The 483,688-nt window shown below is 40.0% G+C and overlaps 17 protein-coding genes, 2 long non-coding RNA genes and 1 pseudogene across 48 annotated transcripts; 12 read left to right on the top strand and 8 right to left on the bottom strand.

The window, feature by feature from the left end:
* Positions 1-98,195: 98,195 nt before the first annotated feature.
* Positions 98,196-174,979, bottom strand: LOC148059123 (ski oncogene-like). The gene is made up of 7 exons (XM_087780733.1): positions 173,708-174,979; positions 110,081-110,176; positions 107,681-107,796; positions 107,109-107,395; positions 106,193-106,524; positions 104,227-104,457; positions 98,196-100,520 (listed from the first exon to the last, which is right to left on the bottom strand). Exons 1-7 carry the CDS (start codon positions 174,614-174,616, stop codon positions 100,170-100,172), a joined length of 2,322 nt encoding a protein of 773 aa, XP_087636859.1. The 5' UTR covers positions 174,617-174,979; the 3' UTR covers positions 98,196-100,169.
* A 4,542-nt stretch (positions 174,980-179,521) lies between these two features.
* LOC148059122 (uncharacterized) lies at positions 179,522-180,968 on the top strand (annotated as a pseudogene). Its single transcript, XR_015709391.1, has 3 exons — positions 179,522-179,686; positions 179,953-180,542; positions 180,649-180,968. The product of XR_015709391.1 is annotated as an uncharacterized LOC148059122 (transcript).
* Positions 180,969-181,306: 338 nt separating this feature from the next.
* On the bottom strand, positions 181,307-240,479 carry LOC148059121 (protein kinase C zeta type-like). The gene is made up of 15 exons (XM_087781463.1): positions 240,360-240,479; positions 235,290-235,375; positions 230,596-230,727; positions 229,591-229,681; positions 227,532-227,587; positions 227,278-227,472; positions 225,100-225,197; positions 224,135-224,221; positions 220,930-221,065; positions 220,773-220,860; positions 220,584-220,703; positions 211,703-211,782; positions 209,022-209,111; positions 200,356-200,471; positions 181,307-184,751 (listed from the first exon to the last, which is right to left on the bottom strand). The coding sequence occupies exons 1-15, from the start codon at positions 240,394-240,396 to the stop codon at positions 184,664-184,666; spliced, it is 1,500 nt and encodes a 499-aa protein (XP_087637589.1). The 5' UTR covers positions 240,397-240,479; the 3' UTR covers positions 181,307-184,663.
* A 16,763-nt stretch (positions 240,480-257,242) lies between these two features.
* On the bottom strand, positions 257,243-265,595 carry LOC148059120 (protein kinase C zeta type-like). The gene is made up of 5 exons (XM_087781482.1): positions 265,438-265,595; positions 263,474-263,595; positions 259,206-259,295; positions 258,638-258,688; positions 257,243-257,382 (listed from the first exon to the last, which is right to left on the bottom strand). The coding sequence occupies exons 1-5, from the start codon at positions 265,500-265,502 to the stop codon at positions 257,243-257,245; spliced, it is 468 nt and encodes a 155-aa protein (XP_087637608.1). The 5' UTR covers positions 265,503-265,595.
* A 2,883-nt stretch (positions 265,596-268,478) lies between these two features.
* Positions 268,479-274,803, top strand: LOC148059119 (solute carrier family 46 member 2-like). 2 transcript variants are annotated; one of them, XM_087781985.1, is made up of 6 exons: positions 268,486-269,072; positions 271,496-271,687; positions 271,755-271,926; positions 272,938-273,021; positions 273,097-273,253; positions 273,800-274,803. In XM_087781985.1, the coding sequence occupies exons 1-6, from the start codon at positions 268,539-268,541 to the stop codon at positions 273,921-273,923; spliced, it is 1,263 nt and encodes a 420-aa protein (XP_087638111.1). In that variant the 5' UTR covers positions 268,486-268,538; the 3' UTR covers positions 273,924-274,803. The 2 variants fall into 2 exon arrangements, with proteins under 2 accessions (XP_087638112.1, XP_087638111.1); XM_087781986.1 differs by having other exon boundaries at positions 268,479-269,072; positions 271,496-271,926.
* Positions 274,804-274,897: 94 nt separating this feature from the next.
* LOC148059118 (deoxyribonuclease gamma-like) lies at positions 274,898-279,186 on the top strand. Its single transcript, XM_087781987.1, has 9 exons — positions 274,898-274,952; positions 275,767-275,958; positions 276,097-276,185; positions 276,245-276,331; positions 276,902-277,014; positions 278,051-278,163; positions 278,265-278,422; positions 278,482-278,578; positions 278,643-279,186. Exons 2-9 carry the CDS (start codon positions 275,791-275,793, stop codon positions 278,745-278,747), a joined length of 930 nt encoding a protein of 309 aa, XP_087638113.1. The 5' UTR covers positions 274,898-274,952; positions 275,767-275,790; the 3' UTR covers positions 278,748-279,186.
* A 482-nt stretch (positions 279,187-279,668) lies between these two features.
* LOC148059117 (tumor necrosis factor receptor superfamily member 14-like) lies at positions 279,669-281,687 on the top strand. The gene is made up of 8 exons (XM_087781481.1): positions 279,669-279,751; positions 280,265-280,367; positions 280,591-280,716; positions 280,793-280,942; positions 281,014-281,101; positions 281,170-281,318; positions 281,391-281,419; positions 281,511-281,687. Exons 1-8 carry the CDS (start codon positions 279,719-279,721, stop codon positions 281,685-281,687), a joined length of 855 nt encoding a protein of 284 aa, XP_087637607.1. The 5' UTR covers positions 279,669-279,718.
* A 5,338-nt stretch (positions 281,688-287,025) lies between these two features.
* Positions 287,026-290,168, top strand: LOC148059116 (tumor necrosis factor receptor superfamily member 14-like). The gene is made up of 11 exons (XM_087782288.1): positions 287,026-287,081; positions 287,183-287,218; positions 287,491-287,593; positions 287,951-288,053; positions 288,277-288,402; positions 288,479-288,622; positions 288,694-288,781; positions 288,850-288,998; positions 289,071-289,099; positions 289,212-289,378; positions 289,449-290,168. Exons 3-11 carry the CDS (start codon positions 287,558-287,560, stop codon positions 289,597-289,599), a joined length of 993 nt encoding a protein of 330 aa, XP_087638414.1. The 5' UTR covers positions 287,026-287,081; positions 287,183-287,218; positions 287,491-287,557; the 3' UTR covers positions 289,600-290,168.
* A 362-nt stretch (positions 290,169-290,530) lies between these two features.
* LOC148059115 (uncharacterized) lies at positions 290,531-298,814 on the top strand. Of its 4 annotated transcripts, XM_087782284.1 has the most exons (12): positions 290,531-290,641; positions 293,469-293,571; positions 293,929-294,031; positions 294,255-294,380; positions 294,457-294,759; positions 294,887-294,976; positions 295,049-295,077; positions 295,169-295,566; positions 295,634-297,122; positions 297,872-297,954; positions 298,467-298,569; positions 298,793-298,814. In XM_087782284.1, exons 2-9 carry the CDS (start codon positions 293,536-293,538, stop codon positions 295,782-295,784), a joined length of 1,236 nt encoding a protein of 411 aa, XP_087638410.1. In that variant the 5' UTR covers positions 290,531-290,641; positions 293,469-293,535; the 3' UTR covers positions 295,785-297,122; positions 297,872-297,954; positions 298,467-298,569; positions 298,793-298,814. The 4 variants fall into 4 exon arrangements, with proteins under 4 accessions (XP_087638410.1, XP_087638412.1, XP_087638409.1 ...); XM_087782286.1 differs by lacking the exon at positions 298,793-298,814 and having other exon boundaries at positions 294,457-294,600; positions 294,672-294,759; positions 294,828-294,976; positions 297,872-298,469; XM_087782285.1 differs by lacking the exon at positions 298,793-298,814 and adding an exon at positions 291,457-291,601 and having other exon boundaries at positions 290,626-290,641; positions 297,872-298,469.
* Positions 298,815-312,613: 13,799 nt separating this feature from the next.
* Positions 312,614-324,497, top strand: LOC148059114 (tripartite motif-containing protein 16-like). 13 transcript variants are annotated; one of them, XM_087782280.1, is made up of 11 exons: positions 312,614-312,729; positions 313,037-313,122; positions 314,226-314,328; positions 314,552-314,677; positions 314,754-314,903; positions 314,975-315,062; positions 315,131-315,459; positions 315,546-315,622; positions 315,706-315,734; positions 315,987-319,384; positions 319,912-324,494. In XM_087782280.1, exon 11 carries the CDS (start codon positions 322,761-322,763, stop codon positions 323,886-323,888), a length of 1,128 nt encoding a protein of 375 aa, XP_087638406.1. In that variant the 5' UTR covers positions 312,614-312,729; positions 313,037-313,122; positions 314,226-314,328; positions 314,552-314,677; positions 314,754-314,903; positions 314,975-315,062; positions 315,131-315,459; positions 315,546-315,622; positions 315,706-315,734; positions 315,987-319,384; positions 319,912-322,760; the 3' UTR covers positions 323,889-324,494. The 13 variants fall into 13 exon arrangements, 12 of the variants coding, with proteins under 12 accessions (XP_087638406.1, XP_087638405.1, XP_087638404.1 ...); XM_087782279.1 differs by having other exon boundaries at positions 315,706-319,384; XM_087782278.1 differs by having other exon boundaries at positions 315,131-315,622.
* A 6,777-nt stretch (positions 324,498-331,274) lies between these two features.
* On the bottom strand, positions 331,275-332,486 carry LOC148059112 (uncharacterized). The gene is made up of 3 exons (XR_015709459.1): positions 332,375-332,486; positions 331,458-331,612; positions 331,275-331,397 (listed from the first exon to the last, which is right to left on the bottom strand). It is a non-coding gene; the product is annotated as an uncharacterized LOC148059112 (long non-coding RNA).
* On the top strand, positions 331,334-331,794 carry LOC148059113 (uncharacterized). The gene is made up of 2 exons (XR_015709461.1): positions 331,334-331,459; positions 331,541-331,794. It is a non-coding gene; the product is annotated as an uncharacterized LOC148059113 (long non-coding RNA).
* Positions 332,487-334,203: 1,717 nt separating the features above from the next.
* On the bottom strand, positions 334,204-339,765 carry cd40 (CD40 molecule, TNF receptor superfamily member 5). 5 transcript variants are annotated; one of them, XM_087782203.1, is made up of 9 exons: positions 339,246-339,760; positions 338,337-338,421; positions 338,129-338,251; positions 337,926-338,066; positions 336,192-336,282; positions 335,587-335,648; positions 335,060-335,128; positions 334,907-334,938; positions 334,204-334,837 (listed from the first exon to the last, which is right to left on the bottom strand). In XM_087782203.1, the coding sequence occupies exons 1-9, from the start codon at positions 339,285-339,287 to the stop codon at positions 334,658-334,660; spliced, it is 825 nt and encodes a 274-aa protein (XP_087638329.1). In that variant the 5' UTR covers positions 339,288-339,760; the 3' UTR covers positions 334,204-334,657. The 5 variants fall into 5 exon arrangements, with proteins under 5 accessions (XP_087638329.1, XP_087638330.1, XP_087638327.1 ...); XM_087782204.1 differs by having other exon boundaries at positions 335,060-335,119; XM_087782201.1 differs by having other exon boundaries at positions 334,204-334,938; positions 336,192-336,279; positions 339,246-339,765.
* Positions 339,766-340,374: 609 nt separating this feature from the next.
* LOC148059110 (uncharacterized) lies at positions 340,375-375,877 on the top strand. The gene is made up of 17 exons (XM_087781510.1): positions 340,375-340,568; positions 341,813-341,941; positions 342,763-342,837; positions 344,697-344,870; positions 344,934-345,091; positions 345,197-345,376; positions 345,445-345,991; positions 346,790-346,952; positions 353,982-354,093; positions 356,143-356,233; positions 359,958-360,044; positions 363,199-363,351; positions 367,671-367,797; positions 367,878-367,910; positions 370,827-370,924; positions 371,012-371,095; positions 375,193-375,877. The coding sequence occupies exons 1-17, from the start codon at positions 340,503-340,505 to the stop codon at positions 375,292-375,294; spliced, it is 2,379 nt and encodes a 792-aa protein (XP_087637636.1). The 5' UTR covers positions 340,375-340,502; the 3' UTR covers positions 375,295-375,877.
* A 3,755-nt stretch (positions 375,878-379,632) lies between these two features.
* cbln4 (cerebellin 4 precursor) lies at positions 379,633-382,488 on the top strand. Its single transcript, XM_087781260.1, has 3 exons — positions 379,633-379,914; positions 381,908-382,024; positions 382,089-382,488. Exons 1-3 carry the CDS (start codon positions 379,657-379,659, stop codon positions 382,284-382,286), a joined length of 573 nt encoding a protein of 190 aa, XP_087637386.1. The 5' UTR covers positions 379,633-379,656; the 3' UTR covers positions 382,287-382,488.
* Positions 382,489-399,870: 17,382 nt separating this feature from the next.
* Positions 399,871-400,974, bottom strand: LOC148059108 (uncharacterized). The gene has a single exon (XM_087782175.1). The coding sequence runs from the start codon at positions 400,871-400,873 to the stop codon at positions 399,884-399,886; it is 990 nt and encodes a 329-aa protein (XP_087638301.1). The 5' UTR covers positions 400,874-400,974; the 3' UTR covers positions 399,871-399,883.
* A 14,167-nt stretch (positions 400,975-415,141) lies between these two features.
* On the bottom strand, positions 415,142-424,609 carry LOC148059107 (putative N-acetyltransferase camello). The gene is made up of 2 exons (XM_087781480.1): positions 424,588-424,609; positions 415,142-415,902 (listed from the first exon to the last, which is right to left on the bottom strand). The coding sequence occupies exons 1-2, from the start codon at positions 424,607-424,609 to the stop codon at positions 415,142-415,144; spliced, it is 783 nt and encodes a 260-aa protein (XP_087637606.1).
* Positions 424,610-427,859: 3,250 nt separating this feature from the next.
* Positions 427,860-435,395, bottom strand: pfdn4 (prefoldin subunit 4). Of its 2 annotated transcripts, none has more exons than XM_087782504.1 (4): positions 435,375-435,395; positions 430,876-430,983; positions 429,056-429,199; positions 427,860-428,157 (listed from the first exon to the last, which is right to left on the bottom strand). In XM_087782504.1, exons 1-4 carry the CDS (start codon positions 435,378-435,380, stop codon positions 428,020-428,022), a joined length of 396 nt encoding a protein of 131 aa, XP_087638630.1. In that variant the 5' UTR covers positions 435,381-435,395; the 3' UTR covers positions 427,860-428,019. The 2 variants fall into 2 exon arrangements, with proteins under 2 accessions (XP_087638630.1, XP_087638628.1); XM_087782502.1 differs by lacking the exon at positions 435,375-435,395 and adding an exon at positions 432,405-432,503.
* Positions 434,184-450,341, top strand: bcas1 (brain enriched myelin associated protein 1). Of its 6 annotated transcripts, none has more exons than XM_087782497.1 (14): positions 434,184-434,317; positions 434,388-434,447; positions 434,959-435,007; positions 435,993-436,150; positions 443,936-443,995; positions 444,688-444,723; positions 445,836-446,024; positions 446,116-446,142; positions 446,204-446,227; positions 446,314-446,382; positions 447,209-447,247; positions 447,493-447,615; positions 447,671-447,886; positions 448,758-450,341. In XM_087782497.1, exons 2-14 carry the CDS (start codon positions 434,409-434,411, stop codon positions 448,836-448,838), a joined length of 1,110 nt encoding a protein of 369 aa, XP_087638623.1. In that variant the 5' UTR covers positions 434,184-434,317; positions 434,388-434,408; the 3' UTR covers positions 448,839-450,341. The 6 variants fall into 6 exon arrangements, with proteins under 6 accessions (XP_087638623.1, XP_087638624.1, XP_087638625.1 ...); XM_087782496.1 differs by having other exon boundaries at positions 434,185-434,317; positions 447,490-447,615; XM_087782498.1 differs by lacking the exon at positions 444,688-444,723 and having other exon boundaries at positions 447,490-447,615.
* A 7,646-nt stretch (positions 450,342-457,987) lies between these two features.
* On the top strand, positions 457,988-464,975 carry znf217 (zinc finger protein 217). Of its 3 annotated transcripts, none has more exons than XM_087782056.1 (5): positions 457,988-458,119; positions 461,495-462,771; positions 462,969-463,070; positions 463,136-464,326; positions 464,389-464,975. In XM_087782056.1, the coding sequence occupies exons 2-5, from the start codon at positions 461,532-461,534 to the stop codon at positions 464,493-464,495; spliced, it is 2,640 nt and encodes an 879-aa protein (XP_087638182.1). In that variant the 5' UTR covers positions 457,988-458,119; positions 461,495-461,531; the 3' UTR covers positions 464,496-464,975. The 3 variants fall into 3 exon arrangements, with proteins under 3 accessions (XP_087638182.1, XP_087638183.1, XP_087638181.1); XM_087782057.1 differs by having other exon boundaries at positions 458,115-458,163; XM_087782055.1 differs by lacking the exon at positions 457,988-458,119 and adding an exon at positions 458,170-458,319.
* Positions 464,976-483,688: the final 18,713 nt, after the last annotated feature.

Here is a 483,688-nt window from a genome sequence, read left to right as displayed (position 1 = left end):
TTCTCGTCTCTTCTCTCCTCTTTCTTCTCGTCTCTTCCCTTCCCTCCTCTCCTCTCCTCTCCTCCTTCCCTTCTCCTTTCTTTCTTCTCTTCCTTCTCGTCTCTTCCCTTTCCTTCTCTTCTCTCCTCTCTTTTCTTCCTTCTCTTCTCTTCTCTCCTCTTTCTTCTCGTCTCTTCTTTCCTCTTTCTTCTCGTCTCTCCCCTTCCCTTCTCTTCTCTCCTCTTTCTTTTCTTCCTTCTCTTCCTTCCCTTCTCGTCTCGTTTCTCTTCTCGTTTCTTTCTTCTCTTCCCTTCCCTTCTCGTCTCTTCTCTCCTTTCTTCTCTTCCTTCTCGTCTCTTCTCTTCCCTTCTCGTCTCGTCTCTTCCCTTCCCTTCTCTCCTTTCTTTTCTTCCTCCTCTCCTCTCCTCCTTCCCTTCTCCTTTCTTTCTTCTCTCCTCCTCTCTCTTCCTTCCCTTCTCCTTTCTTTTTCTCTTCCTTCTCGTCCCTTCCCTTCCCTTCTCTTCTCTTCTCTTTCTTTTATTCCTTCTCTTCCTTCCCTTCTCGTCTCGTTTCTCTTCTCGTTTCTTTCTTCTCTTCCGTCTTGTCTCTTCTCTTCCCTTCCCTTCTCGTCTCTTCTCTCCTCTTTCTTCTCTTCCTTCTCGTCTCTTCTCTTCCCTTCTCTTCTCATCTCTTTTTTCTCTTCCTTCTCGTCTCTTCCCTTCTCTTCTCTTTTCTTCCTTCTCTTCTCTTCTCTCTCTTCTCTCTCTTCTCTTCCTTCTAAAGACGAATATGATCTTCTATTAAATCCAACTTTATTTTTATGGCATTTTTCATCTAATATTTAAAAACAAATAAACGTATAAATATGAAAAGCAAGTGTGTAGAAGTGGAGTGACTTTATGGAACACATAAATAAAGTACAAATATAAACAAATATTTCTAAATAATGTTTAAAAAATATATTTCTAAATAAGTATATAGACGAAGAAGTATCTAGAGTATATATTTATATTGCAATTTAATGAGTATCATAATAATAATCATAATTCGAATGTAGTATGCGTTTGTATTTCTGATGTATTTATATGAATATCTTCTTAGTATACACATGTATATTATAGTATATGATGTTAAAGTGCGTAATATAAATAATTCAAGGCCCAATTGACGTCATGTATTGCTGTGAGAACTTGTATATCATTTAGTTTTAATCATTTAGTCATTTGCTTCAAGAAAAATGAAAAAGGGGTAGAAATATTTTTCAAACTATGGTGTTTGTTTCATTTTATTTCTTATTTCTTCATCTTGTATGTAAAATAATATCATATTTTATAAATTTAATGAAAATAAAATAAATTGGACGAGCCCCAGTCCAGAAAAAACGGGGATAATAGTAAAACTTTCAAATCTTAAAATGAAATAATCAAATTGATAACCGATTATTGTATATAGAAAAGTATAGAATTAAGTTTTGAATCTAAAATGTTGTACCTGAATAAGATACTAATTTTCATTTTGTGTATAAAAAAACTTCTTTCTTAGGGTATTTTTTTTATATTCCTGTGGTGAAGAAAATAGTATCAAGTATCGTTTTTTAGGTTGAAAATTCTAGTATCTAATCCCACATATATGAGTAATTTAGAGCTTAAAAACCTCCACACTGTATCCACCAGGAAGTCACTTCCACAGATACACGATGGTAGGAGGCAGATGAGACGATGACGGAGCTCTAGTTTGTTCTCATCAACGGTTCGATCCTCCGAGATCATCCTCATCATCGTCTCCCTCGAACCCCTGCAGTGGTTGGAGACCCTGGAGAAGTTCCCGGCGTCTCCCGGCCGCGGCCTACATTCCTCGGCAGCGGCGCTCGTGGCCGCCCCGGGCCTGTCGATGCGATCAGAATTAGAATTTCTAATGGATGTGTCACGACTTTGAACCGCCGGCTTAAAGAGCTTTGAGTCTGGCGCTCCCTTGGAACTGGCAGGTGAAGTCTCCATTGATCCCTTTGAGCGTGTTTGACTTTGACACCGGCGTATAACCCGCAACCCCCTCGCTCGCTCCTGACGTCAGCCCTCGCTTCACTCTCCTCCACGCCATCGCTCTTCCTTCTGGCTCCCGTCACTCACGGAGAGAAGAAGAACTGATATAACGCCCCGAAGAGGTTTGAAAAAACCTGCTCTTATTCGGACCCGTGAACCCATTGTTGCTCCTGGAACAATCTGGTGCTGATTGGACGCCAAAAACAGTGAACTCCCATGATGCATTTCTAAAAAAAATCCTGTATTTAGTGATGTCGGATTGGTCTCTTTAATACTGAATTACTATGTCTATGTTGCTATGTTTAAAGTGAGCCACAACTGTGATTGGTTGGCTGGGCGGCAAAGCAGTGTTGGAGCAATGTTGAGTTTGCAATTTAAATTAACTAAACACTCTATTTTTTAGTAATGGCAAGTTGATTTAATACTGGGTTTATTTATCTTTGTTGCTATTTTAAAAGTGAGCTCCAGCGTGGATTGGTTGGCTGGGCGGCAAAGCATTATGGACGCAATATCGAGTTAGCAAGTTCAAATGCGTCGTCACAGCTCCGGGGACAGCTAACGCCACATGCTAGCACGCCACACTTCAGTTTTCAGCACCGGGTACAGGCCCAGAAAAGACATTTCCTGACGTCGTCTGAGATCCATATGATCTATTTATCGACGTGGTTGCTGCTCAAAAGGTTTTGGCGGATTGGTCTCTTTAATACTGTATTTCTATGTCTATGTTGCTACGTCTAAAGTGAGCCACAACTGTGATGGGTTGACTGGGCGGCAAAGCAGTGTTAGAACAATGTTGAGTTTGCAAGTTCAAATAACTAAACACTCCTTTATTTAGTGACTGCTGAGTGGTTGATTTAATACTGTATTTATATATCTTTGTTGCTATTTTTAAAAGTGAGCTACAGCGTGGATTGGTTGGCTGGGCGGCAAAGCATTATGGACGCAATGTCGAGTTAGCAAGTTCAATTAACTAAACACTCCTTTATTTAGTGACTGCTGAGTGGTTGATTTGATACTGTATTTATATATCTTTGTTGCTATTTTAAAAGTGAGCTACAGCGTGGATTGGTTGGCTGGGCGGCAAAGCATTATGGATGCAATGTCGAGTTAGCAAGTTAAATTAACTACACTCTATTTAGTGACTGCTGAGTGGTTGATTTAATACTGTATTTATATATCTTTGTTGCTATTTTTAAAAGTGAGCTACAGCGTGGATTGGTTGGCTGGGCGGCAAAGCATTATGGACGCAATGTCGAGTTAGCAAGTTAAATTAACTAAACACTCCTTTATTTAGTGACTGCTGAGTGGTTGATTTAATACTGTATTTATATATCTTTGTTGCTATTTTTAAAAGTGAGCTACAGCGTGGATTGGTTGGCTGGGCGGCAAAGCATTATGGACGCAATGTCGAGTTAGCAAGTTCAATTAACTAAACACTCCTTTATTTAGTGACTGCTGAGTGGTTGATTTAATACTGTATTTATATATCTGTGTTGCTATATTAAAAGTGAGCTACATCATGGATTGGTTGGCTGGGCGGCAAAGCAGTGTTGGAGAAATGTTGAGTTTGCAAGTTCAAATGCGTCGTCACAGCTACAGACACCGCTAACGCCGCATGCTAGCACTCTACACTTTTCAGCACCGGGTACAGGCCCATGTTTTACTGCACGTCATCAACCGCTGGGGTCTTCTACTCCGAAAGGACTCGTTGTATAAACAAGGTGGGTGTGATTACAGCTGACTGGAGAAGGGGGGGAAGCCATTAAAAAGGACTTCGCTCTCGTAACCTCTCTTGCCGAGATTTTAGCCGGGGGAGAACTTAATAAAGTAATAACATCGTCATGATGAGGCCGTTTTTCGAGCTTCACAAACTATGTGTCCGATTTAAAATAGAAATACACAATGAGGACTCAACTACACAACATTTTTTAAAACATTCTAACAAAGACCTTTGTGACTTTCAAATCTTTTTCAGAAGTTTGGAAAGTTTTCTCCCATATCGATCCAGAATTTGTCACGATATTTGGTCGCAGATATTCAGTTGCTTTTGTACTTTTTACTCGAACGATCCGTGATCTGTGTACTCGCAGTATTTCTTGTTGCATAAGTTTGTTGCATCAGTTGCTCGGATTGTGTTTTGATCGAGTTGTCGTGCTTTAAAAGTTGTGTACTTTCTTTTCTTGGCGCGAGTCATTTACGAGGCGACACTCTTATTTTTTTCGTGTCGTGTTTGGACCATGAAAGTCTTGTGGGTCCTGCAGCTGCTCTGGTCCGACACATCTGTAGACGTGCGGCGTGTTCCTGCGCCAGTGGACTCGGCCGAGATGGAATGGTAATAAGTGGGGTTTGGGTGGAGGGGGAGCTGTTTGCAGTTGGTGCCCCTGGTGAATGGATGTGACAGCGAGAGGGGATCCTGCTGACACCAGAGGCACCCCTGGCTTTGACCCTGACACCCCCCCACCTCCGCCGCCGCCTCCCTTGTTATTGATGTCTGCAGATGTGCTCACCAGCATGATAATGGCCTCAGCCGGAGGAAGCCTCCAGCAGTCTATAAATCACACGGGGGACACGGGAGCGTCCCGAGCTTTTCCCCCCCCCTTCGCCGCGCTTCGCACTTCCAAGAGTTGGCGCCTGCGTCTTCACACTCTTTGAGCGCGAGCGAGCTGCATTATTGATGCGTCTCGTGGGAAGGCAGGCGAGCGGTGAACAGTGGCGGCGGCAGGAGGGAGGGGAGCCGCCATCGGGGAGGATGGGGTTTGGCATCCGTACGAGACGCTGACAGGTGAGGCCTCCGGAGGGCGCCTCTGTGAAGAACTCCTGACATGACACCTGCCCCGGTGCCGCCGGGAGGTCCGACGTCCGCATGATTCTTGTATCCGTTATGACGAAGAAGGGAACAAAACCACACGCTTTCTTCACGTCTTGACCTTGTCGACGTGTGACCTGGTCCACTTTTTCATTTGTCCTTTAAGTTGAAACTTGTATTTTCAATGATAAATTCACTACATTATAGTAGTTGTAGCTTATGTTAGTAATTCCATGTGATGATAACACTTGTTAAATCCTCAATTCTTTTTTTTTATAATTTTAAAGCCACACTTAGTCATATTTTCAAGTTTCTTTTGTTGTTTTTCGTTGATATTATCTGTTATTATTAGTATAATTTTGAATAGTCATTTAAGCGGTGATCTTCACTACGTAACTTTGTCCACCCCGAAAGTCGGTAAGTGACGGTATTTTCCGATATAATAAAGTACAAAAAGACACATTTTTGAAAACACCATGAAGATTAAACGAGAAACTAACACAACATGATACATGTGTCGATATTCAACAGCACTCTATTGAAAGTTCTTCCATGGTTTAAATTTCATTAGTTATTTTTATTAACAAATAACATGCAAATATTTACTGCAATTTTTCCTTTTTATGCTGCAATTAAACTCCCGGCCACTGGATGGCGGCAAACACTACATCCCCCGCAGCTAAACAAATAGAAAAATCCCATTAGATCACATTATCCTTGCATGACTGAGGACGAGAGGATACAGTCGACTCCAGCAGCTTTTATAGCTGATGTTTGGACATATTTTGGTTTGAAAACGAATGAAAGCAGTTACGACTTTGTCAAGAGTCATGTGGTCTGAAAATTCTGCAACACCAGAGTCAAGTACTGGACAATACTACACATATATACTTGTTCCTACTGTATCATAATATATCGTAATGTATCGTACTGTTGCCTGTTAAATTGAACCTCAGAACAGGTCTCGCACTACAATTCCCAGAATTCATCAGCATCAACAAAATGGCTGCCCGTCAGTCGCTGATTGGAAGCTCCTGCGAAGGCTGCAGCCGTTCGGAGAAGAAGATCTTCAGAGAAAAGACGGACCAAGGTCACTCGGATTCACTCGAAGACGCCAGCGGTCGGTGAAGTATTTTGATCATTCTTTTGCTTTCACTCTGTTTAGAAGTTATGGGACGATAAAGTTTTAACACAAATCAACACTGTATTGACACTGTGTCGATACTGTGTCACTGAATACTGACACCTGCTGGACACTAGAGATCCCTACAGGCAACCTAGTTGACCGGTGTAGGTACAATTTCGGTCCCCCCTACAATATCGGTCCCCCCACTTCCTACGTGATGACGTCACACGCGTCATATGCGAACGTCTCTTTAAAATATTTTTTATGGGTTAAAATAACGTCAACAGAACGTTTACATGATACTTTTTACCACACATGAAACATTTATATTGACAAAAAGACGATCTTCGTCAACATAATCACTTTCCGTTCTTTCATTTCCTGGTCTGACGACACACGTGACTTTGAGACCAACGGAAGGGTCCGCGCTACATGTAACGAAGCCGCTGATTGGCTGAAGCTGTTTTACTAATAATAAAGCACAACTGTACAATGAAATAAAAATCATTAGAGTTCCGAAATAATTCGCTTTTCAAAAAAAGAAAAGTTAGAATATTCCCCTTTCAATAACTTGTCTGTAGTTCGGATCATAAACACCTCAGTAATTATTTAGGTTTCGATTTTTTTTAAATCAATTAAATCAATTATTAAATGTACATATGCCCACTTTATTCATTTTGTTTAATTGTCATATTTGTATAATGTATGCACTACAAAAAAAATCGTGTTTTTTTAACACTACTGGCAAAAAAACCTTTTCTAATTTTCACACTATTGAGATTTGTTCTCTTCATAATACTGTTGGAATAGAATATATATATATATATATATATATATATATATATATATAATATAATAAACCTCCTATATTGCTTTTTGTTCTCAATTGTAAACGGGCTTGTAGAACAATGAAACATGTTTAGGCTGATTATTCCAGTTGCATAATACGTACAATTCTACAGTTAAGTCTGTTTATTTACACTGCAACACAAACAAATGACAGAAACAATGATAAAATGACAACATTTAATAATTACGGCCTTTCAGTATATTCATGAGCATGTGGCTCCAGGTCACAACACTCAACACTAATAAACTGTCTGAACACCAATGGTTCATAAAACGATCAAAACACGACACTTCCGTCGCTCCAACACAAAGAGTGTGTAACGGGTCGTTTATTCGCCTCTTCAAGTCAAAGAAAATACAAGCTTTCAATTCAATTCAATTTTATTTAAAGTGTCTTATCATTACAACATTATCTCAAGACACTATACAGTTGAAATAAGACTACAGTTGATTAAGGAAAAATAGATCCAGCAATTCAACAAAGAGCAAGAAACAAAACACTGTACAGTGAGCTGTGCAGTGAGCAATGGTGAGGAAAAACTTCCTTTTAGAAGCAGAAACCTCGAGCGGAACCAGACTCATTGTTGACGGCCTGCCGCTTTGACCGGCTGGGAGGAAGGATGGGGGGGTAGACAGATGGATAAGGAGAGGAGTGAGGGAGGATATAGTGAGAGAAAAAAGAGGACAGTGTAGGAGAGTCCATGGAGGTGCTGATCTATTTTTCCTTAATTAACTATAGTCTTACTTCAACTGTGAAGTGTCTTGAGATAATGTTGTAATGATAAGTCACTTTAAATAAAATTGAATTGAATTGAAAGCTTGTATTTTCTTTGACTATATATATATATATATATATATATATATATATTATATTCCAACAGTATTATGAAGAGAACAAATCTCAATAGTGTGAAAATTAGAAAATGTTTTTTTGCCAGTAGTGTTAAAAAAACACGATTTTGATAACGATAAAGTGGGCATATGTACATTTAATAATTGATTTAATTGATTTAAAAAAAATCGAAACCTAAATAATTACTGAGGTGTTTATGATCCGAACTACAGACAAGTTATTGAAAGGGGAATATTCTAACTTTTCTTTTTTTGAAAAGCGAATTATTTCGGAACTCTAATGATTTTTATTTCATTGTACAGTTGTGCTTTATTATTAGTAAAACAGCTTCAGCCAATCAGCGGCTTCGTCACATGTAGCGCGGACCCTTCCGTTGGTGTCAAAGTCACGTGTGTCGTCAGACCAGGAAATGAAAGAACGGAAAGTGATTATGTTGACGAAGATCGTCCTTTGTCAATATAAATGTTTCATCAACTGACACTGATTTTATGCCCTAGTATGTACAAGTTATTTTATTTTATATTGTATTTCACATCTTCATTGAAATTTAAAATATCAAAGATGTTTTATATCATCAAAAGAATGTAATGTATCATATTGTGATCATGAAGGTGAAGGTTTTCTGAAAGACGATTTATCCAGACATTAAGATTTTTTCTCTATTTTTTAATATAATTTCTCCTGCTAGTCGAGAACAAACGTGGACGCCTCAGCATCGAGGAGGTGGAATGATTTAAATAAGAAAATTCTGTCAAAGAAATTCGACATTTAACCCGCGCGAAAACAATACACAACATGAATAGAAAACTAAGATTCACTTTAAAAAAGAATTTGAATTCAAACGGATCAAGTGGAAAGAGGACGAGACGACGAAGAAAATCTATGGGTCCAAACCCACGTCTGTTGGGAGGTCGAATGTTTCGCGATCCTAGTGCCGCAGAAACCTTCTCAAAACCTTCCAGAGAGTCTGTTAGGAGTGCATACCTCTGCCAAGGCGCTCATTTCACAACATTACGATCAACAAAAGTCCATGAAAAATCAAGAATTGTGGCGTGACTGCTAAGTTTGGAATCTCTTAAAGTTAATTCAAACGAGATAATCGATACGTCAGTTAGGAAACCGTAGTCGTCCGACACTCGTTTCCTGTCAGATGCCATCAAAAAATTCCGCGCCACGGTCACTTGACAGCCACGGACGGGCGACGCCATCAACCTGCGTAGCGCCGCGATGAAACATGACACGACGTGTCACGGCCCACTTTGTAAGGTGGGGTGACTGGCGTGCATGCTAATGACTTCCTGCCGGGCGTATGCATGAGCTGGGACCTGAGCAGCTGCACCGGCGCGTCTCAATACCCACATCTGATGTTGTATGCTAATCCCGCTCAACCCCGAGGTGGAAGCGCCGGCGCGAGGGAGTCGTGAAGATCCCACTTCCCACTTTGACCTGGTACACAGCTCTCACTGAGGACTTGTTTGTGTGCCGGAATCAAAAAACCCCACAGCTGCTGCAGACAAGCACTTTTATTCCCCCCCCCCCCCCCTACACTCCCTCTGAAAGTGAATAGTTCTGATTAGACATTGAAATCTGCTTGTATGAGAACAGGTGCGGCGGCAAAATGGAGGAGGGAGGTGTTGGAGGTCGTCCAGGACTCCATTTTGTTGCGGAAGACAGAGGAAGACGAGACGGTTGGGGGAAGGATCCTGCTATATTCTTGAGGAACTGTACTGGTGGACTTCCTGTGACGGCCAGAAACAGGAAGTTGAGTTTTCCAAAGGCACCTTACGGTTAGAATTAAAGTGAAAATTCTAACTTTTCTACTCGCACTCATGTCGACTAAAGGGTTGAGGTTGAGGGTAATTTGTTCCTTTTTTTTAGAGTTATAGCCAAAAATGTTTGTTCATTTTAATGTAGCGACTGGAGCTCATTAGTCTTCAATTCAGTTCAATTTTATTCAAAGTGTCTTATCATAACAACGTTATCTCAAGACACTTTACAGTTGAAGTAAGACTACAGTTGATTAAGGAAAAGCAGATCCAAGCGATTCAACAAAGAGCAAGAAGCGAAACACTGTACAGTGAGCTATGGCGAGGAAAAACTTCCTTTTAGAAGGCAGAAACCTTGAGCAGAACCAGACTCATTGTGGACGGCCTCCTGCTTTGACCGGCTGGGAGGAAGGATGGGGGGGTAGACAGATGGATAAGGAGAAGAGTGAGGGAGGATATAGTGAGAAAAAAAAAGACGAGAGTCCATGGAGGTGCTGGAGAGAACTCGGGATCTGATGACGTGGTGAAGATCCTGGATCAGCGGCAGCTCTGGAGGTGGAGCCCTGGGGCTCCGGGAAAGAAATAAAAAGGTGTGGGTTTAAAGTCTTCGTCTTCAACTTCGTCCTAAAAGACACTTGCGAACAAAATCCAAATACCTCCATACTGCTCGTCTGCAACGTCCAGCTTAAGGATAAGGATATTGTTCCGGAAGAACTTAAACAAGTCTATATTTTAAGCTTGTTTGTCTATTTTAAGCTTGTTTGTCTATATTTTAAGCTTGTTTGTCTATATTTTAAGCTTGTTAAAGGCTAACGTGCTAGACAAACGGAAAGTACGCCAGGAAAAATATATCGTGAGGGCTTACAGTCTACTGTCCACAGGAAGTGCTCACCATATTTACCTTTCTTTCTGTTTGTGTATTTAACTGATGTTTAAACTTCTGCTAAAAACACGCTTACAATATAGACTTCAAGTTTGAAGAATGGATTACTCTGAAAATAGTCTTAACCCTTGACATGAGGGTGAGAAGAAAATCCTCTTTTTAAGGGGTCAGATAAAATTCCTTGGCAGACCAGGTTTGGCCGCCTAATTTTTGGCACTTTTACCACTCGGATCCGTTAGCTTATCCAGTAGCCGTCTCCAGTGTTATGCTTAGACTTTCTTCATACCTTCTTCTTCTTGCTTGAAGGGAACCAGGGTGAGGCGGTCTGTGGTGTCACTGCGATCCGATTGGCCGAGAGGAACTTGAATCGTCCAAAAGAGACCAAGACCATTTCAGGTGAGTCATGACCTTGTGCCCTACCGTAAGCCCCAATACAGATCCGACCCGTATTTCGGCTAGCCCCGGATGCGGCTGTCCAAGGGACAAATTGCGTCAGAAGTAGGATGGTAAAGCCAATAAAAACCCTCCAGGAATAACATGTAGGACACGATAAGTCTGACTGAGGGGGCAAGGAAGTGACTGGACCTATGGGTGTCTCCCATGATCTGCTCAAGAGAGTTCTTAATCCTCCTCAAACATCTTTTCTTTTGTTGCGTGTTTCCACATCCTCCGGCCTCAACATGCATGCAGACGCCGACCGGCTCTGACGTTGATTCCAGACCTGCTAAGATTACCTGCCTTCAGTGTGATGATCACAGACTTAAACCAGCTGGTAACGGACGCATCATCCCACACATGAGCGCGAGAACAAATGTGTCAGAGAAGTTTGGTCGTTGTCCAGCTCCTACGCTCCAATCACGGGGAATAAAAAAAAAAAGAAAAGAGGCAGGAGACAATGTCCACGTACAAACCTGCTCCACATGCCAGATCGTCTGTCTCTGCTGGAGGAGCATGAATGCTTCGCCGCTGACTAAATTTAATCCTGGTGTCGGCGGCAATCTGTTCCGAGCCCGTCGCTTCAAACAGGATGTACTCGGAGGGAAATCAGACTGCTTTTGTCCCACTTGTCACGGTGGGATAAGCACCCTATTTAAAACACAAATGAGCCATATTTTAATTTGGAGGATGGAAGGCGCTACTTGTTGTATGTGATTTTAAAATGGCTTAAAACAGTTTGGAGTGAACTCGTGACCTTTTCAGGAAGTTCTCACTGCGTTTGTGTGGGCATTCCGGTTTCCGAAAAGAGTACATTAACAGCCCACAAATGGCCTCGGGGGCAGACTTTAGAAGACGAACGCGAGACCAGCCGGAGACGCGACGATGCGTCTCTCGCCTCCATGTTGTCGAGCGCTCCATCACCGCGCTACCCACTATCTCCACTCGCACTCTCCCACTGCCGTGAGTGGCTTTCTCGTCACCATCCGGGCTTTGAAGACGAGAGCCTTTGAAAGCCGCCCGAGAACCAAGAATTCGTCCAAACCCTCCCCCCCCCACACACACACACACACACACTTCCATCCGCCACCGCCAACACATTAGCATCGGCTAAATTGGGATGAATGGCGGAGGATGGATCATTGCTCCTGAAGCGTGAGTGGGAGTCTGGAAGATGATCAGACGGTGCGGCGCTCGAGGGGGGGCAGGGGAGCTGGCACCCCCAGCTACCTGGACGCTAAGTGGAAGATAACGGGGCATATGGTTGGTTAACCCTTTAGACACAGACGGTGACACACTACCAGGAGCTCCGTTCGATTTGACATGTCGGCAGCCAGATTGTTCCGGACGTAAAACTGGACGAGGATTCCAATTTCGTTTGAATATTGAATTTAAGTGTGTGGTGCAGCTGTGAAAACATCTTAAACATGTATTCAATGCCCTCATTACCCTTAAAAGTACGCAGTCAGGACTAAGAACATATTTGTTTCATTGAAGCGGTGAATAGTGTCTTGAAAATGGAAGTGTCTCCAGCCAATGACCGCATGTGTTTATGTTTACAGGATAAAAAGAATGGCTCTCGTTGGATCAATTTCTTCTCATCTGGATTCAAAAGGTACCTCAGCCATGATGGAAACGAGTGCAACCGCCTTCTCCGACCCACTGCCATGAATTAGTTTGGTGACCATGTCGGACATTCAGGATGTCATGGCTGCTCAAAAGGCATTGATGCGAAAATGTGACACCATCACAAACCCTGCAACCTTTCTTACTTTTGTTTGAATTGTCACAGGAACTCAGCGAGTCCCCCTTTTCACCGATGACACGTTAATGTCATAGACGAGTCCGTCACATTGTAGTCGGGGTTTGGGCGGTGATCTGATGTGCCGTGGAAAAAGCTGGTACGTATGGTAGCGTAGCATCGAAAATTTGAAGCCTGTGGTGACGTGTGACAGGGAAAAGAAAGGGAGCGAATACTGATCCCTGTGGGACACCAGTGCGAGGAGGTGGAGCTGTTTATGAGTTTAATGCGTTGTGAGTTTGTGAGGGTCCGATTCAATCTGCGTTCTCAGACCCCTTTTTGTATTACTTAGCCAATTAGCATTTTACTACCAGTCAGTCACCTGTTTGCCTTCCTCTCCGCCTGGTTCGCCACTTCCTACAATTACTACACAGGGTATCAGAGACTGTTTAATATTTCATGCCGGGGGTCTATTAAAGTCACGGGGGGGCTCCCTCCGAGTCTCTCCAGCATTCTTAGTTCAAACAGACTCAGCCGCCTGCTGTTGGGAATGTTAATGAACATTGCGGCGGCGATGGGCGTGTTGCTCCGCTGTCTTCCTTCATCATTATTAGCAGAGACGCTCTAAATATTTCATAATCTTAGCAACTCTTAAAGTGGCAAATCGCATTAGCCGTCTGCGGGAAACCAGCGGGGCCCGCTCGTCGAAAGAAGGTGAACAAGACAAATCGGAATATTTCAAACAAGCCCCTCATTAGCGGCGCACCGACGAGAACCCACACAAATATTGTTCGCACATATCGTTAACACACGCCAGGCGAGGAGGGAAGAAGGTCATTAATATTCTCAACAGCTGGAGGTTTAACCTTTTTTGAAGTCGCTGAAGGAAACGGGGGATGAGCCTCTAGTGTCTTCTAATGGACCTCTATTTGGTGAGACAAGTGGAGGCTAATAAGGGAGGCCGGTTTTTGAATAGATTTCCCCCCCTTGTCATTATTGCCCGACTTTTTTCTTCTTGGATGGGATGGAAGTAACCTTTGAAACTGTTTCCATTGAAGGTATTTTTGCAGGTCTATGGATAATTTAAGTAAACGTGTGCCATTGGACTTTGTATATGAATTTTTAACACTGAATTTTTTATTGTCAAAATCGAATTTAGCATTTAAAAAATCCATTAAATTCCCAGCACTTTTAGTTTATTAATCCCTCTGAAGATATCCTTCGGGAGATTGGGTTTCCAGTACACTGCATTGTTTAATTAAAAACAAGAACAAAGTGCAAGGGATGACAGAGCAAATATAAAGAACATTGATCAAAGGAAATGACACACAAAGAATGAAAATAATTTCAGTGTACGGAATATAGTGGGAAATTGATCCGAAAGAAAACTGGCAGCCAGTGAAGAGATTTAAGGATCGGAGAAATGTGAGTTCTTCTACTAGAGCGGCTCAGAATTCTGGCTGCAGAGTTCTGTATCAACTAAACTAACTTAGTGTTAACATACAAGCAACCATTACTTCGCAACATCACACAAAGGTCACAGGAAGAAGCACGTATGGAAGTAGATCAATTCCATCAGAATATTGAATAGTTCTATACAACATTTTATTATTTTGAAATGTATATTTTGTATTGTATATTAATTCCAATAATTGAAAAAATACATTGTGTATATTCACTTTTTATTTTATTCGTAGCATTTTAAATTCAATATAAAAATGTTGGCACCGGACAAAACGAAAAGTCGCTACTGAATCGTACTTTCAGAAAAAAAAAGATTTTTGATGCTGTAAAAATTCAGTGTCGGAAAAATTCTATTCAAAGTCTGATGGAACGCGTTTACTTTTATAATGGATTTTTCTCAAAAACTTTACTGAGTCATTCTACTTGATAAAGTATCAAGGTCGTGTTTTCTGTCCGCACGTATCCAACCGCGTTTCCTTGGAGATAACTGGTCGTCATTTCCTGTCGATGTCCTGAGACGGTTTCGTTCGGGCCGGACGACGAGTACAGTAGATCGTACGTAGACTTGGGTCTTTATATGGCCACAAGGAAACGAAAATCGCAAAGAAGCTTTCAGATGAAATCGTGAACAAGCCATGACTCATATTGATGACATATATTGGTCAATAGAAAAAGAAACACTTGTTCAGCCCCTCGTCTATGACGTCCCCGCAGGTCCTCTTGAAGTCGTCGGTGTCTTCTGAAGGGCCGGCGAGGGCATCGGGCTGGAGGTCTATATCAAGTGAAAAAAACCCACTGAAGGGTGATTCAACCGAGAAGCTAAGCAACGACCAGAAGACAGCCAGTCGATGAAATTGCCTCAAATTGACTATAAGTGCTGCGCCGCGGTTTGATCGATGATGTTTTCTGCTCCGCACGGTCGCGGAGACTGTGTAACATGAAAGGAAATAGTCGTCAGGTTGTGTCTTCCGATTTATTCATGAATGCAGGACACGGGTTTCTCAGCTCGACGTGTTTGAAGAGGGAATGGCAGTTACTTTTTGACAATGTGTTGTTTTTCGATACTGTATGCAAACATTATTGATTTGATGGTGCATATAGATGTATGTATGTGGGGTGTCAACGTTTACACATTTTCTATACGTCTAATCGTAGCTTCTAACCGTTGTGTAACCGCTTGCAAGACTAGACCAGAGGCTTCCATTAAAAAAAAAAAGAATCCTAAGCCCATTATATTCAATCCCTTCCAGTAGTAATCAGAAAGACCCACTTCCAAAAAAGGTGCTAAACAGTACATGTATTTTTGGGACTATACTGCAAACTTAAAATCCTTTTAATTTTTTTTTTAAACAAAATGATATTTTGCCTTTTAAATTAATTCTGGTTTTACTTGCCGACCTTGAACCGATTCTATTCGCCAAGCTGCGCTCGAAAATCCCAAAACTGCGATTCCATCAATTCTTGTGATTTAGGTTTTGCACATTTCCCAACCGTGATTGAATTGTCACAATCATGAGGGGAAAAAAAATGAAATTATCTGCGTCACGATTTCATCTCGGATCACGAAGACGAAACCGTTAGCGTCTCCTTACGAGCTTCTTGCTCTGCTTCGTGTAACGATTATTTTACCATCGTTCACTTCATGCAGCCGCGTTACATGCGAGTCCATATCCAAGGCGTTGCACATGTATGTGTGTGTGTGTGTGCGCTCGAGTCCCAGCGGAGTTCGGCTTCATCAACTCTGGTTCTGGTAGCAAAGGGCATCATCATTAGATTAGTCTCTGATCACTCTCCCTAAGTAATTACCCGCCTGCCCCGGCTCCTGCTGCATGCAAACTTAATTGATTTAATGGCGTGTGTGTTTTCTCGTCTGTCTCTCTGCGCCGCTGCTGCCTCGTGAGTCCATTTCCTCAAATCATTTCAGTTTCTGACGGGGAGGTGGGGTCGCGGGTTTTGACGGAAACTTCGTCGATCCCCATGGCAACCGGCGAGTCCATTTGCATGTCTTGCTTTCCGATCGCCCCCCGAATTATGACGGACGACAAAACATCCGAAAAATAATGGAGTAGAGTGCCGTTTAGTGCCTGTTTTTATCTACCGTAGCCATGAATCTCAATGGTTGTCTTTCTACTTTTTCCTGTCTGTATTTCTGATGGACCCAAACACCTTCACCTGTTTTTACCGCCTCTCTCTTATTGTCTGCTTCCACTGTATTTTATCCCTCGGTGTCAAACCTCATCACCGTCAATCTAAACCACTATATCATCCGCAAACATCATAATGAATTGCCTTCCTGACATTTATGCCTTCCATTATCTCAGCAGGATGAGTTGCTCCTTCAGGATCATATGGCTCACTGGTTTAGCAGGTTGCAGGTTCCTATCCCAGTTATGGCTTCACAGTTAGAAACGGCATCGAATATTTTGAGCAAAAGTCTCTGGCTGGTTATTTTTAGTTGGTTATTGAGATGATTGTTTACATTCTCTTGGTTAAAGTACGCCCTCTTATTACCTTATTGGCCTCACCTGTATATGGAGCGGAGACTATAAAGGTCCTGTTCTCCGCTATTTGGTATGTTATTCCATTGACTCATAAAGTCCAGTAAATTAGTTATTGTTTTCGTTATTCTGTTCGCTATACAGTTATTTAGGTTGGTTTGGTTCAACTTTGAGACTTGTATATTGTGTTATTATTGTGTTTATTTCATGTGGTTCTTTTGTTTAGGTTTAGCACTTTGTTTTAGTTTTTGGGAGTAGCGATAATGTCTTCAACTGAAGTAGTGTTTATAATTGTCATTTCTACTAATACTAAGTACTAGTACTAATGTGTTTTTCGTTTCCCTTTATTTCTGTTATTACTAACTGTTTTGTTGATTTCAATTATGATTATTTAAGGTAAGGTAGAAGTAGAAAGACGACCATTGAGATTCATGGCTACGGTAGATAAAAACAGGCACTAAACGGCACTCTACTCCATTATTTTTCGGATGTTTTGTCGTCCGTCATAATTCGGGGGGCGATCGGAAAGCAAGACATGCAAATGGATTCGCCGGTTGCCATGGGGATCGACGAAGTTTCCATCAAAACCCGCGACCCCACCTCCCCGTCAGAAACTGAACATTTATGGACTACGTCAGTTGTAAGGCATTTGCTGGAGGTTTCTACGCGCAGGGTCGTGGGTTTATAACTTTAGGTGCAAGGCCTAAAGTGGCGTTGTTGGGTACTGATTAACACCAGCCCACCGTTACTCCCCGGGCTAGTGTTTAGAATCGGTTAAATATGCATGAGTTTCAGTCCCACTCTTAGACAAAGAAGGGAGGTAAACCAAAACAATAATGTGTCACCATGAGTTTGAATCCCACTCATCCAAAAAGATCTGTTTTCATGGGTTCGAGTCTCACCAAAAGGGGTGTAAACAATGAAGTTTTTGCATGGGTTCGAACCCAACACATCCACAAAAAGGGAACGTAAGCATAAACAATTATGCGCTTTCATGAGTTTGAATCCCAAAAAGGCAGAATACAGGTTCAGGTATGTAAGCTTGAATAAATGTTTTTTGATAATTAAACCAAATCATTTCTTCTCCAACCAAACCGTCTTCCAAGATAAATACTCTAGATCAAAAGAGGGTTAATGGGTGCGTCTGATCCAGATGGTATATTGATTTAACCCGTGTGAAGGTGGGAGCATCGGCAGCAGATTCAGGGCTAAGTGGCATCAGCAGCCATGAATATCGTAAGTCTCCAGGCTAATGTTCAACCTTATTGCTGCTTAATGAACCATACGAGACAATCCGTACCATTTGCCCACCTCTCTGCATCACAAGCAGCCACCCAGGCAAACGAAACCCCGCGAAAAGGTTAGAGTGCTTCTCGGAAAACTGCGCTCCCCTGCTGAGAACTGATGTATTTGTTCATCAGCGAAAAACAAAGCATGCATGTCAAGTATTTTCTTTTTGTCTTAACGAGGCCACACTTCAATTAGCGGCGCTGGCGAGGCAGGTCCGGGCAGCGCCTGATGCGAACACGCCACGATAATTGGTCGTCGACGCACCGGGGACGTCGGCTGCCGGGGGAGCAGAGAAAGGTTGAGACGCACCGAGGGCGGCGACATTAACCTCCACGTCAATCCTTTTATGTCTAAGGACAAAATCTGTGCCGACAGGCAGCACTTCATTTGGGAATTAATGGCCCGTGTGATTTTCTTCCACTTAAGACACTTCCAGACGCTGTAGTTCTTCCACCTGACAAGCTCCTGTGTCCCAGTGGTTAAGACTGCTTTGTGCACTTCTTTAGGTTCCTGGTTCGATTCCCAACCTTACCTTGATGACAGATTGACTTTAGATTTAAAGAATATTAACTCATCTCTAGACCAATTGTCAAGAGATGAGTCCAGCTCAGTCTGATAATTTTGTGTCATCAGAAAGGTCTTCGTAAGGTAATTCTTTAGAGAATTTAAATCAGAGTGAAGATCAAATATTTGTTGTGAAGGTGATGTAGTGCAGTGGTCGGAATCTCTGCATAGACATCCAAAGGTCTTGGGTTCGAGACCAGGCTCTCGCCTACGTTTTGAACGAGAGCGAGGGTCAAATAGAACGAAACGAAAACATTTAGAGCAAAGGTGACATGGCGCGGTGGTTTGACTCTCCGCTTCGACATCCAGAGGTCTTGGGTTCACATCCCACCTGTTACTTCTGGTCTTGAGATTTTGACCAGGTTTTCAAGGTCAAATAGAAGAAAACGAAAAGATTTGCTGTGAAGGTGATCTGGCGAAGTGGTGAGATGAACAACCCTTAAGTGCGCGTAATGCTTCAGTTCTCGCCCTTCGCCGGGGACCCGGATCGAATCACACCGGGGGCGCGAGCCAGGGGGGAGGGTCTCTGTCCTCCCCCCGGAATTTCCAGAGACTGAACCAGGGGGTTATGCCGGCGGCCTGAAAAGTCGCCCCTCCTTTTACTTTACGCGTTGATGGTGAATATAAATAACAAGTCACTAGCATTAATAACTTTATCTTGACAGCTGCCCTCAAACTGCATTAATGAGAACAAAAACCAAGTAACTTTGCTAAGTGATTGAAAAACAATGTATGGAAGTATTATTTCCATTCATTGTCTTTTACTAACTTTAAATAAATTATTACTTTACTTACTAATGTGAATGATGTAACTTAATTTATAAATGTTGTCCTGTCATCAGTATTCTTTTGTAATACTAAGAGATGCATTTAATTATGTTTCTCTATTATTTTGTGAATTCTATGTTTGAATATAATTAATTATGTTAAAATGTAATTAAACTTGAATAAATTAAAAACTAAATGAATCATGTGATTTGCCTATGTTTAATAGGTAATTGTCTGTTAATTTGAATATACTGTTTATCTTTCAACAAATGTATTTGTATTGTAACGAAAATATTATATATTTGCAGTCTTGAATGTGTTATCATTTTATGTTTATCAAAGTTACTTCAAACATAGAATCACAAACCATCTCGTTAATTAAGTCTATTGATTAATGTAAGTTACTAAAAGGATAATGAAAATAATCAAATACTTGTTGTTAATGCAACTGTATTGTTATTTATACTCACCATTAACGACTTTTTATATAGAAAGAAACATAATTAAATGCATCTCTTAGTATTACAAAAGAATACTGATGACAGAACAACATTTATAAAATAATTGCAATTAAGTTAATTTATTCCCATTAGTAAGTAAAACACAAATGGAAATACTATTATTAAAAGAAGGAAGTATTATTTCCATTCATGGTTTTTCAATTACTATATTACTTATCAAAGTTATAACTTAGAGTCTATAATGTTGCTTACTTAATGTACGTTACTAAAAGGATAAATATTATTTGGAAATAATCAAATAGTTGTTGTTACTAAACACATAGATAAAGTTATTAATGCTAGTGACTTGTTATTTATATTCACCATCAACGCGTAAAGTAAAAGGAGGGGCGACTTTTCAGGCCGCCGGCATAACCCCCTGGTTCAGTCTCTGGAAATTCCGGGGGGAGGACAGAGACCCTCCCCCCTGGCTCGCGCCCCCGGTGTGATTCGATCCGGGTCCCCGGCGAAGGGCGAGAACTGAAGCATTACGCGCACTTAAGGGTTGTTCATCTCACCACTACGCCAGATCACCTTCACAGCAAATCTTTTCGTTTTCTTCTATTTGACCTTGAAAACCTGGTCAAAATCTCAAGACCAAAGTAACAGGTGGGATGTGAACCCAAGACCCCTGGATGTCGAAGCGGAGAGTCAAACCACTGGACCAGATCACCTTTACGCTTAATGTTTTCGTTTTGTTTTATTTGCCCTTCACTCTCGGGCAAAAATCTCAAGACCAAAGTAACAGGTGGGATGTGAACCCAAGACCTCTGGATATACATCCAGAGAGTCCGACCACTACACCGGATCATCTTCATACCAATCGTTTCATATGACTTTCACTGTTGGTCAAAATCTCAAGACTGAAGCAAGAGCCGGGTCTCGAACCCAAGACCTCTGGATGTCCATGCAGAGAGTCCGACCACTGCAATAGATCTCCTTCATGCTAAACATTTTCGTTAGGATTTATTTGACCCACACACTGATTTAAAATCACTCCAGAATAAAGACAGAGCATTAGTTGTCGCCCACTGAGCCGACACTTTTAACCCCAACATATATGTGGGTGACATGAAGCAGAGACAAGTGCTATTGGATTGTAAAAAGCTATTTTCTAATTATTTAGTCTCCAATTCTGGGCCAATCAATTTCTTCAGCACGCGCCGCCTCCCAGCGAGACGATGAGCCGCTGTGTAATGGCGTATAATCAGGGTTAATATTCTGCAATTTGGGCTCCGAACGGCTCTCTTCATTAGAGCCGTTACAAAACTCTCGGCGGCTCTATAATGCGTGATTATCTGTGACTCGGCGGCACCATGTCACGAACCTCACCTGCGCTTCTGACGACGCATGCTGGGAGCTGCACTTTCCCCTCAGACTGTTGACTGTCTTTGGCCGAGACAGAATGCATCCCATAATTAACACGCGGCAAACAAAAGAGCGGCTTCTGGAAATATCACAACCCAGTAATCTACAGTTGAACAACAACCTCTGTGAGGACACGACTGGTCATGGAATATGGGTGAAAAATGGAAAAACAAAAAAATATTTGGTCTATTAAGATCCAACTGTGGCAGTAAAACATAGATTAGCTTAAGCTTGTTTAAAAAAAAAAACTCATTGAATGTTAAAAACTGGAAATATTACCAAATATTGATGCTCTACATTATAGGGGCCACATTAAACTTTTTTTTATTGTATATATTTTTTCTTGTTGTACACATTTCATTGAAAAGTAAACCCATAAACATATACTTAACCGTTAAAAATATAATATTTTACAAAAGACTAGGTTAGGGTACAATAGGCTAGGATTCGATTAAGGATCATTTCACCCTTAAGCTACAACTTCTTTTTGGGTTGCTTGAGTTCCGTCTCAATTTTCTCTTTAAGCTCAGGCTCATTACACATCAAGAGAGACTTGATCTTAAAACCTTCTCGGCCTCGCGCCTCATAAACAAGGACAACACGGAGACATCAATTGTTCCATTAGACGGAGAGGAAAGTGCAACAGGGATAATCAAGGCGTCAAGAATAGCAGAAATGATTGGAGTGACGCGGGAAGCCTCGCCGCAGTCCGTCTGCACAGATCCCTGGTAAACACTGTTTCGTCTTCTCGCCTCGGTGCGTTTCAAATGCTCAAAAAAAACTTTATTTTAAGGTAAGGTAAAACTTTATTGATCCCTCAGGAGGATTTTTGCCTTTTTGGAAAAAAATCTGTTTAAAAAATAAGAATTTTAACAGTAAAAATAAAATGTATACAACATTTGGGGGGGATACCACTAACACATTTGTTTTCGAGCATCTGGATCACTTTGACCCGGAGATAACACAAGGGTTAAAATTAAATGTTTACCACATTAAATAATATTCGTAAACACAAGTGGAAATGTTTCAGACATTGGTTTTATAATTGTATTATTCAACTAGTTCAACTGTTTTTTTTTATACTTTAAAACACTATTTAATCAAAAAATATCAACAGTTTAATATTAAGGGTTTGAATTACAATGTATACAATATTAGATCATAAATGACAAAAAAAAAAAGTCTAAACACAACAAAGTTATTTGTTATAGGTTCTTAAAAGAAAGAAAATATATTAATTTCATGTTCATTACTACTTAAACTCGAGACACTACTTTATTGGTTCTAGGAATAACTTTCTTTTCCTAACCGTTCATCTCATCTTAGAATAAAATCACCAAACTTTCTTCAACAGGAAGTAACAGATCTGATTGTGATACATGTTTTCAACGTCACCATTATTGGAAGTCTCTGTAGAATTGTTAATATCAATGATCTAATATTTAACCCTGGCTTCTTTACAGGTCGTGGACTAGATCAGGGGTCACCGTGTGAACTGAAGGGTTAGGGTCGGTTAGCCACGCTTGAAATACAACTGTAAACATATTAAAAATAGCAATAATCACAAGTGAAAACACCCTCCTTCGGTGAACCCCTGCACTAGGTACCCCGGATATTGCCGTGAGGTACACAAATAAGAACTCCACGCCGGCATCTATGTCTTACGTGAAGGCTTTCTCCCTTGGGGGGTCCGACGCCCCCATGATTAATTCATGTCCAGACGCATCATTTATTAAAGCACACACACAAATTGTTGAATCTTTAAGAAGACCTGAAAGACGAGCCCTTTTCATCGATACGTCTAGCTCCTGTACACGTCCACCCTGGGAGGAATTCGCCCCCCAATTAGCCAGCTGCATCATGGAATTACAGGGGTGTGTGTGGTAGGGTTTGGGGGGGGTCGGTCTCTGGCAGCGTCGCTCCTGCATTATTCCGTTCAAACAGAGCAGCTGCACAACTTTACATCAGGATAATTACAGGTCTGCGCTTGTTATTATCGCCGTCGCTTCTCCAGCCATCACCCAACTTGTTGCCCGCCGGCGTCGCGCCACCGTTGGGGCGACGGAGAATGGAGACGCCAGGTGTGTTCGGCACTGAGGAAGAAGGATGACATCATTTAAAAAAAGTCCAACCAGGAGCCGCTTGTGACACAAGTTAATTAGACATGTCGGGCCCTTTCAGTCGGGACCACCTTCTTCAACCGGGCGAGGTCCAGAGCTCGACCCGGTATAATGGGAGCATGCGGGCGTTTTGGCTCCGGTGTCAATCAACGCGTTAACTTACTTCTTTTGTCGCACGCTTTATTCAGTGGGGCCGTCATCCTCCAGCATAGAAAGGTTTCCCCCCAAATTAATTGGATCAATGATTAACAGGGAGGCATGGCACCCCGCTGAGCGGAGACAACGGCGGCGAGAAAGGTTCAGCGCCGGTGTCGGTTGGAAATTGACACTTGAATTAGATAATGAAGAATGGAGGGCAGGGACAAAAGACGGGGCTGGTCGGTGTGAGGTCTCGCAGGACTGTACCTCGCGGAGGCCCTTTTTTTTGATTGACTCGTGCGTTGCTAAGAGGTTGAATCGCGATATTCTTTGCTCCCCAGAGAGCGCCGGACGCTCTCTCTGCACGACTGTCCGCTCGGAACCACAAAAGTGCAAGTGACGGGATCTGTCGTCGCTCATTTTTTGGCGGGTTTCAGGGTGTAATTGGTGCAATTTTAGCACTTTTAAACCATTTGTTTTAGCACATGAGACACTTTTTGCATCATGTAATACAGAGCAATTAACTTAAAGTGAAGTCATACTGTCATTTTTGCTGGAACACATTTTGGTAAAATTCTCTCCTACTGTCTTTTGTTTTTAACGCTTTAGAACAATAAAAGAGAAAAACGCACATAAAGAACTTATTACTAGTGATGAAGCTTCATGAAACAGTGTCATTATTTTCAGAGTCCACTAGATGGCGCCCCCTACTGACCTCTGAACAACATGACACTGTTTCATGAAGCTCCATCAGACCATCACTAGTTTTTTTCCCTTGAAAATCGCAGAATAAATGTTTTGTGTTTGTTGGTTTTTGCTCTAATCTTAAACAGATCAAAACATATTTATTTACAAGTACAAACATATTGGTTATTTATTTTAAGTAAAAAAAAACAGTGTAAAAAGTGTGTTGTTTTCTTTACCTCCATCGTCATATCCATCCTCTAATGTAAGTCTTGCTCAAAGTGTTGAAAACAAACATAACTAAATTTAATAGCATTAAAAAAAAAAAAACTAACATTTTATGGGACATGGTGACAAGGTGTATCACGATACGTATCACAATAAGTATATACTTGTAGTATCTGCATATAATATTTATTTTTAAGCTTTAGTGAAAGTAAGACGCATTATAATGTAAAGTATATCAAGCTTATCTTTAAGTACTTATATTACAACATTACTTGATCGTAACGCCTCCTAAACACAGACCAGCTACATACGAGTCAAGAGATACGGGCATCACAGTATAAAAAGTTGAAAAAATCTATCGTATATACATTTCAAAAAGTCATTTCCCATCTAATAAATCCACGATAATATTTTGTTTCTTTTAGATAATGAATGTATCTTTACCAACCTGTAAAATAAGTTTAAAATCTTCTCATTTTACGAATGTTATTTGATTGTTTATGTTCATTATCTTCATATGATACAAAGTATTCTTGTAAAAAGGTTCAAGTGTTGACAAAAGTACATTTTTGTGCATACCACACCACAGCAGGTGACTATGTTCTTCACTGAGGGATCAATAAAGTTTTACCTTACCTTACCTTACCTTACTTGAAAAGGATACAAGCTCCTTTATTACATTCTCTTACTTGTGCGTGGCGACATGTCCGCCTCCTCGAGCCGCTTTGCAAGACTTGTGTTCTGGTGAAACTCTTGTAGCAGCTCTGGTAGGTTCAGGATGGAGACATAAAAGCAGGAGAACGTGTCAGAGGTCAGAGAAACAACAGCAAGAAAACATGCACTGAATCAAGAAACCTTCCCTCTCACATCATCATCTCCTCCCTCCAGTACCTCGGGATGCCTCGCCTGTGATGTCATGTGAAAGCGTTTTGTTGAACGTGCGAGCATACGTGTTCGAGGAAGAAAACATATGGATGGGATTTAAGTCCTCGAGAGCTCCGGCGAAGAAGTGGAGTCCTTGTGGAAAAGCTGGCGAGGAACGCGTGAGGGTCCTTCAGCCGTCGCCGTGACCCTCAGACTATACTTGAGATGAAGGACGTGTAAGTGCAAACACCGGCGAGGAACACATAAATGCTGGCAGACGAGAGCCAAACACTTACACACTTGGACCTGAATAGGATGTCACACTGGGACGGATTAACAAGGAGCTTCTGTAGCTGTTCAAGTAAAAAAAGGGCAAAGTTTCACCTGCTATTATGACCTTTCTAGCGGTTTTACTTCATAAATGATGATTTTCACCTTCTTTGATTATATCTCATGTCAGCAAGAGGGTATTAGCAAAATGGATTTGCGATATATTGCAATTATTTTTCCACAAAACTGTATAAATATTAGATTTTTCTATTCACATTAACACACAAATTTTAGGATTTCTCATTTCTGTGCTGCAATTAAACCTCCGGCAGATAGATGGCAGCAGTCACTACGTCCTCTGCAGCTAAACAACCAAACAAATAGAACAGCAATGACTGAGGACGAGAGGATACAGTCAACTTCGTCAAGAGTCATGTGGTCTGTAAATACTACAACACCAGAGTCAAGTACTGGACAATACTACACATATATCCTTGTTACCACAGTATCACGATATATCGAATCTGGCGATATGACCCGATATTCTTGCCAATGTACCACTGTCTACCTAACCTGGCCACAACATTTTTTTGTAATACTAGACATTTTAGTACCGTCAAGGTTGCTTTGCATACACTTAGATTAATCACTGTATAAAAAAAGTCTTTGTCTTTCACGTCAAATTCACTCACTCATTCACTCAAAAAATAAGAAAGTATAATGTATTCAGTAAAAACTAGTTAATTGTAGAAAGAAAAGAAAATCCATTTGATGTATTCATTTTTACGTATATTTTTTTGAATCTCAAATTAAATTAATTAATAAAAAACAATGATGAGGTGCAGGTTTATAGGGTTAGAACCAAATAATTAATGACTATAGGTTAATCTGCGTTCATGAGATCACTTTGATTGCACTAATTGATCTATTGACTATTATGACCATCTGAGTATTTTCAGTGGATTTTCTAATCGTTCAGTAGTGATTGTACTGGAAAGCAGATGAGAAGACCTCTTCTTTGAGATGGTGTGGCGGTGTTTTGGGGGGTTTTCTGGATAAGATCCACCTTTACTGGGTCATAGTGATTTGAACATGTGCACGTCAAATTCTGTCATCGCAAAAAAAGACGGATACTGGAAAGTTTAGGTCATTTAAAGCTCGATGTAGCTTCATGCCACATCGGTAGATCCTGAAAGAAAACCATTCACTTTCTTCTAGATCGATCTGAATTGAAGAGCCAATAAAGGTTTTACCCTAAAGGACCGCTTCTTCTTCTACGTCTCTGAAAGCTTGATCCCTCTGCTTCCAGGTTCCGACCCGAACCCTGTAACGTCTGTGGCTTCTCACCTCTTTGACAGTCGCTCCTCGACCCTTCCGCTCCCAAAGATCGGGGTCGAGTCATCGCGCCGTTCTACCTCTTTTTTCTCCTGGCAGTCGCTGAAGCTAACCTCCCGAGCGCCTCCGGGCCCACCGGTGAAAGAGAACCCGTGAAGAAGAGAAGAGAACTCCTCCTCGGCCCTCCAGGGGTTTGCTCAGATGGAGAGGCCATCTCGTCTTCTTGTGTATTCAGTGAAAAGAGCAAGGCCAGTGGGGGGTTGACTGTATCTCTTGGGCCTCCTCTTCTATAAAACCCTAGTCTTTCAAACACCCTCGCTCCGTGGCTTTCATGAGCGCTGGAATGCTGCTGCAGGAACTCCAGGTGGCTGACGGGGGGCGCTCCTAATACTGCCTCGCTCTTTCTTTTATTTGCCTTGTACTCCGACTCCCATTATGTCGCCCGAGTCTCAACCGAGACAGCGGGTCCGAGGGGTATAACTCCTCGAAAAAGCCACCCGGGTGTGGCGTTTCTTTCGTGCCTCGAAAGCCTCGTCGCTTGAATACGTTGAAAAGAGTATGCTGGTTCAAATCCTCTTTGCCCGTCATGTGCTGCCGTTTGAAAGGCCCGTCAGTGGTGCCGTGGCTTCTTTTTAAAACCGAAGCTTTGAGGCGGCGATAAACAAGGCTGCATGAAAAAAAAAGAAGAAGAAGCTCGACATGGGTGGGAGTCTTGGATAAGATTATGGGAGAAGTAAAATAATGGCATCAGACAGCCTTGTGACAAGAAACCCACTTATGTGACAAGCGCATAAAACCCTTCAGACGCTATTTTAAACAGTATTTGGCTAAACTGTCGACTTCCGTCCCTTCTATGGATTTTCTTCCTCGGCAAAAGTAGGTCACCCCGGTTTTGATAACCCACACAAGTCATTGTGAGATTGAAGCATTGTTTGATTTTCGCTCATCAAAGGGAAATGTCGTCTGCCCCCCACATCGCATAAAGGTATTATCATTCCTACAAAGTACGTCAACTCGACAATAAAACCGTTATCTAACTTGTGCGATTGCGTCTCCATTAGGGGTGTTAGAAAAAAACGTTTAAAATAAAAGAATGTGATTTTTAACATCCAAATATTCACGCCCATTTGCCAATTTTTTGTTTTACGATTCAACTTCCGGCTGCAATATGTCCTCAACAGCTAAAGGAACAATGAAATCCTGGTGACGACTGAGGACGAGAGGATACAGTGACTCCAGCAGCTTTTAAAAGCTGATCTTTGGACATATTTGTTTACAAAACAAATGAAAGCAGTTATGACTTCATCAAGAATCATGTGGTCTGTAAATTCTGCAACACCAGAGTCAAGTACTTGGAAAATACTATGAATATATTCTTGTTACTACAGTATCACTATATAAGGTATCACCAGATTCTTACCAATACATATATGGAAAGTCGTCACTTTTAAAGGTTTTTAAAACTAAATCAAAATGTTAAGCAATATTTATATACCAGAGTCTAGTAGGTCTTGACAATACCACAAATATATCCTTGTTACTACAGTATCCATATATATCGCAATATATCGTTGTCCCTGTATCGTGATACATATCGTATCGTCAGATTCCTGCCAACACACACCCCTAGTTCAATGGAAGGTTACAGGATATTTTAGGTTATGTCTCCAGATGGGGTTTAAATTTCCATTTACTATGTCGGTATATTGGGTTGTGCGTCTAAAAAGGTTTTCACACGTGAGAAAGTTTTGAGATAAGACGTCGTCTCTGTGACGTGTCCACATAAAATACAAAATAAACTAGATTTTTATCCGATCAACTATATTTCCCTGCAAAACATTAACGTCGGCGTTTCATCACAAATCTCCATCTCTTCTGGGGAAATATCCAGGTCTGGTCTTCTTGCTTTACTCTTCAGTATACGTCTATGCCTGAGGTGTACTTTGATTGGCAGCCGAGGTCTAGAGGGCAAACACTTTGGTGTGGATTTGGGTAGAACCAACTTCCCTTCAAATTTCTTTCTCACCCTGAGGACAGTATGCTCTGAACACTAACTATTCCAGATTTATCTGGACTCAAAGCTACTGAACTCATTTCACAAAACCTTGTCCAGTCCTTAATAACTTTCTGGATTCATCTGAACCTGCTGTTTGAGCAGCTCCAGTCCAGAACCAAAAGACAAACAGAGATTGTATTCGGTCCAAGAGTCCTGTAGCACATTAGCATGATGGTTTTGATGTCAGTGCTTCGGGGAATACACTCTTACATGGACAATATTAATGTAAAGAATATGGGGTTTGGAAAAACAGAGCTCGCCTCACGGTCAGACTGCCCCCTCTGGGGCTGACGGATGATGAAACAGCAGGAAAACCAACAGAGGGAAAACCAAAACAAACAAATGACATTCAAACAACACATGCTGAAGTAGACCCTTGTGAACATGTTGTGCGGTTATTACGAGATCTTCCACTCTAGTCCCAGTTCTACTGCAATGTTTGTATCTTCTACGAAACTTTTTACTTTGCATTTTTTACTCTTGTAATCTCAAAATAACTGCAGCTAGAACCACCATTAGCTTATTAGCATAGAATATTTTTCACTTCACATGAGGAAAATAGACTTTATTTTTAAGGATGTTAAGGTTAAGCATAACAATTATTTACCTACAATAAAAGAGATCAAATTGTGTGGGAATAAGTAATTGAAAAAACATTGTATTATACATTAAAAACAAATTCTTAATAAACATTTTAGATTTTTTTATTCTATGTGGGACATTTCAGACATAAAAATGTGTAAATTCTTTAAAGCAAAAAGGCTTAAAAGTGTTTTTCACACACATTTTTGACAGAACAAATGCTCATAAAATGTAGTGTAACAGGGAATGTTGGTGGAAAAACTTTTAAAGAGTCTTGAAGGAAGAAGAATATTTGGATAGGAACGATCGAGTGTCATCTGCAAAGAAGTGAACATGGACTATGGAAGGGAAGGTGTTTCGCAAAGAAATGAATCATAAATGTGTCGGTGTTGTAGTTACTCATGTTCCAAACGCAAACTTTTACATCCAATACTATTGAAATAAAGAATAACAAGGGGTTAAAGTGTGTATAATGGCTACACATGTATAGATTTCAAAGAACTATCACTGGTCATCATTACGTTTACCCACCACTGAATCTAATGAGCTGTGCACCAAAATAGAAAAGGTAGAAATCAGGGGGAAAGCATGTCGTCTTCTTGCCGTAAATTATGTGAAAACATTTCCAGATTGCGCTATAAGGCCCGTGGAAGTGATACCGCATATGTAAAGAAAGTGATATTGCACAGGCGAGCCAGGGCAGGTGTGCACGGTATACCCAGGAAGTGGGGCTTAAATTCGGGGAAACAGCCTGCCATGGATATCCTTGACACCGAAAAGCTGGTGGACATATCAAGCCAGGACGTACGTATTCACACAGTCGCGCACGCACCTGCCACTGTAACCCAACACCCTCCTGACGGAGTCAGACTGCAGACGACGTGAGCTCACGGCAAACAGCTGAGGGAGGTTGTGTCTGTGCATGAGTGTGTTAATACATATGTCTGAGTGGCTGTAATGCCACGGGAGGAATTCTCAAGCTGCCAGCTGCGGGCCCTTCTCTGTTTGTCATTCTATACCGCTAGGGATTTGTCATGCATGGAGCAGATGACAGGTTTTTCTTAAAGGTTTCGCCCTCTAATGGTTTGACTCTCAGTCTGTCCTTTTTTTCCTGCATGGAAAACCTTGTTCATTAAAGCATCTCAGAGCCTCTTGGTACGACTTCAGGAGTCACTACAGATGAAATGTATCTTCAGAGAAGGACAAGAGTGGTTTGAACAGACTCTTGTGCTGGTAACCCACAAGGTTTAAGTAAAAACTTCCTTATTTAATGAAAAAAAAAAGATAATAAAAAGGCACAAACATAATTTGCTTACCAAATCGGGTCAATCGAATCAGGAGAACAAAAGGAAGGCGACAAGACAGAAGCACAAAGGTATCAGGGCTTCACAATAAAAGCAAGGAGTGAGATTCCAGGGTACATAAATGAAAAGATATGAAATGATATATGAATCAATATAGTAAAAGTTCACCCAAAACTCAAGCATTTCTACTCACCCTCTTGTCGACAAAGGGTTGGGATTTTTTGCGTTTTCATCCGTGTGTTATAGACAAAATGTTTGTCCATTTTAATGTAGCGACTCTTGCTAACTTGTCTTCGTCTTAATCTTCATCAAAAAAGACACTTAATACTTCCATACTGCTTGTCTGTAACGTCCATCTTGTATCGAAGCTTCAACATGAGAAATTGTTCACAAAAAAAACTTCAATAAGTCTGTTTTTAGCGGAAGCTAAACACATTGCAAGTGTCAAGATTTACACTGACTGCCTAGTAGCTTCCACCAAAAAAGTTTAAAATATAGATTTGTTTAATGGACAAATTTAATCATGTTAAAGCTTCAATACAAGATGGAGGTTACAGACGAGCAGTACGGAGGTATTTGGATGTTTTAAAGTGTCTTTTTCAACGAAGTTAGCAGCAGTCGCTACGTTAGCATGGACATACATTTTTATTCATAATTCTTGAAAAGAAAACCCTGAAAATAATCTAAAAACTGAGTTGACGAGATGGGCGAGAAGAAAATGAGTTAGAATTTTGGGTGAACTATCAATTTAAGATAGACCCTCTAGGAGTCATCATAAAAAAAGTAAATTTATGAAGTCAGTCATAAGAAGTCAAAAACATCATATTTAAAGTTTAAACAAAACGTAAGAGCTTCTTTCTTTACTATACATTCATTGACACAAAGAGACAGAAATCCACTTCACCACATTTAATTAGAGACGAAGGTCATTAGTTCTCTGGAATCGACAATCACTGAAACGTTTCATAAAGAAGTCTGAGGCCTCACTCAAAAAGATGTCTTCGCTGGATGTGAAAAATCCCCAAAACTCACTTCACCACCACTCGACTCCTGCCACGGTCGAGGTACTTCACGACACATTCACCAGAAACACATCATCTCAATGCAAATGGGAGGCTGAATGGGGAGTCGAACCCAAAGGTTAGCGTCACTCTCGCCCCGGGGCTCCTCCCACGTCAACGCCGCGATCCAGATGTTTGCGTCGCCTCTTCCGTTTGTTTTTCTCCGGCACAAAAGACACTGGCATCGTCATCTCGGCTTCATCTGTTCGGCCGTGCCAAGAGAGAGGTTGTGAACCGAGAGGGTGGCACATATGGACTCGCAGCTGCGAGGGAGGGTCGGCAACACCCTCTTCCACGTCTCGGTTTTGTCTACCCGTCAAGCCCACCATGCCTCCCTCTTAGAAGGGATTGACTCCTTAAGCACGTGGAGACGACAACTTAAATACATCTTAACTAACCAAACACATGAGTATTTCTCATACGAAAGACTAACGTTTCATTTGACTGTCAATTGAACGGGATATTTGATTAGAACGGCTCCAGTGCGAGAGAACATTCAAATGGAACAAGAGGGAGAACATTTTCTGCTACACCACTGTGACCTCATTAGCTTCCTGTTATCAGAGTCGGTAGCTTAACGCCACCTCCTGATCCATCATCATCCACTCCGCAGCGCCGAGGCTATTAGCAACCGCTAATGAAAGTCTATATAACCCAAGAGAAGTGAAGAAGTCTGTTCAAGAAATTGATTTAAGCATTTTGCTTAGAAAGATTAAGGCTAAAATAATAAATTGGATTCATCTCCAGGTTTACTCAGAGGTCACACGGACAGCAGGGTCAAGTTTGGTTTCCTTTAAACTAGTAATGTTGCCGTACATGATGCAAAAACAAATCTATGTACAGTATATAAAATAATCAGGGAAACTTGTAGACCATGAGGTGTATTGGCGATAATCTGGGGATATGTATACGATACAGGGTCAACGATACAATATATTTCAACACTGTAGTAACAACTATATACTTGTAGTATTGTCGAGTACTTGACTCTGGTGTTGCAGTATTTACAGACCACATGACTCTTGACAAAGTCGTAACTGCTTTCATTTGTTTTGAAACCAAAATATGTCCAAACATCAGCTTTAAAAGCGACTGGAGTCGACTGTATCCTCTCGTCCTCAGTCATCATCGAAAACTCACACAATTGAGTTGTTCCTTTTGCGGTGAAGGACGCAATGACTGCTTCCATCTAGCAGCTTGAAGTTCAATTGCAACACAAAAATTAACAAACTGTATTATGACTGTTGTAAAAAAAATAAGATAGTTTACAGCTAAAGTGGACAAATTTAACAGACTAAAAAATTAAATAAAAATTGATACAGTGTGGTTGAATACCGATACAGTATCAAGAAAAAGAAAATTACAACATCGCAGTATTTTTTCCAACACTACTATAGATTACTGACCTCTCAGTGAAGAAAACCCACAAAGAAATTAAAATGCATCCAATTTCGAGAACATTTAAATGATGTGTACGTAAGTAATATTTCAATTTTTTTTAATTTCCTAGTTTAGCTCCTTTTGGAACCATCTAAAGTTACCCTCTTTTCAGAGTTTTTATTTTGGTTTTATCCGGTATTTAAGATAGTTCTATTATATATAATCAACATCAACACAATTTACAAGATAGAGAAACGACAATTCACTACACAACTACACAAAGTCCAATCATACAAATACTCAAAGAAAACCAAAGAGTCCAATACCTCTCAAAAGTCTAAAACTTCCCCCCAAAAAAGTGTCAATCGAACCAGTGGAAAAAAAAAGGGTAGAACAAAAAACCTGGATATTAGAAAAAAGAAAAGGACAAAACTCGGCAACAAGAACAAGAAAAAACACTACAAACCAGCATAAGAAATCCTCTGATCCGACCCGCAGGTCTGGACTCCGAGGTCCAGGTCCAGCAGTGAAATTAAAAAAAAGGAGGAAACAGGAAAATCACCACAAAACCAAAATAAAAGCAGAACATAACAGGGAACCTCACGTCTCCAAGAAACTGCAAATCATCCACAGTAGTAAATAGTAGTTAGTAGAATATGTTAGGGCTGCAATGCATCATGGGACTGAATCGGTAAGTATAATAACTGATCTGGATACACTTCATTTCTAATATTATAAATATAAATATAACAAGAGCAACATTTCTTCAACAGAGTCTTTATGAGGAAGACAATGATGATGAAGAGTCTGAAAAGATGGAAGATAAATGGATCCGAGCCGGACTCAGAACCACAGGACCAGTTGCTCACCAGCGTGAGACTTCCTCTCGTCTGATGCAACAGTCTCGGTATGAGGAGCAAAGCGATCCTTCAGCCCAGGAGTTATGATCAGAGCTAATTCGTGAAGAATGGGTTCAGGGGGACTTTAAGAGTGGATTTTTCAAAAGCCAGAGATTTCTTTTTAGTTTTTTTTTATTTGGTCTCCGTAGCAACGGCACGTTCGCTGATAACAAACTCTGCAACCTGTCCAGGTCTGCAATGATCTGTTAAATTCATGTTTGGTGACTCGGATCTCCAGGGAGACTGTCTGATAAAGTCATTATGGCAAGAGTTCCGTGAGTCAGTGGCTTTTACTCTCACTGCTGCGCCTCACTTTCCACAGGGCAGGATCCTGTCGCCCGTAATCTGGTTGCATCGAATAAAACAGGTTTTTGAGGTGATTTTGAACGATAAGGTCTCGGTCAGATGGTCACTCCCTTCACATCCCATAGTTCAGTTGAAGCTAAAAGCACATCAGCGCCATCAGAATATGGAAAGGTTGATTTTAAATGACAAATGTTCGTACTTTTACACAATCATTTTGTTCATTGATTGAATTCAACAATTTATTTTTAAAAGGTTAAACATGTTTCCATTTTTTTTATTAAATTGAATATTCTTTTTTAATGATTAAACATTAAAATGCTTTTTATACTCTTTTTCCAATTATTCACGAATACATTTTCTAAATTCAATGAATAATTTAATTCATAGCCTTTTAAATAAAACATAAAATGATTGTACAATAGTCCTATAATTCCAAATATATATATATATATATATATACACAAACCAATCCGGCCGTTAATTTAACACATTTTTGAATTAATTAAAAACAATAATTAAATGTTTTAATTTCAATATTTGTTAACACAACGTTTGATATTCTAGTTTCAACAATGGAATTTTTTTTTTTTTTTTTTAGAAATTTCATTTAAATTCTGTATAAAAATTTTAGTAAAAAATAGACATTTTATATTGAATTTAAAAGGCTATGACTTCAAAAATAATGAATTTTGAAAACGTATTTTATTTAATAAATGGAATTAAAAATATCAAACTTAATCTGCTTTGAAAATATTTGTATTATTCAATTATAAAAAATAAATTAAACAAATAAATATACACATAAAATATACGTATTCGAAAAAAAAAAACATTTCAATAAAAAAAGGTTCAACTTCTGAAATGTTAAATTAAAACATTGAATATTCTGACTTCAGTAAATGTCGTAGATCTGGACGCAGGTGCAGGTGAATCTGGTCTGTGTTTGGATGATTCTCCTGCACAAGTGTGTAAATATAGTAACAATTAACTAAAATATAAGGTCCTGTCAGCACGAAAGATTGGGAACCAACCTCGAAAACCTCAGATTCTTGGTCACAATAACATGTTTTTAACATAAATCCAACGACAAACGCGTTCATGGTTGGACTCGTTAACCTTCCCTGCGATGCCAAGGTCTAAAAATGTGGATCAGCAGGCGTCTGTGCTCGTGGCTCATGTGTGAATCAGCCAGACGAGTCTGGCGTGTCTGTTGCTTCTGTGCGTCACGCCACAGTCTGTCATCCGGCAGTCTGGGTCTCCATTCTGCTGCTCGCGAGGAAGGTGATGATGATGATGGTGATGATGATGATGGGACCATTAGGGTGTGACTCACACTCCAGCAGGGCTCACCAGTTTGTCGATGAGACTTACAAATTAAGATTTAAGACCTTTTTTAAAGACTGGATTTGATGAAACCACTGGCAAATAATTCATTAAATAAATGTCTGAATGCATTTCTGTTTACTGTATATCAAGCACAACCCGTTCTGAAAGAGTTTTTTCCAGAACTACTCCACAATACTTGTGAATATGTGAGAAGTTTTACTGACAGACAGCAGTATTGACACGTTGCTGCCATGTTCACAGAAGGTCCATCGATGACGGCGACCCCGCAGACACAAATGAAAATCATGTCCTATCGATTAAGAATCAACCCCTTAACTGTCGAGGAATCGCTTATCAATGATTCCTCGCTCGGTCCATGTCAATAATTCACCGGCTGAAGTTGCTCGTCCCCGCCACCAGGGTGCACATGGTGCACTTTGTGTGTCTTGCTGTTGGTTCTAACGGGTTTGATTGTGTCCACAACTTGTACATAATAGATGAAAGCATTGGTTTCAGGATAAAAAGATGGCTAACTATTATCCAGAGAAGATGGAAAGTGAAAGGAGTTCGATGGGAATGTTTGATGAAGGATTTACTCGTACTTCCCGTTTAAGACAGTTTGGTGAATATAGTAAAATATTTTGTCCTGACTTGTGATGCAGTTACACAGCCCTGGATTAAAGGATGACCAGATACTGCCATGGATGGATGATAAAGGGATGAAAGTTAAGTGGCCAAAAAATATACTTATCGTTTTTTTAAATAATAAATATTTAATATACTTTACTAACGTTCATTTAAATTCTACAATCGTCAGCTGCTGGAGTCCACTGTATCCTCTCGTCCTCAGTCAGCACCGGTATCTCGCTGGTTTTTCATTTCATGGTTCATTTAGCTACTGCTGCCATCTAGCGGCCGGATGTTAAATTGCAACACAAAATATTTAATAGGCTGTGAATTTAACATGCTTATGCATGTTAATTGTAAATTAAAACCATAAACCTTTAAACTGTAAAAAAAAAAAAAAACTATGGTAAAAATCTAATTTGAAATTCAACATGTGTGCTGTCGAATATCGAAAATATATTTTTTAAATGTTGCGATATATCGCCGTCCAGATATTCTTTTCATTCCCATTTATGCAATCTAGTATTCAATTCAATTCAATTTTATTTAAAGTTATTCATCTACAAGGTTACCATCTTAGAAAGTCTTAAGGATCAAAGTTTAACAAGACACTAAAATTCCCATTTTCTACCAAGTTGAAATGTTTAATTAAACTTATTCAAACCTCTTTTCTGTCGCATTATACAAGTTGGCAAGTAAAAAGAAAGTTAGGTCGGATATACACAAAAACAGAAGTGGATGGATAGACGGATTAAATAGGATAAAAGTAAGAATCACACATTCAAAAAATGGAAGGCAGGATGGATGGATGGAAGGAGAGATAAACAGAAGGATGGGCGAAATTCTCCCTTATTATTAGTTATTAATCAGAGAAGTTTTTACAATAAATTAGAGCTTTGTAGCTTTTTAAGAAAGTCAGAAAGAAGTTGCTCAAATGTTTTCAGTCTTCTTTTTTCTCTTAAACTTTTAAGTCGAGGCAAAAATGAAGTTAAATTACAAGGCCTTTGCATTTTTTTTTAATTTTAAACGTATTTCACGGTTTATCTATCTTTAAATAAAGATCCCTGTGCATCTCTGGGAACGCTTCCATCTGCAGCATCTTTTTAAAGTTTCCTGATTAAAACATTAAACATTTGCTAGGAAACGCAAACTTTAAAATCCTTCAGTACATTTTTTATCTATTTATACCCGTTTGTCGCATTCAAAGGGGAGCGAAAAGAAAACATGGTCTGAAAAAACAGATGGAAAAAGCATGTGGATGGATGGAGCGATAGAATGTAGGAGGATCGAAGGGAGGTAAACAGAAGGAGGAACCGTTGATAGATGGAGACACTAAGACAGGAGGGACATGTGGAAAAAAGTTGGACAAACAGAAGGTTCTTAAAGAAAAGTGGAGGGACATGAAGATGGATAGACGTGCATAGCGGCCGTTGAAGAAGCAGGAAGGACTCGTGCACGGATGGCTGGACGGAGAGAAAGACGGCGAGGAGGACGTGTGGATGGAACTGAAGATGAACAGTCCAGCAGATGGAAGAGGGTGTTGCTGCTCCACCACCACCAGGCTGGAGGGGCGATCCATCAGTGCCAGCTCACACCCCCCCATCATTCTTCTTGCCCTCACACAGTCTTGGCAGAGTTGCCCCTCTGCCCGCTGTGCCGGGTCCCGCCGTGCACACTTGATGAGGCGGCGCTGCCATAGTGAGGGTGTCGAGGAACGAGCGGAAAAACAGAAAACCCCCGACGATTTATCACTTTCATTTGCATAATGGGATTAATAGGACCTCTGTGTGGATTCAGAGTCGAGGAGGGGGTTACGAGGGGGGGGGGGGTCTCGATCAAAGCCGGGGGGGGGGAGAGAATACACCTGCTTGACTGGCCAGCGAGACGGGAGTGATCGTCGCCTCGCTAACATGCCACGGCGATGAAAGGAGGCCCTCCACGGCTGCGAGGGTCATTGTCGCCGCCTCCTTTAGACCGGCGGCGCTGTGACATTGGGACTAAATTGAACATCTCATTTATTTACTGTGCGTGGATGGATGTCTCACGAGAGGCCTCACACGGAGCGTCAACAAGGAGGACATTAACGTACACCACACTCCACTGTCACCACACCAGAGACGGAGAAAACATTCCTTTTCGAACTAGTTCCACTGTCAAATAACAAATTAAAAATATGGCTAAAAATGTTGATCGGTTTGAAACCTTTAAAAGTGACAACTTTCCATATGTATACTGTAGTACCAAGCATACATGTGTAGTATTGTCGAGTACTTGACTCTGGTGTTGTAGTATTTACAGACCACATGACTCTTGATGAAGTCGTAACTGCTTTCAATCGTTTTCAAACCAAAATATGTCCAAACGTCAGCTTTAAAAGCTGCTGGAGTCGACTGTATCCTCTCATCCTCAGTCTTTACTGTTGTAATTATTTTTTTGTTCCTTTAGCTGCCGAGGCCGTAGTGACTGCTGCCATCTTTCTGCCGGAGGTTTAATTGCAAGACAGAAACAAACGAAAAATGTTAATATTAGTGTGTAATAATAAATCGAAAATCCAATATTGATACAGTATCTGTGGAAAAATAATTGCGATATATCACGTGTCCATATTTTTCTAATACCCCCCGCTGGCTTGTGATATAATCAAAGAAAGTTAAACTGTTATAAAATTCTAGAAATGTTCTTTAGAAAGAAGAGAAAAGTTCATAATAGCAGGTGAAACTTTGCCCTTTTTACTTGAAACAGCTACAGAAGCTTCTCCTAAATCAGTTTCACAGTGCGAGTCACTGTATCCTCTCGTCCTCAGTCAAGTCAGCAAGGAGGACATAATGAATGCTATAGAATGAATCTAGCGGCTGGATGTTAAATTGCAACACAAAAATGTTGTGAATATTAGCAGGTTAATTGTAAATAAAAACCATAAACCTTTAAACTGTAAAATAACTACGGTAAAACATATAATTTAAAAGACAACATGTGGGCCGTCTAATATCGAAAACGTTTTTTTTTTTTTAAATGTCTAGATATTCTTTTTACCCCTATTTATCCAATCTTCATCTACCAGGTTACCGTTAAGTCTTGAAGATGTAAACCTCTCATTTACAAGAATATTCTGGCAATAAAATCACCAACATTTGTTGAGATTCAAATCTAGAAAATATATAATTCCGTTATATTGCTTATAGAATACAGATGAAATATACAATGTATTGACGAATAAACTGAACATTCCACAGAGTACAATCTGGCAAGAAATATAACCTGAATTTAACCCCGAGTGCATGGAAAGTACCAGGCCACGATGTCAGTGTGAAGTGAGAATTAAAAGTGTGAAATGCTGACGAGTGAAAGAACAGGAACCATCAGTGCTGGAAGAAGGAACCGAACACGCCGTTCTTCAACCGCAGAACTGGTCTGATGACGGTCCATGTCTGGGTCAAAGGTTCACGTCCACGAAGCGTCCTCGCCCAAGCTCGACTGTATAAGAAATGTCCGTTTCTGTGTTTCTGTCGTCAGTTGGTAGGCTGTATCTGAGAGTTCCTCAGGTAACAGTCACTGAATTCTGTGCCTTAATCTCCTTCTGTTGTTAGAATAAAGTTCTTTTAACGGTTTGCCTTTTGGTTTTCTGAGGTCCAATCAACGAACGCGTGGGAGACACAGTGGGAAACTGTACTTCCAATATGCTGAAATACAGAGGGATCAAAATGCATCACCTAATTGGCAGAGGAAGTTAAAAATATTTTCTATATCCACAAAATGGCGCAACTACGGGTACTTCTGCTAGTACTTTAGCTTTTTTCCTTTGATCCATCTTCTTTATATTTGCACTTTGTCATCCCTTGCACTTTGTGCTTTTTATTTTCACTTGTTTTTTTTATAAAACTATCATCTGCTGTGAACTGGAAACCCAATTTGCTGAAGGAGATCTCCAGAGGGATTAATAAAGTCGATCTAGTAGGTTATAGTAGCAACATTATAAATGATGTATATACAATTATTAAAACAAGAACCTTGTTCCCAATATTTATATTTGCACAAGTTGTCTGTTGAACTACATGTACAAAGCTTTTCTCGATCGTAGCCACTAGTACAGGTTTGCAAAATCACAAAAATAAAGGGAGTAGCTCCTTATTTGGGAGGTTTTTCAAACCCGGCCCAGGAAAAAACGAGAATACTGCTCATTTACTGCTGGTTCGTGATCAGATTAATGCTTAGAAAATGAGAAAGTTTAACATCCTGATTTGACTACCTCCGACTGTCACACACACCCACGGAGTAGCATGCAAGGAGCTCATCACCATGATCAAAAAGTACACTTAAGAGGGATCAATTGAAACCAGATTGGTCCGACAAGAGTCCTCATGCGTCCACCCCTGCTGACCGGGATTGTTTGGTGGATGTTTTGGGATGTTGTCGAGGACCAGCTTAGCGACGCTAAATCAATAACACCGGTGCGTCTGACTCACCGAACACTGGGAATATTGTTCGGCGCACCTGAAATTGTTTGTTTTCCCTCCGCGAGGCAAAGCGGCTCACGCTTGGAGTGCACTGCGAAAACAATTGTGTGTGTTTACGAAGCCTCGTCTGTCCTGGTGGTCCCGGAGGCTAGCGCCAGATCTCCGAGCGAGGAGAGGAAACGCTAAGTCCCATGGATCCCGCTAATGTCCCCCAAGCCTCGTCCAAGACTCCAGGTTTGCTGGAGTCGTAATTTAATTAGCCACCACATGAACGGGCTGCGATCATTACATTAGAGCCGTGCCCACCGAAAGAGACCCGCGGGGGGGCCGCTGCAGATCCAGCAAGGGACCATCCTTTCATGCATTCTTCTCTGAATCCCAAGATCCCTCCTGAGCAGGTGAAGGCTGTGCAGATGCTCCTCAGTCTGCAGGAGAATCAGCCTTTAATTACCATGCAATCTGTCTGCGTCTCCCCCAGTTTCTCCCCCCTCGCCTCCCCCTCGCCTTCCACTGTTGCACTGCACTGCGGTTGTGGCGCTCGCCTCCAGGCTGGTGATTGCGGCGCGCTGGTCCTCCGAGACTCTTCCCTTGTTATTATCCTTAAACAAGCAATTACGGCCGAGTCCCTGAGTGGAGCAAAATAGAGAGGGCACACCCACCCCAGAAAAAAAAACAAAAAAAACTTGCTCGGGACACTCAGACAAAATTTAGTCGGCCTCTGGATTTGTGTCACTCCTGCCCACAGACGTGGTGAAGTGCAGCTTGGGATAAAAGAGTCGTAAAAAGCAGGGGGGGAATGAATTTATATTGTGAAAGCGACCGTCATGAGGTACGTTTGCCTTGTGGCTCGACTACACTGTTTTTTTTTTTTGCACCAAAAAAGAAAAAACTAAAGAATCCCGATGACCTGATGTGACTCCTTCCTTTCCCCCAACTCTGGGTCCCTTGGAAAGGCGTAACAGATTCCACTTAATAACCCATCAATCCAAAAACATGAAGCAAAAAGTGTCTACTGTGTGTAAGACCAACAAAAAACGCCATCATAACACCTGCCGTGATACCATCTGGTGGACAAGGTCGTTACTACACATATAAAATCTTATAACCATGCGTGGTTCGTTCTGGAACTGTTTACCATCTAGTGGTGGATTTTGTTACTACACAAAATCGCAACAATGCCTGGTTCGTTCAAAAACGGATCACTATCTAGTGGACAAGATCGTTACTACACATATAAAACCTTATAACAGTGCTTGGTTGGTTCTGGAACTCTTTACTGTCTAGTGGTGGATTTTGTTACTACACATAATCGCAACAATGCCTGGTTTGTTCAAAAACGATCACCATCTAGTGGACAAGAGCGTTACTACACATATAAAATCTCGACAATGCCAGTTTCGTTCTGGAACTGTTTACCAAGTAGTGGACGCAGTAGTTACTACACATAATATCTGGAATTTCTGGTTCGTTCTAGATCTGTTCACCATCTAGTGGACGATTTTGTTACTACACATAATATCTTATCACAATGCCTGGTTTCTTCTAGAAGGTTTTAACAACCAAGTCGACCGAGTTCACGCTAGATCTGTTCACCATCTAGTGGACGATTTTGTTACTGCAGGTATAAAATCTCAACAATGCATGGTTCGTTCTAGATCTGTTTACCATCTAGTGGACGATTTTGTTACTGCACTTATAAAATCTCAACAATGCCTGGTTCGTTCTAGAACTGATCACCATCTGGTGGACGAAGTAGTTACTGCAAATAAAATCTCATCACAATGCCTGGTTTCTTCTAGAAGGTTTTAACAACCAAGACGACCAAGTTTAGTATAATTCGTTGGAAACAAGTTAGAAGTCTTGTATTGATTATTTTTGCTGTTCTTTTTTAAAAAAAGGGAACATTTTCTAGTAACATTTTACAAAAGTATGTCTTGCAGTTTCATGTTCTACCTCATTAGGTCGTGGGCCTTGATCTGAGGCTCCTTGTTAAACTAATAACACGGCAGAAGACAAAACTGGTTCTCCAAATTTACTGGACGGTTAATAAAAAGTGAAACGCCACATTGAATTGAGAACATCCTACATGTAACCGAGCCATTCATCGTAAAGTTGCACCTCTTATAGAAGATTCAATGTTTTTAAACCGGAATGGATTCAGAGAGAAGTCAGGAAAGCAAACTCCACACGGAGAACTGGAACCTGACGCTGCAAGTACACTCGACTGTTTTGTTTGTTTTCATAAATTTCCAAGAACAAATGACAGAAAAATGGAGGGTGAAATTCTCGCTCGAGCCGAGCTGCGGTCTGGCGAACATCATCGCCATTTCCACCATATTCCCCCCTCTCCAGTTACATCACAGGCATTACCTCAGTGTAGAACAGAGCCACGTCCAAACACTCAGTGCCGTTGCCATAACAATGTTCCGCTGGCTCTCCGCTCGGCCCAGTTTTTCCAGCACTGAGGAAGTCCATGACTGCTCTCACCTCGCCACCCAACCCTTCCCTCCCTCCTCAGCCATGACGACTATTTCTCGAGGAAAAGCGGAGGAAGAATTCTCGACCAGATGTGGAGAATTAGGCGACGATTCTTAAAAGAACAATGGAATTTGGATTGAGCTGCTTTGCTATTGTTAGCTCCTTTAAAATTAAACAACAGGAACACATACTAGCCTGGACTGAAGCTAAACAAGACCTGCTTAAATATAGGCCCCTAGATCATGTCTTAGTCGGGGTGGGGGGTCCCTTCGTGTCTTTTCAAACCTGTAAAGATATATTTGTAACAGAAAAACAAGCCGATAGTGAAATTAGACCAAAACTAAACTGTAAATATGCGTTAAAGATGGGGCTGGGTGTGTTTAAAAGGTTGACAAGACTATTAACTTCTTCACTTTATACCAGTTGCTCAAAGCTACTTTTTTCGATACCACTACCATGAGATCAACTAACAAAAACGACATTACACATAGTTACACAAGTTTAACGTTTCCGCTTCGGTATAATTTCTATTCCAAGCTGTTCTCTTGACAAATTATTTCCAGGGCAAAAAAAAAATAATCACCAATAGTCATTGCCTTTTAATTTTTAGTTTCCCCTCAGAAAAGTCAACATACTTTCAAGTTTTGATCACGCATGTGTACCAAAAGACGGACCATATTTCGATACTTGATACCATGCCACACAAGAACCAAAAGTCAGATACCCATCCCTACTTTAATGCCGTCAAATTCCCTTTTTTTGGGCTGGGTGTGTACCTGACTTCCGGTCTTTACCGCCAGCCTCTAGTGGACACTTTATGAAATGTGGATTTTTGCACTACATGGGCTTCAATTGTTGGACCCAGATGTTATCCATTGGCTAGGAACGTAAAGTCCTTTACTTTAACCACTATAGCTTTACATGCTGTATTGAGTGACGCTACAAGCTTAGACTTACTTTCTAACGTATCAAGTACACTTTAAACTTATGTTACAACAACAATCTGTATTCCTTTCAGCTCCCTCTCAGTGAACTCAGCTGCATACAGAGAGCAGACATTAGCATTATTGTAGAAGCTCTATTATTCTACTTTCACAAACCACTTTAATTAGTTTATTTACCAACAACCATTCAGGAGTGACCTTAGGAATCATGGGAAATGAAGTGAAAACATTGTATAATCCTAATTTTTCCTAGTAGTAAAAGCACTTCTCAGCCAGTTAAGTCTAATGTTGAAAATGTGAAATGGAAATTACAACATTAAGTTCGGATGATTCACATGACGGGAAAATATCTCTACATATCATCTGAGACTAATGATTCAAGGTCAGAGGTCAAATTTGTTTTTTTTGAAAAGGTCAACTATCGACCAAGACTTGCTAGCGAGGTCAGGGTTAAACATGCAGCAACACATCCAGTCAACAAGACTCAAATTGGGGGTTTCTAATTATAGCCTGGAGGGGGAGATTATTTTTTTTCTTCTCCTTCTTTCTGCTTGTCGTCAGCTTTTTTGTGCAGCGGCTGCAGCGGTGGGAGGAAGAGTCTTCCTCTCCACATCCGGCCCATCCTCTTCCTCGGCATGCAAACCATTTGCATCTGGACCTTTCAACCCTGTACTGCCGGAGTTCTGCCTCCGTGTTCCGTCGGAATCCGTGTAAGAAAAACGAGCGAGAGGAAGTGGATGTTATCGTCGCCAATAGAGGCGACACAAGTGGTCTCTAACGGGATAATGTTGAAAACTGATGGAAGATCTTCCCAAAGTGTGACTGGTTGTGTAGACCTGTGGCGTCACCAGTGTGATGTACACCATGATCACATAAATATGCAAAGTAAACATGCATATTTCCCAGCGAGCGCCTGTTGCCCCGGGCGGTGGCGATGTTAGTATTGGGTAATTACATTTAACCAGCCCCCCCGCCCACCCACTCCCCTACTGGGCTGACCCCCGTAACCCTTTCTTATTGATAGCCCTTGACTGAGACACCCCGAGTTGTTCGCCTGAGGGCTGAGATCATATGGTCTGGCCTCCATCAAAACGTGAAATATCATCATGCAAATGCTGGGATGTTCACCTGAAAGAGACCATTCATTCGGTACTTGTGGCGACCGTCTTCCTACCGCACACTCATAACACAAGCATACACCCCCCCCCCCCCATCTTTTATTCATTATTATAATTATACATTCGTATCCATCTCTAGCCAGCTTCCATCCCAACATGTGGTTCTCGGTGCCGACTGGATGCGTCGCTGGACCTTGGGTTTGGCCATTTTTTTCTACACGATGATATGTACTTCGACTTATTGCATCAATTGTACGCTCGTAGAATACTATAGAGAAGTACTTAAACACACACGCGGAACCAAACGCACAATAAGACACTTGTTTACAGATTAACACACAAACATAAACACTTATTCCAACAAAAATACATGCAAACCAGCAACAAAACCGAATAAAAAAAATACAGTTTAAACGCTTAAAGGGCTGGATTCAATCCCAGTTTCTTAGGGTGAGAGGCAGGGGACACCCTGGACAGGACGCCAGTCTGTCGCAGGGCACCCAAAGACACACAACCATTGACACGCACACTCATACCTACGGACAATTTCCCCAAGTTCCCAGTCAACCTCTGTATTTTTTGGCCCGTGGGAGGAAACCGGAGTAAACCCACAAACTCCATGGGAAGTGAACCTGCAACACGAACCACTGCGCCACCAAAAGAAAAACTCACTATAACACACAACTCTTAACATGCACACTTAATAGTGCATGTTGCCAAATACATGTGTGTAAATCACGTCCTGGTCCCTCGACCTTGAGTAGACGACAGAAACAAACTCAATGGCAACAATGTACTTCAAACGATTGCATTACATGTACAAGGCCAGAATACAAATACTTAAGCATGCGTACCCAAATACACAATAAGACACACACGTGTTCACATCCCCAAGTATAGACATGAACACATCACATTTATACATGAAACCTACTCACACTCCCACTAATAGCACACACTTAAAAACACATAAAATACAGAGAAAACATACTAAAAACACACAACTACACTAAACCAAGCGATAAACAATAATACTTAATATGAAACAAGATAGTAGCTATAAATTTCAGTCGAAACAAAAACACACTTGGGCGAGTAAAACGAACCTAAAGGCCGCCAGGTGTGTGATTCTAAATCACTAAATATCAGATTCTCTGAAGGATCCTGCGGCTGGGAAGTCAGTGGGTTTTGATGGTCTCAGGGTCTCACCATGAAGGAGTCCTGGTGGGTGAAGACCCCCTGATCCAGAGGAACCCATCCACGCACCGTGTTTCCTGTGTGAATAGGAACCCACATCCAGTCCCAGTCCTGCACCAGATCCCTTTACTCTCCCAGACTCGCATCCTAAAAGCTGAACTAAACCCCGCATATCCTGCTCCGTCAGGCCTGCACTCGACTCCCTCCGACTCGCCTCTTTTCCCCCCAGGCCCCTAATTGCCCTTCTGCCTTTTTTCTCACACTGTGAGAAGTTTGACAATGTACATAAACGAAATTCCAGAATAGCAGCGGGATATGGAAAAAAAAAAAGAAAAAAAAGCACATGTGGAAGCACTTTTGTCGTTTCTCCGGATCGGACCGGGAATCTGCACTTCTGCAGATTTGTTCCGAGGACGGGAGCGAGATGCTTTCTTGGAGCGCTCGCTCGTGTTCCACCAATAAAACACCTTTGACGTGTTTTGCTGGAGTAACGTCGTCCAGCCGTGCTGTCAAACACTTCTCTTGTCATGGACAAGTTGGCACTGCTGAACTTCTGAGAGAGTTCATCCGCCTCAATGTTAGCAGGAAGTACCATGTGTTCAGGTGACGGTAATAACAGAACATAAATACAAGCTCAGAATACTATACTATAATTTATGTACTTATTTCATTTTGTTAATAACATTATTGAAATTTGGTGGGAAAAAAAAGTATTCAAAAAAATAAAAATATAGGTTAAGCTCTGGTTCAAGAACATTTTCATCAATGGATAATCAATTCAAAAGAACTAGTTTCGCAGTCGTAGAGTAGTACTATGGTGACTTGCGGGGTATTAATACAGTGATTTGCAGATAAATATACACAGACTGACCTAGTTGTACTATGGTGGCTCGTGGACAACAAGCCAGAGAAGTAATAAAGTTACTCGAAGAGTAATCTATGGTGAATCGGGGAGTAGTGCTATGGTGTCTAGCGGAGAAGTACTATGACAACGACTGCACCGTAGTATTATGGCGTCTAGTGGAGTAGTACTACGCCGACTAGCGGAGTAGTACTTTGGTGTCTAGTGGAGAAGTACTATGACTACACCGTAGTTTTATGGCTTCTAGTGGAGTAGTACTACGCCGACTAGCGGAGTAGTACTTTGGTGTCTAGTGGAGTAGTACTACACCGACTTGCGGAGTAGTACTATGGTGTCTAGCTCAGTAGTACTATAGTGTCTAGCAGAGTAGTACTACGGAGACTCGTGGAGCAGTAATACGACAACAGTGTAGCAGTACTACGACTGCACTGTAGTACTATGATGTCTAGTGGAGTAGTACTATAGTGTCTAGCGCAGAAGTACTACGCTGACTCTCAGAGTAGTACTTTGGCGTCTAGCGGAGTAGTACTACGCCAACTCCAGAGTAGTATTATGGTGTCCAGCGGCGTAGTACTATGCAGACTTGTGGAGTAGTACTATAGTGTATAGCGAAGAAGGACTAGGCCGACTCCAGAGTAGTACTTTGGCGTCTAGTGGAGTAGTACTACGCCAACTCCAGAGTAGTATTATGGTGTACAGCGGCGTAGTACTATGCAGACTTGTGGAGTAGTACTATAGTGTATAGCGAAGAAGGACTAGGCCGACTCCAGAGTAGTACTTTGGCGTCTAGTGGAGTAGTACTACGCTGACTCACAGAGTAGAACTATGTTGTCTAGTGGAGTAGTACTATATTGTCTAGAAGAGTTGTACTACGGTGACTCATGGAGTAGTACTAGGAGTAGTACAAGGTACCATCTTATTGCAGAGAAACCAGTCCAGGGCTCCTGCATACAGAAGGTTTTGGTCGGATGTAAGTAAGTAAGTAAGTAATATTTATTTATATAGCGCTTTTCGAGACCAGGGTCACAAAGCGCTTAGACAATCAAAACAATACTCAAAAAAGTACATACTTTAAAGATCAAGATAATACTGAGAACAACACAGGAGTCGAGAAATTCAAGGAAAAGCCTGAACAAATGGAAACGTCTTAAGATGTTTCTTAAAGGAGTCAGTAGATCCATCAAGCGCAAAGAGAGAGGAAGATACATGTACATGTATTTTTCTTACACTTTTATGCCTGTCGTGTAAATAATAACATCTTGTGAGGCATCATGAACATACTTCTTGTTTAAGGTAAACATGATCAGAAGATGTGTCGCCTGTGAGGAGCAGCACTTTCTTCAACGGGTAAATAAAAATGTATTGATGGGTTTTGCCAACACGGAATATAAAAAACAGTATTTCTTCCATTTAACGTCGTTGAAAATCATGTCACAGACTCTTTAATACCTAATAATAATCCAGTTTCACAGACGCCGTTTGTAAACATTAAACAACAGATCACTTTTAAGACTCTTGAAGCATCTTCTGGATGTAATAAACGATGCGGAATGTTTGCTTGTAGCAAACACATTCAGTTCAAAAGCGTGACATCGTTCCAACATTGCTGAAGAGCAAGTCAAAGCTGAGGGAACAGAAGCCATCAAGGCAGAATAATGGGCGCGTGTGTGGGCCCAACATTGGCAGCTTCATATCGCCGTTAAACCCACCAACCAATGATTAATCCCCTTTTAAAAATAGATGCACCAGTGCGACACATTCAACGAGGATTTAGGAGGCGGTTATTTCTATTTAGCCGATTACCGTCTGACACACTTCTGGATAAAACAACAACAGAATGTGTCCACGATTTACTTCCTTTTTTTTTTTTTTTCTCCACGTGTTGTTTTGCTTCTTCTACAATCTCAGGCAGATCTTCGACTTGATAAAAACCCCCCGCGAGTGTCAGTCTGAAAATTGCTCCGACTTCCTTTTCGGAATTTTTCCGTCTCTGCCTTTAAGGAGTTTTTCGCCGCAGTTCAAAGGGGTCGAGTGATGAATACACTCGCAGAGACTCTGACACTTTGAGAGTGAGAGCGGCCGACCGAGGCCCTCGGGCGCATTCCGGCCCATCCATCGCTTCAACTCCTCACCTGTGAACTTGGGAGTCGCACAAAAAACGGGTAGAGCGACAATCTGCCGGCGTCTGCCGCGTGCAAGTGCTCACATGCGTGTTTTTTTTTTTTCTTCCTCGACTCTGTCATCGCCCGTGATGAAGGGTGTGTAGCGCACGGTAGCGGGTGATGTGGCCCCCGGGGGCCTTTTGAACCCGCCGCCGAACACAAACAGGAAAAGACGCTCCATTCACGCTTAAAAACCCAGAGAGGCCTAGAGTTAAACTAGGGTTCGGGCCCATTGTTTGCGTCACCGAAATGACTGGAGATACCACCATCGGTACCACACGGGGGCAAAAACCCCCTTAATCCCTTCAGCGAGACTCCACCGAGGGAATCGTCACGAAGCTCTTCTTTTCTTTTTTTCTTTTTTTTTTAACTCTGGAAAAGAACAAATGAGTCACAGATTCAAATCCAACACAGGTCGTGCTCCTCCGGCTGAATCACACATCGGTACGACTGGAGCTGAACAAGCAAGTGCTTCAACCCGTTGGTTTTCCAGGAGCTTGAGTGCTAGTCTGAGGTAAAGACGAAAAAAAAAAAAAAATCATACTTGAGGACTTTGTGGTATCATCCATTTCCAGGAAAGCATCTTTGAAATTAGACCGTTTCTATTTCAGGCAGCACTTCCCAAACACAACTGCGGGCGCACTGTAATTTCACGTGTATTATTAGTTCCCCTTTATTTTTTTCTCTCTCGTCTGATTTTGACAAACAAAAATCGTGGAGAAAGAATTCATGTCGAGAGAAATATATTCCCGTGTTATGACGTTGAAAAAAATGTAGACACGGAGCTCCAGAAATCACAGTGTTTGCTCTGGACTTTTAACCTGTGGGTGTGAGAAACCACCGGTCGTAGCCGCAGGTGACATACAGGTGTCGCCAGAGGCTCCGTGAGGTTCATCAGGGTTTCAGCTACATCTATAAAGGTCCCTTGAGTCAGTCTCTTATGGGGGCTACAGGGGTCCTACAGAGATCCTCCATGAACTTCTCTTATTATTAGTGCAATAGGTTTGTTTACTTTATCCGATCCCAAGGAATGATGGGTACGTCTTCTAGAAGAGGGGTCACCAACCTTAATGTAACTGAAGGCTATCCAAGGATACAGTGTGACCCTAAAGGGCTACCATCAGCTTTTTACACACGATTGAAAATACTTATATAACAACATTAACAATAAATGCACTTATACACAAACGATATTTACTTTGATTATTTAATAAACACAAGTATTGTTTTAACAGAAACATAAGTATTTAAAGTAAACCTTTGTAATAACGTACTCCAAAGCTAAAAGTGCAATGAAATACGGTTAAAATCCTGGCGATGACTGAGGACAAGAGGATGCAGTGACTCCAGCAGAGATTGCAGCTGTCGTTATGTTCACTGGAATTAAGTCCTGCAAGATCTCAGGCCGTGACTGAGGATATATTTTGGTGATGACTGAGGACAAGAGGATGCAATTGACTCCAGCTGCTTTTAAAGCTGATGTTTCGACATAGGTTGGTGATGACTGAGGACAAGAGGATGCAGTCAACTCCAGCTGATTTTAAAGCTGAGGTTTCGACATAGGTTGGTGATGACTGAGGACAAGAGGATGCAGTCGACTCCAGCTGCTTTTAAAGCTGATGTTTCGACATAGGTTGGTGATGACTGAGGACGAGAGGATACAGTCGACTCAAGCAGCTTTTAAAGCTGATGTTTTTGACCCATTTTGGTTTCAAAACGAATGAAAGCAGTTACGACTTCGTCAAGAGTCATGTGGTCTGTAGATTAAAGTGTAAAGCAAGTCAATATTTTTCATAGGGAACAAGGGCTTCCGCCAGGTCGCTGACCCCTGTTCTAGTATTTAACCAAACCAGGCCTGAAGCCTCAGGAAAAAACATTTCTCTCGTTTTACCGATTATCGCCATAGAAACCGTGACATAAAACCTACATACAGTTGCTGCTCTATTTGTCGCCTATGTTTTTTTACTGTGAAAACCCCCAAATCATATTTAATCCATCTAGCGATTGGTCAGAGGTCAGTTTGTGGGTCAATGTGACCCAATGCCTCCAAATCCAAATGTGTTTGTGGTATCCCTTGTGTCGTCTCTAGGTCAAGGTGAACGACCTCCCTGGCTTCTATAAATACATATGCAGTGGTGGAGGTCGTTCACCTTGACCCAGAGACAACACGAGGGATACCACAAACACATTTGTTATCAGGCCTTCGGGTCACCTTGACCCAGAGACAACACACGGGTTAAATTAAGAGTCAATCTTGATCACACAAGCTGACAAGATCTTTTAGCACTGCTGGTCACGGCCCGAACAATTGATATATTTACCAAACTGTCTTTAACAGGGAATATCAAATTCCCATAAAATTCCTACCTTTCAACTCCAGTTTTACTGTTTTTAGCATCAGTTGTTTAATTGTTTTCATCCAGAACTTAGCTTAGCTCAATCACTCTGGCTTCAAACTGGCTTCCAGTTTCTTTCAGGATCAACTTTAAAATTCTGGTTCTTACTTTCAGATCTATTCATGGTCAGACCTTCCATCAGTGATCTGATCCAGACTTACACCCCAGCTCGGGCTCTGAGGTCTGTGGATCAGAATCTACTGATGGTTCCTGAACACGCTTCAGGACCAGAGGAGAGAAATCTTTTCAGGCTGTTGCTCCTAAACTTTGGAACGATCTTCTCTCTCTTTGCGCTTGATGGATCTACTGACTCCTTTAAGAAACATCTTAAGACGTTTCTATTTGTTCAGGCTTTTCCTTGAATTTCTCGAACTCCTGTGTTGTTCTCAGTATTATCTTGATCTTTAAAGTATGTACTTTTTTGAGTATTGTTTTGATTGTTTAAGCGCTTTGTGACCCTGGTCTCGAAAAGCGCTATATAAATAAATATTACTTACTCACATCTTTAAAGGTCAACAACATGAACGTGAATCTGCTTTGACCTTGAGAGACCGATAGATCAATGCTTCATGTCTAGTCATGAGCTCTTTCCTTCACTCGTGAAAAGGACCCAAAGATACTCTGAGAAACTCTGCTCCCAGCTAACCCGGGCCCAGTGCATAGACATGTCCCCATACGTTGTCATCCAAGACGTCCTCAGACGGCGCCGCCTCAATGGTGGGCGTGTCCCCTGCATTCAAGCCTCAAAGTATTCCTTCCACCTGCCAAGCTTGTGTCAGTAAACCGATCCTCCGCTCTCCCACTAAAACGGGAGGGAAAAAAAAAAAGATCATTGCGTATTTAAATTACCACCTACACGCCGCAGACACTGGAGCCTTAAATGACGACAATTATACGGCGCAGACGGCGAAGCTTTGAGCCCGACCTTCGCCTCCTTTTGCGCGCCGCCGACATGCGGGGCGTGCGTCTGGTCGTGGACAAGCAAGGGGTTAAAGCTGGCAGCGGCTGATATGTTCGCAGCAGGAAGGCTGTGGTCGGGTCTGGGCCGGCCTCCAAACAGATGTTGGTTTGTTTCAGGGCTGTGGTTAAATAGTTGGACGGCGTTCCAGCTCACAGGGAGAGAGGAGGGATTAGATGCGAGCGGTGCAGCTGCACAGACAAGAGAGCACCAGAAGGAGCCAGTGATGAAGAAAATGCTCGGTGAGCTGTGTGACCTCTAATGCTCAGTTACACTGATTCAAACCAAAGGGAGAGAATGTCAAGCATGAACACCGCTTGATTTTCGTTGTTAATCTTTCTGTGAAGACGCTCGGAACTGACAGTGACCGTGTCGGGAATTCGACCTGTGTCGAACAAGGACTAACAACAGTGTCGTTTATATTGTTTTCAAAAAGCTTAACGCATTTTTTAAACGCACACTAGGACACACAAAGTATAGGGTGTTGGTCATGGGTCGAATCTGATTGACAGGTGTGGCATTTCTTTTTGAAAATCCAAACACTGTCAACAATGTGTTTTTGACAATCACTCTCCAAACATATTTAAGTTACATGTATTTCAAGAATATATAAATATGCCGTTAAAACTCAAACTACCCTTTCCATACTAAAATGAACCAGGTTTTATTTAATATTATATTTAAACTAACATTAATTTAAAAGCTGTGAGTTGTTTAGATACAATACACTAAAAAATATCTAACAGTCAATCAACATTGAATCGGGTGTTTTTATTAACTATAAAAGGGAAAAGACAAAAGAAATACAAACGTAGTTTTCAACTTATTACAATGGATCTGAAAAGACAAACAAGGAAACTAGAATGAATCTTTTAAACCCTGATCTATTCAAAATGTGTTCATTAATTATTTTGTGTAGCAAATAATATGTAAATATTAGCTTGCGAGGCAGAAATGAGCAGCCTTGTGGTCTTCCCTCTCACATTGCCTATCCGGGAACTCACGTTAAAAAAAAGTTAACCAACAATGGTCAACTAGCATTCTACAGAATCTCTTTGGACCACCATAATTAACTGTTATATAAAATGAACATATGAAGGTCAATGGAAGGTTCCTGACATGCTCAGCATCTGGCCCTCATTGTGTCCGAGGGGACAATGTAACCTTGTACAAATGTAGGTCATGATGCCTGGCGTGGTGGATGTGAACTACATATACACATGTGGTTGATAACCTATCGAGTAAAAGCACTATAAAGGTCACGTTGCTTTAGCCCGTTTTAAGAGTCGCGTCAGACGCCTTGAGATTGATAACACCTGGCATCTCTACCTGCCTCTGACTGGGGGGGGGCGACAGGAACGAGAGTCAGCCTCTGCCCAAACCGAGACATGTGTCCGATTGTTTGATTTGGGTGGTTTCTAAACAACCAAGTGTAAAGTACTTTCCTTTCCCCCCGTCATGACATTTAGGAGATGCCAGATGTCTGCGCCGCTGTTGGCAGACATGGCGGCGATGATGTGAGGTGGCGGGTGATAAAGTGGGGCGATTGAAAAACGATTGTCAACGTGAATGTGTTTAGAGGGAAGGAGTGATGGGAGGTTTGGGGCGGGGGTTCCCCTGATTCCAGCTGTGCTGTCTGGCATACACCTGGTCCCGCTGTCTAAACAAGTTGTGTTGTTGTGCACGGCTGCCAAAAAATATGGGTGTTACACATGCACGTTAAGTGCATTTGGAACACACCGGCGTGATAAAAAGCAACTTTCCAGGCAATGGTTTTACACAATTAAAGACAATAAAGGACATTTTGGATCGGTCAGGAAATGGAGCTGATGCTTCTGGTGCCTCTTGTTCCTCTCACCAGGTCCACAGGCTTTTACCAATTTGCTATTCATGGTGTCACGCACCACCCTTACAGATGGATCACTATTTCTTATCAGACATGAGTCGTTTTTGTTGCTTACGTCCCAAATAAAATAGCTGTACATTAAACGGAGGCTTCGTCCATCACCATCTGGTACTCTCCTGCAACTAGCTAGTGACTTCCCAATCTCTATATGATATTTGAGCATAAAAACCGACTCAAAATGATCTGAATAATTCAAGGATACATTTGTAGAAACATCAACCAGATCAGTTTAAATCGTACCGGAGCTTTGTGCAGCCCAGACAAAGGTTTCTATGTGAATTACTGCAGATAAAGGAAGCAAAGAAACAAATACTATATGATAGAACAAAGTGTATGTCTAACGTGGAGAAGGTTTTCCAGTATCAAATCCCTTATCTTTCCCGGCGCCGTGTGCATTCTACAAGTACCGACTTGACTGCTTCACCTCGAGACTCTCAAACACAGAAGTCGTCCTCGCTCTATTGTTGCGGCGTCGATGGTTTTTATGCTCTCTGAATTGTAGCTTGGCCCCTTTTTCCTTTAAAACATCTCTCCTTGGAGAAGCGAGACCTTGACTTAAAAATAAAAAGTACAGAATCTTTTTTCAAATCAATCTTCCATTCCTTAGCAACACACGGACGTGCTCGGAGTCGAGAGAAGCTTACGACGTCACGTCAGTCTGAGCCGGCAACAGCTTATCACGTTGAATTTATTCTTTGGCAAACGCGACTTCACGGGGCTGAATGTGTCACGAGAAAACCCACAATTACTCTATTTATTGCTATATATTGTGTTACATTATATTTTATGAAGTCTGTAGTAAACATTTCTTAAATCCAAAGCAGCCTCTAAAATATATATCGCATGGAGAATGTCCTTCTGGGAATTCTGCAGTATCAAGCTACAGTAATGTCAATCACACAAGGGGCCACAAATGAAAACACATTTAAAGTGTTGAGCTGAAAAGAAGTTTATATTTGGCCTGTAGAGTCTGTTGTCTCCACGGTGAATATTCAATACTTCATCCTAATATATGTCGTGAGCCATAGAGACTTGAGTTATTTTTAACCATAAATCACAATTAAACTTGATTCTCGAGGCTCTTTAAACTATATATTGGGGTAGTTTAATATACGTTTTAAAGTTAAATAAGGTACGACTTTGTGTATTTCACTTTTTTTGCAAGTACAAGATAGAAAACTAATCGAGTACAGTTCTGGTAAAACTTGCAAGAATCTGGCCATATGATATACATCACCATACCAGGGCAACAATACAATATATTGTGATACTGTAGTAACAAGTATACATGTGTAGTATTTTCCAGTACTTGACCCTGGTGTTGTAGTATTTAAAGACCACATGACTCTTGACGAAGTCGTAACTGCTTTCACTTGTTTTGCAACCAAAATATGTCCAAACGTCAGCTTTAAAAGCTGCTGCTGCCGACTGTATCCTCTCGTCCTCAGTCATCAGCGGGATTTTACCGTATTACGTTGTACTTATAGCTGCGGAGGACGTAATGACGGAGGTTTAACTGCAACACAAGAATGAACAAAGGCTGAAATTAAGAAATAAAAAAAAAGAAAGAAATACAAGTATCGCGATAGATCGTTTTATAGTATTTTTTTTCGAACTCTCGAACTAATGCTTTCCGACTCAATGTCACCAGCACCTACATAAGCTACTAAAAATGGTATTCCCCAAACGAAAAGACCATGAGAGCACGAGTGTAGCGTTCCAGATGATGCAGGTGAGAATCCCGACTCGCCTCCTCGTGTTACATGACATATACAGTCAGTCATTGTCTGAGACTGTAGTCTTAGGAAATGGCTATAGCATATTACACAATGGAACCCAAAACCAGGTGCATTGTAAGACAGCTCCAGTGAACTGTGAGTGACTCATAACATAAAAAGATTATGGCCCGAGGTGTTTGACAAAGACAAGGCAACATGAGAGTTCATGCTGTTGTTCTCACTCCCTCCACGGTCAATGAAAGGTCAGGCGACAACGGTGAGAGTAGAGTATTGTCAACATGCTACGCCTTCACTCGCTAAGCTATGTCTTTTATAAGGGGTAAAGTTTATAGTACTGCACCACCTGGTATACACACATTTACGACAAACCTTTTTTTTAAAGCCATAAGAGTTTTACAACATATTTACATTCTTGTATAGCAAAGTGATAATTACTGTCGAGGCGAGACCACAGATGGATTTACAGGTAGTTTTGTTGCCTCTTTTTTCTACCGAGCCATGCTGACACAAAATAAATCTGCATTATTTATCTTTAGATGGTTAAAAAACGGTCTGAAACATTGAAAAACATTGTAGTAAAAAAGGCCAAGCCACAGGGATTAAAAATGGAGATCGAAAAAGAGACTTCTGGTTCACCATTCTGCGGGGAAATGTTGACTTTAGAGTTCAAATGATATGATGTAGAAGCGCTTTTCAGCCGCAGCGTCCAAGAATTGCAACGGCGACCGCCGATGTCGAGAACATCTGAGGAGATGCGTCCCTCAAACAGGCGAGACCGTTAGCTGTGATTAATGTGTGTTTGGAAAAACAATTGTTGGATTTCTTGTGAAGTTTTTTGCTACCGTTTGACAACCATTTCAAAATCGATTTTAATCCTGATCCAGGTATTGAAACCACACGGTCCCAGAGAAGGATGTTTGACGGATAATCCCTCAACCATTTAAAAAATCTTTATCGAGAGCGCTCAAACATTTCATTGAATCGTCAAGATTCTATTAAAACGGCCAATTTGGAGCGTCCAAGACCAAGGCTTGAACTAATAAAAGCAATGATTGATTCAAATCAAACGTGCAACCATTAGTCCAGTACCAGTGACAAACTAAATGTGGTATTCTAGATATCGAAAGTTAAACTCTCTTTACCCACAGTGTCTAATAAGTGATGCAAGTAGTAAGTAAGTAAGTAAGGGTTATTTGTAAAAGCGGGTTTCTAGACCAGGGTCACAAAGCGCTTGAACAATCAAAAGCAATACACCTGAATTAAACCTCCCAGTACAACTCGCTGAAACACTAAATGGATCGTCTTAGAAAACACTTTCATTGTCACTAGTACAGGGACCGTCACAAACGACTTTCTCCGGGACCGTGTAGTTTCAATTACCATGTAAATGTACTGGAAAAATACCAACGTCTAAATCAAATAATGTCCTTTTTTAAAATGTAAGTAAGTAAGTAATTTTTATTTATCTAGCGCTTTTCCAGACCAGGGTCACAAAACACTTAAACAATCAAAACAATATTCAATAAAATATATACTTTGAAGATCAAGATAAAACTGATAACACAACAGGAGTTCCAGAAAATCAAGGAAAAGCCTGAACAAATAAAAATGGAAGATCATTCCAAAGCTTAGGAGCAACAGCCTGGATGGATTTCTCTCCTCTGGTCCTGAACCGTGTTTAGGAACCATCAGTAGATTCTGATCCACAGACCTCAGAGCCCGAGCTGGGGTGTAAGGCTGGATCAGATCACTGATGTAAGGAGGAGTCTGACCATGAATGAATAAATGTCCACTAAAGAGTTCCAATGACAGTCTTGATTTATGAATTAGCCTGAATGTTACTAATGTACTTGGACAGCCATGACCATGAGAAATCAAACCAGGAACTTGAACAATATAAAATATGAGAATGAGACTAGAATTTTGTATTATTAAAAAAAAAAGAGTTTTTCTACAAGAAATAATAATGGGGTTATTATTTTCTACACTGCTTACTTATGTCTTTTTTATTACTCCAATATTATTTTCAGCTATATGGCTGCGTTCTCTCAATGTTTAATAATAATAATTTTCCTTCTGAAAGTCAGACTGAAGTATTATCACTCTTTAATCTTGCAACATCACCAGATTTCAATTTGAATGATCTGAATACAATTGTTTCAAACACGACAGGTGCATCCTTTCTACCAACCATTCTCTTCCGTTGCTTCATGCGACGTCTAACACGAGCCCTGATTAAACCCAGTGAATATTCATCGAGTAGAAAGAATTCTCACGTCTAATTTTGTCAAATTGAGTTTCTGTGGAGGAGGGTTTCTCTTTTTTTTTTGAGAAGGATCCATCAAAGTGTAGACCTCTCGTCTTCCAAGATCCCGCTTCTCGTCAGGGGCCCCGGAGTGAGCTAACGCTGCTAGCGCTAATTAAGCCCCGCGCAGACAGCGGCGGCTCCGGCGGCGTCAGAGGGCCCGGGATGAAAGCCTCATGAATGAATCACAATAACGTGACAACACTGATAATTACCTCCACGGGCGGAGAGATAAAAGGTGTGGTTTAGGAAAGAGATATCGGGAGCTTTGCACAGCGGAGGAATACCCGAGCGAGGCGTCGGTTTTGAAAGAACGCTTTGGTGCGGCAACACATCGGCGTTCGCACTCGCAACCCCGAGGTCAAATGACTGCATTCCAATGAGACGGTAGCCGTGTTTACATGCACCGCTCTTATCCCGGAGTAAACGCCTGACCTGAATGAAAAATGATTCATGAATAGTATGATCTGATCCACAGGGTTGGATACCACTGATCCTCCATAAGGTGGATGTTCATGTAAAATAAGACCCCCTCTTCCCTGTCTAGTGGGATTTCGTGTCTCTCCATCGTCAACTGGTGTCTTTACTGTGATATAACTCGGGTCCAAATCCACTATTAGGACTGTGTTAATAAACTAATCTCACGATAAGATTCAATACGATATATCTTGAATTGAATTTTTTTTCGTTAAGACTATAGGAGACTCTAAATGAATGGACATCTTGAGATTATTCCAATATATTCTGTTTAAATTCTTAGAACTGAAAGCCAAAAATACGTCAGAACATCAGCTTTAAGAGCAGCTGGAGTCGACTGTATCCTCTCGTCCTCAGTCATTGCATGGATTTCATCACCGTCCCAAAGTTTACACCAAAACGAACGCTGTGATTATAAGCATGTGAATAGTAAGTAAAGAAATCCGATTATTGAATTTACACACACTCAATTTAAAACAACAAAAAAAATCTATTCGATAAATAGAGAAATACGAGTTGAAAGCAAGAAATAATAATTTCAAAAAATCGATATAGCATGGTTTGAATATAATATATATCGTTGAGTCTGTTTTTTTTCTCAGACCAGTATCGACTATGGTCGTCTATAAACAGAAAATTATATCCGGGGATCAATCCAAACACAATCAAAGCCTCTATACCAACCATCATTGCCAGCTGGTCATCGGGTCGGATCTAAATTACGTTTACAATATTATAAAATCAACACACGCTCTCCACCTTGAGCTTCAACACGGCTATCAGTGTGTCTCACACCCTCCCATTAAACTCATCACCTTAGCCTAGTTAATGATATGCTTGTCATACATCTTTGGAAAGTTCTTATTTTCCATGTTTTCATAAACCGTCTGAATCTTATTTTTAGATGCACTAAAAGGCAGGAAGTATCGAATTAAGAAATCTGGCTTAAGCTTGACGGATGCATGAAGGCGACACTGACACATGAATCTGGTCTGAGTTCAGGTGGTTCTTTCGGGCCCCGGTTTCAGGGGATGTTTGAATGATTTTATTTTTATAAACATCTGCTACTTTATCACCCAGTGAGGTCTGATTTCCATCTAGTCGATCCTTGAACTCTGTATCCTCATCATACCCCCTCGACCTGGACCCCAAAACAGAGGGTCTTCGCGTCACCTGGCCTCAGAAATCTGTTCTCGTCCAGACTTCCCAGAGACAAAGTCCGCCTGTGTGTCGTCTACAAATGAGGAGTGTAAAAGTCCACACCTGGAGAGGCTAATTGGAGCCAGACCCGCCGTCTCTCCAAACATAAACAGGGAAGTTCGAGTTACACAGATGTGCGACTGTACCAGGAACTGCTGGATGGTTTCACGTTGAGCTGGACTCAAGTGATGGATGTAATTTTACTTGAAGGTTTTCCTAATTACTGCCTGTTGGAGATGATTCATCCTCCTCCGGTTTAAGTATTGTTTTCCTTCTGCACAAATGTTTCCCATCCAGCATATCAAAGCCGACGCTGAGGAACGAGTCAAATGGTCTTAGTTCCCTCTTGACCTCATGACACCCAATTGAAATGACATGAAACAGAAACTGAGTTTCAGATACTTTATACCTCCGTGTGCGAAATTCATTACTTTCAAACTGTAAAAAAAAAAAAGGGAAACGTTAGGGATACAGTTTCGATGATTCCCTGAACAAATCAAACACGAATCACATTTTATGGAGTTGGATTTGTTTCTTTATTAATTCAATCAACAAAATAAGAATTTCCAACTGTTTTCTTTGACTTAAGTTGCCTTTTTGTAAAAGGAACACATGGGTAGGAATAAAAAAGTAACTTTTTTTTGGATTGAATAGTAAAAAAAACAAATATACCTCCATAACAATTCGGCTTGTTCGATGGTACAGTTAATTTCAAATGTATTTAACCTATTTCAATTGGCAATTTGACCAAAACTCCATTGAAAACTGCAGATTTAAGATGTATTCCAATGTTCTAGTACTTTCAAAAGGTCTTCCACATTGATAAGGTTAAATGGCACATGTTTTCCTGAACTTCAAAGCACCATAAAGACACATAAAGTGGGAAATATATTGGGTGACTGCAAACATTCCAATTGTCTGGTCTTGGTTAAAAATCTTTCACAAGAGTTAAACAGCTTTTCTATACTGCTTGGATTCAAAACCAGAACTTCACATCACTGCCCGAGAGCAGGGTAGAAACAGCAGGGAGATAAAAGTAGGCTTTTTTGTTCGTAATTCTAGCCTTTTGTCTACTATATATCATTACAGCAGGCTGTCTGTAGTTATTTGTGTCCTGTGGTTGGATGCTCCGGCACAGAGGGAGCTCATTTGGCTGGGAGGGGTATCAGTCACAAAAGTGAGCTGCATTTTCCCATCTGGAGGTCTCTGGCTGTAGGTTTGGCTGCAGGCGGAACACGGTTTAGTTCCCACCGCTGTAAAGATGGCCCTTGGACTGAAAAATGTAAATCTATGACCTACAAAAGTACAGCCGTTGCATGCTGGGTGTCGTCATGTGGCAAGTGGGTGGAACGTTTATTAGACATACTTAGTGTCGCTGTTTGAGACTCTGTTAGTCTCTCAGCTAAATTGATGTAATCCTGAGAGGGACTTCAAATACATATAGTTGGTTTCAGGGAGTTTCTAATTAGCAGATATCTTAAGAATGTGGTGTAAAACTCGACTGGAATGTCCACATAAACCAACAGCAGCTCTGCACTCGACCACAATAGTTCAAGTTAAATCCCAAAACTCACGATTAAATCTCCTTGAGAAGCTCATTTTTTGAAGATAAAATTAAATGCATTGATTCGGAATCACAGGTGCTGGACGTCGCCATCGTACCCCACTAACCTACGGCCCCTTTCCACAATCCCTACTCTACTGGACCCGACTTGCGTTGCGTTTAAACTAGTATGTACGACGAAAAAGATTCGATTTTTGTACCTCCTCAGCTGTGGTTCCACTCCCTCTCACCATGTTCCCTCCTGTGGTGCCATAATGATCGCAGGGTTTACATAACAAAAAGAGGGTCCACATGAGTTTCCAGCCAATCGGCTCTTGCCTGGGCACTCTAGGTAGAACAGCAAAATGCTGGGACTTCTAGTGTTAAAAGGTCAGAGAATGACATCACTAAAGAGTGTGGAGTGCAACTCCGATCTCAAGAACTAAACCACCTTTTGAAAGAAAAAAAAACACAGGGTTTCACAGGGTGTGGTTGATCCTCGCATTTTTGGCTTGTTCGATTGTAAAGTGATTTGTAAACGTATTTTCGAGCGTCAGCCAAACTGCGGATCAAAAAATGATCTAGTACCTTCAAAATGTGCACCACATAGATTCCTAAATAAAGTTGATTGAATTCGATACGTCACGATTGACATTATTGTCAGCGAAAAGTTTCCAAAAATAGAAAAAGGAATTTGATGGCAAGCGAGGGTCTTCTGAGCTTTCTAGAATTCAACGACGACATTGCAATCAGACTCATGTTTCCTCCTCAAGGAAGGAACTGCTCAGTACAACTTTTGCTCGGCCAGCGCAACTATTTTTTCTTGGCCCCCCGTTTTGTGCGATGGGGTTCGACACGGCTGATCGAGAGCGTGTTAAGTAGTTTGACAGCAAAGAACCACGTCATGGTGCAAAGTTCGTTACGACGCGCTGATGTCACTTTAATGAACAGATCTAAAATGTCAGCGCGTTCACTGCTCAGTGTGACCAGAGAACCAGCTTCACATAAGGAAGTTAGGACTTAAAGTATCTGAGAGAACGGAGATGCTTGGACCAGAAAGTCCTCAAGGTTGCGTTTCTGAGCTTTTATGCCAACAGTCGGACAAAAATCAATGAGTGAATTCCTTCACGACGACTTCGTGACAACACCCTGTGCAAGTGTTCCTTGACAGGAGGTATTTCGTTGGAACTCTTGCCAACGTGCACTTCAGCGAAACCCGACTCAACTCATTCAGAAAAGTTTTTTAATTAAAAACAGGGGCGTCTTGTTCAATTCATTTGCCCAACGTCGGGATTTAACATCAGAACTAGATATTTTGGACGAGATAATCTTGATAACCTTACAAATTAGCAGGACAGCTATAAGATCAATAAATGTGTTGATTTAAGTGTCTCTTAAATATATCTTGGACTCTATTGTATCATCAGTGTCTGTTTATACAAAACTATTTATATATTTACATTAGAAAAGGATCTTAAGCCCCGCCCACTGAAAAACAAATAATTTCACAGGTGCTTAATAAATATGAATCACACCGACCCGTAGAGGGTTGTCACTGCGCATCATCAATCCCGGAAGTTTTATGGAAGTAGATCAGTGCAAGCGAATATTTAATGGTAGAATTTTACATATTTTTGAAATCATTGATTTTTTTTCAAATTATTTTTTGAACAATAGAATGCAATTATTTGAATAAAGAAAGATTGAATTAGTTTTCATTGAATAGTTGAATTAAAACAATACAATATTTTCGAAATTAATCTACTTTCATTTTTATACATTGATATCTATATATACTGTATCTATATATCTATATATATATAGATATATATATATATATCTATATATATATATTCTAATTTCAATAACTCGAAAATTAATTTTCTAGATTCAATATTTTTTAATTCATAGCCTTTTAAATTCAATTTTTTAAAAATGTGTATGAGTACAGAGATACTTGATCGTACTTATTTGACTTATTTTATTATTAAAAAAATCATTCATTTAAAAAAAAAAATTCAATTATTCAAAAGCAAAAAAACAACCCAAATTCAATTATTGAATAAAAATTAATTCAACCTTTTAATATACAAATGATTGAATTCAATTATTCAAAAAACATTCAACATTACATTTGAAATTAAACATTTCAATATCCTGATGGCACTTCCATTAAGTCTCCACCTCCCGGGGACTCGTTGTATAAACAAAGCGGGCGTGATTACAGGTGGCTGGAGGAGGAGTGAACCCCATTATTATGTGAAAATGAACTCCACTCTCGTAACCTCTCGTTCGCCCAGATTTAAGACGGGGGAGACCTTTATACAAGTTCAAAACATGGTCATGATGAGGGACTTCATCTTTGAGAGAACATCTTTGCGAGTCAGGAGAGTTGGGTTTCTACACTAGTTAATATCAACATTCCCGAGCACAACATCTGCCTTCGCTCCACGAGCCCAGGTCAGAAGCTCGTCCTCCGAGACCAGCTAACTCCTGCCCGGGCGACAGATTTGTAGTCGGCAGAACCTCTGACATCATCTTGAAGGAGGAAAGAGAGAAAGCACTCCCGGTGCTGCCGGACGTGACGAGGTTAATGAGACACGGAAGCCGAGCACATGTTCCGTACCTTCCCCGTCCACCGGGGACCCGATCAAGCCGTTGCCTCAGAGTTCAATTAATGACCCCCCAGGACCGGTGAAATCCTGGGCGATGCAACAGCCAGAACAAAAGTGCCTGAAAGTAAGTCAGCAAGCGGAGGTGTTGTCGTGCCCGTCGTCCGGTTGGGGACGACATTGATGACAGGAGGTGTCGGGCGAAACTGTCATAACATGCCCCCCCCCCCCTCACCCCCGGCCCCCCGTCACTTAACAGTCAAGACGGCGAGAAGGTGGTGATTCTGGATCAGATTCAGGAGGACGAAAGAGGAGAGAGGTAGCTGTGAAGTGCTCCCCGAGGAAATGATTATCCTCACTCTACATGATGGGACTGCGGGGGGAGGGATGGTCGCTGGGCGTGAAGCGAGGGATGGAGGTCGGGCGAAGAACAGCAGGCTAATTAATTACATATAGGCTGGTGGGAATATTCAGCGTGAACGTCTTCTGGTTCCACGGGAGGCGACATACTTCACGAGGGGTTCCAGGCAGGACGTAAAACACACACCCCAAGAACAGATGCAATTAATAGTTTATGTTTATTTACTGCAGAGGTTTTTGGTAGAGTTTGGTTGGTTTTTTCGTCAAGAAGGCAATGGATTTAAATGGGATTTTGGTTAGAAATTGTCCATTAATATTCTGCAGTTTCATCTGGTTTTGTTTAGCGTCTTGTTTGGTTGATTCGACTGCAAGTATAGAGACATCAGAATATTGAACATTTTAAAGGTTGTAAGTTTCATTTGTTTAAGAATTAAATTGAATCATTTACATAAGTTGAATTGATCTGAATAAAAGCTGCTGGAGTAGAGTGTATCCTCTCATCCCCATGTCAAGTGTAAATTGTAACAAAAGAAGGAAGATGTCGTAAAATATGTGCATGTTGTATGAAGATAAAAAAATAAAAATAGAATACAGTTCATCTTCAAACATACAGTATGTTGGAAAAACATGTTTTATTTATTTTTATTGAATAGTTGAATTTGTTTTTGCCTTTCAATTAAATATTAAATGATTTTTATTAATGTTTTACAGAAAGTATGATCAAGTAGCTCGGTACTGTTTTGGTTTTGTCTGCTGGCACATTTTTATATTGAATTTAAAAGGCTACGAATCTAAGAATATTAAATATAGAAAGAAAAACCCAACATTTTTGGAGTTGGAATATTAAACTATGTGGGAAAAAAATGTGATTCATTTTGAAACCATGTCATTTTGTTTATACAATTATTCAATAAAAACAATTTCAATATTTGAATTATTGAATACGATTTATTTAAAAAAATAATCATTTAAAAAACAGGTCAAATTCAACCATTCGTTCTGATCATGTGGTTCGAGTCTCATTGCTTCTCTTTCACGAGGGTCGTGTCGATCAACACTCACAAACATCCAGGGAGTCGAGTGCAAGTCCGGGGTCACGGCAGGGTCGACTACAGACACCTCATTTTCAAAAGTGCAGGGATAATAATATGTTTGGCAAAATCTCCATAGTGACCAAAAAAAACAACCAAACTTGCTCCAAATGTGTGCGTCTTGGGAGCGAACAGACTTCACTTGCTCAACAATGGCAAGACGATATCGAGGACCCCAGCAGAGATGCTGCGACCATTGTAGTTTTCTTCTTCATTGTTTGCTGAACCACATCAGCTTGCCTCATCTTTCCTTCGTCTAATAAAAGTAATGTTGACCAGATTTGTCGTGAATCTGCGAGTACACACACACAGTTGTGTAATTGCTCTTGTGGTTGTTAAAAACAGCTCAGTGTTCTTTCAGTGCGGAACAATGTTTGGCGTTAGCCAAGCCTAGGAAGTGGCAAAAGTCAAATAAACCACTGTATATTAGGAGTAATACATATCACCATGTATTGTGATACTGTAGTTACAAGTATATATTTGTAGTATTGTTGAGTAATTGACTGGTGTTGAATTTACAGTCCAAATGACTCTTGACAAAGTCCTAACTGATTTAATTTGATTTGAAACCACAACATCTGCTGCTGGAGTCGACTGTATCCTCTCGTCCTCAGCATGGCCACGATCACGCCGTATTTTATTTCTTCCTATAGCTGCGGAGGCCGGAATGACTGCTGCCACCTAGCGGTAGGTTTAATTGCAACAAATACACGAACAAACGTGCATATTTGAATGTAAACAAAATGGAAAAATAAAAATAATAAACTATATTTTTTGAAACTCGCTTCAAACCACTAAAGGACTATAGTGAAAAATATCTGAATAAAAACTTCTGGAGTCGAGTGTATCCTCTCGTCCCCCTGTCATTGCTGGATTTTCACGTTTTGTTTTCAAGTTTCAATCGTAACAAAAACAGGAAGATGTCCCAAATATTTGCAAAAAAAAAATAGAATACGTTTCATCTACACACATACCTGTACAGTGTCTTGAAAAAAACTATACTGCAGTATTTCGCCACATCTATATTTTTTAACACCTCTACTGTATAGTCCAGTCATAAACAAATTATATTAAAAAGAAAATGTGTGAAGTGCCAATCGAGGTTTAAGGCTCAGGTTATTGAAATAAATACTTTAAATCGAACCTATAGAATTGTAATTATACATTATGTGAAAACAAAAGTCACTAGTTGTTAATGGCAGAGAAGGAACTTGAAGGTCCAGCAACATCTCAACCCGATACTGCCCGGGAAGTCTAATCTTGGACGGAACAACGATGTAAAACACAAGTGCCTGGGTGTTGGCTGTTGAACAGCGACCAACTGTGTTATTCTGTTCTGCCCAGAAGGCAGCTGTTCACCGCGAGCGCAGTGGTTTCAGACAAAAGTGTTTGCCAAATAATCGCACGCAAGTTCACCTCAGGGGTACGGAAAAATTAGAACAGATTATTAAAGTTTGTGGAGCTTGATTCAGATGCACGTGGAACGGGGATCCTGAAGGGGTTTCATGGAACGACTGGAGGAACAGCTTATTCCTGGGGAGTCGAGTGGAGCGACTTCAAAGGGGTTTGGAAATATAAAGACAATGAAGCAAATCTAAATGAATACATCTAATGTTTGTTTTTTTCTTTTAGCACTTCACAGCAGGTCCGACTATCCTCCACATGTCCTCATTCATCCATAAAACTAACATTCTACGTCAATAACCAACTCTTTTTAAAACAACCCATTTTTTTATTATCAGTAGTTGTTGACGGCTTATAAAATCAGGCCTTTAACACGTAAAGATGCATCTTTTATTTCTCGATCTTTGAAAGGTCAACGTATGTGTTCATTTAAGTGTCTCTTCAAAAGATCTTGGATCTTTATTGTACTCAACACTTTCTTTTTAATTGAAATATGTATGTGCCTGAGCCCTGCCCAATCTCCTTTCCCATAACCACGCCCGCTCATTCCTTATTGGTCAAACATGTAGGTTTGTCACCGCGCCTCATCAATCCCGGAAGTCACCACCTCCACATGACTCGTTGTATAAACAAAGCAGGGTGTGATTACAGCTGGCTGGAGGAGGTCTGAAGTCATTATTACGACTCTCGTAACCTCTCGTTCGCCCAGATTTCAGACAGGGGGAGAACTTTGTAAAGTGATAACGTCAGAACTTGATGACGGACGGACTGCATCTTGGAGAGGAAGACTTCAACATTTGAAACATGCGAGAGAATTGGAGGTTAACATAATGGAGCACAGACATGGCAAGCAACCCCTGAATCGTAACTGTGTTGAGCTTGTATTCGTCGCTCAACTTGACTGCAAATCTTTAAGGCAGCATCGGAAACAATGCGACTAAGGGTGCAGGAAGTATCACCACAATTATAAAGGAAATGCATGTGTGAAATAACTTTCCAAAGGTGGCATCTTCAGCGTTTATAAATATTGGCCCCAAGCCTCAAGAAGTCACGATACCAGTGACTGAAAACTGCAGACATATGTGGACGCAAAAATGTAGCGTGTGCACATATGACCGACCATGTCTTTGCATGTTCTAAGCATTAGGAAAGCAACTAAAAAAAACTGATGGTACACCATTCTAGTCGCGCCAATGGGACGAGAATACCCCCCAAAAAAAGCTGCACCTGCGGTGGTGCCAGTCTTTCACGATGGAGGACTGACCAACTCAGATTTATTCAATCGTTTTAAAGAACAAACGATTATCGTAACGCCTCCCAGAAGAAATCAAACCGTAAGATCCTCCATAGTAAAGTCTTTCCGCAACAGAATTCCCCTATTTTCACAGTTCTGTAATTGAACCACAAGTCCGATCATTTTCGAAAGGTGTTTTTTTTGTCGGATTCGGGTGGTGATTCACCCTCGGAGGCGAATAATTTAGATGTCAGGGGAAGAAAGAGTGCACTTCCTGCTTGTAGCAAGGGGCTTTCAGGAAGGATGTTGTTACTTAATTGTATAGAATTATGTATGAAGGAAGCTTTTGTGGGTTCCTCCAACGTGTCAGAAGATGTGGGAGCAGCGAAAAAAAGATATCTCAGAGAGCCAATTCTTGTTAAATTCCTCCATGGATGAGTCACTTAACACAGGCAGGCTAATTCCTACTACAGCGCTGGAGTCCAGTTCTTGTTTTCTATATTCTTTGGAGCCCGCCCGCCCGTAGGCGCTTGTTTATGTGCGTGTTTATCAAGCAGCAGTTAACATGTCTGGAAGGTCCACGCAAGCATCAAAACCCTGTCGCTGTGACGCCACGGCTTCCTCGGTTGTTGTTTGCTCAGCACTCAACCGACAAAAGGGAACCTCCTCCGCGGCTCTCGACGAGGCCGCCTGCCGTGACGCCTCACAGCGAGCGGCATTGAACCTCGGCGCGAACAATTATAGACCGTCTGAAGCTTGACGTGCATCTACACTGTAATTTGATGTTGGCCTCAGCAAGCCTTGTCTAGTAAATACAATATTGTGGAAAACATCTAGGGCCTTGTAAACAAAAAAAAATTGATTTAAAGTGAAATTACATTAAAATGAACATACATTTTTGCCTATAATAAGCAACAGATTACTCTGAAAATAATCCCAACCCTTATGAGGGCGAGTAGGAAATGAGTGAAATTTGAATTTTGGGTGAACTGTCACCTTAAACTTAAATGTCGCCTCTCTTCGTAGAACTTCCGATCGCTCGTAGATGTGCTCAAACTGAACTATGTCATGATGCAACGTAAACATCCGATTGAAACGGTTACTCGGATGAACGTGTGAACCGTGATGTTTTAATTATAGAAAACAATCAGTAGAGAAAGACGATATAAACTGTGACACATGGGCATAATCTTCTCTTTTTCTTAACAAAAGCCTCACGGTCAACATTGCGAACAAAGTTACAGGACTTTACTAAAGTTTTATGTTATTGTTAAAGTTTTTGTAATACAATGAAATAGAATATGCTACGCTTTCGGACTTAGTGTTTGTTTTGTTTTTTGCACAAAAAAAACACACCATTTACGGTCAATCCTGGTTCTACAAATATGGGTAACCTCTCGACGAAACCCATAGCGACAGCCTGTAGAGGGCAGAGCATGCATGAAGTGGGAAAAAAAAAACGTCATTATTCAAAAGTAGGTTGTGATCTGAATTAACAGATAGATCGCTGATGGAACGGTTTATTTAGCTTTTGATCATCAGAAAAGTTGATCTGTAGATCTTAAGTGTTTGTAGATTTAATAGTTGTAACGCTTAAATTGTTGGTGTGGTGTTGGTGTTAGATATACACAACTACACATATCACAATATCAAGGGAATTGTTAACCTTTTAGATAAAACAGGAAGTGTGGAGCACAAACCAACTTGTAACGGTAAACAGTGAGGCCTCATATCAAGGGCGATGCTTTTTCATTTCTACTTGATCTCTCCGACTCAGATTTCTAGCGCAGAAGTTCTTTGATATCCAAAAAAGAGGATGTTCTCAGCAGAGTCCTTTAATGATAAGCCAAGTCGGGCTGACCCTGAGAGTCACCGACGTGAGAGACCAGCAGATGAGGCTCATTTTCACGCCCGCCTCGACAAAAAAGGAAGGGCTCTCCTTTTGTCTTTTTAATCTCAGAGACTTAGCTTCAGGAAGACGGTGAATTGGGACTCGTTATGCAACATCCTACTGTCTCCTCTTCACCTGCCTCAGCGTGACGTCCGTTGTTCAAAACTGGTGTGACCACATTGTGTGTTGCAATAACAAGCTTCCCGCGTGTGCAACAGACCAAATCAGGATTTTACATGCATTTAACTATACATTCTTTGGACCAAAACCATAAGATTTAAATATTAAATACCTACATTGTACACATGATGATCTAGTTGTTTAACATTAGGGACTTCCCTGGGTCTCCCACGGTTCCCTAGAGACATAGATACTTTTCCTTTGGGTCACTTCCAAGGCAGATTGACTGGTTAAATACAGACCCATTACTCCGTTTGCTACCTCAACCACCTTTTTACCTGGTTTTCCATAATGTTCTGGAAACTCTTCTCTGTATAACTGTGGTGTCGAGAGAATCAAATGACTTCCACTCCAGCAGTATCTTCAAGAGCGTTCTGCAACATCTCCCACAATCCCGCCGTCTGTTTTGTACGGGACAGGTGTTTTTGTGGAGATAAGATAAAGATGAGGTTTCGCGAGATAGACTCGGTGAACGGAGGACAAAATAGGATTTTTAAGGATCTACTCTGCGATCTTCACGCAAAGTACGAGCTTGGACGATTGGTTCAGATGATACCCGACTCCAATCGAAAGGTGTGGGCTTCTGACTCGTGGAGACCCTAAATCCTGGACTTTGGTTTCATCCAAAACAGCTAAATGAACACATAAAAAAAAAAATCGTTGCTATCATCAAATTAACACGGATCAGCCATTGCACTACTTCTACTGGCAGAAAAAACTGGCCAAAAAAAAGGTCTTTCCGTAAAGGAAGGGAACAAGACGGCGTCAAGGTCATGTGGACTAAATTGAGAGCGCCATTTATCAGCCGCTCCTCCCTCCCAGACTCACCCGTGAAGGGAATATCCCAGCATTATTTACACTTCTTTTGCCAGGTTCAAAGCTAGGCTAGGCCCTGAAGCCCTTTTCTAAGCGGCAGCTCAACTGCTGGAGTGCGGTGTTTGTTTGCGATAGCTCGCCCTCCAGCTCGGTTCAGCTTCGACGTCTGGATGTTGGTCTCGGCAAACATGCCTCGGTGACTACGGGCTATCCAGGAGGTGAAAGTGGCACAAGGATTAGTAGCGTTGTAATCCTGTTTTGGCTCACTTTGTCTTGCAGTATATGCTTGAATTCTTAGTGGGGAATTATTTGCCATATTGGCATTTCTTTGACCACAACGATGGTACATTAGAATTCCACGGTATCACTCGATATATCAAGAGGGTTGTCTCCAAGGCGCTGCTAAATGCGTAAACCATAAGCCACTAGAATAGAAGAAAAATTCAACGTTCGTACCGCACAGAAGCAATGACTTAAAAGTGTTTACCAAGGCGTACAATCTTTACACCAGATCAAATGTTTGTTTACATTTTTATAGCGTCAAGACTTGCCCCGCGGGGGTTTTCGTAACAGACGGGCTCCTGTTTGTGCTTGACCCACAATTCACTGGGACAGGGCCTGGAGACGTTTGATAGTCCTGCCAAGGAGTGGTGGAAAAGGCTAAAGGCAAGAGGAAGATAATACGCGCCCACGCACTCGAACGGTTCTGACCCATTTATATCACAATCTGTCCATATTTGATCATCTATTCCATAATCGCACTGCAAACGTTGCAACAACATTACACTCGGAGGAAGACGTGATATTATTGCAATGCTAATAATTTTCCACTGATGCTGATTTGTGTATGATATCAAGTTTGATATACGGCATGATGTTAAGAGTCCACTAGAGGGCTCCCTGGAGCAGAGAGGATAGGAAACAGATAAAGCTTCAAAGTGTCTTAACATCTAACATCTAAATAGGAAATCCGTCTCACGTCTATATCGAGAGCAATATTCATTTGGAACCAACCAGATTTGAGTCACAAACTGTTTCTCAATACTCAAGCAACTCAATGTTCAGTAACAGCTCAGCAGAAAACACAAATAATAGTCTTCTTTCATTTAAATGTTAGATTAAGTCAATGTAAGAAAAATTATTTGAAGAAAAAAAACAGCCATTATACATAGTTTACTTTTACAAAAATCATCACTAATTACATACAACTGCCTTCTGAAGAGAACATTCAGATCGCGACAAGGAAGCTTCATAATAAGTTTCCTTGATATTTGTGAAATACCAGTGTTACTGATATTTCTCTATGTGAAGTTTTTTGAAAGCCCTAAGTTTTATGTTTTACTTGGTTTATTAGAGTGGAAACCATTTAAGTAATGGTGTTTTCTCATTTCCTTATGAAATTCCTACGTCCTTGAATGCATCATTGGTCTTTGACAAATTTGCGTGTCAAAAGTTAAGGCGTGTTTCTTCCAGTCATATATATAAATTGTGTGTGTGTGTGTTTTTATTTATGACTTGATTTATACATATAAATGTAACGTATGGTCTAAATGTAGCGACTAATGTTGATTTATGGCAGTGTGTGAATCCAAGAAAGTTGAGATTAATGTTGTTTTACGAATTAATTAGACTCAAAGATTAAATAAGGTTTAACAGTTTAGTCATAGTAGAACTATAAACTCATATATGCAGATGTGTGTTGAAAACCATAAACATGTAATTCAATAATACAGTTTTCATTCATTCAGTTTTATTATAAAGAAAAATGGAAAATATAAATTTCCCTGACATTTTGGTCGCCAACAAGGCCGTTAAGAGTGGGTCGGCTTCATCTTAAGTTACCTTCTTAGAGAAAGATCTTCTTGAGCTTATCTCACATCATTACAAGCGCTCTAAGAACATCGCAGCACTTAAGAGCTTCTTATAGAAACTTGGAAACGAGGCAAATGTCATGAGCAATTTTTCAGAGCCATTTTAGTCAGCAGTTTTTTTTTGGATTACTCAGTCATTCAATCTAGTCCCTTAAAGGCCAAAAACACATCACTATGAAAACTAAACGACTGTAAATGCAGGATTTGGACTGACATTTGCACAGCAAGAGTCTGGTGACACCACCAAAGCGATAAGCAGACTTCCACACACTTGTAGGTCATTGAAAAGCACAGTGGAAGCTGCAGATAGAGGCTGTTTGTTGACGTGCACACCAGTCCAGAGTACAAACCAAAGGAAGCTTTGAAGAAAAACTCTCCCCTGTGATCCAGCCAGCTGCATATCGCCGAATCAAAAACACTCACACACACCATCTCCCTTGTTTCCGTCCCTCAGTGTGCCCGTCTGCCTGCCCGTCCCTGTTTACATCCTCTTATCTGGTTCTGCAGCAAAGGCCTTCCTCTCGTCCTCTCTTATCTCGACCAATCTGTCTCGAGTGTATGTTCGCTGCATGGATGTATCAGCGAGAGCACAAAATCCAGAACGAGAAGAAGAAAAAAAACACCTCAAGCTTGCATCTGTTTACGGAGTCTCCAGGGAAACAGTCAGAGGTCAGTGTTTATGAGCGGAAATCAGTCACAGTTCGGCAGATGAGCTGCAGATACTTCATGTCTGTCGAGGGTTCGGCGCCGTCAGACGCTTGTTTTTCGATTTCTGGTGTTGAAAAACACAGTGTGAGGCAAATCTAGCTAAAAAAAAAGTCAAGCATTTTGTACCATTTCCATAAAGTCAAAATGGTAGTAGCCCAAAAAGCTAATGCACAAACTTATGCTCATATCTAGCATGATCTAGCATAGCTGTACCCAACACCTGATATAACATTAGCATGTGACTCTTGACTAAAAATAAGTAAAACACAAACTCTAGAAATAAAACTTCCTCATTACATGTAAATAATACTGAAGCACAAACTCACACATTGGCACAAAGTCTCTAAAAGCAAGGAGACACTCGCATAAAGAACGCCATCAACATACACTCGAATATACTGTACATGGATGAAAATACACCAACATCTTGTTGTCCAGAGCTCTTGTCGATTCAGCGTTAGGTTTCTTTTTAATGCACTTAATTGAAGTACTTTTGCAGGTTATGCATTTAAATTTCTTCTTCTGTAATAGTTTTATAAATATTTATATGTTTTACAAAATACCATGTTATATCTATCTTCTAGTCAAACAAATGCAGGGAGTACATTCTTAAGAATAAACTCTCGGTTATAAATTATAAAAGTATATAAATACTGTCGAAACAAAAAAGAAAGACATTGGAGGTAACCTATATTTCAATGGCCTTGTCCCAAATCGCACACTTATTCGAGTGCACTGGTTTATTGTACACATCAAGATTGGCCAGTGCACAAATTTGTACAGGGTAGTACTGTCTTAAATCAAACACTGCCGCTACACACTTGACTCGACAGCTTCTTCTTCTACTACTTTTTAACACTGATCGCAACGAGAAGCTGGAACACTATCACCGACACTTGACAGCATTTTTCACCGATTCGAAACAAGTTATTACGTTTGGTTTCATTGTGTTACTATTGTTGTCGTGTTGTGGTAAAATTAGTGTTTTCTCGAGACATTTACGCCGGTATCTGCTACGATGATGCGTCGTCAGTGACGCAGCTTCTGGTTCGCGTCATCTACGTCACCAAGATGGTCGTTGATGGTGGAAAGTGTCCATCGATCAACACAATTTTCTGGCAATTTGAGCGCTCATTTCACACTACATTTTGCTAATTGGGACGCACCTGTGCACTCAAAGTGTAAGTGCAGAAGTGCGCAATTTGGGAGACAACTAACGTTTCGTTTTTCCTCAAAATAATCACTCTCATTATGGGTCGTACAAAAATATATAAATAATACCTAAACACAATACAGGATTTGAAAATAACCACATAAAAAAGACAACGCCGATGCTGGGGCTCCGTAGTCCAAGGGTTTGTATTCAACAACGGAAAGAAAAATACTGTCCTGCGGAGATCAACCGGAAGATGTTGAGTTTCTGATCAATTTTGGAGAAGTTTGAACTTGTTTTCTATACCGATCGTTGAAACTGTAAAACCTTATGGTGAAAACAACAACAACTGAGCTGCAGTCAAGTGAACATCAAAGCCAGTCATGTATATGTTTTTCTGCCTCACAGCTGTGTAAAGTCAACTACAGTCGCACAAAAGGCTGACGTGTCTAAATATAAACACACAAACAAAAAGGTACTCCATGTATACTCTCGCTCACCGTTTTCTTACAACAACAGGATTCCAGCCATGACTTGACCGTGAACAATCTACAAGCCGATTCCAGACGCGAGAGACGGTTTCTAAAAATACTCGATGGGAGGATGTTGTGCGTTGGTCTGCTAGTGGGGAAGAGATGAATGCACATTGTGTTACTCAGCGAGGGTACAACACAAGCATCATTTTCTGAATGATTTGAAATCAAAACAGCTTTTGTTGGTCCAATCATTTCTAGATCAATGACATCTTGACAAACTTTTATGAATATGAATTCTACTTTTTGCAAATAGACCCCCAGGGTATGATGATAATGACCATCTGGATCCATGACACTTGAAGAATCCATGAATGTTGAGCCACCTGTATTACCATTGAGCCTACTGCTATCAATGTATTCCATTATTTCAAATGCTAAATACCCATTGGAATGATGAATAAAATATTTTAAAAAAGGGAAAAAGTATTTGTAAAAAACAATGTGAAAGTTTGCCTTTGTTTTTTTGCATCATCACAAGTATTGAAACTCAAAAAGGTAGATATTAAAATGTTCTATGCGGATAGGATTATTATTAAGTGTCAATAACTTATTTTTTGCATTACCTCAAACTTGTCATTATAGTTTCTTTTTACATGACCGTTTTCTAACTATAAATGTTTATCGTGTGGTTCCGTTAATTACTACATCTTGGACCAGGTACATTATACTTTAAAATATTTAAAATTTCAGGCTCAATTTTCATGTCATTGTGGTATCAATAATGAAGTATCCGATACTTAAAATATTTCCCCGTGTATCGGTATCGAATTGAAAATTGAAGAATAACATCGCAACATTTCTTTGGCATTCTAGGAACAGCTTTTCAGAAGTACTTCCTCTCGATTTTTTTACTTTATTACAAGTTTCGACCGCAGACGATGCTTCCCTCTAGAAGACTGAAAAAACGGTTACTTTCTTGCAGGTTTTTCTATTAAATATTTCCTTCTTATGTCAAGTTTAACCCACCGGATTTAGGCATACGAGTAGTTTAAAAAAAGTCTTTATGCCCAAACTTCACAGAATTGTATTGAGTTCTGTTTAGAAATTCTAGAGTTCTTGTCTGTGTAGCATTTTAGTCACTTAGCTTCTGCCACAAATGAGCTTAAAATATAGACTTTTATAAAAAAAAATGAAAAAAAAATGCTGTAATTCCTATTGTCAAGGTGTCTTACCAGGAGGGACATTACAGACGAGCAGTATCGAGGAGTTTGAATGTTTTTAAATGCGTCTTTTTTGACGAAAATGACAACAACTGAGCTCCAGTCACTACATTAGCATGAACATACAATTTTGCCTTTTAACTCTAAAAAGGAATGGATTATTCTGAAGAGATCTGATGAGATCTGAGAGCGAGTCAAAAATGTGAGTCAACTATCCCTTTAATTGTGGGAATCTAGGTCACAACTCGTCAGTAACTTCGTTTGAAAAAAAAGTGAACTTAACAAGTTGGTCTACGACTAGTAGAGTCTCAGGATGACAGGTTCAGCAGGATGTCTGCGGGCGGGCTCATGATATAGTGAGCGGTCCAATCACCCGTCAAGATGCCTGACTCCCATGACCTCCCCTTCCTCCATCCATCTCTGCCTCATTTCACTCTTTACTGCTCCGATGACCTTTTTTCTTTTTTACAGGGAAGTCTCTCCTGGTCCTGGTGGAAGCTGCTCAGCTGCTCACTTAGCAACTCTCTCTCTCTCTCTCCCTCATGATGATGAGGGCTTCTATAAAGAAAGCAATCCCATCTCCATGCAGACTAAGAGCAGCCTCCTCCGAGACGGAGGATGAAGGAAGCCCCGATAAATCAGCATCGCTGAGATATTTGTGGCCAACTTGGGGGATGATTTATGCCAACTGGCTATTGGAGAGCATCAGTCACTGAAGGCTGGGAGCGAGGTTTTCGGGGGGCGGGGACGGGGGGGGGGAAGGGTCATCGCTTACAGTCTGATCTTGTCATAAAGATAGAAAGATGGGAAGAGCGGGGGAAATGTAAAATAACTAATCAGTGATCCCACAACAGGGGCTGAGGGAAGATGGATGGAGCGAGGGCGGCGGGAGAGCAAAAAAAAAAAGAAAAAAAAAAAAGGCGGGCCCAGGTTATTACACACGGGCGTAAATTAACGCCAGCTGTCATATATAGATAACCCCGGCGACAGCCTCGTCATCCGGCTGCCAGCGCCGGCACATCTTCAAGGATGTCGCTTCGGTAAATCCACAGATACGGCGACGTCACGCAGGACCACTTTACAGATACGCAGGAGGGGGGGGGAAAGAAGTTGATGGTTCTGGAACACCGAGGGGAAATATGTCGCTGTGAACAAACCGAAGGGGGGGGGATTTCGCCGAGATTTGATTCTCTTTACCGTCCAAGAGGTCAGAGCGAGACAATCTGTGTAAAACTGACCGTCTCGTACCAGAGACCCTGAGACAAGGCCGAGGATTTTACAGGCTCGCGTTTTATTCTCAGGACCTGCAGTAGATCAATCGAATATAAGGGTGGACGTCCAGGGAATTCATGGAGGAGCTTCTTTAATATCAAAAAGTTAATCATCAACATTCATATCTTGCATCTGTCGATACGACACATATCACGATACAGTCGCAAAGATTAGCTATATTGTCCGATCACCCGACCCTGATCCAAATTCAAAGACCACATGACTGTTTACTGCTTTCATGCGTTCTACAACCAAGATATGTCCAAACATCAGCTTACAAAGCTGCTCGGGTGGACTGTATCCTCTAGTCCTCAGTCACCGCAGGGATCTAGCAGAATTAAAATGTTCGTTTAACTGCGGAAGACGTAATGACTGCAGCTATCTGAGTTTAATTGCAACAAAAAAAATAATCAAACTTCATGAATATTTGCATGTTGATTGTAAATTCAAGCCAAGAATAACTGAACATTCTGGAAAAACAAGATTATACAGTGCTATTGAATATTGACACAGTATCGTGGAAAGAAATGTTGCCATATCAACACAACACCCCTACAGGCCAGTCACAGATCGACTATAGCAAAATACAATAAGACATAATAGAACGAAATAAACATGTTTATGACTCACACTTTAGGAATTATAGGAACTAAACCTCACTTGAAATTTTATAAACTGTGTACTATACTGTACAGGGCTGTATATGTGAGGTTTGATCCTTTTGGTTACTGCGATCTGGTAGTGCTGATATGGATACCCTCACGTTAATACCGGTTCCTGAACAGTATTAAATGCGTATCTGTGTTCCACGAGACTGGCATCCTGTCCAGGGTGTCCCCAACCTCTCGTTCGATGAAATAGGGATAAGCTCCAGCCGCCCCCCCCCCTATCGTGAGGGATTTAACGGCACAAAAAATGAATGAAATTCCAACAAAAGGAACGTGACACACCCAGTACAAATCTTTATTTTCATTTTTTAAGCAATGGTTTCATTTCCAATCCAAGCGGTTTCAAGTACGAAAGAATAGTTGCTAGAAAGTGACAAATAATTCTGATGTTGTCCCTTGTCTTCAGGAAAAATCCACCAATTAACAAATTTTGATGACACGTGGGTATAAAAACTAATCGAAAGAGGAAGCATGTTGCGATTACAAGGAACTACCCAAGCATTTTGGTTGGTGTTGAAGTCCAATACTCAGCCCTACATTCTGGTTTGTCCACTTAGATCATCTAAATAACATGACTTAAGTCACTAGACCTTATGAAGGTGGAACAGAGGCGACCTCACGTGTGATGGATGAACGGGGGGTGATGGTAAATCTAACCCCAAAAAACTCATGCTTTTCAAAAAAAAAAAAGAACATGCAAGTCCTTCAACTCAAGTATGCACTGAAAATACTTTGGCCCAGTTTTTTTGGAAGTGGGTCTGCCCATGTCCTCCAGCGTTGAGTCTCCTTCAGCGCTTCTAGCAGACAAGAGTCCTGCATTAATCATGTGAAGTCTGAGGGTCCGCCCCCCTGCTAGTGGTCACTGAACACACGCTAGCTGCAGGAGAGTTTTCTAAGCGCACTCCCTGATTCTAGAGCGTACATTCTAGGAAATAAAAATCTGTTGAACGTCTCCATGTACGTGGGCGAGTGAACGTTTGATGGTCGAGTGTCGTCACCCAGAGATGCAGTCGGTAGGAAGGAGCTTAGGTCCACCTCTTTTTTAGTAGCGGTCAACTTAACAGGCCGCACTCCAGGCCTCTCACTGTATCGTTGCCAAATAGTGATACTGTACTACACCGCCTACACACACACACACACACACAGCTGCACAAACAAGACCGTACAGCTCTGCAAATTAATTACTGCTCGTGTGACGGTTGTGGAGCGAGAGCCGCCGATTTGCCGGATCCGTGCGTTATTCATTGTGATGGACAATTGTGTCTTTTAACTTCCATTTTCTACTCACCCTCATGTCAGCTAATATTTGGGATCGACTGGAGCTCAGTTTTCTTCGTCCAAAAAGACAATTCAAAACATCCGAAATACCACCATAGCTGCTCGTCTGTAACGTCCCTCTTGTATTGAAGCCTTGACATGATAAATTCTTCCAATAAACGGTTAAAAAAGTCTGTATTTACAAGGTTGTTTGTAGCAGAAGCTAAAAGGCTAACATATAGATCAGGGGTAGGGAACCTGGTCCAGAAAGAGCCGCAGTGGGTGCAGGTTTTTGTTCCAACCGATCAAGCATGTACAGTTTAACCAATGAGGTTTCAGTTGAACAAGCAACACCAGACTGACAATCAACTGATTACACTCCTAAGACACCTGATTGGATAAAATGTGTCCTCTTGAATGGTTGGAACGAAAACCTGCACCCACTGCGGCTCTTTCTGGACCAGGTTCCCTATCCCTGATATAGATAGACAGATAACACTCTCTAGCTGGTTTTTCAGGATTGCATTCGTTTTAAGAATCTTCCAATCCCTATATTGATAACTAGCATGGATCGGTAACGCAGAACAAACGTCCTCATAATGTCCAGTACTGGACCTTGTGAAGTGGTATCGGACTATCCCTGGTTTATAGCTCTTCAAGACATTTATACAGTTTCATTTGTTGTGAAAAAAAGCATTCATCGATTATTGAATCCAATAATCTTGATTGGAATTAAACACCACCATGAGGTTGTTCATGTTATCACGGGTCCTCACGGTCAAAACCCGGATAAAAAAAGGCTTCTCCGACAGTCAAACGTCGGGTTCAGAAGGAGCTATGTGGGACTTCTCTTTAGTTAGAGATAGACTCGTCGGTTTTAGAAAGATTTGGGGCCGGATGTGAAGTAACCATCATGAGAACCGGACCTCGAGCGAACACGCATCGGGATCCAACAGACAACCCTCCCCGGTTACAGTTCAACCTCTTTTACCTTCAGGAAATAGAATCATGGAATTGTTCAACCACCACCACACATCCAAGTGATTCTCTGTGACCTCTGGCCCCGGATGAGTCATGTGGTGGATGCATGCTGCACGGCTGAGGGGGGATCGTTGGTAAAGGTGGTAAGAGCGAGTGGGAGTGAAGCGCATAAGTTATCCTGCAGGAAAATGAGCAGGAACTGTAGGTGTTTCACTGATGGATTTGTAACTGATTTAGGGAACAGTACGTCATGTTTCTCACGGGACAAAAAGAACAAAAAGAGGATAAAAGGGAGAGGAGTCTAAAGTATGTAGGGCTGACGATTGATAGAGATCGCTTCAAACTAAAAGCACTGACAGTTCAGCTTTTGTAATCCTCACTACGAGCCGTTTTGTTACTAAAAAAAACAAAACAAAAACAGAATTAAGTTCCAATGAAAAGGTACAGTGAACACAACAAGTGACAAATCAATCTGATGTTCACTGCATTTGTCAGTTTTCTCTTCCGAAAAATTCACACATAATCAAGTTTTGATAACGCACAAGTACCAAAACTTGGCACCGATAGACAAAGCATGTTTCATTACTCTGTCCTACCAAAGTATTTTTGATGGTGCAGCAAAGGAACCCAAGTCGATACCCAGCCCCAAGTCTATCACATATAAGGTAAGCCTTGGTGTTGCACAAGGTTCTGTTCCGGGCCCTATCATATTCACAATTTGTATGCTGGCACTAGGCAATGTAAGTAAGTAAATTATATTTATAGAGCGCTTTTCCAGACCAGGGTCACAAAACATTAAACAATCAAAACAATACCCGATAAAATATATACTTAAAAGGTCAAGATAACACGGAGAACAACACAGGAGTCTCAGAAAATCAGGGAAAAGTCGGCACGAATTAAAATGTTTGGAGAGGTTTCTTGAAAGAGTCAGTCCAGAAAGGTCTCCATAAATGTTCACTTCTATGCCGACGACACCCAACTGTCTAGTCATGAATGGAGCCAGATGGAAATGTTTCAGGCTAACCTGGATAACCCAGAGCTTTCTTTAACTGAAGGACACAACAGAAGGCCGACCACATAGTTTGGTTCGGCTCTAGGTTACTGCCGTTCCAAAAACATCACAACTAGAATGAAAACTAAGAGAAAAGAGGTTAAGTGGCGCTGACTAGCATTTTGTGTACCTTGAGTAAAATGACAGTCGCTCGCAACTATGCGAGGGTCAATCGAGCATCGTTTACTATCACTTTCATCTATTACTTTCATCTCAAAATACATCTTCGTAAACAAGCTTAAGATATTGACACAACATCAGTGACTTGAGAGAACCTTAAGCCTTCTCCCATGACTCCCATGATCCCCTCCCAGAATATTTCTGATTCTGACGCGTCATATCAGCATTAAAAGCGGATTGTATCCTCTCATCCTAAGCTCAGCCATTGCCGAGTATTCACGTTCCTTTAACTTTGGAGGACGTAAAACAGCTGCCATCTAGAGGCCAGAAGTTTAATCGCAACACAAATATGAGCAGAGCAATTTCAGGTTTATTGTAAATTAAAATATTATATACAATTAACTAAAATATAAACAATAGAAGAACCATGGAAAAATGAAATATGATTTGAAAGAAAAAATATTTTGCACATAATATTTAAATATATCCTGTAATGTAGGATAATATATAACTGGAAATACATTTTTTCACAAGGTACTGCAACACACAAACTGGGCAACAGATCAGAACAGCAAGCGACTACATAAAGCAGGAAGTGATTAAAAGAAGGCAGACGACAGGATGTCAAGTCTTTTGTGTACTTGTTTTTGGGCACAACAGCAACGTATCGGTGATGATTGCAGCTGCCAGAGACTCATTGATTTCTCCTCCACAGGCCCACGGGCTGCTGCTGGTTCCCGTCCTTCAAACGCTCGCTGGTGTTCCAGGCCCGGCTCTCCAGCCCAGAGCGCTGCTGCTGTCACACCCAGTGCTCAGGGACCATCTGACGAATCCTGCCGTCGCTTTAATTATGCAGCCTTTCACTCACTCTTTTTTTCCCCACTCAGTGTCTCTTTGTGTGTCCATAGTTTACAGCCCAAGGACCACACTGGAGACGAGAGCCGCCAAGGTAACAGAGCGACTTTTCACTCCATTTGTTTTAAACATAGATAGAACGTTGGAGACGGTTTTTGACTCAACAGTGTCTAATTAGTTTCGAGGTCAGTAAAACAGACTATCAAAGCAGAAACGGAGAATGTATATAGGGTTCCTTACACGCTTTCAGACCAAAGACACTGAAAATGGACCGAAAAGATAAGCAAGTAATGGTTATTTCTAAAGCGCCTTTCTAGGGGATTTGGAAGGTTGACTTTTCATCGCTTTAATTATTTTTTACTTTTTTTATGTTTTCATTTTGCCCGTTTCATATACATTTCTTCATAACAAATGTGGCGTCTAATACATTAACAAGACGCTACGCTAAAATAAACAATTAACAGTCAATTTAAAAAGTATTTATACTGAATTAGAGCTACATTTTAATAGAAAAACATTGGAAAAAGTACTTTAAAATAATTATTGGAAATTACCAAATATATTAATAATACTAAATAATATGTATATTCAAAATGTGTAACAAATTGAGGTTTGTTTGGCGATATCTACGACTATATTTCAATATATATCGCGGTACTGTAGAGACAAGGATATTTTATTAGTATTTTCCTAGTACTTGACTTTGGAGCAACAGAATATATAGACCTCTTGACATATTTTTGGTTTTAAAAACAAATAAAAGTAGTTACGACTTCCTCAACACTACATCGACTGTATCCTCTCATCCTCAGTCATCTCGTGATTTCCTTGTTCCCTTAAATGCAGAGGACGTAATGGCTGCTGCCATCTAGTGGCCAGAAGTTTAATTGCGACAACAAAAATGAACAAATGTTTGCATTTTTAATTGTAAACTAATAATGGATTTAATACAAACATTACTGAAATAGAAACCATTAGAGGATAATGATTAAAAATATGATTTGAAAGACGATTACATAATATATTGGAATAAGGCCCTAATAATAAATGGGGTCCGGCTCAAAACAGTCTGATTGCCGTTTAAATGTGAAGTCAACGCTTTAGAGGAACCACATGAATCGCTCGCCTGTGAAAAGTGAGCGGGTTAAGAAAGTTGTTGGGATCAGGAGGTTAAACATCCGAACCGGCTGCTCTGGAAACATAATTGAGTTGGTCCGCCCACCAGCGAGACCATCTCGCCTGCATCCGTGACACCGGCGTTTACCTGGCAGGACTTTTCAACCTCCGGAGTCAACGGCTGCAGCTTTTCTTTATCCAGCAGATATATTTAACGAATCTTGCCAATTCTAAAGCTGCGGGACATTTCTGATGATTTTGGTGTGTGTGATTCCACCTGGCACGACCGAACAAGCGCCCGTCAGAAGCCGTGTTTGCGAGCGTTTGCATGTGCGTGTGAGTGGGCAGCGGCCACGGAGGACGAGTGGATGTTGGCAGCGCTCCAGGTGGATGGAGGCTGAGTGGGGGCCTCTGCTCGCTGAAATATTGATCGTGGAGCCTGAAGCACCTGCAGGGTGCAGCCGAGTTTGGACAATATATGCAGATCGCTGTGCAAAAAAAAAAAAAAAAGAAGAAGTTCCAGCCTCTTCATCCGCTCGCTGGTGGAGTCTCGGCTTCAGTGGCACTTTGAGAGCTCCTGCTTCATGGAGCTTCCACTTCATCATCAGTCGTTTACTCCGACACCAGCATGGTTTAAACTGTTCTTGGACAACAGATTTTTAATTTATTGATCATAGCGAGAATTCTGACCCGCTCAAGTAGGAGAACTCACATTTCTCCGATCCTTAAAACTCTTCACTGGCTTCCAGTTTCTTTCAGGATCAACTTTAAAATTCTGGTTCTTACTTTCAGATCCATTCATGGTCAGGCTCCTCCTTACATCACTGATCTGATCCAGACTTACATCCCAGCTCGGTCTCTGAGGTCTGTGGATCAGAATCTACTGATGGTTCCTCGCACACGGCTCAGGACCAGAGGAGAGAAATCTTTTCAGGCTGTTGCTCCTAAGCTTTGGAACAATCTTCCTCTCTCTTTGCTCTTGATGGATCTACTGACTCATTTAAGAAACATCTTAAGACGTTTCTATTTGTTCAGGCTTTTCCTTGAATTTCTCGAACTCCTGTGTTGTTCTCGGTGTTGTCTTGATCTTTGAAGTATGTACTGTTTTGAGTATTGTTTTGATTGTTAAAGCGCTTTGTGACCCTGGTCTCGAAAAGCGCTATATAAATAAATATTACTTACTTACTTATAGTTTATTAATTAACTTTTCTATTCTTCCTTTATTCACATTTTTTTTTCTTCAAATATTGTCCATTTTTAATGATTCCAAATTTGAATTAATGTAAAACCAAGTTTTAACATTTAAATGAAGCTTCGAATACAATATAATATAAATATAATGTAAACGACAGTCTTGAATCCTCCCTTATATATTAGTGGTAAAAATTAATAATTTTATTATTATTATTTATTGTGATATTTTTTTATTATCACTGGACTATTAGCGGTGTGTAAAGATCTTGCGATATGATGCGTATAACAATACAGGGGCCACTATATGATGTACTGTAGTAACAAGTATATATGTGTAGTATTGTCCAGTACTTGACTCTAGTGTTGCAGAATTTACAGACCGCATGACTCTTGACGAAGTCGTAACTGCTCATTAGTTTTGAAACCAAAAGTCAAAACATCAGCTTTAAAAGCCGTCTGTATCCTCTCGTCCTCAGTCATCACCGAGATTTTACCGTATTTTTATACTTTTAGCTGCGGGGGACGTAATGACTGCTGCCATCTAGCGGCCAGAAGTAATTTTTTTTTAGAATACCTCTCAAATAAGAATGAAGCACTTTAAAAATATATATAATTTAATGTCCTGGGCCAGAGAAAAAGGATACGACATAACAATCATTTTTTGCAGGACATCTTTTAGAAAAACTAATTATTCCAAATAAGAGAGTAAACGACAGATTTAAGAGTATATTAATATAATTTATTAGTTCAAATTACTTCAATATCAAACTTGCAATAATCAAATAATACCAAATTGTCATGGATTCAATAGGCAATTTACTCAACGATGATTGACAGATGTCACAAGCAGATGTCACCCAAAAATAAATTAAATTTGAAAATTTGGAAGTAAAATAATCAATAAATAATACCGAAGATTTTAATTAAAATTAGATCCGGTTTAAGAAGGAAGCCTAGCATTTCACAACTGATGTATCTAATTCCTCTTTTTAAATCGGCTTCATAGAAATATGATCTAATTTTCAGATCATTTGTTAAGATTCTTCATGAAACATGTCGTTTATTTGGAATTTATTGAAGCAATTGTGAAGGTTTAGGATGAAATCTAGATGAGGAAAGTGTCAAGAAACAGATTTCTTTCAAATTGAGTATTAATTGAGTTAATTGAGTATTTTAAGGGGTAGTTTTATGAGAAAGTCAAGTTATTCGAGTCATTCTATTAACAAACATCTTAAATTATTTTCCTGGTTGTTATCTGACAGTAAACCCGTCCATGTGGACGCACCTCGACTCCACATCCCTCAGACGGAGACGATACCAAGTGATCCGAACCTAAAGCTCCTGTGACCGTCTGCGGAGTGAAGCCAAGCTCAGGAGTTCTTCCACGGATTTCTTTGGTTAAATCCAGGATCCTTTGATTCATTTTTAAAGAGGCCTCGGCAGCTCCAGCAGCTCTTCTTCTGTGTGTTTTGTGTTGCCCTCCTCCTCCTCCTCTTCTTCCTCCTCCTCCTCCAACTCTTCTTCTCTCCTCCGCTCCTTGAAGTCTCTCCATCCTCTTCCTCCGCTGCCCCGGCTCGCGAGCAGACGCTCAAGCCAAGGATCCCCAACACTAGGCATCAAAAACCGTCGTCGTTCCATCTTGTCTTCGCTGCTCCGTCCCACAGGAGTCGTGGCGAAGGATTGGCAGCGCTCACTTCCATCTTCTCCTCTTCAATCCCTCCATCATCAACCCGAGACGATGAGGAGGTTGTCCTACTTCCTCACTCCCCCCTTCTTCTTCTTCTTCTTCTTCCGCCAACCCTTCCACGCCGTCAGCGGCGCGTGTAAACAAACGCACACATCCGAGGTACATTATAGAACGTGTACGCTCACATGCTGGTAGCCTGCTGTGCGGCGCGCTAACTAACGGGCTCATCGCGCCACAGCTCAGCCTCATTAGAGCCGACGTCTCAGCAGCTTCTTGTCGGCCGACAGCCTCCGTGTTTCCATGCGTCGAGCCGTTTCTTTTAGACGATAACTTCAGAGTTTCTTATTTTATCTGAAACCTCCCTGTTCTTTTCATCAACACTTGACATTAGGGGTGTGTATTGGCAAAAACATGGCCTTACGATAAGCATCACGATACAGGGTCAACGATACAATATAATCTGATAGTAGTAACAAGTATATATGTTTAGTATTGTCGAGTACTTGACTCTGGTGTTGTAGTATTTACAGACCACATGACTCTTGATGAAGTCGTAACTGATTTCATTTGTTTTGAAAACAAAATATGTCTTAACATCAGCTTTTAAAAGCTGCTGGAGTCGACTGTATCCTCTCGTCCTCAGTTATCTCTTGGATCTTAGAGGGTTTGTTGAAAGAGTCTGCTGTATCCTCTCGTCCTCAGTCATGGATGGATTTCACTTTTCTTTAGCATATTAGACGTAATGACTGCTGCAATGTAGTCGACGGAAGTTTTATTGCGATACAAAAATGCTGTAATTTAGTAGCTGTGAGTATTCGTATGTTGATTGTAAATGAAAAATACATTTTATATTAAGTTTATTGAAATATTAAAACAGAAAAAAACTGATTAGAATTACTTTGAAATCAATACAGTGCTGTTGAATAATATAACACGGTATCATGAATTTGAAAAAAATTGCCTATTTAAGTATATAATGTTTTTATTACAAAGTCGAAAAAATAGGATATACTGTAGTAACAAGAATATATATTTGTAGTATTTACAGACCACATGACTCTTGATGAAGTCGTAACTGCTTTCATTTGTTTTGAAAACAAAATATGTCTTAACATCAGCTTTTAAAAGCTGCTGGAGTCGACTGTATCCTCTCGTCCTCAGTTATCTCTTGGATCTTAGAGGGTTTGTTGAAAGAGTCTGCTGTATCCTCTCGTCCTCAGTCATGGATGGATTTCACTTTTCTTTAGCATATTAGACGTAATGACTGCTGCAATGTAGTCGACGGAAGTTTTATTGCGATACAAAAATGCTGTAATTTAGTAGCTGTGAGTATTCGTATGTTGATTGTAAATGAAAAATACATTTTATATTAAGTTTATTGAAATATTAAAACAGAAAAAAACTGATTAGAATTACTTTGAAATCAATACAGTGCTGTTGAATAATATAACACGGTATCATGAATTTGAAAAAAATTGCCTATTTAAGTATATAATGTTTTTATTACAAAGTCGAAAAAATAGGATATACTGTAGTAACAAGAATATATATTTGTAGTATTGTCGAGTACTTGACTCTGGTGTTGTAGTATTTACAGACCACATGACTCTTGATGAAGTCGTAACTGCTTTCATTTGTTTTCAAACCAAAATATGTCCAAACATCAGCTTTTAAATGCTGCTGGAGTCACTGTATCCTCTCGTCCTCAGTCATTTCTATGGATTTCACTGTTCTTCAGCAGATTAGACGTAGTGGACAGAAGTTTAATTGTGATACAAAAATGCTGTAATTTAGTAGCTGGGAATATTGGGATGTTGATTGTAAATGAAAAATATATTTTATATGAACTTTATTGAAATATTAACCCAGAAAAACTGATTAGAATGACATGTTTTAAATCAATACAGTGCTGTTGAATAATACAACACGTGATCGTTATTTTGCCATGTTCAAGTGTATACTGTTTTTCTAACATATTGGAAACGATATGATATACTGCAGTAACGAAGATATATTTGTAGTATTGTCGAGTACTTGACTCTGGTGTTGTAGTATTTACAGACCACATGACTCTTGACGAAGTCGTAACTGCTTTCATTAGTTTTCAAACCAAAATATGTCCAAACATCAGCTTTAAAAAGCTGCTGGAGACGACTGTATCCTCTCGTCCTCAGTTGTTACTTGGATCTTAGCTGCGGAAGTTGTAATGACTGCTAAAATCTATTGTCCGGAGGTTGAATTGTAACAAAAATAAATTCATGATACAGAGACAACAGTACAATATATTGTAATACTGTAGTAACAAGAATATATTTGTAGTATTGTTGAGTACTTGACTCTGGTGTTGTAGTATTTACAGACCACATGACTCTTGACAAAGTCGTAACTGCTTTCATTTGTTTTCAAACCAAAATATGTAAAAGCTGCTGGAGTCGACTGTATCCTCTCATCCTCAGTCATCTCTATGGATTTCACTGTTCTTTAGCAGATTACACGTAATGACCGCTGACATCTAGTGGACAGAGGTTTAATTGCAATACAAAAATGCTATAGTTTAGTCGCTGGGAATATTCGCATGTTGATTGTTAGAGAAAAATCTATTTTATATGAACTTTATTGAAATATTAATCTAGAAAAAACTGATTAGAATTACTTATATTTGAAATAAATACAGTGATGTTGAATAATAGAATAAGTGATCGTTATTTTGCCATGTTCAAGTGTATACAGTTTTTCTAACATATTGGAAACGATATGATATACTGCAGAGATATATGTGTAGTATTGTCGAGTACTGGACTCTGGTGTTGCAGAATTTACAGACCACATGTAGTCGACTGTATCCTCTCGTCCTCAGTCAGTTCCCCGATCTTTCGGGGTTTTATTGTTCATGTAGCTGCGGAGGACGTAATGACTGCTGCCATCTAGTGGCCAGAAATAGAACATTTTAAAGAAACCCTCAAATATGAATGAGACACTTAAAATAATATAAAAATATATAATTCAATGTAACATGGCCAGAGAAAAAGGCCCCGACGTAACAAGACAAGATCATTTTTTTCAGGATAATCTTTGGGAAAACTATTCCTTCTATATCGTAACAAGACTAACACGGTTTTAAGAGACCATTCATATTATTTACTGAATATATTACATTATAAATAAATATTAAATTAATTTTATACCCTTGTTTTTTTCTGCCAATATCCCAGTTTAATACAATTAAATAGAGAAAGAGTAAAGGACGAGTTCTGTAGTTTGAAACTATGACACAAGTGACGTTACAGTTAGAGTTAAAGGTTAAACCATTAAAAGTTTTCTGAAAATAGAAAAACAACAAGAGAGAAAAACCATTCAAAATTCTATTAAGAAAATAAATGGAAAAACTACGAAACAATGTCATTTTCTAAACATAAATTCGAAGAACCACAAAATTTCTTTGAAATAAATGCTAAAAAACTTCCTTTGACACAATAGAGTTTTTGCACAGGTTTGTTTACTACGTAACTCCACCATTTCTGAGGATATTTACCAACAAAAAAAACAACATTTTCATGAGACAAAAGTTCCAAAAATGATGCTACAACAAGACAAACTCATTTAAAAACGCTACTTTCATCCATATATTAAAGTCAAACCGAGTTTTCAACTGTATATTCGTTATCAAGAAGTGTTGGATATAAAAACACAGATCATCCCTCCTCCTCATCATTATTATTATTCTTCCTCCTCGTGTCAGACCCGCCGAGAGCTTAATCCGGCCCGACTGGGAAAACCTTATTTGGCGCGAGGAGGTGACACCCGGCGGGGAGAAGCGCTGACAGTTGACGTGACGCGAGGATCTGCTGGATCGACAGGCCGAAGACGCTGATCATTTTTGTCAAGCCGAGACGGTAAAACGCCACGGCGACCCATAAATATTGAACCTGCCTAGAGGCCGATGACCTGCCTGGGCCAAATGTGGGCTTTCTGGCAAGTGTGTGTGTGAGTGTGTGTGTGTGAGGGAGTCCATTAGGCTGCAGGGAAGTGAGCATGCAGATAGAAGGGCAAAGTTCAGGCCTTCAGTTTTCCTAGAGCTGCTTTCCCAGAGGAATCACACACACATGGAGTCGAACACGTCGTTCACACTGGCTTCAAGTACAAGTTCAAATGAGCGGCAGAAGAATTCTTGACCGTATAGAACTTCAGATGACGTCAATGCACAGTCCAAGCTTCTTTTTTTTTTTCTCCCTTTATGAATTCTGAGTAGATTTTTCAGAAGAAAGTTTTTGCCATATTTCACTGCGAGCATCTCTGCTGGATCCTTTCACCGCAGAATCCATCGCTGTGAGCGTCGATCACACATTCTGGTAGTTTTTGTTGCGTTAGTTTCCTTTTAAAAACACTTTTATATCGTGGTGTCGCTTTTTAACTCTCAACTGGATTCATCAATTTTATTTTATGCGTCAAACGAAACGTATCTTGTTTTTATATAATGTGTTACTATTGTGTAGTTTTTAATACCATGCCATTTTAAATGACTTATTTTTGTTTTTATGTAAAGCACCTTGTAGAAGAAGTACCGTTTCCTTTTATTCTCATCTTTTATCCTTGCACTTTGTTCTTTTTAGCACTTTGTTCTTGTTTTTATGAAACTATCCATCAATCATCCATCTTTTAATTCTGATAAAGCTTTGGGTTTTGATAAAATGCAACCATTACATGCTTTACTTTTACTTTTATCTCCTGAACTAAAGAAGCATCAACTGAAATCAAACTCACCTCAACTTGTTCCGTGTTCGTCTCCTCGCGATATTTCTGTCCCTGTGGAACCAAAATATCAACATTTTTATTCAGGAATTTAAACTAGAAGTCATTTTTTTTGTTTTTCTAACAAGCAAAGTTAGTTTCATGTTTGATGCATTGTTTGTTTTTTTAACAGGTCAGAAGTTCAGCTTTAGAATCAACAAAAGTATAAAAACCTTGTGACACAGAATGAGCACAAAAAAATTGAATTTTGTACGTTGGTGATCTCGGAATTTTTATACAAAGGATCAGTAAATATGTGTGTGTAGAAAACACGGTTGCTTATGTAAATTTTGAACACAAATATTTGGAATACAAGTGTCCGATACATTTCTAATAGAATAAAAATGTTCTTAACTTCCTAACTATCATATTGCAGTACACAGATTACTTTTACTTAATTTACTTAAAATATTCTATACTTCTCCATTTTGTTCAAAAGCTAAATGAATTTGGGAGTTTTTGTTACTTTTGTTTTTAACTCAAGTAAAAATTAAACGTATTTCTTCCACCTCTGTGGTCATAAAGAGAGTTTTACATCGAATGTTGTGGAGTTCTTATCTTAAATAAGTGTTCTCTCGTCATTTAAAAATGCTTTCAATTCATTATTTGTGTTTGTTTCCTACCTGCTCGCGTCATCTTCCTCCTCCTGCAGCTCTGATGAATCCTCACAGCTCACAATCCTGAATACAAGAGATAAAACAGTGAGATTCAGTGAACGTCAGTCAAAATGAACTACTTGACTCTGTAAAATATAAAGTTAAACTTTAGAAAATGCACATGAATCACAAATTAATCTCAATAAAGTATAAAAGGATCATTTTCTTACTTCTTAGACTTAATAACTGACAATATGAAGCAACGGAAACTTGATTAAACTAGAAATTAAACAAAAAATGTGCAGACTTTCATGAAGACTCTAGTATAATTAACCTACATTTACATTATCTATACAATAATATGAAATTCGTTGACATATACACAGTCAAACAACAGTTGCAATCATAAAAAAAACATGTTACATCTTTAATTCTCCCAAAATTAACATTACTTTTAAATATTTTGTAAAACATTCATCTGTTTTTGAGTTATTTTAACAACAACTGTTACATAATCTGCCTAAATAGGGGCGAATATGTTTTCTTTAAAATCGGTTTATTTATCATACTTTTATTTATTTTTAATATATCATAAAATAATTAAATTCTAATCAATACTAAAAACATTACCTTCATCATACTGATCAATATTAGCAGTAAATTTAGCTTAAAAACAACCTTTGAAAATACATGTTAACGTTTGCGAGACAAAAGCATGAATTTAGAGAAAGCAAGTTATATAAATAAATATGTAGTTTTAAACTAACTTGTTAAATTTACCAAATGATCACCTACAAATCGATTCTATGATGTAGCCATTAGCACAATAATGATGCTTATGCCACATGTCACTGGAAGATTTGTCGCACAAAACACAGTTGCAAGCTTTGTGTAACATGGAAAAATCTCTTAGTTTGAGATAAAGATCTGAACTGAAACCAAAGATCTTCGATAAAAATGAACAATCGACTCACAAATGGAAGGAAGTGTCGACACATGACAAGACGTCTGAGAGACAAAGATGGCGGCTTGATTACGAACACCTGCTGCAATCCAGGAACACACAAACAAGGCAAACACACACACACACACACACACACACACAACAGGAAACCAGTCGCCAAAATAAAACAGGAAGAGGATGAAACTAATACAACAAACACAACCAAACTAACACAATTAACGACGGAACGTTTACACTTTAACAAGATAAATTAGTTCATTTTGAAGTAATGAATTTACACTAAAATTAAAAGTACTTCAGGTTTATCATAATATTATTAACTAGTGATATATTGAAGTGAAAAATATTTATATACTGTAGTAGCTATTGTACCCGGCATTGTCGGGGTATATTTACAAGATACAAAACTGTGAAAAATGTTTGGAAAATTAACATTTAAAAAGGCCATTTATACGGAAGCTGCTATGGGCTAAAATAAAGCTAAAAAAAACGAATTTTGAAAGGCTTTAATTTTCTTAAAATTAGAGCAGAACAGAATTCTATTTAAGTTTAAAACTCGTCTTGGACTGAGACGGACAACATAAGCCACACAGGTTTCATGTGTTTTTTGACCTTTGCACCTAAGGTCAAAGGGCAGTTCATGGCGGCCATTTTGAGCCCAACAAATCTCCGTAGGACTCATGTAACACCTGTAAGAAAACCAAGCTGCCTCACGTTCCTTTTATAGATAAAGATATATAAACCTTTGAATCAACGATAATGTTAAATAAACTGAACTATTAACTACAAGTTTAGTTTGTTCTTTCAATGTAGCCATTAGCTCAATGACTCAGCTTTCGCTAACGGCTGTCCAGGAACCGTATTGTACGTTTATGAACGTTGAGAAACGCATTACTGGACAAAACTTACACACTTAGAGCAACAACAACAAAAAATACACAACTGGACTAAAGTATTCCAGACGAGATGTTGTCGTCGTCGTCATGCCAACGAATCCGAGCGGATCTCGCGGCAAAAACAGAAAAAAACGTGACCAAAAACAGAAGCATGAATGAAATTATTAATATCTCTCTTCTCCGTCTGATCCTTGTTTTTCCACAGGATCGAGCCGGGGCGACACATGATTGACGCCTTCAAACGCCCGTCAAACATGGCGGCTCGGATCCCGAAAGTTCCTTCTTCCAGAAGAGACTTCTTCCTGAAACGCGGTCGGATGAATTAAACATGACGCCGTAATTGACTGTACATTAAAACGCAGCGGGCGCCGCCGAGGACGCGCTCAGACTCCGGAGACTAATGAGCTTAACTGCGGGACGTTCTTCTTCGCGCCACCGCCGTAATTGGGTCAGTCAATAGCCCGGGCGCCGCCGTCTGATAGGCCGAGGGGGAGCCGACCCGGGATCGGACCACGATGGCGGCCAAAACCAGACAGAAGGATGAGCGAAGGCTGTCTTTCCAGGGTGTCCCCTGGCCCCTCGTACCCCAAGTGGATAGACTTTTTTTGAATCTTTTTAGGGGGGAAAAGAAAGCGTCTCTCTTTCTCCGCGGGTTCAATTCCTGGGAAGATCAAATGTGCCGCGAGCGAAGCAATCACTGTCACTCCCCAAAAAAATCACCGAGTGTGTGTTGAAATATGTTGTGGAAAGTTTCCCCCGGGGAGCGAGTGAGGGAATTCTGTCCTTTAATCTTTGTGTTTCGGTTAGTGTGTGTGTGTGTGTGTGTGTGTGTACAGTAATGAATGTTTACTGAACCTGCTGTCAGGCTGAGTGGGCGGGATCTTGGGGCCGTGTACATTCTTGTCGGAGGCGAGAGCTTCCACGTCTTTCTTTCTTTCTTTCTTCTGGTTTTCTCGCTAATTAAGGAGTTTCTCTTCTTCTGAATATTATCCGTTCTTTCAACCGTCGTCGTCTTCTTCTTCTGAATATTATCCGTTCTTTCAACCGTCGTCGTCTTCTTCTTCTTCACGGCTTCGTTGTTTCAACAGTTTATCGCTGTTGTACTTACACAACGTGATTCCTGTTATTTTGCACTCGATGATGGAGAGACAGAAGGATTGAGAGACAGGGAGAAAGGACGAGAGGTGGACGCATTGAAAGATGAATGGATGGACGGAGAGACCGATAAATGGAAGGATTTATGGACGAACAGACAGACAAAAGGATGGACATATAAACAGATTGACAGAGGGACAGTCAGACAGACAGACGGACGAATGGACAGCTAGATGGATAGAACGACAGATGGACGGACATATAGACAGATTGATAGATAATTAGATGGACAGAGAGACAGATAAATGGAAGGACAGATGGACGAATGGACACAGAGAAGGATAGATGGACAGATGGATGCACATATATACAGACAGATTGATGGATGGATGGATGGACGGGCAGACAGACGAAAGAATGGACATATGAACAGATTGACAGAGGGAGGGTCAGACAGACATGTACACAATTTGAAAGACAGACGGACGAATGGACAGCTAGATGGATAGACAGACAGATGGACGGACATATAGACAGATTGATACATAAATAGATGGACAGAGAGACCGATAAATGGAAGGACAGATGGACGAATGGACACAGAGAAGGATAGACGGACAGATGGATGCACATATATACAGACAGATTGATGGATGGATGGATGGACGGGCAGAAAAACAGACAGTTAGACAGATAGCTAGACAGACAGATTGATAAATGGAAGGACAGATGGACGAACAGACAGACGAAAGGATGGACATATGAACAGATTGACAGAGGGAGGGTCAGACAGACAGGTACACAATTTGAAAGACAGACGGACGAATGGACAGCTAGATGGATAGACAGACAGATGGACGGACATATAGACGTATTGATGGATAAATAGATGGACAGAGAGACAGATAAATGGAAGGTTTTATGGACGAACAGACAGAGGAAAGGACAGACAGGTTTCACAATTTGAAAGACAGACGGACGAATGGACAGCTAGATTGATAGACAGACAGATGGACGGACATATAGACAGATTGATAGATAAATAGATGGACAGAGAGACAGATAAATGGTAGGACAGATGGACGAATGGACACAGAGTAGGATAGACGGACAGATGGATGCACATATATACAGACAGATTGATGGATGGATGGATGGACGGGCAGAAAAACAGACAGTTAGAAAGATAGCTAGACAGACAGATTGATAAATGGAAGGACAGATGGACGAACAGACAGACGAAAGGATGGACATATGAACAGATTGACAGAGGGACAGTCAGACAGACAGGTTTCACAATTTGAAAGACAGACGGACGAATGGACAGCTAGATGGATAGACAGACAGATGGACGGACATATAGACGTATTGATAGATAAATAGATGGACAGAGAGACAGATAAATGGAAGGACATATGGACGAACAGACAGAGGAAAGGATGGACATATAAACAGATTGACAGAGGGACAGTCAGACAGACAGGTTTCACAATTTGAAAGACAGACGGACGAATGGACAGCTAGATGGATAGACAGACAGATGGACGGACATATAGACGTATTGATAGATAAATAGATGGACAGAGAGACAGTTTAATGGTAGGACATGTGGACGAAAAGACAGATGGATGAATGGACGCAGAGAAGGATGGACGGACAGATGGATGGACATATATACAGACACATTGATGGATGGATGGATGGGCAGAAAGACACACAGTTAGACAGATAGATAGATGGACAGATTGTTACATGGAAGGACAGATGGACAGACAGACAGACGGATATACAGACGGATAGAGGGACGGGCAGACGGACACATTGAAAGAATGACGGACAGATGGATGGATGGATAGTTTGACATATGGATGGACGGTCAGAAAGATATAGAAACAGATAGAAGGACGGGCAAAGAGACATATTGAAAAAATGATGGACAGATGGACAGACGGATGTACAGACAGATTTAATCTCCCAAAGGAATTTTCACAATGGATCAATAAAGTTACATCTCATCCAGTATAAGGACCAGAGACTGATTGATTGACAGATGGATGGACTGATGGACAGACAGGAAGTAGAGTCTGACTTTCATATAGTTTTTATTCTTTCAGGCGCGTTTTATCTTAGTTTTAACTTACCTTAAACTCTTTATAAATCACCGACATGAGTAAGTATAGTTTGATTTTGCGCATATTTGAGTGCAAAACGAAGTAATAAAATCAAGCTACATATGCTAATAAAAAAACATTAATTATATTTCATATAATTTTTTATAAAATAGTAAATCTCACGTAAAATCACTAAAATATTAATTTAAATCGTTTTAAGGGGCAATAAATACTCACAAAAAGTATTAAAATTAGTCATAAATAATAGTAATACATACAAAATAAAATACTTTTTCCCCACTTATGTAAGTAAATAATCTATATTTATAAAGAGCTTTTCTAGACCAGGGTTACAAAAACAATCAAAACAATAACTCAATAAAATATATACTTTAAAAGTTAAAGATACCACAGAGAAAAACACAGGAAAAGCCTGAACAAATAAAAATGTCTTTTAAAGTTGATCCTGAAAGAAACTGGCAGCCAGTGAAGAGTTTTAAGGATCGGAGAAATGTAAGTTCTTCTACTAGAGCAGCTCAGAATTCTCGCTGCAGAGTTTTGTATCAACTGCAGGCGAGACATATCCTTCTTGTTTTTTTAATGTCGCTATAGAGAAACCATTCGGCTGCTGTCGTGGCGGAAAAAAAAAAGGAAGAAGAAAAGCAACTCGATCAATCTGGACAAACAACTTTAATTCTGGTAATGCATCTATACACTGTACATTCAGTCACTGTTGTATATAAGCATAGCTATTTTCAAACATAATCTCATATAGTCCTTTACTTTACAATAATGTCCGTGTGCGGGGGGGAGGGGGGGGGGCGACAGGAGGGGGGGGGGGTCGACGAAGGCGTGATGGATGAGGGAGACACGGGGGGGGTCGGGGGTCGATGAAGAAGCCGAGCTTGTTGTCTTGCTGTTTATGTTGCGTTAATAAAGGAGAAAGCTTACGTTAACCTCTTACATAAAAATAGACTGTAAAGTTTATATGTATTAGCAGCAGCACAGGGCTAGATGGAGACACGGGGACGACAATCCGAGCAGTCTGTTAAAAATATATATGAACCGGTGAAAAAGTAATTCAATAAAAAGACTCTACAGTAAAAAATAAAATATGGATTAACATGGACGTGGGGAATATTCTCTGACACGCTGCAGTTAAAACACAACATTTTTTTTGTTTTTTAAAAAGGAAGGGGGAAAAAAAAAAGAAAAGAAATCTCTATTGTAAGAAAAAACCTTTTTTGAAAAAGGAAAACACCATGTACATGTATTATACAACTGTGTAAATGAAAAACATATGTACAAATTCAACTCGTCACACTGGCAAAGTATTGATCTACTCGTCTCTGGACTCTTATTGCTGCGTCTCAAAAAAGTTTTTAGAAAAACAAGACTTTTTGTTAAAATCTCTTCTTTTTTTTCACCTTTAAGAGTGAGAAAAAAAAAACAACAAAAGTGTACCAAATTTTTTTTTCTGGTCAAAGATTTTTCAGCATTAAGAAAACGGGCGTCGAACGTAATGCCCCGTCGCGCGAGCGCACAACTTTATTTACAAAGTAACAATTCACAAAAAAAGTGGCTCTTCATATTTATAAAAAAAATGAACATGCATATCGTCGATTTGAATTGATTTTTTCTTTTTTTTTTCTTTTTTAAAAAGCACTCATTCAGACAAAAAAAAAAAAAAAGTGTCTCACATTTGTTCAATTGGTTTGTAAACTGAGTGCTTTAAGGAACGCTGAGCTTCAGCTCCTCTGGAAACCTTCGCCCACCGCAGGCACTTGAGGTTGTCCAGCATTAATTACTCCTTTCTTTTTTTTTTTCTTTCAATATTTTGTTGCATTAAAGAAGTTTTTTTTAAAACATTTGTCGTTATAAGAAGCGTAATATTGCAATAAAAACATGTACAGTATCAATGCCCCCATAGCTGACTATATGAACGGCATTATTTCTTTTAAATTCTCATGCATGAAGAAAATATGAGTTTTTTTTCTATTAAAAAGTGAACATAACAGACGAGCGATAAAATATCTCCACCATTAAAAACATCCAAAAAAAAAAAAAGAGGAAGAAACACCTACATTCTGATTGCATTGTACCCACAGAGCGACGGCCGCCAGACGTGATTTGTGCGAGTCTCCCGACGCCTCTCCAGCTGATCATGTGACATTTCCGTATATTACAAAAAACAGGAAAAAAAAAGAAAGAAGGTGTGGCTGGAGTAACAGACGGAGGTGCGCTTCGCTCCCCCCCCCCCCCTACACCTTTTAATATCGTTCTCTCGCCGGGGTGGGTGGGTGAGCGAGAGAGAGGGGGGGGTACAACAGTAATTTGTTCGGACAAAAGTGCGATTCATTATCGTAAAATTAAAAAAAAAAAGAAACATATATTCATATTTACAATCCTTAATTTAATGTGAGGTGCGTCATACAGCTGACCGATCGTAGGTGAGTCCAAAAAAAAACCGCCTTGATATGAGTGTGTCGTGACAAGAGAGCAGGGATTTCACAAAGAAAAGAAAAAGAAGTGCTCACTTTTTTAAAAAAAAGAAGAAAAAGTGTCCTTAGAAAAGTTCGCATCAACCACCGAGGGGGGACGAGGGGCCGCACCATTTTTGTTCATTCGTGGTCACTCAGGAGTCCAGTAGCTTATGATGTCTCCTCGGGAACAGGGATTGTCAAAGAGCGGGCGACCAGCGAGGCGGGCGAGCTCTGATTGGAGGACGAGCCCGGGTGGACGGCGTGGTGGTGGTGGTGGTGGTGGTACTGGTGCTGCAGGAGGGACGGCGGGGGGGCGGTTCCGTTGGGCCGGCTCTTCGTCGGCGTCTCCTTCGTCTCCGCCTCCTCCTCGCCGCCGCCGGGTTTGGGCCAGAGCTGCACCTGCAGCTCCTTCACCACCCTCTCCAGGTGCTCCCGCGCCTCCCGCTCGTGCAGCAGGTCGGCCCGGAGCTGCTCGCGGTCGGCCTCGGCGTGCTGCAGCTTCATCTGGAGGTCCTCGATCTGGGGGGACGGGACGGGAAAAAATGTTGAGGACGAGGATTCATCATGTTAATCACAAGGTTTTCATTTGATTAAATTTGGATTATTTTAATCATGAAACGACTCAAACTGTGGAAAATTCATGAACTTCTTTTATTTGATTAGTCGTGAAAAATACGATTTTTTGGGGGTAAATTTGAAAGACAACTTGGTTCCTTGTAAAACCTATAAAAAAAAGATAAGTAATCACACGGATCATGTAGAACTTACAATTTTATAAAGTCATTACAAGGTCATTTATTGCCCTTCAAAAATAATTGAGTGAATAAAACACTTTTACATCAGATTAAAAAGTCATATAAAAGTTATAAGGATTTCTTTTTGTTACCAGTTTTTTACTTTTAAATTTGTACTTTTATTTTAAAAGGTACAGTTGATATAGAGCATTTTTTAAGAATTTCGGGAACTTGTCAGAATGGAACATTTAATTTGAACAATTTTATAAATATAGATGTTTGCTGGACATGCTGCTTTTGTTTTGTTATTTTTTATGATTTTTTCTCACTCCTTTTATTTAATTTATTCCGTAGTTTTGTTCTTTTGTCCTTGTTTTTGTGTGTTTTAAACATTATTTAATTAATGATCAACTAATGTAAAATAAATAAAGATATGATCTTTTAATATACTGTTTAAATATTTCTCAAAGTAGCCCCAACTTATAGTTATTAAACATGACGTTAGGCTGTAAAAACCAGACAAAATCATTTTTCCAAAAGCAGCTCCGGAGCTCCAGGCGGCTCTGAAAGAATCCAGGAAAAAAAAAAAGCGTACAAAGCAGATTTAGGAGAAAGAGCCTCATTCACAAACCCATTCTAAATTTGGGAAGTGTGCAGCAACACTGCAAGCCTGTGCGTTAATGAGCTCTGGCGTCCCAGCTGGAGAGACAAAACTCCCCCATGTTTTGTCTAATCTTTCTTTCCCATGATGCCCCAGGAAAGCAGGGTCGCTTCCTGTTTTCTAGGGAAGGGGAGGGACCGTCTACGCTCCATTTATTTTCGACGGAGGAGCAGGAAGTGCTGCTTCTGTTCAGACCAACGGCTGGTTTGCGACGTTTGAGTGACGCGGGTTGAGATCCCAGTAAGATCCCAGAGAGGATCAGGATCCATCCAGTCACAGGAAGTACTTTTATTTTAGAGTTAAACGATCGTCAAACACTAACAACATATTATATTTTGACCCTTTTTTTCTCTTTCTTCTTTAAGGGCTTTTCTTTTTGGAATGAAACAAATTCTAATAAAGTAATTATTCAATTATCACAAGAATTATTAACTTATTTTATGAATCAGTGAGTAAATGATGGGGATACGTGCAGGGATACAGGGGCAACGACACAATAAGTATCACGATACAGGGGCAACATTACGATACCCATCACGATACAGGGGCAAAGATATGATGCGTATCACGATACAGGGACAACGTTAAGATACATATGACGATACAAGGACAACGTTACTATATGTATCACGATACAGGGACAACGTTAAGATACGTATGACGATACAAGGGCAACATTACGATACCCATCACGATAAAGGGGCAACGATACGCTATGTATCACGACACAGCGGTAATGATACGATATGTATCACAATACAGGGACAACGATACGATACGTATCACGACACAGCGGTAACGATAGGTATCACAATACAGGGACATTGATATGATACGCATCACGATACAGGGGTAACGATACATATCATAATACAGGGACAATGATATGATACGTATCACGATACAGGGGTAACGATACGTATCACAATACAGGGACATTGATATGATACGTATCACGATACAGGGGTAACGATACGTATCACAATGCAGGGACATTGATTGATATGATACGTATCACGATACAGGGGTAACGATACATATCACAATACAGGGACATTGATATATGTATCATGAAACAGGGACATTTATATGATACGTATCACGATACAGGGGTAATGATACGCATCACAATACAGGTGTAATGATACGATACGTATCGCGATTCAGGGACATTGATATGATACGTATCGCGATTCAGGGACATTGATATGATACGTATCACGATACAGGGACAACGATACGATACGTATCACAATACAGGGACATTGATATGATACGTATCACGATACAGGGGTAACGATAGGATACGTATCATGATACAGGGACTACGATATGATACGTATCACGATACAGGGGTAACGATACGATACGTATCACAATACAGGGACATTGATATGATACGTATCACGATACAGGGGTAACGATACGATATGTATCACAATACAGGGACATTGATATGATACGTATCACGATACAGGGGTAACGATACGTATCACAATGCAGGGACATTGATTGATATGATACGTATCACGATACAGGGGTAACGATACATATCACAATACAGGGACATTGATATATGTATCATGAAACAGGGACATTTATATGATACGTATCACGATACAGGGGTAATGATACGCATCACAATACAGGTGTAATGATACGATACGTATCGCGATTCAGGGACATTGATATGATACGTATCGCGATTCAGGGACATTGATATGATACGTATCACGATACAGGGACAACGATACGATACGTATCACAATACAGGGACATTGATATGATACGTATCACGATACAGGGGTAACGATAGGATACGTATCATGATACAGGGACTACGATATGATACGTATCACGATACAGGGGTAACGATACGATACGTATCACAATACAGGGACATTGATATGATACGTATCACGATACAGGGGTAACGATACGATACGTATCACAATACAGGGACATTGATATGATACGTATCACGATACAGGGGTAACGATACGTATCACAATGCAGGGACATTGATTGATATGATACGTATCACGATACAGGGGTAACGATACATATCACAATACAGGGACATTGATATATGTATCATGAAACAGGGACATTTATATGATACGTATCACGATACAGGGGTAATGATACGCATCACAATACAGGTGTAATGATACGATACGTATCGCGATTCAGGGACATTGATATGATACGTATCGCGATTCAGGGACATTGATATGATACGTATCACGATACAGGGACAACGATACGATACGTATCACAATACAGGGACATTGATATGATACGTATCACGATACAGGGGTAACGATAGGATACGTATCATGATACAGGGACTACGATATGATACGTATCACGATACAGGGGTAACGATACGATACGTATCACAATACAGGGACATTGATATGATACGTATCACGATACAGGGGTAACGATACGATACGTATCACAATACAGGGACATTGATATGATACGTATCACGATACAGGGGTAACGATACGATACGTATCACAATACAGGGACATTGATATGATACGTATCACAATACAGGGACATTGATATGATACGTATCACGATACAGGGGTAATGATAGGATACGTATCACAATACAGGGACTACGATATGATACGTATCACGATACAGGGACATTGATATGATACGTATCACGATACAGGGACAACGATACGATACGTATCACAATACAGGGACATTGATATGATACGTATCACGATACAGGGGTAACGATATGATATATTGCACTACCGTCGAAACAAGGATATATTGAGTTCCTCTAGAAGTCAAGTGTGATACTGACCAGTGCCGAGTACTTGGCGCGCAGGCGTCCGGCCTCGCAGCCCTTGTCGCAGACCCTCAGCTGCCGCGCCTGCTCCAGCTCCCTCTTCAGGCGGACGCGCGACTCGTTGGCTTCCTTCATCTTCTTCTCGCTCTCGGCTCGCAGGCGCTCGATTTCCTTCCTCAGGTTGCGCTTGGCCTCGGTGGCCTCCCGCAGCTTCTCCTTTTTGGCGACCCGCAAGAACTCCAGCTCCTGAAAGCAGAAGGTTCCGCGTTTAACAGGTTCTGTCCGAGGTCAGGGTTTACGGTCCGTACGCCGCGAAGGTTCGGTTTCCTTCCTCGCTAATGCGAGGTTTCCTCGTGGGAATCCACGCGGTTTCACACAAACACGTCCGTCGTCAAACTTTGTACTTAAAGTCGACTTTACATAAAAGCCGACTCCTCACCGGCGTGGCCGCCGTCCAATCAGACACGACGCTCACACCGGCGCCACGGTTTTACACACACACACACACACACACACAACCCCGCACACACACACAAAAGACGCTCTTTCCTCTGCATGTTCTTGTTCCCGGTCCAAGGCCAAAAATAAAAATTGGAAGTCTGGCCTCCGCAGAAACATCCTCTCTCTATTGTTATCACTCGCCAACTCAGGCAAACACTGGAGTTTGGACGTGAGGCTGAAGTCTCCACAGATTTGCAACATAAAGGCGGCATCAGACCTCGACACACACTGTTGTGTAACAGGGTCTGAGAGTTTGATGCCTTTAAAGTATCGTTTCATGATGTCTTCCTTGAAGATTCAAGATGATTCGAAATATCTAAACCTCAAAAATTAAAAGAGATACTGTATTTTTTTTTCGATTATAAGGTGCCATTCGTTTAAAATACTACGGAGCACTACTGGAGTAATACCACTAATCCTAGCAGAGAAATACTACGGAGCCTAGCAAGTTATACTAGGAAGACTCTAGGAGTAATACTAGGGAACCTACTGGAGTACTTCTATGGAGCATAGAGGAGTTATACTACAGAGCCTGGCCAGTGGTACTAGGGAGCCAAGCGGAGTAATACTACAGAGTCTTGTGGGGTAATACTAGGGAGCCCAGCTGAGTAATACTAGGGAGTCTTCTGGAGTAATACTACAGAGCCTAGTAGAGTAATACTACAGTGCCTGGCAAGTAATACTACAGAGCCTAGCAGAGTAATACTACAGTACCTGGCAAGTAATACTAGGGAGCCCAGCAGAGTAATACTAGGGAGTCTTCTGGAGTAATACTACAGAGCCTAGCAGAGTAATACTACAGTACCTGGCAAGTAATACTAGGGAGCCCAGCAGAGTAATACTAGGGAGTCTTCTGGAGTAATACTACAGAGCCTAGCAGAGTAATACTACAGTACCTGGCAAGTAATACTAGGGAGCCCAGCAGAGTAATACTAGGGAGTCTTGTGGAGTAATACTATGGAGCCTAGCAGAGTAATACTACAGAGCCTGGCAAGTAATACTAGGGAGCCCAGCAGAGTAATACTAGGGAGTCTTGTGGAGTAATACTATGGAGCCTAGCAGAGTAATACTACAGAGCCTGGCAAGTAATACTAGGGAGCCTAGCGGAGCAATACTACAGAGCCTTGTGGAGTAATACTACAGAGCCTAGCAGAGTAATACTACAGAGCCTTGTGGGGTAATACTAGGGAGCCTAGCAGAGTAATACTAGGGAGTCTTGTGGAGTAATACTACAGAGCTTAGCTGAGTAATATTACAGAGCCTGGAAAGTAATACTATGGAGCCTAGCGGAGTAATACTACGGAGCATAGAGGAGTATAACTTCAATCAATTTGAGTCGGCGAGTAGAATCAACATCAATACAAAACACCTGATTATAAACACTGCTGATGTATTTAGGACATTATGTAATATCTGTAATAATACAGTAATACTAAGAGGATTCATGGACCCAGAGGTGTTCTGGAAGTATGTTCTCTACCTGCTGAAGGCTGCGTTTGGCCTGCAGGGCCGACCCCAGCTTCTCCTCCTGCTTCACCCTCATCTTCACGATCTCGTGCAGGAACTTCTCCTTGGACTCTTTGGAGTCCAGTCCGCCGTCCAGCGCCAGCCTCAGACTCTCCAGCTCGGACTCCAGACCCTGCTCCGGGTTGGTGTTGGAGGGCGGAGGCGCCGGCGCCGCCGGGACGCCGGGCGCCTCCGCCGTCGTGACGGTGCAGTTGGGTCCCTGGGCGCCAGGGGAGCTCAGGTCCTTCGCCGAGCTGCTGGACGAGGTGAAGGACGGCGAGGAGAGCGAGGACACCGACGAAGTCACTGCAGGAGGGAAATAAAATATTATTTCAAACAGGATTTATATTGAAGTTTATCCATATTATTAAATGTTTGTATACAAATGTATTTGATTTACGCATCTTAGATATTATTTAGTAATTAAATTAAATGTTTCTTTATTGAAAGGTTTAATTCGTTTTAATTTTAACAATTTAATACAATATTTTTTAATCTTAAAGATTAATTTTTTAATTTAATTTAAAATTTTAAATGAATTAATTGAGATTTAGACATTCTTATTCAAATAATTAAAAAACGAATTGTTTATTATTTATTTTTATTTTTTTTTTAATTCATAGCCTTTGAATTCCAAAATGGTGGCACTACTTTACCATCGTTTCTATATTGAATTTAAAAAGCTAAAAATAAAAAAATATATATATTTAGAAAACATTTTTAATAATTAGAACAAGAAAAAAAAATATTTAAAAAGATATTATAATTTTTAAATTCAATAATAAAAAAAACAACAACTTATTGAGTTGCATTAATTAAAAAACAATCATTTAAAGTGTAAATTCAATATCTTCTGGCACTGATTGACGTCCAATCCATCAACTCCTTACACTCGTCTCTGCTCTCCACCTCGATCTCCACCTCCGAATCCTTATCCTCCTGCGCCGGCGCTTGTTTGCCGGCCGAGGAGGACGAGGACGACGACTTGGGGCCCTCGGGGGCCCCGGGCGGCGCCAGCTCCTCGGCGGCCCTCCTCTTCCTCGGCTTGCTGCTCGCGCTCTCCGGCTCGCCGGGGACGGAGGGCTCGCCGGGGGGCCCCGGCGCCTTGGTGAGCGGGAGCGGCGTGAGGGCCACGTTGGGGGCCACGGCGTTCTCCAGGCTCTTGTAGTTGTAGAAGCTGCGAAAAAAGGACAGTAAGTCAGGGACATTTTTTTGCTCTTGATTTCGATGGAAGAGGAATGGAAAGAGAAGCGCTGGCAGCTTCTTCCCTCCCACTGCAGCGGAAACTTGGCCGTGATATTGGCAGCGCGAGGACAAGTGGGTGCTGGCGGTACGAGTGCGTGAATAATGGGAGCGTGGGAGGCTGCGGTACAGTCAGACGTGACCCCTGCGGCTCCGGCCCACCCAGACGTGTGAAAGAGCGCCGCGGGGAAAGACGAAAAAGCGGTCGACCGAAGCTCACCTGTCTCTCAGCAGCGCCAGCGGGTGATTGGACGGCTCCTTGTCGCCGGCGGCGACCTGAGGGGACCAGGGTCTGAAGGCCGAGGCCCTCTGTCGAGGCTGGATGCAGTTGAGACCCTGGGAGACAGAAATAAAAAAAATGATGGTGCCAGTCAGTAACGGGGGAGACGATTCGAAGTGGGGGTCAGAGTTCAGCAGCGAGGCGCCGTCGACTTTAATTCGCACGCTTTTGTAATGAGCCGATCCGTCTCTGAAGTCACCGACCTACGACCTTCGAGGGACCCCGGCGAGCGACAGCTTTAATCAGTCGCCGCTCAACAGGCGGATAATGACGGACTTTGGGGCCTCGAGGGTCCTTGAGGGTCCTTGAGGGTCCTTGAGGGTCCTTGAGCGAAAGCATTTATTCTTACGCTCTTGGAATTTCTACTTGTTAAAAAAAATTAAATTACTTTTCCATCGGTTTTTCTTGTATATATATATATATATATTATATATTTAGATTGAATGTTGAGAATCGTTTTCAATGATTGCTCACTAATATATTTCAAGGATCTATTGTAATATCATGTTCAGCTAGTTTTCTTTTACTTCCTACTGAGCCATTAAAGACGAATAAGAAAATGAAAAACCTCTAAAGATATTTATAGCCGCTTGGGATTCTTTTTAAATTTCAGCAGTTTTTAAAATATTATTATTATTATTATTACCATTTTTAAGTATTTTTTAACTTTTCAAGATCTTTTTGAAACTTCTCCAGATCTTTGTTGAAGTTATTTATTTTCTTTTTACTATTTTTTTTAAACTTCTTGAGATTTTTTTCATCCTTCCAGTTTTTTTTTGTACTATTTTCTGAGATTTCTTTTTAACTTCTCCAGATTTTTTATTTTCTTCTAAAGATCTTTTTAAACTTCTTAAAATGTTTTTTTTTAACTACTTGAGCTCTTTTTCATTCCTCCATTTTTTTTAATTTGACTATTTTCAGATTTGTTTTAACTTCTCAAGACCTTTTTAACCTTCTTGAGATTTTTATAAACTTATTGAGATGTTTTTTTTTATACTTTTTGAGATGTTTTCTATTTTTTTTTACTATTTTCAAATCTTTTTAAAAACTTCTTGAGATATTTTTAATCTCTCCATTTTTTTTGTTTAAAAAAAAACCCCCAAAAAAACATTTTTTGATATTTCATAACTTCTCGATATCTTTTTAAACTTCTTGGGATGTTTTTAATTTCTCCCGTTTTTTTTCTTTTACTATTTTCAAATCTTTTTTAACTTCACAAGATCTTTGTTAATTTTTCAAGTTATTTAATTTCTTCTTACTATTTTTTAAACTTCTTGAGATTTTTTTCATCCTTCCAGTTTTTTTTTGTACTATTTTCTGAGATTTTTTTTTAACTTCTCCAGATTTTTTATTTTCTTCTAAAGATCTTTTTAAACTTCTTAAAATGTTTTTTTTTTAACTACTTGAGCTCTTTTTCATTCCTTCATTTTTTTTAATTTTACTATTTTCAGATTTGTTTTAACTTCTCAAGACCTTTTTAACCTTCTTGAGATTTTTATAAACTTATTGAGATGTTTTTTTTACTTTTTGAGATGTTTTCTAATTTTTTTTACTATTTTCTAATCTTTTTTTAACTTCTTGTGATTTTTTTAAAAAACTTCTTGAGATATTTTTAATCGCTCCATTTTTTTTGTTTAAAAAAACCCCCCCAAAAAACATTTTTTGATATTTCATAACTTCTCGATATCTTTTTAAACTTCTTGGGATGTTTTTAATTTCTCCCGTTTTTTTTTCTTTTACTATTTTCATATCTTTTTTAACTTCACAAGATTTTTTTTAAGGCGATTTTCAGATCTTTATTCACTTCTTCAGATTTTTTTAATTACTTCTCAAGATCTTTTTAAACTTCCTAAGTCGTTTTTTTTTTACTTCTTGAGTCGTTTTTTAACTCATTTCGCTTTTTTAAAAACTATTTTGGGATCTTCTTCCGAACTCAAGGATGAAGCTTCATGATAAGATCCTTATCTCTCTGATAAGATCCTTATCTCTCTGATAAGAACCATCACTGTGAGTCTCAGTGACTCGTCTTCCAGCCTCGGTGTGAAGATAAATGTGCGAGGCGTCTGGAGGTGTCAGTAACTGGACCTGCTTCAGAACCGTTCTGCTGGATCCTGACCTCTGCGGGGTCATCCATCACGGGGTTCCGTTACACCTCCGACTTCCATCCCGCCCAGGGAATCATTGCGCTTCTCAGTTACCCATCCATATGATAGCCGCCCCCCCCGCCTCGCCCTCGGCCCCCCGATCTAAATTTAAGCCCCGGCATCATCTGAAACAAGTGGGCTCTGATATCTCGGAGTCTCCGGCGGCTCTGCCCGAGGCGCCCTCGGCAACACTCACCTTATTGGCCGAGGACAGCGACTGCAGCCAGTCGTGGGGCTTCTCCTCCTGGAGGTCTTCGTGCTTCGGCTTCTTGACGGGAGGAGGGTCCGGCGCCTGGAACACAAGAATTTAGATTTAGTCCAAAAACTTAAGGTTTACGGCAGATTTCGCCGAGTTCATGATAAAAACAAAACAAAACAACCCATTGAGAATATGATGTGACTTAACAAAGTCATGTGACACGAGCTCCTTGGCAGATGTATTTGTTGTCTCGGCGCTAAACGTGTCATTTTTTTGGTCAATTCTTCAAGAAACATATCAAGAATTTTTAGAATTTGACTAGAAAAATGGAAAGTATTTCTTCTTCAATATTGATTTAAAATAAAAAAGAATAAAAAGGTTGCATATATATATATATATAATAAAAATATATATTATTTAGTGGAATAAAAAAATATATAATGCTTTAACTATCAAACAGGTGACTGAATATTAAAAAAAAACACAAACATTTGAATACAACACATGTGAAATAAGCTCCTTGGCAGAGGTATGTGTCGCCTCAGTGCTTTTCTTGTTAAATGTTGTGTTTATCGTGCAAGTATCGACCTTTTTAAACTTTGCTCCCTGAAAATTGTCTTAAATAATACATTTTAAAAGGATTAAAAAAAAAAGTTAATTTCTGAAAAAAAATCTTGTTTAGTGAAAAAAAGGAACTAAATTTTGAATAAATATGTAAAATATTCATGAATATATACAACATATCATGTGACATTAACTCCTTGGCAGAGGTATGTGTCGCCTCAGTGCTTATCTACTCTGTGACATAATGGTCACCGGGTCGATAAAGAGCAAAACTGAGGAATGAATAGAAAGACGATGACACAAAATACACAATATATCAAGTGAAATAAGCCCCTTGGCAGAGGTATGTGTCGTCTCTGTGCTTATCCGACTTGTTGTATCACAATCTTGACGAGTGAATAGAAAAACTATGACACAAAATACACCATCATTTAGGTGAAATAAGCCCCTTGGCAGAGGTATGTGTCGTCTCTGTGCTTATCCGACTTTTTGTATCACAATCTTGACGAGTGAATAGAAAAACTATGACACAAAATACACAATATATATGGCAAAATAAGCCCCTTGGCAGAGGTATGTGTCCTCTCAGTGCTTATCTACTCTGTGATATGTTTTCTCGGTTGATGAAGAGCAAAATTGAGGAATTAATATAAAAAGTATGACACAAAATACACAATATGTAAAGTAAAATAAGCTCCTTGGCAGAGGTATGTGTCGCCTCAGTGCTTATCTACTCTGTGATATAATGGTCACCGGGTCGACGAAGAGCAAAACTGGCGTTGAAGCTTCCACCGAGTCGGCAGAATCTCCGAGAAGAGTCACATGACCTTTAGTTTTCAAATGAAAAAATCGTTTCAGGCGACCGCGGTGAACAGAGGACAGCTGTCAGTTCGCTCGTCTCGCCGTGTCCTCGGAGAGCGGCTCGACTTACACGCAAACACGCACACGCGTGTCCCTGACACACTGGCACCGTGGCCCAGTGGTGGAAGCAGCGTTTCCCCCAAATCATCTCAAGGAGTCCCGTCGCAATCGGGCGTAAAAAAAAAGGACGTCTGCCGGCGACATCCCCCGCCGTGATGTCACGGCCACCGCCGGCGCCGCCGGTGACGCCGAGGACAGAGAAACGAAACAAACCCTTGCTTGTCTTGTTTGTGTGTGACGGACAAACACACGTGCACGCTCGCACACGCTCGCACACGCCGCCCCGGTCACCTCCTGCCTCCTCCCTTGGCAGCCTTTGAGCAAACACAGGCTGCTAGGTTTGTGCGGCTGCTGAACCGTGGGTGTGTGTAGGTGAGTTCAGCTGTGTTGTTCGGGCCATCGAGTTCCAAAGCGCATTTATCTGATGCACAGAACCGGCTTCCAGCACAACAAACTTCAGTCATTCAAGACGAAGCGAGATGTTTAAACGTGTATTGTTATTGTGTCGATAGTTGATGAAGTAGTCGAAGAAAATGTTTCTATTTTGACACAAAATTGCGTTTTGTGTTAAACTGTTCAATCGTTTTAGTCGGTGGTTCTTTGTCGCTATCCTGTAACCATGGCGACCAATGGGCAAAGTGGGGTCACATGCATCCCTTTCACTGCACTTATGTGGCCCTCAGGAGGTCAAAGATCATGCAGAACCTAACTATTTTATTTCTTATCATTGCGTTTATTCAAAAGTAGTTTCTTAATATGACCTTTGTTCGTCGTTTTTGCCTTTTACTTTCAGTATTTATTGCCCCTTAAGAAGATTTAAGTGGATATAAAAAACTATTTTGGAAAAAAAACAACAGATTAAATAAAATAAATACATTAAATACAATTTTTTGATTTTAGTTTATACTTTTAGTTTATCTAGACGGCCCCTAAAAACAGGCAATTCGTAAAAATGTGGCCCCTGATAAATAGAATTTCAAACCACTGCCGCCAGCATCGGCACCATCTGATCGAGGGCTGCCCAGTAAAAAATATATATATATACATTTTTTCTATTGATCACTACTGTGTAAAAGGTGTATTCTTATGAGAAAAAACACAGATTTTCTCTGGAAAAACATAGGCCTGTCACTCTTGACACGTCAAGATGCAAGTTTACTACAAAAATTATAGAAAAAATGACTCTCTTGCTGCAAAATAAACAGTTTTTGTCGGTGATTATATTTATTTTTACTGTTTTTATTCAGTCTGACCTTAAAATACTATTCGGGTAAAAAAAACAAAACATGATCTCGTTGGCGACACAAAGTCAAAAACGCAGGACAGACACACTGGATAAAAAAAAAAAAAGCTGGGCCGCAAAGTCAAAAAATGAGAAACAGATTAGTGGAGACGTGTCTGCAGTTGGCAGCGACGAGGAGACCGTGTCCTACATATCCAGCCAGTAAAGCCGGGGCTGTAGGTCTGTGCCTGCAGAGAGAGGCCCAGAGACGGCTGATCTCCCTCACACACACACTCACACACACACTCGCACACACACACACTCGGCTGCCCTGTGGGCGAAGTCGCTCTGCCACGTGCCCGCCCTCGTCTCGTGGATTACTGGCTGCCAGGGGTGCAGCGCTTACATCCGGCTCTCGGGACGGTGGAGAGTGTCCGGGGAGGTCGGGGGGGCCAAGAGCCGGAGTGGGACGGACGAGCTGGATCGGCTTTTTTAAGAGACATGTACTCACTGAAAAAAAATGTCCAAAGTGGAACGAACGTACATAAGAGCCATCGACACACACGGTGTTAAAAAAAAAAAAAACTCTAGGAAAATGTTATGTAATCAACTTCTAAAGTTAGTTGAGTCGAGTTGTTAACCAGTAATGTTGCTTGTACTGTAAGTGTTGTACGATACGCATCATCGATACTGTAGTAACAAGTATATATTTGTACTATTGTTGAGTACTTGACACTGGTGTTGCAGAATTTACAGACCACATGACTCTTGACTAACTACTACTACTTTCATTTGTTTTTAAAACCAAAATATGTACAAACGTCAGCTTTAAAAGCTGCTGGAGTCACTGTATCCTCTCGTCCTTAGTCATTGCTTGGATCTTAGAGGGTTTGTTGAAAGAGTCTGCTGTATCCTCTTGTCCTCAGTTATCGCTGGGATCTTAAGAGGGTTTTGTTGAAAGAGTCTGCTGTATCCTCTTGTCCTCAGTTATCGCTGGGATCTTAAGAGGGTTTGTTGAAAGAGTCTACTGTATCCTCTTGTCCTCAGTTATCGCTGGGATCTTAGAGGGTTTGTTGAAAGAGTCTACTGTATCCTCTTGTCCTCAGTTATCGCAGGGATCTTAAGAGGGTTTGTTGAAAGAGTCTGCTGTATCCTCTTGTCCTCAGTTATCGCTGGGATCTTAGAGGGTTTGTTGAAAGAGTCTACTGTATCCTCTTGTCCTCAGTTATCGCAGGGATCTTAAGAGGGTTTGTTGAAAGAGTCTGCTGTATCCTCTTGTCCTCAGTTATCGCAGGGATCTTAAGAGGGTTTGTTGAAAGAGTCTACTGTATCCTCTTGTCCTCAGTTATCGCTGGGATCTTAGAGGGTTTGTTGAAAGAGTCTACTGTATCCTCTTGTCCTCAGTTATCGCTGGGATCTTAAGAGGGTTTGTTGAAAGAGTCTACTGTATCCTCTTGTCCTCAGTTATCGCTGGGATCTTAGAGGGTTTGTTGAAAGAGTCTACTGTATCCTCTTGTCCTCAGTTATCGCTGGGATCTTAAGAGGGTTTGTTGAAAGAGTCTACTGTATCCTCTTGTCCTCAGTTATCGCTGGGATCTTAAGAGGGTTTGTTGAAAGAGTCTACTGTATCCTCTTGTCCTCAGTTATCGCTGGGATCTTAGAAGGTTTGTTGAAAGAGTCTACTGTATCCTCTTGTCCTCAGTTATCGCTGGGATCTTAGAGGGTTTGTTGAAAGAGTCTACTGTATCCTCTTGTCCTCAGTTATCGCAGGGATCTTAGAGGGTTTGTTGAAAGAGTCTGCTGTATCCTCTTGTCCTCAGTTATCGCTTGGATCTTAGAGGGTTTGTTGAAAGAGTCTGCTGTATCCTCTTGTCCTCAGTTATCGCTGGGATCTTAGAGGGTTTGTTGAAAGAGTCTACTGTATCCTCTTGTCGTCAGTTATCGCAGGGATCTTAGAGGGTTTGTTGAAAGAGTCTGCTGTATCCTCTTGTCCTCAGTTATCGCTGGGATCTTAGAGGGTTTGTTGAAAGAGTCTACTGTATCCTCTTGTCCTCAGTTATCGCAGGGATCTTAGAGGGTTTGTTGAAAGAGTCTACTGTATCCTCTTGTCCTCAGTTATCGCTGGGATCTTAAGAGGGTTTGTTGAAAGAGTCTACTGTATCCTCTTGTCCTCAGTTATCGCTGCGATCTTAAGAGGGTTTGTTGAAAGAGTCTACTGTATCCTCTTGTCCTCAGTTATCGCTGGGATCTTAGAGGGTTTGTTGAAAGAGTCTACTGTATCCTCTTGTCCTCAGTTATCGCTGGGATCTTAAGAGGGTTTGTTGAAAGAGTTTACTGTATCCTCTTGTCCTCAGTTATCGCTGGGATCTTAGAGGGTTTGTTGAAAGAGTCTACTGTATCCTCTTGTCCTCAGTTATCGTTGGGATATTAGAGGGTTTGTTGAAAGAGTCTACTGTATCCTCTTGTCCTCAGTTATTGCTGGGATCTTAAGAGGGTTTGTTGAAAGAGTCTACTGTATCCTCTTGTCCTCAGTTATCGCTGGGATCTTAGAGGGTTTGTTGAAAGAGTCTACTGTATCCTCTTGTCCTCAGTTATCGCTGGGATCTTAGAGGGTTTGTTGAAAGAGTCTACTGTATCCTCTTGTCCTCAGTTATCGCTGGGATCTTAAGAGGGTTTGTTGAAAGAGTCTACAGTATCCTCTTGTCCTCAGTTATCGCTGGGATCTTAAGAGGGTTTGTTGAAAGAGTCTACTGTATCCTCTTGTCCTCAGTTATCGCTGGGATCTTAAGAGGGTTTGTTGAAAGAGTCTACTGTATCCTCTTGTCCTCAGTTATCGCAGGGATCTTAGAGGGTTTGTTGAAAGAGTCTGCTGTATCCTCTTGTCCTCAGTTATCGCTGGGATCTTAAGAGGGTTTGTTGAAAGAGTCTGCTGTATCCTCTTGTCCTCAGTTATCGCAGGGATCTTAGAGGGTTTGTTGAAAGAGTCTGCTGTATCCTCTTGTCCTCAGTTATCGCTGGGATCTTAAGAGGGTTTGTTGAAAGAGTCTACTGTATCCTCTTGTCCTCAGTTATCGCAGGGATCTTAGAGGGTTTGTTGAAAGAGTCTGCTGTATCCTCTTGTCCTCAGTTATCGCTGGGATCTTAAGAGGGTTTGTTGAAAGAGTCTACTGTATCCTCTTGTGCTCAGTTATCGCTGGGATCTTAAGAGGGTTTGTTGAAAGAGTCTACTGTATCCTCTTGTCCTCAGTCAGGACCTGGATCCCAATGGATATAATTTTTCATTTAACTAGGAAGTAATGACTGTTGCCAGGAAGTTTAAAAAATAACAAATGCCATAAATATTTGTTAACTGTTAATTAAATGTTATTTATTATTGTTGTTTTTAACTTTATTGAAATCTAAACCATGAAAGAATTAATAAACATAAGCCTTAAAAGCTGCTGGGGTCGGAAGTATCCTCTCGTCCTCAGTCATTGTCCTGATCTTGGGGGATTTCATTGATCCTTACGCTGCGGAGGATGAAATGACTGCTGCCATCTAGTGGGCGGAGGTTTAATTGCAACAATGAAAATGTACAAACGCAATAAATATTTGCATGTAAATAAATAAATACAGTATATCTAAAAGATGAACTGTATCATTAAAAAAATAATATAATAAAAATAAGACCGAAAATAAATAGATACAAATGTTAATAAAGTACTGTTGAATACAGTATTGTGGAAATAAATATGAGTAATAAGTTTGAACTCTGGCCGTTTGTACTTCTTTTAAAAGTTTCAATACTTTTCGGGGCGTGTGCGTCACAAACACATGGTCTTCCTTTTGATCTAGGCGTGGAGAAGAACCGGGCTTCGGTTCTGACTTTGGACCCTGGATATTGGTCCAGTTGACCGGACGTTAAAAAAAAAAGAAAAGAAAAAGCTGACAAATTCTAATCTGATGGACACATGATCCCGACCCAAGGCCGGAGTCGTTTACTGGAAAACAACTATGATAAGTGTGACAGATTCAGAGCCGCTGCAGTGACAGTGTGTGTGTGTCTGTGTGTGTGTGTGTAGGTGTGTGTGTGTGTGTGCACTTTGTCTCTCCATATTATGTGGTACAGATTACACAGCATAGACAGGATGTCACACTTGTGAGATAAGGCTTTTAGATTAGCAGAGTGTGTTAGACGTGCCCAGACTGTGCGGCAACACCTCGTTGTGTGTCGCTCGCACCTCGCCGTGTCGCACACAACACGGCGTCCTGCTTTCTGAGAAGACTCGAAATAAAAAAAACTAAAAATTAAAAAAAAACTGCCAGACTCCATCGGGTTACTGCTCTCCTCGCTCACTTCCTGTCTGGAACCTCCTCGGATATCAAACAACCTTGTCAGAGCGCTGAGTGGAGGGCTTGGCCGAGATACCACTCAGGGGCCCCCCACGCATGAGAGCACGTGTGTGTGTGTGTGTGTGTGTGTGTGTGTGTGTGTGAGGGACAGGATGGGTGGAGTGACAACAGTCCACTCTAAGAGCAGTTGCACAACACTTCCTCCCTGGTGCTTGACACACTGAGCCGTGTTGACTCACTCACTTTGTTTTGCATTTCGAATCGCTAGATCCCACCGGGTGCCCCCGAGGAGCTGGGACTCTAATGTTAACAAAAAAAAAAAAAAATCTTGTGATAACTTTTTTGATACTAGTAGTTGAATTTTCCCTTTCAAAATAAAAGCGTTGGATAGGGGGCGCCAGAGTGACACGTGACCTGGGATAACCTCGCCATCTCATAACTTGACCATGAGACGAGGGTTCGGAGACGCCCGCGAGGAGAAAAGAAAGAAAAAATTCCGAGATGACAACCTTCTGAAGACTTGATCTCAGAGATTAGAAGCTGAAAATGAGGAAGTTCTTGTTTCTGCCTCCACACACACACACACACACACACACGCACACACACACACACACACACACACACACACACACCAAACAAATCCAGGGGCTTCTGTTGTGACAGACAGTCTCTGGTGAGATTAGGGAGACTCTCTCTCTCTCTCCTTCTCTCTATCTTTTTCTCTCTCTCTCCATCCAATCTGTCGGACTCATCTGCAGCCTCCTCCTCCTCCTCCTCCTCCTCCTCCTCTTCCTCCTCCTCTGTTTTTTGACTTGTCTGTCTGAGAGCGTTTCCTGTGTCGTAGATCACAGGACGTCCTCTGAGACCAGATGCAGCCCAAAATAAAATACTTGTGTTTCACTAAGACGCCTTTTTTTTGTGACACACACTGAAGATCCTCTTTTTTTATATTAGAATCTATTGAAACTAGTGTAATTGCAAAAGAAAACTACAAATTAAATGATTAAAGAACATATTTTTATTTAATCAGGAAGTTGAAAATTACTTCTTATTATCAAAATATAACCAAAATAAATAAATGAAAATGTCTATTTGAATTGTATTATTTGGATAATAGTGAATAAACATTTAACTGTCAAGAAATAAGAGATAAGTCAAATAAATACAAGATATAATGGAAAGAAAATGAGACGTTAATTAAAATGATGATTTTAACATAAATATTTATGCTAAAGTGTTAATGCTAAAGAAAACAATGTATTCAATTATTTAAAAACGTTTTTATTTAATCAGGAAGTTGAAACGAACTACTTCCTTTTAGATATTTCCAAAATATAACCTAATAATACAAATTGTAGTATTCTGAATTTTACTATTTCTCAAATAGAGAAAATTTAATAATCTAATAATATTCATATAATCAGAGGATATTACGAGAAGAAAATTTGAGATTAAAATTGAAATTGATAGCGTTTTTTTGTGCCACATGTTTGTTACTTACTCTGTATTTGAATCCATTGAAAACTTATGTTATTTCCAAAGAAAACTATGACTTTAAAATGATTTAAAAACGTTTTTATTTAATCAGGTTAAAAATAATTCCTCTAAATAATTAATTTATCCAAACAATAATCTAATAACTAAATATAATATATTGTCAAGTCATATGAAGCATGTTTTTTATGAGAATAAAAGGTAATAATTCAACTTAAATATTATTTTAGTCACGTGAAGAGGCCAGTTTTTCCTGTAGCGTGGCTTCGGTTCGACGCCTGCAGGGGCCAGACAGAAGCGCTCCAAAGGCCACCCTGTGGCCCCCGGGCTGTGTATCGCTCTGAACCTTCCTGCCTGTGACGGTGTGTAAACCGTTGACCTCACACACACACACACACACACACACACACACTCATACAGGACTAGACAAAGATGAAAGAGGCCAACAACCTGTTTTCTTTAGTCTCTCTCTTGGCTCCGCGGAGGGGAAACTCAACCGCACCCTGACTTTGACCTCACCCTGGCCTCCCTCGTGCTCAGGGGCCCACGGCGAGGGCACAGGGAGGGGCCCCTCGGCCGGAGATAAAGGGCCCCGAGCTTTGCTTACCTCCGACACATAAGCTGAGAAACAAACAGGTGTGGACAAACATGATGGCGAGACTGTTGCGCCGGAGGTGAGACGCCGGCTGTCACCTTGAGTGACGGACACTTGTTTTGCTCGACTCGCCAACATGTGAGCTCTTGGAATTTTTTTTCTTCACACGTTGACGCCGTCGGTGACTCAAAAATATGGACGAAAAGTCAAATATGAAGTAACTATTTAGGGAAGAAGTCATAATGACTTTGTGGAAGTGTTGACATGCAGAGCAGACACAAGTAAAAGTCACTTATTGTGTAACATTGTATTAAAAAATACACTTAAATATCGCAATATTATTTATTAATTTATCAATATTCAACAAAACTGTATAGATAAATATATATATATATACGTATATTTGTAAAATATTATTTTGTCTTTCAAATGACATGTTATCATATTTATTTTATGCTTATATTTCAATTAAGTGTGTATCAAATAGAATCATTCCATTTATTATTTTTCACATATTTACAATTAACATTACCGACATTTGTTCATTTTTGTGTCGCACTAAACCACCGGCGGCAGCAGTCATCGCATCCTCCGCAGCTAAAGGAACAATGAAATCCCGGCGATGACTGAGGACGAGAGGATACAGTCGACTCCAGCAGCTTTTAAAAGCTGATGTTTATTAATTATTTATTTTTTCAATAAAGTTTGTGTAAAAAATTATAATAATACATACAACGTTTAATTTACAACTGACAAATATTTTATTTACGCCTTTTTTGTGTTGCATTTAAACTTCCTGGCCGCAGTCATTACTTCAGTAGTATTACAGTAATACTCTTTCAACATATTTTGGTTTCAAAACAAACGAAAGCAGTTACGACTTCGTCATGTGGTCTGTAAACAGAGTCAAGTACTGGACAATACTACACATATATCCTTGTTACTACAGTATCACGATGTATTGTATCGTTGTCCGTGTATCGTGATACGTATCGTGTCGGCAGATTCTCGCCAACACACGCCACCGTTGGTAAGTCGACACTCGTCTCACAGGAAAATAGGAACATCAAGTCATCCTCCGTCTACAGTACAACTCCTTTGTTTTTCGGGGGTTAGACGCTAATTTTTGGCAACCGGCTCGTGCCCACATCGTCTCCCAGACCGAGGAGTTGCTCGGAACAATGAGCCTCTTGTGCCGCTCGAAGTAAACACTCGAAACGTTGTCGAGAAGCGACTGCAGTCGGAGAAGATGTCACTGGTTATTAAATATTCACTCGGATACGCTTCGAGCACTTCTGTCGCACCTTCCGGGACCATAGCAAAGGACCGCTGCTCCGAACCGAGGTGGCCTCTCTCCCCACAGAACCCCATTATTCAACCCTACCAGGGAACCATCTCCAACATTCCGTCCGACTTCAAAAATCGACAAAAAAAAACAAACAGAAAAAAAACAAAAGAACACTTTGTTTCGGCGGCTGTCGCCAAAAACAACTTGTATTCACGGAGTGATGAACGAACTGTTCTTGCGCTTCGCTCGCCTTTTTCGACCCTCTCGCAACATTCATGCGTTCGACATTCCTGCCGGACTTTTTTTTTCTTCTTCTTCGCCCGAGCCCGGTCTGCTGTGTGTCGGGGCTCTTCTGGGAAGAGTCCGTCGGGACAGTTGACCAAACAGAAAGAGAAACCAGAGCCGCCGGTGAAAGGTTAAAACGCTTATTACTCCTGATGAAACGCAAACATGACCTTTGGAGTAATGTGGTCTTCAATTATCACGCGTCTTTGGACGCATGCACTCATATACGGTTCCTCGTTTTTTTTTTTGAAGGCTTCGAGATCCAAAACACAAGCGTCAGCGACAGATCTGGAATAAAGTTTGATCAAATCCAATTCTTAGTTGGTTTTGTAACCAAAATAATTAGAAGTATTCATTGATTTTCTACCGCTTTATCCCTTATGGGGGTCACGGAGGGACTGGAGCCTATCCCAGTATCATAGGGCGAGAGGCATGGGACACCCTGGACAGTTCTAAGTTGGTTTTGTAACCAAAATAATTAGAAGTATTCATTGATTTTCTACTGCTTTATCCCTTATGGGGGTCACGGAGGGACTGGAGCGTATCCCAGTATCATAGGGCGAGAGGCATGGGACACCCTGGACAGTTCTTAGTTGGTTTTGTAAGCAAAGTAATTAGAAGTATTCATTGATTTTCTACCGCTTTATCCCTTATGGGGGTCACGGAGGGACTGGAGCCTATCCCAGTATCATAGGGCGAGAGGCATGGGACACCCTGGACAGGACGCCAGTCGGTCGCTGGACACACAAAGACACACAACCCTTCACACACACACTCCTACCTACGGACAATTTTCCCAAGTTCTCAATCAACCTCTGTATGTTTTTTGGACTGAGGGAGGAAACCGGAGTGCCCGGAGTAAATCCACGAAATCACAGAAAGGTCACAAGTTGGCTCAACCTGGAAGCGAACCAATTAGCGAATTATTAGAAGTATAAATAAGTTATTTTACAATATAAAATCAGACAAAAGGTTTGTTAGCCCTGTAATTCCATCTGGATCCCAGAAGATTTTGAAGGAATTGCCATTGTATGGTCTATAATTGTAGCTCCGTTGAGGAGCTAACAAAAAAAAACAACTAAATTGAACCCAAAAATAACTATTGTCATTGTTTATTCAACGTTTTGCTAAATAAGATCATGTAAAAACAGCTCCTTGGGGGAGGTATGCACCGCCTCTGTTTATTCAGCTTTTTTCTCTTTAAATCTAAAACAATATTAAGACAAATACTCCCCTCGCAAATAACTAAAATGCTCCCAAAAGTCCCAAAAAAAAGGAAAGAAAGCAGGTCAGGTCCCGGCCTTCTCGGCACACAGGAAAGGGAAAAGAAAGACCTGGAAGGAAGTGGAGTTAAAGAACCTCAGAAGGTAAAGTTTTCCCCCCCCGACGACATGTTTTCTCTTCGCCGCGGAACCATCGAATATGTCTCCCCGACATGGAGACTGACTAATGAGGGCAGGCGACGACGGCGAAGAGAGAGACAGAGAGAGCGAGGACTCGTAAAAAGCCTCGCCGAAGCAACAAAGATTGAAGGGAAGAAAAAAAAAAGATGGCCGTGCCAAATTTGCTTTGGCAGCCGCCTCCGTGGGAATGGTGAGTGACCAGCTCCGTATGAGGACACGGGACACGCCCACCAGCGTGAAGATTACAGGGGGGTGTAAGTAAATACAGCTGGAGGCTTCCTTCTCTCCAGGACCATGAAATATACATTTGTGGAGGTATTTTTTATTTTTTTTTCTCCCATGTGGAGCCAGAAATCACACGTGATCCGTGTACTAAAATATTCTCTTTATACAAGGGACGGTTGGCATTGATGTGCTAATGGCTACGTACAATATAATCGTCATCCTGCAACAAAAAACTTCCATTTTTACTTAATAGCTTCAAAGCTACCTTTGTTATGCTAGCTAGCGGCCATCTTTGTATGAGATTAAAATATTTATAGATTTAAATTATTTTCATTTCATAGCATCACGCTAGGCTAAATGCTACGTCTGAATAATTTCCTTTTTTCCAATTTAGTTTTGGCAATTTTGATTTGACGCACAAATGAAGGATTCATCGACAAAGTTCAAGTGGAAATGTTGTTTTTTATCAGTAAAGCAAAGCGGGGAAATCGCCCTCGCCGCTATGGTCTGAGACTGGGAATGTTTTTTTGTTTTTTTTTTTGTTGCGAGGCATCTAAAAGCAGGATAATTGAATTGGACCCATTATGTAGTCAGAGTCGCTGCTGGTGGACTAATGGATGCTGGCATTGATCTGGGCGTGGGAGCGGCGCAGACTTGGCGGCTGCTGTCGAGGCCGATACCCGAACTCCCGGGTTACGATTTCGGCGTTTGTATTAATCTTTACTTGCACTGTGACACAACATACATTCGAGGGCAAAACACTTCCGAGTAAGGAGGGGAAAAAAATGGTACTTTACTGTGTTTATCTTTTACATCAGGCTTTTCCTTGAATTTCTCGAACTCCTGTTGTGTTCTCAGTATTATCTTGATCTTTAAAGTATGTACTTTTTTGAGTATTGTTTTGATTGTTTAAGCGCTTTGTGACCCTGGTCTCGAAAAGCGCTATATAAATAAATATTACTTACTTACTTACTTACATAAACTGTGTTTATCTTTTACATTGAGAATGTATTCTTTAAAATGAAAATGTGCAACTTTTTTAAATTTGAAATGAATTCATATGGTTTGAAGAAGTACGTAGCATAAGCTAAAAGTACTTTTTAAGTAAATTAAATGTATTTCTAGGACACAAATTCATACTGATCTATCTATTTACACATTCGTTTTTGTAGCTAATAAATCGGTGCAGCCACAAGATTAAACACCAGAGATCCATGTGTGAATTAAAGGAGTGTGTGTGTGTGTGTGTGTGTGTGTGTGTGTGTGTGTGTGTGTGTGTGTGTGTGTGTGTGTGTGTGTGTGTGTGTGTGTGTGTGTGTGTGTGTGTGTGTGTGTGTGTGTGTGTGTGTGTGTGTGTGTGTGTGTGTGTGTGGAGGTATGCAGGGCGAGAGGACACATCTCTGCCCGGTGTGTAACATGCCCTGGAGGTGGAGGTTGCCGGGGAAGGGGTTAAGTCGCACGGCTGAGCAAGTGCATAAATAGCACCCGGAGGGGGTGAGCGGAGGGGCACGATGGTGGCTATAAACAAACACACACAACACACAAGAGCGCACACCCTCGGACACATGGGCGACATCGACGCGAGTCATGAAGGAAACCGTTATTTCGATTGATAAACAAGCGACACGGAAGTGACTCGGGGCGTCAAAAAAGACACACTTCCTGCGTGAGGATTAATCTGATGGGATTAAGGGTCCGGGGGGGGGGATTGATGTTGCAACATCACTGGCGTGGACTGGAGTGTGTGCCCCCCCGTAGAGTCTGGCCAAGGGTCCCCCCAGTTTTAATGACGTCGTTCGGAGCTAAGAGAGCATCGAGTGTCGGCGGCGGCGGCACTTCGCCCGAAATCCCGCCGTCAAAGAGGTAGAACGAGGGTGTGGGGTGGTGGGGGGGGGATTTAAGCTGGGGCAGGGGCTCGTCGTCAAATCCCCTCTCATCTTACAGGCATCATTACGCCGGCTAAAGCTCATCCCCGGAGCACTCTACGAGCAGGGACCGGGACACGCCGCCAATTACGGTCTTAACCTCTGCCACGACCTTTGAGTCTGTGTCAGCGAAGGCTGGCGAGGATGAGCGGCTTCACCTGCGGCGCCGCAAGGCTCGCGTTCGGATTGTGTTGCGCTTCCGAATTTAAGAAACAATATCGTCGGAGAGTCGAGGTCATAAGGGGTAGAAAAATGAACCCTTAACAGCTGTATTTTCCTGAAGTTATCATGTCTTTTGAAGGTTCTTATAGTTCCCGCGATTGTGCATTAGATGGAATCAATGCTAGCTTTATTAAGCTAACGCTATTTGGATTTCACAACAAGTGAACACTTTGTTTTCCACATTTTTAATACACTTTTAAGTTAATATATTGCTACATTTAAACATCTTTTGCCTAAGAATCAGTGCCAGAAATCACTTACTTCTATTCATTTTAAAACTATGTCCACCTTAACCACCTAAGCAATCCTTATCCTGGGAATTCACATTAGGAAATAAATGTCTAAGATAATATTAGCATTTTAGCATATAGCGAACTGTCCATCTTGTACCACGTGCGACACTATGAGAGAAAAAAAAAATGTTTTTCTCGTTCCGTCTTCCTTTTGCATCATTTTTGTTTTTGTGTTTGGAAGTTTCCATGGTGATCAAAGGACATTTGGAATCATAAAAGTTGAAGTAATTTAATCGTTCGCGGGTCACAAGATCGTAGCAGAGGAGATGAGAACATTTTTTTCACGGGCTCCACAACTCGATGAAGGTCACTTGTTACGAATCCTATTCTGAGGGCAGCGCGGTGGTTTCTCCAACGCTCGTTTCTAACCTGCTCTGTTAAGAAAAAAGTAAACGGCTCTTTCGGGACAGCTAGCTATAGCATGACGATGATCCTTTGAAGCAGAAGAGATGATCATAAAAGGAGAGCAAAGGGACAAGGATTCTTGCAGAATCCCTCAAAAGCCGCTCGTTCACAGCGGCAGTGATGTGAGTCAGCGAAGCTAAATGAGTGGCGGAGAAGAAGTTCGCCCAGCAGGCAGGTGAAGGTGAAACGGCGCTTGATGGGATAATGGAAGGTGTGAGACGCAGACTGGAGCAGAGCTCCCTCGAGGTGGTGGTGGGGGGGTTTGTAAGCGGAGCAGGTCACCGGCGAATAAATATCCTGGAGGACCGTCCAACGAACGCTTCCGCTTATAGATAATAGAGCGAGGCGGGAAATGCATGAGGAGAGAGATGTGCGGCAGGAAGGCAGTTCCTCTCTCCAGCTTTGATTATGAAACTCTGAGTTGAAAACCCTTCGTACGAGATGGTGTCGCCGCCCGGTCTGACATTTCAAACTGGCGTGGCTCCTCAGAGGTGGAAGCTAACGAGAGCGTTCAAACGCCATCCGAGAGCGGAGGCTCGGCGCTCGCGGCGCCGTCACGCCGGTCGCCTCGAGTGCTTCGGCGCTCGAGACGCACGATTATTATTTAAGTTCTGAGACTTGTCGCTTCGTTACTTAGGAGCAGACGCTTCAAGTCGTAAAATGGCAGCTTAAAAAAAAGTAGTTAATACTTAGTTAATACTTGGGTGACTTAGGTCAGTCTGTCAAACTGAGCCTGAGAAACCTGGGTGTTGTATTTGAAAAATACATGTCTCTTGTTCAACACTGACCAGAAACTGTCTCTGAAAATCTCTAAACTGGAGCTTATAATCCATGCATTTGTGTCTTCTCGTCTGGACTATTGTAACAGTTTATTTTGGTGTCTAAAGAAGAAGGAGCTTTCTGACCGGCTCTAGTAGAAGAACTCACATTTCCCCCTGATCCTTAAAACTCTTCACTGGCTGCCAGTTTCATTTAGGATCAACTTTTAAGTTCTGGTTCTTACTTTCAGAGCTATTCATGGTCAGACCTTCCATCAGTGATCTGATCCAGACTTACACCCCAGCTCGTACTTACTTACTTAACAAATAAATAACATTGAGCTAAATATGCTCAAGTTATTAGCATTTGTTACGTAACATTTATTTCATTTTTAATGATAAGAAACCACTTTTAAAGGGCAATAAACACTCACAAAGGCGGAGGAAAAAGTCCTAAAATAAAAACCGTACACATATTTAGAGAATAATGAATAAATAAATTAAAAAATGTGTCAAGTTTCCACATGACCTTTAACCTCACGAGGGCCACGTAAATGAAGTCATAGGCCCAGATGGTGCTTTGATGCTGAATTATTGCAGATATTGAAACAGTCATTAATGGAAAAAGGGACCAAAACAGAGCACGTTTTCGACGAGTCTGAATCAATGTAGTTCATAATGTTGCTCTGACCTAAGAGACAGTCAGTCCAGTGTATATATATATATATATATATATATATATCTCTGCAGTACACGAAGCTAGACGAGCGTCTCTTCACATCAGACGAGGGTTGACAGGCCGGCAGTCGAGACAGTGACTCTGACGTGACCGATAAAAAATATATATATATATAATAAACACAAGCAGGGACATCATGATTAGCCGCGTCCCTCCATTGGACGGACGGCGCTCCACGATCGAGTCCTCGCGGAAGTGGACTCGGTACTTTGACGGCGGGCACTACATGTGTCACTTGGACTCGGGGTCCCGATGCGCACGTCTGCGGGCTTGTGTACGTCTTGCCGGCTGACTGCTGTCTTGTTAGCGAGCGCTCCGGTGACGGGGAATGTTTCCCGACAGCTCGGCGCTAATGATGCTCTGCATGCCCTCCGGCCAGTTTTATTTCCTTCACGTCCATCTATTTAACCGGCAACTTGTGGAGGAACTGTCAAGGCTCGGAGAAAAACTCTCCCACCAACCTTTTTTTTTTTTCTGAGTCGACTTCTTACTGTAATGGTACTATTTAAGACGATAATAAAGAGAAAATGAAGTGAAGTTGAAAACTTCCGCCTCCAAAAATACTATAAAAAGTACATTTCAATACGACTGAACTATAGAGAATATAGATATCTGAGAATGAAATACAAATAATTAGCTATAAGACACAAATAATTCAAAATAATTGTAAAAAATGTGGCATTTATGTGTTAAACTTAAGTCAAGTTTAATTATTAATTTAATTCCATTTTTTCTTCCTACATTAAGGACATTTAGGACGTCACAGTAGTTTCCAAAAATAATGATTAACCATATAAACATATTATATTAAGAGAAAAAAAACGTTAATTAAAATAACAATAATATAATACAAGAATAAACAACAAATCAATACATAATCATATCAATTAAATTAAATTATAATAAATAAAAAACGTACTTAATTACTTTAATAAATAATGGAAAAACAAGTTATTTAGGATAAAACATAAATATAAAACAATTAGAAAATGGTGGAAATATCAGCTTATTCTTTAAAAATAAAAAGTCCTGAACAAAGTACATTGAAGAGTTGAACGAGACAGCGATGGACATCTAGTGATGGAGGGAATGATTGAAAAGCCTCCAGGAAGGCGCAGAGCCAGTCAGACTTAGTGGACACAGGGAACCAATCAATGAGCACTCCAGGTTCCCCGGGGCCCGGCGGAGAGTCGGGCAAGGTTATTGTAAATCAATGGGCTCCAATTCATTTCCATTGATAGCATCAGAATAATGACACGGAATAATAAAATGGTAATGAGGGTGTTTAACTGCCGGCGACACCGGGTCGTCTGAGAATCCAGAAACACTTGCTCGGCGTAACAACGTGTGTGTCTTGTGCGTGTACGTTTGTTGTCGCCGCTCGTGTGTGTGTGTGTGTGTGTGTGTGACGGCGACTCACGTGCAGCGCCGCAACTTTATTTAATCCCAGAGATGTGCAATCAGACGTCAGCGGCAGATGGTCGAGTGAGCAGATTAAAATCTCAGCGGATAACCCGGCATCAACCCAAACACACACTTTTAAAGTGTGTCAGTGTAAGCGAGACAATGACTCGACTCTTTATTCCGCTGTTGTGAACAACCACCTTTTATTTTGACCCTGGAGTCGTTTTTTTTAAACTAAATTACTGCCGTAAAGACTAGCTAACTAGCTAAACTAGCAAGAATACACCATTTTTTCCCATTTATATTTTATGGCACATTTTATAAATAGCCTTCGTAAATGTAAAAAAGAGCAAATAAATCAGATGTAGCTTACGATCAAGGCTCAGACTGCGACTTAAAGAAACAGGGTCTTTGTTATAGCCACAAGAGGATATGATACGCCAATCAGGACAGGAATAAATCTGTATTTTTTATAGTGTATTTAACTTCAATTTGAAAAAGTATAAGCAGCTCAGTATGAAAGTTACATTTTAATTTATTTCTTCATAATTCAACTAATAAAAATCGTATTAAAATCGTATCGAAAATATCTTTCCATGGTTTCTTTTATTATGTACGGCCACCACAAAAAAAATCCCCATGTTGACAATTATAATGAATCATGGATCAAACATTCAAATCAATTGGTTATTTCTTAGTATTTCCTTTCATTTTTAGTTACAACGAATCGGCAGTTAAAAAGGAACCGATGACGTAGAAACGTCTCAAATAGAAATATTTGACCCAATTCCGCGATCACATGGGCGTCTGCTTTTTTTTGTTCTTATAAAGACGGTTACGTTGTAAAAAAAAAAGCCCAAAAAGGAAACTAAAGACGTTGATCTTGTGATGCTAATAAGGCGGATGACTGGTGGTTTGAAAAAAAAAGCAGAAGCGCCAAGACGGTATGAAGAAGCGCCACAGGCAGGAGTTGTGTAAGAGGAAAAAAGGGCCCGGTTCGGTCGGATTCATCCAAAGGGCACCGTGGCAGGGTGAAGTTGAGGCCACGTTGTTGTTGGAGGGGACAGCGGTGTCTGTTGCAGGAGTTCAGCGAGAGGTGAGCGAGCAGACCCGGGCCGTAAACAAGTCTGAAGTTTATAGCCACTATTTGGTCGTGTTGTTCCGCCGGAGATACCACTTTGACGGCCGGGGAGGGGCCGAGCGAGGACACCGTAAAAAACAAAGGGATGGTTTGGGGGGGGGGAAAGAAAACATGTGGATGACCGGGAGGCCAACTGGACAGTAAAACCCGGGGTCATCCAGGGAGCAGCTCCTGGTCCTCGGAGCGCCCGGTCACCGGCGGTCAACACCAGAGAGCGAGGACGAGTGAGGACGTGCTGCAGAATTAATTTTGTGGCGAAACAAATGTAACTGAGACGTTCTTAAGACGATAAAAATGTATTTTGTTCTTGACAAATCATGAAGTCGTTTTGTGTGTCAAGACAACTAGACTCGAATGTTTGCGCGATATTAAATTGAATTATCGGGGGATTTATTAACAACAAGGAACAGATGATTCGATTTGGAGAGTGTGTTCCAGATAACCATCTGGCTCCAGGAACATTTTGAAGATTTGCCACCGTCTTACATTCATGCCATGCATGACGTTCCATTGCTACCGCTAATAGTTCAAATGAAATGGATCAAATTATTGAAATTAAATCAAAAAAGTGTCCAGGCCCGGGGGCCACATGCGGCCCTTCGACTGTCAGAATAGAACTGACCTGTTTTTAATAGAGAAAGAATTATTATATTTTTGATTCATCCGTTTACCAACTTATTCAACACTTTGTGTTAAAAAAAATGTGTTTGTGGTATCCCTTGTGATGCCTCTATGTCAAGGTGAACGACCTCCTTGGCTTCAAGACGTAAGCTTTGACCCAGAGGCAACACAGAGGATACCACAAACACATTTGTTTTCAGGCCACCTTGACCCGGAGATAAGACAATTTTTTACGAAAAGGTTTATACATTTATTGGCATAATTTGGTGTTTTTAACACATATTTTGACCCCCATTTTTGGCTCGATGGCCCCTGACTACTCACACAGTATGTAATTTGGCCCCTCAGCGCTTCACCAGCTCATCAAAATTGAATATTTGTCTGACAAAAAAAAAAAGATCTGATGTAAATTGAGAAACATGAATATTTAGACTGAGGTCAGAGTTGTTGCCGTCTGTCTAAATGTAGCCAAAACAGTATCGACCGCATTATTTGTGTTGCAGACAAACAAGTTTTTTGGGTTTTGTTTTTTTTCGAGATCGCCATGAGAACGGATGGCGAATCCCAAAACGGACGCGAGCGAGGTCGCCACCCACGAGGCGTGGTCTGATGAGCCGCGTCTTCACACGCCATATTCTCTTGGAAAAATAAAAAATATATCAAGAGGTCAACGTTCGGCTGGAGGGAAGCGGCGCCCGTCGCCATGGCAACAGGTTTTTTTTTTTTTTTGTAGGCAACTGAACTGTTAAAGTCAAAGCAGACCTTGGTGTTCGCGCTCTCCCATGAGCCCCCCCTAGACACCCCCCACCCTACACTCCTCACTTCCCAAAAAAACACGGGATCAGCGTGGCCTGCCAGAAAACAAGCTTCAGATGCTGGTGCTTTTTTTTTTCCTTGGTCAAAGTGACATCTGTTTGCTCATGGATTTGGCTCCGTGGTGGGACTGCGAGAGCGTGGGCTCTCAGCACACACACACACACACACACACACACACACATGGAAGGAACCAAAAGTGGCTCGTCTTGTTTGCAGACAGGCAATGATAGCCCAATAAAATAAAAAAATAAATAAAAAAAAGTGTCAGTGTGTGCCACTGAACTAACAAACTGGATGAGCCAAAACACTCACAATAAGTGTGTATCTTGGCAGAGCGAGAGTGTGCTTTTTTTTTTTTTCTATAAAGAAAAAAGTTCCGTAACAGCAGGTGAGCCACATTCCTCGAAAGAAGGCGGCGGAAAGATGGACCGATACTGCAACACATATGAGGGCCGAGTGTTTTCGATGCAGCTGCGCGAACCCTTCGGTGAAAGGGGATGATTTAGACTAAACAATCTCGCACACCTGCAGACGCACACACACACACACACGTGCGCTCATCAAGGGAATGGCGGCGGCTACGGGGTGCACTCACATCTGACCTTTCGCTCACTTTCAATCTGTTAAATAAAATGCTCCTCATCCATCGCCGGGCTCTGACACATCTCATCTCTCTCTGTTCGCCGGGCGATCAATCAGGGACGTCCGGCGCGAACGCTAATGCACTTTCTTTTAAACGAGCGTTAGCACGACAAGCTAGCGCGGACGGGGACGAGATAAAGTTGCACCAGATATAAATCCCCTTAACTTTGAAAATAAAGCTTAAAATGACTCCCTACTTTTTTCCAACGGTTAGTAAAATCACCCCAAAAACAACTGGCCCCTTGCATTAATGCAGGGCTGTCAAACTCCATCACGCTAAGAGGCCATTTTTACTGTTATTGATATATTTTCTGGCATCTTTATAGGTCAAAATCGCAACATACTATAAAATAATCTATTTAGATGTTGCTATTATTTATTTATATCAATATAGTTATCAAATAAAAAGGGCCGACGATTTCTTCTACAATAACTCAAGCGTCTTTTAAACTAAAATAGAGCCGTTTTTTTTTATTTTATGATGGCGTCTTCAAAGGGTTCTTCTCGCAAAACACGGAAAGTGAAACAGCGTTGTGACATTTCAGACGCTGTTGTGTCTTCGCTTGGTGTGATTCCATACTCCAAACATTCTTGCCCCCCCCCCTCCTCCACCCTTCTTCTCTATCCTAGCACATGTCTTTAAAAAAAAAAAAAAAATAGATTCCTTGTACGACTCAGCGTCTGGCAGGGTTGCTGTTTTTCACCATAGAAACCGACATAACACAGCCCAGCCTGAGCAAACAGAGACCAAATAAAATCCATCATTCAGCCCGGGTGTGCGAAAAACGTCTTGCAAAACCCCCCCCTCCTCGCTTTTCCTTCTGCTTGTATCAAGGGGTCGCTGACGTCATCCTCAAGGTTTCAGGAGTTTCAAAGTGATACAGCCCGAGGAGACTATTTGGAGTCATCTTATCACAGCTGCCGCGGATTTTTGTTGTTTACGTCCGCGAGAGAGAGATGTTGGAATACAGGTCGGCTGTCCGACACGATTCCAAAAAAAAAAAAACGCCGACCTCGGCAACCCGTCTCTAATGATGTAACCCACTAAAATATTGAATGTTTTTTTTTTCTTCTCAAAAGTTATGTAACTCCCTCAGCTCTCTCCCCCCCCCCTAGAAAAAAAAAGCTGGGCTCGTCCGCCAGATGGAGAGAATGACGAACCCTTTAGATGTTTCCAGGGCCAGAGACTTCCAAATCGTTTCCTCAGATTTAAAAAAAAAGTATCAGCGGGAAACGGTTAGAAAACAAAACGGGCAAAGACTAAAGTGTACCCCCCTAACTCTAATGGTGGCAAGGGTCAGAAATGGGACCCCCTATGGTAGATACGTCATGGTTGAGAGGGGGAACGCTTGAGTGAAGCGCAGGTGTGTACTTGTGGAATGTGGCTACACAGTTGACAGCCAAACCGACACTAGTCGTTTTTTTTTCCCACACAGAACAGGATCAGGTTGGGACATGTGTCCCGTCACGCACGGCTTTGTACGTTGGAAGTACAATGTTGTGGAAAACAGTACCCCACCCCACCCCCCCCCCACCACCACCACAACCACCATTCCCCTCGACAGTATAAACAGACGTCAGTGTGGACGAGGAGGAAAACGCTATCGTTTAACCGCACCGATCCTCGGGGAAAACGTCCGAGACGAGGGGATGGCGATGGGAAAAGTGTACGTGACATGCGGACGAGAGGCAGCCAAACACACTGTGGCAAGAAGACGTCATAGACTCTATCGCTTGTCTCTGGACTCCGTCAGTTGTCGTGTCCCTTTTTTCTTTTTTATCTCCCAGCACCCATAGCTTCAGGGTTTTTTTTCCCTCTTTGTTCCGTTAGCTCCGCACACACATTATTTAAGGCTCCTCGTGTACGTTTAGATTAAAATAGACCGGGCCGGGGAAGAACTGCTCGCCGCCGTTTTTTCCATTCCTCCTCATTCCCTCGGTTACATAATTGCATTAAGTCAACTATGTGACACTCCAGCAGCGCCGCCTTAGCCCACCATCACGCTCTGTTATGTCTGAGGAGGAGAGATTCCCAGACAGACTTATCACACGAGCGTGTTTGGCTACCTCGGGATGGAACGTTTGGTTTCACTTCTGGGGTAAATAAATAAAAATAAAAAAAAGAGAAAATTCCCTCCCAATCGAGGTTTGCGATTCGCACACCGTAAGCAAGGAATACACGTTAAATATGATGCTGAAGGTGCTTCACGCCTGCTTACCGGTCTCACCAAGTCAAATGCATGATAACCTGGGAACTCGACGGTAAGTAAGTAAGTAAAGCAAGTTATTTATATTTATAGAGCGCTTTTCCAGACCAGGGTCACAAAGCGCTTAAACAATCAAAACATTATTCAATAAAGTATATACTTTAAAGGTCAAGATAATACTGAGACAAACACAGGAGTTCCAGAAAATGAAGGAAAAGCCTGAACAAATAAAAATGTCTTAAGATGTTTCTTGAAGGAGTCAGTAGATCATCAAATACAGAGATGGTTCCAAAGCTTAGGAGCAACAGTCTGGAAGGATTTCTCTCCTCTGGTCCTGAACCGTGTGCGAGGAACCATAAGTAGATTCTGATCCACAGACCTCAGAGCCCGAGCTGGGGTGTAAGTCTGGATCAGATCAGTGATGTAAGGAGGAGCCTGACCATGAATAGATCTGAAAGTAAGAACCAGAATTTTAAAGTTGATCCTGAAAGAAACTGGAAGCCAGTGAAGAGTTTTAAGGATCGGGGGAAATGTGAGTTCTTCTACTAGAGCGGCTCAGAATTCTCGCTGCAGAGTTTTGTATCAACTGCAGGCGAGATCACTTCTTAGAAAGAAAGACCGGTCAAAAGAAACAAGGTGAAACAAAGAGGGAACGTCTCCAGTCGGATCAAGAGAACTCCACCCATGATCTTGGAAATCAAAGCGGAACCATCTGTATTTCCTGCTCAACAAGAAGACTCCAGGAGTCTGAACTGCACTTTTTTTCCACCGACTCAACTTCCATGAGGTTTCACACTTTTCCTCTTTCCACTATCTTTAACAACTTGTTGTATCTACTCGCTGAACGAGTGCAGGAGAATGTGGGAAAGACTACCGTGTGCGGGGACATGGTTGTAAAAATAGGAAGCGGTCATTTCCGGGCACTTCCCTTTTCCTATTATTTTGTCTGGTGTGCACAGAGGGAGATTGTAGTTGTGAAGCAAGTCAGAAGAAAACAGAAGGGGGAGGCAAAAGAAAAAAAAGGGGGGGAGGAGGAGGTAGAAGAAAAATAAAAAATGCATCAAGAGCTGAGCAGGCAGGAAGCTGCCTCTGGGCTTAAGTGCAGGGAAATTAACATCAAACTGTCTTTAGCTCCAACGCTTGCCGTAAACAAGGGCCCAGCCTCTCCCCAGCGTCTCTGCAGCCGATGAAAAATACATCGGGAGGCGAGGGGAAGCTCGCACACCGCCGCCCGAAAAGTGAAGCGACGTACACTGGTTTGAACTTCACAGGGAATACGTTAATACCGGGGCCAAAGTTTACCGGCGCGGAAGACGCGACGAGGGAGCTAAGTGTCGGAGACGACTTCACGGAGATGTTGCTAATTAGAAGGTGCTAATGGCCCAGGACTAATGCGCCCACTTAAGTCAATTAGGGGGAGTACGACGCTCATCGCTCAAGTGAGGCTTCGTGCTTTTTACTCGTCAGGGTTTTTATGGTCGCCCCCGACGCCGCGGCAATCGCTCTTCCCTGAATCGCAACCGTAAAGGTGTCTGGGGAGAGCGGACAGGTCCTGGATATCAGTTAAGCTAGCTCTATCTCGCCGCCGCGGACATGTAAAAGGAAATAAATCTGTGTGTGTGTGTGTGAGGCTAAGTCCTCAACGTGATCTGTCCAAATCCCTTTGAGGCAATGGGTGGGGGTTAAGTAGCCAGGAGAACCTTGGCAGGTCTGGAGTCGGCGGTGACGCAGGTCACTTTCTTTTCACTTGGATTCTAGGGGGGGGGGGAACAGGACCATGTTTAAGGGGTGGTGGGGGGGCAATCAAACAGCGTCTTGAGGGTCTTCTGGCGAGAGCCAGGGCCAACACACGCAGAAGCCAGGAGAGGCCGATAGCAGGGGGTTGGCTGGGGGGGGCAGCGTTAGGCAGCTGTTAGCATTTTAGAAAAGATTAGCACCAGGTTCAACTGTAAACAATGAGCTCATTCTCTCTGATGGAGCCCAGCACACTGCACATCTGTTTTGGAACAGGCTGTTTTATTCAAGGCCCACACTGAGGTAATCCACACCCGCTTGTAAAAAAAAAAAATGAAACTGGGAAAAGCACGGAAGAGTGACCGAGATCACATCCAAAAACTACGAGGCATAGTGTCGCTCGGTTGTCAATAGTATCCCCCGACCGGGATCTTTTTGGTAACAATTTCTAGTTTGTGCAGAGTAATCAGGACCTGGCAGGGAAGGCACGCTCCGATGCCACTGTTGACAACTTCTGTCAACACTGTGTTTTGGTGTTTAAATTGTGTTGTACAGTCGGGACCAATAACCGCTTTCGCTCCGGGCGGTTTTCGGAGTAGTAGAGAATATTTTCGTTTATAAATCCCAGCCAAGAAGTTTTTTTTGCACAAATGGTAACACATGATATGAACGGGGTCGGACTCACATGGACGTACGGGTTCCATATTCCAGTGGATTCCCATGTTTTGACAGACGAGGATAGTCACGGTGAGGTAGATGTTTACCTCCAAACTTGAACTTAAAAACTAGGGGTGTTCCAATTCTTCATCTAGATCGGACTCTCACTACATCCGAGCTCGGAAACTTAATATAACGTTTTGTTAGTCGCACCGTAAAGGAGGCCAGCGTCGACTATGGGACTCGAACACGATGACAAAAGCCTGCCGAGAGAGAGGGAGGAGGTGTGTGAGACTGGGAGACGACACACCATCCAGCGCTCGTCTATATAGGTCAGGCTTCTGTCTCCTATATAGTGATGCCGCAGCCAGCGCAGCTGCACAGACTCCTGGACATCTTCCGACCGTCACGAAAAAAAAAAAAGCTCAGCTGCCGAGGAATTTGAGGAGTCGCGAAGCGGACACGTTTTTCGAGGACTGATCCAAATGGAGATTAAAGGGAGATCAACGTGACTCGTGTGATGACGACGCGGTGAATAAAAAAAAACAAAAAGCAAAATCAAGATAAGCAGCAGTTGCTCTGGACCCACTTTACTATAGCCGTTGATCGTTAAACCCGGTCGGCCGAACGAGCGACTCCAGTCCACTCCCGGAACAAATTCCTCGCGAGACAGACCCAGTTCCTGTCTGCCAACTCCAGTCACGAGGACTTTCCTTGACTCCATTAATTTTTTTTTTCCCGGCGACCGACGTCAAGCTAACAAGCACAAACGGTCACATGACACATCCACTTCCAAAGCGCTCGCATCTACGAGGCGGAGAATTCCTCCGGGCCACGCTAAAGTGGATCTGTCAGGGTGATTAAGGTGTTAATATGGAGGCGCTGAGCAGCATTAGCGAAACATGACATTCAAAACGTTCCTCCGACGTCATATAATGGTGGCGTCTCTCGAAAAAACAGGGGGGTTGGGGGGGGGGGATGTGCTACGAGCTAATGAGCCGCGGGGCGTCTGTACGGAAAGCATTGTTTTGGAATTCCCCCGGATCTTTTCGGATCCGTCACCTTCATCGCCACGTGATCGAACCCGCGGCTAATAATAGCCTTGAACCGGTCAAGAGAAGACACCCGTGCTTTGAGTTTGCGGCGTGGCGCTAATGGAGCTGGTGTGTGCACGAGAGGAAGGAAGACGCCGCCGAGGATGGAGGGATGCTGTGGGCAGCAGGGGGAGGGACGGCAGGGGTTGGGAACAGCGGCAGTCTGGGCTTCCAGCCTCCTGGCTAGACTGTGAACAAAGTTATAATTGAGCTTCTGACCAGCGACTCCAGCAGAATCTCTTCATCCCTCGAAGAAAAGAAGTATAGAAGGCTAGTTTTAAATGAGATCAAAACATTGTTTTTATTAAGATTTAACAGATGCTAGAATATCCTTATAAAAGAAAGCATGTCGGTGATCAGAATGACTATCTTGGATGATTCTGTTGTTTAGTTTATTGAAGTTTCTCAGACAATAACTATATTTAAATGTATTTTTGATGTGATAAATATATTTATTTGAAAAGAAATATATATATAAATTATGTTTAATACAAATTTCTGCCAATTTCCTTCTTTAGTCCTTTCTTAATATGTCTTAAAAAACCAAAATAAAAGGTTTTTGAGGAATATTTCAGATTTTATGATAGTGGTAATATGTTTTTTTTTTCCTATTTCTAACTTTTCTTAAGAAAACACTTTTATTGCAACCGTGAACCATTTCACCTGAACGCCATTGTACTATTCGTGGTTCATTTTTTCAGTAAATAAAACGTATTAAACGTAATAAATACATATGTTTGGTTGTAACCGTTTTTTAAACTTTGATTTAAATGTTTTTTTTTTGCATTCTTGGATGCAGATATTGGCCCAGATGGTCAACATTCATTAAAAGAAGCTTCAGATTTTTTCCCTACACCCTCCTTCAGCTGTCAAAGAATCTCCGAATCCAGCAGCTCCATAGTGTCGAACCGTAACATCCCGCCGACGTATGAACGCCACGATAAAAGATAGACATGTGGAGAAGGAGGAGGGAGACAGTTGGCCTCCTGCCATGCCCTCTCCCTGCGACCTTCCTCGTAAATAGCTCATATGACTCCCCCCACCACGCACCTCCTCCTCCTCCTCCCACACCCCCTCCTCTTGTTCCGTTCGGGAGGAAGATGGAGATGAATTTATGCGCCCCGGCATGCTCTTGGTGATTCTCTGTGATAATATCCGCGTCGGGGGCGTCGCTCTGCTGCGGGATTTACAAGCGACTGATTCTCACATGATAAAGAAGTAAAAACAAAGTCGTAAAAAAAATAATAATTCTGTCTTGTGTTTACACGAGGAAATTCATGTATTCATGTTTTAATAATGGGCTCAATGGGACTGTCGAAGGGCCACATGTGGCCCCCGGATGTAACCCCCTGTGATAAACAGCATCAGCTGGGATCTAATCAGTCACCATTTAAAATGAAGAGACAACAAAGGCCAGTCGGCTAATGCATGCAGAGCTAGCATAGCGCATGTGACAGCCTGCTACTTAGAGACTAATGGTAGAAAGACTTAATGCTTAAATCCTATTGTAGCATCTCTAGATATGCTTCATTAGCTGGGTTAATGGAAAATGTACCCCAAATTATAGCCGTTATAATTTCATGAGATACTTCTTATACCATTTATTCTGGTCATGTGACCACCAGGTATGTCACACATTGTTGCGAAAAATGGTGTTTCAATATCGAAACACCTCAAAGGAATCTTCATCTATCACGAACCAGACCTTCCACCGTGACATTGAAAGCTCGGGTTAAACGGCTCCGGGGTCACGAGACAAGGGGATCACCCAGACCTCATTTGGTCGTTAATCAGGGTCGCAATTAAGAGTCGCATTGGATCGGATTTACCCAACGTTCCCAGTTGGATCTCAGCCGAGAGAACATCCCATTTCCAACGCAACGATCACATTAACCGACGACGTTGTAGTCCATGCGTGTCGGACTCAATAACGGTATCATTTGCAGGCCCGATGCAGGGGGGTTTTAATTAACCCGTCTGGAACAGGAAGTAAGACGTTTCCGTGGTTAGTTTCAAAAGTTGCGTCTCCGCGACTCTTCCTCTTAACACAAAAAGGAAACCCCAGCGAAGCGACGCATGGTTTCATCTCATTCTTAATCTGGAATTTTCCAGAACAATTCTTGATGGTTTAGAATTTCTGGTTGAACAGCCTCGTCAAAGATTTCGGGCCCTTCAGACAAATACAACACAAGCTTACTTCTCTCATTCCATCATCGTGGAACCGTTTAATTTCTTACATTGTATTTATGTCTTATTTCTAAAAATGTCAAGAATTGTTCTGGAAAATTCCAGATTAAGAATGAGATGAAACCATGTGTCGCTTCGCTGGGGTTTCCTTTTTGTGTTATGAGTAAGAGATAGAAACTGCAAAAATAAATCAAATTGAGTTTGTGTTTCACTCATTTTCCCTAGTTTACAGGCCTATTTTTGTCACTTTGGACTGACATTTAACATCACAACGAGCAGCTGATCTACATCATATCTTCCACCACTGGTCATAATATTCAGGCTGTTATGCAAATCGAACATAGGGAGATGGAAATCACGACCGTGGCAGTGTGAGTCAGTGTCAAAGCTGCTCACTTTCCTTCCCTCAGCGGGCACAGTCGTCGCCGGCTCGGGCAGATGGCATGTGGATCATGAAAGGGCAGCTCCCACCAATCCTCAACCACCGGGGCTGGCAGCGCCCACCTGGCTGCCACCTGCTCCCTCTCGTTTGTTTGACCCTCGCACCAGACACACATTGTGCGCCCCGAAAAAAAAAACAGTCGACGTCTCCTTCTCTTAAAGAATCCATCTGCTTCCTTCACCTCTGTGAATAAACTTTAGTTCCCTGCAGTCCAACTTCAAGAAGCGTATGGCTCGATGAACCCCTAACAGATGTGTCTAGACGAGGCTCGGTGGTCGAAAGCAAAAAAAAAGAGTTGACGTGTTAGATGTGACCCACGAGGGATTTAAAGACACAAAGATGCGCAATAAGTTAGTAAGTCCTTAAATTGCATCAAAAAGTAGATTACTCTCTGTATATTAGGGGTGTGTATTGGCAAATATCTGGTACAATACATATCACGATACAGTGGCACACGATATATAGTAATACTGTAGTAACAAGTATATATGTGTAGTATTGTCGAGTACTTGACTCTGGTGTTGCAGAATTTAAAGACCACATGACTCTTGACAAAGTCGTAACTGCTTTCATTTGTTTTCAAACCAAAAATATGTCCAAACACCAGACTTAAAAGCCGTCTGTATCCTCTCATCCTCAGTCATCACCAGGATTTTACCGTATTTTGTTGTACTTTTAGCTGCGGAGGACGACCACATGACTCTTGACAAAGTCGTAACTGCTTTCATTTGTTTTCAAACCAAAAATACGTCCAAACATCAGCTTTTAAAAGCTGCTGGAGTCGAATGCATCCTCTCGTCCTCAGTCATCACAGGATTAAATTTTCCCTTTAGCTGGGAAGGACGTAATGACAAACTTTTTTTTTCTAGCAAAACTAAATTGTTAACTTCAGAAAATGAAGGCAGTTAAAGGAAGAGAAACCACAAAGATGCTAATATTAGCATCCAAGAATAAAAAAGAGTGATGCCAATTTGGACTTCCTGTTAAAGGGCAGGTCATTCACATGTTTCTCTAGCATTCCATAGGCAAACTGGGGCTGCAGCTAAGGGTCCACTGGGGGGGGCCACCACCTAAAGCACCCACTCGAACATCCAAGCGAACACGGCACAGAGAAGCTTTGGAGCCCGAACCCCAGTCACTGTCTTCTCAAAAAAGTAGAGCTTCATCTGAATACGCCGCCCCTCCTCGCACACTCTCGAGGAGAGCACTCCGGCGGAGGAGGGTCAGGACGGTGTGAAATACATTCTGCCACTTTCAAGCGAGGAAACGGCAGCGTGGCATTGCTGCCGGAGCGGACCCGAACAGCGCCGAGGACTTTGATGTTTAATTTAGAGAGAGGGGAGGGTGGTGCTGGTGAGTTGTGCTGAAAATTCCACTGTTCCCCCATCAAAGGCTCCGGGATTTCTTCCCCTTTTCATTTATTCACCAGCGGTGATGAGCGACGGAGGGGGTGGAGGTGGAGGTTTTTTTTTTTTTCGTCAAGGATGTTCCGGTGAAGGCTTCGATCACATCTGGCCAGTGGCGGCGCTTTCACCTCTCCGTTGGTCGCCTCCTCTCTTTTCCCCTCCTCTGCTCTGCGAGGCCTTCCTACTTTCCGCCGGCTGAGTGAGCCAGAAGGAGGAAGCAATTAAAAATTAATGGAAGCTGAGTGATAGAGAAACCTGCAAGGGTGTGCCGCCCACCACACACACACACACACACACACACACACACACGCGACTCTCTTCTTTCGTTCGAGTGACTTTGTCGTCTGTGGCCGTTTTCATCAGCGGCTACTTTTACATTGCTCTCTAGATTATCACTGATGGACCACAAAGCTCTTAAACTCCCTTTCTCCTTGACAAGGTCCTCGTCGGGAAGTGTTCCCGAAGCACTGCAGCTTCTTTTTTTTTTTTTTTAATATCCTTTTTGAAGTATTAAACCCAATCTACCCTCACGTTCAACTCGTGAGCGGGAGAGGAAGTAGAGTAAAGTAAAAAACCAATGGATAATTGATAAGATTTCCGAACCAGGTCAAGATCTATTCACTCGTATGGCCTCTGTCCGCTGCGACCGAAACGTTTTGGCTTTGTTAAAAAGACTCGCTGGAAAACCAAAGGTTTATAAAAAAGACAGTATATAGTTCAAGTCACTGAAATAAATCAACGTTTTTTCTCCTTGGAAAAAGGTTTGCAACGTCTATTTTCTAGCTGCTAATAACACACACTGCATGATGGGTAATCAAATGGACTTTTCAAAGCCACGACCGTGTGGAGAAACACAACAGGGACACATGTGGTGTAAAACAAAAGCACATTTTTTCCATCAAAGGCAAATCAGAGAAAAAAAACAACAGAAAACGGTATCGTAAGCTAAGGAGGTTATTAGCCTGATTAGCCATGACGTTTGCTTCCTCATGAGCAGCTGTGAGTTACGTCACCACTCGGCGCTTCAATTAAAACAAAAGAAAATGTTCGTGATCACTTCAACGGAGCATTTAAAAGTTTCGTTATCCACAGAGATCCTGGTGATAGTAACGCCATCCTTCATTTCCACAGCTCAGAACGTTCATTCAGATGAGTTCCGGGTCTGGAACCGGCCACTGGGCTCCTGCTTTGTTGAGATAAGACGCTCACAGCTGACGAGCTTGTCAATAGTGTCAACGGGACTCGCGGGCCTGACCTTTCAACCTCCTTGGCCCCCGGAGGCCGGGGCTCATTTGCATTTTGAAGAGGTGGTCGGAGGCGCGCCGCTCGCAGATGACCAAGCCTGACCCTTGACCTCCCGTGGCTCTCCTTCCCCCCCCCTCGAGGTCTTCCTTTCCATCTCGCAGATGCAGAAGGAGAAGGGCTCCCCGGAGACGGAGCGCCCGGGCTTTTGTGTCCGGGTGTGAGGGCGCCTCGGAAGACTTTGGAGTTCACACGGTGAACTTGGGAGTCTGGAGGAGTGACCTCGACGCTCGTAACGAACCGGCAGGATACGGTTCTGTGAGCTCGTGTTCCGAAGGCTGAGCGGCGAGGACGGCATTTCCCTGGCTACGAGTCCTCTTCCCACGTTAGCCACATTAGCATTTGATCGCTGCTAGCATTGTAGATATATTTGTGCATAACAGGGCTACTTTGGAAGTATCGCGATCAAGCCAGGAAGCTTATGATCTCCACTATAAACCCTTAGTTCGTAGTAACCGACGAAGTACTACTGACAAAACGTAGAACTGCGCCAAGAGAAACCATCTCCAAAAATCATCCACTAAAATAATTCGTTTTCAGAAAGAGCGAAAATAAAGAGATTATGACGATTTATCTGTTAAATAGACATGCAGATTCATTGATGAGTTCACTGAGAGGGAGTGAGACAAACATCAACATGGGAGTAAGAGGGCTACAATGTTGTTGTTTTTTTTTTTAACAAGTTTAAGCGAGAATATCACCCCGAACCATACGCCACAAATTAAAGTTCAGGAAGAGTATAAAGTCCTACCACACAAGCTAAAAAACACCTGGACATATGACTTGCAAAACTGATCTTTAAAAGTCCAGAAGTGTAACATGAAAAATTGTCAGTTATCTATTTTGCAATTTCACACGAAAAGGTAAAACCTAAAGTAAAATGCAACTAAATAAAAAACGTGAACTCCTGCAGCGTCTTGTGTTAGTGAAGAAACGAAAGTTGATGATCCAACAGTAAAAAAAAACAGTATCGGTTTCCAAGAATCTTTGCGGCGCTGAAGATGAAAAACAGACTATTATGGCGGGCTGTAGTAAATGTGACACATGACAGCAGCGCCGTGTCTCTGCACAACCTGAACTGAAAGTTTTGGCGGCGGTTAAACAACAAAAAAAAAAAAAAGTGGGGTGTAGGGTTGCAGGTCTGGCTGTGTGTGCGCCGCGGCGGAGATAGCAGAAGTATGCGGTTACACCCTCCTCCATCTTAGCGAGGTAAACCCTGCTGGTCTGAGGGGTTTCACTACCGCACCCTTCCTCTCCGCCCGCGGCTCCTCCCTCCCCATAACTGCCAGACGAAAATCTCAGTTTACAATGTTTGAACGCCCGTTCAACGCGTCCGAGGCAAACAACCGCCGCCGCCGCCTGCACGTGTAACGTGAGCAGACGGCGGCGACGGCGGATACGTTTTTTTTACTGCAGCTCCTGTGTAAACGCCGCGCCCGGTGAAAGACGGCAGTGTTTCTGGAGGGCGTGCGTGGTGAAAATGGAGCGTCGTTGCGACATGTAGCGGGTTGTTGAGACCGCAACTGTGGACGAGCGATGATTGGGGGGGACGGGGGGGGACATGAAGGACAAAATATAGACACTCACCTACAACCGGGATGGAGGGATGGCGGCGGCGGCAGGACATGGAAGGAGAGAAAAATGAAAAGTTAGAAATTGAAAGTCTTTGAGGTCACAAGGAGCTTACGTTAGTTCGAGGGGGAAATATATATAAAGAATATTTTCATGTTATTCTGTTTCTGAATGTCTCCAGTATTCATAGATAACAGCGTTCAAAAAGCAACCCCTCAGGGCTTTCCTTCCCTCCTTGACTCTCTGGACTCTGGTCCGACCCAAACCTGCTGACACAGCCAGAGGCCTGCGAAAGGGAGAGCGAGAAGGAGAGCGAGAGAGAGAGAGAGAGACGGCAGCTTCTCTTTTTCGTGGCGACTTCTAATAAGGAAAGACGGAGTGAAAGTTCAGCAAATGTGTTTGTTTTTCACGCCCAGTTTGGCTAATTGGCCTCTGCCCGCGGCCCTTGCGTTCGCAGGCGAGATCGGATCACAATACTGGCTCCTGATACTGGCTCCTGAAACACTCTCTGATTCCTTCACAGATGATCAAGACCTGATAAAAGTATAACTTTATAAAGGGCACATTTGCTAGCTTAGCTTTTGTTTTATCCAAACCGGACTTGAAAAAAAGGTGAGGTGCGGGGGCCACATGAGACCCTTTTGACTGTATTTCTGTGGCCTTGATGAGGTCAAAGGACATCTAATCATGCAGTAACTAACCATCTTAACATGTGTTACTTATCACCAGTTTAACTTGAAATACTACTTATAGGGACTTTTGTTTCAGTATTTATTGAACTCCTGTGTTCTCAGTATTATCTTGACCTTAAAAGTATATATTTTATTGAGTATTGTTTTGATTGTTTAAGCGCTTTGTGACCCTGGTCTGGAAAAGCGCTATATAAATACAAATTACTTACTTATTTATTTTTTGCACTTTTTATTTTATTTAAAAGATTGAATTAAATATGTCCGTTACTGTTATATATATTTTTTTCTTCATCTTTTTCTGAACGGCCCCTCACAACAGTCAATGTATTAAATGTGGCCCCTAAGGAAATTGTATTTAATATGTGGTATTCACTTGCTGTCGTCAGGTTGTTTTTTGAAAACATGAGACTTCTTCTTCCACTTTAACTTATTTTTCTTCTACTTCTACTTCTTCTTCTTCTTCTTCTTTACAAAGCTCAGCTCATGGTCCCTCAGTGTTAAATATAAAGAGACAAGAGCTAAATAAAAGGGGGGGGGGGTGATATTTTGAGACGGCTAAATCCCCACTCTATAGGTTTCACTTTCAAATGTTGATTAATCACTTAAGAAGATTGCAACCCCCGCCCCCCCCCCCGTCCTCCGTCCTCCTCCATCCAAACCCCCCGCCCTCCCTCCCACTGATACGGTAACAGGATTGGTCTGGCTAATATCTCTCGGCTTAGCATATATCGGGGGCCCCGGCTGAGAAGCGGCACGTTTTCATGTGAAAAGACGGATGAATGGCAAAGACAAAAGGCAGATGATAGATCTTGACTTTCTCCCTCCTCATGTGTGTGTGGGTTTCCTTCCCGCCCCGGCTATCCCCGCCAGCCCAGCGGGGGGTCCCCCCACTTTCCCCCTGCAACTTAAGGAATTAGCTGTAATTGGGACAAAAACACTGTTCTCGCTGCGCCCCCCCTTCCCCTCGGCTGGGGCCCTCCTCCGCAGGAATCTTATCAAACTCTGGTCAGCGCTCCGGTCACTTCTGAACGGGCGGAATCGTTGTTGTGTTTGGGATTAACAGTACATGGCAGACACTATCTGCGCCCCCCCCGCCCCCTGACCCCGAGGGTCCGACGGCCGGCTACCCCGTACCCGTCCCCGGGGCGTGGCGGAGAACGCCTTGAGAACGCTCACATGTTTCCTTTCTCACTCGCTTATCTGACCACGCACGTGAAAACGGTTTGGCGTCCGATGAAAATGGTGGGACGGGGGGGGGAGGCTTCTGACCCGACACAACACGGCTACCCGCCCAGTGCTGGATATGGAACGAGCGCGTGATGTCGTCGGAGCTAAGACGATTTGGGAAGTGACACTGAGTGAGGTGGATCTAACGGGCGACAACAACAAGTGTGCGATTAACCTGAATTGGGTCATCAGTTAATGGCCCATTACGTCGAGTCATTCGCTTTTTTTTTTTTCGTGAGACAGATGTTGTTGATAAACAGGAAGTCACTCTTTCGCCATCTTTTTTTCCCCCCAAGTCTCGACTAGTTCTGGTCTCTAAACTTCGGAGAGTTAAGTAAGTAAGTAAGTCATTTATATTTATAGAGTGCTTTTCCAGACCAGGGTCACAAAGCGCTTAAACAATCAAAACAATATTCAATAAAGTATATACTTTAAAGGTCAAGATAGAACTGAGAACAACACAGGCATGAGGCGACCATGTTTGTTTAGCATTAGCATGTGAAGGCAATTCACAAATGTTGGAAAAACCCACTTAAAAGGTAGAGTTTCCATATTGGAACTTAAACTTTATGAATCTAAAACTCAACGTGGACATATTTGCTTTAAATCGACTTTAAATGTTCTTCCATTATAATGGAACGACAAATTTCCAAACCCAAGAAATTCACTTAACTCGAGAACCAACTACCTTGAGGGAGCACCAACCCTAAGAACCACCCTTTCTGGTCCACAAACGTCATCTTTTTTTCGACGATGCCAGCGTTGAACTTCTGACCCGAAACCCTTCCAGGACGCAAGATAAAGCCCACCAACAGAAGCCCTCTCTCCCACCTGAGCTCCACGGAGCCCCCATTTAACAGTCCCTCAAAGCCGGGATTACTAGCTTGACTTTACAGCTGCCAGATGGCAGGAGAAGGTCCCTGGCTGCTAGTGAACCGGGCCCACCACTCCTATAAACCTCTGACCAGTTGACCCCCCTCGGGCCGGATTAACCTGGGTTTGAGGTGGAGTCAAGCTCGTCGTCAGCGGAGAGAGTTCCTTCTACATTAGGTGTCTTCCTGGCCGGGGCTCAGGTGTCACCGAGCTGACCCTTCCTGACCCCACTAAGGAATGGCCGAAAACCACCTCTTGAGTGACTTTACGGTCTATACCAGAGTCCAAGTGAGTGTGGGGGGGTTGGGGGGGGTGGCTGTGGTCCGGGAGGTGACGGCTCTCAACACTATCTCGAGAAGCAATCAAGGGAGCGACACTTACGCCGCGGATCCTTCGCCAAATGTGCTTTAATGACCTCGAGTCGACGCTCGCGTGATGCCTTCACGAGCACAGGAGGGTCAGGCAGGGGTCAGGGGCGGGAGCCTTTCTTTTTCAAAGTGTTTTGGCTACAACGCAAGACAAAATAAGAGAGCGAGAGCGTGGAGGAGCAGAAGTGTTATTGGCGGAGAGGATCGTGTCGACCCATAACATCTCGACCGCTTTAAAGACAAACACGAGCGAAAAACTCAGTGAAGTATCATCGTGTTGTCGTGATGAAACATCAACGTTCATTCTCTCATTCAAAGGGATTTTTTTCCACGTCATCTTTGACAGGCAGAGAAGGAACGTTTGAGGATCAAAGCCGGACATAATCTTTAAAAACGATTACCAGACGCATGTATTCAACGCACACTTTAGAATCCGCAGACAAAACAAACACCGGCGGGGAATGGAATCAGGAAGTACAGTTTTACAGCGGCTGAGTTAGAAGTGTCAATAAAACCAGCAAATACTGGAAGCTGGAGCGAACTTTCTGTCACAAAGTGTTTTTTTTTTTTATTTGTCCCTCCTGTTCTCGCAATTTCCCTCCTTTTTCCTCTCACATCTGGAAGGCAGGATTGGTTTTCCTGCCATTCCACACACACACACACACACTGGCGCTGACGTCATGCAGCCAGGCCCGGCTTGATGGGAAGCATATGAGCGGCAGAAAGGAACGCTGAAGAAAGAGAGGCTTGTCACCAGAAACACACATGAAAGATGGTGAAGTCGTCTACTTTCCTGGAATTTCTTCTCTTTTTTTTCTTCCCCCCTCTCTCTCTCTCTCGTGTTCTGCTCGTTCGCTTGACCACATAAGTCACTTTTCTGACTGGCTGAGTTTTATTTGAAGATCTTCAGGTGCTCGTCGGTTTAGGCGGCGTAACAACCCGTTGGAGAGGATTTGTTGGCTCGGCAGATTTTTTTTTTTCTTCTTCTTCTTTCCCTCCTCCCTCTTTCACAACTGCACTGGGGCTGCTGAAGTCCTTGGCTCTAGCAGGACGATGTAATGCCGGCCTAAGCCAAAGCTGCACCCACATCTGGGCCAAAATAAACCTCCCGCGCCTCTCCCTGCGCTCCGGCTCTGCTCCGATTGGGATGAAGCCATCACAAGTATGATTCTCTGAAATCCAAATCCAGGGGAAGGTATGCCTGTGGACCCGCGCAGAGGGGGTCAGAATATATTCTGTCGACGGTCAGAACTCATCGCGAGCGTTTCATGTCCAAAGAATCTCTTGAAAAAACACACCGAGCAGCAGAGTTTAAAAGGAAATAAAGATATGTTCAATACGGGTAAATATAGGCTTCGAAAGCACCGTGACGGCGAATAACACCGCCAAGGAGCTAGAATACAAAACAGTAAAACAACTTCCAAGATTCAAAAATCATGTTGGTTCACAGCCTAAAGGGGCGACATAGCTCAGATGATAGAGTGGTTGCCTGCAGTCCAAAAGGTTGCAGGTTCAATCCCAGCTCCAGACAAGCTTGTGTCGTTGTGTCCCTGAGCAAGACACTTCACCCTGATTGCTCCTGATGGTGAACTTGGCGCAAGTGTGCATGCCTACTCCCATCAGTATGTGTGAATGGTTGAATTTCCCCTCGCGGGACTAATAAGGGATTCTAAAAAAAAAAAAAAAAAAAAAAAATGCAGTTCCAGGTCTTGTAACATTGTGTCTTAACCACCAGACCACAGTGTAACCAGCTCAGTTCATTTTCATTGTTTTCGAAATAATGATGATTTTGTTTCACTTTATGGTGAAGTGCATGAAAAACTTTTTAAAAAAAACGTGCGTTTTTTAACCAAAATGCAACTACAGACCACCACCAAAGTGGACTACCCTCCTAACTTAACTTTTCAAAACAAACCGTGACCACAAAATGGCGGCAGAGGTTTTTTTTTAAAAAAAAAAGGTGAGATTAGAATCATTTGACACGCACATGCCCACCTTTTTCTCATTAACCCAGAATAAACAAGTAAACAACAGCCGCGGCTAACGCACAATAGTGTGAACAAAATAACCCCAAACCAGAATCCGATTAAGGCGGGCGAGCGCGGCGAGGTGGGGCTGGAAATGATTTGTGTGGACTTTGCAGTTGGTATATAAGCCCTTTCGTGCTGAGGGGCGATTACCTAGTTTGCAGCGCTGGTAATCTCAAAAGCAGCTTGGGTCGAGTTTTTAAAGACGCAGCAGCGGTGGCAGTCTGTCCTCTCGCCTCCCAGACCGGCACGGGCCCGCCATCGCCAAAAACAACCCGCGGCGTTTGATCTTGATATAAAACCCGGGGGTTTTTTTTTTGTGTTGATTCGCGTGAAAGGAGGCGGAGCTTCGGGATAAAAACGAGAACTTGTCGAGTTTATTTTTAGACGGTCGAAAGAAAAAAGGTGTCGAACCGTGACGTTTGTTCTTTCCCCTGATCAATCACTCAAGTGACATTCCAAATTTAATACCTTCAACTGGAATTAAGATCAAATGATATCAACTTGTCACGTTCAACATTCATTCAACTGTAAGCGTTTACTAACATTAATCTAAGTCACACTTTCAAAGCACTTTTTTTTTTCAGAATTTCACTTCGATCAGATGAATTAATTATGAAAACATGAATAAATTACGAATAAAATTAGATTTTTCAATAAACCGCATAGCATCACGGCCCTAAAGTTAAACCTGGTCAAAAATCGGAGCGACTCCCGTCCAAGAATCCTCATGATCGACAGACTTCCCTGGAGCGCAGGGAGTCGAACTCACTTCCTTCCGAACTTAGCGAGCGAAAAAAAAACGACCACATTCTGCTGAGTCATCTGTACACACACACCGATACAACAGGTGTCATCATTCGCTGCTGCGCCTATGTGGAACTGAAAGTGGCGATTATACTGAACCACGAAAGTAAACCGGAGAGCTCGACATAGTCATCAGAAAAGGGTCGTCCATTTTTTGGAAATATATCAGAAAACGTGAAATCAAAGGGCCAAACTGAAGTGAGCTTTGTTGCGCTGACTAGCATGGAAATAGGTTTCTTTACCAAAGCCTTCCCATGAGATACAGAAATTTGCCTCCGAGAGTAAATGTATTTCCCGTCGACTACAATGACTTTAATCTACATGCGTGCGGTATAAGGTCCGCCGTGCGTCCTTGAGATGGAAGACTTCGTACCCAAACACAGCAGGACAACGGCACATATGCGGTAAATACCTTAATAACCCGAGCATAAGAGCCAGCAGACAATGGCCCGGCTCACAACCACCTCTTTTGTGTCCGGGGCCGAAGAATGGAAGGGAAAAGGAGAGAAAGGGGGGATTAAGGAGAGCAATAGAAGCAGAGGCCCACATCTGGGTAATTGAGAATGACAGGCGTCGGATCATCCTCGCACAACAACAGGACCTCGGCGGCGGCGGCGGTGGTGGTGGTGTCAGAAAAAACCTGGACTTCTTCCTTTCATACGTCATTTTGTGGAGGATTTTAAATAAGTCATCTGGACTCGGTTTGGGGGGCGGGGGGGTTCTTCTTGGAACGCCTGATCTGAACCGAGTCCTCCAGCTCTGAAGAGTCCTCTCTTCATGTTTCCGAGTTAAAAACCCATCAGTCAAGTTTTTAAAAAAACGTCGTCGCTGTGAATCGTGATGTGTATGAATGCGGTCCTTCCACCTGCCCAGTGAAACCATTATGCTGGGCCAAGTATTGGTGCTGGCGTACGTCCAACCGGGTAATTGCACGTAGAACTCATTCTTTAGTTTGTTCTGCGACTCGTTCGTGATCAAACGCCGTCTATCTGAATCTCAGTTTTCTGGTCGACGACGGCGGCGGCTTTTTTCCCCAAAGAGTGTGTCGATGTGCCGGCGTTTGGCGGTGACTCACAGTGTAGTGCGGGCGAAAAAAAAAAAAAAAAATGAAGAGAGGGAGCGAGGGATGGATGGGAAAGAGAGAAAGAGAACAGAGAGACGCTCTGGTCAGGCACGCGATGCTTGGCTGGAATCAGGTCAGGCCCACATGAGGCCTCCCTCGCACACACTCTAAAAAGGCTACATAAAGCGGCGGAGAGAGAGCACTTGTGCGGGCTCCGAGCATCACATGTTCCCGTACAGAACCCGCAAAAAGGATCGTCTCTGTCCTTGTTGGGGGGCTTTTTTTGGGGGGGGTTCACAGCACAAGTAGGGGAGACCGACCCCCTATGGATTTGGATGGAATTCCCCGGTTTGGGTTAGAATTTAGAAGGGTTTTGTCAATGAAAACCACTTTTAAAACCCTGTATTTTCGTCTGACCCTTTTGCACAGTGGAGTCTTTTCTCTGCGCACTCCTCTGGGGGGGAGGGCGTTAAAGAGTGTCCAGCTCCGTCTTCGCCGAGAGGTGACAAAATGTGACACTCTCGCTAAAAGTAGATGACACCGCGCTCTTACGTCCAAAAGGCCCATATAGAAAAAAGACGGTAACACACAGCTTGAAAGTGGATCCTCGGTCCCGGCACCTCCGGCATCCTCCGCGATCCCACCTCTTGACCCCTTTCGCCGGCTAATTGCCGACCCCCGGCGACCGCGGGTCCTCTGACAAGAATGTGTGGTGTACGCCGCTAACCTGACCGCCTTAATGAAACCCACGCCGCCCCCCCCCCCCCCCCCCCCCACCTCCCCCTGTCTCATTCTCTGACAGTTGACCCCTCGGCCGGCGTCTCGACTTACCGGGAACAAGAGCCGCCGGCTGGCGGGGCGGACGGGTAACCGGAGAGCCGGCTGCGGCTCGGAACCAGACCAGTCAACGCGACACTATCGCCGCTGTTATCGGTCGTAGTAACACTAACTGTGTTTGCTGCGAAAAAGGTGAGAAGCTCATTTGCTATTCGGGCGCTCGGAACCCGCTGACCTGTGTTTAAGAAACCGACAACCTCGACTCGGTTTCTCAGCCTTTATGCGGCGACTTTTTAACACCAGTGTCTTAGGTTTACCTTCACCTTAAGGGTTTTAAAGAACAGGAAACATCGGATTTTTTTAACGTTTGCTGACCATGGCAAAAACCTGATCATACAACGCTAGCAATAGGTGGATCTTGAAGTAGTGGCCAAACAATTGGATCCCGAATCCCGTCTGCTACTGGTTAAATTGTCGTCTTATTTTAAAAGACTCTCAGTCCAACTTTCCAGACTGATAAGTCCAACTGACTGATCGCAGGCGTCCGTTTCTCTCCGTGAAACAACAGCGTTTATCTTTTCCAGAGTGTGTTCTCGCCCTCGGCGGACACACGTCGCCAAGTTGGGGTTTTTTTTTGGAATACAGTTGACTCAAGTGGCGTCGGTTTGGGAGAGGAGGTTTTATTTACTATTCATGGAGGCTTTCACGTGTGTCCTGGGATCGCACGTCTTCGCGTCTTGGCAGTCGTGCCTCGACAGTAGGGGGCGTGACGGTTTAGAACTGGATTTTCCAACTCAACCACATGGGTTTAACTCTGAACAGACATGATGACTCAATCTGATATGTTGACTTGTAACTATTTACAACCACAACCCTTTACTTCTATATGTTTACAAGTCGGTTATTGAGTCAAAAAGCAGGTGTTTTTAGCTGCTGTGGTAGGACCTCAAACAATTCTTGAACTGAAACCTGAAACTGAAAAGAGGCTACAACTCACTCCCTCTCATTGAACCAGACGCCGACCTGTGAAACACATGATTAAAATATCTCTTTTCTACTGCGTTTTGTGGTTTACTGCGTCTATTAGTGTTGCATCATGGGAGGAGCATTCGTGCACGCCATCAAATAAAAATGTATGAAGATAATAAGCTCAATAAAAATGAGGAAGATTTGCACAAAAAGACAAATTATTAGCACTAAAGACTAGAAAATAAAGTGAACTGACAACTGAAAAATATATTTTTTGTAAGTAAAATAGAAAAAAAATTCACGAAAAAGCTGACAATAATTTGCACGAAAAAAGGGAAAATAATTTGGAAAAGAACTACCACAAAAAAACTGCCACATAATCTTCACTCCACCGATTGTTGAGGAGTAAATGTAGCACGACTTCTGACTAATGCGCAGGTGAATCTGCTCTATGTTTGGAAGTTACAGTCATTTCGTAATGACACAGAGGATCCAACATGCGAGAAGTTCTGCCCGAGAAAAAAAGTTGTCCAAAAAAAAACCACTAAAACCTTCGAATATTCATAGAAAAAAAATTGCGCCCGACCCCGACGACCTTCCCAGATGCTTCTCTTCGCAAGTGAAGCGTGAAGTGGTGTTAGCGTTAGCAGGCGGCGGCGGCGGCGGCGGCTAACACCCGGCCCTCGCCATCCCACCAGCCAGGAAGCAGTCTTGCCTATTACGACTGCATTTGCTTAGCAACCACATTACAGCTCCAATCACAGCACAAGCATTTGGGATAATGTAGGGCCAGAGTGCTTTGCAGTGTGGAGGCGGTGCATTAGAAACACACACACACAGGCGTGCACGCACACACACACTCGTCTGCTGCCTCCTTCACTTAATGCTGCAGCTCTCTCCAAGCATGAAAGGAGAAGTTTTTTTTTTTTTTCTTTTCCACACAAGCTTCTCCTTAATGCTCCTGCCTCGCCCGAGCCTCTGTCTGGCACCTTGAAACACACACTAAAGTAAATCCATTATCGCTTCCCACCACCTCGCCCTCCTCGCCACCACCAGGGTGTCTGACCGTCTGCAGGCCCCGGCGACCGAAATAGAAGCGGCGTCTGCGCCGCAACATATTTGCACGAGGCGCTGTTTTGATAGAAGGCTGCAGTTCAGTGAACTTCGGGACGAGCCGAATTAACTCCTCAATGGGACTTTAGACAACACGCCCTTCCTCGCGGCTCGCCGGCAAACAATGAGCTCGGCCCACGCGGCCAGCGTCTGGCAGCCCTGTCAACAGGTGTGGCTCCGCTAACCTGGATTGATAAAGACGTCTTAATGGAGAGTCAGCTCAGGGGAAGGCTGTCCTACTTTTACTCTCCGGCGTTGACATTTTTACACGTTCACGCCGCTATTTCCGTTCCCATGATTATATGTGCGGTCGTCAAGAACCGGAGATAAACAAAGCATTTATAAACATAAACATTTAATGATATAATTACTTTCATGTATTTATTCAAGGGTTTCTATTGAGTTAAGACTCCCATGATGCCTTTCTACACACTGCCCTTTTTAGCTGACGGATGATTGGTCGCTAGTTTTTAAAAATGTTACGTCGATGGCTTCGTCAAAATTTGGCCGACGGCTGTAATGGGTTGGCTGGGCGGCAAAGCGTTACGGGAGCTGTTTTAACTACTATGTTACTACTTGCAAGTTCAAATATATGCTAATTAAAAAAAAATCTAAAAAAACTAGAGAAAAATTAAATAACGTAAACGAAAAACCAACAATAAGCGTTACGGGAGCTGTTTTAACTACTATGTTACTACTTGCAACTTCAAATATATGCTAATTTAAAAAGAAACTAAATTAAACGAGAGAAAAATTAAATAACGTACACGAAAAACCAACAATAAGCGTTACAGGAGCTGTTTTAACTACTATGTTACGACTTGCAACTTCAAATATATGCTAATTTAAAAATAAACTAAAAAAACTAGAGAAAATTAAATAACGTAAACGAAAAACCAACAATAAGCGTTACAGGAGCTGTTTTAACTACTATGTTACTACTTGCAAGTTCAAATTTATGCTAATTTAAAAATAAACTAAAAAAACTAGAGAAAAATTAAATAACGTAAACGAAAAACCAACAATAAGCGTTACAGGAGCTGTTTTAACTACTATGTTACTACTTGCAACTTCAAATATATGCTAATTAAAAAAAATCTAAATTAAACTAGTGAAAAATTTAATACAGTAAACGTAAAACCAACAATAAACGACGGACCATTTATGTTCACCTACACTTTTGATTATAGATTGATACATTTTTAGGGGGAGATCGTTTTGAATACAAATGTTTTTTCTTTAAAGCAAAAATACTTGTAAGTTGGTTTAACATATTACATACATTATATTCATAATAAACTACATAAAAGATATATTTATTGTATTTAATCTTTCACCTTTCATTTAAAAATAACAGTTTTCAGTCATTATTGGGACAGTACACACAAAGCAAAACACGGACAAACGAGCGGTTGTAAATCAAGCGCACACGTCCGACCAAAGAACAGGACGACTTCATTTACGAGCGTCAGAAGTGCCGACAGTCACCGGCTTGTGTTTTCTCTCCAAACAGAGACGGTGTTTGCCAGAGTCTCCACTGTACGCTCTGTTTGCACTTGACTTAATGTCGTCTGAAACATAAAGGCGGCTTTTAAAGTATCGCTTTCAATTACCAGGAACAATATCGGGTGTTGTGCATTTGTAGCTTTTTTAAAAAAAAAAAAAAGATCTTTTAACCATTAGCTTTGTTTAAATATGATACTTTATATCGTTTTAAAATTAAAAGAATGAACGTGTTAGATGCTAACTCTCTTGGGGGATTTTCCAACATGAGAAAAATGTCAATTTTCTCTATAAAAATGACAAAAACGTTTCGATTTTTGACATTAAAATGCCATTCTTGATGCTTTAATTAAAAGTTTAAGTCCGTTTTTGAGTACTTGAACGCCACTCGGAACCATCTGGACCCGGATTTAAAGAGTCGACAACTCTTGGACCGGAGATCCATCCAGGCTCGGGTCCTGGTTTTGTTTGGACTATATCTGTGTTGGTTCAGAGCAACAAAGAGTCTCTCTTGGTGGAGACCGGGACCCACTGGGAGACGGACATTTTGGTGAGTGACGGCCACTGGGAAAACCGAAAGCGGATGTTTTTTTCCGATCGTCGCAACCTCGGCGGTGAAGTTCTATGTGCCGTGTTTACATCGACCCGGGCTCTGAGGCAACAGGTCCAGCGGGGGGGGGGGGGGGGAAACAAAAGCAGCTTCGAATAATGAAGTCATTCAGGGAAAAGGTGGTCGCGTCCAGAAGTGACCGCAGTGTTTCGGGGGTCCGGCGACGGGTCCGCGGGTTTGTTTATGGTCGACGCACCATCATCGGCTGAGCTGAAGAGGAAGTCACAGGAACAGCCGGTGGAATATATTTGACACCGGGCGGCGGGTTCACAGCGCTTCTGGACTCGCCCGCACCGACCGTCACCCCACTCTGGTCATGTGACAAGAACAAGGGGAGGGGGCTTCCAGTGAAACAAACTCTGGTATCAGCAACCTCTTTAACCCCCGCTGATGAACCGGAGTCCAGTTGAGAACGTTTACACAAAGACGGAGCCTCACGGGCTTTTCATGGAGCCATGGATGATTGACATGTGTCCTCAAAATGACCAAATCTGAGCACATAGAGGAAAAGAGACCATCGAGTTCAACTGTAGCGTTTGCTAGGCACACTAAAAAGGTTTTGCTAAATAAAAATAAAAAGAAATTATTAAAAAAAGAGGAAATTATCGTATACGTTAAATGTTATTTAAAGAAGAAAAAGCTTATTTTTAAGTGTAAATATGATTATAAAACTCTACTTAGTGGGCAAGAACTTTCACTCGCAGTACAAAAACAAAGATATATATTTGAAATTAACTACTTAAAACCTTTAAAGGAGTATTTAACTTTTTAAACCAGCCTTCAAGCAAAAATAAAGGAACAAAAAAGTATAGAATCAAGTAATAAGTCAAGTTAAACATGTTATCTTATTGTATTGTATATAAATTAATATGTAATAAAAGGACATTTTCTTCTTTAAATATGTTTTTCTTCTTCACTTTATTTCACAAGAAATACAGAAAAAAAAAAGTGCAGGACAAAAGTCCAAAAACACCTATAGTCATATTTATATAATGTTTATATTTAATAAACACAAAGTGACAATGTTTGTTTTCTTCATCATCTTTGACCCCTTGAGGTGAAAAAAAAAAACCCCCGTCGGTGCCGTCAGTGGGTTTGACGAAAACCCTACGATGCGAATTTCCGAAATGAAAATTGAAGGAACCGAAACTAACGAATAATTCTTGGGAACTTTGACGCCGTCAGCTCAAGAGACGGGTTCAGTATGGCTTCTGTCAGAAGGGAGAACGGATGAAGACATGAGCCGCCGGTGATTAGGTGGCAGTGAGGTCATCGCTTCACTTCGGCTTCCATGTAAACCGGCGATCTATCACTTCATTACAGACATGGGCAGTCGACGGGAAACAAAGTGGAGGGATGGAGGGATGGAGGGATGGAGAGGAGGGGGGGTTGATGTATCAAGTGGACTCCCTCATAAATGTGTCCATCAATCCTGTGGACGGATGGAAGGAATGCGGCGACACGCGAAAGTAACAAGACGCCAACAGTGGCGCCATCTTTAATTCTGATTACGTCTCCTGAGGGGCCACATGACGTACGGTGACCCCGAGTAAGAGCCATGTAAATGGACGTCAATTCGATTCGACGATAAGAGAAAAAAACTATAAATTATCATTATAACTATTGATGGAAATATATGCATTATATTTTGAACATAATTGTAAGTAAGTAAGTCATTTGTATTTGTATAGCGCTTTTTCAGACCAGGGTCACAAAGCGCTTAAACAATCAAAACAATATTCAATAAAGTATATACTTTAAAGATCAAGATAAAACACAACAGGAGTTCTAGAAAATCAAAGAAAACCCTGAACAAATAAAAAACGTTTCTTTGTACTTAAATATACGTTTTTTTTAACAATATACAAAGCAAATAAAGGAATTTACTTCAAAAACACTTTATTTTGAAGGACAAGAATTGCTCATAAAATGGGGGAAAAGGAGGATAAAGAAATAAAGTCATTAAATTGAAGTTATATTAGGAGATTTAAAACAAGTTCAGAATCAGAACCAGAAACGTTTCATTGCCAGCGCTATGAACGCAACACAGGAATTTGTGGTGGTGGCATTTTAAGGCGATAAAAATGAAAAAACAAACCAAAAAATAACGTAATAATCAAAATAAAATATGATGCATTACAATGAATTAATTATTAATAATTATTATTAATAAAAATGACATAAAATACACTTTATTTAATTCATCAATAGGCATGAACATGACCCGTTTAAATACCGTCATAACGTGTCACAGGGTCAACACGTCCCACCAGGATAGGTTTGTTCCTTCAGTACGATGCCGGCTCCAGATCACGACCACTGATGCGGTCTGAGCCGCGACTCGGCGTTAAAGTGCTTAAACACGTTTGATTGACCCGAGACTGACGGCTCTTCATTAGATCATTACAGGGGCATCTTCTTCACTTAAAGGCTTTTAAAATAGACTCGGGTCCGACGGGTTCGTGTACACACACAACCAGGTGTGTGTGTGTGTAGTCTCAGATGTGTGTGTGTGTGGGACACTGAGATGTATCGATTGCTGCAGGAAGTGGATTCTGATGTTTCACGGCGCTTCCTGAGCCGGAGTGGCTTTACAACTGACATTGAGTGAGAGCCAGGATTTGGCAGGATGGATGGAGAGGGAGGTAGGTAGTGGCGGGTCGGTCGGTCGGTGGGGGGGGTGGATGCCAGTAGGCGCTTCAGGAAAAACATGAAAAAGGTCAAGCGAGATAGAGAGGGAAGACAGGAAGACGGAGCAGCCGGAGCTCCGTCCTTAGGACCAGACTAAACACTGCCTCCCGTCTCGAGGCTTCCTCTCGGAGCGAAACATCAAAAAACCCAGGCTCTGCCGAGAGTCTGGTACCGTCCTCTGCCAGAATCTGAGCTCACAGCACAGACTCCCACCTCCACCTGTCTGTGTGTGTGTGTGTGTGTGTGTGTGTGTGTGTGTGTGTGTGTGTGTGTGTGTGTGTGTGTGTGTGTGACCTACTTTCCTGCTTCGCTCGCTTCATAAACCTAGAGTAATCCGGGCGTGAACGAACGTTTTAAAGTCAATTCCGACGCAGAATTTGACCAAACCGGACTCAACTATCGGGTCAAGGGGCTTCTAAGTACAGTAACGTCGGAATAGTCCTAAAAATAAGGAAGTCAGGCAAAAAAAAAAAGAGCTTTCCATTGATGCTGCTGCGACGATGAGTTCACTGAGAGGGAGTGAGACGAAAAGACAGTGCCGTTGGAAAGTGTTTTTTGGGTTAAAAGGTAATGTGTCCTATAATAGTTACAGTTAACAGTTAATAACACATATCTGACGCATATATCTGTAAAAAAAAGAAAAAATTTAACTCATAGATAGTATATATTTTAAAGATAATTCCATGCAAATAATTTCAATTAAAATGAACGTATCGCTATCTTTTGTTAAATTTAATTGCATATTAAATAAAAACGTATTCATGACAAAGCAGAAATTTAGTCGTGACGTTAAATCCAAGGCAACTGCGGCACCAGCTATGAATTCACACACACACACACACACACACACACACACACACACACACACACACAGATGTGCAAACACACACACACACACACACACACGTCTGTCTGGCTTAATCCTCTGCAGAACAGTGCAGACAAGAGAGGGAGGTGAGGAAGGAGTGTGTGTGAGGAAAAGGGGGGGTGGTCTCGAAATGGTGCGGCAGGGTTCAGATGCTGCTTTGACCTTTCGGTGTGTGTGTGTGTGTGCGCGCGCCCGTGAGAAGATAATTAAACACGGCAGACAGATGAGCTCAGCTAGAAGGCTAGAGGTCACATGGGATAACTCCGCCGGCCTGACAGGCGAACGTGTGCAGAAGACGGCGGTGGGCTTTACATAAACAGATGTCCTACTTTCTCGGGGACGTCTTTGAGGGACGGACGGGATCGGCGTTTCCTCCTCGACTGCAATTAAGTTAATGACACGTCTTCGCCGGAAGAGAGAACTTGTTTGTGTGGCTGCACGTGCACACGGTCGAAGTGTGCGCCGGCGAGAAGTTGTGTCTGGGCCACCGAGTGACGCTTCCTTAAACCCGAGTAGATGGGCAAGCGTGCCAGGAGGAGGGATCTCCTTTCAGCATATTGTTTTATTTAGCATCTGCATGGCTGCTTCATTTCCCAGAGTGCAGCTGGGACGCATTAATTCAGTGGATGGGTGACTTTTGAGAGGAGGCATGGCTGGAGGATGGAAGTTAAATACCATGTTGCAGCGTTTCAATCCCGGGGACGTAACCCGAGCCCGGGCTGAACACAGCGAACCTCTTAGATTCTTAGATAACACGCGTCGATTCCACATAAACCTCATTTAACAAGACCCGGAACTAAGCTCACAACATGGCAGGTTAAGAACAAGGCGTTCAAATCAAATGCGATAAACGAGGATAACTCCATAGTTTCCAGCGACAACACGATCTTACGAAGTACTTAAGAGTTAGTTCAGTCCTTATGAAAGATACCTTTTGAACGCTAGTCCCACTAGTGCAACCTTTTTTTTTTGGACCAGTAAAGGCACCGCCTGCAACGTACAATTTTGACCATAACGCTGAGTCAGCAAGTACACCGTGCTGGTTTCTCTACAACAAGCTAGGGAGTTTTGTGGCACTCGTTTACCCTGCTTACTCTTTTACTTAACCATAATAGTATCTTAAAATGTCAGGAGTCACATACTAAATTTCTTCTATTATAATCTCTTACTCGGTAAGAGCCCGGTATCAAATGCCTCGTGGACTGGTACCGGTTCCAGGACCACTGCCATGGTGGACACATTTAAAAAAAATCTGTACTACGATTGAAATACTGGATACGTGTGCCTGGGTAACTTTCTGTATCTTTTCCGAGAGTTAATCAACTGCCTTTATCAGATTTTCTAATAAGTAAGTAAGTAAGTAAGTAATATTTATTTATATAGCGCTTTTCGAGACCAGGGTCACAAAGCGCTTTAACAATCAAAACAATACTCAAAACAGTACATACTTCAAAGATCAAGATAATACTGAGAACAACACAGGAGTTCGAGAAATTCAAGGAAAAGCCTGAACAAATAGAAACGTCTTAAGATGTTTCTTAAAGGAGTCAGTAGATCCATCAAGCGCAAAGAGAGAGAAGATCGTTCCAAAGCTTAGGAGCAACAGCCTGAAAAGATTTCTCTCCTCTGGTCCTGAGTCGTGTGCGAGGAACCATAAGTAGATTCTGATCCACAGACCTCAGAGACCGAGCTGGGGTGTAAGGCTGGATCAGATCAGTGATGTAAGGACATGTAATAACATTCCAGTCAGTCGGCAACTCCTTTCAGTAAAGTTAAATGATCCTTATTCTTCTTCTAAAGAAAAAGGGAGAACCTTATTTAAACCCTTAAGTCCCTGAGGCGTCTCTGAAACCGTCACTAAGGTGTGACTCCAATAACAACAAGCTGTCTGAGAATTTTTTTTTTTTTTTTTACATACCTAGAGATCCTCCAAGCAAAGTCGGCTGCTCTCTGCTCATCGTTTGATCCCCGGCGTGACTTGGAAGACGTGTGAAGTGGACACTTCCACCGGACCCCGTAGGTGCCTCCTGGATTTCATGGTGAGGTAAGCGCCGCCAGATCCTGAACCTGAAGTCGTCCCACCAAAGCTAACGCCACATAGGATGAAGCAACTTTAACGGAGGTTTTACACCGGACGCTTCAAACTTTCCCCAACTCTTTGTGGAGCCATTTTATTTTTCAATTTCGGCAATCCTTCCTCGCCATTAAGTCGACTCACGTATTTGAACAGTCAGCACGGGGCCGGCAATATCCCGTCTCCAAAACCCCCTCTCTTCCTACAATTTATTCCTTTCATTCATGAGCTGGCGAACCCTACCCGACTTGACCCCGGTGAGTTCCCCGGGTTACTGTTGCTCCAGAAAGTAAGGGGAGACGCCGTTAAAATTCTATCATTCTCCCGAGGTAACCCCCCGGGCCCTGGAGGTCCACGGCGAATATCTTGAAGAGCCGAATACAGAAGCCAACGTTCAGATTAGGGGGTCGACCCATTATTAGTATAGTGGATGTGGAAACTTCTGAGATAAAACTAGCGTCTAGGATCTGTCGTTTTTTTAATGGTACGGTCAGTCAAAGTGGGTCAAGATCCCGGACATAAACCTGAGTCACCGCAGACCAATTAGCAGTAAAAGTTTGCGAGACAATCTCAGTCTGGAAGGAGGAGAAAAATCACAGAAAAAGGCAAAAGTGCAAAGCCGGCAGAATTGAGGTATTCACTGCCGGAGCGGGGGGGGGGAAGTGGGTTTCTTCTCTTCTGTTTTCTTTGGAGGAAAAAAAAGTCTTTAATTCTTCAAACGCCAGAGCTCTCGCGAGGCGGAGGCGGGATTGTGAAACCGAGTGCATCTGAAGGCAAGGGGAAAAAGTGCTGACACTTGTTTTGAAAGTCAAAGGGAAAAGCAGGCGAAACCCCGCGGAGCCTTTATAGCCGCGTCACACAAAGACGGCGCAGATGGACTCGAGAGCGCACTGTACACATGTGGCACTTTCTTTTTTTTTAGACGAAAAGTGGGGGGAACAGGCTGTCAAGAGGGTGTTTGCCGACAACTCTATGAACACAGCGGGGAAGAGGCTTCTCCAAATATTCCGACAAATAAGACGTTTGACGGAGGGAGGGGGGGGGGTTGTTTGTTGAACGCCCGGCGTGGTGTCGTCTCTGTAAACAAGAGCGGAGTCGGCGTCTTTATTTGAGGCATCAAAACATTTGAGGACCGGGGAAGTTGAAAGTGGGTGATACTAGATGCATGAACGTACCACTGGAACGTTTAACTGCAGGGGTGGACGGTTCAGTTTCATTCTGCTGCAGAGGAGGGGGAGGGTGGACGTAAACAAACAGAAGGAACTGACAATAGTCCTTCTCTGAATAGAGTCGTTTCATTATTATTTAATTTTATAACTTGGATTTTAAGTCATATTCAATTAAAGGGTGGTTGATATACGTCCATAAATGTGAGAAAATAAACTATGAATGCAAAAGAATGTTACAAATTTGGGGGAAATATATACAAGTAAATACAAAATTTTCACTTTAAGCTTTAGATAATCGTTTTAAAAAAAGATCAACAATGTACAGTATAAAAAACATATACATTAATACTCCTGAGGGATCAATAAAGTTCTACCTACCTACCTACCTACATTTTCTATTAAATAAAACACCAGAAAAATAAAGATAGATGGATAAACTTAATACAAAAACCCAGTAATATTGGAAAACAAATAAAAAATGTTAAATTCACAGTTTAAAACTGACCAAATGAGGGTCGGATAGACAAAGACAAAGGGCCACAGTTTAGCCCGGCATAACGTCAAGATTCCAGAAAGGGTCACGTGACATTAAACATCCATAACTCCGTCGAAAATCAAGGAATTTCTAGATCGTACGACTTGCTGAGTCTTTTTTCCAACGACAGGTTATTCAGTGGAAGAGAAAAGATGAGCAAACAAGAGGGGCCGGCGGGGGATGGGATGGGGGGGGGGGGGTCGACCAGGAATACTGGTCCATGACTCAGGCGCTTTTTTGGGGAGCGCTCGTAGCCAAAAGAGGGGGGGAAGCAGTGGTTTGTGTGAGGAGGGGTTGGAGGTCGGGGTCACCCCCTCTATCAGACTCGCAGCTGATGCCGCCGCACAAAGGAGGTCGAGAACTGCTATCGGGTCGGACAGAGACCGTCCAGCTCAGATCCGAACCATCAGAACAATAAGAGGCAGAACTCCTAACCCCCCACCCCCCGAAAAAAAAAACACAAGCAAGCTTGACCCCTCCCACACTCTCCATTGAAGAGTCAATGCACAGAAGAAAGACAACAATGGAGGTTTCCCTCACGGACATGAGCCAACATACACAACAATACTCCGATGAAGGTCCGGTACCAAGACCTGCTACTGATACTGGGCGGTTCAGAATCTGGGTCACCCTTCAGAGACCGCTGCCAGTTCTGAAGACATTATTTAAGAAGCGTACAACATCCAGAAAGTGTTATTTAAAACATCCGTTTAATATATTTTGGACGATTTACACAACTTCAAATTTCAAGTTAGCCTAGAATGGTTGAAGCTAATGTTGTTGGCGACCAGCTAAGCTAGCAAAGATAGCATTTAGCTTTTTTAACTAAAATGTTATCAGTATTATGTGTAACGATAAGATTCTGACCCACAACCCAATCCAAAAAATGGAGAAAATTAAAAAAAAAAAATCTTATACATTTGTTTGGGAAGTTGTCTACTTAAGACCTTGGCTCCAATAAGTTATATATGGTAATAGTCAGAAGATGCAAGTCATACGGACAGTATATAAAACTGTATATGATTTTTATATGGATTTTTTTAAATGATCATTTGTTTTTTAAACATTTGTTTTTAAAAAAAATAGTTTTAATCAATTTCTGTGGAGAAAGTTTGATTAAAAAAAATGACCCGAATTGTAGATCCAAGAATGCATTGCAACAATAGTTGCAACGAACGCAAACGTAGATATTACCCAGAAGCCTCTGGGAAACGCATCCATTGGATCAGCGAGACATCGAACGAACGAGGGGGGGGGAGAAATAGACTAGCGTTTCCCGGTAGACGACACCTTCTCGCCGTCCAATCGCCCGCCAGAGATTTTGCAAAGCCTTGGCAGGAAGCCTCGGAGGAATCGTGCCATCCAATCAGAGAGCAGATTATCGCTGCTTATTATTAACTTGGAAGAACGAAAAAAGGGACGTCGGGCACCCCGACATGTTAGGGTCAACATCAATGTTTTTTTTTGTGGTATGGTGGTGGTGCTGGTGGGGGGGTGGTAGAGGAGGACCCTATACCTGCCTGTGTCGGGGGGGTTGTGGGGGGACGGCTTCACCGTGGGAGACAGGCAGATGGGGATGGAAATGAGTAGGCTGTGAGCTCATGCTAATCTCTTCCTGCAGCTGATCCACACACACACACACAACACACACACCATGAGTAACTCTGAATCAAGCAGATGCCTTCACTGCACCGAGGACCCTGGTTTGGGTCACGTGTGCAGTTTTGTAATCCCCCCCCCCCCCGAAAATAAAATCTTTCTATGAAACCGGAGCAGTTCCTGGTTCACCTTTAATCAAGTAAACACTCATTACATCACACAGCAGGGTGTGCGTGTGTGTGTGTGTGTGTGTGTGAGGGGGGGGGGTCAGACAGCCATCTGCCCAGCGGGAGTCAGCCAGCATCACGCAATGGGTGATGTTTGGCCGGATGGAGGGGTGAGGCGGAGAGAGAGAGAGGGGGGTGTAGGTTCTTGCGGTCACTCCAGATGCAGATAGGTAAAGGGGGGGGGGTGAGGGTTGAGAGGTCGACTCGGACATTGACCCCAAACAATTGCTATTCGGGGCTGACTAAGCAAGTGGTCGCCCCCCCCCTCCCCCGACTTCACCCCTGAACCCCAGATGACATAACGTCTATCCCTCTTTTTTTTTAACCCACGATCTCATTCAGAAAGACTCGATCACTTCCCGACAGAATGACCCATTTCCGTGAGCTATTCAAGATCACGCTACATGCTAATCTTAGCTCAGCTCTAATGTTTTTTTGCTATAGGTTTGCTTTATCGCAGACCGGCCTCGCCGACGGCAAATAAAAGACGTCTCTCTCTCTCTTTGTCGCCGGAAACGACAACGACAAAAAAGGTATATATTTGTGAAGGAAACGTTGAGGGATTTGTTGGCGAGGTTAGCCGTGTTTACGTTTCTGGTATCACTTTTTAAATGTATTCACGTCTTCTTGTCTTAAAAATGGTTAAATAATGAAAGAAAGAATATTCTACAAGTTCGTTTTTTAATGTATTTTTCCAAGTCATTGATGCTTGTTTTGAATACTTTACTTTTGAGCTCAGTTTGCATCTTTGTTGCTTCATTTCTTCTCTATTTTCTCTTTATTTCTTGCGATATTTTACTATTTTCCACCTTTATTTACTTTTTTACTCTTTCTTTAATCACTGCATAACGTTTTCTCCTCAATAAACCACAATAAATGATTGTGTTCTCCAGTTTATGTAACCCTTTTTTGGTCTTTTTTATATAAAATTGTGTATATAACTCGTCAATTTCCTCATCCCTTTACTTATTTCATATGCAGTAATTCCCAGAATCCTTTGTGTCGCCATCATTTTAAACATTTGTGTCATTTTCACCCCAATCCTGTGCACTATTTACCAAAATAAAAACATGTTTTCTCCTCCGTAGACGATCGTAACTAATAAAAATTAAGTCAAAATCTCGGTTTAAAAACTTGCTGAAGTTCTGCATCGGAATGTTTAAGATAACCCCGGATATGGAGGCAGCATGTGTGGATGTTGAACTCCGGAGTGAGGGTGAGCCACCTTTCCATCTCTCATGCAGATCGCCGAGAAACGAAGAATCTCGAAAGTCAGACCGCCGAGGTTCACATGTCGGGGCGCCGGTTATGGGGGGGGGATGCATATTCAACACGCCGCCGGTTGGCGGCGGTTGGCGGCGCCGCGAGGCAGGTTAGAGGAGGTGAGAGGTTGGAGGACACGGTGCAGGCTGGATCCGCTGAAGCGGTGGTTTCTGGCGTGTGTGCGGATGAATATTTCAAAAGATCTCATTAAATAAACACGCCCGGACCTCGAAAAACGCCCACGAAACATCAATGTTGAATGCGCACAAAATGGACGACGGCGTCGTCCGACCAGGCCACGCGTCCACAGCGGTCACCCGGAGTCACGCGACGACCTGACGAAAAGGTGACCGAGTTCTTCCTTCCGTGCCGCCGCCACAATAATCCCGATGAGACACGCTTAAGGTCCTGCTTAGACTTAAGAATAGCCTCGGTGAGCTGAGTGCGCTAGTTAGTTTCACGCTATATCAAAGGGCTATGAATATTCGGACGAGGATTTTCACCTTGTGGGCGGAACCACTTTATTTCTCGCTCGTGTCGCCTTCGGAGCTTTCGCATGCATCGCTTTTTTTTTTTTTATAGCTCGCACGCATCGCCACCGGCCGCTCTCGTTCCTTTTTTCTGTCTCTTTCCGTCCGGAAAAAGGAGGGCAGGAGAGGAGAACTTTGAGCCGAGTCATCATCTGGAAATAGAGTCACCTGAAGAGAGGAGGTCAGCCGACTGAAACCATCCAAACCAAGACTGCCAGACGTCTCACACACTTTATTCTAACATGTATATCCTTTTCATATTTAATAGCGTAGATTTTGGTTAGAGGTTGTTTGGCTACAACTACATTTGCACAAGATTCTATTCTGTATCTCGCCTTATCCGACATTGATATGCGTGTTTTCTCTCTCTTTAAAGTATATATCTATCCATCTATATCCACCTAATCCTCACATTTTGTTTATCTTATTGCATCCAAAATTGCCAAAAAAAACTTCTTCTTTTGTTTAAAATATATACATTTATTTTCCTCATATATAAGAGAGTCAATCAATCAAAATCACAAGGAGGCGTGAAGTATTTGAGGAAAAATAAAATGTAATAACAGGGTTATTATTGAAACGAAAAGACAAATCTTACTCTTCATTTAATTTCTCTATAGGTTATAAATATATATGCCAAATTAAATAATGTAAAAAATGCGATAAAATGTAAAAATGAAGCAATAAAAAACCTTATTTTATGAAATAAATTAGCGCTGAATCAATTGAATATTGCAATAGATGTAAAGCTTTTTTAGATAATAAATAATAATAATAATAATAATTCAAATCTGAATAAGGTTATCGTACAATATTAAATATCAAAGTATTTGTTGTAATTAATTTAGGAAAAACAATGGTCGAAAGGAAAACATGTAAAATAAATAAATAGAATAATAATAAAAATCATCAGAAATCATTACAACAGTTTAAAGTAACCCAAAATGTCAATTATATTATTTTTATTATAAGTTTCATTACCTATAAGACCCTGGATTACTATCATCTTTCTTTCCCTAATGATTTTTTCAGGACAAGAGGAGCGAGACAACGTATCAAGTAAACCACATGTTGTCTGCTCATGAGCTGATAAGGCAATAATCTGATCACAAGCGGCCGTTTTAAGTACAGGATCACCCGAGGCGCAGTGAAATCCGATCATTAGGATCCCACTTGAGCCGCGTATGGTCACATCCAGCGTGAAATCTGGAATGTAGTCGAGGTCCAGGAGGCGTTTGTCTGTTTGCCGGTCACAAGGGCCACGGAACCACCTCAAACCAAAAGAAGTTATTTCCTCCCAATCTTTGGGAGATGTGCGTGAAATCTGCAGAACCGGACGTCATCGTCTACGACAACATCTTGAGCGCCACCGTGTTCTTGCAGGAGATGTTTTTTCGTTATGTGCACAATCGAGCAGAAAGTGGGAAAATCCCCTTTTGTTCACAAGCTTAGAAACAAACAGCCGCCAGCGAGGAGACGTACAGTATGAAAGAATCACTGCACTTAATTCATTCGCTGCTACTCCAGAGGTTCTTCTCAGACAACACAACAACTCTCCCGTCTAACCTAACCATTCCTCCCTGCTGTGACAGACGCTTCCACTTTAAAAGAAAAAGAAAAAAAAGTCAAAGTTGGAGTAAAGAGCCTGAGAGAAAACTGTTTTCAGAAGATAAATGTTTTTTTTCTGTGGCTGGTTCCCCGCAGAGGGAGGAGAATTTGAGAGTCAGCAGCAAGAAAATTGAGAATAATTATACTTAAAGTGTTTCTTTTTAAACCCATTAACTAACAAACGTTTTTTTTTTAATTGACTTCCATTCTCAAGCACAACTGTACGTTGATAATTCCATTTATTTTACCGCTGTGTGGAGCTATTGTCGCGGTAACATGCGTGATGCATCACATGATGATGTGACGTCACGTGTGCTTTTTTTTTCCCGGTGTCAAATGAGTCGAGATGCCCGAGAAGAAAGAATCCTTTCATCCGGGGCCGGTCCTCGTAAAAAAAAAAATTATGAAACCGTGAGGAGTTCTGTTTGGTGTCTGCAGGGTTCGATTAAGTGCATAAAAAGGGGTGGGAACGGCAGCGTCAACACACACTTATTTATACCAATTAACTTCACAGGAGAAATCGGCATGAATCAACATGAGGCCTGGGAGTGACTTTCATCGTCATGTGGCCCCCGGGTAGCTGGGACGCCCGCAGACTACACAACAGCTCTCCCGTCCAACCTGCTTCTCTTAGTAGTAGAAGAAGATGTTGAGTCATTTCTCGGTAAGTTTGTAGTAGCAGTGCACTGGGCAAGTTAGTGCACCGTCTTAAAGTGTACTGTAAAGCAGTGCACTTGGAGAAGTGCACAATAGAGGACACGGCATTGGATTCTACCAACTGAAAAAGTAATACTTGCGATAAAAGTCACAGAGAAGAGTGAAAAAGAGTTTTTCAAGCAATTACACATCGTATGTGGCTCGGAAAAGACGTGAATTTCGTATAAATGGGGAAGAAAATGAAGTAAAAAGTTATAAAAGTTGCATCGAAACCAGCTCATCTCAAACCCAACTTGGATACTCACAAGAAAAATGGTCCAAAATGTGTCAAAATACGCATGAAAGTCATGTCCTTGTTTGAGGTATGCAAAGTACTTGAATAATACAACGAAAAGGAATTTCCCCAGGGTATCAATAAAGTTCTATTTAATCTCGTGGGAGAATCGGAACTAATGTCAACAGATATATGGTGAATAATTGTAATACAAACCTTCAAATATGATAGGAAAATTGTACTTAATGGTTTGAATGAGAGAATTCTTTCGTATCAACAAAAAGTGTGAAAAGTTGAGACAAATATTGACTCCACTGATAATTTATCTACTTTAGTCAAATGACCCTTTATCCGAGTGATTATATCAAGGCGAGATAGGAAGTGACGCACACTCGACAAACCATCTGACTGAGATTTAGGACTTTTTGGTTCTCGGTGCTAGCTAGCGGGCGCGGTGAGGGCGGTCATCCGGGGCGACTACTCCCGAGAATTGACGTGGTCAATCCACGCAAAAAAGACCCTCGGACCAGTATAATCCGTGTGGAATCTGTCGAAAACATTCACACCCGCGCACGGGAATAATCTCCGCAGCAGACTTTTGGAGAAAAAAAAAACGGGCGACAGTTTGCCAAAACGGCCATTAAAAAAAAAAAAAGAGAGAACGGAACGATTCCCTCAGCAGCCATTGAGCCTCACAGCGACCAGCTGTTGTGCTGTCTACCGCGTGGACATGGCTGGCTGTCAGCAGGCCCGAGCCAACGCCGCGCTCTGCATACGAAACAGGACATGGGCCTATATCCCCTCGGGGAGTTCACTTCCTCTGCGCCCCCACCGACACCGCAAACCCCTCCTTCCTCCCAAACAAGCGGCCCCTTCAGCTGGAGGCCAGATATCCTGAGGAGAGGAGGAGGGCGGTGGGGCGGCGAAGGCAGTGGAAGTAGAAGGGGAAATTTCAGCTTGTGGAAAGAGGATGGAATGGCAGGAAAATAACTGGGTGCAAAAGTAGGGCAAAGTTTTCACAAGTCCTCTTAAGTTTGTTGATCACAGACAGCTGCAGAGAAGTGGATCTTTATTACGTCTGTCTCTGCAGTCGGATGTTCTGCTGCACACAAGAGTGCTTTTCATACGGGTCGAGTAAAACGTCTGGCCTGCTTTTTCTCCCCCCCCCACCACCACCCCACACCCACACCACCGTCTCTGGAATGTTGCCTAATTTAAGTCTCGGCGGATTGGCGAAACAAACCAAAACTAACTTCTTAAAAAAGACGCATAAAGAGGCTACTATCTCCTGACACTGATGTGCCGTTGTGAGCCGCGAGCTTGTGATCTTGAACGTGAGGTTTTCACTCCGAGAGGGGGCGTGGGGGGTGTATTATCGAATCAGCGGCTTCGGTTCTCGGGAGCGAGTCAAAGCCAATGACGCTTTGTGATGACTGAGGACGAGAGGATACAGTGGACTCCAGCTCCAGTTGTGACATGTTTTGGTGCCAAAACAAAACAACTTCGACAGTCATGTGGTTTATAGTTTCGCAAAAGTACTCGACAATACTACAATTACATCCTTGTTCCCGTAGTATCACATTGTATTGTATTGGGATGCGTATCGCCAGATTCTTGCCCATTCATACCTCTGGTCGAAAACTAGGTTTCTTTCAATACATGTCAATATTATCTTCTTATAAGATCCTAAAAGTAGCAAATGTATCTGGAAACTTTCAAAAAAGTTTTTTTACAACTTTATGTGCCTTAAGGAGAAAAAAAAAGCAAGAGCGTCTCTCGTGTCCCGAGGTGGAGTCGGTTTGTTTTTTCGTAGCTCGACACGCTTTATCCCTGATATTCAAGAGTCTCAACTTCAGGGAAATAATTAGAAAAATTATGCTGTATCAGCAGCTTTTTTTTTTCTTCTCCTTATCCAAACATCCTGACGCTGAAAGCCATCGATTCCAGTTGCCAGTTCCAGGGCAACTGGAATCTAATTCAATTTAAACTTTACCGGCAGACGTCCAATAACACAAAACCCCACAGATCTTTGTCAAGGCTGTTAACGGAAGAAAGTCTAGAAGGAGGGAAGTGGAGCAATATCACTTCCTGTGTCTGTCTGCATGCTAGACTCCAGCTACAGCCTCATTAATATTAGCAGAGACGCCTGGTTCTTCTGCTGACGGCGCACGCTCGCTAACATGTGCTGCAAACCTAGAAGCTGGTCAAAGAAGTGCTGACAAAAAAAAAGGAAGTTCACTTGCCATTAGTTTAGCAAGATTCCTCAACTCCTACCCAGCAAGCCCCCCCCCCCCCCCCCCCCTCATTAGAATTTCTTGAAGTACTTGAAGTCGAATTAAAAAAGCGAGGCACAAAAGCTTAAATGAGCCTTGGGCATAACACTCGGGTGCCCTGCCGGCGCTTATAAAAATGGAAGAGGGCCCCCAAACAAGCGAAGGGGTTCTTGAGGTGTGCCCACTTTAAATCAAAGTGTGTGCCAAGAGTGGGTATTCACTATGCATGGCAGGGCTCTGGCACTCTCCGGGACTTCAAGGGGTTCTCCCAGAGTCCCTCTTTTCTAAGGCGGGGAAGGGAGGACGCTGGAAAAAACACTTTTTTCAGCCGGAGCCCCATCAACAACTCCGCTCTTGTGTCCATCAAATTAGGAGGAAAAAGTAGGTAACAGGGGGGATATGTGTGTGTGTGTGTGGAGGTGGGTGGTTGGCCCCGGAGTAGGTAGATGTTTGGGGGGGAGGGTGGACCTGATGTTTGCTGAATGCTCCCCTTTGTTGGGATCATATTATGTTTCCACCACAATACTTCTAAACCCTGCTTCATCAACTCCATTCATGTGTAACAGTTCATGCAAATGGAAGCACTAGCCATTTTTCCAAGGGGGCGGCGATGAGTGGGGGGTGTCCGTTGGGGGGCGGGGGGGTGGGATACTTTTATCCCACCCAAACTTCTCTGTTTTAACCTGAAATTATCAACCAGATTAGCAAGAAGATACGACAAAAGGTCGTTCTTGCGAACCCCCCCATTTAGGGAATGTGTCGATTTCCCAGTTCCATAAAAAGGCTACGACAATTCAAACAAGTGATGAGTTAAAAAAGTAAAGTAGATTTAAAACCGTCGCTAAAAAGGAGTTGAAGACGTCAGATAAATCCCTCGATAAATAAACCCACGATCGTGTCCCGGATTGTGGCCCATTTGTCGGCGAATGAGACCAGTATTTACAGTACAGGCCAATAAAAGCGAGTCTCTGTCGGTGTTTGCCGGGCAAATAATGGCTTTACTGCCCGACACGAGTGTTTTACGGTCCAGACTCATTAGTAACAATATGGTAACGATGGACAAATACACTGACAGGGTCCATCAAGCCGGGGCCAGATCCTGCAACGACCTGTTAAGATAAACCAAAACTCCTGATCATTGAAGCCTTGAAAAAAAAAAAAAAGAGGTTTCGGATTCTAGTACACGGGGGGGGGGGGTCACACTCAATGCACTGTGGGGCCCCCAGCCAAACATGTTATGGTCTAATGGAGACCACAAGACGGCGTCAAATTAAATCCAATATATATTTAAGGTCAATATAAGCAATTACGACACCAAAATCAGAAAGAAAAACCATTGTGGATATGGAAAAATATTAGAATATCTGCACATATGTGACTCATTGAATGGAATGAGTGACATTTCTACTATATCTTTTTTTTAAATAAATCCAGGACAAGCCATTATATCCCCATAACAAACAAAGTACACTCCATTTTGCACACAATACCTTCATTTTTTGAATCGCTCCTGTCATTAAATGTTCTCAATTTGAAACTATAATTAAAAAAAACACAGAATTTTGACGATTTTTAAAGAGATACAGTGTATAACTAGCCATTATGGACTAGCTTAGCTAGCAGGTTAAGCGTGCAGTTTGGGAAAATGCGCTTCCCTTAAAGAAACAGGGTCTTTGTAATACCGGCAACATTGTCGGAATTATGTGAAAGATGATGTATATGTTTATGTTTGGATTGTAACATTTATAAATGTATATTTTTCAAAATCTTTGCTAATTTGATTTTGTACTTTTTGGATACAATGTATCTTCCATGTTTTTGTTAGAAATGACCCAAAAAAAGTGTAGATTAACAAGAAGAATGACGTTAAAAGTTGTTGACTTTTCAACAAAAGTATTGCGTGATGGACTCCACACGGTCCGGCGACTCACCCTGGACGACGCTTTCCTCTTGTACTTGTTGGCAAAGTCGAATTTCTCCTTCATCTCGTCCAGCATCTGCTCCAGGCGACTCTTCTCCTCCTTGCCCGTGTAATCCTGGGCCAGGAGGACGTACGCCCTCCAGTTGGCGGAGTCGAAGCCCCAGTGGCAAGTCCGGTTCTCCTGCGACTTGTGACTGTGCGCCACGAACTTGTGCGTGGGGTACATGAGTCTGCAGTCCATGCACTGGATGCAGGCTGCGCCCGGGCTGGTGTAGTACTCCGGCACCAGCAGCCCCTTGCACTTGCCGAAGCACTCGTGGTAGACTCGGAAGCTCCGCTCGGTGGTCTCCAGCTCCAGCGCGGCGCCGCCGCCGCTCAGGTCCTTCTGGCACCGCGGCGGGTACTCGCCGCCGAAGATGAGCGCGTTGCAGAGCCGCTCCGCGTCCGTCTTGGTGATGAGGCCGCAGGAGGGCGCCGAGAAGGGCAGCACCCCCATGACTTTGAGGATCTCCAGCTGGCCCGCCGTGCACCGGGAGCAGTAGACGTGCATGTCGTCGCACACCGAGTTGATCTGCTGCAGCGAGAAGCCGCGCAGCACCGTGTTGAGGATCTGGGGCAGGCACAGGCGCTTCTCGCCGCCGACCACGAAGCACGAGATGATCTCGCTCTCCAGCACCGTCTCGCAGCGCTCCGAGGTGCGGTCGGAGGGCGTGAAGAGGGGGCCCCCGGCCAGCACCGGGGGCGGCAGGTGCACCGGCTCCGGCTCCTTGCCCTCCTTCTTGAAGAGGAGCTCGTGCTGCCACCGGGCCGAGAACGCCGCCGGGCCCCCCAGCGAGCTCATGGAGCTGAGGTGAAACTGCTTGAGGGTCTGCTGCAGTCCCGGGTGAGGCTGGAAGCTCTGGCGGCTCACCGTCTCCATGTCTCCGCGACTACTTCAGAAGTCCCCGCGACGCAGCGATAAATCCAACAGTCGAGGGGAAGACGCTTCATTCAAACATCCACTTCTGAGAAGTCTCTGCTCGGGGGGACTCTTCCTCCTCTTCTTCTTCCTTTTCTCTCTCACTTCGCGGCGGCCGGACAGTCTCTCCCAGTCGCGTCCATGTCCGAATAGAAGGCAGGGAAAAAAAAAAGAAAATCGCTCCAAAACTCCGCGAAAAAAGTGTGGATTCCAACAAAGGTAGGAGGAAAAGAAAGACAAACAAAAAAGATTGTGTTTGTCAATCGCTCGATATAGAAAAAATCCTTATTAGCGCTGCCGAGGTCCAGTGCGTCTCCCCCGCAGTTCAATCTGACTGTATGGAGATGAGAAGTCTGCGAGGCAGCCTCCCCCTCTCTCTCTCTCTCTCTCTCTCTCTCTCCCTCTCTCTCTCTCTATCCCTCCCTCTATCTCTCTCTCTCCGCCCCCTCCCTCCGTGTTGTCTGGCTCAGTCATTGAATCCGGGCCAGGAATGTGAGTGACTCTACAGGCAGGCTGGGCTCTTCCACCCCCCCCTCAGAAGAAGACTGGTGGTGCGTTCACGGTCCGCTAAACCCGCTGTCGAATGTATGAATATTATTTTGTCAATGGGAGTGCCATCAACCTTAACGTATTTCATGTATTATAATAATGAGCATTACAGTAATAAACCATGCAAGTTTCCGTGTAATAGTGAAAATAAAGCTACAATTTTTAGTCATTTTTTAAATAAGTGGAGCTTTTGAATACGTCTGAAAAGTCACAAATAGAATTAAAAACACGTTTTAATTTGTTTTATACTATTTTATACTTCTTTTTTTTACTATAATATACGGTTTAAAAATAATAAAAGATGACTTCATATGATTATAATTAATAACCTATACGGTAACATTGACACGTTCTCGCTGATACAAAGACACTGTTTGTTTTTTACGAACTAAATTACATCACAAACAGACCAACATATATTTGACTTTCGCGTGTAAATTCCGGTGCATTAGTTACAAATGTACATCAAAATCTGATTAAGAGAATAATCCGATTATTTAAATGATATAATTGTAATGTTTAATATTTTACTAAAGACAAAAAACGATGGATGTTTTTTTTCTAAATAGAAGTCCGGTGACTAAAGGTCATGTGCTCCGGCCAAGTTCAACAGACAGCCCCGAGTCAAGTTAAGTGCTCCTGTGGCGGCCCCTAGCGGGCCCTGCCGCAACTGCAGCGTAAAAAACAGACTCGTCATCAATTATGTTCATGAGACGAATTTTGAAAAACAGAATTATTTTTGAGGTTAAACTGTCATAACTTGCCTTTTTTTTTTTAGAAGAAGATGTGGATCTTGTCCACGAGTCACAGGAAGTACAGGGAAGAACATCCAGGAAGTGAAGTTTCTGAATAATCCAGTCACATGACTCTGTTGTACGATACAATCCGTAGAAAATTGCATCACAGAGGAGAGTTTGTTCAACGATGAAACTAATCGTAAATAGAAATGGTTTTACCGAGAACGTGGACCATTTCCACACTTTGATTACATAAACTATGATATGTAATAAGATCACAAAAAAGATGTCAAGGGTAGAAAGAAATGTGAGATATTGCGATAACAAAATGAATGATTACTTCTTTTTTTTAAATAAATTAAATTGAATAATTTGTATTTCGAAAGGTTAAATGATTTTTAGCTATTTTAATTGAATTAGAACATTTTAATATAATTTAGAATACATTAAAAAAATTAAACATAGAGTTTGATATTCTATTCCCATTTAATATGAAATAAAATGTTCTTAAATTTAAACTTGCAGCCTTTTAAATTCAATATAAGGTGTAAGTATAAGAGATCGACCATTTCATTGCTTTTGAAAATGTTTGTCTATTATAGTTGAATTACTAATAAATATTTTAATCAAAATACTCAAAGCGTTTTGTTCATTTCTGTGTTATGATTAAACTTCTAGCCGCTAGATGGCAGCGATCATTACGTACTCTGGAGCCGAAATCCTCCGAGATCCCGGCGATGACTGAGAACGAGAGGATACAGTCGACTCCGGCAGCTTGTTAAGTCGATGTTTGTAAATATTGTGGTTTATAAAATGCCTGAAAAACTACTATAAAACAAATTAAATAAAATATAAAACTTTGAAAATATTCAAATGTTATTGTTTAATCATTTAAAGAAAAAAATCATCCTTCAAATATAAAAAAAAAGATTGGATTCCAATAATAAAAATGTTAATCCGGTGCTTAAAATAGGTTTGAAATGTTAAATTCAACCATTCAATATCCTGATGGCTAATATATACTTTCATACAGTGAGATAAACTCACACTTTAGAATGAGAAACAGAGTCAACAATGTAATGTATTTGCTGCAAGATCTCAAGACTAAAACATCCGAATAATCGGGTGTAGACATAACGACGTTAGTCTGGACTGTAGTTCTGCTGACGCCGCACATCTCCGTCTGCGCCGCAGAAGCGAGTGGCGGCGGCGGATGGAAGTGAAGTCTTTGTGATGAGATTCCTCCAGGCGTCCTTGGATATCAAGGCCAGAGCTGCTAGACAGCCGAGGGAGTTCGACGAGCCTCTCTTTCAATGATTCATGTTGTTAGCATGCATGGCTTCAGCCTTCAGCGTCTCCTCCTCCGTCATCTTCTGCTCCCGTTCTGCTACTTTTGTGTCGCGCGAGCTTGTCGGCGATGTTGTCGTAACGTCACCTCAGCTGACCTTCGGCGCCGCGAGCGGAGAAGTGAATTGAAAAATGGAACGTCGTTTCCGGGAGTGAGGCGTGGAATCGACGGGCATGTTGGACTTGCCGCCTCTCTGGAGAGAGTCACGTCCTACTTCTGATGCTTCTTCTCTGACCACCACCATCGTCGTCTCCAGGGGTCGCATTAGCTGGGTCTCCATGAACCAATCATGGAGATGGACGCTTTAAAAATGGTTCCTTATCATCTAATGTGGATGGAGCTTTGATGCAAAAACAAAAAAGGGACCGTGTTTGCCTCAGGGTGAGCTGGTCATGTGACTCTGTATTTGCAAATATATTTCAAGACCAATCAGGGATATGTTGACGTGGGTTAATTCCACGATGACAAGATATTCCGTGAGCACCACAAATACGATGTGAAAAGAAAAAAAATACAAATGAAAAGGTAGTTTTATGAGCTCTAATAAATAGCAATAGAAATTTAAAATGTAAAATAAATGGGATTATTTTTAAATTCATTGATTATGTCACATTATACATTGTTTTTCAAAAAATGAATTCATTATCAGATACGACAGAACCTCAAGTCTTCAACTAAACTAGCTATAGTATCTGGAATATGGTAGAAAATATTACAAATATTTAACACGTTAAAAGAATTTAGACGTTTCCACGTATAGACTTTCCTGGTGATGTCAGAATAAATTTAAGAATATTAAAAAACAAATATTTCTGATACTCTTAGTGACCCAACATGCTTATTTAGACAATTTATCCAAACTTAAAATGTTTTTTCATAAATAAATATTATTTACTTAATATTTAAAGTACTTTTTAGAGTGGTTTGTTCGACACATGCATATTAAATTATGCTACTTTTGTTTAATGAGATCAATAAAACAAAAGGACATTTTAAAGATTTTCATTTGTGTTTTGTACGAAGTGAAATGAGCCTCTTGGCAGAGGTATGTGCTGCCTCAGTGTTTTTTCTAGATACACGTATAGCTCCTAAACTGACGTTAATGTTCTCAGATGCTTTTCCCTCCTGAACTCCAACGACGCCGCTACATCACTTTAATGCCCCGGCACCGTCGCCATGGCGACCTGATCACAAAAACACAAGGGCCCAATATGACATAACGATTCTTTCCAGGCGCCGACTCGCTCTTTTCCCAGAGTAGCACTGTGTACCGCAGCGCTCTGGCACTGCGCTCCGGTGTTGTGTGTTCTCGCTCTCTGCGGCTGGAGGAGGTAGCTCAGATTAATGTCAGTAATTCAACTACGATCCATCTGGATTATCTATCTTGGGACGTCGGTTTTCCTTCGAAAAAATGCGTGTCCTTTCAAAGGCTTTCCAATAATACTGTTTTCCATATTTTGCGAGGAACATCCCCCCCTTCTATCCACGACTTCTTTTTTTTTTTTTGTTCCCCCCTTGTCTATTTCCATTGCATAATTGTAGCCACTCTCCTTTGGTCCTTGTCTTCCGGCCAAAAAGCTTAGAGGGCTCAGAAAGTCCCACCATCATTATGACCTCAACTTTCCACTTTCTGTGTGTCCTCGCGGAGGAAGACGCTTCTGCTGGTCCAAGTCGAGAGTCCTCTGTGATGTCACCTGTGAGTGGACCCACAGAGCCAGGACCGAGTGTCGTTTAATAACCTGTTTTTTTAAAGATAATGTAACATCGCGGGTGCGTCTTTTTGTGTTTGTTTTAAATGTTATTTTGATTATAAATAATCGGAAATAACATGAACTCAAGGGTGAAACAACAGGTTATTTTGTTGAAAAATTATTAAAGTATGGAAAAAACATCGTCTGATTGTAATTGATTATAATAAAAATAAATAAACATAAATCCATTGATTGATTAAAATAAATAAAAAAATAAACATAAATCCATCTACAACTCAAATTAAATTCGACTTCGTATTTTTTTAATTATTTAAGTTAAATGTACATAAAGACGTCAACAAAAACAAAAAATTCCAACAAATAATTATATCATCGTCTGGTTAATAATATGACAAATAAAGATATAATAAAACGGGAAAAGAAAAACAAAACAAATAAACCACGTGACTTCGCGCACCTTCGACCGCTGCTCTGATTGGACCGAAGAAGCGGGTGACGTCATCTAGCAGGAAGTACGAACATTCGTGGCGGGCTTGTTTCCTCGTCCATGTCGAGAAGTCTCGATGGCTGACAACGAACCCAAATCGAAGCTGAAGAGGAAAAAACTCTCCGTGGAGGAAGACTCGCCGAAGACACCGTTCAACTCGGCACCGAGAAAACATCATGTGGCGGCGAAGACCCGCGGGTGCGTGTCTGTCTGTCACCCGCTTGATAAGATGATCTCGCGAGATCTGGCGAGAACGTTGATGTAGGGATCGATATAGCGAATATATTTAATTTTTTATTTTACTTTTATCATGTTGATGATGTTGTATCACTTCTACTGTAACATATACATAAAGTAATTGAATTAAAATGCTATAATTAAATGTTGCCTTGTAAAATGAAAGTGGATACAAAAAAACAAACCATTTATTATGTATTTAAAGGTGAATGATGGTTTTCTTTCAGGCAGTCCTGGTGGAGCAGTCCAGACCTTCCCGCCACGGAACGACTGTGGGCGTCAACACTGGAGTGTTTCGGGCTTCTTCCCGAAGAAGGGAAAGACTGGACGACAGTTCCCGAGTTCCCACCTCCACTTCCGGTGGCGAAGGCGAGTCATGTCTTTCCCTTTTTTTTTTCACTTAAAAAAAAAAACGATCAATCGTATGATCATCACTGCAGACGTCGACAAGAGGATCCGATGAAGAGAACTGGTGCGACATCACCGGAGAGGTGCCGCCGCTGCCACCCATGCCCCGCCACGACAATCGAGGCTGGTCCTCGGATGAGCCGTCGACCAGGACCGACCTGGAGCTCAAAGCATCCTCGGAAGACACAGAGCAGCAGAAAAGACTAGAGCCGGAATCAAGACTAGAGCCGGAATCAAGACTAGAGCCGGAAACAAGACTGGAGCAGCAGAAGAAGGAAGAGGAGGAAGAACTTCAGCTCCAAAGTATGGAGGTGGAAGTTCCTCAGCAGCAAGACGTTGCAGAAGAGAAGAAGAAAGTCGGTGAAGAACTACCGAGCTGCCCCATGTGTCTGCTGGTGTTTCCTCTCGGGTAAGTTATAATATTCACATCATTAAAACGCCTTAAACTTGAATTGGAACAACAAAAAATGTCAATAAATGACCTTAAATGTCCTAACGTGATTGTGTGTCCGTAGGTTCACACGACTGGACCGCGACGGACACTTGGCTCAGTGTCTGTCAGAGATGAATGTGGACATGAACTGGTGAAGCACAAGACGGTCGACACACATACATGTTTATCATCATCATCATGAGATAAAAGAAGATGAAGTTGATGCTGGTTCTCCTCCTGAGTGATCGTGGATGTATCTGGGATACAACTTGCCTCTGACACACAGGTTTTTCTCACCTTTTTGTTACTTATAAAATGGTTTGTAGCTCCTACTTTGCCCCGTGAATCAACCTTGTATCTACACAGTGTTTTAAAATAAAGACAAATATTTAATTTAAAGAATTCTTAAGAGTTTTCCCTGTTTTTTTTCTATTCATTTGATCTTGAGTTTACAAAAAAGAGAAACTATTGTGCTGCTCAAAGACTGACTTAAATGTTTAACATCTCATTGTTGTGAACTTAACACAAAAAATAATATAAATATCCATGATTTAACATTAATTTAGTATTTCTGAGTAGTTGAAAATATTTTATTTTACAGAATTCTATACAATAATATTCTCTTTATAGTGTTTTGTCTTCACAAATATCAGAAAAAAATCATGAATTTCTACTTTTATACATTAAAAAAATATAGTTTTGTACGCTGTTAAATTAAAGACAAAACAAAGGCGAGCATAGACGGAAAACCAGTATCATTTTTAATAATTACACATATTTACAAAGACGTCGGTGAAGCAAACAAAAGAAAGAAAGAAAGAAAAAAAAGAGGAAAAAACGAAGCACATCCAACCAGAAGTGTCAAGTTCATTGGTTTTTTTTCGAGTGTGTGAGTCACCGGTGACGTGTCGGTGACTCACCGTCGTCTGTTGGTCCAGCACAGGGGGAACCAGTCGGCGTCTGCATCAAGAGACGGAGGAGGAAGTTTTCCTCTGATGGGATTCTGTTATCTCCCCCCTTGTCTTTATCTCCCGCCCCGCGGCTCACTGACAACCTCTGACTCGGGATCGGCTAATTAATCCTCTTACGCTTGTTATCAAGTGATCGTGGGTCAGATTTTCTGTGGCAAATCAAGAGCGTTTCCTGGTGAGAAGAGATTAGTCTCCGTCGCTGATTGATTCTCGGGGTTGAGGACGTGCTTTTCAAAACCTATCTTCGAGGTCTGGACTCCTTGAACCCACGGATAAAAGACGTGGAGAACTTTAGTCTGGCTGACTTTCACACTGGAGACCTGGGCCTGGGCAGGGTGGGCGCTCGTGACGCGTTCAGGGACCTTACATTCTTTAAGTCTTTTAACCAAATCTAATTTGATAAAAATGAACGCGATGTTAATTTAAGTTCGTGGGGTCGTGAAGGAAAACTTGAGGGGAAGAAACCTGAGTGAATGAGAACAATGGTGAGAGAGTCGAGGATGGGGAAAATAGCATAGTCGTTGTGGTTATAGCGCAAGATGCTACGCAGGTTTAAACACAGAAGCAGATACATTAATTTCACCAAAAAATGTGTTTTTCATAGGATGTCCAAGCTACAAAAAATCTACTTACTGCTGACCCCTAGAGGACAGGTATTGTTCTACACTGTAGCACTTATCACAGGACCATTAAAATAGCTCTACTTCTGAGTTTAAGCTTCATTTTGTGAACCTCAACATGTATTTACCACTTTAAAACTATTTTTTATAAGAAAAACTATTTAATTTACCTAAAAAATATAATTTAACACAACTATTTAATTGTATTGACTTTAAAATCACTTTCAAATGCTTTTATAATGAGTTAATTCTGTGTTTGTAAACTGTGAACGAGCAGATTTGGTGTTAAAATGGTTGTGAAGGTCAGTGGCCGAGACGGTACAAGAACATCCTCACCCTCTCACCGGCGGTCTCTGTGGTCCGGGCTCTGAAGTCTGGACATGTGAAGTCAGCCAGAGTGCAGCGAGGTGAGTCAACTCGGAACCGGAGGAGGAGACGAGATGTCTTCAGGGGGAGGGGGGGGGGGGCGCTCGCAGATGGTGTCGGCTGGTGTGGAAGAACTTGAGCTCGGCCAGCGAGCCCCGGACGAAGAGTCGCTCCACGAGAAGAAGAGCTGAAGGAAGGGTCTTCAGTGAGAGGGTCCTGTTCACAATCTTGTGTTGCACCGAACATGTAGTTTTCTCGACTCGCCATCACATTTTTAGTGGTTATTACCTCTGCCAAGGGGGTTTGTGTAGAATCGTTCCACTGAAAAACACATCTCAGAGTACTAAGAAAGTCCCAGAATGCATTGGACCATCCGTCCCTGGACTTTAAAGCCAAGTTTACACCAGATCCACCTACTTTGCAGTCGCCATGTTTTTGCCGTTATTATTGTTTGCATCTTTGATTGTGGTTGATGTTGAATTACGGCTCCAAAAATGCTTCAACAAATATAAATATTAAAGTTTTTGTTGCTCTAACATTGTGATGGTTGTGCTATTGTGCTACGTATTTACCTGCTACGTCGCTAGCTAGTTGCTCTGCATTTGTGGCTCACTTTCTTTGCGAAAGGTCTTCAATAATTGCAGACGTGTTATGGTTCCGGTGACGTTACGCTTCAGCAATTCTGTCAAATTTGGAAAAGTTGTGTCTGATCGTAATTTAAGTAAGTAAGTAAGTCATTTTTATTTGTATAGCGCTTTTCCAGACCAGGGTCACAAAGCGCTTAAACAATCAAAACAATATTCAATAAAGTATATACTTTAAAGGTCAAGATAAAACTGATAACACAACAGGAGTTCCAGAAAATCAAGGAAAAGCCTGAACAAATAGAAACGTCTTAAGATGTTTCTTAAAGGAGTCAGTAGATCCATCAAGAGCAAAGATAGAGGAAGATCGTTCCAAAGCTTTGAAAGAATTCATGGAACCTATCATGTCTTTTCTTTCTTACTTTTCTCTGAATTCATGTGAAATGTGATTGTGTTGAGATTTTTAGTAGTTTACTTTTATTTTGAAAGGTTACCAGATGTTGAACTGGAGAAACATTTTTTTAAAAAAATCAGAAAAAAGTCAATATATATCAAGAAAAAGGTGATTAATTTGGGTTGTTTTGTCTTTTTAAACGTATATTGTTCTATTTTTCCTTTCGATTGCATTTAAAAACACAAATTCCTAAAGAGACTAAAATAACCATGTATTATTGTAGCCAATTAAACTTTTTTTTTTCCTAATTCTGCTCTTATTTTTCACTCTCATCCCACACGATCCATTGTAAACCTGCCTCATCGATGAGTTGACGAATGCATGGCAGCAGGATCCGGCGTAAACTCGAGCTAAGATCAACTAGTGTTGGTGAAGCTACTCCCTCGTCCCGACACACACTTGTACATTCACCACAAACATCTGCGATCTCGTGGAGGACTCGGAGCGGAAGCTTCGTCGCTAAGTCTCGTGAAGGTGCAGCGGGAGTCCAGACGGTGATTCATCATAATCGTTGAGGCACTTCTTTTAAAAGCATGACTCTCGCTGTCGACATCCGTCCGTGACACATCGACGTGGTTCCTCCGTAGAAAAAGGCAGCGTCAAAACTCTGGGTTCAAACCTAACATTACGTTACATAATAATAACTTATTTATGTCCTTTTCGTTTGTACATTCCCTCCCCTTCCGGTTTTAAAAAATAGGACGATAAAACTAAAAAAAAAGAAAAAAGTGCACGATAAATTTCAAGTTCTTGGTCGTATCGATCCGGGGGGAAGTGAGTCGGAGGGGATTCGAACCGGCGCTCCGGCCAGGACGGACATTCTGAGAGCAGGGGTATGAAAAACAAAACACAAATAACCAAAGGAATGTTTGCGTGCGTCGAGTGCGAAGAGTTTTTTGTTGTTTTTTTCTTCCTCCAGATTGACAATCGTGGTTTGCTCGGGGAAAAAAGGAATCGGCACTCGCCCCGAAACCCCTCCATGTGCCCGGTGTGTCCAGAGGTCCTCCCTCCTCCGCTCGGAGTGTGCTTACGAGTCAGTTTGTTTGGCTGAGATGGCAGCTCGGACAGACAGTTGGTGGGCGAAGGAGGAAGCTGCGCTCCTTCATACAGACTCTTCCGTGGACAGCAGCAGTGGGTTGATGTACTCGAACCCCTCGAACTCCGACTGGTCTATTCTCTTGATGACGTCGCTGAGGAGGAGAAGAAGAAGAAGAAAAGGAGGATGAATGTGCCGAGTCGACAAAAGAGAGCCGTGTGGACTGTTTGAAGTTTGAAGGATTTTAAAAAGTTCAAAACAACATGGCGGTCATTGAGATGCAGGAGTAGAGTTTTGAAAAATACACTGACTGTATCGATATCCAACAGCCCTTTATTGACTTTCAAATCATTTTAATTCAGTTAACTTACGGTTTATATTTCAGTAACACTGACATCTCCTAAGATCTCGGCGATGACTGAGGACGAGAGGATACATTCATCTCCCATCGCTTTTTGTCATTTTTCATTACATATTACTATTTAATGAAAACAGTTACGACTTCGTCAAGAGTCATGTGGTCTGTGAATTCTGCAACACCAGAGTCAAGTACTCGACAATACTACACATATATACTTGTACGTACTGTATCTAAATATATCGTAATGTTGCCCGTGTCATGAATTTCTTTTTGTTACAATTAAAACCTCCGGCCGTTAGATGGCAGCAGTCATTACATCTTCCGCAGCTAAGATCCCAGTGATGACTGAGGACGAGAGGATACAGTCGACTCCAGCAGCTTTTAAAGCTGATATTTGGACATATTTTGGTTTGAAAACTAATGAAAGCAGTTACGACTTTGTCAAGAGTCATGTGGTCTGTAAATACTGCAACATCAGAGTCACTTTAAGTACTCGACAATACTACAAATATATACTTTTTCGCACTGCATCTAAATATATCGTAATGTTGCCCCTGTGTCATGAATTTCTTTTTGTTACAATTAAAACCTCCGGCCGCTAGATGGCAGCAGTCATTACATCGTCCGCAGCTAAGATCCCAGCGATGACTGAGGACGAGAGGATACAGTGACTCCAGTAGCTTTTAAAGCTGATGTTTGGACATATTTTGGTTTGGAAACTAATGAAAGCAGTAACGACTTCACCAAGAGTCATGTGGTCTGTAAATTCTGCAACACCAGAGTCAAGTACTCGACAATACTACAAATATATACTTTTTCGCACTGCATTAAATATATTGTTATGTTATGTACTACACATATATCCTTGTTACTACAGTATTACTATATATTATATAGTATCGTTGTCTCTGTATCATGAATTTTGTTTTGTTTCAAATAACCTCCTGCCGCTAGATCGGAGCAGTCATTACATCCTCCGCAGCTAAAAGTACAACAAAATACTGTAAAATCCCAATGATTACTGAGGACGAGAGGATACAGTCGACTCCAGCAGCCTTTAAAGCTGATGTTTGGACATATTTTGGTTTCAAAACAAATGAAAGTCATGTGGTCTGTAAATTCTGCAACACCAGAGTCAAGTACTCGACAATACTACACATATATACTACAGTATCACAATATAAGGTATTATTAACCCTATATCGTGATACATATCGTATCACCAGATTCTTTCCACTACACACCCCTACAAGAGAGGTTTAAGGACACTACAAAAAAAGACTGAAGCAGACGCAGTAGTATTCTCAGAGCGGCTGAGTAAGAAATAACTCCACTCGTAGTAAAGTCTTTCAAGTTAAAACAAAAGATGTGTTCACCTTCCTGTGGTGCTTCAGGTGGGCGAGGGTCTCTCTGCACCACCCACACTCTCAAAGTCACCGCAGCACATTTGAGAAGAAAACCCTTTTTCTTTTCTTTTTTTTTTTGGTTTTTGTTTTGTTACGACCTTGTGTGAAGGTCCAGCGCGGCTTCAGAAGACGGCGGTTCTTTTTCTATTTTGGACTTTAGTAGCGATGGAGCAGGACTGAGGGAAGGACCGCAGCGAGGGAAGCCCAGAAGAGAGCAGGAGGTTTTGGGAAGTGACCAAAACAAACAGTGTGTCCACCAACGCGCCGCTTTTATTCTACATTTCTTTCCTGGCAGGACGAGAGGACAGTTGGAGATGACGAGGACGAGAGGACGAAGGAGTCGTGGGAGAGATGGTGCAACAACATGGAGAGAAACTTTAGTGAAAAGATGATCAAACTCTCACTGTCTTGAAAGTCACGACACAAAATACGTAAAATGTATATCAAATGTGTCAACATGTATTTAATGATCAAAGCTTTTAATTAAAATCTTATGAATGACATGTTTCAATGTCATTGTAAACTAAAATCTACACTTTTTAGTGTCTATTAAAAAAAAATCTAAGCTTCTGGAAAGTTCAGAGCACCTTGTATATTTAATTGAAATGATTATACTTCAAATTTAAAAACATTTTCTTCAATTCAAATAGTTAACTTGTACTCAGCCATGACACAAAGAAAGATACTTTTTTCTTTAATTATAAATGTCTGAAGGTCGTTTTTTTTTTTTTGGGCTATTTTGATCAAGTTTACACAAAAAAATAAATGAAATACAGTAAACGAGTTGAACACAAACCTATATTGGACCAGCTTTTTTCAGAGAAACCAGCACGGTGCTCCTTTTATGGTAAGATGTATTTTTAAGCACTTAACATTTGTTTTATTGTAAGTATTGCCGTTTTACTTTTGTTATTTTTTATCTGTAGGCTGGTCCAGTATGAAGGTGAAAAAAACTGAGGTTGTAAAAACATGGATAACAAAAGGCCGTATTGATTTTTTACCAAAAAATAAAGGAACAAGGGAATCCCACGATGACTGAGGACGAGAAGATACAGTCGACTCCAGGAGCTTTTAAAGCTGATTTTTGGTTTGAAAACAAATGAAAGCAGTTACGACTTCGTCAAGAGTCATGTGGTCTGTAAATACTGCAACACCAGAGTCAAGTACTCGACAATACTTCAAATATATACTTGTTCACACTGCATCTAAATATATCGTAATGTTGCCCCTGTGTCATGAATTTCTTTTTGTTACAATTAAAACCTCCAGCCGCTAGATGGCAGCAGTCATTACATCCTCCGCAGCTAAGATCCCAGCGATGACTGAGGACGAGAGGATACAGTCGACTCCAGCAGCTTTTAAAGCTGATGTTTGGACATATTTTGGTTTGAAAACTAATGAAAGAAGTTACGACTTCGTCAAGAATCATGTGGTCTGTAAATTCTGCAACACCAGAGTCAAGTACTCGACAATACTACACGTATATCCTTGTTACTACAGTATTACTATATATTATATAGTATCGTTGTCTCTGTATCATGAATTTTGTTTTGTTTCAAATAACCTCCTGCCGCTAGATCGGAGCAGTCATTACATCCTCCGCAGCTTAATGTACACAAACAAAATACGGTAAAATCCCGATGATGACTGAGGACGAGAGGATACAGTCGACTCCAACAGCTTTTAAAGCTGATTTTTGGACACATTTCGGTTTGAAAACTAATTAGAGCAGTAACAACTTCGTCAAGAGTCATGTGGTCTGTAAATTCTGCAACACCAGAGTCAAGTACTCGACAATACTACAAATATGTCCTTGTTACTACAGTATTATGAGACATTGTTGACCCTGTTTCTAAATTGTCAAAATGTTTCTTTAAATAAATGTATGGCTGAGGGGGTTAAATGAAACGTATCTTAGATAAGTAGAATAAATAGAAGCAGTACTTCAAGAAGCTAGTAAAAGAAGAAGAAAAGAAAAGAAGGGTTGCTTCATAATTCCCGATCTCATCAGCTGGTTCTGATCCGATAAACAAGAGAGTCTGGGTCACAGACAGATGGTGGCGGCACCTGGACAGTGGCGGTCTGACCAGCAGCCGTGGTCGCCTCGGCTCGAGAGATGCTGAAGAAGGGTCCGTGCTCAAGAGGAAGACGCTTCACTTCCGACAGCAATACCGCCAGCTGCCACTTTCTGGGGGCGCCAAGCTGGCACAGAGAAGCACCCCCACACGTCCCCCCTTTTCCCTTCCTCCCCCACCCCTTCGCTGGCAGCACCCTCGAGCGATCCTGGCTTTCAATGTCGCAATGTAAATCTCCAACACGGAGGGTTTACCCTCCTCTCCCATCGCGGCTTTCTTCCCGTGCCAAGCGAGGGGAGACTGGAGAGCTTTTTTTTTTGCGTCACCCCCTCCTAGCAGGAGTGGGCGACATCAGCTCCTCTCCTTGGTAACGCAGCAAAGACAAAAGGATGGGGGAGATAAAGTGCAGCGAGGAGGCGGGCGCCTCGCTTTTGATGTGCCTTCGCCGTTTGATGCCAGGTTGATATCTCCACCGCTGAACCCCGGCAGCCCGGCTCTCCGCCCCCTCCCTTCACTCCTCGACGCCGTGACACCCCCCCCCCCGCCCCCCGAAAAGTCCTTCACAGGCAGCAAACTGTCACAAACGAGGAGAAGGGGAGATGCGGTAATGAGCCGCGAGGTTGTTTTTTTTTTTGCTGGAGATGAGCGTCTAGTCGACAGCGCCGGAGTCGTCGGCCAGACATCTGTCGTAAGGTGTGACGGACAGTTAGCGAGGCCCCAATTAACACTAACTCGGGTCCTGAAGCTGCTGCTGTTCAAAGGTCTCAGACGGAGATCAGATGAATCGACCCCGACGCCCCCTTTTTTTTCTTCGTGCCAACCGTGAGCCTTCAGTCTTTCTAGAGAGACGGCATTTGAGCGTTGAAAAGGAACAGAGGTACCTGTTCATGGAGCTCAGATCAGCTTCAATCGTCGGCAGGAGTCTGATGCGTTCACCGAGCTTTTTAGGACGTGAATATATTTGGATTTCACATGCTAGGAACACGTCCTACAACGTCGCACACGTCTTATCTTCATGATTAAGTCAGTCGAGCCTTTAAATGTTACATCTTTTGATAAAGATATTTCACAGTATTAAACTTTTGGCTTGTTTTACACCATTTATTTAAAAGAAATGCATTTTTTTCTTTTCATTCCTTTCCCACATTTTTAATGGTCAACTAATGTGTTGATCTAAGTGTGTCTTAAATACATCTTGGACCTTTACTTTACTCATCAGTTTGTGTCCATCTTAAATAAAAAACATATTTAAGATAAGAAAAGAAAAAGAGAAAATTGAAGTCAATACATATACAGAGAATTTCGGTGGATGTTTTCCACACATTTTAAGACAATATCAGACTCAGATTTCATACTTGCTGTTGCAAACAGTTATAATATAATAAACCACAAAAAAGGAAAATGTTTAAATATCGTGAAAAAGGTAAAGAAAAATTAGGACAAAAATGATTCATAAACTATAAATCAATAAAATGTTATACACTGACAAAAATAAATACATCTAATTTGATTGAATATCTATAATATATATATATATAAATATAAATGTAATTGAAATATTAAATCCAAATTAAGTTTAATTAAATTGAATTTAAAAACTTTTCCAATTGAATTGTAATAATTGCGTTATTTTATTCTAAAAAAAATTTAATTCTATTTATTTTAGGTTAATTCAGCATAAAACGATTTATTAAAAGTCTACTTTACACACAAGTAACTAATACTATTAGATGAAAAAACACATGAGACTCATCTCTATTTAATATCCTGAATGTAAATAAGTAAGTAATAATTATAGAGCGCTTTACTAGACCAGGGTGACAAAGCGCTTAAACAATTAAAACAATACCCGGTAAAAATATATGCTTAAAAGATCAAGACGCCACCGAGACAAACAGTATTCCATCGAGAACACAAACATGGATAAGACGCCGCATCAGGCCCGGCTCTAACATTTACAACAGCTCGAATATAAACAAGAGCTTAATGGATGTTTGCGGCTCGTTTGATGGAGTCGAAGCTCAGACGAGTCTCGCTCTCTCCTTCAGCCTCGTGCGCAGACGTAGGCGCCTCTGAAGCCGAACATCGATCCACAGAGAGAAAAGCCGAATCCTCCGTCAACAACGATCAACCGTCTGAAAAGAAGAAGAATCTTCTCGCCCAGTGTGAAGCCAGAGTTCTGCCCACATCAGAGCTTCTTGTCGCACAAAAACATCTTCACTCGCTCTTGTGAGGTCGAAGCTCACTTCAATGTCGTCTCTAGGATTCTGCAGAATTCACTTCTTCTTCCCAAACAGGAGGAATCAAAGCTAAAGAGCGTCTGTGTTTTATTCTCTACCTCATTATACACAACAATGTTAAGTTAAATCCAGCAGGGACCTCCGAGGAATGCTCTGGAATATGTGCAGCCAAAGCTTGAACCAACTAATGACCGGTTGTGAATGTGTGTGAGTGTGTTTCTGCTCTGGCAGCTGCCGTGCTGCCAGATCTCCTCAGACTTTCCCCCTCCCAATAAAAACCTTAAATAAGCCGTCTAATAAAAAGGCTCTAATGTCTGACAGCGTTGGGGAGTCCAGGGGATTTTCCTGGAGAAAATGTCTCAACGCACATGCGGCGTCACGAAGGTGGCGTGGAGTCGAAAGATGGGTTGCGTTGAGACTGAATATTGAATGTTTTTTCTCCTAAAGACGAGTGAATCAGCGACACGTTGTTTCAATCCTGTGCTCAGACTCGGTGCCACATGTTGACGGATCCCATCGTCACCTCGTTCGCTTCAAAGACAAGTTGAGAAACAATCGATGACGCGAACAGAGACGCAAAGACTTAATAAAAAGTGCATCTTGAATGTCAAATATTCATAGAAATGTTTGTTTCATCATGATAGTGTGTTCATAGAACTAGACAAATGCTCCTTTGAGACGCCGAGAACTTACAAGGTTATATCAGATCAAGCAGTTTATAAATAATTACTGTTACGTCTGCAAACACTTATATATCTGCTCGTATCTGTTACTTGTGTTTATCTACATGAACACAAGTAACATCTAAAAGTTAACAAGTTACACCAACTTTGAATCATGTTACACCTACATTTAATCATGTTACACCTACATTAAATCATGTTACACCTACATTTAATCATGTTACACCTACTTTGAATCATGTTACACCTACATTAAATCATGTTACACCTACATTAAATCATGTTACACCTACATTAAATCATGTTACACCTACATTAAATCATGTTACACCTACATTAAATCATGTTACACCTACATTTAATCATGTTACACCTACATTAAATCATGTTATACCTACATTTAATCATGTTACACCTACTTTGAATCATGTTACACCTACATTAAATCATGTTACACCTACATTAAATCATGTTACACCTACATTAAATCATGTTACACCTACATTAAATCATGTTACACCTACATTAAATCATGTTACACCTACATTAAATCATGTTACACCTACATTAAATCATGTTACACCTACATTAAATCATGTTACACCTACTTAGAATCATGTTACACCTACATTAAATCATGTTACACCTACATTAAATCATGTTACACCTACATTAAATCATGTTACACCTACATTAAATCATGTTACACCTACTTAGAATCATGTTACACCTACATTAAATCATGTTACACCTACTTAGAATCATGTTACACCTACATTAAATCATGTTACACCTACATTAAATCATGTTACACCTACTTAGAATCATGTTACACCTACTTAGAATCATGTTACACCTACATTAAATCATGTTACACCTACATTAAATCATGTTACACCTACTTAGAATCATGTTACACCTACATTAAATCATGTTACACCTACATTACATCATGTTACACCTACTTAGAATCATGTTACACCTACTTAGAATCATGTTACACCTACTTAGAATCATGTTACACCTACATTAAATCATGTTACACCTACTTAGAATCATGTTACACCTACATTAAATCATGTTACACCTACATTAAATCATGTAACACCTACTTAGAATCATGTTACACCTACATTAAATCATGTTACACCTACATTAAATCATGTTACACCTACATTAAATCATGTTACACCTACTTAGAATCATGTTACACCTACTTTAAATCATGTTACACCTACTTAGAATCATGTTACACCTACATTAAATCATGTTACACCTACTTAGAATCATGTTACACCTACATTTAATCATGTTACACCTACATTAAATCATGTTACACCTACATTAAATCATGTTACACCTACATTAAATCATGTTACACCTACATTAAATCATGTTACACCTACTTAGAATCATGTTACACCTACATTAAATCATGTTACACCTACATTAAATCATGTTACACCTACTTAGAATCATGTTACACCTACATTAAATCATGTTACACCTACATTAAATCATGTTACACCTACTTAGAATCATGTTACACCTACATTAAATCATGTTACACCTACATTAAATCATGTTACACCTACTTAGAATCATGTTACACCTACTTTAAATCATGTTACACCTACTTAGAATCATGTTACACCTACATTAAATCATGTTACACCTACATTAAATCATGTTACACCTACTTAGAATCATGTTACACCTACTTTAAATCATGTTACACCTACTTAGAATCATGTTACACCTACATTAAATCATGTTACACCTACATTAAATCATGTTACACCTACTTAGAATCATGTTACACCTACTTTAAATCATGTTACACCTACTTAGAATCATGTTACACCTACATTAAATCATGTTACACCTACATTAAATCATGTTACACCTACATTAAATCATGTTACACCTAAATTAAATCATGTTACACCTACATTAAATCATGTTACACCTACATTAAATCATGTTACACCTACTTAGAATCATGTTACACCTACTTTAAATCATGTTACACCTACTTAGAATCATGTTACACCTACATTAAATCATGTTACACCTACATTAAATCATGTTACACCTACATTAAATCATGTTACACCTACTTAGAATCATGTTACACCTACATTAAATCATGTTACACCTACATTAAATCATGTTACACCTACATTAAATCATGTTACACCTACATTAAATCATGTTACACCTACATTAAATCATGTTACACCTACATTAAATCATGTTACACCTACTTAGAATCATGTTGCACCTACATTAAATCATGTTACACCTACATTAAATCATGTTACACCTACATTTAATCATGTTACACCTACATTAAATCATGTTACACCTACTTAGAATCATGTTACACCTACTTTAAATCATGTTACACCTACTTAGAATCATGTTACACCTACATTAAATCATGTTACACCTACATTAAATCATGTTACACCTACATTAAATCATGTTACACCTACATTAAATCATGTTACACCTACATTAAATCATGTTACACCTACTTTAAATCATGTTACACCTACTTAGAATCATGTTACACCTACATTAAATCATGTTACACCTACTTAGAATCATGTTACACCTACTTTAAATCATGTTACACCTACTTAGAATCATGTTACACCTACATTAAATCATGTTACACCTACATTAAATCATGTTACACCTACATTAAATCATGTTACACCTACTTAGAATCATGTTACACCTACATTAAATCATGTTACACCTACATTAAATCATGTTACACCTACATTAAATCATGTTACACCTACGTTAAATCATGTTACACCTACATTAAATCATGGTACACCTATATTAAATCATGTTACACCTACATTAAATCATGTTACACCTACATTAAATCATGTTACACCTACATTAAATCATGTTACACCTACATTAAATCATGTTACACCTACATTAAATCATGTTACACCTACTTAGAATCATGTTACACCTACTTTAAATCATGTTACACCTACTTAGAATCATGTTACACCTACATTAAATCATGTTACACCTACATTAAATCATGTTACACCTACATTAAATCATGTTACACCTACTTAGAATCATGTTACACCTACTTTAAATCATGTTACACCTACTTAGAATCATGTTACACCTACATTAAATCATGTTACACCTACATTAAATCATGTTACACCTACTTAGAATCATGTTACACCTACATTAAATCATGTTACACCTACTTAGAATCATGTTACACCTACATTAAATCATGTTACACCTACATTAAATCATGTTACACCTACATTAAATCATGTTACACCTACTTAGAATCATGTTACACCTACTTTAAATCATGTTACACCTACTTAGAATCATGTTACACCTACATTAAATCATGTTACACCTACTTAGAACCATGTTACACCTACATTAAATCATGTTACACCTACATTAAATCATGTTACACCTACATTAAATCATGTTACACCTACATTAAATCATGTTACACCTACATTAAATCATGTTACACCTACTTAGAATCATGTTACACCTACATTAAATCATGTTACACCTACATTAAATCATGTTACACCTACTTAGAATCATGTTACACCTACATTAAATCATGTTACACCTACATTAAATCATGTTACACCTACATTAAATCATGTTACACCTACATTAAATCATGTTACACCTACTTAGAATCATGTTACACCTACATTAAATCATGTTACACCTACTTAGAATCATGTTACACCTACATTAAATCATGTTACACCTACATTAAATCATGTTACACCTACATTAAATCATGTTACACCTACATTAAATCATGTTACACCTACATTAAATCATGTTACACCTACTTAGAATCATGTTACACCTACATTAAATCATGTTACACCTACATTAAATCATGTTACACCTACTTAGAATCATGTTACACCTACATTAAATCATGTTACACCTACATTAAATCATGTTACACCTACTTAGAATCATGTTACACCTACATTAAATCATGTTACACCTTCATTAAATCATGTTACACCTACATTAAATCATGTTACACCTACATTAAATCATGTTACACCTACATTAAATCATGTTACACCTACATTAAATCATGTTACACCTACATTAAATCATGTTACACCTACTTAGAATCATGTTACACCTACATTAAATCATGTTACACCTACTTAGAATCATGTTACACCTACATTAAATCATGTTACACCTACATTAAATCATGTTACACCTACTTAGAATCATGTTACACCTACATTAAATCATGTTACACCTTCATTAAATCATGTTACACCTACATTAAATCATGTTACACCTACATTAAATCATGTTACACCTACATTAAATCATGTTACACCTACATTAAATCATGTTACACCTACTTAGAATCATGTTACACCTACATTAAATCATGTTACACCTACATTAAATCATGTTACACCTACATTAAATCATGTTACACCTACATTAAATCATGTTACACCTACTTAGAATCATGTTACACCTACATTAAATCATGTTACACCTACATTAAATCATGTTACACCTACTTAGAATCATGTTACACCTACATTAAATCATGTTACACCTACATTAAATCATGTTACACCTACTTAGAATCATGTTACACCTACATTAAATCATGTTACACCTACATTAAATCATGTTACACCTACATTAAATCATGTTACACCTACATTAAATCATGTTACACCTACTTTAAATCATGTTACACCTACTTAGAATCATGTTACACCTACATTAAATCATGTTACACCTACTTAGAATCATGTTACACCTACATTAAATCATGTTACACCTACATTAAATCATGTTACACCTACATTAAATCATGTTACACCTACATTAAATCATGTTACACCTACATTAAATCATGTTACACCTACTTAGAATCATGTTACACCTACATTAACTCATGTTACACCTACATTAAATCATGTTACACCTACTTAGAATCATGTTACACCTACATTAAATCATGTTACACCTACATTAAATCATGTTACACCTACTTAGAATCATGTTACACCTACATTAAATCATGTTACACCTACATTAAATCATGTTACACCTACTTAGAATCATGTTACACCTACTTTAAATCATGTTACACCTACTTAGAATCATGTTACACATACATTAAATCATGTTACACCTACATTAAATCATGTTACACCTACATTAAATCATGTTACACCTACTTAGAATCATGTTACACCTACATTAAATCATGTTACACCTACATTAAATCATGTTACACCTACTTAGAATCATGTTACACCTACATTAAATCATGTTACACCCACATTAAATCATGTTACACCTACTTAGAATCATGTTACACCTACATTAAATCATGTTACACCTACATTAAATCATGTTACACCTACATTAAATCATGTTACACCTACTTAGAAGCATGTTACACCTACATTAAATCATGTTACACCTACATTAAATCATGTTACACCTACATTAAATCATGTTACACCTACATTAAATCATGTTACACCTACATTAAATCATGTTACACCTACATTAAATCATGTTACACCTACATTAAATCATGTTACACCTACTTAGAATCATGTTATACCTACATTAAATCATGTTACACCTACTTAGAATCATGTTACACCTACATTAAATCATGTTACACCTACATTAAATCATGTTACACCTACTTAGAATCATGTTACACCTACATTAAATCATGTTACACCTACATTAAATCATGTTACACCTACTTAGAATCATGTTACACCTACATTAAATCATGTTACACCTACATTAAATCATGTTACACCTACTTAGAATCATGTTACACCTACATTAAATCATGTTACACCTACTTAGAATCATGTTACACCTACATTAAATCATGTTACACCTACATTAAATCATGTTACACCTACATTAAATCACGTTACACCTACTTAGAATCATGTTACACCTACATTAAATCACGTTACACCTACTTAGAATCATGTTACACCTACATTAAATCATGTTACACCTACATTAAATCATGTTACACCTACTTAGAATCATGTTACACCTACATTAAATCATGTTACACCTACATTAAATCATGTTACACCTACTTAGAATCATGTTACACCTACATTAAATCATGTTACACCTACATTAAATCATGTTACACCTACATTAAATCACGTTACACCTACATTAAATCATGTTACACCTACATTAAATCATGTTACACCTACATTAAATCACGTTACACCTACTTAGAATCATGTTACACCTACATTAAATCATGTTACACCTACATTAAATCATGTTACACCTACATTAAATCATGTTACACCTACATTAAATCCTGTTACACCTACTTAGAATCATGTTACACCTACTTAGAATCATGTTACAACTACATTAAATCATGTTACACCTACTTAGAATCATGTTACACCTACTTTGAATCATGTTACACCTACATTAAATCATGTTACACCTACTTAGAATCATGTTACACCTACATTAAATCATGTTACACCTTCATTAAATCATGTTACACCTACATTTAATCATGTTACACCTACTTAGAATCATGTTACACCTACTTTGAATCATGTTACACCTACATTAAATCATGTTACACCTACTTAGAATCATGTTACACCTACTTTAAATCATGTTACACCTACTTAGAATCATGTTACACCTACATTAAATCATGTTACACCTACTTTAAATCATGTTACACCTACATTAAATCATGTTACACCTACTTAGAATCATGTTACACCTACATTAAATCATGTTACACCTACATTAAATCATGTTACACCTTCATTAAATCATGTTACACCTACATTAAATCATGTTACACCTACTTTGAATCATGTTACACCTACTTTGAATCATGTTACACCTACATTAAATCATGTTACACCTACTTAGAATCATGTTACACCTACATTAAATCATGTTACACCTACTTAGAATCATGTTACACCTACATTAAATCATGTTACACCTACATTAAATCATGTTACACCTACTTAGAATCATGTTACACCTACTTTAAATCATGTTACACCTACTTAGAATCATGTTACACCTACATTAAATCATGTTACACCTACTTTAAATCATGTTACACCTACATTAAATCATGTTACACCTACTTAGAATCATGTTACACCTACATTAAATCATGTTACACCTACATTAAATCATGTTACACCTACATTAAATCATGTTACACCTACATTAAATCATGTTACACCTACTTAGAATCATGTTACACCTACATTAAATCATGTTACACCTACATTAAATCATGTTACACCTACATTAAATCATGTTACACCTACTTAGAATCATGTTACACCTACATTAAATCATGTTACACCTACTTAGAATCATGTTACACCTACATTAAATCATGTTACACCTACATTAAATCATGTTACACCTACATTAAATCATGTTACACCTACTTAGAATCATGTTACACCTACATTAAATCATGTTACACCTACTTAGAATCATGTTACACCTACATTAAATCATGTTACACCTACTTTAAATCATGTTACACCTACATTAAATCATGTTACACCTACTTAGAATCATGTTACACCTACATTAAATCATGTTACACCTACATTAAATCATGTTACACCTACATTAAATCATGTTACACCTACATTAAATCATGTTACACCTACTTAGAATCATGTTACACCTACATTAAATCATGTTACACCTACATTAAATCATGTTACACCTACATTAAATCATGTTACACCTACTTAGAATCATGTTACACCTACATTAAATCATGTTACACCTACTTAGAATCATGTTACACCTACATTAAATCATGTTACACCTACATTAAATCATGTTACACCTACTTAGAATCATGTTACACCTACATTAAATCATGTTACACCTACATTAAATCATGTTACACCTACTTAGAATCATGTTACACCTACATTAAATCATGTTACACCTACATTAAATCATGTTACACCTACATTAAATCATGTTTCACCTACTTAGAATTATGTTACACCTACATTAAATCATGTTACACCTACATTAAATAATGTTACACCTACTTAGAATTATGTTACACCTACATTAAATCATGTTACACCTACATTAAATCATGTTACACCTACTTAGAATTATGTTACACCTACATTAAATCATGTTACACCTTCATTAAATCATGTTACACCTACATTAAATCATGTTACACCTACTTAGAATCATGTTACACCTACATTAAATCATGTTACACCTACTAAGAATCATGTTACACCTACATTAAATCATGTTACACCTACATTAAATCATGTTACACCTACATTAAATCATGTTACACCTACATTAAATCATGTTATACCTACATGGACTTGTGTCACATCTAAATGAACAAATGTTACATACGCATGGACTCATCTTACAGCGACACTTAATGTATGTAACACCTAAAGGAATTCATGTTATACCTACATGGAAGCATGTCCACGATTTTCTAGTTGTATAACTAGTTTGTTATCGTCATGCTAGTATGGACTTGCAGGACATAATCAGGATAAGCTGTAACCTTGAGTAAAATCTCCATGTGTTTGTAACAACCGTTGGCTCTCGCTAAAACTGATCCTTTGATTGAGTCAAAATCCTCCAAATGTTTCTCCGACTTTGTTTCTGCAGTAGTTAATTTAAATTGATGTATTTGGAGAAAGAACACGAATTCACAAAAAAAAAAAAAACGGCCTGTTGAGGTTGTTGAATAACAACAATTGTGTTTCCAATCACATTGTGTAATGGTTGGTGGAAAACAAATTCAAGGCAGAGTGCTCCATCATGTGCGCGAGGACGTCCGCCAGGCTCCCAGAAAAATGAGTCACGGACATTGTTGCAAAAGCAGGACTTACTCATCGTCCGGCGTTAGCTGCACCGGCTCATTAGTGAACTGCGTGTCGAAGTTTTCGAGGCCGTACTCGTCCGACGCTTGAGGTTTGAAGGGCGGCGTCAGCTCTTTCTTCTCCAGCTGTGGAAAAAAAACAAAAAAACACATGTTACGTAAAGACCACGGAGAGACCGGCGCGCTGCCCTCTCTTTATTCACGGTGACACAGGAACACATCCTTGAATCTGAGAGGGAAATTGATCCGCCACACACTGAGAGAGACCATAAGCTGCTCACACACGAGATGATCCCGCGAAGGGAATTTCGTGACACACTGATAATGGAATGTTGACGTGAGGAGAGGAATGAGTGGACATGTTTTGGCCCGGCTGACCACCGGACTCCCACACCGGGTTGGTGATGTTCTAAGTGTGACCAGCGAAGGAAGCACTGACACAAGCAACAGCATGAAGGGCTGCCGAGTCACCCTCTGACTCAGACGCTCAAGAGTTTTTTCACCGTTTCCATGGTTTCACATCAGCCCTCGTCCATTCAGGACAATCTTTCACAACCAGACCTAAAACACAGGAGTTCTTGATGATGGAAACTCCAACCTTCCTACTCACACCTGTTCTCCTTTTCTCCCTGCATCTGATCCCTCCTTCACATTTAGTTCTTGATGTTGATCCACATCCATCGTACTTTTTGTTCCATTTCCATTTTGATTTTCATCTGCCTCAGTCCATATTCCCCAGCACTCTAACAGCTCCCAGGTGTGGAGGCCAAATCTGGCCAAGGTAGTCATTTATGTGGCCTTTAAAATACAATAATACAATATATAGTGATACTGTAGTAACAAGTATATATGTGTAGTATTGTCCAGTACTTGACTATGGTGTTGCAGAATTTACAGACCACATGACTCTTGACGAAGTCGTAACTGCTTTCATTTGTTTTCAAACCAAAAATCCGCTTTAAAAGCTGCTGGAGTCCACTGTATCCTCTCGTCCTCAGTCATCACCAAAATATATTCAAACATCAGCTTTAAAAGCTGCTGGAGTCCACTACATCCTCTTGCCCTCAGTCATCACCAAAATATGTCCAAAAATCAGATTTAATAACTGCTGGAGTCGACTGTATCCTCTCGTCCTCAGTCATCACAAAAATATGCACAAAAATCAGCTTTAAAAGCAGCTGGAGTCGACTCTATCCTCTCGTCCTAAGTCATCACCAAGATAAGTCCAAACATCAGCTTTATAAGCACCTGGAGTCCACTGTATCCTCTCGTCCTCAGTCATCCCAAAGATAAGTCCAAACATCAGCTTTATAAGCACCTGGAGTCCACTGTATCCTCTCGTCCTCAGTCATCCCAAAGATAAGTCCAAACATCAGCTTTATAAGCACCTGGAGTCCACTGTATCCTCTCGTCCTCAGTCATCCCAAAGATAAGTCCAAACATCAGCTTTAAAAGCACCTGAAGTCCACTGTATCCTCTCGTCCTCAGTCATCCCAAAGATAAGTCCAAACATCAGCTTTATAAGCACCTGGAGTCCACTGTATCCTCTCGTCCTCAGTCATCACAAAAATCAGCTTTAAAAGCAGCTGGAGTCGACTCTATCCTCTCGTCCTAAGTCATCACCAAGATAAGTCCAAACATCAGCTTTATAAGCACCTGGAGTCCACTGTATCCTCTCGTCCTCAGTCATCCCAAAGATAAGTCCAAACATCAGCTTTAAAAGCACCTGAAGTCCACTGTATCCTCTCGTCCTCAGTCATCCCAAAGATAAGTCCAAACATCAGCTTTATAAGCACCTGGAGTCCACTGTATCCTCTCGTCCTCAGTCATCCCAAAGATAAGTCGAAACATCAGCTTTATAAGCACCTGGAGTCCACTGTATCCTCTCGTCCTCAGTCATCCCAAAGATAAGTCGAAACATCAGCTTTATAAGCACCTGGAGTCCACTGTATCCTCTCGTCCTCGGTCATCGGCAGGATTTGATTGTTCCTTTAGATGCGGAGGATGTTATGAATCTAGTGGCCGGAGGTTTAATTGCGACACAAAAAAATCAACAAACGCAGTGAATATTGAAATTGTAAATTAAAAGATATTGAAATATTGTATTTTATACACACTTGAATATAAACCAGAAACGAAAATGAATTTGGATTTGAAAGACAACAATGTTTTATATTAGAATTAATCAATTGAATATTAATACGGTATCGTGAGAAGAATGTTTAAGTGCATCGATATTTTCATAGATCTCAACTGTTTTTGGAGATAAAATGCCATCAATTGATGAAAGCGAAGTGGATTTTTGGTCATGAGGTGGATTCACGGCTGATGTTTCACGCTTTAGTTTGACTCCAATAATCAACAGAGGGATCGATATCTTTCTAACTGGAGTCAAATCTGTAGCACATTCACATATTTGTGCCTCAACGTGAATCTCCATCAATGTTCTCCATTAAATAGTTGCTGACTGTCTCTTTCACCAACTTCCTCTGTTTCCCTCTTTCTCACTGTAGCTGCTTTCATCTCCTCCTCCTCCTCCTCCTCTCCTCCTCCTCCATTCTCTGTGAAGTGTCGCTGGTCGGCTGCATCTCTGTGTGGTGGTAATGAAGAGCCGAGGACCAGGAGCGAGTCCTCGCACAGGAAGCCTCCCCGAGGCCAGAGGGGGAACATAAAAGGCGCGGCACCGCTGTGACGAGGGCGTCCATCTTTGCCGCCGAGATCACAGACGCCGTCAGTTTGTGTGTCCAGTGTAGGCGTGTGTGTGTGTTTTTGATCACACCTGGAACGACTTTTATAGTGAAAAAAGCTACACAAATAGTGTGTTGACCATTTGGTTTGATCTCCGGAGAAGATACTTTAGGACCAGGGGTCCAAATGCAATCTTTTATTTGGCCCTCATGAGGCCAATGTTTGACTGAGATTTGTGTTCAGACACATTAATGCTTTTGTTGCAATCGTTACTATTCCAGAAGTTAATATTTTACCTTTTTTATTTGATTGTTTTTTAGTTTTAATCTAGACTTGTTTCTTTTTTAAATTTTATTCTTATTTCCATTTAAATGTTATTTATTTATGAGGAGATTTGTTCAATATACTAATATTTTTATTATTTTTAATTATATATTTTTTTAACACTTTCTTCTTTTTGGAATTTGGAATTTGTTTTTTCTATTATTATTATTATTATTATTATTATTATTATTTTCTTTTTTAGATTATTGTCTGAAATATAAAATGATTCCCATTTATATTTGTTTTCTCAAATAGCGTTTTCATTGTTTTTAGAATATTGTACATAACAATAGCAATAATGATCATTATAAATATTGAACGTTTTTAATGTATTTACTGTTATTCATTTGCAATATAGACGAAATATTACAAATAAAAATAAAAACAAATATGTCTAAAAAGCTGCTGGAAGTCGACCGTATCCTCTTGTCCTCAGTCATCACCAACATAGGTCCAAACATCAGCTTTAAAACCTCCTGGAGTTGACTGCATCCTCTCGTCCTCAGTCATCACCAAAATATGTCCAAACATCAGCTTTAAAAGCAGCTGGAGTCGACTGCATCCTCTTGTCCTCAGTCATCACCAACCTATGTCGAAACATCAGCTTTAAAAGCAGCTGGAGTCGACTGCATCCTCTTGTCCTCAGTCATCACCAACCTATGTCGAAACATCAGCTTTAAAAGCAGCTGGAGTTGACTGCATCCTCTTGTCCTCAGTCATCACCAACCTATGTCGAAACATCAGCTTTAAAAGCAGCTGGAGTTGACTGCATCCTCTTGTCCTCAGTCATCACCAACCTATGTCGAAACATCAGCTTTAAAAGCAGCTGGAGTCGACTGCATCCTCTTGTCCTCAGTCATCACCAACCTATGTCGAAACATCAGCTTTAAAAGCAGCTGGAGTCGACTGTATCCTCTCGTGCTCAGTCATCACCAACCTATGTCGAAACATCAGCTTTAAAAGCAGCTGGAGTCGACTGCATCCTCTCGTTCTCAGTCATCACCAAAATATATCCTGTCAGTCACGGCCTGAGATCTTGCAGGACTTAATTCCAGTGAACGTAACGACAGCTGCCATCTAGAGGCCGGGAGTTTAATTGCGACACAATATGAACACATTTTATTACACACTATTTTTAATTGTAAACCATAAAAAAACTAGATACTAAACTTAGATTTTAAAGCCAATTATTTTGAAGTAAAAACTATTTAAATATCAATATAAAAATAGCATTTTATTTAACTGTTCTTTATCTTTTTCCTAAATATTTTACATTTTTAAGCTTAAGAGGTTTGTTTAATGTTAATTATAGAATTAAACAAGGTATATTTTGGTGAATAAACTTCCTGATTAAGATGTACCTTCATTTTAAAGACAGTTTTCCTGCTTTTATTATTATTCTATTGATATTTCTTCAAATCAAATCAAATAATTCAAGCGTCTAAATGTCCGTCTGCTCTCACAGGCGACGACAGAAGTCAGAACGGAGCGTCTCTGCAGGTAAATGAAATTCAAAAGCGTCGTCTCTTCAGAGCGACAGAGGTGATGAATATTAATACCTGCGAACCCCAGCGAGTGCCAGGCCTGTCAGGGCTGGAGACACCGCTCTGTAGTTCCAGGGCAGAGAGCGTCGCTCCTCCACCTCTCACAGCTTTTGTCGACTCGTTTTCCCGCCGCGCTGCACGGGAGCTTCAGTCGCCGGGCGAGAGAATCTCTTTTGATATGATCTGCCTTTGGTGTCACTTCACAGGCGGCGTCAGCTTCATTAACTCATAAACACACCATTGTTTTCTTCCACCAGTGAGGCCTGTCCCTGGAGACCAGCTGGAGGTAGTTGATGTGGTTTGTGTAGTTTATGTACTTTATGTAGTTGATGTACTTGATGTAGTTGATGTGGTTTGTGTACTTTATGTACTTTATGTAGTTGATGTAGTTGATGTGGTTTATGTACTTTATGTAGTTGATGTACTTGATGTAGTTGATGTGGTTTATGTACTTTATGTAGTTGATGTAGTTGATGTAGTTGATGTAGTTGATGTACTTGATGTGGTTTATGTACTTTATGTAGTTGATGTGGTTTATGTAGTTGATGTAGTTGATGTAGTTGATGTGGTTTATGTGGTTGATGTAGTTGATGTAGTTGATGTAGTTGATGTGGTTTATGTGGTTTATGTAGTTGATGTGGTTTATGTAGTTGATGTACTTGATGTACTTGATGTAGTTGATGTAGTTGATGTGGTTTATGTGGTTTATGTAGTTGATGTAGTTGATGTGGTTTATGTAGTTGATGTACTTGATGTACTTGATGTAGTTGATGTAGTTGATGTGGTTTATGTAGTTGATGTAGTTGATGTACTTTATGTAGTTGATGTAGTTGATGTAGTTGATGTAGTTGATGTACTTTATGTAGTTGATGTAGTTGATGTACTTTATGTAGTTGATGTGGTTTATGTAGTTGATGTGGTTTATGTAGTTGATGTAGTTGATGTAGTTGATGTACTTGATGTGGTTTATGTAGTTGATGTAGTTGATGTGGTTTATGTACTTGATGTACTTGATGTACTTGATTTACTTGATTTACTTGATATACTTGATGTAGTTTATGTACTTGATGTACTTGATGTACTTGATGTACTTGATGTGGTTTATGTACTTGATGTACTTGATGTAGTTGATGTAGTTGATGTAGTTGTTGTAGTTCATGTAGTTGATGTAGTTGAAGTAGTTGATGTACTTGATGTAGATGATGTAGTTGATGTGGTTTATGTAGTTGATATACTTGATGTACTTGATGTAGTTTAAGTAGTGACCTACATACACCTGCAGCTTCACAGCTTTCAACTCTGCAACAGTTTGTTTCTACTCTTCAGTGACGATCGATCATTTACTGACTGGGTTTGATTTGGATGTTTTTTTATGAAAATGTGCAACAAGTGAAGATTTATGTTGAGTTTTCTGAGATATTTTCACGTTTTCGATACGTGACGAGGTTTGTGTGACATTAGCGAAGGTTTTTGAAAACACAACAAAATGCAGGCAAAGAAAAACCAAGTCCAACACGACACAAATGCAACACAAATACAAATGTAACGGGAAAGAAAAAGACAAGGATAACACAAACGCGACAAAGACACAAATCTTATGATAATACAGACACAACTAAAACAAGATGAAAAAAAACGTAACGCAACAGAAACACAAATCTAACATAAACATATACAAAACAAAGACAAGATGAAAATACAAACGTAACGCAACAGATACACAAATCTAACGGAAACATAGACACAACAAAAACAAGATGCAATGACAACAAACACAACAAAACCACACAGAAAACAAACATATGCAATAAAAACACAACGAAAAGACCAGTCTTACAAAAGTACAAATGCAATGAAGACACAAATGCAACAAAAACCCCAAATCTACACAAGACACAACAACAACAACGCAACATAAACACAAGATAATGCACACAGAGCAAAGCAAGCAAAGGTTTACACATCAAGAAAAGGGGAACTAAAAAAAACAAATGCCCAACACAACTCAAATGCAACACAACACTATGCCATCCAAAGCAACAAAAGTAAGGATTTAACGCAAGGAAAAGCTACACAAACCGCAACACAACTTCAACACAGCCTAAAGAAAATGCTGGGAAAGTAAAAGCAGACCAACACAAAGTCCCATCATGCAGTAGGTCTGTCAGCAGGAGGATTCAACTGGCGCGTGTGTGTTGTGCGCTTCAGCAGGAGACACTTTGATTGTGTCAGAGGCTCATCAAACACTACAACCTGCTCCAGGTGTAAATATCGACTGCATGTGCGATTAGAGATTCACTTTTATTCGCTGGCAGTCTTCAGCGGGCGCCACTGTAGTCGACACACAACACATCTATTTTTCATCGCACACTCACGAGCGCACAAAGGGCTGCACCTCAGCCGGGTGTCTGTTAAGATCACACACAGGAGGGTGTGTTCCCTGCTCGCTCTTTTCATCCACACAACCTGACAGACGCACACTCGCTCGCTCGCCCCGGCGTCGAATCTGAGGCGTGATCGCTATTGTGTTGTTGTTGTGTTGTTGTTGCGCCACGGCTGACGGGTTGTCGAGCCGTCAGCATCCGTCTGTCAGCCGCCGATGACGAGCTCGAAGCGCAGGAACCGACTTGCTTTGGTTTGAACGAGTCGTTTACAGTCGTTCGCGATCACGACCTCAATCTATCATCGCTTGTCTTCAGCTACACAACTACACACAAACGCACATCATGGACGCTTGAAACGTGAAACTGTTCATCAATTTACTTCAGCGCGATGTTTTGTCGGTCTTCAACCGTTCGGTAACACAAACAGAGCGAAAACACAAACGCAACACAAACATAAAGGCAACACAAATGCAACAGAAACACACAAAAAACGCCAGTAGGTTAGCTACGATTTGGAAACACAAACAGAGAGAAAACACAAACGCAACACAAACATAAAGACAACACAAATGCAACAGAAACACACAAAAAACGCCAGTATGTTATCTACGATTTGGAAACACAAACAGAGAGAAAACACAAACGCAACACAAACATAAAGACAACACAAATGCAACAGAAACACACAAAAAACGCCAGTACATTATCTACGATTTGGAAACACAAACAGAGAGAAAACACAAACGCAACACAAACATAAAGACAACACAAATGCAACAGAAACACACAAAAAACGCCAGTATGTTATCTACGATTTGGAAACACAAACAGAGAGAAAACACAAACGCAACACGAACATAAAGACAACACAAATGCAACAGAAACACACAAAAAACGCCAGTATGTTATCTACGATTTGGAAACACAAACAGAGAGAAAACACAAACGCAATACAAACATAAAGACAACACAAATGCAACAGAAACACACAAAAAACGCCAGTATGTTATCTACGATTTGGAAACACAAACAGAGAGAAAACACAAACGCAACACAAACATAAAGACAACACAAATGCAACAGAAACACACAAAAAACGCCAGTATGTTATCTGCGATTTGGTAACACAAACAGAGCGAAAACACAAACGCAACACAAACATAAAGACAATACAAATGCAACAGAAACACACAAAAAACGCCAGTAGGTTATCTACGATTTGGAAACACAAACAGAACGAAAACACAAATGCAACGCAAACATAAAGACAACACAAATGCAACAGAAACACACAAAAACACCAACAACGCTTTGTAGGTTTTCTACGATTTGGAAACACAAGACGAACGAAACCACAAACGCAACACAAACATAAAGGCAACGCAAACGTAACAAAAAAAACAAAAGCAAAGAAACCATGAACAAAACGAAAAGCACAAATTAATGCAACACAATCACAGACGTAACGACAACAAAAACCCAACGAAAAAACAAATGCAACAAAAAACACAAATTTGATGCAAACACAAGTGGAACAAAATAAAAACATATTTAAGACATGGACGCAAAAAATATCCGAACAGAACGAGAGAAAAAATGCAACAAAAACAAAAACACAAAGGAAACAAAAACACAAATGCCATCCTCCCCCCCCCTAAAAACACAAACTCAATATTAAGCGAAGCTCTGTGTGGAACTAGTGCAACACATGTTTCCTCCAAAAATCGAACTCTTACCTGTTCCCAGTCTATACTTCGGAAGAACGTGTGCAGCATGATGTCCGTGAAGCCCGTCTGGACCTGGCACCCCAGTCGCTCCTTGGGATCCTGCAGGTATCAATGAAAGAACTTTACGTCAGAGTCGTTGTCATTAAATATGTTCGGTCAAGAACTTGTGATAAGTTACTCACAAACAGAAGCAGACGCACGCACGCACACACACACACACAAACACACACACACACACAAACACACACACGTTTTATAGCAGGTAATGGTTATAACTGTGAGCAGTGTGTGTTTAATTTAATTTATTTTCACTTGAAAAAATGGATCCATATTTGGTCCTGCAGTCAGTGTGTAATGCAGTGTGTGTGTGTGAGTGTGAGTAGGTGAGAGTGTGTGAGAGTGTGTAAAGCAGTGTGTGTGTGTGTGTGTGTGTGAGTGTGTGAGAGTGTGTAAAGCAGTGTGTGTGTGTGTGTGTGAGAGTGTGTGAGAGTGTGTAAAGCAGTGTGTGTGTGTGTGTGTGTGTGTGTGTGTGTGTGTGTGTGTGTGTGTGTGTGTGTGTGTGTGTGTGTGTGTGAGAGTGTGTGAGAGTGTGTGAGAGTGTGTAAAGCAGTGTGTGTGCGTGTGCGTGTGCGTGTGCGTGTGTGTGTGTGTGAGTGTGTGAGAGTGTGTAAAGCAGTGTGTGTGTGTGTGTGTGTGTGTGTGTGTGTGAGTGTGTGAGAGTGTGTAAAGCAGTGTGTGTGTGTGTGTGTGTGTGTGTGTGTGTGTGTGTGTGTGTGTGTGTGTGTGTGTGTGTGTGTGTGTGTGTGTGTGTGTGTGAGTGTGTGAGAGTGTGTAAAGCAGTGTGTGTGTGTGGGAGGAGAACAAAACTGTGCGTTTCTGATCCGGAATCTTTACTTTTATGGACTTTTTTCCAAACAAAAGTGCAGATTTCTTTGACATTTCCATCAGTTTTGATCTCAGTTGAGTTATAAACACACAAGTCAAGGCCATGATCGCCTGCATCAGTTTAAAGTTGTTGTTTTTTACTGAATTTCTGTTGCAACTATTTTCTTTTTCATTATTATTATTATCATGTGTAATGTATCAAGTACTGTTTGATGTTTAGGGAATTATATGTTTTTTATTTTGTTCAAAGATATTTGGCACCTTTTATCAATGTTTTAACATTTAAAATAACAACAATATTTGGGTTTAAATTCTATATTTTTGGTCCAAATGCTTGATTTTTGTGTGTAATATTCAACCTCGCACTTTAGAAAGTACTGTCGATTTTTTTTGAAAATAACATTTAATTAAATTGATTAGTTTTTGCATTTGTTAAGGATGCCTGTTATTTACACATTACAACAATTACGGCATGTTTATTTATAAATAACATTTATTTTGTACATCAACTATAAAATAAATGACAAGTAGGTATTTTTTTATATTAAACAAAAACCTAATCCAACCACAAACAAAAAGCAAATCACTCAATCAATAAAAAAAAACGTTGTTTTAATTATTTAATTCATAGAAAAAATATCAAAAGTGTCATTTTATTATTGATTTTTAATCTTTAATCAGAGAAAATGTAATTGAACAGATTTATTTTTGTATTTTTTTAGAATATTACTTTTTGATACCTGAAAAAAATGTTTATTTTAAAATAACGTTTATTTTTGAATACAGTTTTATGAAATAAATTTGACAAAAAAAAAAATCTGAGCTTTTATTTTATTAAATAATCATTAAAACTACGGACATGTCAAACATACCTAATGTTTACCAAAAAAGCAAATAAATTCATCAGTAAATTGGGTTTTATTTCTTTGTATATATATATATACTATAAAATAGTATTAAAAGTGTCATTTCATTATTGATATTTGTTTAGAAGGCAAGTTCTTCATAACTAAAAAAAAAGTTTAAATTAACATTTATTTTATAAATCAACTGTAAAATTATTTGATGAAAATGTTAATTTTTTTATTTTACACAAACACTATCAAACTACCTACCAAAAAAAAACAAATAAATAAATAAAATTATTTTTATTATGTTTTTACCCTCTTTTTTTTTTTATACAAAGAATAGTTTTAAAAGTGTCTTTTTTATTATTGATATTTGAAGAATGCAAATTTATACCTAAACAAATGTTTAAAATAACATTTATTTTGTAAATCAACTGTAAAATGATTCAAGAACTTTTATTTGACACAAAAACTAAGGTTCAATCTAACAAATAAAATAAAATCAATCAATCCAATTGGATTTTATTCAAGAAATGATTATTTCGTTTTTTTAATATGAGGAATACCATCAAAAGTGTCATTTTAAATTGGATAATTGATCATAAATATGAATTTCGATCTAATATTTTTGCCAATAAATCCACGAAAGACTTTCCAGACGTGTCGAAATCCTCCATGTTCTCATTAAAAGTGTAGAATTGAATCAAGTATTGCATTGAAACCTCAAGGAAACTCATTTTAAATCTAATAAAAAAATCCCAAAACGAAGCCTCCCTCGAGTGACTCACGAGGGACGGAGAAGTTCAACCATCATCCGACGGTTCTTCTCACACAATGAGACTTTGCTCAAGAGCGGCGTGGACGTGGAAATAAAACATCGGACCAGAACATTCCACAGATGCTGCTGCTCAGAAGAAGAAGAAGAAGAAGGCGAGGAGGGGGGTTTCGTACTCTCACCTTGTTGAGAAAGCCCTTGAGCACGCTGGCAGCCTTCACTGACAGAGACCTTGGGATGCGAATGGGCTTCTCAAGAATAACTGTTGGCACGACAGAGCAGAGGGAGAGAGAGGACAATGGTTAGTGGCGAGGAGGATGATTCACGGTCCAACCTGCCTGTGGGTGACCGTGTCTGCTGCGTGGGACGAGTCGCAGAGGCTTCCATTTTGTTGTTTTTTTGGTTTTTTCGTGACGGACTCCACGCAGCCTTGAGATCCCACGGCCACGAACACGCCGCCGCAGTAACGGGAGCAAACAATGGCTGCGAGTCAAAAACCCCGAGCCGTCGTGAAGACGCCGCCAAGTACGTGTTTCTAATGAGGCCGCCGAGGAACACAACAGTAAGTAAGTAAGTAAGTAAGTAATATTTATTTATATAGCGCTTTTCCAGACCAGGGTCACAAAGCGCTTTAACAATCAAAACAATACTCAAAAAAGTACATACTTCAAAGATCAAGATAATACTGAGAACAACACAGGAGTTCGAGAAATTCAAGGAAAAGCCTGAACAAATAGAAACGTCTTAAGATGTTTCTTAAAGGAGTCAGTAGATCATCAAGAGCAAAGAGAGAGAAGATCGTTCCAAAGCTTAGGAGCAACAGCCTGAAAAGATTTCTCTCCTCTGGTCCTGAACCGTGTGCGAGGAACCATAAGTAGATTCTGATCCACAGACCTCAGAGCCCGAGCTGGGGTGTAAGGCTGGATCAGATCAGTGATGTAAGGAGGAGCCTGACCATGAATAGATCTGAAAGTAAGAACCAGAATTTTAAAGTTGATCCTGAAAGAAACTGGAAGCCAGTGAAGAGTTTTAAGGATCGGAGAAATGTGAGTTCTTCTACTTGAGCGGGTCAGAATTCTCGCTGCAGAGTTCTGAATCAACTGCAGACGAGTGGCCCCGATCCAGAGAGTTCTCTCAGAATAAAGTAGTATTTTCAAGTATATCGCGACTCATGCAAAACTTCGGTGTTTACCATTGATCGAGAGAGATAGTGAATGCAAGAAATCCGTCGGTGAGTGAATGAAAGATGAGAAAGCGAGGAAGTAAGACTCAAACAGACTGGTTTAGAGCAGTGGTCTCCTCAGGGGCCACACTTTAAACACATAAATGGGTTGAAAAAGTATAAAATCAAGCTAAATATGCTTAATTTATTATTTTATATACATTTTGTCATATGAAATACAATAAATCTGATCTATTTTTCCAAATATGTTTTCTTTATGCAATAAATTGTGACAAAAGTCCTACAACAAAAACGCTTTATTCATATTTAGAGACTAGACATTCATTAAAGAAGTAAATACTAAATAAATATGTTAGTTTCTACATGATCTTTGACCTCATAAGTGCTGTGTTCTAACGCCAGTGTCTCGTTAACAAATAAAAAGTGTTTTCACACGCCATATATTTAACATTAAGCCCATAGATACAGGAATTAAATCATTGTGTGAATGCTTCCCAGCATTCACACAATTGAGATCCTGTTTTCCTCCGACCTAAACTTTGTGCCTCTTCTCCTCCCACAAATTTGATCCGATTTTAACCATTCAAACTTTTATCAATTAGCTCGTTTCCGAAATGCGGGCTATGTTCAAGCTTTCTGTTATCTCTTCCACTTTTCCTTTTATTCCTCTTTTTCTACCCCATTCATTTCAATGGGGAAAATCTTCTACTACTACTTCCACTACTACTTCTACTACTACCACTACTACTTTTACTACTACTTCTACTACTACATTTACTTTTCTACTACTTCCACATTTACATCTTATTCCACTTCTTCTACTTTAACTACTAATTCCACCAATACTTTAACAACTACTTCTAATACTACTACTGGCACAGCAGGGCCAGCATTCACACTGCATTTTCTTGTGGAAATGCACTCTTTCTAGTTTCGTATCATGTTTTAGATCAAACTCATGTCGCTGTGCTCGCACTTCTTCTTAATATTCATCCTCCTTTCGTTTTTGGTACTTTTCACGCCCGAACTGTTGAGGGCATACAAAAAAAAAAAAAAACATCAAAAGGTGCGGTTCGATCACGTTTTTTTTTTCGAGAAAGACTGCAATAAATTTCCCATAAGGAATGAATGGGACGATGTCAAAAAAAGTCGCAAATATTTTTCAAACATCTCCTGCTCTTGCGTACGTTCACGTAGAAACACCATTCAAACTTGTAAATGTAGATAAAAGTCCAAATTATTAATGTGGGATTTGACTCTTTCGTAGCTTTCATAGTTTTTTCGTCATAGGGCAAAGTGCACAGACCACTCTTGCGATTTCAAGGCGGGGTCTAGTGGGATATGATCTAGTTTGAAGTTCACCTTCAAGTTAGGATTAACTTAGTGATGTCCAAACCTATATAAAGCTCTTCTGGGCCACGTTTGATGATTCTGAAGGTCGTTTGGTGGACGTTTAGTTAAAGCCGAACTGCCCTGGAATCATTTTTATTGCCTGTAATGTAAAAACAAAACTTTGATTTTTTTGTGTGTGTGTGTGTAAAAAAAACGATAACAAAACAGCCATCTTGGTCTCGCAAATGAGGAAAAGATCACAAATGATTTATTTTATTCATCAGATCATAGTCTCTATATGCGACTATGAAGTTTTAGGACTTTTGCCTTTTTTGTGATCATTTATTTCTCCTCAAAGAGATTTAATTACATGTTTAAATTTTTTTTTAATAAAGGTGCTTCCTTTAGTTTTCCAAAAGCAAAATTATTCAACAAAATCTTAATTTTATTTTTTTATGACTTGATTTTTATACATTTAGCTCTGGTATTTTTGCTTGATGGCCCTTTACAACAGCAGGTGTATAGAATGTGGCCCCTGAGGACATTTAATGGCCCACAAATACCTCAGAAAACAAAGTTAGAAATACTGAATAATAAAAATGACATCGAATGATGAGATAAATTCAAAACATGAATCGAACTGTTCGACAGAGTAAATATCACAAAAGACACGTCAAGATTGTGGGCCGGATGAATTAGCACCCCCATGGACCCTCCTACACTCTCCTCTTTTCTCTCACTATATCCTCCCTCACTCCTCTCCTTATCCATCTGTCTACCCCCCCATCCTTCCTCCCAGCCGGTCAAAGCAGGAGGCCGTCAACAATGAGTCTGGTTCTGCTCAAGGTTTCTGCCTTCTAAAAGGAAGTTTTTCCTCGCCATTTCTCACTGTACAGTGTTTTGTTTCTTGCTCTTTGTTGAATTGCTGGGATCTATTTTTCCTTAATCAACTGTAGTCTTATTTCAACTGTATAGTGTCTTGAGATAACTTTGTTATGATAAGACACTTTAAATAAAATTGAATTGAATTGAATTGAATTAAGACGGAACCTCTTGGATCTAAAGACTTACTTGTAATTATTGTTATTATTTAAATAAATGTAAGACTTAAATTCGACCTGCATTTGCAGATATGTTTGTTTAACGATTGATCTCATGTCAGGGCCTGGATTTCCTGATCATTGTCGAGATCAGGAACCGAACCGTATTCATGTAGATCCGATCCAGACCGAAGAGTCGCTTCTTTTCGAAACTAATCCGTCAGATCACGGCTCCATCTGAACCCTCCTCGTATAGAGACCCTAACCCTGGCACGAAACCCCATCCATAAAGCATATGGCTGGATCATTCCTGGAGCGCGAGGTCTGCTTTTTTCCGTTGGGGCGGGCAGCGATCCAAGAACCTGCTGGTGGAGACTGTCAGGGCGGCAGCTGCGAAGATATCGTGCGACTCCAGGCTGAAGTACGGAGGAATCTATCGGATCCGGGGGGAGCTGAGTGGGCACCATATGTCTCCAACATGTAAATAGAAGTAATAATATCTATGGTAACAATGGAGGTGTTTTCACACCGTCTGATCCACACACACACACACACACACACACGGGTTTAAAAACGTACTTGAATTGTCGTACATTAACCCTTCCCTGACTACAATATAAGTAAGTAAGTAATATTTATTTATATAGCGCTTTTCCAGACCAGGGTCACAAAGCGCTTAAACAATCAAAACAATACTCAAAAAAGTACATACTTTAAAGATCAAGATAATACTGAGAACAACACAGGAGTTCGAGAAATTCAAGGAAAAGCCTGAACAAATAGAAACATCTTAAGATGTTTCTCAAAGGAGTCAGTAGATCCATCAAGCGCAAAGAGAGAGAAGATCGTTCCAAAGCTTAGGAGCAACAGCCTGAAAAGATTTCTCTCCTCTGGTCCTGAGCCGTGTGCGAGGAACCACAAGTAGATTCTGATCCACAGACCTCAGAGCCCGAGCTGGGGTGTAAGGCTGGATCAGATCAGTGATGTAAGGAGAAGCCTGACCATGAATAGATCTGAAAGTAAGAACCAGAATTTTAAAGTTGATCCTGAAAGAAACTGGAAGCCAGTGAAGAGTTTTAAGGATCGGAGAAATGTGAGTTCTTCTACTTGAGCGGGTCAGAATTCTCGCTGCAGAGTTCTGAATCAACTGCAGGCGAGACAGATCCTTCTTGTTAAGACATAATAACCAAAAGGTATTCAGGCCCGGCGCTCTGAACGCTCACCCGATCTGACTGCTGTCATACCATTGAATACGCACAAATCCTTATATTATCATCCCATTCATATGGGCCAGTAGGGCCCTATTCTACCTACTAGCATGTAGAATAGGCTGTTATCAGCTATTCATCTGGTTGACCCAATGTTATACTGTATATTGTCTCGAGCGGGTTGCGATCCCGCGTCCCTGGGGGCAAAACGACAACCAAAACGACAACCATGGCCGATGCGCTATCCACTGAGCTAAACCCTAACCCTGACACTAACCCTAACCCGGTACTTCCGTATCCTTTCGTGTTTTTCCGTATCTTTCCGGTTTGCGTCCAAGAAAGATAAAGATATCTGTCTTTAAACGGAATAAATAAAATGTTAGGGTTAGGTTTAGGTTTAGGTTTAGGGTTAGGGTTAGGGTTTAGCTCAGTGGATAGCAAATCGGCCATGGTTGTCTTTTCTCTTTTTTTTTTTGCCCCCAGGGACACGGGATCGAAACCCACTCGAGACAATATAGTAGGTAGAATAGGGCCCTACTGGCCCATAGGAATGGATGATAATATGAGGATATGCGCCCATTCAATGGTATGACAGCAGTCAGATCAGGGGGAACGCTACACACGGAAAACATCCATTCAAGTTGAGAAACACTTAAGTGGATCAAGCAGTTGTGTTGTCAAGTGACAGAGTCAATATTGGCAGCTGTTGTGCTTCCTGACACCGTCATGTACATCAACTAAAGATGACAAGTGTCTCGGCGCGAGAGCTGTGTGGGCACATGATCGCGATGATAACAGCAGTGGGAGGATTGATTTGACAGCCGCCGCATGCTGCCGCCGCTTTTTTATTTATTTTAAATAAATATGTGCGGTACGAGAGAGGGATGAAAGAGGGAGGTTTGTCAAAAGAATCCACCTGAGACGGATCCGTACGGAGATAAACATCTCCCGGGTCTCGGTGTTGTTTAAGAGTCAGGATGGATGTTCTAAAGGTCTTGTGGCTCCGGCTCTGGTGAGGGTTCCTCACGTCGTAGTGCGGATGGGAGGAAATAATGAGCCGACGAGATGTGTTTTTTGAACGTAGCCTTTAGCGTTATGATGTAAGCTAGCTAAATGCTACCTACAGTAAGATTCTATTTCTGACCGTATAAACAGTTTTCTTCCCTTTATATTCACATTATATTCTTTTATGATGATTTTAAATTAAAAGGTGATCATTTTTCCTTTTAGAAAATGATCTTAAAACTGCATGAACTGAAATCTAAGTATATGTTTAAGTCTTATTTTAACTTAAAATCATTTAATTTACTGACTATTTCATTGAAGAAATGAAGACACTGAAATTACACCTAAATAACTTGTTTAAAGATTTTTTAAATCCCACCAATAGGCTTATAAACATTTTTTGACAACAAGAAAATAATGTTGATATCTTGAAATACAATATTTTTTCGATATTTTTATGGTGAATGTGACTTAATTGTAGTCTTATTGCCCAATTTTTTTACTAAACCCGTTTAATTTCTGGATCAAGGTGACCCGGTGGCCCAAAAACAAAAAGTATACCTAAATGACTTGCCGATGAGGTAAGAAACATTTTCTAAAAACAAGAAAATACATTTTAAAACAGTAATATAAATCTGAATTATTTTCACACCCTATTTTTGTTTTTTTGTCTGTTAACACGCAATTCACATCTAATTTTTGTCTTTTAATATATCGAAATGGGAGTTTTTCATACTCTAAACATGTTATGTTACATTCAGGGACGCCTCCAAATTGGGAAAGTTTCAATAGAATGGTAGCAACCCTCTGGTCTCTCTGCTAATTTTCTTTGTTCTGGTTTGTACTTTCTTGAAATAAAAAATGTTTTATATATATTTTTTGGGTGAATGTGCCTTAAATGGAGTCTTATCAGACTTTTTTTTACTTAACCCCTGTTTTATCTCTGGGTCAGGTGACCCGGGGGCCCAAAAACAGATATTAAGATACAAAAAGTAGACATAATCCTTTCAATACAGTAAAATAAATCGGAATAATATTATTACCCTTACTGTCAACACGCAGTTCAGGTCTAATTTTTGTCTTTATATATTTTGAAATAAGACTTTTTCTTTTGCTTAAAACAGGACTACAAGTCAGCGAGTGTTACGTTCAGGGACCCTCACAAGTAGGGACTATTTCAAGAGAATGGTAGCAACCCTCTGGTCTCTCTACTTATTTTCTTTGTTCTGCTGTGTAGTTCATCGTTTTTTATTTCATGTTTCTCTGTTTTTTCTTCTTCTTTTTGGTGTTTTGCTCCACACTTGAACCTCGGTCGTGGAGTCATGAACCTCGTGTATTGGCAACATATGTTTTTCGTGCCAAAACACAAACATGTTTCCAGCAACTCGACGTGAGACATCCCATGATTGAAAGGTTCTGGCGAGGGTGAAAGATAGAGAGCGATGAAGCAACGGTGGATTCACTGTCACCATCTGCTCAGAAGGAATTTCACTGGAAATCTTGACTTCTGTGGTCTGCGAACGTGGCGCCGTAAGTGTCAGAGTCGATCGCTCTGAATGATGATGCCGAGGACTCGAAGCTGCCGTGACGCATCCTCCGCGGACATGAAGAGGGCGTCGTCTTGACGCTATCTTTCCAAAAAACGCACTTCTGGGTCGATCTCGAAATCTAATGAAAGCGGCCGCCGCTGCCGAGTGAATCACCGCGACGGAGGAAGTGAAACACCGAGTCAACCTCATCAGCGATGGAGGTCAGGACGCGCTGCCAGGTTTCCAGCTGCGTGTGGAGCAGCCGCACAGGATGGGGTCTTTGAATCTCACCTACTTTTTCACCCTTTTGTCTTTCACACAGAGAATTATATTAATTCCATTATAAAGGGCTGTCAATCATCAGCGCACAGGGGACCGCGATGCAGATCAAGTCGTGGGCGAACAATAACATCTGATAAACACAGGAGACTCTTCCCAAAATATATATTTTTAGTAATAATAATAATAAATATAGAATGTTTTACTGTTATTTAAAACCTGCATCATAGCTCAGACGGTAGAGTAAGTAAGTAAGTAAGTAAGTAATATTTATTTATATAGCGCTTTTCGAGACCAGGGTCACAAAGCGCTTTAACAATCAAAACAATACTCAAAACAGTACATACTTTAAAGATCAAGATAATACTGAGAACAACACAGGAGTTCGAGAAATTCAAGGAAAAGCCTGAACAAATAGAAACGTCTTAAGATGTTTCTTAAAGGAGTCAGTAGATCCATCAAGCGCAAAGAGAGAGAAGATCGTTCCAAAGCTTAGGAGCAACAGCCTGAAAAGATTTCTCTCCTCTGGTCCTGAGCCGTGTGCGTGGAACCATAAGTAGATTCTGATCCACAGACCTCAGAGCCCGAGCTGGGGTGTAAGGCTGGATCAGATCAGTGATGTAAGGAGGAGCCTGACCATGAATAGCTCTGAAAGTAAGAACCAGAATTTTAAAGTTGATCCTGAAAGAAACTGGAAGCCAGTGAAGAGTTTTAAGGATCGGAGAAATGTGAGTTCTTCTACTAGAGCGGCTCAGAATTCTCGCTGCAGAGTTCTGAATCAACTGCAGACCAGACAGATCCTTCTTGTTAAGACATGAAAACAAACTGTTACAATAGTCCAGATGAGAAGAAACAAACGCATGGATTACAAGCTCCAGATCATGTTGCGACAACATTTTCCTAAGTTTAGAGATTTTTCTCAGTTGAAGGAAACAGTTTCTGGTCAGTTTTCTGCAGTGTTGAACAAGAGACATGTCTTTATCAAATACAAATAGAAATCTCAAAATAGAGTGGTTGGCTTGTGGCCGGAGAAGTTGTCGGTTCAATCCCAGCTCCGGACGATATCGTGGCGATGTGTCCCTGAGCAAGACATTTAACCCTGATAGTTCCTGAGCTGGCTCGCTGCGTCGCTGCCTACTCCCACCAGTGTGTGTGAAATGGTGAATAAGTAACTTAGTGTAAAGTGCTTCGGCTGCTGAATAAGCATAGAAAAGCACTGTATAAGTAAGTATTTACCATTTTAGACATTTAAGAATAACAGCAACACTTGAATCTTTGGTATAAGAACCCATATGTCAAGATGTTTTATAGGTGGTCCGTTTTTTGGTGCATTTTTTAACATCATTTTAATCATTTTTTAACCAATTTAATTTCAATCTCTTGCTGGCACAAACACAAAATTAGTAGGCGGTCCAAATTCACCCCCAAGCCTTTTGTTTCAGTGTTATTTTTCTGTATCGAACATGATTAAAAAATGTCTCACTGACCTTGGAAGAGGTACTCCTCCGTGTTCATGTCGGGATTGTCGGTGATGATGTCGAACGGCGACCTCCCGGCCATCATCTCAAACATCAGAACTCCCAGAGCCCACCAGTCCACGCTGAAGCCTGGAGTTTGGACGGAGAAGAAGCTCAGCGCCCTCAGATCGCGAGCGTCAAACCAGGTGAACCACTCACCGTAGTCTTCTCCTCTCAGGATTTCGGGGGCGATGTAGTTGGGGGTGCCACAGAAGGTGCTGGTGGTGTCTCCTGGTCTCACTCCCTCCTGGACAGCCGTCGGCGAAACAATGATCCTCTGCCTTACATTTGACTTCACAAAAATAAAAGGTCTTACTTTGCACATGCCGTAGTCTGTGAGCTTGATGTGTCCATCGTGGTCCAGGAGGACGTTGTCCAGCTTCAGATCCCGGTAGATGATGCCCTTTTCGTGCAGGAAGTTCAGGGCAATGCAAATTTCTGCAGCGTAGAACCTGGTGGGAGGAAGTGGAAAAATACACATCAACACTACGGATGGCTGAGAATCTAGTGAAGTTGCTGAATTCACAGAGAGGGACTGAGACAAAGAGAGAGCCGTGTTTGAAGGACAAGTTGTTGGATGAAAGTGAGAAAGACATTTTATTTTAATTCAAAGGATAGTGACAGTGTAGTTCCACTCAGAGCCAATGCGGCAGAATGGAAAAACCACCAGGCTGCTCAGTCCTACCACACCTCCACTAAACACCAGTTCATTTTTTACTATCAACCATTTTACCTTTTCAAATAATTGATTTATATTATTACTACTATTTGTAAAGATAATTTGTTTGTTTTTTATTTAAACGGAGAACAGGTAAAAAAAAAAGGAAAACGCAATCAATTGAAATGTGTCATTTAAGTTATTTCCATGTTATACAGTTGTGTATTTAGTCTTATTTACCAGTTAAATTTTTATTACACATTCAAAATACACACTAATATTTTGACAGGTGACTTGAACAAAAGGTAGAAAACCGTCACACAGAGCAATTTTTTAAATATTAAATTGGTCTCCTGTGTGTGCTTAAGGTTTCTACAGCTTAAGGAAAGTTCAATTCAAAACATTTTAAGACTTTTTAATACCAATTTAAGACCAACTCGGCAATCAAACAGAATTTATCAATTTAACCTTTATTTTATGTAAGGGTCAGGGTGACCCAGAGACCCAAAACAAATGTGTTTCGAAGGCCAACGACCTCCACCACTGCAAATGTATTTCTGGAAGCCAGGGAGGTCGTTCACCTCCGGGTCACCTTGACCCTGAGATAAAACAATGGTTAAAAACACATTCATTAGCAAGATTAAGGGATCATTTTACACAAAAACTTGTTTTAACACAAAAAAAGTGACTTTTTATTCAAATCAAAAACTTTTCTCGAATCCCATTGTACAAAAATCTCCTCGTACAAAAATAAATAAATAAATCATACCAAACACTTTTTTTAACCAACATACAATCTTTTGTTCAAATTTTTCAAGATTCAATACATTTTAATGCCAATATATGACCTTGTTTTCAGATTCATCAATTGAATGCATTTTTTAAGGATCCTGGAGATCCCTGGAATGATCACAGGTAGCTAAAGAGTTAAACGTCCTCAGTAAACTCTGGGCCGAAAAACAACAGAACGTGACCGTGAAGACGACTCGAGTGTGTCAAATATATTAAAGAGTCTTAAAAAAGGAACCTCTCGGGAAGAAGGTGAACCGCCTTCGAGAGGCTGAAATAAATCCCGGTAAAGAATTCCCGGTCAGCGACACACACACACACACACACACTGGAGAGAATGTCGCATGTGTAGGTAGTGTCTCCTCTGTCGCGGCGAGATAAGCTTCATTAAGAGTGATGAGCTTTCTCTGTCTGCCCGCCACAAATCCCTAATTGTCAAACACTGAGGCAGCGTTTGACAGCGGCATCATAAATCCCACTCGGCTCCCCCACGTTCCTCTCAGACGGGCCCCCATTGAAGGTGTTTGTTTGATGGCTGCAGACGGATGGAGGTCGGATGGTATCAACAGCACCATCCATCCTGCTCAGCCCGCCTCCCCCGCGGCGTGTGGTGGTGGGTTAGGGGGTGGGGGGGCTGCAGCAAGAGAGGACTCCTCATGAATATGCACGATCATTACCAGTGATTAACATGCTGCTTTGCATATGTACAGCCATCGTCTCTGGAATACAGATTCGCGGGGAACCCAACAGTGCCTCCCTAAATTACCGCCGCTTTGATCCGGCATTTATCACCGCGGCCCCCCCGCCCGCTACAAAGGCCCCCGATGAATTACGGCGCTCATTATATTCTTTAACTGGTGTCAAAAGTTGGCAGAGGAGCCGTTAAGGGAGCGACGCCGAGCACATGTTTGGGGAAGGAGTTCCTAAAAGTCGGAGGATCATTTAAGATTCCTCTGAGGTCATCTGAAACCCGGCACGGAGGCCAAGTTCCACTTCACCCCCCGAGAGTCACAGTAATGAATGATGGGATCCAGTGTCGCGCGTAAGAGAGAGAGAATTTAGACTTTGAACTGTCTTTATCTATTTTAAACTGTTTATTTTTTTTATTATTCATTTACTATTCCACAGTTTTACAAACCAAACGTACCACTTACATGATCTGATGTCAAACTTTGCTTAACCTAACACGCGATAGATATAAAAGTAACTTAAAGCGGTACTTATTTTCCCCTGTAATGGTGGTTTACATTTCGAACAACCATGACTCATGTACTTTCTAGTTATAAATTGACAATTATTCACTACATAACTTTGTCTGGTCGACTCTGTCATGCTACCACCAAATCATTTTACAGCAGTGAGTAACAGAGAGTGTTTTCACGTGAAGTTTTTGGAAGTTTTCAGGAAGATAAAAGCAGAAACTGCATTTCGCAGATGCTGAAAAGCAGTAACTTTGCAACTGCAGTTACATCATACGAGCACAGGGGGAGCCAGAAACACCGCCTGAAAGACCGAAAAACAAAACCTATTGTGAAATGTTATATTATGGTAAGTTTTTGCAACTACTTTCATATAACAAAATGTAAAAAATAATCATTTAAATTATATCTTCATCTATCAATTATTTTATCTTACTTTTTTTTATGACAAAAGAACATTTATTACAAATACTCAAAAGTATGTGTATTACTTTTATTATAATATCATATTTATTTATTTTTGTAAAGTGAAAGTGGCACCAGTTTTTCATAAGTTGATCCAATTGTCATCGGCCCAGCTACTCAGGGGAAAGGGTAGAGGGACACCCTGGACAGGGCCATAGACAACACATAGTCATCAATTAACCTTTGTGTGTGTTTTAAGACTAATTGTTGCTTTGGGATTCTGACAGGTTCCCCTGCCAGAGAGAAAATGCCTGCCATGGGAAAAACCATGGCAGGTGTCGCAGGTGGAGCAGATCCCAGCGCTCGTGTCTTTACCCCACGCTAGACGGGAGGAAGTTTGTCGCGCATGTAAACACGAGTCTCCCGTCACGAGGAGGCAGATGTTGCAGCAGCTGCATGTTGGTTCTTACCTCGCGTGTTCTTCTGGGAGCTTGCGCTGTCGCTGCATGTGGAACATCAAGTCTCCGCCGTTCACGTATTCGATCACCAGGAACAACCTGGGGAGAGCCGATGCATCATGGGAAACACAGGATACAACAGATGAGTATGACATAAATCGCAGGCTGTAGAAAGTAATAGATACAGTCTCATAAGACATTGAATATTCAGGAGGAGGTCCAAAGAAATTCAAATAAACGGGGTTTTGTCTTTGATAGAACTAGTGTTACGCTTGGCTGAATTTTAAAATAATAAACTTGTGTCATTCTAGACGTTTTATTAAAACTAATAAACCTGTGTAGCAAAAAAAAAGGACATTATCACAAGTGTAAACTGACTTATTTTTCATCACTTATTTCATCACTGATCTGATCCAGCCTTACACCCCAGCTCGGTCTCTGAGGTCTGTGGATCAGAATCTACTTATGGTTCCACGCACACGGCTCAGGACCAGAGGAGAGAAATCTTTTCAGGCTGTTGCTCCTAAGCTTTGGAACGATCTTCTCTCTCTTTGCGCTTGATGGATCTACTGACTCCTTTAAGAAACATCTTAAGACGTTTCTATTTGTTCAGGCTTTTCCTTGAATTTCTCGAACTCCTGTGTTGTTCTCGGTGTTGTCTTGATCTTTGAAGTATGTACTGTTTTGAGTATTGTTTTGATTGTTTAAGCGCTTTGTGACCCTGGTCTCGAAAAGCGCTATATAAATAAATATTACTTACTTACTTACTTACTTACTTATCATCCAGTTATAAACCAGAAAACTAGTTTAAATATGACTTAAATGTCACAAGATAAGCTAGAGAACAAGTGTAATAATGTTTTAATTTAACAGATTAGTCAACAAGATCGACTTGAAAAGGTTTAAAAAACAAAAGAGTATCTCATGGATTAACAAGACTATCTATGAGTCATGTTTGTGAAGATGCAGGTACTGACCGACTCTCGGTCTGGAAGCAGGAGTGGAGGCCCACGAGGAAAGGGTTGGTGGACGCCTGCTCGAACACGTGCTTCTCCGTCTGCACCCAGTCGATGTCCTGTCGAGGAGACGCAGACTGAGGGAATCAATGTCGGCACATCAGGGACGGCGATGGAGTTACACGGAGACGCAGGAGTCGACTCCGCCGCCTCCGTCCCCGACGTGATCGCGACGTCACAACGAAGGTAAAGACACTTGAATTGAGTTTCATGGTTAAGTGCATTAATACATATTTTAAAGTAAAAAGAATAATCATTAAAAATACATTTATTTTTAAATAAAACCCCTTTTTATAAATTAAAATTATTTTGGGACGACATGAAGTTATTATGAATCTACTTTTGGTTTAAAAATACATAAGAAATTCTGAATTTATTTTTAAAATAAAAGCTTATACAAATTTGATTTACTGGATATATACTTGAAAATCGCCCTGCGACAGACTGGTGTCCTGTCCAGGGTGTCCCCTGCCTCTCGCCCAATGAAACCTGGGATAGGTGGTAGAAAATGAATGAATACTGGAAAACCTATGATATATATAGAATACATTTTTATTTTTTACAGATTTTCATAACCAACTATGTGTGTGAAAGTGTTATTTATAAAAATAGTAAAAAAAGAAATATTGTATAAATTAAGATGATTCTATTGGTTGTATTACATTGTATAAAACCATTAACAGGGCTCTGTTTAAATGCATTAATATTCAATATAATATTATATAAATACACGTTTTACTCTATACAATATATCATATTATAAATATTTAATATTCTCATTATCTTTAATATTTATTCACTAGTAAATTCAATTAACTTCCGAGTTATCTCCCTTGATAAGAAACGTGAATTTATCAACAGTGCGTTGATATATTCCCGTGATGGGAGGAAGAAGAAGAAGAGTTAGTGTTGAGGAGAAGCACATCAGTGTTATCACATCATTGTTCTTCACGAGTGCAGCTCGGTTTTTTTCGCCTGGAGGCCGGAAACGTTAACGCACATTTAACGTGTAATTAAGTTGACGACGTTAAAAGGGAGCCACAAGTGGGCACTTCCTCGATGCCTCCACAGCACATCCATTACAAGCCTCACGCTGGGAAAACTTTGGTCTGGAGATAAAAAAGATGACGCAGGGTCAGCTGTGAGCTCCATCTCTGACGCTTACACTGAATTATTGAGGCACGAATGAGTGGAAAAAAATGGATAAAAACCCACGATTTCCAATCAAGACAGCCCACAGCGCTGGTTCCTCCTGAATATTCCCTTTCATCACAGTTAAAAAGTGTGGAGGAGTAACGTTTGTTTCTGCTTTAGTTGTCAAATTAAACGTGGATTTTAAAGGCGGTTCAGAGAACGAGACTTCAGACATGAGGCAATATTGCCATCTAGTGGAGACACGTAAAAAGACAAGTAAAGATGGGTTTTTAATCACTCGCTTGAGTCGCTTGTAATAACAAATATATAGACGTTCAGGTAGCCTGTGTTTATTTAGATTTCATGGATAGAGGATTGTTTTAAAATGAGGTTTTGTAAAGTTTTGTCAGTTTTATAACAGTTGAAAATTGAAAAAAAGCCAAAAAAAAACATTATAATGGAAGAAGAATAAAATGTCACAATTAATAAAACCAACAACTAGATATATTTTCTACAACAAAATGGACTTTTATTATTTACCTTTTTTTTCTGCTACATGACAGGTCCAAGTGTTTTAAAGTAGTGTGGTACGATGGAGCAGCCTAGTGGTCTCACGCTTGAGTTAAAAGCTACAGCATGGTTTTGAGTGAGACTCATGCTTAAAAATAATATAAATCTGATTTGTACATAGATGTTCACAATTAAACATTTATAATGATTTAATTGTGTAGTTTTTAAATAAAAATGTTTTACCTGCAACAATAATTATTGATAAATACACGAAGATGCATCTCAGAGAGAAAACACATCTGTGCACAAATACCAAATATGCTGTACAACAACAGATGTATTTTTCATTTCTTCATACATAAAGAATACAACTTTGTTGGATAATAATAGTGTTGATGACCAAAACTAGCTGATTCTATGTTTTTAAGCTGTTTATGTGACGGCAAAGAAAGTCATTTTCCTTTCAGAAGTGTCAGGAAATCCTACTGAACTGACCTCTTCGTCGTGGACCAGCTCCTTCTTCACCACCTTCATGGCGTACATCTGCTCGTTCTTCTTCAGTCGAACCAGCAGGACTTTGGCGTAGCTGCCGCGCCCGATCACCCGGATCAGCTCGAAGTCGCTCAGACCCAGAGCCAGGCCTGAGGTCAGCTTGATGGCATCGATGCCCTCCACCACCGCTTTGAGGTCCTGATCAGTACCAAGTTATTAAATACATTCATATTTAACATCATTAACAAGAGCCTCACCTCAGCATCAGCATCTTCTGTTTTGTCCACCGTACAGTTGTGTGGTAGAAAAGTTACTGTGGAGAAGAATGATGGGTTAAAACAAGGATCTAAAGTACGTCAAGGATTTTGCTCTTTTTTGGGATCAGTGTTAATATTTTATGGCCAAAATAAACTTTTAATTTCAACACAAACTTGAGGAACAAAACTCACAAAACGGTAGTTTAAAGTTGTTTGAATTACATCAACTTTATGGTTTAAAAAATAAACATAAATAAGAAGTGTCAATATTTACTGCCCTAATTATTCATTGTAGTGTTTTGGGTTCTCTTTTCAATTTCTTATTAAAGATGTAAAATATATATTTTTGTTGGTTTTGTTGGAAATTCGTTTCCAATTGTTGTAAATTTCACAGAAATGTTGCAATTACAACTGATTTTTAAATATTGACAAACTAAAGATATTTATCTTCATTGTACTTTATTTTCGATTTATTTTTTGCCTAGACGTACAACTAAACATATACTGTATATATACCAGTTATTGTAAGACACACCTATCTTTGCTTTAAAGTTTAGATTTCAAAAAGGTTTTCCAAAATGCGGGTGTTGACTGGACTTGGGTTGATCTAAGAGTATCCAGCAGAGGGAGCCAAAGTACAATCGACGGGGTAGACCGTTTTCCAGAGAAACTAGGTCAATCCACAGGAGGTCTTTTATCAGGGGTCCCCACACAGAACCCCGCCGGCCAGTACACACATTTAAAATGCAATTTAAGACTGCAGCAGACTTACAGTGCAGGGTTTAGTTAAAAACAGAAACATACTTGTTCATAATGATGTGTTTAGTAAAAGCTGTTTGTTGCTCATGTAAAATAATGAACTGAATAATGACACGGAACTGAAAGAAAATGTAAGCCTCATATTTCATTTTATTATGTCGGTAAAGTCTTTTCTAATCTGCTTGTTTTTTTACTCTCTTTTGTACCTCTAATCTTTTGCGGCAAATATTGCTAATGACTCATATTTATTAAAGCAAACGTTGAGCTTTTTGTGAGGATTTGCCTTTTAATGCTTATTGTAGTTGTTTAGCAACATGTACCTGTAGATGATATTTAACGTTTTGTTCGAGCAGATCTGCTCGTTCATTGAACAACTCGTGATGCATTCAGGTGCCGACTGATGCCATTTAATACATGATAACAACAGTAAGATGCTGATTAACTGTGTCATTGGTTCACTTACTTATTAATAAGTCACCAGAATATTAGAATACAGACACAAAACTATTGAATTGAAAACTAATTTTTTGACATCATAACCATTTCTTTATATTAATATTAACATAGATTTACATGAATGTAAACGTGTTGCATGACTGTGATTAGATTTTTAAACTATTTATGACAATACCCACGATTATCTTATATATTTTTTATAAATATGTACCTTTAGAATATTTATTTACATGTTTTTTTCTTATTAGGTTCGGCAATTAAAAATTCAATTCAAGTAATTAAAAAAAAAAAGGTAACTTTTGTTTTCTTCCTTCGAACAAACTTAATTTTATAATTAATCCTATATATATTAATTTAAAAATATTATATATAAGTAAGTAAGTAACTATATTTCTAAGAATATCTGGGTAAAAAGTGATACATTATATATATATAATATAGAAACATTTAAAAGTATAAATAGGATAGATAAAAGGGCCATTTTATCATTTTTATTTCTATGTATTTTGAGGTGTAAACCAGGCTTGTAGAAGAATGTAAGAAAAAAAAACACAAAGACAAAGGCTGACATTCGATAGGATCAATGATCAAATCTGGATTCATAAATAATAAAATCTGGATTCATTCAAGGCAATGTTTTAAGTGCATGAAATCTACAGGAAAACCAGGGTTTGGATCAGAAGGAAACCTTTCTTTGAGTCAAGAAACTAAAATCAGTCTGTTATATTTTATTTTGCTCCCAACAACCCTCACTACTTTGACCAAGTGTTTCCCTAATTCAAACATCTCTGAGCCATAAAAAAGGTCAAATCAATGCAGCGTGCGCCGTTTAAAAGCCTCTTACTTTCATCTGTGTCTTCTGCGTCCTCTTGCGGAAGTTCCTGCTCATCACTCCTTGCATCTGTCGGCGGCTCTTGCGATGGCATGACTGGATCCTGAAAGGACAGCTCCACATTCTCAAACAGTTGCTCCAGGTATCCCCTCACGCACAGGCCGAGGAGTCCCCCGAAGTATCGGCTCATGTCTGGGTGGACGGTCATGCTCTGAGGAAGGGAAGCCCTGGTGGTGCTGGACGAGCCGGTGTCGGTGACTCTGTCGCTCTCAAGCCGCGATCCATTGATCAGGACAGAGCGTCTTATCTCCTCATGGAGATACTGAGCAAATGCTCGTCATTGATTAATCAGTCAGAGGCGGCAGAGTTGAGTCGAACTAAATAGTTGCAAAAATAGTTTATAAATAGAAAGGCAACCAGAGAGCACAGACCTCCGCCAAGCAGCTCAAGTTACACATTTATTTTCCTACATCCAATTGATAACCTGGTATTACATCTAGTGTTTATTAAGTGTGTATCGTTTTTTTCCAGTGATTTCGCTACATAAACGTCACTGAGATAATAACTTAATTCTTAAGGAGGATGTTAAATAACAAAGGTTATGATTAAGTTGATGATTAGCGTGTTCTTGTTCCTAAAGAAAGTCTGAGCTTCTAAAGAAAGAAATGGCGAAACACATGCAGCTTCAATGACTGAGAGGGAGCGGGACAAAAAGAGAGAGTGGTGAGACTAGTGTTTGCTCATCAGAAAATGAGTCTCAAAGTGATTTAAATTGAGTTAAATGGCCATTTAGACAGTTTTGTTTCACATTTTTCCAACTTCAGTTTCAATTAAAATCATGCTGCGGCAATAATTGAGAGTAGAAAGACCACCAGGCTGCTCAAAAATCCAGGTTTGATTATTTTAAATATTAGAAATATATTTTTATGTATCATAAAAACGTGATTGTCACTGCTTGAACGTGGTGAGACTGGGGGTGTTACTGAGACCACACACCATCGGGATTGAAATACTCACCATAAGCCTTTGGCAGGTCTGAGGGAAGAGTCGGTGACAGCGCTTATGGACCAGCAGTTTGCACTTGATACACTTGTAGCCCTGCCCGCCCAGCCCCCATATCCGTTCACGACAGTGGCCACAGTAGGCTTTCTGCAAGAGAACAGCGAGGGTTACATTCATCACCGGCGGCTTCCGCACATGAATCAGGAAATAAAACAGGATTTATCGATGCACCTGCCACGCATCAGCGGCAGTTATTGACGGCCAAGCTGTCAAGTTTGGCTCCGGAAGGCTACGCTCGACACTCAGGTCCGATCTTTTCATTACCTAATGTCCGCGGATACGAGACGCAAAAACATGTCGGCCCGAAACCGAAATAAGGATGAACGAACAAACTTTTATAGCAGAAGAAAACGGGATATTAAAATAAAGTAACAAATATTTGTTATAAATATATGTTTTTAACATGAACTTAATAAAAAAAAACAGCTTTTCTGTTGATTTCCAGTTGAAATTGTCTGTGTTGTAGTACAAGACTTCAAATAGCAACTGTATTTTTATTGTTTTTCTTGATTTGATTGTTTGCTGTCCAGTCATATGAAATGAGCTCCTTCTTCTACTTTTTCCTGAGCCTCACAGAATCAAAAAACAACGTATTTCATTTCTGTTGTATTGTTTATTACAGCTTAGAATCATGTTTTCATTTTGTTGGAATTCTCCAAATTCACACTTACCTGAGGATGTTTTAGTAAAATAAAAAAACCTTTGGAAAACCAGTTGTTTTTGCAATTAATGTCAAAATAATTCAATTAAATTATCTTTATTACAACGTGTATCATAAAGTCTGTCTAGGTGTTGTGTTTCTTGACTTATATATGATAAGTGAGACCATTGAGTGACATCATCTGGTTGAACAGTTTCAAATGATGTAATTGAATAAGATGGCGCAGCATCTCTTCTACTGACTGTAAAACTCTAACAACATGTGCTCACATGAGCAGCTATTGATCGACAGTCATCCTTTAAATTGTTGTTGCCAGGAAAGCTCCTGACTCATGGACTCGTTTGTGTCTTTCCTCTCAAGAATAAAGGATGCTTTGATAAAAAACAGAACTCATTTTAAAGTTAAAAAGAATTTAAAAGAGACAGAAATGACATGAAAGGTACAAGAAAGTTTTTGTTTATCCATCAGGGCGACCAAAAAGACTATATTCCAGCTTCACAGGGGCAAGAAAAGTCACTTTAAAAGAACGAAAAGTAGAAACAGCTGCAGTTCTGAACTTAAAAACCAGTGTCGAAGAGTAAAGATCCGCACAAAAGGGGAAGGATCAGCCGAACATCAGGCGGATGGATGCAGGAAGACGGATAAAGAGAAGTAAAGAGCAGGATAAAGAGGCAGAGGAGAGAGAGGGAGGAGACGCCTGACCTACTTCTCCATCGGCTTATTTATATGCCGAGAACAACACTGCGCAGCAGCCGAACGCCTGGAAGCTGCTACAGCAACGCAAGCCAGACCTCGGACTGAACACAAGACTCCGTGAGTTCAGATCAACGTCTGACTTATTCCATCATAATCCATCATGTCTGGCAACGACCCGCCTTCTTAAAGTGCTTCACATAAAAAGATATCTTAAAAAAGGACATTTACACTAAATAACTTAAACAAGTAATATTAAAAAAGGAACATTTTTATTATTATTATTATTATACATTTTATTTGTTTGGCGGCGCCTTTCAGATCACCCAAGGTCACCTGTGACCACATTTTTGACCATTTTTGCTACATAACTTCCTGTTTGAAGAATGAATAAAAAATAAAGACATGTTTGAAGTATTACTGATACGTGCGTTTGTTTATGTTCTACGTTAAAAGTAGACTTTTTTTTGCTATATTACCTGAAATCCTCCCTCAAACAAAAAATATTTAAATTAAATAAAATTCTCAACTACTTTTATTTATTTTACATTGTAAAAACAAGAAGCCTGTACGGGGGGTGTCAATCAAACTGAGCCTTAAGGAAAAGAGTAATATCACAAAGTTTTGAAGAGCATCTACCCCACCTTCGACTGTTAAAAATGTTGTTGTCCGGGTTGTTTGCATCAACACACAAGACAAAAACGGTCAATGATGTATAAGTGATACAGAGTGAGTCAAACTCAGGAGCTGAGTCGACATGTTCGCGAAGCACTTAGTGTAGCTCACGGTCTAGACTTGTCGACGGTATGGAGTAGACGTGCTAAGAGACATGGAGCTGATACACGCCGGGTGTTTACCAACATGGAGGATTCGATCCAGTCATAAAATCTGACTTGAATTCTTACGACACATTCAAAAAAGAAACCCAAGTGAGTCATTTATTTCCTACAGTAGGAGTCGAGTCATGCAGTTCCACGTCTCAAGCAAGGGTTTGATATCATCCATAACCATTTGCAAACACCTGGAAATCTTTCATCAGCAACACTCGAAGCATCTTCGTTCCTCCCCACGCTTCGCTCCTCATGTATCCGACAAGCACATCTTTCCGGTGTGTCGTCCCGCGACAAGAGCCAGGAGCTGCATGCAGGTGAACAAGCGGATGTAGGACGCCGTGAATTATGCATCGATATCCAGATAGATCGGCGGTCGCTGTGACTTCACTGGCATACATAATTCAAGCGCAGTATGTTGTGGCAGCGCTGCCAGTTTAATGAGTCGCACCAGTGACGGTGTGGCCACTAACTCAGGATACTTGGAGACTTTACAACAAACTGTAATCATGTTAGCATGTTAGCATGTTAGCATGCTATTGTGATCTACGGTTTACCTGTTTATTACTTATGTGTCTTGTCACTCAACTGCAGGATTTGTCGATTTAATAAACAATCTTCTTTATAAGAACGTGTCGGCATCACAGGTACGGCCTTTTCGTGGTTCCAGTCCTACATAAGTGGTTCTAGGAGATTACTCCTCAGCTACAGCCACTCTTACTTCTGGGGTCCCCCAAGGTTCCATACTGGGTCCTATACTCTTTTTATTATATATATTTTGTCTCTGGGGTCCTTTTTTAAGAAACATAAAATTGCTTTCCACTTCCTTTGCAGATAATATCCAGATCTACCTTTCTTTTAAATCGAATTCCAAATCCTCTGTTCAAACTCTGCTTGTTGTAAAATCCTGGTAGAACAGGAACTTCTTAAATCTCAATGAAGATAAAACCGAAGTCACCATCTTTGGACACAATGCCCCTGACTGTCCCTCTGGACTTTTAGGCTCTTCCTAACGTCCAGTCATCTGTTAAAAAATCTAGGTGTGACTTATGACAATGCGTTTAAATTTGACAAGCAAGTAAAGTCTGTTCATCAGTTCGGTTCAGTTTATTTTAAAGGAGGAATAGTTGTATTGACTTGAAAATTGTAGCGAAGCTAAAAGGCTTCCTCCCTCCCTATATATCTGGAGAGGGTGATCCATGTTTTTATCACCTCGCACATCACCCCAGTATTAGCCACACTCCACTGGCTACCAGTCAGTTTGAGGATTGATATTCAAATATTCTCTTAATTGTTTTTAAGTCATTAAATGGTCTAGAACCTCAGTACCTGGCTGAACTGCTGCACATCCACACCCCAGCCAGAGCTCGTGGATCAGCTGACAGCTACTGCTGGATGTCCCCCAAAACTAGGCTGAAGACCAGAGGGGACAGACCCTGATGGTTTGGCTACATCAGTGACTATTAAGCTTTTTAAATCATCTTTAGAAACATATTTTTTATTCAGTGGGTTTTAATGTTGAGTTGGACTCCCATTGCTTCTTGTTTGTTGTTTGCTTATTGTGTCTTGTTATAGTAAGTAAGTAAGTAAGTAAGTAATATTTATTTATATAGCGCTTTTCCAGACCAGGGTCACAAAGCGCTTAAACAATCAAAACAATACTCAAAAAAGTACATACTTTAAAGATCAAGATAAAACTGAGAACAACACAAGAGTTCGAGAAATTCAAGGAAAAGCCTGAACAAATAGAAACGTCTTAAGAAGTTTCTTAAAGGAGTCAGTAGATCCATCAAGCGTAAAGAAAGAGGAAGATCGTTCTAAAGCTTAGGAACAACAGCCTGAAAAGATTTCTCTCCTCTGGTCCTGAGCCGTGTTCAGGAACCATAAGTAGATTCTGATCCACAGACCTCAGAGCCCGAGCTGGGGTGTAAGTCTGGATCAGATCAGTGATGTAAGGAGGAGCCTGACCATGAATAGATCTGAAAGTAAGAACTAGAATTTTAAAGTTGATCCTGAAAGAAACTGGAAGCCAGTGAAGAGTTTTAAGGACCCGAGAAATGTGAGTTCTTCTACTTGAGCGGGTCAGAATTCTCGCTATGCCCTGAATCGCTTCTTAATTTTTTTTTTTTATGTTTTTACGTCTTATGATTTTCAGGCTTTGTACTTTTATTGTTTATAAGTGTTAGTATACGATGCCAACACTCTACAGCACTTCGGTGAACCTTGGTTGTTTTTAAACGGGCTTTATAAATAAACTTTGACTTGACTTGTCTTGACGAACATCGAACATCTAGCTCTTTACAAAAGTGTGTCTTCGATTCATCTCTATTAACGAAGATGGAAAAGATAAAAAAAACAATCTTCTGTGAAGTTCGTTTGATCCAGTCTGAGGCTGCTATGTTTCAAGTGTTTCGTGCAGCCAGAGATTGTATTTCGATTGAAGGAGAAAATTGAGCAACACTCACCCTGTTAAAGCGTTTGGCCTGGAAAAGGTGTCCGTTGACCCGATATAGTTTCCTCCATCTTCTGGCTCCGCGGCGATATATTGATTCTGGAAGAACAAAAAGAAGTAGTTAAAGCCTTTATTGAAGAGCCGCTGACTTCACTCCACTTTTGAAGTAGCGTCACCTGAACTCACTCACAGAAGATGGCCAGTGTACGTGTCCGGAGTGACAAACAGAGAGCAGTGTTCGAGTTGAAAAGAGAGTTTATCAAGGTAAGAAAATGAATCGGACAGTTTGTTTATTTCAGTTAGAAGGCTAGTTAAGCAGGGATGATTCACATTTGTTAACGCTTGTCTTACTGAACACCATTCGGCAGCTCTGAGCACGAACAGGAAGACCAACAGGCTGCTCACGTTTGCTTAAAATCGTGAACTGCAATTATAGATTGTAAACAAACTGAATAAAAGGTGACGGTTTGTTTGTGTTTTACATGCGTAAAATACCTCAAATAATATATAGTATAATGGATGTTTTGATAATGTCATTTTAGAGTTTTTATTTTATACAGCAGAATAATCAGTTGCCTGTATGTCTTTTTTTTTCATTTAAACTGTGACTTAATTGTCAAAAACATCCCTGTAACATCAGACTTAAATGGATAAAAAACAATAATTTATAATGGAACATAACGGAAATTATTGACTCAACAATTAAATCGAAATAAATCACATTAAACTGGATGTAATTGTAGTTGTCGGTGGTAAAGACCAGCTTTTTAGAAAACCCTGACATATGTACTAGATAAAGAACATGGCTTTAAATACTGATGGTCTTTGCTAAGAAAACGTGTAAATGATTAAAGAGCAGTGTACTTCTGGTAGAGCCATTATTGCTTTAATACTTTCTCTTTGCTAGCATTGATATCCAGCTTTCATACTTCTCTGCTGAATGTGTAAAATGTGCAACACACCTGGAGAGAAACTAAAAAAAAACAGTAACAAAGGTAGTATCTGATCTTGCCTTTAACAGAAAGATGATTGCAGTGACACGACTGTGCCAACTTATTCGGCTAATGTGTTTCAATGTGTGTCATGAGCATGATGGATGCAGCACTCGCATTGATTCTCTCCTCGTCCAGGATATTGAGAAGTATTTGCTCGAGATTGATTCATCATCTTCACACTCAGCCTTGTGTTTTTGCACCAAGGAAATTGTGTTTTTCCGCAATAGTCATTTTTCCCGTCGGTATTTTGTTTTAGAAAGTTTGACGTCATCGTTTGGTTAAGAAAATACCTTAAATTGTACACACCGCACTACTATTATGAGCAGACATTATATAGCAAATACATGATCCCTATGTTTAGAAAGTAGCACATTTTAAGTATAAAAAAGGTCTCAAAAGAATTATATAAAAAGATAATAATGAATCTAAAGCTTAATATACTAAGTCAGTCAGTATTGTAGTATGTAAATAATTAAAGTAAGTAAATAATTAAAGGGAAGTAAAGGTTATTCTTAAAGCACCTTTCCAGACCAGGGTCACAAAGCGCTTTAACAATAAAAAACAATACACAGTTAAAATATATACTTTTAAAGGCCAAGACACATAAGACAAACACAGGAGTCCCAGAAAATCAGGGAAAAGCCTGAACAAATAAAAATGTATTTTTGAAGGATTTCTCTCCTCTGGTCCTGAACCGTGTTCAGGAACCATCAGTAGATTCTGATCCACAGACCTCAGAGCCCGAGCTGGGGTGTAAGTCTGGATCAAATCAGTGATGTAAGGAGGAGTCTGACCATGAATAGATCTGAAAGTAAGAACCAGAATTTTTAAAATTGATCCTGAAAGAAACTGGCAGCCAGTGAAGAGTTTGAAGGATCGGAGGAAATATGAGTTCTTCTACTAGAGCGGCTCAGAATTCCCGCTGATGAGTTTTGTATTAAATCAATCAATTGAATGACTCATAACTGTTTTAATTAAATAATTAATTAAATTATAATCATTAAAAGCTGCTGGAGTCAAATGTATCCCCTTGTCCTCAGTCATCTCACAGGATTTCATTGTTCCTTTAGCTGCTGATTAATTAAATTATTTTACACACACACATCAACTACAACATCAACATTCCTCTCCATCTGTAATGATTTATCGCACAGAGCGCCAGGTTGTGGCGAGATGCTCGTCGATCTATTCTCAGCAGAGCTGACCCTCCTGAAGTGCCTCGACACTCCAATCTAGCTCCATAAACTGTTAACAGCGTCTCCTCGCGTTCTCGCCAGAGAGCCCGACTCGAGAGAGCGACGAGCAAAGGTGTCAAGAGTAAAATACTACACCTCCGCAGGTCAAGGCCAGTGCAGTGTGCAGTCCTGCCATCACGTCCTTCAAGGGTACCCAGAGGAGCTCGCTGGCGAGCGGCGCTGTAATATGAGGGCTCAGGAAATCAGGGTGGTGCTGCTACATTTCTTAAAGGGGAGGATATGAGGAGCATTTCCACACATTGTTCCTGCTTCTAGGTGTCAAATCCAATCCGACGCGGAGTCAAGTCTGCAGCTGGGTTCACACTTTCTATATCATAACACAATATCAGCTGCTCTTTTATTCTTGGAGGCGAAACTTAGCACCTTTGTGTCCTTAATTTACCCTGAGACACCACAGAAGGTGCTTTGATGGATTGTGAATTCTTGAGATTTACACCGTCTATATATCTATAAAGGGGATGCGCTAAGTGCTCCCCTATTATAAGTGCTGTGGTAATAATTATTCGTCTCATTCCAAGGAAGGTTTTAAACTAATTTAAAGGTCTGTGGCTCAAATATTAATCAAGTTACAGTCATTTCAATGTTGTTGTCCTTCTTTTAGCCAATAGCACACCAAAAAAAGAACACTAGTACAATTAAAGTCAATGCAAGCATGTTAAAGGGACAATTTAATATATAAAATGAAATTAAAAGCCGGAATTCTTAATTTTTTTAAAGGTGTTTTGTAATTTTTGTATCTTAGAAAAACTTTTATAACTTTTTGACATGTGCATAAAGTAAGTATTAGGTTCATGCTGGCGACATTAAACGACTTTTGAGATCGATCCATCACTGGAACGTCCAAAAAAAAGGAAAGCGTCGATAAAGTTCGAAGCCTTCAAAGTGTGGGCGACCGTAGCAAAGTCCTTTATCTGGTTTACGGCCAAAGCGAGAGCGACGCAAACCACAAGAGTTTCATCTCCGTCTCAACAATTTCCCGCTTCAGAATAAAGTGCTTAATTGTCTCCTTCAACCTAATTATTCAATATCAAACAGCCAAATATTTAAGAATTCTTTAACTGTATTATTTTAGCCAAGAGGAGTCCTTCAACGTCATCGTGGGAGTAGAATATATCCCAGATTATTAAGGGAAAGACCTGGTTTCTGTGGAAGTGAGTGGGACGACAAGTTGTGTCTCTCTGATCGTGTAGATGCACGACTTGTGATTTGTGTAAAAACAGTTTTGCTAAATGCAAAAAAAACAAAAGGCAAAAAACCTGTTGGTTTGCTTCACATAAACTTGCTGAAATAATAATGTGCGCTTTTACTTTTGACGAAGAATAAATGTCGGCGTTAGATTGAAGGATCGATGAGTCACACGAGCGAATATCACACTTGAAAGTGATCTGACAAACTGAGGGAATTACTAATCACAACGTATGTGAAATAAATTAAATATGGCCTAATATTATTATTTTTTAAATCATTAAACGACAGAGAAAACCCTGGAATACATACTTTGTTATCAATTCAATTCAATTTTATTTAAAGTGTCTTATCATAACAAAGTTATCTCAAGACACTATACAGTTGAAATAAGACTACAGTTGATTAAGGAAAAATAGATCCCAGCAATTCAACAAAGAGCAAGAAACAAAACACTGTACAGTGAGCAATGGCGAGGAAAAACTTCCTTTTAGAAGGCAGAAACCTCGAGCGGAACCAGACTCATTGTTGACGGCCTCCTGCTTTGACCGGCTGGGAGGAAGGATGGGGGGGTAGACAGATGGATAAGGAGAGGAGTGAGGGAGGATATAGTGAGAGAAAAGAGGAGAGTGTAGGAGGGTCCATGGGGGTGCTGGAGAGAACTCGGGATCTGATGACGTGGTGAAGATCCTGGATCAGCAGCAGCTCTGGAGGTGGATCCTTTTGTTTTAATGTGTATAATGTGTTTGTAACGATATTGTCTTTTTATGCCCATTTTTCTTTTTTTTCACTTTTGTTTTCTCTTGATATATGCTGTTTATTTTGAGAAGTTATTTATATTTATGTTTACCTGTCTAACCTTTTTTATTGATTTATTATTTCTCATTAAATAAATAAATACATAAACAAATAAATAAAGACAATCATACTTTCCTTTTGCTCTCTGTTTAATTATATATATTTTTTGTTTTATTTTTTTAACAAAAGACTTAAAATATTAGCAATATTATTATATTATATTATAAATGTATTGTATGATTTCTCAAACAATTAAGTAAAACAGTTGTTACTTTGACTACATTTTCTTTTTTGTAATCTTCATTTAAAAGTATATATTTTCCTTTTATATAACCTCACATTTCGCAACTAATACCTTCTGACTCAGAGTCTTTCGCCCGAACACATCTGCTGAATCTTCAGAGGGATTAGTTTGCATTAAAAAAAATAAAAAATACAAATTTGACTTTTTTTTCCTTCAGCGACGAGCATCAGCAGTAATCTGAGAGTCCGGTAAGAATGATCGACCTCTGCCGACCAGAAGCTGGAGCTTATAGCCTGGATCAGGTCCTGATGCTGCAGCAGAGCTCAACCTAAATCGTCCAATCACTCGCGAGGAAGACAGAGAGACCACCTCACGGATCAAAACTAGCTACAAAAGGTGATCCACCGACATCACCAGTAGGATTCAAGTCTCAAGTTAACAGGACAAAAGTAGGTCAGACTTCCAGCTCGAGCTCGGAAACCAAACGAGGATGTTTTCCTTCCCAACGACAGACGACAACCGCCAGATGTTGAAAGTAAAAAAACAACAAGCTTTTCCCTTCAGAATGATGTCATCGCTCGGCTGGAAATTCTCTGACCACATACCTTTGAGTCGGAAGTAGAAGAGCAGCGTGAGCAGCATCACTCCTTCAGAACGTGACCACTCTTTCACACTCTGGATCTCGGGACGCTATCGCCCTCTTCATCCCGTCTTCCTCCCTCTGCGTTCATCCCTCGCTCTCTCTCTCCGCCAGTCCAGAGCATCCGTCACGTGACACGCTCCCATCCACCAATCCAGGACGGCTACAGCAAGAACACTCTCATCCCAGACACGCTTTGATATCAGGATCCACTGCTTCTTGAGCGCTGTGGCATTTCGTCCACAAGGTGGCGGTAGAGGTTTTTTTTTTAATGTGTAGAAGATGACGTTTAAGCTAAATTTAAACAAGTTGGTATTTTTAGCGTCACTGCAGCGTTTACTTTAACCCAGATTAACAACCAGGTGCCCATCACTTAACCTGGATCAGAAGGAGCAACAGAATCCTCAAAATAGTTTAACCCTTTCGATACAACTGTCTTGCTGCCGACAGGAATTCAACAGGATTTTGTACAACTTAAATTTTAAGTTTAAGGAGTTACTCTGGCTTCTCAGCAACTTGTGATCCATTTGTGCAATTAAAAATAAGCAGGAGTGCCTGCATGCGGAAAAATCTACAAAAAAAAAAATCAGCAGCAGCGATGAGTTTACTGAGAGGGAGTGAGCAAAGGCAGAAGAGTCTTTATTAAGCGAGAAAGGGATTCTGGGAGCGATTCCATTCTAGTTAGAAGGTCAGATAGTGGCTCTGTCTTAAGGGTAAGTCTCAATGTAACCTAATAGAAGCTTGAAACACAATCCTTTTTAAGGTATTTAGTTATAGAACTGAAGTATGAAAATACAATAAAGTTCAATAAATGATATCAGTTTGCTTATTTATGTCACTTTAAGGTTCTTACCACGTTAAAAATCCAGTTGAATTCATCTTATCCTACTTATTATTTATTTATTTATCCTTTAAGAAACATCTTAAGACGTTTTTATTTGTTCAGGCTTTTCCTTGATTTTCTGGAACTCCTGTTGAGTTATCAGTTTTATCTTGACCTTTAAAGTATATACTTTATTGAATATTGTTTTGATTGTTTAAGCGCTTTGTGACCCTGGTCTAGAAAAGCGCTATACAAATAAAAATTACTTACTTACTTACTTACTTTTGTTGCGTTTATACTGTCAAAAAATCTCAGTTAAGGTTGAATTTCAATTTAAAGAATGTACAGTAACTTAGGTTGTGAAAAATGAAAAAAAAAACATTTTCCTAACAATACCATAGCCAAAGATAATAGAATAAACTAAGGCCACCTTCATATAGTCGTAGGTATATAAGGGTAAAGTCCACACATTCCGTGACGACCAAATAAATCCAACAAAACAGCAAAATCATATCAAATAAGTAAACATCCCTTTTACTTTTATACAATTCTGTGGTGAAAGTTCAGTTACCGTGATGACTACTGTATTTATTTTAATTTATGAGTTCCATGTATCCAAACTGAACAAGACTGATTGAAAGTGAGCAATAGTTTACAAGGCGCTCCTCTCCTCGAAACACTCCCACAGCTCAGACCTTTCGTTTCTCTCTGGCTAATGTTGCAACAGCAGGGAGGTTGTGAAAGCATTTTCCACATTCTTCACTCGAGGGTGTGAAGCCTATTCTCTCTGACCCGGAGGCTTTATCGCCGCAACCTTGAAGACATTTCTCTCTTATCAGAAGGAAAGTGAGGCTGGAGGTGGTAGAGTTACGGCTCTGCCTGAGCCCGTGGAGATCCGGAGGGTGGAGATCCGGAGGGTGGAGATCCGGAGGGTGGAGATCCGGAGGGTGGAGATCCGGAGGGTGGAGATCCGGAGGGTGGAGATCCGGAGGGTGGAGATCCGGAGGGTGGAGATCCGGAGGGTGTTTCTCCAGCGGCTCGAGGCGACGTCAGGAGTAAAGGCATCACATGCTGACGGGAGGTTCGCCTCCCAGAACGACTCCCTGCATATTTCAGGGAGGATTGCCTTTTGTTTACTTGCCTCAGTTACACGAGGTGTGCTTTTCAACAAGCAGACCATGAGAAGAAAAATAATGACAATTAAATGGAATAAAACGTACACAGGAAACTACTCTGAATATTATTTACCAATACAAATAGGATTAATACAGAGCTAAAAAAATAATGGATCAATGAATGGAATGATGTATGTATGTATGGATGGATGGCGGACTAGTGGATTGTGGATGTATTGCTGTATGGATAAATGGAAAGACAGAGGAACGGCTGGAAAGATGGATGGATGGATGGATGGATGGATGGATGGATGGATGGATGGATGGATGGATGGATGGATGGATGGATGGATGGATGGATGGATGGATGGATGGATGGATGGATGGATGGATGGATGGATGGATGGATGGATGGATGGATGGATGGATGGATGGATGGATGGATGGATGGATGGATGGATGGATGGATGGATGGATGGATGGATGGATGGATGGATGGATGGATGGATGGATGGATGGATGGATGGATGGATGGATGGATGGATGGATGGATGGATGGATGGATGGATGGATGGATGGATGGATGGATGGATGGATGGATGGATGGATGGATGGATGGATGGATGGATGGATGGATGGATGGATGGATGGATGGATGGATGGATGGATGGATGGATGGATGGATGGATGGATGGATGGATGGATGGATGGATGGATGGATGGATGGATGGATGGATGGATGGATGGATGGATGGATGGATGGATGGATGGATGGATGGATGGATGGATGGATGGATGGATGGATGGATGGATGGATGGATGGATGGATGGATGGATGGATGGATGGATGGATGGATGGATGGATGGATGGATGGATGGATGGATGGATGGATGGATGGATGGATGGATGGATGGATGGATGGATGGATGGATGGATGGATGGATGGATGGATGGATGGATGGATGGATGGATGGATGGATGGATGGATGGATGGATGGATGGATGGATGGATGGATGGATGGATGGATGGATGGATGGATGGATGGATGGATGGATGGATGGATGGATGGATGGATGGATGGATGGATGGATGGATGGATGGATGGATGGATGGATGGATGGATGGATGGATGGATGGATGGATGGATGGATGGATGGATGGATGGATGGATGGATGGATGGATGGATGGATGGATGGATGGATGGATGGATGGATGGATGGATGGATGGATGGATGGATGGATGGATGGATGGATGGATGGATGGATGGATGGATGGATGGATGGATGGATGGATGGATGGATGGATGGATGGATGGATGGATGGATGGATGGATGGATGGATGGATGGATGGATGGATGGATGGATGGATGGATGGATGGATGGATGGATGGATGGATGGATGGATGGATGGATGGATGGATGGATGGATGGATGGATGGATGGATGGATGGATGGATGGATGGATGGATGGATGGATGGATGGATGGATGGATGGATGGATGGATGGATGGATGGATGGATGGATGGATGGATGGATGGATGGATGGATGGATGGATGGATGGATGGATGGATGGATGGATGGATGGATGGATGGATGGATGGATGGATGGATGGATGGATGGATGGATGGATGGATGGATGGATGGATGGATGGATGGATGGATGGATGGATGGATGGATGGATGGATGGATGGATGGATGGATGGATGGATGGATGGATGGATGGATGGATGGATGGATGGATGGATGGATGGATGGATGGATGGATGGATGAAGGACAAATGGATGGAACTCAACAGAAGGTACTCCAGTATTTGGACGCAGCTGACTGAAGCAATCATGAACACAAATCTGATAACATTCTTATCCTAATCACAACATCCCGTCTGAAAGCAGTGATTGATGACCCACTAAAAGATGTGTGGCCACACAGAAGCGTTTGATCCAGATTAATCTACACAAAACCCACAGTGCGGCTAAATCCCAGTGGCCGAGCGTGTCCACGCGCTCCACTGGTCCCCCGGTGCCGATAACCTTGATGGGCCACTGTCAGTCGATGACTTGTTATGCAAGATTCCACCGCTTTGTGCTTCGGAACGACAGAAAAAAACGCAATATTAGCTGTGGATGAACGATCGAATGCAGATGAGAGACGTCATGAGTGACAACCTATCAAGTCAGCCACAAGCCTCGCCCCCCCCCCCCTTCCCTCCTGAAGCCCCTCTGCCACTGGTTTCTATGGCACTATTGTGGCCCGGCTTGTTTGTGCCAGTTGAAAGGTTTGCCCTGTGGCAGCATTATGCAAGAGAACGGCCTTTTGTGGATTAGCCTTCTGAACAGATGTGCCGCTGGCTAACGCTACTTATTGCAGCGATTTAATATCATTGTTGGGCATGTTGGGCTCTCCAGAGACTCGGCCGAGACCCTTAATGCTTTAATATTTACAGACATTTAAAAGACATCATCAACAAACAATATGGTTTTCTATTGAATCACTGCTTTGGAAGATGCGCTGAGCACCAGAGGACTGATTTGGACCATCCATAGAAGACAGAAATAACCTTATTACTTAATCTAATATTTGCTCAAGCAACTTGAATAAAGAGAAAATCACTCACTGTACGAAGACTTGCACAGGTTATTGGACAATTTTTTACACAAATAGGGAAATATCTTGCCGCAAAAATACTTGCAAAGAGGCAGATGGAGTCCGCCCAAGATGCAACACTAATAGACTCAGGGACTCATTACCTCCTTGTGCTATTAGGCTATTTAATTGTGAGTTTAGGGGCAGGAGTGGAGTGAAAAGATGATGATATTCCATGTTAATCTTTGTATCCTTTTTCTTTTTTCGTTGATCTATGTTCTTTATACTTTGATGTTGTCATCCTTGGCACTTTGTTCTTTTTATTGCACATTGTTCTTGTTCTTATGAAACTATGGTCTGTGTTCCTGGAAAAACTATTTCCCGAAAGAGACCTCCAGGGGAATTAATAAAGTCTATCTATCTATCCATCCATCTATCTTTCTACTTCACAACTTGTATCTGCTTTGAACGACAATTATCTTTATTATGACTTAACGAAACGGTGAATTTAAAACGCCATCTCTGAGATGCAACAACCTATTTCAGGCCAACAATCCAAACAGTTTTCAGGTTAATATAAAAAAGATAATTCGATGCTAAATTACTTTTGTTCATCATCATTTTATTGAAAAATCCTTTTGCTGACTATCACAATATTCAACTATTTCCTTCTTTTTTTTTTTAAAGAATGACAATGCAACATTTCGATTCATTCGTTTGTATGGTTTTACTTTTTTATTTCAATTGATTTGCTTATTTTTGTTGTTTTTTCTGTTGTACCTTTAACTTTTTCTTGCTATAATTTCGCATTTCTTTCAATTGTGTATCTCCCTATAATAATATACTCCATTAAGGGTAGAATAATAATTTTAAAAACGTTTTTTTTATTATGGATACATTTTCTTTAAAGTATTGTAGTTTATTGCAGGTGCAAATGGCCATTTTAGCTGATATATGTTCTATATTTTCCAATAAAGATAAATTATTTTTAAAAAGTTCATTCGGTCAGTGTTTCGGGAACATGAATCCTGGTCTCACTACTCTTTCCTCTTCACTCTGCTACTCTCTTGTCACAGATCACGGCCGACAGTCGTTTCCAGCCGTCGGTTGGAATTATCAGAATATTCATGAGTTGCATTTGTACTTGAGCGACACTCGTGTTGTTTCGATGATATGGACATCGCTTGCCTCACTGACTCCGGCTCTGAGTCACTTTGTTGTGACGGCAGCAGATGTAAAAAAAAATCCATTTTCTATTTTTGCTATTCAACACTCAGTAAGCTGGTAAGCTCTTCCCAGCTAGGCCTCGGTCGCCAGAGCAAACGCATGACAAAAAAAGCTTTCCATATAAATGAGCCGCGGTTTATTTAATTCGGCGACAATGCAGCTTCGGTTACTGATGCTCAAGAGTATAAAAAAAATGGTAAAAAGGTTACCGTGCATGATGGCGGTGCCGTGACCCAAATGTAAGAGTGGCAACACAACGACCGTGTCACTTAAAGATTTAGTTCCAGCCCAGTTATTACGAGCGACAGGACCAACACATGTAAGAGGCTTCGGAAAGATGTTTCCAAACACAAAAGCGGAGAGAAACTACACAGGTGCTTCCATTTTTGAATGTGGTAATCGTGATGGATGGTATTCCTTACACATTAATTTGTCACACTCACGGACAACAATAAAAGTTCTAAAACGTCCCATCCATCAGACCTTATCAAAAGTCTTCTTATCTTCACGGCCATTATTTCTCGTCACATATTAAAACGTTTAATTTGTGTTTAAAAGCAGAACTCCGATTGATTGTTCTAGCACCTCCGTTCACACCCACATACTAGTGTCTCACTACTCGGCGCCTCAAATCTGCCAAGTAACAACAGACATCATCTGCTGCTCAGTCAAGACTGTAAAAATGATTTTTTTTTTATCTCAACACCCCTCGAACATTTCGCCGCGGCGGTGAAGCTGCCGGAGGTGTTTCTGAGGACAGATGTGGTCTGTGTCTGACCTGCCGTGGATGAGGAGCTGAGATCTGAGGAAGCCACGTTCACATCATCAAGAGAGTCTGGGCACCTGTTTCCACAGAAACAAGCTTTTACAATGTGTCACTGGAAAGACTCCGGCAGCATTGTCTGCCCTCAAACGTTCTTTTTCGCTTGCAATTCAATCTTTTGAAACACTTATGGAGACTATTAAACACGGCAGCTTATCACCATCGCCGTACATCGTTAGAAAACGTTTGATATTCTGAATTTAGAAACCTAACAAATGATTGTAACTCTTGATTCTAGATCAGAAAACCTTGCAGGGTATTTGCAATGTGTTTATCAAATAATGGAGGACGACATCGGAAACAAGAGGTCAACTTACATTCATGGTTGACCTTGAAATGTTGAATTGTTAGTTAGTGATTAATGGGGACTGTGAGAAAATATTGATACACAATACTGTATCGATTTTCAACAACTTTATATGGTTTACATTAAAATAAAGCCTGTGTAAAATAAAATAATTCGATTTTTCTTCTTTTACAATCAACATGGAAACATGCACAGCGTTGCTGTTGCAAATACATTTTCAGCCGCTAAATGGCAGCAGTTATAACCTCCACTGCGGCTCAAGGAACTGGACTGAGGATGAGAGGATACAGCCGACTCCAGTGGTTTTTAAAGCCGACGTTTGGACATATTTTGGTTTGAAAACAAATGAAAGCAGTTACGACTTTGTCAAGAGTCATGTGGTCTGTAAATACTACAACACCAGAGTCAAGTACTCCACAATACTACAAGTATATAATGGTTCCTATTTCCAAGTGTGCCATCAGACCAATTTTTTACAATAAACATGGAAACATGCACAGCGTTGTTGTTGTAAATACATTTTCAGCCACTGGATGGCAGCAGTTATAACCTCCTCTGAGGCTAAAACAACAATGAAATCCCTCGAGATCATGACGATGACTGGGGACTAGAGGATACAGTAGACTCCAGCAGCTTTTAAAGTTGATGTTTGGACATATTTTGGTTTGAAAACAAATGAAAGCAGTTACGACTTCGTCAAGAGTCATGTGGTCTGTAAATACTACAACACCAGAGTCAGGTACTCGACAATACTACAAATATATCCTTTTACTACAGTATCACTATATATTTTACCGTTGTCTCTGTATCATGAATTTCTTTTTGTTACAATTCAATCTCCGGCCGCTAGATGGCAGAAGTCATTACATCTTTCACAGCTAAGATCCCAGTGATGACTGAGGACGAGAGGATACAGTGACTCCAGCAGCTTTTAAAGTTGATGTTTGGACATATTTTGGTTTGAAAACAAATGAAAGCAGTTACGACTTCGTCAAGAGTCATGTGGTCTGTAAATACGACAACACCAGAGTCAGGTACTCGACAATACTACAAGTATATAATGGTTCCTATAGTATTGCAATATATCGCTGCTCCTGTATCATGATACAGATTCTTGCCAAAACATACCCTTAGTGTTTAAGATCATTTTCTTCTTCAGGAATTGTATTGCCGTCTAATAATGAGCCACATAAAGATGAAAGTCGTTTTATAAATTAGTTTCTTGGATGTCTGGCTTGTTGTGTGATCCAATTCCAAAGTGTGCCATCAGACTGTTCACCCAGAGTAGCAACCCCTAAAATAGAAAGAATGTGACCCACAAAGCTTTCCTACAAGTTTCCGGACGGCGTGGGTCAGTGTGAGATGTGAGAAAGCTAATGTATATTTTATCCGTTTCGAAGCCTCCAGCCTCGGCACACCCTGGCACTGTCTCAAGGGACGGCCGCTGTCCCAGCCAATAGGTCATCCCACACAATATAGAAACACAGTGTGTCACGAGCGGGACAATAGCGCGCCGCTGTGCCACACTCACATCTCCATTAACAAGGCTACCATTGATGAGCTCCGCTGAAAAGATCCCAGTTTCACCAGAGGGATCCACGACATTCATTCTCCAGCATCACTGACTCAGGAGCAGCGTTCTTTCTGAGGAAGAGTCGCTCATTTTCTTCTGCTGAAGTGACTATAAAGCCATGAAGGATCCAGGCTCCCCGACGCGCCTCAGAGACGAGCAGCAGCGGGGAGTTCATGTGGGTGTGCTGCAGTGCAGCAGGGAGGCCTGACACGTTACAAAACAAGGGGCTTTCTATTTTTGGATTTGGAGGACGCTTGGAAGACCACAGGTGTGTTCCAGAGTCATGACAATGGCTTCTTTTTAACACAGGGCAGGTGGCAGACCACACACGTCGAGCCAGCTGGAAAAAAAGAAGTTGTGGAGTCAAGAGGTACCAAGTGAGGCAGAAGGTGAAGAGAAAAACCCAGACAAGACCCCCCCCTCCGTCTCATCCTGCAGATCATACTCCTCCGCAGAAATCACAAAAGACAAACGAAGTCAGATGAGTTACTCCAGAAGGAACCTCAGGAAAAGAAAAGTCAACTTATACTGTCATGTTCACTGAAGTCAAAATGACTGAAGGGGACCCCTTTAAAGACTTACATCAAATCATAAACCTATTAGTTGTAGTTCTTGGATGTCAGTCCTGCCCTAACTCTATACTCTCCTCTTGTCTCTCAATGTATCCTCCCTCACTCTTTCCTCCCTCCATCTGTCCAAGACTGTGTAAGACGTGGATCTATAGGAGTAACAATGTCCTCAGACGCGTGACCCAGATTTAACGTATAGAACTGGGTTACTTGTCTGCTTGGTAAATGATGCAAGATAACGCTTCAATTATTGAAAGAGTTTCTAACCCTTAAGAGCAGGATGGTTAGCATACAATAGGAGAATGAATATACTTTTATTTAAATTTGACACAAGATTTTATTGAGTCTTTTAAATCTTTGAGGGAATATTTGATATCTAGGTGGATGTTTTCTGTACGTCTGTGAAATGAATCTTGGCCCGAAGCTTAAGATATAAAGACTTTTAAATCAAAGGATAAGCCTAGTATAAGTGAAATTATCTCTCCATACTATAGAATAACGTTTATTTTTTTAACATCAAATTTAATTGAAACTTGAAAATGAATCCCAGGAAAAATAAACTAAATTAAGGTTTAAATTCTAGATGCTATAGAATTTTTTTTTAACGTTTTTACTGTAAAGTTTTGATATTTCTTTACTTTTTCAGGGTATCAGGCGTACTAATAAACTTTGACCTCTTTTCTTAACCTTGTTTGTGTTTAAATAAAAAAATGGAAAAATTGGAAAACGATGCAAGAAAAAGATTAAAATAAGATTTTTGCTTTTGCTTAAAAATGCCATCCAACTTTAAAATACAATTTCTTAAAACCTGCATTTCTGTTTTTGTACTTTTTGAAAGGAAACTATGAGATCTTGTACTTGTGGCATAATTTTTTCATTATTGCTCACTCATTTTTAACTCATTTTTAATAAACCACTGTGAGTTTCATCAAATCTAAAACGGTCCAGTGATTCATTAACCCTTTTTAACTCGACTGAAACTGATCAAGCCTGGAAACGAGGAACATCCGACTGTGATTTTCTTGACTAAAAACATGCACACTTACAGAAAACCTGTCCCGTGATGTGTGAAGGACGTGCATGCACCTTCCTTCTCCTTCAGCACACAATCTACTTTCTTTTCCCATCAGATTTACCCAGTGAGCTGCACGACACACAGCAACACGGGCCTCGGCAGCTCTGACGTGTGCTGAGGATTAATTTAGATAAACTAAAAGCATTGATTCTTTTATTCACACCCTGTGTTAGCGTCAGTTAATCAATTCGCCAGCGGATCCATATTTACCATGAGATAAGCGACAGAGGCAACGTACAAATCAATTAAAGCTGATTAGAAGTAATACCAACAAGTGTTGTAAAAAACATCTTTATTACACTTGTTTTCTTTTAGGGAGCCCGGGAACAAAAAAGGGGGGGTTTTGTTTTCCCTCAGGAAGAGAAGGTTGTTTGTTTAATGTCAGTTACGTAATAATGTGCTGCTGTAAAGGTTTATCATGCAAACAGGTTCTCACTTGGAATTCATTTCAATAAATACTCATTAAACAATATAAACTTCCATTAACCTGTTGATTCCCAGCGACATTTACCCAATTTGTTCCAATAATAAAGGGTTCTACACAATTAAACTATTACATTTTTCTACTCGCACAATATTTGAATGATCCTTGCTACGATCTTTTGAAAATGGATCCTGCTCGTAATGTATTTTTCTCCCAGTGAGATTAATAAAGGAAACAAATATAGGTATATGTTTATATAAATATATTATAGGCATATTTAAATATAAGATTAAGGAAATAAGACATTGTTTTTTTATGCATGTATTGACAACCAAGAGTTAACTATTGGCCCAAGAATTCCTTAACGGAAAAAAACTTGAAATAATAAAGTTGTCTATTTGTGGACAATCTACAAAATTTGATAAAATGTGGAAACTACTTTTTGTTTTATTCAAGGGAGCACTATTTTTTTTACTTGTGCTCATAAATAGTTGTACATATATGTCAGAATACAGATTGGAATCCAGTAGGATCTGAAAATACTTCTAGTACAGATTGGAATTTTAATATGTACTATTCGGATTCCAGATTCTACTAGTGAATTCCAATCTCTACTAGAAGAGATTGGAATCCTACTACTGTATTGGGATCTGAATATTGGAAAAATACCAATCTGTCCGAAGACAAATGGGAATTCCACCAGGACAATCTCCAATTCTAATAGGAGAAATTTGGATTACATCAAATGTTCTTTCCAATCTTTACTAGTAGGATTCCAGATCCTACTGGATTCCAATCTATATTGTGACATATACAGTACATATATATCGAGATATATCAATATGTGTGTTTGTATACCTGTATAGCCATATATTTCTGTTTGTTTAAACGCAATATTTTCCTGATTTCTCTCAATGTTATTTTTCTATTTTGCTCTGTTATGAAATGTGCGATGAGCGTTTATTTTGTTTTTGTTTCGGTGGAATCTAGTTCTAATTGTGTATTCTTCAAGTCAATAAAAAGATGTGTAAAAGAAAATCAACGCCACGTAATTAAAGTTACAGGAAAATCACCAAAGTGTCTTTGATGATATTTTGCAATGTGGTAACAATACTCGGAATTATAATCGGTCGGTCCAGATTATACCAACTTCTAGGTGTTGAGGGTTCCCAACCGTTCACCAGAGCTACTGGAAGGAAACTACGTTTACTGCGATGTAGTAGTAATAGTGTAATATATCATCCATCGCTTCAGACTCCATCTATGAGTCATTTAAAGGGATTTATAAGTAACCATATCAGTGCAAACTCCAACCAAGGACAAGGATAAGAGAGCCAGACGTCTCCACAGTCATCTGCGAAGTATGCATTGAGGTGAAAGCTCGGCTCGGAGGCAAGGTCGCTCCTGCCTCATAGAGTCCATACGATTGTTTGAAATATAACGAGTGAAAATAAAGAATCTGATGATTGTAATTGTTGAGGAAACGTCTTCTAAACCTCGACTTTAACACAAATCCCATTAGCACCCATCAGAGTATTTACGGTGGGATTCCGTGAAGACCCAGGACTCTCCGTCTCCAAGAACTACGCTGTAGTAGATCTCCGTCTGGAGCTGCCAGCCAACAGGAAAGAAAGAGGCTCAACAAGGCGCTGGAGAGCTGCAGCTGCCAGGACAGCGGAGAAAGAGTCGCTGTGAAACGTCCGCCGACACAATGATTTGTCTTTCTAATGAGAGTGCAGGATCACCTGTGGCGTCTCTCAATAGCAGCATGTGACTGCTCGACTCCTCCGGCGCTCGCCATCAATCGCACTTTCTGCACATGGAGAAAATGTGCTTTGTGAGGGAAGATAAACGACAGGACAGATTATTCAGTGGAGTGCACTTAATTGGATTTCTTCTTAAAATTGTTGCCCATTGTAATTTAATTATGAGGGAAAACTCAGATTTGGGATTCTTTTTTTTTTTTTTTTTTTAGGTGGTTTAGTTTCGTGGCAAGAACGACCTCCTGGTTTTTTTTGTGACTTGAAAATCTACTGCGAGGTTTAACTGAGCAATGAAGCCATTTCACACGTAATGAAAGAATGTAAATTATGATGATAAATCTTGTGCAAAACTTTCCTCGAGGGGAGTGAAGTGTTTAATCTTGAGCGAATTCAACGTTGAACATTCATCGGTGGCTTCAGGCAACACAGTGAGAGTTTATTCTGTTCTTGCTCAAGGAATGAATGTTTAAGGCCGATTGTTTTAAACAACAAAAAAAATACCCAAACTAAACTTAGTAATCCAGCCTTTTTTATTAAAAAATATAAAGGATAAAGCACATTTCTTTATGACTTGTATCATAACCTGAAACCATTCTTTAAAATAGCTTTTTATTTGGTGTAACAAACCTAATGACCTCGTTAACCTCGGGTTTGCGAATATAGCCTCAGTTATAAACTTTGAAAAGTTATGTTCTGGAGTTCAATCTGGATCCAGAAAGGTTTTGAAGGAATCTCCATTCACTCGTATGGCTTGAGTGCGCCTTTAACCCTTGTGTTATATCAGGGTCAAGGTGACCCGCAGGCCTGAAAACAAATGAGTGATGGCTTCCAGTAATACATATGCAGTGATGGAAGAGATAGCTTTCTGGCTTTTGGGTCATCTTGACCCGGAGATAACACAAGGATTAAGGACTTACACATAACTGAAAAAAATTATAGGGGTTTAAAAAATATATATACACTACTTAAATAAATCAACTTTTATGCAACTGTGATGAAAACACGTGATGAAATTGTTTGGTGTTCTCACCCACACAACATGGGTTCGAATCCCAGTAAGAAAACTACCATTTGAGACCAACAAAATTCTGATTTGATTCTCAACCGAGGTGTGGTCTGAAGTCCAGAACTGAGCAATTGATTGAAGTGTATTTTCTTGTTTAATTTCATAAATTCTGTAGCGATTTACAATTATTTTATTGTGGCAACAGACCACTGGTCTTACTTCTTGTTTACTGGTAGTCGATAGGCCGGTGACGTCACTCCGTTTGAGTAAATAAATCGTGATTGAACGACACGAGTCTTATGAGAAACAGGGCTCGTTTCTGGTGCTACGACAGCGGGACGTCTAATCATCGCCGCCGTCGAGAGAGTCTGGTCTCCAGTTAACCACTTTAACATCTGCACGGCGACTGAAGATCTATGATGTAATCCCAGGGTAGCGCCGTTTGTTTGCGCTCGTGCGCCGTCGCTCGTCCTCTAACGAGAGGAAGTGCGTTATTATGAGCCATTTCATATCGGTGCCCGCAGTGAAAACCCAGATATGAAACCAAGCAGCCATCGATAAGTGATATTAATAGGCAAGTGCCGAGTCAGCACACACACACACACACACACACACGCCTGTCCCGTGCCATCTCGTAAATGGTTGCACGTAGCAGAGACGATCGATAGACAGGACGACTCAAATTGCACGCAAAAAAAAAAAAAAAAAGCCACTTCAGCTCAAAACCTCAGTGCCCTCCGACCAGAAGAGGATGGATCCTCGTAGTTTTCAGCTGCCACGCGAGGCATCAATAACGGTTTGTTTAAACGACAATCACGGGCGGCCATTAGCCTCGCAGAAGTCGGAGCAGCTCGGAAAGACACGGAATGATGAGGCTTGACAGACAGGAGTAGAATGCAGCTCGTGACGGCGGGAAGCTGTGACATATCTATCATGAGGGCAGAAACAATAATCGTCTGTTTACACTGTAGTCATTAGCTCTCTGATGAGAACACATCCGAGATCATCAAATACATTGATTGATTAAACATTTTATGTGATAAATATGTGACAATTTAAGACCCAATTTATCACCTAAAAGTTACTACGGCAGTTTTCCATATTTTGTTGTGGGAAAATCAAGCTAACAGTGTAGCTAGCTAAGGCTAGTAAAGGAATGAGCTATGTATTCAAAAATGATTGGTCAATTGAGTAATATTGTATAAATAGCTGAAGTTCTTATGTTATAACCAATAATTCAATGTTAGTAAGCTCACTTGTTTGACCCCGTTACCATATCGACATCGACCATTTTATCCAATCATAAACTGCGACAAATGTGACTACTCATTATATAACTGAATTTATGCATGTAAATGAAATCAAACATACTGAAAGTTGAACAGTCATCTTCGGTTTAGTTTATCAAAAGAAAGGCGTTTCCTTTGAGTCGTGATTCATTTAAAAATGATTTTCAATAACCCTTGTTTGTGAGAGATATTCGGGTATTTATACTGTCATTCAAACTGTATTCATGTGTCAAAATGTAATTTGAATGATCAAAACTGAAGTGTTGTCAATGACATAATGAATTTTTCAATGTCATTGTAAATATAAATCAACACAGACAGTTTCTCTATGATGTTAGAGTCCCAGCATTACACAGAATCATTATTAAATCACAACTTTGTTGCTACAATATATCTTTGTTATTTTTAAAATAAATTATAAGGTCTTATATAAATACCAAGCAATCGAGTTCCCACTGTTTCCAGCCTTTTGGTAGTTTCTATCTAACTTACCTTAATATTTATGCTGTAATATGTGACGGAAAAACTTGTATTTTCAAATCTAATGTCAGGTAAAAGGGAAATAAACCTTCTATCTAAGCTAGTCGATAACATCTATAGCCGTCTTGCTCTCTTTACATGTTTGAATGTTTAGAATCTCAATTCTGATACAGCAAACATATGATTTCTGGTGTGATATTTATGACATTTTAATGACAAGAAAACGTTTTTTGTGTCTCAAAACGGTGGTAAATAAACAAATGGAGCACTGGTGTGAAACCCAGGTGATATTTCCTTTACATAACATCAATGTCTTGCCCTTGTTTTGTTTTTTTTCAATGCAGAAGAAGCATCGGTTTGATGATATTTATGTGCAAAAAGGCTTGTTATAGACACACTAGCTACACTTGCCTCACCTTAAATCCTCTCTACTTTACCTTCGGTGCAGCATCTTAAACTAATAATGAACACATCAACTGCCAAAGTACACAACCCCCAGTCCAAAATGTATTTTATAAGGAAATCTGAGTCAAATAATTCAACAGGATTGACAAATCAAACCAGCTGGCTTGTTTCCTCCCGGCTTTGATTGACACTCATATATATATATATAAAGAAATCTAGACCGGATGCGGAACAAGCCACAGTTAGTTTCCATTATGAACATGTTTACTTTCACAGTAATCACTTGTTTCATTGCTCATGGTTCGGACACTGGCAATGTCTTCCCTTTCAAACAAATAACACAGCTTCCTATAGAGTCCATTCCTGCACAGCACCACGAAACAACTGCCCAATTGTCAGCCAGGATTTCTTAAATTGTCTGCTGCAAAAAATCCCAAGGCATGTCTTGGACACACACACACACATTCTTTTGTGCTTTTAATATATCATTTGTTAATGCTCCCCGTCTCCTCGAATAGCTTGGATTCAGGTTTGAAAAAAAAAAAAGGGAGTTGAGACTGAGGAGCATCAGTGTAGCTGGGTTTGTCTGAGCATCACAGCTGCCATATGAGAGACGCCATTTACCTGACTTTATCAGCCATGTTATATGTGTCGGCGATTTACCCGGTGCACACACACACACACACACACACACACACCCAGCCCACACATCTGCATACCGGCCATACCAGTGTTGACCAGCTGGCAGGTGTGCGGACTGACCAACATGAAGGATTACAACCAGCGGCAGACGCCGGCCATGCTAGCGCGGCCAGCAGGTTTCCCCGAGCCCACGATCGCGTGGCTGCCATGCATGACAACGACAGACGACACATGAACGATCGCAGGAAGAGAAGGATCTGGGCAAGGGCATCTTCCCGAACCCATTGTCCCCGGCTCTGTGGCGGTGGAGGGAGATGGGGGTGATGATGCGAGGATGGATGGGTGAAGGATGCAGAGATAAATAGCTCACCGGTTTTTCTTTTCCTTCTTTCTTTCCTCGCCACCTCTTTCAGCACAATATCCAAAATACGTGTGTGTGTGTTGCGAGAGTGTGTGTGCGTGGTGAGCCGGCAAGGACCCACCGCTACATCCCCTCCTCTCCCTTTCTCTAATGATCCCTCCCTTTTCTCTCTCCTTCCTGGGATTTATTTCATTATTTCCACCCTGCCTCCCTCCCTCCCTCCCTCCCTCCCTCTCACAGACTCACAGCTGACAGGAAAAGCTTCTGGAGTCTCCTCAAGTCCGTGTTTATCCCGGTCATCCCAGACCAGACCCTTTCCATTATTGAGAAGAAGCGAGGGAAGGATATTTAAAAGACTTCCTCGGCTGATGATGTCAATCCTTCCCTGCCGTTCGGTGCCGGTGTGATGCAGCAGTGCAGCAGGCTCCTCCCTGGAGAGACCGGGCTGCTACATGGACGGCAGGGGAAGAGGAGGACAGAGGGGGATGCTGAGCGGCGAAGGCGGGGTTTAGCGCTCCACGAGGTTTTGCCGAGACTCAATAAATGGTGGCACAGACGAGACTATTCACGGCCCCCCTCGCAGGGATCAGCAACAAGATTTTTTCGTGTGCTTTTCAGAACGATAATTTAAAAATCCTGAAGGAATTATTAAGATCTGTCTAAAGAGCTTTGAGTTGTTTAAACAGATGTTACATATTTACACAGTTAGCCACGTTGTAAGGTTTCTAAATAACTGCACTAGTAATGTGACGTTATTAAAAATCAGTTTGTTAAAAGCTCATTTCGTTTTGTGATTTGTTTTATTATATTTTCATCAATTTTTGAAATGTTCCCCGTTTCTCTCAAGTGGGATTTAAAGATATCAGTTTTATTTAAATATTTATTCTTGTCAAAATGAATAGAGTAACATGGGACATTATTTATATACATAACATTCAATTCCAAGTAAATAAATAAATCAAAATCAGATTTCCAACATATTTTTATTTTTTAATCATCTCATCTTAATTATATTTATTTCATTATTTTTATTTGTACTTTCTTCACCATAGAAAAAAAATCCTGTATTGTGTTTAAAACACTGGTAATAAACATTTCCTGATTCTTATACATTTTTGAAGCTTAAAAAAAAACTGATATTGATGTATTTTTCATTCTTTAAGACAAGTGATGTCAACAGGATTATCTATTAAGTGTTTTGCACGCATGCTAGAATAATAACTATTTAAAGTCAATAGCATAAACATGAATCAAAAATTGCGACAGCAGTACTTGAAGATTTGGATTTCTCTCTGATTTATACTTATTTTCTCTCCTACAGAACCGGTAGTTTATCTACATGTTTGCACCTCTCATTGTCTTCAGTCAGGGGGCGGAGTCACACATCAATGATTGACAGGTCACAGTCATGTGTCATGTAATTCACCCATTTTGTTTTGAGATTTTTGAGCATTTAAGCTCAGTGTCTGGAGCCATGCGCTGCCAAATATGATCAATGACTGTCCATATCCTCTTTCAGAAACATGGACTACGGTTTCAAGGTTTCAGTATCTACGCCTCGTACAGAAGGAACTTCAATATGGCGGTTTATTTGCGATATGTGTTGATTTAATGAAAGTTGTCTAAACTTGCCATGTTTGAGGGAGAAAAGCCATCAAGCTTGTGACTAACAAGGAACTTCAAATATGCATAGAAGAAGGAGCAGGAACAAGGAAGGCATAAATTATAAGAGGGGATAGAAAAATGGGAAGAGGAGATGATTGACTTACTGTCTTCCCCGGGACATCGCATTCCTGGCTGCTCCGGGATGCTTGGGAAAACTGCCGAGAAAAAGTTTACAGAAAGTTGGAATTAGGGCAAAGTTCAGCAAATGGGAACTTTTCTACTATTTATATTGTTTTTAAATATAATAATTAATAAATACAAAGATTTAAAAAATGATTTTGATTGTTTTGATTGATTGATTCAACCTATAAAATGAAATCTGAGGTAACAACTTGTGGAAAGAAATTACAGATAGAGTTCAAGACAGCATTTCAGGAACCAAGCGCGATCAAAACATTTCCTTTTTATTTTTAAACTAACAAGAAACAAAGGCAGGGATTTATTAATACACATACATTGGTGGAACTACCATGATGATTGACTTGAAGTATTCTCACAATTCTCAGATAATTCCTTAAAATTTCCTACAAAGACTAAAGTAGTTAGCTGTGTCAAATGGTCAAAAGCCATTTAAATTACACAAGTAAACCTGCCATAAGACTGACAGATCCCTGTTGTGAAGAAGAGAATATTTAGCCAGAGTCACAGGAGTTAAAATAAAACTGAATGTACCATGTAGCAGGAATCCAGATTTTTTGGTTCGGCTGTGAATACGAAGCGCCTCTTCCAGCTCCATCTGGGACGAGATGGTACACGGGTCTCCTGTGGAAGCAAACATGCACAAATAATTGGACACATTTTGTGATTGTATTTTACTAAGCTTGGCCAAAGATCCACCTCCAAAATTATGAAGATATTTTTGACGATACTTAAAAGATGGCGGTGAAACAAAAAAGAGAATATACAAGATTTACAGAATAATAAAAGGTTATTTAGACTGATTAAACAAGATGAGAGATATTAAAATGTTGTTTAAAAACATAACAAATATGCTTTCACTGCAATGGATCAACACGGGTGAATGTGGTGCATTCAATGATGTAGGAATAGTTCTGGTGCATTCAATGATGTAGGAATAGTTCTGGTGCATTCAATGATGTAGGAATAGTTCTGGTGCATTCAATAATGTAGGAATAGTTCTGGTACATTCAATAATGTAGGAATAGTTCTGGAGCATTCAATAATGTATGAATAGTTCTGGTGCATTCAATGATGTAGAAATAGTTCTGGTGCATTCAATAACGTAGGAATAGTTCTGGTGCATTCAATAACGTAGGAATAGTTCTGGTGCATTCAATAACGTAGGAATAGTTCTGGTGCATTCAATAATGTAGGAATAGTTCTGGTGCATTCAATGATGTAGAAATAGTTCTGGTGCATTCAGTGATGTAGGAATAGTTCTGGTGCATTCAATGATGTAGGAATAGTTCTGGTGCATTCAATGATGTAGGAATAGTTCTGGTACATTCAATAATGTAGGAATAGTTCTGGAGCATTTAATAATGTAGGAATAGTTCTGGTGCATTCAATGATGTAGGAATAGTTCTGGTGCATTCAATGATGTAGAAATAGTTCTGGTGCATTCAATAACGTAGGAATAGTTCTGGTGCATTCAATAATGTAGGAATAGTTCTGGTGCATTCAATGATGTAGAAATAGTTCTGGTGCATTCAATAACGTAGGAATAGTTCTGGTGCATTCAATAATGTAGGAATAGTTCTGGTGCTTTCAATGATGTAGAAATAGTTCTGGTGCATTCAGTGATGTAGGAATAGTTCTGGTGCATTCAATGATGTAGGAATAGTTCTGGTGCATTCAATGATGTAGGAATAGTTCTGGTACATTCAATAATGTAGGAATAGTTCTGGAGCATTTAATAATGTAAGAATAGTTCTGGTGCATTCAATGATGTAGGAATAGTTCTGGTGCATTCAATAATGTAGGAATAGTTCTGGAGCATTCAATAATGTAGGAATAGTTCTGGTGCATTCAATAACGTAGGAATAGTTCTGGAGAATTCAATAATGTAGGAATAGTTCTGGTGCATTCAATGATGTAGGAATAGTTCTGGAGCATTCAATAATGTAGGAATAGTTCTGGAGCATTTAATAATGTAGGAATAGTTCTGGAGCATCTAATAATGTAGGAATAGTTCTGGTGCATTCAATGATGTAGGAATAGTTCTGGTACATTCAATGATGTAGGAATAGTTCTGGAGCATTCAATAATGTAGGAATAGTTCTGGAGCATCTAATAATGTAGGAATAGTTCTGGTGCATTCAATGATGTAGGAATAGTTCTGGAGCATTCAATAATGTAGGAATAGTTCTGGTGCATTCAATAACGTAGGAATAGTTCTGGAGAATTCAATAATGTAGGAATAGTTCTGGTGCATTCAACGATGTAGAGATAGTTCTGCTGCATTCAGTAACGTAGGAATAGTTCTGGTGCATTCAATAATGTAGGAATAGTTCTGGAGCATTCAATAATGTAGGAATAGTTCTGGAGCATTCAATAATTTAGGAATAGTTCTGGTGCATTCAATGATGTAGAAATAGTTCTGGTGCATTCAATAACGTAGGAATAGTTCTGGAGAATTCAATAATGTAGGAATAGTTCTGGTGCATTCAATGATGTAGAAATAGTTCTGCTGCATTCAGTAACGTAGGAATAGTTCTGGTGCATTCAATGATGTAGGAATAGTTTTGGTGCATTCAATAATGTAGGAATAGTTCTGGTGCATTCAATGATGTAGGAATAGTTTTGGTGCATTCAATAATGTAGGAATAGTTCTGGTTGCATTAAATGATGTAGGAATAGTTTTGGTGCATTCAATAATGTAGGAATAGTTCTGCTACATTCAATAATGTAGGAATAGTTCTGGTGCATTCAATGATGTAGGAATAGTTCTGGTGCGTTCAATGATGTAGGAATAGTTCTGGTGCATTCAATAATGTAGGAATAGTTCTGGTGCATTCAATAATGTAGGAATAGTTCAGGTTCATTAAATCATGTAGGAATAGTTCTGGTGCTTTCAATAATGTAGGAATAGTTCTGGTGCATTCAATGATGTAGGAATAGTTCTGGTGCATTCAATGATGTAGGAATAGTTCTGGTGCATTCAATAATGTAGGAATAGTTCTGGTGCATTCAATGATGTAGGAATAGTTCTGGTACATTCAATAATGTAGGAATAGTTCTGGTGCATTCAATAATGTAGGAATAGTTCTGGAGCATTCAATAATGTAGGAATAGTTCTGGTGCATTCAATAATGTAGGAATAGTTCTGGTGCATTCAATGATGTAGGAATAGTTCTGGTACATTCAATGATGTAGGAATAGTTCTGGAGCATTCAATAATGTAGGAATAGTTCTGGAGCATCTAATAATGTAGGAATAGTTCTGGTGCATTCAATGATGTAGGAATAGTTCTGGAGCATTCAATAATGTAGGAATAGTTCTGGTGCATTCAATAACGTAGGAATAGTTCTGGAGAATTCAATAAGGTAGGAATAGTTCTGGTGCATTCAATGATGTAGAAATAGTTCTGCTGCATTCAGTAACGTAGGAATAGTTCTGGTGCATTCAATAATGTAGGAATAGTTCTGGAGCATTCAATAATGTAGGAATAGTTCTGGAGCATTCAATAATTTAGGAATAGTTCTGGTGCATTCAATGATGTAGAAATAGTTCTGGTGCATTCAATAACGTAGGAATAGTTCTGGAGAATTCAATAATGTAGGAATAGTTCTGGTGCATTCAATGATGTAGAAATAGTTCTGCTGCATTCAGTAACGTAGGAATAGTTCTGGTGCATTCAATGATGTAGGAATAGTTTTGGTGCATTCAATAATGTAGGAATAGTTCTGGTGCATTCAATGATGTAGGAATAGTTTTGGTGCATTCAATAATGTAGGAATAGTTCTGGTTGCATTAAATGATGTAGGAATAGTTTTGGTGCATTCAATAATGTAGGAATAGTTCTGCTACATTCAATAATGTAGGAATAGTTCTGGTGCATTCAATGATGTAGGAATAGTTCTGGTGCGTTCAATGATGTAGGAATAGTTCTGGTGCATTCAATAATGTAGGAATAGTTCTGGTGCATTCAATAATGTAGGAATAGTTCAGGTTCATTAAATCATGTAGGAATAGTTCTGGTGCTTTCAATAATGTAGGAATAGTTCTGGTGCATTCAATGATGTAGGAATAGTTCTGGTGCATTCAATGATGTAGGAATAGTTCTGGTGCATTCAATAATGTAGGAATAGTTCTGGTGCATTCAATGATGTAGGAATAGTTCTGGTACATTCAATAATGTAGGAATAGTTCTGGTGCATTCAATAATGTAGGAATAGTTCTGGAGCATTCGATGATGTAGGAATAGTTCTGGTGCATTCAATAATGTAGGAATAGTTCTGGTGCATTCAATAATGTAGGAATAGTTCAGGTTCATTAAATCATGTAGGAATAGTTCTGGTGCATTCAATAATGTAGGAATAGTTCTGGTGCATTCAATAATGTAGGAATAGTTCAGGTTCATTAAATCATGTAGGAATAGTTCTGGTGCTTTCAATAATGTAGGAATAGTTCTGGTGCATTCAATAATGTAGGAATAGTTCTGGTGCATTCAATGATGTAGGTATAGTTCTGGTGCATTCAATGATGTAGGAATAGTTCTGGTGCATTCAATAATGTAGGAAAAGTTCTGGTGCATTCAATGATGTAGGAATAGTTCTGGTGCATTCAATGATGTAGGAATAGTTCTGCTACATTCAATAATGTAGGAATAGTTCTGGTGCATTCAATGATGTAGGAATAGTTCTGGTGCGTTCAATGATGTAGGAATAGTTACGGTGCATTCAAAATTGGATGGAGACAATATTGTTGCCAATATTCAGTTCACATCGATTAAATGAGCTTCAACCAGGTGTGTGTACCTTCATCGTCGATCCACTTGAGTGTGATGGGCTGCTGCTGTGCAACACTGCACATGGTTCTGACCTCTTCACACAGATACACAAAGGTCACCTTGGCAGCGAGGTCAGTGATGAGAATGTCTCTGAGGATATAGAAAAACGAATGATCAATAAAGATAATTAAAGAATTCTAAGCAAGCATGGTTAATTTATATTACAATTAAAATGTATTTTAATATTATAAAATCTAAATATACAACTGATGACTAATGTAGAAATAGTGGGACTTAACCCTTTCTCAACGATATGAATAATAATGAGATGATGAAACTAAACTTTTTTTATGATTACAGTACCAAACATTCACTCCTGTAAGCAGCCTGGTGGTCTCTCCCTTCTCAATCACTGATTTAACCTGATAGCTCAAATAAAATGAGTCACCGACTTAATTTCTTTCTCCTTTTCTCACTCCCTCTCAATGAACACATCGCCGTCATCATGCATGTCATACATCATTAGACATTGAAACAGTGGAAGAGATTAAATGACTAGTTTTACTTTCTTTTCGCCCCAGGATCAGTCGTTTTGATTCTCCTGGTGAACCAAACACTGGAGAGCATTGTTTTCATTGTTTTTTCTCCCTTCCAGAAAAGCTTAATAAAGCTCTGGGGATAAAGCATTCGGCCCGTCAAAGTCCAAGTTGGGCGTAGTATTCTGAGAATAAATAGTTGAACTTTGGCCAAGTCAGATCAGGTGTGTATTCCAAGCGATTAGTTCACACAACAAGAGTTAACAACCCAGAAAGAAACACTCAAGAAGAACACAAAATGTTGTATCTAGTGCAGAAGGATGCTATAAATATGTACGACCTAGTTTGCAGATATAAGATAAGTAAGTGAGTAATAGTTATTTGTAGATCTTTCTAGACCAGGGTCACAAAGAACATTAACAATAAAAAACAATACACAGTGAAAATATATACTTTAAAAGATCAAGATAACATAAGACAAACACAGGAGTCCCAGAAAAATCACACCCCAAGCTGGGGTGTAAAGATGGATCAGATCACTGATGGAAGGTCTGACCATGAATAGATCTGAAAGTAAGAACCAGAATTTTAAAGTTGATCCTGAAAGAAACTGGCAGCCATTGAAAAGTTTTAAGGATCGGAGAAATGTGAGTTCTTCTACTAGAGCAGGTCAGAATTCTGGCTGCAGAGTTTTGTATCAACTGCAGGCGAGACACATCCTTCTTGTTCAGACACCAAAATAAACTGTTACAATAGTCTAAACGAGAAAAAACAAATGCATGGATTATAAAATCCAGATTACGTTGTGACATCAGTCCCTAATCTCTGTTGATAACTGTATATCAGAACCATCAGGATATTGAATGGTTCAATTTAACATTTCAAATGATGAAACTCTGAATTTTTTTTATTGAAATTTTGTTTATTTTATTTGTTGAACACGTGTTTTTTTTTTTTAAATTGAATTTAATAATTATTTTTATTGAAAAGTTTAATTAGTTTGTATTAAATAATTTAATTTTAACAACTTGTATATTGATAAGTTGATTTTTAGTCCAATATTTTCTAAATAAATGCTATTTCTTTTCACACATAGAGTTATATATCATTTATATTAAATATACTGTACATTTACTTCTTTTTTATTCTATATATAAATGTTTGTATATTATCACATTTTTTTTATATACTTTTACATTTTTATCACTTTAATAAACCAATTTATTCTGAATTTAAATGTTTCTCTGAGGAAATATCAGTAGAACTCTAGTCGTAGTTTAACTGCTTCAGAACTTCTCCATGGTTCGACCCATGGCTTTCCTGGACCCAGCTGGTACCAGTCCGGGCGGTCGGGACCCGCAACAAACGAATCCAGAACCCAGTTCGTCATCCAGAACCAGAACCAGAACCAGAACCAGCTCCACCCTGACCCAGACACTTTCGCCACAACACTCACCCTCCATAGTGGGCTTTTATTTTCACCGACTCCACGTCCACGACGGTTCCGTTGGACGCTCGCATCTTCGCTGTCCCGCACCGACCCCTCGATCGAACCGGGTCAGATAATAAGAACCGTTACAAATAAAAGCTTCGACAGAAAACTTGTTTTGCTAATTTAAAGTTTTCTCAGCAACGCTGGTCCATTTCTATGACCGCGTACATGTAATGCGTTGACGCTTCCTGTGTTGTTTCAATATAAAACAACGGGTCCCACTGAGATCCGTCGAGAGTTATTTTATTTTGAAGGGATTCGATTTTCTTTTCCGGCGTTTTATGACCTTTTCGAGGTAACTTGATTGATATTTACGACTCACTATGGTAACCGGGGTCAAAATTCACCTGTCGCATCACCTGTGTCGGGTTTCTAACGCAGCGAAATTGAAAAATAAAAAACATAGTTAATTGTATAAATACCCTTGAGAATATATTTATATATTTGCGATTAGAATTTGGTTTAAAAAAAAAAATACTTTATATATTTTTCAATAAAAAAAAAGAAATCACGAATGTAAATTTAAATGATTAATATACCATTAAACATTTGAAGTTTCTCAAACGGATGTGTTGTTCTGACAATACATTTTAATACGTAACATAAAATAATGAACACGTAGCAAAGCGATAAGCTTTTAAAGCATGTTATAGCGTCATCTGGTGGTTACAAATCGTACAACGCCGTCTATTTAAATTCTATAAGTAGTTCTGTATATTTGAGTGGTTGTGATATTATATGGTAAATAAAAAGCTGTTGTATAATTTGAGTCTTTTTTTTTTATTAAATGTGTTATTAGAAAAACAAAAATAAAGAAGTACATGACAATGCAGTTATTTATCAATATTTTGAATCACATTTCCAACCGTTTTACTAAAATAATAGTATCATTTTTGTCCCTTAATAAAGTTAATATTGTGTATTCAAGGATGTTGTTTTTACAGAAAATACGATGTATAAGTTGAATAAAATATGGAGGCTAAAAAGAATACTTGAATATAATGAATCTAAATGAATTAGAACACAATGTCATATGTATTAAATAATGTTTATTTTTTTTTGGTCAAAACATTGTTCAAGGCAATTCAGTGAAAAGCTGAAAAAAAAACACACAAGCGCAAAATAGAAAAGCTTCTGTCCCTAATAAATAACTGTCAGTCATTGCTTCAGGTGAAGATAAGGTGAAGATGATTTACACTGCAACCAAACCTAGTTTGTGAATTTGTTTCATAGGTTGGAAATCGGTTTAACAGTTTGTAAATGTGTTTAACAGTTTGTAAATGTGTTCAATAGTTTGTACATTTGTTCAATAGTTTGTAAATGTGTTCAATCGTTTGGAAATACGTTCATAATTTGGAAATCTGTTTAGTAGTTTGTAAACTTGTTCAATAGTTTGTACATTTGTTCAATAGTTTGGAAATGTGTTCAATAGTTTGTAAATGTGTTCAATAGTTTGTACATTTGTTTCATAGTTTGTAAATATGTTTAGTAGTTCGTAAACTTGTTCAATAGTTTGTAAATGTGTTCAATAGTTTGTACATTTGTTTCAATAGTTTGTAAACTTGTTCCATAGTTTGTAAATGTGTTCAATAGCTGGTGAATTTGTTTCATAGGTTGGAAATCGGTTTAACAGTTTGGAAATGTGTTTAACAGTTTGTAAATGTGTTCAATAGTTTGGAAATACGTTCATAATTTGGAAATCTGTTTAGTAGTTTGTAAACGTGTTCAATAGTTTGTACATTTGTTCAATAGTTTGGAAATGTGTTCAATAGTTTGTAAATGTGTTCAATGGTTTGTAAATTTGTTTCATAGTTTGTTAATATGTTTAGTAGTTTGTAAACTTGTTCAATAGTTTGTAAATGTGTTCAATAGTTTGTACATTTGTTTCAATAGTTTGTAAACTTGTTCCATAGTTTGTAAATGTGTTCAATAGTTTGTACATTTGTTTCAATCGTTTGTAAATGTGTTCACTAGTTTGTAAATTTGTTTCATAGTTTGTAAATCTGTTTAGTAGTTTGTAAAGTTGTTCAATAGTTTGTTAATGTGTTCAATAGTTTGTAAATGTGTTCAATAGTTTGTAAATTTGTTTCATAGTTTGTAAATCTGTTTAGTAGTTTGTAAAGTTGTTCAATAGTTTGTTAATGTGTTCAATAGTTTGTAAATGTGTTCAATAGTTTGTAAATTTGTTTCATAGTTTGTAAATCTGTTTAGTAGTTTGTAAACTTTTACATTTGTTTAACAGTTTGTACATTTGTTTTAAATTTTTTGTAAATGTGTTCAATAGTTTGTACATTTGTTTAATCGTTTGTAAATGTGTCCCATCATTTTTAGTCCCAGGAAATTGTAATTGTGTTCATTTGTTAGTGAATTTGCAGTGATTTACGTGAAATGTCATCCAGAACTCCATGTTACTTTTGTAATTTGTTTTAACAACAGGGCGACGCCCTTCGCCTGCTTCTTACATAACGGCGGCTTGTCAATCACCCGTGAAGACAAACGTGTTTCCTGTGAACTTCTAGTTTTTCACCTTCATCCGACCTTGATGGATTCGCTCAGATCCACTGATATCCCTTTCATCCCATCAATGGACCGACCACGTCCATCTTTAATTCTTCAGGTTGATTTTCCCTCATGTAGAACTATCTCTATCTCTACTGGTCCGACCTGACGGTCTTCTGTGAGCTCGCACGGCTGCGAACAAAAGAGGCGACTCGTCTGTCATCGTCCAACAAAAGAGGAGACTTAAGTCGAAAAATAACAGCCGAACCAGTTCTGATTGGAAAATAATTGTCGAATCACCGGTGAATTCAGAAAACAAACATCATTCTCGAAGGATATCTGAGAGAAAAGATGGTGGTTTTTCAGCGGCGGTTTCGTCCATCTGACCCGACCACGCTCTGGCCGACGGAAGTAGGAGGAGGGGTTTGTGGTTTTGCCTCGCCGTGTCGGGCGCAGGTGTCGGACAAACGCCCGGCAGCATGCGTGACAGCAGCACACACTGGGGCATCCACCTGCTGGTGGCCGGCGTCCAGTTGGGCAACACGCCCTTCCTGACCGCCTTGCCAATGATCGTGAAGCAGAGATGCATCAACGGCTCGGCCCTCAACTCCACGTCGGCCGACTGGCAGACCTCGGTCTCCAGCTTCTACATGTACTACAAGATCTTCGGGCAGCTCGTCCCCATCTTCCCGGGTCTGATCCTGGCCTGGCTGGGCGACCTGGGCTGGAGGAGGACCCCCATCGTGGTACCGCTGGTGGGCTTCATGCTCTCCAGACTGGTGGTGCTGCTGACCCTGACCCTGGACTGGCCCCTGGAGGTGCTGTGGGTGGAGATGACCGTCCTGGGGCTCAGCGGCGGCTACCCGGTGTTCTGGAGCAGCACCCTGACCCTGCTGTCGCTGAGCTCCGCCGAGGAGGACCGGTCCAGGCTCATGATGAGGGTGGAGCTGACCAACGGGGTGGCGGGCATGGTGGGCTGCGTGATGGCGGGACACGTGTTCGACATCACCGCCGGAGGGCTGAGACCCGGGGTTCTGATCATGGCGGTGTGTCTGCTGCTCCATCTACTCTGTGTGCTCCACGTCCTCCTCGTCCTCCGGGTGAGAAGATTTTGTGGTTGCTATGATATTAGTTTTAGTCTAAAGCAGGGGTTTACGATTAAATGTATGTACTTTTTAAGAGGCCTTTAAGACCAATGACAGAAGGAACAAAACCTAAAAAAAAGTAAAAGAAAAATAGATCAATTTCACAACTAAGTATAAAAAAATGTATTTAAAATAAGATAAAACTAAACATTTCTTGAATAAAATTCGGAATTATTTCGACGAGAAAAAAAGGACTAAAAAACATGTTATGATGTTTTTATATATTTAAAAACAAACAAAAAAAAGGTTAATTTGATGAGCATATTTTAACCTTATGATTAAAGTGTTGTGAATTAAATGTAGCATTTTTAAAATAATTTAGTCTCTTGGTCATTTAAAATAATAATAATTTCCCGATAATTAGCATTACTCACATTTTATATAAGATTCTAATTTACTAAACACATTTCTAATGTATAAGGTTTTTTAATTATACAATTTTTTTGTCTATATTTTTAAATACCAGCCTAAAATAAAACAGTTCTCCGTTGAAATTTCATTTCACACTAAATCTTGCACTTAGCTTAGCTTAGTGTTAGCTCTAGTCATTTTACCACCTCGTAACACTTTTGTATCCATGAATATTTTACATTTTAGAATCAAAACTGTGTTTATCTCAAGTTGAATGACTAACCGATCATTTCTTAAATCAAATATAGAACATTCTTAGGACAGAAAAACATTGATTGTTTTGGATTAGTTGTGTATTTTCACGTAAAAATGGCATCAGTGTCATTGAAACCTGTGATCACTTACAAAAATATAATTATCCGGGTCATAAATTACACAATGAGGAATGTGTTCCTGAAGTACCAGCTGAGAAACTCAAACAATGACAATAACAAACTCAAGTTGAAGAGATTTCTGTCATCACTTTGTCAACCCTGTGTTTTTTAGTAACACTTTGGCAAAGCAGAGAAGCTGTGAACGCTCGTCACATCCGTGCTGAGACTATGTTTTTACTTCTTATTTCAACTATATCACTCTTTTAGAAATACTACCTCATGAGTCCAGTGAAGTTTAAGGTCCAGCGTGACGACAACTTGAGTCACAATAGCCGGAATAATGCAGGACGGAAATGTAGATGATCATGTGGGGAATTCTTTACAACAGCCAAAGTGAGTCATCAGTGGAGAGACTACACATCTGCTCCCGTCGCCCACTCAATCATCTGCTCTGTCAACACAACAATGAACCAGTGCTGTACGGTGTTGACAGTCGGAGGGTGTACACACAAGTCAACTGTAATCTCTGCCCACTGGAAAGCAGCCTGTCGAGGAACATTTTTAACATGTTCTGGGTGCGGATTGATCAACAATAATGACATAAAACGAAATAAAAATGTATTGACAACAACAAAACATAAGTTAAGTTTAAAGGTAATATTTTGTTCGATAAAGGTGTAAAAAAGGGGCAAAATAAAAAGAATAATCTATTTTTTCATCTCTAAATTCAAGTATGATTACAGTGGAAAATACATTTTGAAAACAGATTCATGTAAACTCATGTTAAGACGAGATTTAAACAAACGATATTTAAAGATGTAAAGAATCGTGTACAGAAGCTCAGCCAGACTAACATGGAGAAAACATTTACGCTTAAAACACAAACTCGTCTTGTTCTCTTAACTGTGTCTGTTTCTGAAAATCAACAGTTTATTTGTTTGCATATTATTTTAAATAATACGGAAATTTTTTGATTTACAGCTGCAAAAAAAATGGTAATAAAAGTAAAAAACATTCATTTAAATCATTGTACTTGTGATCACATCCTAATATTTTAAATAATATAAATACATATGTTTGTACATGTTTTACTTATAAGGTAATTGTGTGAATAAATCTAGAAAATGCTTAAATACATTTTTATTATTTTTATTTTAGGTAAATCCTGTTTTGAACCATTTAAATATATAAAACGTATCTCTTAATAGTTGCTTTTATCGAGATTAGTCCAGTAGGTTCAAGTGAAATCTTGAGAGATACAAGTACATGTCCCTTTGACTGCATTTATGCGGCCCTCGTAATGTATAAAGTATGATCATGTATAAATGTTTCTAATGCATTAACAAATGTATTTTGTATTTAACACTTATTTACCCTTTTGGTGTAATTTTTCGAGTATATATTAATCCCTCAAAACATTTTTTATAAGTTAGTTGAAGAAATGTTTTGAAAAAAACTCATCTATACAAGAACAAAATTGTTTTATTTAGCTCAATAAATGTCATTTTTTCGGGATTTTTTCGTCTATTTTTGCTCGACGGCCCCTAACAACATTAATTAAATGTGGCCCTTGAAGAATTCTAATCGCTCACCCCTGGTGTAAACTGAGTCTCTGTGTTGTCTAACATTTAATTTTATCGTTTGACAATTGAGACTGAGGAGCCGAGCAGCTGCAAGACTCTCAAGGGTCTGGACCAGAGAAGGACCTGCGACCAGAGGAGGCAGATGATCCACATCCTGCTGCTGTGGGGGTCCGGGATCCTCTACACCTCCGCGGTGTCCGCCGCCAAAGACATCCTCGTGCTGTTCCAGCTGATGGAGCCTCTTCACTGGACCGTGGCACAGGTGAGACGACCTTGTTGTTTTTTTTTGTTTTTTTCAACATCCGGTTTGAAGGTGTGTTTTCTGTCAGGTGGGCTACGGGAACGCCTCGGGATTCCTCGTCATCCTCACGAGTTTCCTGAGCACCATGATCATGTCGGACTCCTTCAGCGACCTCAACCTCATCACCGTCGGCATGTTGTCGTACGTGGCCGGCATGACGTGCATGGCCTTCGTGTCGACGTCATACTTGTTCTACATAGGTACTTTTATTTTATATCGCGCGTTACCGTACTTTGTGTTTTTTGTGCGCAATGCTGCCCTCTGCTGTCCACCTGAGCTCATTGCTTCAACAATCTTTTAAACACCAAAACAAAAGTATGGCATTTAATGGGATGAAAAATTCGATCCGAAAGACAAAACAAACGAAGAAAATGATCACAAAATGAATCTAACAGGAGCTAAATATAATCTGGGACATTAAAAAGTGTGTTTATAAAATGAAAAAAAACTAAAAACTAAAAATGAAAAGAAAAAAACGAAATAAGTGGAAATTATACTATGACTTTTTATCGTACAATTTGTTTGGATTCATTTTAAAGGAGTTTAAAATGCTCTCTAAAAGGACGCATAATTATTGAATATTCGAATATTACTGTTTAATTGTTTTATGAAAGTCCACATGATTATTTAAACGTCACGAGGGCCACATAGATAAAGTCAAAGGGGGCACATTTTTTTTTGCTCTTTCTTCTAGTCATCACTTTTTCTAAATATATTGTTTATTTTTAGGAACAATGTTTCGATTATTGTTTATTTTCCATTGGTTAATAGTTTTAAAAATACATTTAGAATAATTAAACTATTAAGTTTTGATCATATTTTTATATTTTGCTTGTTTATTTTTTTTGATCCAGATATTCAATAGTTAAATAGAAATAATAATTGTTTAATTTAAATGTATACATCATTGAGTAATATAGAATCAACCCTCTCCCCTCTTCTTTTTATATACTTATTTAAAGGAAAATATAATTAATGTGCATCTTATTTTCCCCTTAAATTAAGGCTCTTATCTATATATTTTTTGGTCCCTTTGGAACAGTACATAATGTACTTAGTGACTTTCTGTACGATCGTAATGGTTATACATGGGTGTCAGACATTTTTCCGCTGCAACAAAATGATCACGATAATGTTGTAAGTATGTCATGAATTGGTCAAACTAGCGAGTGTTGAGAGGCCTCACCTGTTGTCACCTTTTCCCTTCTCAGCTCGAGCCCTGACGCTCTTCTCCCTCATGCCTACACCCATCATACGCTCTCTGCTCTCGCAGCAAGTTCATGGGTCATCGTACGGTCAGTGCAAAACTAAATCACAAACCATTATAAAAAAAAATGAACCTCTTATCATGAGCACGTCTCGGACCACAGGTATCGTGCTCACGTCATTGCAGCTGTCCGTGAAGGGCTCCACTGTCTTCTCCAACCTCCTCTACAACCAGATCTACCAGAACACTCTCACCTGGTTCCCAGGCTTCGTCTTCATTATCACCAGCATCATCGCGGCCATGGCCATCATACCTATAAGGTAGAAGGAGCAGATTAAAACATACTGATGAGAAATTATTCTTTTTTTGTCATCACTTTTTTGTTTTACTTAATTTATTTAAATGATTTTGCAACATTTTTGAGAATGTTTTTCTCCCTGAAAACCCCTGATATTGCGTTTTGCTGTCATCACGTTTTTTATTTTACTTAATTTATTTAAATAATTTTGCAACATTTTTGAGAATGTTTTTCTCCCTGAAAACCCCTGATATTTTATTTTTCGCATCAACATATTATTGTCTTTAAATGTATTTTATTTACATTGCTTTACCTCTCAAGCTACGTTAGTTATTATTTAATATTATTTTTAATCTTTTTTATTCACTGGTTTAGTGAAAATATGTACAATACACTAAGTGTATAAATGGCCCCATCTAGTGGTTGGTTGTGCTCATCGTCTTTCAAGCAAAATGTTCTTATCATGCTTTTAAATCAGGATTGAAGTGGTATATCTTCTATGTTGTGCTGTGTTGATTTATACTCACACATGTATACTTCTAAAAACTCCTTCACGCCCTCCTGACAGAGTGCTGGTTTGTCAGCTGGACTCGGACTCCTGCTCCGACCAGGAGGACCAGAAGAGTGACGACGAAGACCTGCTGCCTCTGATCACCACCTGCAGTGACAGCTTGAAGACCATAGATGAATAACAAACAAACAAAAATAATGTATCGCGTAAACTGCCTCAAGCATCATGTTTTGTAAACTCAGATAACACATAGGAAATGTTAATTTAAATATATATTTTTGTACAGTTGAAGACCAGTAAAAGTATATACCCAGTTCTTTTTTTATTAAATTAATAAATGTAACGTTTGATGTTTCATTTGTTGCCCCTGATAAGTCTATAAATAAATAGAATCTCTATTTTATGGTTGAATTTTGTCCTTTAATTCACTTATTTTGGGACATATACTGCGTAACATTATCAATAATCTGTTCCTACAAATCCAGATTAATTAATTAATAGTTTTTATAATTTATCTGGTTTATTTCTTTTTTTTATTTCAATGCCACTAACAAGCCGAGAAGCAGTTCATATTCGCGTTAAAGTAAGATTGATATGGCTTCATGACTTCTGAACACTATTCTTTCTTAAATCTTTGAATCAATTACAATTGGTTCGATTGAACAAAAGCCTCATGTTTATGTTTATGTGTATTTATTTAATTATTTATATGTGAATGTGTGAATTCATCATTATGTATTGACATGTTTTTCTTGGATAATAAATGAAGAAATTAAAGAAAAAAAAGTCTTTCAATTGCTTTTGTGCACATATAGTTTGATATTTAAAAAAAATGTGTGTTTATTATGCGACAGGATGAAACTTATCTGTGTCACAAGGTTGTGATCTAGCAGCGTCATCACTTCAGAGTGGACTTTACAATGTTAGCCTTAACAGTAATAATGAAGTTTTTATTTTCCTTCTTCCCGAATACACACACACACACACACACACACACACACACACACACACACACACACACACACACACATAAAACAAAGAAAAAAGTATTAAAGTGTCTCATCAAAAGAGGAATTATCTCAAGATTTTCCAAAGAGGAACCATCGAATGTTTCCATTTATGGCCGCACAAGCCCCGCCCACCCAAAAGGAACCCCCGCCCACCCGAGAAGAGAACGCTCACAGAAGGAAACAACACTCGACAGACGGAGGTGAGTTATCGGAACCAAACTTTTCGCTTGACGTTGAAATGTTCTGCTATAGTTTTTGAAACATCAACTTAATAGACGATCACGACTTTGAGGAACTAAAATAGACGCTTCGATGACGCAAAAAACCCGGTGACGTCACTGTTCAACTCAAGTTAAAAAAAAAAAAAGCATATTGGTTTATTATCATTATTATTAAACTTCATAAAATAATTATTAATCCGAAAGATACTTGCTTTCCTTTCACTCGAAAGTCTCTCATGGTTGTCCTTGTTTAAAAGTGTTTATTTTGATACTTGAGAACATACTCAACAACATATTACTTTCCTCCATTAACGCATGTTTTTCCTCATAATGTGATGCAGTAAACAATTTAAAATATATATTTTAAGCATCAATTACTGTCACTTAACCATTAACAGCCATTAACATTCTACATATTTATACAGAATACGTAGTAAAAGCATTTGGATAAACTCCATAGTTGGAGTTATTACTTAGTAATATCATAAAGGTCGATTACAGGCGCCTTACCGACTCTAGATGAGGTTGATAGAAACTGTTGAACTTAAATCATATATCCAAAATAGCATAGCTCTTCAACGTATAACCTCTATCACAAATATATTAAAATCTATTGTCTTAAACATAATTGTTTAATATATTACATTTACTATATACAGACCATGACTTGAATTAATATAGTTTTCCTTCTTTGAACAAACATTGAGTTTCATACGGTATTTATTGAGTTGTGTGTGTCTCTGATGTTGGTACAAAATCCAGCTAATATTATAATATCTTGATCCCACAAAAGGTGTCTGTCCTGGACTAGGGGGTCATGTGTTTCCCCTCCATCTTCCTCCTCATCCTCTCTCCACTCATCGGGGTCTTACACATTCAGGCGACGGCCCTCGCTCCACAGGGCTTCAGAGTTTGTGCCTTCAACCTCTACCACTTTGGAGAGTCCAAATCCAAGAAGCAGGATGTCATGGACACACTGGCCAGAGTGAGGAAGACTTTCCTAGAAACTACTGTTAACTACAAAAGCTCTAAGATGGCTTTTTTGTAAAACTCCTTTTTTAAGCATTTGAAATATCATGATCCCAATGGGTTTAATGGAAACGTGTTTTTTTTTTCCTCTCAGATTATCACTCGCTGTGACGTAGCTTTGCTTCAGGAGGTGCGAGACAGTCGACAAAAAGCTCTACCGGAGCTGATGAAGAGCATCAACAGGTCTGTTGCGGGGAGACTCACACACTGGACCTTCCATGACGCCACGTGTTCTTCTCCAGGTACGACAGTCGGCACGAGTATAAAATGGTGGCCAGTGAGAGACTGGGCAGAGACACCTACCAGGAGCAGTACGTGTTTGTGTACAGGTACAGCTTTCGGTTTTCATTTCCAACCTGCACTTTGACTTGTTACAAGGAAACTCATTTTTAAGTTTAAAAATAATTCCTGTTTTCACTTCCTCTTGTGGTTGGAAAAATGTTGCGCGATTCAACCACAAACCTTGTGTCCACTTCTTGAAAATGTGTAGAAAAGTATTCAAAATGGTTGAAAGTCTTCATGAAAATGTGGTGAATGATAGAATTTAAATATCCACAATTTAAAGGGAGAATAAAACACCTCGCTTGGATCTATATCTGAATGTTTGGAAGGTAAAGTGGGTCACATAGTACTGCAGATAGGTGCTTGTTTGTTGATGAAACATGTTTGTACATGCTTCTGGTGTAGTGTGGAAGTGAGCAGACCTGGTTTCAGACAAAACCACGTCTGCTCCACCAGAACCAGTTTTTAACACCGATACTAGTGATCTCCAGACTCAAAATGTTAAGCTTGAGATACTTGGTCGTTGCAGTTCATTCAGGACTTGGTAGAAGATTAGAATGTTTAGTTTTGTATAAAGTGTTCATACGTTTGGACTCTGACCTTCACTTGTATCACAGGAGCGACACAGTCACTCTCACGGGCCAGTACCAGTACGCCGACAATCACCCAGGAGACGTGGACGCTTTCTCCAGAGAACCTTTTGTTGTCCGATTCAAAGCACCCAAGACTGGTGAGTCTCCAACTGCGAAAGGAGAACCTAATTTACAGACATAAAAGTATTTGTATCGTCCTAATAAGACCCTAATGTGGGTCTTTTTAAAGACCTAAAAAGACCCTAATGTGTGTGACTTTTTAAAGACCTTATAAGACCCTAATGTGTGTCCTTTTAATGTCCTAATAATACCCTAATGTGTGTCTTTTTAATGTCCTAATAAGACCCTAATGTGTGTCCTTTTAATGTCCATATAATACCCTAATGTGTGTCTTTTTAATGTCCTAATAAGACCCTAATGTGTGTATTTTTTGTGTCCTAATAAGACCATAATGTGTGTCCTTTTAATGTCCATATAAGACCCTACTGTGTGTCTTTTTAATGTCCTAATAAGACCCTAATGTGTGTATTTTTGTGTCCTTATAAGACCATAATTTGTGTCCTTTTAATCTAATAATACCCTAATGTGTGTCCTTTTAATGTCCTAATAAGACCCTAATGTATGTCCTTTTAATGTCCTAATAAGACCCAAATGTATGTCCTTTTAATGTCCTAATAAGACCCTAATGTGTGTCCTTTTAATGTCCTAATAAGACCCTAATGTATGTCCTTTTAATGTCCTAATAAGACCCTAATGTATGTCCTTTTAATGTCCTAATAATACCCAAATGTGTGTCTTTTTTGTGTCCTACATATATATGTGTCATTTTACTGTCCTAAAGAAGACTAAAATGCATGTTCATTTATTTACCAAAGGAAGACCCAAATCCATGTATTTTTGTAATCAAAAAGGAGACCCCAATAGGTTTCTTTTCCAAAAGAAGCCCTTAATATGTTTTATTCTTGTCCTAAAGATGCTTCCAATTGTGTTTTTTATTGTCCTAAAGATGCTTTTAATTGTGACTTTTTATACTCCTAAAGAAGACCCTAATGTGTCTAGTTATTATTTTCCTAAAGGAGACTCTAGCACCTTTAGTAAATAAAAATAAAAATAAACCCTAATATGTGTTTTTGTTGTCTGAAAAAGGACCATAATGTTTGTCTTCGTCCACAGCTATTAAGGAGTTTGTCCTCATCCCTCTGCACACCGCTCCGGTCAACACCACCAAAGAGCTCGATGCACTTTACGATGTCTTGCAGCACGTGAGGAAGATGTGGAAAACTGAGGTAGAGATTTGAAGTTTAGGAATTAAATAAAATTGGACCAAATTAACAATGATGTTTTTGCTCGAGAAAGGATCAATAATTCAATAAAAATGTTTGAGCAGAACGTGATGCTTCTGGGGGACTTCAACGCCGACTGCAGCTACCTTCCGAAGAAGAACAGAAACAAAATACGCCTGCTCACGGAGGACAACCTCTTCTGGCTCATCGCGGACAAGACGGATACCACAGTGAGGTCGTCCACCTCCTGCACCTACGACAGGTGAGTCGACACTGGCGCCACCCCTCTACAAGCCGCCCATGTGGTTCTCCGTCCCGCAGGATCGTCGTGCACGGAGACGTCTTTTCCAGAGCCGTCGTGCCCTTCTCCGCCAAACCGTTTGACTTCCAAAGCGAATACCGACTCACAGAAACGCAGGTTTGAGTGTTTGCCACGAAGAGAAGATTTTAAAAAACTGAATTGACTTTTCTTTTTCTTCCAGGCACTGGAAATCAGCGACCACTATCCAGTGGAGGTTCTGCTGAGAGACGCCGCTTCCAGACTGGCCTCCAGCTTCCTGCTCACCCTCATCTCCTTATTTCTGTGAAGCTGAATGTGCGTCTTTTTAAATAAAAAAGAAAGACCATGAGACGAATAGAAGACTTGAACATACATTTTTATTAACTTTATTAAAAAAAAAATTATATACTGTATACACGTGACTTTGAGTGACAATATTTGTAACCAGGTATTAAATTACCAAGTGAAATTACACCAAATCCATTGTATTTTATTTTATTTTTCATTGTCCTGTGCTTTTCATTTTGTGTGGGTTTTGTTTTACATATTTTATATGCAGTTGTTGTATTTTACTACTGGCGCTTTAAGAGTTCGAAGTGCGTTTCAGCGCGAGCAGACAGCGGAGAGAGGAGGTATGTCAAACTTCATTTATTCTTGTATTAAATACTTAAAAAGTATTGTTGAACTCTGTGGGTTTAAATGTGAAACTTGAGACCAAGTTTAGTCGAATAAACGTTTATGTAGCATGTGCGTGTGTTTCAGTTGAGCCACGTGTCAGGAGCCGCAACTCATACATGCGTTTCTTTTGACAATAAATAAAGTAAATAAACACAACGCAGGGAAAGTCAAACGGGCAGGAGGACCAGGAGCCGTTACACAATACTGTACTTGGTCAGTACAGATGTTTTTTTATTAACCATCATCAGCCGTCTTGATATTAACTAGCAACGCTGAAGCGTGTCACTACCGTAATACTGTGTGTAAAAGCGCTTCAAACTTTAAAGCGGGGAGAAGAACCCCATGTTTTTAAGTTAAATCTTCTAGGCCAAATCACAAATACAACACCATTTTATACCATACCAACATTATTAGCAGAGCGTGAATCAATGCAAATATAGTTTATCAGTGTGAAGAATTCTAAAAACATACAGACTCCTCACATTATTTTTCAACTAAAAGCGAATACAGTCGTAGCTCTGCAATCAAACTGTCTCCTTTGTTTCCTCAGATTGTAGATGGTGGATCTCTCCTCCTGGGACCTGACTGGAATGTTTTAAGATGATGTGGATAACAGTAGTGATGCTGATGCTGGTGAGATAACAACTATCGACTTGTTAACAATACGTGTTGCTGCTGCAGTTGTTTCAAAGTTGGATTCTTTGCCTGTTTAGTAGAAGACATTTTTTTCTCAGTGTCAACATTGTATCGTATTGTCCCATCACAAGTGGTCACTGCCCTAACAATGTTTCAATATATTTACATTTATTTGCACTGCTTTGATGCATATTTTAAATGGGTTCTCTTTTAAGTTTATTCAGTGAACCCCTCTTTGGTAAGTCCTGATCACTGTAGACCAGCTCTCGAAGGAAGTCTGACGGCCTTGTCACGGAAGGTGGAATTCGAACCTACGATTGATCTACGGGCAAAACCTACGGACAATATCCACAAGCATTAATAAAGTATAAAACAAACTATACAGTAACGCAGATAAAAAGACGAATCTTCCAGGAATGACTTCTTGAAATGAAATTGTGCTCATCTACTCTCACTTTCTAAATATGGTGAGACTGATGAAGATGGTTCATAATTGTTTTGTTTATACAGTTGTTTTCCACTATAACGGAGGTAAACACACTCACCTGTCACTCCACTGAATATGTGTTGAGGACAGGCGAAGGAGAAGAATGTTGTCCAAAGTGTTTTCCAGGTAAGATCCAGTCTTGGTCCTCGACTCTATAAGTGTTGATTTATGACTTGTTGTATTTGTGACTCATTTTCTGACTTTTATTTTAAACCTGCTCTGAATGTTGACATTGTTATTTTCATTTTAAGTAAGAAGTGGACGAGACTTCATTATCAGTTCTCAGACACTAGTGAGATCAAGTCTTAAACTGTCACTTAAACTAGTGATTTATTTATTTGTCTAACAGGTAACAAAGTAAGAGTTGATTGCACAGAATTTCAAGGTACGTCCTGTATTTCCTGTGATGATGGAACTTACATGGACAAATTTAACGGAGAGAAACATTGTTTCAAGTGTCTCGTCTGTACTGAAGGTAAAGTTAGTTCTTCACTAGAATGATGAGTTGGTCAGTATGTAGATGTGATGTAGAATTTGTTATTGACTAACAGGACTGAGAGAGATCAGATCCTGTACCTTCGCAGCAAACACCAAGTGTGAACCTCTGGAGGGTTTTTTCTGTGTGGACGGCTCAGTGGACACATGTGTGGCAGCACAGCAACACTCCACATGTGAACCAGGACAGTTCATCATCAGAGCAGGTGAGTTTCACATCCAACATGTGAAATGCAAGAGTGCAGAAACTATAAGACACACACAATGTTCTTCACAGGAACGTCCTCCACAGACACTGAGTGTGGAACCTGCAGTGAAGGAACATTTTCAAATGGAACGTTCACGTCATGTCAGGATCACAAACAGTGAGTGAAGCTTCACAAATGTTTGCTCCACATGTTTTCTTCTAAACTGTCTCCACTTGTCTTTGTAGATGTTCAACATATCTACGAGAAGGAACTATTTCTTCTGACTCTGTATGTTTGACACCAGGACAAGTGGCTGGAATTATTGTTACTGTGATTATGATCGTTCTACTGATCACATGTTCTGTAGTTTGTTGTTTTAGAAAAAGACAAAGAGGTAAAAGTCCATGAAATCACCTTTTAACATTGATTCATGGAGTTTGTTTTAATTATTTTTCTTCTCAACCAGACAAAAAGGACCTCCGAAGAATAATGGAGGTATGTAAGAATTGATTTTCCTTTTCAGTATTTTTAATCTTATTCATTAAATTAATTTTATGAGAGCACTTTTTACCTACCTATGAAAAAGCTGCACCAGCTGCCGAAAGGGCCGGACCAGCCGCCGAAAGAGCCGGACCAGCCGCCGAAAGGGCCGGACCAGCCGCCGAAAGGGCCGGACCAGCAGCAGAAAGGGCCGGAACAGCAGCAGAAAGGGCCGGACCAGCAGCAGAAAGGGCCGGACCAGCAGCAGAAAGAGCCGGACTAGCAGCAGAAAGGGCTGGACCAGCAGCAGAAAGGGCCGGACCCGCCGCCGAAAGGGCCGGACCAGCAGCAGAAAGGGCCGGACCAGCAGCAGAAAGGGCCGGACCAGCAGCAGAAAGGGCCGGACCAGCCGCCGAAAGAGCCGGACCAGCCGACGAAAGGGCCGGACCAGCAGCAGAAAGGGCCGGAACAGCAGCAGAAAGGGCCGGACCAGCAGCAGAAAGGGCCGGACCAGCAGCAGAAAGGGCCGGACCAGCAGCAGAAAGGGCCGGACCAGCAGCAGAAAGGGCCGGACCAGCAGCAGAAAGGGCCGGACCAGCAGCAGAAAGGGCCGGACCCGCCGCCGAAAGGGCCGGACCAGCAGCAGAAAGGGCCGGACCAGCAGCAGAAAGGGCCGGACCAGCAGCAGAAAGGGCCGGACCAGCAGCAGAAAGGGCCGGACCAGCCGCCGAAAGAGCCGGACCAGCCGCCGAAAGGGCCGGACCAGCAGCAGGAGGAGCCAGTGGAAACGACCGTATTGATGGATTCAATGGAGCATCCGTGAGAATTTTAATTTGTTTGAGCTTTTTTTTTTTTAATCTAAACTGACTTATTTTTTTCATGTCTTAGATCAATTTATTCATCTGAGAATACGTCAGATGAGGTCAAACATGTTTCAATGATAGAACTCAGGGAAGACCTAGGACACGACAAAGACACTATGTTCCTCTACTGGCCTGTAAACACAGGGGGGTCCTCCGGAAAGAGCTGGACGATGTAGCTCGGGAGAAGAAAGTATGGACCTCTCTGCTGAAGCTGCTGCCCCCGCGACAAGAATCCAGATGAACAGACCAGAGAGACAGCAGACGTTGAATATGAACTAAATGGACACGAGGATATTAAAGTAGATTGTTCAGTCATTCAATAGAATGTTTCAGTTTTATACAACATGAAAAATGTGTTTATAAATTATCTGTTCCATGAACACAACATATTTCTGGTTGTTTTCTTTTGCTTGTGTGTGTATCTTAGTCTGTGATATAGAAAACAGTTTCTGTCAAACCTTTCATTAATCTCATAAATGTCTGATCAGTTAAACATCAGACAGGTTTCTATACGATACACAGATGTGGGCTGCAGGCCAGAACCTCACGTCCATTGTCCGTATTGTGCTGATACAGCTGTCATGGTTGCATGTTGCTTGGAAAATGTTGAATAACAGAAAAATGTATTCAGTATGTGTTCAGTACTAAAACTGCAATGGGCCTTTTCATACAATGCTAACAAACTCATCTGTTATCTTTGCCGTAAGATCACATTGTGGCAGCTGATGCGAAACAATTTTTTGGCAACAACAAAAAGTGTGCTAAAGCTCACATTATCATTTACCTTTCTTTTTTTTTAATACCTGCCTTGCGAAAGTATTCGGCCCCCTTGAACCTTTCAACATTTCGCCACATTTCAGGCTACAAACATAAAGATATAAAATTTTAATTTTTTGTCAAGAATCAACAACAAGTGGGACACAATCGTGAAGTGGAACGAAATTTATTGGATAATTTAAACTTTAACAAATAAAAAACTGAAAAGTGGGGCGTGCAATATTATTCGGCCCCCTTGAGCTAATACTCTGTAGCGCCACCTTTTGCTGCAATTACAGCTGCAAGTCGCTTGGGGTATGTCTCTATCAGTTTTGCACATCGAGAGACTGGAATTCTTGCCCATTCTTCCTTGCAAAACAGCTCGAGCTCAGTGAGGTTGGATGGAGAGCGTTTGTGAACAGCAGTCTTCAGCTCTTTCCACAGATTCTCGATTGGATTCAGGTCTGGACTTTGACTTGGCCATTCTAACACCTGGATACGTCTATTTGTGAACCATTCCATTGTAGATTTGGCTTTATGTTTTGGATCATTGTCCTGTTGGAAGATACATCTCCATCCCAGTCTCAGGTCTTTTGCAGACTCCAACAGGTTTTCTTCCAGAATGGTCCTGTATTTGGCTCCATCCATCTTCCCATCAATTGTAGCCATCTTCCCTGCTGAACAAAAGCAGGCCCAAACCATGATGCTGCCACCACCATGTTTGACAGTGGGGATGGTGTGTTCAAGGTGATGAGCTGTGTTGCTTTTACGCCAAACATATCGTTTTGCATTGTGGCCAAAAAGTTCGATTTTGGTTTCATCTGACCAGAGCACCTTCTTCCACATGTTTGGTGTGTCTCCCAGGTGGCTTGTGGCAAACTTTAAACAAGACTTTTTATGGATATCTTTGAGAAATGGCTTTCTTCTTGCCACTCTTCCATAAAGGCCAGATTTGTGCAGTGCGCGACTGATTGTTGTCCTATGGACAGACTCTCCCACCTCAGCTGTAGTTATCTGCAGTTCATCCAGAGTGATCATGGGCCTCTTGGCTGCATCTCTGATCAGTCTTCTCCTTGTTTGAGATGAAAGTTTGGAGGGACGGCCGGGTCTTGGTAGATTTGCAGTGGTCTGATACTCCTTCCATTTCAATAGAATTGCTTGCACAGTGCTCCTTGAGATGTTTAAAGCTTGGGAAATCTTTTTGTATCCAAATCCGGCTTTAAACTTCTCCACAACAGTATCTCGGACCTGCCTGGTGTGTTCCTTTGTCTTCATGGTTCTCTCTGCGCTTTAAACAGAACCCTGAGACTATCAAAGAGCAGGTTCATTTATACGGAGACTTGATTACACACAGGTGCATTCTATTTATCATCATCAGTCATTTAGGACAACATTGGATCATTCAAAGATCCTCACAGAACCTTTGGAGTGAGTTTGCTGCACTGAAAGTTGTTGATTCATGACAAAAAATTAAAATTTTATATCTTTATGTTTGAAGCCTGAAATGTGGCGAAATGTTGAAAGGTTCAAGGGGGCCGAATACTTTCGCAAGGCACTGTATATAATTTTTAATATACATTTATATAGCACACTCCACAACAAATTGGTGGGCTTGACTGTGGAGTCTTCATACTGATGTTGAGATATGGTTGTAAGTAGTTAGAGGGTTTGTTTGTTACTTTTTGTTGTGTGGATGTTTTGACCTCCGGAATTGGCCACACCCACAAACGCTCGTCTAAACCCACTTCCTGTCGGCGGGTCTTAATAAAGGGTGGACTCGGACGGTGAAGTGGTCCGGGAGTCAATGACAGACCGGCCCACTTTATGGGTGGTACAGGAGGCTATCAAGCCTGTACATTGATGAAAAGCATTTTCCGTTGTTTTGTACTTAAATCACACAGTAAACATTTACCTGAACCCTAAAGTAGCATGCAGTTAAATAATTACAGTAGCGTGGTGAGTTTAATCATGGTTTTAATGGGGTCATTGAGTAGACACTAGATGGCAACACAATTTCAACACTAAGCATATGTTATTTAAAGATAGATGGAAAAACAAAGCTAACTATGTAGTACATGAAAACAAAACCCACATCATTTATGAAAATGAGAAAACAGAAAGTGAAAACCGAAAAATAAGAGAAAAAAAAAAAAAAAAAGAACAGAAAACTTGACATTTGAAGAAGTCCATTTTGGTCCGAGTACTCTCTGGAGTCCCCTCTGAAAGATATGAATGAGAAACAAAAATATTACTTAAATCACAAAATACAATATATCATGAGCTGAGAGTACATTCAGAAATGCAATTAAAACATCCCGAAGCCTTAGTTAAAACCAGAGAGATAAATATTTTAATTATTATTAAAGCAATGTCAATAGACATACTTTTACCTTAATTAGAAGTTATTTCAAACAATTATTTCTAAAAATGTCCCATGATCAATAGTGTCATAGTCAGTGTCTATGCTGCCTCAGCTTGACTCTGTAGATCAAACCCATTTTGCCGATGAGCTTCATGAGGTCTATGACGCTCCAACACTTCTCGCCTCCTGAGGACTTGCTGTCTATGAAGAGACACCTGAGGTCCCAGGAGAAGGTCCTTAAAGGTTTTTTAGAGGACCTTAGGAAGTATGCCTCGGGACAATTTCGGTGAATATCAATTTGCTCATCGACTCTAAGGTGTGTTAAGTTGGTCATGCCAGTGATGAAGGAGCCGCTCTCCCTAGGATTAGTATAAGCCATGCAAAGAAACAAAGAGTGCTCCTGTGTCCTTATCGTACCATAGCCTTATCCTGTTTGAACCATCTTTGAGGAAAAATGCCCTCTGACTACATGGTTGTCTGACTTTTGCTGTGGGTGAAAACGAAGGAAGAGTTTCTAATGTTTGTGGCTTTGGTTTGATGAAATAATCAACTGCTGCATGAGGAGCTTCCTTGTCTTGACCATCTTGATCAACAGCAGCAGCATCTTCAGGCACACTTGGTGTTTGCTGTGAAGGTACAGGATCTGATCTCTCTCAGTCCTGTTAGTCAATAACAAATTCTACATCACATCTACATACTGATCAACTCATCATTCTAGTGAAGAACTCACTTTACCTTCAGTACAGACGAGACACTTGAAACAATGTTTCTCTCCGTTATATTTGTCCATGTAAGTTCCATCATCGCAGTCAGTACAGGACGTACCTTGAAATTCTGTGCAATCAACTCTTACTTTGTGACCCGTTAGACAAATAAATAACTCCCCAGGGAGTAAAGAAACTACTTAAAGGGACATAAAAGTTGGATATATAAAAAGAAAAACATAACCCAACCGCGATCGTATCGTACCTGAAGCTTGTCACGCCGGTAGAGACTAGTTTCTTTTGAATCTCCCGCTTAATCAGAGGTTGACCTACAGGTAGCGAGAAGGGGCGTGTCTACTCGAAATAACTTATTTTGTTTAATCCTATTATAAATATTCAATTCATTTTAAAACATCCGGTTAGATACGTCATTACAGTCAACAAAAGGGGTTAAAATCATTGATATCTTCCTTGTTTCGTATCTAATCAATATGGTTTGAGTTTAAACTCAATTGGATGTTTTAATTTAAATGACAACATTAACGTAATAGGGTTGTATAAGAATAAGTGTAAAACTGAGTGAAATAAACGAGAAAACAATACGAGTACAAGAGAGATTTATCGCTCTTTTCTTCTCCCTCTGCTGCAGTCATGCTCTGTAGACAGAAGCTTCACCTGCACAGGTGATCTGATAAGAGCTTCCTCTCTCTCCACCTGCACGCAAAGCAACTTGTACTCTCTGCTGCCCTCTAGTGTTACTAAAACGAATCAATATATATAACTTACACACAAGTGTCACTAAACCATCCGAGAAATCAATGATCCATCTGCGCATGTGCGACAAGATGAAACATTAACTCTGTCTCTCCTCCTTTAAATGTTGTGAACTTTGATTCTTGAACTGAATCCACAAGACTTTCAGGAAGACGCTGCAGGGTCAGAACCAACACAGCCGACAAGATTGTAACCTTTTGAATTTTCTCAGAGAAATGGTGAGCAAGTAAAAGTGTGTAGTTGTTGTGTATCTTTGTGTTTTTAATGTAAGACAAGGAGCAGGATGTTAAAGATTTAAACGTTTTTTTCCTGTATTCAGCGTCACAAAGGACCAGGAGCAAAGTAGAGTCACCAGGTAAAATGTTTTTATAGAAGGTAAATACATTTGAAAATAAATGAGCAGATCAACATTTTAAACTTTATATTTGTTAGAGTTTAAATATTAACCATGTGTGCATGGATGAGATAGAAACAGAAACCAACTGACATTGATATTGAAGATTATTATCTTTTATTTCACTGACAACCTACAGTGTTTATAGCAGTCAAAGGTCCACATGAAGTATAAAGTTAAAAACAAACATGATATCAGTTTAATCCTTTTGAACTTTATTTTTTTCACACCAGATGTTCCTTGTTGACAGTTGTTTTAAACTAGAGATCATGAATTAATTCTGGATAAAGTCCTGCAAACATGACCAGTGGATTTCTGTCGATTCTTCTTTTACTGGTGAGTTTTGTTTTTATACGATACAATTTTCACTGTGAGATTATTTGTAGTAAATAATTTAGTGTGATCTTCAACCAGAATAGTTACTGTGTGTGTGATTCTATAACATGTTCTTAATATGAAGGTATTTTGTTGAAGGTAAAACCATGAATCAGTCCTTTATCTTGTTAAAACTGTGAAGTATAATGTAAAGTATGTCAACAGAATAATACGATTTAAAGACAGAAAAATATTATACCATTTATTTTGATTTAAATATCAGTCGCTCTTTTGTCAGTGTTAAATATTTGCATGAACAACTGAGCATTATTTCTCTGATCAGTGATGAATATGATTTATGTTATTTTGTTTATACAGTTGTTTTCCACTATAACGGAGGTAAACACACTCACCTGTCCCTGGTATGAATATGTGTTGAGGACAGACGAAGGAGAAGAATGTTGTCCAAAGTGTTTTCCAGGTAAGATCCAGTCTTGGTCCTCGACTCTATAAGTGTTGATTTATGACTTGTTGTATTTGTGACCCATTTTCTGACTTTTATTTTAAACATGCTCTGAATGTTGACATTGTTATTTTCATTTTAAGTAAGAAGTGGACGAGACTTCATTATCAGTTCTCAGACACTAGTGAGATCAAGTCTTAAACTGTCACTTAAACTAGTGATTTATTTATTTGTCTAACAGGTAACAAAGTAAGAGTTGATTGCACAGAATTTCAAAGTACGTCCTGTATTTCCTGTGATGATGGAACTTACATGGACAAATGGAACGGAGAGAAACATTGTTTCAAGTGTCTCGTCTGTACTGAAGGTAAAGTTTGTTCTTCACTAGAATGATGAGTTGATCAGTATGTAGATGTGATGTAGAATTTGTTATTGACTAACAGGACTGAGAGAAATCAGATCCTTCACAGCAAACACCAAGTGTGAACTTCTGGAGGGTTTTTTCTGTGTGGACGGCTCAGTGGACACATGTGTGGCAGCACAGCAACACTCCACATGTGAACCAGGACAGTTCATCATCAGAGCAGGTGAGTTTCACATCCAACATGTGAAATGCAAGAGTGCAGAAACTATAAGACACACACAATGTTCTTCACAGGAACGTCCTCCACAGACACTGAGTGTGGAACCTGCAGTGAAGGAACATTTTCAAATGGAACGTTCACGTCATGTCAGGATCACAAACAGTGAGTGAAGCTTCACAAATGTTTGCTCCACATGTTTTCTTCTAAACTGTCTCCACTTGTCTTTGTAGATGTTCAACATATCTACGAGAAGGAACTATTTCTTCTGACTCTGTATGTTTGACACCAGGACAAGTGGCTGGAATTATTGTTGCTGTGATTATGATCGTTCAACTGATCACATGTTCTGTAGTTTGTTGTTTTAGAAAAAGACAAAGAGGTAAAAGTCCATGAAATCACCTTTTAACATTGATTCATGGAGTTTGTTTTAATTATTTTTCTTCTCAACCAGACAAAAAGGACCTCCGAAGAATAATGGAGGTATGTAAGAATTGATTTTCCTTTTCAGTATTTTTAATCTTATTCATTAAATTAATTTTATGAGAGCACTTTTTACCTACCTATGAAAAAGATGCACCAGCTGCTGAAAAAGCTGCACCAGCAGCAGAAAGGGCTGGACCAGCAGCAGAAAGAGCCGGACCAGCAGCAGAAAGGGCCGGACCAGCAGCAGAAAGAGCCGGACCAGCAGCAGAAAGGGCCGGACCAGCAGCAGGAGGTGGCAGTGGAAACGACCGTATTGATGGATTCAATGGAGCATCCGTGAGAATTTTAATTTGTTTGAGCTTTTTTTTTTTTAAATCTAAACTGACTTATTTTGTTCATGTCTTAGATCAATTTATTCATCTGAGAATACGTCAGATGAGGTCAAACATGTTTCAATGATAGAACTCAGGGAAGACCTAGGACACGACAAAGACACTATGTTCCTCTACTGGCCTGTGAACACAAGGTGGTCCTCCGGAAAGAGCAGGACGATGTAGCTCGGGAGAAGAAAGTATGGACCTCTCTGCTGAAGCTGCTGCCCCCGCGACAAGAATCCAGAGAGACAGCAGACGTTGAATATGAACTAAATGGACACGAGGATATTAAAGTAGATTGTTCAGTCATTCAATAGAATGTTTCAGTTTTATACAACATGAAAAATGTGTTTATAAATTATCTGTTCAGTGAACATAACATTTTTCTGGTTGTTTTCTTCTGCTATTCCCTGCATGCTGGGATCAGAGACACTAGAATTCTACTGTCTTTGTACGTTTTAGATTTACAACACATGAACATACAGTAGATCTGGATCAATTATAAAGGTCATGTATGTCATTAATCATTTTTCTACTTAATGACGACATCATTAAAAGTGTGAACTGCAGTCACACTACAAGTTTATGTCCATAATCCTTGGATATTCTCTCCAAATGAGAACAATTTAACAGAAGAGTTTAACATTACCTTGGCTGTAGTCATGCTCTGTAGACAGAAGCTTCACCTGCACAGGTGATCTCATTAGCTCGTCCTCTCTCTCCACCTGCACGCAAAGCAACTTGTACTCTCTACTGCCCTCTAGTCTTACTAAAAATATTCATTATATCCAATAAACAAACCTAGAGAAAGTGTTGGTCATTCTTTTTTTCCAAGTGTCCCCTTTTTTTCTGAAACATCAATATAACTAATATTTAACACTAATTGGTAAATAGCAAACATTTATGCTTCATTACAGTTGAAACAATTGTTCTCTGGTAACAAATATTTATCATTAAACATGTGTGTTCATGTATGATCCATGGCACTCGTCATGATGGACAAATATGATGGAAGAACATTATATTAGTGTCAGTACAGTACACGATGTTGGAAATCAACGATGCATTTGCGCATGCGTTGTGGTTTAGAACAGCCAAAGTCACTACGACAACCGCAACTATAAAAAAAACTTGCGCTTTTGTGAAGGTGTTACGATAGTGGGAGAGCAGTTACACGCAGAAGAATCCACGAAACTATCACTGATGGCAGCTGGAAGGAGCAGAGGTACATGTTGTTGTTTATTAAAGTCTCTTTTCATTTTATTGACATCGGTAAATGTAACTAAGTTTAAGTGAAGGTATCAAGACCTGTCGCCCTTCCCAGCTATCTTCTAAATAAATAAGATATAAACTACATTTATGCTTCATTTATCTCTGTAGAGAAATTCACAGAATTATGTTTCCTTGTTTGTGATTATTTCTTCTTCTATATCTCCCTAAAGCCTGGCGTTAAAAAAAAAGTTGAATTAAAATAGATCGTATTTTGGACGGTAAAAGTTGGGCAGGCGAATATAACTTTTAAGGATTTTAAAACCGTCTTTATGGTCGTGGTCAGACATGATTAATAATACCTCGTATTAATACGACTTGAATTTGATTTTCTCCGCTTAAACATCACTGATGTTTGAATAAACATTCTTGTTGTTTGGGTTTTACTGTAGTAATGATAGATTTGAACGCTACAGCAAAAACGGGTCGCAAACATGTGTTGGTGCAGGAGGAGGTATAGATAAAAAAATAAAAATAAAACCAGCATAGCAGCATAACAGGAATCGAAAGTAAAACTAAACCGAACTAAACCTCTGACGACCAAGCGGGTCACTACCGTAATACTGTGTATAGAAGCGCTTCAAACTTTAAGGCGGGGAGAAGAACCCCATGTTTTTAAGTTAAATCTTCTAGGCCAAATCACAAATACAACACCATTTTATACCATACCAAGATTTGTATTCTAAAAACATACAGGCTCAACATTCTTTTTCAACTAAAAGTGAATACAGTCGTAGCTCTGCATTCAAACTGTCTCGTTTGTTTCCTCAGATTGTAGATGGTGGATCTCTCCTCATTGAAATGTTTTAAGATGATGTGGAGAACATTCTGTCAAACCTCATTAATCTCATAATTGTCTGATCAGATGATAAGTCATGTTTCTGTTTCACCGGAGCTTCTTATCATCTGGGGAAATGTGAGTGTAAAATATTGTTTTTGTTCACTGTTATACAAGATCCACTCAGTATAAACTTTGAAGTAAAATCAGCTCAAGAAATGATACTTTGTGATGAAGTCTTAATGTTAAAAGAGACAAATGTTATTATATATTTAATGAATCAATTCATGTACATTTATATCAAACCTACTATTCCCTGCATGATGGGATCAGAGACACTAGAATTCTACTGTCTTTGTACGTTTTAGAACATACAGTAGATCTGGATCAATTATAAAGGTCATGTATGTCATTAATCATTTTTCTACTTAATGACGACATCATTAAAAGTGTGAACTGCAGTCACACTACAAGTTTATGTCCATAATCCTTGGATATTCTCTCCAAATGTGAACAATTTAACAGAACACAGACCCAGACCATGTGTATAAGAAGGTTCAGAGTAGACTGTACTTTCTGAGGAGGCTTCGATCATTTAACATCTGCAAGAAGCTCCTCTGCATGTTCTACCAGTCTGTGGTGGCCAGTGTCCTGTTCTATGCTGTGGTGTGTTGGGGTGGAAATGTGTCCAAGAGGAGTGTCAACAGGTTGGACAGGTTGATCAGGAGGGCTGGTTCTGTGGTTGGAATGAAGCTGGACTCACTGGTGACAGTTGCTGAGAGGAGATCATTGAACAAACTACTGTCCATCATGATGATGACAGTCATCCTCTGAACACTGTCATCAGTGAGCAGAGAAGCAGAATGAGTGCACGAATGCTCCTACCCAGGTGCAAAACAAATAGACTCAGGGACTCATTCATCCCTCGGGCTATTAAATTGTACAATTCTGAGTTCGGGGGCAGGAGTGGAGTGAAAGTATCTGGATGTTCTGTTCCATGTTAGTCTTTGTATCTTTGTCTTTGTTGTTTTTTTGTTTGTTTTTTTTCCTTGACCTATGTTCTTTGTCTTTGTCTTTAGACTTAGATTGTGTCATCTTGTTCTTCCTCTTTATGTTCTTCTTACTTTATTTTTTATGTATTATTTTTTATTGTTCATGAAAAATTGCTGGCTATTGGTAAAAAACAATTTCCCAAAGGAGACCTCCTGAGGGATCAATAAAGTTTTACCTTACCTTACCTTACCTTAGAAGAGTTTAACATTACCTTGGCTGTAGTCATGCTCTGTCTTTTCCAAGTCTTCCCATTTTGTCTCAAACATCAATATAACTAATATTTAACACTAATTTGTAATTATCAAACATTTATGCTTCATTACAGTTGAAACAATTGTTCTCTGGTAACAAATATTTATCATTAAACATGTGTGTTCATGTATGATCCATGGCACTCGTCATGATGGACAAATATGATGGAAGAACATTATATTAGTGTCAGCACAGAACACGATGATGGAAATCAACGATGCATTTGCGCATGTGCGTCGCATTTAACAACACAACTTTATTTATATACTACTGTGTCGTTGTGTCCCTGAGCAAGACACTTTACCCTGATTGCTCCTGATGGTAGACTTGGTGCAGGTGTGCAGCCTACTCCCATCAGTATGTGTGAATGGCTGTCAAAAGCACTACCGAATTTCCCCTCGTGGGACTAATAAGGGATTCTAAAAAATATATATATATATAGCTTCTCTCAAGAATATTTCACCCCCTCAAAATGTGTGTCCTTTACTTTGGTCAGGCACTGTATATGAAAAAGAAAATCATCAAATGAGTCTATGGTGTTGTTCAAGCAGTCAAATTTGGATTAATTGTATCTGGTGGTGGACAATTGATGTAGATCATTAACTTTTATTACACTAACCACCTCCACGGTAGTTTATAACAGTAAAAGGTCCCATCATGATTTCAGCTTCAGACTGAACTTTCTTTCTCTTCACTCCAGATGTTCCTTGTTGACAGTTGTCTTAAACTAGAGATCATGAATGAATTCTGGATAAAGTCCTGCAAACATGACCAGTGGATTTCTGTCGATTCTTCTTTTACTGGTGAGTTTTGTTTTTATATGATACAATTTTCACTGTGAGATTATTTGTAGTAAATAATTTAGTGTGATCTTCTACCAGAATAGTTACTGTGTGTGTGATTCTATAACATGTTCTTAATATGAAGGTATTTTGTTGAAGGTTAAACCATGAACCAGTCCTTTATCTTGTTAAAACTGTGAAGTATAATGTAAAGTATGTCAACAGAATAATACGATTTAAAGACAGAAAAATATTATACCATTTATTTTGATTTAAATATCAGTCGCTCTTTTGTCAGTGTTAAATATTTGCATGAACAACTGAGCATTATTTCTCTGATCAGTGATGAATATGATTTATGTTGTTTTGTTTATACAGTTGTTTTCCACTATAACGGAGGTAAACACACTCACCTGTCCATGGGATGAATATGTGTTGAGAACAGGCGAAGGAGAAGAATGTTGTCCAAAGTGTGAACCAGGTAAGATCCAGTCTTGGTCCTCGACTCTATAAGTGTTGATTTATGACTTGTTGTATTTGTGACCCATTTTCTGACTTTTATTTTAAACCTGCTCTGAATGTTGACATTGTTATTTTCATTTTAAGTAAGAAGTGGACGAGACTTCATTATCAGTTCTCAGACACTAGTGAGATCAAGTCTTAAACTGTCACTTAAACTAGTGATTTATTTATTTGTCTAACAGGTAACAAAGTAAGAGTTGATTGCACAGAATTTCAAGGTACGTCCTGTATTTCCTGTGATGATGGAACTTACATGGACAAATATAACGGAGAGAAACATTGTTTCAAGTGTCTGGTCTGTACTGGAGGTAAAGTTTGTTCTTCACTAGAATGATGAGTTGATCAGTATGTAGATGTGATGTAGAATTTGTTATTGACTAACAGGACTGAGAGAAATCAGATCCTTCACAGCAAACACCAAGTGTGAACTTCTGGAGGGTTTTTTCTGTGTGGACGGCTCAGTGGACACATGTGTGGCAGCACAGCAACACTCCACATGTGAACCAGGACAGTTCATCATCAGAGCAGGCGAGTTTCACATCCAACATGTGAAATGCAAGAGTGCAGAAACTATAAGACACACACAATGTTCTTCACAGGAACGTCCTCCACAGACACCGAGTGTGGAACCTGCAGTGAAGGAACATTTTCAAATGGAACGTTCACGTCATGTCAGGATCACAAACAGTGAGTGAAGCTTCACAAATGTTTGCTCCAGATGTTTTCTTCTAAACTGTCTCCACTTGTCTTTGTAGATGTTCAACATATCTACGAGAAGGAACTATTTCTTCTGACTCTGTATGTTTGACACCAGGACAAGTGGCTGGAATTATTGTTACTGTGATTATGATCGTTCTACTGATCACATGTTCTGAAGTTTGTCGTTTTATAAAAAGACAAAGAGGTAAAAGTCCATGAAATCACCTTTTAACATTGATTCATGGAGTTTGTTTTAATTATTTTTCTTCTCAACCAGACAAAAAGGACCTCCGAAGAATAATGGAGGTATGTAAGAATTGATTTTCCTTTTCAGTATTTTTAATCTTATTCATTAAATTAATTTTATGAGAGCACTTTTTACCTACCTATGAAAAAGATGCACCAGCTGCTGAAATGGCCGGACCAGCCGCCGAAAGGGCCGGACCAGCCGACGAAAGGGCCGGACCAGCAGCAGAAAGGGCCGGACCAGCCGCCGAAAGGGCCGGACCAGCAGCAGAAAGGGCCGGACCAGCCGCCGAAAGGGCCGGACCAGCAGCAGAAAGGGCCGGACCAGCAGCAGAAAGGGCCGGACCAGCAGCAGAAAGGGCCGGACCAGCAGCAGAAAGGGCCGGACCAGCAGCAGAAAGGGCCGGACCAGCCGACGAAAGGGCCGGACCAGCAGCAGAAAGGGCCGGACCAGCAGCAGAAAGGGCCGGACCAGCAGCAGAAAGGGCCGGACCAGCAGCAGGAGGTGGCAGTGGAAACGACCGTATTGATGGATTCAATGGAGCATCCGTGAGAATTTTAATTTGTTTGAGCTTTTTTTTTTTAATCTAAACTGACTTATTTTTTCATGTCTTAGATCAATTAATTCATCTGAGAATACGTCAGATGAGGTCAAACATGTTTCAATGATAGAACTCAGGGAAGACCTAGGACACGACAAAGACACTTTGTTCCTCTACTATCCTGTAAACACAAGGCGGTCCCCCAGAAAGTGCTGGATGATGTAGCTCGGGAGAAGAAAGTATGGACCTCTCTGCTGAAGCTGCTGCCCCCGCGACAAGAATCCAGAGAGACAGACCAGAGACAGCAGACGTTGAATATGAACTAAATGGACACGAGGATATTAAAGTAGATTGTTCAGTCATTCAATAGAATGTTTCAGTTTTATACAACATGAAAAATGTGTTTATAAATTATCTGTTCCGTGAACACAACATATTTCTGGTTGTTTTCATTTGCTTGTGAGTGTATCTTAGTCTGTGATATAGAAAACAGTTTCTGTCAAACCTTTCATTAATCTCATAAATGCCTGATCAGTTGATAATGAGTCATGTTTCTGTTTCTGAGCTTCTTATTAACTGGGGAAATGCGAGTGTAAAATATTGTTTTTGTTCACTGTTATACAAGATCCACTCAGTATAAACTGTTGAACATTGAAGTAAAATAAGCTCCAGAAATTATACTTTGTGATGAAGTTTTAATGTTAAAAGAGACAACACAGGGAAAGTCAAACGAGTATAAGGACCAGGAGCCGATACACAATACTGTACTTGGTCAGTACAGATGTTTTTTTTATTAACCATTATCAAAGTAATACCAACTTGAGCTATTTTTGGAAAAACAAATGTTTTATTCATTTTTATTGATGTGTGTTGATAATTTAAAAAAAAAAAACAGAAAATGAAACGAAGAAAACAACCAAGTTTGCTAATTACAAATTAAATTCCTTGGAAAAAATATTGTGCGGAAAATTATTATTTTTTTCGAGAGAACAAGATAAAATGTCTTGCTCTTTAGATATAGCGTTACGATGTAGGTACAATTGTCACATGTAGCGCGGGGACTTCCGTCTATTCAAAGTCACGTGTGTCGTCAGACCAGGAAATGAACGAACGGAAAGTGATTATGTTGACAAAGATCGTCTTTTTGTCAATATAAATGTTTTATGTGGTAAAAAAGTATCATGTAAACGTTCTGTTGACGTTTCTTTAACCCATAAAAAAATAGTTTTAAGAGACGTTCGCATATGCAGCGTGTGACGTCATCACGTGGGGTGGACAGAACTCGTAGCTACCTGACTCGTGACATGATCATTTAGGAGGATTTTTTTCAACTTGAGTTTTTTGGAAAAACAAGTGTTTTATCCATTTTTATTTATGTGTGTTGATCATTTAAAAAATAGGGTGCGGAAAAAAAAAACATTTTGGAGAGAACAAAATAAAACGTCTTGCTCTTTAGATATAAAATTACGGTAGTAGATGAGGTTGTTTACGCCAGAAGAAAGTACAGGTGAGGCGGAAACTGGCAAAAAAAAACGCGCTACATTTTAATGGCGAATTCAAAACGTAAGTAGTTGTGAACTACACTGTTTGTTGTTAGTCATTTAATAACCAAAAATGAAAGTAGACAATATGGCGACGTTTGTTGTTGCATTGAGACGCATCTTTGCGCATAATTCATACATTGAATAAATACATATAAACATATATATATATAACAAACATACATTCGGACGAGTATTTCTAAGTTTAAAAAATGAATGCGGACGTCATGCATAAAGTAGTAGAAAAATAGGCGAGAGTTAGAATATATAGAGTGGCACCGTCTCTTTCAGTCATGGTGACAAAACCACATTTTAAATTCTAACTCTGCTTAAAGTCTCGGGAAAGAACCGTTAAAATAAAACGGTAGCAAACAAAATAAACAGAAACCATTTCTGGAACGCAACGTTAAAGATGAAATCGAGAGATAACAAACCAAACCCAGCATGCCTTGCGACCCTGTCGACCCAGCCGTCTGGATATTAAATAGCAACGCCCAAGCGTGTCACTACCGTAATAATGTGTATAAAAGCGCTTCAAACTTTAAAGCGGGGAGAAGAACCCCATGTTTTTAAGTTAAATCTTCTAGGCCAAATCACAAATACAACACCATTTTATACCATACCAACATTATTAGCAGAACGTGAATCAATGCAAATATAGTTTATCAGTGTGAAGAATTCTAAAAACATACAGACTCCTCACATTATTTTTCAACTAAAAGCGAATACAGTCGTAGCTCTGCAATCAAACTGTCTCCTTTGTTTCCTCAGATTGTAGATGGTGGATCTCTCCTCCTGGGACCTGACTGGAATGTTTTAAGATCATGTGGATAACAGTAGTGATGCTGATGCTGGTGAGATAACAACTATCTACTTGTTAACAATACGTGTTGCTGCTGCAGTTGTTTCAAAGTTGGATTCTTTGCCTGTTTAGTAGAAGACATTTTTTTCTCAGTGTCAACATTGTATCGTATTGTCCCATCACAAGTGGTCACTGCCCTAACAATGTTTCAATATATTTACATTTATTTGCACTGCTTTGATGCATATTTTAAATGGGTTCTCTTTTAAGTTTATTCAGTGAACCCCTCTTTGGTAAGTCCTGATCACTGTAGACCAGCTCTCGAAGGAAGTCTGACGGCCTTGTCACGGAAGGTGGAATTCAAACCTACGATTGATCTACTGGCAAAACCTACGGACAATATCCACAAGCAGTAATAAAGTATAAAAAAAACTCCACAGTAACACAGATAAAATACTAATCTTCCAGGAATGACCTCTTGAAATGAAATTGTGCTCATCTACTCTCACTTTCTAAATATGGTGAGACTGATGAAGATGGTTCATAATTGTTTTGTTTATACAGTTGTTTTCCACTATAATGGAGGTAAACACACTCACCTGTCACTCCACTGAATATGTGTTGAGGACAGACGAAGGAGAAGAATGTTGTCCAAAGTGTTTTCCAGGTAAGATCCAGTCTTGGTCCTCGACTCTATAAGTGTTGATTTATGACTTGTTGTATTTGTGACCTATTTTCTATTTTTTATTTTAAACATGATCTGAATGTTGACATTGTTATTTTCATTTTAAGTAAGAAGTGGACGAGACTTCATTATCAGTTCTCAGACACTAGTGAGATCAAGTCTTAAACGGTCACTTAAACTAGTGATTTATTTATTTGTCTAACAGGTAACAAAGTAAGAGTTGATTGTACAGAATTTCAAGGTACGTCCTGCTCTGACTGTGATGATGGAACTTACATGGACAAATATAACGGAGAGAAACATTGTTTCAAGTGTCTCGTCTGTACTGAAGGTTAAGTTTGTTCTTCACTAGAATGATGAGTTGGTCAGTATGTAGATGTGATGTAGAATTTGTTATTGACTAACAGGACTGAGAGAGATCAGATCCTGTACCTTCGCAGCAAACACCAAGTGTGAACTTCTGGAGGGTTTTTTCTGTGTGGACGGCTCAGTGGACACATGTGTGGCAGCACAGCAACACTCCACATGTGAACCAGGACAGTTCATCATCAGAGCAGGTGAGTTTCACATCCAACATGTGAAATGCAAGAGTGCAGAAACTATAAGACACACACAATGTTCTTCACAGGAACGTCCTCCACAGACACTGAGTGTGGAACCTGCAGTGAAGGAACATTTTCAAATGGAACGTTCACGTCATGTCAGGATCACAAACAGTGAGTGAAGCTTCACAAATGTTTGCTCCACATGTTTTCTTCTAAACTGTCTCCACTTGTCTTTGTAGATGTTCAACATATCTACGAGAAGGAACTATTTCTTCTGACTCTGTATGTTTGACACCAGGACAAGTGGCTGCAATTATTGTTTCTGTGATTATGATCGTTCTACTGATCACATGTTCTGTAGTTTGTCGTTTTATAAAAAGACAAAGAGGTAAAAGTCCATGAAATCACCTTTTAACATTGATTCATGGAGGGTTTTTTTAATTATTTTTCTTCTCAACCAGACAAAAAGGACCTCCGAAGAATAATGGAGGTATGTAAGAATTGATTTTCCTTTTCAGTATTTTTAATCTTATTCATTAAATTAATTTTATGAGAGAACTTTTTACCTACCTATGAAAAAGCTGCACCAGCAGCAGAAAGGGCCGGACCAGCAGCAGAAAGGGCCGGACCAGCAGCAGAAAGGGCCGGACCAGCAGCAGAAAGGGCCGGACCAGCAGCAGAAAGGGCCGGACCAGCCGCCGAAAGGGCCGGATGCATGTCAAGAAGGTTTGACACCAGGAGAAGTGGCTGGAATTATAGTTTCTGTGATTATGATCGTTCTACTGATCACATGTTCTGTAGTTTATTGGTATAAAAAATGTAAAAGAGGTAAAAAACAAATGCATTCATAAAATCACATTGTTATATTGATTAGCGTTTACCTGAAGACATTTGCTTTTAATAATTTTTCTCCTTAACCAGATCGAAAAGAGTTCATGAGAAGAATGAAGGTATGCAAGAACAATTTTTAGTCATTTACTGAGGTGATTGTAATACAGTGAACTTGTTACATACTTCTGTTTAAATAAAATGTTGATTAATTCTGCAGATGTCATCATTTGTACAATTAAAATTCATGTAACTTTTGGTTTAATATCTTCAGCACTGCAGTATTTGTGCATCAGAGAAACTATCATTTGTCTCTTATTAGGAGGAGCCAGTGGAAATGACCGTATTGATGGATTCAATGGAGCATCCGTGAGAATTTTAATTTGTTTGAGTTTTTAAAAAAATATTAACTGACTTATTTTTTTCATATCTTAGATCAATTTATTCATCTGAGAATACGTCAGATGAGGTCAAACATGTTTCAATGATAGAACTCAGGGAAGACCTAGGACACGACAAAGACACTTTGTTCCTCTACTGGCCTGGAAACACAAGGTGGTCCTCCGGAAACAGCAGGACGATGTAGCTCAGGAGAAGAAAGTATGGACCTCTCTGCTGAAGCTGCTGCCCCCGCGACAAGAATCCAGAGAGACAGCAGACGTTGAATATGAACTAAATGGACAGGAGGATATTAAAGTAGATTGTTCAGTCATTCAATAGAATGTTTCAGTTTTATACAACATGAAAAATGTGTTTATAAATTATCTGTTCCGTGAACACAACATATTTCTGGTTGTTTTCTTCTGCTATTCCCTGCATGATGGGATCAGAGACACTAGAATTCTACTGTCTTTGTACGTTTTAGATTTACAACACATGAACATACAGTAGATCTGGATCAATTATGAAGGTCATGTATGTCATTAATCATTTTTCTACTTAATGACGACATCATTAAAAGTGTGAACTGCAGTCACACTACAAGTTTATGTCCATAATCCTTGGATATTCTCTCCAAATGAGAACAATTTAACAGAAGAGTTTAACATTACCTTGGCTGTAGTCATGCTCTGTAGACAGAAGCTTCACCTGCACAGGTGATCTCATTAGCTCGTCCTCTCTCTCCACCTGCACGCAAAGCAACTTGTACTCTCTACTGCCCTCTAGTCTTACTAAAAAATATTCATTATATCCAATAAACAAACCTAGAGAAAGTGTTGGTCATTCTTTTTTTCCAAGTGTCCCCATTTTTTCTGAAACATCAATATAACTAATATTTAACACTAATTGGTAAATAGCAAACATTTATGCTTCATTACAGTTGAAACAATTGTTCTCTGGTAACAAATATTTATCATTAAACATGTGTGTTCATGTATGATCCATGGCACTCGTCATGATGGACAAATATGATGGAAGAACATTATATTAGTGTCCGTACAGTACACGATGTTGGAAATCAACGATGCATTTGCGCATGCGTTGTGGTTTATAACAGTCAAAGTCACTACGACAACCGCAACTATAAAAAAAACTTGCGCTTTTGTGAAGGTGTTACGATAGTGGGAGAGCAGTTACACGCAGAAGAATCCACGACTATCACTGATGGCAGCTGGAAGGAGCAGAGGTACATGTTGTTGTTTATTAAAGTCTCTTTTCATTTTATTGACATCGGTAAATGTAACTAAGTTTAAGTGAAGGTATCAAGACCTGTCGCCCTTCCCAGCTATCTTCTAAATAAATAAGATATAAACTACATTTATGCTTCATTTATCTCTGTAGAGAAATTCACAGAATGATGTTTCCTTGTTTGTGATTATTTCTTCTTCTATATCTCCCTAAAGCCTGACGTTAAAAAAAAAGTTGAATTAAAATAGATCGTATTTTGGACGGTAAAAGTTGGGCAGGCGAATATAACTTTTAAGGATTTTAAAACCGTCTTTATGGTCGTGGTCAGACATGATTAATAATACCTCGTATTAATACGACTTGAATTTGATTTTCTCCGCTTAAACATCACTGATGTTTGAATAAACATTCTTGTTGTTTGGGTTTTACTGTAGTAATGATAGATTTGAACGCTACAGCAAAAACGGGTCGCAAACATGTGTTGGTGCAGGAGCAGGTATAGATAAAAAATAAAAATAAAACCAGCTGAACAACATCAACCGAAAGTAAAACTAAACCGAACTAAACCTCTGACGAGAAGGCCCAAGCGGGTCACTACCGTAATACTGTGTATAGAAGCGCTTCAAACTTTAAGGCGGGGAGAAGAACCCCATGTTTTTAAGTTAAATCTTCTAGGCCAAATCACAAATACAACACCATTTTATACCATACCAAGATTTGTATTCTAAAAACATACAGGCTCAACATTCTTTTTCAACTAAAAGTGAATACAGTCGTAGCTCTGCATTCAAACTGTCTCGTTTGTTTCCTCAGATTGTAGATGGTGGATCTCTCCTCATTGAAATGTTTTAAGATGATGTGGAGAACATTCTGTCAAACCTCATTAATCTCATAATTGTCTGATCAGATGATAATGAGTCATGTTTCCGTTTCACCTGAGCTTCTTATCATCTGGGGAAATGTGAGTGTAAAATATTGTTTTTGTTCACTGTTATACAAGATCCACTCAGTATAAACTTTGAAGTAAAATCAGCTCAAGAAATGATACTTTGTGATGAAGTCTTAATGTTAAAAGAGACAAATGTTATTATATATTTAATGAATCAATTCATGTACATTTATATCAAACCTACTATTCCCTGCATGATGGGATCAGAGAAACTAGAATTCTACTGTCTTTGTACGTTTTAGATTTACAACACATGAACATACAGTAGATCTGGATCAATTATGAAGGTCATGTATGTCATTCATCATTTTTCTACTTAATGACGACATCATTAAAAGTGTGAACTGCAGTCACACTACAAGTTTATGTCCATAATCCTTGGATATTCTCTCCAAATGTGAACAATTTAACAGAAGAGTTTAACATTACCTTGGCTGTAGTCATGCTCTGTAGACAGAAGCTTCACCTGCACAGGTGATCTCATTAGATCTTCCTCTCTCTCCACCTGCACGCAAAGGAACTTGTACTCTCTGCTGCCCTCTAGTGCTACTAAGACTTAACAGTGTGGGTCACTCTTTTTTTTCCAAGTCTCCCCATTTTGTCTCAAACATCAATATAACTAATATTTAACACTAATTTGTAATTATCAAACATTTATGCTTCATTACAGTTGAAACAATTGTTCTCTGGTAACAAATATTTATCATTAAACATGTGTGTTCATGTATGATCCATGGCACTCGTCATGATGGACAAATATGATGGAAGAACATTATATTAGTGTCAGTACAGAACACGATGTTGGAAATCAACGATGCATTTGTGCATGTGCGTCGCATTTAACAACACAACTTTATTTATATACTACTGTGTCGTTGTGACCCTGAGCAAGACACTTTACCCTGATTGCTCCTGATGGTAGACTTGGCGCAGGTGTGCAGCCTACTCCCATCAGTATGTGTGAATGGCTGTCAAAAGCACTACCGAATTTCCCCTCGTGGGACTAATAAGGGATTCTAAAAAATATATATATATATAGCTTCTCTCAAGAATATTTCACCCCCTCAAAATGTGTGTCCTTTACTTTGGTCAGGCACTGTATATGAAAAAGAAAATCATCAAATGAGTCTATGGTGTTGTTCAAGCAGTCAAATTTGGATTAATTGTATCTGGTGGTGGACAATTGATGTAGATCATTAACTTTTATTACACTAACCACCTCCACGGTAGTTTATAACAGTAAAAGGTCCCGTCATGATTTCAGCTTCAGACTGAACTTTCTTTCTCTTCACTCCAGATGTTCCTTGTTGACAGTTGTTTTAAACTAGAGATCATGAATGAATTCTGGATAAAGTCCTGCAAACATGACCAGTGGATTTCTGTCGATTCTTCCTTTACTGGTGAGTTTTGTTTTTATATGATACAATTTTCACTGTGAGATTATTTGTAGTAAATAATTTAGTGTGATCTTCTACCAGAATAGTTACTGTGTGTGTGATTCTATAACATGTTCTTAATATGAAGGTATTTTGTTGAAGGTTAAACCAGGAATCAGTCCTTTATCTTGTTAAAACTGTGAAGTATAATGTAAAGTATGTCAACAGAATAATACGATTTAAAGACAGAAAAATATTATACCATTTATTTTGATTTAAATATCAGTCGCTCTTTTGTCAGTGTTAAATATTTGCATGAACAACTGAGCATTATTTCTCTGATCAGTGATGAATATGATTTATGTTGTTTTGTTTATACAGTTGTTTTCCACTATAACGGAGGTAAACACACTCACCTGTCCATGGGATGAATATGTGTTGAGAACAGGCGAAGGAGAAGAATGTTGTCCAAAGTGTGAACCAGGTAAGATCCAGTCTTGGTCCTCGACTCTATAAGTGTTGATTTATGACTTGTTGTATTTGTGACCTATTTTCTGACTTTTATTTTAAACCTGCTCTGAATGTTGACATTGTTATTTTCATTTTAAGTAAGAAGTGGACGAGACTTCATTATCAGTTCTCAGACACTAGTGAGATCAAGTCTTAAACTGTCACTTAAACTAGTGATTTATTTATTTGTCTAACAGGTAACAAAGTAAGAGTTGATTGCACAGAATTTCAAGGTACGTCCTGTATTTCCTGTGATGATGGAACTTACATGGACAAATATAACGGAGAGAAACATTGTTTCAAGTGTCTCGTCTGTACTGAAGGTAAAGTTTGTTCTTCACTAGAATGATGAGTTGGTCAGTATGTAGATTTGATGTAGAATTTGTTATTGACTAACAGGACTGAGAGAGATCAGATCCTTCACAGCAAACACCAAGTGTGAACTTCTGGAGGGTTTTTTCTGTGTGGACGGCTCAGTGGACACATGTGTGGCAGCACAGCAACACTCCACATGTGAACCAGGACAGTTCATCATCAGAGCAGGTGAGTTTCACATCCAACATGTGAAATGCAAGAGTGCAGAAACTATAAGACACACACAATGTTCTTCACAGGAACGTCCTCCACAGACACTGAGTGTAGAACCTGCAGTGAAGGAACATTTTCAAATGGAACGTTCACGTCATGTCAGGATCACAAACAGTGAGTGAAGCTTCACAAATGTTTGCTCCACATGTTTTCTTCTAAACTGTCTCCACTTGTCTTTGTAGATGTTCAACATATCTACGAGAAGGAACTATTTCTTCTGACTCTGTATGTTTGACACCAGGACAAGTGGCTGCAATTATTGTTGCTGTGATTATGATCGTTCTACTGATCACATGTTCTGTAGTTTGTCGTTTTATAAAAAGACAAAGAGGTAAAAGTCCATGAAATCACCTTTTAACATTGATTCATGGAGTTTTTTTTTAATTATTTTTCTTCTCAACCAGACAAAAAGGACCTCCGAAGAATAATGGAGGTATGTAAGAATTGATTTTCCTTTTCAGTATTTTTAATCTTATTCATTAAATTAATTTTATGAGAGAACTTTTTACCTACCTATGAAAAAGCTGCACCAGCAGCAGAAAGGGCCGGACCAGCAGCAGAAAGGGCCGGACCAGCAGCAGAAAGGGCCGGACCAGCAGCAGAAAGGGCCGGACCAGCCGACGAAAGGGCCGGACCAGCAGCAGAAAGGGCCGGACCAGCAGCAGAAAGGGCCGGACCAGCAGCAGAAAGGGCCGGACCAGCAGCAGAAAGGGCCGGACCAGCAGCAGGAGGTGGCAGTGGAAACGACCGTATTGATGGATTCAATGGAGCATCCGTGAGAATTTTAATTTGTTTGAGCTTTTTTTTTTAAATCTAAACTGACTTATTTTTTCATGTCTTAGATCAATTTATTCATCTGAGAATACGTCAGATGAGGTCAAACATGTTTCAATGATAGAACTCAGGGAAGACCTAGGACACGACAAAGACACTTTGTTCCTCTACTATCCTGTAAACACAAGGCGGTCCCCCAGAAAGTGCTGGATGATGTAGCTGGGGAGAAGAAAGTATGGACCTCTCTGCTGAAGCTGCTGCCCCCGCGACAAGAATCCAGAGAGACAGACCAGAGACAGCAGACGTTGAATATGAACTAAATGGACACGAGGATATTAAAGTAGATTGTTCAGTCATTCAATAGAATGTTTCAGTTTTATACAACATGAAAAATGTGTTTATAAATTATCTGTTCCGTGAACACAACATATTTCTGGTTGTTTTCATTTGCTTGTGTGTGTATCTTAGTCTGTGATATAGAAAACAGTTTCTGTCAAACCTTTCATTAATCTCATAAATGTCTGATCAGTTAATAATGAGTCATGTTTCTGAGCTCCTTATTAACTGGGGAAATGCGAGTGTAAAATATTGTTTTTGTTCACTGTTATACAAGATCCACTCAGTATAAACGGTTGAACATTGAAGTACAATAAGCTCCAGAAATTATACTTTGTGATGAAGTTTTAATGTTAAAAGAGACAACACAGGGAAAGTCAAACGAGTATAAGGACCAGGAGCCGATACACAATACTGTACTTGGTCAGTACAGATGTTTTTTTTATTAACCATTATCAAAGTGATACCAACTTGAGCTATTTTTGGAAAAACAAATGTTTTATTCATTTTTATTGATGTGTGTTGATAATTAAAAAAAAAACAAACAGAAAATGAAACGAAGAAAACAACCAAGTTTGATAATTACAAATTAAATTCCTTGGAAAAAATATTGTGCGGAAAATTATTATTTTTTTCGAGAGAACAAGATAAAATGTCTTGCTCTTTAGATATAGATTTACGGTGTAGGTACAATTGTCACATGTAGCGCGGGGACTTCCATCTAGTCAAAGTCACGTGTGTCGTCAGACCAGGAAATGAACGAACGGAAAGTGATTATGTTGACAAAGATCGTCTTTTTGTCAATATAAATGTTTTATGTGGTAAAAAAGTATCATGTAAACGTTCTGTTGACGTTTCTTTAGCCCATAAAAAAATAGTTTTAAGCGACGTTCGCATATGCAGCGTGTGACGTCATCACGTGGGGTGGACAGAACTAGTAGCTACCTGACTCGTGACATGATCATTTAGGAGGATTTTTTTCAACTTGAGTTTTTTGGAAAAACAAGTGTTTTATCCATTTTTATTTATGTGTGTTGATCATTTAAAAAATAGGGTGCGGAAAAAAAAAACATTTTGGAGAGAACAAAATAAAACGTCTTGCTCTTTAGATATAGAATTACGGTAGTAGATGAGGTTGTTTACGCCAGAAGAAAGTACAGGTGAGGCGGAAACTGGCAAAAAAAAACGCGCTACATTTTAATGGCGAATTCAAAACGTAAGTAGTTGTGAACTACACGTGTTTGTTGTTAGTCATTTAATAACCAAAAATGAAAGTAGACAATATGGCGACGTTTGTTGTTGCATTGAGACGCATCTTTGCGCATAATTCATACATTGAATAAATACATATAAACATATATATATATAACAAACATACATTCGGACGAGTATTTCTAAGTTAAAAAATGAATGCGGACGTCATGCATAAAGGAGTAGAAAAATAGGCGAGAGTTAGAATATATAGAGTGGCACCGTCTCTTTCAGTCATGGTGACAAAACCACATTTTAAATTCTAACTCTGCTTAAACTCTCGGGAAAGAACCGTTAAAATAAAACGGTAGCAAACAAAGTAAACAGAAACCATTTCTGGAACGCAACGTTAAAGATGAAATCGAGAGATAACAAACCAAACCCAGCATGCCTTGCGACCCTGTCGACCCAGCCGTCTTGATATTAAATAGCAACGCCCAAGCGTGTCACTACCGTAATAATTTGTATAAAAGCGCTTCAAACTTTAAAGCGGGGAGAAGAACCCCATGTTTTTAAGTTAAATCTTCTAGGCCAAATCACAAATACAACACCATTTTATACCATACCAACATTATTAGCAGAACGTGAATCAATGCAAATATAGTTTATCAGTGTGAAGAATTCTAAAAACATACAGACTCCTCACATTATTTTTCAACTAAAAGCGAATACAGTCGTAGCTCTGCAATCAAACTGTCTCCTTTGTTTCCTCAGATTGTAGATGGTGGATCTCTCCTCCTGGGACCTGACTGGAATGTTTTAAGATCATGTGGATAACAGTAGTGATGCTGATGCTGGTGAGATAACAACTATCTACTTGTTAACAATACGTGTTGCTGCTGCAGTTGTTTCAAAGTTGGATTCTTTGCCTGTTTAGTAGAAGACATTTTTTTCTCAGTGTCAACATTGTATCGTATTGTCCCATCACAAGTGGTCACTGCCCTAACAATGTTTCAATATATTTACATTTATTTGCACTGCTTTGATGCATATTTTAAATGGGTTCTCTTTTAAGTTTATTCAGTGAACCCCTCTTTGGTAAGTCCTGATCACTGTAGACCAGCTCTCGAAGGAAGTCTGACGGCCTTGTCACGGAAGGTGGAATTCGAACCTACGATTGATCTACGGGCAAAACCTACGGACAATATCCACAAGCAGTAATAAAGTATAAAAAAACTCCACAGTAACACAGATAAAATACTAATCTGCCAGGAATGACCTCTTGAAATGAAATTGTGCTCATCTACTCTCACTTTCTAAATATGGTGAGACTGATGAAGATGGTTCATAATTGTTTTGTTTATACAGTTGTTTTCCACTATAACGGAGGTAAACACACTCACCTGTCACTCCACTGAATATGTGTTGAGAACAGACGAAGGAGAAGAATGTTGTCCAAAGTGTTTTCCAGGTAAGATCCAGTCTTGGTCCTCGACTCTATAAGTTTTGATTTATGACTTGTTGTATTTGTGACCTATTTTCTGACTTTTATTTTAAACCTGCTCTGAATGTTGACATTGTTATTTTCATTTTAAGTAAGAAGTGGACGAGACTTCATTATCAGTTCTCAGACACTAGTGAGATCAAGTCTTAAACTGTCACTTAAACTAGTGATTTATTTATTTGTCTAACAGGTAACAAAGTAAGAGTTGATTGTACAGAATTTCAAGGTACGTCCTGCTCTGACTGTGATGATGGAACTTACATGGACAAATATAACGGAGAGAAACATTGTTTCAAGTGTCTCGTCTGTACTGAAGGTAAAGTTTGTTCTTCACTAGAATGATGAGTTGATCAGTATGTAGATGTGATGTAGAATTTGTTATTGACTAACAGGACTGAGAGAGATCAGATCCTGTACCTTCACAGCAAACACCAAGTGTGAACTTCTGGAGGGTTTTTTCTGTGTGGACGGCTCAGTGGACACATGTGTGGCAGCACAGCAACACTCCACATGTGAACCAGGACAGTTCATCATCAGAGCAGGTGAGTTTCACATCCAACATGTGAAATGCAAGAGTGCAGAAACTATAAGACACACACAATGTTCTTCACAGGAACGTCCTCCACAGACACTGAGTGTGGAACCTGCAGTGAAGGAACATTTTCAAATGGAACGTTAACGTCATGTCAGGATCACAAACAGTGAGTGAAGCTTCACAAATGTTTGCTCCACATGTTTTCTTCTAAACTGTCTCCACTTGTCTTTGTAGATGTTCAACATATCTACGAGAAGGAACTATTTCTTCTGACTCTGTATGTCGAGAAGGTTTGACACCAGGACAAGTGGCTGGAATTATTGTTGCTGTGATTATGATCGTTCTACTGATCACATGTTCTGTAGTTTATTGGTTTATAAAAAAACAAAGAGTCACATTTTAACATTGATTTATGAACATCTTGGTTTGTTTTAATTATTTTTCTTAACTAGACAAAAAACACAACAGAAGAAGAATGGAGGTATTTAAGAATTGATTTTTCTTTTTCGGTATTTTTACTAATTAAAATCGTTCTATTACAGTGCACTTGTTACTTACCTACGTTTAAATATGTTTAATTCATAATGAATCAGATTCTAGTCTGAATCTTGTTTAATAACATTTGACTCTTATTAATTAGGAAATGGTGATGGAAAATGTAACTTCATTGAGAGTCGGTGAGAATCTTAAATAATTTGAGGAAACTTTTTTTTATCTAAACTGACTTCTCTCTGATTTCTTGTCTTAGATGAAGTTGATGAGATGTATTAGCATCAGATTAAAGAAATCCTCCTTCCTGGTGAGATGTTCAGAGCATGTTCAACTGATAGAACCCAGGGAAGACCCAGGACACACTGAAGAACCATGTTCCTCCACTGGGCTGGAAACACAGGGCGGTCCTCCAGAAAGAGCAGGACGATGTAGCTGGGGAGAAGAAAGTATGGACCTCTCTGCTGAAGCTGCTGCCCCCGCGACAAGAATCCAGATAAACAGACCAGAGACAGCAGACGTTGAATATGAACTAAATGGACACGAGGATATTAAAGTAGATTGTTCAGTCATTCAATCGGAGGACGCAGGAGTTGGGACACAGCTGGCAGCATGGACGATGGACTACCTCACCAACAGGCCGCAGTATGTGAGGCTGCAGGACTGCAGGTCTGAGGTGACCATCTGCAGCACCGGGGTGCCTCAAGGGACAGTGCTGTCACCTTTCCTTTTTTCCCTCTACACGGCGGACTTTACCTATGACTCCAGCAGCTGTCACCTCCAGAAGTTTTCCGACGACTCGGCCATTGTGGGCTGCGTGTCTGGGGGGGGCGAGCTGGAGTACAGGTCAGTCATCAAGGACTTTGTTGACTGGTGTGAGAGCAACTACCTTTGCTTAAACACCGGTAAGACAAGGGAGATGGTGATTGACTTCAGGAAAAAGTCTCCACCACATCAACCGGTGAGCATCCAGGGCTCGGACATTGAGCTGGTGGACAGCTTCAAATACCTGGGTGTTCACCTCAACAATAAACTGAACTGGTCCACACACATCAACGCCGTGTATAAGAAGGGCCGAAGTCGCCTCCACCTCCTGGGGAGACTGAGGTCCTTCGGAGTGTGCAGACCACTTTTAAGGACCTTTTATGACTCCGTGGTAGCCTCTGCTATCCACTACGCTGTGGTCTGCTGGGGAGCAGGCAGCACGGACCGGGACAGGAAGAGACTGAACAGGCTGGTCACGAGGGCCGGCTCTGTCCTGGGCCGCTCACTGGACTCGGTGGAGGAGGTGGGAGAGAGGAGGACACTCTCCAGACTATCCTCCATCAGGGACAACGCTCTTCACCCACTGCACCTGAGCGTGGAGGAGCAGCTCCTTCAGTGGCTCAGGCCCCCCCAGTGTAGGACGGAGCGTTATAGAAGGTCCTTCATCCCAACTGGTGTCAGGATATTTAACTCTCTACTTTAAATATCCTGATGCTAATCCGTAGTGTGTTTTTCTTCTCGTGTGTTTTTTATTTATTTTTTTTTCCGTTTTTTATTTCTATTTTATTTATTTATTTATTTTCTCTATTTTATTTTGTTAATAGTGTCATATTTCTAATTTTGTAAATAATTTGTATATTCTTAAGATCGTTTTTATTTTATTTTGTATTATCTCTTTTATTATTTCTTTTTCCTTGCACTTTATTTTTTTCAACTGCGCTGTTGTGAAAGTGTGTTTCCCCTCTGGGGATGAATAAAGCTTTTCTATAATAGAATGTTTCAGTTTTATATCACATGAAAAATGTGTTTGTAAATTATCTGTTCCGTGAACATAACATATTTCTGGTTGTTTATATTTGCCTGTGTGTGTAGCTTAGTCTGTGATATAGAAAACAGTTTCTGTCAAACCTTTCATTAATCTCATAAATGTCTGATCAGTTGATAATGAGTCATGTTTCTGAGCTTCTTATTAACTGGGGAAATGCGAGTGTAAAATATTGTTTTTGTTCACTGTTATACAAGATCCACTCAGTATAAACTGTTGAACATTGAAGTAAAATAATCTCCAGAAATTATACTTTGTGATGAAGTTTTAATGTTAAAAGAGACAACACAGGGAAAGTCAAACAAGTATAAGGACCAGGAGCTGATACACAATACTGTACTTGGTCAGTACAGATGTTTTTTTTATTAACCATTATCAAAGTAATACCAACTTGAGCTATTTTTGGAAAAACAAATGTTTTATCCATTTTTATTGATGTGTGTTGATAATTTAAAAAAAAAAAAACAGAAAATGAAACGAAGAAAACAACCAAGTTTGATAATTACAAATTAAATTCCTTGGAAAAAATATTGTGCGGAAAAATATTATTTTTTTCGAGAGAACAAGATAAAATGTCTTGCTCTTTAGATATAGCGTTACGGTGTAGGTACAATTTGGCCCCCTCCTACAATATCGGAACTATTTCGGAACTATAATGTTTGTATTGCATTGTACAGTTGTGCGTTATTATTAGTAAAACAGCTTCAGCCAATCAGCGGCTTCGTCACATGTTGCGCGGACACTTCCGTTGGTGTCAAAGTCACGTGTGTCGTCAGACCAGGAAATGAAAGAACGAATGTTCTTGTTGACGAAGATCGTCTTTTTGTCAATATAAATGTTTTATGTGGTAAAAAAAAAAAGTATCATGTAAACGTTCTGTTGACGTTTCTTTAACCCATAAAAAAAATATTTTTAAGAGACTTTCGCATATGCAGCGTGTGACGTCATCACGTAGGAAGTGGGGGGGGCCGACATTGTAGGGGGAACAGTTGTATGTTTGTTTATGACAGAAAAAAGTACAGGTGAGGCAGAAAATGGCAAAATAAAACGCGCTACATCTTAATAGCGAATTCAAAACGTAAGTAGTTGTGAACTACACTGTTTGTTGTTTGTCATTTAGTAACGGAACCAAAAGTGAAAGTAGACAATATGGCGACGTTTGTTGTTGCATTGAGACGTATCTTTGCGCATAATTCGTACATACATATATATACATATATACACACATTGACTCAATATGTTTAACAAAATTTACATTCGAACGTGCATTTCTAAGTTAAAAATTAATGCATGCATAAAGAAATGAAAGTTTGGCGAGAGTTACAATATATAAAAGCGAATACAGTCGTAGCTTTGCAATCAAACTGTCTCCTTTGTTTCCTCAGATTGTAGATGGTGGATCTCTCCTCCTGGGACCTGATTCAAATGTCTTTTTAAGATGATGTGGATAACAGTAGTGATGCTGATGCTGGTGAGATAACAACTATCTACTTGTTAACAATACGTGTTGCTGCTGCAGTTGTTTCAAAGTTTGATTCTTTGCCTGTTTAGTAGAAGACATTTTTTTCTCAGTGTCAACATTGTATCTTATTGTCCCATCACAAGTGGTCACTGCCCTAACAATGTTTCAATATATTTACATTTATTTGCACTGCTTTGATGCATATTTTAAATGGGTTCTCTTTTAAGTTTATTCAGTGAACCCCTCTTTGGTAAGTCCTGATCACTGTAGACCTGTGCTGTGTCTCAAATCGCATACTAATCTTAGTATGCTAGAAGTTAGTATGCATCAGTTTAGTATGCATACTAACTAGTACGCAAATTCTCCGCAGATAGTATGTCTCAAATCAAACCCTGAAGCTACACACTAACCGGAAATCACTTGACAGCTTCTTCTTCTACTTCTTTTTAACGATGTTTCAAGCAGCTGTTTGAACGCTATCGCCGACACCTGCTGGCAGCACGTATTGCAACTTTGGAAAAAGAAATAAAGAAAAAATATGAGAATCTAAATAATCGCGAGATATTTAAGCTGGTATCAGCAGCGAAGACGTGTTTATCCTCCTACTGCTGCTGAAAATACACATTTAAGTATATGCATATATATGCATTTATATATGACGTAACTTCCGTTTAAAACGTCACTAAAATGGCGGCTGTTTAGTATGGTTAGTGTCCATCGAACCATGCTAGTTTTGTGGGCGTGTTAGTATGCCAATTTAGTATGCATGGCGCACTAAATTTCGCATACTAAGAATTGAGACACACTAACGTACTAAAAATACTAACTTTTAGTACGCTAGTATGCGATTTGAGACACAGCACAGATCTCGAAGGAAGTCTGACGGCCTTGTCACGGAAGGTGGAATTCGAACCTACGATTGATCTACGGGCAAAACCTACGGACAATATCCACAAGCATTAATAAAGTATAAAACAAACTATACAGTAACACAGATAAAAAGACGAATCTTCCAGGAATGACCTCTTGAAATGAAATTGTGCTCATCTACTCTCACTTTCTAAATATGGTGAGACTGATGAAGATGGTTCATAATTGTTTTGTTTATACAGTTGTTTTCCACTATAACGGAGGTAAACACACTCACCTGTCACCCCACTGAATATGTGTTGAGAACAGGCGAAGGAGAAGAATGTTGTCCAAAGTGTTTTCCAGGTAAGATCCAGTCTTGGTCCTCGACTCTATAAGTGTTGATTTATGACTTGTTGTATTTGTGACCCATTTTCTGACTTTAATTTTAAACATGATCTGAATGTTGACATTGTTATTTTCATTTTAAGTAAGAAGTGGACGAGACTTCATTATCAGTTCTCAGACACTAGTGAGATCAAGTCTTAGACTGTCACTTAAACTAGTGATTTATTTATTTGTCTAACAGGTAACAAAGTAAGAGTTGATTGTACAGAATTTCAAGGTACGTCCTGCTCTGACTGTGATGATGGAACTTACATGGACAAATGGAACGGAGAGAAACATTGTTTCAAGTGTCTCGTCTGTACTGGAGGTAAAGTTTGTTCTTCACTAGAATGATGAGTTGATCAGTATGTAGATGTGATGTAGAATTTGTTATTGACTAACAGGACTGAGAGAGATCAGATCCTGTACCTTCGCAGCAAACACCAAGTGTGAACTTCTGGAGGGTTTTTTCTGTGTGGACGGCTCAGTGGACACATGTGTGGCAGCACAGCAACACTCCACATGTGAACCAGGACAGTTCATCATCAGAGCAGGTGAGTTTCACATCCAACATGTGAAATGCAAGAGTGCAGAAACTATAAGACACACACAATGTTCTTCACAGGAACGTCCTCCACAGACACTGAGTGTGGAACCTGCAGTGAAGGAACATTTTCAAATGGAACGTTCACGTCATGTCAGGATCACAAACAGTGAGTGAAGCTTCACAAATGTTTGCTCCAGATGTTTTCTTCTAAACTGTCTCCACTTGTCTTTGTAGATGTTCAACATATCTACGAGAAGGAACTATTTCTTCTGACTCTGTATGTCGAGAAGGTTTGACACCAGGACAAGTGGCTGGAATTATTGTTTCTGTGATCGCTCTACTGATCACATGTTCTGTAGTTTATTGGTTTATAAAAAGACAGATAAAAGTCCATTAAATCAGTGGTCCCCGACCCCCGGTCTCTGAAGAGACAGAAGAAGAGCCTAAGGAGAAGACTGGATATAAGCAACACACTTCGGGTGTCATTGTCTCCCATCACTCCCAGATGGGACCGTCTCTGTGTAGAAAAACAAGCGCAGGGCTCCCATTGATTTGGCATTATGGTGAGTAAAAATTTCCATGCACTTTATATTAGTTTTTGTGGTGTATCTGTGCAGGCATGTAAAACGTACGCACGTAACTCTCAAAGGGTCGGTGCACTAACGCGCAGCACCAACACCCCCCCCAGGCCGCGGTAAAATTTGACCGGTCCGTGGTGATAAAAAGGTTGGGGACCACTGCATTAAATCACATGTTTACATTGATTCATGAACATCTTGGTTTGTGTTAATTATTTTTTTCTTAACCAGACAAAAAACACAACAGAAGAGGAATGGAGGTATGTTAGAATTGATATATCTTTTTGGTATTTTTAATCTAACTTATTAAAAATCATTTTATTACACTGCACTTGTTACCTACCTACGTTTAAATATGTGTAATTCATAATGAATCAGATTCTAGTCTGAATCTTGTTTAATAACATTTGACTCTTATTAATTAGGAAATGGTGATGGAAGTAAATGAAACTTTGTTGATGAGCATCGGTGAACTTTTTTTTATCTAAACTGACTTCTCTCTGATTTCTTAGATTTAAGCGAGCTTCATGGTGAGATGTTCAGAGTATGTTCACTGATAGAACTCAGGGAAGACCCAGAAAGAGCAGGACGATGTAGCTGGAGAGAAGAAAGTATGGACCTCTCTGCTAAAGCTGCTGCCCCCGCGATAAGAATCTAGATGAACACTCCAGAGACAGCAGACGTTGAATATGAACTAAATGGACACGAGGATATTAAAGTAGATTGTTCAGTCATTCAATAGAATGTTTCAGTTTTATATCACATGAAAAATGTGTTTATAAATTATCTGTTCCGTGAACATAACATATTTCTGGTTGTTTATATTTGCCTGTGTGTGTAGCTTAGTCTGTGATATAGAAAACATCCAGTTTCCGTCAAACCTTTCATTAATCTCATAAATGTCTGATTAGTTGATAATGAGTCATGTTTCCGTTTCACCTGTGCTTCTTATTAACTGGGGGAATGTGAGTGTAAAATATTGTTTTTGTTCACTGTTATACAAGATCCACTCAGTATAAACTGTTGAACATTGAAGTAAAATAATCTCCAGAAATTATACTTTGTGATGAAGTCTTAATGTTAAAAGAGAAAAATGTAATAATATCTTGAATCAATTCATGTACATTTATATCAAACCTGCTATTCCCTGCATGCTGGGATCAGAGACGCTAGAATTCTACTGTCTCTGTATGTTTTAGATTTACAACACATGAACATACAGTAGATCTGGATCAATTATAAAGGTCATGTATGTCATTAATCATTTTCCTACTTAATGACGACATCATTAAAAGTGTGAACTGCAGTCACACTACAAGTTTATGTCCATAATCCTTAGATATTCTCTCATAATGAGAACAATTTAACAGAAGAGTTTAACATTACCTTGGCTGTAGTCATGCTCTGTAGACAGAAGCTTCACCTGCACAGGTGATCTCATTATAAATAGAGATTATTATTATTATTATTATTATTATTATTATTAGCTCGTCCTCTCTCTCCACCTGCACGCAAAGCAACTTGTACTCTCTACTGCCCCCTACTGTTACTAAAACTTTATTGTCTCCAATAAACAAACCTACAGAAAGACTTAACAGTGTGGTGCTGTGTCTCAAATCGCATACTACTCTTCGTATGCTAGAAGTTAGTATGCATCAGTTTAGTGTACGTACTAACTAGTACGCAAATTCTCCACAGATAGTATGTCTCAAATCAAACTCTGCTGCTACACACTAACCGGAGATCACATGACAGCTTCTTCTTCTACTTCTATTTAACGATGTTTCAAGCAGCTGTTTGAACGCTATCGCCGACACCTGCTGGCAGCACGTTTTGCAAGTTAGGAAAAAGAAATAAAGAAAAAATATGAGAATCGAAATATTTGCGAGATATTTAAGCTGGTATCAGCACCATGACGTGTCATCCTCCTACTGCTGCTGAAAATGCACCTGTAAGCAATGTTCCCTCTAATGAGCGATAATGTAATTGATTTATATAATAACCATGTCATCTTTGACAATTAATATTAATTAATAATATAATATAATATCCTAGCTACAATATTATGATTTAATTATCAATTTCTCTAAATTCTACATTCAAATGATATAATATTTTGTGGAATAGTCACATCTTCAAGAATAGATCAATGTCAGTCCATGATTGTTACCCATGGAAAGTATTTATTTATCATAATCTTAAATTTTCCATTTAAATGATCTAAAACAGGGGTGCTCACACTTTTTCAGTTTTCGAGCTACTTTTATAATGATCAAGTTCAAAAGATCTACCTTCATCAAATTTGCTCAACATAAGTAAGTACATACATCACTCAGATGACTAGCACTGAATGAAATGAATGGACTGATAATCAGTCATGATGGAAGGATGGAAGGATGTGTGGATTTAATCTGATCTAATCTTCATATAAATGCTGACTTACATAAATAACTAGATTCAAATAGTGCAGTCCGTGAGGAGCATATTTCCTCATAAGAAGATACTTTTCCTCTTTTCCTAAGTTTAGACTCATATGTGCTAAGAATTTCTTTGATTTCCAACTAAAAATGGTCGTTCATTTGAACCCAAATGGTGCACAAAAAATATTCAGATGTAAGAATCTGTGTCAAAATCAACAAAGAATTCAGACGGGTTCATCCCTTTCCATGCCTCCATTTCAATATGTCGATCATATTTAAATGAAGCACAAGACTTAAATTTCTCCATTTCTGTGATCATGAAAAAACAAAAACAAATGAAAACATGAATTTAAACAGTTTACATTTGCTAATTTTAAACATGTCTGACATGAATCACACTATTGTAAATGAGTTCAGATGTGCTCCGGTGTACATGTTTATATTTTACATACACGGTTATTAACAAGAATACTGCATTTACAGAGGCGACCAGTGGATTATTAAAATTTTAATAAAGCGCGCATTATTTTGTTCGATATATTATTAAAAAAACAAAGCTTATAATTCTATATCGTTTTTCTGAACTGCGTAAAATGACTGTCGGGGAGTCTGCACGTTTTGCTACTTATGGTTCCTCGCACACGGTTCAGGACCAGAGGAGAGAAATCTTTTCAGGCTGTTGCTCCTAAGCTTTGGAACGATCTCCTCTCTCTTTGCACTTGATGGATCTACTGACTCCTTTAAGAAACATCTTAAGACGTTTCTATTTGTTCAGGCTTGTCCTTGATTTTCCGAAACTCCTGTTGTGTTCTCAGTTTTATCTTGATCTTTAAAGTATATACTTTATTGAATATTGTTTTGATTGTTTAAGTGCTTTGTGACCCTGGTCTGGAAAAGCGCTCTAGAAATATGAATTACTTACTTACTTTTTATTCTCGATTCATATTAACTTTGCCTTGCGTAAGCTAGAGGAGGCGGGAGCTCAGATTGGCTGCTGTGCATGTCAATCAAATTGACAACCAATCGGCGCACTGTTGTTAGCAAGCTAACCTGCAGGTGCCACAGCGTGTATGGGCGGGACACAAACACAAGCGCTGTGTGCTATGATTGGCTGCGTAGCGTAAGTAAACCGTCTTGTATCATTGGCTGGACACCTGTCACTCACGGAGGCGCGCAGCTTAGAGGGAGCATTGCCAGTAAGTATATGAATATATATGCATATATATATGATGTACCTTCCGTTTTTTGGGCGTTTTAATACGCCAATCGCATACTAAGAATTAAGACGCACTTACGCACTCAAAATACTAGCTTTGAGTACGCAAATACGCGATTTGAGACATAGCATCATTGATAGATTCTCAAAAATCATCTGATATGGTGACATTAAATTATATTTTCTTTCAAGGATAAGGATATTGAAGGAGTGACGTCACAGTGTCCACTGTTGAAGGATAAGGATGTTGAGTGTCCAGCTGGAAGGAGCAGAGGTACATGTTGTCTCTTTTCATTTTATTGACATCGGTAAATGTAACTAAGTTTAAGTGAAGGTATCAAGACCTGTCGCCCTTCCCAGCTATCTTCTAAATAAATAAGATATAAACTACATTTATGCTTCATTTATCTCTGTAGAGAAATTCACAGAATTATGTTTCCTTGTTTGTGATTATTTCTTCTTCTACATCTCCCTAAAGCCTGGCGTTAAAAACGTTGAATAAAAATAGATCGTATTTTGGACGCCCAAGCGTGTCACTACCGTAATACTGTGTATAGAAGCGCTTCAAACTTTAAGGCGGGGAGTAGAACCCCATGTTTTTAAGTTAAATCTTCTAGGCCAAATCACAAATACAACACCATTTTATACCATACCAACATTATTAGCAGAACGTGAATCAATGCAAATATAGTTTATCAGTGTGAAGAATTCTAAAAACATACAGACTCCTCACATTATTTTTCAACTAAAAGCGAATACAGTCGTAGCTCTGCAATCAAACTGTCTCTTTTGTTTCCTCAGATTGTAGATGGTGGATCTCTCCTCCTGGGACCTGACTGGAATGTTTTAAGATGATGTGGATAACAATAGTGATGCTGATGCTGGTGAGATAACAACTATCTACTTGTTAACAATACGTGTTGCTGCTGCAGTTGTTTCAAAGTTTGATTCTTTGCCTGTTTAGTAGAAGACATTTTTTTCTCAGTGTCAACATTGTATCTTATTGTCCCATCACAAGTGGTCACTGCCCTAACAATGTTTCAATATATTTACATGGATTGTTGTTTTTTTTTTTGCACTGTTTTGTTGCATATTTTAAATGGGTTCTCTTTTAAATCAGGAGTTTATTCAGTGAACCCCTCTTTGGTAAGTCCTGATCACTGTAGACCAGCTCTCGAAGGAAGTCTGACGGCCTTGTCACGGAAGGTGGAATTCGAACCTACGATTGATCTACTGGCAAAACCTACGGACAATATCCACAAGCATTAATAAAGTATAAAACAAACTATACAGTAACACAGATAAAAAGACGAATCTTCCAGGAATGACCTCTTGAAATGAAATTGTGCTCATCTACTCTCACTTTATAAATATGGTGAGACTGATGAAGATGGTTCATAATTGTTTTGTTTATACAGTTGTTTTCCACTATAACGGAGGTAAACACACTCACCTGTCACTCCACTGAATATGTGTTGAGGACAGACGAAGGAGAAGAATGTTGTCCAAAGTGTTTTCCAGGTAAGATCCAGTCTTGGTCCTCGACTCTATAAGTGTTGATTTATGACTTGTTATCGATTTTCCCATCATTCTTCGATGCTTAAAAAGAAAAACTTGATTTGATTGAACTGTCAATCATGAACTGAGAGAATCTGGGACACGTGTAAGTAAATAATTATTATTTATATAGCGCTTTTCCAGACCAGGGTCACAAAGTGTGTAACACTATTGTTGTCGTGAGCATGTGTGTAACTACCTGATCTACGACCATGTGAAACCACCTGGGTTTTCTCAGTAAATGTTATTTTGTTTGTTTGTTTGTTTGCACTTGTTTTTTGTAATGTCTGCTCTTGAGCTTGTGAGGACGGAAACGTTGGGAATGTAGAAATTTTAAACGTTTTCCATGGAAATGTACTTTTTTTTTTTTAATGTGCTAATAAAGTGTTTGTCCAATTTTTGTTTCATAAACATTTTTAGGAGAAAATGTCCTTAGATTTTTTTGGAACACAGGTAAATACATGATATATATATTTAATCCCGTCCTTTGCAACAGGTTTGTATGAATGTTTTATTTAAAACCTACAATAATTAAAATGGTTAATTAGTCTCGATAATTAAAAAATAACGTCTGAATCTTAATAAAAAGGCAGTGGATTGAAGGAGATCAACTACGTTTTCTACAAGTAATTAAAAGAATTTTAATGTCCAGGTAAACAATTCAAAGATTATTAAATTCAATTTTAACTTCCATCCACCAGAGGGCGCTCTAAGAAGAAATCACAGCCGGATGTCAACCTGCGCCGTCACAGTCACGTGACCAAACGAGCTGATGCTCCAGCTTGAACAACATTGAAGATGAAAACTTCCAACATGCTCATGACCCTGGCTTACTGGGACATCTGCGGGTGAGAACGTTGACTTTCTACACAACTACAGCAGCTGAGAACCATGTTGTGACTTAAACTCATATTAATGACGAAACTAGCGTTTATTAAAAGTCGTGATTCTAATTTGTTGAACTTTCATTAACTTTTGTCCTGAAGTTTGTTTGTAAATAAAACAATATAACTGAGCTTCGTTCATGCATGTGTTGAATTAAAGTCACTTTCAGTGAAACTCTACTTGTCGTTGAAGCTAAAGCTAATGCTAATGCTAAGAGGAACACCTGACACTGATGAGGTCAAAGGTCAGAAGGTTAACTATTGTAAAAGGTCTTTCAAGGGGAACTTTTATAAATTCAATTGAAGGTTTAAAGTTAGAACATTTTTCATTTTTAAATTTTACTTTTGTTTACTTTGTTGATAGTTTTCACATTAAAAAAATCCAGCCTTAAATCTGTCCAACAGCTTTTAAATGATGAGAAATAAAAACCTCTGCACACTAAATAGTAACACATTAGTTTATACAGTATTACATTTTCATTTATAACAGACTCAGGTCTGTTATAAATGAAGCTCATGAACAAAAGAAAACGATGAGACGCGTGTTGTTCAGATGCTTCAGCTGCTCAGAGACACATGTGTGCATCACTCCTGCATTTGTATTAAAAAACCTGCTTGTCACTCCTATGTTTTGGTTACATTTCTGTGTATAAATGAACGTTGTATCGAAGCAACCATTTGCTTTTCTCTGTGTGTGAAACTTGTAGAATTGCTTTGTAACTTTGTCTGTTCATGCAGGTTTAATCTTTCTTAACAGTACTTTATATTATACTGTTTAATTTTGTTTTGAAAGTGAGTTGAACTTTATACTTTGTTCAATCAAAGACGCGTGTGTGTCATCACTCCTGCATTTGTATTTAAAACCCTCGCTTTACACTCCGTGAAGACTGAGAACGAGTCCAACATCTGTTCCACTCCAACTTCCAGGACCAACTTGAGTATTTAGGTTATTTAGAACTTTATTGATCCCTCAGGAGGTCTCCTTCGGGAATTAGTGTTTTTCCAATTCCAATACAACAATTATTCATAAAAAATAAGAACACAACAAGAACAAAGAGAAAGAACAAAATGATGCAATCTAAGTCTAAAGATAAAGAACATGGATCAAAGACAAAGGATACAAAGACTAACATAGAACAGAACATCATTATACTTTAACTCCACTCCTGCCCCCGAACTCAGAATTGTACAGTCTAACAGCCCGAGGAGATGATCTGCTCTGAACACGAGGAGGAGAAGAAGATGTTCTGTCGGTCTGATCAGCAGCTCATCTGTCATCCTTGTGTGGACCAACACAAAGATCATGACATCGTCTCGGCTGCAGCAGAGAGGAGGGAGAGAGAGAAAGACGTGGATCAGAGTCGAGGAAGGATCCAGCAGAAGATCCGGAAGAGAAAAAATGAAGTGGAGCTGCTCCAGCAGGAGAAGAAATACATCAGAGTCTCTGCTGATCAAGTAGTGAAGACCAGTCAGGAGACCCTCCACCAGATGATCCAGATCCTCCAGAGAACATACTCTGATGTGGAACAGCAGGTCAGATCTCTGCAGGAGACTGAAGCCGCTCAACTCCGAGGACTTCAGGAACAGGAGATTTCTGAGCTGAAGAAGAAAGAAGCTGAGCTGCAGCAGCTGTTACTCACCGACAGTCACATCTTGTTCCTGCAGAACTGGACCTCACTCTCAGAGGTCAGTGAAGACACGACCTCCTCCATGACCCTTGAGCAAACTCACCGCCGCTTTGAGGAAGTGAAAGCAGACCTTCTTAGAGACACGTGGACCAACATCTCACTGATGATCCATCCAGAGAGAGAGCAGTTCCTCACACACTCACAGGACATCACTCTGGATCCAAACACTGCACAGTCATGGTTGATGTTGTCTGAAGGAAACAAGAAAGTGACAAACATGGGAGAACATCAGCCTCGTCCTGATCATCCAGACAGATTCATTAACTATCGTCAGGTCTTGAGTCAAGAGTCTCTGACTGGACGTTGTTACTGGGAGGTGAAGATAGGAGAAGATGATGTAGTAGCAGTTTCATACAAGAACATCAGCAGATCAGGATATGAAAGTATATTTGGATTTAATGACAAATCCTGGCGTTTATTTTGTCGCGAATCTGGTTGTTCATTATATCACAACAACATCAAGACTTTCATCTCCAGTGTCAAACCCTCCACAGTGGGGGTCTACCTGGATCACTCTGCAGGTCTTCTGTCCTTCTACAGCGTCTCTGAGACCATGACTCTCCTCCACAGAGTCCAGACCAGGTTCACTGAGCCTCTTCATGCTGGAGTTGGTGTTCGGTCCTCGTGTGAGTTTGTGAAGCTGAAGTAGACGACAGTGAGATCGTGTCTCCAGGAGTGACATCATCACATGAAGCTTCAATGTTTGGATGAAAGTCTCTGAGAACGTTTGTTGTTTGTGCTGCAGTGAAGACACAGTGACGTCATGTGACTCGACTTGATCAGATTCTCTGGGATTTGATTCTCACTCACGATGACGAGTCTTCTTTAAATCTTCTCCACTGAACACGTTCATGATGGATCTGGTGTTTCTCCTTCTCTGACGAGTCAAACCTGTCAATCCTGAGAAGATAACTTTGACCTTTGAACTGATCACGTTCAATCTTGTCGATGACAAATAATTACTTACTTACACACACACACACACAAACCTTTACAAAAAGACATCAACATGTAACAAATGTTTTATTGTAAATGATGTTCTTCAAACTCATTTTATTTCTGGTTGTTTTTCTATTTTATTTTCGTTTTGAGTATCAATCACTTTGTTTCAGACGTTCGGGCTCTGTTTTCTTTTCAATTGACATATACTGTTACTGTTTAATTCAAAATGTTTCGCATGAAAAATGATTTCTGGTGTTTGTATCTGTTTATGAATAAACACGAATGAAAATATTGAAATACTTCCTTGTTGTTACGCATCACTGTCGTTTGAGGGCGCTGTGGTTACTACAGGTCTCGGAGACGCATTTAAAGGAGAAGCGAACAAAAAGTTGTTCATAGAAACACAAACATTGATTTAAGTTGAATACAATGTTTTTTAACCTTATAATTTCAGAAAATGAAAATTTTTGTTTCCTTTAAATCCTTCAAAGTGTTTCAAAATATTATTTAAACGATGAAGTTTCAGAGGATTCACAATGAACGTGCGCGCGCATCTGTGCGTGTGAGAATCAACAAGAAAGTGACAAACATGGAAGAACATCAGTCTCGTCCTCGTTTTAGTTTAAGTTTCTAAAGCATAGACTCCAGCCAACCCTGTGAGAGGTTGCAAGTTCAACTCCCATCCTTGTCTTTATTATTTGAAAGATTAACGTTGAAGTTTCAGCGGATTCTCAATGGACGAGTTATGTTTTCTTAGATCCACCAGAGGGCGCTCTAAGAAGAAATCACACCCGGATGTCCACCTGCGCCGTCACAGTCACGTGACCAAACTAGCCGACGCTCCAGCTTGAACAACATTGAAGATGAAAACTTCCAACATGCTCATGACCCTGGCTTACTGGGACATCTGCGGGTGAGAACGTTGACTTTCTACACAACTACAGTAGCTGAGAACCATGTTGTGACTTAAACTCATATTAATGACGAAACTAGCGTTTATTAAAAGTTGTTGAACTTTTATATTCATTAACTTTTGTCCTGAAGTTTGTTTGCAAATAAAACAATAGAACTGAGTCTTTCTCGTTCATGCTGGTGTTGAATTAAAGTCACTTTCAGTGAAACTGTACTTGTTGTTGAAGCTAAAGCTAATGCTAAGAAGAACACCTGACACTGATGAGGTCAAAGGTCAGAACGTAAAATATTGTAAAAAGTCTTTCAAGGGAAAGTTTCAAACTTATCTATTTAATGTTTAAATTTTCCTTTTGTTTACAGTTTTTACATTTTTTTAAAATCCACCCTTAAATCTGTCAAACAGTGTTTATTTAAACTAAATATTTAATTTGAACACTTGGAACATAAATGTATTTACTTTCCTTTATTAAAGATTAAAACAACATTCATTCAATAGTTTATACAGAATGAGACGTTTATTTATAACTTATTAAACAAAGATACACATGAACAAAAAAGATAATATGGAAATAAAATAAATGGATTTATCAAAATTTGCTCCTAAAAATAACAAATCATGTTTTTTATGTTTTATTATTGTATTACAAAACGTTTTTATTGTTAAAGAATAGTTTCTGTTGTTTATCTCAGCATTTATTTTTATTAATGAATGTACACGAATGAACATATTAAAATGCACTATTTGCTTTTGTTACGTGTCAATGCCGCTTGAGGGCGCTGTTGTTACTTAAGGTCTCGGAGCTGCATTTAAACGAGAAGCGAACAACAAAGTCAATCGTTTAAAGAAACGCAGACATTGATTTAAATTGAATACAAGATGTTTTATGACTTAATCCCTGCAGAAAAGATACATTTTTGTTCCCTTTAAATCCCGAAAGTGTTGATTTAAGTCTATAATTCCAGCTCAGATCTGTTCATAAATACAAAGTATTCCAGAAAAATCTAAGTTTATTTTATATAGGTTTTAAGATTATAATATTGATGATTTAAATCAGTCAAACAAGTGAAGTAATTGTATAACTTTTTTTGTACTTTTATTTCTATGTACATGTTTGTATTAATTGTTAATTTGTTTGAACAAAACTGTGATAATTAATATGATAAAAGGTTTGGTAACAAAGCTCTTAAAGTTGTGTTCACGGTGTCTTAGAAACATCTACACATGAAAGTTCATGACATGTTTAATCGTTCAAGTGATGATGAAAATAAATTATTTGAATCATGAACTCCGGAGGAAAATGACAAACACTGAATATTTTCCTCCATCATTCTGAACCTTTAATGTATTTCAACTCTTCACAGTAGAATCTGTTGTTGTGTAGTTTCATTGATTGTTCTTCTCTTTAGTCTCCAGCTGGCTCAGCTCGTCCGCCCCCTGCTGGAGTTCACTGGTACTGGGTACGAAGAGAAGAAGTCCAACTGTGGAGAAGATTGTTGAACATATGTGACGAAGATTGAACCTTCAAGGTCATCATGAGATCCATCCCTTGCTAACACCACCTGTGAGTGTCTTCAGTCGTCCATGAACTCTGGTTTGGTCCTAATGTCTCTTTTCTGAACAGGTGGTGAGACTGAAGAGAAAGTGTGCGAGGACATGATGGAGAAGCAGGTGATGGACTTGAGGAACATCTAGGTGAGGATGAGCTCCTGTGACTGTTGTATTTTTGTGACATCCTATGTTCTCCACCCAGGACCTGCTGCATGGAGAACCTGAGGAGTCTTCATGCTTTTCTTCAACTTCCTGGGCGACAGGAAGTAGTTGGATGAAGATCAAGTGTTCCTCACTTGATCTTCATCCAACCACTTCCTGTTGGGGAGGACACTTCCTGTTGGGGAGGAGGGGCCATAGTGGGGTCCGCAGAGGGGGGAGGAGAGACCAATTTTTGATGCCATAGTTTTAGAGATTTTTCCATATGCAAAATAAAAGTATAACCCCCTCCTTTTGCTCTCTTGATGTTTCGGGGGAGGACACGGCCCTACTACCCCGGATTCGCGCCCGGTCTGGTTTGCTCCAGCTCCCTGAGTGAAGGGTGGGATTCGAACCCTGAGCTTGTGAGGCTCAGAGAACCGCCAGTCGGTTGATCTCACCACTACACTAGATCACCTTCACAGCTAATATTTTGGTTTTGTTCTATTTGACCTTCACTCTCAGTCAAAATCTCAAAACTAAGGTAGCAGCTGGGGCTTGAACCCATGACCTCTGGTTGTTCGCGCAGAGAGTCCAACCACTGGACTAGATCACCTTCACAGCTATTATTTTGGTTTTGTTCTATTTGACCTTCACTCTCAGTCAAAAATCTGAAGACTAAAAATACAACTAGGCCTTGAACCCAATACCTTTGGTTGTCTATGCAGAGAGTCTGACCACTACACTAGATCACCTTCATAGCAAATATTTTGGTTTTGTTTTATTTGACCTTCACTCTCAGTCAAAAATCTCAAGACTAAAAATACAACCAGGCCTTGAACCCAATACCTTTGGTTGTCTATGCAGGGAGTCTGACCACTACACTAGATCACCTTCACAGCAAATATTTTGGTTTTGTTTTATTTAACCTTCACTCTTAGTCAAAATCTCAGTAATAGAAATACAGGTAGGCCTTAAACCTAAGACCTTTGGTTGTCTATGCAGAGAGCCTGACCACTACACTAGATCACCAGTCATAAAAAAGAGATCTATATAGTACCATTTATTTATTTATTTTTTACATTTTGGGTGGTGGTGTGCCTCATGATTTTTTTCTATGAAAAAGTGTACCTTGGCCTGAAAAAGGTTGAAAAACACTGCACTAGATCACCTTCACACTGATTTTTTTTTTCGTTTTGTTTAATTTGACCTTTACTCTAAGCCAAAATCTCAAGACTAAATACAGAGTTGGGTATTGAACCCAAGACCTCTGGATGTCAATGCATAGAGTCTGACCACTACACTAGATTACATTCACAATGATTAATTTTTCGTTTCGTTTTATTTGACCTTCACTCTCAGTCAAAATCTCAAGACTAAAAAAAACAATCAGGCCTTGAACTCAATACCTTTGGTTGTCTATGCAGAGAGTCTGACCACTACACTAGATCACCTTCAAAGCAGTTATTTTGGTTTTGTTTTATTTGACCTTCACTCTAATTCAAAATCTCAAGACTTAAGACATAGTTGGGTATTGAACCCAAGACCTCTGGATGTGAATGCAGAGAGTCTCACAACTACACTAGATCACAATGATTTGTTTTCGTTTTGTTTTATTTGACCTTCACTCTCAGTCAAAATCTCAAGACAGGCCTTGAACCCAAGACCTCTGAATGTTGATAGAGAAAGTTTGACTGCTGTACTAGATCACCTTCAAAATAAATTTGTATTATTATTTTTTTTTATTTGACCTTCATTCTAAGTGAAAATCTCAATAAATAGTTGAGCATTGAACCCCATTGAAGACCTCTGGATGTCAATACAGAGAGGCTGGCCACTACACTAGATAACCTTCAGATTGCATTTTTCGTTTTGCTTTATTTGACCTTCACTCTCTGTCAAAATCTCAAGACAAGAGTAACAGGTGGGTTGTGAACCCAAGACCTCTGGATGCCCATGCAGCAAGTCTGACCGCTACACCAGATCACCTTCACAGCAAATATTGTGGTTAGGATTTATTTGACCTTCACTCTGATTTAAAAATAGGTCACTGGCAGAGCAGGAGCGTCTGCGAGTGTCCTCAGTGCAGACAGAGCTTCGAACCGAGACCTGTCCTGCAGAAGAACATCCTGTTGGCCGAGCTAGTGGAGGAGCTGAAGATGAAACAAGCAGCTGAGGACCTCTGCTCTGCTGGACCTGAAGATGTGGCCTGTGACGTCTGCACTGGGAGGAAGATGAAAGCCCTCAAGTCCTGTCTGGTGTGTCTGGTCTCCTACTGTCAGGAACGTCTTTAGCCTCATCTAGAATCTCTGGCCTTCAGGAGACACAAGCTGGTCCAGCCGTCCAAGCAGGCCTCAGGTCTTGAGTCAAGAGTCTCTGACTGGACGTTGTTACTGGGAGGTGAAGATAAGAGAAGATAGTGATGTAGCAGTTTCATACAAGAGCATCAGCAGATCAGGAGATGAAAGTAGATTTGGATTAAAGTGTGTGTCAGACCCTCCACAGTGGGGGTCTACCTGGATCACTCTGCAGGTCTTCTGTCCTTCTACAGTGTCTCTGAGACCATGACTCTCCTCCACAGAGTCCAGACCAGGTTCACTGAGCCTCTTCATGCTGGAGTCTATGTTCGGTCCTCGTGTGAGTTTGTGAAGCTGAAGTAGACGACAGTGAGATCGTGTCTCCAGGAGTGACATCATCACATGAAGCTTCAATGTTTGGATGAAAGTCTCTGAGAACGTTTGTTGTTTGTGCTGCAGTGAAGACACAGTGACGTCATGTGACTCGACTTGATCCGATTCTCTGGGATTTGATTCTCGCTCACGATGACGAGTCTTCTTTAAATCTTCTCCACTGAACACGTTCATGATGGATCTGGTGTTTCTCCTTCTCTGACGAGTCAAACCTGTCAATCCTGAGACGATAACTTTGACCTTTGAACTGATCACGTTCAATCTTGTTGATGACAAATAATTACTTACTTACACACACAAACCTTTACAGAAAGACATCAACATGTAACAAATATGTTTTATTGTAAATGATGTTCGTCAAACTCATTTTATTTCTGGTTGTTTTTCTATTTTATTTTCGTTACTTTATGTTTCAGACGTTCGGGCTCTGTTTTTCTTTTCAATTGACATATTTTGTTACAGTTTGATTCAAAATGTTTAGCATGAAAAATGATTTCTGGTGGTTGTTTTGAATTAGAGTGAAGGTCAAATAAAACAAAACCAAAATGACTGCTGTGAAGGTGATCTAGTGTAGTGGTGAGATCAACCGACTGGCGGCCAGCCTCTCGTTATTGACATCCAGAGGTCTTGGGTTCTATGCCAACTATGTTTTAGTCGAGATGTTGGCCTTGAGTGAAGGTCAAATAAAACAAAAAAAAAAAAAAAAACAGTGTCAAGGTGATCTAGTGTAGTGGTCAGACTCTATGCATTGACATCCAGAGGTATTGGGTTCAATACCCAACTATGTCTTAAGTCTTGAGATTTTGAATTAGAGTGAAGGTCATATAAAACAAAACCAAAATGACTGCTGTGAAGTTGATCTAGTGTAGTGGTAGCACTCTCTGCATAGACAACCAAAGGTATTGGGTTCAAGGCCTGGTTGTATTTTTAGTCTTCAGATTTTTGACTGAGAGTGAAGGTCAAATAAAACGAAAACAAAATATTTGCTGTGAAGGTGATCTAGTGTAGTGGTCAGACTCCCTGCATAGACAACCAAAGGTCTTGGGTTCAAGGCCTACCTGTATTTCTATTACTGAGATTTTGACAAGAGTGAAGGTTAAATAAAACAAAACCAAAATATTCACTGTGAAGGTGATCTAGTCTAGTGGTCAGACTCCCTGCATAGACAACCAAAGATATTGGGATCAAGGCCTAGTTGTATTTTTAATCTTGAGATTTTTGACTGAGAAGGTCAAATAGAACAAAACCAAAATATTAGCTGTGAAGGTGATCTAGTCCAGTGGTTGGACTCTCTGCGCAAACAACCAGAGGTCATGGGTTCAAGCCCCAGCTGCTACCTTAGTTTTGAGATTTTGACCGAGAATGAAGGTCAAATAGAACAAAACCAAAATATTAGCTGTGAAGGTGATCTAGTGTAGTGGTGAGATCAACCGACTGGCGGTTCTCTGAGCCTCACAAGCTCAGGGTTCGAATCCCACCCTTCACTCAGGGAGCTGGAGCAAACCAGACCGGGCGCGAATCCGGGGTAGTAGGGCCGTGTCCTCCCCCGAAACATCAAGAGAGCAAAAGGAGGGGGTTATACTTTTATTTTGCATATGGAAAAATCTCTAAAACTATGGCATCAAAAATTGGTCTCTCCTCCCCCCTCTGCGGACCCCACTATGGCCCCTCCTCCCCAACAGGAAGTGGTTGGATGAAGATCAAGTGTTCCTCACTTGATCTTCATCCAACCACTTCCTGTCACCCAGGAAGTTGAAGAAAAGCATGAAGACTCCTCAGGTTCTCCATGCAGCAGGTCCTGGGTGGAGAACATAGGATGTCACAAAAATACAACAGTCACAGGAGCTCATCCTCACCTAGATGTTCCTCAAGTCCATCACCTGCTTCTCCATCATGTCCTCGCACACCTTCTCTTCAGTCTCACCACCTGTTCAGAAAAGAGACATTAGGACCAAACCAGAGTTCATGGACGACTGAAGACACTCACAGGTGGTGTTAGCAAGGGATGGATCTCATGATGACCTTGAAGGTTCAATCTTCGTCACATATGTTCAACAATCTTCTCCACAGTTGGACTTCTTCTCTTCGTACCCAGTACCAGTGAACTCCAGCAGGGGGCGGACGAGCTGAGCCAGCTGGAGACTAAAGAGAAGAACAATCAATGAAACTACACAACAACAGATTCTACTGTGAAGAGTTGAAATACATTAAAGGTTCAGAATGATGGAGGAAAATATTCAGTGTTTGTCATTTTCCTCCGGAGTTCATGATTCAAATAATTTATTTTCATCATCACTTGAACGATTAAACATGTCATGAACTTTCATGTGTAGATGTTTCTAAGACACCGTGAACACAACTTTAAGAGCTTTGTTACCAAACCTTTTATCATATTAATTATCACAGTTTTGTTCAAACAAATTAACAATTAATACAAAAATGTACATAGAAATAAAAGTAAAAAAAAGTTATACAATTACTTCACTTGTTTGACTGATTTAAATCATCAATATTATAATCTTAAAACCTATATAAAATAAACTTAGATTTTTCTGGAATACTTTGTATTTATGAACAGATCTGAGCTGGAATTATAGACTTAAATCAAAACTTTCGGGATTTAAAGGGAACAAAAATGCATCTTTTCTGCAGGGATTAAGTCATAAAACATCTTGTATTCAACTTAAATCAATGTCTGCGTTTCTTTAAACGGTTGACTTTGTTGTTCGCTTCTCGTTTAAATGCAGCTCCGAGACCTGTAGTAACCACAGCGCCCTCAAACGACAGTGATGCGTAACAACAGGATGTTCTTCTTCAGGACAGGTCTCGGTTCGAAGCTCTGTCTGCACTGAGGACACTCGCAGACGTTCATTCTCTGCCAGTGACCTTCAACACAGGTCTTACAGTAGTTGTGTCCACATGGAAGAGCGACTGGATCCTTCAGTAGATCCAGACAGATGGAACAAGATAATTCTCTCCTCAGATCAACTCTAGTCTCCATGTCTCTGCCACTGAAACTCTCTGTGCTGCTGGCCATTCCTCGGGCTGTTAGACTGTACAATTCTGAGTTCGGGGGCAGGAGTGGAGTTAAAGTATAATGATGTTCTGTTCTATGTTAGTCTTTGTATCCTTTCTCTTTGATTCATGTTCTTTATCTTTAGACTTAGATTGCATCATTTTGTTCTCTCTCTTTGTTCTTGTTGTCTTCTTATTTTTTATGAATAATTGTTGTATTGGAATTGGAAAAACACTAATTCCCGAAGGAGACCTCCTGAGGGATCAATAAAGTTCTACCTGACCTAAATACTCAAGTTGGTCCTGGAAGTTGGAGTGGAACAGATGTTGGACTCGTTCTCCGTCTTCACGGAGTGTAAAGCGAGGGTTTTTAATACAAATGCAGGAGTGATGACACACACGCGTCTTTGATTGAACAAAGTATAAAGTTCAACTCACTTTCAAAACAAAATTAAACAGTATAATATAAAGTACTGTTAAGAAAGATTAAACCTGCATGAACAGACAAAGTTACAAAGCAATTCTACAAGTTTCACACACAGAGAAAAGCAAATGGTTGCTTCGATACAACGTTCATTTATACACAGAAATGTAACCAAAACATAGGAGTGACAAGCAGGTTTTTTAATACAAATGCAGGAGTGATGCACACATGTGTCTCTGAGCAGCTGAAGCATCTGAACAACACGCGTCTCATCGTTTTCTTTTGTTCATGAGCTTCATTTATAACAGACCTGAGTCTGTTATAAATGAAAATGTAATACTGTATAAACTAATGTGTTACTATTTAGTGTGCAGACAGATTTAAGGCTGGATTTTTTTTAATGTGAAAACTATCAACAAAGTAAACAAAAGTAAAATTTCTAACGTTTAAAATGAAAAATGTTCTAACTTTAAACCTTCAATAGATGACTTTGAATTTATAAAAGTTCCCCTTGAAAGACCTTTTACAATAGTTTACCTTCTGACCTTTGACCTCATCAGTGTCAGGTGTTCCTCTTAGCATTAGCATTAGCTTTAGCTTCAACAACAAGTAGAGTTTCACTGAAAGTGACTTTAATTCAACACATGCATGAAACGAGAAAGACTCAGTTCTATTGTTTTATTTACAAACAAACTTCAGGACAAAAGTTAATGAATATAAAAGTTCAACAAATTAGAATCACGACTTTTTATAAACGCTAGTTTCGTCATTAATATGAGTTTAAGTCACAACATGGTTCTCAGCTGCTGTAGTTGTGTAGAAAGTCAACGTTCTCACCCGCAGATGTCCCAGTAAGCCAGGGTCATGAGCATGTTGGAAGTTTTCATCTTCAATGTTGTTCAAGCTGGAGCATCAGCTCGTTTGGTCACGTGACTGTGACGGCGCAGGTGGACATCCGGCTGTGATTTCTTCTTAGAGCGCCCTCTGGTGGATGGAAGTTAAAATTGAATTTAATAATCTTTGAATTGTTTACCTGGACTTTAAAATTATTTTAATTACTTGTAGAAAACGTAGTTGATCTCCTTCAATCCACTGCCTTTTTATTAAGATTCAGACGTTATTTTGTAATGATCGAGACTAAATAACCATTTTAATTATTGTAGGTTTTAAAAAAAACATTCATACAAACCTGTTGCAAAGAGACGGGATTAAATATATATATATATCATGTATTTACCTGTGTTCCAAAAAAATCTAAGGACATTTTCTCCTAAAAATGTTTATGAAACAAAAATTGGACAAACACTTTATTAGCACATTAAAAAAAAAAAAAGTACATTTCCATGGAAACATTTAAAATTTCTACATTCCCAACGTTTCCGTCCTCACAAGCTCAAGAGCAGACATTACAAAAAACAAGTGCAAACAAACAAACAAACAAAATAACATTTACTGAGAAACTTAAACAAAAAAAAACCAGGTGGTTTCACATGGTCGTAGATCAGGTAGTTACACACATGCTCACAACAATAGTGTTACACACTTTGTGACCCTGGTCTGGAAAAGCGCTATATAAATAATAATTATTTACTTACACGTGTCCCAGATTCTCTCAGTTCATGATTGACAGCTCAATCAAATCATGGTTGTTTTCTTTTAACCATCGAAGAATGATGGGAAAATTGATAACAAGTCAAAAAGGAAACGTCGATCTCTACGCTTCAGACTCGCTCCGTGACCAAATGACCTTAACTGGGGTGAGCACGAGTCCTGGACTCCTCCATGGACAGCGCCGCACACTTGCCCTCCTCCTGAGCCACAGGGTTTCCTCCGGCGGTGACGCTGACGGGATCATCCATTTCCTCGGGTATCAAGAGCGGCGCGTCGACCACGACTCGTTTCTCCGGCGTCTGTGGACTGAAGCACGACTGCAGGACGGTTTGGACTTTTATCTTATCGATGCATATCATGAACCGCTCATCACATGAAATAATCACCTGCCTCTGTCCTCGGTGATAACAGACGCATCCTAGAAAATGAAAATAAAGTCAAAATATGACTGAATTAAATCCTTTTATTTGAGTCATTTTTTTAACGTCAGATCTGCTGAACAAAAAACAATATTAGTTGATAAAAAAACGATGACATACCTGCGATCACAAGAGCTAGTAGAACCGGACAAATGACGGCTAGAGCGACGTGGCTCCGGACTGTAACCTCTGAAATAAATCATAAATAACAGTTGGAAAATACAAACACAATTTTTTCACGACGATAGAATGAACAACATTAACTGATATTTGATAATATTGTGAGAACATGTTGAGTATATCTGTAGCTAAACCTGGACATTGGAAAACACAAGAAAATGTGAATAAAATGTTTGTTTTTGGACTTAATGCTTTAACTTAAACAAAAGAATAGGAATCAGATCTGGTTTAAAGTCACATATTTTGCTCGTACAAGTGAGAATAGCACAGAGTTAACTTGTAGTTTTCCATCAACCTTGAACGAGTCATAACACAACTCTTCTCCCCTGCAGACCTGCTTTGTATCTGACGATTCTAAGAATATCGTGTAAACATTTGAGCTGAGATTCTGATTCATGTCTGTGTCACTTCTTCTGAAACTAACATCAGGCTCGACCGCAGATTTTGAACCACAAACCCAGACTCACCAGAACAGCTTCTGTCGGTTGTGTCAGATCCCGGCGTCTCTTCGACGAACCCGTCCTTACATCTGCAAATGAATACATCTTTGAAATGTTGCATTTACTGGTTTGTAGTTAATAATATCGAGTCTTTTTTTATGTGGATTTAACGACTGTGTTCGTTTCAAAGTCAGTAACATTTTCATCTGCAGTTTGAGGGAAAAACTAAAAAATGTATTACTTTATAAGACGGTAGAAACACAGGCATTCATTTACCATTTATATTCAATTTTACACAACTCGTTTGATGTCATAATAACACGTTTGCGCACGTTTTATGAAATGTTTATTTCTTTATTTAAAATCATTTCATACAAAAACATTAAAACATTTTTTTTTATTATATACAGATGGAGATCAACCAGAAAATATATTTTCTTTATAAAATCATTAAATAAAATACATTTAACAGAAAAAATAAATAGAAATAGACTAAGATCAGTCAGAAAATATATTTACTTTATTTAAAATCACTAAATATATCTTCATTTTTAAATGAAAAAATATAGAATAAGATTAAGATCAACCAGAAAATATATTTTCTTTATAAAATCATTAAATAAAATACTCACTCGGTCCAGGCGACACACGAGTTGTTCCAGGAGCTCCGGTCGGTGAAAGTCTCGCCCGGACATTTCTCGCACTCGTCCTGGAGCTGATCTTCTGAGGAACGACAGAGTCAGAGAAGATCTTCTGAGGAACGACAGAGTCAGAGAAGATCATCTGATGAACGACAGAGTCAGAGAAGATCGTCTGATGAACGACAGAGTCAGAGAAGATCGTCTGAGGAACGACAGAGTCAGAGAAGATCTTCTGAGGAACGACAGAGTCAGAGAAGATCTTCTGAGGAACGACAGAGTCAGAGAAGATCGTCTGATGAACGACAGAGTCAGAGAAGATCGTCTGATGAACGACAGAGTCAGAGAAGATCTTCTGAGGAACGACAGAGTCAGAGAAGATCGTCTGAGGAACGACAGAGTCAGAGAAGATCTTCTGAGGAACGACAGAGTCAGAGAAGATCTTCTGAGGAACGACAGAGTCAGAGAAGATCGTCTGATGAACGACAGAGTCAGAGAAGATCGTCTGATGAACGACAGAGTCAGAGAAGATCGTCTGATGAACGACAGAGTCAGAGAAGATCTTCTGAGGAACGACAGAGTCAGAGAAGATCTTCTGAGGAACGACAGAGTCAGAGAAGATCGTCTGATGAACGACAGAGTCAGAGAAGATCGTCTGATGAACGACAGAGTCAGAGAAGATCTTCTGAGGAACGACAGAGTCAGAGAAGATCGTCTGATGAACGACAGAGTCAGAGAAGATCTTCAGATGAACGACAGAGTCAGAGAAGATCTTCTGAGGAACGACAGAGTCAGAGAAGATCGTCTGATGAACGACAGAGTCAGAGAAGATCTTCTGAGGAACGACAGAGTCAGAGAAGATCTTCTGATGAACGACAGAGTCAGAGAAGATCTTCTGAGGAACGACAGAGTCAGAGAAGATCGTCTGATGAACGACAGAGTCAGAGAAGATCTTCTGAGGAACGACAGAGTCAGAGAAGACCTTCTGCTGAACGACAGAGTCAGAGAAGATCGTCTGATGAACGACAGAGTCAGAGAAGATATTCTGAGGAACGACAGAGTCAGAGAAGATCGTCTGATGAACGACAGAGTCAGAGAAGATCGTCTGAGGAACGACAGAGTCAGAGAAGATGGTCTGATGAACGACAGACTCAGAGAAGATCGTCTGATGAACGACAGAGTCAGAGAAGGTCTTCTGAGGAACGACAGAGTCAGAGAAGATCTTCTGAGGAACGACAGAGTCAGAGAAGATCTTCTGAGGAACGACAGAGTCAGAGAAGATCGTCTGATGAACGACAGAGTCAGAGAAGATATTCTGATGAACGACAAAGTCAGAGAAGATCTTCTGAGGAACGACAGAGTCAGAGAAGATCGTCTGATGAACGACAGAGTCAGAGAAGATCGTCTGATGAACGACAGAGTCAGAGAAGATCGTCTGAGGAACGACAGAGTCAGAGAAGATCTTCTGAGGAACAACAGAGTCAGAGAAGATCGTCTGATGAACGACAGAGTCAGAGAAGATCTTCTGAGGAACGACAGAGTCAGAGAAGATCTTCTGAGGAACGACAGAGTCAGAGAAGATCTTCTGATGAACGACAGAGTCAGAGAAGATCTTCTGAGGAACGACAGAGTCAGAGAAGATCTTCTGAGGAACGACAGAGTCAGAGAAGATCTTCTGGGGGAACGACAGAGTCAGAGAAGAAAGACGTCGAGGACAACAAGTCGTACTTAAACGCGTGGCCTGCTGTCCCGGCAGGCAGACGCTCCGGGGCACACAGGTGGGACAGAGATCCGAGGAGCATCTGAACCCTGGAGCGCAGACGCAGCTGACGCGACTGCTTCTGTTCACGATGGTCTGGAAGTTTTTATCTGGAAAAAAAAACATTTGTGTCAAAGTTTTATCGTCGCGTATGATGTTTGTTAATTATTACTGGGATCGCAGTACGGCTGCAGTTTACACAAGTACTCCGTCGTGTACTTGTCCTGGTATTCGTCGTCAGGGCACTGCTCACAGTGTGGTTTGAAGCATCCTCCCGTCCTCAGCATTTTATGACCTGAAGGACGACATTCGACGAGTTAAATCATCTTCATGCTTGTACTTCAACAGACTGAGTGAGTAAACGATAAATACATGTTTACCTGGACCGCATTTCTTGCAGCACATACCGGCTTCCTCGTACTCAGTCACCGGGTCACACTGACCCTGGGCTGACGTCGATAACGCCTGAGCAAAATAAACACAAATCTGTTAAATCTTGAAACTTTGAACAGAAGACACAAATACATTTACATCATCAGATACAAGTTGAAATAGACACAAACAATTAAATGTAAAAATAAAAGTCCAAATGTATGAAAAAATGTTAAAATCACGATTTTTTTCAACGAAAATAAAATCCCGAGTCAGCCATTTATTCCGATATTTTTGCATTTATTCACACATTAATTTAATTAATTTATGTATTTAATCATTTATTTATTTACAATTATATCCTTTATATCCTATATGTGCAGCGTTTTATTTTGTATCTCGACCCGGAAGTGACTTCAACGTCGCTTAATGCAATTCAGTTGTCGTGTTTACGTCTTATTATTATTCATTTAAAACACTTAAAGATAAGAAGTAACTTGTGTTGTTCACTGACGCCACAAATCGAGAAGCCAGAGTGCGATACGAAGCCTTCAAAATGCGTGACAAAAACAAAACATTATTTAGATCAAATGGTTAAATAACCAGTTTAAAAATGACTTAAACCTGATAAAAAGGGATTGTTAGGATTTCTAGATGCACAAGTTGATTTATGAACGAGTATTTTTGCTCGGTTTTGAAAACCGAAACCAAAAGTAAAACTCAAGGTTATGTCGTTATGTTACACATATGTATAAATGGAAGAAAAAAAAGATACATTAAAGCTACAATTTCACTGTTCAAATGAACAAATGAGATGATACAAAAAAACACTTTAAATGATCGATAAACATCAGGTCGACCATCTAAAAGTACGCGAGATGACGTCATTTAAAAACATATTAATAAAAGCTACTCACCAATAAAGACAGAATCACGATTTGGATCATTTTTAGCGACATTATGAGACGAAACTGTCAAAACAATCCTGTGACTGTCAGTCCAGAGGCAGTGGCTTCAGATCGAGGAGGAGGAGGAGGAGTTAACTTTTTTTTTCCTCACTTTCCCTGGATGAGAAAGAAGAATTCAAGATTTAAGCTGCAGAGATTCAGGGAATTCCCTGTTTGGTTTGGTTTTTTTTTTTTAAAGGGGGATTCCCTCGAGGAAACAAGAGAATCAATGTGTCACACCTGGACTAACAACCATGTTTGTACCTGAGACTGATGGTGTCTTGTTACCTTAAGATTTAATTTAACGTGTTACTTTTAGTTTACTGTAAAGAGTATTGAGTTTTGTCAAAAAAAAAACCAAAGTATCATCACTTAGTTTTGGAATTTACACACACAATACAAATCTAAGATGTTTGTGAATTATTAATAAAACAGAATCAAGTCAGTTAAGATTTGTTTTATCCTCTATTGTATCTTAAAATGTATCTTTTTTACTTAAAGAAACATGTACAACAGGTAATAAAACATTTATTATTTAAACTCTACATACAAACGTATTTGACATAATATTTAAAATAAAAATGTTAATCTGTCCCATTTAAAAAAAATGAAACGTATATTCAATTTAGTATGTTATTGAACATTTAATTAATGTAAATTCACAGATTTTTATCCAATTTTCTATTTGTGACTGAAATTTTCTTAGTTTTTCTTTTTTTTTTCTTCTTTATCTTCACTACGCGGCCCCTCACAACAGTCACAGAAAGTGGCCCCTGTAGAAAGGTATTGTCAACACATGTATACATATTTTTATATTGCGATACCTTTATGAATCAATTCAATTATTAACTAAAACCTTTGTTTTCTGCTGTGTGGTTATTTTACACAGTTAAATGATTATTTCTTAAATATTACATAATCTAAGTTTTTTTTTCTTAAGACAAACTGTTGGTAAGAAAATGATTTCAATGAGAAGAAAGTTACACAAGATAAAGTGAATTAAACGACGGAGCTCTGGCGCCCCCTGTGGTCGAGTACAGGTATAACCCAGTGCGAGTGACGACATGTTAGTTGCGGAACAACTTTCTCGAGTGAAACCTGAGCTGAGGTTTGAAGGAAAACCACCGTTTCAATCTCTGCACTTCACCCTCGACGACGGATCGACTGATCGTTTGTTTCACTTCAAATCCACTCTGAACGGATGTTTGGACCCGAGCCTGAGCCAGAATGATGCCGGGGTTGGGGTCCAGAAAGAAGGACAGTTCGACCAGATTCTTCGACGACCTGCCGCAGGTGAGACCTTCAAACAAGGGAAGTGACTTTTCTGTTCATCAGGAGTTTTTGGGTCTAATCTATTCTTCTGTATGATGTGTGACGTCATGTTGTCAGTGCAGATCTGGGGAGATTTGAAGCTTTTATTTAATTTTTACTTCCTCCACATCTGGGAATGTCCCGGTTTATTTGTTATGCAGGTTTTAGGGAAACAAACAAGTTCCTACACAAACGGTTCCTCATTCACACATGAAGTTGAAAACTGGACATCGATACGATACGTATCACGATATAGGGTCAACGATATGTAGTGATACTGTAGTATATACTGTATGTGTAGTATTGTCGAGTACTTGACTCTGGTGTTGTAGTATTTACAGACCACATGACTCTTGACGAAGTCGTAACTGCTTTCATTTGTTTTCCAACCAAAATATGTCCAAACATCAGCTTTTAAAAGCTGCTGACGCTCCAATGTATCCTCTCGTCCTCAGTCATCACTGGATATCATTGCTCCTTTGGCTGCGGAGGACGTAACCTTCCGCTGCCATCATAATTGTAACGCGAAATGAACATGGCGTGAATGCATGTTAATTTTAAAAAAAAGAAAAAAAAGTTTACTTTTAGTAAGTAAGTCATTTTTATTTATATAGCGCTTTTCCAGACCAGGGTCACAAAGCGCTTGAACAATCAAAAAAATACTCAATAAAGTATATACTTTAAAGGGAAAGATAAAACCGAGAACACAACAGGAGTTCCAGAAAATCAAGGAAAAGCCTGAACAAATAAAAAGTAACACCACTAATATACATACACAGACAGGTATTAATGAAAATAGTAGTTTTTTTTTTCAAATTACTAATAAAAAACCCTTCTTTTGATTTAACATTTGTATTTATACAATTCAACTGCTTTCATTTAAAAAATAAAATAAAATAAAAAGTCCAAACATCAGCTTTAAAAAGCTGTATCCTCTCGTCCTCAGTCACTTAATTGTTCCATTAGCTGAGGAGGACGTAACGACTGCTGCCATCTAGAGGCCGGAAGTTCACCTGCAACACAAAAATAAACAAACGCTGTGAATATTTCAATGTTATCGTAAATACAGAATTGATTTTATTTTTACACACACTTTATTGAGATATAAAATAACTATGATTAAAAAAAAGTATTTAATAGAGTTGTTAGAGTATTGTAAAGTATTGTAAAGTATAGTAGTATGTATGGATATTTCCTCACACAATACTTCTCACCTTCATATTCAGCTGAGCAACGAGATGCAGCTGAGCATCATGAAGAAGGTGAAGAACGGAGAACTGTCCATCGAGGACGCTCTGGACCAGGCCAGGAAGGACCGAGAACATCTGGTCCACCAGAGGAGCCTCACGGACGAGGTAACCACGACCTCCTGTGCTGTGTCTCAAATCGCATACTTCTCTTAGTATACTAGAAGTTAGTATGCATCAGGATAGTGTACATACTAACTGGTACGCAAATTCTCCACAGATAGTATGTCTCAAATCAAACTCTGCTGCTACACACTAACTGGAATTGAGGGGACAGCTTCTTCTTCTACTACTACTATTTAACAATATTTGCAACCAGCTGTTTGAACGCTATCGCCACCTGCTGGCAGCACGTTTTGCAAGTTTGGAAAAAGAAAAAAAGAAAAAATATGAGAATCGAAATATTCGCGAGATATTTAAGCTGGTATTAGCAGCGAAGACGTGTTTATCCTGCTACTGCTGCTGAAAATGCACCTGTAAGTATATGAATATATATATATATATATATAAACAGAAGTTACGTCATATAACTATATATATATATATATATATATATTCATATATTTACAGGTAACGGAACCGTTTAGGGTGGTTAGTGTCCATCGAACCATACTCAGTTTTATGGGCGTTTTAGTGACAATTTAGTGTGCATGGCGCACATGGTAAATTTCGCATACTAAGAATTGAGACGCACTTACGCACTAAAAATACTAACTTTGAGTACGCTAGTATGCGATTTGAGACACGGCACTGGACTTCAAGAGAGGAAGAGACGTTTCTTTTCTCCTCTTTAATTCATGGATTATTGAACTCGTTTGTCCTGCCGGTTCAGTTCTTCACTCGTCTGTAACACATTCTTTTGTTGAGCAGAACATACACGACCTTGTGTCGCCCTCTGTTTCAGTCTGGACCCGTTTTTGTGTTTGCAGGAACCTCCACAGTCGCAGTACAACTTCAGCGTCCACAAACACGGGCGCTACAGGTGGCAGAAGCGAGTACTGCAGGTGAGAACGTGTTTTTTTTATCCTCTTTATGTTTGAAGGTCGACGTTTTTAATTGAAAAAAATTTGCTTCAATAAGAAAAAAAAAAAGCTTCAGTAGAAGAAATAAATATATAGATAAATATATATATAAAAAAAGCATTTTTAACTCGATAAAAAATAACCATTTTTTGTGATTAAACTATTAAGACACAAACGATAATACGACCAAAAACACCCAAAATATTACCTCTATTAAAAAAAACTGTTTGAATAAAATTTTGTTTTTTTTTAGTTTGAAGCATGTTTTAATTGAAAATATTTTATTTATTTATTTTGTATTCTTTTTTTACTTGGATATATATCTTTTGTTTGTCTTGGTTTAAAGCTATTTTTTCTAATTGAAAATTTAGGTTTTCATTGAAGCCAATAATATATATGAATATATGAATAAAAAAATATTTTGTTTAAAAAATAAATTAAAAATACATGTTTTTAATTAAAGCAACTTTGTTTTCGATCAAAAATGTTTTTCTTTGTTCAAGAAACTTCATTTACTTATAAAAATAAATATATTTTTTGAGTGAATTAAAAAGACCTTCATGTATAATTAGTTTTTTTAATTTGAAGTTTTGTTTGCATTTATCTCACCAGCAGGTTCATGAGTCAGAACGTCAACATTCATCAGTTGATAAAAGTTGTTTTGAAGACGTAACTGTTGAGAAACTGAAGCGTAGAAACCTTCTGTGTTGATCTTTATCCAGAGACATGTAGACGATGTTATCTCCAGAACTCCAGAACAATTTCTTCTTCATGGTTTTATCAACTTTTAGGTCACAAATTATAAAAGTAAATCAGAATATTGACAATTTGAAAAATGATGAAACGTTTTTTTTAATCAAAGCTTTGTTGTTGTTTTTCAGGAATTTAATTACAATGAAAAAAATATTAAGTTCAATCATTTATGTATTGAAAGGTTTAAAACATGTATTAAACTAATGTAACTCACGGCCTTTTAAATTCAATGTTGGTAAAATAGTACTGAATACCCAGAGTGCAATAAATCATCAAATTTGTTAACAACAAATTGTTTGGAAATGGCGCCATCCAGCGGAAAAGATAATCCTTTAAATGGCTGTTACGAACAAAATACACGCAAAAAATGTGTATTTAAACATCAAAATACGTGTATTTTGTTTTTTTCAAAAAGGGAATTACCTAAAACTCTTCTACCAAATTGTCCATTTACTCATTTTGTTTTACCTCAGTGTTTTCCACCACATACATTTCATCATGATAAATATTGCTGCGAATATTGAATTTTAAAGGCTATGAATAAATTATATTTGGTTTAGAACAATGTATTTTGGAATTATAAAAAAAAAAAAATTCAGTCAATCTTTTAATAGAAAATATATTGAATTCATTTACTAAATTAAAAAAAATTCAACCTTGAAAAAAAAAAAAATGCTTAAAATACTTTTTCTTTAATTATTTTAATACGTAAAATTTGACCACTGATTTATCCATATATTTTTTGAATATGTTTTGTCACTTTGAATTATCAATATTATAGTTGATAATATGGATATAATATAATAATAATATAATATTAATTGATAATAATATTATATAGTTTTCGTGTCTTTATTTGCTCTGTTAGGAAGTAAAACGCGTGGTTTTAATTATTTTTAAAGTAAAATTGAACCCCTTCAATATTCTGATGACACCGATTTATTTCCATATATTTTTTGAATAGGTTTTGTTAGTTTGTATTATCAATATTATATTTGATATTTACTGGTATATAGTTTGTGTTTCTATCTGCTCCGTAAGGAAGAAAAAACACGTGGTTTTACCAAAAGCGAACCATATGATTCCAGATGGACTTCAAGACCAGGCTGCTGTGCAGCATCGAGAAAGGCATCGTGAAGAGACAACTCAGCTTCTCGGCGGTGAAGAGCTGCGACGACGGCGAGGGCTGCAGGTTCTCCGTCTCCTTCAAGGGCCACCACGACTACGAGCTGGAGGCCTCGTCGCTGCAGGAGAAGCACAAGGTCTCGGATCTGGTTTAACTGGTGGCGACGGCGGTCAATAAAACCCTGGTGTTCCCGGAGCAGATGATGGAGCTGGTGAACCGGATCATCTACGGCAACATCTACAGCGACTCCGAAGGATCCGACGCCGAGTCACCGACACCGACGGAGGCGTCGCGCAGCGTCAAGGAAGGAGTCCTGCTGCTGCACAGAGGAGGTCTGGCCTCCTTCAGATGGTTGAAGTACGGATCAGTGGTTCCATGACTCACAGGGTGGAACATTTTTAACTTTATCGATTCGTGATTCGTGGGTTAAAAGACTCTTTCATCCAAAAATCTGACTCTCAGGTACGAGGCCCGGCTGCACCCCGGGCAGCTGACGCTGGTGCCCCTCAAACGACGAGTCCCCGCCGACGGAGAGCCCTCCACCGTTTCCATGGTGATCCACCTGTCGGACGGCGACACCCGCGTCCAGACCCAGCACAGCCCGGACTCCTTCACGCTCGTCACGCACAAGAACGAGTACCAGTGAGTGACGAGTGCCGGCGGCGACTTCCTGCGAGCGACGGTGACAAAACTTCTCTCTTCGCTCGCAGCTTCAAGGTACCCGTGTCGGCTCAGAACCAGGGTTCGGTCCAGGCCCAGCGGGACGTCTGGGTCCACGCCATCGACAAGCTGTGTCGCGACTGGAAGAGGAAGTCTCTGGGGGAACAGAAGCTTCTGGAGATGACGTCGGTTCGGCACCTGAGCATCGCGGAGCAGCTGGAGGACGACGTGAGTCCGGAGACCAGCGAGGACTCTAAGAGCGAAGATCCATCCGGTGACAATAAAGAACACTGCGGTGAAGATACCGGTCCGTCTTCGCCGCTGTCGCCCGCCTCACCCATGTCACCTGTCCCGCCGCTGTCGCCATTATCACCTGTCACGCCGCTGTCGCCATTATCACCTGTCCCGCGATCGTTGGCATCACCTGTCCTCCCGCGGTCGCCGGCTTTCATCCCAGAGCCGGTCACTCAGGACCCGGGGACTCTTCCTCCTCGGCCATTCATTCCTATCCCACCCCCCCTGCCCATGAAGCTCAAAACCTTTGGGATGAAGCCGCGAACCAAAGCCTTCCACTGGGACGAGATCAGCCACGACAAGGTAAGACTGTACGGCAGGAACTAGAATACATTTGCTATGAAACCAAAACACGTCCAGACTTCAGCTTTAAAAGCTGCTGGAGTCGACTGTATCCTCTCGTCCTCAGTCATCGCACAGGATCGCACAGGATTTCATTGTTCCTTGAGGTGCGGAGGACGCAATGGCTGCTGCCATCTAGTTGTCGGAAGTTTAATTGCAACACAAAAATGAAGAAATGTTGTGAATATTTTAATTGTAAATTAAAAACGCAATGAATAGGAGTTTGTATTTTCAAGAATCTGACGATACGATATGTATTACGATACAGGTTCAACAACACGATGTATAGTGATAGTGTAGTAACGAGTACATATGTGTAGTATTGTCCAGTACTTGACTCTGGTGTTGCAGTATTAACAGACCACGACTCTTGAGGAAGTCGTTACTGCTTTCATTTGTCCTCAAACCAAGACGAAAGAGTCGACTGTATCCTCTCGTCCTCAGTCATAATGAAGATTTCGACGTTCCTTTAGCTACTGAGGACCAAACGGCTGCCTCCATCTAGTGGCCGGTAGTTTAATTGTAACACAGAAATGAACAAACGTAACTATTTGCATGTTAATTGTAAGTAAATGAAAAAAAAAAAATCAAAAAATCAAATTACTCAACTTTATACACACTCAATTTAAGTATAAACAATACCATAACTATAATAAAAATAAAATTTGTCATCATATGGATGTTTTCTCTCACACCTACTTGATACAGTTTTTATAAACTTGGATATTTCCACTCGATGATTCTGTATCTTTTCGTCAGTTTTCCAAGTCGTTCTGGAAACAGTCGAGTCGGAAAAAGGTGGAAATCGACGCCAAACGCCTGCTGGTGCAGTTTTCTGCGAGAGAAGCGCCGGCGCTGGACGTGACCGAAGCCAAGAACACGCAGAACATCATGCTGAACGAGAAGATCGCCCACAACTTCAGTAAGTCCGTCGAGCCTCGAGGGTCCAGGGTTTGTTTAGTTCGTGCTTTGTTTTTTTAGAATTGTTGCAGAATGTGAGTCGACAAAACCAAGTGTTTGACTGTTTACATGGAAGAACAACAACTTAATAACAAGAATTCTAAAAAGATCTGAATATTTCAACTGTGATGATGAATTTTAAACTACTTTCCTGTCAATCAAGTCAGTGTCAGGTTGTTGATGGACTTGACGTAAGTTTCAGTTCGAGAACGTCTCAGGTTTCGAGTGAGACTCACAACATATTAACAAAGAATAGTAATATTCTCACTCACGTGAATCACTTTTTTTCCATTTTGTCTCGCTCCCTCTCAGTGAACTCATCTCTGCAGCTGCGTGCGACTGTTGTGAGGGGGCAAAAATAAATTAACAAAAAATATAAATCATGCCAAATATTCCACAATAATTATTTTAACGTGTTTTAATGTAAAAACACACTTTTTTTCTTTTCTTTTAATATTTACTTTTTGACAAAAAGTCCAAAAACAAAAACCCTAAAGTCACATTTAGAGACTAGTAATAAATAAAAATAAATACCAATGGAAATGATTAGTTTCTACATGACCTTTGACCTCACTGGGGTCACATAAAAAAACAGTTAAAAAAAAACGCTTGGTTCAAGATTCATTATTTATGCTGAACGTCATTATTTTTCGATCAACATGGATTTATTATGGTAGTTTGAAATGTTTAGCTCTTTTTAAAATTCACTATCAAATAAATAAAATAACCTGCATTAAAAGATTAAACTTGCTTGAATATTGATGTCGAGCAATTACTGAAAAGTTACCTTTGCATTTGTTTATTGATTGGAAAAAAGTCATATGAATTAGATCATTTCTATAAAAGCCGACATGCTCCTGACAGCCAGCAGAGGGCAGCAGCAGATAAACGAGTGTGGACATAAACTCTGCCTCCTATAATATATATATTTTTATACATTTCCTGTCTTCTTAAAGTGGGCCGCTCTTTAGTCGCAAACCTCTCCACCGCCTGCAGGGGGCAGTGTGTCGCCAGGAAAACCTCCTATTTGTCTAGAGATTATTCTCGGTCTCCGGCTTTTCACTTTTCATTAACTGCACGAGCTCACGCCTGGAGCTCCAGGGAGACCCTTCAAGAGAGTCTCAGGGCTGGTGGAGAGACTTGAACCATCTTTTATCCGGTCTGTGGTGGGGGGTGTTGGAGAGCGAGCAGGGGTCAGTGGCCGGAAGGACAAACTAAAGTTGAGGATCAGGAGAAGGGTCGAGGTGGAGCAGAAAGAAACAATGAAATCCCGGAAGATGACTGAGGACGAGGGGATACAGTCGACTCCTGCAGATTTTAAAGCTGATGTTCGGACATTACGTCCTCCTAAGATATAGCTAGGAGGATGACTGAGGACGAGAGGATACGTTCAACTCGTATACTTTTTAAAATTTTGTTTTAAAAACAAATTAAATCAGTAAAAACCAGTCCTTAAAACAATGTTACAATTTTTTTTTTAATATTGAATATATTGCAAATAAATGCAAATATACTCAACATTTCTTTTTAATTGTTGTGTTGCGGATAAACTTCAGGCCACTAGATGGCAGTAGCCATAATGCAAGTAACAATGAAATTCAATGAAATCCAGCGAGACCCCGGCAATGACTGAGGATGAGAGGATACAGTCGACTCAAGCAACTTATATTCCAAAATATATTTTGTTTTCAAAACAAATTAAAGCAGTTACAACTTTGTCATGTGGTCTCTGAATAATGTTGCAAAACATTTTTTTAATAAAAAATATATTCAATATTATTGAAAATATTGAATGCAAATATTCGCAACATTTTCTTTAATTTTTGTGTTGCGATTTAACATACAGCTAGATGGCAGTAGTCAATACGTCCTACGCAGCTACGCAGCTAAAGGAATGAATAAAATCCACTGAGATCCCGGCGATGACTGAGGACGAGAGGATACAGTCGACTGAAGCCGATGTTTGGACATATTTTGGTTTGAAAACAAATGAAAACAGTTACGACTTCGTCAAGAGTCATGTGGTCTGTAAATACTACAACACCAGAGTCAAGTACTGGACAATACTACACATATATACTTGTTACTACACTATCACAACACCAGAGTCAAGTACTGGACAATTCTACACATATATACTTGTTACTACAGTATCACAACACCAGAGTCAAGTACTCGACAGTACTACACATATATACTTGTTACTACACTATCACAACCCCAGAGACAAGTACTCGACAATACTACACATATATACTTGTTACTACAGTAACACAACACCAGAGACAAGTACTCGACAAAACTACACATATATACTTGTTACTACAGTAACACAACACCAGAGACAAGTACTCGACAATGCTACACATATATACTTGTTACTACACTATCACAACACCAGAGTCAAGTACTCGACAATACTACACATATATACTTGTTACTACAGTATCACAACACCAGAGACAAGTACTGGACAATACTACACATATATACTTGTTACTACAGTATCACAACACCAGAGACAAGTACTGGACAATACTACACATATATACTTGTTACTACAGTAACACAACACCAGAGACAAGTACTCGACAATACTACACATATATACTTGTTACTACAGTATCACAACACCAGAGACAAGTACTGGACAATACTACACATATATACTTGTTACTACAGTATCACAACACCAGAGACAAGTACTCGACAATACTACAAACATATACTTGTTACTACAGTATCACAGTATATTGTATTGTTGTCAATGCACCGTCACAGGCGTCAGAATCCAAGATGTGTCTCTGGCGAGTCTTTAAGTGACGGTGAGTTTTGTCTCTGCCAGACCAGAGCAGTCGCTCAGACTCGGAGAGTGATTCGAGTCTGAGGCGTGAGCTGAATAAACGGCTCAGATCCATTACACGAACAACAAGATTAGTTATTGGATTCAGATTTAAATAAAACGCAAAGACAAAATTAATTCAATTTTAATTGAAGATGAAAGTTTATTATAACAATATTTTTATATTGGATTTAAAAGGCTACTGATGAAAGGAAATTGATTCCAATCATTCAAAAATACATTTTCTAAATTCAAACCATGTGCAAAACACATTTTTGAAAATATTAAAAAAAAACCAACAACATTTCAATTAAACTCATTCAAAGTTTTAAAATTTAAACTCATCAACACACAAATAGTGTTTTCTGTCCGTGAATAAGTTTATTACACTTGTTTTGAATGGGTTGATGATATCGGAGCTTTTATTTTGAAAGTCTGAATGAGACAACTTTTGGCCTATTCGGCCCCCGATCGTTTTCTCTTCATCAAATGAACGTAAACCTCAGAAAAAAAAGTTTTTTATTCCATTTTGGCAGAATATACTTCATTTCCATTAAACTTTTACTTTTTTAATTCTGTATAAACCAAATAAAAAGTACTTCCTGGACCTCGAGAAGTGAAAAATGCTCCTGGATTATTGTTATCAACTGTCGCAGAAAAAAATATCTGCCGAGACAATTATTTGATTCAATCGTGAGCCTCCGATCATTTAGTCGGATTCAAATCGCCTCCAGATCAATTTCCATCTCATCCTCCCCTTTCATATCTGGAGGTAGAATCCACAGGGACTTCCTGTGGGTTTTTATCGCTGGCAAAGGCAGGAGTTGATGAATATTTTTACAGTATTTTTCCTCCACAACACACAAGTCTGCGAGATAAGAAGCGGAGTTTGAATGTAGAGCAACAACAGCCGGAGCGTGTTCTCTTTGTTCTTCGGAAACTTTCCCTCAAACTTTACTCTCCGAGCTTTAATGATCTTCCTTTGTAGCTCAGCCTCCAAAACATTATGACCACCTTGATCCTGAGGCGACATGACTCTTGACGAAGTCGTAACTGCTTTCATTTGTTTTCAAACCAAAATTTGTCCAAACATCAGTTTTAAGGGGTGCTGGAGTCACTGTATCCTCTCGTCCTCAGTCATCACCGGCATCTGGGAGGGTTTTTATTGTTACTTTAGCTGCGGAGGAGGTAATGACTGCTGCCATCTATTGGCCAGAAGTTTAATTGCAACACAAAAATGAACAAATGCTGTAAATATTTTAATAGTAAATAAAAAACTTTATTTATAGTAGGAGTTTTTTATTCTGCAAAAATCTGGATATACAATACGTATCACGATATAGAGTCAACAATACAGTATATAACGATACTGTAGTAACAAATATATGTGTAGTATTGTCTAGTACTTGACTCTGGTGTTGTGATAGTGTAGTAACAAGTATATATGTGTAGTATTGTCTAGTACTTGACTCTGGTGTTGTGATACTGTAGTAACAAGTATATATATGTGTAGTATTGTCGAGTACTTGACTCTGGTGTTGTGATAGTGTAGTAACAAGTATATATGTGTAGTATTGTCGAGTACTTGACTCTGGTGTTGTGATACTGTAGTAACAAGTATATATGTGTAGTATTGTCCAGTACTTGACTCTGGTGTTGTGATACTGTAGTAACAAGTATATATATGTGTAGTATTGTCGAGTACTTGACTCTGGTGTTGTGATAGTGTAGTAACAAGTATATATGTGTAGTATTGTCGAGTACTTGACTCTGGTGTTGTGATACTGTAGTAACAAGTATATATGTGTAGTATTGTCCAGTACTTGACTCTGGTGTTGTGATACTGTAGTAACAAGTAAATATGTGTAGTATCGTCGAGTACTTGACTCTGGTGTTGTGATAGTGTAGTAACAAGTATATATGTGTAGTATTGTCGAGTACTTGACTCTGGTGTTGTGATACTGTAGTAACAAGTATATATGTGTAGTATTGTCCAGTACTTGACTCTGGTGTTGTGATACTGTAGTAACAAGTAAATATGTGTAGTATCGTCGAGTACTTGACTCTGGTGTTGTGATAGTGTAGTAACAAGTATATATGTGTAGTATTGTCGAGTACTTGACTCTGGTGTTGTGATACTGTAGTAACAAGTATATATGTGTAGTATTGTCCAGTACTTGACTCTGGTGTTGTGATACTGTAGTGACAAGTATATAGTTGTAGTATTGTCGAGTACTTAAAGTGACTCTGGTGTTGTAGTATTTACAGACAACATGACTCTTGACGAAGTCATAACTGCTTTCATTTGTTTTCAAACCAAAATATGTCCAAACATCAGCTTTAAAAGCTGCTGGAGTCACTGTATCCTCTCGTCCTCAGTCATCACCGTGATCTGGGAGGGTTTTTATTGTTCCTTTAGCTGCGGAGGACGTTATGACTGCCGCCATCTATAGGCCAGAAGTTTAATTGCAACACAAAAATGAACAAATGCAGTGAATCTGCTGAGGATTTCACCAAAGTAGTCCTGGAGAAACTCTGGACTTGAGTTCGTATCCATGGCTCGTGTGAGTCAGTGACTGCTTTATTCAAACCAACCTGTTTCTAATGAGCTGCATGTGAATAACAGCCTTGAACCCGAGGGTCCACTGCTCTGGAGCCCCTGCACGGATGTTCATGATCAGTGTGTATATGTGTTGATTATGACGGACTAATGTGATCATTTACTAATGATTCAAAGAACACCTGCGGTCGCGCTGACTCTGGACCAGTTTGAAACATGACTGTTCTTTTAGTCCTTAGAAATAGAAAACATAAACCTATCAACATGAGATAGAAAAACATACAACGTTGATTAAATACAAAGTACAAATATATATATATATATATATATATATATATATATATATATATATGATAAAAATATCAAATGATCCAAAAGTTTTTTTTTGATAAAAACATATAAAAATAAGTTTTTTAAACTACAAAAACATAATTTTGATGAAATACAGAGTACAAATAAAAATATATAAACATAAAAAATACATTTTTTTTATAAAATACAAAATAGAATCCAATTATGGTTTAAAATGAGTAGTAAAATATTATTTTAATAAAGTACAAACAATGTGTGTGTGTGTGTGTGTGTGTATATATATATATATATATATATATATATATATATATATATATACACATACACATGTTTAAGTTTGTTCCTGATCAAATAGAAAATACACTCATATATAAATATATCAAACAAATACTATCCTGATAAATAACAACAATACAAACATAGAATTTTGATAAAATACCATATTTATTCCATTAAATCTTGATAAGATGTAAAAAAACAAATCATTTTAAAATTAAAATAAAAGGAAATCTAATACATATACTGTATATATATATATATATATATATATATATATGCACATACTTTTTTTTCTGTGATTAAAGCATTTTTGTATTTTATATATACAAACACATACGTTTTAGTTTTATTCCTGATTAAATAGAAAATACACTCTTAAATATAAATATATCAAACAAGTACTATGCTGATAAATAACTAAATACAAACATAGAATTTTGATAAAATACAATAAATATATACAAAAGTACAATATTTATTTAATTAAATATTGATAAAGTTTCCGTGAATATCACATTTTTGTACTTTATACTGTACATGTAATATACAGTATATACACACACACGTTTGAGAGTATACAGTATATACACACACATGTATATATATATATATATATATAATCTTGATAAAAATACAATCTTTAAACAACTCCAGTGGTCATAATGCTTCAGCTGATTGTTATTCTGGCAGCGGATCTTATTTGTTATTTGTTTGGACTCAACATGGATGAAGTGACGAATCCCAGAAATATATTTGCCGGGAGAGCAAACGTGTCCATGGATTGATTATTCTTGTTTGCTCCTTCATAACCGAACTCTGCTGTTTGACGAGTGTGTTGATGAGCGTCGCGCTCCTGAATTATTCAGAGAAACAAGAGGAAAAAATGACACCAGTTCCTCTTAATAAATGCTCGTTTGTTCGACTCCTGCCGGCGTCTTGAAGGGAAAGTAATTAAGCAAAAGATCTTTTGTCTTCTGACTTTTCTTCTCTCGTCGCAGACATCTTCCTGAAAAGTTTCCCGGTGCTGCCGGCGGAGCTGAAGGACAAACTGCTGCTGGTCCGCGAGGAGGACGGAGGTCTGTCGGACGAGCACATCGCCTCCCTGAGGAGGTACATCTGTATGCATCCCGTCTCCACGGCAACCACCGGCCGGAGGAGAGACAAGTTCTCACTTTTCACCTCCAGACACCGGCGTGACTTTGTCGACCTTTATCGACAATCGCACCTTAACACATCGCGTTAGCCACGAAAAAGTTTTCATAATAATACAAAACAAGTATTGCTATAATAATTATTAAACAAGTCAAATGAAACATTAATATTTTCAGCTAAATGTGAAATTATACATTTTTTTTAATTAAAATTCTCAATTAAAATTTTAAAATGAAACATTTTTCATGAAATAGTTAATAATTACTTAACATTGATTATTTTAAATTAACTGTATTTGTCATATTAATTTAAATAAAGAGTTAAAATGTAATTTAAATAGAGAAAAGTAAATTAAAATTAAAAAAAGTTAAGTTAAAATAAATTATGCAACAAGTTCAAGAAGATAGTTTTAGATATAATATTAAACATTATACTAATAATTTGATGTGAAATTGTACATTTTTTTTAATAATAATTCTCCATTATCATTTTAAAATACACTTAAAATAAAACATTTTATTTCGATTTTTTTCTCATGAAAATATTATTATTTTTAATTAACTGTAATGGTAGAGTTACTTTAAATAACAAAAGTTAAAATGTATTTAAAATAGAGAAAAGTACATTAAAAAATATATATATGTTAATTAAGTAAAATTAATGCAACAAGTTCAAGGACTGAGTAAAAAAAACAACTATTATTTTTATATAAAAATATGTTTTTATATTATTAGAGAAAAAACTCTTGTTTGTGAGAATAATATAATATAGAAGTAATTTAAGATACAATATTAAAATAAATAAATATTAAATTGAAGTGTAGAATTGTTGATTTAGTCAAATTCATTTCAAATTAAAACTAAAATGTATTAATAAATCATACAAATAATTTATATAAATACTACTATATCAATAACAACAGAGTGAAATAATAAAATCCTTCCTTTTAATTTTAAAGTAAAATACGCACAAATTTGTCATTAAATGATTATTATTAGTTTTAAATTAACTGTAATTGTTGATTTACTTCAAATAACAAAACTACAAAAAACAATTAAAATAGAGAAAACTAAAATAAAAAATTTAAATTAAACAAGTTTAAGGAAAATATCTTTACCGAGCCTTTCAATATAGATGTTTTAATACTTTTAAATACTATTTAATGCTAATACTACGTTATTATTGTAAAATAATTGCAACCAAGCAGAAAAAAATGTAATATTTCAAATAAAAACAGGTAAAAAGTTGAAACAAAGTGTTTAAAGTTGATATAAAAAGTAATTTTAACTAAAGAAACTTGATATGAACAGTTTTCTAAAAGACCCTCCACGGAGCCACGTCACGTCTCGTAGGTAACCGGGAGGTTCCTCTGCCACGCCGTGCTCGTGTAAACTCCACACAGCAGCTGCCAGAACCGTTTACAAAGAGCGTCTTCGCTGTTGCAACTTTAATCCCGGGGTTTTCATTTGTGGGGACGTCACTGGTAGAGGTTTCTCTCACTGGGTCTCGCGGGAGAATCTTTATGAAATAGTCAGAGGATCGTGTTTCAAATGTTGCCGAATGTCAGGAAGTCCGGGTTCAAGCTGGGAGTCATGTGACACTTTTTGAAGATCCAAGTGGTCACGAGTTATTCAAGTTCAAGAGGTCACGAGTTGACATTCACAGGAACGTTCTTCAGTACAACAAGACGGCCTCATTAACTCTCACTAGTTAACAGGTTTATTTTTGAAGCAAAATTCACTGAAACAAGCCAGTTTTTAACTCCTTTATAAAGTTGCTCTGGAATCCGGGCGAACAAAAGGTTACGAGAGTCCATTTTAAGTCATTATGGCTTCACTCCTCCGCTTTGTTAGACTTCCGGGGTTGATGGTGGAGGTGACAAACAGTGATGTTTGACCAATCACATCAGAGTGGGCGTGGTTATGGTCAACAAGATTTTCATCTCCAGAAAATCAAGGTGTTTTCAGTAAAAACTTCTGACCGACGATCAACACGTGTTCCTCTCAGGTACGTGCCGACGCTGGAGGACGTGGAAATGTACAAATCCTACAAGGGGCCGGCGTCAGAACTGCACATCGTGGACCAGTACATGCTGGAGGTACTGACCCGTCACAAGCCTCAGTTAGATCTGGTTTGAAGTTTTTAAGATTTTTTAATCTTTACAAGACAAGATGATACATCAAACAAGACTCAATCTCAAATAAATGAAGTAAATACCTTTTAAATATTAGGACATTTAGAAAATATACTGTATTGTTGCCGTGTTTCAATCTTCTGCTCAGTTATGTTTCAGTATTTTATTAAGAAAATTATAGTCCAACACTCAACTATTCCAAATATCTTCATGAAAAGTACACACACGGACACAACAACACACGTTAAAAACAACAGCACAACATCACGCACAAAAAAACGTCCTTTAACTCTATGGTATTGAGAAGATGAAAAGCTACACAGCTACTACACACAAAACGACACAGCAACAACAATCAAAATTATACCACAACTACACACAAAGCTACACAGAAACTACACACAAAGCTACACACTTTCTACACAGCAACTACACACAAAGCTCCACGCCAACTACAAACAAAACATCAACTACAATCAAAACTGTACCACAAAGCTACACCACAACTACACACAAAGCTACACACCGACTACACACAAAACTACACTAGAATATTCACAGCATTTGTTCATTTTTGTTTTAAAATTAAACTTTCAGCCACTAGATGGCTGCAGTCGTTACGTCTTCTGCAGCTAAAGGAACAATGAAATCGTAGCGATGACTGAGGACAAGAGGATACAGTGGACTTCAGCAGCTTTTAAAGCTGATGTTGGACAAATTTTGGTTTAAAAAAAAAATGAAAGCAGTTACGACTTCGTCAAGAGTCAAGTACTGGACAATACTACACATATATACTTGTTACTACACTATCACTATACATCGTATTTTTGACCCTGTATTGATAGATTGCACAAACTTTTATGCTACAAACTTAAACATACAGACTCAACTAATCTTGTAAATTGATGTACTTTTTAAAAAAAAGTGTTATTTTCTTTCCATGTGAATCTCTACGATCACTCTTTCTTAATCTCCTGTCAAATCTTTATAGTTGGAAAACAAAAGCAAATGTTAGAAGATAATTTGCTTAACGACTTTTTGCTAATTTATGCTGAGGAATGTTTCAGCAAAATGATCAAACTCCTGCGTTTTCCTCCCAAAAAATGTCTCCATGACTCATCGTCCGGCCGCAACTTTTTTGTGCCATTAAAGAAAATCAATACATGAATTCACAGGCGTGACCTTTGGATCGGATCACGCTCGTCTGCTTTTAGAGTCTTAATTCAACTCTGCTTTAATCCTCCTGCGACGCCGTCTTTAAAATCATCCGTCGCCAGAAATCCTTCTTAAAAGATCCGGATCATCCGTGAGATACTCAGAGAAAGTTCTGGTGAAGAATGATAAGAATTCGGGTTCGAGTTAAAGACAAAAATGTAAGTCAATACTAATGCAGCGACCGGTGCTAACTTGTCTTCGCCCTTATCTTCGTCCAAAAATACACTTAAAAACATCCAAACACATCTAGTGTGCGACGTCCCTCTAGTGTGCAACGTCCCTCTAGTGTGTAACGTCCCTCTATGTGTGCAACGTCCCTCTAGTGTGTGCAACGTCCCTCTAGTGTGCAACGTCCCTTTAGTGTGCAACGTCCCTCTAGTGTGCAACGTCCCTCTAGTGTGCAACGTCCCTCTAGTGTGCAACGTCCCTCTAGTGTGTAACGTCCCTCTATGTGTGCAACGTCCCTCTATGTGTCCAACGTCCCTCTAGTGTGCAACGTCCCTCTATGTGTGCAACGTCCCTCTAGTGTGCAATGTCCCTCTAGTGTGCAACGTCCCTCTAGTGTGCAACGTCCCTCTAGTGTGCAACGTCCCTCTAGTGTGTAACGTCCCTCTATGTGTGCAACGTCCCTCTATGTGTGCAACGTCCCTCTAGTGTGCAACGTCCCTCTATGTGTGCAACGTCCCTCTAGTGTGCAACATCCCTCTAGTGTGCAACTTCCCTCTAGTGTGCAACGTCCCTCTAGTGTGCAACGTCCCTCTATGTGTGCAACGTCCCTCTAGTGTGCAACGTCCCTCTATGTGTGCAACGTCCCTCTAGTGTGCAACGTCCCTCTAGTGTGCAACGTCCCTCTAGTGTGCAACGTCCCTCTAGTGTGTAACGTCCCTCTATGTGTGCAACGTCCCTCTATGTGTGCAACGTCCCTCTAGTGTGCAACGTCCCTCTATGTGTGCAACGTCCCTCTATGTGTGCAACGTCCCTCTAGTGTGCAATGTCCCTCTAGTGTGCAACGTCCCTCTAGTGTGCAACGTCCCTCTAGTGTGTAACGTCCCTCTAGTGTGCAACGTCCCTCTATGTGTGCAACGTCCCTCTATGTGTGCAACGTCCCTCTAGTGTGCAACGTCCCTCTAGTGTGCAACGTCCCTTTAGTGTGTAACGTCCCTCTATGAGTGCAACGTCCCTCTAGTGTGCAACGTCCCTCTAGTGTGCAACGTCCCTCTATGTGTGCAACGTCCCTCTATGTGTGCAACGTCCCTCTAGTGTGTAACGTCCCTCTAGTGTGCAACGTCCCTCTAGTGTGCAACGTCCCTCTAGTGTGCAACGTCCCTCTACTGTGCAACGTCCCTCTACTGTGCAACGTCCCTCTAGTGTGCAACGTCCCTCTTGAGTCCAACGTCCCTCTAGTGTGCAACGTCCCTCTAGTGTGCAACGTCCCTCTAGTGTGCAACGTCCCTCTAGTGTGCAACGTCCCTCTTGAGTGCAACGTCCCTCTAGTGTGCAACGTCCCTCTAGTGTGCAACGTCCCTCTAGTGTGCAACGTCCCTCTAGTGTGTAACTTCCCTCTTGAGTCCAACGTCCCTCTAGTGTGCAACGTCCCTCTAGTGTGCAACGTCCCTCTAGTGTGCAACGTCCCTCTAGTGTGTAACGTCCCTCTTGAGTCCAACGTCCCTCTAGTGTGCAACGTCCCTCTAGTGTGCAAAGTCCCTCTAGTGTGTAACGTCCCTCTTGAGTCCAACGTCCCTCTAGTGTGCAACGTCCCTCTTGAGTCCAACGTCCCTCTAGTGTGCAACGTCCCTCTAGTGTGCAACATCCCTCTAGTGTGCAACGTCCCTCTAGTGTGCAAAGTCCCTCTAGTGTGTAACGTCCCTCTTGAGTCCAACGTCCCTCTAGTGTCTAACGTCCCTCTAGTGTCGCAGCCTCGAAACTTGTTGGTAGCAGAAGCCAAAAAGCTAACATGCTACGTAGGACTGTGGTATGTCCCAAATCACTTAGTATTTGGAGTACACAAGTGTGAAAATGTAGTGCGCAATGCATACACAATTGAGTGCGGATCGATGGAAACTTTCCACCCTCAGCAACCATCATCTTAGTGACATAGATGACGCTAAAAAGAAGCTACGTCACAGATGACGCGTCCTCAGAGCAGATACTGACGTAAAACACTTATTTTACCACAAAACAACACAACAACAGTAATAAGTTAAAAGTGCTGTCAAGTGTCCACAATAGTGTCCAACGACTGGTTGCTATCAGCGTTAAAAAGTAGTAGAAGAAGAAACTGTGGAGTCATTTCCGGTTAGTGTGTAGCGCCAGAGTTTGATTTGAGACAGTACTACACGTCGTAAGTAAGTGCACTGCTACAGTGTACTGCAGAGCAGGTTTCAGGGACGATGTAAGAAAGTCGACAGTTTCGTGTCTAAGAATTTGTCTTCCGTCCACTTCCTGGTCATAATGGTGACTCCGACTGTTGCAGATGTGCCTGATCCCGTACCTGAGCACACAACTGGACCTGCTGCTGACGCTGCGAGAGCTTCCTGTGGGCGTGAAGGACCTGCAGCCGGTGAGTGACGCCGGAGAAGCTTTTATCTTTCAGTAGTTGTGAGTCTTTAAGCGGCGAAGCATCACATGCACTTAGAGACACTTTGTTTCATTTGTCGCCGAGAAGACGCGTTTATAACAAATCAGCAGCAATAATTTGGAAGTGGTGTGCACAGTATCTTCTTCAGTGTGTGTGAGTGTGAGTGTGTGTGTGTGAGTGTATGTGTGTGTGTGTGGCTGCTGCCTGATTTATGGATTCAATCAGAGTCATTAAAGCTCCTTCAAAACACTCCAGACTGAAAACGGAAGCAGAAATAAAAATGTTCTTCAAGCTTTTTTTCTCACAGCAGATAAAACGCACAACATCATTTCACTGCGACGCTCGAGCAGCTAAAGTTGAACCACAAACTTCAATCGTCAACACAAAGCACTTCAATATGTTGGTTTGTCTCACACACACAGACACTCTACATACTAAACTACACACTTAACTGCACAGCAACTCCACACCAAACTACACAGCAACTCCACACCAAACTCCACAGAAACTACACACCAAGCTCCACAGAAACTCCACACTAAACTATACAGTAAATACACACTTAACTGCACAGCAACTCCACACCAAACTCCACACCAAACTACAGAACAACTCCAAACTAACCTCCACACTAAACTACACGGCAACTATACAGCAACAACACACTAAACTACAGAGCAACTACACACCAAACTACAGAGCAACTACACACCAAACTACAGAGCAACTCCACACCAAACTACAGAGCAACTACACACCAAACTACACAGCAACTCCACACCAAACTACACAGCAACTCCACACCAAACTACACAGCAACTCCACACCAAACTCCACAGAAAACTACACACTTAACTTCACACTAAACTACACAGCAACAACAAACACATGTACACAGCAACTACACACATGTACACAAAACTACACAGCAACTACACACAAAACTACACAGCAACTTCACACTAAACTACACAGCAATTACACACCAAACTACACAGCAACTCCACACCAAACTCCACACCAAACTCCACACCAAGCTCCACAGCAACTCCACACTAAACTATACAGTAAATACACACCAAACTTCACAGCAACTCCACACCAAACTCCACAGCAACTATACATCAACTTCACACTAAACTACACAGCAATTACACACCAAACTACACAGCAACTCCACACCAAACTCCACAGCAACTACACACCAAACTTCACAGCAACTCCACACCAAACTCCACACCAACTATACATCAACTTCACACTCAACTACACACTAAAATACACAGCAACAACAAACGAATGTACACAGCAACTACACACGAAAGTACACACAAATGTACACAAAACTATACAGCAACTCCACACTAAACTACACAGCAACTCCATACAAAACTACAGAGCAACTACACACCAAACTTCAGAGCAACTACACACCAAACTTCAGAGCAACTCCACACCAAACTACAGAGCAACTCCACACCAAACTACACAGCAACTCCACACCAAACTACACAGCAACTCCACACCAAACTCCACAGCAACTCCACACCAAACTCCACAGAAAACTACACACTAAACTACACAGCAACAACAAACACATGTACACAGCAACTACACACATGTACACAAAACTACACAGCAACTACACACAAAACTACACAGCAGCTACACACAAAACTACACAGCAATTACACACTAAACTACACAGCAATTACACACAAAACTACACAGCAACTCCACACTAACTCCACAGCAACTACACACCAAACTCCACAGCAACTCCACACTAAACTATACAGTAAATACACACCAAACTTCACAGCAACTCCACACCAAACTCCACAGCAACTATACATCAACTACACACTAAACTACACACTAAACTACACAGCAACAACAAACAAATGTACACAGCAACTACACACGAAAGTACACACAAATGTACACAAAACTATACAGCAACTCCACACTAAACTACACAGCAACTACATACAAAACTACAGAGCAACTACACACCAAACTTCAGAGCAACTACACACCAAACTCCACAGCAACTCCAGACCAAACTCCACAGCAACTCCACACTAAACTACACAGAAAACTACACAGCAACAACAAACAAATGTACACAGCAACTACACATGAAACTACACACAAAACTACACAAACTACACATGAAACTACAAACAAATGTACACAAAGCTACACAGCAACTACACACAAAACTACACAGCAACTACACACTAAACTACACAGTAACTCCACACGCAACTCCACATCAACTTCACACAAAAATATACACTTAACTACACAGTAACTACACACTAAACTACACAACAAAAACAAACAAATGTACACAGCAACTACACACGAAACTAAACACAAATGTACACAGCAACTTCACACTAAACTACACAGCAACTACCCAGCAACTTCACAATAAGCTACACACTGAACTACACAGCAACTACACACAAATGTACACAGAAACTACACACTAAACTACACAGCAACTACACACCTTTCACTATAAAGCAGTTCCTGGACGATGGTGAGTCTCTTGTGCAGGATTATTGTTTATCGTCTTCAGGCTGGAGGGTAAGAAGTTATTGCACGAGTCGAACCTGTCACAACACTTTCTTTCTTCCATCTTTTATGTACGTTTTCACAGGAATCCCTGCAGCTGCTCCAGGGTCTGTCCGAGCAGCAGGAGAGTCACTGTAATATAGATCGTCTGAAGACCAGAACCACGGAGAGTTCTTTAGTCGTGGTGTCGGCCAGAAACGAACCACTGGAGGTTCATAAGAAAACCTGCTGCTCCGTCCACTGCTGCGTTTTTCTCCAGAATGGAATAAATTGCCTCGATCACGATCCATATTCAGCAGGATGTGTTTCTGTCGGGAGACGCCGAGATATCCTCTGGAGATTCCCTGACTCGGCACGATTGCATCGCAAATAACCATGCAGGCCGACAACAAGGCCCTGATTATTCCATCCATGAGGTCAAAGGAGGTTCTTCTCAGAGGATCCTTCCTTTATAATGTAAAACACGGAGGAGTTATTTTGGTCGGCGTGTTGACTCGGAGAGGGAAAAAAAAAAAGCCTTCAACCCTTAAATCCCTGTTTGTCTCTGCAGCTGATTAACCAGAAGATCAGGATGTGCTCGCAGCTGCTCGACTGCGGCGCCTTCGTGCTCGTGCTGCACTACCTGCTCGCCATCGGGAACTGCCTGAACGAGGGCGCCGGCAAGGGGAAGGCCAGAGGGTTCCGTCTGTCCTCGCTGACCAAAGTACGTGTGGGTCGAACCCCTTCGAGTGGAACCTCTCGGTTCATGTACACGAGCCGCGGTGACATTTGTGCAGTTTATAGATTCATCTCGTGTAAATATTCCGTCTGCAAACTGTCAAAGTCAAAATACTGTAGTGAGAAAAATGAAGTATCTCAAAAGTAAGTGAAAACTCCTCGTTGCAATTATGAGGTTCCATCCCTCTCAACAACCCTTCCGGTGACCCGAACAGCTCCCATAATGCTTTGCCGCCCAGCCAACCAATCACAGCTGTCCATAACTTTGACAAAACAACATATACACAGAATTTAAATACAGTATAGTAGCCACCAATCTGGCGTGACTAAATAGAGCAGTGTGTAGAAAGGCATCATGGGATTTCAGGCGCCGTAGTATTACTCCATGTGGCTCCGTAGTATTACTCCGCGAGGCGTTGCAGTATTACTCCACTAGTTGCAGTAGTATTACTCCGCGAGGCGCTGTAGTATTATTCCACTTGTTCGCAATAGTATTTCTCTGCAAGGCGTAGTATTATTCCACTTGTCGCAGTAGTATTACTCCTCATGTCGCAATAGTATTACTCCCCATGTCGCTGTAGTATTACTCCGTGAGGCATTGTAGTATTATTCTACTTGTCGCAGTAGTATTACTCCCCATGTCGCAGTAGTATTACTCCACTTGTCGCAGTAGTATTACTCCCCATGTCGCTGTAGTATTACTCCGCGAGGCATTGTAGTATTATTCTACTTGTCGCAGTAGTATTACTCCCCATATCGCTGTAGTATTACTCCACTTGTCACAGTAGTATTACTCCCCATGTCGCTGTAGTATTACTCCGCGAGGCATTGTAGTATTATTCTACTTGTCGCAGTAGTATTACTCCCCATGTCGCTGTACTATTACTCCACTTGTCGCAGTAGTATTACTCCCCATGTCGCTGTAGTATTACTCCGCGAGGCATTGTAGTATTATTCTACTTGTCGCAGTAGTATTACTCCCCATGTCGCTGTAGTATTACTCCACTTGTCGCAGTAGTATTACTCCCCATGTCGCAGTAGTATTACTCCGCGAGGCATTGTAGTATTATTCTACTTGTCGCAGTAGTATTACTCCCCATGTCGCTGTACTATTACTCCACTTGTCGCAGTAGTATTACTCCCCATGTCGCTGTAGTATTACTCCGCGAGGCATTGTAGTATTATTCTACTTGTCGCAGTAGTATTACTCCCCATGTCGCTGTAGTATTACTCCACTTGTCGCAGTAGTATTACTCCCCATGTCGCAGTAGTATTACTCCGCGAGGCATTGTAGTATTATTCTACTTGTCGCAGTAGTATTACTCCCCATGTCGCTGTAGTATTACTCCACTTGTCGCAGTAGTATTACTCCCCATGTCGCTGTAGTATTACTCCGCGAGGCATTGTAGTATTATTCTACTTGTCGCAGTAGTATTACTCCCCATGTCGCTGTAGTAATACTCCACTTGTCGCAGTAGTATTACTCCCCATGTCGCTGTAGTATTACTCAGCGAGGCATTGTAGTATTATTCTACTTGTCGCAGTAGTATTACTCCCCATGTCGCTGTAGTATTACTCCACTTGTCGCAGTAGTATTACTCCCCATGTCGCAGTAGTATTACTCCCCATGTTGCTGTATTATTACGACACTAGTCCCTGTAGTATTACTTTGCGAGGCTTCGTAGTATTAACCCACGAGTTGCTGTAGTATTACTCCACGATATCATTTTAAACGACGGGTGGAAGTGAAGTCTGTCCATCAGAACCGTGTATTTCTCTCTTGATCCTGCAGAGAGTGAATGAATGTGTAATGACCGAAGACTCTGTGATTCACTCTCAGACCCCCTAACGCGGTGATAGACGCTCGTCCTCGCACAACCAAGGCTTGTTTACCAATTTGAGTTGCGGGGCCCGTCCTCCGAGGAGCCGGTCCACGAGTATCGATGCGGGGAGTTAAAAATAAAGAATCCCAGATAACCTCGGCTCTTCCCTGCAACTCATTAGTTTGATGAGAGTCTGTCTGAAGCGGCAACACTTGACTCGCCTTAATGGGGCCACGCCTCCCAGGGAACCGCGGGGCCTCGGCTTCATTAAGGCGAGCGCAGGACGTTTTATGTTCCTGCAACACCGGCCCTTAGAGCTCCCCAGCGGGGCCACGACGACGCCGAACAAGGGGCTGAAATTGCGTTGGAGAGGAAAGTGGGTATCAAGACTGAAGCAATAAAGTCTAGCAGGTGAACACGAGTGAATATTTACAAGCTTTTCTGAAGCATCGGGGCTTGTTGTGGAGCTTCTTTTTCACTTGTACAGAACTCAAAGATGATTATTTTACTGTAAATACAAAACGTCATAAATAGGAGTTTTTAATCGGCAGAATACGACTATATAATATGTATTACAATACAGGGGCAACTATACTATATATCGTGATACTGTAGTAACAAGTATATATGTGTAGTATTGTCCAGTACTTGACTCTGGTGTTGCAAAATTTACAGACCACATGAATCTTGACAAAGTCGTAACTGCTTTCAAACGTTTTTTTTTTGTTGTTTTTTTTAAACCAAAATATGTCCAAACATCAGCTTTAAAAGCTGCTGGAGTTGACTGTATCCTCTTGTCCTCAGTTATCGGCGTGGTCCTAGATGTTTTTTTTTATTGTTTATTTAGCTGCGGAGGACGTAATGACTGCTGCCTTCTAGTGTCCGGAGGTTTTATTGCAACACAAAAATGAACAAATGCTGTAAATGGATTAATTATGAATAAAAAACAATAATACTAGAAGTTTTTAAATCGGAAAGAATCCGGCGATAAAAAAATGTATCACGATACAGGGTCAACAATACGATATATAGTGATAGTGTAGTAACAAGAATATATGTGTAGTATTGTGGAGTACTCGACTCTGGTGTTGTGATACTGTAGTAACAAGTATATATGTGTAGTATTGTCGAGTACTTGACTCTGGTATTGTAATACTGTAGTAACAAGTATATGTGTGTAGTATTGTCGAGTACTTGACTCTGGTGTTGTAGTATTTACAGACCACATGACTCTTGACAAAGTCGTAACTGATTTCATTTGTTTTCAAACCAAAATATGTCCAAACATCAGCTTTAAAAGCTGCTGGAGTCCCTGTATCCTCTTGTCCTCAGTTATCGCCGTGGTCCTAGATGGTTTTTCTTATTGTTTATTTAGCTGCGGAGGACGTAATGACTGCTGCCTTCTAGTGTCCGGAGGTTTTATTGCAACACAAAAATGAACAAATGCTGTAAATGGATTAATTATGAATAAAAAACAATAATACTAGAAGTTTTTAAATCGGAAAGAATCCGGCGATAAAAAAATGTATCACGATACAGGGTCAACAATACGATATATAGTGATAGTGTAGTAACAAGAATATATGTGTAGTATTGTGGAGTACTCGACTCTGGTGTTGTGATACTGTAGTAACAAGTATATATGTGTAGTATTGTCGAGTACTTGACTCTGGTATTGTAATACTGTAGTAACAAGTATATGTGTGTAGTATTGTCGAGTACTTGACTCTGGTATTGTAATACTGTAGTAACAAGTATATATGTGTAGTATTGTCGAGTACTTGACTCTGGTATTGTAATACTGTAGTAACAAGTATATGTGTGTAGTATTGTCGAGTACTTGACTCTGGTATTGTAATACTGTAGTAACAAGTATATATGTGTAGTATTGTCGAGTACTTGACTCTGGTATTGTAATACTGTAGTAACAAGGATATATGTGTAGTATTGTCCAGTACTTGACTCTGGTGTTGTAGTATTTACAGACCACATGACTCTCATCCTCAGCCACAAAATAACTGCTAAAGCAGAGGTTTAATTTCAACACAAAAATGAAAAATTGTGTGAATAATTAAAATACAAAATTGAATAATTGTATTTTTAAAAATACTTTTAAAACGTGAACTGTAAAATGAAAATGAAAACTTTATTGACTAAAAATCTTTTAGTCAATAAAGTGCTGTCGAATGTTGAATCACGAAAAACAGTCTATATTATCCGCTCGAGGATCCGTCCTTGAACCTGGTTCTTCTCTGTAGGATCAAGGGGTCACTCAACAGTTCAGTAAAACAAGTCTTTGTGAGTTTCCTTCATTCAGCCTCACATGTAGGAACATAAACATCCGAGAAGAAGCAACATGTTGTCCTGAACACACCGGCGTCCATTGTTCGCTCGGCCTTCGACGGCGTGTTCGTGCCTCGTGTGTTTGCTCGTCTTTGTGTTCGCTCGACATCATAATCCGACGATGTTCGTCTTCCAACAGCTCTCGCAGCTCCGCGGGAGGGACAAGTTCACCTTGCTGGACGCCCTTGTGGAGCAGATCATGTTGCACGAGCCGGGCCTCGCCGCCTTTACTCAGGAGCTGGCGGAATTTGAAACCGTCCCGGGAGGTATTTGTTGATCCAGATTCTGATTCAAAACCCGTAAGATCTCTGCTGAAATGTCCGTCTCTTCTTCCCTTCTTGGTCAGCTTCCATCAAAGGCCTGACCGCAGAGGTGGACGGTGAGTTTCTACTACGAGGAAAAGTGTGAAAGTGCTGAGGTTTTTAGATGCTTCAAGGTCGACTAACCTTCCTGACTCACTCACGTCTTTTGACCATGTTTTGAACGCATCACTTTATGAAGTTGCTCTGTAATCTGGGCGAACGAGAGGTTACGAGAGTCCATCCGGTCCTCCAGCCGGCCCGTAATCACGCCCCGCTTTGTTTACACAACGAGTCCCTCGGAGTACGTCCACGCTTGACCAATCACAGCAGAGTGGGCGTGGTTATGGTCAACAAAATTTCATAACTATACGATATATAGTGATACTGTAGGAACCAGTACTGTATATATGTGTAGTATTTTCATTTGTTTTGAAACCAAAATATGTCCAAACATCAGCTTTAAAAAGCTGCTGGAGTCACTGTATCCTCTCGTCCTCAGTCATCGATGGGATTAAATCGTTCCTTTAGCTGCAGAGGATGTTATGACTACTGCCATCTATTGGCTGGAAGTGTTATTGCAACACAAAAATGAACAAACTATATTTTCACATTAAATGTAGATTTAAACTTTTTTTTTTTACACACAATTTATTGAAATATAAACCACAAAAACAAAGTGTTTTTAAAAATACGAAAACGTTTTAACTGTGTCCACATGATGGCGCAATAGCAAATAAATAAATAATGATAATTCAGAATTTGTTGTCTTTAATGGAAGTCGGTTACAAAACTAAATAATATTTTTTTATTAAAAACTAGAAATATATGGAATTAAATTCCAGACTTTTGGACAAAATAATCGAAATAAAAACGGTAGAAACATTAAAAAGACATTGAAGTAAAACAAATATGTAAATAGACTTTAGATGTTTAAGACGAGAAGAAAATGTATGAAGGAAGTAACGGTGGATCTACGTTCGTTTCATCCTCGGGTCAGAACCAGCGGCACGTTTGCTCAACAGGACCCGGGCTCCTAATTGGGCCGGGCCTCTGATGAGAAGCGGGAAGAGACGTCATTACCCCCCCGACCCCTCGATACCGACACGATTAGCGGCGAAAGGGTCTTGATCTGATGCGTCACAGAATCTCTTCATCACTTATGCAGACCATACTCCTGTGTTCTTAAGAAAATAAACATAATTAGCTGCACCGGAGAAGAATGAACATCCCATAATTACAAGTAAACATGAGGCGGGGGGAGGAGGGAGAGGGATGGATGGAGGGAGGGATGGAGGGTATAAAACATTATTTTTTTCTTTCAAGGTTGATCAGAGACGTAATCTGTGGGTTTGAGCCTGAGAAGCAATTATTGTCTTTTCCCTCATGACTGAATTCAAATGCATGACGGTGACGACGACTGGTGAAGGTTTAGTGACACGTGGAAAAAAGAATCCGACAACTTGATGTTGACACACTCACACCGAAAACTTGACTATGGTGTTGTGATACTGTAGTAACAAGAATATATTTGTAGTATTGTCGAGTACATGACTCTGGTGTTGTGATAGTGTAGTAACAAGAATATATTTGTAGTATTGTCCAGTACTTGACTATGGTGGTTTGATAGTGTAGTAACAAGGATATATGTGTAGTATTGTCGAGTACTTTACTCGTGTTTTGATAGTGTAGTAACAAGGATATATGTGTAGTATTGGAGAGTACTTGACTCTGGTGTTTGATACTGTAGTAACAAGGATATATGTGTAGTATTGGAGAGTACTTGACTCTGGTGTTGTGATAGTGTAGTAACAAGTATATATGTGTAGTATTGTCCAGTACTTGACTCTGGTGTTGTGATAGTGTAGTAACAAGGATACTGTATATTTGTAGTATTGTCGAGTACTTGACTCTGGTGTTGTGATAGTGTCGTAACAAGTATATAAGTGTAGTATTGTCGAATAATTGACTATGGTGTTGTGATACTGTAGTAACAAGTATATATGTTCAGTATTGTCGAATACTTGACTCTGGTGTTGTAATAGTGTAGTAACAAGTATATATGTTCAGTATTGTCGAGTAATTGACTCTGGTGTTGTAGTATTTACAGACCACATGACTCTTGACGAAGTCGTAACTGCTTTCATTTTAAACCCAAAGTTGACTGTATCCTCTCGTCCTCAGTTATCGCCAGGAGTTTAGATGTTTTTTTTTATCGTTTCTTTAGCTGCGGAGGACGTAATGACTGCTGCATTCTAGCAGCTAGAGGTTTTATTGCAACACAAACATGAACAAATGCTGTGAATATATTAATAAAAAAACAAAAACAATAATACTACTACTACTAGAAGTTTTTATCGGAAATAATCCAGCGATGAGTTTTACAATACAGGGGAAACGATACGTTATATAGTGATACTGTAGGAACAAAGATATATGTGTAGTTTTTCATTTGTTTTCAAACCAAAATATGTCCAAACATTAGCTTTAAAAGCTGCTGGAGTCGCTGTATCCTCTCGTCCTCAGTGGTTGATGGGATTAAATTGTTCCTTTAGCTGCAGAGGATGTAATAACTGCTGCCAACTAGCGGCCCTAAGTGTAATTGCAACACAAAAATGAACAAACTATATTATCACTATATTTTCAGGTTAATAACGTACAGTGTGATCTCGTTTTTTTATACTTTTTTTTTTTATCCTGTGAAATAGAATCAAAATAGTATTTTGTAAAACCCAAGGGAGCCTGAAGGACTCGGAAGATCACAAGACCTTTGAGTTGTGTGTAAGTGTGTGTAAGTGTGTGTGTGTGTAAGTGTGTGTGCGGGACTGAGTCCAATTACAGTCTTGATGAAAACGTGGAAACATTATCTTTGAGCTCAAACGGAGCGTTTAACTGCAGCGCGACTGATTTAACGCTAGTGTGAGTCCAGTGTGACGGATGCTAACGTGTGTGTGTATGTGTGTGTGTGTTAATGTGCGTGTGTGTGTGTGGGTCAGTGCTGAAGAACGAGCTGCACAAAGTGGTCCAGTACAAGAAGACGGCCAGGAAGTGGAACGCCGGAGCCGCTCACGCCAACTTCCTGAAGGAGCTGAAGGTACGAGGTCTTGTGTGCGTCAAGAGCACGTGTCGTCGTTCACTCGTCGCGGTGTGTAACTGACGGAGCTCCCCCTGGTGGTGGCAGGTGGCGATCGACAAGTACGACACGGAGCTGGCGGCGCTGACGAAGACGTGCGAGGAGATGAAGAAGCTCTACTCTGCTGTGCTGGTAAGATTGGTGAACTAAACTTTATATTAGTTCTTTCTTGGTGAACTTTTGAAACTTGAAATCGTGAACTAAACTAGTTCATTTTAAGAATGGTGAACAGAACTTTATACCAGTTGATTTTTGGTGACTTTTGAAACTTAAATCGTGAACTGAACTAGTTCATTTTAAGAATGGTGAACTGAACTTTATACCAGTTGATTTTTGGTGAATTTTTTAACTTAAATCGTGAACTGAACTAGTTCATTTTAAGAATGGTGAACTGAACTTTATACTAGTTGATTTTTGGTGAATTTTGAAACTTAAATCGTGAACTGAACTAGTTCATTTTAAGAATGGTGAACTGAACTTTATACTAGTTGATTTTTGGTGAATTTTGAAACTTAAATCGTGAACTGAACTAGTACATTTTAAAAATGGTGGACAGAACTTTATACTAGTTGATTTTTGGTGAATTTTGAAACTTAAATCGTGAACTGAACTAGTTCATTTTAAAAATGGTGGACAGAACTTTATACTAGTTGATTTTTGGTGAACCTTTGAAACTTGACTCATGAACTGAACTAGTTCATTTTAAGAATAGTGAACATAACTTTATACTAGTTGATTTTTGGTGAACCTTTGAAACTTGAATCATGAACCGAACTAGTTCATTGTGTAATGGTGAAATGAACTTTGAATGTTGTGATAAACTCCAGACGCTCACAGACGTCGTTCGTAGACTCTTCAGATCAGACGAAGGATGTTCCTCTCAGACTCGAGGATCCATCTTCAGATCAGACGAAGGATGTTCCTCTCAGACTCGAGGATCCATCTTCAGATCAGATGAAGGATGTTCCTCTCAGACTCGAGGATCCATCTTCAGATCAGACGGAGGATGTTCCTCTCAGACTCGAGGATGCATCTTCAGATCAGACGAAGGATGTTCCTCAGACTCGAGGATCCATCTTCAGATCAGATGAAGGATGTTCCTCTCAGACTCGAGGATCCATCTTCAGATCAGACGGAGGATGTTCCTCTCAGACTCGAGGATGCATCTTCAGATCAGACGAAGGATGTTCCTCAGACTCGAGGATCCATCTTCAGATCAGATGAAGGATGTTCCTCAGACTCGAGGATCCATCTTCAGATCAGACGGAGGATGTTCCTCTCAGACTCGAGGATCCATCTTCAGATCAGACGAAGGATGTTCCTCTCAGACTCGAGGATCCATCTTCAGATCAGACGAAGGATGTTCCTCTCAGACTCGAGGATCCATCTTCAGATCAGATGAAGGATGTTCCTCTCAGACTCGAGGATCCATCTTCAGATCAGACGAAGGATGTTCCTCTCAGACTCGAGGATGCATCTTCAGATCAGACGAAGGAGGTTCCTCTCAGACTCGAGGATCCATCTTCAGATCAGACGAAGGATGTTCCTCTCAGACTCGAGGATCCATCTTCAGATCAGACGAAGGATGTTCCTCAGACTCGAGGATCCATCTTCAGATCAGACGGAGGATGTTCCTCTCAGACTCGAGGATGCATCTTCAGATCAGACGAAGGATGTTCCTCAGACTCGAGGATGCATCTTCAGATCAGACGAAGGATGTTCCTCTCAGACTCGAGGATGCCTCTTCAGATCAGACGAAGGATGTTCCTCTCAGACTCGAGGATGCATCTTCAGATCAGACGAAGGATGTTCCTCTCAGACTCGAGGATCCATCTTCAGATCAGACGAAGGATGTTCCTCAGACTCGAGGATCCATCTTCAGATCAGACGAAGGATGTTCCTCTCAGACTCGAGGATCCATCTTCAGATCAGACGAAGGATGTTCCTCTCAGACTCGAGGATCCATCTTCAGATCAGACGAAGGATGTTCCTCAGACTCGAGGATCCATCTTCAGATCAGACGGAGGATGTTCCTCTCAGACTCGAGGATGCATCTTCAGATCAGACGAAGGATGTTCCTCAGACTCGAGGATGCATCTTCAGATCAGACGAAGGATGTTCCTCTCAGACTCGAGGATGCCTCTTCAGATCAGACGAAGGATGTTCCTCTCAGACTCGAGGATCCATCTTCAGATCAGACGAAGGATGTTCCTCAGACTCGAGGATCCATCTTCAGATCAGACGAAGGATGTTCCTCAGACTCGAGGATCCATCTTCAGATCAGACGAAGGATGTTCCTCAGACTCGAGGATCCATCTTCAGATCAGACGAAGGATGTTCCTCAGACTCGAGGATCCATCTTCAGATCAGACGAAGGATGTTCCTCTCAGACTCGAGGATCCATCTTCAGATCAGACGAAGGATGTTCCTCAGACTCGAGGATCCATCTTCAGATCAGACGAAGGATGTTCCTCAGACTCGAGGATGCATCTTCAGATCAGACGAAGGATGTTCCTCTCAGACTCGAGGATCCATCTTCAGATCAGACGGAGGATGTTCCTCTCAGACTCGAGGATCCATCTTCAGATCAGACGGAGGATGTTCCTCTCAGACTCGAGGGCAGGAGCAACATTCATCAGAGGATGAATCCTCGTCTTCTTTTATCACATTGTCCACGAGGAGGACGAGTCGCTAACCTCGTTACTACAGCTTTATGGCGCCGCGGCTCCGTCCTGACAACTTAACAGGTGCTGCGTCTCTTTTATCGTCGGCCATTTTCTCCTCGTTTCCCTTCACGTGATCCATCATCGTCCACCAACAAAAACTTCATTTCATTTGTTTATTTTCTCCTGAACCTTTGCAAAAGTCTGGAAGCGTTTGACTCTCCTGGTGTTGAGGGGAATAATTTGTATTTAAGATCATATTTATTTTAAATTTCATATTTTATTTTTTATCATAGTTATTTTATGGTTAATGTTTCAATAAAGTGTATTAAATTAAATAATTCGATTTTTATAGTTTATATTTCCAATTAACACGCAAATATTCACAGCGTTTCATTCATTTTTGTGTTGCAATTAAACCTCCAGCCACTAAATGGCAGCAGTCATTACGTCCACCCACAGCTTAAGGAACAATGAAATTTGGCGTTGACTGAGGACGAGAGGATACAGTGATTCCAGCAGCTTTAAAAGCTGATGTTTGGACATATTTTGGATTGAAAACAAATGAAAGCAGTTACGACTTCGTCAAGAGTCATGTGGTCTGTAAATACTACAACACCAGAGTCAAGTACTCGACAATACAACACATATATACTTGTTACTACAGTATCACAGTATATCGTATGGTTGACCCTGTATCGTGACAAGTTATGTGTCGCCACCAGTTCATATTTTGGAAACTTGAATTATGAACTGAACTAGTTCATTCTAAAATGGTGAACTGACTTTGAACTAGTTCATTCTTGATGAACTTTTGAGACTGGAATTATGAACTGAACTGGTTAATTTAAAAAGGGTGAACTGCACTTTGAACTAGTTCATTCTTTATACATTTTTGAAACTGGAATCATGAACTGAACTAGTTCATTTTAAAATTGGGTTAACTGTACTTTGAACTAGTTCATTCTCTGTTGACTTTTGAAAATTGAATTATGAACTGAAGTAGTTCAATTTAAAAGGGTGAACTGTACTTTGAACTAGTTCATTCTCTGTGGACTTTTGAAAATTGAATTATGAACTGAAGTAGTTCATTTAAAAAGGGTGAACTGCACTTTGAACTAGTTCATTCTTGATGAACTTTTGACACTTGAATTATGAACTGAACTAGTGAACTTTCATAAACGGTGTAAACCATCTTGTTTTGACCACGTAGAGAAGCTTAAGTACCTGGTGCTGCAGGTCAAGGGCGTGGACGAGCTCCGCCGACGTCTGTCACCGCCTGTAACTAGAGGTTTGTGTCTTGGTTAGAAGCTGATGGGAACCAACACAGGTGTGTGTGTTTGTCGTACTTCCTGGTCCGGAGTGTGTAGACATCTTCGCCGGCATCCGCTCGGCTAATTATCCCACTTATCCGCCGCGACCTTGACTCCCGAGCGCCGTGACCTCCGTCCGACGGTTATTGAAGCTAATCCGGCGGACGTGCCGCGGGAGAGTCGGGGGTCGTTAAGACCGCCGGACTCTCACGATGGTGGTCACGTGCTAACGTTCTCTTGCGGTCGTTCGCAGGTGAAGTTCGGCGAGGCGGCGGAGCGGGAGTCGCAGGAGCTGTTCAGGTGCGTGCGGGACTTCGTGCAGGACTTCGGCCGAGCACGAGAGCGAGTGTGTTGACGTCCGAGCGCCGCGTCTTCCATGAAGACGTCGAGAGAACTTCGTGCCTCTCGATGTTGACGTGACGGGCGACAGGAAGTCACAAGGATCTACTTCCTGTCGACGGAAAAACACCAGCTTCGTTAGTCAAATCCTGTCATTATTTGCACATGGAAAAATACAAATAAATGACATTTAGTTACAATACAATGATTTTAATGTTAATTTCAATAATAAATAAATAAAAAAAGGTTTTTTTATTGTGTCCTGAATGACTTAAAAACTGCATTTGTCACGACATGGATCATAGAAAACTCGTAGCCCAGCAATGCATGCTGGGAAATTGGTGTCGACCCCTAGTGAGAGAATTAAAGCTACGAATTCAAGACGAAATAAAGTTTTAATTTGTGCCGTAAATGTGACATAATGTGGATAAAACCTGGTGTTTCAAACGCTCCAGACGAACTCCATCGACATCTAGTGGTGACTTAAGGTATGACATGTGGTTTCAAGACGAAATAAGTTTGTTCTTTTTTTTTAATGCCACATTTGTTCACGATTTCTTGATCGATAAAGACGTCGTCCTGAGAGAACTTTGTGCCGCTCGATGTTGACGTGACGGACGACAGGAAGTCACGGGGATCTACTTCCTGTCGACGGAAAAACACCAGCTTCTTTAGTCGTGTGTTTTTTAAATCATGTCATTATTTGCACATGGAAAAACACAAATAAATGACATTTAGTTAAATCTACAGAAAACACAATGATATTAACGTTAATGTAATAAATATTAAATAAATAAAAAGCGTTTTATTGTGTGTCCATGCATCTTTTAATGAGTAAAAAAAATGGTGTTGCAATCATTAACTAATACAATATGACTTAAAAACTGCATTTGTCACGACATGGATCATAGAAAACTCGTAGCCCAGCAATGCATGCTGGGAAATTGGTGTCGACCCCTAGTGAGAGAATTAAAGCTACGAATTCAAGACGAAATAAAGTTTTAATTTGTGCCGTAAATGTGACATAATGTGGATAAAACCTGGTGTTTCAAACGCTCCAGACGAACTCCATCGACATCTAGTGGTGACTTAAGGTATGACATGTGGTTTCAAGACGAAATAAGTTTGTTGTTTTTTTTTAATGCCACATTTGTTCACGATTTCTTGATCGATAAAGACGTCGTCCTGAGAGAACTTTGTGCCGCTCGATGTTGACGTGACGGACGACAGGAAGTCACGGGGATCTACTTCCTGTCGACGGAAAAACACCAGCTTCGTTAGTCGTGCGTTTACAAATCATGTCATTATTTGCACATGGAAAAATACAAATAAATGAGATTTAGTTAAATCTACAGAAAACACAATGATATTAACGTTAATGTAATAAATATTAAATAAATAAAAAGCGTTTTATTGTGTGTCCATGCATCTTTTAATGAGTAAAAAAAATGGTGTTGCAATCATTAACTAATACAATATGACTTAAAAACTGCATTTGTCACGACATGGATCATAGAAAACTCGTAGCCCAGCAATGCATGCTGGGAAAATGGTGTCGACCCCTAGTGAGAGAATTAAAGCTACGAATTCAAGACGAAATAAAGTTTTAATTTGTGCCGTAAATGTGACATAATGTGGATAAAACCTGGTGTTTCAAACGCTCCAGACGAACTCCATCGACATCTAGTGGTGACTTAAGGTATGACATGTGGTTTCAAGACGAAATAAGTTTGTTGTTTTTTTTAATTCCACATTTGTTCACGATTTCTTGATTGATAAAGACGTCGTCCTGAGAGAACTTTGTGCCGCTCGATGTTGACGTGACGGACGACAGGAAGTCACGGGGATCTACTTCCTGTCGACGGAAAAACACCAGCTTCGTTAGTCGTGCGTTTTCAAATCATGTCATTATTTGCACATGGAAAAATACAAATAAATGACATTTAGTTAAATCTACAGAAAACACAATGATATTAACGTTAATGTAATAAATATTAAATAAATAAAAAGCTTTTTATTGTGTGTCCATGCATCTTTTAATGAGTAAAAAAAATGGTGTTGCAATCATTAACTAATACAATATGACTTAGAAACTGCATTTGTCACGACATGGATCATAGAAAACTCGTAGCCCAGCAATGCATGCTGGGAAAATGGTGTCGACCCCTAGTGAGAGAATTAAAGCTACGAATTCAAGACGAAATAAAGTTTTAATTTGTGCCGTAAATATGACATAATGTGGATAAAACCTGTGCTGTGTCTCAAATCGCATACTAGCGTACTAAAAGTTAGTATTTTTAGTAAGTTAGTGTGTCTCAATTCTTAGTATGCGAAATTTAGTGCGCCATGCATACTAAATTGGCATACTAACACGCCCACAAAACTAGCATGGTTCGATGGACACTAACCATACTAAACAGCTGCCATTTTAGTGACGTTTTAAACGGAAGTTACGTCATATATAAATGCATATATATGCATATACTTAAATGTGTATTTTCAGCAGCAGTAGGAGGATAAACACGTCTTCGCTGCTGATACCAGCTTAAATATCTCGCGATTATTAAGATTCTCATATTTTTTCTTTATTTCTTTTTCCAAAGTTGCAATACGTGCTGCCAGCAGGTGTCGGCGATAGCGTTCAAACAGCTGCTTGAAACATCGTTAAATAGAAGTAGAAGAAGAAGCTGTCATGTGATTTCCGGTTAGTGTGTAGCAGCAGGGTTTGATTTGAGACATACTATCTGCGGAGAATTTGCGTACTAGTTAGTATGCATACTAAACTGATGCATACTAACTTCTAGCATACTAAGATTAGTATGCGATTTGAGACACAGCACAGGTGTTTCAAACGCTCCAGACGAACTCCATCGACATCTAGTGGTGACTTAAGGTATGAGATGTGGTTTCAAGACGAAATAAGTTTGTTCTTTTTTTTTAATGCCACATTTGTTCACGATTTCTTGATCGATAAAGACGTCGTCCTGAGAGAACTTTGTGCCGCTCGATGTTGACGTGACGGACGACAGGAAGTCACGGGGATCTACTTCCTGTCGACGGAAAAACACCAGCTTCTTTAGTCGTGCGTTTTTTAAATCATGTCATTATTTGCACATGGAAAAACACAAATAAATGACATTTAGTTAAATCTACAGAAAACACAATGATATTAACGTTAATGTAATAAATATTAAATAAATAAAAAGCGTTTTATTGTGTGTCCATGCATCTTTTAATGAGTAAAAAAAATGGTGTTGCAATCATTAACTAATACAATATGACTTAAAAACTGCATTTGTCACGACATGGATCATAGAAAACTCGTAGCCCAGCAATGCATGCTGGGAAAATGGTGTCGACCCCTAGTGAGAGAATTAAAGCTACGAATTCAAGACGAAATAAAGTTTTAATTTGTGCCGTAAATGTGACATAATGTGGATAAAACCTGGTGTTTCAAACGCTCCAGACGAACTCCATCGACATCTAGTGGTGACTTAAGGTATGAGATGTGGTTTCAAGACGAAATAAGTTTGTTCTTTTTTTTTAATGCCACATTTGTTCACGATTTCTTGATCGATAAAGACGTCGTCCTGAGAGAACTTTGTGCCGCTCGATGTTGACGTGACGGACGACAGGAAGTCACGGGGATCTACTTCCTGTCGACGGAAAAACACCAGCTTCTTTAGTCGTGTGTTTTTTAAATCATGTCATTATTTGCACATGGAAAAATACAAATAAATGACATTTAGTTAAATCTACAGAAAACACAATGATATTAACATTAATGTAATAAATATTAAATAAATAAAAAGCGTTTTATTGTGTGTCCATGCATCTTTTAATGAGTAAAAAAAATGGTGTTGCTATCATTAACTAATACAATATGACTTAAAAACTGCATTTGTCACGACATGGATCATAGAAAACTCGTAGCCCAGCAATGCATGCTGGGAAAATGGTGTCGACCCCTAGTGAGAGAATTAAAGCTACGAATTCAAGATTAAATTAAGTTTTAATTTGTGCCGCAATTGTGACATAATATGGATAAAACCTGGTGTTTCAAATGCTCTAGAGAAACTCCATCGACATCTAGTGGTGACTTAAGGTATGAGATGTGGTTTCAAGACGAAATAAAAGTCGTTTTTTCTAAGAAAATGCAACATTTGTTGACGATTTCTTGATCGATCGGTGATCACGTGACGTCGCCTACGGACAATTACGCGCGAGTCTTCCACTCGTTGTTCGTGCGTAAAGTGCGCGCGCTCGTCAGACGCTGAGAGGAGCGCGCAGGGTGATGGACCGAACCTCCACTGGTCCGGATCACAGGAGCATGAGCGCAGGACAGTGACGAGGTTCGGGTGGGCTCGGCTCGTCAAGCATGGTCTCCGCTCTGGTGCTGGTCCTGGTCGGGCTGCTGCGGGTCGCGGCTCAGAACGACACGGAGCCCCTGGTGCTGGAGGGCAAGTGTCTGGTGGTCTGCGACTCGAACCCGACCAGCGACTGGAGAGCGTCCTCGTCGCCGCTCGGCATCTCCGTGCGCGCCGCCAACTCCAAGGTGGCGTTTTCCGCCGTGCGCGGCAACAACCACGAGCCCTCGGAGATGAGCAACAAGACCCGGATCATCTACTTCGACCAGGTACCGAACCCAGTCTGCAACACGTTCGCGGACGATTCGTTCACGTGCACGCGCGGCAGCAGGGTTCGAGTTAGTGTTACTTACAGTAAAAGTGCAGCCCTCGGGCCACATGTGGCCGTTTGGCTGAATTACTGAGGACCTCTTGTGGACAAATGTTTCAACAGCTAATGCTTTTACTTTGTATTCATTTTATGATCTTTATATTTATTTTTAATTTCGTATTTTTGTTTTCATAGTTCTTTTATAGTTAATGTTTCAATAAAGTGTGTATTAAATAAATCGATTTTTATAGTTTATATTTCCAATTAACACGCAAATATTCACAGCGTTTCATTCATTTCTGTGTTGCAATTAAACCTCCAGCCACTAGATGGCAGAAGTTATTACGTCCACCCACAGCTTCTTGTAGACAAATGTTTCTACAGCTAATGCTTTTACTTTGTATTCATTTTTATTAATAATTACTAGTTTAACTCTAAATGTAAGTCAAGTTTTTTTAAATTTAGAACTTTTCCCCCTTTTCCTTGCGAGTGTTTATTTGCCTTAATAATTTCGCTGAATTTATTTTTAAATACTATTTTTATTTCTTTGATTATATTAATTTTGTATTTATATTTTTTAATTTTAATTTGCTTATTGTATAAAAAAAAAAAACTACTTTATTAACTTATAAATAAATTGTATTTTTGTTGGGCTTAAAATATTTTGAGTGCTTTTATTTTAAAATAAAAAATAAAATAGTATTTAAAAATAAATGAACTCAAATTTTTTTTAAGGCCAATAAATACTCAAATATAATACAAAAATAAAAAAAAGTCTACAATAAAAATAAACCTTTAATTTAATTTGTATTTTACTTGTGATTCAAGTATTTTTCCCACATATTTTGTCATTCCTGTCTTCCTTCCTTGACGGCCCCTAAAACACTCACGCTATAGAAATATATGTTTCGAGTCATGACAACCTGACAGTTACAATAAAAGCAGCATTAATAGACGTTCGTGCAACAGAGCGCCCCCTGGTGGACACCCATGTATAATACACTCGCAGCACCTCACAGTCACCAGACTTCGAGTCAACTACGAGTGACGGACAAACACATCTTCAAAATTAAATTGTTCCACTACATCAGAAACTTATAATCTATGAATTACTGTTTCAAATACCTACAGTAGCATTAGTCTGGCGCCCTCTAGTGGACGAACACGTGCTGCGATACCTTGCTAGCATCTGAACACTTGGATAAAACAAAACTTATTGCGTTTTACATCATTTAACTTACTTTTATAGGTCCACTGAAAATAAATGTACCCAAATTATGCAATAATATTTGTGTAGTACTCGCATGTTACTAAGTTTTTGTTTACCACTTCACGTCATTTCATTTTTTTTCAAATGTGTTTTACAGTCACCAATTTAAGTTTGACATTAAGAATTATTGCTTACATCTACTGAAGTATTACTGTGAGGATCTGCAGCAGGTCAAAGGTCACATCATGTGGGTGGGCGGAGCTCCCGAAAGATATAGCTTATGACGTCACGATCTGCTGATACAGCAAGTTAAATCCATTTCTTTAAGGTCATTAAACCACTGGTACATTAAGATCTGCTCACATCTCATCTGTTCGACCGTCACACCGCGGCGTGATAATGGGGAGCGAGCGCCAGGATTAAGTTCCACTTCGCGCTCAGGTGTTTGGATAATGAGCCGCTGGATGTTAAGATAAGACTGAGCCGGTTTAAGAGCCGTGAAGGACTCGTGACGTCCTGGTTTGATAACTTCAAACCCTGCAGTTCCATGATTTAAAGTCAAAGTACTTCCTCTGACGTCGACGGACGACAAGCTCGTCCTGGCATTAAAGCCGCACTAGGTAACATTCATGATGTTAATTATATCGTTAATTCTTCGATTAATGGCTCAACATTTGTCGGAACAACAACCAGCAAAAGTCAGAATCTTTATGAAGCTTCGACGGTTTCTTCTCCCTCACAGGTTCTGGTCAACATCGGGAACTACTTCACGTTCGAATCCGTGTTTCTGTCTCCGAGGAAAGGGATCTACAGTTTCAACTTCCACGTCATCAAAGTTTACCAGAGTCAAACCATCCAGGTGAAGTCTCTCCCTCCAACATCTCGACTCGTTGAGGTCCTAAAATGATTTCTTCTTCCACCAGGTGAACCTGATGCTGAACGGGAAACCCGTCATCTCGGCCTTCGCCGGAGACAAAGACGTGACCCGCGAGGCGGCGACCAACGGGGTTCTTCTGTACCTGGACAAAGAGGACAAAGTCTACCTGAAGCTGGAGAAGGGGAACCTGGTGGGCGGATGGCAGTACTCCACCTTCTCCGGCTTCCTGGTGTTCCCGCTGTGAAGAGACCATCGTTTCCGTGTCGTCGTCATCATCAAAGCATCGGTGCAGCATCAGGACCGACTCAACAGGAATATTCCTTGTTGCCTCCAGACTCATGTGACCTCACAGTGACTTTTGACTTTACTGTGACTTTGTCACTACTCTTGTCATGACTTCACTGCGACTTCGTCGTGACTTCACTGCGACTTCGTGACTTCACTGCAACTTCGTGACTTGTGACTTCACTGCAACTTCATTGTGACTTTACTGCGACTTTGTCATGACTTCACTGCAACTTCGTGACTTCACTGCAACTTCGTGACTTGTGACTTCACTGCAACTTCATTGTGACTTTACTGCGACTTTGTCATGACTTCACTGCAACTTCCTGACTTGTGACTTCACTGCAACTTCATTGTGACTTTACAGCAGTGTTTCTCAAATAGGGGGGGGGGGGGCGCGGAGCGATGCCAGGGGGGGCGCGAGTGACCCTGGGGAACATGCTTTTTTTTTTACGTGTCGTATAAGAATAAAGTGTAATTGCGCATCCACTAAGGTAGGTGGCAGTGGCGCTCTCTTTGTCAGTGTACGCAGGGAGTGGGTCTTTTTGCACCGAAGAAGAGCCCGTAGCACAGAGCAGAGCAGTGCTGTGTCTCAAATCGCATACTAATCTTAGTATGCTAGAAGTTAGTATGCATCAGTTTAGTATGCATACTAACTAGTACGCAAATTCTCCGCAGATAGTATGTCTCAAATCAAACCCTGAAGCTACACACTAACCGGAAATCACATGACAGCTTCTTCTTCTACTTCTATTTAACGATGTTTCAAGCAGCTGTTTGAACGCTATCGCCGCCACCTGCTGGCAGCACGTATTGCAACTTTGGAAATAGAAATAAAGAAAAAATATGAGAATCTAAATAATCGCGAGATATTTAAGCTGGTATCAGCAGCGAAGACGTGTTTATCCTCCTACTGCTGCTGAAAATACACATTTAAGTATATGCATATATATGCATTTATATATGACGTAACTTCCGTTTAAAACGTCATTAAAATGGCGGCTGTTTAGTATGGTTAGTGTCCATCGAACCATGCTAGTTTTGTGGGCGTGTTAGTACGCCAATTTAGTATGCATGGCGCACTAAATTTCGCATACTAAGAATTGAGACACACTAACGTACTAAAAATACTAACTTTTAGTACGCTAGTATGCGATTTGAGACACAGCACAGGAGTGTGTGGAGTAAACGAACCGTGGAAGTGCAGTGAATAGCATGGATAAGTATCTAACGGGGAGGAAAAGAGTAGCGGACAAAGACGGAGATACCGAGGCAAGTGTCCCGAAAGCCAAGACGAGGAAGTATGACGAGGCGTATGTAGCGCTTGGATTCACCGTTAATACGGTGGGAGAAGAGGAAAGACCGGTCTGTTTGCTGTGTCTGAAAACATTGGCAGCGGACGGCATGAAGCCATGTAAATTAAGGCGCCACCTTCATACTACACACCCCAATCACGCTGATAAGCCGCTTGAGTATCATCAACAGTCGTCCCGTTTTTTGAGTGCTACTTCAGTAAACCAGCGAGCACTGTTAGCGTCATATAAGGTGGCGTCGAAAAGCTGTGCTCTGCAAAACGTGCTCATTGTAGCCATTAAGCTTCCTCACTTCCTCATTTTGATAAAAGAAACAAATCAGCACACATTGTCTTATTCATTTTCGGTTTTTAAGAGTTTTATATTTTATGCTCCTGAGTTGATGTTGCTGATCAATTACAATGTATAAGTATTCAGTATGATAGTGTTTTATATATTGCTGGTTCAAATTGTTTTATATATTGTGCTCCTGAGTTAATGTTGCTGGTCAATTTCATTTCATTATTATTTATGGATAAGTTTCTTTCAGTATCCAATGCTCAGAAAATGTTTTCACTAAATTTATGCTCTTTAGGTTTTTTCTACTGTGTTAACAAAGTAATTATTTGTTAAATTGATCCATATTTCTTTATTTAGTCTTCTTTAATGTTAATAAGAATATAATGTTATGCACAGGTGCAATTTTATTGACAAATGATATTATTTCCGGTGGCAGCGTATATTTGTATATTTGGGGGGGGCGCGAAATTTTTACTTCTTCTTAGGGGGGGCCTAACAGCAAATAATTGAGAAGCACTGCTTTACAGCGACTTTGTCGTGACTTCACTGCAACTTCATTGTGACTTTACAGCAACTTTGTCATGACTTCACTGCAACTTCGTGACTTGTGACTTCACTGCAACTTCATTGTGACTTTACTGCAACTTCATTGTGACTTTGTCGTGACTTCACTGCAACTTCATTGTGACTTTGTCGTGACTTCACTGCAACTTCATTGTGACTTTGTCTTGACTTCACTGCAACTTCACTGCAACTTCATTGTGACTTTGTCGTGACTTCACTGCAACTTCATTGTGACTTTGTCGTGACTTCACTGCAACTTCATTGTGACTTTGTCGTGACTTCACTGCAACTTCACTGCAACTTCATTGTGACTTCACTGCAACTTCATTGTGACTTTGTCGTGACTTCACTGCAACTTCATTGTGACTTTGTCGTGACTTCACTGCAACTTCATTGTGACTTTGTCGTGACTTCACTGCAACTTCATCGTGACTTCACTGCAACTTCATTGTGACTTTGTCGTGACTTCACTGCAACTTCACTGCAACTTCATTGTGACTTTGTCGTGACTTCACTGCAACTTCATTGTGACTTTGTCGTGACTTCACTGCAACTTCATTGTGACTTTGTCGTGACTTCACTGCAACTTCATTGTAACTTTGTCGTGACTTCACTGCAACTTCATTGTGACTTTGTCGTGACTTCACTGCAACTTCACTGCAACTTCATTGTGACTTTGTCGTGACTTCACTGCAACTTCATTGTGACTTTGTCGTGACTTCACTGCAACTTCATTGTGACTTTGTCGTGACTTCACTGCAACTTCATTGTGACTTTGTCGTGACTTCACTGCAACTTCATCGTGACTTCACTGCAACTTCATTGTGACTTTACAGCGACTTTGTCATGACTTCACTGCAACTTCATGACTTGTGACTTCACTGCAACTTCATTGTGACTTTACTGCGACTTTGTCATGACTTCACTGCAACTTCATCGTGACTTCACTGCAACTTTTGACTTCATTGTGAATTCACCGCGACTGTGTCACAACCTCACTGTGACTTGGTCACGACTTCTGGACGTCGCTGCTCGTGTTCTCGTCCCGACGACGTTCGTAAACGTGAAAATGACGTCGAGTTTGTTCCTCGAAAAAACCCGGAAGCTCGACTCAAAGTCTGGATGAAGAGAACAAACCGAGTTTTAATGAAACTACAAAAATCATCTTCATAGGATCCAAAAACTATTTTCCAATCAAGATTTATAATTTATTCATATTTGTAAATAAAGTTTTAATCATTTCTTCACTTTAATTATCACTTTCAGTCTTTCAATGTCACCGAGTTGACTTGTTGATTTTATCATTCAGCATTTTTCAAAATAAGAGAACAAGAAGTTTAATTTTATTTTTTAATACCATAGATCTAATAAACGTTTATAAATGAATGTAGTCTTTACCAACATTTGTTTAGTGTTTTCTTCCAAAGGCTTTAAAAAAAATGATTGAACATTTATTTATATTTATATTTACAAGGAATTATAAACTGGACTTTATTTTTATCATGCGTTATATTTAATAAATATTTAATTTTAAATCTTTTTCACGTTGAATTTCTATTTAATAATTGTGTCAATGTCCAATGAAATAGTTTTATGTTTATATGCGTTTGTTTTGAATATTTTGTTCATACTTGTGTTATTTAATTTGAGTTGTTTTGACGAACGTCGAGTGAACTTCACGCTAGAATTCTGTCGTCTTTGATGTCAAACGTGTTCAACCAACGTTTCCTTTCATCACAGATGAACGTGGTCGTAATGTTACGGTCAGAGTTCAAAAAACAACCTTTCAAAAGTGTATTCAGACGGTGTAGAGTTCTGACCGAACGATAAGACGATCACAAAAGTTCCACTGCCTCACGTTTGGTGTCCATCTTTACTGCAACCTCTCTGTGTGTTCCTGCGTCAGAGTGTAAATACTCAGTCAAGATGGAGGTTGACTTGTAAAACCATCGACTATAAATAAAGATGGATCCATTTCCCAGTGTCTGCTTCTGAGTGACAACACAATCATGGTCGCACAACATTATCGTGTCAAAGTTTTCACGACTGAAAGTTAACCTTCTGTCAATAATGTTTGAGTAAATTATTAGTTGAAACTAAAAAAAATATTATTTTTTAAAAAGACTAAAACATACAAAAATGAAGACAAAATTCAGCGCTAGCCCGATGCAGTTTGATGGTAAACCTGCACATATATGATTACATTATGGAATTTTACAAGACAAAATAAAAACTAATAAAAGTGCAATCAATGGCGCAACGCCAGCTTGGTGCAACACCAGCACATACAACACTAGCCGAATGCGGTACTAGCCAGATGCAACACTAGCTCGGTGCAACACTAGCTCGGTGCAACGCTAGCGCCGTGCAGCGATAGCCCCTTGCAACGCTAGCACCGTACAGCGATAGCCCCGTGCAACACCAGCAGATACGACACTAGCAGTATGCAGCACTAGCCAGATGCAACGCTAGCCCGGTGCAACGCTAGCCCGGTGCAACGCTAGCCCGGTGCAACGCTAGCCCGGTGCAACGCTAGCGCCGTGCAGCAATAGCCCCTTGCAACGCTAGCGCCGTGCAGCGATAGCCCCGTGCAACACCAGCAGATACGACAATAGCAGTATGCGGTACTAGCCAGATGCAACGCAAGCCCGGTGCAACGCTAGCCCCGTGCAGCGATAGCCCCTTGCAGCGCTAGCGCCGTGCAGCGATAGCCCCTTGCAGCGCTAGCGCCGTGCAGCGATAGCCCCGTGCAACACCAGCAGATACGACACTAGCAGTATGCGGTACTAGCCAGATTCAACGCTAGCCCGGTGCAACGCTAGCCCTGTGCAACGCTAGCGCCGTGCAGCGATAGCCCGTGCAACGCTAGCGCCGTGCAGCGATAGCCCCGTGCAACGCTAGCTCCATGCAACGGTAGCCCGTGCAGCGCTAGCCCCGTGCAGCGCTAGCCCCTTGCAGCGCTAGCCCCGTGCAGCGCTAGCTCCGTGCAGCGCCAGCCCCTTGCAACGCTAGCTCCGTGCAGCGCCCATTATGGAATTTTACAAGGAAGGAGAGGTCTAGCTAGTAATGTTTCTAGTACGGTCATAAGTGTGAGACTCAAACCAGGTGACAAATGGCAAAATAAGTCTGTAAAGACTAACATTTAAAGATTAGAGGCCTTGCTCTTATCTATACTATCAAGAGTGAATTTAGAAGAAACAAAATCAGGCCTCGATGAAAGACGTGTCGTCACATCAACTTCCTCCATGAACTGTTCTGACCCAGAATCCTCTTCAGACAAGAACTTCACTTGTTTCTGTGTACCAGACAAGCTCAGGGAAGAAAAGACTGAACACGAACTCCATCAAAGTTCTGTGATCTTGAGATATTTAAGGAGAGAGAAACTGCAGCAGAGACGGAGGATTTAAAGATCCCTGGAGTCGCTAAAACCACCAAGTTGAATTTCCAGACTTAATTCCGACCTTTATTCTGGCATTTCCAGAGACAATATGGAGGTGAGATTGAATATATCGTCTCTAATCAGCTGCACGGAGATTGTTTCCAGCTCCTGGCGTGAGATATGCACAGACCTGCTCGCTCTGATTGGATCCAGAGGGACGACGACCTGAATTATTACTCAGAGCTAAAATAACACAACAGCAGATGAAACAGTCCAGCGTCAGTGTCGCTCGTCAACGATGGCAATCAATAAAGTTTCAACTTGAATATGGAAGTATTTCAGTGACATCAGAATATTATATAGTTTTATATGACGATTCAAATGTTGTTGGTTTTATTTAAGAATTGCATTTTTTTTAATGCAAAAAGATCTGTATTGAATGGTTTAATTTAAAAAAGATAATTAATTATTTTAATTTTACAGTTTGACATTATTATATAATTATTTTTATAAAAATAAGGATTCAATATTTTTTGTTATTCTGTTTAGCATTTAATTTTTGTGAATAATTTAAATATTTTTTTTATTTATGTGTAAATATTCTTTGAATCTTCTCAATTTTAATATGAAACTGTGTTGATTTCTAATAACGCTTTCATTAAGAATATTTTGAGGTTTTATTTTAAATGTATTTATATGAATGAAATGTTGAATAAATATAAATAAAATAAAAAAAATTGTATATTTAATTTTTCTGTCGTGTGGAAACATTATGATAAAAAATATATATATATAATTTAAATAAACAAACATAGTAAAATTAAAATAAGTGACTCACACAATAAACCTGGCATAAAAAAATTCATTTATACGATAAATAATGAAATAAAATTAAAAACTGACGTAGGCAAGTAAATATGTTTTATTTGTTACGTGTTTATAATAAGTTTATTTTATATTTATTTAATTTCATTATTTACATGTTACAAATGAAACATACCATTATTAAAGCTAATAAATAATTGAATAAAAATAAATAAATAATTTATAATAGTTAATAGTTTATAATATAATCAAACAATAATAAAATAAATAATTGATGCGTTTATAATTAAATATAAATAATTAATTAATGTGTTTATAATTAAATTTAATAATGAAAAGGAAATCCTGACGCGTTTATAATTAAATTAAATAAAAAATAACTAAGGTGTTTATAATAAAATATTAAATTAAATAACTGACATGTTTATAGTAAAAAACAAAAAATAAATAATTGATGTGTTTATAATAAAATAAAATAATAAAATAACTGATGTGTTCATAATTAAATTAAATAATTGATGCGTTTATAATTAAATAAAAAATAAATAACCGTCGTGCTTAAAATTAAATTAAATAAATAATTAAAATAACTAAGATCTAAACAGCAGAGGTGATATTTTAGATAAATTGACATTTTTAAAATGAACAGACGATCATACTATCTGAATTAAAATGTAAAAAGGTGGTAAATATACTTTGTTTGGCTCTTTGTTGCATTTTTGGAACCCATCGTGTAGGAGTTTGACGCTCGTGATCTCGAGAAGAACAATCTGAAGTTGAGTTGGACTTCCATGTTTTATGATCTCTATAATCTGAAGCAGTAAATGAATCGTCATTTAAGAAAAGATCATTTTGACTTGAATCACAATAAACAACATATTATCCCCGACTGAAAAATCAGTGGTTTCTCCGACTGCGTCGTGTTTGACTGTTGACGCTTTCCTCAGATAATCTTTCTTTCAAATAAGAAAATAAGACGTTTAATTGCTCTTCATGGAGCCGTCGCTCGCCTCAACTCTTTCAAGCTCCTGCATTAAACATGCGTCGACGAAAGCTCTGGTCATGAAATAATTACATGTTTTTCTTCCACGGAAATCACGAGAACCGAGTCCAGAACGTTTAGTGGAAGATGTGACCAGAACTCTTGTTTGCCAACACGTCAGTTGCTCCACTGTTTGACATTCAGTGCGGCTGTTATTATTATTTTTTTTTATTATGGGTGAATAAAAAGCTCATTTGTGGAGGCTCAAGAGCGGGTCTGGGTCGGGGGAGACGCCCGGGGTAACAAGCAGACGCTCCACATGATGAGATTCCTCTCGGCTCATTTAGCGCCGGCGACGCCGGGAGAATGAGGAGTGAAGTCTCATGTTTGGATTCAGAGGAAATTAGGATTGTTGTCGTCGTCGTTTAGCAGGTCAATGAGCAGGTGCAGTTGTTTTTTTTAAACCTTTCATTCTATAAATCCACAGATTTGTCTTGTTCTGAGCGAACAAATAAATGTTCCTGTGACGCATGGATTCAACAGAGTTTATAGTCGTGGATTTAGTCTCATTTATATATATAATAAGGTTTAACCATGAATATTTAACCTGCTCAAACCATTTTTTATGATGAAAAGATGAATTTTCAACAGTCATGAGTCATGTTTAGAATGGAAATGCTGGCCATCTTTGATTAGGAATTTTCTAACACTGATATTTTGTAACATTTGAATTTTTACACTTTAAATTTCATTGAATATTTACAATTATTTAAACTGATTTATTTATTTTCTTTTCACATTTAACGTTTTCACACATTGTGTTTGACACTGAATTTATTTATGCATTGAAAAAGTAAAGATTCAATTATTGAAATTCATATTCAAAGTCTGATGGCACACGTTTACTTCCATACTTGAAGTACTGAGAGTTTGTTGGAGGAAGATAAAAACAAGAAAGTGAACTTTTATCTGCTTTGACAAGTTTTTTAAACCGAAGAACCTTTTTTACAACGTTGCAGTTCCACCATTTCCACACCATGGGGAACCAGAAACACACATAAAAGCTACAAATGGGGATTTTAACGTAAGAAAAACTTAATTCAAATCTTTTTGTCTGCAAATGCAGTTAAACTATTACTAGAAACTAAGATAACATACAATAAACACACTTATAAAACATATATTTATAACTGCCGATAAAGGGAAACTCATGTTTAGATTAACGCAATCTTAGAGTTGCAAAAAGAGTCAAAACCATGTTTGCATTTCCTACAAATGTTTGATAATATCAAGATATTCTATGTAGATTTCGTGGAAAATTCAACGTATTTTGCTTTATCAGTGCGTGTGACTCACACGAGACCGAGACACGACGCAAGAGCACGAAAATAAAATACATTTATTTTCTTCGATGTATAAATATCAATAAATATAATAACTATACATATATTGAACATTAAATACACCTAATCAACTTCAACAGTAAGAAATAAACATTAAATCATTAACTTCTTTAAAAAAAACACCTACTTTTTAAAATAAAAAGTATATATTTGAAATCATCAAAGAAAACGGAAGAGAAATAAAAATCATCTTAAGAGATGATGCGTCTTGTTCCATGCCTTCGCTAATGACACGTGAACATAAATCCACTCGTTCGTCAACTCGTGAAATGTGTCCTCGACTGAGCCGCTTATTCAAGAATCAATCTTCTCGAGTGTGGGATGTTGACTCGGGTGTCGACTCTTGAATGTTGCAATCGAGCAACACGAGCGTGAACGACTCTCAGAGACTCACAAGAGTCCGGCACAAGGAGAAGACGAGCAATTATCGGTATTTTCAAATGAACCCGATAAGATGTTCTCACCAACATGTTTCACAGAACCTGAACCCTCATCCTCTCGGCCAGACACTTCATTACCCTTCTTAGCACCCGTTTATGTCTATATTCGTCTCGTGAATTCATCCCAACAATCCATCTCCTCTGGCTTCAAGTGACACGTCAGGTCGAGAGCAGCTCGCTGGTCTCTCCCCCTCTCTCCCTCAAATGCAGCTGCTGTCGTTCATAGTTAATAGAGAGATCACATGATCAAGGTAGTAACTCTAGTAATGTTTCTATAACGGTCATAACAGATAACATATGAGAGAAACTCTTACTGAGCTGCAGCTTCTCACATCATTTCAATGTTTGACTCTGAATCAAACCAGAGGTGGTTCAGGGAAGATGACCACCAGTGTGTACTTTCTTAGGGGGACAGGGATGATTGTCTGATCAGAAGTCAAAGAGTTGGGACGTGAACTCAATCTTACAAGGAGCCCAGAATCTGTAAGAAGTTGAACCAAATCTACATTCACCAAACCGTCTCGTAGAGTCGCTCGTAGAGTAGCTCTTAGAGTCGACCTGGCTTAAGAAGATCTTTAAATAAGTAAACGTAAGATGGAGCCGAGTCGCTCTTAAAAGCCTAAATGCTCAGTGATCGTCAGAATATACGAGTTTAAAGTACGACTACATTATAAATCATCTTTGTGAGTCTAATTGATCCGTAAAACAACATTAAACTCATGCTTCTTCATTCAAGCACTTCAATAAATCAACAGAACACAAGACCGGAGGAAACAACAACTTTTTCTGCACCGATTATCATACAGCAATGATGCATTCAAGAGCGTAGGAATTTTAAAAGGAAATGAGAAACAGTTTTGAATCCAATAAACCAAGATCAACATATAAAACAACTACATGAACAACCCTGTGTTTTTTTTAAGATATCAAGATGTGATCCACTTCATAAGTCCACTAAGAGCTTCTTACGAAGCATCTTTGGCTTGATCTTAAGGTGCTCCTAGGAAGGTAGATAAGAATGCGTCTCAGGAAAACCCGTAGTCACAGTTTCGTATCTTATCTTAAACCCAGAGCATCAACGTGAACATGGCTTTGATCTGGAGCCAAAAGATCAGGTGGGATCTGACCAGGGGATCGTGGGGTCTTTGGGTCACTATCAAGCGTCGCATGCATCACTCATGGACGTGATAAAATTAAAAAGTAAAATGTTTCATGTAAACTAAAGAAATAAAGCTGGAAAATCGACACCGAAAAGTTTTAAAAACATTAAGTGAAAATCTTAAAATGTTGATTTTTCAGTCATTTTACATTTTGGGGGGATTTTGGACCAAATTATGGAATAATTTCTACCTTGAAATGTTGAATTTTGGTTCATTGAATAATAAAAGTTTGAATATTTATTTATTTTTATATTTGATTAAGATCATTTCTATATTTTCTAAATGAATTTATTTCTTATTTTTTAATTCGTAGCCTTTAAATTTAATATAAAATGTGGTATAATTGTGTCACCTGAGAATATTGAATTTAAAATGTTACGAATAAAAATAAGAAAATGTATTAATAAAATGTATTTATTTTGGAATAAGAATATGAAACTATATGTGTATAGAAAATTAAACAATTTAGAAAATGGTCAAAAGTAACTGAATTTATATATAAAGCAACGGTTTCGATATACAAATTATTAAAACAATTAAATGAAAAATCAGCAAATTAAATCCAAGATTCAACATTTTAAATGTTAAATATCCTGATTTAATCCCATAATAAACCCAGTTCAAAAAGAATCGTGCCACAAAAGAAACTTCCACACGAAGATTAATATGGATTTTCTCTCACAGTTTAAAATAAAAGGAGTTTTTGAGACGCCAGAGTTAAACCAGTGGTTCCCAGTCGACGAAGGCTCTTGAGGAACGAACCATTTTAGGAGAGATTGAAACAAACGAAACACAAACATGTGTCTTAACTTCAACTGTTCTGCTCAGAAGTGATCGAGGCAACAGCAACATTTGCTTCCTCGAGTGGAAGCAGACGACCAAAATTCGGGGCCAATTTGGAGGAAACGGATAAAGTTTAAAGTCCGTCCGCTCGAATATCCCGGATCCATAATCCTTCCCGGCGACGTGATCCCCGCGGAATATGGAGGTTCTGCTCCCTTTTGTGTGTCATAATGCTCGACAAACTCCGACGCATTTGCTTCGCTCACATCACTCTGCAGTGACTGTAAATACACCTCCTTTATCATCCCTTCTTTTCACAAGTCTTTTTTTTTTTGGGGTGTGGGGATGAAGACGGGTCAAACCTCCCCTCCTTTATCAATTCTCCAGCATTCACGGTCGAATCGGAGATAAACCAAAATACTTTATTTAGGTCGTACTTCTGTGAGGTTCATGAAGGGGTCAGCGACGTCCAAATACATATAACTCGAACAGAACATCTTCCATCCTCGACCCAAAAATACATGTTTCAATTGGATTGGAAGTTTTATTTTTGCTTGAAACATCTTCTTATATTCACCACCGAACCTTTCGTGCAGCACCTGAACGCATCATTCCTAATGAGCTAAAAAACACTGGGCATTGTGGGTAAATCAAGTTCAAGACTGATTAATGCTGGTTTAAAAACAAAGCCACAGATGCCAGAGTTTTGTTTTCCTTCCACTCCCGTCGATAATAAACTCACTAAAGTATCAAGTCGAACGATAACACAGTGATTCTGCTGCACGACGACTAATCTTCCATCTGCTGCCGTTTGTCAAACGTTCTCCCTGGAATTGATCGTTTGTTTTCTCCGACAAAGATACTCATAAAATCATTTCCCGAATTATATGTTAACATTGTGAACGTGTGCGAACAAAAGCAGCTTCGACAAGTGTGTGTGAATGATGATGATCTACCTCACGACGTTCGTCCGACTCTGAACTTCTGGGGCGTCTTCTGAATGCATTGGCAAGTACCTGCACGAGAAAAAAAAAAGGAACAGTGTATCAGTGTTAGAAAATACTTTAGGTCTTGAAGTTTACAAATAAAGCCCGGAATTGGACTTTTCTTAAAAATGAATAAAGAAATACAAAAAACTAATTTTTTTTAAACTAATTTCAACAAAAGTGTTGACATGGAAAATAGTTTCAAGAGGAGAAAAAAGGAAATTATTAAACATAAATATGAAGAAAAAAAACGAAAACTCCTATAGAAACACAAAGAAAAACTGTCTTCAAAAGTACATGAAGACGGATTTTATTAGAAACTTTTCTTTGTGACATTTTGTTAGAAAAGTCGGTTTGTGTGTTTTTTCCATTTAGAAATATTGCAAAGTTCAGCATATTTAGTACCAGGAGACAGTCGAGTCTTCTTTCTATGACTCAACTTTAGCGTTCAGTCTGCAGTATCTAATACTTTTACACAGATGTGATAGTTTCATTGGAACTAAGAGGGCATTTTAACCAAATATAAACTTAATTAAACACATTAATCCATCAGTACAGTGTTCTTTTTCACCTCTAATGTCGGATTAAAACGTAAAAATGTCAATGAAACGACACAAAACCAACATTATAGAAATAATTTTGAAGTACCAACAACAAACATGGGAAGAAAAACTTATATTCAACACACAAAAATCAGTAAAAAAAACTTAACATTTTGAGAAATTGAAAATAAATGGTGATTTAAAAATCTTTAGTACCAACACATTGATTCACTTACTTCATAAAGTTCGCAATATTATCAATAAACGTCCTTGTGTTAGCTTAGCATAGGTGCTAACACCGGAAGGAAGTTTACAGAGAAGTTTATTTCATCACAACAAACCAGTTTTGTTTTATTTCAAAAAAACACATGACAGGTAAAATATCAGAAAAAACATACCTGTTGTGTTTTATTTCAAACAAACACGCGAAGGTTAAAACAGAAGAAACACTCATTGTTGTGCAGGCGCAGCTGCAGGTGATAGTGATCAGCTGACCTGGTTCCACTGAGCTGATTGGTTGAACACCGAAAAGCCGCTAAAACGCGGAAGTTTTTACATTAATTTAAACAAAAATATATATTTTTCATTAAACAACATCATTTAATCTCTGGTGCCTAAACGATGTGTTAAATATATACGATGTGTTCGATTAAAATGATAATACAAAACATAACATACTGGTTAAAGAATAACTTTTGAGGCACTTTATTTTAAACTTTGAAGTATTCATTTGCCTCAAATGTACACTCACATAAAATTAATATTGAACAAATAAAGAATAAATTAATAAATAGGAATTCTTAACATTTTTCCCATCACTCTTTAAAAGTATTATTCAGATCGGCCATTATTTATTCATTTGATCCCTTAGGTTTTTTGCGGGTATTTTAAAAGTTGTTGATCATTTATACATCATATTTCACCCTATTATAATTTACTAATGTTCTTTGATATATTTAAGGTTTAATTTCATATTTTTCTTCTCACGTTGGTTCATTTGATGATGAGAACAGCAGAACCTGCTGAGGCGACAAACTCCGAAGAATCTTTTTGTCAGGAATAACAAACGGTCTCCCGAGCAGCGACTGTGGACTGAGGGACCCACCGATGAGATCATCCTGGCAGATTCTCCGGGTCTCCGTCCATCTGTCCTTCTTTTATGTCTGCGGAGACGCCGTCCTCTCAGAATATCAATGTTGAGGCGGCGGCGAGATCGATACGACGCCACTCAGTCTCTTCCATCTGCACCAATAACTCAATTTTGAGACTTTTCAAATAAAGTACGGCCCAAGTCGTTGTTTTGCATGAGAGCAATAAAGTCCTTGGATGAAGCGCAATAAACGTTCGGGTGGTAAAAAAAAATACAAATGCAACTTCTGCTTATTGAACACAGGAATCCAGAAGGGAGATGGTGGGAGGTGGTCCCGGAGAAGAGCAGAAAGAAAAGTTCAGCAGCTCCTACGTTACGGTAAAACATCAAACTCTTATCCGAGACCATCTGGAGCTGGGAAGGCAATAGGAAGTAGCGTTGTGACGATACTACAAATTGAATACTGAATACTGATACAATACATTTTTTAAACCACAATTATATAAAAAAAAGTTGAAATTCGCAAATTTTTACTTGCAAGGGGAGTTTAATACAGAATCTTCTCATGGAATGTTCCTTTTTTCACTTTGAGGTGAAGCTGTTTTGGTTGCATCTTTATATTCCAGCGTTTATTATCCAAGAGACAGGAACAAAGTATAAACAAAGAAACAAATGTGCCGCATCAGGATAGTGTACGTACTAACTAGTACTACTGACTCTTTCAAGAAACATCTTAAGACGTTTTTATTTGTTCAGGCTTGATTTTCTGGAACTCCTGTTATGTTATCAGTGTTATTTTGACCTTTAAAGTATGTACTTTATTGAATATTGTTTTGATTGTTTAAGCGCTTTGTGACCCTGGTCTGTAAAAGAGCTATAGAAATACAAATTACTTACTTACTTACTTAGTAACAAACTCTCCACAGATAGTACGTCTCAAATCAAACTCTGCCGCTACGAACTAACTGGAAAGAACGCGACAGCTTCTTCTTCTACTTCTATCAAACAATGGTTTCAACCAACTGTAGGAACACTAGCGACACCTGCTGGCAGCACGGTTTGTTTGGATCAAAAATATCATACTTATGCACTACAAATACTAAGTTTAAGTACGCAAGTATGCGATTTGAGACACAGCTCTGTTAAGTGAAGCAAACGAAGATTAGCATTATTCCTGTCTTGTTATCTGATTAAACCCGTCGCGTGTCTTGACTTCCTCAGACATTCTTAAGACAGATAAAAAAAATAAGCAGTGCTTTGTAACACAAACCTCCATGAACATGTAAATAAATACCTGTGGTTCGGTATATTTTATATCACTCAAAACACTAGTTTAGTATTTTACCATCAAGTTTTAATACACTTGACAACCCCCGAATTATATATTTCATAAGTTACATCACAGATTTGTAGAGGGCAACTACTACTGTGGACGGCATACTATAACTATACACTCCCCCTTGTGGCCTCGGTCAGTTCCTACACCCATCTATGGTCAAAACCTCCTGACCCAAATAACAAGACTTAGACTTAGACTTAGACTGCACTTTATTGATCCCAAGAACAAGAACAAGATCGAATTAACCCGAATCACTTTTCTTTGTCATTCAAGAGAGACTCAAAGTAGAACTTATGCCCATCCACATATAGGTATATGAGGGGACTAGTGGACCTTCTCAGGGCGCCCCCTTGACCACTCTCTGGGGAGGTGTCAGAAGGAGACGTCGGGCAGAACCAGGATGGCCCGACGGATGGATAAAGACAAGGCAGACAAACGTGTGCCGGAGGTGACGGTGGAACAACATTTATCGAACACAATCAACAGGCGTCGAACACGTCCTTAAACTCCACTAAACCTTAACGTTTTTTAAAAAAAACTTTTGCAGAACATCCGCGAGGACACTCGTCTGAATCGCCCGCTCAGCTGGACCTGGTCGTCTTCATGCATCTCATATATCCATCCCTGATGTTTTCTCCGAACATCTAAATAAAGTTTTTTTTACAGAGGATTCGAACCCGAGGCCTCCCATGATTTATGCACAGTGTTCCTCGGTATAATGCGCAGAGATATATGGCGTCAGAGTGAGTTGGCGAGTGAGTTGGAGGGAAAGACGATATAAAGAGCAAGTCTCTCTTTCTTCTTCGCAAATTTAAATATTAAAGGCTGATTTACAGCTCGCCACCGAGCCGCTGGCATGAACACGCTCCTCCAAATCCCAGAAGGAGCTGCTGTAGCAGAGCTACCCAGATTATTAAGTTATAAAGTATCCGGAATACTGACTAGTACGGTTGGTAGAAAATATAATTTTGCCATATATTGTGATTTTCTTTTCCACGATACTGTATCGGTATTCAACAGCACCGTATCTTTGTTTTTGTTTTTTGGTTGTATTTAAAACTTCCGGCACCTAGATGGCTAGATTTCGTCATACGCAGATCTATAGCTCTATAAATCCTGGCGATGACTGAGGTCGAGAGGATACAGTGACTCCAGCCGCTTTTAAAGCTGATGTTTGGACATATTTTGGTTTGAAAACAAATGAAAGTAGTTACGACTTCATCAAGAGTCATGTGGTCTGTAAATACTACAACACCAGAGTCAAGTACTCGACAATACTACAAATATATACTTGTTAGTACAGTATCACAACACCAGAGTCAAGTACTCGACAACACTACACATATAAACTTGTTACTACAGTATCACAACACCAGAGTCAAGTACTGGACAATACTACACATATATCCTTGTTACTACAGTATCACAACACCAGAGTCAGGTACTCGACAATACTACACATATATCCTTGTTACTACAGTATCACAACACCAGAGTCAGGTACTCGACAATACTACACATATATCCTTGTTACTACAGTATCACAACACCAGAGTCAGGTACTCGACAATACTACACATATATCCTTGTTACTACAGTATCACAACACCAGAGTCAAGTACTGGACAATACTACAAATATATCCTTGTTCCTACAGTATCACAACACCAGAGTCAAGTACTCGACAATACTACAAATATATCCTTGTTCCTACAGTATCACAACACCAGAGTCAAGTACTCGCCAATACAACAAATATACCCAATATTCAATATACCTTATCGTCACCTAGTGTTTTGATTTAAAGCACTTTTTACTGATGTTTACTGACGCAGCAGAACTTGACTTTGAAGAGGATAAAACATTATCAAAAGAATTAATGAACCTCTTCGTTCTCCTTATCAAGCGACGACACTGGATTCTCTGGAACATCTTCGTCTCTCACCTCATGTTAAGTGTTTCTGCTCGTAAAAGTAACCTTTTCTGCCTTTTGACCCTCGCGCCGAAAGCAACGACTTCAACTTCCGGTTAAAGATTTTCAAACTAACAGAACACGTAACAAAATAAAAGCGTTCAAAAGTGTAGAAATGTCAGAAAGGTGGGAGACATTTAAAAACACTGTGTTCTCTTGTCAAATACATCATTATTGGATTGAAGCTGTCGGTGATGTGATCAGAAAGAAGATTAAAAAGGAGATTATTGACCTTGTTTTGTGGAGAAAATGTTTGAAAAAAGAAGAGACATCATTGAGAAACAGAACCAGACTGAGGAGCAGAAAGAAGGAAAACAGGAAGAAAAAATGCAGAACAATAAGTGACGTAAACTCATCGACTTCATCTCTACACAAAGAAAACTGGAGTCTTTTATTGGAGGTCAAGGGTTCAACTTTATTTACACTGAAGAGGAAACAATGATTACAAACAAACAGTCAAAGAAATTTCATGAAAACACTCGTGGATCACGTTGACGCCTCAGAGAGTCTCTGGCTGAACGTCTGCTGTCACAGGAGACACTTCCAACATCTCCACTTCCTCCACAGGTACTGGGAGCTGCTCTCTTCTGCTCCTCCGAACCACAACAACAACAACAACAACAACAACACACGTCATGAACATCACGACACTGAGCATCACAGACCGCACTAGATGGTGATCAACCTCTGGCTCTCCAAGCATTACAAGCGTCTTAGATGTGAACACACAACGTTTGTCTTTCTTAACCGCACACCAGAACTCTCCGCTGTCTTCCAGAGAGATGTTAGTGATCATCAGGCTCGTGTCGGAACAAATGATCCTGTCTTCTTGTCCTTCATATACTTCTGATGTTCTTCCTTCAGTTCTGTTTGTCTTCGTGAACCAGTAGATCTTATCAGGCTGTTTCCAGTCACATCGTAGAGTCAAGTTCTCTCCTCCAGTGAAGAACACGTCAGCAGGCGGATCAGACTCCGGACACACAATCAGGTAGACATTATTATTCTGACCACAGGTGTATCTACCAGTGTGGTTCAAGGTCAGTGATGGAAGCATCAGAGTGTAGTTGTGACTCTCTTCATTGGTCGTCACTGAACTAATCCTCCACACATGTGGTTTGTTTCCACTGATGTCAGAGCAGTTCAGCTCCAGACTCTCTCCCACCAACCTGTGAATGTAACTCGTCCGCATGTTAACCTCAAACTGTGTCAGTACTTCACAGCTCTGATGGTTCTTCTCCAGACAGAAATAAAAGAACGGAATAAAACGTAGGTCAATTCCCAGAAGAAGTTTGTACTTTGAAGATGTTTCATTATCGATCAAAGCTAATTTAATATTTCCTGTTCTGTGGTTATATTGACCTAAAGCCCACTGGACACTCTGGTTTGGTCCCACACCGTCACAGTTCAGCTCCAGTGTCTGTCCAGCATAAGGGTTCCTGTGCTGATGTCTCATCTTCCGTGTGTCACAAACCAGGAGAGTGGAGTTCATCTCGTGCGTCACGTTGTTCTGGGTCCAGCACTGTTCTTGGTACTGACCCGAGTCTGAGACCTTCAGAGGGTATATTCTATAAGAAGCTTCTCTCTGAAGACTGGAGTTATGATGCTGTGAAGAGTTCCAAAGAAGTTTCTTCTCCTCACCGATCCATCTTGAGATCAAGCAGACATCATGAGCTGTTTTGTTCAGGATGAAGTGATGAGACTCTCCTTGTCTCTGGAGGATCTCAGCCTGGATGTTGTTGGAGAAGAACGCCACCAGCAGCAGGATCTGTGCAGCCATGTCTTCGTCTGTGAGTGAGAGTCAAGTCTGCTGCGACTTCATGATGTCAATCTCTTCACCATCAGCAGCTTCTCGCCCACAATCGCTGGAACAGGACGATAACATCAGGCGGAAGTTCTGCGTCTGCTTCCTGTTGGCTTTATCGGATGTAAGTAAGTAAGTAAGTAATATTTATTTATATAGCGCTTTTCGAGACCAGGGTCACAAAGCGCTTAGACAATCAAAACAATACTCAAAAAAGTACATACTTTAAAGATCAAGTTAATACTGAGAACAACACATGAGTTCGAGAAATTCAAGGAAAAGCCTGAACAAATAGAAATGTCTTAAGGTGTTTCTTAAAGGAGTCAGTAGATCCATCAAGAGCAAAGAGAGAGAAGATCGTTCCAAAGCTTAGGAGCAACAGCCTGAAAAGATTTCTCTCCTCTGGTCCTGAGCCGTGTGCGAGGAACCATAAGTAGATTCTGATCCACAGACCTCAGAGCCCGAGCTGGGGTGTAAGGCTGGATCCGATCAGTGATGTAAGGAGGAGCCTGACCATGAATAGCTCTGAAAGTAAGAACCAGAATTTTAAAGTTGATCTGTTGGGAACCCACATGTTTTACACTATTTTAATGGAGTTCAGCTGAAGACATAATTATTGCTTCATTCAATTTACTTTTTTTTTCACTTTTATCAGTTATTTTTCTCAAAACCTGACACTTTTAAAAATATTAACATCACATTGGCATAGTTTAAAGGCAAAAGAAAAGAAAAGAAAAAAAGATCAAATGTCAATTTGACAAAAGTGAGCTCACTATGAGCTGGTGTTTAGTTTAGCAATCTATTCGCTCCGAGCTAAAGTGGAGTCTCGTGGAAACTACATGAACTTTTCATTATATGTCATGTTTTAAAGTGATTTGCAGTTTTATTTTTGCTCAACTTCCTCTCAAGAGGTGTGTATTTGTGCTAATGTATGTAATGTCAAATATAAACATTTACACTCGTCTGAACTCCTGTGATGATGTCAAAAACATATTTTAAAACTGGGATTTTGGGGAATTATTTAGAAGAATTTTTTTTCACAGAACAAACGTTATAAAGAGAGTCAGTCTCACCAGATATGAGATCGTTCTGAAAAATGACATCGCTTGACAAAAGTTCTAGAGCAGGTTTCGAACCCGCGACTCCAAAAGACGAGACATCACGTGAGCCAATTGTGGGCGGGGCTTCAACAAACGCTCTTCTACTGAAGGATCAGAGCGAACTATCGTATAATTATAATGCATTTCAAAGGCTTCAAAAAAAATTATAATGTATCTAAAAGGTTTCAAAAAAATTATATTGAATTTAAAAGGCTTAGAATTGTTTTATATTGAATTTAAAAGGCTTCAAAAAAATGATAATGCATTTAAAAGGCCTCAAAAAAAATTATAATGTATCTAAAAGGCTTCAAAAAAATTATATTGAATTTAAAAGGCTTTGAATTGTTTTATATTGAATTTAAAAGGCTTCAAAAAAAATGTAAATGCATTTAAAAGGCTTCAAAAATATATATATAATGCATTTAAAAGGCTTCCAAAAAAATTATAATTCATTTATAAGGCTTGAAAAAAAATGTATATTGAATTTAAAAGGCTACGAATTCAAATATATTGAATAATTGAAATTAAAATATAACAAATATTGAATAATTGAAATGAATTCAACCTTTCAATATTCTGATGGCATTGATTGACTTCCATACGTCTCTAGCATGATACGTATTGTATGGCCAGATTCTTGACAACACACTTGACACCCACCCAAGTTGATGTCACACACTTGACCCCCAGGACAGGTTGACGTGCAGTTTTAATGGTGTGACCGAGAACTAGGCTCGGGACCAGGACCGGTCTGGGCCCCTGGCAAGATCCCCTATGGGGTTAAATACCTGCAGAAACACGACTGCAGCTCTGAGACACAATTAAGACGGTTCTGTCGTCTCGTCTTACAAATGTTTTCATTCTTTGGCAGGAATCTCACGTGGTTTTTGAACAATCGTCTAATCGCGACGACTTTTCAACTCCTTACAGATTTGTCTATTGTCGTTCATTATACATCGTTTTGCTGTTAACGGAGAAAACTCATTTAGGAAACACAATCGCATCATTAAAAGCAAATCCCTCAGGAGGCGGAGCCGGAGACGGAGGCTCTGCCGGGACGTCGGGCCATTAATAAAGATGAGATCCTGATGGTGGATCAACGGAGTCTGGTCGGTTTGAGGGCTCGAAGACAACATACTTGGTCTCGGAAACCCCTTCTCTGGACGAACAGTAGAATAATAATCTCTTTGTTAAGGATGATTCTGAGAGGTTTTCAAAAAAGCTCCAAGATGGTCTAAAACTGGTCGTTAAAAGCGACAACATCATGTGACATTTCTTTTGTTGTGTTCCTTCTTTGTTGTTTTGAATTGTTACATTTATACAGCCTTACACCCCAGCTCGGGCTCTGAGGTCTGTGGATCAGAATCTACTTATGGTTCCTCGCACACGGTTCAGGACCAGAGGAGAGAAATCTTTTCAGGCTGTTGCTCCTAAGCTTTGGAACGATCTTCTCTCTCTTTGCTCTTGATGGATCTACTGACTCCTTTAAGAAACATCTTAAGACGTTTCTATTTGTTCAGGCTTTTCCTTGATTTTCTGGAACTCCTGTGTTGTTCTCAGTATTATCTTGATCTTTAAAGTATGTACTTTTTTGAGTATTGTTTTGATTGTTTAAGCGCTTTGTGACCCTAGTCTGGAAAAGCGCTATATAAATAAATATTACTTACTTACTTAGTTACTTATATTCGAGGGCAGGAGCGGAGTAAAGAATGATGTTTTATCCTTTAATTTGTGTTATTTCCTTGATCTTTGTTCTTTATATTTGCACTTTGTTCCTGTCCTTGTTTCTATGAAACTATCGTCTGCTGTGAACTGGAGAATTTCCCGAAATCTCCAGAGGGATTCATAAAGTCTATCTAATCTAATCTAATCTAATGAAGTAGCATGTTAGCATATTAGCTTCTGCTATGAACAAGCTTCTAATATACCTGTAGACTTATTATTTTTATCAATTAAACTGGTAAAGTTTCGAATGCACTTTGCTTTTTTTGAAAACATTTTTTTTTTACAATTCACAATTAATAAATATTTTTATATTATTTTGTTATTGAATTATCATTAGCATTTAAAATGAATCGTATTAAACACACAGCGATAGGCATGAATCGAAATAATATAATATAATATAAATATAATTATGTCAGTGTTTCGTTTTCTGATTTGGCGGTTTTTAGTTTCGTCCAAAAACCTTTATTTCGGTGCATCCCTAATGCTGATTTAACAGTAGACGTGATTATTATATCGTCTTTTTATCCTTTATTTTATTCTTTTATTTCTTCAAACGAGTAGACGATCAGTGACGATGCCTTCAGGGGCTATAGTCCAGTCGTGTCCACCGCAAAAGGGATTCGAACCCACGTGCCATTAGAAAAAAAGAAGCTTTGGCCGATCTTAACTTTGAAAGCCGCGGACGTGACTCGACAGGAAGTGGAAGCGCCATCAGGCGCAGATTAAGTCGCCCGACGACTCCTGGCACCAGGAGAGTTTTCGGGCGAGAAGCTACAAACTCGCTCGGAGACAGAGATGAAACCTTGGCGTTCCAAGTGTCGGCCGCGTGATCCGGAGCGAGCGTCAATTTGCAGCCGTCGCTGCACCTGCTGCCGCAATATTAACACGTCGAGGCGTCGCTGAGTTACGAGCCGCGAGACCAGATCTTCATGCTTCTCATAAGCCCCGCGACGCTCGCTGGTGTCAGAGCGACAAGACAAACGGCGACTCGGGGGATCAGATCCGAAGTGAGACGAAAACCTCCAGACTTTATAGAAGTAGAAGAAAACTAGTCTTATAAAGTTCGGTAAATATTTGTTTTATACTCCAAGCACCAAACGATTTTCACAGTCCCAGACTTAAAAATGGACATCTTTAGTTAACCATTTCTGTCTTCCACCAGTCTTCCATCAGTCTTCCACCCATCTTCCATGAGTCTTCCCCCCGTCTTCAACCCGTCTTCCACCCATCTTCCATCAGTCTTCCATCAGTCTTCCACCCATCTTCCGACCGTCTTCCACCCGTCTTCCACCCGTCTTCCCAAAAGTCTTCCACCCATCTTCCACGAGTCTTTCCACAAGTCTTCCACCAGTCTTCCACAAGTCTTCCACCCATCTACCACCAGTCTTCTACCAGTTTTCCATTAGTCTTCCACCCGACTTCCACCCGTCTTCCACAAGTCTTCAACCCCTCTTCCACCCATCTTCCACAAGTCTTCTACCAGTCTTCCATCAGTCTTCCACCCATCTTCCACGAGTCTTCCCCCCGTCTTCAACCCGTCTTCCACCCGTCTTCCATCAGTCTTCCATCAGTCTTCCACCCATCTTCCGACCGCCTTCCACCCGTCTTCCACTCATCTTCCACCCGTCTTCCACCAGTCTTCCCAAAAGGCTTCCACCCATCTTCCACGAGTCTTCCCACAAGTCTTCCACCAGTCTTCCACAAGTCTTCCACCCATCTACCACCAGTCTTCTACCAGTTTTCCATCAGTCTTCCCCCCGACTTCCACCCGTCTTCCACAAGTCTTCCACAAGTCTTCAACCCCTCTTCCACCCATCTTCCACAAGTCTTCTACCAGTTTTCCATCAGTCTTCCACCAGTCTTCCACCAGTTTTCAACCCATCTTCCATCAGTCTTCCACCAGTTAATTATTGCTGAAAATATTAGTTTATTTAAAAAGATAAATGAATATCATTCTTGGGTTTACATTATAATAAAAAATAACAATAACAATACATAAAAATTACCATCTTGTATTTTATTTATTACATAAAATAAAAACTAAAATAATAAATATCTGTTTTATATTTAATTGTGTTCTGTTATGCTAAGAAAAATCAGTCCAATTTGTTTAAATATATAATTAAATAATCAGGTTTTAGTTTTGAATCAGTGACACCACAAGACTCTTCAGTCGGAGACTAATAACCCTAGTTTTTAGATGTGAGCTGATAGTCTTTTGGAGTCTTTTCAAAACTCTTTTCAAAGACTCCTGGTGTGAAAACATTACCAGGATGGTGTCGATGACATGAGGCTCCAAGTCTGATGCTGAGCGGATCCACTTCCATGTGAGAGTCCACAAAGTCCTGATTCTACTGATGACCAATCAGAACCTCTCTCGCTACTGACGTTCCACGCTGGACCTGAGAGTAAAAGGAGAGGGATCAGTGCCCTGAGTAACACTCATAATGGTGGGAACATACAAACTCCACAGGCTCAAAACCTCCTTAAACCCCTTCCTCGCTCAGATATTCCGCGCCTCGCCTCCCCTGACCTTGCCGGGGAGTCGTGCCCTCCGACGTCCTCCTTCTAATTCATTTAAGCCTCCGTCTCGTCTTCTTCAGAAGGTCTTTGTCATCCTCGCGCATTACAAGACTGACCCGAGCTCTGCCGAGTCAGCGCTGGACAAAGGTCTGCCGCTGTTGTTGTTCTGCACGTCCGCCACCTTTCTGAACCCACCCCGTCACGATGTCTTGTTTCAGAGAGAGGGAAGATCAATAGAAACAAAGAGACGGAATCTTTCACAAACTGAAGGTCTGGACGGATGAACAGAACATTTTCGGCTCACCCTCGTGTCGACTAATAGTTGTTATTACTTCCAGAGTCGTCTGTTTCTTTTTAGAGTTATAGGCGAAAATGTTGGTCAATGCTAATGTAGCGACTGGCGCTAAGTACTCTTCGTCTTCATCTTCATCCAAAAAAGACACTTGAAAACTTCCAAACACCTCCGTACTGCTCGTCTGTGACGTCCGTCTTGTATCGACGCCTGGACGAGAGGATTTGTTCGGAAAAAAACGTATATAAGTTGATGTGTTTTAAGATTGTTTGTAGCAGAAGCTAAAAGGCTAACATGCTACACAGACGGACAAAACTCCAGGGTGTGGACAGTAGACACTCCAACGTCCCTTAGTCGAAACAAAGGGTGAGTAGATCTGGAACTATCACTTTAACCCTTGTGCTACCTCAGGGTCAAGGTGACCCGAAGGCCCGTAAAAGACCTCCCTGGCTTCCTTAAATGCATATGCAGCGGTGGAGGTCGTTCACCTTGACCCAGAGGCAACACAAGGGATACCACAAACACATTTGTTTAAGGACCTTCCGGTCACCTTGACCCAAAGACAACACAAGGGATACCTCAAACAAATTTGTTTTAGGGCCTTCGGGTAACCTTGACCTAGAGACAACACAAGGGGTACCACAAACACATTTGTTTTAGGGCCTGCGGGTCACCTTGACCCTGAGATAACACAAGGATTGATAAACCGAGACTAGTGAGTCCAAACAATAGCTCTAGCTCAGCTACCTGTGACGCAATTTGTCAAAATAATATCTCCGGGAAGTAAAAGACGATCCTGGCTCCATTACTGGGAGGATCACGAGACAAATTCTCCTGCTTTTGTTTTGTTTTTGTTTTTTTTCCCCACAAACCCGTCGTTAATCAAAACAAACAATTAATTACAGTAGAAGAAAAAACAATATTCGTGTGTGAATAACTCATCGTCCTGCTGCTGCGTTTGACGACAAGAATTCAAATCACAACCCAACGATTAATTCGCTTTGAGCGAGCGAACGAGTAGTAAACAAGCGCGACCACGAAGTCTCAAGGTACCGACTCGATAAAATCTACATTTAAAATAAACTACGGTAAAAACTGCCGCGACGGGAACATTAAGAATTCTCTCTAAACATGAAGTGAGAAAAAAATACTCATATTCGTGAATCTCTGAGGTTTTCTTCAAACCAACATCGACGCTAAACGTACTCAAATATAAAAGTTTAACAACAAAGTGATGAGAAAATACGATGCCGGTGAGTGGAGCGTTGATCTAGCTGTCAATCATCGCTTGTATTCATTTTCACCTTGACCTAGAGACAACACAAGGGATACCACAAACACATTTGTTTTAGAGCCTACCGGTCACCTTGAGCCAGAGACGACACAAGAAATACAAATTACTTACTTACCTTCTAACAAACACATTTGTTTTTGGGCCTTCGGGTCACTTTGACCCAGAGACAACACAAGGGATACCACAGACACATTTGTTTTAGGGCCTTCCGGTCACCTTGAGCCAGAGACGACACAAGGGGTACCACAAACACATTTGTTTTTGGGCCTTCCGGTCACCTTGACCCAGAGACAACACAAGGGATACCACAAACACATTTGTTTTAGGGCCTTCCGGTCACCTTGAGCCAGAGACGACACAAGAAATACATATTACTTACTTACAAACACATTTGTTTTAGGGCACTCCGGTCACCTTGACCTAGAGACAACACAAGGGATACCTCAAACACATTTGCCTTCCGGTCACTTGTATTCATTGTCATCTGGCTGAGGAATGTCTAAAGAAGTTGTGAAAGAAAACATGACATGACAGGTTCCATCAGATACGCTTATCTTGCTTTATTTAACACCATCTTTTCTGCGGTTTGACTCGTGTTCCTGTCACTTGAGTAATAAATAACTTTCTCTAGACGTCCATCTCTCATGTCACATGTATAATACTATAATAATAACTAATAAATAACTTTCTCTAGACGTCCATCTCTCATGTCACATGTATAATACTATAATAATAACTAATAAATAACTTTCTCTAGACGTCCATCTCTCATGTCACATGTATAATACTATAATAATAACTAATAAATAACTTTCTCTAGACGTCCATCTCTCATGTCACATGTATAATACTATAATAATAACTAATAGATAACTTTCTCTAGACGTCCATCTCTCATGTCACATGTATAATACTATAATAATAACTAATAAATAACTTTCTCTAGACGTCTATCTCTAATGTCACATGTATAATACTATAATAATAACTAATAAATAACTTTCTCTAGACGTCTATCTCTAATGTCACATGTATAATACTATAATAATAACTAATAAATAACTTTCTCTAGACGTCCATCTCTCATGTCACATGTATAATACTATAATAATAACTAATAAATAACTTTCTCTAGACGTCCATCTCTCATGTCACATGTATAATACTATAATAATAACTAATAAATAACTTTCTCTAGACGTCCATCTCTCATGTCACATGTATAATACTATAATAATAACTAATAAATAACTTTCTCTAGACGTCCATCTCTCATGTCACATGTATAATACTATAATAATAACTAATAGATAACTTTCTCTAGACGTCCATCTCTCATGTCACATGTATAATACTATAATAATAACTAATAAATAACTTTCTCTAGACGTCTATCTCTAATGTCACATGTATAATACTATAATAATAACTAATAAATAACTTTCTCTAGACGTCTATCTCTAATGTCACATGTATAATACTATAATAATAACTAATAATGTTTTATATCCTTTTGAACTTAACCAGTTTTAAAAAGATTACTATTTTTCTTTTTATATAATTACATCTAACCTCCCGCAGAAATATGATACTCTTTTGGAAACGATACTTCGGGGATCACCGAGTATAAAGACGCAACTGAAACTGCTTTACTTCAAAGTGAAAAATGGGGAAACAATTTCCCGGGAACGTTCTGTATTAAACTCTCCTTGCAAGTAAAACGGTCCTGACTTTGAATCAATGCTGATCCTTGACGTCTCTTCTTCGTTCCTACAAGATGTCGTCTCACCTTCATGTCGACTAAAGGTTGGGATTATTTTCAGATGAAAACCTTAAATGGACAAAAAATGTACGTCTATGCTAACGTAGCGATGTAGCGCTCACTACAAACAAACCCTAAAAAATAGAGACTTGCTTGAGTTTTTGTTCCGAAAACAACAAGATGGACGTCACGGACGAGTCGTACGGAGGAGTTCGGATGTTTTTAAGTGTCTTTTTCGGATGAAGACGACGTTGAAAGCGGTTAGCGCCAGCCGCTACGTTAGCATGGACTTACATTTTTATCTATAACTCTAAAAAAGGAACAGATTCATCGGATATTAATCCCAACCATTGGTCGACACGAGGGTAGAAAATGAGTAAAGAAAGAAAACGTTGAAGAAGGTCATCGCTCTCGACTCCTCGTCCGGATAAATGACGACGAACCGGATCTTCTGTGCGACCGAACCTTAAAAGGAACATCGTGTTGTTTTCGGGGGCAATTTAAGAAGCTAAAAATTGTGCGGAATCAACATTTCCTTTACCTGAATAATTGGTCAATTACTCGCGGCGCTCGGATGACGAAGGCGTCGGTGTTGCTCGGCGAGCGCCGCCAGAATCCTGCCAGACGAGAATGTGAGGAAACACAATAATTAGCTTGTTATCACAGCGGATCGGGGAGCGGAATCCGGGTGATGAACGCGGGATTAGACGGAATAACGAGTCGGTGGTAGATGTCGTTCCGACGCTCCCGAGGAACCATCCCGACTCGGGGAGTTTGTTTTTCGCAACAGGACTGTGGGGATTCGCCGCGGCGGGTAATTGGACGCGACAAAAAAAAAAAACGACGGCACAAATTGATCACAGATGTTGTAATTAGGGGGAGATGTGGGACGGCCCCCAGAAAAAAAATGCTTTTGCCAAAATAGTTTGAGGGAGAGACGACGATGAGGCAGCACTTCCAGCTCAGACATGTCCATGTTCAGACCTGATGGCTTTGTTTATTATTATTTAGAGAAAATAAACTTGTGATTGGATTGAAGAGACAAAAACTCATCCAAGTCGGTTTCCTTTAGATATACTTAGAAGTACTCTTGAGAAATAACAGGTCAAATGATCTCCAGCGCGTCCTGGGTGTGACCCTGGGCTTCTGTAGCAATGAACACTCAAGGATGGAAACAACTAACCTTCACGTTCAGAAGAAGATAAATGACCTGAACTCACCAAGGTGGTTGGAACTAAAGACAGAAGCTTCCAAATGACAAATCTTTCACCTGATTGGTCGTTGGTTTCTGGAAACAAGAAGACTTCCATACGCCTAGAAATAGAGATTAATCTGCGGGAGGGTCTAATGTTAGTGGAGAGTCAAAATGGTGGATCATAGACTTTGGTCTACTGTTGAAAAAACAGAAGAAGATTTTGACGCCTCTGGTCCGGATCGCCATGGATTTGTATACGTCGATATGAAGTCTGTTGTTCTGTTATTGGTTCTCCTTCGGTAACCCTTGAGTTGTCTCAGGGTCAAGGTGACCCACAGGCCTGAACCCCCCCCCCCAAAAAAAATCCATCAATACATACTGTATGCAGTGGTGGAGGTGGTTCACCTTGACCTAGAGACAACACAAGGAATACCACAAACACATTTGTTTATTCGGGCTTTCGGGTAACCTTGACTCAGAGACGACACAAGGGATACCACAAACACATTCGCCTTTTCAGGCCTTCGGGTCACTTTGAGCCAGAAACGACACAAGAAATACAAATTAACTTACTTACTTACAAACACATTTGTTTTTGGGCCTTCGGGTCACCTTGACCTAGAGACAACACAAGGGATACCACAAACACATTTGTTTTAGGGCCTTGGGGTCACCTTAACCTAGAGACAACACAAGGGATACCACAAACACATTTGTTTTAGGGCCTTCCGGTCACCTTGACCTAGAGACAACACAAGGGATACCACAAACACATTCGTTTTTGGGCCTTCTGGTCCTTGTATTCATTTTCATCTGGCTGAGGAATGTCTGAAGAAGTCGCCGAAAAAAGAAATGACATGACAGGTTCCATCAGATACGCTTATCTTGCTTTATTTAACACCATCTTTTCTGCGTTTTGACTCGTGTTCCTGTCACTTGAGTAATAAATAACTTTCTCTAGACGTCCATCTCTCATGTCACATGTATAATACTATAATAATAACTAATAAATAACTTTCTCTAGACGTCTATCTCTCATGTCACATGTATAATACTATAATAATAACTAATAGATAACTTTCTCTAGACGTCCATCTCTCATGTCACATGTATAATACTATAATAATAACTAATAAATAACTTTCTCTAGACGTCTATCTCTCATGTCACATGTATAATAATATAATAATAACTAATAAATAACTTTCTCTAGACGTCCATCTCTCATGTCACATGTATAATACTATAATAATAACTAATAAATAACTTTCTCTAGACGTCCATCTCTCATGTCACATGTATAATACTATAATAATAACTAATAAATAACTTTCTCTAGACGTCTATCTCTCATGTCACATTTATAATACTATAATAATAACTAATAAATAACTTTCTCTAGACGTCCATCTCTCATGTCACATGTATAATACTATAATAATAACTAATAAATAACTTTCTCTAGACGTCCATCTCTCATGTCACATGTATAATACTATAATAATAACTAATAAATAACTTTCTCTAGACGTCCATCTCTCATGTCACATGTATAATACTATAATAATAACTAATAAATAACTTTCTCTAGACGTCCATCTCTCATGTCACATGTATAATACTATAATAATAACTAATAAATAACTTTCTCTAGACGTCTATCTCTCATGTCACATGTATAATACTATAATAATAACTAATAAATAACTTTCTCTAGACGTCTATCTCTCATGTCACATGTATAATACTATAATAATAACTAATAATGTTTTATATCCTTTTGAACTTAACGAGTTTTAACATTTAAAAACATCACTATTTTTATTTCTATATAATTACATTCAACCTCCCGCAAAAATATGATACCCTTGATAGCCTTCGGTCTTTCAGGTAACCTTGACCCAGAGACGACACAAGGGATACCACAAACACATCTGTTTTTTTGGGGGCCTTCGGGTCACTTTGACCCAGAGACGACACAAGAAATACAAATTACTTACTTACAAACACATTTGTTTTCGGGCCTTTGGGTCACTTTGACCCAGAGACGACACAAGGGATACCACAAACACATTTGTTTTTTTCAGGCCTTCGGGTCACTTTGACCCTGAGATAACACTAAGAGTTTACACGTCCAGACACAAAAGGAAACATTTGTATCTTTAATCTTGTGTGTCTATACAGCCGGTGACATCGAGCTAGAGTAGAAATAAGTGGACTGTAGGGGGCGCTAGACAAGTCTTGCTCCTGTGGGGTCTGAGCGTTAATGCCGTGATCCCCTCACTGGGTGAAAATCCTCCTCACACGCCGCTTAAGACCCTGGAATGGAAACACTTTCTCACTATTGTTTGCTGTCGTAATAACCGCGTGTGTCGCTTGTGTACGACGACCTGAATACACAAACCTTTATCCTCTTTACACACACACACAAACAGACACACGCACACACACACACACGCACGCACACACACACTCAGCCCTTAAGAATTTTAAAACCTCGATGTCCTGATACTGTTGCATTTTTCATGGGTATTTTAAGTTGGTCTTAAGAGTCAGACGCAGTAATTCCTGCGAGGCAGAAGGATTGAGCTTCTCCTGGAAAGAAGCTTAAAAGAAAGTTTTTCCTCCGTTTCAAAATCACTGCCGACATTCCTCAGACGCACACGACGGGCGACCCGTGGTTCCGACCCGTGGTTCCGACCCGTGGTTCCGACCCACAATTCAATTTTATTTACCGACGCGTGCAGATGAAGAGACGTTAGCGGAGCCGCCGTCGTTAGCACAAGAAAACACACTTGAAACGACTCTTGATGCCCCGACAACACAACAACGACGCACAAACGTACACGAGTCACACACACGTGGAACGTAACACACAATACCTCAGACATAAACTTACACACAAACTATATAACATACAATAACTTGTACACAAACTATATAGAACATAAAAACCTACACAAAAACTATTTAAAAAATAACTTACATGCAATCTATACAACACAATTTTACCAACAATGACACTCAACATACACATTATATATATCAAACACGAAATAACACACACCATATAAAGAACACACACAACACCACAATCTGTACACCGTAACACACAATGACTATCACACAAACTATACAACACATAATGACTCACACACAAACTATACAACACACTATAACTCACACACAAGCTATACAACATACATAAACTATACAACACACTATAACTCACACACAAACTATACAACACACTATAACTCACACACAAACTATACAACACACTATAACTCACACACAAACTATACGACACACTATAACTCACACACAAACTATACAACACACTATAACTTACACACAAACTATACAACACACTATAACTTACACACAAACTATACAACATACATAAACTATACAACACACTATAACTCACACACAAACTCTACAACACACTATAACTTACACACAAACTATACAACATACATAAACTAAACTATACAACACACTATAACTCACACACAAACTATACAACACACTATAACTCACACACAAACTATACGACACACTATAACTCACACACAAACTATACAACACACTATAGCTCACACACAAACTATACAACACACTATAACTTACACACAAACTATACAACATACATAAACTATACAAAACACTATAACTCACACACAAACTCTACAACACACTATAACTTACACACAAACTATACAACATACATAAACTATACAACACACTATAACTCACACACAAACTATACAACACACTATAACTCACACACAAACTATACAACACATAACTACCAAACAAACAATATAAGACATAACAACTCATGCACAATCTATGACACACAACTTACACACAAACCACACACCACACTATGACTCACAAACAAACAATAACAACAAACACACAAACTACACAACACTCTCCTCACTAAAGTGCTCAGACAACACACGAGCTAACAGCTAAATTAGCGACGACGAGTCAGAATATTATTATTTTAATCATAGATGCGTCACATGACCAAACACTTCCTGTCACAGTATTTCATGAACTCGCTTCTTGTCGATCGTGTTGAATCAACTTCTCCATCCTGACCACGTCAATCCTTGCTAGCTGGGACACCCAGCGGAAGTGGTGAGTGTCGGCGCGCGTCGACGTCTGGACGAAGCCCATCCTCCGGAACATGGTGGCGGCGGCGCTCCGCGGCGAAGCCACGTCCACGACCAGCCGGGCGAGACCGCGTTCCTCGCAGAAGTCCACGACCGTCCGGGTCAGCTGGGAGCCCAGGCGCAGCCGGCGGTACGGGAACGCCACGATGACCAGCGCCAGCTCGCCGTGACCCCCGACGGCGTCCACCCGTAGTCCGCCGCCGCCGTTCCGATCGTCGTAGCCGTCGCCGCGTCCTTCCTTCTGGTCACAAGTCAGCGACGCAATCCCGACCACTTTGACCCGGTCGTTGACGGAAACCTCCGCCACCCAGAAGTTGTGGTCGGGGAGGTCCAGGTACCGGGTCTGGACGTGGGCCAGGTCCGAGCTGAGCCTCTTGGCCGCGTAGCTGTCGTGGATCTCGCTGCAGCAGCAGTAGACGAGTCCGGCCCACGCCGCCCCGAACAGCAGCGCCTGGAAGACGGAGCTTCCTCCCAGGACGTAGCCCGCCACGGCCAGGCTGAGCGCCACGCCCAGGTGGTCCGAGTGACCCATGGCCCTGAAGAACGACGGGTAGACGTTCTCGCGGACGGCCTCGCGGAACAGCGAGGTGACGGCGCGCCGGTCCGACGCACGGTATTCCCGGATGGAGAACTGAGCTGCGAGACACGAGTCCAACAAGTGAGTCCAACACGTGAGTCTAACAAGTGAGTCTAACAAGTGAGTCCGACATGTGAGTCTGACAAGTGAGTCTAACAAGTGAGTCTAACAAGTGAGTCTAACAAGTGAGTCCGACAAGTGAGTCCGACAAGTGAGTCCGACATGTGAGTCCGACATGTGAGTCCAACAAGTGAGTCCAACAAGTGAGTCTGACATGTGAGTATAACAAGTGAGTCCGACAAGTGAGTCAAACAAGTGAGTCCGACATGTGAGTCCAACAAGTGAGTCCAACCAGTGATTCTGACATGTGAGTATAACAAGTGAGTCCGACAAGTGAGTCCAACAAGTGAGTCCAACAAGTGAGTATAACAAGTGAGTCCGACAAGTGAGTCTGACAAGTGAGTCTGACAAGTGAGTCTAACAAGTGAGTCTAACAAGTGAGTCTAACAAGTGAGTCCGACAAGTGAGTCCGACAAGTGAGTCCGACATGTGAGTCCAACAAGTGAGTCCAACAAGTGAGTCTGACATGTGAGTATAACAAGTGAGTCCGACAAGTGAGTCAAACAAGTGAGTCTAACAAGTGAGTCTGACATGTGAGTATAACAAGTGAGTCCGACAAGTGAGTCAAACAAGTGAGTCCGACAAGTGAGTCAAACAAGTGAGTCCGACATGTGAGTCCAACAAGTGAGTCCAACCAGTGATTCTGACATGTGAGTATAACAAGTGAGTCCGACAAGTGAGTCCAACAAGTGAGTCCAACAAGTGAGTCTAACAAGTGAGTCCGACATGTGAGTATAACAAGTGAGTCCAACAAGTGAGTCCAACATGTGAGTCTAACAAGTGAGTCTGACATGTGAGTATAACAAGTGAGTCCAACAAGTGAGTCCAACATGTGAGTCTAACAAGTGAGTCCAACAAGTGAGTCTAACAAGTGAGTCTAACAAGTGAGTCCGACAGAGGCGTGTTCGCATCAAAGAGTAAAAGTTAAACTTACGTTTCTGATCCATGTTGTCGACGCCGACGCTCCAGTGACTGAACCTCAGACCCTGAGCCGCGGATTATGAGCCGCGGTCGAGGAGGAAGTGATCGAGAGGAAAAACGCTCTGGAATTTAGTCCGAAGTTAAGCCGCGGTTTACGGAAGTGACGTCGGAATATTGAACGTCGAGACTTTGACGTGGAAAAATCGTGTTTAAAAAGTTTTATGTTGAAATGTCACATGATCATGTGCGTGTGGCATGATTGGCCGAAGCTCGGTGCTCTGTTGGTTCTGTCTGGTGACAGTTGTATGATTTTAAAGTGAATTTAAAAGACTAAAAATTCCAAAAATATAAATTTAAGAAAATGTTTTTAGATTATTATTGGATTATTTTAACTCTTCGTTAAGAAATTAGTTTATTTGAAAAATATGAGATAATTTAATTATTTACTTTTCAGTTAGAAATGATGCAATTCAATTATTTAAATAAAAAAAAATTGAGTAAATGCTTAAAAAACATTTTAACCAAAAAGGAATAATATTTCAAATGTTCAATAAAAAAAGAAAATAAACCTCTTTATATAAATTGTTTAAGTCAATTATTTAAAAAAAATAAGAATTTTAACAAAAGAACATGAAAACGTAATAATTTAAACGTTTAATTGAAAAAAAAAAACGTTTCAATATATAAATTATTAAAGTCAATTATTTTTAAAACGAATAAATAACTTTCAAAAAACAAATGTTGAATTAAATCATTCCAAATATTTTAACAAAATTAAAAATACTCTTAAATGTTCGATTGAAAAAATATATATTTCGATGAATCAATTATTAAAGTCAATTATCATTTTTTTTATTAAATGTTAATAAAAAATGAAATGATAATGAAATTCGATTATTAAAGAAATTATTCAATGGTTACAAAACAAAAACAAATAAAAAAAAAAACATGAAAAAGTAAAAAATATAATAAATAAAATGTTCAATAAAAATAAAAACAATAAACTTTTCAAAATATAAATTATTGAAGTCAACTATTTTCAAAACAAATTCAAAACTTTCAATAAAGAAATTATTGAATTTAATAATTAAAAAAACAAATTCAATGCTTAAAAAATATATATATAGATAGATATTTATATACTGCATATATATATATATATATATATATATATATATATATATATATATATTTGCCACTAACTGAGCTCTGATACCAGTGACAAAGAGCAGTAACATTATGACCACTCGGACCCACAAACATGATCCGACCCGCGTCTCTCTCACATGACGAGGGGGCGTTTTTAAACGGGCGTAGAGGTGAGAGGTCAGCAGGTCAGAGGTTATTGAGCAAGGCAGCAGGAGAAATGATCACATGGTGCAGAGACTGAGGCGTCACTCGTGAGGCGACAAACAACGTTCGCTCTCCACGACTAATTAAGTTCCTCAAACAAACCTGGGAGATAAATAGAAATATATATATATATATATGAACCTGAATAAGTTTAACATTCCTCTCAAGTCGCTCCAGTCCTAATAAATTCAATTATACACCGTCGCTGCATTAGCTGTTTTTAAAACCTTATCTACGATGAGCCGAGACCAAAGTGAGAAACTCTGGAACAAAACTAGAGGAAATTAGGATTTTTTTTTTCTTTTCCAAGCGACGACTCAGACTTGAATGAGTTTCATTAAAGTCGACGATTAGTCGAAGCATCGACAAGATGGAGGAAAATAAAACTACATCGTGTTAGCTTAGCATTAGCAGCACAACAGACAATACAAAGGGACCACACTTGTCCACTTGTTCACTTGTACACTTGTACACTTGTTCACTTGTTCACTTGTTCACTTGTTCACTTGTACACTTGCTCACTTGTTCACTTGCACACTTGTTCACTTGTTCACTTGCACACTTGTCCACTTCTTCACTTGTCCACTTGCTCACTTGTTCACTTGTTCACTTGCACACTTGTACACTTTATACACGTGTTCCATTTATACATCTGTTCACTTGTACACTTTATACACGTGTTCAATTTATACATCTGTTCACTTGTTAATTTGTACACTTGTTCACTTGTACACTTGTACACTTTATACACGTGTTCCATTTATACATCTGTTCACTTGTTCACTTGTACACTTTATACACGTGTTCCATTTATACATCTGTTCACTTGTACACTTGTACACTTTATACACGTGTTCCATTTATACATCTGTTCACTTGTACACTTTATACACGTGTTCCATTTATACATCTGTTCACTTGTACACTTGTTCACTTGTACACTTGTTCACTTGTACACTTTATACACGTGTTCCATTTATACATCTGTTCACTTGTACACTTTATACACGTGTTCCATTTATACATCTGTTCACTTGTACACTTTATACACATGTTCCATTTATACATCTGTTCACTTGTTAATTTGTACACTTGTTCACTTGTACACTTGTACACTTTATACACGTGTTCAATTTATACATCTGTTCACTTGTTAATTTGTACACTTGTTCACTTGTACACTTGTACACTTTGTACACGTGTTCCATTTATACATCTGTTCACTTGTTCACTTGTACACTTTATACACGTGTTCCATTTATACATCTGTTCACTTGTTCACTTGTACACTTTATACACGTGTTCCATTTATACATCTGTTCACTTGTACACTTGTACACTTTATACACGTGTTCAATTTATACATCTGTTCACTTGTTCACTTGTACACATGTTCACTTGTTCACTTGTACACTTTATACACGTGTTCCATTTATACATCTGTTCACTTGTTCACTTGTACACTTTATACACGTGTTCCATTTATACATCTGTTCACTTGTTCACTTGTACACTTTATACACGTGTTCCATTTATACATCTGTTCACTTGTACACTTGTACACTTTATACACGTGTTCCATTTATACATCTGTTCACTTGTTCACTTGTACACATGTTCACTTGTTCACTTGTACACTTTATACACGTGTTCCATTTATACATCTGTTCACTTGTACACTTGTACACTTTATACACGTGTTCCATTTATACATCTGTTCACTTGTTCACTTGTACACATGTTCACTTGTTCACTTGTACACTTTATACACGTGTTCCATTTATACATCTGTTCACTTGTTCACTTGTACACTTGTTTATACACGTGTTCCATTTATACATCTGTTCACTTGTACACTTGTTCACTTGTTCACTTGTACACTTTATACACGTGTTCCATTTATACATCTGTTCACTTGTTCACTTGTACACTTTATACACGTGTTCCATTTATACATCTGTTCACTTGTTCACTTGTACACTTTATACACGTGTTCAATTTATACATCTGTTCACTTGTTCACTTTATACACGTGTTCCATTTATACATCTGTTCACTTGTACACTTGTTTATACACGTGTTCAATTTATACATCTGTTCACTTGTTCACTTGTACACTTGTTCACTTGTACACTTTATACACGTGTTCAATTTATACATCTGTTCACTTGTTCACTTGTACACGTGTTCACTTGTACACTTTATACACGTGTTCAATTTATACATCTGTTCACTTGTTCACTTGTACACTTGTTCACTTTATACACGTGTTCACTTGTACACTTGTTCACTTGTACACTTGTTCACTTTATACACGTGTTCACTTGTTCACTTTATACACGTGTTCAATTTATACATCTGTTCACTTGTACACTTGTTCACTTTATACACGTGTTCACTTGTACACTTGTTCACTTGTACACTTGTTCACTTTATACACTTGTTCACTTGTACACTTGTTCACTTGTACACTTGTTCACTTTATACATGTGTTCAATTTATACATCTGTTCACTTGTTCACTTGTACACTTGTTCACTTGTACACTTTATACACGTGTTCAATTTATACATCTGTTCACTTGTTCACTTGTACACTTGTTCACTTTATACACGTGTTCACTTGTACACTTGTTCACTTGTACACTTGTTCACTTTATACACGTGTTCACTTGTACACTTGTTCACTTGTACACTTGTTCACTTTATACACGTGTTCACTTGTACACTTGTTCACTTGTACACTTGTTCACTTGTACACATGTTCACTTGTACACTTGTTCACTTTATACACGTGTTCAATTTATACATCTGTTCACTTGTTCACTTGTACACTTTATACACGTGTTCAATTTATACATCTGTTCACTTGTTCACTTGTACACTTTATACACGTGTTCAATTTATACATCTGTTCACATGTTCACTTGTACACTTATTCACTTTATACACGTGTTCAATTTATACATCTGTTCACATGTTCACTTGTACACTTGTTCACTTTATAAACGTGTTCACTTGTACACTTGTTCACTTGTACACATGTTCACTTGTACACTTGTTCACTTTATACACGTGTTCCATTTATACATCTGTTCGCTTGTTCACTTGTTCACTTTACCGAGGATTTTCTCCTCCACACGGTTTTAAATTCTGTCGGACGCACAGATGTCTAGACTCTCACTGGAGGAGCAGCGACGGGTCAGCAGTGAACGCAGGAGGAATCAGAAAAGAGTCAATATTTATCTGTGCATCACGACGCTGGAGAGAGTAACTGATGCTGTTGATGCTCGTCATAGCAGCTCATCGTGTGGATTACACACACACACACACACACACACACACACACACACACACACACACACACACACACACACACACACACACACACACACACACACACACACACACACACACACACACACACACACACACACACACTTACCATCAACAAAGGAAGTTGACGTTCTAAAATATCTCCCTAGTTAGTACATAAAACATAGATAAATTTAATTGAAATTGGACGTGTTTGAATTTTCAGGGGGGTCTTCTCTCCCCCCTTGCGCCCCCCTGACAAGATTGAATTGCGGACCCACATCAACCGTTCGGAGAGGTCAGGAGTCTAGTTTTCAATGCATAATGTTTTCATCAAAATTGTATTTGAATTTTCAGAGGGGGTCTTCCGCCCCCATCCCTTTACCCCCGTTACCAAATACCAAAGGGGACTGACATTCTAGAAATATTATTTATTTAGTATGTAATACATATAGTTTTAATCAGTCATTAAAAATGAATGTATTCCAATTTGTCAGGGGGGTCTTCTGCCCCCATCGTGACCCTGTTCCCTCCCCCTTAAAACCGTTAGAGAGAGGTCAGTGGATATTATGTCCTCATCAAACTTGTACATAAATTAACTTTCAGGGGGGTCTTGAGCCCCCTTACAAATTACAAAAATAAGATGATATTCTAGATTCTAGAACATCTCGCTTACCGAGTGTGTAATGAAATGGTTTAGATTTGATCGAAAATAATTGACGTACTGTACATGAATTTTTAAGGGGGTCCCCCTTGTGCCCCCTTTTCCTTGACCTGATCGCCCACCATCTAAATCCTTCACTGAGAGGTCACAGTATACATTTCAAGACATTATGTCATGATCAAAATTGGATGCATTTGTTTTTTCAGGGGGGTCTGCTGCCCCCCCCCCCCTTCAGTCCCCCTAAAAATGAACCCAAGAAAATCTCCCTTACTTAGTTTGTAATAAACGTGGTTTAGATTTTAACAGAAAAATGGGACTTGTTTCAATTTCACGGGGGTCTTCTGCCCCCATTGTGCCCCCTTTCCCTTGACCGGATGGAGTTGCCCCCGGCACCCCCTGAAACTGTCACTGAGGGGTCTCTAGTCTACCTGATCATTTTCAAACTACTTCTTTATCGTCTAAATTGGACAGTCTTTACATATATCTTACTTAGTACGTACTAAAAAAATAGTTTGCGTTTCACGAAAAATTTACGTATTTCAATTTTCAAGGGGGGTCTTCAGCCCCCCCACCCCTGTCGTCTAAATGCTAACTATCAAGCTAGTAGTTATTTGAGCATTTAGGGATTACACAAAGATAACTTTCTTAGTCTTACTATTCATTTCCTGAGTCCTTCAGAATAAAAGCATTGTCTGCAAAAACAAAAGTTGCCTCAGAAGCTCAGCGTCGTCATTATTACCGTCGAACGACGGCGGCTCGTAAATCTCTCGGGGCATCTTTGTAAAAAGTTCCTTCTTCAGAATTCATCTCAAATCCTCGCCGGAGTTTTCGCCGACAGATATTGAGAAGCTGTGACCTCTGCAGGGAGATTTAACTCCAAATTTTTAATCTCGCCGACGTCTTTGTTCGACTATCGATCGCATCTAAATACAAATAAAGTCCACGGGAGCGGCGGGTGGTGGTGGGGGGGGGGGTGGTCTTGCCGGGTCTGAATACTGATGCCGTCCCTACAAAAGGCTTTTCAGCAGAACTACATTGCGGCGCCGACGCCCCGGGAGGACGGCGGGATCGGAGGAGGAAACTGCAGCGGCCCGAAACTAAACTCCATCCGTCACACTTAAAGAAAAGCACCTGCATCAGGAGCGACGGGATTACGGGGGGATTTGACCCGAACAATGAAGGTTTTTCTAATCAGAGACGCCGAACAAACACACAAAGATCTTCTTGAACGAAAGACAAACACGTGTAAAACAGCACGTGTGGACCACAGGTCGAGTATTTGCTGCCATTTCTGTCTTTTTATATCTTTACGTCAAGTCACTTTCCAGCTCCATCATCTCCAAACTCATCCTCCACAGTTTCTTCATTTTCTGCTCACAGAAGATCCTCCTCGCGTTTAGAAACATTTCTTCTGCTTCTTCCATTTCCCTCCAAGGTCTCTCCGGTGATCCCTGAGCTCGAGGTTGTTTATTTATAGACGTTTTTTGTGGGTTGTTTTTCATTTTTATCCTCTTTGTGTGTTTGTTACAGTGTAACGTCAAAATTGAAGTGAAAGCAAAATAAATAACGTCGATGGATTTTAAAAATTTCAATATTATTATTTTAATATAACAAATGATGACGTGTTAAAGAAAGTAGACATATTTATAAAAGGGGTGAGTATCTGACGATTAGATAAGTATCACGATACATGGGCACTGCAATATATTGCAATATATACTGATACTGTAGTATTGTCGAGTACTTGACTCTGGTGTTGTAGTATTTACAGACCACATGACTCTTGACGAAGTCGTAACTGATTTCATTAGTTTTCAAACCAAAATACCTGTATGTCCAAACATCAGCTTTAAAAGTTGCTGGAGTCACTGTATCCTCTTGTCCTCAGTTATCTCTGGAATCTCACGGGACTTTCCTCTTATTTTAGATGCAGATCTGTATATACAGTACACATCACGATACAGGGTCAACGATACGATATATTGTGACATATCGTGATACTGTGGTAACAAGGATATATTTGTAGTATTGTTTAGTATTGTCCAGTACTTGACTCTGGTGTTGTAGTATTTACAGACCACATGACTCTTGACGAAGTCGTAACTGCTTTCATTTGTTTTCAAACCAAAATATGAGTCACAGTATCCTCTTGTCCTCAGTCATCGCCAGGATAGCTCAGGAATTTATAGTTCCTTTAGGAGGATGATGAGGAAAACAATGTGACGATATACTGTATATATATCACCAGATCATTATTTTCTAACACTCTTTATTTACTCTTCCACACATTGTATTTTCTAATGGATGGTTGAAATATCTTTAATTTTCTTGTCATTTATGTCAAATCTTGTTAAAGTGAACATTATTTTATACAAACCCCAGACTTGTGGGCCATATAGGGCCGTTCAATCTGGGCCACTTATTTCAAATAAACGGGAAGAATTCATTTTAGAAAAAATCTGACTCAAGTCGATCTTATGAGCTTTTTTTAATTTCCTCTCGTCAAGTAAATTTGTTAAGTCGGTTGACCAGAACCTCCTGCTGGTCTCTCCGGACCTTCATCCTTTCCTCATATTAAGTTGACGGACAATAATGAAACGAACGATGGCCTGCATCCCATTATACTCCCCCGGTTTGCCTCGGGGTCCTAAAGCATCAGCCTCTTCTTCCTCCTGCAACAGCCGCTCACTCCTGCTCATCCGTCACCGTCAGCGAATGAACGGATGACGAGGCTGAGTGAAGTCGGCGTGCGACTGAAGCAGCAATATCTGCCGCCGGCTGCGTTCTCGCCCAACAATAAAGGAGGAAGTTATGAACGGCGGACGATCGACGGCGAGCGAGCAGCGCCCGAGAGAACGGATGAGGCTGACGCTCACTTTTTAATGAACGACGCTGACGAAGAAGGAGAGAAGACGACTCTGAACCGGGAAGACGATGGTATAGATGACGAGTGTTGCCGCAGAGGACCAGACGGTGATGATGATTAGCAGTGGACCAGGAGTGCTACACTTCTGGTGACAGTCTAAACATGAGCTTTTACATTATTCCAGGAGCATCTTTCTGGATCTGGCAGTAGACCAGGGACACCAACAAGTCAAGTAAGAAAGTAATAGTCAATTGTAAAGGGCCTTTCTAGACCAGGGTCACAAAGTGGGGAAATGTGAGTTCTCCTACTAGAGCGGCTCAGAATTCTCGCTTCAGAGTTTTGTATTAACGGCAGGCGAGAAAGATCCTTCTTGTTTAGACACCAAAATAAACTGTTACAATAGTCTAAACGAGAAGATAGAAACGCAAGGATCGTGTTGTGACACCATTGTCGACTCTAGTTCTAAGGGAACGTGTCTCAACTTTTAACACGAGTTTTCTTCAATCCTAAACATTCCCAAAGTAGCGCTCGACAAAACCAAGGAGCGAAGGAAAACATGAGGCTTATTACCGTTGGTTTTCAATGGTGGGCCGCCAGGGGGCACTAAGGGAGCCTCGTGGAAATTGGGAGGGAACGTAAACATACGGCAAGACTTAAGTGTTTAAATCCTTCGAAATCTGAGCGTCAATTAATCCAAAAACATACGAAAGAAAAACGAAACAACGAAAAAAACAGTCTTTTTTTATTTTTAAGTAAGTAGTATTTGGCTCTTGTACCTCTAGTGTACCTGAGCGTGCCCTTGAAAGTACCATTTTCAGCCTTATTTTCAACTAAAAAAGACAACGTACAAAATTGGAGAGTATTTTAAAGTAAAAAACAGATTTTAAAAAACGGATGTTTAAAATGTATTTAATGGGAATATGCAGTAAACGTTTGCTATGTGTAACACATACTAAATAAAGATATAATACATTATAAACATGTATTTTTCTTTATTTATTTAAGATCATTTGCTGTGTTTTGCAAAGGAAGTCCCAGCCATTCATGAGCGACGTCAACTGACTATATTATCATATACAGTTAAATGGCACTAAAGTAGGTCAGTTTGAGATGCTTTATGAATAAAAAGTGACGAGAATGTTTCTCTTTCTTATTCCCTCGTCAGCGCAGAGGAAGTCAACATGTTTGACATCCGTCTTCATTCTTAACTAGGAGCTGCCATGTCCGATCACACTGAGGAGCCCAGAGCACTTCAGGTGCAGCACTGTGTGTTTGTGTGTGTGTAGAGACCCCTGCTGGACAGACGCAGCTACTGCGCTCACTTGCCTGTGGTGAATTGAAGTCAAAAGTAGATATTTACGTGAGAAATATCGGTCAACCTGAGCAATAGCGAGTTTTAAAACAACAATATTTATTTTTAATTCAAAATATACTATATATATATTTCTTTTACTGGAAAAATAAATGTAAATAAATATAGTTATCCATTCGTTTTAAATAATTAAATATTCTTTATTTGGGGTTCCCCAGTTTTAATAGTTAAGAAGATACTGTTTATAGATTTTTAAAAAGCTAAATTTTTAATATTAATGACATTGTTTTTTGGGAGACAAAAATATATATATATATATATAATTAAAGAAGCAAGGAAAGAGATAATCATTTCTTGATCAGATACATTTATTGATCAAATATTCCGTTTTATCTTAATTCATTAATTAGCAGGCAATTTTTGTATTCAAATGGAAAAAAAACGTTTTTTTTGTATTACATTATCAAACGTAAGGGCAACTTAATCACATGCAAGTAAGTAAGTAAGTAATATTTATTTATATAGCGCTTTTCGAGACCAGGGTCACAAAGCGCTTAAACAATCAAAACAATACTCAAAAAAGTACATACTTTAAAGATCAAGATAATACTGAGAACAACACAGGAGTTCGAGAAATTCAAGGAAAAGCCTGAACAAATAGAAACGTCTTAAGATGTTTCTTAAAGGAGTCAGTAGACTAGTAAATGTTCTTCTCTTCAACACGCAGTAAGTTCCTCGTCATGACCGTGTTTTCAACTTAATACTTCATAAAGTTGCTCTGAAATCTGGGCGAAGGAGAGGTTACGAGAGTCCACTATTTGACGTAATAATGGCTTCACTCCTCCTCCAGTCAGCTGTAATCACGCCCGCTTTGTTTATACAACGAGTCCCTTGGAGGTGGAGACTTCCGGGGATTGATGACGCACGGTGACAAACCTTAATGATTAACTAATCACAGCAGAGTGGGTGTGTTTATGATAAACAAGATTTCATCTCCAGAAAAGTGTTTTCAGTGGGCGGAGCTTAAGATAATTTAGTCAATATTTCAATGAAAAGAGAGTTTTGTACAATAAAACAATTGATCAATTGATGATACAATAGAGTCACATCTATTTAACACACATTATCTAATGTTTGTTTCTCCCCTCACAGCTCTTAGAGCGAAAACTCTTCTCCGGCTCATTATCATTCTGAAGACAAACTGTTCCACCGCGACTCCGACTTCTCTATAAACAAAATCCCGCAGGTTCCACGTCGCCGTTTATTTTAGACGGCAGCGGCTCCTGCAGAAGCCTCATTAAAACGAGCCCCACAGCGTCGCCTCGCACACAAGGAGACGTGCACCTTTAAATGTATGTACAAACCTCTGGGAAGATAAAGATCTCACTAAACTCTCAGTGAAGTTGAAACCTTATTATATTCAGTTCTCGAGCTCGGCCACTAGAGGGCAAAAGAGCCAAACGACGATGGCCTTGAGTGATGTTTTTTATTGAGATTATTAGACATTTGAACATGAAGCTTGATCATCCTTCGGCTCCGACGTCCGCCTTCTTCACCCGCCGCTGGAGGTGAATCTTTCTACGGCGCGAGAGACGAAGCGAAAGATAAGAGAGTCCGAGTCACGGGGTCACTGTTCGGGGTCGTCGGCGTCCAGGTTGATATTGTTCCCAAACTTGGCGTAGAGCTGCACCTTCAGGTCGCTGAGCACCTGCTGTATCGACGACACTCGCTCCTCCAGGCCCTTCACGTCCCGCTCCAGCGTTTCCTGCCGTCGACGACACCAGACTCAAGTCACGTGACCGCGACCGTCTTTCAATCAATCTTTATTTACAAACGTTTAGTGACATCAAAAATAATTTTCTGACTCAACCTAGAAGATCCACTGACTCTCAACTACTACAGCAAAGCCGTGAAGTACACGTGTGTGCGTCAGATTTTCGTAGACGACGCTTTGATAACACGGAGGAATTCTACTGTTGATTCTATTTTGTGATTTGCGGGTGAAGTCAAGCGACTGACAGACTGACGAGACGTTTAAACAACCTCAGACTTTGACAGAATCACACTCGTGCGGCTTAAAATAAACAGCAGGAATCGCAGTAGCAACAAAAATGTTTAAATATTCGGCGTGGGGACAAGCGTTGCCATAGTAACCACCTGATAATTGCGTCACGAGTAGAAATACATATCTAGAATTCTGAGATTTTACCTCAGATTCGAAGAAACCATGGAAACCATGAGGAAGAACTTATCTCACCCTCTCCAGCACACACTGAGGGCATTGAGGAGCTCCATCAGTGATAGGATGCTCCATCCCAGGTGTGTGAGGGAGAGGTACCGCAGGTCCTTCCTCCCTGCTGCCATCAGACTCCACAACAAGAACACAGCCAGATAACATTTAACAGCACCTCTTCTTCTTGTTATTTTTGTAAATATGTTAGTGTATATATATAATATAGGGCAGATTTTTATTCTATTCTATTTAGATTGTTTTCATTTTATTTTTATTTCTGGGTGTTTTTATTTTTTGTATATTGCTGTTTAAACGGAATTTCCCCTCGCGGGACAAATAAAGGATTCTGATTCTGATTCTGAAACGCGAGCAGGAATGTTTTAATTTGACTCTCTCTCACTCGACCGTTTAATAAAAGGATTCCACCGACCTTGGCCGTCTCCAGCATCTCCTGCGTCTCCTCCTGGCTGTGGCTGATGAAGGTCTCTCCGATCTGGTAGGGGATCAGCTCCACGTCGTCGTCGTCCAGCATCATCAGGTCGTCGCTGGCGTCCTGCAGGTTCTGCAGTGTTTTCTGAAAAGAAGCATCAGCCAGTTTTACGGACCATGAAGCTGCTGGTTCAGTCCGAGTCAAACTCTAAAGAAACTAAAGTGGGTGAAACTCCTCTGGGAACATGTACTGCAGAATAAATAAGACAGACGTGCACCTAATTTAACATTAGAAACTGTCCACACGTATCTTACATCCATTAGCAGGTCATTTTTTGTAGCATTTAACATGTAAATATGACACTTTTGATTCTGTTTGACTTCAATGATCAAACAAACACGTGTTATTAAGAGTCTTTCCAATCGTTTGATCACAAAAAACGATCTCCAGTGGTTCATGCTGTGCAGCCCACACTTGTACGAGTCGGAAGGAGAAGCAAAAACCCGAAAAGTAATAGAATTCATCGACTGGACGCCCATCAGTGGTTGAAGACACTCGAGGGAAAACGTAAAATTTGAACGACCGACTCACGACTCGAAAAGCAGAGACGCTTCTCTTTATTAAAAATCATTTACTCGCAATACTCTGGTTTTCTGTTTCAACGTCTTCAGATGGTTTTTAAAAGAGAAAATAGCATATTTGGTTTTATTATTTTTTAAATGCACAAATGTTGTTTAAGCCCAAAACATTAGGCTCCTCCGGCATTTTTCATTTAGTAACATGTGATACTCTATTTAACTGAAACCTTCATTAGACTTTATGACTTCCATTTATCTCATTTTGATAATGCTGTGAGATATATTTACCCGTTTTATTTGACATTCTAAAGTACTTATCTGTTGAGAGCCTTGATATTGTGCAGCTTTTAAAAAGAGTGTGTTATTGGTAGCAGGTAAATGCAAGTGGACTTTTGACTGAATAGTTATTGCATTGTGCCTTTTTATCTTGAAGTAAAAACATGCTTTTGTCTTAACCGAGCAGTGAGAAAAAATGTACAGTCGGTCTATGTACGGGGTCCTGTGAGGGCCACATAACTCCCCTTCTCTGATCGGGGGTCAGTTTGTAACAGAAAAAGGGTGACGATCACAGGGGTGTTTAGACGACACACACACACATTTATTGTTTCCAGAAAGCCACACATAATCATATGACGCTTTCTGGGTTTTCTTTTTTTTCTTTTTAAAATAGGTCTGGGAATAAATAACACTTTTTGAGACATAAATGATAACCAAATATCCTCTGTGGATTCTTCACATAAAAAAGTCAGGCCTTGAAATGTTGATATCTTTCAAACCAGACCTTCTTTGAGAGCAAAAAGTGTATGTAGGCGAAATAATAACTATTATTAAAAAATATTTAGCCCCTAAAAATGGGGGGGTCTTATATTTTTATCACGCACTAAATATAAAAAGAAATAGTTCAAATGCGTCTCTGGTATTTTCCAGGGGGGCGGGCCAGATGCGAAGGTGGGCCGGGCAGCAGTTGGTCTATGTGATCGATATGGGATCAACACACCTGATCAGAGCATCCATACTTAATACATTATTATTATTATTATATTTAGTAGTAATGTTGTGCAGCAATGCTCCGCTGTGATGTAAAGGTCATGAGATATTCCCGTCGTTATCTTCATCCCAGCATTGTGACAAGGACTCAAAGTACAAAGTCGACCAATTGATCAGGGTTCACAACCCCAAATGTCACATTAGCTTCCTTTTGTTTCCACAACGTAATAATCATCGATTCAAAAAATAACTTACACTCATCGTTTTGATTTCATTCTTTAGCTCCGTCACTCGACTCGTGTTTCGGGCAAATTTATTGATCTTCTGCTGGTCCTCGAACGTGACGTTGACGTCCTCAATTGCCTGATGGAAACAAAACAATAGATTAAAAATAAGCCATGTTTCTGGTTTGTACAGTAATTATCTTGTAACTAAAGCTGGCATAAGCTTTATGTTCTTCTTGCCAAAACATCTTGTGTAAGTAAGTAAGTTATTTGTAAAGCGTCTTTCTAGACCAGGGTCACAAAGCGCTTGAACAATCAAAAGAAATACACAGTTAAAAATACATACAAATTTAAAAACTCTAAAAGGCAAAGACACATAAGATAAACACAGGATTTCCAGAGAATCAAGGAAAAGCACGAATAAAAGTGTCTTCATATGCTTCTTGAAGGAGTAATAGATCCATCAAACACAGAGGAAGATCGTTCCAAAGCATAGGAGCAACAGTCTGGAAGGATTTCTCTCCTCTGGTCCTGAAGCGTGTTCAGGAACCATCAGTAGATTCTGATCCACAGACCTCAGAGCCCGAGCTGGGGTGTAAGTCTGGATCAGATCACTGATGGAAGGTCTGACCATGAATAGATCTGAAAGTAAGAACCAGGCGAGACAAATCCTTCTTGGTTAGACACCAAAATAAACTGTTACAATAGTCCAAACCAGAAGACACAAACGCATGGATTATAAGCTCCAGAACACAAGCGTAAGAAATAAGACACATAAACAAAACTTTATTACGTGTACAGAGACACATGTCTAAATCAAGTATATTAATATAAAATAGCAGGTATTACTCAGTATTAGAAACGTTTATTGCCAGTGTTGTTGTTTTTGGTGGTGACAGTACAGAATAAAAATATATAGTAATCTAAATTAAATTAAAAGATATTAATTAAAATAAGATAAGAGGCGAAAATATTATTAGTTATTTTGACAATTAACCAGCCACAGAAATTAAGTCCATGAAAACCAATAACAAGTTAAACTCTAACTTTAAATACTATCATTCATTCTTTCAACTGAAAAGGTATTTTCGAGTGTTTATTGATTTGCAATTAAATTTGTCGCCGGGCTCGTTCCCTTTTGATTTACAAGTGATTGATTAATTGATTGATTATCAATCGATTACCGACTCCATTTATGGTCAAACTTGCAGGCTAGTTTCTTACGTCTGGAAGCTAATAATGGCTTCTCAGATGTAACATTACTTCTCCTGGAAATGTGATAACATATTGTTATAAACACATTAACTCGGACGTGATATTATTAATGATGTTATTATGGTTTGTATTCTGAGTGAAGATGCTAGTGTTAGCATGCTAGCTGCTCTGTAGCATGCGCCCTCCTGTCATCTTCCACGAAGGGGCGGGTCGCTTTTCTTTTACGTGTTTTCAATAAAACATGGCGTTATTTCCAAGGCTCGCTGTCGAGGCGACTCGTGGTCACAAATGCAACAGTTGAAAATCAACGCAGAAGCTGAAATATGGGCTTTATTTTGTACTCACTCCTTTCACGGCGGCTGCCATCTTGTCTTCTTCGTCGCTAGAGGAAGAGCATGTAATGAAGCGATCTCTCCCGACAGCGCCCCCAAGCGAGACTCAGAACAAACTACCCGACAGCAACTTCAATATGGGTTATTTTACAAACAGACATGAAAGAAAAACACAAGCGGTTTCTAATAGACCTGCAAATGTTACTATTTTTTTTAAATAATAGCACTTGTTTAGATGGGTCGAACCTTTGAAATCAACCGGAGCTGCTGAACTGTCAATATTTCCTCAGCAAACAGAACTGCACCCAAGTTCAAATATTGACAACAGACATGTGTAAAGCAGGGTTATATTAATTTACAGAAGGCAAATACGAATATCAACTCATTACAAGAAGCCTTTTCCACCCATAGACGAAAACCTGAGGGTTTAAGACTCAAATAAGCTAAACAAAGAAGAATTTTGTGATCTTTTTTAAACATAGTGTCATGAAAATTTAACTTGTTATTAAAATATAATTTATTACATATATATATTTTCTAATCTCTTTAGTGCCACTGCTGCATTCATCAGACGTGTATTCGGACCTTATCACGACATGTACTCAGCACAGACAGAGGTTGGTAATGAAATCATGGAGATGGAGACTGTGTTGTCGTCTCAATAACAAAAGAACCACAAACTATTGTGTTAAAAATACACTTAACACCATAAAGCTATATTATTCAGGTGAAATTCCTAGTTTTCTTTTTTTTTTAATCTATCCCAGCTTCTCGGGACGAAAGACCGTGGACACGCTGGACCTCTCCTGAGTCAATCACAGAACTCAGACAATTGAGAGTCAGACAGAGGGAGGAAACCGGAGTGTCCTAGGGAAACTCAGGCTTGCACACAGACAAGATAAAAACTCCACGCAGGTGTCGCTTCCGATGCACGAACCGCACCTTTGCTGTCGTATCACACGAGGGCTCTCGGTTAACTTGAGAATAAAAATGTGAAGAATTCAACAGAATTCTCGGTCCAGACAAAGTTCTGATTGTGGCCGCACACTGAAGTGGGAGGTCGCCACTTTATGCACTTTTGAGTTCACACAGCTGAGGGACCTCGAGTGATCTTTCTCCTCCAAGAACAGCAGCAGACGTGTTGGAAAGAAACATGTCTCGTAAGTAAGTGAAGGTCATTTGTAGAGATCTTTCTGGACCAGGGTCACAAAGCGCTTTAGTAAACAAAAACAATACACAGTTAAAAGTATATACAATACAAGGACAAGACACATAAGACAAACACGGAAGTCCCAGGAAAATCAGGGAAAAGCCTGCACAAATAAGTGTGTTTATCCGAAGCAGCTCGTGCGCATCGAGAAGGTCAGACAGTCGCTCAACAACTTTCTCAGGACATAATGTCCCACAAACTGTAAGAAAACACAATAACAATGACACATGAGGACACATTGACCATCTATGTATTTACAAAGTAATAGTACTTTATTGTTGCCGCTTATTTATTTCTGAAATATAAAACATTTCTAAACCACTGGGACAACATTTTTAACGAAAATATTTTTTTCTGTTGTAAAAAAATAAATTTGTCATAGTTGTAATCACCTTCAGAACAATAAAGTTGTATTTAAACCCCTTAATGATTGAACTAAATGTGAACTCAAGTGTCATTCGTACCAACGGCTTCTCCAACGACTCTCGACGTCACCTTCACTGGTGGACAACAATACATCGACCTGATGGTCTCACAATCCTGACGATATCGAGCGACAGTGATTAACTAATCATCCGTCCAGACGGACACACCCTCTTTTAAAAGACACACATATAGTAGGCCTGTCAACACCCGGGTGCACACGCACACCAGACCTCGGACCGACACACACCTGGAGCAGGATATCACCTTTGTAGCTGTCACGACCTCGGAAGGTAAGACTTGTTGATCAGCAGCTTTCGCACGGATAAAGATCTATATTTGAAGTAGCTTTTGTTTCTTCAGGAAAAAAACGTTTCAGGAAAAATGGGAAACGAACATTCGAAGGCAAAAGGCCTCCAAAAGGTAAATCTGTTAATCTACGTCTTATAGTTTGATGTACTGTATGTATAAGAATTATTTCTAATGTGTCAAAAATGTGTCATTATGTTAAAATAAGGCATCATTTAGAGAATATAAATATGATATAAATGTATCCAAATGTTTGAAAAAAAATCATAATTGTATTAATTCATATCATAACTGACTGTTTCGGTAATAATTCAATAATTATTTCAAATTAATTTGAATAATCACAATTGCTTATTGCTTATATTAAATATGTTATTTTCTCTACTTCTTTTACTTTAAAGTAGATTTAACTTATTGTGTTTTATTAAAATAGTATCACATTATCTGTTTTAATTATGTTAAAATAGCATTTGTGTTACTTTAAAAATGTATAAATGCACTTTTGATTCCCTACTCTAACCATTGTTAACGTCATTACCCCGAACTAATCAAACTCAACGTCCTGTTGTTAAAACTCACTGAACAATTTTGGTTTTATTTTCTGATTCAATTTTCCTTCCCTCAGAGAGGAACCATGAACGGCCACGCGTCCATCAAAGCAAACGGATTCACTGGTGAGTCAGATTCGTCTTCTGGTTTAAAAAATGTTTCCCCACATTTGTTTTCATTGATATACTTATTAAGAAGATGGACAACTTCTAAAGTCACACTGAGATTCAAACCAGGACCTTCTGTGTGTGTCAGCAAAAGTAGGAACAGAAACATCTCAGGGACTCATCAATCATCCCTCAATCACAAACCCTTGAATCTTTAACTTAGACTTAACCCTACTCAAGGCAGAGCAGCTCCTTCTTTGTCTTATTTAGGTGGCCTTGCATTCATCTGGAGGTCCACGCCCTTCAGCCCAACACAGAGACAATCAAAACCAAAAAGACAAATATCTGATCCAAGATAGGAACCTGGGAGATGAACTATCCTGACCTTCATGTTCAAGCAGAAGAATCTTTAAAGCCTTAGATGAACTTTGACCCCGTCAGGGAGAGATGGACGGACATGAAGACGCTGTCCACCATGTTCCCACGTCTGAGCCGGACCAGAGGTGATCTGGTTTAACTCCCGTGCAAACATGGGTCCCTCGGTGTGCCGCATGGTTTTAGAAAGCAAAGGCGTTTCCTCGGAGTGTTTGAGGAGTCACGCCGCCGCGACCTTGTCAACGCTTGCCGTTTGTTTTAGAGGACGGTGATGTTGACGGAGCGGACATTATGAATCACAGATCCCGAGGGAATCCGTATAAGACGGACACTTGTATCATGAGCATGTTTAGTCTATTTTGAAAAACATGTAGCTTCACAAAAGATTCCTCAGCCAGGATTACAAAGGGTTTCCAACTCGTAAATACTGGGTCTGTTTTTTCCATCTCCATCCCTTGATCACACCCTTGTTGGTGGTAACAAAATGGTTCTACTCTGCGTCACAAATGAAAGACTCCATGACCTCATAACTCAATGCTTTCACTAGCACACACTCAGAGGAGCTGATCCCCATCCCTGCAACTTAACTTGAGATACAAGTCAAACAATTTTCTATCATATTCACCAGCGAATGGCGGCTTCAGTCCAACTGACGAACCCTCGGCCGTGACTTCCCTGGAAGAGTCGATTCCACCCGAGTACGTGATCGTCGAAGAGGGTCCCCCGCAAACTCAAGGGGGCGCAGATGAAACGGACGTCGGAGCTCCGAGCGTCGAGTCCGAACCGGTGAGTGAAGAATTATTTTCTTAGCCGAACAAAATGCCACGATGAGAAGTTTCAGTTCCAGTGAGAATCTGGATCAAAGGATGGTTACTTACAGTCTCCAGTACAGGGACATGAAGGGTGATAGAAAATATTTGACTCTACTTTTTATTCATGGTGTTGCTTGGACATCTACTTCGTTAGGTGTTGCACTGGGAGGAAGCCCCGGGGCGGGCCCACAACATGCTTTGGTAGATCGAAGATGTTGAGCAACACATTATAGACTTTTCTTTCATTTCCTAAAATTGATCAAATAAACGGTAAAAATGTCCCAATAAGGAAGTCGACTAAACTTTATCAGTAGATTTCGTGAACTTTGAAGCGTATGAAACACCGAAGATACATTCTTCTCCTCGTGGCATCTTGTTGACTTAAAGATGGAAATACTGACCCTCGATCTTTTCGTCTACTAACCATCCTCTTCCCGTCTATCGGCCTGAAACTCATTGATTACCTTTGAAATCCCTCAATCTTATCACCTCGGCCAATCAGACGCTCTCACAGGAAGGGAAATAACTGAACTTAAGTAATGTCATCAACAGAACAATCGAGACTCAGCGGGTCACGTCAATACACCCGGCATCATGTGAGCGGGTTTAACCTGAGAGCGGTTGTTGACACGATCGTTCGCGGTGTGTCAACCCGATTACCGTGTTGACAGTCGGTTCAGGGAGCCGCGTTTGAACCAGAAAGTCACACGAACCAAAACTTCCAGATATTTAGGATTTAAAGAATGTTTTTTTTTTGCTCCAGAAACCAGTTCCATCACTTCAATTAAAACATACACACCATAAGAAACGTGACAAAAGAAACAATTATTTTAAAATATAAACACATTTAAACTCCAATACAAATATATATATATATTTCCACAAAGTCTATAACAACTAATGTTTGTTAGGTTAGTCAAAATATATATAAAAATAAAGTTGTGTTGCAATATAAGTTAATATTAGTTTAGCAATAAAATAAAATGATATCTTCGATGAGCTAAAAGGTCATTTTATTCTGACTCACATGGTGACTAAACTCTTCTCTGCCTGAGCTGAGATCTTCCCTAACTTACACACTAACCAAACGGTCACAGACTAACACAACTAAACCACCGTTTTACAACTTTTCTTCGCCATTTTCCCGTGATTGGGAACATGCTCGCTCTAACCCAAGGAAACCCTCAAAAGTGTGTTGCTTGAGTCTGACTGTTGGTTTTCAATGAAGGAGTCCGATATGTTCGAACGAGACGCGGCCGTGCTCTCGGAGGACCTCGGACAAGAATGGCAACACTGGAAAGTTGAAATTTCAACACAAACCGATTTCAAAAACGAAGCGGAGATCGCGACGCAGACCGGAGAAGACGACGAAGCACGGGTGACGGAAGTCACGCACGCGACCCGAGAGGTCGACCCTGTAGGTTGGGTCATCCCCACGTTCACCGGTGACCAGTTTTTGTTCAGAGCCGAGAGGGTGGAAGTGTGCGACGGCGTGGGCAGTCAGACGTGCGGCGAGATAACAGGACAGACATGCCACAGAGGACTCTCTGAGATGAACTATGACCTTCCTAAAGTGGTGGCTGACGTCGTCGAGGCAGTTTTCACGGTGTCCGCCGAAGACGCGGACAATGACAAGTCAAACAAAACCGAAGAAGCGAGGGGAAGAAGACTCACAGGAACAGTCGGTTTAGAGTCCGTCTTGTTCAATCCTGACATCATCGAGAAAGGCGGGGCTGGTTTCTCTGGCGACGCGTTGGAGACGAGAGCGTTGGAAACGATCCCTGAGGTCGTCCTTGAGGAGACTAGTGTGGCTGAAGAGGTGCCACCCTCTGGACCGACCATCCTTGCAGATGAGTTTACAACATGCTCTGCAACAAATGAAGAATTCCCCGTCGTGAAACTACAGATGGAGTCAATGCATGAGTTTGGGGCAGATGGAGGATGGAATGACCCCCTGGCAGAGGTCATTGAGGTGACACCACCAGAGATGCAGACCTCTGAGATGGGGCATCTTGGATTCACGATGCAGGAGATCGTACGGATGGTTTTAGATGAAACACCAAAACGCACCGGTGACTTGAGTACGGTTGAAGATGACGCTCAATGTGTAGTGCAGGTCCCTGAGGCTCAGGAGGTTCCAGGTGTATCTCTTCATACTACCAATGAGAGCATTACTGAGACAACAGCGACACAGTTTCAACCAGTCACAGGTCAATGTGACGACAGAGCTGTGAGGGAAAGCACAGGAGATCTTTCCATGGATATTATTGCAGAGCTGGATTCTATCCTCACCTCAGATGAGATCAGTGAAGGTCCAGTGGACGACGAGGCTGTTATGAAGGACATACCGGAGGAGGCTATTGAGTCGCTCTGCCAGGCACTGGGAACTTGCCGCCTCACTTCCCAAGAGCCCCTGGCACGTGATGACCTTTGCCCTCTGAAGGAAGATCTGATTTCTGCGGAGGTGTTCGTGCCGCTCTCTGCGGAACTGTCTAGTCCACTATTTCCACAGCAACAAGTTGAAGTAGGAACAACCATGATGAGGAAGGAAGCCGATGAAGAGGCCATCTCTTTTTTATCTGAAGAAATGACTCCAGATGAAATCAAAGAAGCAGACTCCACCATCAAGGACATCAAAGAAACACAGGAACCAGAGGAAGGTCAGTCAGGAGATGGTGCAACCAGTGACGTCGAAAATGAAGATAATGGAACTACGCAGGTTTTGGAAAACATTCTTGTGTCAATTGTCGACGCTATCGGGGAGAAATTGGAGGCAATTGAGAACTTTGTGGAGGAACTTGGGAGTGTTTCAGAAGAGAAGAACGTTGACGATCAAGCGGAAAAAGAAGCAGGGAGTGTCATCATCACAACTGAGCCAACAACTGTTGAGCTCTTTAGTGATGATGTATCTGCGGAACTGTCTAGCCCTGCAAATCCACAGCAACAAGTTGAATTAGGAACAACCATGATGAGGAAGGAAGCCGATGAAGAGGCCATCTCTTTTTTATCTGAAGAAATGACTGCAGATCCAGATGTTGATGAAGCAGACTCCACCATCGAGAACATCAAAGAAACACAGGAACCAGAGGAATGTCAGTCAGGAGATGGTGCAACCAGTGACGTCGAAAATGAAGATAATGGAACTACGCAGGTTTTGGAAAATATTGTTGTGTCAATTGTTGAAGCTATCGGGGAGAACCTGGAGGCAATCGAGAACTTTGTGGAGGAACTCGGGAGTGTTTCAGCAGAGAAGAACATTGAAGATCAAGCGGAAAATGAAGTAGAGAGTGTGATCATCACAACTGAGCCAACAACTGTTGAGATGTTCTTTAGTGATGATGTATCTGCTGAAATACCTGAGGAGGTCTCATCTGAAGAAGTAGAAAACACCGTCCAGGAACCAACAACTCGGGAGGAAGTTAAAGATATTTGGGACTGTGAACTAAGTGAAGAACTGTCCGATCCAAAAAATGCATCTTTTTTGGAGAACATTGTCGAGTCCATCGTGGAAGCCATCGAGGAGAACCTGGAGGTGATCGAAAACATCGTGGAGGAGCTGAGTGGCGAAGAGACCTCGTCAGACTCCGTGGATGTGACCCCGAGTCGCCCCGAAGTCAAGAGAGTGTCAAGCATATCGACCATCGTCAACGGAGTGAGCGACTCCAACGGTTCCGAACTGGCGACCTTGGTGAAGACGGTAGCCACGTGCGTTCAACCCTTCATCGAGACTTTAGTGGTAACCCACCCCGACGAGAAGAAGGCGAAGGCAGAAGAGAAGCCAACGGGCAACACGTCGCCCGTTTTCGTCAACACGCTGCTGATGAAGCTGCGGTCGGCGTGCACGTCCGTTGTTGAAGAATCTTTCTACAAGCTTCAGGACTTGGAGATCACGTCGCTGGGATACACCATCACTCTGACCCTCCACGTCGCCCCCATATAAGAACGCTGTCATTCGTCTGAGCCACGATCAAACATGTATTTTTCAGTATTAAAATACACAGGACCCGCTATAGGAGCACCATGACCTCGGCTAATGTATAGTCGTCAATTAACGGGTTTGTGTTTTGCTGCCATTCCACTTGTATTTTGTAGACAGAAAACTAATAACAGACCTTTATACTGTTTTTAGTTCAGGAATAACAGCTGACAATCGTCTTCTATCTGTATGTTTTGTTAACTGATCATGATAATAAAGAAAACATGAGGATTGCATTGATATTTTTTTCTGAAATAAATAAATCAGTATGTTCCTGTTATATATATATATTTTTAACTAATAATTCTTTATTCCTGTCTTTATAAAGTCTTCTTACTCCTACTCCTGAGATAGACTTCATAGACCACAACAACATGAGCAGCAGACCATCAAATATTGTGAGCTCCTGTGATGATAAAAATATATATACAGTAAATGAAATGAACGAAAAATGAACGAACGAACACACAAATGCTTAGTTAGAAAGTAGTCAGTAGCAACACATTAAGAAGAGAGAAAATATAAATAAATCGACTCTCTCAAAAGTACAACAATAACCTGAAAAACCCTAAATAAATCCGGAAAAAGTGCAATATAATAAATAAGGTGCAACATTTAAAAAAGGTTAAGTATCCCTATTGTTGGAAAAAAAATCCAACATAATACATTTAGTACTTTATTGAAGAGCAACTAATGTGTTGATTTAAGTTTGTGTTGTTGTGATCTGTCTGTGTCTCTTTTCATTGAAATATTGACATTAGAAAATGATGCTAAGCCCTGCCCACTGAAAACTATGTTTTTCTGGAGATTAAATCTTGTTTACCATGACCACGGCCACTATGGGGATTAGTCAATCTTCAAGGTTTGTCACCGCGCGTCATCAATCCGGGACGTCTCAACCTTTAAGGGACTCGTTGTAGAAACAAAGTGATTAAAGCTGGCTGGAGAAGGAGTGAAGCCATTATTACGTACATAATGGACGCCGCTCTCGTAACCTCTTGTTCGCTGAGATTTCAGATCCAGCTATGAACTTCTTGAAAGTCACTAGCATCTGCATGTTTGCTTTGAAAGGTTACGTGTCTGATATTTGATAATGTGGAACAATATGTTACAGATAAAGATCAATCAAATGTATGCACCGTGTTCTTATTTTACCTCTGTGATCTGCTTCTTGTCTTCCAGAAGTATCAGTCTTTAATGTGAAATATATACATTTATAAAAAGTGTCTACATTTAGACTTGGGTGGTTATTGGTTTTATTTCCACTATCAAGATGATATTTGCATTAATACATAATTGCTGCTAACAAATTATCGCAGTCATCATTTTACGATTATATTACCATAATCAACCCTTTCAGATGATTTATTTCATAATTCATTATCACTTTATTGCACCAAATGTTATGCTAGATTGAAATAATGTTTTTAAATTATTTAATCGATGAACAATGAATACAGATTTTACTTTTGTTTTGTAACTTAATAAGTAAGTAATTTATATTTATATATTTATATCGAGCGTTTTACCAGACCAGGGTCACAAAGAGCTTAAACAATCAAAACAATATTCAATAAAATATATACTTAAAAGGTCAAGAAAACAGAGACCAACACAGAAGTCTCTGAAAATCAAGGACACAGTCATGATGACGCATCAATAAAGTGTGTGTCATGAAAAGGTGGATTTATAATATTGCTGATTGACAAAGAATATTGACTTATATTGACACTAAAAAATGTAGAACATTTTGTAGAAACTTGTTCCTTGATGCAACAATGAATCCTGAAGGAAATATGATCAAAAAGAGCCGATTGTTCGCCGTCATTCTTATGGTGTCAAAGGTCACATGAGTCCTGAGTCGTATTACAAACTTATTCCGACATCTCTCTGCTGCGACATAACTGTCACACATTTTTGAATATCAATGAGTGTGGGCGTCACACACACACGCTCATAAAAGGCTGATTGTTGACAAAGCGCTGAGTAGGCAGAGGCATGTATGGAATTGTGCTCGCATCTCATCAATGCTGCGATTAAGAAAGACACTTGCTGCCGGCACGTCCTCCGCTGCGTCCTCCCAGGCTTTTAGTAACGTTGTCGGGAGAGCGAGGCTCCGCCAATATTCCAGTCGTACGGAGGTAACTCGGCGAAGGATCCAGCTATGAACTTCTTGAAGTCACTCGTAAGTCTTCGGCATGTTTTCTTTGAAAGGTTGCGTGTCTGCTTGTTGATATTGTGGGACAATATGTTGAAGTCGTAAGTATGTAGTGTTGTTATTTAACGTCTGTGATCTACTTTAATAGTTTAATAGAATCATATTTCTAAGAAGACGTGTCTCTATGAAGTAGTGTTGCTCAGCTTTATTTAGTTTTAAAAGTCACAATTTAAAGATTATATCACAATAATAAACCCATTTGAATGTTAAATATTCATTGTCATCACTTGAATGCATCAAATTAAACGTGCAATTTAAATATTAAAGACTTAGCTAATGGTTCAACAGTTAATAAAAAATTGTCAAAATTATGTTTGGTTTAGTAAAAAAAAAAGGAAAAGTGAGCTTCCGTAAAATTTAACGCTTTAAGATTTGTCGTCCACAAGAGTTTTAGTTTTTGGAATCGGATCTGGGATCAGGTGGGGGGAGGGAGGGGCTCCTCTGGTGTCATTCAAGGTGTGTCTCAGCTCGCTGGGAAAACGTTAATCTCTTCAGCGTGTCCTGGGTCTGTGCCAGGGCCTCCACCCTTCTGGACATGTGAGGAGCACCTCAACTGACTCGTGACTCAAAGAGCTCAGTCGTCCGGCAAAGATTCAGAGTAGATCACGACTGAAGAATTGAGAAGGTCGAACCTGAAAGCTGTCGATAATCTAGATGATCCAGTCATCTAGTGATGTGTCTCAGAACCACACAGTCGTAGCAGCTGACGTGAAAAAAACTAGCGTTTAACAAATCATTAAATCCGGTTCTAAAACAAATTCAAGTTTCCCTGAACAGATGTGGATCAACTGTGAGCTGCTGACAGCTTTAATGTTGCACAGTGTGACTTCCAGTTAAAGCTTTGCTGACACACTTGTCACTTTATTTGATAACAGGCTGAGCGTGAGGCCTTAGAGCTTAAAAAAAAATCAAACCCTCCTTATGTATTTGGTCTTCATCATGCTGACTTTTGGACCCGTCCAGAGCTCCTGCCGTCATCAAGGCTCGGAACATGTGGGAATGTGGTGGCCCATTGTTGGTCCCGGAGCCGTGAGCTCACAAGGCCAGTTTGTGTTCCTGGAGGTTCTGTGAAAGATAAAGCGAGGGCAGGCCTACGCCATCGCCAGAAGACAATGGCGGTCACACTGAGCGAGCACTTGCTCAGTCAGGGTCGCCAGTGTGCGCCAGCTAGTGTATCATAATGGGCCCGTTTCTGTGCCCCATGAAAGAACCCTGTCTTGCTGCGCTGATCATTTGGCTGTGTAGCTTACATTAGGAAGTCAAACACTGGCAACTCCAGTCAGGAAAACACAACTGGAACATTCAGTGATGATGTTCTTTACACGGCTCCTATTTTCATTTCAACCTTCTTGATTCAGAAGTGAATAACTTATTGTTCATTGGGTTTTCTGTCTGACATATAAGTTCATGTCTTATCTTTTAAATCTGCAACTTTAAGGATATTTTGAGGCTTTGTAGTCATTAAAACTCCATAAATGTACATCTTCAGTTATAATAAAGAAGCTCAACTTGAAAAAATGATGATTGTTTCTTTTAAACGATGAGTTTTTCCTTCTGTCCCACAGACCATTCCAACTAAATCATCCAACAAAGAATCAGCTTCTCCGGCAGCGTCACGAGCTAAGGTTGATCCAGTTCTTTAACATTTGTGATTGTTTGCCTCTTCTTGCTGCTTGTTTACATGTTTCACTTACATTCATTACTTGTACTTTAAATGCTTCATGCAATCATTAGTCCAACCTAGTGTCTCCATTTATAAATAAACACACAAAACACAAAATATACTAATGCATCTTGTAATAACTGTATCACACACACACACATGTATATCACTCAAATTTCTATTTTCATACTCAAATGCAACATATTTACATCCCTAAGCATTAGGAAATTATTTAGTTGTGTCACTTAAAGATGTATTTTCTGATTAAAAAGAAACGTCTTTGAGTAGTTCATCATACCTTGAGCTGCATGTTGATGCTTTAACGTATATTTAATCAATTACAAAACTAGTTATTTTCTTAAAATATATACTGTTTTAAATGTTCTCGTTACAAACAAATCCCCTTTATCGTCCCCAAGTCGGTCAGTTAAATGCACACTGTTTTATATTTAAATTTACTGTATAACACGTAAGAGAAAACTGTATAAATGGTGACCCCAAGTGGTGAATGTCTGCACTGCACACACTAATCCCTCTTTCCAGGCTTCATCACACACAACTCGTTCAGCTTATTTTCTGGACCTCGTTTTGTTTTTGTTGCTTCATTATTTAACCTTCATCAACCGCTGCTTTCTCTCTTGTGTTGCTGAGCAGCCTGAGACGGGAAACGAGCCTGCGGCACCTTCAACTGTGAGCAAGTCATCAATAACATCCTTTTTGTTTTTCAATTAAATCATTTTGATGCATCATTGTGCATTTCACTAATGACAAAAACACACTGTGAGAGCGCTGTGTGACTGAACATCAGTGTCACATCTGCAGCGTGCGACTTATAATCTGATTTAATGTTCCGATTTTTTAGATTTGTTTATGATTTCTTGCTAGTTTTGATGGGTTTACACACATAGTTTCTAGTTTCTACAGAATTTAATTGTTAAAAACTATCTAATCTATCCATTATGACACGTTTAAAAATCAAAATAAATATGATAAAATAAATTAATAAAGGCTTATTCAATAGCATGTGACTTTACATGCCTCCTATGTATAAAGAAGAATAAAATATAAACTCACATTTCCTCTCTTTTGGTCGTGGCTTTCTAGTTCTTCTTGAGCAAGACTCTTGATGTGACTTCCTTCTGATCCTTTGTGGCTCAAGTCTGCGTCACATTGGCCTGGAATAGATGAAAATAAGATAAGATAAGATATTCCTTTATTTGGGTTGATACAGCAGAAGCTTCACAGAAGAAAAACATGAATAAATAAGGAACATAAATACACATTACATTAGAAAAACTGTGCTGAAAAGTCAAAATAAAAATACAATTATAATAATCACACACATTTACATTGTGGGAATATAAGTAGTAAAGTGAAAACACAATACAGAAGTACAGAAGTGGAGAGAGAGAGTTTAAAAAACAAATTAAAACTTCTTTATATTTTAAGGTAAGGTAAAAAGGTAAGGTAAAACTTTATTGATCCCTCAGGAGGTCTCCTTTGGGAAATTGTTTTAAGAAGCCAAATCTTTCCTTCCTGCAGCGCGGGTGAATAAGTCTGTATTTAATACTATATCTGATCAATTGATGACATTAAAACATGTGTGTTGTCTGTTAAAATGTGTCCTGTGAAGGTCTGGAGCCCTTTCCAGGGTGTCCACTTCCTCTCAGGTAGAATAGTGTGAGAAAAAGAATGAATTAACATTTGAAGCTGTTACTATAGTTTTCATTGACCAGGTTAAAGTTCAGATCCTCTTGACACAACCTTGACAGGTGAACTGATGTCATTCTTCTACACGACAGGCTGCGTCAGATCCACCTGCGCCCTCCAAAGGCATGACCATCCCCCCGCCGCCCCCCCCGGAGCCGCCCAGGACGGAAATCAAAGGCGAGGCGGCCGCTAAAAATTCCCCCAAACTCGACTCCAAAGCCACCTTGTCCGGGAAAGTAAAAGCTCCCAAAGTCTCCCTGAGCAGTTTCTTTTCCTCAAAGGTAAACCTGAGCAAAGCGTGACTTCCTTGCGACGACACTAACGATCTTAGGATGAACTCTTAGCCTCCACTAACACTCACCTTCCCCGCAGATACTAAAAGATCTGGTGGAGCCAAAGGTAACTGAGCATCAATTCATTTAGCCATGATTTGAAAATAACCACCGAGTTTCCCCCTCAGGAGACGACGGTCGAGGCCGCACAGGTAAAAGACTGGTGTTCAAGGGGGTTTGTTTTCTTAATATCAGGATCTAAACTGAAGTGTTGTACTCGCTCTAAACATGCGCTCAGGCCGGATCAGAGGTAGAACCTCAGCAGGCGTCAGCAGATCAGATGGACGTGGTGCAGATTGTAGAGAAGGTAACCATGACCTTGACCCACGTCGTCACTCTTCTTTTATAAAGTTAATAAAGACAATTTGATATGTCAGCTTGAAAGACCATTTGTTATTAGGTTGAAATATTTAAATACAAATATATAAAAATAGTTTCCATTATTACCTTAAACTTAACAACTTAAAACCAAACATTTTAATTAATGTTGTTGCATATGTATATTAGGGGTGATATTCATTCGTGTTATTTCTAAAAGGTTCTATCGCTATTTAAGATACATTTTTATATCTTTTTTGTTCAAACATTTTCAATTTGTTTTTCATTGTAATTGTATGGTTCACAGTTCAATAAAGAAATCAGAAATGTTTATTTACAATTAACATTAATTTATCTTATATCTAAAGGTCCGTAATTAAAACCTCCGGTCACTAGATGGCAGACGTCATGCTGCAAGATGCCACCGATGACTGAGGACGAGAGGATACAGTCGCCTCCAGCAGCTTTTAAAGCTGATTTTAGGACATATTTTAAAACAAATGAAATTAGTTAGAACTTAGTCAAGAGTCATGTGGTCTGTAAATACTACAACACCAGAGTCAAGTACTCGACAATACAACACATATATAATATATAATAATATAATATAATTGTTCCTAAACTGTCACAATATATTGTGTTGTCGCCCATGTATCCTGATGCGTATCGTATCTCCAACTTAAGCCGATACACACCCCTAATATATATATATATTTCTTATTTGTTGTTATTAAATTAAAAGTATTTTAAAATTAAAATTAAAATATAATGATATTAATTTTAGTAACAAACAATGGATGTATTATTCGTCACAGGTTGTAGAAGTGGCTTCACAGTTTGTAGCGGATGATGAGGTAATTTATTAAACTCTCCTGGAAGTGAGTCGGCTTTTGGTAGAAAAAAAACACTTTGGTGGTTCTGGGCTACAGTGACTCTACAGTCAAGACTATTGGGTGTTTGGTTCTACACATCTGGGCTCATGAGGTTCTTCTTCTTATCTGACGTATCTTCATGTGAAGGTGGCGGCTCTTTCCCTAAACAAACTTTTCAATTCAAATGTTAATTATCGTGTACCTTTTCTTTTGTCGTGAACCAGAAGAAGGTGGATCCATCAAAAACCGGGACCCTGGAAGCTGCTGCCAAACCAGAACCGCCCGCACTTGTCCTGGAGGAGAAGCTTGAAAATGTGAAATTCTCCTTCATGGAGTTCTTCAAAATCAAGGTAATATTAATGATCAGTCGAGCTGGAGGTCTGTGAGTGACAGATTCTTTTTCAGCCCACTGGACCTATCAAGGCGACCCAATCAGCCCCGGCACCAGAACCAGCTCCGGCGACGAAGGCGAAAGAATCACCCAAAGTAGCAGTCAAGTCTCCAGGACCTCCCGTAGAAGTCAAACCAGCTCCTGCACCTCCGCAGGCTGCAGAGGCTGTCGTGAATCACCCCAAGAAACTGGAGAAAAGGAACTCCATTGGTTTGTTCTTCAAGAATCTGGTGAGCTCCGCTCTGACTGTCCACTAGATGGCAGCAGATAATCATCAACTTTGACGGTTTATCGTCAATTATTTTAGTCAATTTTGCTTAAAATGTTCAAATGCACCTCGTTTTCAAAAGACTGCTTGCATGTATACAATGGAGAAGCAACCAGACATATTCACACATCAAAAACATCATGTTTTGTGGTTCCCTTTAAATACCTTTTTTAACTTGTGTATCTTTTTTTGTAACTCCTGTTGTTTTTAGATCGGTCTTTATGATGTCCTTGTGTGTTTTATGAATGAAATGATTTATTTATTATGGTTTTTATAATCAAACCAAGAAAAGGGAAATTAGATTACGTCAAACATCATCATCACTCCAAGAAAATATTTATTAAATCATAATTAATATTCATAAAATGATTTAAAAACGATCGCATCTTAAAAAATGTATTAATCATTAATGTAGGTATGTAAAGCATGTCAAAAATGTACCAAACTATTTACATGGAGCATCAACATAATCTTATCTTTGCCATTCTATCTCAAATATGTGGAGAAACAACAATAGTGTTTTTAAAACTCACCTACAAATTCATGTTCTATCTTTTAGGTTTTAACTTTTGAACCTCGCTAACCGTCCTACTATACTAGTCTTTTTAGCTGTTGTTTTTAATCTGTCTTTAATAATTATTATCATTATTATTAAATACAATATGTAAAAGTAATTTAAAAAAAGATGAATCAAATGTAGTGATGAAGATCTTATATAACTTGTGATCCCTTCTAGTTAAAAAATAAACAAAGCATGAATTGATTTGATCACTTTCTGATCATCAATATGTTGTGAAAAGACTCACGTTCAGGATCTTCTTGTTTCCCTGCAGAGCCAGAAACGGAACTCCACGGACGCAGGGATCCAGACGGAGTCAGCGCCCGTTGCTGGAGCGGCTGAAAAGAGCAAATGAGACCAGAATCAAAATCAAAATCCCTCTTGTACATATTTCCCTGGATCTCAGCTTCCACACTCCATCTTTACTTTCCTGCATCAATCTCTGATTAACAACTTCATCGTGTAAACTTAAAGTACTCAGTGGCATATACAGATGTATACTATAATCCATTTTCACACAAAATACAATGATAAGTGACACAGAACAAAAGTAACAGTACTGTTGAAGAAACCAACCGTCTAACTTGACACACTTACTTCATTTCTTTTCGACTCGCAAGGGACCAAATACTTCTATATTCCAGTATTTAAAGATGGCTTTTAAAGTAGCAGTGCAGCAAACCTTGTTAGCTACATTAGCTTGCTATCACACTAGCTAAACGCCGCCATTAGCTAACAGCTAAAATCTATCAAATGCAACAGTTTAAAAAAAAAGTTTTAACCATTTTTTAATAGTTTTTGGAACTCCAACTTTTACCAAGTTTAATGTCATTCCATGAAACAGTTTATGATAAAGTCTGTGAGCGCTATTTTCCTGTGGCTAGTGAAGGGATGCTAGTTAGCTTCGCTGCTAGCATTGACAACGTTTTACATGTTAAGAACCGACACATTTAATGATTTAAAAATAAACAATAAATACTTGACTTACCTATTAAACGACTTCCATTAGTAATATCGCAGAAAAACTGTGATATTATAATTATAATTGTGGGGAAATGTAACATCACAACCTGATTCAGGAGCTACTGCAGCAACATGAGCTACTTGCTAACGCTTTAGCAACAGACAAATACTTACAAGCGATTTGGACAAATTAAGGTTAAATAATTAAAATATATATATATATATATTTGAAATAAGAATCATTTTGGCCCCTCGTGTGATTGAGTTTGACGCTGCATTAGACCTAAAGATATGTTTCAAATACTCTATTAAAACTAACGTCACGCTACTATATTTATGTCCAGAGACTTATTTGTTGCTACTTTTCATCGTCGTCGGCCATTTTTGTTTCCAAGAGAAAACTTTCAAGAAATATAACAAACAAAAAAACTACAATGAATCAGGATCGCAGAGTAAAGTGTCCGCAGTGGTCAGTGTCTATAAACTCAATTAATAATGCATATAAATGATGAGTATATATCTAACAGGATGTCTGGGTGTATAAATAACCAGTTCCATCTTCTTTTCTTTTCATTTTTTAAATGTCATTTATTTAGAAATAATAACCAAAACACTGGATGCAAGACGAATGTTTATGTTCGAAAAGGCTGTGGGATGTCAACGGCACTTAAATGTTTATTAACGCAAGTATTAAAGGGTTAAAATGGGTATTAGTGAAGATTAACATGTGTGGTTTAGTTGTTTTCTGTTGCGCACGTGTGCGTCTGTTCACGGAACAAGAATCACCGAGAACGTGGTTCTGTCTTTGTCTGTCCTGGTGTTTGTGTTTCTAACGTTTGCTCAATTGGTCTCTGTTTGTTAATACCTGTTGAATTAAAGACAATAAATAAACGTGTGATTGTGTGTCTTTCTGAGGCAGGAGGGTGATTTATTACCTCATTTATATATGTATATATCGAAGGTTTTCGCTTGTTTAATTTTCTCAAAGTTGAAGAAAAATATTTTATTTTGAAACATATAAAAAGGTATAACTTCAAGATTTATTACCAAAGATAAAAGTATCAGTGCCATATAACATTTTAAATGTTGAACCTTTTTAATTTGAATTGTTGTTATTTTATGCATTACATTTTTTTTAATTTATATTATTTAATTTAATGATTACAAAATTGAAAGTTTTATTTCGTTTTAATTGAAAAATTAAATTAAATGTGTTTTTTATATTAGTTTTATATATATTTTTAATAATTTAACTAAAAATATATAATATGGTAATGTCTGGCGACACCATTTTTATATTGAATTAAAAAAACCTACGAGTTAAAAAATCTTGAGAAAATGTATTTTTTATTTATTGGAACAAGAATATAATGTGTAAAAAAAAATCTTATTTATTTTAATTATTTCTAACCGTTGTGTTATCTCAGGGTCAAGGTGGCCCAAAGGCCCGAAAGAAAATGTGTTTATGGTATCCCTTGTGTTCTCTATGGGTCAGGTGACTCAACAGCCCGAAATCAAATGTGTTTGAGGTATCCCTTTGTTTTGTCTCAGGGTTGAGGTGACCTGAAAACAAATGTATCTGTGGTATCCCTTGTGTTGTATCAGGGTCAAGGTGACCCGAAGGCCCTAAAAAAATGTGTTTGTGGTATCCCTTGTGTTGTCTCAGGGTCAAGGTGACCCGAAATCAAATGTGTTTCTGGTATTCCTTGTGTTGTATCAGGGTTAAGGTGACCCGAAGGCCCGAATATAAATGTGTTTGTGGTATCCCTTGTCTTAATTCAGGGTCAAGGTGACCCGAAAACAAATGTGTCTGTTGTATCCCTTATGTTGTCTCAGGGTCAAGGTGACCCAACAGCCCAAAAACAAATGTGTTTTTGGTGTCCCTTGTGCTGTCTATGGATCAAGGCGACCCAAAGGCCCGAAAACAAATGTGTTTGTGGTATCCCTTGTGTTATCTCAGGGTCAAGGTGAACGACCTCCCTGGCTTTCATAAGTATGTATGCAGGGGTGGAGGTCGTTCTCCTTGACCCTGAGATAACACAAGGGTTAGAAAAAGGCAAACCTTTCAAGATACAGATTATGGTTTAAATTGCTGTTAAACTCAATCATTAAATGACACTGAATGACTTTTACTTGAATGTATTTCTAATATTGTGACTTTAATGTGAAATGAAATAAAAGCCTGTATATTTGTAAAAATGTATATATGTATATATATGTATATATGTTAAACAGCCATGAGACCAGCAGACAGAACCTCCTCCTGTTGTTATTCAAAACCTCCTCATTTACATTTACTGAAGAAACAGACAAAGCAAACATCTGCGTGTTCGGACATGTGTGAAGCTCTTCGCTCCGACAACATTTCGGAGCACATCGAGGAGCCCGAAGGGGCCGCGAGCGTCGACACAAGTCGTGATCCATCTCGGAGATATGAGACCCTTCTTCGGCCATCATGTGGTCCCGGGACAATGGGAGTGTGTGCGAGCGAGCGCTGGGGGAGGAGGGCCTGACAGGAGGCCTGCTGTCAGCAATAATGCGGATCATAGCTCGGGTCTGCGGGGAAGCAGTGAAGAGAAATGAGCGAAGGGAGGAATCCAAACGCCCTCCGGTCATTTCTGACGGGGAATGTTACTTCCTGCCGCACTCAAGACATCTGCAGTTCGACTCTTCGGGGGCGAGTCAGAGTCCAGTATTGACTCGAGTCCTATCATAACACGGAGCAGTGAGACCAATAGCTCGTGCGACCAGAGGAGACCAGGAGTCGGTTGAATGGAAATCTTTGTTTTTAACTCCATGAGTCACAGAAAAAAGATGGAGTTTCTCTGCAGGATCAGTTGATCGACAACTAATACTTTTTAATGTCTATATCTTCATCATGTGACACAAAAAAACTACTTTCAATGTGTCTTTAAAACCATTTCTTCCTTTGAATTCTACACTTTAAATGTTAAAATGTTTTAATTTAATTGTTTTTAATATATAATTTAATAGAATCTAGAATATATATATGTGTAAAAAAAAAATCTAATTAAATTAAATTATTTCTAACCCTTGTGTTATCTCGGGGTCAAGGCCCGAAAACAAATGTGTTTGTGTTATCCCTTGTGTTGTCTCAGGGTAAAGGTGACCCGAAAACAAACGTAAGTGAGTAACTAAAGGTTATTTGTAAACATCTTTCCAGACCAGGGTCACAAAGTCGCTTAAACAATCAAAACAATACGTAAAAAGTATACATTATATACTTTAAAGGTCAAGATAACACTGAGAACAACACAGGAGTTCCAGAAAATCAAGGAAAAGCCTGAACAAATAAAAATGTTGAAAACAAATGTGTTTGTGGTATCCCTTGTATCAGGGTCAAGGTGACCGGTCTTTAAAACCATTTCTTCTCTTAACATTTTAATTCAAATATAACGCGTAACAACTGGGAAACAATATGGATACACAGATATTTCGCAATGTTTTTTTTTCACGATATTGTATCAGAATCAGAATCAGAATCAGAAAACCTTTATTAGTCCCGCGAGGGGAAATTCGGTTTAACAGCAGCACGAGAAATAAAAACACCCAGAAATAAAAACGAGAAATAAAATCTAAATGGAATAAAAGATAAATCTGCGCTATATAATATTTACACAATCATATTTACATAAATAACAAGAGGTGCAGTTAAATAGTTATCTAGGTGTGTTTTTGTTGTGGAGTCTGATGGCAGCAGGGAGGAAAGACCTGCGGTACCTCTCCCTCACACACCTGGGATGGAGCATCCTATCACTGATGGAGCTCCTCAATGCCCTCAGTGTGTGCTGGAGAGGGTGAGACAAGTTCCTCCTCATGGAGCCCAGCTTGCTCCGCATCCTCCCTCCAGTCACCTCCTCCACAGGATCCAGGGGGCGCCCTAGGACGTAACTGGCCTTCTTAATAAGGCTGTCCAGTTTAGCCCTATCCTTTGCTGTCATGCTGCTCCCCCAGCAGACCACACCGTTGAAGATGGCAGAGGCCACTACTGAGTCATAGAATGACTTCAGGAGCGGCCCCCGGACACCAAACGACCTCAACCTCCGGAGCAGGTAGATTCTACTCTCAACATTTAACATCAAAGTATTTACTTTTTTTTTTCCTTTGAAATGATTTTACATCATAGTTCAGTATGGTTTATATTTTAATTAAGTGTCAGTTAAAATTCAATTCAAAAATCATATTTTTCTTTTTTTAAATAACATTTTATTTTATATCACAGTTATTTATGGTATATAATAGTATATATTATTATTTAGTCAGTGTAAGTAAGTGTAACATGCAAATACTTATTATTATTATTAATAAATATTGCAATTATATATAGAGTAAATATTTCAAATATTATTTATGTTTTTATCATTATTGTGTTGCAATATATTTGTATTTTCCTATTTTTTTCAACATTTTTATTTACAATTACCAGACAAATATTAACAGTGATTTTTCATTTTTGTGTCGCTATTCAACCTCTGGAAACTAGATGGCAGCATTTATTATGTTCTTCGCAGCTACAGGATCTACGCAAAACCCCATGAGATCCTGGTGACGACTGAGGACAGGAGGATACAGTCGACTCCAGCAGCTTTTAAAGTTTCAGAGTCAAGTAGAAGCAGAAGCAGATGGAGCATGAATGCTCCTCCCATGATGCAACACTAACAGACTTAGGTATTCATTCCTGTTAATAGATTGTATAATTGTGAGTTTGGGGGCAAAAGATGACATTCTATGTTAATCTTTGTATGTGTTATGTTCTTTATCTTTATCTTTAGATTGTGTCATCTTGCACTTTGTTTTTATTGCACTTTGTTCTTGTTTTATGAAACTATCTAACTATACTATATATACTATATACTATACAACTATATATATATATATATATATATATATAACTATACGTTACTGGAAAAACAATTTCCCGAAAGATCAATAAAGTTGATCTAATCTAATGTAAGTACTTTTGCAATACCACAAAAAATATATCCTCGTTTCTAATGTATCGCAATGTATCATATCGTCGATAACATTCACGATACAACACCTGGTAAACAACTGCTCAAACAAGTACTAGTCAGTTATTCCGTCTCCATGACGACCACTGAAGCGGAATCTGATCTTTATCGATCATCAATACGGTCGACATTTATATCCACAGGGATGTTTCGTTGACACAGTTTCCGACACAACAGCAGGACTGTGTGGTCGGTCGCTGAGGAGTCGACTCTCCAGACGACAAACACCCGTCGAGTCAAACACCGACTTAACGCCGTCAGTGGAGAGTCAACAGAGGCGAGGATTAGAAAGATGTTTGAGGAGCGAGTGCTGTGAGAGCATTAAAGAAGCATCGCGACTGATTCATGACGCCCTGGATTGATACTCTGTGATGGGGGGGTGAACATGTGGTGCCATTGATCAACAGGCTTGTTTGTCTGACAGAAAACACCCCAAAAACTAACCCAGACTGCTTTGAAAATCAGCTTTATTTGCTGCGGCGGCGCATGTTTGTGTTTAAAGACGCATCAAGTCGTTAAAGAGTCGACATGAAGAGACAGAAGGACGATTAACTGATGGAAATTAACTTTTTTCTTGGGTTTTAATGCCTTTTTAAATCTCTTTGATTTTTCTTCTGATGCTCATTTCTTGCTGTTATTTATTGAGGACGGACAGCTGTGAGAAAACTTCTTTAATTTTACTTGTAAACTTTTTTTTTTAATGCTAAATCGATCACTATTATTGATTTGTGCCTTGTTTAGTACAAGTTTTTACTTCTACTTATAACAAAAATGTGGCGTTTTATTTAGTTAAATTACATTCACAAATATCTGAACAGGACAATTGAAAAAAAACAAAAAAAAGTTGTAGAAATCTTTCTGTCCGTGACATGAATGATGTTTAATTAACATGTGATGATTAAATGCAGTAAAACTACTTGGAAAACTACTGTCAATCATGGATCATCATCCTCTGAACACTGTCATCAGTGAACAGAGAAGCAGATGGAATGCTCCTCCCATGATGCAACACTAACAGACTCAGGGACTTATTCATTCCTAGTGTTATTAGATTGTTCAATTGTGAGTTTGGAACGAAATTATGATTCTATTCCATGTTAATCTTTTTATCCTTTGTCTTTATTATTTTTCTCTGATCTTTGTTCTTTATCTTTAGACTTAGATTGTGTCGTCTTTCTTTTTCATTGCACTTTGTTCTTGTTCTTGTGCTGGAAAAACGATTTACCGAAGAAAACCTCCAGAGGGATCAATAAAGTTTATTTATCTATCTAAAAGTATGATGCATTCTATTCTATGGTAATCTTTGTATCCTTTTCTCTGCGTTATTCCTTGATCTTTGTTCTTTTGTTTGAACTTTGTTCTTGATTTCGTTTTAAATTAAACTTTTACCTTCTGTTGTCTGCTGTGAACTGGAAATATTTTTTTTATTTTTTGGGGGGGAATGTCTCTTAATTGATTTTAGTGTATTGTATTATATTTAATTAATCTCTTTTAAATGTTTTTTTTTACATTCTGTAAAGCCACCACAACAAATCTGTGTATTGTGTTTTACAACAACAGCAATAAAAGTTTCCCTTATTCGTATTTGATATTAAAAAAAAGTATCATTGACACTAATATTTATAAATATATTAATATTTGATCAAATCATAACTACTGATACTTAAACTGAAGTATTGTGTCAGAATTAATTGTAAATGTATAAGTGTAAGTAAGTAAGTCATATTTTTTGGGCATTTCCAGACCAGGGTCACAAAGCGCTTAAACAATCCAAACAATACTCAATAAAATATATACTTAAAAGGTCACGACACCACCGAGACAAACACAGGAGTCTCAGAAAAGCCTGCAGGAACAAAAGCGTCTTGTAGAAAAGTTCATGTTTTGAGTAAGTATCCGAGTTTGAACTTTTAACTTCCAGCGCGTTCATCAAAGGACAAACGCTGGTGTTGTGTGAAAAACTCATGAAGCTAAATTGCATTTTCCAGCGGAGTCCAATAAATGGAGGCTCTATCTTTTTTTGGATCTCACCAAACCGGCAGGTCCACTCGACGGTTCCTGCAGCTGCGCTTATGAGTTTCTGGGGCGTCGTGATGTGCAGAGACGCAGCAGAGACGCAGCAGAACACAGTGGATTGATTGATTGTTGGTGCTGGTGAGTGGAGGAGGGGTCGCACATCAGCCACTACTGTAGCTCTGATCTCTGAAGATATCATCAGCTCCTTCCACATCATCGTCTCGAGAGGAAGAGGAGGAACCGTCAGTCGTGACTCAACCAATCTGCTTCTGCAAAAAAAAACAAACACTTAAAAAAACCTCGTGTAACTGTGAAAAGTTGGAGTCTCCCCTCCCCCACGTCCACATGCTGCCGATGAGCCGACACTCGGTACAATCAATCTGTGGGGAGGTCAGTGTTAGAGGCTTTTCAACCGGCAACTTTGGAACATGTCAACTGGATAAATGAGAAGATTAATACACAGTTAGGCCGGTTTACACAGAATAAAAACGTTTTCTATAAAGTCAGGTGCTTACTTTTTCTAATTTAACTTCTTAATTTAAAATGAATTTCTATTGAAAACCTTTTAAAGTCAAGTGATTTATTAATTTTTAAGTTCAAAATCAATCTTAGATCAAAGTGTGGCCCTTTAACAGCATCTATGTGGCCCTAAAACTTTTTTTTACGTGTGTTTTTATGTTTCAATAGCATGCAGACTGTTAGTATTTGTGTGTGTTTTCATGTTTCAATAATATATTTAATTAAAAAAATTAGTGATGTTGTGTGTTCTTTTATTTTATTTGTTCTTTTTTTAGTTAGTCTTTTAGTTGTTATTATTTGTGTGTTTTTATTTAAATGTGTGTATTCATGTTTCAATAGTTTCCATGTGTATTTTAATGTCTTTGTTCCTTTAAGGTTTGTTTTTTTATGTTTCAATAACATGCCGACTGTAAGTAATTGAGTATATATTTTCTATTTACACGTGTGTTGTCATGTTTTAATAATATATTTAATACCACGAAAAGTGCATCCTTGACTTATTACTACGTTTTTATGTTTGTATTTTATTTCAAATTGAGTATTTATAAAATAAATGAATATATTTTTATATATATATTGACGTTTTTCTTGGGCTATTTGTTAGTTTGTCTTGAAAACTTCATCTGTGTAAAATTAGAAATGGAATAGTTGACCCCTGGATTAAAATAGTAAATCTAAAAGTATAATTATGAGTTATATTATCAATAAAACAAATACAATTGTTGACACAATGACATCACTCTTTATAAACTTATTTTACATGTTTTACCAGCAAAATCTATTGTTTTCCTTCAATATATCCGGATCTAAAAATGTCTCTAAACTTTTCTTCGCTCATGTTAAGAAACAAATCCTACACTTTAACACTTTTTGGTCTTTTTTTTTTTTTACAACATCTCGTGTTGTCGTCCAGCGCGCACACGCTCACCCGCCGAGATCACGTGACACGCCCCGGCGGCTTCTTCTTTGCTGGCCCTGCTCGTGCGCGCGCCCCATCTCCTCCGCACGTGAGCGCGCACAGGAGCCCAACAGCTGCACTGAAAAAAAAGAGTCAACACAACAATTGCTACACAACAATTGCTACACAACATCCAGTGCCAGTGAGGTGAGAATCTGACCCGGAACACCGGCGGACGCGGGGGGTCGAGGGTGAGGGAGGGGGTGAGATTGTTGTCACTCGCTTCTCCTTCTGACTCGCCCGGAAACTCTCCTTTCGGGGTCCTTACTGTCGCTACTGTCGCGGGTCGAAGCCCCTCGAGAGAGAAACTCTAGTCGCGGGTCTGAAGCACGAGTGAGAAACAAAGCGTGAGTAAAACAAAGCGTTAAAATTCCTACTTCTTTTTTTTTTACCCCATTTATCGAATCATCGACGGGTTGAGTCTTTAACGCTCGGTACACAAAAAAAGCGATACTTTTGAATAAAAAGACACGTGACTGTCGCGCGTTTGGTAACAACGTATTTTTAATGATATTTAAAATAAAATAAAAACGTTACTGATAGTGTCTTAAAGGCGTCGACAGGCCGGAGCAGACAAGTGTTCACCTGGACGAGGCTAACTAGTCGCAGCTAACGACTTACCTTAACAGGTAAACAATGAGGGGGTTGAAAAAAGTTAATATCAACGACATGAAGATGTGACTTTGATGTTGAGCTTCTTATTTATTTATAAAGGACACACACTGGGATCCACTCACATGGTCTTTGTTTGTGTCAAACTCTTTGTAATTGTACTTTATTTTAACGTTACATTGAATATAAAACACAAAAGTTTTGACACTAATCCACAGTTCAAAACTGAAAGTGACTAAAAAACTATGCTAAACATGATTTTTAAAAGTACAACTTGCTCAAGTTATTTGTTTAGGACCCTCAAACAAAAATTGAGTAAATATTTAGAATGTTTTTTAGATGTTTTTATTTGTTCAGGCTTTTCCTTGATTTTCTGGAACTCCTGTTGTGTTCTCAGTATTATCTTGATCTTTAAAGTATATACTTTATTGAATATTGTTTTGACTGTTTAAGCGCTTTGTGACCCTGGTCCGGAAAAGCGATCTATAAATATAAATTACTTACTTACTTACTTTGTGTGTTATTTAATTTGTTTATTCTGTGCCGACACCACAAAGAAAAGCCAGTGTTGTCAACACTGGCAATAAAAGTTTGATTCATATTGAAAAAGCAAAGTTATTTTATCAGCAAAATGTTTTATTTTATTTTTTTAAATGCTATTTTATTTTTTAAACGGTTTTCCCATCACATTTGACTCTTCGCTCTATGGTTCCGGCCCCTCGTAACAGTATTTTATTCGGCCCCTGATGAAATTTTATTCCTAGAGTGAGGAATCCTTCCCTCGAAAAGTTCAACCACCACCTTTGGACTCGCTTGTAAGGACGAGCGATGATCCTCCTTTTGTAGAGCAGCGGGTCAATGCCAGACCTGATTTAAAATGGAGATATTTGTATTAAACACTATTATGTTTTTATCTTGAGCGTCTGTAAAGTATTTGAAGAGTTACATCAAAGGAGCACCTTTAAGTAAGTAATTTGTATTTATAGAGCGCTTTTCCAGACCAGGGTCACAAAGCGCTTAAACAATCAAAACAATACTCACTCAAATATATACTTTAAAGGTCAAGATAACCCTGAGAACAACACAGGAGTTCCAGAAAATCAAGTCTAGACTTCTAGTCTAACCAGGTGAACACTAATTATAAACTAAATGAATAATAAAACATTTTTTGTTTCAAAAAGTTCATGTCCTGACATATTTTTGTAGTTATTGTAACTTTTTCAACTAGTCAATGCTGCCTAAAGCTGAATAACAATGAGTTATTATAAAGAAAAATCTGAATATAAAAGTATAAAAAGTATATTTAAAAATGATTAAGGCTCTTTTAACTGCATATGATGAAGACGGCAGAAAATAATGATTATAATATAGAGTTCCAAGAGGCTGTGTAAGTAGCTTCTTAGCTTGATGTGGTTTAGTTTTATTGTCTTGTTCCAGCTCAACTCTCCTACTAGTCTTACACTTAACTGACCCAGATTTGGCTTTTTGTCGCGAGAATGTTGAGAAGAATGAACCTTCCTTGATTTTCTGGAACTCCTGTGTTGTTCTCAGTGTTATCTTGACCTTTAAAGTATATATTATATTGAGTATTGTTTTGATTGTTTAAGTGCTTTGTGACTCTGGTCCCGAAAAGCGATCTATAAATATAAATTACTTACTTACTTACAATGAAGTTTGTTCTTTGAGTCCAAAATGAACTCAACAAGGCACCTAGAAGTTAATTTGTAGGAAAATATAAAGTCGCCAAACCTGTTGTTCCAGCTCTGAGCTAATCTGTGGGATCTTCTGTCATTCTCCTGATGAGACCGAAGCATTTTCTTTACCTTTGTTTACTTTAATTTAATTGATTAACTTTATTAAGGGAAGCCATAAGTGATCAAGATCTATATTCTGATAACATAATGTTGTATTGTGTGAGAAATGGTGGCAGAAGTCCTGCCCTGAACATGGAGGAAATGAGTCGTCCGTGCAGTTTATTGCTTAAAAAAAGAACTTCCTGTTTTCTATGTGCGGGCATGCAATTTGATCTCTGCTCTGGTTCTTCATATTGTCTTGATGGTACCTGGTTCTGTGTGCTCGGCATGACAACTACTTGGAGTAAAACCTGTCTGAACAAACCAACTTCTACTGCCAAAAAAATATAAACGATGCATTCAGGGACAAAACTACATTGAGATTCACACTTGTTAACTCACAAATCAATAAAATGTTGTCTTTATTAGTACTAAATGAACAATTTTCTTGTAAAGATAAACCAGAACATTTAATCGATATTATTGTTGTTTAAGTCTGTAAACTTCATTGCAACACAATTAAAACTTTCCGATTGTCGAGTACTTGACTCTGATGTTGCAGAATTTTCAGACCACATGACTCTTGATGAAGTCGTAACTGCTTTCATTTGTTTTCAAACCAAAGTATGTCCAAACATCAGCTTTAAAAGCTGCTGGAGTCACTGTATCCTCTCGTCCTCAGTCAATACCAGGATTTCGCAGTATTACATTGTTAATTTAGCTGCAGAGGACGTAATGATATCTTGTAAACACTAGGGGTGTGTATTGCGATACAAGGTTAACAATACGATATATATCGTGATACTGTAGTAACAAGTATATATGTGTAGTATTGTCGAGTACTTGACTCTGGTGTTGCAGTATTTACAGACCACATGACTCTTGACGAAGTCGTAACTGCTTTCATTTGTTTTCAAACCAAAAAATGTCCAAACATCAGCTTTAAAAACTGCCTGTCTCGACTGTATCCTCTCGTCCTCAGTCATTGCTTGAGCCGTGGAGGACGTATTAAGTGCTGCCATCTATCGGCCGGAAGTTGAATTGCAACAAAAACATGAACAAATGTATATTTGCACAAATGTATATCTTTACCTGAACTTGTTTTGTGTTGTTCCAGATTGGCGTGAGGCTGCGCTGCATGTATTGAAGGCATCATGCCGACAGAGTCGTTCGTGGAGAGTCCACACGGACTCGCTCAGGAGAGTTTAAAGATGAACATTCCTTCAAGCGTCCAAGTCCACGAGTCCAGCATGACGGCCCACTTTCTGACCACCTTTCTGGAGAAGGCGGCCCTGCAGGCGGGCGAAGACTCGCGGCTGTCCTGCATGTTCTGCGAGCAGACGTTCGGCGACAAGGCAGAGTTGGGGCCTCACGTGCTGACCCAGCATCCGACCAGCTTCACGGAACCGGCCGTGCTCCAGATCGACGCAGAGCTCAGATCCGCGGACGAGCGGTCCCGGAACAGGACCGTCCCGAAAGAAAACCCCGAGGTCCACAGATGCATCGTGTGCGGGCACGTGTCCCAGGACCAGCCGGAGCTGGAGGCCCATCTGAGGAAGCACAAGGACTACTTCACCTACTGCTGCAACATCTGCGGGCGGCGGTTCCGAGAGGCCTGGTTCCTGAAGAACCACATGAAGATGCACACGAAGACGGCAGGGAAAGGCAGAGGGCAGCCAGCGCAGGAACCATCGGTCCTGATCAACGATGTGGTTCAGGAACCATCCTCCGACCGAGTCGTCACCACCTACGAGATGTGCCTGGTGTGTGGCTTCTTCTTCCCGGACCACCAGAGCCTGGCAGAACACAGCCGGGTCCACAATCGTGAGTCGGACCACAGCAGAGCGGTCGACGAGGCGGAGGATATAGAGTCCAATGAGATGTTTCTCGAGGGTCTCGGCTTGCAGCCTAAGAGAGGCCCACAGCCCGAGAGGTCTTCCAAATGGGTCCCACAACTGGATCCGTTCATCACGTACCAGGCCTGGCAGCTGGCCACCCGGGGCAAGGTGGCGGTGGGACCCATCACGGCGAAAGAAAACCCTCAAGAAGTAGCCACCGACCACGAAGACACTGGTTCAGACAAGGAGGAGCTGAGCAACATTTGGCCCACAGGTCCCGGGGAGAAGACCACCAGAGAGGTCTCTCCTCAGCCGGCCGAGGGCCCCCTACGGCGGTCTCTGATGGAAAAGAACAGCAAAGAAGACAAGGACCGGCCCACCACCTGCGAGGAGTGTCACAGAACCTTCCGGACCTACCACCAGCTGGTGCTCCACTCCAGGGTTCACAAGCGGGACAGAGGTGGAGCCGAGAGTCCGACTTCCTCTGTGGACGGGAAGCTACCGGAGGAAGGTGCGGAGGAGGGTCTGGAGGAGGCTGTGATGACCGACGCTTCAGGTACGAGGACAGTAGGACTAGGGGTGTGTGGAGGGGATGTAATGACTGCTGCCATCTAGTGTCCAAAAGTGTAACTGCAACACAATAATGAATGAACAACATGAGTATTTTTTCTAAATATATATATATTTTTGATCAATTCGGTGCTTTTGATTGATGCGGTTTTGTGAAAAAATATTTCCTTCCTCCCTTTGAAGACGGTTCTGATCGTCCCAAAGTCAAGTCCAAGAAGTGCAGCGTCTGCGGCAAGTCGTTCCGGTCCAGCCACTACCTCACCGTCCACCTGCGGACGCACACAGGTGGGTCTCCACTTTAACAAGACCTCCAGGTTCTGTCTCGCTCACGAAGGTCGTTTCCGTTGCAGGCGAGAAGCCATACAAGTGCGAGTACTGCGACTACGCCGCGGCACAGAAGACCTCCCTGAAGTACCACCTGGAGCGCCGCCACAGGGAGAAGCCCCAGATGGACCTCCCGAGCCGGCCCGCGACCGAGTCGCCCGTCTCCGACTGCGACAAGGCCGAGAGCCCTCTGTCGGAAGACTCCAAAGTCTGGCGGGCAGAAGTCCCGTCCGAGTCCGGAACGGAGCCCGTCCGGATTAAAGAGCAGTACATCCCCAAGATGACGGTCTCCCTGACGGACGGCGTGCCCCTCAAGTGTCCCGTGCCCTTGAACCTCACGAGGGGGAGGAAGCCGGAATACTCGGAAGCCCCTTTAAATCTCTCCTTGAAACCCCACTTTGCTGTGCCTTCACCCAGAGTGCCTGTCGCCGTCCTGCCCTGCCCGGTGTGTCCCTACAAGACCGCCTACCCTGAAGTCCTGATCATGCACATGAACCTGAACCACAAAGAGAAAAACCCTGGAAATGCGAGGAACAGGTTTATTTCGCAGCCCAAGCGACTCACAGGTTGTCCGCCGTCGCTCCGCGGCAAAGACGTCGAGCAACTTCCCGCGACCGGGCGCCAGTTCCCCCGTCGGACCAAGTCCCCCACCCCTAGACCCGCGAGGCCTTCGGACGGCCCCGTCATCTCCTCGCCTCAGGTCGTCAGGAAGTCGCTCGCCCACGTGACGGCGCCTCCGAGAAGCACTTCGGACGTCAAGAAAACCTTCAACGGAATTTTTTATCCAGAAAAGGTTTTTGTGGAAAAACCTCAGAAAAAGGTGGCCGTCAGTGAGACGATGACCACCATGAGAGGCAGCCCCTTCCGGCCCGTAGACCCCGCCAAGGTACGGTTCTTACTCCCCAGAGGTAGCTTCCCGCAACCACCCTACCACGAACCCACCAGCAAGAGACTGAAATACTCCCAGGATCCGGGCACAGAACCGGGCTCGAGACCTCCGTCCATGGAGGAGGTCATCATCAAAGGGAGAAAAATACTGCCGGTCTCAGTCCCTCAAGAGGTCCGGATGCCCGTGAAGACCTCGGCCATGGCGGGAGGACGGGAAGTGGAGTGGGGGATGAACCACTTGCACTCGTACCAGAACCCGGAGCTGGCGTCCCTCTACATGGGCTCGCCGATGCACCCGGGCCACCCCGTATTTGGAAGCCCTCAAGCAGGTAAACATGGACACAGTTGAAGGTCACCAAGATTGTTTTCTCACTATAATAATCTCCTGTAGGGGGCAGAAGTCTGCTGTACCAACACTTCACCAACATGCCGGCCTTTCAGTGGGGAGACGCGCCGTTGTCGCCACGCCTCCAGGGGGCGCCAGACAAAACGGTCTGAAGAGGCGGCAGGAGATTCTGCACTTCAACGACGGTCCAGATGGAGCTTTGCTGCCACCTGCTGCTAGGACGTTCAAACTGTTCAAGGGTTCTACTGTTTCAGGGGTGTTGTATTATTTTATTAATATTATTATTTTATTACCAGAGATGCTCAGCAGCGCCTCCTTTTTTCGACGCAAGCGTCCGAGTTCTCTACCTCATACTTCGGCTCGACGTGTGTGTGTGTGTGTGTGTTAGCGTGTGTGTTCCCGAGACGAGTGTGTAACGTTCCTGTCGTGTGAAGCAGAAAAAAAAAACGGTTTCGTTCTGAGGTCGTCGGTGCCGAGATGCCGTTGTTGAAAACTGTGAATGTAAAACAAGCCTCAGGTGTTCCACAGTTTCCACTTTAAGTTATTTTGATTTTGGTTCCACAGAAAATGTTTACGAAGATATTGTTTGAGATTTGTACGACACATTTCAATAATAAAGTGAGCAGTCTGCAGTGGTTTTTGTTGTATTTAGGTTGCAATTAAGATGTTTCTTTAGTTGTCAGTGTTAAATCAAATGAAACAAAAATAATTGTATATTAAAATAAGTAAAAAATAACCATACGATAAAAATAAACATTAAAAAAATACACATTTTGATTATTGAGTAATTATTATTTTACTAATGACTACAGATGTATCACTAAGTTACTATGTATTCAAACAAACTAGAAGTAAAAAAAAAACAAACATGCTACTTCACTCTTGACTTTAACAACAAACATATCTATGTTCACTATTCAGAACAATCAGTTTAATGTCAGCATTGTATTCACAGACTGACCTTCAGAAGAGAACGGTACAAAATAAATCAATGTTACTTTAGTGAAAATACATTTTGTTTCCAAAATTAAACACCTTTCATACAGTAATGATCAAAAAAAGAATACATGTTTTTCTCTGCATGGCCCGCGAACAAATGCCTCATGGACTAGTACTGGTCCCCGGACCACTGGTTTCAAATGTAAAACAATAGTGTCTTGACACCTTTAGTGTATTAAATACAAAAGTTTGATGAAAAACAGAATTTCAGGTTATTTGTTGTAATTACTAATGTTTGCAATAATATTTTTTGAATAAATTGTTATTTTTTCCGCCATGAACTGTAAACTAGAAAGAACAGATGTAAGCGTCAAAATAAATCTTCTGGACAAACAAAGAACTCACCACTAGATGTCAGTGTTCACCCAGTTACGTCCGCCTCGGTCTCTGCGCGTCTTCTTCTCTGAGGCTCGACATCGATGGAACAAGTGAAGTTGTGAACTTATAACTGTCAGGTGTTCATCATCGATGAAGAGGATGATGATGATGGAGATGAATATGAATTTGAATATGAATATGATGAAGATGAGGATGATGATGGAGATGATGAAGATAACAATAAAGATAAAAATAAAGATGATGATGATGAAGAAGAAGATGAGGATGAAGATGATGATGGAGAAGAAGCTGATGATTGAGATAAGATAAAGATGATGAAGATGATGGAGATAAAGATGATGATGGAGATCATGAAGATAACAATAAAGATAAAAGATAAAAATAAAGAAGAGGATGATAAAGAAGAAGAAGAAGAAGATGATGATGATGATGATGATGATGATGATGATGATGATGATGATGATGATGATGATGATGATGATGATGATGATGATGAAGATGATGATGAGGATGAAGATGATGGCGATAAAGATGATGATGATGATGAAGATGAAGATGAAGATGAAGATGAAGATGAAGAAGAAGAAGAAGAAGAAGATGATGATGATGATGATGATGATGATGATGGCGATAAAGATGATGATGATGATGAAGATGAAGATGAAGATGAAGATGAAGATGAAGATGATGATGATGATTATGATGAGGATGAAGATGATGGCGATAAAGATGATGATGATGATGATGAAGATGAAGATGAAGATGAAGATGAAGATGATGATGATGATGATGAAGACGAAGATGAAGATGAAGATGAAGATGAAGATGATGATGATGATGATGATGATTATGATGATCACCCAGTACCTTTTTTCTACATCACAAGAGATTGAAAACATGAAAGAATCACAACCATTCATCTCAAAATAAAAATCCCCAAAACACAAAATCACTAAAGATGAACCAACACATAAATTGTAACACAACAACACAATCATAGAAGGTAAAGAACAAAAACAATGGTTCACCCTCACCACACCATTCTATAATTAACAAGCTGTGTTGTTAGTTGTGCGTGTGACTTGTGAGGACCCAGCACTGATCCCTGAGGAACACCTGCACTGAGAAAAACAGTGAATTTCTACCTTAAACAACCTTTATCTTCGTCCTCATCCGACCCCCCGAGGTCGTTCCAATCGTGATGAGGAAGCACTGATGACTTCCTCCTCTCAGGTCGGAAGCACAAATGAATGGGGACAGTCTTCAGTCCAGTGAACATCTCCACTTGGACGTGGTCCTCCCTCCTCTTCCTCCCCCGTCTGGAGTCGACCACATCTGTTGGCTGTCTGCTCCCCTGGGCCGCCGCTCTGTAATCTATTGCATTAGCTCACATTAGTGCATATTGCCCATGGGCCCGGGTAATCACAAACAGAGCATTTCACTTAGCATCACACTCAGTGTCGCACACGCAGACACACACTTTGTGGCAAACTTGCAGCACAACACGTCCTACTCTCGCTCCGTCGCACATGTTTGTCTTTTCTCGACGTTTTTCAAAAATCTGTTCGTGCGAACTCACAACTGCTGTGAGTCAACACAGTCGACAAGAAGGACGCTCGACACAACCGCATGTAACACAACAACGGATTAGATGACAAATTGATCAACACAACAATCAATATCAAACACAAAACACACAACTGGACACATCCGCTGACACACAACACAACCCCTGATTATTAGTCACACGACCAACTCACAATAATAAAGTACACAACTCAAATATGCCAAATTTAAATAAAGAGACTAAAAACAATTCAGGTAACACAAAAATGATTTAACACACCAACTGTAACAACAACAATACACAACTTAACAACTTGACAAAACTAAAATTAACGCAGACCAAAACCTAAGATACTATAGAACACAACCAAAATAACTAAACACAACATTTTAAAAGAGAAATTTAGCAACTCGCTTAACATGACAACAAAACAAAAATGACGCACAAAACGTAAAACAGACATGACATCAAATTGAAAAACTACCTTACAGAAACACAAGCCCAGTTAACACAACAATGAATAAATGAACACAAAGGCCTTTTTCTTTAGTACAACAAAAAAACACAAAACACAACCACTAAGGCAAAAACAACAAATTTAGTATCAGCCTAAAAACGACAATAAATTACTATAAAAAGTCACTTTTCCCAAAACACAGAACACCACTTATCTTAAACACACAAAAAAATATTGGGCGCAAAAATATATTTGAAAATAAAGACAAATTATGTTAAAAACAAAATAGAATAAATAAAGAAACACAAATCATTTACAAATACAATAACACATAAAAACATCCAGAGTCAACAATGTGTGTCTAACACCTTTGTGTTGTTGTAGATCTAAAAAAAAATGTCTTCAATTAACTGATTCATCTTTCTCAAGCTCGTCAAGGACGCGAGAGTGTTCCAATCCCACGAGTGTGTCACACTTCCTTCCTTCTGGTCGTCTTCGTCGCCTGCAGTTCTTACAACGTGCATGACTTCACAACTGGGCCAGAGCGGAGGATGTACGGCGGGAGTCTGCGCCAGTTGTTCAGCATCATCATCATCATCATCATCATCACCCGACCCCTCAGAGGAAGAGCCGCCATGTAAGGGGTTCCCACAAAAAAGACGGCCCCGCGGAGAGGGATCCGGGTGTCTGGAGACGAAAGGGGGCCATATGGAGCCGAGCCGCGGCAGCGAGCCCCGCGCTCGGAATAATGGATGATGTGTCATGTTCCATGATGCCGAGGGGCCGTCAAGAGACCGGGTTTGGGGAAATCAAGAGAACTCTGGTACAGCTGAAGCGACTGTGGCGCCGTTTAGCCCTTTTTTGTCCTTTTTTTCCTCAATCTGCCGGAACTCAAGTGGGCCGCGGAGTCGAGGGAGGACGAGGGGGGAGCACCTGTTTGTCATGCCAGGACCGCTCTGGAGGTGCAGTCAGGAGATTCATCCCAACTTAAGAGGATCACACACCTCAGGTGCTGTCATGGAGGGTCGACTGTGGCAGGATGGTCACCCAGAGCTCACACACACACACACACACACACACACACACACACACACACACACACACACACACACACACCCCCACACCCCCACACGCACACACGCACACACGCACACACACACACACACACACACACACACACACACACACACACACACACACACACACACACACACACACACACACACACACACACACACACACACACACACACACTCCTCCCCGTCCAGGTGAACCGTCTCTTCATCCCGGACTGCCAGGATTGCAGGGTGTGGATGCAATCGTTTGAATGTTTTTTAGAGAGACAAAGAGGGAGAATGAACCTTACAAAGTGAAATATTTTGCATTCATTCATTCATCCATTCATTCATCCATTCATTCATTCATCCATCCATCCATCCATCCATCCATCCATTCATTCATCCATTTATTCATTCATCCATTCATCCATTCATTCGTCCATATAGCTACGATACTGATACTCCGATCCACCATTTTTACTCTCCACTGACATTAGACCCCTAGCAGCATGTTTAACTCTCCACTACCTTTAGACCCCCAATAGCATTTTGACTCTTCACTTACTTTAGACCCCCCAGTAGCATTTTGACTCTCCACTAACGTTTGATCCCCCAGTAGCATTTTGACTCTCGACTAACTTTAGACCCCCAGATGCATTTTGACTCTCCACTAACATTAGACCCCCCCCGTAGCATTTTGACTCTCCACTAATGTTTGACCCCCCAGTAGCATTTTGAATCTCCACTCACTTTAGACTCCCCAGTAGCATTTTGACTCTCCACTAACATTAGACCCCCCAGTTCCATTTTGAATGTCCTATTACTTAATACCCCGGGCAGCATTTTGACTCTCCACTCACTTTAGACTCCCCAGTAGCATTTGGACTCTCCACTAACATTAGACCCCCCAGTTGCATTTTGAATGTCCTATTACTTAATACCCCGGGCAGCATTTTGACTCTCCACTAACGTTTGATCCCCCAGATGCATTTTGATTCTCGACTAACTTTAGACCCCCAGATGCATTTTGACTCTCCACTAACATTAGACCCCCCCGTAGCATTTTGACTCTCCACTAATGTTTGACCCGCCAGTAGCATTTTGAATCTCCACTCACTTTAGACTCCCCAGTAGCATTTTCACTCTCCACTAACATTAGACCCCAGTTGCATTTTGACTCTCCACTGACATTAGACCCCCTCCCACAGACCAACATTTAAACATGGACTTGAGACACTGCCAAAGATCGTATTGACGCTAAAAGGGTGAAAAAAAAAGGTAAGTCATCAGAGACTCGGAGTAGAGCTTCCTTCTCTATGGACTCAACCTAATGGTTCACTGTGGGACATGGATTAGTACCAAATGTTGACCCGGTCTCGGGCACTCGTCGGGTCTGTGTGGAAAGTCAATAATTCCCTCCGTCTCCTGTGAAGCTCGTCCTCCTCCGCCCCTAGATCTGCTGCCGCAGAAGCTCCTGCTCCTCATGAGTGAGCCCCATAAAAGCTGCCCCAGCCTCCGCCGCCGCGTTATTGTTTCTCGCGGATGATTGATTGATGGATGAGCGCTGACACTTCAATGAAGCCATTTCCACCGGCGTCTCTATCCGATGATGTGCAGCGTATATTTTCCGTCCGCGCCTCATTGCTCGCCCGTGTCATTCCTGGAACTTCATTTACACCGCCTTCCCTGAAGGACCTTTTTTAGCCCCATCTCCCTTTTTCACTCCTTCTTTTTATCTCCGCCGCCGCCTGCGTCGTAAAAATAATGCCGCTTCGCCTCGGCTGCTGGAGGGGCCCGGGATCATTTGCTCGGGGATGATAAAACCGAAGGCGTGGAGGGTTATTTACAGGAAGCGTGACACCGGCGGAGTCCCACTGTTGGGCCTTTTTTCTTCACTGTCGCAGGTCCACGCAGAGACCGGAGGATGATTCACGGCTCGCTCTGTGCTCGTCTGCACTGGTCTGATTGCTGCTGAGGACGCTCTGCACCCGAGTCATCGCCATCACAGGAGGTAGAACTAGAAAGTGAGAAACACACCAGAGGAGAGGAGGCGCCGCGACATTAGAAAAGTCCATTAAATTGTCAGGTAAATACAGTCTTCAGCGTCCATCACTCAATCATAAACCGGACTGCCCCTCTAATCCAAGCATTACGGTAAGTTGCTGAGTCACGTACGCGGTCTGGTGTCGCCGGAGATTGAGGTTTCCGTCTTCCAGACAGTTTTTTTTTTTCGTTCTCGCTCATATTTTCGAGCAGATGGTGCGCGCCATCGGTTGCGGCAGGATTTTCTGGGACCCCGGCCACCGGATTCCCCTGCCGGTGCCGCCGAGGCCTGTTAGGAGCCAGAACTGATTGTTGGGACACGACACCTCGGAGTCGCAGTGTTTTACTCACAGTCTCATCAGCATCGTAAAAGAAAAAAGTGGAAAAAACATGGGCTGCCGGAGAAAGAGGGAAAAACATTCCAACTTCCTTCATGCCTACTTACCTGCCAGGAACCTACCTTAGGACAGGACCTGAAATGCACTTACTAAGAAACTAGTTTAGGACCCAGTAACCAGGGTGACTACCTTGGACCACCAGTCCAGTACCTACCAAACCATATACCCAGCTGACTCTCTGCTTCCTTCATCCAGTACCAACCCATCTTACCTTTGTTTTTGCCGTTCTTTCCTTGACCCCCAAATCTGTAAATAGCACCTTAACTTCCTAGAACCCTGACCTCCTTTCATCCCGTCCACCACCCTTACCTAAGTGACCTCCTTTCTCACTACCTAGCTATCTTCCAGCTGCAATCCTACTAGGGGGGGGGGTAAGAATATATTGATACATTTAAATACGCGATAAATATTGCGTCCTCCGCAGCCAAATGTAACAATTAAATCCTGGCGACGACTGAGGACGAGAGGATACAGTCGACTCCGGCAGTTTTTAAAGCTGATGTTTGGACATATTTTGGTTTGAGAACAAATTAAATTAGTGAAGACTTCTTCAAGAGTCATGTGGTCTGTGAATACTGCAACACCAGAGTCAAGTACTGGACAATACTACACATGTATACTTGTTACTACAGTATCAATATATATATCATAATCTTGCCTCTGTATTACGATAGATAATGTATCTCTGGATTTTTGCAGATAAAAACTCCTACTTTTAATTATGTTTTTTTATTTACAATGGAAATATTCACAGCATGTGTTCATTTTTGTATTTCAATTAAACTTCCGGCCACTAGATGGCAGCAGTCATTACGTCCTCCGCAGTTAAATGAACAATAAAAACCCTACAAGATCCTGCCGATAACTGAGGACGAGAGGATACAGTCGACTTTTAAAGCTGATGTTTGGACATATTTTGGTTTGAAAACAAATGAAAGCAGTTATGACTTCGACAAGAGTCATGTGGTCTGTAAATACTACAACACCAGAGTCAAGTACTCGACAATAGTACACATATATACTTGTTGTTGTTGCTACAGTATCAAAACACCAGAGTCAAGTACTGGACAATACTACACATATATACTTGTTACTACAGTACCAAAACACCAGAGTCAAGTACTCGACAATACTACACATATATACTTGTACCAGCGAGATCCCAGCGATGACTGAGGACAAGAGGATACAGTCGACTCTTTTAAAGCTGATGTTTGGACATATTTTGGTTTGAAAACAAATGAAAGTAGTTACGACTTCGTCAAGAGTCATGTGGTCTGTAAATACTACAACACCAGAGTCAAGTACTGGACAATACTACACATGTATACTACCTCTCTACTACTTACCCTCCTTAAGCTACATAGTTTGGGGGGATTTGAAGAACTGACACCACCTGACTGTGTCTGATCCAGAGAGATGATTGTTTCCCCTCAAAGACATTATCAGCCGACGCTAAAGAAAACCGTCACGCCTCCCCGGGTCCTGGATGTTCTTCAATCCTGCTCCGACAGCCCAGGGAGCAGTTTCCCGACCGGAGCGTCCGGGCATTAGCGAGTGTGTGTGTGTGTGTGTGTGTGTGCGGCCGGTCAGGGAGTCTAATGTCGTCCCTGTGTACATCAGCGTGTCGTCCTTTAACCATCATCGCCTCTGATGGGCCCGAGTTTCGCCGCACAAGGACGAGTCCGATGATGACAAAACGCACAACGACTTTCAACCCTCGGCGGACGACAAGGACAATTCAGACCGAACTGTTTGATTCACTTCACGGTGCGGATTTACCCATCAACCCATGAGTCACAGAATGAGTGCTCGCCGGCCTCTAATGAATCAAGTTTTAAGGTTATGGAGTTTTATTCTCGTTGCGATGTCGGCGTCCACTAGAGGGCGTCCTCCCGGTGAGACGCAATAGTATCTGTGTGGCAGATTCGTCAAGATTTGAAGACTTTTTATTCACTAAACTGACTCGTCGACTTGAAAAACTGGCGTCCTTGGGACTCATATCTGTAGAGGGCTTTAAAAAAGACTGAAGTCATAGTTATCCTGGTAAATATCTTCGAATCCCATTAGCTGAGTCAGACTCTTGGAGTAACTCTGGGCGACTACTTGATTTGATAGATGCACCTTTGAGTCACATTAATCCCAGCGAATCCCTGCCAGGAAGTGAGTCACACTCATGGAATCAATCACACACCTGTGACTTGAAGTTGTGTCCGACTCGTGCGGTTCTAGAACCTTTTCGAATCGAGTCTTGATCCATTTGTTGTCGCCCGTTGAAGGCGCTTTTTCCTTCGGTACCGATGATGAGGTCAAGGGTTCAAACCCAGGAAGTCCACCCAGGGAAGGATGACGTGGCGACACGTGTGCTCAAACGTATAGTTCCCCGTCCGTGAACCGAAGACAAAAGTGGCGTCTCTCTCTCTCGCGACGCCATTATCTGATTGCGCCGCACTTTCCAAGAAGCCATTTGTTTCACAAGAAAACCAAATGAAAACATGCAAAGCAGCCCCGAGATGGAAGCGGCGCGTCCGTCCGCGGAGCAATCGATGGCGTCGCCTAACTGGAAGCGACAGAGAATGCGACACGCGGAGAAACAAGTACACCCTCAAATTAGGTTACCCCCTTCCTACCTGCCACTTGATGAGCACTATGCATGTAGATTTGCGGGGAGCCACCAAATCACATTACCGGCCCGACTGAAGTGGGATCCCGCGTCTGCCCGACGTCTCTCCGCTCCAACAGGAAGTGATTTGACTGGCGCGGGATAAACGATGCGAGCGACGCCACGACCAGCGCCGCCGACGACCTCAGACGCACAACGGAGGTTATGAACATGGTGAACAACCGATACATTATGACCAACCTTTGTAGGGATGAATAAAGGTTACACACCGTTTTTTGTGTAAACAAAACTACATTGTGAGGACAGTCAATTAAAGTCATGGATTAATGTTGAATATGTTTAAAAAAAAGGATGTTAAATAGCGTCACACATACACGTGATCGTTCGTATAATCTATAATAGTATATTAGTATAGTATAATAGTATATATAAAAGTGTTTTCTCTCTATAGTCTCTCGGACGTATCTATGGAAGTATATCAGTGCCATGAGAATATTGAATTTAACTTTTTAAATGTTGACAATTTTAATTGAAATGTTGTAGTTTTTTTTAAGCATTTCTTAAATAGTTGAATTCAATAAAGCCCATGTTGAAAGTATTTTTCTTTTAAATAATTGAATATAATATTCCTATTCCAATAATACTAAAGTACATTTACTAAATTCAGTTTTTTTTTTATTTGGTAGCCTTTTAAATTCTATATATAAAAAAATGTTTTTATTATACAAATATCTTAATATTGTTTTTAAAAGGATAGGAATGAAAACAATAGACTTTATTTCTGAAATAATTTAATTCAACTATTAATATAATAAAATCATTAAAATGTTAAATCCAACCATTTATATATACAGTATGTAAACATTTTTTTAAGTATATAATTTGTTTAGATGTTTCTCTTCAACACATTAACTGAATTTCTACCATCATAAAATTTGGTCGTAGGTTATTTATTAGGTACATTTAAGACACACTTTGCATAAATAACATTGTTTATCTTGTTAACCTGAAGTTTATTTGACCCTGGTTTAAAGTAGGTCGAGTCACGTGAGCTTCACTTTCTTAACTCGCCCAAACCTTCACGCCCAGATTTCAACCGTTTTTGTCGTGTTGCACCATTAAACCAGGGGAAGAAGAAAAAAAAACAGACATCACAAGCATTATTGCGACAGTGGCGTCCCTGAACGCAGCACAAACATTGTGCCGGTGATTTATGTCTCCGCTCACACTCTCGGCTGTTTGCTAACGCGACACATGAATCCCCGGCGGCCCCAGAAATCAGGGGATCCAGGTGCGGCGCTTATTTCCTCCCAGTATCCAAACCTTCCCTCTTCAAGTAACTAGCACGCCGGGGCGCCGTAAATTACACCTGAAGGCATCGCCCCGGCGTCTGGCGTCCAATAAGAGCCAAGCCGCCGCAATAAAGGCTGACATTGCGGCGTGAACGACTCCCGCCCTTTTTTTCATTGTCAAGTGTTACAAATTGATGGAAGGAGTTCATCGATGTTCGCCGGTCATTATCTCTCCGGCGGCACTTTGTTCCGCGGACGCTGGCGACGGCGAGGATTAGAGGCGCGGCCACAGTTTATCAAACGCAATCTAATACGCTCTGCACCGGAGGAATGTGGAAATCAATACTTCATTACTAAATTGTTAGTGCGGATGAAGAGTGATCGCGTGAGTTGGGAGTCGCGTCTCCGTCCGACCGGGCCACGAGGAGTTCAATGTCACCCCGGGAAGTGATAAGTAAGGCTGCTGATGGGAGGGAACAGTTCGGGGAGGAGGGCGAGGAGGGAACAGACAATGGACTCTGGACCAGGAAGGTTTTTTCTGTAGCAACAATGATGTCTCCAGATACAAGCTAACGTGATGCAAAGATAATATTCTCTCGATTGTTGTAAAATGTCAGATAACTTTATAACCTGGGAAGCATTTTGACTCTCCAATTACTTTAGACCCCCAGATGAATTTTGATTCTCCAGTAACGTTTGACCTGCCAGATGCATTTTGACTCTCCACTAACTTTAGACCCCCAGATGAATTTTGATTCTCCAGTAACGTTTGACCTGCCAGATTCATTTTGACTCTCCACTAACTTTAGACCCTCAGATGCATTTTTGACTCTCCACTAACTTTAGACCCCCAGATGAATTTTGATTCTCCAGTAACGTTTGACCTGCCAGATGCATTTTGACTCTCCACTAACTTTATACCCCCAGATGAATTTTGATTCTCCAGTAACGTTTGACCTGCCAGATGCATTTTGACTCTCCACTAACTTTAGACCCCCAGATGAATTTTGATTCTCCAGTAACGTTTGACCTGCCAGATTCATTTTGACTCTCCACTAACTTTAGACCCTCAGATGCATTTTTGACTCTCCACTAACTTTAGACCCCCAGATGAATTTTGATTCTCCAGTAACGTTTGACCTGCCAGATGCATTTTGACTCTCCATTAACTTTAGACCCCCAGATGAATTTTGATTCTCCAGTAATGTTTGACCTGCCAGATTCATTTTGACTCTCCACTAACTTTAGACCCTCAGATGCATTTTGACTCTCCACTAACTTTAGACACACCAGATGTATTTTGACTCTCTACAAACTTTAGACCCTCAGATGCATTTTGACTCTCCACTAACTTTAGACCCTCAGATGCATTTTGACCTCACTAACTTTAGACCCTCAGATGCATTTTGACTCACCACTAACTTTAGACCCTCGGATGCATTTTGACTCTCCACTAACTTTAGACCCTCAGATGCATTTTGACTCTCCACTAACTTTAGACCCTCAGATGCATTTTGACTCTCCACTAACTTTAGACCCTCAGATGCATTTTGACTCTCCACTAACTTTAGACCCTCAGATGCATTTTGACTCTCCACTAACTTCAGATCTAATTTGATCTTTATCTGGATCTACTCTTCACTACTTGAATGGTGAAGTAAACTTTACCATTCTTAGTATTTGGCCTCTAGGACTAGTAGTACCTCAGGGTGGAACCAAAAGTATTACATTGGGAATTCAATGGGTTGTATTTGTGTTGTATATATATTTAACTTGCATTTTCTGACGGACAGATTTTCAGAAGCACTTTATTCCTTTAGTAGATAGACTACTTTTTCCTGCTAAGTTTTTACCAAACTATTATAAAATACATACACAATCATGTAATACTTATGTATTAAAACAGTCTCCTTGTGTTACACGTGTCAACTAACTTTAAACCCCCCAAATGCACTTTGACTCTCCACTAATTTAAGACCCCCCAGATGCATTTTGAATACTCAATTTCAACTTATAAAATTATTAATAATATGTCATTAAAAGGCCAATAAAACTGTAGTTTATTTGGTTCTGCATCGATTTTTTAAAAACTTAACGTTGCTTTTCGGGAAAATACCACATTTGACAGCATAAAAGCGACAGTTGAGACGTGTAACACGAGGAGACACTTGTTGTTGCTGTTTTAATACGTATATCTTTCATGGTTTCTAGCATCGTGTATGTATTTTAAATCAGTTTGGTCAAAATTGAACAGGAAAAATCTTTTTACCATATATATCGTGCAGCCGTACATCAGCACCTGGACTACGATACCATCAATTCTTCGGTTTATGGATCAGAACATCATGACTCGTACCTCAACAGTCACATCCTGACATCATGGCAGAAAAGTACCTCGATCGATACTGTGGTTCAGAACCGACCCGACCTCACGGACTCACTGCACCTACAAGCAGCTCATCGATCCCATCTCCTCCTGAAGGGGGCGCTGTGTCTCCCTCACAGATCCACCTAAAATCCCCGTGAAAAAAACCCCCCCAAAAACGTAACAAGCGAGCGGATCAAAAACACACCGTGTTCAGCCGGTTTCCTGCGATAAACAGTGATCTGGAGGCGCCGGTGAGTGAGGCTGACAGTCCGGTAGCAGGGGCTGGCGGCTAATGATTCGTGAGCGCCCCCTGACTGCGCTCGCAGCGGCTGCGACGGCCATAAACAACTCGGTACCGTCCAATTAGGCGGACAGAGACGTAGCGGGCTGTCAGGCAGATTTGCATGGCTAAGCACCTGAGATCTGGAGGATGATGAGGAGGACGCTTCGCCGGCCTTCGAGGAAGCTTCGCACAATGGATGACTTTCATTACGGCGTCGCACACGCGTCCAATTACGGCGCCGATTAATTGATCCGCTTTTAGGTGGAAACTACAGGAAGCTACAGAAGCTGCTGCTTTTGTGTTGATCAGATCCTGCAGAACAATACAATAATGTATGAATATATATATATATAATAAATACAAGTATTCTCATAAAACATGTGGTTTTAATGTCATGAATAAATTCAGTTTTTATTATTTTATAATGACATTGTTTCTACTTATTTCACATTTGTGTGTTGAATATAAAACAGCTGAATATAAAACTAATGACAGTTCAGTTTAATGTTGATCATTTAATTCATTGTATTTTTCAATGGAACAAAAGAGTTTTTAAATAATACGATTGTTTTTGTGAATGTTGTCATTCATGAAACATACAAAGTCATGGCCAGGGGGCCAATTACGAGACATTAAAATGATCTTTGCTACCACCAGATGCATTTTGACTCTCCACTAACTTTAGATTCCACAGATGCATTTTGACTCTCCACTAACTTTAGACCCTGCAGATGCATTTTGACTCTCCACTTACTTTAGACCCCTAACATGCATTTTGACTCTCCACTTACTTTAGACCCCTAACATGCATTTTGACTCTCCACTTACTTTAGACCCCTAACATGCATTTTGACTCTCCACTTACTTTAGACCCCTAACATGCATTTTGACTCTCCACTTACTTTAGACCCCCAAATGCATTGGGACTCTCCACTTTCTTTAGACCACCGGATGCATTTTGACTCTACACTCACTTTAGACCCCACAGATGCAGTTTGACTCACCACTTACTTTAGACCCCTAACATGCATTTTGACTCTACACTTACTTTAGACCCCCAAATGCATTGGGATTCTCCACTTTCTTTAGACCACCGGATGCATTTTGACTCTACACTCACTTTAGACCCCACAGATGCATTTTGACTCACCACTTACTTTAGACCCCTAACATGCATTTTGACTCTCCACTTACTTTAGACCCCCAAATGCATTGGGACTCTCCACTTTCTTTAGACCACCGGATGCATTTTGACTCTACACTCACTTTAGACCTCCCAGAGGCATTTTGACTCTCCACTAATTTTGGACCCCCAGATGCATTTTTACTCTCCACTCACTTTAGACCTCTAGACTTTAGAATGAAATATACAAAGTCATGGCCAGGGGGCCAAATCCAGCCTGCTGAGTCATTTCTTTGTGGCCCACATGAGCTTTTAACTTGTAAAGTTTGTGCAAAACCGACTCGAAGTCTATTTTAGACGACGTATAAATGTTCCCGAAAACCGTAACATAGATGTCTGTGGAAAAAGGAAGTGGTTACCACTAAGAAGTTAGTTACGAGAGAATAAAATGATCCTAGCTAGCTATGCTAACCGTACGGTCGGATTACATTTCTGTCCTTTTGTGATTTTTCGCGTCTTTTCAAGATTCATGATCGTTTTCTACAACCTTAGCGCGCTCGGACCCTCTACCGCTATTGGTCAGGTTACGTCGCCACCTAGTGTCGACGAGTATCATGACTAGTCATTTCTTACAAGTTTTGTTGATCTTTGATAAGCTTGAGCGACGTGACTGACGCCTCAACGATGAAACCAGCGTCGGTGTTGACGCCTTGTTTGTTGGCTACCCTCACACACACCCCCCCCACACACACACACACCCTCCTCGCACACTTCATTTCCACTAAAAAGCAGGCAAAAGAAAAGGCTGCTGGAGAAACGCCGACCACCACGGCGAGGACGACCATTTGCGGCGCGGCTTGCTCGGGGAATAATTAGAATTTATGTGCGCTCGTCAAAGCGGCCCCTTCCTCCCGTGTTCGCAGCCATCAGTGGTCGTAGGGTTCATCGGAGCATGACTCATCCCCGAGTGATCGGAATGAATTACGCCTCTTAGATTCATTATGGCACTTTATTCATCCGTTCTTGTCCGTTCGGCGGCAGGAATGAAGCGTACAAGACAGGATACATATTTTATCCTGCGCACGCTGTCACGCACGCACAGTTGGAGATCTGAGGTTCGGCCGAGCTAAGCAACTTTTTTTCTTTTTTTTTTGTTCGCCAGGCATCGCGAATCGATCAGAGGGCGGCGCGATTTTTTTTTCAACGCGTTGGTTCGGGAAAGTGTCGGCACTTTAAAGTGACAAAGAAGTAATTGAGCCCACGCTGTTTGGTGTTGGCGACAATGACAAGCGCTAATGAGAACATTTAAGATCATTTAAAAAACTAACGAGTCTTTGCTTTCTCGTCATTAATTACCGCTAATTATGAGCCCGGCCGAACCAGACGACGGGGAATGAAGAAGACGTCGGGAAGAAGAGCGTTGGTGTCGGAGATAGAAACGTATTGTAACCGGCGGACATTGGTTTTAGTTTCGGAGCCGTTACGAAGATCGCGTTCGGGATGTTTCGGTCGATTCTTCGTAAAAACTTTTATTGCAAACCAGCGAAAATCCTCAGGATAAATGTCGCTTAATGAACTTTTACATCAAGTTAGAGGACATGGTCTTTGATATTTCTAGGATGAAATAAGAAAGCTAAATAAAAAAGATGAAATAAACGTCAAAAACCCTATTCCGATGAATTGCTCAAATCCAATTTTTTGTTTTGTTTTTTGGTGATTCACAAATCACGTCTTTAAAAGTCGCATTTTCTACGGATATTTACTATATTTACCTGTGATTGTAGCACATTAGCTTCTGCTACATCTGTCCCTCCATTTTGTTATTCCCTTAATCCCCTTTGTGGGTGTGGCGGGGGAGGGGCAGGATCCCAGTTTCTCCGGGCGAGAGGCAGGGGACACCCTGGACAGAACCCCAGTCTGTCTCCGGACACACAAAGACACACAACCATTCACGCGCACACTCACACCTATGGATAATTCCCACTGAATCCCAATCAACCTCTGTATGTTTCTGGGCGGTGGGAGGAAACCGGAGTGCCCGGAGTAAACCCACGCAGTACTATGAACATATACTGTATCAACGACGACTCTATGGTAACATCGCTAGAGAGAATCCCGAAGAGATGCAGTAAAACAACATCGAACTCGAACCGAATTAACCCTTGAGTTATCCCAGGGTCAAGGTGACCCAGAGGCCTGACAACAAATGTGTTTGTGGTATCCCTTGCGTTATCTCTGGGTCAAGGTTGAACGACCTGCACATGTATTTAAGTAGTTCTGGATCGACTTAATTGATCCCTCTGGAGATCTCCTTCTGGAAGTTGTGTCTCCAGGACACAAAAGACAAAACAAGAAGAAAGTGCAAATAAAAGAACAAAGTGCAAGGGATGACAAAGTGCAAATATAGAGATCATAGATCAAAAGAAATAACACAATGAAATGGATACAAAGATTAGAGAGGGGGGAGGGGGGGGGTCACAATTGTTTTCGGGGGCCTGCGGGTCAACTTGACCCTGTGGTTACAGAAGGGTTGAAATAAGATGAAAAACCCTGAGTGACCACAGTTCACGGAGAGAGGACGAGTCGATGAAATATTCAGGTTCTGGCGACAAGGTTGAAATCAGAGGAATTGATCCCCCCCAAAAATGTTTAAATTGAATCAACTTTATTTGTCGTTCATTTAACGACCAGGACGTCGAACTTTGACCTGACGCTTTTTTTTTTTCCTCCAAAAAACACTCGAGTAAAGTTTGACGAGCCGGCGACATCATTTGGAGCGAGCAGATCGCATCAAGTCATTTCTGCATTTTTAATTATGACTTTTTTTTCGCCCTCTCTCTCGCGGCGCCCCCTGTGGGACTGGAGCGCCGGCGTTACGTGTTGTCGGGTGGGGGGCGGCGGGGGGGGTTTCTAAGGGGTCTCTGATGCAAGCAAGCTGCTGCGTTTCAGCTCGTGTCACGTCCCTCTCTGTTAGCATCGCGGTTAATAATGCAGCTACCTATCCCGCCACGCACGCCCTGTATGCTAACGCTAGCGCGCGGGCGAGTGGGTGAGGGGGGGGGGGGGGATGGGGGGGGGGGTGTAATGAAAGGCGTATAATTAGGAGTGGTCAATCTCAGCCGCCGGTCCGGAGCCTCGTCACTAATCACGGGTTAATTTCACACCTCAGTAGATCCTCGGACTTAATCTCTCCTCTGTGTAATTAAATCTGTCCAATCAACTGCTTCTCTTTCTTTGTTTTACACCCATCACGTCTCATCTCCGGCGCCGCCAGCCGTCCGGTCGGCGCCGACAGCACCGAGTCTCTTCCGTAAAATTAAAACATTCCTGACGGAGATGATGAGGGGAAAAAAAAAAGAAGAAAGGAAGCGCTCGTGTCTGTCTTTGACTTTTTTCCATCGCTGCAGCAGGAGTGGAATGCGAAAAGATCTGACCCCGTCAATCATTCGCCGCGGCAGGTTTAATCACGCCGCGACCCCCACCAGATAGCTAAATAGGAATGCAAATACTGGAGCGCCGTTTTTTTTTTTTTTATACAAATGCTAATCAAGACCAAGTCATCAGCGCCAGCACTTTTGTTTCAACGATCGGAAGATGTTGCTCCATCATCCACCTTCAACAACACTTGATGTGATAGTTCGCCTACATTTTAGTGCTTCCTGTCTTTGTAGCATGTTAGCATTTTAGCTTAGCTTAAAAACAATCTAAAATATAAGTAAGTAAATAAGTAATTTAGATTTGTAGAGCGCTTTTCTAGACCAAGCGCTTAAACGAACAAAACAATACCCAATAAAATATATAGTTAAAAGGTCAAGATAACACTGAAAACAACACGTTTTTTTTTCGGAATAATTCCTCATGTAGAGGCTTCAATACAAGATACAAGTTACAGACGAGAGGTTTGGAGGTATTTGGATGTTTTTAAGTGTTTTTCTGGACGAAGAAAAGTGATGTACATTCACGACCGTCATATGCATCTATTTCTGCCTGTAAGGAACAGATTACTCTGAAAATAATCCCAACTCTTAGTGGACGTAAGGGTGAGTAGAAAATGAGTGAAATTGACACAATTGAATATAAACATAGAGTCGAACAACAACAAGAGTCCAATATCTTCTATAACAAGATTCCAATATCTTCTATAACCAGAGTCCAATATCTACTATAACAAGAGTCCAATAACTACTATAACAAGATTCCAATATCTTCTATAACCAGAGTCCAATATCTACTATAACAAGAGTCCAATAACTACTATAACAAGAGTCCAATAACTACTATAACAAAAGTCCAATATCTACTATAACAAGAGTCCAATATCTTCTATAACAAAAGTCCAATAACTACTATAACAAGAGTCCAATAACTACTATAGCAAGAGTCCAATATCTACTATAACAAGAGTCCAATATCTTCTATAACAAAAGTCCAATAACTACTATAACAAGAGTCCAATAACTACTATAACAAGAGTCCAATATCTACTATTACAAGAGTCCAATATCTTCTATAACAAGAGTCCAATATCTTCTATAACAAAAGTCCAATAACTACTATAACAAGAGTCCAATAACTACTATAACAAGAGTCCAATATCTACTATAACAAGAGTCCAATATCTACTATAACAAGAGTCCAATAACTACTATAACAAGAGTCCAATATCTACTATAACAAGAGTCCAATATCTTCTATAACAAAAGTCCAATAACTACTATAACAAGAGTCCAATAACTACTATAACAAGAGTCCAATAACTACTATAACAAGAGTCCAATATCTACTATAACAAGAG

Source organism: Callionymus lyra, chromosome 19 (assembly GCF_982586985.1).
Source record: "Callionymus lyra chromosome 19, fCalLyr1.hap1.1, whole genome shotgun sequence".
Taxonomy (NCBI): Eukaryota; Metazoa; Chordata; class Actinopteri; order Syngnathiformes; family Callionymidae; genus Callionymus; species Callionymus lyra.
The sequence above is the reverse complement of the archived record's forward strand: the minus strand, read 5'-3'. Positions and strand labels throughout refer to the sequence as shown.

Excerpts from the sequence above, each read along its gene's own strand:
- LOC148059123 (XM_087780733.1), bottom strand. The coding sequence starts at position 174,616 with ATGGAGACGGTGAGCCGCCAGAGCTTCCAGCCTCACCCGGGACTGCAG. Across the intron at positions 106,525-107,108 it reads GGTGGAGAGCAGAGACGAGT|TGACTTCGTCGGTGTCCTCG; the intron begins GTAAGGAGTTGA and ends TCCCTCCTGCAG. Across the intron at positions 104,458-106,192 it reads CCAAACGCAGCCTTCAGCAG|GAGCTGGAGTTCTTGCGGGT; the intron begins GTAGAGAACATA and ends TTCTGCTTTCAG.
- LOC148059121 (XM_087781463.1), bottom strand. The coding sequence starts at position 240,396 with ATGCTGCTCACGCTGCTCTTCTACTTCCGACTCAAAG. Across the intron at positions 229,682-230,595 it reads AGACCTGCCAAAGGCTTATG|GATCCAGTCATGCCATCGCA; the intron begins GTGAGTATTTCA and ends CTGTCCTTTCAG. Across the intron at positions 221,066-224,134 it reads CTCCCAGAAGAACACGCGAG|GTTCTACGCTGCAGAAATTT; the intron begins GTAAGAACCAAC and ends TCCTCCCACCAG.
- LOC148059120 (XM_087781482.1), bottom strand. The coding sequence starts at position 265,502 with ATGCGAGCGTCCAACGGAACCGTCGTGGACGTGGAGTCGGTGAAAATA. Across the intron at positions 263,596-265,437 it reads ATAAAAGCCCACTATGGAGG|AGACATTCTCATCACTGACC; the intron begins GTGAGTGTTGTG and ends CTATATCCTCAG. Across the intron at positions 258,689-259,205 it reads ATCTGGATTCCTGCTACATG|TTTTCCCAAGCATCCCGGAG; the intron begins GTACATTCAGTT and ends TTTTCTCGGCAG.
- LOC148059119 (XM_087781986.1), top strand. The coding sequence starts at position 268,539 with ATGATCGTGAAGCAGAGATGCATCAACGGCTCGGCCCTCAACTCCACG. Across the intron at positions 271,927-272,937 it reads GTCATACTTGTTCTACATAG|CTCGAGCCCTGACGCTCTTC; the intron begins GTACTTTTATTT and ends TTCCCTTCTCAG. Across the intron at positions 273,254-273,799 it reads ATGGCCATCATACCTATAAG|AGTGCTGGTTTGTCAGCTGG; the intron begins GTAGAAGGAGCA and ends CCCTCCTGACAG.
- LOC148059118 (XM_087781987.1), top strand. The coding sequence starts at position 275,791 with ATGTGTTTCCCCTCCATCTTCCTCCTCATCCTCTCTCCACTCATCGGG. Across the intron at positions 276,332-276,901 it reads CAGTACGTGTTTGTGTACAG|GAGCGACACAGTCACTCTCA; the intron begins GTACAGCTTTCG and ends CTTGTATCACAG. Across the intron at positions 278,579-278,642 it reads ACCGACTCACAGAAACGCAG|GCACTGGAAATCAGCGACCA; the intron begins GTTTGAGTGTTT and ends TTTTTCTTCCAG.
- LOC148059117 (XM_087781481.1), top strand. The coding sequence starts at position 279,719 with ATGATGTGGATAACAGTAGTGATGCTGATGCTG. Across the intron at positions 279,752-280,264 it reads CAGTAGTGATGCTGATGCTG|TTGTTTTCCACTATAACGGA; the intron begins GTGAGATAACAA and ends TTGTTTATACAG. Across the intron at positions 280,717-280,792 it reads GTGTCTCGTCTGTACTGAAG|GACTGAGAGAGATCAGATCC; the intron begins GTAAAGTTAGTT and ends ATTGACTAACAG.
- LOC148059116 (XM_087782288.1), top strand. The coding sequence starts at position 287,558 with ATGACCAGTGGATTTCTGTCGATTCTTCTTTTACTG. Across the intron at positions 287,594-287,950 it reads TGTCGATTCTTCTTTTACTG|TTGTTTTCCACTATAACGGA; the intron begins GTGAGTTTTGTT and ends TTGTTTATACAG. Across the intron at positions 288,782-288,849 it reads TCATGTCAGGATCACAAACA|ATGTTCAACATATCTACGAG; the intron begins GTGAGTGAAGCT and ends TTGTCTTTGTAG.
- LOC148059115 (XM_087782284.1), top strand. The coding sequence starts at position 293,536 with ATGACCAGTGGATTTCTGTCGATTCTTCTTTTACTG. Across the intron at positions 294,977-295,048 it reads TTTTATAAAAAGACAAAGAG|ACAAAAAGGACCTCCGAAGA; the intron begins GTAAAAGTCCAT and ends CTTCTCAACCAG. Across the intron at positions 295,567-295,633 it reads ATGGATTCAATGGAGCATCC|ATCAATTAATTCATCTGAGA; the intron begins GTGAGAATTTTA and ends TTCATGTCTTAG.
- LOC148059114 (XM_087782281.1), top strand. The coding sequence starts at position 322,761 with ATGATCTGCTCTGAACACGAGGAGGAGAAGAAGATGTTCTGTCGGTCT.
- cd40 (XM_087782200.1), bottom strand. The coding sequence starts at position 339,287 with ATGTCGCTAAAAATGATCCAAATCGTGATTCTGTCTTTATTG. Across the intron at positions 338,422-339,245 it reads TCGTGATTCTGTCTTTATTG|GCGTTATCGACGTCAGCCCA; the intron begins GTGAGTAGCTTT and ends TATTTTGCTCAG. Across the intron at positions 334,939-335,059 it reads ACTAGCTCTTGTGATCGCAG|GATGCGTCTGTTATCACCGA; the intron begins GTATGTCATCGT and ends TTCATTTTCTAG.
- LOC148059110 (XM_087781510.1), top strand. The coding sequence starts at position 340,503 with ATGATGCCGGGGTTGGGGTCCAGAAAGAAGGACAGTTCGACCAGATTC. Across the intron at positions 340,569-341,812 it reads TCTTCGACGACCTGCCGCAG|CTGAGCAACGAGATGCAGCT; the intron begins GTGAGACCTTCA and ends CTTCATATTCAG. Across the intron at positions 367,911-370,826 it reads CCTGACCGCAGAGGTGGACG|TGCTGAAGAACGAGCTGCAC; the intron begins GTGAGTTTCTAC and ends TGTGTGGGTCAG.
- cbln4 (XM_087781260.1), top strand. The coding sequence starts at position 379,657 with ATGGTCTCCGCTCTGGTGCTGGTCCTGGTCGGGCTGCTGCGGGTCGCG. Across the intron at positions 379,915-381,907 it reads GGATCATCTACTTCGACCAG|GTTCTGGTCAACATCGGGAA; the intron begins GTACCGAACCCA and ends TCTCCCTCACAG. Across the intron at positions 382,025-382,088 it reads ACCAGAGTCAAACCATCCAG|GTGAACCTGATGCTGAACGG; the intron begins GTGAAGTCTCTC and ends TTCTTCCACCAG.
- LOC148059108 (XM_087782175.1), bottom strand. The coding sequence starts at position 400,873 with ATGAACTCCACTCTCCTGGTTTGTGACACACGGAAGATGAGACATCAG.
- LOC148059107 (XM_087781480.1), bottom strand. The coding sequence starts at position 424,609 with ATGGCCCACAAGTCTGGGGTTT. Across the intron at positions 415,903-424,587 it reads GGCCCACAAGTCTGGGGTTT|CTCAGTTCTCCATCCGGGAA; the intron begins GTATAAAATAAT and ends CGTGTCTCGCAG.
- pfdn4 (XM_087782502.1), bottom strand. The coding sequence starts at position 432,425 with ATGGCAGCCGCCGTGAAAGGA. Across the intron at positions 429,200-430,875 it reads ATGAAATCAAAACGATGAGT|AAAACACTGCAGAACCTGCA; the intron begins GTAAGTTATTTT and ends GCTTCTTTTCAG. Across the intron at positions 428,158-429,055 it reads AGATGCTGGAGACGGCCAAG|GAAACGCTGGAGCGGGACGT; the intron begins GTCGGTGGAATC and ends CGTCGACGGCAG.
- bcas1 (XM_087782496.1), top strand. The coding sequence starts at position 434,409 with ATGGGAAACGAACATTCGAAGGCAAAAGGCCTCCAAAAG. Across the intron at positions 434,448-434,958 it reads AGGCAAAAGGCCTCCAAAAG|AGAGGAACCATGAACGGCCA; the intron begins GTAAATCTGTTA and ends TCCTTCCCTCAG. Across the intron at positions 446,025-446,115 it reads GCAGTTTCTTTTCCTCAAAG|ATACTAAAAGATCTGGTGGA; the intron begins GTAAACCTGAGC and ends CCTTCCCCGCAG.
- znf217 (XM_087782056.1), top strand. The coding sequence starts at position 461,532 with ATGCCGACAGAGTCGTTCGTGGAGAGTCCACACGGACTCGCTCAGGAG. Across the intron at positions 462,772-462,968 it reads TGTGATGACCGACGCTTCAG|ACGGTTCTGATCGTCCCAAA; the intron begins GTACGAGGACAG and ends CTCCCTTTGAAG. Across the intron at positions 464,327-464,388 it reads ATTTGGAAGCCCTCAAGCAG|GGGGCAGAAGTCTGCTGTAC; the intron begins GTAAACATGGAC and ends AATCTCCTGTAG.